This window comes from Odocoileus virginianus, chromosome 1 (genome assembly GCF_023699985.2).
Source record: "Odocoileus virginianus isolate 20LAN1187 ecotype Illinois chromosome 1, Ovbor_1.2, whole genome shotgun sequence".
In the NCBI taxonomy this organism is placed as follows: Eukaryota; Metazoa; Chordata; class Mammalia; order Artiodactyla; family Cervidae; genus Odocoileus; species Odocoileus virginianus.
Window position 1 is genome coordinate 48,070,082 of NC_069674.1, and position 576,716 is coordinate 48,646,797.

The following is a 576,716-nucleotide window of genomic DNA, read 5'->3' on the forward strand; positions in this document are numbered from 1 at the left end:
CCAGGTTCTCTCTTTCTCTTTCCCTCTCTCATTCCCTTTCATTTCCACAACAATAAATAAGCAGTCAAGAAAATGGTAAAATTTGGTTAAGAAATGACACCTAAAGGTACCTTCAAAAATTGTAACAGCATCAGGTTAGGTGAATGAAAAACAGAAAGGCCAAATGATAGCAGTCTGGTTTATCATCACATAAAAGAAGTCTAAACATAGACAAACCAGGATCATTATGGCAACTCTGAGTTATCAAAAACCCAGGCTCCTCTTTTGGTTTTACTGTCTGCCACTGGTTTCTGGCTTCATGCTTACTTCACCATCCAAGGTGGCTGCTGGTGGTCCCACATAAAAGAAAAAGAGGAGAAAAGGTAAAGGAAAGTTGTATGCTGGTGGATGGGCATTTTCGTAATTCTTCTTTATAAGCCCCACTCCACAATTTCCCTTCCCCACTGGTCACAACTTAGTCACTTAGCCATTCTTAGCTGCTTTTAAAAATTGGCATCAGAATGCCTTTTGAACAAGTCATGCATTCTCCAATATTCATGTCATATGCTTGTATAACCTATTGACCCTTTCATGACTGAAAATGCAGTGCATCACCTTAATTCTACATCCAATATATCAATTATAACAAAAATAACAGAGGTTTTTGGTTTTACTTTTGTTTATTTAGTTTTGCTTAAGGCTATAATTACCAGAGACCCATGACATAATTTTGGTAGCCTTCAGTCACTTTGATATTTCCTAGTCATATTATTTCTGTATGGTCCAACTCATCTATGAAGACCATAAAGCTGTGGTTTGGAGTCCCAAATGCATATTAGAACTTTTCCAAAATACTAAAGCCCAGGGCTCAACTAAAAGTAATTTCTGGGGTAAGTCACTGAGCATTTGCCTTTATTTTTTAATTTTCTCAAATAGTTCCACCACAGAATGAGCATTGATAGAGGCTGCCTTATAAGGTAGAACTATCTAAGACATGAGAGATTTTCAGGAACTAGTCATGCTGGCAATGACTATGGGCATTGGTAAAAAAGGACAAGTAGGAGAGATGTCTGGGAGGTGAAACTGATAGTTCCTGTTACTTCTGAAAACTGAAGGAGATTTGAAAGAAAGGGACTTCCCTGGCAGTGCAGTGGTTAAACTCCTTGCTTTCATTGCAGGGGGCACAGGTTCGATTCTTATTTGAGGAACTAAGATCCCACATGCTGCATGGTGCAGCCAAAAAAAGAGAGAGAGAGAGAGAGAGAAAGAGAGAGAAGTAATAATTCAGGTAGATTCCTAGGGTTTTGACTTGGGTGACTGGTTAGACAAAAGTGCCATTTCCCACAACAGGGAACTGGGTTATTTTGAGTTTGAAGTGGACGTGTCCAGGGGCAGTTGGCCAGATGGAGAGGTGAAGTTAGACATATGTATTTGGAAGTCATGGGCTAATAGATGATAATGAAAGTCATGAGTGTAGATGGGGTCCCTCTGAACATTTCTAGAGTGGATAAAAATCCTGAGAACACTCTAGGGAGTGGAAGAAGAATTAGAGCATATAAAGACCAAGAGGGAGAGTCCTGAGAAGACAGGAAATGAGGACAGAGAGATGTCAGAGAAGTTAAAATAGAACAGTTCAAAGAAAAAAATATTTCCAACGCCAGTGTTTATCGAGTGAGAGATATGAAAAGTCTTTGAAGGCTTTTGCAACTAAGACTTATTGTTGCCTTTAGTAAAGAAGAACATTTGCAATGAAATGGTAGGGCCAGCTCACAATACACTAAGGGACAATTACAGATGGCAAAATGGCCAGAGACAATGGATATTGTCTTTCTTTTCCCCCCAGGAAACTTGGCCTGTGAAGGAAAGGAGAAATTAGCAGGAAGTAAGTTCAGGAAATTTTTACTTCATTTGTTTTCATTTGTTTTCTTTTATTGAAGTATAGTTGGTGTATAACATTATATAAGTTTCAAGTATACAACATAGTGACTCACAATTTTTACAGGTTATGCTCCATTTATAGATATTTAAAATGTTGGCAGTATTCCCTGCTCTGAGCTTGTAGCTTGTGTATCCTTGTAGCTTGTTTTATGCCTAGTAGTTTGTATCACTTAATTCCCCACCCTTGTATTGCCCTTCCTCCCTTCCCTCACCCTCCTGTTAATCACTGATTTGCTCTCTGTATCTGTGAGTCCACTTCTTTTTTGTTATATTCATAAGTTTGCTGGGTTTTTTTTTTTACATTTCACATATAAGTGATATCATAAAGTATTTTTCCTTCTCTTTCTGACTTACTTCACTTAGGGTAATGCTCTCCAAATTCACCCGTGTTGCTGGATTCCAGTGAGTTGCCAGAAATGTTTAAAGTTTGTGGAGTTAAGAATTCCCTGGTTATCTAGTGGTTAGGACTCCACATTTTCACTGCCCAGGGCGCAGATTTGATCCCTGGTCAGTGAGCTAAGATCCCTCAAGCCACATGGCATGGCCAGAAAAAAAAAATAAAGTAAGGCTCATGGAGTCAACATATTCTCTCCCTATTGGCAGACCTACATGGAACTTAGGTTGCTCCATGAACATGAAATCAAACAAGGAGAAACCAATGAATCAACTGTCTAGTGAATGCCCCTTTGTGATTGTAGTGACAGGAAGTACTCAAAATCAGATGCCTAAATCTCCTATGTTTATCTTCACATTAGGAGTGGTATTGCAACTGGGACCAAGAAAAGGTCAAAGACTCATGTTAAAACTTCCTTTTCCCTAGAGAATGGGCAGTTCCAACATTTCCCTCTGTGATTCTTTGTTTCTTATCCCAAAGGCTAGTCCAAGAGAGTGTTGCTTGCCTTTAATGAGATTTTCACCTATTTTGAAAGAAAAGAAAATAATATCTCTCTGGATTAGTGGCCTTTATGGAAACAATTGTGTTTGTTCTGAGAATATGGTATTTATTATTTTTTATGGCAAAACATCTTTTCCTTTATGCCATGGTGGTGACAAGAGACTGGTGGATCTTTTTCACACTGTCTTTGGTAAATTGAAAAGTTAGCAGCACTTCATTGGGTCCTCTTTTTTTTTTTTTAAACTGAGTCATAAACCCTAAAGGCCTGGAACTACTGTTCTATCCACCCACGGAGGAACAAACATTTCGTTTTGATTGATACGTTCTTAAGATATGGCAATGATTTCAAACTGGTTAGACTGAGCCTTCAAGAAATCTTTCGGGTGATTCATTTTTTATTCATTTTATGGCTAAATTCTTAGAGGTTTTATTTTATCTCATTTACAAGTTAACAGGGCATATCTTTATAGTCCTCAAGAATTTAGAACATCCTATAACTCACTTTCTAAGAACACAAGGAGTGTATCTTATTACAATAATAACATCTACCATTTCTTGAGCATATACTATATGCCATGCACTGTGAATTCTTAATATAGATTAATCTAAGTGCCCTTTCATAACTCTATGAAGTAACTGTAATTATTATTTTCATTTTAAGATAAGATCATTAGGACATAAAGAGGTTATTAATCTGTCCAAGGTCACATAACTAGCAACCAGACCTAAAACTAAAAGCAGGCATCTGGTTCCAAAGTCCATTTTCATATTATGTCTCTTGAAAAATCAGAGGCTGCCTTCTCACTGGGAAATTAAACCTTGGTTTTTTATGAGATAGTAAAACTAATGAGGCCTAGTATATTTTTGAATATTTGACAATTTAAAAACATTCAATGCTAAACCTAATTCACCCTAAGCATAGAAACACAAAAGTAACTTGCATTTTCTAGGATAAAAAATGAAAATATTTTGATAATTCTGTTTATCCTTTTTTAATCTTCTATTTGTGAATGTTTTGTTCCTAAAATAACTTATGACTGCAACTTTATCAAGAATAGTATTTCTTAAGAAAGAAGTTTTTCCATGTGCTGATACTAGTTTTTTGTTCTGTTTTGTTTCAGCAGAATTCCTCATTTTAGCCTACTCTGTCATTGTGGCTGGGACAAGACCAGTCTTTATCTCTCTATTCCCTTTTCTGGGACATAGCCTTGGATTCTGTTCAAGGAGGGTCCTGCCTCTGATTTGTGTGTCTTTCTGCCATGCTGAATCCTCCAAAACTTCCTTGGCCTTCTTCCAATGACTTCTCTTAGGTGTACCTTTCCACGTGGGTGTCTTTTGAGAAGTCTGTATCATTTGCCAATTTTCCGTGTACCATGAGCCTCAGCTTCCGTGCTTTGGGTCTCCCAACCATATTTTGCAATATTAGGTGTAGCAGGAGATTCCACTTCTTACTCTTTAAGAGAGAAAATCAAACCAAAAATCATTTACATTCAAGTCTTCCTCTAGTGGGTTCTGTGTATTACATCATGTCTCATGGGGTCTCCAAGACCACCTCTCAGTCATATTCATGGCTATGATTGATTTCAGCAAAAAGATACAAAGCAAATTAGCAAAGATAAGGGGGACATGGGGCAAAGTTCACAGGAAACCAAGCACAAACTTCTAAGAATTTTCTGCTGGTGAAGAGACACAGGACATGCTTAATGCCTCAGCATTTTACACATGTATTAATAGAGTGTTATCTACCAGGGAAGCTCATTAGAGACCCTGTGCCCAGAGTTTTTATTAGGAGCTGGTCACAAAGGTATTCTCTGCCTAACACAAAATTCCAGACTCCAGAAGGTGTTCAGCATAAACAGCACTGTTGGTGTGAACAGTTTAGGTATAGTGAACCATTCTTGTTAGTTGTGTTTGTGTGCTCAGTCGTGTCTGACTCTTTGTGACCCATGGACTGGAGCCCACCAGGATCCTCTGTCCATGGGATTCTCCAGGCAAGAATACTGAAGTGGGTTGCCATTCCCTTTTCCAGGGGATCTTCCCAACCTGAGTATCAAACCCTGATCTCCTGCATTGCAGGTGGATTCTTTACCTGCTGGGCCATTGGGGAAGCCCATTCTTATTAGTTAGGGTGGAGGAAATCTTTCCCAAGTTCAAGTTCCCAGGCATCAGTCAAGGGCCAAGCTTGTAAGGAGGGCTTTGAAAGGCTAGCACTCAGTCTGCTATGTTAACTCTTTTTTTTTTTTTTTTTTTTAATAACTGGTGGCATATAAAGAAGACCTGGTAAAACAGGTCTAAGCCAAGAACGTGAGGCTGGAGCTTCCATACATAACTGTCAAGTCCAAAGGTCTGCACTGGACAGTGAATGAGGAAAAAAAAAAAATGGGAAACCAAGCAGGAACCTGATTGAAGTAAAACCCACTGAGGGTTTTGATCAGAGGTGATTGTTCCCAAATGCTACCCTCGGGATGCCCAAGGCTACTTCTCCTGGTCCGTAGCTGAGTTAAATGCTTGAAGGTGGAGAGCCAAGATGCAAATGCTCTCCAGATGCCCCCATGGCATGGCAAGGATATCTCGGGGACAAAAGACTGAGACTGGTCATTGAGGTGTCTGCTTGTCTTGGAAAGTCAGTGTCATGATATCACTTTGTTGCACACCTAAGAATAACACAACATTGTAAATCAACTGTATTTCAATGAAAAAAAAATGTTGAATAGACTTGTGTGCCCAGTGGCTACTGTATTGGACAGTGCAGCTCAAGAGAAGGCCCAGGAGGTCACTTGGAATCTGACTACGGCCAGACCAGTCAGGAAGCTAGACACGTGGTGATGTACTCTACCTTTTAGTAGGGGTAATAGAGATTGATGCCTCCAATGCCATTATCCCAAGAAAATATCTGGACAGGTGTCCTGATGTACGCTCAGTATTTTCATAAAGACTAATGCCACATGACGGTCTCCTAGGTGGTGCTAGTAGTAAAGAACCCCCCTGCCAATGCAGGAGACATAAGAGATGCGAGTTCGATCCTTGGGTCAGGAGGATCCTCTGGAGGAGGACATGGCAACCCACTCCAGTACTCTTGCCTGGAGAATCCCATGGACAGAAGAGCCTGGCGGGCTACAGTCCATGGGGTCTCAAAGAGTCGGACATGACTGAAGCACCTTTGCACCCACTCATGCAATGCCACATGACCTTAATTAGAATAGAAAAGTGACTCCTCATTTGAAGTTCATGTTTAACCCCTAAAGGCATACCTCAAAAAGACCAAGCACTCTTAGAAAGTTGAGAATGAAGTCTTGAACAGCTATTGCCCTTAGAAATTAAGGGCAAAGCTTAATTCTTCCAATGGTTAATTCTAAGTTTGAGTGTGTTTTGAGGCCAAGGAGTAGAAAGCTACCCTATCTTAGAACGTCCATTCAAAAACCTCTACAGTCCTGCAACCTCAAAAGGATTGGTAAACCTTATCCAGTGCCACCAGAAGGAAATTTCTGCCTCTGTCCATGCTCAGCAGAACTCTGGGAACACCCAGACAGTTAGCACTGTGAACTAGGGATAAGGAAGGCATCCTATGTGACTCTAGCCAGTTACATGTCCCAGTAGACCAACCTTGGATCCAGGCCTTTCTGCTGTGCCAGGATGCAAGCTGAGAGGGCCACTAGGGCCTTTTCAAGAGAACTAATTTGACTCATTAGGGACTCTAATAGTCCCATATGCAGCATAACTTCTTTCATTAATCAGACAAAGACAAAGAATACTGTCAGCCTAAAGATAAGTCAGTGATCCCCAAGGAGCTATTATTCCTTTTCCTGCCCCTAAGCCTGTTAGTCACACAATTTAATCATAAACCTTCCTTCTTCTCTGTGTCCACCTCAGAGTGAGGGGGCTATTGGTGAAAAGTTTATACATCACCTGTGCTTGCTCACACAGCACTGGCCACTCAACCATGCACCTGCAAGATGCCCCTGGATCACACACCTGCAAAATGCAGTGGAAGAGTACAAACCACTGAATATATTTCTTTCCCCTTGGTGGGGCACAGACTTGTAATCCTTCCATAGGCATTTCAAATCCAGGTCCAAGTCTACTTGTCATCACCTCTAAACTCATGGTCAAGAGACCATGAACCAAGTACTGGGCTATTTCAGTTTTAGGTCATCTTATTAATAGGGCCGTTAACCCTAATAAAGCAACCTTCACACTATGGAACTTTTCTGATCCTGTTCAACCAGTATTTCAATACCAATTGCAATTATGGGTTTCACTCCAAGTAATTCTCCATTACTCACTTTGATCACCACTCCAGCAACCTACCTAGAAGAATCTCATGAGCTCAGGAGAAGCTTCAGGCTATTTGAGACCTACGATTGGACTCTGAAGTCTGAAATATGGCTAAACAATATTGCTTTGTAGATGATTCCCATGAAATTTCAGCTTTGTTTGCACTCTGCAGTCCTTCAGAAATATCATCTTTTGCTAGGCATATTACAAAAACCAGATAACCCAGAATGTTCAGGATTGCTGTCCCTTCCCTTGAGAAACCAATATTTACTCTAAGTTGGTTAGGTTCTAGAGGAGACAGAATGTCCACAGTATTTAACTTGATCCTCTTTTTAGCAAGGAAATATCTGCTGCTTATTTAATCAGTTTAATCAGGCTTTTTGTGGGTTTTTTCCTGTAAACTTTACTTTGTTTCTTTGCAGCCAATCAGTAGTAAGGGGAAGTTAAGCCTAATGAATTCCACTTTGGAGTTCATAATCATTATACATACATTATGACAAGCTTATTCTATATTCTCTTAAAGCCTGATGTTCTTGAAGGATATAGTCCTATTTCCCCGAGGGTTGTATTCTAAAGCATGGAATAATCTAACAAGTGATCTATTCTATATCAAAGGGGAGAGTTTTCCATAAGTAATATCTTTTCAAAGGATATATCATGACCATTATGGGCAGGTTTCACTTTGTTGCTGCAAAAGATAAACTTTTCTTTGACAGTAATTTTATGAGTTAGGATAATTTTGTGAAGGCGTAGTAAAGAGGCTTTACTAATAGCATTGAGGAAGATTAGGGTGGGAGTAATGGTCATCAGTTTTCCTGTAAGACACCCATTTCCATTTTCCCCTCTCCCCTTCCTAACAGCATCCTAATTGGGGTACCGGTATGACTCTTTTCATGTACGTCAGGGGAAACCGGCACACCCAGCTCCAGAGAAAAACTGCTTTGAATTAAGGATAATGCCATGTCCCTTCCTATAGTTACTGGTGCTGGAACCCAGGCCTAGGCTGGCCTGTACACAGCACTCCTCTGGCCCCAGCACTGGTTCAGGAAGAACATAATAAACCTGTTTGTGCTGATAAGAAATGAGAAGAGACATGAAGGAACTTCTGAGAAAGAGTTTTCCTTGTTCTTGCAAGAGAATCACAGGAAGAAATGCTCTTTCTTTGGACATTGAGGAAAGCATATATGAAGGCAACATTTTGCCGTAAGAAAAGCCAGTGTGAAGATGGATCCAACAAACTGAGGAATAATAGTTCTGGCAGGCTGGGCTAGACTGGACCTGATACCCACCTTCTCTAGACTTTCATTATGTGAATCAATGAATTCTCAGTTACATGAGCCAATAAAACTAAGTGAAGTCTGATTTTCTGTTACTTTTGGGGGAAAATATCTTAACTAAAAAGATGAGGTAGTTTTATTTTGTTTCATTTTCAAAATACCAAAATATTTTAAGGCTTAAGAACAATTTTTATAAGTAAGCCTGTGGTAAAATTCAAGCAGCATAAAAAGACAAAGAAAATGTCCATCTCATTTCAGAGTCGACCACAGAATAAGTTTCACATGTATAAATGTGTGTGTTCTTGTTTCTATTCAGATAGAGGCACAATGTATACATTGTTCTAACATCTTGCTTTTTGTACTTTCTAGATCCTGAAGGTTATTTCAAATCATAAAAATAGATTTATTTCATTCTTTATAAAGACTGTATGGTATTCTATTATATAGATATACCACAACTCCTTTAACCAATTCTAATTTTTTGCCACTATAAATAATGATGAAATGAACATTCTTAAATATTTGAACAAAGATATGAATATAAATCTGAGGATAAACTCCTAGGGTGGAATATCTGGGTCAAAAAGTATATACATTTTACATTTTAATAATTATTTCCAAAATAGAATCTTTTTAGAAGGGATGTTTGGTAATTGCTATTAAAATACAAAATGTGTATGCTTTTTGATGTTCATATTCAAATACATTCTTTTTCCTTGTACTTTACCAATTGCCCAAAATTATAGTGCATTTTAGACTGATTACTATTTGGACCACAACTTTATTTCAGTTTTTTTGGAGTTTTTAATTTCTTTTTTTTTCTTTTGGGAAAAGGAATATACCTTCTTCACCATATCCAAATATCTTCCAACACCTTATTTATTCTATCTACAGTGTGGTATGTATTTTTTTCTTATTACAGATATTCTTTTTGGCCCTCACTGAATTCTTGTTCTAATTTGGAAAGACATTTCTAGACCTGCAGTGCTAGCAGTCCTTTGGGATTTCTGTTTGCTGAATCCTGGGTTAGGTCTGTGTTTTCTGAACTCCAGCTCATTTTCTCTCTTTTTTCCCTGCCTCTTGCTTTTTTCTCAAGTACATCAAGTAACTTCCTAAGAAAGGGAGTTTCTGAGTCCTAGAATATCCTTACCATGGGCCCTCCCTATCTGTGGTTTTGGCATCCACCATTATGGAGGGACAACTGTAAGGGACTTGAGCATCTGTGGATTTGGTGTCCCCAGGGGTCCTGGAATGAATTCCCTAAAAACCAACAGATGACCATATCTTGTTCTATTGCTTACTTGACAATTTGACTCCAAGCTTCCAACCTCAGAAAATCTCTGAGGTTTTACTGAACAGATTCATTCCTACAGCCATTGCAGCCCCTCCTGGTTGTATCTGGGTTGTGGCTTCTTTCTCTCTGTTTAATCCGTCACATGATTCCATCGCTTTTCTGACTTTCTTACAGTTTTAAAAATATTTCATCCATTGGTGATTCTCTTCTTATTGTCTTCATTCATGTAATTTTATTTCCCTTTTTGGTTTTTGCTCTTTTACTATTATTTTAATTGCATCCAGAGCAAACACATGTGTGCAGTTTGCCATTCAAGTGGGAAGCCTCTCCCTAGTCCTTTTTATTTTTCAGAGTCTCAAAGTAATTTTATTCATTGTCATCATACATAAGAATTCACTTGTCTACTTTTTTCTATGAAAAAGTAACTCATGATGACATCTAACCTCTTATTTAATTATATAAATTGAAACTATGTGGATGGAAATAAAATGTCACCTTCTAGAAATGTTAGTCACTTAGCACTTCAGGATGGTTTTAAAGTATTACCATAGATGTCATAGGAATCCACCTGTCTTTACCAACGAAGTACTCAGGGAAACAACTGAATGTGTATTCTATTAAGCATGGGTAACAAGTGAAGTTTTTGTGGCATTGATGGAGTATGACTCAGGATAGAGCTGAATTGCTCTGGAACTAAGTGGGTGTGAGTGGAATGAAACGATGTATTATTTATATTTTGTAATTATTAGCAATTCACTATAAACATATAACCTATAAGCAATAGTATGATTGTAAATAATAGTCAACTCTTATTGAGCAGGTCTTCCCTGGTGGCTCAGCTGATAAAGAATCTGCCTGCAATGCAGGAGACCTAAGTTCGATCTCTGGGTTGGGAAGATCCTCTGGAGAAGGGAAAGGCTACCCACTCCAGTATTCTAGGTTGGAGAATTGCATGGACTGTATTGTCCATGGGGTCGCGAAGAGTCAGACATGACTGAGCGACTTTTGCTTCACTTATTGAGAAGGAGAAAAAGAGTGTGCATATGTATATGTTTATGATAAATTTTTATAAAATAGAGATTGTTTAGCATAAGTTTACAAACAATAATAAAATTTATAATACTTTTATTGTAACTGTCATATACCCAATATATTCTTACACAACACGTTTGCCAAACTTTTCTATCTGTAGCCAACATATGGTTGCAACTGAACTATGATTTGACAAACGGATATTCATCCCTTTTGCTAACTCTTTTCCTGATAAATCTATCATCATTAAATCTGACATATGTAGTCACTTTTTTCATATTTTTGCTTAACAATGAGCTTGCAAAATTCTTAGAAATTTAACAACCAGCTCTGGCAAACTGGCACACAGAAACTCCAGGACACCTATAAGCTCCACTTAAGGGGGTCAAAATTGAGGACCTCTCTATTTTCATTATCCAAATTGTACTTCTCTGATATCATGAAAACATCATTTTTCTCTGTAATCCACACTCTAACCATTCCCCATCTCCCACCATACAAAATCTGTACACCTCAGTTACTGAGAAGTTTGACCTACTTAGATCACTTACAGAAGAAAAAAAACAGAAATTCACCTGGTCATCCAAGGTGGTGTATTCAGTTCAGTCGCTCAGTTGTGTCCGACTCTTCACAACCCCATGGACTGCAGCAGCCAGGCTTCACTGTCCATTACCAACTCTAGGAGCTTGCTCAAACTCATGTCCATCAAGTCATTGATGCCATTCAACCATCTCATCCTCTGTCGTCCCCGTCTCCTCCTGCCTTCAATCTTTTCAAGCATCAGGGTCTTTTCAAATGAGTCAGTTCTTTGTATCAGGTAGCCAAAGTAATGGAGTTTTAGCTTCAGCATCAGTCCTTCCAATGAATATTCTGGACTGATTTCCTTTAGGATGGACTGGTTGGATCTCCTTGCAGTCTGAGGGACTCTCGAGAGTCTTCTCCATCACCACAGTTCAAAAGCATCAATTCTTTGGCACTCAGCTTTCTTTATGGTCCAACTTTCACATCCATACATGACTACTGGAAAAACTATAGCTTTGACTAGACGAACCTTTGTGAGGTAATGTCTATGCTTTTTAATATGCTGTTTAGGTTGGTCATAGCTTTTCTTCCCAGGAGCAAGCGTCTTTTAATTTCATGACTGCAGTCACCATCTGCAGTGATTTTGGAGCCCCCCAAAATAAAGTCTGTCACTGTTTCCATTGTTTTCCTATTTATTTGCCATGAATTAATGGGACCGGATGCCATGATCTTAGTTTTCTGAATGTTGAGCTATAAGCCAGCTTTTTCCTCTCCTCTTTCACTTTCATCAAGAGACTCTTTAGTTCCTCTTTGCTTTCTGCCATTAGGGTGGTGTCATCTGAGTATCTGAGGTTATTGATATTTCTCCTGGCAATCTTGATTCCAGCTTGTGCTTCATCCAGCCCAGCATTTCATATGATGTACTCTGCATAGAAGTTAAACAAGCAGGGTGACAATATACAGCCTTGACGTACTCCTTTCCCGATTTGGAACTAGTTCATTGTTCCATGTCCAGATCTGACTATTGCTTCTTGACCTGCATACAGATTTCTCAGGAGGCAGGTCAGGTGGTCTGGTATACCCATATCTTTAAAAATTTTCCACAGTTTGTTGTGATCCACACAGTCAAAGGCTTTGGCATAGTCAGTAAAGCAGAAGTAGATATTTTTCTGGAACTCTCTTGCTTTCTCTAAGTGATCCAGCAGATGTTGGCAATTTGATCTCTGAAACCTAACAGGCCACATAGATACTGTGATCAGCAAAAGACAGAAAGAAAGACACAAATAAGTAAGGGCAGCTACATTATAAAGAGGACTTGGACTGGTATTCAAAGATTTACCTACATTGCAGGTAAATCTGGGACAAGGCCGCTCCCAGTCACATAACGCAGGAAATTCCACCACCCAGGAGGTGGCGTATTAGGCCGGGCCTAGGCTGTTGCTGACATCACAGCCACATGGTGGCACTATTGAAACATGGGTACTGCAACTGCCTCAGTACCCCCACACATACCACCCCCAACTCAGCTTGCTCCTAGGTATGCAAAGCTTTATAGAGAACCAGCCTATATCTCCTCTTCAAACCTAGCATCCCTCTCCCCTTTCACACACTGTTCCCTCCAACGCAGGAAATTCTATCAATGCAAACAAGCCAATGCACAGTCTGCTGGCTAAAAGTTATATAACAGACCCTTCCAGTGGCATCTGTCCCAGCAAGTTCTACTTGTTGGCCTCTGGTTTTTAAACCCTGTCATTCTTAAGTCACTGGGAGCCACCCTGTCTCAGATTTACCTGTGATGTAGGTAAATCTTTGAATGCCAGTCCAAGTACTTTCTATAATAAAGCTGTCCTTACTTATTTGTATCTTTCTGTCTTTTCCTTATCACTATATCTATGTGGCCTCTTAGGTTTCATTCCACATTAGACCGCAATGGAAAAACTCCATTCTTTATCATCTTCCATAAGAAATTTAACAAAAACTCAGCATTTTTGTGTTTGGGCAAGTTGTCCCCAGTTTCATATAAATATCCCAGGGAAGGATTCTAATTGGCCCAGCTTGGGTCATGTGCCTCCCACTGGGTCAGTGTGTGGTCAGGAGGCTGGGAGTATGACTGACCAGACCTGTATCACTTGCCAGCTTCTATGGTGGGGGCAGTATGGGTGGCAACCCAGAGCTGCATGGAATAAGAAAAGAAGAAAACTCCAAAGGAAATGGGGAAATCTTCCCTAAAGATGAAAGACAGAAATGCTCAAAAGACAAAAGCAACAAACATCACTTATGGTAAAGATTTGACCATTCCTCATGGCTAGTTTTTCCTTTTTTGAGTGTTTTAACAATTCCTAGGGAACAACAAGGAAAGGTATGCTTTACAGGAAAAAATTGTAAAATGGAAACATATTTAACACTGAGTAGTGCTGAAGGATTCACTTTGAAGCATTTCTGTGAAATATCATTTTATCTATTATGAAGTTTAGATTTTTGTACAATTGGTGTTCTCAAAGTGAGGCGCAAGTTTTGCAGGCTTTCAAACCCTATGACCTGTGGTATTAGTTTAAATTTTCACTTATTGTGACACAATACTTTAGAACCTTCAGTGGAAACATTAAATCAAAAGATACTTTATTCTACTTGCATGCATGTGTGTGTGTGCTCAGTCATGTCCAACTCCTTGTGATCCCATGAACTGTAGCCTGCCAGGTTCCTCTGTCCATAGAATTTTCCAGGCAACAATACTGGAGTGGGTTGCTATTTCCTATTCTAGGGATCTTTCTGACCCAGAGATCCAATCCACATCTCCTGCATTGGCAGGTGGATTTTTATTACTGCGCCACCTGGAATGCCCTTAAGCAGAGACAAAAAAGGCAAATGATCTCACTGCTAGTTACTCACCACTATTCTAGATTTATTATTTCATACTGTGTAGGATTTTTCATCTCTTAAATATTCTGTATCAAAATATGACCTAAAGGGTGGGTTGAGGGGGATGGAGGGAGGCTCAAGAGAGAAAGGATATAGGTATACTTAAAGCTGAGTCACGTTGTTGTATAGCAAAAACCAACACAACATTGTAAGGCAAGTATCCTCCAATTTTTAAAAATATGATTATATTCTGTATTAAAATATGATTAGAATGTGAGCTGTTCTGATAATATGAAGTATAGATAAAGTAGGTCCTTTTTCCTACTGAGCTTCTGAGTGTCTCACTATTGGCAGGCTGTCTTGTATCTTGAATCTTTGCACCACATGTACTTTTCCAAAAAGGGTTTAAAGCAGCCAACTTCAAACTGGGTATCCATGCTCCTAGGGTAAGAACACTTTTCCAAAACATAAAGTGATTGGATAGTTTTAACACAATTTCCAGTTCTCAACTTCCACAAGTCTGTTTCCTGAGAACCCCCTCCCAAGGCCTGCCAATGTCTCCCTTCACACATTCACCTCTCCCACCTCAGAGGAGACAGACACATCTCTCTCTCCACCTGAGTCTTACCTTGGTGCACTGCTCCAGCCTATAAAAATCTTGGAACCAACTCAAAAGGAGACAAACAGGCACTGCGTCTGAGGCGGCATCCTTCCATTCCCTAACCTCCTCCCCACAAAAAGCAAAGAAAGTCTCAGTAAAAAGTACTAAAGTTTGATTTTATCTAGGTAATATCCCTTACTAAGTCTCCATGCCCTCTCTGTCTTCTGTCTCTCTTACATGGAATTAGGCTTCAGAAAGATCATCTCAATCGTTTAAATTTCAAAATGATAGAGAGGTGCGTCTCTGGTGGCTCAGTGCTAAAGAATCTGCCTGCCAGTGCAGGAGACATAGGTTCAATCCCTGCTCCAGGAAGATCCCACATGTGGAGCACCTGAGCCTGTGCCCCACAACTATTGAGCGTGTGCTCTAGAGCCTGGGAGCTGCAACTACTGAAGCTCGAGTGCCCTAGAGCCTGTGCTCCCCGACAAGAGAAGACACTGCAATGAGAAGCCCACGTCCTGCAACCAGAGAGTAGCCCTGCTTACTGCAACTAGAGAAAAGCCCATGCAGAAAAGAGACTCAGCACAGCAGGGGAAAAGAAGATAGACAGTAGCTCTGATTTAGCTGATTGGGTTGACAGTGAAGACTGGCTTCAAAAGTCTTACATTCGGGGCTTCTGTGGGGGGCTCAGTGGTAAGGAATCTGCCTGCCTCCGCAGGAGACATGGATTCAATCCCTGGTCCTGGGAGATCCCACATGCTGAGAAACATCTAAGCCTGTGTACCACAACTATTGAGTCTGTGCTCTAGAGCCCGCAAACCCAAAACTACCGAGCCTGTGTGCTGCAGCTACTGAAGCCTACCCTAGAACCGTGCTCCGCAACAAGAGAAGCCTGCACACCACAGCTACAGAGTAGCCCTGGCCACAACTAGAGAAAGTCCACACTGCAGTGAAGACCCACTATAGCCAAGATTAAATAAATAGAATTCTTTTAAAAAAGTGTTGTATTCATACATTTGACTTATTCTATGAACTGAATGAGCTAAACCTATGGCCCCAAGAATTTGATAAAAACAAAATTAAAGTATATATTCAAATTACAGTACACCAGGAAGTACATTCTTTGCAATGTTTCAAGTTAAGATATTATAAAACACTTTTAGATATCAATGTAAAATGTTCAAGGGGCCATATGTTTTTCAGACTTCATGCAGGATTACATATGCAAAGAGTTTTGAAGATCTGCACTTTAACCAACAACTACCTCAAGCAATTTAAACTCTTCATTAAGAAACACTGCTGTACATTAACTACAGCTATAATTAACTATGAAAAACATCCCATTTAAAAGAAGGATGTAAAATAAGGTAACATCTTAGTAAAAATTCATACTTAACTAAGCTAACATTTTTCTTCTGTTGATTTAATTTTTTCACTCTTGAGTCTAATCAACTGTGGGTTTCTCCCAGTTATATATAGAATTTGGCCTGAGGGCATACTAAATCTTTTCCTCTCACCATCTTTCAGCCTTTTTGTTACGCTGTAGGTGGGAAGTGGGTTGGTGTTTAAACTCCATTTTCCCCATATTTAAGCCTATGAAGTCTATATCTGTGCCCCCACAAGACCAAAACTTTCTGATTACAGTTCTCCTGGTGGTGTTTTTCCCTCCTCCACTAAATATCAGTGAAGAAAAAGAGCCATTTTTCCAGACTCCAGTGAATCCCATGAATGTTTGGACCCCATGAAAAACAAAATTATAAAAGCACTACTAACTCTGACCTTCCCTCTTCCACCTCGTAGGAACTTTTACCGCAATATGATGCAGAATTCATTACTAAGGTTTGATTCTATTAAATTGCCAGACAGACTTACTGACCCAGAGCCAAAATGGTTTTTCTACTACCAAAATTTTCCTTCCTGTTTCTAATAATTGAAAAAGGTTGAAACATATAAAGAAGTTGTAAATCCTTAGCAGCACACTTTTCTCCACAAGTATACCCTCTTACCCATTAATTAGCAGCCAGCTGGGAGCAACATCTAGCCAGGACAGAGAGACCCCTGAGAGCAAGAGTGAAAGAGAAGAGGTGGCCACCAAGGGCAAAGGGAGCTGTTTGGAGAGTATGCCAGAGACAAACTTCCTGTTGTGCAAGCTTACCTGTGGCCAGCCTGGTCCCTGAGGACAAGGCCCTCTTTAAGCACCACATTTAGCCTGGCATAACCTTGGTTTGGGGAGAAATAGCAAATTCTTGATATGCATTTGGAGTAGAGGGTTAATTTTAATTTCATTTTTCTTTGTTTAATTTTTATTTTGGATCTGGATTGTGGGCACAGCCCTTAAAATAACAAAGTGGCCCAACTCTATCTTTGGGTAAAGAAGAAAAAAAAAAAGAAAGAAATCTAGCTTTCAAAAAAATACTATAGCTATAGATTTTGAAGGATTTCTCTTACTTTCTCTTATTTTCACAGTATTTTCAATGTTATGGTTGTTGCGTCTATATTTTGCGTTTATGTCCTGAAGAGATTTTTTCTATTCAATGTTTGGGGAGTAACAACTCCACCTTTTTTTTTTTTTTTAAAGAAAATAATCCCCAAAAGGTAACTACATGTTCCCTGTTGTGACAGTAACATTTTCTAGTTTCATCACTTGATACTGCAGAGCAAGACAATTGTTAATGATGAAAAGTGAAAGTGTTAGTTGCTCAGTTGTGTCTGACTGTTTACAATCCCATGGACTGTAGCCTGCCAGGCTCCTCTGTCTATGGGATTCTCCAGGCAAGAATACCGGAGTGGGTTGCCATTACCTTCTCCAGGGCATCTTCTCCACCCAGGGACTGAACCCAGGTCTCCTGCACTGCAAGCAGATTCTTGACCATCTAAACCACCAGGGAAGCTGTGTTAATAATGAGAAGGTAATAAATAACCAAAATCGAGAAGATGTAAATTCATTATCCATAGATAATTGCAATGGTAAGCTTGTTACTAAGAAGAAAAGACCTAATTATTTATGTGATATTTTTTTAAATGATAAACTAACCATTGATTTATAGAGTAACTCTTGGCCAGCTCAGATTAAATATAGATTTAACGGCGGGTAAGCACATGCACAGGCTTCCCAGGTGGCGCTAGTGGTAAAGAACCCGCTGGCCAATGCAGGAGACATAAGAGACGTGGGTTCCATCCCTGGGTCGGGAAGATCCCCTGGAGGAGGGCATGGCAACCCATTCCAGTATTCTTGCCTGGAGAATCTCATGGACAGAGGAGCCTGGCAGGTTAGGGTCCATAGAGTCGCAAAGAGTGGTACACGACTGAAGTGGCTCAGCATGTATGCAAGCAAGCACATGCACATCCACACGAGAGCAGAATCTTCTTTGAACCATCTCCTACTAATAACGACATTAAGATCACCGAGAATTCACCAAGACTGTCCACCCAAAGTCTCAAATTGGTCAGTTTTGAGACAATGCCTTGCAAGTCTCTTTGTAGGAATAACCTTACATTTCAGTATCAACATGGACTATTGATAATTCTTTTGCAGCCTCTCTCCCCACCTCGAATTCCCTCAATTCCTCACTGAGTACTGCTAGATTGAAAACTTCTGGTTTCCCTAATCTTCTAAAGTTAAACTAAAGAATATTAAACTATATATGGTCTTCTTCAAAGCACAAAATCTAGGTTCTCTCTAAAGAGTAAGAGGAGGATGCATCAGAAAGCAAACTGCAAACCAGGGGACTGACTGAACATTGTAGTAGGATTCAAGATAAATTACAGCCTGAGAAAGTAGAGGCAAGGAGATAACCCACGGATGGGGAAGGTATTTATTTTGTTTAGAAACACAAATTTATTTGATGAACTTCTGATCAAGATCAGTGGAGGGAGTTCACTCAAAGCAAAATCCTGCCCACCTAAACCACCTCCTGCCTCTGCAGCATAATAGAATGTTTAAGAAATTACATTTAGAAGACACCTCCATGCTCCAAAATGAAATGGGTAACATGGGAGATAAAATGATATATCTCTATGTGTGCATGGAGAAATAAGAAAAATTATAAAGTTAAATTTATATCTTTTGACTTGTAGAGAAGTTCATGTAAGTCATAATGTTTTATAATAGGAGTCAGTTTCACAGAAAACAAGCAAACTCAAAAATCACTCTCCCTCTCTTTTTCAGCCTATGTGTGTGTGTCTCTGTGTGTGTGTGTGTGTGATGAACAATTCACATAGGCTTGGTCCCACTACTGTATAATTTGTGAAAGATACATATCAATTTTATTTATTTAAAAATTTTTTTTCGCTGTGCCACTTGTGGGATCTTGGTTCCAAGACCAGGGGTTGAACCCCAGCCCTCAGCAGTGAGAACTCAGAGTCCTAACCACTGGACCTCCAGGGAATTCCCTATGTTAATCTTATAACATGTTTACTTAGACAGATGGCAAGGATAGAAAGGAGAGATGAAATTAGTTTTTCTTTATATAACTTTGTTTTGTTTCAGTTGTTAAACCAGCCTGGATAACTACTATAATTTGATAAGTCCCAAATTAAGGAAACTGTAAAAAACTACATGAGGCTGAGTTTCACATAGTTTCTAGATTTAATGGTAAATTTTATACTGGTTCAGGATTCATTTGTAAATTTTCTACATTTTATCTACTTATAAAAGTAATCAACATTTATTTTAGGAAGATTGAAAAATGCAGAAAAACCATGCACACAATAAGAGAATAAATATCATCAATAATCCCAATTCCTAAAGAGAAACACTATGAATATTTCAGTATAATTATTTTTGGTCTTTATTTCTATGTGTGTTTTATGTGTTTGTGCATTTTTTTAAGTTGCATATGTACATATTCTACTTTAAAAAACCTATCGAAAGGAAGGTTTCCCATTAATCAAATATTCTTCCCTAGCAGTGATTTAGTGGCTACCCCATATACTATAAGTGTCATTTAGGATTAGATTTGGCTATAAAAAACTAATAGTGACTTAAATACAAAAGTAGGCAGATAACAGATGGTGAACTGGCTCCAAGAAGTCAAGGCTGGCTACATAATTGTTGGGCCCAGTTCAAATTGAGAATGTGATCCTCCTGTTTAAAAAGTAGAGAATTCTGAAACCATGCCCCACAGGGTTAACAGAAACTGGTGACTAACAAATTCTTGAGCTTGTCTTATAGAACAGCAGGTAAGGGAGAAGCTTGTTAAAAATCCTTCTGCTTGTAACCTGCTTTACTGAACTGTTTTAATTATTTTTGACTCCTTAACCACTCTGTAGATAACTCCTTGCAATTCTAACAGGGGATCAAGAAACTTAAGTTTTTCAGAAACTCGGTATCAACTCTTGTCCCATTTAAGCCAATGAGACTGGTTAACACCATCAACCCTAAAAAACTGGGCCTGTGCAAGTATCTGATAAATGACCATTGGATATCAAAGGGCCCAAAACTTCATCCTCAAATCATGCTGAATATCCCATTTTCAAATGTGTATCTCATGAAGAAGCATATAAATTGGATATGGCTGCCCAAAATGCTGATTATCTCATCTTGTCCCTAAATCCAGTCACATTTCCCCACACATAAGACCACCCTGCTTCTTTACCCCTTAAATATCCCAAGCCCCTCGCTTTCAGGGAGGCAGATTTAAGATTCAGATTTGAGATTTGTTCTCTTGTCTCCTGACTTGGCTGTGTTATGAATAAGCCCTTTCTCTGCTACAAACCTCAAAGTCTCAGCATAAACTTGCTGCTCATTGGGCAAACATTAAAAGTACTAAAACACGGGAGGGACTTCCCTGGCGGTCCAGTGGTTAAGACTCCTCCTTCCTCCCCATGAGGTATGGGTCTGATCCCTGGTTGGGAAACTAAGATCCTGCAAGCTTGGGATAAAGCCTACCCCCCATCCCCCCACAAAAGATTGTTTCCTTATGGGATCTCTCTCTTGATTTCTTATGGAGTTTTTATTTTCTATTTAAAGTCATCCTAAGTAACAAGAAGATTAAAACAATTTAAGCTATTATTATGCATTTCACCCTTCATCTTTATATTGCATAATGCCAAGTTAAATGCAAATATAAAGGACTTCCCTGGTGGTCCACTGATTAGGGCCCAGGTCCTCTGCCCTAGACCCAGGTTCCATCCCTGGTCTGGGAACTAACACCCTGCAAGTTTCTTGCATGGCCAAAAGAAATGTAAATATAAGATCCTTTAAATTGTTGCTCAAAGTGAAATCAATTGTTTTCATTACATTTCTTTCTTTTTTATATAATTTATTTATTTATAGTTGGTAGTGCTGGGTCTTCTTTGCTGTGTGGGTTTTTCTCTAGTTGCAGAGAGTAGGGAGGGCCTACTCTCTAATTGTGGTTTGGGGGCTTCTCACTGTGGGAGCTTCTCTTGTTTTAGAGCACAGGCTCAATAGCTGTGGCGCCCAGGCTTAGTTTCTCCGCAGTATATGGGACCTTCCCAGATCAGGGATCAAATCATGTGCATTGGCAGGCAGATTCTTTACCACTGAGCCACCAGGGAAGTCCTTTATTACATTTCTTGATACACACACCTTCTACTAACACTCTACCTTCAGCTTACTGATGAGTACGAACTACTGAAAGGAAAAGGAACTTTGGGTTATCTTCCCTTTTTCTTCAATGTCATTTTCAGGATAAGTTCTTGACTATCCATGACTTCAACATAACATGAGTAAGGAATAATACAATAGGGATCCTTGGTGTTCATGTTTCTAGGAAGCCAATGCCTTCTTTTTAAGTAGCAAGTTCTGGTTCATACCAACAGTGTAACCTCTAAGGGCTGTCAGGGCCCTGGCTTTATCAGTTGTAGATGTAACACGCTTTCTTTGGACTCATTTTGAGTCTTGCTGAATTCTAGTGGGACCACAGGATTTCTGAGTTCATGGGGCTCATGCAAATGGGGCAACAAGGGCTAGCAACCAAGCATACTGCATGTAACCCTCTTCTCACACATACGCTCCGTCATTCTATCAGACCTCATCTACAAAGCACAAGTTCAAAGACACAATTATCAAGAACTTCAGGATAGCGACAATATGAAATTAGCCAACGCAGAGTCCTTATGAGCAAGGTCCTTTGTAACATCCCAGCTTCCATGCCCATGAAGCCAGCATGTGTGCATTCCAATTTGCTTCAGTTGTGTCTGACTCTGCAACGCTATGGACTGTAGCTCACCAGACTCCTCTGTCCACAGGATTCTCCAGGCAAGAATACTGGAGGGGGTTGCCATTTCCTTTTCCACATGAAGCTGGCATACTCTATCAAGTCTGCAAAATGTGGATTTCTTTTCTCTTTTTGCTCCTTCATCCTCTGTGTGGGGCTTCCATCCTCAATGTCACTTCATGATCCAAGTGAGCTGCTAGAGTCCAACACCAGAAGAAAGGAGAAAGGGAGAAGTGCAAAAGGATCAACTCTTCCTGAATCAGTGCTTTGAAGGAGTCTTTACAGAAGCCCAGCTCTGCTTCTACCTTGCTAATCAGGACTTAGTCACAAGGCTACATTTAACTCACAGGTCAGCTAGAAATGTAGATTTTTTTTTTCTGGGTGCATTACCACCCTGAATACCTGGAATGAAATCAGGTTGTTACTAAAAAAGTAAATAAATAAAGGTTAATGGACATGAGTGGACAACTAATTGTTCCTACCATGGCAATTTAAAGATAATTTATTTAATCTAACCTTAATTTTTATATATGTGGGTTGTTTCTGATTTTTCACTACTATCAACATCATTTTAGAACTTTTAAATTGCAAGTTAAGTTTAAATTTTAAACTTACTCTAATTTTTTAAAAATATATTACTCAACAACTAGCAGGGGGCCTTCCCTGATGGCTCAGTGGTGAAGAATCTGCCTGCCAATGCAGGAGATGTGGGTTCGATCCCTGGACTGGAAGATCCTGTGGAGGAGGGCATGGCAACCCACTCCAGTATTCTTGCCTGGAGAATCCCATGGACAGAGGAGCCTGGCCAGGTACAGTCCATAGGGTAGCAAAGAGTTGGGACACGACTGAAGCAATGCAGCGCACACTCATGCAGATGACAAAAAGCAAAAATGATATAAGCAACTTCTGAAGATTGCTGACTTTGTGAAGATCACTTCTACCTGAATCAATCTACTGTCAATATCTGGATACTTTGTATCATTTTGTTTTAATATTGTCTGTTTCTAATACTAACTATCAGGATGCCTTCTATAATCTTGTCTTAATGTTATTGAATTTCTGATATTGAGTATCTGGATGCATTGTGTCATCTTGAATTAATATAATCTATTTGAAGCTTGCCAGAATACAAAACCTAAGTGAGAACTAGCTCTTGTTCATTTTCCCATTAGCATGTGCATAGCATGTAATCAAGCTGTTCTTTAGTTGGTGAAAACTAGTTCTCTGTTCAGTGCTAGTAAGTCAAAACTAAAGTAACTTGAATGTTCTTAGCTCATTTGTTTGTTACATCCTTGCCAAGTTTATTAAATTATTTCCATATGAAATTTTAAAAAAAGAAAGGTTTTACTAGCCTCAAAAACACTTATTTGGAGTAAATAACTGTGAAAAAATTTATCAGCCAATTCTTAAATGACAACTTGTAATTTACTAAAAAGAACAATGTATGCATATCCAGACATGAAGTTTTGGATATGCATATCCAAATGTGAAGTTTTTCTGAATGAATTTGGGTATAATTAGAATTCAGAAATGGAACCATTAAAATCTGAGTAATATGAGCAAACCAATATTTATAGAGTATAGTTCTACACTCTAACATTTTGTCGTCCCCATATAAATATCTCGGTACATGCACCATCTGAGTGTATAAAATTAAACTACCTGAACACCTTTAAAAAATTAGAGTAAAATGTAAAAATGTCTATAAAAAGAAATTCATTAGAGATTTCAAAATATCCGTAAGTGCTAAATAAGGTTTCCAGAAATCAGTGATTATGCTGAAACGTGTCACAAGGGGAACTGTTAACAAGTGTTACTTTGCCAATGGTAGGAAGATTGCCAACCTTTAATTGGCTTTAAAGTTGGTGTTCTATCAATGGTGTATTGTAAAAAGCAATAATGCCCACATTTATGATTTAAGCTTGAAATGGGAACCCTAGATTTGACTAAATGTGGCAGTATGCACTAGTCCTTCTAATTAAATATATTCAAATGCTTGCCTTTTAAATTTGATTAGGATGTTTATTATCATGTTTCTATTAACAGCAACAACAAAAGATGTTTGTCTGCAATTTACAATGTACAATGACCAGTCAATCCCCTTCTTGCTGCGCTACGCATTAACTGTTCTGTTTTAATGGAAATACCAAGAATGGCTCCATTGAAGCTGCTGGGCAGATGGAATTCTACTGAGTTTTACAAAATTCTGGCATGGCATCATTCTTTGGATTCTATAAAGGAAGGTGTCCACACTAATAAATGCCAGTGAGATATCATATTATTATCTTTAATAACAGAGTATATTACGCTCTGTCCCTTGGCTTCTGGATTTCTAACTGAATTCCTAACTTACCTACTGAAACTGATCCTCCAGCAGGGCATGAGAACTTGTGAATAAAAATATGTGAACAAACAGATAGAGAGTAAACTTCCAGACCAACCATGAAGAGGGGAAAATTCCAATAGAAAAATCACTTTTGATATTCGTGATGCTTCAGAGAGAGGGGAAAAGATCCAGTAAAGATGTCCCAGGGAACACTCAGTATAGTATTTAGTATTCAGTTTTCAGCTGATTGTGTGTGTGTGTGCATGCACGTGTGTGCTCAGTCATGTCTGACTGTAATCCTATGGATTGTAGCCCCCCAGGCTCCTCTGTCCTTGGACTTTTCCAGGCAAGAATATTGAAGTGGGTTGCCATTTCATACTCCAGGAGATCTTCCTGACCCAGGGATCGAACACTCGTCTCTTGTATCTCCTGCATTGGCAGGTGGGCTCTTTACCACGGCCACCTGGGAAGCCCCTTCAGCTGATTACTCTGACTTGAGTGGTTTTGTGGATTAGGGTGAGTTTACCACTTTTCTGACTCTTGCAGGCTACCAATTCATCAGACTGCCTTTCCATACCAGTGAAGTATTTTCCACTCTCCTCTTCCTCCTACTCCCTGGGACATCGCACACTCTGTATTTTAGCTCATTGGCCATTAGAAACTAGCAAGATACATGCAGTGACCACAGCGATAAGCCCCCATAGCAGACACTGTTGGCTGCCTTCCCAAGGTCAACTTCCTTTCCCTTGTCTTCCTGGCTGGCAGAACTGTCTCCCACAGCAGAGCAGAAAATATCAAGTACTTGCATTCTTAGCCTCTCTTACAACCTCAGTTCTGGCTTGTGATAGAAGGGGAAGTCTCCTGGGAATTTCTGGGAAAGAAGAAAAGAAAGAAAAGTTTCTCCTTGCCTCTCATCCCCAGCTTTTTTGTTTTTTAATGTGATTGTGTGATGCTTGATGCCCAGGAGACCAACTTGTGACAAGGAGGATAAAGATCAAGAAACTGCAGGAAAGTCAGCTTAGAGCTTTCTAGACTTCTGTTGTGTGATAAAAATAAGTTATTTTTAAAGTCACTTTTAACTTTACTTCCACTTGGAAGCATCTTAACTAATATTTACTCAAAATCACATATAGTTTGCCAACACAAAGAGACTGGCTCTGAGATGATTCAAGTTGCCTTTCAGACAGTTTATAGTATCCACTTGGATATTTCTCAACCCAGTTTCTTTGCTGCAACAGAAAAGCAGTCTTCAACCAAAGTGTATATGTCGTTTGTTGAGATTCAAGTAAAATCTACGTAGAAAAATGCAAATTTTCTTCTTGATACCTTTACAAACATAAAGTAGAATGTCTGTGGACATAAAAATGTGTATCTCAGAAAGGATATGTATTTATTTTATCATTGTGGATAAAATAGCTTGTGGAATGCAAAATATGAAAAGATGAGATTCAAAACTATTAAGAACACCAAAAGTAATGAAAAGAAATTAAAAAGAAAACAGGATTGACTTCCACATTTTGTTCATACAATTCACTCTCATATAATCACAAAAAAACAAGAAATTAAATATAAATATTTAAACCTGCAGTTTTGAGTTGATCTCAGGAACATTAGCAAATGGAATCTCCTGCATCTATTCTCAGCTAGAAAAACTGGCAAAAAAACCCCTACTGTTTCTCACAAGCATCACAGTTATTTGTTGAGGCAGAAGAACAGAATGTAGAAAGGATGTTAAATGTTTTGGGGGGTTGACTTCAGAGACAGTTCCGTCTATTCTGAGGCTATTATTGAATTAATTTGGAGGGTAAATATAACACCTTGACTAAATCACCTTGTCTTATAGTGTCTCTCTTCATAGCCTGTTCTTTATTATGGAAAATATCATTGGGAGTATTGAATCCCCCTTGTGAGCTTGGAAAATCTGAGTTAACCCCAAGCAATCTATAATCTTATATCAGTTATGCTTAGGCTCAGCTGTGGTTAACAGCTTAATAGAGGCTTAAACATACTCACTGTTTATCATTTCTCATAAAATAAAATACAAAATACAGTATTAAGTGAACACACTTGCAACTAGAAGATGAGTAAAGAGTCCAACATGACTGGCTAACTGAACAGCAACAAGTTCTGGAGACTGAATGCATAGCATAGTGATTATAGTCAACAATACTATATTGCATACTTCAAAATTGCTAAGAGCCTACATCTTAAATGTTCTCACCACAAAAAAACAAATGATAATTATGTAACGGGATAGAGATGTTGGCTCAAGCTATGGTAGTAATCATATAGCAATATATAAATTATCAAATTAATGCCCTTGAACACATTAAACTTACACAATGCTATGTTTGTTGTTGTATGTTAATTATTTTTAAAAGTCTAGACATGTCAATTTAGGGCTGGTGTAATGACTTCACAAAGTCATCAGGGATTCAAGCACTGCCATCTGCTGAAAAGTCATTTTACAAGAGGAGATTGGGAGCTGGTATCTACTTAGAAGGACTTCTCAGAACCAGCAGGTTTCAAGTTGAAGGCACAAGTTAATTGGTTCTTATGGATGTCAGAATGATCTCCAGTGGCCTGCTCACTCACCAGAATGATTAAGTAGGGAAAGAATGAACTCTTAGCTGGATATAAATGTGCCTTGCCTATTCCGGCCATGTTTAGGGCAGATGATGCCTTCACATAAGGTAGGGTTACATAAATAAAGTGTTACATTGACTATATATTTTATTCTTACTATTTTTCAATGTTGTGCAGGTGAGTTCCTAGAATACTTATTCAGGTGCATATTAATTGCATTTCTAAAAACTTTGCAGACTTTAAAACACAGTTTGTTAGTAAATATAGTCTACAACAACAAGCAATATTTTCCAACTGTGAGCATATCAATTCATCATTCCTTGATGCTTTCTCATCATACATTTCAGAAGTGCATTCTCAGTGTTTGGCTGTAAAAGCTTAAAGATACTTCTAAAATAAAATTATTGAGCATGAATGTGATCTTCCTATTATAAAATATAAAATTCCACATGTAATGACAGCCCATTTACAGAGACAAACTAAAGTTTTATGTAGGTAACTGAGAAATAAGTGATATCTCCACATATTATTTCTCTAGTGTTGAATGAGTACTTTGTGATTGTATGCAGGCCTTCTGGTTATTAAGTAATATTCAATTTTCCACTAAAGACAATATATGGCTTTTATGCATCTAGGTGTTTTTTTGGTCATTTAAAGCTTACTGTTTTACTTTTAGCTTTTGCATTCTAAATCACTGAAATAGTTTTATGAATTATGTCATAAATCTTTACAACATCCCCTGGAGCTATATTGGAAATCAGTCATAGTCTTCGAGAAACATAAGGTTAATGTAATGTATTTATATTTATTAATGTAAATATTCATGTGTTATTGTAAAATATACACATACCCTGAGTATGCTAAATTCTTAACATTTTTACATAGATATAGAGTAGGTAAAAAGCCAAATGAGGATAATTTATGCAATTTTTGCCATTAGAGTCTCACATGTAAAAGTTCATGCTTATGAATGTCTAAAGATACTGATGACTAAATTTATACTGGACACACGCACAAAACACCAGTATATCTTTCCTATGCATATAAATGAATAGAAATAATCTTGAAGAATGCATGCTTAATTAATAACAATGAATACTTCTGGGGAAGTAGGACTGGGAGAGGGGATGGAGATGGTTTTCTGAGAGGACCTGAACTTTATCTACAGTATATACATCATTTATAATTTTAATAATTAAAAGTTTTTTACAATGAAAATGTTTAATGCAATTGATTTTCCTGTTTGCCAAAGAAAATTGTTAACAGTTATTTGCCAGGAGCATCACCTGAGTCCCTGTAATCTTACATCAGTGCTTGTGACCCTAGTCACCCAGTATATGATTTATGTAGACTTTTCCTACCACAAAGGAAAGGGTATTATAGAGATTTGTTCTACATTGGCTTGCCTACACATAGATAATGGCCAAGAAATAATAACTAACACATGCATCCCTTAAGGTTCTGTTTGCAGTTTTGTTATGAATAATAATCTGAGTTTAAGAGTTATGTATTTTATGACTGCTTCCTTTCCCTTACATTCATATTCTCTCCCTGCCCTTTTCTACCTTTATTCTTCTGGTACCTTAGGTTTCTGATTTGGAAAGGACTCCAGGGACCATCTATTTCTTATCTGGTGTGTGAATTTTCAACGAACTTCTCAGTCTCTGGTATTACATGCAAATGCATCGGAGACTCCCAATTGTTCTGCTTAAACTTTATTCTTTGTTCTTTCTTACCCTGCTTTCCAGCGTCACATAGAGCTAACTAAACCTCAAAACCAGGTGAGTCAGATTCAGAAGCTCAATGCACCGCATCTCACTGGTATATTTTAAAGAGACTCGGCCACACCTGCTATCCATGAACCATTCATTGTTCAGACAAGATGGCAACTTGAGGGGCATTTAGCTGTCCTCTGCCTGTGGATTCACTTATTTAACAAATATGTCAGTTCCTACTATGCAGCAGAAATGGCTTTATTTTGCAGAAGGGACTTCGGCTGGAAACAAACAGGGCTCCAGCTCTAATACATGAATGTAAAATGTAAATCTATTAATAGTTGTTCAAATTATTTGCCCTTAACCGACAGGTTTCCAAGAATAATAAACGCAGGGAAACTCTGCTTAGTCATGTGATTGGAAATGGCAATCAAAATGGACCATAATTAGGAAACCAGGTCCATAAATGTGTCATTTGGACTGCTATCTAAAGTGAGTAGGAGGTTTATCAGGGTTCAGAGTAAACAGGTGACTGATGAATTAAAAGTTTGAGAGCCACTGGTTTACAGAGTAGGTTCTATGTGGGTGAAACACTATGTAAAAGAAAGTCCCTTTTGATCTTTTGATATAAATTGTCCACTTAATTGATCATGTGAGGTAATTGTGATATTATAAACATGTAATGATGCTGTTGGCCAGTACTTATTTTGTCTGCGGTACTGTGGGTCAGTGTCCACCCTGAGTACTTAACCTTTATTTTCTTATTTAATCTTCAAAGACTGTTAGGGAGATATCCTAATTATAATTCCATAAAGAGTGAACCGAAGCTTGGAAAGATTAAGCACTTGCTGTTAGTCATTTAGTACTGAAGTTTGAGCGTGGATCTTTCTGACACCTGGCTGGAGATGAGAAGGGTGTGGTTTACCTGCTCAAACATGAGCCATATGATTTGGGGGAAAGTGTGATGAGTGGCTGACTCTGATCAAGTCCAGTATCTGGATTTTGGAAATGAAGATTTCCTTCAGAGAAGAGATGGATGGAAATAGTCAGCTAATCCTGGGATGTAATAATGTATCATCATACTAAGGTCTCACGGTCTAGATGCCAAGCTAGAACTTTAAGAAGCCAAGCTTCACCTGTGAGTGGGTTGATAAGTTTGACCTGGTTTGTTCAAATTAGTAAGGCAACTTGTTAAGTGCATTCAGGTATGAGGAAATAAACTTTGTCTCTCTGTGAGGGTAGAAGGTATGTGAGAAAGAATGGAGAGAGGAAACATAAATATAGGAGAAGGAAGACAGTGATGGTTGGTTTTGAAACTGCCCAGCATTGTTTTCCTACATTGAATAATGGTAAAAAGAGCAAATGCTTTCTGAGTACTTATCATATGCAAGCATTTATGTGAGCACATCACAACTATATCAAATATGCACAATATAGATGAAAAAAATAAGGCTCAGAGAGAAGGAATTCTCGTAAAGTCACTCAGGTCTGTCTGATTCAAAATCTAAGGAAGTGTACTATTTCTTAATCTATGTATGCATCACTCATTGTTCAACCAGGATGTATTTCAAACCCCTCTTTGACAAGGCATGCAGATAAAGATCTGCAGAGAAAGTCTGTGGATGATCTGAAGCAAATTTCTCTGGGCCGGACTCTGAGAGAGGGGGTAAGCACAGTGGTTGGAAGCCTGACACTGTCTAGCTGTTGTGGGTTTGGAAACCTGTACTTTGTTAGCCTGACTATCAGGCCTTGTGTTTTCTGGGCTTATGTCTCTTTGTCTTGGGTCAGGTTCCTTTGGAAAATTCCAACCTGTTTTGCTGAGCCGAGAGAAACAATGTTCTTTTGTTCAGTCCTGAATCACAGAGAGGGGAACAACACTCCTCTGTCAGGGCGGAGGAAAGGATGGAATGCAGTGGAGGCAGCATGGGGAGAGTGGTGAATGTCAAAGTGAGAGGAGCCCGAGAGGGAGTCCCACGTGCACACGTGCACTCCCGGGTCCTTTGCTCTTCTGTGTGTGGTGGCAAGAGGGAGAGAAGGGAAAGAAGGCAAATGGCCTTTTGCTTACTTAACCTATTGTCCTCCCTTGACTGTGGCTGTACTCTTTGGAACAGGCCTCCAATGGAGCACATACAGGGGTTCTTTGGGGGTCTCCATCATTGATCTCTCCACTGTTTACTCCTCTGACTTGGGATAAACTAGCCTGATGTATGTTGCAGTCCATCAATTCCTTCTTCTCTCCCATATGACCCTAAACTTGTTACTAGTTGTCCTCTTGCCCCACAAGGAGGCTTCTCGAGTAGGGTACTCACAAGATTGCTCCAGCCTGCCTATCTTTTTAAGAACTATTTATGTATTTGGTTCCACTGGGTCTTAGTTGCAGCATGCAAGATCTTCTGTCTTCATTGTGACATGAGGAAGTTTTAGTTGAAGCACGTGGGATCTAGTTCCCTGACCAGGGGTGGAGCCTGGGCCCCCTGCATTAGGAGCGTGGAGTCTTAGTCACCGAGCGTGGAGACTTCCTCACTTATTAGAAAAGTCCCAAGCCTGATAATCTTTTCCACTGTACACTTGGTCAAAGAAAAACCCTACATCCTTGCCACGCCTGTTGGGAATCTGACTAGTTTAAAAAAAAAAAACAAACAGAAAAAAACACTGTAGTTTAATTGATGCTAAGTCTCAAACAGTGCCATCTCCAAGTACATCGGCTGTACTACTTTAGCAAAGGAGCAGTTTACTCCTCGACTATCCATTCTGTCCTTGTCATCACACCCAATGTCTTTTCCTCCGGTCAAACAGATACAGAGGGCAGATTACCAATTCCAGGGCATAATCATAATTTCAGCTGGAAATCACCTCCCTTCTTTTTGGAGGCAATTCCCAAATGTGTGAGTCTCCCTGTGGTTTAAGTATCTGCCTCCCTTGGGCTGAGTGGTCTTCTCAGGTGACCCAATGGTAAAGAATCCACCTGCCAATGCAGAAGCCATAGGAGGTGCAGGTTCAATCCCTGGGTCGGGAAGATCCCCTGGAGAAGGAAATGGCAATCCACTCCAGTATTCTTACCAGAATAATCCCTAGGACAGGAATTTGCCTAGGGTTGCAAAGAGTCAGACACAACTGAGCACGCAGGCAGCACGCACCACTTGGGTTGGGTAGGGGATGGGCAGAGAGGAAGCAGAAAGAAAGCATGGTAGAGAAAAGGAACTCACAACCCTGATATTTCTCTTAGACTCTTTGGTGACAGGGTGATAGCTGGAGAAGCAATCTAACCCTTTTTTAAGCAATTCCATGGGCCTACATTTGAGTTTTTCAGAACTGAAGGTGGAAAGTACAAGCACTTATCTTCCTCACTTTTAACAGTTGTCAGCTTTAGGGTTTTCCCAGTGATCAGAGGCAGCAGGAAAAGTCTTAATAAAGATTCAATGTATTTTAATGCAACAACAAGGGTGCAGAACTACGCTTCTTGCAATCGTAGGTCAATGTGGAACTAAAATGAAATAGGGCTGACAGTCCAGCCCATAGTGGCTATTAAATCAGTGGCAGCCATTATAGCTCAGCAACCCCAAATTTTAAACCTGTAGGGCCAATTCCAGAATTCATAAGATTTGGGGTTTTTAAATGGTAATTCTATGTATTATATAGCACCCCCAGGGTCTCTGGAGCAAAACCCTCTAATCAAGTACATTAATACTTCTGCAGTAAAACATATAAATAGTCACAGTAACGGGTTTACATAAAGATTTTAAATAATTTAATGTCAGTGCGGGTGATGATTTGCCACTAAATGAGTTCAGATCACTATAAGGTTTTGGCATCAAATGTGCTGTGAACAAATTGTCAACTTTCAGAGTTCCTTAGATTTCAGTTTCTGATAAAAAGGTTGTGGACTTGAATTAATAATACAAGGTCTTTGTCCTGGGAACTGAAAACCAAGTCACTAGACTCACTGCCTACTCCCAACAATGCTTCATTGATCTGACCCTTTACAGAATAAACTGTGCTTCGTTTGACCCATTCGTGTTTTACCGAGCTAGCTGAAAACAATGCCCTTTCTAAGCGCGTCAGTTGTTCTACCTCTCTGGCAAAAGTACTTGGTGTGTAGCAGACAGGCCTCTTGGATGACTATAACAGTACAGAAATTTATTAAATGGTGCCCTGCTGCTTAACAAGCACTAATACAACTCTGAAACATGCCTAATTATAACCATGGAGTGTCAGGCACAAGGCTGAGTTCGCTGGAAATTCTATCCACTTTAAAGAGCATAGAGTACACTCTTAGTTATTAGCCCTTTTAAAGTATTACATTCTGGCTACTGTTGCTTGATTATACACACTGTGGACTTTGACCAAGCTCCTTCTATTATTGAATGGCTGATTTAAAAAAAAAAAGTTTAAATAAAGGTAGAATAAAAACTATAAATTTAATCCAGAGTCTTCAGATTTCTTACATTTATTGCTGAACTTGAGATATTTGCTATCAATTAATTGACTTATTTAAAATAATACGCTGTAGAAATCTTGATGTTAGGCTAAAAATATTTTTAGTATAACTTATTAGAGCAATAAGAGGTATTTTTAGCACAATGTCAAAAATGCCCTAGAGCTTTAGAATTGAAAGCATATGTTCATCACTTCCGCATGTTTGACATGAAATGTAATTTTTGAGAAATACATGGGATATGAAACACTTAATGCAGAATAGTATTTATTCCTGTAGGAAAGGGAATGCCATCTTCAAAAGTTACATAGGCGCTCTACACAGGTATTGATAAATAAAATTTTATTCTTTGAACTGGATTAAAGGTAAGTGGATATTTATTATTATTTATATCTTTGAGTGCCTAAAATATTTCATGATAGATATACATATACAGTTTGCATTAGTTTTTCTAAGCTAGGGCAAGATAAGCACAAAATATGCTTCTATGTCAAATATCTTGAGAATGACGAACTATTTACTATTTAGCCAAACTTTCATGGATTTGCTTTTTGATGTTTCTTCATGCTCAGCATTCTTTGTAGGAATTAGTTGGCAGATAAAAGGGAAGGCCTGCAAACAAAGTGTCTGTGGAAAATGATTCCATTTTGAATATGAAGTGTGACACTTACAGGGAGGTTGAAAGCCACTGTGATTACACTCGTGCCCCTTCGGTCCCCTCTGGCATTTCCCCTCTAGCCTTACCATTGTATGTTGCAGAAGTTGGTCACTTGTCTTGCTATCTGCATTTTTGGTCCTGTGCTTCCTTTCTCATGGAAGCTATTGAAAATAAGGCATCATTATTACACGAAAGAGGCCTTTCCCAGAATCCCAGTCTTTCTCCCACAAAAGTTTATATGCAAAAAAAGCCAGAGTCCACATTAGTCAGCCTTAACAAGATGTGGGAACCTAATCATGGTTCTGTTTGGTATGCAGAAAAATCTTCTTGGAAGCAAATGCTAAACAAACATATATGAAAGTGCTTATTTAGTACTATTTACACAAACTTTTTACATTTAACATTCTCATATTAAAATTTGGGGGGAGTGGGAAGGAAATTCAAGAGGGAGGGAATATGTATACTTAATGACTGATTCATATTGTTGTATGGCAGAAACCAGCACAACATTGTCAGGCAACTATCCTCCAATTAAAAATCAATTCAAAAAATTAAAATTTTGTTTTCCTTTTAGATACTGTCCCAATAGCTATATAACATTTTGTTATGAGTATAGTTCAGATAAGAAAAGTCATTAATATCATGTACGTATATGTTGGGCTTCCCTGGTAGCTCAGCAGTAAAGAATGTGCCTGCCAAGGCAGGAGACGTGGGTTTGATCCCTGGGTCGGGAAGATTCTCTAGAGAAGGAAATGACAACCTATTCCAGTATTCTTGCCTGGAAAACTCCATGGATAGAGCAGCCTGGCGGCCTACAGTCTATGGGGTCGCAAAGGGTCAGACACAGCTTAGTGACTTAACAAAACAACAGTTATGTTTGCAATGAGATTGTTCTTAGAATCTTGGGAAAGTATGTTTATTTTTCCAAAGAGAAATATGCTAAACTGGAAATCCTCAAACAAGCTCATGCTTTTCAAAATCTGTTGCTTTGTGAAAAGGACATCTAGATTCTGTTGCTGGCGTTTACCCTCTGCCTGTGGGCTGGTCTTTGTAGAATGAACAGCTTTAAGGCCTGGTGACTTAGTAGCTATTTCTCCTCTCAACTTTAAAAGAGATGTGGAGAATGCCAGCAGGGGAGCCAAGGAAGAACAAGAAGTCAAAGACTGCCAAGAGTCCCCGGAAGACACTGTTGTCACATTAAACAGGGCAAAGGGAACTAGGAGCATGGATCCTGCAAGTCCTCTGTGGTTTGGGGAATGAAGCCAGAACTCTGGTTTTCTCAGTTCTATGGACTATAGCTGGGTCAGCTTCATGTGAGTGTGCATGTCTAGTCCTGTAAAGCATGGGTCTACGGCTATCAGGAGCTGAGAGTAAATTCTGCTCTATATACGATTCTGCTCTAAACACTGCTACTATAAAAGCAATCCAAAATTATGCTCTTCAAAGCATGGGGTGGTTACATTATCTCCAGGATAAAGAGGCTCCATATTCCATGAGAGAAAGCCCTTCTGAGGAAATGACATTTGAGCAGAGACTGGCATAAATCAAGGAAGTTTGCTATGTGGCTATCTAGAAGAACAACATTCCTGGCAGAGGTAACAGCACATGCAAAGTATATTCTGAGACAGAAGTACTTTTACCTCGTTTGTTTACTTTTTATTATGGAAAAATTTAAGCATATACAAAAGTAAATAGAATAGCATAATGAACCGCATGTATCTATCACCCTGCTTCTATATTTCCAATCAATTTACTAGTCTCCCTCCACATATTGGATTATTTGAAAGCAAATCCAAGACATCAGATAAATATTCAGTATGGATTTATAAAGGTGCAAACACTTTACTTTGACTTGATGCTATATCATTACCACACAAAAATTATCAACAATTCCTTAATATCATCCAATATTCACTAGTGTTCAATTCCCCCATACTGGCTCATATATATTTTCACTAATTGGTTTGTTAAAGTTAATTTTTAAATGAGGTGATCTGGAATGTCTAAAGAATAGCAAGGAGGATAGTGTAGCTGGAAATAATAGAATAAATAAATAACAAGTCTCAGCCAGTTAAAGTAAGTGAAAGAAGATGAGCAGAGGTTAGTTACCAGGAGAAAATGAACAGGCTGATCCTGGCTGGCAAGGGTGCACAAGCTTCTCTTTGTATATGGGGAGTATTGCCCTGTTTGCCCAGTTCCAGAAGAAGCCAACTAGAAGATGAGATGCCCCACCCCTGAGGTCCTTGAATTCTTTGTTCTCAGACACTTGTCAAAGTGATCAGACTGGAGAGAACACCAATTTTTGTGATCAGCACTAAACTGGGAACCTTTCTACACCAGCTCTTAAATCTCACAATAACCCTGCAAGATACTAATCCTTACTTGTAAAACATGAAACTAAGGCTCAGAGAGATCAAGTGTCTGGTACGGTGTAGAGAATAGAATCAAGCACTGGCCCTGTGGCCCCAAAGCTGGTCTTTGCTTTCTGATATTATGTATTATATATGGATTTGTTTATTGTCTCTTTCCTCGCCAATCAGAATATAAGCTCCATAAGGGCAAGGATCTTGTCTGTTGCATTCACTGTGATCTTCCTGGGCCTGGAGAAAGTATCAAGTATAGGAAAAATACCTGGCATGTAGGAGAGATTGAAAATATTAATTCAATGAGTAAAGTACATGTTATATACCTTGAGTCTCACGGGAAATGCTCTTACAAGGATCAACTCTACAAATTTCAGGGTCTTCATGGTCCATTATGAGACTTTCCACTTTTTCTCTACTTCCTTCAGTTCTTGCTACATCCACAGCACTGGGATGGCTTGGAATGTCATCACGGGTGGGCAAGGTGAAGAAAGCTCTGAACTGATCCGAAATGCGATATTATTTTATACCTACTAGACTGGTAAACAAGAAGATCTGAAAATATCAAATGTTAGTGAGGATGTGGATTAACAGGAATTCTTATATGCCACTGGTGAGAATATGAATTGATACAATCACTTTGAAAAAGTTTAGTAATAGCCTCTAAAATTGAACTTGCTCATACTCTGAGACTCAACAGTTTACTCCCACCCCGGCACTCCCAGACCTTATTCCTAGAGAACCCATAACTATTACCAACTGACAAATTTACAGCAGCCTGGTTTATAATGGCAAAATAAATGAATAAAAAAAATTAACAACCCACTAAGGAACCTAAATGTCCAAGGACTTTAGAGTGAATTCATAAGCTTTGCTATCATCAAGTAACAATACAGATGGACCTTTGAAACACATTCTTGGGTTTAAAAAAAAAGAGTAAACAAATGAAGTTGTAGAAGACTAATTCAATATGATATTTTAATAAAACACAAAATGAGAAAAACAAAATTATACACAGTTTAAAGATACATGCATATGTCCCACGACTACTTTGTTGTTGTTGTTATGAGTTTTACTTTATTTACATTTTTTAAATTTTATATTGGCTGCTGCTGCTGCTGCTAAGTCACTTCAGTCGTGTCCGACTCTGTGCGACCCCATAGATGGCAGCCCACCAGGCTCCTCTGTCCATGGGATTCTCCAGGCAAGAATACTGGAGAGGGTTGTCATTTCATTCTCGAATGCATGCGTGCATGCTAAGTCACTTCAGTCGTGTCTGACTCTGTGCGATCCCTGTGGACGGCAGCCCACCAGGCTCCTCTGTCCATGGGATTCTCTTGGCAAGAATGCTGGAGCGGGTTGTCATTTCCTTCTCCAATTTTATATTGGAGTATAGCCAATTAACAATGTTGTAATAGTTTCAGGGGTACAGCAAAGCAACTCAGCCATACCACAACTACTTTTTAAGCGTAGGAAAAAATAAAACACAAAAATTGAAGACGGTGGCTATCTCTGAAGAGGAGACAGAGGAAAGAGGTTGGAGGGGAACATATGAGTAGATGCAAAAAAACCCACCCAGTAATGTTCTAGTTCTTAAGTTTGGGTGGTGTGTTCATCACTGCTTATGAAAATACTTCAAATTTAAAATCTTAGATATAAACTATATGACTTCTTTTATATGTATTGGCTATCAAATAAGTGCAAAACCAAGCCAGCCAGTCCAGGATGGAGCTGTCTGTGAAGGCACTATGTCTGTCATCCTCACAGCCATCTGCTGGCTGCTGTCAGGGGCGTATTTGGGGCATCTGGAAGCTGTTGTTTACTGCATCATGGGTGCCAAGAGGTGAGGTGAATCTCATAAGTGACAAAGAAAACATTCACTCAAACTTGGAACTCCCAAGTACACATCCAGTAATTGTGCACTGGAGAGAAGACTTCATTCAGAGAAAGCATAATTTATTTGTATTTAAACATTCCTTTACTGTTTGACAATGTGGTGATCCCACTGAGAGGTACCAGGAATTCAAATGTGTTCTTCTATAAACACTTTTCTTCATGCCCATCGTGTTGTATAAAGCTGCCAAAGATCACGCCTTTAGATTCACTTAGACTCTTCTCCACATACAAGGAGGTACACAAATGCTCAACTGCACATGTGGAATTAATGTGTCTGATAACACTTGGCCTCATATGAGAAAAGTCACTAATTTCATCACTCTTTCTAGGAGTTTTAGGAATCCTGGCAGCTCTTGCAATATATAAATGGGGTAACTTCATTTATTCTAATTAAGTGTCAGAAATGAAAATCAAAAACACACATTAAGACTTTTCCTTTAATAAGGAATGTTAACAACATGTGACCTTAGCTGTGTGACAAAGACAGTACTTGTACTGCAGTCTGCGGTGTCAGACTCATGCAGATAGTATTAAAAGTGTTCTGAAAAGGAAATTTCTTCATTATTTTTAATGATAAGTTTTAGACAAGAAAAATCTATAACTAAGCTTTCTTTCTTCCTAATGAAGATTTATAAATCACCCGGAAGATATAATCAATGTAAATAAGCTTGTCATTTAGACACTTTGGTTTTTTGGTTTATATTTATAATGAAAGTGTCTTTATCACATGAGCCAGCTAATTGCTAAATGTCTACCTTACTTTCATCAGATAAGACACAGTGTCAGTCATTGCTCTAGGCTACAAGGCAATTTTCTTACAAAATTAAAAATAGCTTTTGATAAACCAATTAAATAAGGCTGTGTGTGTTTATTAGTCGCTCAGTCATGTCCAACTCTTTGCCACCCCATGGACTGTAGCCCACCAGGCTCCTCTGTCCATGGAATTCTCCAGGCAAGAATACTGGAGCGGGTAGCCATTCCCTACTCCAGAAATAAGGCTGTGTGTATATGTAGATTATACACACCACTTGTATGGACTTCCCAGTTGGTGATAAATTGATGGACTTGTGCAACCAGCCCTGCTCAGCTCTCTAACTTTATAATGTAGCTCTGAGCCTAGGAAATGATAAACTCTGACATTCCCTGTCTCTATCTGCTCCTTAAGCTGCTTAAAACTGAGACCAACTACTTGTGTGCATTTGGAGAAACCCAAAGGGCCTGCATCTTTGAAGTCAGGGACATAGACCTCTTCATCCTGGTTATGTCTAGCACCTCAGAACTTGGCCTCAGAATAGTGCTTAATTGGCAATAGTTCCTATATTTATCACCTCAGTTATTAGAAACCAATAAAAGAAGGACCAAAGCCTGTGTATTCATGTGTATTTTTAAAGTTATATTTTAAAGAGCTGGACAGACATAATCAAATACAATATATTGTATTGGAACTTGGCTTGAAAAAAAGTAAAAAGAGGTAAAAAAGGCATTCTCGGGATGTTTGGGGAAATCTGAATGTGGCCAGATATATGAGGATACTGTGGAATTATTATTTTCCTAAGTGCTTAAAACTAACTTTCAAACATTCAGCAAAAAAATACAAACACACACACACACAAAGCAAACATAACAAAATATTACTAACTGGTGAATCTGGGTGAATGGTAAGCAAATATTCATTTTAGTATTCTTTTAACTTCACTATATGTCTGAAATTGTTCATAATAAACAGTTGGGAAGTTTTTTAAATTTCAGAAGAGTATTCCCTCAACACGTGAAATTAATGCTATATCAACTATATCTCAATTAAAAAAAATCACACATACACAAATACATCATCTGTCAGTGTTCTTGTTGTTCAGTTGCTAAGTTGTATCCTTGGCGACCCCAAGGACTGTAGCACAGCAGGCTTCTTTGTCCTTTACTATCTCCCTGAGTTTGCTCACACATGAGTCCATTGAGTTGGTGATGCCATCCAACCATCTCATCATTATCTGTCATCCCCTTCTCCTCATGCCCTTGATCTTTCCCAGCATCAGGGTCTTTTCCAATGAGTCAGCACCAAAGGTGGACAAAGTAGTGGCGTTTCAGCTTCAGCGCCAGTCCTCCCCATGAGTATTCAGGGTTGATTTCCTTTAGGATCAACTGATTTGACCTCTTGTATTCCAAGAGACTCTCAAGAATCTTCTCCGGCACCACAGTTCAAAAGCATCAATTCTTCAGAGTTCTGCCTTCTTTCTGGTTCAACTCTCGGATCCATACATGACTAATGGAAAAGCCATAGCTTTGACTGTACAGACCTTAGTTTCCAGTAAAGAAACCAACTCTGGCTAATTTAGGGAAAAGGTCTTTATGAAAAAGATAGTGGGTAGCTCACAGATTTGGGGATGGCTTGAAAATCATAGTGTCGCAGATGTCCTGTGAACTCCTCACTCAGTTTCCTTAGATCTCACAGCTGGTTCTGCCACTGATGCTGCAACGGCTGCCTTGTCTTCCTCTGGAGACGGAATGTAGCTGCCACTAAGCTGCTGCCTCTTCTGCGCCAGAATGGATTCTGTGAGTATCTGATTGGGGTAACCCATGCCCTGAGCACAAGGGAGTCTGAAAAAGCACAAATCTTCCATCTTAATGTCTATAATGGAGTGCTTGGACTGCTCCATTAGGTAAGGATTCTCCAGAAATAGTGAGTTGGTTCAGATATTGGTTGGTGAAGAACAATAACAAAAATCAATTGCTTCTGTAGCTGATATAGAAGTCTATGTTATTAAAGGTGAAAGCTACACTTCTTCCCAGTGTGTTAATCAGTCAGTTATGTCCAGCTTTTTGCAACCCCATGGACTGTAGCCCACCAGGCTTCTTTGTCCTGGGATTTCCCAGGCAAGTATACTTAAGTGGGTTGTCATTTCTTCCTCCTGGGAGTCTTCATGATTCAGGGATCGGACCTGGGTCTCCTGCATTGCAAGCAGATTCTTTACCATCTGAACCACCAGGGAAATTCACACTCCTTCCCAAAGGAAGTCACAATTTAATATGTTTGTAATAAGATACTGCATGCCCTGTGGAGCAGCCAAAATGATAATAATATCAACCTCTTGAGACATCCCTCATGCTCCAATGGTTAAGAATTCATCTGCCAATGCAGGGGACATGGGTTTGATCCCAGGTCCAGGAAGATCCCACATGCCATGGAGCAACTAAGCCCTCATGCCACAATGACTGAAGCCCACACACCTAGAGCTTGTGCTCCACAAAAGAAGTGACTGCAATGAGAAGCCTGAGCACAGCAACTAGAGAGTAGCTTGTGCTCTCTGCAACTAGAGAAAAAGATTGCACACAGCAACGAAGACCCAGCACAGACAAATAAATGTGTGTGCTCAGTCGCTCAGTTGTGTCCAAATCTATGTGATCCCTGTGGACCAGGCTGCCAGGCTCCTCTGTCCATGGAATTTTCCAGGCAAGAATACTGGAGTGGTTTGCCATTTCCTACTCCAGGGGATCTTCTCAACCCAGGGATCGAACCTGCATCTCTTACATATCCAGCATTGGCGGGTAGATTTTTTACCACTAGCTTCACCTTGGAAACCCTGCCAAATACATAAATACTAGAAAACCAGAAAACCTCTTAATTGAAAATATCTGAGAATTGAAGACTAAGCTGGAAAATCTTAGATTGTGGTGATCTTATCATGGGATCTTTCAGTGGACTGGTGGGGTTTAAGCGTACTCCATGCTGTGAGGAATGAATGGTCAGTGAAGAAGGGGAGATGCAAGGTTAATGAACACATATAGCTTGAATATTAGCTCAAAACTCAAGTCTGTAAAAAAAAGTGTTGATACATTCTACCAATTCAATTTCTATTTTGAACATATCAATGCCAGTTGTGTCAGGATTTTGGAAGATTAGTCAGTACTAAAACAGGGCAGGGGATATTTGGAGACTCAGGAAGGTTAGATGGACTGGTGGTTTCATCCACCTAGATATACCCTTCCACACTTTTCCAGCCCAGAGAAATCTATGTCTAGATTGGTGGAGGAAGATGCCACCTGATCTTCTGCCATTTTATTCCTCTGCTCCTTTTCAAGCCATTTTTCTCTGTGACTTAAATTGTCTTTCCAACTGGAGGCTTGACATTTTGAAAACAAATAGAGAAACCTTCTTTCTATATCCCTCCCCAAGGCAATAAAACTATAGATTTGATAGGAGGCAAGATTTGGGAAATTGGCAAGTTATAGAAGGAGAAAAATGGGTTTAAAAAATGGGTTAGCATCTCAAATATATTATCTTGTCACATAGATTGGCCTTTAAAGAAGTTAAATTGGGAAGGGAAAAGAGAAAATTGGGTGATGGCTGGGAGAAGATAGGGGTAAAATAAGATTCACCTGAAATGAGTGTAACTGTGATTTTAAAAGCACAGGAGGGTCCCTTATCTAAAGAATCTTCCCCATGGATGCATAAAAACCTACTATAACATGCTCATTTCTTCATGCTCGGAAGTTTTATTTTGAGAATCTCATACTTCGATTAGGAGAAGGCAATGGCAACCCACTCCAGTACTCTTGCCTAGAAAATCTCATGGACAGAGGAGCCTGGTAGGCTATAGTCCATGGGGTCGCGAAGAGTCGGACACGACTGAGCGACTGAGCGACTTCACTTTCACTTTTCACTTTCATGCATTGGAGAAGGAAATGGCAACCCACTCCAGTGTTCTTGCCTGGAGAATCCCAGGGACGGGGGAGCCTGGTGGGCTGCTACCTATGGGGTCGCACAGAGTTGGACACGACTGAAGCGACTTAGCAGCAGCAGCAGTAGCATACTTGGATTAAGTTTCTCATAGTCACAGAGATTAATTTATTGACAATCAGTTTCTTTTTTCCCCCTGATTAGACTGTTGCCTGAGGAGTGGGGGTTGTTGAGTCTAGGAAGGGTACATGAAAAGGTGGGGAAAGTATGGAAAAAGAAGGATTTAGGAAGGTGAATTTTGTTGACTATCAGTTTGTTAGAAGTTGCTACGTCACACAAACCAATCACAAAAATCAATTTTCACAATTTACTAATAAAATATAAATCACTTTCTAAAGATGCTCAGCCTAAATACTTAGCAATAATTTCTTTTTTTCGTTTTGTCCTCATGGCAGGATCAGCATGGCCATGGTCTCTTCTGGGAATAAAGTAATTTCTTTTGTCTAGGAAATTCAATGCTAAATAGCAATAAATCATCATTAATTGGATTCTACAATCTAAACTATATGTTACAGAAGAAATTCTAATGCTTATGCATAATTAACATCAAGTAGCAGTCCAAAATTGCAGTATAACAAAGAGATACATGGGGATAGCTGGTCAGAACTAAATTAACTCACTGAGGAAGTACTTACGGAGAAGGAAAAATGATGTAGGTCTATGAAACTAAAGGAAAGGTTATAATGGTTGCATCAACCTGTATCCAATCAGTAGAGAGAAACCAGAAAGTGATTTGAATAGAGAAAGTTTATTGTAAATAATTATTAACTATAATAGGGGATCATAGTAACTAAGCTAGTGAGGAGTAAGGAGAACTCTAACGATGCTAAGAATAGCAGATATAAGGAGCAGACACTATGCCCATGACTGAGATACATGTTCCAGCAGGAGGACTTTCAGGGCTGAAACCCAGACCTTGGAGAGGGCATGGCTATGTGTCGCTGAATGAAGAAGTCCCACAGAGAATCTCACAGAGAAGTTCCTGTGTTGCTGAGGAGGTAGAACTTGCTGGAAATTCACCCTCTGGAACTTGCCAGAGATTTACCTTCTGGACATCTATGTCAAACTTGCTGAAAACCTGCCCTCTTCTTCTTGCTGGAAATATGGCTTCTGGAACTTGCCAAAATCTGCATTCTAGGATCAGGGGAAAGTTATTCATGAAGAAGTATTTCACTGCAGGTACTCTACCTGCAAATTGCCCAGATAGGAACGCTGGGTGCTGCATGCTACCAGCTCCCATGCATTGCAGGAATCAACTGACAACACCCCCTGCACCACAGAAGCAGGACACTAAAGTCATATGATCTGAAAAAGCCTGCTGAGAGGGTATATGGGAACTAGGAAGCAGATTCCTTTCCTCCTATAATTCCCCTCTAGCACTTGTAGCTGACAAAGCTCAAATCATTCCAGCTGGCAATAGAAAAATATTGACAGGGCCTAATGAAACAGGCTGAGAAATAGCTGTGAAAAGAAGAGAAGTGAAAAGAAAAGGAGAAAAGGAAAGATATACCCATTTGAATGCAGAGTTCCAAAAAATAGCAAGGAGAGATAAGAAAGCCTTCCTCAGTGATCAATGCAAAGAAATAGAGGAAAACGATAGAATGGGAAAGATGAGAGATCTCTTCAAGAAAATTAGATATACCAAAGGAAAATTTCATGCAAGGATAGGCACAATAAAGGACAGAAATGGTATGGACCTAAGAGAAGCAGAAGATATTAAGAAGATGTGGCAAGAATACACAGAGGAACTATACAAAAAAGATCTTCACGACCCAGATAATCACGATAGTGTGATCACTCACCTAGAGCCAGACATCCTGCAATGTGAAGTCAAGTGGGCCTTAGGAAGCATCACTATGAAGAAAGCTAGTGGAGGTAATGGAATTCCAGTTGAGGTATTTCAAATCCTAAAAGATGATGCTGTGAAAGTGCTGAACTCAATATGCCAGCAAATTTGGAAAACTCATCAGTGGCCACAGGACTGAAAAAGGTCAGTTTTCACTCCAATCCCAAAGAAAGGCAATGCCAAGGAATGCTCAAACTACTGCACAATTGTACTCATCTCACACGCTAGTAACGTAATGTTCAAAATTCTCCAAGCCAGGCTTCAGCAATATGTGAACTGTGAACTTCCATATGTTCAAGCTGGATTTAGAAAAGGCAGAGGAACCAGAGATCCAATTGCCAACATCTGCAGGATAATCGAAAAAGCAGGAGAGCTCTAGAAACACATCTATTTCTGCTTTATTGACTATGCCAAAGCCTTTGACTGTGTGGATCACAATAAACTGTGGAAAATTCTGAAAGAGAAAGGAATACAGGACCACTTGACCTACCTCCTGAAAAATCTGTATACAGGTCAAGAAAAGACACTTAGAACTGGACATGGAACAACAGACTGGTGATCCAAATAGGGAAAGGTGTAAGTCAAGGCTGTATATTGTCATTCTGTCTATTTAACTTAATATGCAGAGTACATCGGAGAAGGCAATGGCACCCCACTCCATTACTCTTGCCTGGGAAATCCCATGGATGGAGGAGACTGGTAGGCTGTAGCCTATGGGGTTGCAAAGAATTGGTCATGACTGAACAACTTCACTTTCACTTTTCACTTTCATGCACTGGAGAAGGAAATGGCAACCCACTCCAGTGTTCTTGCCTGGAGAATCCCAGGGATGGGAGCCTGGTGGGCTGCCGTCTATGGGGTTGCACAGAGTCGGACATGACTGACGTGACTTAGCAGCAGGAGCAGCAGAGTACATAATGTGAAATGCCAGGCTGGATGAAGCAAAAGCTGGAATCAAGATTGCCTAGAGAAATATCAATAAACTCAGATAAACAGATGACACCACTCTTATGGCAGAAAGTGAAGAAGAACTAAAGAGCCTCGTGATGAAAGTGAAAGAGGAGAGTGAAAAACTGGCTTGTAGCTCAACATTCAGAAAACTAAGATCATGGCATCTGGTCGCATCACTTCATGGCAAATAGATGGGGAAACAATGGAAACACTGACAGACTATTTTTTTGGGCTCCAAAATCATTGCAGATGGTGACTACAGCCATGAAATTAAAAGACACTCCTTGGGAAAAAAGCTATGACAAACCTAGACAGCATATTAAAAAGCAGAGATATTAGTTTGCTAACAAAGGTCCGTATAGTCAAAGCTATGGTTTTTCCAGTAGTCATGTATGGGTATGAGAGTTGGAATATAAAGAAAGCTGAGCACCAAAGAATTGATGTTTTTGAACTGTGGTGTTGGAGAAGACTCTTAAGAGTTCCTTGGACTGCAAGGAGGTCAAACCAGTCAATCCTAAAGGAAATCAGTCTGAATATTCATTGGAAGGACTGATGTTGAAGCTGAAACTCCAATACTTTGGCCACCTGATGCAAAGACCTGACACACTGGAAAATGATCAACCCTGATGCTGGGATAGATTGAGGGCAGGAGGAGAGGGGACAACAGAGGATGAGCTGGTTGGATGGCATCACTGACTCAATAAACATGAGTTTGAGTAAGCTCTGGGAATTGGTGATGGACAGGGGAGCCTGGCATGCTGCAGTCCATGGCTTGGCAAAAAGTTGGACATAACTGAGCAATTAAACTGAACTGAACTGAGTGAAATAGTAGGGAAGGGGGAGGGACACAACCTAGAAAAGAATGACATACCCATAGGACATGATGAAAAGTGCTTAAAACCAAATAGGTCCAAGATGGAGCAAGATTTGACTTACATTAAGACCTTGAGCCTCATTATATGCTCAGTGTAACACATTCAGTCCAGTTCAGTTCAGTCACTCGGTCGTGTCCGACTCTTTGCAACCCCATGAACCACAGCATGCCAGGCCTCCCTGTCCATCACCAACTCTGGGAGTTTACTCAAACTATATCCATAGAGTTGGTGATGTCTCAAACTATATCCATAGAGTTGGTGATGTCATCCAACCATCTCACCCTCTGTCATCCCCTTCTCCTGCCTTCAATCTTTCCCAGCATCAGGGTCTTTTCCAATGAGTCAGCTCTTCGCATCAGGTGGCCAAAGTATTGGAGTTTCAGCTTCAACAATAGTCCTTCTAATGAACACCCAGGACTGATCTCCTTTAGGATGGACTGGTTGGATCTCCTTGCAGTCCAGGGGGCTCTCAAGAGTCTTCTCCAGCACCACAGTTCAAAAGCATCAATTCTTCGGTGCTCAACTTTCTTTGTACTCCAACTCTCATATCCATACATGACTACTGGAAACATACATACTGGAAACATACGTGACTATAGCCTTGACTAGATGGACCTTTGTTGGCAAATGTCTCTGCTTTTTAATATGATGCCTAGGTTTGTCATAACTTTCTTTCCAAGGGGTAAGCATCTTTTAATTTCATGGCTGCATTCACCATCTGCAGTGAATGCAGTGATTCACCATCACTAAACAAATAAAGTCTCTTACTGTTTCTACTGTTTCTCCATCTATGGGACCAGATGCCATGATCTTAGTTTTCTGAATGTTGAGCTACAAGCCAACTTTTTCACTCTCCTCTTTCACTTTCATCAAGAGGCTCTTTAGTTCTTCACTTTCTGCCATACGGGTGGTGTCATCTGCATATCTGAAGTTATTGATATTTCTCCTGTTAATCTTGATTCCAGTTTGTGCTTCTTTCAGCACAGCATTTGTCATGGTGTACATTGCATATAAGTTAAGTAAGCAGGGGGACAATATACAGCCTTGACATACTCCTTTCCCTATTTGGAACGTCTGTTGTTCCATGTCCAGTTCTAACTGTTGCCTCCTGACGTGCATACAGATTTCTCAAGAGGCAGGTCCGGTGGTCTGGTATTCCCATCTCTTTCAGAATTTTCCACAGTTTATTGTGATCCACACAGTCAAAGGCTTTGGCATAGTCAATAAAGCAGAAATAGATGTGTTTCTAGAGCTCTCCTGCTTTTTCGATTATCCAGTGTATGTTGGCAATTTGATCTCTGGTTCCTCTGACTTTTCTAAATCCAGCTTGAACATCTGGAAGTTCACGGTTCACATACTGTCGAAGCATGGCTTGGAGAATTTTGAGCATTACCTTACTAGCGTGTGAGAGGAGTGCAATCGTGCGGTAGTTTGAGCATTCTTTGGGATTGACTTTCTTTGGGATTGGAATGAAAACTGACCTTTTCCAGTCCTGTGGCCACTGCTGAGTTTTCCAAATTTGCTGGCATATTGAGTTCAGCACTTTCACAGCATCATCTTTTAGGATTTGAAATACCTCAACTGGAATTCCATTACCTCCACTAGCTTTCTTCATAGTGATGCTTCCTAAGGCCCACTTGACTTCACATTGCAGGATGTCTGGCTCTAGGTGAGTGATCACACTATCGTGATTATCTGGGTCGTGAAGATTGTTTTTGTACAGTTCTTCTGTATATTCTTGCCACATCTTTTTAATATCTTCTGCTTCTCTTAGGTCCATACCATTTCTGTCCTTCATTCCATTCCATCCTTGCATGAAATGTTCCCTTGGAATCTCTAATTTTCTTGAAGAGATCTCTCATCTTCCCATTCTATCATTTTCCTCTATTTCTTTGCATTGATCACTGAGGAAGGCTTTCTTATCTCTCCTTGCTTCTTTCGAACTCTGCATTCAAATGGGTATATCTTTCCTTTTCTCCTTTTCTTTTCACTTCTCTTCTTTTCACAGCTATTTGTAAGGCCTCCTCAGACAGTCATTTTGCTTTTTTTGCATTTCTTTTTCTTGGGGTTGGTGTTGATCCCTGTCTCCTGTACAATGTCACGAACCTCCGTCCATAGTTCATCAGGCACTCTATCTATCAGATCTAGTCCCTTAAATCTATTTCTCACTTCCACTGTATAATCATAAGGGATTTGATTTAGGTCATACCTGAATGGTCTAGTGGTTTTCCCCACTTTCTTCAACTTAAGTCTTAATTTGGCAATAAGGAGTTGATGATCTTAGCCACAGTCAGCTCCTGGTCTTGTTTTTGCTGACTGTATATAGCTTCTCCATCTTTGGCTGCAAAGAATATAACCAATCTTATTTCAGTGTTGACCATCTGGTGATGTCCATGTGTAGAGTCTTCTCTTGTGTTGTTGGAAGAGGGTGTTTGCTATGACTAGTGTGTTCTCTTGGCAAAACTCTGTTAACCTTTGCCGTGCTTCATTCCGTACTCCAAGGCCAAATTTGCCTGTTACTCTATGTGTTTCTTGACTTCCTACTTTTGCATTCCAGTCCCCTATAATGAAAAGGACATCTTTTTTTGGTGTTAGTTCTAAAAGGCCTTGTAGGTCTTCAGAGAACCATTCAACTTCAGCTTCTTCAGCGTTACTGGTTAGGGCATAGACTTGGATTACCGTGATATTGAATGGTTTGCCTTGGAAATGAACGGAGATCATTCAGTCGTTTTTGAGATTGCATCCAAGTACTGCATTTCAGACTCCTTTATTGAGTATTATGGCTACTCCATTTCTTCTAAGGGATTCCTGCCCACAGTAGTAGATATAATCGTCATCTGAGTTAAATTCACCCATTCTAGTCCATCTTAGTTCGCTGATTCTTAGAATGTTGACGTTCACTCTTGCCATTTCCTGTTTCATCACTTCCAATTTCCATGGACCTAACATTCCAGGTTCCTATGCAATATTGCTCTTTACAGCATCAAATATTGATTCTATCACCAGTCACATCCAAAACTGGGTGTTGTTTTTGCTTTGGCTCCATCCCTTCATTCTTTCTCAAGTTATTTTTCCACTGATCTCCAGTAGCATATTGGGCACCTACAGACCTGGGGAGTTCATCTTTCAGTGTCCTATCTTTTTGCCTTTTCATACTGTTCATGGGGTTCTCAAGGCAGGAATACTGAAGTGGTTTGCCATTCCCTTCTCCAGTGGAACACATTCTGTCAGACCTCTCCACCATGACCTGTCCATCTTGGGCGGCCCCACATGGCATGGCTGCGTGGTGCAGGAGCTAATGTAATACATTAGCATAAGCTAAATGACCTAATCAATAGCACCTTGACAGTTGGAGGACAACCATCAATAATCAAAAAGTGAGCCATGGCTCAATTCCTGGAAATCTCTGCCTCCTTCCCCAAAATAGTTGGAATAATCATCCCACTCAGTAGTCTACAAAATTATCCAGCCCCAAAAAACTAACTATCCCATATTTCAGGGTCTCTTGCCTTCTGAGATGGCCCACAGTCTGTCTGTGGAGTATGTTTCTTTCTAAATAAGTCTGCTTCTTATCTATCACTTTATCTCTCACCGATTTCTTTTTGTGATGAGACATAAAGAACTGGGGTTCATTAAGTCCTGAGACCAGTTGTGGAATCTCAATTAAAGGACCATGGGTTCAAGTCCCAGTTGGGATTTTGGCTGGGTTCAAGTCCCCAGCCACAGGTTCAAGTCCCATCTGAGGTGCATGGTTTCACAAGTGCATGTTCACAAAGCAGGTAAAAGGGCAAATTTAGAATCAAGAGGCAATGAATTGATAATTTACACAGTAACAATCTCCAAATTCCATCCTCTACCCCAATTTTTAGGCCTCTCAAACATGTTTTATGAAGCAGGCTAGGTATCAATCACGTAAATAGCCAAACTCTTCAATCGCAGGCAAAATTCAAATTCCTTTTCATGGATCTCTTGAGGTATAGCCAAATCACGGGATGTGAGCAGACACCAGGTTAGAATCCATGGAACATGCATAAATATTATGGTGGACTTGCCTGTCTGGAGCACATTATGCACACTATAATGTTAATGCAACTTTTTTGGTGTGATGAAGCAGCATTCAGAACAAGTGGCATATAGGATAGGTGGGAAATGATGGAGTCACATATAAACAATTCTTTTTAGTGAAATATTTGGCTGTGGAGGTGGACAAAAAGGCTATAGTTGGAGGGCAATGGGAAGCTGGGGAATTAAGAACAATTTTCCAGGTGGCACTAGTGGTAAAGAACCTGCTTGCCAATGCCGGAGAGGTAAGAAGTGCATGTTCAATCCCTGGGTCAGGAAGATCCCTTGGAGGAGGGCATGGCAACCCACTCCAGTATTCTTGCCTGGAGAATCCCATGGACAGAGGAGCCTGGTGGGCTACAGTCCATAGAGTTGCAAAGAGTCAGAAAGAACTGAAGCGACTTAGTATGCATACACACAGGTGCATTATAGAGCCTTCAGCAAATGGAAAAGACAAGGGAAAAGATCCAGTGGAGATAGAGAGCTAGGTTATAAGAGAGATAATATAGAGTTCCTGAGAAGGCAGGAGGGGACAGGATCTGTGGAACTGAAAACACATTTCAGCCTAAAACTTTGATTAAGACTTTGCTAAAATTAAAATTTTATAAGATGATCTTAGTAACATTTTATTAATGGGTAAATAACTAATACTTAATAAAATAACTTTATTGATTTTAATTATCATTGCTGTGTAAAGTGACTCAAAAAAATAAAAGTATGTGATGAAAAACACAGAGAAATGGGCCTTGTTGACATAAGCACCTTAAGAATTCAAAGTATTGTGCTGACAATTCCTTTTCTCAGTAAGATAAGGAAGAAGGGTTAGAGATTATTTACATACCAGTGACCTCTCTCTTGCACAAGGAACAAAGCTTACTGTTTGGAGCCAGATGGGGCAAAGGTCTTACTAAAGTATAAACCTCTGCAGGCTCTGTTCTTTAATATCATAAATTTTATAGTTTCTCAATATCATAAACTACATAGTTTCTCTTTTTGATAGTGCAAGAAACTTCTCAAAACACTCAATTTTAACTTCAAAGGGTTTGCTTAGTATTCCCAGACAAAACTTTTAGTGGTAAAGTAAATGATGACCACAGAGTCTATAAATGTGTTTGTTTGGGGAAATTGCTCTTAAATCTGCAAGATGAAAAATCAAGGGTGTTTAGAGTATTGGAAAAAAATGTTAATGAAATGATAGTCCACAGACTCTGAGTTGGATAATGAGGGAAGTATTAAAAGGAGAAAGCATAAAGAGATCCTGAAAAAGTGAAAGTGAAGTCACTCAGTCATGTCCAACTCTTTGCGACCCCATGCACTGTAGCCTACCAGGTTTCTCTGTCCATGGGATTTTCCAGGCAAGAGTGCTGGGGTGAGTTGCCATTTCCTTCTTCAGGAGATCTTCCCAACCCAGGGATCAAACCCAGGTCTCCCGCATTGTAGGCAGACACTTTACCATCTGAGCCACCAGGGAGATCTTGAAGTCTTTGAAAAATAGTTACAGTGGCTATATTTGTATAAGCGAGTTAGAGGAATAGGAAGTTGTCATCAGAGAGCAGGATGCTTGGTCATGAAGGTGAAAGAATGGGTGATGATAAGGCCCAAGGTCTGAGCACAGAAATAGGTATCTGGACTAGAGTGGAGGAGATTATTGGAGATGAGGGATTCAAGAAATTTTAAGGTCAAGATCTTACCCTTTTAATTTTAATCTCATCCAAATAAACAGATGAGCTTGGAATAGAAAGGGAGGCTGTGCTCTTGGTAGCAATCTTCAGTGAATGAGGTAGAGTGACTTGGAGATCAGCATGAAACTGTTTGCAACTCTGAAGTGGTTTGCCATTCTCTTCTCCAGTAGACCACATTTTGTCAGAACTCTCCACCATGATCCATCTGTCTTAGGTGGCCCTACATGGCATGGCTCATAGTTTCATTGAGTTAGATAAGGCTGTGGTCCATGTGATCAGATTGGTTAGTTTTCTGTGACTGTGGTTTTCAGTCTGCCCTCTGATGGAGAAGGATAAGAGGTTTATGGAAGCTTCCAGATGGGAGAGACTGACTGAGGGGCAAATTGGGTCTTGTTCTGATGGGCAGGGCCATGCTCAGTAAATCTTTAATCCAATTTTCTGTTGATGGGTGGAGCTATTTACTGGGGCCAAACTATGGTGGAGGTAATGAGGATAATGGCAACCTCTTTCAAAAGATCCCATGCATACACTGCTACACTCACTGCCCCCAACCCTGCAGCAGGCCATCACCGACCCACCCCTCCGCTGGAGACTCCCAGGCAAGTCTGGGTCAGTCTCTTGTGGGTCACTGCTCCTTTCTCCTGGGTCCCGGTGAACACAAGGTTCTGTTTGTGCCCTCCAAGAATCTATTTCCCAGTCCTGTGTAAGTTCTGGCAGCTCTATGGTGGGGCTAATGGTGATCTCCTCCAAGAGGGCTTATGCCATACCCAAGTCTGGTGCACCCAGAGCCCCTGTCCCTGTGGCAGCCCACTGCTGACCTGTACCTCACAGGAGATGCTCAGACACACTTCTGTCTCAGTCTCTGTGGGGTCCCTAGATCCTGGTGCGCACAAGGTTTGTTTGAGTCCTCTGAGCCTCTCTGGCGGGAACGGGGCTTAATTCTAAAGGAGAATTCGCCCCTCCTACCGTCTTGCTGGGGCTTCCCCTTTGCCCATGGGCATGGGGTATCTTCCCACAACCACTCCAGTGAAGTGCAGAGGCCGCTCTAGCGCCTACCATATTGCTGGTGTTTCTCTGACCTTGGACGTGGGGTATCTCCTCACGGCTGCTCCAGTGCTGCTCAGCTGCCACTCCAGCTGTGAAAAGAAGAGAAGCAAAGAGCAAAGGAGGAAAGGAAAGATATACCCCTTTGGATGCAGAGTTCCAAAGAATAGCAAGGAGAGATAAGAAAGCCTTCCTCAGTGATCAATGCAAAGAAATAGAGGAAAACAATAGAATGGGAAAGATGAGAGATCTCTTCAAGAAAATTAGAGATACCAAGGGAACATTTCATGCAAGGATGGGCACAATAAAGGACAGAAATGGCATGGACCTAACGGAAGCAGAAGATATTAAGAAGATGTGGCAAGAATACACAGAGGAACTATACAAAAAAGACCTTCATGACCCAGATAATCACGATAGTGTGATCACTCACCTAGAGCCAGACATCCTGCAATGTGAAGTCAAGTGGGCCTTAGGAAGCATCACTATGAAGAAAGCTAGTGGAGGTAATGGAATTCCAGTTGAGGTATTTCAAATCCTAAAAGACGATGCTGTGAAAGTGCTGAACTCAATATGCCAGCAAATTTGGAAAACTCAGCAGTGGCCCCAGGACTGGAAAAGGTCAGTTTTCATTCCAATACCTAAGAAAGGCAATGCCAAGGAATGTTCAAACTACCACACAGTTGCACTCCTCTCACACGCTAGTAAAGTAATGCTCAAAATTCTCCAAGCCAGGCTTCAGCAGTACGTGAACCATGGATTTCCAGATGTTCAAGCTGGATTTAGAAAAGGCAGAGGAACCAGAGATCAAATTTCCAACATCCGTTGGATCATTGAAAAAGCAAGAGAGTTCCAGAAAAACATCTACTTCTGCTTTATTGACTAGGCCTAAGCCTTTGTATGGATCACAATAAACTGTGGAAAATTCTGAAAGAGATGGGAATACCAGACCACCTGACCTGCCTCTTGAGAAATCTGTATGCAAGTCAGGAAGCAACCGTTAGCACTGGACATGAAACAAGAGACTGGTTCCAAATAGGGGAAGGAGTACATCAAGGCTGTATGTTGTCCCCCTGCTTATTTAACTTCTATGCAGAGTACATCATGACAAATTCTGGGCTGGATGAAGCACAGGCTGGAATCAAGGTTGCCAGGAGAAATATCAATAACCTCAGGTATGCAGATGATACCACCCTTATAGCAGAAAGTGAAGAAGAACTAAAGAGCCTCTTGATGAAAGTGAAAGAGGAGAGTGAAAAAGTTGGCTTGTAGCTCAACATTCAGAAGACTAAGATCAGGCATCTGGTCCCATCACTTCAAGGCAAATAGATAGGGAAACAGTGAGAGACTTTATTTTTGGGGGCTCCAAAATCACTGCAGATGGTGACTATAGTCATGAAATTAAAAGACACTTACTCTTTGGAAGAAAAGTTATGACTACCCTAGACAGCATATTAAAAAGCGGAGACATTACTTTGCCAACAAAGGTCTGTCTAGTCAAGGCTATGGTTTTTTCCAGTAGTCGTATATGGATATGAGTGTTGGAGTATAAAGAAAGCTGAGTGCTGATGAATTGATGCTTTTGAACTGTGGTGTTGGAGAAGACTTTTGAGAGTCCCTCAGACTGGAAGGAGATCCAATCAGTCCATCCTAAAGGAAATCAGCCCAGAATATTCATTGGAAGGACTGATGCTAAAGCTGAAACTCCAGTATTTTGGCCACCTGATGCAAAGAACTGACTCACTGGAAAAGACCCTGATGCTGGGCAAGATTGAGGGCAGGAGGAGAAGGGGACGACAGAGGATGAGTTGGTTGGATGGCATCACTGACCCAATGGACATGAGTTTGAGTAGGTTCTGGAAGTTGGTGATGGACAGGATGCTTGACGTGCTGCAGTCCATGGGGTCACAAAAAGTCAGACATGACTGAACAACTGAACTGAACTGAACTGAGCTGAAGAAACCATTTACCTTACATTGGGACTTAAACTAATGTGCTATGACTGTCTGTTAGTCACTCAGTCGTGTCCAACTCTACGTGACCCCATGGACTGTAGCCCGCCAGGCTCCTCTGTCTGTGGAATTCTCCAGGCAAGAATATTAGAATGGGTTGCTATTCTCTTCTCCAGGTATTTTCCCAACCCAGGGATTGAAGCTGGGTCTCCTGCATTGCAGGCATATTCTTTACCATCTGAACCACCAGGACTGGGGCCCAGCCAAAAACCCTGCTTGGGAGTTGAACTGATGTGGCTGGAACTTGAACCCAGTCAAAACTGAGTTCTTCCAACTCAGGTCTTCCAATTGAGATGACAGACCTTGTTTTAGGACCTAATGAATCTCATGTTCTTGATGTCTCATTGCAGAAAGAATTCAATGAGAGACAAAGTATTAGGTAAGAATGTGGGTTTACTCAGAGAGACATACTCTCCACAGACGAGTGTGGGGCATTGCAGAAGGCCAGCGCAGCCTCTACATGTCCTCGTGGAGTTAGCTTTTACAGGCTGGGTAATTTCATAGGCTAATGAGTAGGAGAATTTCTCCAAACATTTTCAGGAAGAGGGGGAGATTTCCAGGAATTGAGTCACAGCAGACTTTCTGATCTTTGATGGTCAGTCTTGGAAGTGTCATGGCACCTCTGGGTGTATCACTTCGCTTGCTCATCTGTTACAGTGAGCATATAGTGACAATCAAGGTCAGGTTGAAGTTGGCTTGTCTGTCATCTTGGACCCATTTGATTCTAATCAGTTTATGTTGTGTCCTTGGGCTATGTCATGCTTTCCAAGATTGTGCCTTGCCCCCTTCCCTCCTGTTTCAAGCAGACAACAGCAACAACAATGGGAGAGGGGTTTTAACTGGTTGGCATGCGACTCAAAGTTGGGAGAGTAATGATAGGTAAACTATAAGGAGTGAGAAAATATCAACTATCTCCTAGCATAGGGTAAGAGGAAGTACACCACTCTACTTTAGTGTTTGAATTTTCTGTTTATCCAAAATATACCATTGTCCAAATCTTGTCTTTAAAAGCACTTTTTTAAACAAAGGTTTACAGATCTATTAGTTTTTTAAGGAAAGGATAGTGTCTAGCAATGGGTACCTTTAATACCAACATAAGCCATTGTTTCAAAGATGAAGACAATTCATTTTACATGCTTTCAAAACCAATAATGACACTTCTATAACACACCTATGTGAATTTATTCATTTCTAATTTTCAATCCATGTTCAGTTCAGTTCAGTCCAGTCACTCAGTTGTGTCCGACTCTTTGCGACCCCATGAATCGCAGCACGCCATGCCTCCCTGTCCATCACCAACTCCCGGAGTTTACTCAAACTCATGTCCATCAAGTTGGTGATGCCATCCAGCCATCTCATCCTCTGTTGTCCCCTTCTCCTCCTGCCCACAATTCCTCCCAGCATCAGGGTCTTTTCCAATGAGTCAACTCTTCACATGAGGTGGCCAAAGCATTGGAGTTTCAGCTTCAGCATCAGTCCTTCCAATGAACACCCAGGACTGATCTCCTTTAGGAAGGACTGATTGGATCTCATTGCAGTCCAAGGGACTCTCAAGAGTCTTCTCCAACACCACAGTTCAAAAGCATCAATTCTTTGGTGCTCAGCTTTCTTCACAGTCCAACTCTCACATCCATACAAAAACCATAGCCTTGACTAGACGGACCTTTGTTGGCAAAGTAATGTCTCTGCTTTTTAATATGCTACCTAGGTTGGTCATAACTTTCCTTCCAAGGAGTAATTATCTTTTAATTTCATGGCTGCAATCACCATCTGCAGTGATTTTGGAGCCCCCAAAAATAAAGTCTGACACTGTTTCCACTGTTTTCCCATCTATTTCCCATGAAGTGATGGGAACAGATGCCATGATCTTAGTTTTCCTAATGTTGAGCTGTAAGCCAACTCTCCTCTTTCACTTCCATCAAGAGGCTTTTTAGTTCCTCTTCACTTTCTGCCATAAGGGTGGTGTTGTCTGCATACCTGAGGTTATTGATATTTCTCCCAGCAATCTTGCTTACAGGTTGTGCTTCTTCCAGCCCAGCATTTCTCATGATGTACTCTGCACATAAGTTAAATAAGCAGGGTGACAATATACAGCCTTGACGTACTCCTTTTCCTATTTGGAACCAGTCTGTTGTTCCATGTCCAGTTCTAACTGTTGCTTCCTGACTTGCATACAGATTTCTCAAGAGGCAGGTCAGGTAGTCTGGTATTCCCATCTCTTTCAGAATTTTCCACAGTTTATTGTGATCCACACAGTCAAAGGCTTTAGCATAGTCAGTTTTCTGAAGCCACATTCCCCTGCAAAATGAGGATAAAAATTTACAGGGTTGCTGTGAGGAATGGAGACAACCTAAGGACCTATGCAGTGACTAGAAAGCACTGTGTACCCCACAGACAGGAATTATTATAATTTGTGAACAACCCTTTCCTACCTGACCCCTCTGCCCAGGCCCTTATATCCTGACTTGAAGTTTTCTTCCATGTCTTCCACAAAACCGTACTTAATAGTCTAGACCTATCTCTACCAGAAGCAGCGTATTGTTTAACACAAGGCTCAAATGAGTTCTAACAACTCTGAATATCTTATTTTATACTTTTTTATACTATATTTTATACTTTTGTCATCTACATTTTCATGGATTTATTTTCTTCCCTTTGCTATCATAAGTTCTAATAGAGGAACAGTGTCTTTTAGATATTTCCCAGTCAAAACACAGGTTAGGTGGTTAGTGCTAGGTTAGCACAACTGCTTTAAAAGTGCTTGAAATTGTAATTGCTCCAGAAACATCACGGGGTGCTGAGGGAGTTTCTTTCCAATAGTTCTTTGAATAGGTTTACAATCCCGCATTCACTATTTTGTAATGCTTTTTGGAAAGCTCTTTGCTTTGAAAATCAAATGTTTTCTTAACATTTGGTGGCAAAACCTATCCTGACCTGAATTCATTTGTCAATAACACTTGACTTGAACTCATGATGGCAAAGTGGCAAAACCTGATCTGAAGACTATACATTCTATTTTCCTGCTTAGTGGTGTCGTATTCATAATTTGTTCTGAAAAAAAAAATTAACTTGATTATAGAGTGCTGCCCCACACCTTATGGGATATTATGTAACACAGGTACATTTCTCTAAGATCTGAAAAATTCTGAATTCTGAACTCTATCTGGCCCAAATCCTTTTATGAAGGGACTGTGGATCCATACATCCCTTTTATCCCTTGTACACTGTTATACATACAATAGGCTAATTTTTAAAAATTCGGTTAAATACTGAAGGGACATATATTTCTCCTGCTGGGAGAAACACTGTCTTAAAATTCTTGGGATCATTATTAATGGGATTAAAGCAAGTTAAAGTTGCTGAACTAATACCTTCAAGGGGAAAATAAGGTTTAAAAATTCAAGAAATTATGAAAAATAACAAATTAAAAATACACACACAAAAGTACTTTCCAATATGGCTTTTATTAAAGGTGGGAATACTGTTTTTCTGACTTCATTAACTTATAATTGGTGGTAATACATGCAAATAAGTCATGTGATTAAAAAATATGGAGTGATACTTCTGAAAAATTACATTAAGTTCACTGTATTTACATTTCTTTAAAATTATTTTTTACATTTCTTAAGAGACACAGACTACTACTTGAAGGTTGCTACCAGTAATGCCAGTGAATACTGAAATTATCACAACATTTTCATCTTCAAAAAGAGATTGGTACTTATCTGTAAAGATTCTTCTGAAATCTGTGATCAAGTGTGATATACAGAACCATACCAAGTTCAAAAATTTCAATATTTAGGAAACAAATCAGTCGGCAGATAATCAGACATTATCTGATTATTATGTGGAAGTAAAGGATACTGAAGATTTTGTATCTCGTGAATTTAGGAGATGCTTCAACATTTGACTTGATCTCATTTACTATCCCTTCTTCACTGGTGATGTTGCAAATTTTATCAAGAGCTTTACAGCAATGCAGGAATATAAGGAATTAGAACAGAATGCACTTGCTTCCGTGGAGTTAGGATTTAAACTGAATACTCTTAAGGCGGTAAACTACATAACAAAGTGACTTTAGAAATTACAACTGAACAGAGAATACAGGGCTACCTACATTCACGCACAGAGACTAACAGGTAACAAAAGCAGTTAACTCATAGAACTAGGTCACTGCTGGAACAAGAGGAAATAGAATCATAGAGAAGTAGAACTGAAAATCTCCTAGGAGAAACCGAAATTTCAGAGAACAAAATTCCTTAGTTAAGCAAGCACCGGACTGGTCTACCACCAGGAGTTGTGAAAACGCCCAGGAGTGAGGGGCTGCAGCAGCCCCAGGCGCGTGATCCTCCTTTGCTTCTACGACTGTCCACTTTCCGAGCCACAGAATAACTGGGTTCGCTTAGATTTATAAACATCCAGGGAATGACACGGCACCAGTCCCTATATCTTTGGACTAACCTTTCCACTTAACTGGTAAGTTACGTCAAAAATGCATTATCTAAACGGATCCTGTTTGGCTGCCACAGGTATCTGAGAGAAAGCGGCGAAGAGGAAGAAAGTGGAGGAATAGCCGAGACCAGGGAACAGGCCGTTTCGGGTTTATTAGGGTCGAGGAGTCCACCGTCCGCAGCTACGGTGGTTAACGGCCGGGCGCTACCAGATTGACACTTCAGCGGTTAGGCCCGACCGACTCCTCGCGACGTCGGCGGCGGAAGGGGCGGGTCCATGGGAGGAAGTGACGTGTCACCGGCTTTTGGCCGTGTGGGGAGGTGTAGCCGGTCGGTAGAGGGAGGCTGTGGTGGCGGAAGAGGTTCGGCGGCTGATGGCGACTGAAGCTCTGAAACCTCTTTAACACACCCCACTTCCCGGGAGTTCCTCACTCGGTAAGCGCCTTTCCCAGCCCGCCCTAGGGCCTTGCGTGGGGCGGACGTCCCCTGGAGCTCTGTCGGGGCTCGTGATACGCCCCTCAGTTCTGGAGTCTAGGGGCCTGACTAGTCTCGGGAATGGTCTCCGTGGTGACGATGCTGCCGAATGACGATGCTTTCCTTCTCGAGGACAAATCTTTCCTCCCGGACTGTGATTGTGACGGGAGTGTGGACAGCTTTGGTTATCAAAGGAGTTGGAAAAAGCGACGGGTGGCCGCCCCACAGGGCGGCGAGGCCCTGGGATAGGCCTTGGCGGTTTAGAGGAGCCGTGTGGGATGTGGGCCCTTTGGCTGGGGACGAGTAGTTAGAGACCCCCGGAAAAGAAAGTGCTTTGCCGGAGGCTCTACTCTTGGGTGAGTGCTTCGTTGGTAGCGTCTGGGCTGCTGGGGTAGGTAAGCTTAGGAAAACATCTAGGTCTTGTCGAAATGGGACACTCAGGTTCGCCCGTGCGGAGTGAAACCCAAGTGTTTTGGTTGAGTCGCCAGTAGATTAGGAGGCGGGGACTCCGTGCGCCGCGGGCCGTGGGCGGAGTTAGCTGTTTGTGCTAGATCTCCAACATCACCTGGGCTGTAGAGTTAGTGAACGCTTTTCTTGTCTGCTTATAAATAAATGACTGTCACGCCTTGTGCTCGAGGGGATCTTAAATTTTAGTAGAGGAGAGTCCTGTTTGTCTTTGCTTAGGCAACTTGTCCTGATTTCACAACACTCCCAACACCCCGGAGGTCCGCAGGTTGTGGACAAGTCCCGACAGGCGCTCGTCATTCTGGGGAATCTTTGCTAAGAGATTAGTATGCGTGTGTGTGTTAAACATATTACCTTATTGGTAATCATTTTGTTTGAGAACGCCGTGACATTTGATTTTCTACGTATATTTTAGGTTTTACAAAGTAATTATGAATCGCTTTTGTGTCAGGGGCAGGAAAACTTAGTTTTCAACTCTCGTTAGTTGTAGAATAGCTGCATGGCAGGAATTACTAATTGTAATTTTGGAGCCCAATTCCAAAAGCGTTTCAAGAGATTATTTGAGTAACATGTAATCTTAAAGTGGGCTATTCGGGTATGGAAAGGGGCCTTCGTTTTGTTCTTATCAAGGATAAAGTTGATTTCTTGAAAGAATGCTTGATTACGTTTTCTAGTCATTCCATTGTTAAATTGCACACCCCTGTTTATACAATTATGGCTGCAGCTATTTGCATAGAATTAACTGGTAAATATCCTTTACTTAACAAAATAACAGGTATTTTGGAATTCTTAAGTTTCGACCTTTTTTAATGATGTTAAATATTTTTGAAAGGTCTTAACCATGTTCCCTTTTTACTGCTTTGGGGGCATTGCCTCACATGTGAAGTTTATTGGATTGCATTCTTTTGGAATTTCTATATTACTAGGTAAAATTTTGGCTGTATCCACCTCTGGCCTTTTAAAGTTTAGTTTGTCTCAAACTCTTACAGGAAGGTAAAGATTCCCTCCCCTCTAATATAATAAAAAGTCAGTTTCACAGCTTTTTAGAAACCTTATTTAAAACAAAAGTAAGTGGTGTGCATGACACCTGGCAGAGTGTAATGAATAGTGGTACTCAGCTGTAAGAGTTCTGGAGATTGGGAGGACTGTTAAGTGTGTAAACTGACAAATTGGTGGATTTGCTTCTGCCTTCCAGAAGGATCGCTGATAATTCTTTTCTGGTCTGTAAGCCAGCTGATAGTCTTTGAGCAGAAATGTGAGTAATTGGAAGCAGTTAGAATATTAGCTGTAGTTTTTCCCTTCAGATACTCAGTTTCTTCCAGAACTGTTCGGAGATAAGTTTGAAAGTTCATATATAATTAACAGAAAATAAAAAAAAAATTTTTTTACTGAGTATTTCAACCACTGTGTGTAATGTGTTTTTATTGAAAAGGTCATATGTGAGTTTTTATTACTAGTCTTTGTCTACTTTGGTTTTACTAACTTTTATTATGGAAATTTTCAAAATACCCAAAAAGAGAAGAGTTTAAGGACTCACTATTTTGCTAATCTTGGTTTATCACCCCTGGAGTTTTTTAAGGCAAATCGTGGACATCAGGATATTTCACCTATAATTTATCATCTTTAACTGGTAAGGACTTTGAAAAAAATACAATCACCATAATAATAGTATCACCTAGAATAAAATTATCTTATCTCTTTTTGAATTCTAAGTGTTAGAATTAGCAAATTATATAAAATATCCAAATTAGAAAGTTTTAAGTTTCTGTACATTTAATGCACAGAAATTCTTGAATTAGCAAATTATATAAATATCCAAATTAGAAAGTTTTAAGTTTCTGTACATTTAATGCACAGAAATTCTTGAATTAGCAAATTATATAAAAGATCCAAATTAGAAAGTTTTAAGTTTCTGTTACATTTAATGCACAGAAATTCTTAGTATGGTCAACTTCCTACTTCATTTGATTAAGGTTTACACATTTTGGGCTAGTTAAGTAAAATGAGTATCAGAAGTCACTGGAAAAATGCTACCAGAAAAGCCATATCAGGCTTGACCTTGAAAAAGTTGCAAGAGGAAGAAATGAACAATGAAATTCCCCCGCCCTCAATTTATTTTAGCTTACCTGAAGGCCCACTGCATATTGTCTGTTATTCCTTAGATATTGATGAGTCCTCAAAAATAACAAAAATTGGATTTTAGACCAAAGACTTAACAGAGTAAAGTTTACAGCATAACATGTAAAAGGAACCCTAGAGATGTTAGTGAATAAAGTAGAAAACAGGGAAGAGGGCACTGCAGACAGCACGTAAAAGTATTTCAGACTTTGTTTCCCAGCCAGATATGTCTGTCTGCTTTTTTTTGTTGTTGTTGAACTGTTCTCATGTATTTTTTATTTTTTACTTATGTAACTTTGGTTTATTACATTAATTTCATGTGTATAACATATTTCTAACTCTGTATATACTACAACATGTTTACCACCAAAAATATAGTTTCCATCTGCCAGCATACAGTTGATCCCCTTTGCTCTTTCTGTCGCCCTTACTCTTGTTCTTGCTAAGTCCGGTTTGGTTTATTTATTTATTTTTTGTTTGCCATGTTTCTATAGGTGTACTTTATAGAGAATGGGAAACAAAATTTAATATGGTAGAGCTACTCCTACTTTTGTGGTAGGCATTGTATTTCCTCTCTCCAGCTGAGGCTGAGTTTGTTCTATTTCTCAAGATGTCAGTGAAGCTACACTTCCCAAACACTACCACAAGGTGATGCAGTGACTTTGCACATTACTTCCCCACTGGATGGTGTGTGGGTCTGTATATGTTGGTCTGTGTGTGTGTGCGCCTGTGACCTGGCAGAGTGTGTAAATTTCATGTGAATCATTGTGATACATTAACATTCTCAGTGAATTTTAAATGATTTTAAAAGATTTACCATCTTTTCACTCTTGTTTCTTATCTGTGTGAAGAATGAAACATAAACTGTATGGGAATTAGGTATTTTACTGTTTAAAATGGGTTGATTCATGTTGTAGTTACATTCAGATAACATTTATCCTTGTTAACTTTTTTATGAGTAGAAGTTACATTAGAATTAAATTAATTTAAGTAATGAGAATGGAATGACTTTTGTAAAAATATTTCTGTAGTTATAGTCAGAATGAAATGTTTAAAAAGGTTAGTGTTAGAGATTAATGAAGGTTTGTTATTAATGGGATAATTGCAAATTATCTTACTCTAAAGATTTATAAGCATCATAAATCTATTTAATATCTGATAGAGTTTTGTATTAAAAACTTGTAATTTTGGGGAGAGGGTTTAAAAATGAAATTTCTTGTTAATGTGTTTATTTAAAATAATGAAACTAGTACATTCAATATACTGGTAAAAATTCAGTAATTGAGTTAAAAGTTGAAGTTCTCTTAAGTCCTCTTTTCACACATAGCTCTCATGAATAAAGACTATAGTGTGTGCTTTTTAGTCCCTTTTGATACATTTATAAGCATATATACACATGTATATATATAAATACATGTGTATTGTTGTTTTAGTTGCAAAGTTGAGTCCGACTCTTCTGCAGTCCCATGGAATTTCATAAAAGACCAGGTTCCTTTGTCCATGGAATTTTCCAGGCAACAATACTGGAGTGGATTGCCATTTCCTTCTCCAGGGGATCTTCCTGATCCAAGGATCGAACCCATGTCTCCTGCTTTGGCAGACGGATTCTTTACCACTGAGCCACCTGGGACGCCCACATATGTGTATATACCTTTATGTTATTTTATATCTTAAAAACTTTTCAGTGAAGTAAAAGTCTAATTATTGATTTTTAAACGCTGTTGTAATTGAGGTTAAACAAAAGTTTAACCTCCACTACCTTGTTGTATAACATATACTGCTTTGTTGATTTAGTTTACTTTAGGAAAAAAGTTTCATTCTTAAATGCCTTTTAATGTACAACATGGGAAACTCATCCTAAGCTAACTTTGTTTTCTTCTTGCTGAGTATCTTCCTCAGAGAAACTTAAATACTCACTTTCTTCATAGAAGAACATTACTGATTTACTTGTCTCAGTTTTTTTTTTTTTTTTTCACTTGTCTCAGTTTTGGTAGTTGTATCTAAAAGAGTTTGGTTCAGTTAATTTAGCTATAGTCTTTCTCATGGGTTTTTTATAACAAGTAGTGAACATTTTTTCAAAACTGGAATCAAGAGCTTTTGGGTTTTTTTTCTTCTAGGAAGCCACTGAACTTGAATGGAGATAATCATTAGTGGTTTCACTAACATCATAACATCCCTTTGGGCCCAGATTTGCTCAAACTATTCAAAGAAACAAAGTAATGAACACTTACTTCAGGAAGTTCCTAGTGTTGTGCTACCTTTTCATTTTCCTGAAGACTTTAGGTTGCCAGCTGGAGACTACTGACTGTTAAGTCTTTCTGTGAAGTAGGGTTGTTGGTAATAAAGCCTTTTTGTTAGTGCCGAGATACAGGAAATTTACTACTGAATGAATTCTCTTTACCTTAGAATCCTGGCAAACCTCAGGTGGGAAGGGCCGATAGACATCCAGCCTGGTATTCTGTCACAGTGGCTTTCGGGTTCACAAATGACAGTCTCTTTGTGGGATGTCCAGTATATTGTATATCCTGTAAGTACAAAGCAGTATCTTGACCATAACAGAAGCAGAGAAGACACAAAATTGGACGTTTTCTGAAGTGTTATTTCAGAATTTTAAAGATCAGCTTTAGTATTTCAGATCAACAAAAGAAACATGGAAAAGCATATTTTCTTAGATCTTCCTAGAAATAAAGACTTCTTAGTAATTGTTAAAATGTGAGTAGTGTTGAGAATTTGCTGGTAGTCTACTGGTAAGGACTCTAATGTTTTCAGTGCCTTGGCCCAGGTTCAGTCCCTGGTCCGGAAACTAAGATCCTGCAAGCCTCACAGTGTGGCTGGAAAAAAAAAAATGTGATTAGTGTTACTTCCATAGAAACTTCATGGATTTGTAAAGTAAATTAGAATGATTTGGTTAGCAAATGTCTTAATCCGGTTTTTCCCATTATTAACAGAGATTCTTGTTTTGATGACTCAAGCAAGTGCCACAGTATCAGTGGCATTGTTTCATATGTGGTATGGTAGAAACAATGACTGAAGTGAGTCTGACACACTGCAGAGATAGATTTTTTGAGTAAATTGTATCATTTTTCTCACAAATAGAGCAAATAATATGGAAAACATTTAGGTTTTGAAGATTTTTATAGGCCACTTTCACCATTCATCTGCTAGCTAGTACTAAGTTAGTGAGCACTCACTGAATCTATAATAGATTCTCAATGGTATGTATTTCATTGACACTATATATTTAAAGATACATGTATTTGTAATCAGTAACTGTATGGAAAGGGTACAGTAATGCTGGAATCAAGATAGAATGAAAGGGTAGAATTGGTATAGGTAGAGATGAACAAATAGGCTGAACTATTTCAAGTAGACCAACTGAGATTTTACATCATTTGAGAGATTTGAACAAGTGTGTACCAGAAGCCCAAGAAGACAGCCCAGGTCTGGGAATCTGTGAGGGCTGCTAATGGAGACTTAAATTGATAGTTTGAGTCAGGGTCTAAATAGTATTTCTCTGTGCTGGCTGTATACAGGATTAAGATTACTTTGGGAGGCTTAAAAGAAATGCGTATACACACACTTGCATGCAGTGCCCAGGTCCCAAAAAGTCATTGTCTTTTTCTAAGACCCCCTAATGATTCTGATATGTAGCTGGGGTTCAGAAAAGCTGGGGATCATGAATGTGGGTCAGGAATGCATGACAGAGGTTGACTAGGCTTGAGGTTATAGGAGCCTAGAACCTAGTGTGGAGGGATGCAATAGGTTGGATTAGGGAGGAAAGTGATGCAAGTTCAGGGGTTCAACATAGAAACACTGCTTTTGGTTTGCAAGAGAAGCAGAGGGCTAGGCTTTGCAGGAGAGGTGAAAGTCTGGTTTGTAAGTTTTTTTAACTCGTGTAACTTTCTGAACCATTTTATAAATTAATTACTTCCCAGTTTGTGTTTTTATATTTAGTCATATCTAAAGGAGTTCCTGTATTTAAGAAGTATGTCTTTTCAATAATTCTCTGAGAATATCCATGAAATTTTCTTTTATGAGTTTTTTCTTAGTTGGTATCATTAAATATGTATAATTTACTTGTTTCAGATTCACAATGACATCCTTTCAAGAAGTTCCATTGCAGACTTCCAACTTTGCCCATGTCATCTTTCAAAATGTGGCCAAGAGTTATCTTCCTAATGCACACTTAGAATGTCATTATACTTTAACTCCATATATCCATCCACATCCAAAAGATTGGGTTGGTATATTCAAGGTAAGAGAACTTTCTGCATATTTCTTCCATGTAGGCACTCTTATTTTCTTCTTAAGAGGGTCACAATTAGTTTATACTTGTCTTAGCTCTATGTTAAGGATTATTTTTATAAATGTCAAATATAAAACATTATGTAAACTTGAAATATTTGAAGAGTGCCGGGTGGTGCACAACAAATGTTAGGAACTTCATTTCACCAGACTTTCCTCTCTGTGATCAAATGGTTTGACTTAAAATTCTTTTCAAATTTTTCTTCTCCCATTTTCTCCTTTCCTTGCCTTAAAAAAAGTGATCTTTTCCTTTGGTTTGCTATATCATTTACAGTCTTGTCATTTGTAATTAATTTTGTACAGTTCTACAGCTGTGTTATTATCTTTTCTGTTGTCCCACATTGTTAAAATATTCTTCATATTGTCCCGTGCTTTAATAAGAGTATTCTGTTTTACATGACTGGTAAATTCGTTGATGGCGAGAGTCCCAGTTCTAATATTTTGCCATTATGTGTTATATTTAGTTGAAAATTACACTGAGATGATCATTATAGTGGTGGAAGTTTTTTGGCAATTTCAAGTCTTCAGAATGTAATGGAGAACCAGAAAATAAGAATGTCCTTTGAGCAAAGTAATGCTGTAAATGTACAGGTAGTAAAACTTACTTTTCTCTTGGGTTATTCTAGATTCTCCCTCAGAAACAATTTTTATTTTAGATATGACTTGTTAAAACCAGGACCGTTAGGTATTGAAATTTTGATTGTGTGGTCTGTATAAGTTAAATAGTAAAGTAGAAAGAAATAAAAGTAGCTGCTAGAATTAGGTACATCGAGAGTATCAAGTAGTAAAAGTCTGGCCTAATAGAGTGAGGAGGGCAGAAAAACTGTATGGGATAAAACAAATTTCTGGCGTTTAATGATATTTCAGTACCTTTTTGAATCTCTCATCACTTGGCGTTGCTGGATTGGTGAGTTATTTACTCTCTTTTCTTTAGGCTTGTCAAAATCAAGTATGAAGATACATTAATTGTAAGCTTATTATGAAATCAGTATCATTTTTAATTTTACATAAGAGATAAATAAGTTAAAGACACTAAGAATTGGTATTTTCTTGAAGAGTGAGACAGAGAGGAAGAATAGAGCAGGGAAATGAGATGAGGGAAGAAAGGGCATTGCCGGCAGGAAAATGGCATAAGCAAAAGCACAGGGGTGAGAATGTTAATGAGAACGAGGTAGTGACGTAGAGGGAGATGAAGTGTCGGTCTTTCCCCGGAAGACCTTCAGTGTTAAGCTAAGTAGTTTGCAGACTTTTCATTATGTGCAGTGAGAAGTCCGCATATGTCGGCTGATGTGTGATAAATTGTATTTCAAGAAGATAAATCTTTACTTTTTCTTTTCAGACTACTTACTTTTGTCTTCTGGTCCCCCCTCCCATTTTTTAATAACCTATTGTTTATGCCAAAAGTTTATGACTGTCTCATCAGATCCAGCCAAACACAATTGTGTCAGTTTTACTGCCTATTTCCACATTTTTAATATCACTGCTGTAGTTCATGCCCTCCTTATCTCCTTCTAAGACGATTGCAATAGGTTTCCTGTTTTCCCTGCTTTCATTCTTAATGCTGCTCCTCCATTTTATCTGTTCTTCAAAATGCTGTATATGTAATAGAAAATGAAAATCTGAACATATCTTCCTCTTGTTTAAGTGGCTTTTCATGCTCTGTGGGATAATGCCAAGACCAAATAACTTAGGGTGCCAAATAGGGCTCCTTTATAAGACCTGATTTATAGCTTCCTTTTTTTACATTGCCTGCTTATTATTGGCTTTCATAATGCTAATGTATTGTCTCTCGTGCACTCCAAGGACTGTTAACTCTTCTTTAAGCAGTAGTACTTACATAAATAAATAAATAAATTTGAGTAGAGTACCCTTTCCATCTTTCTGCCTGGATGATACTTAAAACTCAGTGGGAACTTTAAGCGTGTAGTAAAAACTTCAAACTGCACAGGAAAACTCAGGGGAAAAAAAAAATCATGTTTTAATACCATTACCTAGCAATAAGCATTGTTAACATATTGGTATATATCTGTAAATAATAATTATACTTTGTCTATAAAAAGTATACACATATGCTGTTGATGCATTGTGAAATTAATGGAAATATTTATAAATATTTACCATTAAACAGTGCTTAATACAGACTGTATTTTTTTATTTTGTGTCCATTTATTTCATAGGATAAGTTCTTGGAAAAGGAATTACGATGTTTATGGCATTGAATGTTTTTAAGTACTTGATATGTACTGCCTGTTGCTGTCTAGAATGATTTTGATGGATATATTGACAAGGCAGGCAGGGAGAAAGTGCCTAGATAGTAACTCTAAGGGGAAGGAATGAAGGGAAAGTGTATTGTGTGCTTCAGAAAATGTTAAAGAATTTAATTTTCCTGGGACAGGTACCAGTTTTAGAAGATGAATGGGAAAAGTTTGTTTGGATCATGTTGTCGATTGTTTTAATATTTAGTTGAGGAATAGCTTTTAAGCAGAGAGTAATAGAGTTTAGAAGTGAACTTTAATCTTACAGTGCTGAATAAGATAAATTGGAATTAGAATGGAGGCACAGAGAATGTGTAGACCATCTTAATTTCTAGGTGAGATAATGCAGGCCTTTGAGAAGGGGATCAATTGTGGGTAATAATCCATAGGAAGCATCTATAAGGTTTGTCAGCAATTAACTGAATGCACTGGGACTGAAACTCATTCATTAAATGTACTCAGTGAGAAGGAGCAAGATCATGCACTGAGTTGGCATGAGGAGTGGGGCTGGGGGTGTGGGGATCTTGAGTATGGAGAAGATTTGGTCTTGCTACTGTGGAAGAATGGGGAATGGGAGTAGGTTAACCAGGAGATTGTTGAGCAGCTGTTTTGTTTGTCTAGAGATTGAGCACCTAGAATTGAGTGAATTCCTAAAGTGGGTATTATTCACACTGCGAGTTTGGAAAGAGAAGTCAAGAAGGCCAAGGATACTAGCATGGTTTTAGGTGCATTACTGAAATGGTTAACTGACCATGAAGTCCAGGTTGGGTAGGGGAATGAGTGAAGCCAGACTAGGGATGTAGACTGGGTTGGAGATTTTCATTTTTTCCCTTCAGTTTTTCTCCCTCTTCTCTGCTGCTGCGTCGCTTCAGTCGTATTCGACTGTGTGACCCCATAGACGGCAGCCCACCAGGCTCCTCTGTCCCTGGGATTCTCCAGGGAAGAATATTGGAGTGGGTTGCCATTTCCTTCTCCAATGCATGCATGCATGCTAAGTCGCTTCAGTTGTGTCTGACTCTGTGTGACCCTATGGACAAGCCCACCAGGCTCCTCTGTCCACAGAATTCTCTAGGCAAGATTACTGGAGTGGGTTGCCATTTCCTTGTCCACTCTCTTCTCTAGTTTTGGTTAAATTATAACTAAAACATGTAGCATGTTTGTTTATTCTTTATACTTTGCAAAGATCTTTCATGAGAGCATTATACTCACCATTTTGCAGATGAGGGAACTGAGGTCCAGAAAGAAGTGTCTTGGTCACTCCAAATTAAACTTTGGAGCTAATGTTTGAACCACATGTAAAACTTCAAGAATTGTTCTTGGCAGTTTGGTTAAGTGAGAGATCTAGTTTTTCAAAGTTAACAACAGAATTCCTAAAAAGTTCTGTGTGCATTTTATGAGTGATAGGATTGAAGTAAAAAAAAAAAAAAACAGGAAAAGATTGAGAACTGTACATGATGTCATATCTATTATCAAACCCAACATTAATTGAAATAAAATATTTAATATGTCCCATTGTATTTGTTTTATTACCATCAATTTGATTTGGTCTTGACCATAAATATTTTTAAGAATTTATTTATATTTAGGCTATGCTTGGTACAAATTAAATTAACTTATAATTAAAATAATTTAAACTAAAGGTCCTTGAGACTTTTTTTTAACTGTAAAGGAGTTATAACAATTCTCATGTTTCAGAGATTCTATTCTAGTTGTGGAAATTGGGAGTGCAAGAGTGATTATGTCATGTTGTCCAGAGTCACATAGGCAAAACCAGCCTTCCCAGTAAGGTACTATTCTCACTGAATCCTTACTGACAACCAGATTTAAAAAGTTTAATTTCCTGGTATGAAAAGTGAAACTGAGCAATGATTTTGTACTTGAATATCTTGTTTCAAGTTTTTTTTCCCTCTTCTTTGTTTCTCTTTTCCTTTTCATATTTGTCTTCATTCTGCTTCTGCTGTCTTCCTGCCCTGTCTCCATTCCAGTCCTTTCTTATTTTTTGTTTTTTAAAAAATATTCTGTTGTAAAAATTATCGTAATTTTAGAAAACTTGGAACAAAACAGGGGATGCAAATGCTAAAAATTTAAGATGACCAGCAGTCCCATCGCCCAGCTATGTGCCTGTGCGCTAAGTTGCTTTAGTCTATGTTTGACACTGTAGCCTGCCAGGCTTCTCTGTCCATGGGATTCTCCAGGCAAGAATACAGGAGTCTGCTGCTATGCCCTCCAGGGGGTCTTCCCAACCCAGGGATCAGACCCTAGTCTCCCTACCTATTAGGAGTGGTTACCATTATTAATGTTTTAAAAGTGTTTCCTTTCAGTCCTTTTTTTTCCTTTTAACTAAAGGGAGAATACTTTGTCTTTTTTGAATGCATATATTTTGAAAATAGTTGGAATAGTAGTATATGACGTTTTTATGTCCTGAATTTTTCACTTATGATTGTAGCCACTTAATAAGTAGCTCTGTAAAATTTTATCTCATGGAGGGACATTTATGTTGTTTATGATATGATATTTCTTAGAATCAGCATTGCATCTCCCTGTGTGTATCTAGGCATTTTTGCAGTTCTTTCCTTTTAAAAAAGAAGGACCTTTACTCTTGTAATGATTTTTGAAAATTACAGTATATACATAAGAAAGAAAATTAATACCCTTACAGAGTGTACCCTCACCTTCCCCAGAATTACCTGTTGCTAAGTTTGGTGTATGTTTTTCTAGAATTTAAAAATTCATAGGCTCATCTTTAAACTGTTTTTTAGGTTTTGTATTCATATGTACATAATCAGCAAACTTATTTCAGTGCCTTACTTCCTTCATGTCCTGTGTCTGTCTCCATTTACATCTCCCCCAAAACCAGACCAATTCTCTCCCTCCCTCCCTCCCTCTCCCCCTCTCTCCCTCTCCAAATGCTCTCTGTGTGCTCTCATTCCTAATGTTTCTTTCTCTTGTGGTTTCTATAGAATTTATCAGTACCTGTAGTTTTACCTCATAAACTTGTCCTTCTGATCTTCCTTACATTTCCTTTCAGAATTTACTAATGATTAATAGCAACATGTTTTTCTAGAATGTTAATCCTATTTAAAGGGAACACACTTACCATTTTTTTCTTTCGTGTTATTCTTGTTTAATTTTGCAAGTTGAACCAGGAAAACACCAGTTCTAGTATCAAGCACTGAAGCATCCAATGAAATCTTGTGTTTCTGCATCCACCTTATTAGTTGAGTCCTACTCTCTTCTCCAAACCAGATTTCTCCTGTATCTCCATATTCTTGGAAAGTTTGCAGTTCTCTCTTACAGACAGCATCCCAATGCTCTCGGATTCCCAGAGCAGATGGGACAAAGCCGTCCCCTCCAGGACTGCCCCCTAGGGACTCTACCACAGCTCCAGCACTGCCGTCCTCGTCCATGCCCTCTACTAGTTTCTTAATTTGTAAGATAAGGGTAGTATTTTTTCAAAAACAGTAAATGTATTTATTACTGCTGTTCCTTGTGCCTCTTGAATCAGATATATATAATTGTGATATTAGCAGTTCTGTGTGTCTGCCGTCAAAAATATATGGCTCACTAAGCATGTCTTCTAACCACCTGGTCCAGGTAGAGCCTCTTCAGTTAGGGAGATGTTTTTCAAAAAAGATGTAGCTCTAGAATAGTATTTCTTTCCAGACTAGCATATGGACCGGCATGGGGACAAAGAATGCAAGGTATAACTTGTACCAGGTTTATGTTTTGGGGACTACTTCAGATGTGTTCTTTTTCAGGAGATGTTAGAAGCATTGGGAGATAGGGAATGAGGGACAGAACATTTTAGTGTTAAGATCACTGTCCCTAATAGGTTATGTGTCCTTGGGTATTAATGGTAACATTTCATGGACACTCATGTGCCAGCATTGTGCCAAGTGTCTTTACAGGGCTTGCCTCATTTGATATACATACAAGCCTTTGAGAGTGTTAGTTATCTTCATTTTATGTGTGTATTTTATGGCTGAGCTGGGTCTTGGTTGCTGCACAGGATTTTTTCTAGTTGTGGAGAGCAGGAGCTGCTCTGTGGTTGCGGTGCATGGGCTTCTCATTGTTGTGACTTCTCTTGTGGAGCACATGCTTCAGGGTGTCTAGTCTTCAGTAGTTCTGACTCCTGGCTCTAGAGCACAGGCTCAATAGTTGTGGCCCATGGGCTTAGCTGCTCCAAGGCTTGTGGGATCTTCCCTGAACCTGTGTCTCATGCATTGGCAGGTGGATTCTTTACCATTGAGCCACCAGGGAAGCCCTATTATCTCCATTTTAAAGAGGAGGCAACAAAAATAACTTGTCTGAAATCTTATAACTAGTAAGTGATCTTTTTCAGCAGTCCGACCTTATTTTCTTTGCTCTTAATCAGTACAGCATACAGTGCTTGCAAAAACTACCTTTTATGGAGTGCCCATCATGGGTCAGGCACTCTGCCAAGTGCTGCTTTTATGTTTATTATCTAATTTAATCCTTCTAATAATTCTGAGAGAAAAAAAAACTGAGCCTTAGGTCAGGGAAATCACTTACATGATGGTTTCCTTAAACTTCTTTCAAATGTTTTTGACCATGACACACAGAAATAAATAAAAATTCTGTGATTTGACCCAGCAGAGTTGCATGTAAATACATACTGAAAGAACTTTTCATCAAGCAATACTTAGCCTTCATGCACTCTGATGCTAATTCTTTCTAATTAAAAAATAAATGTGGGTATGAATTACTAAATTGAATCACCACTTACTCTACTAGATTGTGACCTACAGTTTGAAAACACTCCTTTAGAGACTAAAGATAGTAATACAAGATACTTCCATCTTCAGTAGTCTGGAATATCTAATCCTAGGTCAATCAGAATTACAGAACATATGTATAATCAAACCCTGTGGATGGTGCATAATCTCTCGTGTGTGCACAGTCACATCGGACTCTTTGTGACCCTTTGGACTGTAACCCACCAGGCTCTGCTGTCCATGGGATTTTTCAGGCAATACTGGAGTTGGTTGCCATTTCCTCCTCCAAGGGCATCTTACTAACCCAGGGATTGAACCCCCGAGTCTCTTGTGTCTTCTGCATTGAAAGTGGATTCCTTACCCACTGAGCCATCATGGAAGCCATGATATACTGGCAAATGTATATTTAGTATCTGTTTAAAACACATCTAATATTACCATAGTACTGTTCATGTGGAAAATAACAGACTGAGATATGTAATGTATATGTTCATGTTGTTAAGTTGGAAATATTTTAGAGATTGATGGGATATAGGTGGTTATTTTGTATGTGTGAACACCTTAGGAATAAAAGTAAAAATAAATTTTTACAAAATTTACCATGCCTGTAGGCAAGACTTACTAAAGATGAGAGACTAGTGAAATTTAATTAGTGGATTTAGGAAGAAGGAGAAATCTAATTAAAAAAACACTTAAATTTGAGGCATAAAATAACTTTTAAAAACTTAACGTTTAGTGAAATCAAATTTTAAATGAAACATAAGTTTTTATATTTTATCATATGTGTACTAAGATTTTCCATGGGAAATTGGATATCAAATTGCATTTTAATACGTAGAAGTTCTATGGTTAAATAGATTTTTATAGCAGTAGGTTATAGCTTAATAAAGAATTATAATAAAAATTTGTAGTGCTTGTTAAAATGCTCATGATTTGTAAACATATTAATGCATGCTTTAACTTTAGGATGCAGTAAAAAACAATATGCTGTAAGATATCACTCATATTAAGCCACTTACTTTATAATATCTTCTTTTTTGTTGTTCTCCTTTAGGTTGGATGGAGTACTGCTCGTGATTATTACACGTTTTTATGGTCCCCTATGCCTGAACATTATGTAGAAGGATCAACAGTCAATTGTGTGTTAGCATTTCAAGGTAAGAACTGAAAACAGAACTCGATGAAATTAGATGTTTTATTGCCATTAAAAATGTTGTACCCTGTTGTGATTATCTGCTTAAGTGTGTCCAGTGACTAAAGTTGAATTAGTGTCTATCTTTATCAAAAGTCATAGAATGTAAATATCTAGTGATGGTCTCATGATACTTTATGTAGACAATTAAACATTGTTTTCCTTATTTCTTCATTGAAGTCTTTTGATCACTTTTTTCCAAATGAGAAAATAATGCTGTTACTGATACTAGATAGTAAGACAGATTAAAGGTGAGAAAAATATTCTGTATGAAAATCACAAAGATGATTAATGGGATTTATAGAGTAGAAATTCTATAGGGAAAGTTGCCTATAAAAATGGATGTGAATAATACAAAATTCATTTTTTCTTAGCTTTGCATTATATACAGAGTTTAAAAGTTACTTTTGAGGAAGATAGACCTAGTATTGTCCCTCCCCCCACATTCTACCTTCACAAAGGTGATGGCTAGAGCTCCAGCATCCCTCCTGTGGCCATGAGGTAGAAGGCCAAGACAAGCCCATATATGTTTGTCTTGACATGCCTGAGCTCCCAAATCAAGGTCAGCTGGCAACTGCCTTCAGATTTCTTATGTTAAAAAAAAAAAAAAAAATACACCCTGTTGCTTTATTTTTTAAAAACAAAACAATAATTTTCCTTAGAAATCTGTAACAATTTGCTGCAGAGTGATTTTTGCATTAAAATTGAACTGACTTCAGATTGTATTAAAGTTCTTTCTTAGTCTTATTTATATTGTGGACTGTTTTTGGCCTGGGGAAGCTAATGGACTGTGTCAGTATAATATTTTAATACACGTAAAGTCACCTATATGGATGTAATACCTTATTCATTCATTCGTCTATTAATATCTTGGTTGCTTCCAAGTTTTGGCAGTTGTGAATAAAGCTGGTATAAACATCCATGCACAGGTTTTTGTGTGGATGTGTAAGTTTTCAGCTTATTTGGATAAATATCAGAATATGATTGCTGGTATGGTAAGAATATATTTTGAAATATATTCTTTCCATGTAGCACTAGTGGTAAAGAACCCGCCTGCCAATGCAGGGGATGTAGAGATGTGTGTTAGATCCTGCATTGGCGGCAGGTTCTTTACCACTAGTGCTACATGGGAAGAGAAGCTTCTCTTTCTGAATTTCCCCTAGAGGAGGACATGGCAATCCACTCCAGTATTCTTGCCTGGAGAATCCCATGGGCAGAGGAACCTGGTTGGCTATAGTCCATAGGGTCGCAAAGAGTTGGACACATTTGAAGCGACTTAGCATGCATTGGTAAGAAACCATCAAACTTTTTCCAAAGTGGCAATATTTGCATTCCCACCAGCAAGGAGAGAGAGTTGTTGTGGATTACGTCTTTGCCAGCATTAGGTGGTGGTAGTGTTTTGGCTTTTGGTGGTTTATGTTTTTAAAAAAATCTAACAATGTTTATCAGTTGGCAATGTGATCACATATAGATTACATATATATTAATAGAAAAACTTTCCTTATGTATTGTGACAGGGAACACATATTCAGATGATAAAATTTGTACTTGTAATAAAGACAAAGATTTAGGTCCTCATAGATGTTTTCTAGATTAAGGAATTTATCTTTTTTTAGATGATCACATTCAAATGTGCATATTGGAACTAATTTTGTTATGAGATATTTGTAATGCAAAGTTTCAGCTTTATTTCCGGTAATTTTTCATGTGATTAGTTTTCTTAGAATAAGAAACTTAACAGAATTTGTTATAGTGACTAATGAATTTGCTTATTTATGACAGCAAAAAGTTTAAAAGCACTTTAAAAAAAAGAAATGGATCCAGTTTATTTTTACTTATACTGTAAAAGCATTTTCTTGGGAGCTAATTTACATGTTTTTGAAAATTCATCATAATTTTTACTTTGAAATTCAGAAAGAGAAGCTTCTGCTTGCCTAGGACTTGTTTGTTATATAGTGAACTTAAGATAAAATCATGAAAAACTTGGTTATATAATATTAGAGGTAGAAGGAATTTTAAACAAATCCAAATAATTTTGTTCATTTTGTGGAGTAGTGATGAGAATCCTGAAATGCAAAACTCAGAACAACTAATAAAATATGCATAGGTATAATTGTTTTTCTAAATGAACCCTTATTTATTTACTGTAATTTGATTGCTATAAAATTTTACTTGGAATTTGGTTTTTACTTTTTCCTGTTTTCAGTGTTATTGATCTGATGAGATCTGTTTCTTGGCAGCTTTGAATTTCAACTCTGAATAACTATTTTGTATCTTAAATGGTATTGAACCATTTAAAAATCTTTTCTGTAGCGGTCTTCATTGTTTTGCGTGGGCTCTCTCTAGTTAGGTGAGCAGGGAGGGGCTATTCTTCGTTGCAGTTTGCAGGCTTCCCATTGCGATGGCTTCCCTTGTTGTGGGAGCACTGAATTGGAGAGTGGGCTTCAGTAGTTGTAGCACGTAGTTCAGTAGTTGTGGCTTGAGGACTCTAGAGCACGGGTTCAGTAATTGTGGCACATGGGCTTAGTTGCTCTGTGGTATGTGGAATCTTCCCAGACTAGGGACTGAACCTATGTCCACTGCACCACCAGAGAAATCCTGAGCCATGTTTTCTAGTGAGTTATTTTTGTGATATTAAAAAAAGCAGACCTTGAATATCTAGTTTGTAGAATTTCTAATGCCATGATACCAGAACTTCTTGCTGCTGCTGCTGCTGCTGCTAAGTCGCTCCAGTCATGTCCAACTCTGTACAACCCCACAGATGGCAGCCCACCAGGCTCCTCTGTCCCTGGGATTCTCCAGGCAAGAATACTGGAGTGGGTTACCATTTCCTTCTCCAGTGCATGCATGCATGCTAAGTCGCTTCAGTCATGTCTGAACCAGAGCTCCTTAGTCAAACTGTATTTTTGTTTTCTGTTTAAACTTTTAAAGTAAACGTAGTGGCCATTTGCAAAGTTACTCAGCCACAGATTAATAAATTTAGTAGAAGGTATTAAAGAGGATGGAGTTTTTAAAAACTTTAAAAATTTATTGCTAGATAAATTTATTGTGGCTTGCAGGATGTTAGTTCACCAACCAGAGGTGGAACCTGTGCCCCCTACACTGGAAGTGCACAGTCCTAACCACTGGTTCCATAGGGAATTCTCTGTTATTTTTAAAAATAACTTTGTATTTTGAAATAAGTTTAGATGTGCAGTTGCAAAAATAGTATATAGAATTTTCATCTACCCTTCAGCCAGCTTCCCTTAGTATTGACACGTTGTATAACCGTTTATTTTGGAAAAAACATAAATTTAACATTGGTACAACACTATTGACTTCAGTAGGACAGACTTTATTCAGATTTCACTAGTGTTTCCAGTAGTTTTCCTTTTTTCTGTTCCTGGATCTAGTCCATAATCCCACATTGTATTTAGTTGTCATATCATCTTCCTCTTCTCTGGTTTGTGATAGTTCCTCATTCTGTCCTTGTTTTTAATGACCTTTCATTTTTGAAGAGTAATTTTCAGTTTTGTTTTGGTAGACTGTTCCTCATTTTGAGTTTTTCTGATCATTTCTCGTGATTAGATTGAGGCTATACATTTTCAGGAAGATTACCATGAAAGTGATGTATTCTTTTCAGTGCATTGTACTAGAGATTACTTGATGTCTGAATGTCTAATTTCTAGTAATGTTAGTTTTGATCAATTGATTAAGGTGATACCTGCTGGGTTTCTCTACGTTGAAGTTAGTATTTTTCTCTTTGTAATTTAATGAATATTACGGGGAGCAACTTTGAGTTAAGCAAATGTTTCACCTCAAACTTTGACCCATTAATTTTAGTATCCATCAGTGGATCTTACCTACAACAATTACTGTTGTGTTTGTCTGATGATGCATTTTTATTCTCATTTCTTCTATATTATTAGTTGGAATTGTTATGTTAGGAAGAGTTGTCCTCTGCTCCATGGATTCATGGAAGTTTATTTTCTTCTGTGGGATAAAGTCTAATGTAACCATTTTTTTGTTGCTCAAATTGTTTTAGCTTTCTTTGGCTATTGGAAGCTCTATCACATGGGCTCCCATGGTTTTTGACACTCTCTTCCCCGAGTTTTTTTGAGAACTTCTTTCTTATTTTCAAGAACCACCAGATATTTCAGACTAATACTATATTTTCTCTACCTCCATGCCCCCATGGACAAAGATCAGCTATTTTTTAAAGAAGGAAGTCAAGTGAAATCAATATCATGGTAATAAAGTCTAAAATTTTCAAGATATGAAGTAGTAATAGGCATAGTGAATACAGATTTCTGGGTTGAAATCAATATTAAAGATAAGGTGAATAGATTCATCAATGTATTTCATTTCACTATCATTGAATGCTTTCTTTTTTCAAGTCATTCTGGGAGTTTTCAGAATTTTGATATTTATTAATAATCTGCCCTCAACATTTCTGAGATTTATGTGTATGTGCTCAGTTGTGTCCCAACTCTTTGCAACCTCATGGATGGTAGCCCACCAGGCTCCTCTGTGGGTTGCCATTTCTTCCTCCAGGGATGGATGTTGTCTATAGAATAAAGCATATATGTAATTGTAATGCAAAGCATACTGTGGAGGATTTTTTTTTTTAATTTAATTCAATTTTTATTTATCTGGCTGCACCAGATCTTAGTTGCAAAATACTATATATTTAGTTGTGGCGTATGGGATCTAGTTCCCTGACCAGGGATCTAAGCCAGGTCCCCTACATTGAGAGCTCAGAGTTCTAGCCATTGGACCACTTGGGGAATCTTGATTTTTTTTTTTTTTTCCCCCTTTTTACATGTAAAAAATACCATGGGAGCTTTGGAGAGGAGGTAAAGATTAATTTTGAGCTGTAATCCAGCAAAATTTAAGAGGGTAGCAGTTGAGCTAAAGAAGAAAGGAACAAATATTGAAAACATTTGTCAGATAGTGGGCTAGATGGTATACATAATCCATGATACTTTGAAGCTTTGAGATAGCTGGCTTCAGATCTCTTTTACAGATAAGAAACAGGCTCAGGGTGGTTAAATATATAATAATTAGTGGTAGAGCTGGGATTCCAGAATAAATACTTGTGGTTCCAAAGCTTATTTTTGTTCTGCACAAGTAGACCGAATCCTCTTTTTTTGCTTACACAATTCACTTGTGTGGTATATTCCTTCTGTTAATATATCTCCTTTGCATTTAATTAATGTCATTTGAGGGAACATTTCTTTAATTGATAATATTCCTACCCCTAGTCCTCCTAGGTTTTTATGCTTACTCTTGCATTGCTCCTCCTCCAGCCTCTTTCTCATTGAAAACTACATACTTGACTCTCCCAGGTGAATTGGTTTTATCCGAGTGAAAATACAGGGAAAGAATATTCTGAAAGTATAATCTTAAACCTAAGATAAAAATATGGGCATATTTAGGGAAAAAACAAGAGTCTAATTTTGATAGACGATTTATGAAGGAGGAAAGAAAGACATCTTGAGTGTCTAGAAACAAGGTCAGGAATAAGAGGAGATGGCAAGATTTGTTAAATACAAATAATTTTATAACAATAAGAATTTTCTTGTTTATACTCCTTTTAGGATATTACCTTCCAAATGATGATGGGGAGTTTTATCAGTTCTGTTATGTTACCCATAAGGGCGAAATTCGTGGAGCAAGTACACCTTTTCAGTTTCGAGCTGCTTCTCCAGTTGAAGAGCTGCTCACTATGGAAGATGAAGGAAATTCTGATATGTTGGTGGTGACCACAAAAGCTGGCCTTCTTGAGGTAGGTACCAACAGTGACTGGGTGATTGATAAATTTACATTATGAACTTTATTTTTTGTTATGAACTGTGGCTTTAAAATAGTGAATGTTTTAAAGACAAATCAGTCATTGCTCAATTAGAAATAGAGTTCTTGTTGGTTGGCATTTTAAGAATTTTCAGGTTGTCCAAGAGTATAACCTGGGAATCAAATGCTTTTTAACTAATGAACTTAAAGTATTGTTTTTGAAATACTTAAATATTTGTCACAATTATGTTACTGATTTCACTGTGTCAGGGAATGTCCCTAGGCTTATTAATAGTTTGTGAATAGTGTATAGATTGGCAATAAGTAATTACTGAGAGAATTTAGACCTAAAACTCCTAATGTTCCCTTACCCTAACCTTTCTTCTTTAGGGATGACCTAATCTGTTGATTGTAGAATAGTACAGATGTGGGGGTAAGCTGATGGGAAAGCAGTATAAAGCAATACTGTGTGTGTGAGTCGCTTAGTCGTATTTGACTCTTTGTAATCCCATGGACTGTAGCCCACCAGGCTCCTCTCTCCATGGAATCCTCCTGGCGAGAATACTGGAGTGGGTAGCCATTCCCTTCTCCAGGGGATCTTCCTGACCAAGGGATCGAACCCAGGTCTTCTGTATTGCAGGCAGATTTTTTCCTGTCTGAACCACCAGGGGACCCCTCGTAAAGCAGTAAAGCAGTTAAGTCTACCTGTAATTGGATGTGAACCTTATTTCACTATACTCCAAGCATGCTCTATCCCAAGTGTGACAGTGAAGCGTCCCCGTCTCTTAATTTAGGTTGAGCACTTTTAGAATGATTTCTTTTCCTGATCAAATAAATAAGCTGGATTAAACATAATTTTTAAAAAAGTGAAAAATCTTCTTAACTGTTTTTTATTTAATATTTTGGAGTCATTGCACCAAAGGAAATTTACTGTGTAGAGATGTAAAAAATGCTATGTCTTAATTTTTAGTACTTATTGAAAAGGAAAAACTAGAACATCATTCATATTTCAAGATATTTCTCAATGTTTTTACCCTAAACCTAGCAAATTGGAATGTTACTCTTGAGTTTGTGTGAAAAAATACTTGGTTCAGTATACATTTTTGATTAATTTACATTCCTATTTAGTCTACAGCAAGTCATTACTTATTCTTTATACTCACATGGATTTTTATACGTAAATCTCTTTCATGTCTTTGATTTTATTTACCTTCAAAAACAAACTGCAGAAAAAAGACGAGATTATAGATACTATACAGTTGAGCTAAGAAAGTTAGAAGGAGCCTGTAACTTTTATTGTGAATTTTTTCATATATTCCCTTCCTCCTTCCAGAAATTCCTCTCTTATCTTAAATAAAGAAATGTAACTTTTATAGGGTGACTAAAACATTTTGTGGTGATGACTGCCTGATGATCAAGGTTTTTAGCCTGGTATTTGAATGCTAGTCAAAGATGCTGAAATAGGCCAAGCTCTTACAAAGAATGCAGTGTTTATATTGGAGTTTTTTGAATACTTGTTAGACCACCCTGATTTCAGAAGACCTCCAACAGAAAAGCAACAGGCATTTTGGTCTCTACCTGTCTTTTGTGCTCCCAAGTAAATTGGGACATTGCACAGTTTAGTTTTCTTTTTCCTACTCTTAAAATGTACTTTGTACTTTATACAGAAAATTTAAATTTCTGTCTCTTAGGTAAGTGTTTTTTGAGATAAAGTATTTATAGTCTGAACAATTTTTTGGCAAGTCTTTTAAATTTCCACATTCATGAAAATCTTTAATGAGTTTACTAAAAGTGCACCAAATTAATACAAGTGTGAGACATTATTTAGGGCACTGTTGGCATTACAAATGATTCAGTAACAGTTCTTCAGTTTGTGAACCTTGTTGGGATCTTAGGTATTTAAAAAATAGATATTTTGGGAGTAGTGTGGGTTATTTTAAGTATGGACTACCCATTGTGTGTGAGAAAATTATTGTTAAGTTTCTTAGCTATAATAATTGTAGTGGCTAAATACAAGACTGTACTAATTAGGTGATAGCTTGCCCTGTGCACTTAGGAGTGACTTGTCTGAATTTATGTTTCAAATGCTTTAGCAAAAAAAAAAATAAAAAATACATAAACTTACATATCTATGTATTTATAAAATAAACATGGTGAAATAATTATTATTGAATTTAGGCGATGGGTGAATGGAGGTTCATTGTAAAATATTAACCATTCTGTATGCTTGAAAGATACCAGAATACAAAGTTGGGGGCAGGAATTGGACTTCTATAAAATTTTATCTAATTTTATTTAAAAATTTCTGCTTTTTCTGCTTAAGTGAACTCTTTAGAAAGTATATGTCAATTAAGTGAATCACTGGAAAATAGTAGTTCTTTTATGATGTTTCTGTCATACTGGGTCAAGGTGAATCTTTAAGCTGCCAGAAAGTTTAGAGCCAAAAATAATTAAAAAAAAAAAATAGAGTAAAAAGACATTCAGTGAATACCTAAACTTTTCTCTTTTGAGGGCATTTACTCTAGTCATTTTTGTTTAGTTTGATGGAAGAGATAGATGGGGCATTTAAAAATTTTCCAGCTCTTTAACTTTCGTAAGAGCCATTTTAGTGTTTAAATAATTTTGTTACCATGACCCTGGAAAATTGACTTGGGGTGTACTGGGGGAAAACATTTTTATTTAGCTAAATGTATAATGCCTCTGTTGTGAGTCTCCATTCTTCTTCCCCTGTTAAGAATCAGACTACTTGCTGCAAGGGAAATATTGACCATATTGTTTATTTTCTATTTTAGGCCCCTTAATTTGGTAATTTTTAGAATACTGGAGTTCCTGAACTAAGTTAACTATTAGGGTTCATGTAAGAGTCAGTTATATTGTAAAAATCTGCATTTTTTTCCTAAAATTTGCATTTACTTATAAAATTTGTTTTAATTTACCTAAATAGAGGCTGTTTTGTACACACAGAAACTTATTTCTTAGTATCTTATTTAAATTTATTATTAATTGGAGGATTAACAACACAACAGTATTGTGTTGGCTTCTACATATATCAGCATGAATCAGTGATAGGTATACGTTTGTTCCCATCTCCCACCCATAAGACCTTAAAGAACCCAAACTTCATAGTCATCACATAGGTGAAGGCCTTATGTAACACACAAGGAAGTTCTTAATAAATTCAAGGATTTCCATTCAAGAAGAGGTATATATTTTTCTCATTGATTATTACCCAAGATAAGAAAAGCCCAGAATTGCCACTTTTCATAGATTTCCATTCAAGAAGAGGTACATATTTTTATCCCTGATTTTTAGCCAAAATAAGAAAAGCCCAGAATTGGCACTCATGAAACTAAATATGCCTTATTTTTATTTATTTATTTTATTTTTTCATTTATTTTTATTAGTTGGAGGCTAATTACTTTACAGTATTTTAGTGGTTTTTGTCATACATTGACATGAATTAGCCATGAATTTACATGTATTCCCCATCCCGATCCCCCCTCCCACCTCCATCTCTATCCGATCCCTCTGGGTCTTCCCAGTTGCACCAAGTCCGAGCACTTGTCTCATGCATCCAACCTGGGCTGGTGATGTTTCACCCCAGATAATATACATGTTTGGATGCTGTTCTCCCAAAACATCCCACCCTTGCCTTCTCCCACAGAGTCCAAAAGTCTGTTCTGTACATCTGTGTCTCTTTTTCTGTTTTGCATATAGGGTTATCCTTACCCTTAGTACTGATTTGAAAAGTGATTAGCAGGCAACTTCATAATAAAATTCATTACTTCTACACCTCCCTTCTTGTAATGTTTTCTTCTTTGCCCATTCAAAAATGGTTTACATTTATGATACATGAATTTTAAAAAAAATTTTAATTGGAGGCTAATTACAGTATTGTAGTGGTTTTTGCCATACATTGACAGATTCATGAATTTTTTTTACTGAAGACAGGAGTTTGATTCATATGAAGAAGATAGTATGTACAGTTCCTTCTACAAATTTTTTCACTATTTTTTTGAAATGGAAAACTGAATTTGTAATATAGGATTATAAACAATTTGAATTTTCTGTTTTATAGTTGAAAATTGAGAAAACCATGAAAGAAAAAGAAGAACTGTTAAAATTAATTGCTGTTCTGGAAAAGGAAACAACACAACTTCGAGAACAAGTTGGAAGAATGGAAAGAGAACTTAACCATGAGAAAGAAAGATGTGATCAGTTGCAAGCAGAGCAAAAGGTTAGTTGTGTCCTATGTGACTGATTGGAGTTACATTGTCTGAAATCCACTTTTTTCAGGAACTGACCTTTAAAATGAGTGAAGATCCCATGTCGAAAAATGTATTTGGATGGATATTTGTACAAGGATTGGTCACATCCTGTCAGCCTTCTGTCCCAGCCTCTTTTATGTTGTGAATGGGTAAAATACTTTTGAGACTTTTGGTATCAGGCTTATGACATAGTCCCTGACAGCTGTTACTAGATACTTTACATCTAATTGTAGATATGTGATTTATCTTGGGGAGATGGCTTAGAAAAACAATTAGGATAAACACTGAATAAAGGGAAGAGTAGAATAAAGTAGTTAAAATTACTTTTTAAAAATCAGAATTCAGTGAAATAAGATGTAATATTATAATTCTGAAATCATTGATGTGAGAAATGCAATAAATTATCCTAAAAGCTGCCTAATTAAAAAAAAATTGGCACAGTCTTAAGCTAAGAAAACAAGTATAAGTGTAGAACAGTGTAATTTAGAGATACAAATGGATTTAAGACAATAGTCAAAAACAATGGAAAAAGCAGTCACCTAGTAATTGACTTGTTTATTTAATATTTTCATAAGAAAATTTATTGACAGACTTGCACAGATTGTGGTTATATGTATATATATCACAATCTCACTTACATTGTTACTAGTTGGAAATGCTTATGCTCATTGACAGGATTGACCTGTTGTTCCCTAAGGATGGAGTCTGTTCCACTCTTTTTTTTTTTTTTTAACTGTTTAATGTTGTGTTAGTTTTAGGTGTACAGCAAAGTCAGTTGGGTACACATATATCAACTTTTTCTTTTTTAGATTGTTTTCCCGTGTAGGCCATTACATGGATGTAGTAATGTATATGTCAGTCTCAACCTCTCACTCTGTCCCCCTCCCCCAATTCTTTTGTGCAGCAGGACCTGGAACAGTTGCTTAATAATTGTTAATTGAGCCATTTTATACTCTAGTGGAGTGATTGTATATTGTACACTTGAGCAGAGGTGATATACAGATAGGGTTCAAACACAAAAGATGACTTTAATCTTATTCTCTTTGAGGATTGCTTGAGTTAGAGGGTAAACATAATATCACACAGTGTGTACAGTTGTTTATTTCCTTGTGGGTTAGTAGCTTAGTTGTGTCTGACTCTTTGTGACCCCCATGGACTGTAACTCACCAGGTTCCTCTGCCCATGGGATTCTCCAGGCAAGAATATTGGAGTGGGTTGCCATGTCCTTCTCCTTATAAACATCTGTAAAGTCTTTTGTCCTTACTACTATTAGCCTTTTTAGTTTAAAATACACAGTTAATTTTATTCCTGGGGAATACTTGCAGTCCTGCAGTAGGAGTATCCTACAGTAGGGGTAGATACTCTATTTGGTTAAAGAACCATTTTTTGGGGGATGGGGCGGAGGGTGGTGTAACATGTGGAATCTTAGTTCCCTGACCAGTGATTGAATCAGTACTTCTCTCAGTGGAAGCTTGGAGTCTTTTAACCACTGTACCTCCAGGGAATTCTAAGGAACCACTTTTTAAATTTGAACTTTTTAAGCAGGTATACCCAAGTATTATAAATGTTATAATAAAATCTCATTATATGTTCCTAGCTTGACTATTAGGACATCCAGGTAAATTTTTAATCCAATTGTTGTAACTCTCTTGCTGTCCTTTGTATAGTTCTAAACCTTTTTTATTCTGCACATGTTTCTCTTGCTGTTAGCTGAATTTGGCAGTTTTCCAAAATGGCCACTACAACCTGCACTTAGCCTATGAGATTAAGAATACCCTAAAGTATGGCCTTTGATGTTAGACTCTGTTCACCTTGAAATCCAAAGGGAAGAATGGATGATTCAGAGAGTAGAAATGGCAGAAAGAGAGGCCTTCAATTGTATGAAATTACTCATGTACATTGGACCATTTCTCTGGTTCAGTTGAGTATTACCTGAAATTTAAACAGTCTTAGGTTCTCTCTGCTGTCCAGTGACGGAGTTAAGCACTATAGATAAGACTAAAGAAAGATTATGCTGACAGACTTGGGTTGAGAAAGTGGTAGACTGAGGTCAGGGGATTAATGAAGCAACATTTGTAGGACATTGTGGCTAAGGTACCCAGAAGAAATCTTTGTAAGTTTATGGCAACTCATAAATCTTGATGACAGACACTAATCATGAAGGGGACTTCTTCCTTGCTGCTGTTCTTCCATTGGAATATACAATTTGGGAAGATAAGGTATGTGGAAGTGATTTTTTTTTTTTAATTTATTCTATAGAAAATGGTGACAAAAAGGCTTAGAATGATATTTGTTGCATAATAGATTCTCACTAACTTCAGCTAATATTGTATTAATTTTCATAAGGAAGAAATAAAATATGAATAATGTCATCCAAGAGGAGTAAGAATCAACAGCATTTTCCCCAGATTGTAAAAGCAATGTTTGTATAATGTTACATACAAACAATTCTGAGTTATATTTTGGCAGTTGCTTATTTCTGGGGATAAAGTAATATGCTTGCTAGGAGAGCTACTTCCTCTTTGCTGCTAGTCATGGGGCTTCTAGTTCTTTATGAATTTGCTTTTTACTTGCAAAATTAGAGTTTCCATCTTAATCAGGCAGGCCTGCTGGGCAGTTAGAATAGCTCAGAAACTTTTAAACCTGGGTTAGTTGAGTGACTTATAAAATCCGTAATGTTTCTTGGTACCTGTTTAAAATCTGGTGTGAAATATGGTTTAAAATCCGTGGTATGAATTCTAAAAACCAGTCTTTGTATAATAGTTTTAAAGAGCTTCTCTTTGAAGTATGAGTATATAAACTGCTGACTATCTGAAGGAATGTTAAGATAGATAATTTATGCAATATACAAAATATGCACATCCATAGATAGAAATTTAGATAAGTGGTTGCCTGGGACTGGTGGAAAACAGTGACCATAAATAGGTACAAGGTTTCTTTTGGGGCTGATGAATGTTCTAAAACTAGGTTATGGTAATGGTTGCACAAGTTTGTAAATATATTAAAAACCATTAACTTATATACTTTTGGAACTAGCTTCTTGTACATACACTGTTTTCAGAGTTCACCCATTTTATAGTAGGGATCAGTATTTCATTCGTTTTAATGTCAAATGATATCTCATTGGCTTCCCTGATAGCTCAGTTGGTAAAGAATCCGCCTGCAATGCAGGAGCCCCTGGTTCGATTCCTGGGTCTGGAAGATCTGCTGGCGAAGGGATAGGCTATCCACTCCAGTATTTTCGGGCTTCCCTGTGGCTCAGCTGGTAAAGAATCCGCCTGCAATGCGGGAGACCTGGGTTCGATTCCTGGGTTAGGAAGATCCCCTGAAGGGAAAGGCTACCCACTTCACTATTCTGACCTGGAAAATTCCATGGACTACAGTCCGTGGTTGCAGAGTGTTTGACATGACTGAGCGACTTTCACTTTACATTTATTAGACTTATGTAAAAATTAGCAGTTTGTATCTTTATTCATTGTGTTCTGGTTTTTGTTTTGAAGTGCTAGATACATATTTGAAATTAGAAGATTGAAAACTGAGGCTCAGAGAACCAATGCTCCTGAATCCTGTTTTTCAAATAGGACTAAAATGGGCTGTGACCCTGTTAAGTTTTCTAATTAGTTCATAATTTTTTGGTGCCCCTATGAATTGAGTGTTTTCATAAAATAAATTACATTCTTAACTTGAATATTGGTAATTTAAGACGTCCTTCAAGATATTTTAAAACCAAATTCTTCAGGGTGGTGCTTAAACAATATGAGGAGCTTGTTATGAACTCTTGTTTATATTCATACTGTTTTGATTCTTAAATTTCACAAATTAGGTAGGGTAAAGCATCTGCCTGAAATGCAGGAGATGTGGGTTTGATCCCTGGGTCAGGAAGATTCCCTGGAGAAGGAAATGGCAACCCACTTCAGCCTAGCAGGCTACAGTCTATGGAATCACAAAGAGTTAGGCATAACTTAGTAAACAACAAGGTGTAGGGCACCTTGAGACATTACCAGGAATTTGGGAGTTACCATAAATATAGAAGTGAGAGAACATGAAAGATCTCTCATATAATGGCTCTGTCTAGTGTGGACCTCTTCAACCATCTTTATATTTTTGGCTTTCTTTATCCTTGCATTAGATACCTGATTTTGGACAGAGGTAGTTAAAGCATTTAAACTGTTTATTTAATGTATAGATTGCCCAAGTGGCTTTTTTATATATATTGTCTCCTAATATGTAGAATTGCTCAAAACCAATTTTGAAGTTAGGATATCATTGAATTTCTGGTTCTCTTTTCCTGATATTTTATTGAGAAGAAAAGACACAAAGGCTTTTACTTTAAATGCATAATTTAAGCAATAATATATTTCTTTAAAGCCATTTACTTTCACTTTGTCCCTGATATGTTATGTAATAGTTTCAGAAATTCATAATGTTTTGTTTCTAACATAAATACTTTGAATTACCTCATATTCTTGTATAGATTAATACAGAGGTGTTACTTGGAGCATGTTTAATAGTTTGTTTCATAGGACTTGTGTTATTGAGTATTTTCATTTTCATGTATAGTTGACAAAATTGTAAGATATTTAAAGTATACATCATGATTTGAATATGTATACATTGTGAAAGAATTCCTCCCATCTAGTTAATTAACACATCCTTCAACTACATATTTATCCCTTTTTTTGTTTCCCTTTGACTGCACTGTGTGCCTTGTAGGATCTTAGTTCCCAGACCAGGGATCAAACCCCTGTGCACTCTGCAGTGGAAGCACAGCCCTAACCATTGGACCACTGGGGAATTCCCCTGTTTGTTGTTTCATGTGTGTGTGAGAACATTTAAATTTTGCTCTGTTAGCAACTTTCAATTATACAGTACAGTGTTGTTAACTTATAGTCACAATAATATACATAAGATCCTCAGATTTTATTTATCTTATAGCTAAAACTTTGTACTCTTTTATCAACCTCTCCCTCCTTGTCCCCCACCCCTCAGTCCCTGGTACCCACTTTTTCTATTCTTTTTCTATGAGTTTGACTTTTTTTTTTAGATTCTGCATGAAGTAGATTCCATGTAGTGTTTGTTTAGTGTATTTCACTTAGCATAATGCTCTTAGGGTCCATCCATGTTGTTGCAAGTGGCAGGATTTTCTTCTCTCTCATGACTAAATAGTATTCCATTGTATTTATGTACCATATTTTCTGTATCCATTCAACCCACTTGTTTCTTTATCTTGAATATGTAGCAGTGAACATGAGTGCCGATAAATTATCTTCCTTGTCCTGTTGTCATTTTCTCTGGGTACAGACCCAGAAGTGGGATTGCTGAACTGTATGATAATTTTAGTTCCATTTGGTTTTCTGTGGTGCCTGCTCCAGTTTACATTACAAAAGTACACAACAGTACCTTTTTCTCCACATCTTCACTGGTGTTTTGTTATCTCTGGTCTTTTTTATGACAGCCATTCTGATAGGTGTGAGCTGATACTCTTTGTAGTTTTGATTTGCATTTCCCCGACAGTGATTTTTGATCACCTTTTCATGTGCCTGTTGGCCATTCATATGCTTTCTTTGGAACAAAATGTCTTTTCAGTTCCTCCACCAATTTTTAAATTGTGTGGGTTTTTTAGGGGGTTGCTATTGAGTTGTGTAATTTCTTTATAATTTTGGATATAATTGAGTTGCAGATATTTTCCTCCAGTTTTGAAGGTTGCTTTTTCATTTTATTGGTAGTTTTCTTTGCTGTGCAACAGCTTTTAAGTTTGTAGTTCTGCTTGCTTATTTTTGCTTTTGGTATCAAATCGAAGAATTTGTTGCCAAGACCAGTGTCAAGGAGATTATGATGCTCTGACAGTTTCAAGTCTTAAATTTAAGTCTTTTTATTCATTTTGAGTTGATTTTTTTTGCGTGGATTAAGACAGTGGTATAGTTTCATTCTTTTGCATATGGCTGTCTAGTTTTCCCAGCACCATTTGAAGAGAGTACCCTCTTCCTGTTGCATATTCTTGGTTCCTTTGTTGTAAATTGATAGAACACATATGCACGGGTTTATTGTTGTGTTGTCTGTTCCGTTCCATTGATCCAATGTAACACATGTCGCATATACACATGTAATATAAATTGTTAGACTGTATATACATAAATCATTTGATTTTAATTTAAAAAGCAACTTAATATAAGTAAAATTATGCTATCCTAAATTTTTTCTTTTTATTCCATGTCTCTTTAAAAATGTATATGAAGCCCACTATTAAGATTTATTTGTGAAATGTATACATGTTCAGGAAATAATTTAGACATTTGTAGATATATTTGTAGCCTTTCTTCCCCATACTTTTTCTACTTCAAAAAAATTGAATCGTTTGGATTTCGTATTTTCTTGTAAAGGTTGTCATTGTTCAGTTGTGTCTGACTGTGACATCATGCACTGCAGCACGCTAGGCCTCCCTGTCCCTCACTGTCTCCCGGAGTTTGCTCAAACTCCTGTCCATTGATGCTATCCAGTCACCTCATCCTGTGTTGCCCTCTTCTCTTCCTGCCTTCAGTCTTTCCCAGCATCAGGGTTTTTTCTGATGAGTCAGCTCTTCACATCAGGTGGCCAAAGTATTGGAGCTACAGCATCAGTCCTTCCAATGAATATTAAGGGTTGTTTTCCTTTAGGAGGACTCACTGATTTGATCTTGCAGTCCAAGGGACTCTCAGGAGTCTTATTCAACACGACAGTTCGAAAGCATCAATTCTTTAGTGCTCAGCCTAAGGAACACTACATAAGGAATTGTGTATGGTCCAGCTCTCACATCCATACATGACTACTGGGAAGCATAGCTTTGACACTGCAGACCTTTGTTGGCAAAATGATGACTCTGCTTTTTAATACGCTGTCTAGATTTGTCATAGCTTTTCTTCCAAGGAGCAAGCATCTTTTAATTTCATGGCTGCAGTCATCATCTGCAGTGATTTTGGAGCCCATGAAAATAGTTACTGTTTCCTTTCTCCATCTGTTTGCTGTGAAATGATGGGACCAGAAGTGATGATCTTAGTTTGTTGAATGTAGAGTTTTAAGCCAGCTTTTTCATTCTCTTTCACCTTCATCAAGAGGCTCTTTAGTTCCTCTTCACTCTCTGCTATAAGGGTGGTGTCATCTGTTTTACTGAGGTTGTTGATACTTCTCCTGGCAGTCTTGATTCCAACTTGTGCTTCCTTGAGCCCAGCATTTCTCATGATGTACTCTGCATCTGAGTTAAATAAGCAGGGTGACAATATACAGCCTTGACGTACTCTTCCCAATTTTGAACGAGTCAGTTCTTCCATGTCCTGTTCTACTGTTGCTTCCTAACCTGCATATAGGTTTCTCAGTAGGCAGGTAAGGTGGTCTGGTATTCCCATCTCTTTAAGAATTTTCTATTGTTGTTGTGATCCACAGTCGAAGGCTTTAGTATAAATGAACTGGAAGTAGACATTTTTCTGGAATTCCCTTGCTTTTTCTGTAATCCAATGGATGTTGGCAATTTGATCTCTGATTCGTCTGCCTTTTCTGAAATCCAGCTTTGTACATTTTGTACAGGTGGAATTTTTAAACTTTTTATTCGTTTATATTTAGTCTTTATTTTTATATTGAAGTATAGTTGATTTTCAGTGCTGTGTTAACTTCAGGTGTATAGCAAAGTGATTCAGTTACACATACACATATATCCATTCTTTTCAGATTCTTTTCCCATTGGGGTTATAACAGAATGTTGAGTAGAGTTCCCTCTGCTATATAGTAGGTCCTTGTTAATTATCTGTTTTATAAATAGTAGTATGTATATGTCAATCCCAAATTCCTAATTTATCCCTCCTCCCACCATTTACCCTTTGGTAACCTTGAATTTGTTTTTGAAGTCTGAATCTGTTTCTGTTTTGTATGTTAATTTGTGTCATTTTTTTATTCCACATATAAATTTATTTCCTCTGTCTACTTAGTATGATAATCTCTAAGTCCATCTATGTTGCTGCAAATGGCATTCTTTCATTTTTTTTATGGCTACTGTTCCATTGTATGTATGTGTATGTATGCCACATCTTCCTTATCCATCCTCCGTTGATGGACATGGTTGCTTCCATGTTTTAACTGTTGTAAATAATGCTGCAGTGAACATTGGGGTGCAATGTATCTTTGATTTATAAATTTGTTTTCTCTGGATATATGCCCAGGAATGTGATTGGTGTATCATATGATAGTTCTATTTTTAGTTTTTTAAGGAACCCTCATAGTGTTTCTTCAGTCGAATTTGGTATTCTAGTTGATTTCAAAAAAGAGTGTTTGAGAAAAGCCAGATTATATCACATGAGTCAGATTTATTTTAAATTTCTTCTAGCAATTTCCATAAGTGACATGATCCTTTTGCCAGTGACTTGCCATTATTCAGGTACTAATTTACTAAAATTTACTGTTGTATATGTTTGAATCCAGAAAAATGATACTTTTTTCTAGATAATTGTCAGTGATACTGTGAAGACACAGTATCTTCACATGTATTTATTTGTAGTCAGAGTTAATTTTGTCCTTTTTTAACATGGGAATAAATGTGTTGTTACTAAAGATGTTTTTAGTGGATGTTTAGCCACAGAATCACATAAGTGATTACCAGACAAAAAGACCGTGAAACTGTTAATTAATTGAGAATTAATTGAGAATTGAGGGGAATTGGTAACAGTGGGTCATGGTGATGTGATCCTTCAATTTAGAAGAAGTCTGCTGCATAAATCTGATATGCTCAAATCAATCTCCTTTTGCCTCCTTTGTAGTTACTGTTTTTATCTTGGTGCACAGTGTAGCTGACTTACTCTTCTCTTTAAGTTTTCTCTGTTTAAATATTAGGTTTATTGTGCTCTTTTGACATAATTAGCAAATGCTGACCAAATGAATATTTATTTCAAATTTCAAGTGGTTTTTGAAGACTGTGTTGCAGATTTTACACTTTTAAAAATATTTTGTATATGCATTTCTATATAGTTTTTATAAAGAAAGCATGGTTCTTAGTTATTTGTATGTACACTAAGGGCTTTGATGTCATTTTCATGATAAGGAAGACTTAGACACATTGAAAATGCTTATCCTTCTTTCATATGTGAATGCTACGTGCCTGCAGAATAATCCCCACTTTGGTGTTTTATGCCTTTTATGGTGTGCTTGGAAGCTAAGAAACTCTTAAGTGTTTTTAAAGGTACCATGAAAATGTTCTGAGACTCTTAAATTACAATTAGAATTAATTTGTGGTTCACTATAGAGTTAACTAGGGCCTCCTTTGTGGCTCAGCTGGTAAATAATCCACCTGCAATGTGGGAGACCTGGGCTCAATCCCTGGGTTGGGAAGATCCCCTGGAGAAGGGAAAGGCTACCCACTCCAGTATTCTATTTCAGAGAATTCCTACAGACTGTATAGTCCATGGGGTTGCAAAGAGCGACTCACTTTCTGTAGAGTTAACTGACTCATAGATAAAGCACTTAGTTTGTGTTTTGCATTTAGTTGCTTTTGAATCTTTTCTAGTTATTCTCTTATACATTTTTTTAAAGAATGTTGTTTACCCACTACAGAACTTCATTAATTACAGAATCAGAAACTAGTTTTTGCCTCTGGACAACCTAATTTTCTTCCTAGGAAGAAATAACTTGGAGAAATTATGAAATCCTTAATCTGTAGCCTGTTCACAGAGAGCATTTGGTAAAAATAAAATGTAAAAAGCTGTTTAGAAACCTCTCCTTATAAATCAGCAAGACAAATACTGAAAATGTCAAATTTTAAAGAACCATTGGATAGTGATAACTGTTACAGGTGAGGGAGTAAATATTACCTGTTTTCTCTGGGACTACAGCATTGAAATCAGAATAGCATTTAGTTTTTCATAACAGTCTTTGGTATGTGTTGCAAATTCAGTAAGGCAAGCAGTTGTTTTGAGCAAAATTGAAACCAGTAGAATGTATTCTACTTGTAAGTAAAAAATTTTGCTGTTACTTGATGAAAATCAATTAATTTTCATTAGCATGTAGATACTACAGATGGCATATTTTCATTGGCATATAGATACTTCATAACATTTGATATATTTAAATTGGCAGAATGGTGATTTTCTTTAGTTTTTGTTGTTGGGTTGATGGGTAGTACTTTCATTAATAGGAAATTTTAAAATTAATTTTTAATAAGCACAATTTGTCTTAATTTATTAGTTCTTTCTCATAACTGTGTGGAAACCTCCAATGTACTGTATATTTGATTCTCATAATTTTATAAACTATGCAATAAAGGCCTTATTATCTCCTAAATTTTGTACATTAGAAAACAAGCCTAGGGAGAGGCTTGATCAAATTCTTGTAAGTTAGTTAATTGTCTTAATTGATGTGATAAAATTTTTTAGTTATCTGTTTGAGATGGTGAAGAATCTGCCTGCAAGGTGGGAGACCAGAGTTCAGTGCCTAGGTCAGGAAGATCCTCTGGAGAAGGGAGTGACTTCCCACTCCAGTATTCTTTGCTGGAGAATTCCATGAACAGAGGATCCTGGTGAGCTACAGTCGATGGGGTTGCAAAGATTCAGACATGATTAAGCAATTAACACTTTCACAGTACCCATTGTACTTTCATAATTAGCAGTGGTGCTTAGTGACTTACGCTAGAAGAAATGGGTGTTAACCTTGGTTAGTATCATGAAACCTGTTTTGTCATTGGAGTAACAGTGGAAAGCAAGATGTAAAAAAAAAAAAAAAAAAAACAAAAGTGACTAATTTTCAAGTTTTTTCCTCACTTTCGTTGCCTGCCCTCTGGTGGAGAAATTCCTGAAATCAGCTCACAGAGTGTGAAAAGTCCAGGAGAAAAGTTAGTAATTGTTCAGTATTTAAAAAGTTTATTCTATGTTGCCATTTCAGGTTTAGTTTTTATTCTTATAAAGTTTGGAGGGGACAAATGAGGGATTAAAATTTTAAGGCTAGATTTCTTAGAAATATACAAGTTTTATTTCTGATTATGTTTGTTTCTCAAAATATTTTATTGTTTCTAAGGCTCTTACTGAAGTCTCACAAAGTTTAAAAATGGAAAATGAAGAATTTAAAAAGAGATACAGTGATGCTACGTCCAAAGCTCTCCAGCTTGAGGAAGATATTGTGTCAGTGACTCATAAAGCAATTGAAAAAGAAACTGAATTAGACAGGTATTTCTAATATTTTAAAAACATCTTCATGTTTTAAAAATGTTTTAAGAAAGTTGTTTTTGTTTATGTTAATGTTATTTGACTTTCACTCAGTTTAAAGGACAGACTCAAAAAGGCACAGTGTGAAAGAGAACAACTTGAATGTCAGTTGAAGACAGAAAAGGATGAGAAGGAACTTTATAAGGTAATTTATTCCTCATATTTTTATTAGTTATCTTTTGCTGTGTAGCATATTGCCCCAAAACTTAGTGTTCAGGAATTTGGGAGGAATTTAGTTGAGTGGTTCTGGCTCAGAGTCTCTTGTGTAGTTGCAATCAAGATGTTGGCAAGGGCTGAAGTCAGCTAAAGGCTCAGTTAGAACTGGGGGATGTGCTGTTAGAGTGGCTCACTTAACATGACTTTTGGCAGGAGACTCTTCAGTTTCTTGGAATGTTGCCTCTTCAAGTGGCTGCTTGAATGTCCCCACAATATGGCAATCAACTTCCCTCAGAGTGAGCCATACAAGGGAGAGCAAGGAGGAAATCAATGCATTTTATGACCTGGTCTGAAGTTGTGCACTGATACTTCTTTTTTATCGTACTAATTAGAAACAAGTCACTCCAGCTGATACTGGAGAGGGGAATTAGGCTCCACTTCTTTAAGAGAGGAGAATCAGAGGATTTAGGGATATATTTTAAAACTACCTCATTGCATGTAGTCCCTAAAAGTTTTCAGGAAGTTTAAGTTACTGGTGTTTTAGATACTTAGCAGGTAATGTATAATAATCAGAGATTTTTAATGGTAATAAGATACCTGTTGATCAGGATTTGTGCAACTAATTTTCTCCTTTTTAGAATATATAAACGTTAGTGAGAGGATTAATTTATTTCAGTGATGATCATATTTTAGAATTTGTTTTTTGGAATTATCTGAGAGACTTTCATTTTAAAAAAGGATTCTGTAGACAAATCTTCACTGTTTAGAATTTTTTCTCCTTTTCTGTTTAAGCAACTCTAAAATAGGATAGTGAGTGTTAGTTGTCAATATTTCACTTAGATCCTTCCATGTTGTTGCAGATGGCAAAGTTTTTCTTTTTTTATGGCTGAGTAATATTCCTGTGTGTGTGTACACATACACACAGCATCTTCTTTATCCTTTCATCTATTGATGAGCACTTAGGTTGCTTTCATATGTTGGCTATTGCAGATAATACTGCAGTGAACATAGGGGTACTTACATCTTCTCAAATTAATGTTTTGTTTTCTTCAGATAAATATCCAGGAGTGGAATTGCCAGATCATATGGTTCTACTTTTTAACTTTTTGAGGAATCTTGCTACTGTTTCTCTGTAGTGACTACACCAATTTATATTCCCAGCAGCAGTGCAGAGAGGGGTCCCTTTTATCCACATTCATGCCAATACTTGTTATTTGTTGTCTTTTTGTTAGTAGCCATTCTCAAGCCTGAGGTGATGTATCACTGAGGTGGGGTGTTTGATTTGTATTTCCATGATGATTAGTGATCTTGAACATGTTTTCATTTGCCTGTTGATCTTCTGTATGTCTTCTTTGGAGAAATGCTTGTTCAGGTTCTCTGCCTGTTTTTTGATGAGGCTTGTTTTTTTGATATTGAATTGTATGGGCTCTTTGTATATTTTACATATTAACTCCATGTTGGTTGGATATATCACTTCAGATATCTTTTCCCATTCAGTAGGTGTCCTTTTCATTTTGTTGATAGTTTCCTTTGCTGGGGAAAGGCTTTTTAGTTTGATGTAGTACTATTTTTGCCTTTGATTCCCTTGCCTGAGGAGGCATATCCAAAAATTTTTGCTCAGACTGATATCAAACAATATACTGCCTTTGTTTTCTTCTAGAAGTTTTACAGTTTCAGGTTTTACATTTCAATCTTTAATCCATTTTGAGTTTATTTTTATATGTAAGGTGTGAGAAAGTAGTTCGGTTTGATTCTTCTGCATGTAGCTGTCTAGTTTCCCCAACACTACTTGTTGAAGAAATTTTCTTTTCCCTATTGTAATATTCTTGCCTCCTTTGTTATAGACTAACTGCTTATATAAGTGTGGGTTCATTTCTGGGCTCTGTTCTGTTTCACTGATCAGTGTGTCTGGTTTTGTCCACTACCATACTGTTTTGATTACTCTAGCTTTGTAGTATACAAAGTATAGTTAATGTGATATACTGCATTAAAAAAATAAAAAATAAGGATTATATGATCATCACAGTAGATGCAGGAAAAGCTATTATTAAAATTCAACATATGTTTGTGATAAAACCTCTCAACAAAGTGGTTAAGAAAGAACATACCTCAACATAATAAAAGTCATATACTTCAAGGCCACAGCTAACATCATAATGTACTCAGTGGCGAAAAGCTTGAAAAGGACTTTCTCCAAGATCAGGAACAAGACAAAAATACCCACTCTTATCACTTTTATTCAACATAGTATTGGAAGTCATAGCCATCGCAATCAGACAAAGAAAGGAATTCAAATTGCAAAGGAAGTAGTAAAACTGTCACTGTTTGCAGATGACATTATATAGAAAATCTACAGATCCAGTGCATTCCTGTCAAAATATCAATGATATTTTTCACAGAACTAGGACAAATAATTCTAAAATCTGTTTGGAAAAACAAAAGACCCTGAATAGTCAAAACGAGAAAAACAGCTGGAGGTATCATGCTCCCTTATTTCAAACAGTACCACAAAGCTACAGCTATTTCCCTCTTATTTTGGGGGGTGGTTAATTCTTTTTTAATCTTTAAAAATTTTTGCTTTGAAAATTAAAAAATCGAGTCCACTCTGCACCTCATTGCAGAACATGGAAACATTTTGTATGTTTATGGGTTATACCCATTCTATTTCTTGGAACAACCATCTTCAGAGCAAGAGAGAGAGAGAGTGTGTGTGTGAGAGAGAGAGGAGAGAGAACAGGAAATAGTAAAGACTCACTGGTGGATGATTTTATGGTTTGACTCTTTAAGGAGCAGTGCCCAAATACAGTATTTGGTTTTTGAACAGATTTTGTGGAAAAGGGAAATATTAATAATACTGATATCTAAGGAAAGTTGCAGTTGCATACTGCAGTTGAAAGTTGCAGCATGCAGTTGTGTACAGTATTTTTTAAAAATTACTTTCAAATGCAGTTTAAATTTTAAAGATACGTGTACTGTTTATAAAATCAGTTATAGAATTTGATTTGCATATGTACTGTGAATAGCAGCAGCCAGAGTTCTTGCAAAAGATCAATATAGTTGGGTTAATTAATCAATAAATGTATTTTTTAGGCACATAGGAAGTAAATGACATAGTACTTTTTCCATAAGCAAGAAATTTAATTGCTTAAGGTATCGTTCTTGAATACTTTGTTTTTCTTGAATCTGGTCATGCCTTTATATATGAATGTGCCTGTAACACGTTTCCCCAAAAGAAAAACCAAATTCATTTGTAATTTTAAAGAGAACTAATGTAAAATTAGTAAAAGGGAAGATTTTAAAGATCAGGTAATGTTAGACCTTAGAATTAATCTCTGTGGAAAACTAAAACAGCAATAGCAAAACTCGGAAAAGCTGTGTTCTGCTTCCATATACTTGGGTAATCATTTGGCACAATTTGCTTTCCTGACTCCTTGCTTAGTGAGTCTTTCCTTGATCATATTTGGGTTAGAGATAAATAGTGATACTTTAAATTATTGAGTAACTTAGGCTGTGGATGTGGAATATTTTTGACATTTTCCATCACTGTTTCAGGTACATTTGAAGAATACAGAAATAGAAAATACCAAGCTTGTGTCAGAGGTCCAGACTTTAAAGAATTTAGATGGGAACAAAGAAAACATGATTACTCATTTCAAAGAAGAGATTAGCAGACTACAGTTCTCTTTGGCTGAAAAGGAGAATCTGCAAAGGACCTTCTTGCTTACAACCTCAAGTAAGGTAAGTACTTTTGCAATATGCATTTGAAGATTATAAAGTATTATCTCTGTTAAATGTATACAGTGTGGTTTTTATTTTTACTCTTTACTCCCCTCAACTTCTCTTTTGGAAAAGTTCAGACTTATAGAAGAGTTGAAAGAACAGAAGAATGAATACATATTTCCTTCAGTATTTTGCCACCTTTATCTCCCCCATTTATATGCCTCCTACAGGCTATTTGAAAGTCAGTTGTAGGCATTGACATTTCATCCTAAATATTTTTGAGTCTCTCTTATCAACAGTTATATTCTTCTGTAGATCGATAATACCTAAGAAATGTCACCTAAGAAATTTTATATTGATATGATAATAGTCATACTTGTATATGGGGCTTCCCAGGTAGTGCTAGTGGTAAAGAATCCATCTGCCAGTGCAGGAGACATGAGATGTGGGTTTGATCCCTGGGTTGGGAAGATCCCCTAGAGTATAGGAAATGGCAACCCACTCCAGTATTCTTGCTGGAAAAATTCCAGGTCCAGAGGATTTTGGTGGTCCATGGGGTCACAAAACAATCCATGGGGTCACAAAAGAGTTGGACACTACTGAGCACACGTGCGCACACGCAGGCACACACACACATGTATGTAGTTTTAGTCCACACTGAAATTTGTCCACTTATATTTTTGTATAACCTTTACAATTTCTTGATCCTGGGTAGTCAGAAATCATAAATTAATGATTATTATTATGTTCTTTTCTGCTTTAATACAGAACAGTGTCCTTATACATTTTGTCTGTGATGACATTGATAGTTTTGAAGAATTCAGACTTGTCTGAGAGAGAGTCCTATATTCTAGTTTTGTCTATTGTTTCCTCATGACTAGATTCCAGTTAGATATTTTTGGCAAGAAAAAGATGTTTTGTACATTCTGTTGCAGTTACATCAGAAGTCATATAATACAAATTCCTTTCTTTCTGATGTTAGGTTTAATCTGTTGTTTAAAGTTACGTCTCCTTATCTCTCCGTTACGTTGGTGTCTTTCCTTCTTTGTGATTTATTGAATAATCTGTGGGATAATACTTCAAGATCATGTGACCATCCTACTCCGCAATACTCTATGACCAGTGTTTTTTTATACTTCAGTGATCCTTACCTGTATCAGTTATTGCATTAATGATTGCAAAGTGGTCATTTAAAAAATTGTCATTCCCTCTATGTTTATTAGTAGGTATTCTTTTATAATGTTGTGGTTCCCCTTTGTCCTATTCCTTTTTTTTTTTAAATCACTATAGACTCCTTGATTATTTTTTGTTCAGTATATTAATACATTATACATCATTATTCTTAATTGTACTCAAGTTGTCCTATAGCTATAGCTTAGCCTTTTCAGACCTACATTTGTATCTTTCTGATATATTCCCCCTAATGCTTTGTATACTTCCTTGTTTTGTGGTTAGAACTTTGTGTTAGGTTTTAGTTTTAGGTTCAGACCTAAATCTGGTATTACCAATTTCTCCAAAGAGCCTGATTTTTTTTTTTTACATTCGAGAAAGGTATTTTGAAACCAAGAACTGAATTCTTTTGCTACTTTGTATTTTAATTAGATATTTTAAGTCTTAAATTTATATTGATATCTCCAATTCAAATCCAGTACTTCCTAGGGGTCTTCTTTATCTTCCTCCTTTCCATACTTATGTATACCTTCTCCCAGCTTCCAAAAGTGAAAGTGACTCATCTATGTCCAACTCTTTGCGACCCCATGGACTATACAGTCCATGGAATTCTCCAGGCCAGAATACTAGAGTGGTTAGCCTTTCCCTTCTCGAGGGGATCTTCCCAACCCAGGGGTGGAACCCAGGTCTCTTGCTTTGCAGGCAGATTCTTTTCCAGCTGGGCACAAGGGAAGCCCAAGAATACTGGAGTGGGTAGCCTGTCCCTTCTCCAGTGGATCTTTCTGACCCAGGAATCGAACTATCTCCTATAATGCCATCTCCTGCATTACAGGCAGATTCTTTACCAACTAAGCTATCAGGGAAGCCCCTGCAGCTTTCAAATGTTACATTTATTCATGTTGTCTGAGCAGCCTCCCTGGTGACTTGGATGATAACTTCCTGAAATGCAGGAGACCCGGGTTTTGATCTCTGGGTTAGGAAAATCCCCTGAGGAAAGAAATGGCTACTCACTCCATTCTTGCCTGGAGGATCCCATGAACAGAGGATCCGAGGGCTATACAGTCCATGGACCTGCAAAGAGTCGGACACAATTGAGTGACTAACACTTTAACTTTTTCAACTAGCTGCACACACCATTAGTTTCAGAATTATTATCTCAACACCATTTCCATCAGTATCTCTGCTAAATAAAAACTTAAGATCTTTCCAGATTTTATCTTAAAATATATTTCACTAAGGCCGTAGAGAGTTCAGTTCATTCGCTCAGTCATGTCTGACTCTTTGTGACCCCATGAACAGCAGCATTGCCAGGCTTCCCTGTCCATCACCAACTTCCGGAGCTTGCTCAAACTCATGTCCGTCTAGCTGGTGATGCCATCCAACCATCTCATCTTCTGTTGTCACCTTCTCCTCCTGCCTTCAATCTTGCCCAGCGTCAGGGTCTCTTCCAGTGAGTCAGTTCTTCGTATCAGGTGGCTGAAGTATTGGAGTTTCAGCTTCAGCATTGGTCCTTAAAATGAATTCAGGACTGATTTCCTTTAGGATTGACTGGTTTGATCTTCCTTCAGTCCGAGGGACTCCCAAGAGTCTTCACCAACACCACAGTTCAAAAGCCTCAATTCTTTGGCACTCAGCTTTCTTTATTGTCCAGCTCTATATTGGCACGGGCTCTGGGTGCAGCAGACTTGAGTCACACAGCATGTGGCGTAAGGATGTATATACAGAGTACCAGGTTCAAAAGTTACTTGAATTAATTTTTTTAAACATTTATGTATGCATTTGTAGTACAGTTCAGTTTTTTGTTTTTATTCTCGTAATCTTTTGTTTATTTCTTGAATATATAAAATAATTGTATCATTCAGAAGTCAAAATGAAATTAAAAATTTACTTTTCCTTAAAAACCCTTTCTTGGGGTGGGAGGAAGGTTCAAGAGGGAGGGAACATATGTATACCTGTGACTTATTCATGTTGATGAATGGCAGAAACCAACACGATGTTGTAATTATCCTCCAATTAAAAATAAATTATAAAAACCCTTTCTTATCGGTTTCCATAGGTAAAACATTTTCATTAGTTTCCAGTATATTCTTTGTGTTTGTTTTTACAAAAATAAACTTGGTGCATGTGTGTGCATGCACATACCCTTCTCTGTCTCCTTTCTTTAAGTGAAAGTCTCTCAGTTGTGTCTGACTCTTTGCGACCCCGTGGACTATACAAGTCCATGGAATTCTGCAGGCCAGAATACTGGAGTGGGTAGCCTTTCCCTTCTCCAGGGCATCTTCCCAACCCAGGGATCAAACCCAGGTCTTGCACATTGCAGGTGGATTCTTTACCATCTGAGCGAAGCCCCCTTTCTTTAAAGGGGATCCTGTTTATGCTTTTTCACTTTGCTTTTCTTCAATGAACTATATATAGATGGGAAATCATTCCCTATCAGTTTAGAAATCTTCCCATTAAAAAAAAAATGGGTATATAATACTATGTTGTATAAATTTAATTTGATTTACTCATAATTGGAATAGTTTTATGGGGTTTTCAGTAGTTTGCTATTGAATACACTCAGATATAGTTAATGTGATACCTAAAACATCAGATAAGCGTGACATTTAGGATTAATGGTTAAGACCCTAGTTACTTTTCAGGGTATTGAATGTAGCAGATTGCAAATGGAAATGTGAGAAATATGTTTGCTTGTTAGTTTTTATTTAATATTTGCTAAGATTGCTGGGAGAAATATCAATAACCTCAGATATGCAGATGACACCACCCTTATGGCAGAAAGTGAAGAGGAACTAAAAAGCCTCTTGATGAAAGTGAAAGAGGAGAGTGAAAAAGTTGGCTTAAAGCTCAACATTCAGAAAACTAAGATCATGGCATCTGGTTCCATCACTTCATGGGAAATAGATGGGGAAACAATGGAAACAGTGTCAGACTTTATTTTTTTGGGCTCCACAATTACTGCAGATGGTAATTGCAGCCATGAAATTAAAAGACGCTTACTCCTTGGAATGAAAGTTATGACCAACCTAGATAGCATATTAAAAAGCAGAGGGAAAAAAAAAGCAAAGACGTTACTTTGCCAGTAAAGGTCCGTCTAGTCAAGGCTATGGTTTTTCCAGTGGTCATGTATGGATGTGAGAGTTGGACTGCAAAGAAAGTTAAGTGCCGAAGAATTGATGCTTTTGAATTGTGGTGTTGGAGAAGACTCTTAAGAGGCTCTTGGACTGCAAGGAGATCCAACCAGTCCATCCTAAAGGAGATCAGTCCTGGGTGTTCATTGGAAGAATTAATGTTGAAGCTGAAACTCCAATACTTTGGCCACCTCATGCGAAGAGTTGACTCATTGGAAAAGACCCTGATGCTGGGAGGGATTGGGGGGCAGGAGGAGAAGCGGATGACAGAGGATGAGATGGCTGGATGGCATTACCGACTTGATGGACATGAGTTTGAGTAAACTCCGGGAGTAGGTGATGGACAGGGAGGCCTGGCGTGCTGCAGTTCACGGGGTCGCAAAGAGTTGGAGACGACTGAGAGACTGAACTGAACTGAAGATGCCACTTAAGCAAGACTTCTGTGAGGAAAAACAAGAGTAAAAATATGTGGAGAAAGTGATTCCTAATTGTTAAACTTTTTTAAAAAGTATAAAAGCAATACAAGATCATGGTTATAAAAGAAATTCAAGTAGTATGTGAGAGTACAAGATAAAAGTAACTCTTATTTCCCAGATATATCATTATAGAATTTCTAATTTTCCTAGAAATCTGAATGTTTGTGTAATATTTATACTTTAACAAAAATGTGACTATATATAGTGTTACAAAAACTTTAAAAATTGATAGACTGTCTGGACATCTTGCAGTATGAGTACACATGCAGATTTTCCTCATTCATTAGAACAGCTTAGTGGGGAATTCCCTAGTGGTCCAGTGGTTAGGACTCCACGCTTCTCCACTGGCGGGAACCCAGGTTTAATCCCTGGAACTCAGATCCTACAAGCCACATGGACCAAAATAAAAAGTACAACAACAGCTTTGTAATTTCTCTCTTTATTTTAGCTATATAGTATGTAATGTTTTTTAGTTGTGTACAATTCTTAGGTATTATAAAAGCATGATGCAGTAAACATTCTTGTACAGGTATCTAGGCACATGAATAAATCTGTGGAATAAATTCCTCAAAGTACAGTTGCCAGTTTGAGTTTTTAAATTTTCGTAATTCAAATGCCTTTCCAAAAAATTAATATATCAGCTGTGTATGACATATACTACTGCTAGTAATGGCTGCATAGGTTTTCATTTTATGGAGGGTATATCATAGTTTATAACAGAATTCTCATATTGTTAGAGAAGAGATTTTTTATTTTTAATAATTTTTTGTAATCTTAATATTTTACTTGATCCCTGCAAAACTAACCCTGCCAAACTAAAGCTGTATTTAAGAACTCATGAAAATAAAATTGATCAAAAGCCATGTGTTTTTCAAAGGTGTTGGTGAATGTTTCAAAAATCTGATAAAGGCTATATCACTTGCAGATAATAATGAGCCCACATATTTGGAGATGTTACAGTTTTCCTAAACCATCCAAATATTACAGTATTAATTGGTTTTCAGTCTTAGTTTGAAAGAGGAGGTATGGTATTTGTTTTACCTTCTTGGACTGTTGATGAGTTGAACATTTTTTTTCTATGCATAATAGCTATTTAAAGAAATTCATACCTTTCTCCAGATTTCTTTTTTCTTTTGTTTAAAATATTTTCATTTCTTATTGATTATAAAATATTTTCAATGCTTTTTCCCCTTTTTGGCATATAGAAACTGATAACATATATTAGCTTTATTAATGTTATACTAGAAAGATTCTCTTCACCTAGCATTACATAAATAATCATACACATTTCCTTCTAAGGAGCTAACAATTTAAAAACAGAAAGGTTGCACTTTTTCTGAGTTTATTTCTAGAATAAAGAGGAATGTTGGAATAAGCTAGATTTATTGAGCTCGTATTGTCTTGTTTATATTACAGAAAGTGGCACTTTTAACTTTTCAAAGATACTTATAGGTTTGGTGAAAGGTGCTAAATATAGGTTAGATCATAGGAAACATTTTTTTAACCAAAATTTTTGGAGATACAATGAAGTTTTTATAATTACCGTTACTATGAAAAATGAGGGCTAGCAGTTCTTGCTGGAGAGATTCTGAGAGACAGAAGCCTCCATTTGAGTCTCTGTTTAGCCAAGAGTGTAAGCATTGGTTATGTTACTTGACTTCTGTACTTCAGTGTCCTGAATTACACATATAGTGATAGTACTGACACCCAGTGCATAGGGTTGCTATATGGGGATCTCTAAAACAAAGTCACATCTCAGATTTTTTATAGACATATATGAAGAAGAGGGAGGCAGAGGATAAGATGGTTAGATAGCATCACTGACTTAATGGACATGAATGTGAGCAAACTCTGGGAGATAGTGAATAACAGGGAAGTCTGGTGTGCTCCAGCCCATAGGCTGCAAAGAGTTGGATCCTACTTACAGCAACTGAACAAACAACAGCAATACTTCATCTTAGTCATGAATAGAAAAGCAGTATTTAATTTAAAATTTTAGATAGTTGAAATAAACATCATTTCTGCTTCTGTTATTTACTTAAATGGTTTAATTACAAATACATTTATCTGCCTTTCTTCAGGAAGATACATTTATTTTAAAGGAGCAACTTCGTAAAGCCGAAGAACAGATTCAGGCAACTCGGCAAGAAGTTGTCTTTCTGGCTAAAGAACTTAGTGATGCTGTAAATGTGCGGGATAAAACAATGGCAGATCTGCATACTGCACGCTTGGAAAATGAGAAAGTAAAAAAGCAGTTAACTGATGCACTGGCAGAGCTTAAACTAAGTGCTGTGAATAAAGATCAGGTAAAGCCAGTTAATTTTGAATTTCCATTTTGGTCCAAAACTCATTATAAGCTTATGAAAGAGGATGAGTTATGCTGAAGTAATTGAGGTCAGATTCCTGGTCACAGAATTTTAAATTTCCATTCATTTTGTTTAGTCATTGTAACTTCTTTGGTTGAAATTAATACAGGTTTTTAGAAAACTTTCTGTAAGCAAATTCCTAATGATTAGTAAAAACTGCTCTGATAACAGGTATATATTGCTTTGTTTAGAATTTCTTATTTACTTGCAGCATAAGATGGTACTATGGTTATTTAACAGAGTATTGCTTACTTCTCAGGAGGTAGATGATTCTTTTCTAGTGTTTTTCTTTAATGAACCTTAGTCCTTGGAATATAAAGCTGAAATTATTAGGAGAGCTAATGTGACTCTGTAGCCAAAACTCCAAAACAACATTAATTGTCAAGAGAGAAAAAATTGAAAATGAAGTTGGATTTACTACCACATTATGAAGTATAAGATTTTTATGTTTCTCTTAGAGAAAAAGTTTGTTTGTTTCTTAGGAAAAGACTGACACACTGGAACATGAGCTGAGAAGAGAAGTTGAGGATCTGAAACTTCGTCTTCAGATGGCAGCAGATCATTATAAAGAGAAATTCAAGGAATGCCAAAGGCTCCAAAAACAAATAAATAAACTTTCAGACCAATCGGTAAGTATAATTCATCATAGTAAAATAATTCCTTCCTCGGTGTTTTTGTTTGAAAATCAGACTTATAATATTATACCTTTTGAGTATAATTTCTCTCTGCTTGATGTCACATTATTGGTCCAATATTGTTGTGATACATTTTTTTTTAAATTTGTAATTTTTATTTGTTGGAGAAATAAAATGTTCTCTTGTAACATTTAGTCAGTAAAGGGATGTGTGTAACTTTTGATCTTTGACCTTTAAGACAGCAATAGCTTTGTGGACTTCAGGATTTATTTATAAGATACGTAGTTACTGAAGGAAGGATAGATATGCACCTCATTTAACAGTTGATTGTTAACAATTTTGAATAGGCTAATAGCAATAGTGTCTGCACAAAGAAAATTGGGAGTCAGCAGAAAGTGAATGATGCCTCAATAAACACAGACCCAGCTACGACTGCCTCTACTCTGGATGTAAAGTCACCTCCTTCTACAGGTAGAAATCTTTTAGACTTTTTGTATAAAGTGTTCTGCCTTGAAAAATGTTTATGCTTGTTTATACTGCCTGTTTCATGTGTAAGAATTTTAGGAAGCTTGTAAAAAATTCTTGTAAGTCAGGGATTGAGGCAAAGGGAAAGTAAAGGTCTAAAAGTCATCCATGTGGTTAATATACAAAATATGAGTGTGAACTCATGTTTTATCTTTGTGATCGTGTTCTCAAGTGTTAATTAAATGAGCTGGTGTTTTTAAGTGCAAATGCTTATGGTATTTGGTCTGTAGGAAAAGAGCTAAGAATTACAATTTTAATTTTAGCTAGCTAAAATAGCAAATTTAAAATATAATTTTTAATTAATATTTCCCTAAATCTGTGGCATTTTGAACCATTTATGACACTTTAATTGTACACTTCTGTGGGGGAAAACTTAAAAATCCCTTTAGTTCTAGTCACGTTTCTTTTTTGCTTTGTTTTGTTTTGGCTGCTTTGCGTCATTAGAGTACTTTCCTTGTTAGTACACCTGTTGGTGGATAAGTTAAAATTTTTATTAGCTTATTAACTTTTAGAATGGATTAGAGAGACATAGTGAGTACATGAACAACATGAAAATTTAGGTTTTCACTTATCCTAGTGTCTTTTTTTTCACCTTATGTTAAAGATGACACAATAACAAAAATAAATACTAGAGTATATAAAAGTATGTTTAATTTTGTAATGTTTGGGGCAGTTGATATTTTAGACTTAGTAAATGTATTGTAAGTTTTGTATACTGTTAAATGTTTGGATTCAACTGCTGTGGAAATAGGATCCTGCCTTTCATTTCTATATGGTATTAATAGAAGTACAGAGAAAGGTGTTAAGACTTACTGAATAGTATGAAGGATTAGAAAAATGGCTTAAAATCTTTTCTCAAAGAGTGTAGCTTTCCTGTATATCTTATGTAATAAATATATAAAGAACAATTTTGTGGCATTTTAGAACTATTTTTAGCTAGCTAAAAATCATTATTTTCTTTATTGAATGTGAACTTGGTTCTAGCCAAACTGCCGTGAAATTCTCATCTAATGTTTATATTGTTCCTTTGTTTACTTAGTGTATGAATAGATGTTTTGGAAGAAATGTTTTAAAATAGATGTTTCTCTCCTTTAGGATTCCATTTATTTCACAGTATATTGACCCTCAAGTCAGGAAGCTAATATACAGAGCAAAGTAATTTTTAGTAATTTTATTTTCTGCCTTGTTACAGCTGAGACAGATTTTGACACACTAACTAAGGGACAAGTCTCTGAAATGACCAAAGAAATTGCTGACAAAACAGAAAAATATAATAAATGTAAACAACTCTTGCAGGTAAGCTAATTCCCTTGTAAGGAAGAGATTTATCAAATGTAATGGTTTAGCTTATCTTTATCATTTTGATTGGGTATCCCAGAGTTGGTTTCTTTCTCTTGTTTTTTTTGGGGGGTTGCGGGGGGTGGCTCTAGGACACACGGGCTTCAGTAGTTGCAGTACATAAGCTCTGTAGCTACAGCGCATGGGCCTAGTTGCTCTGAGATCTTCCTGCACCAGGGATCAAACTGGTGTCCCCTGCATTTGCAGGTGGATTCTTTACCACTGAGCCACCAGGGAAGCTCCCAGAGTTTCTTTACACTTGTATCCTGATGTTTAGTTTCACTTTTGAAGTGGGGGATGTTCTGTGTACTTATTCATGTAGGCATGTGTGTAAAATCATAATCTAGGGAATTCCCTGGTGGTCCAGTGGGTTAGGTCTTGGTGCTTTCACTGCTATGGGCATGGGTTCGACCTGTGGTTGAGGAACCAAGATCCTGCAGATGTTACATTGGGTGGGGGGGGGGGGGGGAATATCGTGATTGTTTTCTGTTCCCCTAATGTCCTTCTCTTGATAATGGGCAAAGGATTAATTGCAGTTGGATGTTGTCTGTCTTCTAAGGATACATGAAAAATCTCTGAACTGCATAAAAGGAAAGTACTCTTTTTTCTACATATACTGTAATAATAGCAAAGACTTTCACCACATCCTAAAGTGAGAAGATTTGTAAAGTGGAAAAAGGGAATGTTGACCAAGTGAATGGTTGCCTTTACTATTATTTATTTTGATTCTATTAAACTGTAATAGTAAAACATTTAAACTTTGCAGTTGTCCTAGTAGCATTCACTCTGGAGTATTTAAAGGACAAAGGGAGAATGCTTTTCATTTGTATCTGATTTGGGGAAGGGAGGAAGAGGTGTTTTGTGTAGTATGTGTAGAGACGCAGTTCAGTCCATGGGTCAGGAAGATCTCCTGAAGGGGAGGACTTGGCCACCCACTCAAGTATTCTTGCCTGGAGAATCCCATGGACAGAGGGTGGGCTACAATCCGTAGGGTCACAAAGAGTCAGAGAGGACTGAAATGACTTAACACACTATAGTAATTAATGTAAAATATTTTATGTTTCAGTCTTAATAATAATTTAATGTAATCCTATAATAAGACTTTAAGCTGAGCATTTTTGTTGCTTCAGAAGATCCTTTTGTAGAGGATTGATTACCCTTGAGGTCAAAATAGTTGTTTATAAGGGACTAAACTATTTTTCAGTAAATGAGACAATTTTGGATGAATATTTTAAAAAACCTCATTGTATTATCAAAAGGAAGATAGAATGTTTTTATCCAGCTAAAAACTTCCTCAGGGTTTTGTTTTTTTTTTTTAAATTGTGTTGTAGTACAATTGAAATTCAGTAAACTGCACATATTTAAGGTCTGCAGTTTGTTTAGCTTTGCTGTATTTATAGTTGTGGAGCTATCACAATGTCATGCTAATGAACATTTCCACTACCTTCAGATCTTTTTTTGTACCCTTTTGCAACTCATCCCTCCCTCTCTCCCCTTTGCTGGAAAACCATTGGCTTGCTTTCTGCCACTGTAGATTAGCCTACCTTTTGTATAGTTTCTGTAAATAGAATAATATGTATGCTCTTCTTTTCCTGCCTCCTTTCAGCACAGTTATTTTGAGATTTACTTATGTATTTGCCTGTTATTCGTAATTCTTTCCTTTTTATTATGAGAGTTCATTTTTTTGCCATTTAAAAAATTGTTTTCATCTTATTACTGAGTTGTGTTCTTTATTCCAGATACAAATATTTTGTCTGATGTGTGTGATTTTATCCTAGTTCTGTGGCTTGCCTTTTTATTTCCTTAATGGTGTTTTTGGAGAAGGAATTGGCAACCCACTCCAGTACTCTTGCCTGGAAAATTCATGGATGGAGGAGCCTGGTAGGCTACAGTCCATGGTGTTGCAAAGAGTCGGACACGACTGAGTGACTTCACTTTCTTTCTGTAGTTCTTTTGGAGAAGGAAATGGCAGCCAACTCCAGTGTTCTTGCCTGGAGAGTCCCATGGACAGAGGGGCCTGGTGGGCTACAGACTATGGGGTTGTAAAGAGTCAGACACGACTAAACAACTAACACACACACACACAATGGTGTTTTTAGAAAAAGTTTTAGTTTTGCTGAAGTACAGATTCTTAATTTATTCTTTATGTTTTATTGTTTTAATTTTCTAAGAAAAAATTTACTAACTGAACTTGTAATGATTTTTTTCTTGTCTTCTGTTAAGTTTTGTAGTCTTAGAGTCTTTCAAGTCTGTTAACTATTTTATTTTTGTGAATGGTGAGTTGTGGTATATTTAGTAAGGATATTCAGTTGATCCAGCATTATTTGTTGAAAAGACTTTTTTTTCCTCTATTGAATTGCTCAAAGCATAAAGCATATTGCTTTCTTTATTTTTTAATTAAAATTTTTTTTTAATTGACTGTGCTGTGAGGCTTGTGGGATCTTGATTCCCTTACCCGGGATCGAACCATGCCCCTTGCAGTGGAAGCATGGAGCCCTAACCACTGGACCACTAGGGAATTTCTAGCATAAAGCATATTTAAACATTTTTTTCCTTACACAAAACACTCAAAATTAAATTGGCCAAGTTACCTTTTCATCATGTTTTAAAACTCCTTTCCTTTGACATTCTAAGTTGTAGGGAAGAGCAGTGTTTACGAAATCTACCTAGAGATTGTCTTGGTCAGGAAACCCCAATTAATATCTGGAAACAATGGCATTATAAATATGTGATTTTTATTACCTCCTGAGCTTCCCAGGTTGCACTAGTGGTAAAGAGCCCACCTACCAGTGCAGGAGACATAAGAAATGCATGTTCAGTCCCTGGGTTGGCAAGATCCCCTGGAGGAGGGCATGGTAACCCACTCCAATGTTCTTGCCTTGGGAATCCCATGGACAGAGGAGCCTGGCGGGTTACAGTCCAAAAGGTCACAAAGAGTTGGACACAACTGAAGCGACTTTGCATGCATGCTTGCTTGCTTTACCTCCTTTGCAAAAGTAATATATGTTTATTGTGACGTATTAGGCATTATGGAAATAAAGAATAACGATGGTGAAGAAATACCATTATGATCCTGATCCTCAGAAATAAGAGCTGTTAATAGTTTGGTATATTGAATTCCCTGGCAGTCCACAGGACTCTGACCTTTCACTGCTGAGGGGCCAGGTTTCAATCCCTGGTCGGGGAACTAAGATAGTCCCCACAAGCCTGCGCAGTGCAACCAAAAAAATTATTTTTTTTTGTTTATCTTTTTCTACATAGATATCGTATAAAACTGTGTTAAACAACTTTTGAAGCAAACATGGAATTATACTGTATATTCCGTTTTGGAACTTGATCTTTTCAATTAACATATCTTGACATTTTTCCTTGTTAATTTGTAGATCCGTTTTTTCTTTTTCGGTAAATACATTCTGTTCCATTGTATGAATATAAAATGATTTATCAAGTCTTCCAATGACGGACATTTTGGTTATTTCAGTTTTTATACCTTTACAATAGTGTTAGAGTAAACATTCAGCACAAGTATGTTTGTATAGATATTGGCTGTATATGGATTTAAAATCTTTTGGTAATTATACTAATTTCGTTTAGGATGAGAAAACAAAGTGCAATAAATATGCTGATGAACTTGCAAAAATGGAGCTGAAATGGAAAGAACAAGTGAAAATTGCTGAAAACATAAAACTAGAACTAGCTGAAGTAGTGGACAATTACAAAGTAAGTTTGGTATTTATATAACTTGAAGCATAATACCTGATACTTCTGAAAAGTGCTGTCTGTAATTTTGCCAGTCTAAAGTTTTAACATGGGTAATTGAGATAGCATTTTCATAATATAGATAAATACGTACTAGGTAGTTATGTTGAATATAATTCATTAACTGTGAACTGAGAAAGTGGTTACCCATATGCATTGCGCTTGTGGCTTTCATTTTGTGTATTCATATGGACAGGACTGAAGCAATTTAATTTAATACTAGCAACATGGCCATTATATCTCTAAATCATGCTTAGATTTTAAAATGAAAACTGATCATTTCATAATCCTTGTTCACTTAAAATGGTTTGTGAAATTATTCTAGAGCTTTGGTGTTTTTGTGGGAGTATAATAAGATTGATCAGTAATTTAAAAAATTTATGTAAAGGTTTGAGAATTTATAACCAAAATGTGTTACTTCTGATCATTAATGATTTTGCAGGCAGATTCTTTACTGTCTGAGCCATCAGGGAAGCCCAAGCAATACACTCTTAATTCAGTTCACTTGCTCAGTTGTGTCCGACTCTTTGCGACCCCATGAACCGCAGCACACCAGGTCTCCCTGTCCATCACCAACTCTCGGAGTCCACCCAAACCCATGTCTATCGAGTCAGTGATGCCATCCAACCATCTCATCCTCTGTCATCCCCTTCTCCTCCAGCCCTTAATCTTTCCCAGCATCAGGGTCTTTTCCAATGAGTCAGCTCTTGGCATGAGGTGGCCAAAGTATTGGAGTTTCAGCTTCAACATCAGTCCTTCCAGTGAACACCCAGGACTGATCTCCTTTAGGATGGACTGGTTGGATCTCCTTGCAGTCCAAGGGACTCTCAAGAGTCTTCTCCAACACCACAGTTCAAAAGCATTAATTCTTCATTGCTCAGCTTCGTTTATCATCCATACATGACTACTGGAAAAACGGTAGCTTTGACTATATGGACCTTTGTTGGCTAAGTAATATCTCTGCTTTTTCACATGCTGTTTAGGTTTGTCATAGCTTTTCTTCCAAAGAGCAAGCGTCTTTAATTTAATGGATGCAGTCACCATCTGCAGTGATTTTGGAGCCTAAGAAAATAGTCACTGTTGTCATTGTTTCCCCATCCATTTGCCATGAAGTAATGCAGCTGGATGCCATGGTATTAGTTTTCTGAATATTGAGTTTTAAGCCAGCTTTTTCACTCTTCTCTTTCACCTTCATCAAGAGGCTCTTTAGTTCCTACTTTGTGCCAATAGGGAGGTATCATCTGCCTATCTGAGGTTAGTGATATTTCTCCCGGCAATCTTGATTCCAGCTTGTGCTTCATCCAGCCTGGTATTTCACATGATGTACTCTGCATTATGTTGGTGATCATATAAATAAGACACAATGCTATGCTTACAGAGTTTATAATCTAGTAGGGAATGCTGGATGTGAAATGGTGATATGATTCTTTCACATTCATGACCTAGGTAATCATCTTTCAAACCCATGTGCAGCTAAATAATATTTTTATTTTATGAATAATATTTTATTATAAAAATCAGTGTTCAGATTAAACATCATATTTATGGCTGTACAACTGGTAAAGGTGCTTGATTTTTTTGTTTAGTGCCCTGCCTATTATTTTGTGCTGTTTAGACACAAACATCCATGAGACAGAGCAAAGTGTGATGAAGTTCTACATAAACTACAAGTCTTAAGTATTATAGGGCTGTTTCCAATGGAATATTTAGGAGTTAGACATTATGGAGAAACTAGACCTGTGAATACACAGATGAACTGTACAAAAAATGTTTTAATGGCCCAGGTAACCATGATGGTGTAATCTCACCTAGAGCCAGACATGCTGGAGTGTGAAGTCAAGTGGGCCTTAGGAAGCATTACCACGGACAGAGCTAGTGGAGATGATGGATTTCCAGCTGAGCTATTTCAAATTCTAAAAGATGATGCTGTTAAAGTGCACTCATTATGCCACCAAATTTGGAAAACTCAACAGTGGCTACAGGACTGGAAAAGGTCAGTTTTCATTCCAGTCCCAAAGAAGGGCAGTGCCAAAGAATGCTCAAACTACTGTGCAAATACACTCATTTCACATGCTATCAAGGTAATGCTCAAAAATCCTTCAAGCTAGGCTTCAACAGTACATGAACGGAGAACTTCCAGATGTGCAGACTGGATTTAGAAAAAACAGAAGAACCAGAGATCAAATTGCCAAAATTTGTTGAATCATGGAGAAAGCAAGGAAATTCCAGAAAAACATCTTCACTGACTATGTTAAGGCCTTTGACAGTGTGGATCACAGCAAACGGTGGGAAATTCTTTTTTTTTGGGGGGTGGGGGGTGAATTCTTAAAGAGATGGGAATACCATACCATCTTATCTGACTGCTGAGAAACCTGTATGCAGATCAAGAAGCAAGAGAACCAGACATGAAACAACAGATTGGTTCAAAATTGGGAAAGGAGTACTTCAAGGCTGTACATTGCCACCCTGCTTATTTAACTTCTGTGCAGAGTACATTATGGGAAATGCCAGGCTGGATGAAGCTCAAGCTGAAATCAAGATTCCCAGGAGAAATATCAGTAACCACAAATATGCAGATGACACCTCCCTATTGGCAGAAAGTGAAGAGGAACTAAAGGCCTCTTAATGAAGGTTAAAAAAAAGAGTGAAAGCTGGCTTAAAACCCAGCATTCAAAAAACTAGGATCATGGCATCCGGTCCAATCACTTCATGGCAAACAGATGGGGAGACAATGGAAACAGTGACAGATTATATTTTTTTGGGCTCCGAAATCACTGCAGACAGTGACTGAAGCTATGAAAATAAAAGATACTTGCTCCTTGGAAGAAAAGCTATGACAAACTTAGACTGTATTAAAAAGCGGAGACATCATTTTGCTGACTAAGGTCTATCTAGTCAAAGCTGTGGTTTTTCCAGTAGTCATGTAAGGATGTGAGAATTGAACCATAAAGAAAGCCGAGTGCTGAAGAATCTATGCTTTCAAACTGTGGTGCTGGAGAAGACTCTTGAGAGTCCTTTGGACATCAGATCAATCCTAAAGGAAATCAACCCTGAATATTCATTGGAAGGACTGATGCTGAAGCTCCAACACTTTGGTCACCTGATGCGATGAGCCAACTCATTTGAAAAGACCCTGATGCTGGGAAGGATTGAAGGCAGGAGGAGAAGAGGACAACAGAGGATGAGATGGTTGGATGGCATAACCAACTCAATGGACATGAGTTTGAGCAAACTCCAGGAGATGGTGATGGACAGGGAAGCCTGGTGTACTGCAGTCCACGGGGTTGCAAAGAGTTGGACGCAGCTGACTGAACAACAACAACAAAGACCTGTCAAAGACCATACAGGAAGGGAGGATATAACAGAGATGGCAAAGGAAAGAAGCGTCTTTCGAACGGATGGAAAAGAATTAATATCGGTTTGGAGGTCAGAAGTAGAGAGCATAATCTGGGAGCTGTAACAGTCTTGAGTAATAGGTCTTTAATAATTGTAATATCTGTGATGGAGTAGATCATTGTGAAAGATAGGTTGAATCCAGATTTTGGGGAACTGTTTGGAATGTGGGTGCTATTTGCTGTTAAATATTTTCTAGGAGAAAAAGAGACCCAACCAGAGTGGGTCTTAATGAAAATAATTTGGTAGCATGGAGAGGATTTCCAGGTGGGAAGGATTTTTGAAGGTAAGAAAATTAGGTACAGATATGCTTGGAATGAGTTGATAAAGGACTACCTCTTTTGGGTACCTTCCCCATTCATCATCCATTGAATTTATTAAGGGAAGCTTTAAATCTTGGGAAAGAATGCGTGTGGCGCATAAGTTAATATTTGTGACTTATTCATATGAGCATGATAGCTGAAGGCATAGAGGAAAGGGAGTTTTCCAAGAATGCAGAGAGAAGAAGCCAAAGAAGAAACTGGAGAATACTTATAATTGTGAATAAGTGTACTTTAAAAAAGAGGATTGAGGATGACAGTGTTGGCACCATTTCATAAAAGCCAGGAGAGAAGTTTTAAGAGTGAGGCACGTTCATAAAAAATGACAAGTAGCGGTCTCTTCGTTGGAGCCCCGAGAATTTTTAATGAAATTGATCCACGAAACTGTAACCATTGAATTAAAGAGTGGAACACAGGTCCATGGAACAATCACAGGTGTAGATGTCAGTATGAATACACATCTTAAAGCAGTGAAAATGACCCTGAAGAACAGAGAACCTGTACAGCTGGAAACACAGTATTCGAGGAAATAACATTCAGTATTTTATTCTGCCAGACAGCTTACCTCTGGATACACTACTCTTGGGTGTGGAACCAAAGGTGAAGTCTAAGAAAAGGGAAGCTGTTGCAGGAAGAGGCTGAGGAAGAGAGGGTCCTAGGCGATAATATCTCTCAAGAGTACTATTTCAAAGTAGTAGGGAAGGAAGACTAATCCATGACACAGGAAGACTGTGAGGCCAAGGCAGAGGAATGTGAAGTCCTAAGCGGTAATGTTCGTGGAGCTTACTGTTTCACAGGTGTGGATGTTCAAGTTTTTTTGTACAGGCTTTGTTTGTTTGTAGCAGTTTTTAATAAACATAAATGTAACACACACAGACACACACACACAAAATGACAAGTAATTCAGGGTCTTCCCTGACAGTGCAGTGGCTAGGTCTCTGCATTACCATTGCAGGGCATGCAGGTTCAGTCCCTGATCAAGGATCCAGGTTCCTCCATGCTGCAGAGTGGCAAAATAAAAATAATAAAATAATCTTGAAACACGTCAGAAACACAATAGTGATAAGTTCAGAGATACCAAAGAATAAGATCCAGAGGAAATACATGGATATGGTAATAGGGTTTATTTTAATAGAAGGGTATAAACTAGCTCTTGAAAGGTGAAAAGAGGGTAGATGATGAAAAATAATTAATGATCATTTCTTTCTCTCCTCAGCTTCAGTTGGCAGAGAAAGAAAAAGAGATAAGTGGCCTAACTTCATATTGGGAAAACCTCTCCAGGGAGAAGGTACTAAATAATGTCCTTGAAAAATTTCATATGACACCGAATGATAAAACAGCTTTTTGAAGGGACATACATTTTACAGTTATATGAGGGTAATTTTTTCTTTTTAATTTAAATGAAGAAAAGACAAACAGGTACAAAAAACGCTTTTTAGTTTTATAATATTTTAAAAATATTTTGATAGAAAAATGCTTAAGTGTCGAGACTTAGTTTGACTTTTGTTACATGGTTTGGATTTAAGAAATTTTAGTGTTCAAATTTATAAAAGTAAACAAATTTAAAATTATACTTAATGTATTTATTTGATTTTCTTTTGTAATAGGAAACATTTTAGGAGCTGTTTAATGATTTCTAGCATAACCTGACCTTCAGACAGAGCATATGTTTATAACATATAATGTACTGTAATGCAGCATTTCTCACAGTAGGGTCAAAAGGGTCTTGTTATGAATGATAAAAGACACTCCTATCACTGAGAAAATTCCAGAAGTTTTAGGAGGTCAGTGCCAGGAACTGGGGATAGGACCAAAAATATTTTTTATGTTACAGTATACATTTATGTATGTATGTATATAGGTATGTGTGTACAGTCTTCCCTCTGTGTCTTTGGGGTTGGTTTCTAGAGCCCCCTCTAAGGATGCCAGAATCCAAGGCTGCTGAAGTCCCTTTGTGAAATGGTGTAGTACCACTGGCCCTGAGTATCCATGCATTTTGCATTGGCCGATTCAGAGGGCCAACTGTATTTTAAATTTACATTTGGGTATCTCTGTTCATCTGTGTGTTTATCTAATCTGATATTAATAGATACCATCTTCCTACTTGGTACTCATCAGTATGAGCTCTTTTTAGTAGTGGGTTAAGAATTTTTTGCTTTTCACGTAGTCCCATATTTGGCTAGTGGGAACACCTTCGAACTGGTCCCTGGTGTGCCCCAGTATCAAAAGGATGGTGTTGGTTTTTTTGAGCACTTAATTTTTTTCTAGCATTGCAAGATAGTCTCAAATGTTTATTTCACCATTCATCTTTGGAGTTGGCCATTTTTTATAAGAAAGAATCTGACATTAACTTCTCCAAGGAGTTCTGGTTGCTTATTATTGGGAAATGCTGCTTAGAACCCAGAATTCAGGCTCTGTGTATATCTTCATTATTCCTGGTGCCCGTTGCTTCTGGATCCTTTCAGTGCCAGAGCTGGGAAAGGTTTGTATTTTAGATATTGTGAATTCTAGTCCAACTCAACTAGTTCTTCCTTGCCTTTTTTTTAAAAAAGGCATTTTTTAATAGAAGTTATTGCAGTAATTTCATCTAGCTACAGAGAGATGATCAGGATGAGGATGTTGGTTGTGTTGTTGTTCTTATTGTTTTGCCATGCCATCTGGCTTGCAGGATCTTAGTTTCACACAGGGATCAAACCCAGGCCCTGGCAGTGGACTGGTAGAATCCTAACCACTAGATTGCCAGGGAAATCCTCCCTGTTTTCCTTAATTCCTATTTGTACACTTTTTCCTCAGTGAGAATCCTGTGCTCAATGGTGTCAGCACATTTAATCTATTCAGTAATTCCAGTATCTCACATAAAACAAAGTTTCAGAACTGCTAGAGCTATGCCCACTAAGACAAGGAAACCTGTTATAAGAGTAGAATTCAATTCAAGATTGTTTGCAATTCTTCCCTCCCCAGCCCATCCCCGGGTTGTCAGTACATTGTGTTTGAATGTTACTTGCTAGTTCTCTCCCCCCTCACCCTCTCATCCTCCTCCCTGCCTTCAGTACTTGGGAACGTAAAATGACAGGTAGGTTAAAAAGATCTCTGGAAACAAACAGTGGGTTGTGCTGTGCGTGCTTAGTTGCTCAGTCATGTCCAGCTCTCTGCAGTCCCTGGAACCGTAGCCCGCCAGGCTCCTCTTGTCTGTTTTCCAGGCAAGAATATTGGAGTTGGGTTTCCTACTCCAGGGGATCTTCCCTACCCAGGGAGTGAGCCCATGTCTCTTGTGTGGATTCTTTACCACTAGTGCCACCTGGGAAGCCCTAAATGGTGGATTGAAGCTAATTAAAACAATAGGAGCACAAATGAAGAGTAAGAAAACAACTTTTTATTTCTGGTATGAGTTTTGGTCAAGTGTATTTCAAAGTTAAAGCAATGATGACCTAATTAGATTTGACAGAAAGTTGACAAAATATGTATTTCAAATGCTTAAGACCACTTTGCGAAATATGAATTAAGTAATTTTTGGTAAGAAACCCAACTCCTAAGTGTATTTTGTGCTTGGAGTTACTAGCTCATGTTGGAGAGAAGCAATTAAGATACTTAATTTTTATACATTTTACATATATAAAATATGTTTCATGTATAAAAATATAACATAAAATCATTATATATAGAATATATTTTATAGTTTTGTAGTTTCATATATGATAGTGAAAGTGCTGAATGGGTTATAACCATCTGTACATTTTGCTGAGTTACAGATGGCTCAAATCACAGAAAATAATATATAGTGACTTATTAATTATGCTGCAGTTTAGATAATCTCGCAAGACTCCAATCAGTCTGTTAGATGGGGCTCAGTCATCTTAATATAGACCTACTTATGAGCTCACTTGTTGCTGGGATTCAGTTCCTTGGGGGTTGTTCGATAAGTGCCATACTTCGTACTCTGCCATCTTCCAATCTTCCACGAGGTCACTCCTTTCCTCTCTCTCTCTCTTTTTAATTCCTCTTCCCTCTGCTCTGTGTTTGACAGAAGTAAAAGATTATTCAAACCACAGGCTGGTAACCTTTTAAAAATGTAAAGTTGATACTTTTCCTTGCTTGAAGCTCCTTATGGGCCTCCCATGTACTTGTGCATTTAAGGTAAATGACAACATTCTTTTTTGTTTGTGCTGTGTGGCCTGCAGGATCTTAGTTCCCTGAACAGGGGTTGAACCCATACCGTTGACAGTGAAACCATAGCGTCCTAACCACTGGACTACCAGGGAATCCCACCATAATTCTTAGCATAGATTATAATCTTTTATATGACTAACCTCTCTCTCTCTCAAGCCCTTTTAAGCCACAGTTTGTTTGATTCTCCTCTATTGTAGAATTCCTCTTAGTAGTAGTTCTGAGTCTTGAGCTTGCATCAGAATCATCTGTATGATTTGTTAAAGCACAGCTTTCTGGGTTCTATTCCCAGAGTTTCTGATTCGTAGGTCAGGGATGGGGCTTGAGATTTGCATTTCTGACAAGTTGCTGCTGATGGTGCTGCTCTGGGGATTGCATTTTGAGAACTGTTAACAGTTACTTGGGCCTTAAAACTCATGAATTGCTTTCTTGTTTCAGGGCCCTTGTTCATGGACTTTGCCAAGAATATTCTTGCCTACAGTTCTTTGGTAGTTAACTTTAAACTAGAGAAGTCTGGGAAGAATTTAAACATATATAAGAAGAGAATAATGTAATGAACTCTGTTGTATTGCTCACCCAGCAATCAACAGATGTTACTTTATGGCTATCTTATCAGTTCAACCGTTTTCCTTCTGTTTTAACCCAGTGGTATTTTTTTCAAGTATATCCCCAAATCTTTTAATATTTTCTTCTAAATATTTAAGTACTCCTACTACTCTTGACTTATGCTTTAAGTCTCAGGTTAAATGACTCTTCTTCAGAGAGGCCTTCTTTGACCTCTCGTTCTTTTAGGTATCTCTATTAAACTCACACCTTTGAATTGTACTTTTATTTTACAGCACTTACCATAATTTGTAACTAATACTTATTTCTGTACATATTTCTCTTAATTAAAACTCCCTTCACTTAATTATAAGGTCCATGAAGACAGGAATCATGTCTGTTTTATTCACCATTGTATTGTAGTCTCTACTCCAGTGTTCTGGCCTGGAGAATTCCATGGACTGTATAGTCCACGGGATTGCAAAGAGTTGGACATGGCTGAGTGACTGTCACTCATAGTGTTTGATATTTGAAGTTAAATATTTGTTGAATGACTAAACAAATTAATGTTAATGGGTCAAACATAATTTATAGCATTTGCTTATAAAAACATTTGGTAAAAGAAATGTACTGGCATCAGCAGTTTTATTATCAGTTAATGCCCTAACGTGTCAGGAATGCAATAGAAGTAGGCCAGTTTGCTTTCTACTTCCTTTCTTCTTGAGTTACTCTTAATTTTCCTGCTAGTGACACTATAGTTTTATATTACTTTTAAAGAGTGTATTTTTTAAGAATTTCTGTTTGCTATTTCAGCAACTTGCTTAATGTTTGTCTTTTCCCAGTGTTTTTTTTAGAACCCTTACTCCTCTTGAAGGTTAGGATTAAATCCTTTTCCTTCAGCACTGAAACCTAGATCCAAATAGTGCCTGGGATAAACCAAATGATCATTAAGCGTTAGTTAAGTGAGTAAATGAAAGAAAAAAAAAATCATCTAACAGAATGTGTATTTTACTTGTTTTGTTTCCTGTTCATCTTCCCTGCTCTAGATACAGACTTCACATGAGCAGGAATTTTTGTATGTTTTGGTTGTACCTGAATCTCTAGTGCCTAGAGAGCAGTGCCTGCCACATATTAGATACTCAATAAATATTTATTGAACATTGTTGTTGTTCAGTTGCCCAATTGTGTCAGACTTTGTGACCCCATGGACTGCAGCATGCCAGAACTCTCTTTTCCTCACCATCTCCCAAAGTTTGCCCAAGTTCATGTCCATTGCATTGGCAATGCTATCCAGCCATCTTATCCTCTGATGCCCTCCTCTTCTTCTGCCCTCAGTCTTTCCCAGCATCAGGGACTTTTCCCGTGAGTCAGCTCTTCATATCAGATGATCAAAATACTAGGGCTTCAACTTCAGCATCAGCCCTTCCAGTGAGTATTCAGGGTTGATTTCCCTTAAGATTGACTGGTTTTATCTCCTTGCCATTCAGGGGACTCTCCAGCACCATGGTTTGAAGGCATCAATTCTTTGGCACTTTGCCTTCTTTATGGTCCAGCTCTCCCAACCGAATGTTACCACTGGGAAGATCATAGCCTTGACTATGTGGACCGATGGCAGAGTATTGTCTCTGGTTTTCAGCACATTGTCTAGGTTTGTCATAGCTTTCCTTCCAAGAAGCAAATGGCTTCTGATTTCATGACTGCAGTCACCATCCACAGTGATTTGAAAGCACAAGAGGAAATCTGTCACTGCTTTCCCCTTTTCCTCATCTCTTTGCTGTGAAGTAATGGGGCCGGATGCCATGATCTTTGTTTTTTTAATATTTGGTTTTAAGCCGACTCTTTCACTCTCATCAAGAGGCTCTTCAGTTTCTCTTCACTTTCTGCCACTAGAGTGGTATCATACGCACATCTGAGGTTGTTGATGTTTCTCCTGCCTATCTTGATTCCAGCTTGTAACTCATCCGGCCTGTCATTTCTTATGATGTGTTCTCAGTGTATGGATTAAACAGACAGGGTAAGAGCAGACAGCCCTGTCGTACTCCTTTCTCAACCTTGAATGAATCAGTTGTTCCATACAGGGTTGTAACTGTTGCTTCTTGACCTGCATACAGGTTTCTCAGGAGACAGGTAAGATGTTCTGGTATTCCCATCTCTTTAAGAGCTTTCCATGGTTTATTATGATCTACACAGTCAAGGGCTTTGGTGTAGTTGATGAAACAGAGGTAGATGTCTTTTTTGAATTCCATGACTTTCTCTATGATCCAGAGAATGTTGGCAATTTGACGTCTGGTTCCTCTTTCTCAGTAACATAGTTATTGAACATATGTGTGAATAAAAATTCATTATTGTTTTTTAGAGTAACTTGCTCACTAGTATCATACAAATATATATTTTAAAAGTAACTTTTAATAGTATGAAGTAATTTAGTATGTCTTAGAAACTCTACCAATTTAAATTTATTTAGAAATTTAACATATCTTAAAATATCTTATGTCATTCCAAAAATCACTGCTTAGGATTATTTACCGTTTTTATACTATTTCAGATATTCTGTATAACCCCCTTACTAGAAATCTGAAAAGGAAAGAGAAAAGAAAATAATAAAGCAGAAAGCACAGTGGCAAAGAATGATAAAAATGATGGTGGGAAGTATTTTATTAACTATTACCAGAGAAAAAATAAAAAATATTTTTAAAGTAAAACTGTTTCTAAGTGTTCTTTAACATTGTGCCTGATTAGCATTTTTTTCTGAATTTCATATTTCCAGATGATCTGCTTCCTTTTTGAGAATAGAAGAGTAATATTTGTATGTAGCTATAAATGATTAATGGAAGTTGTCTTGAATATAATCTGTGATTTTTGTGGGTGACAAAGGCAGTGCAACTGCTCCTGTGTTTTTTGCCTGCATCCATAATTGAAGAAAATGATAAATTTAAGTTAGAAGTTAGTGAAAAGATGCAGTTTTTTTTCCATCTAAGTTCATGGATATCCTGAATTCTAAACATGGATCCTTTGGAGGAGGGTGGGTGCATTGTGAATATAAATTTAAGACTCTTTTCTAAGTTAACAGTTCAGTCTTCTGATTTACCAAACAACCCAATCAGAACAATTTTGTTCATGTTCCTGTATTTTGTTTAGCCTGCCTCCATTTTCCCCCATGAGGAATCAAAGCTGCTTATTACTCCTGTTCTTACCCTTATATTATTTGCAGAGGATTTGTTGTATCTTTGATCTTAAAGGAGTGGAGTATGAGCCTAGAGTAAACTCTTTATTAGGTTGAAATTCTCTGTGATGTTCCTTGACTATATTAGTGCATGTATAAATCTTTTGATGAAACCCTGACTTCATTTAAGTAGTTTATTCTTTGCTTATAGAAAAATACTCCTTTAAACTGATTTGTACTTCTATAGAAGTATTTTCTCATGTCTAACTCTTTTGCTGCTTCCATGCCTTCCCCCCCCCTTTTCTTGAATCATCTTTGAAGTATTTTTTATATTTACTCTCTCCCCTTCTTTGTTCATATTGTCACTTTCACATCCTGAATCACTACAGCAGTGTGAGTGGGGTTTTTGATTGGCAGATGAGGGAACATCCATTGAAGGCCTGCTGTGTTTTAAACAGTCCCCTCATTTCTCAGTAGTCCTCTGAGGGCTGCAGAAGGTAAGTTCCTCAGGGTTATTTGTGCTGGAGCTGACAAGCAAATTCTGGTCAGACTCCAGTCAACCATGTCATGCTGCCTCCCTAATTGTTTATACTTTCAGGTGTGCTCGCTATAGTTTGCTAAATTAACCTTGCTCAGAACTGTTTCATGGTGGTGGTGGTACTGTTCAGGATCTCTTAGGCCCACTGTAGTGAACTGATAGGTCTTAAACTGTATGACAGATCGGGCATATTGCCCTTGAGCTGTGTTTTTAGATGTATTTCTTCTACTCTTAAAATGAATCTTGTGTTCTAGGTAAGTCATTCACTGCATTATGTTGTATTTCTTATGCCTTCTCTACTCTTTTCATGTGCTTAGCAAGAACTTTTAATTCCCATTTCTCTTCTCAAGCCTAAATTGACTTGCATTTTTCAGTTTTGCTCTCGGCTTCCCTAGTAGCTCAGATGGTCAAGCATCTGCCTGCAATGCAGAAGACCTGGGTTCTATCCCTGTTCCAGGAAGATCCCCAGGAGAAGGAAATGGCAGTCCACTTTAGTCTTCTTGCCTGAAGAATTCGGAGGAACTTGGTGGGCTATGTATAGTCCATGGGGCTCACAAAGAGTCGAACACAACTGAGCAACTAACACACAAACTAGTTTTGCTCTCAATGATAATGATTTACTTCATTTTAAGGCTGCTTACCCTATTTTAAGGTCATTTTATAGGTAAAAATTTAACATAGAGTCTCATCTTGAGTATTCCCAAGGGATGACAGTCAGCAAAACCAGCTAAATTTTACTTTACAGGTGAAAATTTTTATCCTTACATCCTTTGTTAATATTTTTGGTTGATTTTAGTTTTTTAAACCTCTCTATTGAGGTGCAATTTACATATGATAAAATTCACCCATTTTAAGTGCAATGCAGTGAATTTTGGCAAATATATAGTACTGTAACTATCATTACATTCAAACTATAGAATGTTTTATTGCTGCACATGCTTGTGCTCATATGTACTCCATTCCTCCAACTACCCCCAGTCCCAGACAACCACTGATCCGCTTTCTTCTACTCTACAGTTTTACTTTTTCTAGCATTTCATAAAAATATGATCATACAGAATTTATTCATTCGTTGATTATGGACATTAATCCTTTTACTAGCTGATGGACGTTCAAATTATTTCTCATGTTTTGGTTATGATTAAGACTGCTATGAACATCCTCTTACAAGTTTTTCTGTGGATATGACTTTCTTTTTTCTTTTTTTGTGTAGATACTTAGGAAGGGAATTGCTGGCTTGTGTGGTATGTCTATGTTTTTAAGAAACAGCCAGATTGTTTTCCAAAGAGGATGTACCACTTTGCAATCCCACTGCAGTGTATGAGCATTCCAGTCACTAGCCCTTGGTATTATCAGTTTTTAATTATAGTCATTCTATTGGCTATGTAGGGTTGCCTTGTTAAAATTATAGTTTAATTTCTCTGAAGACTAGGGTTTTTTAAAATTATTATTGTTTCTTAATGTTAACCTTAAAATTTTTTTTAAAATTGAAGTATAGTTGATTTACATTATTGTGTTTTTGGTGTACAGCATAGTGATTCAGTATTTTTGCAGATTATATTCCATTATAGGTTATTACAAGATAATGGATGCCCCTGTGCCCCACAGTAAATCCATGTTGTTTATTTTATATGTAGTAACTTGCATCTGTAATCTCGTACCCCTAATTTGTCCTTTTCCTTTGGTAACCACAAGTTTTCTGTATCTGTGAGTTTGTTTCTTTTTTGTATGTACAGTTATGCATATTTTTTAGATTCCATGTGTGTATAAGTGATACCATATAGTCTTTATTTTTGACTTATTGCATCAAGTGCATGCATACACATAGCATCTTAATCCGGTCATCTGTTGATGAGCCTTAGGTTATTTTCATGCATATCTTGGCTATTTTAAATAGTGCTGTTATGAATATTGGGATGTATCTATCTTTTAAGATTAGTTTGTTTTTTTTTTTTCTTCTGGATAGTCCTTGATGACTAACTGGTGATGCTCAGTATCTTTTCTTGTGCCTGCAGGCCATTCATGTATAATCTTTTGTGAATGTCTGTTCATATCTTTTACTTAATTTTTTAAATTGGGTTATTTTGTTTGGTTTTTGGTTTGGAGTTTTAAAAAATATATTCCAAATCCAATTTCTTTTGTTAGATATTTTGGAAATACTTTATCCCAATTTGTGGCTCATCTTTTCATTTTTAAAAGAACTAGCTTTTGAAGAGCAGAAGCTGCTAATTCTGAAGTAGTACAATTCAGCAATATTTTTCTTAATGGTTCAGGCTATATTTGTCCTATATGGAATTTTTGCCTGACCCAGAGTAACAAAGATTTTTCTCCTACTTTTTCATCTAGTATATTTATATTTTCAGCTCTTTTATTTAGATTTATGATTTATTTAAAATTAAATTCTGTGTATGGAATGACAGTCAAAAAATTCTTTATATGCCGATAGCCAGGTTTTTGTTTTTTTAGCATCAGATGTCTAAAAGAATGTGTTTTCCTCCACTGAATTATATCTTCATCTTTGAACATTAATTGGCAATGAGTATGGATATATTTTTGGAATCTCTTTTCTGTTTTATTTATATTAGGGTCAACATACTAAAGTCTACATCTGAATTTGGCTTGTGGTCTGTTTTTGTAAATGAAGTTTTATTAAAGCACATTGCCATGTCCATTCATTTTTAGGTAATTGTCTGTGACAACAGCAGAGATAGATTTGTGTAGCTGTGACAGACTGTGTTCTACAAAGCTGAAAATATCTACCATTAGGCTCTTTATGGAAAAAGTTCGGCTATGCATGATCTATGTATTTATCCTTATGCCAGAACTGCTCAGTTGATTACTATAGCTTTTATAATAAGTTTTGAAATCAGATTGTGTAAGTCTTGAAGTTCTACTTTTTAAAAATGAGCTGGTCCAGGACTTTTGTGTTTCAGTGTACATTTTAGAATCAAGTTTGTCAATTTATACAATAACCTGCTGGAATTTTATCTGTGAATCAATTTGAGGGGAATTTAATAGTATAAAAAGAGGTTTTCCAGTCCATGAATGTGATATATTTCTCCATTTGTTGAGCCTTTCTTCTGTATCTCTCAGTGATGTTTATGGTCTTTAGTTTATAGACCGTGTACAACTTTTGCTAAATTTATTCCTAAGTATTTAATTTTTATCTATTAACGCTTTTTAAAATAAAAAGAATTTTTTAAATTTCATTTTTTAGTTGTGTGTTGCTGACAATACAGTTGGTTGGGTTTTTTTTATATTGACCTTATATACTGCAGCCTTGCTAAATTAACTCATTCTCCTAGTTCTAGTAGATTTCCTTAGGATTTTCCCACTACTATGATGATGTCATCTGTGAATAAAGATGGTTTTACTTCCTCCTTTCCAATCTGTCTGCGTTAATCTTGCCTTAACCTTAACACTGTTTAGTCCTCCAGTATAATGTTGCATAGAAGTGGTTAGCAGACTTTCTTGCCTTAATATTTGATCTTAGATAGAATCACTTAATTTTTTATCATTAAGATTCACTGTTGGTTTTTGTTAACATCACTTTATTTTTTTTAAACCATGAATGCATGTTGGATTTTGTAAAATGTTTTTTTGTGAATTTATTGAAATGATCATACAGTTTTTCCTTTAGTCTGTGAACATGGTGAATTGCATTCATTTTTGTATGTTAAACTAATTTTGCTTTCTTGTGATAAAATCCACTTGGTCATGATATATTACTTTTAATATTGAATTTGATTTCTTAAGGATTTTTACATTAGTATTCATGAGGGTCTGCAGTTGCAGTCTGCAGTTTTCCTATGATGTCAGTGGTTTGGGTATCAGGATAATACTGGCCTTATAAAGTAAGCTGAGAAAGTGTTTTGGTAAGAGTTTATACAGGATTAATATATTTTTTTAAATGTTTGATAGAATTTACTAGGGAAGTAGTCCGAGTTTTTTGCCTTAATGATTTTTACTAATAGCTAAATTATAAAAGATTCATAATTTCCCTCAGCTCAATGAAAAGGGTACTTTAATTGGCATAGTCTGAAAATATATATTGGGCTTTGTCTTGCTTTCTAGTTTTGTTAAGTGTGGGAGGGACATTTATGAGAAGCTGAGAACCAACATTTCCAACTGTATCCTTTAAATATAATAGGGAAATCATTGTAATATTTTGGCTAAATGTTTAAGCTTTTCTTGTTATAAAATACTCAAATGCTTTGCTTTTTCACCTTCTTTTTTGTTAATTTTAGGAACATAAAAGGAGTATAGAAAATCAAGCAGAAAGGAAATTGGAAGGTCAGAATTCCCAAAGTCCTCATCAGATCTCACAGTGTCTCAAAACAAGCTTAGAGAAAAGTGGTCATGTTCCTGCAGTGCCAAATACACAACCAGTTCTGCAGTATGGTAATCCTTATGCAACACCAGAAACAAGAGGTTATTAAAACTTTTTTTGTTGGGGTTAGCCAAATATGGAGGTTTTTTTTGTTTGTATCTTTGTGGGATTAGAGAACTGTTAAGTTGGTATAATCAACTCTAATAGAAATCCTGTTTTATAACAAAGAGTTTTAATGTTAACACTAACTGGCTTCATCTAGAAGCGATACACCATGAATGAGGAGTCTATTTGCTTATTACACATAGTTTAAAGGTCATTTGGGTTAAAAAGAAAAACATTTTTTTGGATACACTAAAATGGTTCTTTATATTCTATTCATCCTTGCTATAGATAGGGATTCTAATTCTAGGACCAGGTTTTACCCTACCCTTCCAAAATTTTTATTTCAGATGGAGCAGATGGTGCTTTTTACCCAGATGAAATCCAAAGGCCACCTGTGAGAGTACCCTCTTGGGGACTGGAGGATAATGTTGTTTGCAGCCAGCCTGCTCGAAACCTAAGCCGCCCTGATGGTTTAGAAGACCCTGAGGATAGTAAAGTAAATTGAATTTCCATTTTCTGAGCTTGTCTCTTATTTTTGTCCTGTGTAGAGAGTTACATGTGTGTGGGAAGAGAGAATATGTGCGCTTGTGTGTACACATGATTGTTGCTTCATCTTTTTGAATAAGTTTCAGAAGGATACTTTAGAATTTATTTGGAGAATGATCTTAGAATATTGTAGTTATAAGATAGTTTAATATTTTTCTAAAAATGATGCTAATTATAAATCTTCATTCTCCCAAGAATCATTTTTTATAATTTTATTTTTGGCTGTGCTGGGTCTTCCTTGATGTGAAGGCTTTTCTCAAGTTATGGCATGCGGGGGCTACTCTCTTGTTGTGGTGCCCAGGCTTCTTATTGTGGTGGCTTCTGTTGTTGTAGAGCACGGGCTTTAGGGTACTTGGGCTTCAGTAGTTGCAGCACTTGGGCTCAGTACTCATGCTTTCTGGGCTCTAGAGTACAGGCTCAGTAGTTGTGATGCATGGGCTTAGTTTGTTCTGTAGCATTGGGATCTTCCTGGATCAAGGATCGAACCTGTGTCTCTTTCATTGTCCGGTGGGTTCTATACCATTGAGTCACCAGGAAAGTCCCCAAGGTAATTTCATCTTAAAATTTTTAAAAAAGTTGAGCCGCAGTTGACCTGTAACATACTAGTTTAAGGTATGCAGCATAATGGTACTTGTGTGTACTACAGAATAACAAGTCTAGGTAACGTCCATCATCTATAGTTATAAATTGTTTCTTTGTGATGAGAAGATTTAAGGTCTGCTCTCTTCAGTTCAGTCGCCCAGTCATGTCCGACTCTTTGCGACCCCATGAATCGCAGCACGCCAGGCCTCCCTGTCCATCACCTACTCCCAGAGTTTACTCAAACTCATGTCCATCGAGCCGGTGATGCTATCCAGCCATCTCATCCTCTGTCGTCCCCTTCTCCTTCTGCCCCCAATCCCTCCCAGCATCAGAGTCTTTTCCAATGAGTCAGCTCTTCGCATGAGGTGGCCAAAGTATTGGAGTTTCAGCTTCAGCATCAGTCCTTCCAATGAATACCCAGGACTGATCTCCTTTAGGATGGACTGGTTGGATCTCCTTGCAGTCCAAGGGATTCTCAAGAGTCTTCTCCAACACCACAGTTCAAAAGCATCAATATTTCGGCGCTCAGCTTTCTTCACAGTCCAACTCTCACATCCATACATGACCACTGGAAAAACCATAGCCTTGACTAGCAACTTTCACATATATAATACAGTATTAACTGTAGTCACAGATGGTTTAATCTTAATTATCAGAGAGTAATTTACTATATTCTTTTGATTATGGATGTTCTAGATTGGGAGAAACAAAGTGTTAATGACAATATTATGCTCTGGTGTGCATCTTTTCAGTTTTGCACTTAATATATCCCATTTTAAATTATAAGCTGAACTCTGTTATCTTTAGCTTAGAAAGAGGAAGAAGTGTGTGTATCATAGTTTTTTGAGAAATACTCTTGTAGACATCATTTGTATTTAATCTCGGCAGCACAATACTGATGGTAATTGAATCAGTTTATGTTGCATGACATTCATTTTTTCATTTAGGAGATTTCTTTACCATTTAATAGATAGACCTTTTTCTTACAGCAGTTCTTGTTGGATTTTCTGTGCATTAAGAATTTAAAAGAAATGCTTTATTGTGCTCTTTGCAAGTACAGTGGTATCATGACCTGTTTCTCATTTAATCTAGTTTGCTGCATTTAATTGCTATTAACCTTTGCAGAAACTGATCAGTGTTCAGACAGGCATGGTTTTAGCCCTAGAGCTCAACACCCATAATGGAGAAAAATGTATTTCTCTCTCCTGCCTTTTGGCCTCCTGTGTCCATTACTGGGAATAATTAGGAAAACTGTCAGAACTTTTGTAGCCTATTTGAAGTCTAGAATATTATCTTACTGCTTTTTCACACCTTCACTTCACATTTTGCATATTTAATCTGATCATTCTTGGCGCAGATGTTACATGTGACAAGCCCTTCTCTACTGTAGTCATCTGCTTCAGTTTAATTAGCAGAATGTTCTTTTTGATCTGTGTGCTTTGCCCTCCTGCAAACCCATGAGAAACAGTGTTAGAATCTTGTGCTCGTTTGCTGACATGCTTAAATTTGATAATGAGATGGAAGGGCTCTTAATAGGCACATTTTGGTAATTGTATTTTGCTATCAGAAAATTTTTCACATTAGACAAACTAATTTTCATGTATATTCAGACGTATTTTTTTTTTTATTCTTGTCATTACAACAACAAAAATCACTTGCAAATGAAATATTTTAGTAGTTTTAGTTAGAATAAAGAAAGCAGATTTGAGTTGACCTGTTCCTTTTCTCTGGTTCTTTACCCTTGGAAGTATTTAACAGCCATGGGACACAGCACCTTTGAGTTGGGGCTGAAGCAGCTACACTGAACAGCCCCCTTTAGTCATATTGCACCATATTCCCCTTACTGCCATAATCCCCTCCCTTCTTCACCAAAAACTCTGTTTCTATCAGATTAAAAAAGCCTTTTATGACTCATTCCCCTTTACCTAATAGTTATAACAGCAGTAACTGTAACACTGTAATTATGATGATGGTGATAGCTACAGATGTTTCTGTAGTTTTGACAGCCAGTACTTTAATATATTAACTCTCTAAAGCTGTCCTGTGAGGTAGGAACTGTTACTATTTCTGTTTTAAAATGGAGCAAACAGAGACACTAACTGGCCTGCCTCAGCTCATACGACTGGTCAGTGTGCAGCCTCATCAGTTTGACTGTGGAAGCTGTGGTTTTACCACCTATCAGTCTATCTAAACCAGAGGTTCCCAGACTTTCTCAGTTCATGGCACCTTTAGTATCAGTAAATTTTTTTTTTCCATAGAATCTCATAGGCCAAAAGAACTACTAATGATTTCCTAACAAATGTGTAGTAGTTAACCATTTGAAAAAAAAAAATACACATGAAAGAAAGTTATATTTTTCTTAAATAACCTGTTCCAAATGGGATATATGTAGCTGTTGACCACCAGATAACTTCTCAAACTTTAAAATCAGATTGGACAAGTCATTTTCATTTCCTATTTCACATTGGTTTTCACCAGGCACTCGCTTTATATCTTAGCAACTGTTGAAACTGTGAGCTGTCTTGAAATAGTTGTTTACATGGTATCTGACAGTTAAAAAATTAAAAATAATTCATAGTACCTCTGTGAATTTGGTGTGGTGCCCTAGCCTTCTGCACACTTTTTGGAATCATGGTATAAACCCTTACTACCCAAAAATTTTATTGGATCAACACCATTGTCATCTCCTGGGAACTTGTTAGAAATGAGGAATCTTTGCCTCCACTCCAGATCTGCAGAGAATCAGACAAAATCTTTTAGTAATCATATGCTTAATAAAGTTTGAGTACACTAGGATGTTTAGACCAAAGTCCATCAGGCAAGGCTGAATTACTTTCTTTAACACACATCTCACTTTCCAGTTATTTTTATGTCTTTGTATAATGTGTTTCCCTTCCACCCGTACTAGCTTTACTTCCTTCTCCTCTATCTCTGAAAGACTCAACACATTCTATTTTTTTTATCTTTTTTTTTAAAATTAGTTGGAGGCTAATTACTTTACAATATTGTAGTGGTTTTTGCCATACATTGACATGAATCAGCCATGGATTTACATGTGTTGCCCCATCCTGAACCCCCCTCCCATCTCCCTCCCCATCCCATCCCTCTGGGTCATCCCAGTGCACCAGTCCTGAGCACTTGTCTCATGCATCCAACCTGGACTGGCGATCTGTTTCACACTTGATAATATACATGTTTCGATGCTGTTCTCTCAGATCATCCTACCCTCGCCTTCTCCCATAGAGTCCAAAAGTCTGTTCTATACATCTGTGTCTCTTTTTCTGTCTTGCATATAGAGTTATTGTTACCATCTTTCTAAATTCCATATATATGCATTAATATACTGTATTGGTGTTTATCTTTCTGGCTTACTTCACTCTGTATAATGGGCTCCAGTTTCATCCATCTCATTAGAATTGATTCAAATGTATTCTTTTTAATGGCGGAGTAATATTCCATTGTGTATAGGTACCACAGCTTCCTTATCCATTGATGGGCTGCTGATGGGCATCTAGGTTGCTTCCATGTCCTGGCTATTATAAACAGTGCTGCGATGAACATTGGGGTGCACGTGTCTCTTTCAGATCTGGTTTCCTTGGTGTGTATGCCCAGAAGTGGGATTGCTGGGTCATATGGCAGTTCTGTTTCCAGTTTTTTAAGGAATCTCCACACTGTTCTCCATAGTGGCTGTATTAGTTTGCATTCCCACCAACAGTGTAAGAGGGTTCCCTTTTCTCCACACCCTCTCCAGCATTTATTGCTTGTAGACTTTTGGATAGCAGCCATCCTGACTGGCGTGTAATGGTACCTCATTGTGGTTTTGATTTGCATTTCTCTGATAATGAGTGATGTTGAGCATCTTTCCATGTGTTTGTTAACCATCTGTATGTCTTCTCTGGAGAAATGTCTGTTTAGATCTTTGGCCCATTTTTTGATTGGGTCATTTATTTTTCTGGAGTTGAGCTGGAGGAGTTGCTTGTATATTTTTGAGATTAATCCTTTGTGTGTTTCTTCATTTGCTATTATTTTCTCCCATTCTGAAGGCTGTCTTTTCACCTTGCTTATAGTTTCCTTTGTTGTGCAAAAGCTTTTAAGTTTAATTAGGTCCCATTTGTTTATTTTTGGTTTTATTTCCTATATTCTGGGAGGTGGGTCATAGAGGATCTTGCTGTGATTTATGTTGGAGAGTAAACACTCTCCTATGTTCTCCTATGTTCTCTCTATGCCTATGTTCTCCTCTAAGAGTTTACATATAGTTTCTGGTCTTACATTTAGATCTTTACTCCATTTTGAGTTTATTTTTGTGTATGGTGTTAGAAAGTGTTCTAGTTTCATTCTTTTACAAGTGGTTGACCAGTTTTCCCAGCACCACTTGTTAAAGAGGTTGTCTTTTTTCCATTGTATATTCTCGCCTCCTTTGTCAAAGATAAGGTGTTCATAGGTACTTGGATTTATCTCTGGGCTTTCTATTTTGTTCCATTGATCTATATTTCTGTCTTTGTCAACACATTCTATTAATGTGTAGTTTGTTGGCAACTTTCTACATGAATCCTTCACTGTGAATCTAGTATGCAGTTTTGTTGGCAGCTGCCATGAATCCTTCACTATGAATCCCCCAACTGAAGAGAGATAATTTTGGTATATACATTTTTTTTTCTGATGAGCTTTTTAGTTTTTGTTCTCAGAAGGATCTGTGATTTTCAAAGGGGCTATGTGAAATGGTGTATCATCATCATTTTGATTTTCTTTTCCCTGATGACTGATAATGTTGAGCATCTTTAATATGCTCATTGGCTGTTTGTATATTTTCTTTGGGAAAATACGTATGTCTCTTGGCCATTTTAAAATAGAATTTAATTTAGGTGTTTGGTCCATTTTGAGTTAATTTTTGGATATGGAGAAAAGTAACATTTTTGTGGGGATTCTTTTCCATTATGGTTTATTACAGGATATTGAATATCCCTGTACTGTACAATAGCACTTTGTTGTTTATCCATTCTATATATAATAGTTTGCATCTGTTAGTCCCAAACTCCCAGTCCAGCTCCCCTCTCCCCGCTGTGGCGACAAGTTTGTTCTCTAAGTCTGTGAGTCTGTTTCTGTTTCATAGATGAGTTTTATTTGTGTCATATTTTAGTATTTGTCTCTTGCTGAGTTATTTCACTTAGTATGATAATATCTAGGTCCATCCGTGTAGCTGCAAATGGCCATTTTTTTTATGACTGGAAATTGCAACCCACTCCAGTATTCTTGTCTGGAAAATTCCATGGATAGAGGAACCTGTGGTTGCAAAGAGTCAGATTTGACTGAGCAACTGAGCACTACTACATATTCTGTTGTGTGTGTGTGTACACATATAGTGTGTATATATACAGTAGAATATGATATATATTTATAATATATTCTGTTGTGTGTGTGTGTATATATATATACACACACACATCACCATATCCATTTATCTGTCAATGGACATGTAGGTTGTTTCCATGTCTTGTCTATTGTAAATAGTGCTTCTATGACTATAGGGGTGAATATATCTGAGAAAAGTGACAATTGAAAAGTAACAGAGATCTTATAAAATTATTTTCATTTTTAAAAATATCTTTAAATTATAGTTATAAATTCAGTTGATATTCCTTCATTGACATATTACAGGAAATGGATGTTTGTTGTTGTTCAGTTGCTAAGTTGTGTTCAACTCTGTACTCCATGGACTGCAGCACACCAAGCTTCCCTGTCCTTCACTGTCTCCCAGAGTTTGCTCAAACTCATGGACGTTTGGAGGAGTTTGAATAACATCTCATGAAAAGAGGATGTTGACCAATATTAATAATACAGAGTTATGAAGGATAAAAATAAACATTTATTTAAAACTTTATGTAATAGTTACCCAGAGTTATTGGTATTCTGTTCTTCTATGTTGGTTTTGACCTTAGCAGATGTTTCTTAAAGGATGTTCTTGAGCTAAAGTAATAATTATCAACTTAGTAAAAGTTCTGTTAGGTGGTAGATCTTTCTTCATTGATATTTATTACTAGTTCCTTAATGGCTCAGTGGTAAGGAATCCGCCTGCCACTGTAGGAGATATGGGTTTGATCCCTGGGTCAGGAAGTTCCCCTGGAGAAGGAAATGGCAACCCATTCTAGTATTCTTGCCAGGGAAATTCCATGAACAGAGGAGCCTTGTGTGTTCTGGTCCATGGGGGGCAGGGTGGGGGTGGTTACAAAGAGCTGGACATGACTAAGCACCTAAACAACAAAAAATGATATCTAAATTATTTCAGTTAATAATTTCTGGCAAAGGTTGAGAAATGCTGATTATCTGAATCCTAATGATTCAAATGGTGTAACTGGGTGCATATTGATGGTTTGATCACGATTGCCTTTTTAATTGTGGTTGAATACATATAATGTAGAATTTGCCATCTTAACTATTTTTTAATACATGGTTCTATAGCAGTAAGTACAGATGACCCTTAAACAACATGAAGCTTAGGGGTGCCAACCCTCTATGCAGTTAAAAATCTGAGTATAACTTATCGGCCCCCTGTATCTGCACTTTCTCCTGTATCCATGGCTCCACATTTGAAGATCCAGCCAACTGCAGATCATGTAGTATTGCAGTATTTACTCCTGAAAAAGTCCCACATATAGGTGGATCTGCACAGTTCAAATCCTCATCGTTCGGTGGTCAACTGTATATTCATATTGTTGTACAACCAGTCTTGAGAACTCTTTTCATCTTGACAAAACAGAAACTCTCTACCTATTAAATGTCAATTCCATTTCCCGTCCCCCGCTTCAGCCTGTGTCATCTGTCAAATTTGAGTATTCTAATACCTAGGGCTTCCCTGGTAGCTCAGCTGGTAAAGAAATCACCTACAATGCAGGAGATCCAGGTTGGATTCCTGAGTCAGGAAGATCCCCTGGAGAAGGGATAGTTTACCCACTCCAGTATTCTTGGGCTTCCTGGGTTTCTCAGATGGTAAAGAATCTGGCTGCAATGTGGGAGACCTGTGTTTGATCCCTCTGTTGGGAAGATCCCCTGGAGGGCATGGCAACCACTCCAGTAGCCTGGACAGTCCCCATGGACAAAGGTGCCTGGTGGGCTACAGTCCATGGGGTCGCAAAGAGCCGGACATGACTGAGTGACTAAGCATAGCAGAAGAGCAGATACCTCATATAAGGAGAACCATATATAGTGTTTATCTTTTTGTGGTGGGATTATTTCACTTAACATATGTCTTCAAGATTCATTTATGTTGTATCAGAATTTCCTTCCTTTTTAAGTAATGTATGTGTATACCATACACTGCATGTGTATGCCACATTTTGTTAATCCACGCATCCATTGGTAGACATTTGAATTGTTTACACCTTTAGGCTGTTGTGAATAATGTGAATATGACCATAAGTGTACCAATATGTCTATTTTGAGTTCCTATTTTCAGTTCTTTTGGACATATACCCAGAAGTGGAATTGTTGTGTCATATGGTAATTATATTTTTATGATCATGATTGTGTTTTGAATTTAGTATGATTAAGTGTATCTTATCCTCTAAGAGATTGGTTAAATTCGTGATATGCTTTGATAAAAAGCAAGAATATTTTTGTAACACTAGATTTTGAATTGAGCATCCTGTGAGAAGTTTTGGGTTTCAAGTAGGGCTTCAGTTTACTGTAATATATTTCCTTTGCTAAAACCCAGTTTGCACTAGAAAGAGCATTATGCTGATGGGTCTAAAGGTATACGAACAAGTAGGTGGCTTAGGCCTTTGTAGATTAAAACTCTGTTGAAAATATTTTTTATTTATTTTTTTTTCCATTTATTTTTATTAGTTGGAGGCTAATTACTTTACATCTTTGCAGTGGTTTTTGTCATACATTGAAATGAATTAGCCATGGATTTACATGTATTCCCCCATCCCGGTCCCCCCTCCCACCTCCCTCTCCACCCGATCCCTCTGGGTCTTCCCAGTGCACCAGGCCCGAGCACTTGTCTCATGCATCCAACCTGGGCTGGTAATCTGTTTCACCCTAGATAATATACATGTTTCGATGCTGTTCTCTTGAAATATCCCACCCTCGCCTTCTCCCAGAGTCCACAAGTCCGTTCTATACATCTGAGTCTCTTTTTCTGTTTTGCATATAGGGTTATCGTTACCATCTTTCTAAATTCCATATATATGTGTTAGTATACTGTAATGGTCTTTATCTTTCTGGCTTACTTCGCTCTGTATTATGGGCTCCAGTTTCATCCATCTCATTAGAACTGATTCAAATGAATCCTTTTTAATGGCTGAGTAATATTCCATGGTGTATATGTATCACAGCTTCCTCATCCATTTGTCTGCTGATGGGCATCTAGGTTGCTTCCATGTCCTGGCTATTATAAACAGTGCTGCAATGAACATTGGGGTGCACGTGTCTCTTTCAGATCTGGTTTCCTCGGTGTGTATGCCCAGAAGTGGGATTGCTGGGTCATATGGCAGTTCTATTTCCAGCCTTTTTAAGAAATCTCCACACTGTTTTCCATAGCGGCTGTACTAATTTGCATTCCCACCAACAGTGTAAGAGGGTTCCCTTTTCTCCACACCCTCTCCAGCATTTATTGCTTGTAGACTTTTGGATAGCAGCCATCCTGACTGGCGTGTAATGGTACCTCATTGTGGTTTTGATTTGCATTTCTCTGATAATGAGTGATGTTGAGCATCTTTTCATGTGTTTTTTTGCCATCTGTATGTCTTCCTTACTATAAAACACTGATGAAAGAAATCAAAGAGGACACAAACAGATGGAGAAATATACCGTGTTCATGGATTGGAAGAATCAACATTGTCAAAATGGCTATACTACCCAAAGCAATCTATAGATTCAATGCAATCCCTATCAAACTACCAATGGTATTTTTCACAGAACTAGAACAAATAATTTCACAATTTGTATGGAAATACAAAAAACCTTGAATAGCCAAAGTAATCTTGAGAAAGAAGAATGGAACTGGAGGAATCAACCTGCCTGACTTCAGACTATACTACAAAGCCACAGTCATCAAGACAGTATGGTACTGGCACAAAGACAGAAATATAGATCAATGGAACAGAATAGAAAGCCCAGAGATAAATCCACGAACCTATGATCACCTTATCTTCGACAAAGGAGGCAAGGATATACAATGGAAAAAAGACAACCTCTTTAACAAGTGGTGCTGGGAAAACTGGTCAACCACTTGTAAAAGAATGAAACTAGAACACTTTCTAACACCATACACAAAAATAAACTCAAAATGGAGTAAAGATCTAAATGTAAGACCAGAAACTATATGTAAACTCCTAGAGGAGAACATAGGCAAAACACTCTCCAACATAAATCACAGCAAGATCCTCTATGACCCACCTCCCAGAATTTTAGAAACAAAAGAAAAAATAAACAAATGGGACCTAATGAAACTTAAAAGCTTTTGCACAACAAAGGAAACTATAAGCAAGGTGAAAAGACAGCCCTCAGATTGGGAGAAAATAATAGCCAAGGAAGCAACAGACAAAGGATTAATTTCAAAAATATACAAGCAACTCCTCCAGCTCAACTCCAGAAAAATAAATGACCCAATCAAAAAATGGGCCAAAGGTCTAAACAGACATTTCTCCATTGAAAATATTTTAAGAAAAATTCAATTTTCAATTGTTCATAAATACATTTCAGTGTGGTATTAAGCAGTTTTGCAAAAATACCTAGCTACTAATATTTTAAAACCTGATATTCAGAATCCTTTTGAGTTGACAGTTTTCAGTTCTAAAACTTAAGTGAAAGCTTTCTAAAATAGAATACTAATAAATTTGAAGTTTATTAATTAAAAAATCAGTATTGAATGATGTTCTCACATTTCTTTTAATGTATATAGTAAAGCTGTATGATGCAGTGTTGAAATCCTACTGGCTGTTTTTGGTTCTTGGCTACTGGTAAAAAAGAGAAAGGTAGACATTTTTTGTTGCTGGCAGTGAGCCTGCATTAATAGCTTCATTTCCCTGTCTGATTTGTTGTATGTAAGCTAGCATGGTTTGGAAATAGCCAAGCTCAATGAGTAAAATGGAGTAACTGTATTTGTGAGTGAAAACTTGGTCCTTTTGCATGACAAGACCACCAGGGACTATATTATATTAATTAACTCCTCAGATTTTATTACATACTTAACCTATTCTCTGAGTAGGTGGTTTCTTATTTCATGACCGTCTCATTATTCTATCTAGAATTCTACTTGAGTCTCCTTTTTATTCTGGTAGAAAATAGAGTAACAGAGTTATCCTTACCAAATTATATATGGCTTAGAAAATATAAATTGCTTTTTTAAAAAATCCCCTTGTCCACATTTTATCAGTTGGGTTAATAGGTCTGATAGGTTGGTCTGAATCTAGCACCTTTGCATCAGACTCTATTGTTAGCTGATTCATGGAGGCAATACATTGGTATAAGCTGTTAGCTGTTATTAAAAAAAAAAAACACAAAGGTAGTTACGAGGTTTTTGGCTCCATTATATATTTGGCACCAGAAGGTTGTATTGTATTATAAATATCTCTTTCAAGAATTTCTAAATGTAGAATATGAAGAGACCTTTCATTATGTTTTCATTTTCTTAAATAGCATGTATTTTACATACATGAGAAAATTCTGTTCACTATTTTATATGTAGTTGTTTAAGCCGATTCATGTTTCAGGTATTGTTACTAGAAGGCCTAAATCTGGCAGGCAGAGTAATGTGGCACAGAATCACAATTTACCTGTCATACATATTAAGCTTAGCAGATTCAACTATGTATCATCTTCCCTCTGTATGTTTAGATTTTAAAACTGGATTTTAGTTAAAGACTTTAATTTTCGAAGTATACGAAATACTTGTCCAATATTCCTCAGCTTCTCAATCTCTTATTAGATTACTGACCCTGTTTTTCTTTTGCTCAAGTATAGCCTAAGGGAATCATTTGCCAACAGAACTGTTTTCTCAGGTGATGCACATGGGCGAGGGAGAGTGGGGAGCCTTGTGTTACCCCACCCCCCCGACCCCTGTCTTTCAGGAGGGGATAATTGTCAGAGTAACAGCCATGTTGTGCCATCCTTCCCCTTGTTGATGTAGTAGCAGTGTGCAAGTCTGTAAAATGACCACTGGGATGCAGGCATGGAAATCCAGACCAGCATTTTGTTTTTGATCCCAACTCACATTTACAGGGTTTTCAGCAGGCTACCTTGATAATCTGTTCATCAGGTAGTTAAATATTTAAAAAAAAAAAATTAATCTGATTATTTTACAATAGGGTTTTTGAGACCTGTAGTTTGGTGCATTGCTTTGCTTTTAACACGGTTTTCCAGTTGAATTTTCTCATGTATTTGCCAACAAAACACACATGTAAACCTCACATATATTGCTAGTTTTCCTTTAATTTCTATGTATTGTGCAGTGGATGTATATTGTCAAAGAAGATCCTGCCTGTCTTCCACACTAGTAGGTATTTAATGAGAATAATAGAAAAAGTAATATAGTCTTAAGATTTTAATGAAAGTGGCCAGTGTATGGATGATAAAAATGCAGTTAAGTTACCTACATATAGTTCAGAAATATATTGATTTTCCTTCGCACACACCCTGGTGTAGTACACTCTCCATTCCACTGAATACTGCTTTTTATTTCAAGGTAAGACTTAGTCCACAGTGAAATACTCTGTAAAAACAAATTATTTTCAAACTTCTGTTTACAGGAAAATCTATTGAGAATAGAAGTAAAGTTTTTTAAAGTATAATCTTACTTTCTTTATACAGTGCTTGATTAAATTGAGGGACTTCTGTTTGGTTTCACTTTTCTCAAAAGTTGCAAAAATTGTTCTTTGCCTAGGAAGATGAGAAAGTGCCCAGTGCTCCTGATCCTCCAAGTCAGCATTTACGTGGGCATGGAACAGGCTTTTGCTTTGATCCCAGGTAACTTCTCTCTTTTCTGTGTATAATTGGGATTACCAGTGGTTCTCAGTGTATGGTACTTGAAAGTTTAGTAGAAGTGCGTATGATCCAGGGCTGTAACTCAGAACTCCTGAACCCAAAATTCTTGTCGTGGGGCCCAACAGTATGTATTTTAGTGTGCCCGTCTGGATGGTGCTGATACATGCAGTCCTTTGAGAAACAGTGCTGTAAACAACTTTAGTTGTTAAACTGAGTGAGCACTGTTGGGAAATTACAAGTTCAGTTAATCTTTATAGTTTTGCAAAAGGCATTCTGTTAGTTAACAGTTGAAGAATTCTTGTCACTGAGCCTCATTTCACATGTGATTTTATTTTTTCGATTCAATGAGAAAAAGTTTTTGTCAATCTAGTTGTAAAATAAATTTAGAGGCTTTATAAGTGGTTTATACAATTGTCAATAGCAAGCTTTTAGGACCAAGAAAAAGGTTCCTGGAGTAACTGAAGAGTTTCAAGGTAAGTTAAGCTGATACTGATATTAACTAGATAAATGCAGTCTTGCCATATCTGAAGATTACTGCTATTAGAAATCTTACCAGACATGTAATTCTTTCATTTTATTTCCTCAAGCTTTGATGTTCAGAAGAAATGTCCACTCTGTGAATTAATGTTCCCTCCTAACTATGATCAGAGCAAATTCGAAGAACATGTTGAAAGTCACTGGAAGGTGTGCCCAATGTGCAGCGAGCAGTTCCCTCCTGACTATGACCAGCAGGTGTTTGAAAGGCATGTACAGACCCATTTTGATCAGAATGTTTTAAATTTTGATTAGTTACTTTTTTATTAGGAGTTAATAATACAGTTTAACAGTTGAAAAAAAATCACCTCAAATAGAGCACTAAGGAGACCACAAGGTGTCACTTCCATGTACCCTCTAGTGCACTTTTCTGACCAAGAGCTACTTTTGAGTTTGGTGTTACTAGGATCAGGGTCAGTCTTTGGCTTACCACTATCAATAAATGTAATTTTAACCTCTGTTAATCTTACCTGCTTAGGAAATTCTTATGTGTTTGTATATTATTTTGCAAAATTATATGAACAAAGGAAATAGGGATTATTTTAGCATTACCACACTGAAAAAAAATGTATTATTTAGCAGAATAGTTACAACATTCTGTTGACCTTGTTGCTTAAGCATGACTATTAAAAATTATGTAGTAAAAAGAATTTATCATAAGTCTTGCAAGGTAATTCTTTGAATACAAAAACTTCATAATTTAGCCCATGAAAAAAAATTTTAACGCTCTTTAGAAAGGGAGCTGCATGTAGAATGAGATCACATGTTTGCAAGATAGCAATGATAGCAACTATCCTTTTATATTTGAGATGTTTGCTTTAGGAATTAATAGAAAGCATATTTTGCTAATTTTATGACTGAAGAAACTTTAGAATACCTGAATAATTATTTTAAAGCCATCCTAAAGTTGTATTTCTGTCTGATGGGGAAATGGAACAAGATATATTGGTGTAATTGTTTTATGTTAAATGATCTACTGAACAGTGGTGGTTGTGGCATAAAAATCACAGAAAATGTATTTTTTTTCTCATTTTCCTGATAAGAGTATAACTTTAAAAAAATGTTCTCAGTAAGTGATTAAACATGTAATGCATAAACCCAAATCAAACTAATGTATTTTTTATGTCTTTGATGTGTATAGTATTGACATTAAAGTGGACACAATTTTAGAGGTATGTAATTTCAGTAAAATAAATCTATTTGTGATCATCTTGAATGTCTTCTGGGTCTTGGGTCTTAAATTTTCTGAAATAATATAAATGTTAAGAATTTAAAATACAGACTTGTTGATTTTTCTTTTTGTAGTTATTAAAAATACTTAAGCATACTAGTTATCTAAGATATGAACCTAATACTTAGTATAGTTGCATTTTGAAGTGCTATATGTAAACTGCATATACACCATCTGACTTGTATCTGTTTCTAGGAGCAGAATTTGTATATCATTGAAGTCCTTTAAAAGGTTTGAGTCTAGGGCAAAACAGGTGCCAGATGCTGGCAGTCAGGTGCCAGATGTTGGGACATGGCAGATCTGGGATGCTGTTGTGAGGAATCCACGTTTTAAGCTTCAGGATAGGTTATAGGCTAAGCAGAATATATTCAGGTAAAATATGTTCAACAATAAGAATAGTTAATAACTGTGGACCATGCTAACCTAAAAGTATACTTTGAATAATATAGACTACTTACTATCAGTGAAATGAAATTGTTCATACTAACCTATTTTTAAGTAGTTTCTACCTCCAGGCTTACAAGTAGTTTATTACTGATAGAAAAAAGTGTGATCTATGCAAAACATCGATGACATCTACATGTGTCAGCTGAATACAAAAAAATGGGCAGCCTGAGAACAAGGTACTGAATGGATATTCGTTTCTGTGGCAAACTGGATACTGGCCTTGATAATGGATGCTAATGAAAATAAAGAGCCATGTTTATTTGGGTCAGAGGCAGTTTATTTTAAATGTGATTTCATTTACAAGCAGCTTTTCTTGACAGCAATTTTTATTTAGTTGCCTTCAGTTCTAAAACAAACCTGTTGCTTTCAAACTTAATGTGCTCTGTCCCGAACAAAACATATGAAAATATAATTTAAAGCACAGTTTTCACAGACACAGTACAATACATTCACTATACACGGTATAACAAAATATTCCCATCCTTACCTGTTTAGTAATACTGTCACAATGAATAAGTAAATAGAAATTGGAATTTGTTTTATAGTTGAAAGAAATCTAACATGCACAATGACTAATGACTGTTTAGCAGTTGAACTAGTGACCCAGCCTACAAGTTTCTTGCACTAGAAGGAGCAAAGCTAGATGATAATTGTTGGCCTAAAAAAAATTTGGTCAATTGTACGTAGGTATGAAATAGCCAAGTAGGGCCTTCTTATGCACCAACTAGTTGCTTCTCATGTCTGGATCACCCTTTAACACAAGGATAACACTGTACGTTCAGGACCAAGACTACTCTTAAGAGATCTGAGGAAATTTTTAGAGGGCAGTGTCTTTATAAATACTTTTAATTCCCTCATTATGAGGGACTCACAACTTAAGGATATAGAAGCTTACCCATCTGGCTAACAGAATTGTCTTCCTTTCAGAACATCTGAAAAATTGAGGAGGGACACCTGCTTCCTCCCATCTGTAAGACTTTCAACAAATGGAAACACGGGAAGAAAGTTACTTTACAAGCGTTTCGAGTTTGATTTTCACCAGTTTTGTGGGCAGTTAGCCATCTCAAAGCAATTTTTATTGCATAATTAGGCAATTGGTAAACTCATGTTTAAGGAATAGCACTTGGGAGAAATGAACACTCAAGGCATGGTGGTTTTGTTGGTAAGAAAAACTCCAGGAATGGTCCAGACATAGTTACACTCTTAACGGGTCATGTATTAGCCACTCTTTGACCACCTGCTGCAATAAGCACTTCATTGTCAATAAGGCTCAATTTCATATTTCAGCAAAATGTCTTATAAAGCTAAACAGACGTTTCCAATGAGAATACAGACATCTACAATGTGATGAAAAAAAGTGACTTTAAAAAAATTCTGCAAACACAATGAGCATGAGGAGGTGATAGGGGTCTTAATAAAATGTTCCTCTTTGAAACGTGCTTGGAATTTTCTTATTTGCAACCCACAGGTTGGTTGGGCAGTGGTTGCAAGAATTGGCAACACATAAAACATTAATCTGTTGGCAATAGAGAACTACAAAGTGCTTTAAAACTTCACCTAAAGATGAAGATAGAACTAAATTTTACACACAAAAGATTTGCACTTAAGTATTTCAAAGTGTTTCCTAACAGATTTCAGGGAAAGTATTTAAACTATTATCTTGGTCCACAGATATCAATAGGCATAAATTGAATCCCTTGCACCCAGCAGGCACTCAATGAATGTTAAACTAATGAGTGAACTGAATAGACTTTTGTACAAAAATGCTATTTATAACTCTAAAATGATAAGTCAGATGGCAAGATTTTCACTTTTAAAGGGCAAAAGGATTTGCACAATAATATAAAACACAGAAAGCACACCCTTTATGTATGTTATTTAAATATGAAAATATTTTTAGCATATTATGTTAAACATTCTTATTTATATTTCCGTTACCTAAAGTCTTTCTACTCACAAGTACTAACTCCATTATGTAAGGCATGGTAACCAGTTGGATAATGAAGGTATTATTTTGGTTTTGAACACAATGAGTTGATGTATTGAAAACTGCAATCACATTATAATCTTGGGGGACAAAAACCTCAGTGCTAGCCCCTCCTCCCCCCTCCCCAGTTGATATCACTGCAATACAACCAAACAATATGCAACATGCCCTCAATTTTAATCTTGTTTTGGGGAAAAATGTGCTGAAGAACCTAGAGCTTTTGTTTAGCACCTTATATCAAAGTAATGAAAATGGGTATGATGATTACATGTGCAAATGTACAAAATCATTAACTCTACAAAGATACATCATTCCAAAATTACAGAAAAAATTTAAAGCATGCATTTAATTCTTTAAAGGGCTGCTGAATGCTTCCCCTGAAAAAAGGTGGCTGTTTTCAAAATCAGCAACTGCTGGTGAGGATTTCTTGGCACAGTTACGACCAGCATGTTATTGCTGCATCTTCCTGATAATCTCAGCCGACACCGGGGGATGGAAATTGATTGTGTGATGCCGCAGGCCCTGAGCTGTCTTGTAACTCTTACCACAACGACATTTGAATGGTTTACGGACACGGATCTGTGTTCTGTGACCATTCTTAGCATGGTACTTTATGCCATTCACATTCTGTGGAGAAGACAAAAATATCATGTTAAATGGGGTCACCCAATTGTCTGATGGAGGAAAACCTTAGTGTGGGTCTGACTGCAACTGGACATCTCTCAGATGGCAACTGTATACAGAATAGGCTTTTGTGAACTCCAGTTGTGACCAGAGCAGTCCAGTGTGTTCACCGTGGGCTGTGCAGACAGGGTTATGCACACAGCTACCCCAAGGCCATTTCAGGTAGACCTCAAGTTACTCTGAAAGTACTAAGTTTGAGTTTTACATAAAATACATATTTAAGACTCACGGACTGTAGAGGCATAGTTCCCTCTGAAGAATGTTGCCAGTGAACAATTATATAAATATATCCAAGATAGCCAAAACAAAAAATCTAAAGAAATGAAACAAAGGTTAGGGTAATGAAAGTTCAAGACGTATAAATTCTTGACTGGAAACTCAGCATGTCTTGCTCCCAGCCAATCATGATAATTCTTACCTTACTTAGAGAATTTTTGTTCTTTTTCTACTCTGCATTAAGCCTGTATCTCTGCCCATTTAAATCCTGCCCCAGCACAGTTGTGTGTTATTAAGCACCTGTGGGCAGACAGGACACTGCTTTTATTTACATACTACATTCCAAACATACACTCAACTTTGAAAATGTCAGTTTATGAACTTCTTAGCAACAGAAGACTTTCAAACTTCAAATTGGCTTACAAATCCTAAATGATACATGAAGTAACTGCATGCTATCTGGATTTCTGTTCGTTGGTTTTGCTAGCTCACATGCACATTCTATTTAAGACTTCATGCCTAGAATCACTATAGATTTAACCAAGTTACTTTTCCTTTATCCCAGTTAAATGGCGAGTAAACAAACTCAGCATTTAGTAAACATGGAAGATTTATGGAAGAACAAATGGCAGAGGTGGCACTAGAACGTAGATCCTAACTTCCAGGTCAGCTACTGTCAGGTTGAGCAGTAGGGGGAAAGAAGAAAAGGCTTGAGAGAGGAAGTTGTTGAGCACAGATCACTGGAATAGTGGGCTATTTTTGAAAGTATTACCTGAGTGTAGGCCAGTTGAGCCCAGTCCTATGCCCAACTAAAGGATTCCAACATAACCATCTATTCTACTTCATAGGATGCCCTTGTCAAGCTCTCAAAGAATAGGAACAAACTGCTGCTGTTTAATGAGCATCAAGTACAGTGCCTGGTGCATAGTAGATGCTCCACAAGTATCTGAGTGAATTTGTTAGAACATGCTTCATTCTGGAAGAAATTGAGAAGTTTGCCATGAAACAAAATATGTTCAGTGGTTATCACTATATTTCCCTATTGGAGATGCACCATGCACATTAATTCTTTTTAAGTCCTATGGAAGAGAATCCTCTTGACACTGTGGAACCCAGGGGTGACAAATAACAACTGGTTGTCTACGCTTGAGAGTCACGTAGGCTGTCTGGTGAGTTGAAGTTCAAGGACAGATAAAACTTCTTCCCTGAAGGCCTAGCTGTTCAGCCTTCTGCCCCTTCAGCCCTCATGGTTCTTGTATTAATCCCTCCATGCAGTGTGAGGAAGCCCTTCACTGGTCTTCTAGAGGCATGCTAGCAACTAGGAGATTGCCGTGGTAGGGTGTGGAAAGAGCAGTCACTGTGCAGAATTCGACTCATTAAGAGACCAACCCCTTGCCGCTCCAGCCATCCCTCCAGGAGCCCAGACACGTGGGTAAAGAAGCCAACCTGTGTATCTAGCCCCCAGCTAGTACCCCACTGCAGTGGCATGAGACACCCAGGTGAGAGCTACCTAGCTAGGGCCAGCACACAAACATAAGCATTGTTTTTTATCAGCCCAATAGACAATGGAGTACCTCAGGGTTGTTGCTTCCTGTGGATGAGGAGTTACTAAAACATTTCACAGGGAACTTGAAGAAGGATCATTATAAATCCAGGTACCCCTGTGTGTTTAGCAACTCCAACAGGACCAGAACTTTAGATACTTCATTCACGGTGAGGTTTTTTGTTTTTTTAAATGAGGCAAGGTGTGAAACTAGAATTTGCTAAAGCCATGAGAAACCTGTTCAGTGTGAATCCAGATCTGGAGTTCAGCAGGAGAAGGTCATGTCCAGGGTTGAGGTGACTCCAACAGGGTCTGTGGTCTGTACCCAGCTTGAATGTAAATGCTGTGTTGTATGTGGCTGTGGGGCTGACACATATGTCAGCTTTATCACTGTAAAAATCAGGAAGCCAGCTACATATGTGGAAACATGGCCGCTCTGGGTTGACCAAAGAGCCTAAAATAAACTACCTTACCAACTATCTGTCTTTGTTGCTGTAACTTAAAATGTTCACAAGTGTCAAGGGACACCGTTATCACAAATGTTAGTTATATCTCTAATCATATGTAACATTTCCCTATCTGTTCATTCACAGATAACTATGGGAACTTCACTTTCCAAGACAAAAGCTTCGCTGAAGCTTCTAACTGCAGAGATACTGAAATGAGTTTGGTCTTTCAAAAATATTAACAATGACAAAAATAAATGTCAGGCAACTTGAAATGTTTATTAAATTCTCTGATCTCTGAAAGGGAGAAAGAGGATTAAGCTCCGACAGGGCAAGGAACATCACTAACAGAACTTTTCCTCATGCCAAGAACTTGATATCTACTGTCTTATTCAGCACTCAGGTTTTAACTAAAAACTGACACCCAGAGAAGCTGACTTGACCAGATCACAAAGCTGGTAAGTGATAGAACCGAAATGGGAACCTGGGGATGGTTGGCTCCAGAGCCCCTATCTCCCCCAGAGTCCATGCACCTAACGTGCTGTTAATTAGCACAGCCAGCTGGTAGTCCCTGAAAAATTCTTAAAAGTTGGGAAGGACTAGGGCACTTAGTCTGGAGAAACCTGTCTATGACTTAGTGATCTGACTCAGGAAGGGGCAGGGCGTAAGGTACAGGGAAGGACCTGAGGTGGCACTGGTTCTTTTCTATGCCAGGGATTCCCTGCCTGCTGAGGGAACTGAGCCAATCCGAACAACAAAATTCTCCTCCAAATCAAGTCATGAGAGCTAAAGTTAGGACACCACACGCTGGGCCACCATACCGTAACTATTTGATCTTCAGTATTCAGGCATGTGTAAGTACAACATGTAATGTGTACCCTTGATATAAAACCCTAACTTTCAGTTTCCCATGAACCTTGATGTCCTACACGAAGGAGAGGATGAAGTCATTTGGGGATCTGATGTGGAATAAAAATGGAAAAACCAAAGCTGGGCTTGGTGATGGTGAAAAGTGTTAGTCGATCTGTTGTGTCCAACCCTTTGCGACCCCATGGCCTGTAGCCTGCCAGACTCCACTGTCCGTTGGATTTTTCCAGGCAGGAACACTGGAGTGGGTTGCCATTTAAGTTAGAGTTAAAACAGTGAAGGCACGTGGAGCAGCATGGTGACACTCCACCTGCCCCAGAGACAGCACTGCAAATCCTTCCTCTGTCATACTTGACATAGCAGCACATGGGATGTCCAGGGCAAGTCAGGTGGGAACCAGGTCTTTTTCTCCCATGAGAAAAAGATTACGGTTATTACCGTAATCTGTGTTCAGTGTAGGTAATTGTAGACACTGAGAAAGTAGAGAGGAGCATAAGAATGTATAACAGAATCACAGTTTAACATCTGACTGAGGTGTTTCAATATTTTCTGCTGTGTATATATGTGTGTGTATGTATAAGATTAATTCCCTCATCAATATTTTTTGAAAATAGCATAAATTTCTAGGAAAATTACAGAACTGAAGAATTTGAACATTTTTAAAAGCTCTATTTTCTGCCAGGTTTTATCCAGAAAGGTCAGTTGTGCTCCCCCCCAGGGCTTCCGGGGGACTCTCAGGAGAGGCAAGGAGATTTAGATCCACTGACGGGGAGAAAGGCTGAAGTGTCCTTCTTGAGAAAATCTGGAGCTACATGTGTGCTTGACTGTGTATCTACATAGATGCCAGAGACCAAGCTTGCTTTATGCTGCTGAAATGCTGTATTCTCTGTGTAGCCGAGGACTCTCAGAGAAACTGTGCAGAACCAAGGTGGATGGAATCAGTTGTGCTCCTGGCCTGGAATGTCTGCGAGGAGCACAAAAGAATGAATCGTGTTGCGGCTCTGGGGTTCTGTTGGTCAGTGGGGAGCCCACATTGCCCCCCACCCTTCCCCATGCATTTTGTCTTTATCCCTTTAACCTTAGGGTGTTTACTATGTTTGGGACATGAACTGCATGCAGAGGAGTCTTTGAGCTGTAAGCACTTGGGCTAATAAGATCATAAGCGCTCTGCCAGTCGTGTGAACAGATTAGGTAGAAAGGTCAGATGACAGAACTTCAGGATGGGGGGAACTCCAGTCTGGGAAGCTGCTAAGGGCTCCCACAAACATTTGAGCTGTGCTTTGAGAAATGGGAATGAAATGAATGCTGACGAGGAGAGGAGGGAAAGGGAGCATTTAGAGGCAAAAGAATTAACATGGGAGACCACTGTACTGCTGCTCCTCTGCCCTACTCTATATGAAGTCTGGGGAGTTAGATGCTCATCTCCTCTCAGCTCTGCAAATGCCAATGAAATGGTGAGAAGACCTGACCCCTGAGTCAGTGCCCAAGAGCCTCGTGGATGAGAAACCCCCTGCCAATAGGCAGGGCAAGGAATGAGACATGTCTGAAGGTAGCCGTGGGGATGAACAAGATGGCAGCCCTTGTGGGTTCCGCCTGACACCACAGTGCGCCAGCTCGTTATGCCCTCCTCTCACCAAAACCCAACCCAACAACCATGCAGTAAATAAGGTGAAATAATTATACTGGAGAACACCACTGCCCTGCAGCCAGTAACTTCCCAGAGACTAGAGTTACCTCACGCACCTGGTTAGGAGAAGCAGTTATGCATTTGTTCCTGCCCCATGCACCATTACCTGGTATTCTGGCCCAGGAAAGGAAATTCACACTTCCCTCATGGAAATCACGACTACTAATTGCCACCCATGTCACTTGCCAGTCTGTGGTACTGAAAAGGCAGCCTTCATAGCCCAAGTTTCATGCAATTTTTTTTTATTTTTTTTATTTCTTCATGCAATTTTCTTTGGGCCTTAGATGGAGAAAGAACACTCCCCCAAAGCCCTCATCAACTTAGATGGAAACAAACTGCAGGAAGGCAGAAACTACTGGGAATTCAAGAAAAATAGAAACAAAAGAGTAATGACAAGAAAATAGAAATGACCAGGGGAAAGGGATGTAAAAAAGGAATGAAGCCAGAGGTGGAAAAGAGAGAAGGCTTCATCCTCTGGACAAAATAAAGGGTGTAGATTATATTCCCCTACCTCTTTTTTTCTTCAGTCAGTCGCAGTCTGGGTTATTACTTTGCTCCCTCTTTTAACTTGGCTGATGTGTAAGACACCCCTAAAACAGTGTTTGGACCCCTGAGAGAAGGCACTAAGACAACGGAGCATGGTGCACCAGCTCCCGAGAAGCACAGAGGGCAGGCGCACCAAGGGCAGGTGGGATACAAGAGCAGTGTCCTTGTCCAGCTTTCTCCATTTTCACATAGAGAAAGAAGAGGAAATCTCTTTCTGCAAGCAGAGCTGTCCTCTGGACAAACTAGCTTCTTGAACTATCCCTTGGGCTCCTGGCTTCCCGAGGTAACATTTTCATTCTTTCCCTATCCCCACCCCACTATCAGGATGCCTTCTGACCCACAGGAATGTACGTGTCCACTGGCGACATGGCACGCACTGCATCAGGACACAGTCGGGACCTCACATCCCCATCCTGGGCTTTCATCTGGACTTGCCATGATAAACACTTAACCGTGTTCAGAGCTTGTGAAACCCTGAGCCACTTACCTGTAATACATTTGTGTTTTATGCTTTAATATCAGGAGCAGGTATAAAAGTACTGAAATAATCGTGTGTGTGTGTGTTCAGAGACATATTGAAGAGGGAATAATACAGGAAGTGCTTATGCTATCATATTTTTCAAGGCTTTCTTTAGAAATAGTCAATCTGCTGAGCTTTGGGGAAATTAGCATCTCATCACAGGCACCAAATCTGTTTTTGATTTTTACTTTTTTCACAGTTGGATTTAAAGAGCTGCTAATGCTTCAAGGGAAAGTTTGCAGATTTGTTTTCTTGAAATGTCCTCTGGACACTTGAATGTGTGGTGTTTCTCAGTGTTTTGTCCCTTGGAGTTTTTCTCAATAGGGAATTTAGTGCCCCTGGCTCCCCTGACACCCAGAGTCAGGCCTGCAGACACACAGGTTTTGTGCTGTCTACAGAGACTTTGCTGAAGCTAGAGCAGGGTAAGGTGTGAAAAATACCAAAGGCCCCCTTTGTCCTCATCTCTTTTCATGTCACTGCGGGGAAGGGGGCAAGGGCTTCCTCAGCTGGAAGAAAATACCCTACAACATTTTCCGAAAGAGCTCTGTGAACTGTCTGTAGGCTTTTAAGACTTCAAAGTGGTCTTCTGTGAACCACCTGCAGAGCCAGCCACTGGGAAAGGTGTTTGGCAAACAAATAGGTGATACATTTGATATTCTGCCTGATTTGACACGAATTTGAAGAATACCAAAGACATGAGCCTCCTACAACAACAACAAAATCTGACCTATAGTTCCCACACAGATCAGCAGAGGGGAAGACCCACCCAGAGGCCAGAGCTGGCCCTGACCTGAGGGCGGCCACACACCCAATCGGCTCCACAGAGGGACGCACCTCTCCCCAGACGCGATTGACACAGGACTTGCCATTTTCCATCTGGTTATGCCAAGCAAGAGGGTATCTCTTTTACCTTGTATCTCTTTTTACATCCAGGAACCGGGCAGGCAAAAGGCTTCTCCTCCCCTCCGTTCATGCACATGGAGCTGAGGATGGCTTCAGAGCTGATGGCGCTCTCGGTGGTCCAGGACTCGTCACTGTCTGACTCCTCATAATCCACCTCCTCCTCGTCGTACTCGCTGCCTGTGGGGCCAGAGCAGAAGTGCAAGGAGCGTCAGAGCGTCCCCGCAGGACCAGAGCGTGGCTGTGAGGGCATAGGCAGCTCCGACTGTCCTGGAAGAGGACATCTAGGGCATCAAGGGACTGCAAGGGCATCTAGTCCCGAGGGTAGCCCTGAGGGAGAGGGTATCTGCTTTCCCATCAGAAAGACTAGGGTTCATGGTAAGGAGTTAACTGTGCAAGAACTTGAACGCAATTTTTCAGCAAAGGTGATTGCCAAGATGCTGAAACCAAATATAACTGACCATGACAGATAGACCCCTGCCCCAACACACACTCATGCGCACACACAGGATACACGTGACACTTCAATGAACAGAATTCTGTCCCCTTAGTTTCATGCTTTTATCACCATAGTAAATAGAAAAATCTGTGCGAGGGGGTAACATTTTACACTTAATAGGTATTTACACTTCAGTGGCAATTCATTTCAGATCTTTTTCTTTATAAGCTGAGCTGGGAAGACCACGAAGAAATGTGGCACTAAAGAGGGGTTACCCCAAGCTAGGGAGCAGGGGGCTGAAACACCCAGAGCTCTGAAGGCACAATGTCATGATCAGAATGCAGGTCCAGCTAGAGGAAGACCCAGCAATTCCCTACCACACCTGTCCCCAGCGAACAGCACCTGCCTTTCAGTACACACACCCCATTCCTGGGAGGGAGGGCTGGCTGAGCCACTGCAGCAGAGAGCTCAGATGCATGCGGGGATCCCCTTGTACTTTGAGGTTAAGAGCTCTGCTCAGAACTGAATTAAAAATCTGCCTCACCGACTTCTGCTCAGCATGGAGGGGATGGAGAACCACTTCAACAAGCAACCCCCCCACCTTTTTTTAACGAGGTCTACAGCCATTTATGTGGAGTTTTTGCACAATACAACCCTGAAGGACATAATTCTACAGATCATAAAGAGTGTAAAATAATATGTTGACAAGTTCTAATGCATTTACAAGCCTCGTGGAATAAATAGGAATTATGGCACAACATTAATAAGAATTATATGGCAGCAATTACAGTTGTGGAATTCATCCCCCAGGTGTGAAGCTAAACTGCAGCAGGGGCCTGCCTGGGTGCTCACCGTGGGCTCCCTCTGCTACATCAATTATTTCAACACCAAATATTGGCACTTTTATTGGGTTTCATTTTAATAGGCATTAATAAGATTGTTTGAAGAGCCAGTCAAGCCAGGAACAAGGACTCCAGCATGAGGCAAACACTTAAAAGGATCCAGGAAGGGAGGAAGGGACCTCAAGGTGAACGAGGGCCTCATATGTTTTAGGCATGTTAGATGCATCATCTCATTTAACCCTCCAGTGACCCTGTGAGGTGAGGATGACTGTCACTCTCATACACACAAAGAAAGTGAGCACCTTGTGGTTCAAGAGCTAACACATTCTCAAGTAGCGATTAAGGGAGTCAGTTTTCCCCAGGTGACATTTTCCTGGCCTCCAATGCCAGCAGTTCTCTGGGGGTGGGGGTGGGGGGATGGGGGGTGTTTCTCAACCTACATGTTTCTGGTCCTCCACTATCTACCACTCAGAATTCAAAGCAGCCTGTTTAGAAACTCGGGTGGTGCAGGAAAAACAACCAGCCAAAAATGAGGCGTTGGCATTCAATGTGGGTTTCAGTAAGCCCCGCTGTGTTTGGCTGGAGACCCCAGGGATCAGACAACACAGGGGTGCCACTCTGCCAAAGCCCTGAGTCAGTTTGTGGGCAAATCTCAAAATCTGTTTTTTAGTAGGGCACCGTTTAGGACATTTTACTCTTAAACAAATGCCACATGCCGGTATCCTTTAAATGGCTTGTTAGAAAACTATAAATGCTGTTTTGCAAAGCTCCTCCAGTAGGACTTGAGAAAGTGAGAATGACTAATTTACCCATCTAATTGGGCTAACTTGTTAACCTGAATACTGAAAATTGCACAACATTTACAACTGGGGGCGCAGGGGGTGGGAAAGAAAGCCTCAGACCAACTGAGGGCTTAATGAAGCCCAGCAGAAGATAAAACTTCAAAACTCCTTGGGATCAAAAGGGGCCAGGCCCGAGGGATTGATCCTGTGGACACAGCTGCCTGGAAACCACTCGGCATCGAGTCGTGTTGCAGGAAGGCGGAACACAGGAGTCACCATCCACATCAGGACGCCTTCGCGAGTACAGGCGTGCTCACACACCACAGGGTCCTCTGGGTGCTTTGTGAAAGTGCCTGCCTGGGATGGGGATCGAGAAGGATCTGTTTCTACCGAGTTCTGTCCTGTAACACAAGCTGAGCAGTGCACGGCCCTGGGTTCATGCCTTGGCTGGACAGTCAGCAGAGTGACTACCTGGCCTCTTCTTTCTCTTCTGTGAAATGGGGGAAAGACTCTTCCCTTCAGTTTAATTCAAGGGTTAGAATTAATGTTGATAAAGCACCTGGCACAGGAAGCCATAGTGAGTGCTCAAAAAACAAGACAGGACCTCCCTGGTGGCAGAGTGGATGGGAGTCTGCCTGCCAGTGCAGGGGACACGGGTTCCAGCCCTGGCCCGGGAGGGTTCCACGTGCCGCAGGGCACCTGAGCCGGTGTGCCACAACTGCTGAGCCAGCGAGCCTGTGCCCGCAGTGAGAGAAGCCACTGCAGCGAGACGCCCGTGCGCCGCAACAAAGAGAAGCCCCTGCTTAGTCACTGGAGGAAGCGCTCGTGCAGCTAAAAAGAAAAAAAACCGAGACAGTATAGCATCGCTTTTGTAATAATACTACCCTATGAGATTACATGTAAAATGATACTATTTTTTAGAAAAGCCTGTTGTGAAACCAAACAAAAAATAAGAAAATTCGGAGGTTTGGGAATCTCCAGTAGAAAAACCACAAGAAGGATTCCATGTCACAAAAGAGGCATGGTGCTCACTGAGGACTGTTCATGCACACACATCTACAGGGGCCAGGCTGGGAGCCCGTGTGATCCCTGGTGCTGTCACAGATGCGCTGTGTGACCCCAGGCAAGTGATGTAACCTCTCTGAGCTTTAGATTCCTCATCTGCAAAGTGGACTGATAATACTACTACCTCTTCAAGTTGTTGTGAGGGCCAACTGAGTTCCTGCTTTTAAAAGGATTTAGAACAATGGCATATCATAGGCATTAAAGAAGTATTTAGTAAATAAATAGGCAAAAGTTCACATGAAAAGTTTCACCCACTGTTCCCTCATGCCTTCTTGAGGGCACTCGCTTTTTTTTTAAACAGAGGAGGCAGGGGGTGGGGAATCTACTGTTCTTTGCATTCCTGTACTCCAAGTGCTACTGTTGTTGTTTAAGTCGCTCAGTTGTGTCCAACTCTTTGCAACCTCATGGACTGTAGCCCGCCAGGCTCCTCTGTCCATGGGCTGTTCAGGCAAGAATACTGGAATGGGTTGCCATTTCCTCCTCCAGGGGATCTTCCCAACCAAGGGATCAAACCCAAGCCTCCTGTGTTTCCTGCATCGGCAGACAGGTTCTTTACCACTGACCTGCCAGAAGCCCACTGAAAGTGCTACCCTGTCTTCAAACAAGAGGAATGTCCCCAGCATGAGACGAGAGCTGCAATGAGAGGGCCTCCTGCAGGTCGAGGAGCTGCTGTTCCAAAAAGCGGCTCATACTCAGATGCTGGCATCCGCTTGGTGGTCACATCTAGAAAACCTGCCAGTAGGGCCCACAGTGTCTGCAGAAAACATCTGAGGGCCCCAAAGCTACTGCTCTTAAGCTCTTTTCACACATCTTTGAGCCCTAGGAAACGCTAACCCTAAATGAAAATTACAGCTTTAGCTGAGAAGTATCTGGGTCAACCCTGCTTTACTTTACTCATGTGCTCATGTCTTTCCAAGGAGAAAAGCCCACTCCAACCTGGTTTGGTTTCAATCTTGGCTTCATCTGCCATCTCAAAACAAACATCTGAATGAAGGATTCCCAGCACTTGTCACCCTTTGCTAGAGAATCCTGCCACTCCCCACACCATCCCTCATTTCAGGAAAGCAGGATGGAGCAAGGCTGGCTCTTCTAGCAGTGGTCAAATAGCTCTTGGATCCTATATCCCAGCCAATAAAAAACTATGGTCACTGCCTCCTGAAGGGGAGTGTGAGTGAATATACTGATTATAAATTACATACAGACCCTGATGCTGGAAAGATTGAAGGCAAGAGGAGAAGGGGGCTGAGAGAGGATGAGATGGTTGGATGGCATCACCAACTTGATGGACATGAGTTTGAGCAAACTCCGGGAGATAGTGATGGACAGGGAAGCTGGTATGCTGCAGTCCATGGGGTCGCAAAGAGTCGGACATGACTGAGCAACTGAACAACAATGTTTACCAATATATTACTGTGTAAAACAGATAAGCAAATAAAAGGATGAAGATAAAACAGTTTAATCAGTTCAGTTTAGTCGCTCAGTCATGTCTGACTCTTTGTGACCCCATGGACTGCCACATGCCAGGCTTCCCTGTCTACCACCCAACTCCTGGAGCTCACTCAAACTCATGTCCATCCAGTCAGTGATGCCATCCAACCATCTCATCCTCTCTGGGCCCCCTTCTCCTTCTGTCTTCAATCTTTTCCAGCATTAGGGTCTTTTCCAGTGAGTCAATTCTTTGCATCAAGTGGCCAAAGTACTGGAGTTTCAGTTTCAGCATCAATCCTTCCAATGAATATTCAGAACTGATTTCCTTTAGGATTGACTGGTTGGATCTCCTTGCAGTCCAAGGGACTCTCAAGAGTCTTCTCCAACACCACAGTTCAAAAGCAGCAATTCTTCGGCGCTCAGCTTTCTTTATAGTCCTACTCTCACACCCATACATGACTACTGGAAAAACCATAGCTTTGACTAGATGGATCCTTCGCTGGCAAAGCAATGTCTCTGCTTTTTAATATGCTGTCTAGGTTGGTCATAACTTTCCTTCCAAGGAGCAAGTGTCCTTTAATTTCATGGCTGCGGTCACCATCTGCAGTGATTTGGAGCCCAAGAAAATAAAATCTGTCACTGTTTCCATTGTTTCCCCATCTATTTTCCATGGGGCTGGATGCCATGATCTTAGTTTTTTGAATGTTGTGTTTTAAGCCAGCTTTTTCACTCTCCTCTTCCACTTTCATCAAGAGACTCTTTAGTTCTTCGCTTTCTGCCACGAGGGTGGTGCCATCTGCGTATCTGAGGTTATTGATATTTCTCCTGGAAATCTTAATAGTTTAATAAATATACATAATAACATGATAAATATTTTACTTAGTAAGTGTAAAGATTCCATATCTCCTTCCTCCACCTTATAGACTGTCTTGTACACCCACTGCCCTTCAGGCCACCTGGAGGGGTCAAATAGGCCCATCACTGCCAGCTTTGAGGCCATCACATTGAAGTGAGCTTTTGGATTGTTCCAGGGAAGCAGGATGGGGTGTTAAGGAATGTATGCTAATTCTTGACTGAGTAGGTGATTCCGGAGGTACCTGTGAGCCCTGTCAGTCTAGCAGAGGGGGTGCTGGGCTCCAGCCAGCAGAGGGAGGACCCGGAATCAAGTCAGGCTCCTGGTTCTGAGACCTCATCACCCAGAATCCATAAAATGTTCATTTCTGCAGCATTTTCTAAATAAAAAAAAATTATAAAGCATTTCCTCTGTGTAAAAGAGGAAAAAGACCCCTAACACCCATTTTTGTAGCTGGGAGTAATTGGAGCAGGTAGGTGTAAGGAAAGCATGCAAGTCACAAGAAGAATTCACCCCCTGGGCCCAGAGCAGATGTCTGGGAACAGGCTGGTAGGTGTCTTCCCAGAAGCAGGGTTGGGGAACAGTGAGTTGGTGAGTCAGAATTTTGCAATGAGAAAGAACTTGACAAGCCTTTGACTCCACCCTCAAGTTAACATCACAGAAGTGAGAGGTGTTTAGTGCTTTATTTCACAGGTCTCTTTCTCCAGGGCTGCTGGCTGGGGACTCCAGCAGGGTACGTCTATGCTGTGGCGCAAGCACTGGTTCATCTTCATCTCTCCACCCCTGCCCTTTCCTTTTCACAAGTCAGCTCTAAGCCTTGGCAATGCCAAATGAAAAAGACAAGTGCTTAAGCACAAAGCAGAAAACCTGCCACAGGCCAGCAGCTCTCCCAATGCTGACTCTCTTGAAGGGTCCAGAAGACAGCATTCTCATGACTCAAGGGAAAGCCTGAAGGCCTTCAGTAAGAAAAGCAGATGAAAAGCCCACAGTCGTGGCTTCTTTAGAGTAACGGTGGCTGTTCTTCCAAGTGCCAACCTTTCCTCTGGGCTATTGCACCCAAGAAGGCTGACAGCACAGGGACAAGAACTGCAAAAACATTGCTCTTGTATTTTACAACAAAATTCGACTGGGTGAGATTTCTGATTTGGATGAACTTGCGGAGAAGGCAATGGCACCCCACTCCAGTACTCTTGCCTGGAAAATCCCATGGACGGAGGAGCATGGTAGGCTGTAGTCCACGGGGTTGCAAAGAGTCGGACATGACTGAGCGACTTCACTTTCACTTTTCACTTTCATGCATTGGAGAAAGAAATGGCAACCCACTCCAGTGTTCTTGCCTGGAGAATCCCAGGGACGGGGGAGCCTGGTGGGCTGCCATCTATGGGATCGCATAGAGTCCGACATGACTGAAGCGACTTGGCAGCGGCGGCTCTCTTAGAAGACTGAACACCCACAAAGATCTGCATCCTAAAGACACAAAGGTCAGAGGACTGGGATGCTGGGGGAACGTGCCAGGGGGGGATTTACAGTGGGGGTTCAGCCAAGCAATTATTCTGTTAGGACGATTACTGTTTTCACTGATGTTCTGGTTACAAAGTCTGGCTTTGAGGCTCTGCCCAACCCTAGTTCTCCCTTAAGCACTTTCATTTTTACTGCACTAATGGGCACAATATGAAGCTTTGAGGGATGCACAAAGGCATAATAGCCAAAATGCCTGCGCTTTTTCTTTTTTTTCTTGATTTGGCCTACTTTTGCTTTAAATCATTTGTTCCTTAACTTCTAGCATATACTTGCATACCTAAACTTACCTGTGCCTACTTGGATTTCTCTTAATAAAAATTGTAGCTACCTAAGAATGTACAAATTTTGCTTGAAGTCACTTGCATTCTGGAATTGGAGGGAGTTGGGAGATGCCTTTGTCATTTAGGTGGTGGTGGTGGTGGGGTGGCTCCTGTAAGCCTAGAGTGTGGAGACATATTTTTCATGGAACCAACCTTTGTTTCCCCTGTTTTGCAAAGGGTAGAGTTGGGGCTTCAGGAGGTGAGGGGACCTGTGTAAGGTCACCCAGTTAGAAACAGGCAGTTTGGACTGGTACTTGAGTCTTTGATTTCAAAGTCTGTGCTTTTCTGATTTAATTTTGAATGGAATATCCCTGACTGAGAGAAAGATGTCACACACAGAGCAAAGCCCTGGAGCACTGGAAAGGAGGGGGAGGGAGCCCAGCATGGGGTGTGGGAAGCACAGGGCTAGTCTCACACGCCCCAGGTGTATGAGAGGGTGGGGCCTGCCCCCCTGGGTGTTGGCAGTCCAGTGTTCCAAAGAAAAGCCCCATGAGTTGATTTTTTCAGGCTTTTCTTATTCTTAGGCATCATTCAACAATTCACAAATGACTTTCACCAACATGAGAGTTTCTACAAGAAAGTTAATTTCACCTTGCACGGTCACAGGTGGGAGTCGGCAGCCACTAATCTCTCAGGCTGAGTTTTCCATTGTTACCCTCCATGGCTGCACAGTCCCCACTGTGGGGGCCGGAGGTGGGCAGGACAGTGATTGACAGAGGTGCCTTTGAGGGGTGGCCCCAAGAGCTCATGCCAGCATTTCATTTGGGGAAATGAGCAAACCTAGCGGACAGGATTACAGAGGGCAACTATATCCTATAGGACTGCGGGAAGAGTCCGCCTGGGTGTTAGCCACGGAAGTAAAAAGCTGATTTCATGAGTTACATGAAAAGACAGGGGGGTCCAGAGTGCCTGTGTACACTTATATCCACATCCACCCACCTGGACGAGTCCCCTTCATTGCCCAGGAGCCTGCTGAATGCCTCATTTGCCACAAGGACCACGTTACATCTAGCCCACTTCCCTCCAGACTCTGCCCACCGCCTTTGTCCCCTGCTCACCTCTTTACTCTCCGATGATGGCCCCAAACCCATACTAGCACCTATAGTGTTCTCATTCTTTGTATTCATAAACAGAGTGACACACAGGTAAAAACAAGTCAACCTTTTCCAGAAATCCAATATGCCACAATTTTCTTTTAACTCAGATCATTAATATTCATGCACAAGTGATAACTGCAGTGACAGCAAACCAAAACTCTCCTGGGATGTCAAATTCTGGCAAATACATTAGCAAAGCATTGCCTTTCTGCCTTATAGAATTATAATTATAATTAGCTTTAATTGGTACCTACCCACTTTATATGAGCTGAAGCAACAACAGTCTAAGTGAACTGGCAACAAATAATTACAATGGAAGACAGACTTAGTGGCTCAAGGGACCATCGCCAAGTCTCAAAAATTCTTGATCTCCTTGGTCCACCACCATTGTCCTAAGGGCAGCTGACCCTTACTGGGGGCACACTCATTTAAACCTCACAACAGCCTTATGAGGCTGATGCCTACTACAATATCTTCATTTTATATACAACAAAGGCTCAGAGAGGCACAGTGCCTTGTCTGAGGTCATAAAGCTCTTCCATGGCAGAGCAAGGGTTCTGCTCTAGCCGTCTTAGCTCTATAGCTTGTCTTCCTAACCTGTCTATGGTCCCACTAATAACTTGAATTCACCCGAACGGAAGTGCACATCTCTCAGTATGGTCAAACCCACGTCACTGAACTCATGGTGGCCTTGAGAGTACCTGGTACACCCAAGTCGCTCAGTATGTATTTGTTAAACACACAAATGAAAGAGAAAGATGAAACAGGCCTCCTGACACCAGGCCACTGCTTTCTAACCACACAACAGTGTTACGTGTGGACACTGCAAGTGACGAAGGCATTGTGGAGACGCACACGTGGCTGTGTATCTGACATCCAGGGTCTGCCACTTCAAGACAGATGAGGTGGAGAAGTCCAATCCCCCGTCACCTTCCACTGTGTTGATTTTTGACAAAGTGAGAACCACGAGTTGACGATGTGGTCACAGGCAGCTGCACTCCTGCTGGTACACTCGTAACAAGGGGAATGCGGGAGGGACGCGGAGGCCGTCACCCCCAAACTGGCCAGGACCGTGCAGCCCTGACTGCCGCCCAGCCTATGACGCGACTGCCATCACTGAAGGGCTGAGCAGGGCTCGGAGGCTGCGGCCCTGCTCCTGGCTCCTTGTCACTCTCACTCCACAGCCCATGATTGAGTTAAGATCTATGGAATCTTAAGCTCTATGGAAGCCTTAAGGTTAAGGCTATGGAAATCAGCTGCTTCTAAAAACTGGGTGTTCAGATTTTAAAACAACTCCACCAAGCAAGGGTAAGAAATCCTCTATTTGAATAGGCACATTCCCAGAAAAAGATGTAAAGGGAAAACCAACCTTTTTCTCATCAGCGTTTTCTTATTTTGCCTCGGTCCTCTTCTTCTTTCTCCCTGAGACTTCAGAGAAGTCTCTGTTCTCTCACCCGCTCAGTTTGGAGTCAAGCCCCTGCAGTTTGTTCCTGACTGAGTTTTGGTACCTAATCCCCCAGCTCTCCATCTTGGTGAGAGGAGAAACAAACTGCCCCCAGAGCACAAGAAAACGTCTTGTCTCCTTTATTGTTCTCGTATTCTGGCTATTCTTCAGGAAAAACAAAACGAGCAATAAGAAGGACGGACGTCCCTTCGGCACTGCGAGGCTCGGTGACATCACCGCCCTCATCTCTCCTCCCGGATCAGCTCCCTATTTTACTTTTGGGGGAGATTAAAATGGCCCTTTCCCCTGAGCCTTCCAGTTGCTGCTTGAGATTCACTGAGATTTAACACAAAGATTTCCTGAGGCAACAGGCAACTCTCAAGACCTATTTCCGATGCAGAGTCCCAGTGTTTTCAAATTGCGACTAAGTGGGTCAGGAAGTCATTTTTGTGGGGCATAATTAGAATTTTTTTAAAAAAATGGACAGAATGGAATATAAAGTATCAGAGTAGAAGATGTGTTTGTAAAACTTGTTTGCGGTGTGTTTCTCAGTGTAAAGATTCTTCTGACTATGTCACAGTAAGAAAAGCATGAAGCCATTTTAACCACCAGTAACCACTAGTATAGAGCTTCTTTCTACAAGAACCAACATTCATTTCCAGGGGGAAAAAAATCAAACAATTTTAAACTGACATTTAAATAGGGTATAGAGAGGCTGAAATAGGAGAGAGAGGTCATTTTGGTGCCTGCCAATAAGGCACTGTGTCAGTTAGCAGGAACCTACAAACAAACAGGAGAGGGGGGCTGCTGGCAAGCCGACCTCAGGCCCACCAGGAGGACACAGACAAGGTCTTGCCGTGAAAGTGACAGAGGTGCATCATGGAGAGAAAGTATGAAGACAGCTCTTCACTGTCTCAGGTGTCCTTCTGGACCGTGCCACTTCTCATTCTTTTTGAATATTCTCTAGGGAAGCCAATCTGTGTTTGCAGGGTGGGTGAAATCTGGTTCTAAGATTTGGTTCTAAGATTGGTTCTGGTTCTAAGAAATGGTCCCGAGTCACCCACAGGGCTCTTTAAAAAGGATCCTACAGGGCACCCTGGACTCTCTTACCAGCTGTCATCAGGTTGCAAACAGAATAGGTTCTCTGAGTTTCGAACCTTGCAGCTGAGCTAAGAAAGGTTGGCCAGCAAGCAGGTGCCTATGAGGGGTGAGTGTCCAGACTCAGAGAATCAGGCCTGCTCAGCCTTGTGAAGGGGGTGCAGGGGAGCCTGGAAGGGGGGGTGTGGGTGTGTCCAAGGGTGACTGGCTTGTCCTGCCCGTCACCCTCTGTGTCTCCTGGGAGATTGCTGTCAGACTGTGGGCTCCTCAAGGCTGGGCTGCTCCAACTGTCCCCAGGCCCCAGTACCCAGCCTGGTGTGCTCCCCGAGCAGGGCTCTGCCAGTCCTTGTGGGAGGAAGGATCTACGGCAGAGGCCCTGAGCGCTGGAAGGACGGAACCACGAGACACAATGCACAGAGGGACCTGCATGTAACACACAGACTCTGTGCTTCGTAATTACGCTTACATAATACGCACCACAATTTGTATATGACAAAATAAGAGGAACAGTGACATTAGGGATCACAATCTGTATGATGCACACACACAACAGCTCTATCTCCCATTAAACCTGATGAATACAACTACGGAAACCAGCTGGATCCCAATCAGAGGCTGTGTTGGGGCAGGTAATTCAGGGACTTGGGAGCAGGCTGCCTGTATTAGGATCTGGCTCTGCTATTACCATCTGGTGCCTTCTACCAGACTCTGCTGTCCGTGATTTTCAAGGCAAGAATACTGGAACAGGTTGCCATTTCCTCCTCCTGGGATCTTCCCCACCCAGGGATCAAACCTGCATTTCTTGAGTCTCCTGCACTGGCAGGCAGATTCTTTACCACCGTGCCATCTGGGAAGCCACCCTCAGACCCAACATTCCACCTTCAACTCCTCATCTGTAAAATGGAAAAACAGGGGAACTAATTTCACAGGGCTGTGGTGAAGATGGAGAAGGAAATGATGGTCCACTCCAGTATTCTTGCCTAGGAAATCTCAGGGAGAGAGGAGTCTGGCCCGCTACAGTCTGTGGGCTCACAGAGTTAGATACGACTTAGCAACTACACCATCACCACCAACATATAAAGTGGTTACGTTAATTTGTGGCATACAGTTCTGTACTATAATAGCTCTGGATGGTATTATTGTTTTGATCAGTAATTTAAAACTGTCTAGACTTGGAAGAAATGACCAGGTATGGACAAAGCCTGCAAGAAGTCATCTGGTTAGAGTTATCTGTCTAAAATGCATGGACAAAAATGCCTAAGATGTAGTTTGCCTTTTTAATACAACGGATGAGAATACTGCTTTCTAATGCTGTCAGAAATAAACAAACAGCTGATTCAAGGTTATATGGCTGAACTTATTTTTCATTAATTCGCCCACAGTCCTGGAGACCTGGGGGTGAAAGAGACACGCAATCTCTCTGTACAGTGAGATGAGGACCCCCAGTGGCTCATTTCTACATTGTGGGTTCCTGTAGCGAGGGCGTGCCTGGCTCTCAATAATGTGAATTCTAGAAACAATGGGAGCGGAGCACTGTCTTTCTGAAACAAGTGCAGCCTTCTCTGTGGTACAGAGGCACTTGCCAGGGCTGGTTACAGGAATGGTGTTTTCCTTTCTAACTACAGATTTAATGTGTTATATGTGCAGGCAGGGTGGATATTTCTATGCCAAGAGAAAGCTCTGAGGGTAGGGTTGGGAAAAGGATGATGATGGACATCAAGAAGAACGATGCAATAATCAAAATAAGAAATAATTAGGGTCCACTGGCAAAAACCAGTTTCTGCTGCATCAGAGCAATCCTCTCTTTCAGATCTAGCCGAGGACGTGAAAACGCGCCACTGCAGAAAATATGTTGTGCTTCTCTGGGGAAGAATGTCATGAAGAGTCACTGAAAGTTCACAGGAATCTCGGAGATCTCCCATAAAAGCTTTGTTTCACACTCTGTCCCATGTGGAAACTACAGCCTGGGCCGCATGAAAAACGAGTTTTATGAGAGCACTTCTGATTTTTAAGAAGGCTATTTGGCTTCATAACGGGGCAGCTTCCTGAGAGCCCCGGGATGTCATTTTTACATATTGCACATCGTAGGCTGCTTCCATAATCGTCAGGGCCACACTTAAACCTGGTGAAACGTTACTTGAGTGACAAACCTCGACAAAAGCAATTGGGAGAAACTGCAGGGGCAAGAACTTCCCGGTCAAAGAGATTGTTTTAAGTGTGCTATAAAAAGGAGTCTGATTTTTTGCATGAGGGTAAGGGGTCGAGTAAGACGAGGACAACACGGCTTCTCCTGCTTCTGGCATTTTCCATTCCCTACACAATTATTACCCAGCTTCTCCTGGGCCCCAGTGTTGCAGCAGGCCTTGAAGTCCAAGGTCACAGAATGAACATCCAGTGACCTTGATGATGCTTTCTCCTCTATTTCTATTTTTCTGGCAATATCTCACATGACCATGAGCATATACTTTGGAGCCCAACAGCCTGGATCCCCATGCCCCCTCCCTTCACCGATTGTTCACTGACCTTGGGCTACTTGCTCAAGTTTTCTTTGCCTAAGAACCCACATCAGATAATTCAATGAATCAACATATATGTAAGTGCTTAAATCAGCACCTGCCTCTCAGCACGCTCTGTATTTTCAGAATCCCAGGAGTAGCAGGGGTCCATGAAGTTGCCTAGTTTCCCCTGCCCACTGTCGCTCCTGCGTCCACGACTGGCTCCTGCCCCGCGGGTTAGTGACCCTTAGGCCCAGCTCCCATGTTCCACACGGGGCTGGTTCCTGCCCTCCTGCCTCTCCTCCTGGCCTGCTCTGGGCTGTGTGTTGGCCACCTGGTCACTGTCCTCTAGATTCACCTTCCCCGTGTGTGGCTGTGGGTCAACCCCCTGTATTCTCTCACTCTGGACAAGAATGTGGCCTGCCATGGCCTGACAGCGGGCTCCCTGGGCTACTCCGTCCTAGTCCATCCTGGCAGATATTCCGTGACAAAGACAGGACGCCCATCCTCGGGAGGCTGGCTTCCTTCCAGCTGGTCAGAGTTGACTTCAGAAGTGGCTCCGCGTTCTCCCTGTTGCTGTGACGTCACAGGCATCAACTCTGGCCGCCAGGGGTTGCTTGGTGACAGGAACATGGTTCTTAGAGGCCAAAATTCAGATCCTCTTTGTGGGATCCTAGGGAACATACCGGTCCCCTTTAAGCCCCGTTACCCCGCTTGAACAATGAGGTCTGCAGCAGGATCGGCCTGACAGTTTGGTGAGGACTGAGCTGGAACACAGAAAAGGCTTCTCTCGGTGCCCAGCAGGGGACGAGCTCAGCACAGACCTGGTCACACGACCTTCCTCCTTGTCCAAAACAGAGGTGGCGGGCTCCTTCCTTTCCTCCATCCTTGCCCCTCCCTGGGTCACTTCAGGACTCCCTGGACACAGGCATTGTTGTATAGAAATCCTACACACGCAGAGTGCTTCCTCTCAATGTGTTTACAGTAAGTATGTCATGCTTAACCGAACGATGCCATATAAGTGCCACATGGTGATAAACAAGATGTTTTCCCATGGCTTAGTAATAAGACTAGGGGTTTATTATTAGACATCTATTGATAGTTGAAAACAGGAACAGTCCTGGCCTAATAAACCACACCTATTGGTCCCTGGACAGGCTGCAACAGAAGGATCTGTCTGCTTGGCCCAAACTCACATGGAAATGTGATGGATGATCTATTTACAGTTTGGATTCCAAAATCATCAGGCTTGAATTCTATTGTGCCTGTTACTGCCTGTGACTGGTCTGGATGGGAATTTTTAATATAATGGATGAGGATGGACCAGAGATTTCTGAGACCCTAGACAGCTATATCTTGAAGGCACCAAAGTGGACGCGCAGAACTGTGGCATAAACAGACTCCTCCCCTTCCCCTCTGGAGTCTCCATGACAGACTATCAAACTGCAGCAGAGGCTTCTGTTTGGGTGGCTTCCTTGTGTGCAAATCCCAAGGAGGGGGTGGGTGCTGAGGAACTGCTTCTGGCCCATTTTCCAAAATGATTCGGGACAGAGCAGGCCAGGAAGATGCCCCACCTGCCATTTTCATGTGAGAGGAAGAAGGCTTTGTCCATAAAAAACAAAAAATAGAAACCCAGTGACATAAGATACCATCTCACTGTCTTTTTGCCGTTTATTTCATGTTTATAGTTAGGAAATGGTATTTCTGTACCAGGATCTGATCCTCTATGCAAAATAAAGGAAGACTTATTTTGAATTTCTGTATCTTGTCTTCTAAGGCTCTCCACAAGCTGGCCCCAGCCCTCTAGCCCCATTAAAAGAGCCCCCCACGCCCACCCCCCGGCAGCTTCTCTCCTCGGGAATGGAACGAGGTGTTTTCATGGCCCTAACAGCATCTCCCTCAGCTCCTGCCCTATTCCCTTGGCTCTGGCCTCTGCCTGCCCCTTCCATGAATGTCTTCCAGCTCTGCTTTAAGTTCCCAAAGAGCATGGACTGTTTTGAGCTTCTCTCCTACACCTCTAAGTCCTGAGGGTACCGTCTGTACTTACTTTCTGACTGACTTTAAATAAAACACCCAAGCTTGACCTTTATAAGCTGTCAATGCTAGGTCATAAAAGGATACCATGCAAGGATGGAAAAGACCTCAGGTCTTTTGTGCCCATCTCCCCTGTTATGGGGACAGTGTTGAGGACAGACGCACTGAGGCTGGGGGAGGTGACCTGTCCTCGGTCACATACTTAGCAAAGGTCCAGGCAGGGAGGAAACTCCAACAGTCAGGTCCTGGACTCCTCCCCTAACCTCCCCAAGCTGATATCCTGTCAGTAGCTTGCCTGAGTTAAACATATGGAAAACCCAGCATTTGCAGGCCAGAGAACAGAAACTTCCCTCATTTCACAGGGACCATTCATGATACTGAAAGAGCAAGTTCTGGAAACTACAGGTTGTTATTGATGCTTCTGAGGTAGTTTTGACAAGTCCACATGACCCCCAGCCATACTCTGTATACACAGATGCAGAATCACAAATATTCAAGGAGTAGGAGGTTGACACACTTCTCTCCAAATGTCACTCTAATGTCAAGGCAAAAAGGAAGGTAAGACTGTTCAATTCTAAGTTCTCACGCCACCGAACAGCTTTACTGCCCCATCCTCCTCCTCCTCCGTTATGGAGTCTGATTTGTGGCCGGCACTAAATCCAGATGATCCATTTTTCAAATCCATCCTGGCCTAGAGGCATAAGGGTCGACCTCAGAGAGGCAGCCAGTACTGTGTGCCAAAAGAGGGTGATGTTTGTAGATGTGATTATTACAACCCTAGCTAACCTCCCATTTATCAACTCAGGTCTACTAACTACTTCTTCCCTTGAATTGGTTTTCCTCTATCAGGAGGACATTCCTTTTTATCCAAAGACAAACCAACGACCCTTTGCAAGTCCCATAAGCCATATGTCATCCACAGATTTCCTAATGGGATAATCCACTTGTCACAGACTATAAAGGAAGCATTTTCCAGTGGCCTAAATGAGGATTAATGAACTAATATTCAGCGGACCTTTGGGGAGACACAAGAAAACCTCTGGCGTGGGCAACGTCGTCAGAACCCAAACAACCTGCACACTCTGCATTTATGAGAGGCCCTTTCAGATGACTTCAGAAGCACAACTTTCAAGTTTTAGCATCCAGGAGAAACACATGGTTATTTTTTTTTCTAAAAGGTGTAAGTGGGGAATTCCTTGGTGGTTCAGTGATTATAACTCCATGCTTTCACTGCAGGGGGCCTGGGTTCGATCCCTGGTTGGGGAACTAAGATCCTGAAAGCTGTACGGTGCTCCCTACACCCACTGCCAGTAAATCAAATAAAATACTGGGTTGGCCAAAAAGTTTGTTTTCTATAACATCTCATGGAAAAACTCTAACAAACTTTTTGGCCAACCCAATACAAGGTGAAAGTTTAGAAAGCAAAACCACAAATGTCAATGATATGATGGTGCCAATCTTTGGGGGTGGGTTTCAGAATGAATGTATGAAGTTGTGGTTCTGCCTCAGATGATCAAACAGAAATTCATCAGACATGTGCTCTGTCAGCAGGCTGCACTTCAGAAAATGCAGCTGAAATCTGTACCTCTAGGGTCTAAAGCAAACTGCTGTCAGATCAGGGCACTGGGTGCTGCTGAGGCCTTCTAGTCAGAGTGCTGCAGACCCTGGAAGTCACTCTGCATTCTCATATAAATGTTCCCCCCACCAACCACTCTGTGAGTTGCAGAAAAAGGTCTTTCAATAATGAACAGCCGTCTGTTCCACAGAGCACAGGAAAAACATGATAAACCGAGTCACACAACCTTGGCTGTAAACATATTCTTACACGAGATTTCTACAACTCCATATAAAGAAAACACAGGCTCTTAACCACCCGCAGAACTACAACAGCAACAAGAAAATGCACAAGGTTTCCTGCAATTAAGCTGCAGTGTTTTACAGTGCAATTTTATTTATACCTGAAAGAGCAAATAAATAAATAAATAAAAGGTCACACAGACCCCTCCCGCCCAAGGCTTATTCTGCAAATTAACTTTGCAGTCATAAAACCTGTGCCAGCTGGACTCTTTCCCCTGGTCCTCTGTGGCACAGGCAGCCAAAGCAGGTATACAGCTGAGAAAAAAACAAAGTCGGGCATTTTCCACCCTCAGCCAGGGATGTTAATTGAACTTTGGCTCATGTTTAAAGATTTCTCTCTTCATGTTCGAGAAAGAATTAAAAACAGTTGAGCTGGGGGAAAATGAACATCTGTTACTGACTTACACTCACAACCACAATGAAAAACATTCATAATTAAAGCGATTTTGCATCCCTCCTAGTTAGAGTTGTAATGTTGGGTTAAAAATACAAACGTGGAGGCTCCTCATTGTCTTCGGGGCTTGCTTCTTACAGCTGCTTGTAAAAAAGGTAGTTTATGCTGGGTTGGATTTTTTTTCCGGTGGAATAACAATCTCAGGAAACAGATTTGCGTAGAAAGATAGGGGATGACAACAGAGAGCACCTACACAATTGAGCCCCACTTTATGAAGCTATGAAACAGTAGTCAAGGAGTGTTTTATATTTGGGAGTTAAATACACTTTACGGCTGTGTAAAAAACCAGAGCCATTTTGGGCCGAACATAAACATTCCAATGTCTGCGAGGTTTACTTCTGTTGAGCGAGTGGGCAGGTTTCTATCAACCGGGAGGGATTCGTGGGTGACGCAGAACAGTGCTGGAAAGTCTTCCACATCAAGTCATTTCCCGTCCAACATGCAGAAACTTCATCAAGAAAACCAAATCTACTTCTATATCCTCACCCTGGCTATTGAAAAAAACCTCCTCCCCGACAGATCAGCCCCCAGCCTCTTTGCCCTCCAAGTCATCTTCCTTCTGCTGCCTAGTTAACATTCCCCTAAAGAGCCTCATAATATCATTCTTGTTTGATAGCATGAGTTGCCTCTCCTATTAAAACTGTTTCCCCACTGCCAAGTCTATTAAACACAAATTCCTTAACCTAGCATTTAAGGTTCTTACACCCAGATGTATGCTCTGTGAGTCCAATACACCAATCCAATCAGCGTGTAATCCAGCACTGGTCCCCAAACCATCTCTGCGCTACCCAGCTAGGTCTGGGATCTTGGAATACACAACCCCCACCCTCTAACCCTTATCTGCACTCATCCTTAAATGCCCTGCTCCAAAGCGACTTTCCCCAGGTAATGAAATGCTAACTGAACTGTTGCCAAGTAAAAGTGACTTCTTTGACCACTATAAACGTAATTTAAGGCTCTCAGGTTCAGGCTCTGATAGGAAGTTTATTTGCACACTCATCTTCCTTTGCAACTAGATTTTTATCTCCCTGAAGGCACTGATTTTTTTCACTCATCTCTGCATCTCCTGCAGACCTCAGCACTGGATCTTCCAATCACAGTCGTTAGACCCAGCTCCCTGGTCATCTGCCTTCTAGAGAGTTGGGTATAACATTTTTAAATTCTTGTCTGATATACTGCTAAGGTATATGCAGATACTTTGGGTCAAGTATTATATGGACTAAAAATCGGTCATACTTGCCTTCCATCAACATAACATGTAATTTGGTCAAACAGATTTGCCAGGAGTGGGAATATAATTGGAATGGCCATCTTAATTTGTCCCTTTTCTTAGTCAGGGTGAGAGGAAAGGAAATGACATTATTTTGGAATAATCTTAAAACACAGTGTCAATGAGCTTATCTAAAAGTTCAGCATCACTTTGCCTGCTAAAGGTCAAAGGCCACTGCTCTAGGGGGCTGGCCCCATCTTGCAGTGTGTCTGTGGGTTCAAGGCAGCTCCCTCACCACAGAATCCAGCCCAGGAGAGGAGAGGAGGCCAGGGAAACCCCAGGGAGAGGGGTGGGGAGGGCAGAATGCCGTTATATACTTAACAGAACATGGAGCTTTTTCTGAGGTTTTGGAAAATAAGTCTGGACAGTCCTCTCTCAAAGTGGTATTGATTCAGCACACCTTTCCCTTCCCTTGCCACCCCCTCAGGGATGAAAACCAGAAGTGCTGAGGGAGCTGCGATGTTATTCCTGGCCCCGATGCGCGGGAAGGGCCATAAATCTCTCAAGAAAGCCCAGGCTTGTGGGATTTCCAGAACCAATCCACAGATTTATGAGGACCAGACCATTCAGACAGATATCAGAGTCTTGGGTTCTTAGGAAAAACATGAATATACAGGAACAGTCCCGTCATTTTGGGAAATACTATTCTTTCAAGGGTTCCCCACTTATTAGGATATGCCTGACGTTGTGGGAACATCATCAAACAGCACAGCCTGAATCAGGCTGGTCAGCAAACCTTTAGTTTGAGAATGACCTATCAGGGGAAGTGGCTTGTGATTCACTGGGGAAGGAAAGGTGGGGGAGATGGTGTGGACAACACAGGTTTTACATCTGGGCAGCAATATTGCTCAAATGGCCTTCATCACGACTGGCCCTGACAACTATGGAACAGAGAAGTGGTTCGCAAATGATGTCCCTGAACTAGTAGTGGGCTGGCAGTGCTAAAGTTACCTGGAAGCTGCTGAAAGATGCCAATTTCTGGCTCTATTTCTGGAATTTGGCTCAAGAAATCTAGGGCAGGTACCAGGAATCCATCTTTTTAAGATGCGCCAAGGTCATTGAGAAAGTCAAGGAACTCCTGAAATACAGTGTACCATGACAAAGGTGGTTGGTGGGTGATTTAAGGTCATGTTTTGATTCTAAGGGCTTCCCTGATAGCTCAGACAGTAAAGAATCTGCTGGGTCGGGAAGATCCCCTGGAGAAAGAAATGGCAACCCATTCTACTATTCTTGCCTGGAGAATTCCATGGACAGAGAAGCCTGGTAGGCTACAGTCCATGGGGACACAAAAAGTCACACACGACCGAGCCACTTCATTTTCTTTTTCTCTGATTCTAAAAGAGAATTCTTGCTTGTGAACCACCCTAGAAAACCTGCTCCTGTGCCCCAACCACTAACCCCCTATGCAGGAAACGGTTCCACCATCCCCTCAGCTGTTCCAGCAAAGAACCCAGGAGTCACACCTCTCTTTCCTCCTCCAGGCTCTATTCCAATGTATCCCGAGTCCATCCACGTCCCCTCATTATGCTGGTCCCATTATTGCCATCTCTCCTACTGCTTCTAGATATTCCCACCCAACATTCATTCATCTGTCAGAATAATCTTTTAAAAATATAAAGCCAACCATGACAATCTCCTGCTTAAAACCCCCCAACAGCTTCACATTATACAACTGGGCAAACTCTTGACTTCTGGGCATTTTTCTCCCTCCTCATCCATTTGAACCAGCCAGCTGAATACACTCTCTTCTTTTTCATCTGACTAGGAGGTACTCATTCTTAACACTCACATTGGCTATTATTCCCTCCAAAAAGCCTCTTGTGACTCCCCACCCCAAGGCTGTGTACACACCAAACTTGACTCTATCGGGCAACCTGGCATTCTGTGAGGATTTCATCATCTGTCTCCTGAAAAATAATATTCCAGAGCAGAGGAGGTCCTTAGCACTGCTGAAGGGCACACAAATGGATCACAGTCCTATATCACATTGTCAGGAGTCAGAGAGGACAGCCCACAGGAGTGGGCTTCGGAGAAAGGCAGATCTGGGTTAAAATCCATAGATCCAATCTTACTGTGTGCCCTTGGGTAAGTCAGTTTACATCTCTGAACTTCTGGTTTCCATTCATATATAAAATGGGAAAGTGAATAACATGCTCGGCAAAGCACCCAGGAGTCAGGAAGATCCCCTGGAGGAGGAAATGACAACCCACTCCAGTATTCTTGCCTGGATAATCCCATGGCCAGAGGAGCCTGGTGGGCTACAGTCCACTGGGTTGCAAAGAGCTGGACACGGCTGAGCAACTGAGCATGCTGAGCACAGAACACGAGTACATTCTAGACGTCCTGATGCAGCCACTAACACTGCGTTCTTATTCCTGCAGGCGGGCACGCCCAGCCAACTCTAATGCCCCTCACCAGGCGGGGCAGACACCGGAGGAGCTCTCTCCTATCTGCTTCTGTAACTGATTTTTCTTTCCAAAGATTGTATCTCTGGATTTGGTTTCCTCCTTAGGTAATCTGTTTTAACATTGTTTCTGAAAAACCAACTGCACAGGACTCTATAGAGTTCAGTTACGCCTAAGCTTAGGAGAGATCCGAGAGGGCTCAGGACACCCCCTGCCCGTCCTGCACCACCCCCTCCAAAGCGCCTGTTTCCATTTTCCAGTTTCATCAATGCTGTTGTCGTAAGAGCTATCAAAACTTTGCGACGTCCGGAAAATGGTAGAGCACTGGATTTGAAGTCTGATTTCTTTTCATTGCTCTCTGGGTGACTGACAGCAGCCTCATTTCTTCAAATGCCAAGTATTAAAGTGCTTTTATCTCACTAATTAATAATTAGCTTTGGCAAGCAAGAAACTAAAGGGCACAGTTGGACTGTTCTCAAAAACCAACTGTACAAATAAAAGCCAGGAGAGTGTCCTGGGTTTAAAACGCAAGGCAAGGTGAGGCTGTGTAGATTCCAACACAGCAGAGATGTGGAGCAGTGTCTTCCTGGGGATGACGGAGGCGGTGGGCGACCTTCCATCCGTCTTCTCAGATAGAGGTCTGTGCACTTGTGTGAAGGACAAGTTTCCACAATGAGCACTCTATACTGAAAAACCCTCCAAGGCTAGAGGCAGGCTTTTCTATTACTGCTCTGTAGCTTGGAAATCCCAGCTAGCTGATGACTTTATGGGTTTGTACGGTCTAGACAAGAGGGTTACTCTTTGGCAAAATTGCTCCGGGGGGAGGCCCCTGTGAAAATTCCCATCCAGCTAATTACCATTCTGAGGGCAGGCTACCGGGAGGGCGCCAGCCTCTGGCAGAGGCTGCGGTTGGAAAGCCACACTCCTGGCTTTATCACTGGCTACGTTTACTTTCCTCCCTGTCCAAACAAGGACAGGAAAGGGGAACAAGAGTGCTAGTGAGAGAGCGCCACTCGGGGTGCTGGGGGAGAACAAAGAATGAAGGCTGCCCGGAGCTATGACCGAGAGGGCCGTGCCTTCACTAAGGACAGGGAAGCACTGGCCATCTGTCTGCTTTTACAGCAATTATTTCAGCTTTCTCAGCAACTTTGAATCTCTGGAAGCGTGTAAGTAAAGACACAATGGCCTGAACTGGGTATGGGGTAAAATGCTTCCAAAAATATCAGAGATTCACAGCACTAAAACCCAGAGGAGTTCACAACTATTTTCACCTCAGCTTTTATGGGACCCAGAGAGGTAGGTGGTGGTACCTGTTCCTACGATACTTGGAAGACATCATTTTCACCTACTGCAGAATGGGGCTGAGGGAAAACACCTGTCTAGAAATCCCTGGGTCCTGATTTAGCTGACAAATAGGGAAAGGGGAAAGGGGGAGGGGAAGGGGAATGGCCTTGTGTGAATGGAGATCAAGCTTGCACTTGGCAAGGTTCTCATCCAAACGCAAAAGCATCTCTGCTGGGAGGTCACCTCCAGAAGCCCTTGCAGACCACACCCTCCCCACAAAAGAGCCTCCTTTCCTGTCCACATTCTTCCTCACTTGTATCTTCATTGTGACACAGTTTCTTCTCTTTTCCCCTCAAGCCCCTCAGGGTGTAGACTGTATCTCTTCCCACCGTTACTTCACTCGGAGGTATCTAGTGATGGTGTTGTAGGCTGGGTGCTCAGTTACTGCCTAAGTTGGGTAACTGGATAACTGATCAACGAGAAATCTCTACCCCCCAAAAAAGCACACAGCAACATGATTCCCCCCCCCCCCCCCCCCTTATGACTAAGCTCTAGTGAAGGACCTTGAGTTCTTTCTGAGGATGGCGAGTCTGGGAACATTCCAGGATCTGCAGGCCCAGAAGAACTGTATGGCTATGGTTTGATGAAGTCTCATGAACAAAGAACTATGATTACAACACAGCTGATGATCAGAACACACTCAATATTTTGCTGTGGCTGGAATGTGAGGAATATGCACTGGACTGGAAATCAGGCAGGTTGGGTCTTGGTACTTTTTTAATCCATTTGGTCACATGACCTTGGACTTTACACTACACTCATATGAATGAATGGTGAATCTGGATAACTGGATTTCAAATTTTCTGACCATGATTCACTTAAAAAAAAAAAAAATCACAACTCAGAAAATAACACACACACACACACACACACGAAACTAAAAGTTTCCTCAGACAGTATTTATCCTTACTAAGTGTACAGCATCCTATTTTCTATTTCTTTCTTTCCTTATATTAAAAAATGCTGATCCTAAGTTATAAATTACAATAGCCAAGAAGACCTTAACACATATTTCTGGTTCTAAAATTCCACAGTGTTAAGATCTCATGCTACTTTATGCCATGTTGTTTTTCTCCATTGCTTCCTTTCATCGGAAGGAGTTTGGGGCAGTAAGCATCTCCTAAATTCAGGGGTGTTAAGGAATGACAGCTGATGCAATGAGGTTGCCACATCACCCACTATTCTCCCAGGAATCCTCTGCCCTGAGATGGGGAGGGGGGGGGGGGTTGGGAGCTGCTCTCTGACCATCACTTTAAGGGGAGCAGGAAGTGAAAGAGATCCCCTTCCATCCAAGTCACAGAATCTCTGTCCTTTCTTGGCAACAAGTACTAGAGTGGTTTGAGGCTTCACCAGTCTTAACACATTTATTTTTACCAAATCCTTTGTCAGTCTTCTTTGGACTATTCTGAGGGCATTTGTACTGAACACAAAAGACTATGGAGATGAACATGTCAAAGCAATACTGTTGCTTTGTCACTGAATAAACTGAGGCCATTCAGAGTACTTCACAGGCATACACTGTGAGGTTTTATTTTTGATACTGAAGTATACTTGATTTACAGTGTTATGTTAATTTCTGCAGTATAGGAAAGTGACTCAGTTACATATACATTCTTTTTCATATTCTTTTCCATTATGTTTTATCACAGAATATTGAATATAGTTTCCTGCATTATACAGTAGGGCCTTGTTTATCTGAGTTGGTTTTTCTCATAATTATATTTTTACACTGACCTTGATACCCCTGGGCCAAGCCAGAGGGAAAAGCAAATCTCTGGGAACCTGATTTGTCCTACATGAGTTTACCAGATCTCCACCATCTCTTTCGTGAGTGATTCTAAGGGGCTATGTTCAACTAACCTCAAGGGCACAATTCAGGGCTCAAGGATGGAGACAAGTGAATTGGCTCACAGAGGAATCAAACCCAGGACCTCAGATTTAATCCCAGGCTCCGGTCCTCTGAGCCAACGCTAAGGCCTGGAGCTCCCATGGGTGACGGAAGATGACTTACTACCAGTCTGCCCAGAACAGGCATGCAGGACTTATTCTGTTCACTATCTTGGTCTGTCAATGAGAAGAATCAACAACAACTATTAACCAGGCACAGGCACCTAAGTAACAATATGGCTTATTAGGTTAATAAATTCAGGCCACTCAGAGCACTTTATAGACAAGAATCTGAAATATCACTCAGAAAGAGCCACAAACTGCCATCTTCCAGATGACGAAAGAGGCAGAATGTTTCGAAAAAATATCCATTCACTTTTCAGCCCTGTCATCTTTCCAAAATGTACTATTATATAATAGAAAATACAGACTAAGTGAACAGAAATTCTAGGAGGCTGTTAGATGCTATTTTTAAAGAGGCACAGCTACCATGAAAATGAAGCTACTTTCCAGTTTATAACATAATTCATTTTCCAGTTTGTCCTCCTTGCTTGACAGAAAATGACAAAGTCCATTACTATGCCACATTTATAGCTTTAGATAAAGGGCTTTTACATGGCAAAGGAGAAGCTTTCTAGTCTTGGTAAATCTTCCTTTTTTGATGATGCCAGGAAATAGGTCTTTATTGTGAGCCCTCTCCTCCAAAAAGAGAGAGAAAAAAAATCCTTTTTGGAATATTTACTATTCATTTTAGGAAACACAGCCCTATAGATTATTTACAAATGTGTTAACTGGATTCTACTAAACTTTTAATTTGCAATTTACTTGCCAAGTACTATGTATTAGTTACCAATGGTATATTTATGTTTCTGCAATGCATGCTTATTATATAGTTATTACAGAAACTCTGATTTATTAAAAATTTTTTTAAAATCCCAATTTTTATATTTGCAGTTACTTCATAATTTTAATTTTATGGTTTTAGTTTCCAAAAAGGGCTTATTCATCTCCTAGGGGAAAGAAAAAAACCTCCAGGCTGAGGTGTGTTGTCCACAGGTGGTGGTGGGAACCTACCTAGCCTGTCACAAACATCCCCAGGCAGGCGCCCTCCGGCAGTTCACTCACAACTGAGCTGTAACATTTTAATTATATGCTTTTAAAGTTAGTCATTTGTCAAGTTTTGTTAGTTTTACAAAAACAATTTAGGTATAACATAGCATATTCTAAATTATATGCATGTATATTACAGAAACCAAGTGGCTTTAATTAAACATTTTTCAAAGCCTGTTTTCCTTTTAATGGCAGTGAAATACTTTTGGTAGCAACGGCATGCTCTGCCAAAATGAACTTCATCAAGGTGAATTTTAGGGAGACTGTCAACACAATAATGGCCTAGAAGTTTATGCAAAGTTCTTAAGTTAGAAAGTGGCCATTTAAGGGTGTCATCTGGGGGGGCCTGTTCAAGATGTTGGATCATGACTGTGCTTCAAAAGCGTTATCCTAAACTGAATGCCTGGCGCTGGTCCTGGTAATTGTTACAAGTCTTGGAGTAACACAGTACACTTCTGCCTGGCAGGCAGAAACTGGAAAAGAATGGCCGAGAAAAGCATGTCGAGGTCCTTTCCACCCCTGAGTTTAAGATTCTAAGCAACTGTTTTCTTTCTCCTTTCCTTTTTAAAAAAGGATTCAGTTATTTTGGATTTTGGCTCTGGTGGGTCTCTGTTGCTGTGTGCGGGCTTTCTCTAGTTGCAGGGAGCGGAGGCTACCCCGAGCGGTGGTGCCCAGCCTTCTCACTGCGGTGGCTCACCCCGTTGCAGAGCACAGGCCCCAGGTGTGCACGAGCTGCAGCCCGTGGGCTCCAGAGCGCAGGCTCAGCAGTGGTGCCCGTGGGCTCAGTCATTCCACGGTGCAGGGGAGCTGCCGGGAACAGGGATCAAACCGGAGTCCTTGCACTGCGAGGGGGATTCTTAACCACCGGACCCCGGGGAAGCACGAGTCCATTTTTTTTTTTTTTTTTTTACATTTTTAAAATTTTATTTTAAAAAGTTTTTTTTTTGGCTGTGCCCTGCGGCTTGCAGGATCTTAGTTTCGTGACCAGGTATCAAACGTGGGCTCTCTTCTTTGGAAGTAAGGAGTTTAATCCTGGACTGCCAGGGTTAGAACTGCTCTCAAGTTAAACACTATGATGAGGATTTTCACTAGGATCCAGTTATACAGCATAGAAAAAGCTCGAAATATCTTACATGAAAAGTACCATTTCCACTATTTGCTATAAGAGAAACCTGCTTTACATTTATTTTATCCTGTTACTTGAAAATATTTTAATTTTGAAAAATACATCTGTTTGAAAACTAAAAGTTCTCCCAGACCCAGGCTTCAAAAAGATATATCTTAGTTGGTAGGCCACTGACAGATGCCCTGGAGCTATTTTACTCAAAACTATTTTGACAAGAGGAAAAACAATTTCCCTGAGAGTGACCTGTTTTGGGGTCTGTAAGCATCTGGAACACCTTGGCTACCTCTTTTATTTTTTTTTGCCTGTAGAAAATAATAATAATTGGGTATCTAGGTAGAAAACACAGGCAGCACATCATGATTAGATCTCAAATTCCTATAGAGTGGTCTCCCAACAAACTTTAGTTTCTTGGGGTGATTCGTTATGTTTTATTCTTCCATACCAAAGAGAGTCTGAGTTGGCTAGGTTAAAAAGAAAGTTCAGTCCAGTGGAGTATGAAACACATCTGTGATCTGATAAGATCAAGCCAACTTGGTGCTGCTTTGATGACTATAAATTAACACCAGCATCCCGTTTTCCAAGGAGTAACTCTCTGAGTTTGGTGGCAAGGGGCTCAAGGTGCACAGCCAGCATCCTTTCCTTGCCAGGTATCAGACAGGTCCCAGCAGCTTGTTTCTCCCTTCCTGTCAGATACCACTTTGCTTTTAGTGCATTTCCAAGGACTTTGAACAAAGCCCTGAGACAGATGCAGGGAGATTCTATACCTGGAGAGTCTTTTTAGCAAGAACAAATTAGCTTAAAGCATTCTCACTTTTTTTTTTTTTGCAGATTCTGTCTCTAACGCTGTGCAGCTGGGTGCGCCTGGGGATCCCTTTATTGTTAAAAGTAGACCCACATGGAAAAGACATTAAAACCGGTTTGCTGCTGTGATACCCACGAAGATGAAAGGGCTTCTCTGATTTTAATACGCTGTGTGTTAGATGGGAAGGAAAATGAAAAGGCTCCTTTGGAAACACACACATTTGGCTGGGCTACGAATTCATCAGGTGTTAAATCCCTGTCCGCTTCGCAGCAGAGGTGTGTGGCAGCACTGGGTGTCTGCTTGTTTTGTTTTCAGTGGAATCCGTGCCGTTTTCCATGCTTACAATATGTGGCTCTCTTTAGCACTCCTATTTCGGTTCTGGGACTTGCTTCCAGAGGAAAATTAGTCAAAGTGTGTACTGATGGGAGCTGGCATACGAATGAGCTCTGGACCCTCGCTTAAAGAGACTGCATTCTTTTGGGGGGTGGGGGTGTGCCCTTGAAAATAATTTTATCTTTTGATATTTCTTGACATTTTTAGGCCAGTGCAGAGACCCCTGCTGGGACATAGAAAGAGCAACAATGATTGAGGGCCAAAACCATGCCGCGAACTGCGTTTCTAGCACCAGGTGAAACATGCCTAAACATGACGTAAAGACTGTCAAGATTTCTTGTGGGAATTCATAACAGTGGACATATTATTTTTGTTGAATTTGATTAAACAATAACACAGTTACATTAGAGATGAAATTCAGGTTTATAATTAAACATGAATGGTTAAGCATGGTGTTGCTAAAATGGCAGGCCTCAAAAATACTGTCACTAGAAGACAAGTTATTGACGGCCGTTACTGCAAATTCCAAGTCTGAAGATAAGCTGTTATTAACTGGCTGCCCATTACAGAAATGGAGTTCATTTAGAGTTTCAGAGGACATCCAGGGGCTGAAACTGGGCAGTGTTAGTTTTTAATTTTTAAAGACTAAATTTAAATTAAAAATTTGATTTTTCTTTCATGTAAAATTCTGTCTCATGGAAAGCAAAGTATTCTGGATCTGGAAGATCCATATGCTATAATTTTCTATTAGAGACATTTTCAATCATCAACTAATTCTATCTGTGTCCCAGTGTCTGGCAACTAGTTTTTCTTCATTTAATAAGTGTAGCAATTGTTTTTACTTGACCACACTATTGTTTCTGTACAGTTTGAAAGCTGAGAATAAAGGATTTCACTGTCTTTCTTCAATGGAGAGGAAATTCCAGAGATTTTCTTCTTCAAACCACTGCATGTGTTTACTTCCCTTGCTCTTAAACGGCTTGTTTACAGCAGAGGAAACGCTCTCTGCTCTTTCAGGGAATGAGTGGAAGTTGTGGGCTCCTTTTCTTCGTTTCTGCCTCGTTTCTACCTCATTTTAAACTGAGGTAAATAGATTTTAAGTGCCTAACTCAATGAATTTGATAAATGTACACCTTTGTGTAACCAACATCTCAATCAAGATATGGACTATATCCATCAGTCCAGAAAGTTCTCTGGAAGGGAGAGAACTTTTTCTTCCTGTTCCCAGAGTCGACTGCTGTTCAGACTTCCATCATTACAGATCAGCTATCTCTACTTGAATTTCAAATGTACTCTTTTGGGTTTGGTTCCTTTCACTCAGTATAATTTTTTTTTAAAGTCACTAAATAGTGTTCTACTGTATAGATAGATCACAATTTGTTTATCCATGTACTTGGAGACAGACTATACTCAGGGCTACTGCAAATAATGCTGTCCTGTACATCCTTGCACCTGTCTTTTGTGGACATATACTTCCATTCCTCTTGGGTAACTACGCAGCGTGGAACTGCTCAGCCAACATCACTTGTTTCTGAAGCCCTGGAGAACCTTTCTGAACCACAGGTTTCCAGAGAGACAGTATTAACATAAGTAGCTGTTTCCATCGCTAACTTTACCTCATTAATCCTCATGGGAAGGTAGGCATTGTCTCCAATGCACACATGAGGAGACCAAGGCTCGTAAAGGTTTAAGATCATCTTCTCTCAAACTGAAGAATAAAATTTGAATCCAGATCCCTCTGATGCCAAAAGCTCTCATCACTTTACCTCTATGCTCCCAGAGTTTCAGAAGATACTCCAGAAAACTCCAGGTTTCCATTAACTAATCCCCCATCAACATACCTGGGTCTGCTTATGAATCCCCTGACAGTCCATAACGATCATGCTCTAAAATTGTTTGCTGCCAATCACTTCCCCCTGATCTCACCTGATTCCAACTCTTTAGAAATTGATATTGACTTACAATTTCTAAGACATTTTGTGTATGTGAATATATTGCTTATAACTGCCTTAAAACAGTATGGAAAGAACGGCTCCATGAGTACCTCTATCTTATCTAACCAATAATCCATGCTAGTAATTTAGTCCCTCTGCGTGTATGTCATGTTCAGTAAGTATTTGTTCCACATTGTGTATAACCTGCTTCTACTAAGAGACGTAAATTCTAATCCATAAGGGCTATACCTTCTGCCTTTTTGTACTCCCAGTACCTGGAACAGTGATTATAACAAAATAGATGCTCAGTAAATTATGTGAACTGAAAAGACGCCCAGCCTTGGTGCTGTGGAAAACAGTGGCCACTCAACCGGGGATGACTGAACTTGGGCAAGGTTTCATTTTAATGAGCCTCAATTTCTTTTGTCTTTAAAGTGGGGTAAACAAATGGTGATTAAGTTTCTGTGAATTCTAAAGATAAAATCTACTATTATAGATTGGCACTGATTTGATTTGCTTTCTTCAAGTCAAAAAAAATGTTTTGTTTGGGAAGGTCTCTTGCAGGTGGTGTAGTTGAGAAAAATACTTGAAATTACTATCTTGTTGCTGCTATCCTACAGTTTGAGTTGTAAGAGATTATAAATAAGTAGCTGCATGAGACAGTGGGGAAGGAAGCAAAATTAGTGACAAGACTGGACCATAACTCTCAGGAAGCAGGATGAAGGTTTTACAAGTCAATCAATAAAGAAGATGAAAGGACAATGATTGGAACAAAGCAGTATATAAACAAACAAGAAAACAAGTCATAGGCCAGGAAAGGGTGTGTTGGTGACCCTGAATATAATGTAAGCCAGATAGTAGAGCAACATGAAGTCATTCTCCAGCTTAAGTAAACACATTTATGTGAAAAGGGAAATATAAATCAAGGTACTTTCTCAATGGGAAGAGCTTAGGGAATGTTTTTTAGGCACTGTCCAGATATTCATCTCTTTAGGGCAGAATCCATTAGAAATACCAAATCCTGGCCTTAGGAATTTATTATAAGTAGGTCACAAAATTCAGTCAGGCTAAAATATTTAGCTTTTCTCCTTTTCCACTGTTAAATAGGACAGGATTTATCTGAGATTTTTCCTTCTGTTTCATTCTTTTCTTTGGGGTGGGGGAATTATGTGAGTTTAGACCTTACTTTAGTTATCTTTTATTCCTTGAGATTTTCTCCCTTTAGTAAGGTTGTTTAGGTTTATTTTCTAAAAATAAAGTGATTGGGGGGAAGTTCACCTCAGCTCCATTCAGACAGAGCTTCTAAATGTTGAGCTAAATTTTGTCAGTTCTATCAGTTGTATGACAGTAATTTCCATCTTGAGGGTAAAATTAATACTTTACTTTTTAAAATGATTTTGCTATTTATTAGCAACTCCTGAGAACTGCAAAGTTATAATGTGAGTAACCTATTGCCAAAGCCATAAAGGAATGTTAAAAGTCTACTATCACGCCAAATAGCAGGAGACATAGGAATATGAAATGAATATTGTACATTATGTACAGCAGGAACTTAAATTATGGATTAATAGATATAATTTGCTACTTCATGGTCATTATAGACTGCCAAAACAAGAAAACAAAAAAATTGGTTTAATTTCCTCAGGTACCTTTCTCTGGTTTAATACTTGAATTTTTCCCCCCAAGTGGGCCAAAATATATATGCAAATATTTTCCAGGAGAGACTATGCAGTGCTATTATAACCAGAAATCCAGCCAACTCTTTCCAGGGCTTCTCCATTAAGACAAAAGCAAGCATCTGTTCAGTCCCACTGGACTCACGTTTGGAGGCTAAGCAAGTAGATGACAGTAACCTTTCTCCAAGCAAACTGGAAATAGGTTAACCTAGGCAAGAAAACACACAGCTCTGACAAGATGGGACCCAGCATTTAAAATGTAATGATGTAATTAGCCTCCAACTAATAAAAATAAATGAAAAAAAAAAATAAAAAAAAAAAAAACAGTGGTTTCTCACCTCTGGCTATAGGCTAGAATTACCTATCAAGAGCTTTAAGAAAACTCTCAACGCCCAATCCATCAACTGGGTAAGAGTCTCGGAGTGGAGCCAAGGCAAAGGGCGGTTTAAGACTCCCACCATGGCCAATTTCAGGATGAGCTTTAACAACTGGTCTGCAAGCCTGAATAGTTAACAACTGATTGCCTGGAGTCAGCTCTAGCTCACCCTTGGAAAAAACCTTGAGTAAACTAAATTAAGTTCTTCAACTTCTGACCTGCTATCTGAATGGTGGAGTGGGTTAAAAGTGAGGGTTACTGTGAATAAAGGTAAATCACAGTTCCAATAACTTAATGACTTTTTGTGTTTTGGGTTTAGAAGTGTCAAGTTAGCAACTGAGGCAGCTAACTGGCTGAAGGTCTAAAGACTTTTAAAAAAGGTATTAACATATACATTACCATATGTAAATTAGATAGTCAGTGTGAGTTTGACATATGACACATGGCCCCCAAAGTAGGCACTCTGTGACAACCTGGAGGGATGGGGTGGGCAGAGAGGTGGGAGGGGGTTCAGTATAGAGGGGACCCAGGTATGCCTGTGGCCGACTTGTACTGATGTATGGCAAAAACCATTACAATGCTGTAAAGCAATTATCTACCAATTAAAATAAAATTTTAAAAGGTATTAATCTGTACTTGGGAATTAATAATGTTGTTTCAGTGGGGCTGGTGCTAGGATTAAGTAAGCATACATAAAACACACAGTAAGCATACACAGTAAAAAATCTAGGTTGCCTTTCCTCAGTAATTATTACTACTTTTAAAGGAGAATGGTATGAATTGTTTTAACACTTTATTTTCAGTGAATTCAATCATGCTTATCTTCACTTTTAATATATATGTTTTTAATTTAAGTAAAGCTGATTTACAATGTTGTGATACTTGAATTTTTCCCCTCAAATGGGCCAAAATATATATGCAAATATTTTCCAGGAGAGACCATGCAGTGCTATTATAACCAGAAATCCAGCCAACACTTTCCAGCAAAGTGATTCAGTGATATGTGTATGTGTATATATATATGTGTGTGTATATATATATATATATATATAGATCTTTTCTTATTTTCAGATTCTTTTTGGTATGGGCTATTACAAAACACTGAGTTTGCTTCCCTCTACACAGTAGATCCTTGTTGACTATATATTTTATACATAGTAATCACATATATCTTTTTTTATCTTTATAATTTAAATCAGGGGTTGGCAAACTACGGCGTATGGACCAAATCTGTAAATAAGGTTTCACAAAACCTCCCAGTTTTATAGAACACAGAATGTCCCCTCGGTGGTGTAGCTCTGTAGCTGCTTTCTCTGCTATGGTGGCAGAGCCGAGTAGCTGAAACAGAGGCCCGTGTGCCTTCATAAAAAACAATGCTGACCCATGATTTAAATCATTCAAAACCTTCCTTAAGTGAACACTAAAAAGTACATTAAAAAAGAATACAAAGCAAATAAAGACAGGAAATGAAAAAGTTAAGAAAATTTCTCTAGAGTTTTAGAAATCACAAAATAAATCTTAATTCTAAGCATTCCTAAGACATACTTGAAACTCTATGAAGAAACTGAGATCTGATTCTGTCTAGTCAAGATGGTATATTTTAAAGAATACTTTATAAATGAACTTTCCTGCAAGATGACTATTACTTCTGCACCAGGAATGCATCTTGAATATGAAACTTGGAAGAGTGAATTTAGGAGGTAGAAACATGGAAAATTATTTATAACCTGGCAATGAAAGTGACTGAAACCACATTAGTCAGGCAAAATAAGCTGATCTCTCTAACTACAGGTAAAATAACATTTCAAACATTGAAAAATGTACACAATCAAAACTGTACAGGGTAGGGGTTTAAGAAACCATTTCCCCTGCTAATTTTTGATGTTTACATGGAATGTTCTTCAAGCAGCAAATAACTTACCAATGATCTTGACAGATTGAAAATGATACATCTTTACCACAACATAAATTAATTCTCTCAGTGGGAAATTGCTAAAATAGACAAGGTGTCAGAAAGATTTCTTTATGTCTGAAGGAGAGGAAATGATTCCATTTCTTCCAAACATTCTTACATGAAAAATAATAAACTCTCACTTTTAAACTGTCTTTATTTTCATGGGGTTCTAAAACTCCCATTACTAATTGGGGTAGTCATAGTTATCTGGTACTGGCCATGAGTCAATCCATATAAAGTCAGGTATAAAACATACCCAGGTATAAAACTGTCCCCATAATTCACATGACATATGAATAAATATTCATAGAAATACTCAGAAAAGAGAATCGAAGACTCACACTACATTTTCATGGCATTCCTTAGATTTACCAGTAAATGTTAGCAGAAATCCTGGAAAGTAAATCTTCACAGAAAGAAATGTAAGAGAAACATGGTGGTCTATCTCAGGGAAGGGAAAAATGCCCACACAAATGAACCCAATTCATCCTGTATAGAATGACCCCCAATTTTATTCCTGAAACAGCTAGTTGAAAACTGGACCACAGGGATGAACATTTAGTGAATGTTTAATTCATGCATACACTATTATATTTAACTCTCACACAAAAACCTAAATAATGGGTATTACCAGTGATCTGTAAGGGGCAGAGTTCAGGCAGGAACTCTGTTTGCCTCCCACACTTATCCTGTGTTCAAAATGCCCAAGCCTGATGGAACACAGGGTACCCTCTCAACCATGAGCCCCCCGAGATGCCCCTAGAAAAAGAGCTCTTATAATCAGAGTGATGAGTTTGAAAATTTTCTAAATCCTCCTCTTGGAAAACAACAATGTATTATATTAAAGCCCTGTATTGAATAAGCCAGTTTACCTTCGTCTAACCCATCACACGTTCCCAAACTTATTAGGGAACCCTTTTCCTCAACTTCCATTTTGTGAAAGTCATATTCTGAAGCACACTTTGAGAAACAGGACTGCCGCCACCTCCCCTGATGGGAGCTGGATAAAAGAGAAATACATAAACTCTTAAGAGAAAATAAACATTTTCATCCACCATTAAGGGGTGATACTACTGAGGGGGTGATGGCATGATTCTGAATGGCTTCTTTCTGCTCTTAGCATGAACCAGAATCTTTACTAACACCCTCAGAGCCCTGGGCCCTGCAGACCTCCTTGGCCTCACCTAACAAACACCTCACCACCCCTGGTCGACCTTCAGTAACCTGGGACCTGCCAGGTTCCCCTTCATGGAGCCTCTGAAAAATGCTGTCCTCTTGGCTGGATGCTCCTTCTCTCCCTCTCGGGGAAGTCTTTCCTGATCCTGTCAAACCTCTCTCTTATCACTGAGTTACAATGTTATAGTTATTGGTGTATTTCTTTGATGAATGCCTGTCTATACCCCTATAGGAGTGAAGGGAAATATAATCTCTGTTCTCAGATGGGAAAAAGAAGAGGAGGGACTTTTCCAGCCTCTTTCTACCATCTTCTATCACTGACTAGTGGACCTCTGACTTGGGAGAAGGTTCTGTGCTGCTCAGCTCTGTGCCTGGGCACACACTGGTCTGCTACTACACAGGCAAGCTTAGGAGGAACGTTCGGGAATAAGTTCAACTCAGGCAAGACAACCTAAGAAGTCAGTTGTTACAGATCCTAGCTCTATTCTGCAGTTTAGCCTTATGCAGTAATAAAGCTGATTTTACTTTTTACCTCTGAGTCTTATTTTTCAAATCGCTTCCATTTGGGAGGTGAAGACAAGAAAGAGTGTTCTTGTTGGACCTCTAGAATGCCAACATCTTCCACTAGGCCTTAGCCCATCAGAAAGAACATGACCGGTCTCCTTCAGTTCACTACTACAGCTCAGGCCTGGCGCTAAGAGGGACTCTAAGTTTTAAAAATTGATCATTCTATCACAGAAAATCTTTTAAACAAGCAAAACTAGAGAGAATGGTATGATGATAACCCCCTATGTATACATCACCCAGCTTCAACAATAATCAACACATGGCAATAATCAAAACAATAGATCTTGTTTGATGTATTTCTCCACTTGACTGAAGCAAACCCAAGACACTGCATCACCTTATACATAACAAATGGTAAAGGCTTGAAAACATGTCTATAAAACCATTATCACATGCACATTATAAATGATAACTTATTAACTATATCTTTAATAATAAATAGATGAATGAATCAACAAAGGGTCAAAGAAGAGGTGGATCTCAAGCAAGATCTGTGCCCAGCCCCCAGCATAGCACGCATGCACGCGCACGCACACACAGCCCTTTAGGGCCAACCTACTCACCAGTCGGGGTGCTGCTGCGGAATGAAGAGGAGGGGGTGATGGGCGGGGTCACTGGGGGAGTAAGGCTTCCGCTGCTGTGGCGAGGTGGTGTGGACACATTCCCTCGAGACACTGAGCTGGACAAAGTGAGTGAGAGCTTTGGCTGGATCTTCTTCTTCAGAGACTCCTGCTCTCTGCGGGCAGCATCCGTCATGAATCTGCAAGTGGAAGAGACCATCTGTGAATAACCCATCTACAGAGCAGGAAGAATTATGATCGTTAACCTGAGTGTGACAGATGCTCCACCCTGGGGTATGGACTTGTTCACAGGTCAGTCCCAACTTCAAAAACTCAGAGCAGCTGCCCTGTTCTTACATGATAGAATTATCTTCTAGCTCCTGAAAGTTCCCTGGGCCAAGCCTCTGTCCTCACTACAGTGCCTTCAGCTACAGGACTGCCTGGAAGGTCCTCTCAGTCCTCAGAAAGTACACCCGCTCTCAAAGTTCCCCAACCACTGTCAACTAGAGAGGACTTCCCTCATCTGCAGGTTGGTGGTATTTACTGTTTGTGCCACTGAACACACATGGCTTTGTGAGGACTGATTCTTTCTTGTACTCTGTGTTCTCACACAGGTAACACTTTCTTGGCTGCCTAAAGGTCTCGTCTCCCCAGCTACTAGCTGAAAAGAAAGGACTTAAGTCCCTATTATCTTACTAGCTTGCTGCCAAGCACATGGTAGCAAACATTTATCAAATGACTGAACAATTCTGCCCAAGAAGATTCAGTAAGAGGGAACAAGCGCAGTACAAGGAAGAAGATCACTGAGAAAGATCTGTTTATGTCATGATTTTATTACTCATAAAAGGGAAAGGTGACTTTTTTCGATAGTTTCACTTTGGAAACTTCACAGTTCTATTCTTTCAACACTTTTCTTAAGTTAGTAATATTCAAGCTCTGTTCTTTTCTCCCTGTTTAATCTAGCATTTTATGAATTCATATAATAAGAGATTCAAAACCACTTATGAAATGGTATTTCCTCCCTAAACAGCAAATGTTGACTGCATTTTTTGAAAATTGGGATGGAAAGTCTAGCGAATAGAGTTTATGAAAATATTTAGGTAAATAAAGCATACACTCACACCCACCACCTATGCTAAAAACCAGACCACAGCCATACACCTCTCAAGTCCCCTCTGCACCCCACCCTCCCATCAACTGTGTTTTGACTTTTTTAATACAATTCATCATAAACTAATACCATTGTGCTTAGACTGGTATTTTACCCAACCCATTTCACATTCTGCTTACAGAATTCCTTTATATTTGTCTTCATTACGCTACAGCATTTTAGATGTCAACAGATAGTTCTCATGCCTGGTTAAAAGTTTCCAGTTGCTCAAACACCCAATGAAACAATATCACAATAGTGTTAGTGTCTTAAAATGTCTACTTTTACACTTGGAACATGGATGGCATATTTCTTGAAGGGCTTTTGCAATATAATCTATACATATAAACTGGGTTTTATATGTTGAACCAAACTGTAATAAAGCTATATGCTTTGTCTTGAGCTCTTATGTTTTTGTGCTACAAGATGGTGCTGACTGAAAAGGGAGAAAGGAATGACAATGCAAAACAGAATTGTTTGCACTCGGTAGCCAGGTACTCATTTATTTTCAGATATAAAGATGGTTCTACTGCTCTTAAGACTGCTTTTTCCTCTCCTCATAAACCTCTACACTTAAAATATGGACTGTAAAGTAAGGAACTAGTACTTTCTTTTATTATTTTATGTACAACTGCTAACTGCATAATGCTGAGCTTCTTCAGGTGGGCATGCAGTGTGCTGGGCAGTGGCCAAAATCACAGGCTAAACATGTTGCTTGTTCTAGGAAGGCCAAGTGTTCGTAGTGTGGGTAATTCAAGTTAGTTTTTAAATAGTAAAAAAAATACATATATATAGATATGCAATGGAGTAGAATGAAAAATAAACATCTTGCATCTTAGTTAAGAGCAAGCAAGCCAGTCTTCAAATCCTGGCTGTGCTCCTTACTAATGTGACTTAAGGCAAGTCGATGATCCTCTCTAAACCTCTGCTTTATTCTCTGTAAAATGGGACAAGAAATTGTGTAACAGCTAAAGGGCTAACATATCCCTTTTTCCTTTCTGCAAGAGGTTTTGATTAACTCTGGTAACCTGCCAAGATGGTAAATCAAACATGCTACTGGGCAGCACTGCTTATAAGACTAACCCCCTGACTGGTATGTGGCATCTGGCCTGGGAGGAGCTAGAAACCATCTATCCATAGCTGATAGGAAGCAGGAGCTTTGGGCTTCCAGAGCATGGTGACCCTGCACCTGAACATGGCCCCTGCAGGGAATGGGGAACGTGCCCAGGGAGTGTTATAAAAGCTTTGATTCCAGGGCAGCTCCCACCTCTGCCCAAGGGGCACCTTCAGTTTGCATTTGGACAGACTGCCATTGTGTACCAGTGAGAACTTCACAGAAGGCGTGACGTGGCCCTCCTGGTGGGCAGGCTTTACCTTCTATCTCTCTGAAAAGACCCAGAACTCATGACAGTCCTCGATCATCTTGAGAATCTGTTCATGGTCAAGGAAGGTCACTTGCTGGTGGACAGGCCAACAACAGTGCTGACTTCAGAGGATACTGTGAGGATTAAACAAGGTGGCAGTGCCTGTCATGTAGGAAGTGACTGTTTTTGTTGCAGAACGCTTCATAAATGTGGTTTTTCCTGTATATTCCGTCTATCTTACTCCAAGTTTCTTGACGATGCACTGCATATTTATGGCCCTGAAAGCACCAGGTTCGTGCCTCATGCATAGCTGACTGGGAATCAGATCAGAGAGTGCACAGAGAATGTGAGAAAGATCGTCTTGCCAGAGAGAGATGCAGAGAGACAGAGGCTTAGCAGTGTCTTCTCTTACTCAGGTTAAAAAGTAACAATAGCTCATGGTTTTTATGTAAAATAAATACTCTCCTACAGCTCAGATATAAAAACAGCTATAAACAAGCACAACAACGTGCACACACATATCCCTTGCCTTCACCCCCTCATGGGTTTGGTCAGCTACGGACAGCCATTTATTTTTGACTTGTATCTGCTAAGTGCTTTCTAGAAGCGAGAACGAGGCACCATGATAAAAGCATTAAACGTGAAACTCATAAAACATTTCTGCCAATCCTTCTCTCCCTCCACCTCCTTTGGATTGGTGGTTATGAACTTGCAGCTATACCCATAAATCAAGGCAACCTCACTATACCAAGATACACAGCTGCAGAATTTATTCCCGGTGACAACATACACACGCGGGGGCATAAAAATGCCTGTGGAACACTGGATAAAATTCACCAGTTTTTCCCTGGTGGTTTTGCACTGTTCCTCTTTCACTTATCACCCATGACTTTACCTATTTTTTGGAGGCTTATTTAAACCCTGAACTTTTCAAGCAGTGTTCTATCAATACAGCTGTTTGTCAAAAGATGGGTGAATTCGCAATGGCAAAAACCACTTGGAGAGACAAGTTAATAAAGGACCTGATGAGGCAGAATGAATAAAGGTTATCTGTGACTGTGGTCTAGACTGGACTCAAGTAAGTTGGCTCCAAGCATTTTCCACCTTCAGGGGCAGCTACACTGTGACATCTTTGAAGGACCACAGCCCAGACTGTTCCATCATCAGGGTTAGACACGTTCTGCTGTATTCCGAGAGGAGATGGAGTTCAGGCTTGGGAAGTCACACCACCCTGCAGACTGAAGAGTTTTTCCCAGTGGATTCTGACATGACTGGTGATCTTTCCCGAAGCCCTGAGTAATTGCAGCCAACATGGGGTTTAGAGCAGGAAAGAAGCTGGCTGAGACAGATCACCTTGTCTAGCCCCCTCATTTTTCCTAGTAACTGGGAAATGAGGTGAAGGGGCCTGTGCAAGGTCACTTTGCTGGCTGATGGCAAAGCTGGTATCTGAGAAGTCAAGCCTTAGGACTGAATCAAAAGCTCCTGCTCTGCCAGGCTGCCTCCTGCACATCTGAGCTTTCTTGTTTTTGCTGCAGGGTCATGGTTTTCAAAGCTGAAAGCGGTTAAAGAGCCGAAGCTTAGGGCCTGGGAAAATACAGGGGTTCACTTGTTGGAAGTGGGGCAACCATTAGAGTGGGGGTCTTTATTCTCTCAGCATCCAAGTTCTGCTGTGTTGCGCCCCTAGGTTCTTGGGGTCTTGGATTTGTAGCCTCACTGGGCTGTGATATGGGGAAGGCTGGCTGTGCTCACCTCCCTGAATTCTTTCTGCTTTGCAATGGGAGCTGCTCTGGTCTTGTAGCAGTAGTGTGCTGGTGTCGGCTCATGCTGGCTTGTGAGCTGGCTTGTGAGAGCTGATCATTAACTTTTTAGGGATTTAGGCCACTTGTTAAATATACCCATTATCAAAATTTAAATCATGTGAAGTTAAAATTAAAACAAGTATATTAAAAACAAAGATAATAATACTCAAGATTTATTAGTTCTATTATTTTCTTCCATTTTACTATTATCTGTGCTATCTGAGGTTATTTACATTAATAAAGTTGTATTTGAAAGAAAAAAAAAGTTGTATTTGTTTGGTAGAATTACTATATGATGCTATATAGCACGTTACTTCTCTACTCTGTGCAGCGATGTAATGTTGGTAGCCTGAAATTGGCCATGATGGAGTATTTACACCATGCACATTGGCAAATATTACAAATTGGGGTTTTTCCTCCCATCCCAACAGTCAACTGTTAAACATTTACCAATATACCTACAGCTATTATTATTATTTTAATGTGGGGAAAAAAACATTTGAACCAGGCTCCTTGCCTACCTACCAAAGGAGCTAATCAGGGAAGGGATGAAGGATGGATCAGGAAAGTTTCTTTTCCTTTTTAAAAATATAAAAATAAGACCTCTCATTAAAGAACACTTACATGGATTTTTCATGGATTTGTCACTTGTGCTTAAAAACATTTAAAAAATCTGGTAGTACACACACAAATCGACTGTACATATTTTTAAGCACAGTTTAAAGAAAAATAAAATGACAATCCATGTACTTAACTACTCACCCAGCTTACGAGAAAAATTTTATCAGAACATTGGAAATTTGCAGATACAACTACAGTAGATTTTTCAGGGTATTTTCTTTCTGGTATTACTTTTCTACACATAAAGAGAACTGGATATTTCTTAAAGGAAAAAAAGTCACTTGAGGGTTCATTCACTGTTGACTAACAGCCTGGAAATCTGTGGTCAGGCAAAGTCATGTTTTCATTTTGAAACTGAAACTGCCATAAGATTAATTTTAACTCTCCTACAAATCAGAAATGCCCAAGTTACTTTAATTTAATATGGTCATTTGTAGTAATATTTGTTATTGCTTGGGGAAGTACATATTCCTTAAGTAAATTTTCAAGACTCCATTATAAATCTTTTAAATCCTTAGACCACAATGTTCATTCAGTCTGACATGTTAAACGTGGAAACATGAATGTAACACCACAGGGGGAAAATGTCAAATTGCTGGTCCATGGAGACCAGTTTCAACCACAAACTCAGGAAATTTACAGAGTTGGCTGAAGCCTGGGCAGGTCCCCTGCTGCACCTCGTTCTCGGGCCAAACACCTGAGCCCAAGTGTCTTGTTGGTGCAAAACCACTCGGCTTCCACCGGCTCTGGAGAACCCGGCGATGGAAGTGTCCACTCGAAACTCGAGTCTCTCTCAGAAGAACTTGAAAAGGATCCAAGGTCTGAGGTGCATGGTGTGGTTTCATTGTTATTATAAGACGCCAGAGAGGGCGTGTGGTCCAGACGCCCCGAGCTGTGTCAGCGGGCTCGCTCTGGGGGTGAAGAAGCAGGTGAACTCTGGAAGCCCCAGCGCTCCCCTTGTTCTGGCCCTGATTTTTTTTCTTGTTAAAACTGGGGAGTTTCAGTTTTATGGGTAAAAGGAACATATCGCCTCTAGGTTCCTTCCTGGCTCCAACAGTCCATGATTCCAGCAGCAGCATCCGGCTGTTTCCCAAACTTTTCTTTGGCCTCAATCTGTTATAAGAAAGTCTCTACACACATATGTATAATTAGGTCCACAATCTGTAATTTTGAAATCTCCAGAGCTCTGAAAGTTGGGAAATTTCTAATGTTTGACAGCAAAATTCATGAGGAAACCAACCATGACGTGAACTACATAAAAGCTGTTCATATGTTTCATTTATTGTATTTAGTGTGAATATTCATATACTTCACTGCATAAACATAAATGTGTTTGATTACATGGGGCTGCCCTGGGCCCTGTAGGGAGAGTTATCTAATAGGCAGTATTTGCACTATATCGTCTTTCTGAAATTAGAACAATTGTGACTTGTGGAACATGTCTGGGTGAAAAGATATTTTACGGAAGCATCTGAAACAAAAATTTCATGAAATAATCCTTATGATACGTGATACACTCTGATATTTTTCTATTCTATTTCATTTTAACCAAATATCCTGGTCACAACCTCCACATTAATTTCTTGACCAACAGGTAATAACTTGTAGATTAACAGGAGACAGACTACAGTTTGAAAATATCTGTGCAGCAGAAAATATTAGTGCAGCAGTGGGCTTTGTAGGGAGACTGTTCAGATGCTAATTTCTCCTCTATGTTCTCCAGCTGTGTGACCTTGCGCATGTTACCTAATCTCTCTGTGCCTCAGTTTTCTTACCCATAAATGCTAAAAATAATAAGGACTGCTTTACAAAAGGCAAAGATGAAGTGAATTAATACATGTAAAACACTTGGAACAGAGCCTGGTACTTGGTGTTTGACAAACATCATGTGAATGACTCTTGGTCAGGAAATCCTAACTCACAAATCTTTCATCTCTCAATGTAACATCAGTGATTTACTGACATTTCATTTTTTTTATTTACTGACATTTTAATACTTACTTCTGAGCTAAACTACTGAGTATTATAGGATATGTACTGCCATCATGAGTTCTGCTGATTCTGAAAGCAATGAACCACCTTCACTGATTCTGCATGCACTGATTAAATGACTGCTTCCATCACAGGCAAATTTGAAAAAGGTAGTTACAGTACCCGGAATGCAAACAGAAGGGCACCATGCTGGAAGTGGGGGCATCTATAAAGCCACACGCCTCCTCTTCTTTACTTCTTTCCCTTAATTTCTTGAGAAGAATCCATTTTAGAAGGCCTTTCTATCAGGGCAGGCAACAGGAGACACTGCTACTTTATGCAAAGACTTCTTTCTATGCAATGAAAGGCTGCCCTTTACTTAGGAGATTCATACAGCTGCACCAGGCTCAGATGTGGTTCACAGCCAGACCTCTGTACAAAGCATAACATCCAACTACGTCATCTGAAGTTCCAAAGCTTTGTTTCACCTTTTCAGTGGCTCTTTGGGCATTAACATTTTTCAGTGAAAACAAGTCTGTGAAACCAAAAAGGCCTCTGAGGAGAGCCATGAGGAGCTGGCAGACAGACCATGATTCTAAGCGCTCTCCAATCTGCTGACTCATTGCTTCAGACAATGGGATCTCTGATCTGACAGGGACATCAATCTTTCCAGCGAAGAGAACTAAGAGATCTTCCTTTTCTCCAACAACTACGACGCAAAATTCAGGACAAGGATGGACAGAAAGCCGTCAGGAAGCAGAGTGGTCCATGCTCCTGCTTAGCTGCTCAGTCGTTGGCTGCCCCGTGGGCTGAACTCTGCCAGGCGCCTCTGTCCATGGAGTTCTCCAGGCAAGAATCCTGGAGTGGGTTGCCATTGCCTTCTCCAGGGGATCTTCCCAACCCAGTAACTGAACCCAGGTCTCCTGCACTGCAGGCAGATTCTTTACCATCTGAGCCACCAGGGAAGCCCTGAATGATCTGTAAGGCAATCAAATAGAGACTGTGGGAATGATGGGTACATTTCAGCATGTGATCATGTGTGGTCCACATGTCAGAGGATCTGGCTGTTCTAGGTCTCAACGTAACGATGGGTTTCCGAACACACATCTGCTAACAAATTCACGGGGCGGCTCCTCTCATTTTAGCAATTTCAAGCCTCTGTGAGGTTGCGGGGTGTTTCGTTAGAAGAGCTGGCAAGTGAAACATGACCTGCTGGCAGCAAGTGGAGTGACTGCTTGTCTGTGACCTTTGATTAAGAAAAGGACTTTTACTGGCGATTGGGGAAATTAATAAATGTTCTTCTTTTCTAAGACAAAAAACAACATGGACTCCCAAATAACACTAGTTTCAGAGAGTCCCTAGTAATGTTTCAAACAATCATATGTTTCATTTCTCATCTCAGAGCTATTTCTGCCTTCACAATCTGAGGTCTATGGGGTGGATTCTGAAGCTTCATAAAATATTTTGCAGTGTCTCCAAAACTCATAGCCTCTTTAAATATGTGGCTATTAAAAATTTAGTGCAAAATAATAAAAATAAAAGTAGCACCACAAAGGAGATCCAACCAGTCCATCCTAAAGGAGATCAGTCCCGGGTGCTCATTGGAAGGACTGATGTTGAAACTGAAACTCCAATACTTTGGCCACCTGATGCGAAGAACTGACTCATTTGAAAAGACCCTGATGCTGGGAGGGATTGGGGGCAGGAGGAGAAGGGGACGACAGAGGATGAGATGGTTAGGTGGCATCACTGACTCAGCGGACATGAGTTTGGGTAAACTCATGCAGAAGGATACAGTTCCTGGACTTGGAGGAGTAATTCCAGTCTAATTTGCACAAGATAAATTAACTGTAGGGAAAGTCCATTTTTTATCAGCTAATTTATAAGAATTCACTGTATTTGGGGGGACAGAGAGAGAAAAGAAGAGAAAAGAAAAAGACAAAAAGTGATATTACTCTCATCTACTCTCTTGACAACTATATTTTTTCTTTTTTTAAGGGCAGTTACAATATAGGCTGAATGTTCTAAAACTTTAAAAATAATTAATAAACTAACATTCAGTTGCCCATTTTCATTGCCAAGTGGCATTCCTTATCTAACTACCATCTACCTTCACTAGCTACTCATTAAAAAGAAAAGGCCATAGTAACATAAAATATAGAAAGGACATAACCCTGGAATACAATAATCCTTTCATGAGAAAGACTGTCCTTAATTCTGAGATTATGATAACATAGTATAGATAGGAATAAATTTACTTAAATTTTTTTGAGATGCAGAGAAGCTACAATATAAAATTTAATTTTATTATTTTATAATCACATATGTACACTGTAATACACTGTATAATATGTGGCTTATAATTATTCTCTAGATATAAGTTATTAAAAATATGCAACTTTATTTTTTATCATATCCTTTGCTAAAAATTCAGTTTCAAGGAATGCTGACGAAAATGGAACTATTAATATTAAATTTAGAAGGAACCAGTTGTAATACGCTGGCACATTGAAAGAAACCAAATACAAGAGCCTCCAAATCCAGGAGCTTCTCCTTCCCGAGAGCTGGGAGAACGGATGCACAGAGGCGCTGGGTGCCCCTGCTCCAGGGCCCCATATACCCTAGGCAACTTGGAAACTGCAGACCAACAGAAATACCCTTATGAACAGCGTCATTCAGAGACTAGTAAGCTGTCTCTGAATACTACTTAGGAATTATTATTTTAAACCAATAATCTCTTTCCCGGAATTTTAGCACTCAAATGAAATTCATGCACCAAGGCTAAATAACTGCAATGAACAAAATCTCATCCCTGAACACTACCACTTTTTATGTGCCCAATAAATACTGGGTATTTTCTCACAACTAAAGAATAATATAGTTAATCTATTATTCCTTAATGAAAGCTCTGGTTCAGGTTCCAGCAGTCATGACCTAAAGTCACAGGTCAGCATAAATTATCAGCAAAGCAATTAATTTTGATTTACTTTAGCCTGAATAGAGTAAACCATGGTCTCTTTCATCGGCAATGCCAAGAATAAAAACCACTTCTGAAAATGACGCCCACAAATCTTTGGTTCAATGGCCAACTGGAATATCCCTCTCTTGGCAACTCTCTACCATCCTTTCCATTCCTTTCTACTCCCATCGAATTGGAAATGACTATGGATATTTCTTGCACATGGTTTTCATTGCTAATTTGACATCCGTGTAAAAACCAATGAACAAAACAAAGAAGCTGCATTTTATGAGGTTTTGTGGTACGAAACTACAAATAGCGTTTGAGTTTCCTTGTTGTGCCTCCTCTGGAAGTAAATTAAATGAGTTATTGGAGGTTTCCATGTAAACTGCTAATGAGATGATGAATAACTCTCCCCCTAAACTGAGAGAGGTTTAAAAACTAAAGGAAAAAAAAATTGGATTTAGGGTCTCTGGAGTATTAGTTCCAGTATCATTAACAGCTGTGAACTCAGCCTGGTTGAAAGTCTTGCTTCTGGGGGCAAACTCTTAATCTGATTTAGTTACTCAAGGGCAAATTATTTACCCTTGTTTGTCTTGGGATCCTCATTTACAAAACAAAAGTAAGCCTAATGCCTGGTGCCTTCCCAATTTGCCCTTTCAGCAGGTAAAGAATCTGCATGCAACACAGGAGACAACAGGTTCGATCCCTGGGTTGGGAAGATTCTCTGAAGGACAAAAAGGGCAACCCACCCCAGTATTTTTACCTGGAAAATTCTATGGATAGAGGAGCCTGGAGGGCTACAGTTCATTGGGTTACAAAGAGTTGGAAACGACTGAGTGACTATGCACGCATGTAAACCCTAACATCTACCTCATGGGGTTTATTGTCAAGATCTTGTTGGATAAAAACATGAAAAGCACTTGGCTCAATATCTTGTTGCACATATGTCAGGAGGCTGCTCAGAGTCTTGGTATTTCCACGGGTGTTGGCCCTATGCCCCTGACTCTTACCCAGGAATTATGTTAAAAACAACCACCTAATTGGATAATTCCTATGTAAGAGGTCATTTGTGGGGGGAATCTATGCAGTCCAGTCTATCTAAGATGGACTGAGGCAGATATCTAAGTCTGGGGTGAAAAGTCTGTCTCTGAAGAAAAGCACTTCTCTGACCATCTACTTAGGTCACTTTTTCTGACCAGCTGGGCTGGGTGACAGTCAGCATTTGGTTAAGACAAGTGACTTGGAGTGAATCTAGCTCCAGGGGACGGGGTGAACTGGAGGGCTCTGGTTATGGAAACTTTGGGTTGAGAAAGAGGAGCACCTGAGATGAAGTGGACTCAATGTCAGAGGAGACCTCACACAGTGAAGGTTTGTTTATACCGAGGATGGCTTGTGCAGTGTCCCTGCTGCCATTCACAAGCCACGCAGCCCCCAAGAGCCGTTGCAACTCCATCCCAGTGCTTTCCCCTGCTGCTTACGAGTTCAGCCGCACCATCTTATCATCAGGTCCTCGTTGCCACTCTGCCCTGATTATGGTAACATGCAAGTTGAAAGCCTGTGCCATCTCTGACTTACACACTTCCCCCAATATCCACTGGTATTTCCGCTAAGATCCTAGCCGAGGCATATCCAAACTCATTTGGCACATACATTACCCATCCTCAGAGAATTAGGGAGCAATGAAGGCAGACAATAAACATAATAGCTGAGACAGAAAACTGACTTCATCCAAGACAAAAGATGTCCCTAAGTGAGGCAAGGATATTAACCACACATTCAGATGACTGCATGCATTCATGAATACAATTACAGGGCCAACAGCTCACTCAAATTTATTTTCGTGTATATGTGAGTGTCAGACTAACATTGTTCAGGAACAGGGTGGAGTCATCAGCGTTATCTTTAATGGATTAATCCACTTAGGCAATTAAACTATTTTGGAGGCAAATTCAGTTCTATACATGTGTTGTGCCTTTACAAGTATATGCCTGAGGACATCATAAGCTTATAAGACTTCAAGTTTCATGGGCTGTGGAAGGTGAATTTTTTTCCAAGTGATTTTTCTTTCCTTTTGCTGCAAGAGTTGAGTTAAGCTGCTTCCGGACTAAAGGGTTTGGTGTTCCTTGTTTTCTAGGAGATTTGTACCCAATAGATGTGTTTAGATATTTGGTTCTTCAGTAAGTACATACACATTTGAGGACTGAATAATCATTATAAAAACATCACAGGGATATGAACATTTGTGTCTCTTCTTTCTGCTTGACTTAACCCAAGGAGTTTGTGAATGCTAAATATACTTGGAAAACTGTCAGCTGTGAGTAAATGCTGGGGATGAAGAGGATGAGGGGGTTGAAGATGATGACAATTAAACATTTTTTTCATTAGAGATCATTTAAAAACACAGAAACACAGAGAGGTTGGTATGACAAACTGCCACGTTACAACATTTTGCCATCTTGTTAAACCTCCTCCTCTTTCTCCCTTTTTAGGCCACAATTATAATCCTTCACGTACTTCTTATCCATGTTCATGTGATCACTTGAAAAATATATACAGATAAAATAACTGGAAGAAGAATAAAGCAGAAGGGAAGAGAAAGAGAGGGAAAAAAATGTCAACATGGTCTCTGGGCAATAACTAATGAAGATTCAAAACGAGTAAGATGGTTGGTGACATAAGTCTCTCTCTGACACAGACACAGCTAAACTATAATGCTTGCAAAGTTTGAGTATTATTGTATGCAGTATATATAATACACACTATTTTACACACATATATACATATATATATGTTGAAGTACACACCAAAGCTTTATTAATATGCAAGGTCTGAGCCAATGGTTCCCAACTCTCGGCTATGGGGGACCTATTACAGTGTTGAATGGTGCGGTGCTTTGAATATCATAATGTACTATCATAATGAATATTATAATGTCCTTTAAATTTGGGAAGGAGGAAAGGGAATAATACAAAATTACTAGTCATCATTGTTTCAAAATTAATTTGTATTTTACAAATATACTTTTCTCTCACATGTTCCATCCCAAACATGGACTCTACAGATTATTTGGGTAAAAAAAATACAGGGTGGTGTGTGGGGGTGTGTGTTTAAAATTTTCAAGAATGTCACTGTATTTAACTGCTAATGAAGTGTTTCTTGGAGGGGCTTCCAGACCTTCTGTGGATTTACAATGAGCAGTCTTTATTTGCATGCCAAAAGCATGCACTAATCCATAGCATCAGCTGGTTCCCAGAAATACATGTGCCCCCACAATCCTGTTTATCCTGCTGGTTTATTTAGCAAAGCTTTTCTTCACAGAGGGCACAGGTCCTCATTTCAGGCTGGCCAACCTGATTATTCCAAATCCCTAATTAGTGTAATTAAAGCTTTAATGGATTGCAGCCAGGATATAAAGCATGCAGCCCCCCCTTTAAACTCCTTGCTTGATGAGTGTGCAGGACTGCTCCACGGCAGAGGGCTTCCTGTGGAGGCACAGGCCTTGCTCTCCGGAAGGCCCTGGACACCTCTGCTCCCAACGCCCCGGCCATTTCTGATGCCCAGGAAGTCTCTTTGTCAGGTTCACACTCACAAACAGAACTGCTCCCCACCCCTACCCCTCAAGGATTTACCAAAGTGAACCAGAATCTCTCTCAACATTTCTACAGATGCTAGCCATTAATGTAGGAGAACAAGTCTAATGTCTTAATTAAAATACTCCCCAGCGACCTAGGAGAATCTTGTTACTAACAGATCTTGCAGGGCACTCCTGTATTAACCTTTCAGAGTATTGCCCAGAACTTTCCCAATAACTGAACCCCAAAGGTCCACAGCTTAAACCCACAGCACTTTTAGGTGTTTCCTACAAACGTGTAAACTGAGCCATAATGGCTCTGGTGAGCTCACATCATCTCAGCTTCAGATGGATATTTGGACATTGATACTGGAGAAGAGAAAAGGATTTACAATAGGAAAAAAAAAAAAGCCTTTTTCAGTATAAACTATGCTAGGTGCCTTGTAACTATTGGGTTGGCAAAAAAATTCTTTTGAGTTTTTCTATAAGGTGTAATGGAAACCCGAATGAATGTTTTGTCCAACCCAATGATACTACTTACTGAATCCTCATGACCACCTTTTCAGGGATTATTATTAGTCCCATTTGAAGATGACAAAATTGAGCTCCAGAGACAAGAGAGCCAAATCACTGGGAAAGATGCTGATGCTGGGAAAAATTGAAGGCAGGAGGAGGGCTGATGGAGGATGAGATGGTTGGATGGCATCACTGACTCAATGGACACGAGTTTGAGCAAGCTCCAGGAGATGGTGAAGGACAGGGAAGTCTGGTGTGCTGCATGCAGTCCATGGAGTCGCAAACAGTCAGACACAACTTAGCGACTGGACAACAACGACATCAGGTAGCTTTCCCAAGGACCCACATCTAATAAAATGCTTAAGGGAAGATATAAATAAAAATGCTCAAGATCTGTGACGCCCAACCCAACAGCCATTAACCCTATGAGGCTGTTGCTCACTTTAAATCTGGTTTGTGTGACTCAGAAACTGAATTCCTGATTTGATTTTAATTAACTTCAATGTAAATAGCCATAGGTGGCTAGTGGCAACCATACTGAATTGCAAGGAAATATAATGTTTCCATCATCACAGAAATGTCTGTAGGACAGTGCTGAAGTAGCTGATAGAAGTTCAGTTCTGCATATGCTGGGTTTGAAACGGTGGTGGGGCATCCAAGGGGATAAACAAACAGGTAAGCAACCTAGACTTACGAGTCATCCACCCAGGAAAGCAGGAGAGCTTGCAGGGAGGCAGAGAAGGCACAAGGATTGAGAAGAGAAACTAGCGGTAGGGGATGCCTACCATTTAGATGGCAGGAGGAAGAGGAATCTCCAGTCACTGAGGAATGGAGTCCTCATACCCTTTTCAGGTTTAATAATTTATTTCTCCTCTTACACTTTTAGATAAGCATTTGGACAACAAATATTTTGCTTAATAATGAAGATATGCCTTTTGTAATAGAAAAGTACATTTCTTTATTCACATGATAGTTTGATGCAAAGACATCAGCCCCTTTGAAAAATGCCCTCTAGCTCAGAGCCAGGTACAAACTGTGCAGAAAAATGTGAGCCCAAGACACAGCACTCCACGGCTTTGATGCAATGGAAGAAGTGGCTCAAATTCAATTCTGAACTATACACAAACTTCCTGAACAATGAGATCCCAACAACTTGTTGAAATAAAAGCTCTGAAGTTCCTTGCTGTGAAGGGACCTTCACTATGATTTTTATTTAAACCTCCCTTTCAATTGCCTGGGGGAGTCTTCATGAAGTTATCTGATCCAGTAACTTTTCTTACTGTGTCATCAAATTTATCCACAGAATAAGTCTAAGTTTTTTCCTTGTTGGGAATGAAAAGTCCATTCACAATGCCTTTAGTAAGGAGTTTTACTTCAGTAAGATCTGAGACCAAACTTTCTTTTCCCTTGGAGAGAGGGTGAGACACACCTTGGGCCAGTCTATCCCATATTCTTCATCCTATGAAATGATAGCATTTGGAACCCCCACTGACTTCAAGAGGGAATTTCTCACCCACTCCTGTAGTCAGGTGGCTTCCCTGGTAGCTCAGCTGGTAAAGAATCTGTCTGCAATGAAGGAGACCCTGGCTCGATTCCTGGGTCGGGAAGATCTCCTGGAGAATGGACAGGCTACCCCTTCCAGTATTCTTGGGCTTCTCTGGTGGCTCAGCTGGTAAGGAATCCGCCTGCAGTGCGGGAGACCTGGGTTCAATCCCTGGGTTGGGACGATCCCCTGGAGGAGGGAAAGGCTACCCACTCCAGTATTCTGGCCTGGAGAATTCCATGGCCTGTATAGTGCCTGGGGTTGCAAAGAGTCATACACGACTAAGTGACTTTCAGTTTCACGTAGTTGGAGGTGGGTGATGCACAGAGGGTGGAAGGAGAGGAGGCAGTGAGAAAGGTATGAGCAAGGTGATAAAGGTGCCTGCTAACATTAAAGTTAAAATTAAAACAAAACCCTTGAAATTGAGAGTTCTGAAAAGCCCGCTAAAACATTTCAAACTTTCCCCCTGTATAATTTACAATGAGGCTTTGGTGACTCTTCACAGCGCCAAGTGACCCTAAAACGCACAGCACAGAATTAGAGAGGAGTTCTGGGGGCCGAAACGCAGGAAGCATACAAACAGAACGGCAGCGTGGCCTATGAAACGGGGGGAAAAACTGGAGGATGCCACAAGGAAGCTCCCATCCTCCCCACCCTCACTCCTGATTGTTGTAGCAGTGTCTGCAGTCACAGCACCGAATTCACATACAGCTGGCTTCTGCCTTGTGTATGCAATTAACCACGCTTTCTCTGTGTCTGCATCACTCCCTGGGAGAACATGAGGAGTGTGAGAGGAGATGGGCTCTCTTCCAGGATACCTGGGAGCCAGTAAGTGGGAAATTCACCTAACGGAACCCCAGTTTCACTTTGAAAGAGTTGATCCATCTTTTGAGGTGCCCCGAGAATGTGTTTCATCAAGCCTAATGGGAGGTCATTACAGAGGGACAGTATGTGATATTTTTTTTTGTAACCAAATTGATTTCTCTGATTCTTTTTAAACTTTCCACCACCACAATGTTGCATTATTGAGAAAAAACAAAAAACGGGATAAGGTCATGCCTTGTGGGCAGATGGCTGCTATCCAAAAGTCTACAAGCAATAAATGCTGGAGAGGGTGTGGAGAAAAGGGAACCCTCTTACACTGTTGGTGGGAATGCAAATTAGTACAGCCACTATGGAAAACAGTGTGGAGATTTCTTAAAAAGCTGGAAATAGAACTGCCATATGACCCAGCAATCCCACTTCTGGGCATACACACCAAGGAAACCAGATCTGAAAGAGACACGTGCACCCCAATGTTCATCGCAGCACTGTTTATAATAGCCAGGACATGGAAGCAACCCAGACGCCCATCAGCAGACGAATGGATGAGGAAGCTGTGGTACATATACTCAATGGAATATTACTCAGCCATTAAAAAGAATTCATTTGAATCAGTTCTAATGAGATGGATGAAACTGGAGCCCATTATACAGAGCAAAGTAAGCCAGAAAGATAAAGACCATTACAGTATACTAACACACATATATGGACTTTAGAGAGTGGTCATTTCTAAGGCTGGCTTCTCTCGCTCTCTGCCTGTAGGCGGAGGAGGGACATGAACAGGGAGACCTCCGAGGGGCACCGAGGGGGCTGGATGGTGGGTGCGCGTCCTGCACCAAAGATGGAAACCACTTGTTGTCCCCTCCAGACTGCATCAGGGTTCAGCTCAAACCCTTCCTTCCCCTCCATCTCCTGCCTGACTGAAAATTCCAGGTGCCCCACTGCTCTCACGTGCGAGCCAAGACGTACTTCAGCCACTTTAACTCTGACCTGCTCCCCTCTTACTCTAACTGAAGCCTGATTTCTCATTCGTTCTTGGTGAGGTTCTGACTCGGCAGGGGCTGTGCTGCAGAAAGACCAGAGAGGGAACTGCAGACAAGACCCACGTCCAGCTCTACCGCCTGCTAATCACATGCCCGTGATCAAATTCTTCATTTCTCGGGCTTCCAGTTCTCTTATCTGTGAACTGGCGGTATCACTCATTTATTTATCTCCGCCAGCTTTGGAAGAACAAAAGGTGGTTTCCTGGGATCCATAAAGAACAGTAAAACAGGATGATGGATAAGAAGGGCAGAAGAGCTAGGGCAAACACAAGGGATGTGGCATAGGGTCAGGGATGTAGCTGAAAGAAACGGGGTTGAGGACACCCTCTGACGTCGCCACCATGTGGGTTGACTGTTCCTTTGTAAGTTGGAAAATTGTGAACAAATGTAGGAATTACTCCCCACATTTTCAGCAGCTGCTAAGCTCTGGACTACGTGCTGTGATTCTATTTAGTAAGTGTGTATGGAGGTACAAGGACTGAGGGAGACATGGAGAGGAGGAAGCCGGGTCCTGGCTCTCCAAATCCTGCCAGCAGCCTGGTGGGGAGCATCTAGGGACAGCACAGGTGATGTTACAGCAGAACGTGGGCAGCACGTCAGAGCAGGAGGCGGCTTTAGGCAGAGGCCCTGTAAGGTGGGGTCAGGGTCTGGGGCACTGAGACTTGTGTGCAAGCCCCCTCAGTGTCTGCTTTCTAGATCTAAATCAGATTTAAATTTAGATTGCTGTGTATGTTCTGTTTTCAGTCTGCATCTCTGACTCTCACGTGTTAGTAAGTATGACTGCCAGGAAAGCAGACCTTCGCGTCTGTTACTAAAATGGAAAATCCTGCTCTCCAGCCAAGGATACGAGCAGCGTGGGGTCAACACCGACCTGGCCATTCTTACTCCATCTCCCATACAGATGTACCACTTCTCAAAAACAACCAGATGATACTTTCTTTTTCACACAGGGTTCTCTGAGCATCTTTAATATACCTGCTCAACCATGACCCCATCTCACGCTCAACAGCCTCACAAAAAGCCTCTGGACTTTCTAAGACATGCACAGTGCTTGTCTTCCTTTTAGAATCCCTCCTGCCCCCTAGGTTTTTTTTTAAATGGAACCTATTTTATTTGGGCAGTAACAGAGTGCCATTTACTTTAAGAATTTTAGCTGGTGAAGAAATGAGCCCTAGATCTCTAAAAGCAAGGATTAGACTAGCCTCAGTAACCAGTAAGATGGGCCACCACCAGTTATTTTACTTACAAACTGTTGTTAAGAGTTTACTATCAGGATGATCCCTTCAAGCAGGCCCTATTAAAAAAAATAATCACCATTCTGCTCAATTCCCTTTTTTATTAAACTGGTCATTAATTACTGGTTTAACAACTAATTTCATCTGGGTTTTATTGAGTAATTACAAAATAAACAGGGGAGGGTATCAAGCTTCCTGCATTGCTGAGGGCAGGAATTCTTCATAATGCTATGCTTCAAAGGGGGGCTGTAATAAACCACCAAATTCCATTTAATATGGTAATTATAATTCTCAAAATTCATCCTTCCTGTGGTTAATGAGTGCCTTCTTTCAGCTTAGCTCAGCCTGACTTCAGCTTGGGTCATTAAATAGCAAACTAGTTTTCGCCCACTGGTAACAATAGATCTTTCATGGGTTATTGCCTAATTAATTGAGGTGCATAATTTGATCGCTACAACTTTTTAAAAATTTCATATTCCAGGTATCATGTAACAATACTCTATTATTGTAGAGTAATTTAAAATGGCATGAATTTTAAGGTTTTGATTAGACCAGGTTTATGATCCTGGATAAGGTAAAGTGCAAAGTTTTACCAATGTTTTTTGACTAAAACATTTAGGTTAAAACATTTGCAACAAGTCATTAATTTAATAACGTGCTCATCCAAAACAAATCATAACTCATTTCTTTTTACTGCAAAAGTAATTGAGTAATGAATAATGAAAATCATCCCACTGAAAAGGGCAGTAAATATGTTGACTTTATTATTAATACTCAATTTTGGTTAATAAGGCAGCTATTAAATTTGAAACGTGATGGACTTGATATATTGACTTATTTAAGATAACAGTGAAATATTATCTAGTAAATACCAGGGTTCTTGCAAGAGAAGATCTGATCGTGAAACAAATGAATTCAACTGAATTTCAGCTCCTTTTAAAAACTGTGCTGTGCTTAGTTGCTCAGTCATGTCCAACCCTTTGCAACCCCACAGACTGTAGCCCACCAGGCTCCGCTGTCCATGGGGATTCTCCAGGCAAGAATACTAGAGTGGGTCGCCATGCCCTCCTCCAGAGGATCTTCCCAACCCAGGGACTGAACCCAGGTCTCCCGCATTGCAGGCAGATTCTTTACCATCTGAGCCACCAGAGAAACCCTTTTGAAAACTATTCAATCTCAAACCTCTTATCCCTGTATCTCATGTTCCTTAAGAGTTTTAATTGTGTATGTACATACATACATGTGCACAGGCATGAGCGAGGTGGGGAGGGGTCCTAAGAGAGCTTTCCACATCACTCAGCAGCCTGGTGAACTGGAATTCTCCGGTGAACCAGTATAGGTCAGGTCACTCTTAGACTCTACCCAAAAGGAGTTCATAATAAACTGCCAAGAAGATGTTAGTTACACCTAAAAGGTGGTCTGTAGCCTAATACTCAAACACAACACTTCAGTGATGGTTCAGGGGAAAGAGAGAAACACCCACTCATTAAACATAAAGGGCACTAGAGGAATGTGTTGTTGAAACTCTTGTTAACGATTATAGTTGATTCTTCAGTTATTCACAGCAGTTATGTTCTATAAAGTTCCTGTAAACACTGCATTAGTGAGTACAGAGCCACTGTGTTGCAAATACTAATTCTGAGTTACAAAGAAACTTTAGTGAGTAGAAAAATTCGCAAATATGGAATCGGCAAATGATGAGAACTGACTGGACCTTATACAACAAACCCATATTGTTCACTCACCCATGCATTATAGTTGCTTATCTACTCCCAATTCTTTACATTTACAGGACAATCTTAGCCCTGTTATAAGCCTTTTGTGCAATGATATGGCCCAGACCACACATACTTTATTTAGTAAACCCTGAAAAATTTCTGGGAATTATCAAGTTTTAGAAGAATTGGAAAAATATTTAAAGCTTCAAGTAATAAATGTTTTGAGAACATTTCAAGTTCTTGTCAAATATTTTCTTATTTCTCTGCATATTTCAGAGAGGGGCCTTCATTTCACACTAAGAGGTATTAAGTAACACCCTGAGTTTGTCCAGCTCTAAATCAACAATGATATTTTTGATATAAAAGACTTAACAAATGATTCTTGCCTGTTACCTTCACGGGAAGGATAATTACAATTTGATCTTATGGGTAATGTATAATAACTCGATCTAGCCTTGGAGTACAAAATGAAGCAGGGCAAAGGCTTTGCCAAGAAAACATACTGGTCATAGCAAACACCATCTTCCAACAACACAAGAGAGAACTCTACACACGAACATCACCAAATGGTCAACACTGAAATAAAACTGATCATGTTCTTTAAAACCGAAGATGGAGAAGCTCTATATAGTCAGCAAAAACAAGCCCTGGGACTGACTGTGGCTCAGATCATGAGCTCCTTATAGCAAAATTTAGGCGTAAATTGAAGAAAGTGGGAAAACCACTAGAACACTCAAGTATGACCTAAATCAAATCCCTTATGATTATACAGTGGAGGTGATGAATAGATTCAAGGGATTAGATCTGGTAGACAGAGAACTATGGATGGAGGTTTGTAACACTGTATAGGAGGTCGTGACCAAAATCATCCCAAAGAAAAAGAAATGCAAGAACGCAAAGTGGTTGTCTGAGGAGGCCTTACAAATAGCTGAGAAAAGAAGACAAGCAAAAGGCAAAGGAGAAAAGAAAGATATACCCAACTGAATGAAGAGCTCCAGAGAATAGCAAGGAGAGATAAGCAGCCCTTCTTATCTGAACAATGCAAAGAAACAGAGGAAAACAATAGAGTGGGAAAGACTAGAGATCTCTTCAAGAAAACTGGAGATACAAAGGGAATATTTCATACAAAGATGGGCACAATAAAGAACAAAAACGGAAAGGACCTAACAGAGGCAGGTGAGATTGAGAAGTGGCAAGAATACACAGAAGAACTGTACAAAAAAGGTATTAAAGATCCAGCTAACCATGACGGTGTGGTCACTCACCTAGAGCCAGGTATCCTGGAGTGGGCCTTAGGAAGCATTACTGCGAACAAAGCTAGTGGAAATGATGGAATTCCAGCTGAGCTCTTTCAAATCCTAAAAGATGATGCTGTGAAAGTGCTGTACTCAATACGTCAGCAAATTTGGAAAAATCAGCAGTGGCCACAGGACTGGAAAAGATCAGTTTTCACTTCAATCCCAAAGAAGGGCAATGCCAAGGAATTTTCAAACTACCATACAATTGTGCTCATCTCACATGCTAACAAGGTAATGCTCAAAATCCTTCAAGCAAGACTTCAGCAGCACATAAACAAAGAACTTCCAAATGTACAAGCTGGATTTAGAAAAGGCAGAGGAACCAGAGATCAAATTGCCAACATTTGCTGGATCACAGAGAAAGCAAGAAAAACATCTACTTCTGCTTCACTGACTATGCTAAAGCCTTTGACTGTGTGGATCACAACAAACTGTGGAGCATTCTTAAAGAGACAGGAATACCAACCATCTTACCTGCCTAAAAGAAACCTGTAAACATATCACAAAACAAGAGTTGAAACCGGACATGAACAATGGACTGGTTCAAAATTGGGGAAGGGGTATGCCAAGGCTGTATATTGTCGCCCTGCTTATTTAACTTCTATGCAGAGTACATCATGCAAAATGCGTGGCTGGATGAATCACAAGCTGGAATCAAATAGTTGGAACAACCTCAAATATACCAGATGGTATCACCCTAATGGCAGAAAATGAAGAGGAACTAAAGAGATTTTTGATGAGGGTGAAAGAGGACAGTGAAAAAGCTGGTTTAAAATTCAACATTCAAAAAACTAAGACAATGGCATATGATCCCATCACTTCATAGCAAATAGATGGGGAAAAAGTGCAGTGACAGATTTTATATTCTTGGGCTTCAAAATCACTGCGGAGCTCGGGCTTCAAAATACACTGATGACTGCAGCCATGAAAAAGATGCTTGCTCCTTGGAAGGAAAGTTATGACAAACCTAGACGGTGTATTAAAGGGCTAAGACATCACTTTGTCAACAAAGGTCCACAGAGTCAAAGCAATGGTCTTCCCAGTAGTCATGTACAGATGTGAGAGTTGGACCATAAAAAAGGCTGAGTGCTGAAGAACTGATTATTTCAAACTGTGGTGCTGGAGAAGTCTCCTGAGAGTCCCCTGGACAGGAAAGAGGTCAAATCAGTCATTCCTAAAGGAGACAGAAACTGAATCTTCATTGGAAGGACTGATCCTGAAGCTCCAATACTCTGGCACCCTGATGCAAACAGCCGACTCATTGGAAAAGACCCTGATTCTGGGAAAGATTGAAGGCAGGAGAAGAACGCGACAACAGAGGATGAGATGGTTGGATGGTATCACCAACTCAATGGATGTGAGTCTGAATAAACTCTACGAGATGGTGAAGGACAGGGAAGCCTGGTATGCTGCAGTCCACGGGGCTGCAGAGTCAGACATGACTTAGCAAATGAACAACAAGGTGAGTTGAAATTCAACCAATATTTTTTAGTTGTCATATGAGCACAGGGTCAGAGATCACAAATTGATGCTCTACAGGATGCTGACTCAAGATTTAAAAGGTGAGATTCAATGTGGCAATCCAGATTTCCAGATTCTCTTGGAAAATCAGCTGCTCTGGCATTACTGGGCCTGAATTCTTACACAGCAATGAGCTGAGGCAGAGAAGCAACCGGGCCCCGACATATAGAACATGGGCTCTCAAATTCACTCCCTGTTTTTCTAGTACCCAGCCGGCTCCACTCATTTATACACATCATCCATTTGGTATTCTTAAGTACCTCAACTTCCAACCCTTTGCCTACACAGGCAAAACTTCAACAACACTTATTTCACAACTACTTACTAAATGGTCTTACTTTCTTGGCTTCCCAGGTGGCTCAGTGGTAAAGAATCTGCCTGGGAATGCAGGAGATGCAGGAGATGTGGGCTCTATCCCTGGGTTGGGAAGACCCCCTGGAGAAGAGAATGGCAACCCACTCCAGTATTCTTGCCTGGAAGATACCATGGATGCAGGAGCCTGGGCGGCTAGTCCATGGGGTTGCAAAGAGTCGGACATGACTAAGCACACACAGCATGCTTGCTTTCTGAGGCTAACCGGCTAAGTTTCCTTCCAATTTGGAGAACTTGAACTGGTAGGAAAACTAAACAGACCAAAAAGTCACGTACATCCATGATTCTCAACAAGGGAAGGGAAGAGATGAAGCTTTAAAATGTGCCAAGAGGGGTTTGGTTGGCAAGGGCCAATACAAATGGGATTCCTCTTTGAGGGTGCTACACGTGTGTGGGGACAGACGGAAGGTGAAGAGCCACAATACAAGATGGTATCTGCGGGATGTGCTGTCTATGAGGATAGTGCTTTAATTATCTGGACACAAGGAAGTGGATTCACTTTGGAAAGAGTTTTTCTTGTACTGTTAAAACAGTTGGGCAGAGAGGGCCTCTTTGTTACGTGTCTTCTATGAAGATGTTAAGATCCTGTGATGGGTTCTGAATGGCATTAAACAGCTCTTCAGGGCTCATCTACCCCCTGAACATGTATAGGTCTACCTGCAAAGGGGCCAGTTGGCATCAATGTCCTAGGTTTCACGTTGGCTTGGTTGACACACCCTCGAGCCTGTTCTAAGGAGGGCCTGGCTATGCAGCAGGGGGAGCCGACTGACCGGCTGATGCTCCAGTGGACCTCGCATGTGAGCTTGTGGGCTCTCGTTTTTTGAATCTGGAGCTCTCCCTAACACTGACTTGGTTGTGTTGAATGAAAGAAGCAAATTTTGATATATGAATTGACATAGCTGGAGAATCAATGAGTCAACAGGACTGCCTGCAAAGCCAAAGGGGATCTTAGACTAGAACAAAGTAGTAGGGGGCAGTGATTCAGAGTTCCCTGATCCCCAAAGAAGTTGCCTCCTGAGAGCTCTGGCAAAGGAGGGAGGTCACTGCTGGGGAAACACAGTGGAACTTTTCTTCCATAGCTAGGATGCTGTTTGCTGCAAGTCACCTCACTAATACAGAATTTATTATCTACAAAAATGTTGGCTAAAGGGCAGTTCCAGGTTGTTAGTTAATTCAGTAGCACTGAGGACTCAGTTTCCTCTTCTCTTTTTGTTTGATCATCTCTGGCATGTTGGATGCTCACCTCATTGTTGGAAGAATGTTGCAGAATCTCCTGTTATCACATCTTTTCCTGCAGACAGTCTTTTTTTTTAAATTGAATTAAAGAACATTTAAATTCTATAGCACTTTACAACTTTCAAGTTTCACACACATGATTTCAGATAATCCCATAATAACTCCTTTTCCCCCTACCCCAAATTGCTCCTCTCCAATTCCTTCTCCTCACTGGTAACCTCTAGTTTGTTCTCTATACTCATGAGTCTGCTTCTTTTTCATTTCATTCACTAGTTCATTAGTTCACTAGTTCAAGAATTCACCTGCAATGTGGGAGACCTGGGTTTGATCCCTGGGTTGAGAAGATCCCCTTGAGAAGGGAAAGGCTACCCACTCCAGTATTCTGGCCTAGAGAATTCCATGGACTGTATAGTCCATGGGGTTACATAAAGTTGGACACAACTGAGTGACTTTCACTTTCATGGACTGTAGCCTACCAGGCTCCTCTGCCCATGGGATTTTCCAGCCAAGAATACTGGAGTGGTTTGCCATTTTCTTCTCCAGGGGATCTTTCCGACCCAGGGATCAGAAAGGAAACTTGAGTTTATCAAGCTATGATCGACTTGCATAAAAGAGGTTTATTTATTCTTTTTTAAGGCATGCTTGTGTGCTAAGTTGCTTCAGTAATGCCCGACTCTTTGCGATCCCATGGCCTGTAGCCCGCCAGACTCCTCTGCCCATGGGATTCTCTCCAGGCAAGAATACTGGAGTGGGTTGCCATGCCCTCCTTCAGGGGATCTTCCTGACCTAATGACCTAAGGATCGAACCTATGTCTCTTACTTCTCCTGCACTGGCAGGCAGGTTCTTTACCACTGGTGCCACCTGGGAAGTCCCCTTTTTTATGGGGTACCCCAAGTGTTGTATTTTTCTAATGACTATACAGAAAGATGTGGCAGTCACTGACGTTGTTCCCTAACTATCTCTGGCTCTCTCGTTTCTGGCACATGATAAGGCATGACCATATGACTTGATCTGGCCAGTGAAATATGCATGGTAATGACAGCTGACAGTGACACTTCCTCTTGCTGTAGTGATTACAGAATATGTGTCAAGATAAAGCTTTCCTAATGAGTCACAGTGGCTAAGTACACTGAACAAAAAATTAAACTTGTGTTAAGTCACTAATATTTGGAGATTATTTGTTAAAACAGTATAGTGAAGCCCATCTTGATAAATATGAAGTACATACAAACTTTATACTGCATTTAAATTACTACTATTATTTTTAGCTTAAACATCATTTCTTTAAATATCTTAACAGGGAATTCCCTGGTTTCCCAGTGGTTAGGACTTGGCACTTTCACTGTGGTGGCCTGCGTTCAATTCCTGGTTGGGGAGCTAGGACCCCAGAAAGCCATGGCATAGCAAACAGATCAACACCCTAACTATCCTTCAAGCTTTGGCTCAAGTTACATTTTCATTTTGACTCCAGCCAACATTTATCTCACATGGATGCCAGTTCCAACTATAAGAAAATCACCAAGTTAAGTACTTGGCTATTTTATAATTACTCATATACATTAATGTCACTTAACTGATTATAGAGTGGAGAGTTTTGAGAGCAGAGATCATATCACAGACATCTTTACATCCTCTTGACCAAAGGAGGGAATTAAGCAGCTACAGATAGAATCTAACTGAAGAATGGAGCTGTCACTAATTTACAGTATTTGAACTTTGCCATTATTCGCAAATGATCAGGCAGTTTTTGAGCATGCTTTGCCTATTCATGTTGGAGTCACATTGGAAATTCAACAGCAGAGTTGCAAACAACCACATGGTTGCTTTATTACATGGTTAGACTTCTTACCACCTATGGAAATTTCCATTTTCTCTGAACAATTTGATTATATATTGGCCTGTTCACAGTATCTTCCCAAAATGAGCAAGCAGAAGAGAAAATAGTGGTGATAGCCTAAGGGGAAAAACCAGCTAGTGAGATTTAAAATTCAGTGAGCTCCAGTGTGGGAGTGATACTGATCACTGAAAAGGAATGCTTGAGCAAGTTTTCAAGTTTCATTAATATTAATAATCTAAATTTGGGATTTTGCAAAATCACCTGGCTCAGCCCTCTATCTTCAGAGTTTTTTGCTTTCAGGAACACAAAGTATTAATAGTTCTTAAAAGCAGATGTTAAGAGGCTGACTGAAAGTTACCTGTTTAGTTAATGATGGAGGTAGTGAAATACAGATCCATTAAACAAAGGTGGAAAACTAGCTCGTCAGGATGGAACATAATACTACAGTCTGCAGAATTACAACTTCTGAGCTCTCAGGAGAAAGTATTTTGGACCTGGCCCCAAACTGTGAGTAGGAACTAAAATGGGGAAATCTGGGGGACTAAACCAATGAGGAATAGGGATCATAAGTCAATCATGCTCAAATCTTCAGTGAGAGTTTAAAAAATCTATCATTTAATTTTTCAAAGGTAAGTAGATTTAATAGGTTGGAGGTGCCACTTAAGAATCTGCATTTTAACAATTTCCCAGGCAATGCTGATGTTATTGGTTCAAGAATCACTGAGCTTAAGACTACTGAGATGCAAGCATGCCAACATTGCCTTACTGCTCTTGTAGTAGCCTATTTTGTGGTTAAAATATAGCTACTAGTGCTAGACTGAATAGAGCAAGCATGAAGATACATTTTGTAGTAATATGGCAACAATGCAAAATACAGCTTTGCAATAACACAAAATATAGTAATAGCTTTATAGTAACTAAAATAATACCAAGTTTGCTGGAAAACACAATAGGTTTGGGTGAAGTCTTAGAAAAGGAGGAGTAAGCTTATAAGAAGGAGTGAATTTGACCCAGCTGAACTGAGATGGAAGAACTTAGAGTCTGTTGTACAGAGCAAAGTGTTAAGTCATAAAAGAAAACATATGAAATATCATACATTAATGCATATATGGGATTCCCAGGTAGTACAGTGGTAAAGAATCCACCTGCCAGTGCTAGAGACACAAGAGACTTGGGTTCAATCCCTGAGTTGGAAGATCCCCTGGAGCAGGAAATGGCAACCCACTCCAGTACTGCTGCCTGGAGAACTCCGCGGACAGAGGAGCCTGGCGGGCTACAGGGTCACAGAGTTGGACACGGCTGAGCATGCACATGCCGAACCTAAACACACATATATAGAATCTAGGAAAGCAGTACTGATGAACCTACAGGGCAGAAATAGACACGCAGACACAGAGAACAGACTTGTAGACACAGTAGGGAAAGAAAAGGGTGGGATGAATTGACAAAGCAGCACTGAAACATATATATTACCATAGGTAAGACAGGTAACTAGTGGGAAGTTGCTATATAACACAGGGAACTCAACCTGGTACTATGTGACATCTTAGAGGGTTGGGAGGGAGATTCAAGAGGGAGGCGATACATGTATACTTATGGCTGATTCATACTGTTGCATGGCAGAAAACAACATTGTAAAGCAATTATCCTCCAATTTAAAATAGATAAAAAAAGAAGGAATGGGCTCAATTTGCTCCTGTTTGACTGTGGAGACTAAGACTCCAGAGAGTTTAAGAGGATTCAGGACTTCAGGAGTCAATTTTACTTGCGTTGTGTGTTTGCTCAGTCTCGTCCGATTCTTTGTGACACTACGGACTGTAATCCACCAGGCTCCTCTGTCCACGGAATTTTCTAGGCCAGAATACTGGAGGGGATTGCCATTTCCTTCTCCAGGGGATATTCCTGACTCAGGGTAGATTCTGACCTGCTTTGGTAGGTGGAGTCTTTACCACTGTGCCACCTGGGAAACCCTAATTTTACCTAAGACCCGTATTAAATAATTAAACACAGCTCATCCATTTAAGAAATACAAGTCAGAAACAGGCTTTAACTTTAAACATCACTAATGACAATGTATACACAGGAAAACTCACTCCCTATTTCCAATAGTTGAGTTTATTCCGAGTGGAAGTCATATAATTGCTGGCACCTTAGAATCCTCCTTGAATGCCACTCTTCAAGTCCAAGCCAACTCACGGGGTAAATGCCTTAAGGGAAGCACCTTTGGTGTCTGAGGAACTAAAAGACCTTGGCTCTGACCTAAAACTAGTCCACAGTATTGCAAATTATATCCAAGAGTGAAGACATTATGGTCATGTTTTCAGATACTTTCATACAGTGAGCTTTTTCAGAGCTTCAGCCTCATTTGGCAACTGATGCCTCTTGGGGAACAAAATTACTTCCATCATTAAAACTTCATCAAGTAATAATTTTATGACAGTTGTTAACAGAAATAATTGTAGTAAACAAGTACAGTGTGATCGATTTGTTCTTGCTATCTCAAGAGAGTCATTATTTAGCTCTGATAGACCAAGTCAGGATAGTATTTAATGAATTGCAAACTGCACATCAACTATCCAGGCGGGTGTGTTTTAATTTGCTTTAGGTTTAGCATGTTCTGTAACTGTACTATATACGCAAGTTCGCTTCAAAAATGAGTTCTCACAGAACAGCCAAGTCTAAATGATGATGTGTCATATGGCATGTCAAATATTTTTCTGCTCTCCTCTGCTTCCCTTCCTGACACCAAGGGTGGGCTTGGGGCTGTTCTAATGAAACATAAAATGAAATTCTCTTAAGATGGGAAAAAAGGAGTGGGCATGTGAATAAATATGAAGCTGCCCCCTCTTTCAAAGTCAGCAGGAAGTCCCTTCAGCCCTGTTCGACCTGCCTCAATAGCACAGGACAAACTTTCCATTAGATTAATACCGCCCCCTCCATTCTTCTACCAACAACAGAATAAGACAGCCTGCTAAGGCAGATTAATATAACGATTGAAGGGAGAATATATGGTGTAGTACAGAGAGGTCTAAATACCTGTAAGTGGAAAAAACCATAAATGACTATTTTAATTAATTTCCTAATGTAAAACACAGCTGCAGTAATGTTGGCAAGTCTCACCCGGCTGCTTTAAATTTGTGACATGAAATCATGCCACTTAATTAAGTCTTAATGCACAAAAATATTTTATTTACTTTTTATGGAATATCAGCATTTAAAGCTTTCTATTTATTTGTGTAAACGCTTTATAAATTACTTGAAATACTGAAAAAAATCAGACTATTAATAGGCAGTTACAATGTACCCAGTTTCGGTTTCAATAATGAAATGCCTTTTTGGTGGGCTCCTGCTGCTATGTGAACTAGCTCTAGGCTATTAAAGTAATGAGTCCGGACAGAGTCATCCGATCTCAGGCTTGGTACAAAACTCAAGGAAAAGGACTTTGCCCACAATTCCTAGTCTGTTTACCAGACTGACTGACTGTTGGAGCATTATAAAATCTCTAGGCTTCCCCTTCCCCCTTCTAGCAAGTTTTTTTTTTTTTTTTGCTTCCCCCCCGCCCCCCAAGCATGAGCTAGGAAAACATGGTATTATGGAGCCCTCTGCAGGTCGGAAGTTTTGTAGGCGCTTAACCACAAGATTTTTCTTAGACTGGCAGTGGAGGGGAAGCCGTCCAAACTATGCACATTGGAGCGCATTGAAAAGCTGTTCATCTCAAGGTCAGGCTGATGCTGACTCTTTCAAAAGGACACTTTAGTCAATTCATTTAAGGCATGGAGCCTTGACCGAAATATTTCTGCAGGCCCCTGAGAACATAATCACGTACTGCAGAGTATAGTATCATCCTCCTCATCGTCACAGTGCTTAACGATCAACCATGAAGAATACGGGGCTCTAAATAGTTCACTTGAAAGAGCGTAATTTCTAGCACACCTGGGTTTTTGAGGCCAGGGAGAAGAAACCAGGAGTTAGTTACACAGACAAACAGCATGATTGCTTCAGCCAGGTTTTTATTTTAATGAATGAAATATATGCCTAGCAAAACTCAGTAAATTTCTCAAGTGTTTTAGGAAACTTAGTATAATTTTTTACAGGGCATTTTATATTGTTTTAAACTTTTTGGATGGAGCAGATATAAATCACTTACTCAAAGAAATTCATATGTAAAGATAAAATAAGAGGAAGTACATTGAAGACAGAACAGAATAAAACAAGCTCTCGTTTTCATTGAGACAGTACTTCTCGAACCACATTTTATGTGGGTTATAAAATATTCTCCAAGTCAGCAAAATAAGCAACAACTTTTAATAGGAAATTTTTTCATAACATTTTCAAGTCAGCAAAAGTACAGACAACTTTTAATAGTGTTTTGTTTTTTTTTCCTCACAACAGTCAAGAGAGTATTAATTTAAATGAGGAAGCATTTAAACAAAACATTTCCTTCTACTGCATTTACTCTGTGCCAGGTAACTCATATACCTCCTGGAGAACCCAGAGATGCATGTTTCTAACAAGTTTCAAGGTGGGTGGGGCCGTCTCCTCACAGCTTCTCTCCCTGGCAGGAAAACTGTACAGTCTAAACTTGCCTGGGAGCTAGGATAAGAGGAAATGAGTGGGGAATGATATGATGATGAAAAGAACCTGATATTCCATAAGTTAAAATGTCCTTCCTCAGGACTTGTAATTGGGTTAACGGGATCTGTCTGAAAGACCTATAGTGAGTTAAGAGAAGGCAGGGGCAAGGACTAAGGACCAAGGTCACAGCTGCTTGCAGCAAACCTCTACATGAGTCTCAGAAGTTTCTGGGGGACTCTAAGGACAGTCTAACTAACTCACCATGCATTCTCTGGTCATCAGACTACCTGCGGCTATTCCCAAGGATACGCTCTCCTCATTGGAGTTCGTCTCATCTCCTCTGTTCAGTGGTGTAGACAAGCTCAGTGAAGGATAATGTCAGCAAAGGTTTTGGTTCCGTTACAACAATTCTTCCAAACACAGACCCAAAATGAAAACGTTGGAGTTTTGAGCTTTGTTGAGTTCCGAAACAAGTGCTCTCAGCATGAACTGTCAACAGCTTGAGTTAAAATAGGGCAGCTGCTGGCTCCTGTGGAACCATCCCCACACTCCCCAGCCCAACCTCATTGAGCTGAATGTCAGACATGACTTTACCAGGCCTGGAATCCGGCTGCCAGGCTCAGCCTCCTTCCCTGGGCTTATCTCTCACCAGGAGGCTGCGGCTGACTTGATGGAACTGCACGCTTCTCAGCAGATGCTGGTCTGCCAGCAACAGGAGCAAGACCTGGCCTGGCGCCGCCGACATTTACAGTCATGCCTCCTGCCCCTGCTCCCCAGCCCCGAGCCCCCAGCAACGGCCTGCATGCAGACTTGGCCCACTAGGAGAGGACAGGTGATGAGGATTAAGCCGAGCATATTTGCATATCCTCAGCGTGGGGAAGGAAATTAACACCACAGTGACATGATTTAGTGGGTGAACTTAAACCCGAGAAAGCCCGAGATCCCTTTTGGAACACCAGGAGGCTGAGTGAACGAGATGGAAAACGCAGCACATCTGGTGGGGATGGGCCAGCCCAGGGTTAATGGAAGAAACAGAACTGAACCAGCTTGTGTCCAAAGTGCTGCTTACAACTCACCCACAAATTATGAGTGGGCTTTATTCTCGGACACGAGAAACGACTCCTTCAACCTCCTGCTTGTTGGCTGGGCGGGTGGGGGGATCATTACTGATCATTATCACTATGTGTCCAGGTAGCTAGATATGTTACAGCCTTGAGAGACCCTCAATCACACAGCCCACTGTTTGCCTGCCGCCAAAGCCAGAAATGGTCTGACAACTGGGTACTTTAGAAACTGAACATTTCATGGAATTTTTTTTTCACTACATTGGGAGCATGGAGACATCTTATAAGTTTCTCATGAAAGTCAGGTTTTAAAAGAGAAAAAAATAAATTAGCACCTGCTAAGTGTATTTTCATTGTTCTAAGGCTTTTTCTTTTGGGAAGGCAAAAAAATGATTTTTTAAAATGATTACATAGACAACTGTGTCATCTGATAATGGAAGCAAGCAAGAAGGCAGCTAATGTTATTTTAATTTGCTGCCATATGAAGAAAAATGAATGCCACTAAAAGTTTCTCCTCATTTTCCTGAAGCCAATATGGTGCTAGGTGTATTCTCTGGGCAAATCAGCAAAAGCTGCTTTACCTTGTTCTTTTTCTTGCTAAGACAGCAGAGAGTTCAGCAAAAATCTAGAATCACTTAGGACACGAACACCACACCACCCACCGTGAACACAGAACTTGACCAACGTGGGACGTCTAACCATAAAGTAATCAGATTAAATTTAAGACAAATGCCAGAGCACATATAAAAAGATAAGGCTCTCATCTCTAAAGCCACTACCCAAGGTGGCCGTGTGTACGTTTACCACTGTGCTGTCACTTCGCTATGCAAAAGTACTTAAGACCTCCTCTTGAAGACAACCTTGGAAAATGCCTGGAATCCTGTGGAATGTTGCTGAGGGTGGGAACTCTGTACCAGAGGCCACCTGTAATCAAGTCTGGAGAATAAGGTGGCCCCTATGGCCTCAAGAGTAAAACATACAAGGCGGAACTCCCCCAGACTAGGTGTGGCTAAATACGCATCTAAACCTCATATGAGGATTGGAAATTGCCTTTGAAGGCCATTCTAAAAGGGCAGCTGCAAACATGTTTTGAGCCACAGGAGAACCATTGAAATACACCTGCCAACACCTCCTAGTATGATGCTTCTTAAGGATGACACCTGTTTGGATGTATACATTCTGGTGTGTGTGTGTCAGAGGGAAAGCTAAACAGTCATCAGAGGAGTCCTTAAAAACCACCATGGCCTCTCCTACATCTGTGAACCTCTACTGAGGTTCCGGAGAGGCAGATCACCTTTCTTCTGGCAGACACTCGAGTATCTTGATAACAGTGTATGTGTAAATACAACTTTAGCTACAAGGAGGGGTATACTAGAAACTTCAGAAACTGCAGCCTGCGGAGGATGTGAACTGCTGTGTGTGTGTCAGAAGACAGTCCCAAAGGGGAGTGATGTCACCACTAGGGCAGGAAGAGTGGACAGATGACCCAAGCTCCAGATGGAGAGGGGGCTGGTTTGAGTACAGCACGTGATGGGGAGCACCTCTGAACCCAGCTTTCTGAGGGGTGCTTGGTTCGGTGGGAACAATGGCTGAGTCTGGGGTGATGAGGCTGGGCCGCTGCTGGTGTCACATGGGGCTCTGCCCTGGCGTGGGCTGCACCTGGACCCGAGGGCTCACTAACCGCAGAAGACTCGTCCCCGGACAATCTGTGTGTGTTAAGAACAAACCTGACTTTCTGTGGGTGCTCTCCCAGCTCACTGGAAAAACTGAGAGACATCACCATTTCATGACTCCAGCCTCACTATTCTGTCATCTTCTGTCATTTATAACCTTGCACATATTAGGCATTCCACAAATGTTTGTCCCTACCGACCAAGATTTCATAATCCTCACAACGTCAGTGACATAACCAGGGAAAGTGTTGTTAAGATCCATTTTCTACAGACAAGGAAACCGAAACACAGAACGGCTAAGAGGGTAGTGCTTTTGGACAAGGAATTCAAGGATCCCTCTAGGCTGATGCTCTTCCCAGTCCACTCTGCACTGGGGACAGGAGGCAGAGTGGCAGGATGTAGGTTTTCCAGAAGAGGGGGGTCTTCGTTTTCTAGTGGACATACTTCTCCATGTAATCTTTATAGTGTGGCCAGGGTCAAAGAGTTGGGTGGATTTTCCTGTGAACTGCTTCAGCTGACCAAGGGTCAGCTAGAAGTTGAGGGAAGTGGGGGCCTAACTAGGAGTCTTACTCCCTCCTCACCCTCCAAATACTCAGAAGTGCAGGGGTCCATGCTGAGTAGCAGAGGCTGCTCCCTCCTCCTTCACAGTTTCCCCAGGTTCCCCAGCAGCAATAGCTGCATCCTTCTTCTGCTCAGTTGAGAATTCCTTGTGGAGTGCCCACTTCAGTGCTCGCCACTGAAATTCTACTTATAGCATTTAGCCTAGAAATGAATGCTGAAGTTCATACTATTAAGAAGGTCCTTAAGAGGCATGTTAAACGAAGCATGGGCTCCAGAACCATTCGGCTTTGTTTGAATCCCAGTTTGATCATCTCCTCTTTGTGTGATGATGGGCAAATTTCTTAACATCTCTATGCCATTTGTAAAACGGTGGGTTATTGTACCTTCCTTGTAGGACTGTTGCAAGCATGAAATGATTTAACAGATGTAAAGTGCTTAGAAAACAGTGGCATATGCATACACACACACAAGCATACATATATATAAGTGCTCAAATGTAATATACCATTTCTAAGATCACAGAACCACATACTGCCTTCTACAAGTGGTGGAATTTTAATGCCCTTTTTCTCTTTTTCCAACTAAACGTTTCCCTTCTATCTGAAAGTAGAGGTTCCTATGAACATAAGCAGACATAGCATAAATCAAAGAAGAATGAGCAAAGGGCACATCTTGCAAACGAATGCACAAGATAAACAGAGGAAGCACAGACATCGTGCAAGGATACTGAGGCTGAGAGGCGGAGTGCAGTTCCCAGCGAAGGAACTTGGGGGTAGTGCCCTACCCTGCCTCTGTTAACAGTTGGCTGTGAAGCACGTGTTGAACCCTATTTTTGCTTTCCTCTCTTTTTCGTAAAAGTGAAAATCCCTCTCAGATTTCTTTTGCTGAGTAAAAACAGGTACGAATCTAGATCTTTAATAAAAGTGAGGTGGTGCCAAGAAAACTCTCAGAAAGCGGGGGACACCTGCACATTATACGCTCACTGAGGGCAGGGACCGTGCAGTTCTGTGCTTAGTCGCTCAGCTGGGTCCAACTCTTTGCAATCCCATGATCTGTAGCCTGCCAGGCTCCCCTGTTCATGGGGATTTCCCAGGCAAGAATACTGGAGTGGGTTGCCATGCCCTCCTCCAGGGAATCTTCCCATCCCAGGTCTCCCTCATTGCAGGCAGATTCTTTACTGTCAGAGCAACCAGGGAAGCCCATGGTGTCTTACGCAGAGAGACAAGCTGTATTTCTGTCAGAATAACTCTCTCAGAAGAGTACCTGTATTTTTAAAAAGAACTACAGAGAAAGGTCACAAAAACAGCATAATTCTTAACAGGGGATTTGGAAATACTATCTGGGTAGGGGTCCTCGGCACCCTTTAAATCACTCCAATTGCTAATTAGTATTCTACAAGAAGGTCAGAACCAATTCTGAAAGTGAGAAGTTTCTTTCCCAGAATCAACTTTTAGGGACCCTACAATGAAAACGTCACATGTTACACGCTATAGATAAAATGAAATAATAATTGCATCTATGAGGCTCACATGCAACATGAAGTCATATAACTTCATGTCAACATTATCTGAATAGTTCATTTGTATTTATTTAACCATGTATTTACTGAAAAGCAACACAGACTTGTACCAAATTGTGTCAAATGGTATACGTGATTGCTATACTTAAAATGTTCAGATTATTTTGAACAGAGGGATTTATTTTCTTCTCATAGCTTTTGGAAGTCTGGACCTATCTGGTTTCAGTTAGGCAACAATCTTCAGCCAGCATTTTCTGGTACATTTGAAACTGTTGAACAATGAAAAGTAAAAACACGTAATTGCCAGCACAGCTTAAGCCTAATGCAGATATAAACACAGTTAAGAGCACTTTATTTAGGTTCTGCTTTATTATTCTTAACTTTCATAGTAATTTTGAATCACAATGCATTAACAAATTTTTATTAGGTTTCCCAATGGAAAGCCAGTTGCAGGCAGGGACTTTTATGACTCTCACTAAAGAACGTCGCAATTGATTTTCGATTTACCTTTTAACACAGAAGAAAACAGCGTTGGTAAAAGCTTGGTTTTGGACATTCTAATTTAGTGTGCTCTAAAGGACACTTAATTCCTTCCTGTGCTCTTTGCTAGCACCCTCCCTCATACAGCACGGTTACTTTCCTTAACTATCTTTGAGCTGCAGCCGTCAGAGCATGTGGCAGTTGGCAGCAGGAGGGCAGGGACGGGGCTGGTCTGAAGGGCCCCAAACCAAGCGTGGCTGGGGGGGTATATATGCAAGATTTGATTTAAACTGGCAGCCCAGTTTTCCTGCAACTGGAAAGTATTCTGAGTAACCTCTCCCTCTGGACTCTTCCTCAAAGCTCACAAACAAAGTGGTCTTCCAGAAGCTGACTCCTTTAGAGGAACTGCTACATTCTGTTTGATGATTTATTTAGTGCTTCGCATATTTCTCTGTGATTTAGGGTCGTGTGGCTCCAGCGGGCAGCCAGGCATTGCCTGGTGGCCTGTGGGATGACCAGCACATGGTGTGCTGTGGCCAGCGCAGGGAGGGAATGGAAGTAACAGCCACCCTGGAAACTGCAGTGGCCCGAGGGCCAGGGAATGTCTCTGCAGCCATGGGGTGAAGATCCAGGCTCGTGGCAGGAAGTGAGGGGCATTCTGGAATCTTCAATGAAAACACTCACTCCAGGGGGGCACTGCAGAAGAACCACTTTGACTAAATAGGACATTAACCACAAAGAAGTTCCTAAGCTTGCCACCTTCAAACACTGGCTCACTGACTATAAGAAGAAGTTTCGGGCAGGGGAATATAGTGTGGAAGAGTGAGTTTAGGCGTGGGCCGTGTAACCACGGGCAAATGGTTTAGCCTCTTGTGTCTTAGTCTCTCAAAGTGAGACTTATAACACTTGTACACCAGAGGGACGTGGTAAGGATTAAATGAGATTCCACGTATAAGGCTGTTAGCACAGTGCATCGTCAAACCAAACAGTCGATCAATTATTTTTATAGCCGTACCAAGCAGCTTATGGGATCTTAGTTCCCTGACCAGGGATCGAACCCAGGCCCTCGGCAGTGAAAGCACAGAATTCCAACTATGGGATCGCCAGGGAATTTCCTATAATAGTAATTTTAAAAAATTCACACAGTATATATGAAAGAAAGCCTGAAAAGATATAGGTCAAAATAGCAGCAGCAGTTATCTCAGGATGGTGAGATTATGGTAAAATTTCCTTGTATGTGCTTTTTCCTGTATTTTCTGCATTTTTCAATAATAAATATGTAATACTTTTTGATTGGTACAAAGTTAATACAATACTAAAGCATGTCTTATATAAAATAATAAAGAAATGATCACAAGAACAAAATGGGGAAATGTTATTGCAAGTCTGACATCTGTTCTCCTGGGCAGCCTCTGGAACACTGCAGTCTGGTCCTCTGTTTTCTCCCAAGAACTTATCTCAAGTGGTCACTCTGATGTTAACGGAACAGGGTGCCCTCGCAGTGATACCAAAATGTCAATACACCATATACATGTTCACTGTTTGATAATTCTATTGGGTTTGAAATATACTCGATAATATTCACTGATAACATGTTCACTATTTGATAATTCTATTGGGTTTCTTTAAAGAAAAAGAAAAGGTCAAGCTTTACTTCATGAAAAAGGGAATTATTATGTGGTTTTCTTCAGATGCTTTCATAAGAACTTGATACTGTAGATAGTTGCTCAAGCATCAAGAAAAGGTTCATAAATCTTTGTTCTGCATTTATTTTTTAAGAAAATGTTTATATCTTACCACTGAATACAAACAGTCCATCTGATTTTCTCCTATAAAATGAAAGACGACTTTTTGAAAAAACAAGGACATGTAAAGTGCTGAGAAGTATATGCTAACTATGAACACAGTCATAACCAGGGCAGGGGCCTGATATCCAACACCAGCATCTTGGATCCTCAAATACACGTGAAGAGAAATCTGAAGTCTATCACTTTGTTCTCAGAAAAACAAAGCAGGTGTTAACAATCACATCTGTAACAGAATGTGAAACCAGACCCAAGAAGATTAAATAACTTTGTCTACTGTTCCTTGGGTAAGTTGTGACAAAGCACAATTTCTCAGCGTAGCACAAAATCTCTGTTTTCTGGATGGCCATCTACAATGAGATTAGATGTGGGACATGGATCTGCAAACTTTCTCTATAAAGGGCCAGAGAGTAAATATTTTAAGCTTTGTGGGCCAAATGATCTCTTTCCTAAGTACTTAACTCTGCTATGATGGTGTGGGAGTGGCTGTAGCTGCATTTCAATAAAACTTGATTTACCAAAACAGGGGGTGAGCCAGATATGCTTTACAAGCTTTAAGTGTGCTGGTCCCTGGTACCCAAAGAGAAAAACTATTAAATTATAAAGTCATTATTTTAAATGATAGTCTAAAAGAAAAGCACACAAGACTATCATACTACAAGAGTAAACTCTGCTTGTGGGTCAAGACAGATTTGTACAACATATGTTGTTGTACAACATACGTGTGTTTGCACATGATGGTGAAAATCAGGTTTGGGTGATCTGCCCAAATTCTTGAGAAGAATTCTCCCTGACTCACCACAGGCTGAGTCCTGAGTAGAAACTCATCTGATACACAATAAGCATGGGCTCTGGTGAATTTTTTAGAAGCAGGTAAGGGAGCTTATGATAAGTCTAGGGAAAAGTGGGCAAGGAGAGAGAAGAGTTCCCTCGGTATGAAGATGAGGAAAGGAAGCAGAAGAGAAAAACAAGGTTTGGAAGAACATTTGGAGTTGGAAGGGACCACAAAGTGAGTTACCTGAGGCCTTTTCTCCAATCATTCTCAAGTCTCACCCTGGATAAAATGATGCATGGATCGTGTCAGTCCATGGATAATTAGCATGCCGCTTGTGGTAGCATAACCTTGGCTCTATGGCCAGTCACAGTTAAGAAAAGCACTGTTGTCTGACAGGTTGTATCATAATGTACTTTATGACGGTTACTGCTATGTAAGATCACAGATACCGTCATCTATAACACAGGTGCAGGTGGGGAGAGAGCATGTGTTATGTTCTTATTCATCTTTTAATATAGCCTGAAACACTAAATGAAACTCGTGATTTCCAACACGAAATGCAGACTTTTTTTTAAAAGAGAACTTTAAAAATGAAGGCTGTAGTCACACATGGTTTATTCAAAACCATTTTAATGTGTAGTGATTTACTGCAAACTCATCTTCTCTTTAAATAGCTACAGTGAGAGCTAAATCAAGACCAAAAATGAAAAATGAAGTCTTTCAAGATGTGAAAATGAAGATAGTAATGATACATTTAACAAGTCTCCTCATACAGTCTCTTGCAAGCCTAAAACTTGAATGATTTTATGACCATTTCACCGTGTGGCCTTCTGTTAGACTACTGAGAAACAAGTTTTTTTCCTCCTAGCTTTGAAGTTTACATATGAATCTACATTAAATATTTATTATTCTTGCTTATGGTGGTTTTGACATTCTGGGATAAAAATGAACAGGCTGAGCCAGAGATATGCAAATCTGAACTGTAAGACCTGGTAAAGATGGCTGATACTCATCGAGCATCTCACTAGGCAGGCCAGGTTATAAATGTTACCAAGAAAGACACTTCATAGCCCTGTGATAAGTATATTATTATTTCTATTTTCAAATAAAAGAAAGTGGGCTCAGAGATGTCAAGATGCCCAGGGTGATCCAGATCCTATGTAATGATGTGGGACTCAACCCTGGGCCTGTTTCTGCCTCCAAAATCTGTTAAGCTACACTTCCTCCTACTGCAAATGTGATAAATTCTAAAGTGGGCAAATACCAACCAAAGAAAAAGATAGGCCATATGTTTCAGTAGAATGATTTTTTTTCCTAAATTTATAATACTGTATTCTTCACAGATAGACTCCTTTAAAAAACATTCCCACACCCATTCTGGTATAAGAATAAACAAATACCATGAGGGCCTTTGAAATCTTAGGAAGAAATGTCTTTATCCACATATCACAAAGGGATGATTAAAATCTTCCCTGTATTGTCTCTTATTCTTCACAGCTCAAGATAACTTTTCTGGGGAGAGTCTTTTATTATTATTTTTTTAATGCTTAGATTTATATCCTTATTATCCCTTTTCTCTTTTTCCCTCTTGCTTCCTACTTTGGACTATTCAGAATTTCTCTTCTTGTTCTTTTCCTTAATATCCCTAGAGTTTACTTTAAAATTTCCCACAAACATTTTCATTGACTTCCCTCATTAAAACCTTTTCAGACCACCAATAATATTCAACATGAACTGCTTGTAGTCAAGTGCTCATTTTCTCATTAATCTGGTCTTCTTCATTGGTTTATCACACATGTCTAAATTTCTGGCTCCATTATGGTTAGATGAGCTTTTGTAGGCTAACCTGGGACCCTGGTCACTGTATTTAACACTTTCTATGGAAAGTGCATTATTTCCTAAGCAACTGATTTCTAAACAAACATTTGGGATCCAACCTATTTGTAAGTCAGGAGGTGCCAGTACACTGGAGGTACATAAATGGAAGGTGGCATTTTTTCCCTCCTGAGTTAGCCTTCTGCTGCTGCTGCTGCTAAGTCGCATCAGTTGTGTCCGACTCTGTGCAACCCTGGTAGACGGCAGCCTACCAGGCTCCTCTGTCCACGAAATTCTCCAGGCAAGAACACTGGAGTGGGTTGCCATTTCCTTCTCCAGGGTTAGCCTTCTATGGTTATGCTATTCAAAGCGTTCGCACGGCCACATCCCCATATGTTAATGGAGAGCTCCTCCCAGTTCCCCTGTGCTGACGAAGAGCTCCTCCCAGTCCTGACCATGGGGAATGGCCAGTAAGCGGATTCACAGGCAGAGGAAAAAGCCCAAGGCGTGGTATGGGCCAAGAGAAACCCACACTTTCATTTGAACTTGGTAAAATGCAGGAATACAAAAGCAGAGTCCAAATTATCACCTTTTAAAACAGACCATCTTTATCCCTCAACACCTGACCTTCTTTCCTTCACATCACACCTTAATTTCAACTAAGTGGTGGCAGCTGTCTGCTCTAATTCCCAAGAAGACCCTGAGTTTGCAAAAGCACATGCAACAAAAAATCCATCACATAAGTGCCTAAGTCGTATATTAAAAGGCATCATAATCTTACTGTGGTGCTTGTTTTTGGCTATTGCTTCTGCTCCAGGAGCTCTGAATGGAATTCAATTTCACAAACACTGACTTTGAGTCCTTATTTGGGGTGGCCTCGGGGCAGTCATAGGTTTGACAGTAAAACAAATTTCAGTCTCTCACCTCAAGGAGTATACAGTCCAATGGATGAGGAAAAATACAGAGAAAATATAATTTCAGGCATATATAAATTCAGCAAGGTTCTTAAATGCTCCTTTCAAACACTTTCATTTTTGAAATTTCACTGTTTGTTTTTAGTAAACATACTAAAATTCTCACTCAAATGATTTGTCTTTTACACATGGCTCAAAATGTTCTTGGTAAGAGTAGGCCAAAGAAGATCAAATACTTATTAAAATGCTCTGAAAGCAGTGGTTGAGGGTGTAAATTAAATGTAAAGATAACATCAAATCCATAGTCTAAGTAGACATGCGATGCAGCATAATAATTTTGAATTCAGACAGAGAAGGCAAAAATAAGAAATAAGAAAATAAGAAACAATAAAAATAACAATAAAAAAATAAGAAACAATCACGACCAATAACTACTAAACAGACGTTTCTCCAAAATAATTCTTCAAGCACTAAGAAGGTTAAGAACTGGATGAAATGCAAACTCCAGAAAACCAGCAGAGCGGCTTCTACAGTGGGAAATAAGTTACATTAAAATCTCTGCTGGACCCTCCATTGGGACTCTCCAGCTTATTAAAAAACACATGAATATTACAATGTTTTGTGTTTAAGAAAAGGTACCAAGGAAAACAAGTAGTCTGGCTATAGATACAGAAGAATCACATTTACAACATTAGAGTCATTCTAGCAAGCCATATTTAACTAAACATTCTTTATGACCTGGGTGCTTGCGGATAGACTGTATTTTTGCACACTTGTGGACAAGATGTTGGCTTCATTTTACAACCAACATCTTGTCCACATCAGGGGAGCTTTCTCACACAGACACGCATACCATGTGGGCTACCTGCTGAGTTCTGGCAAGCTTGGCAGACTGCAGAACATAATGGGAAGGCAGTTGAAGTGGAAAAAAAACCTTCCTGGGAATTTTTTTAAGTGGTTAAAAAAAAAAAAAGCATACCGTTTCCTAATGTCCCACACTGTGAGTTGGCACAGGGAAGATAATCCAGGAAATGAGATGTAAAAACTGTACACAGGTTCCTTAACACAAGAGGCATTTTGTCAACAGCCAATATGAAGAATGCATTTCTCTTTAGGAAGTCAACCACTTGAAAGTTTAACTTTTTAATTAGCCACATGGAAGTTGAAAGAGCTGGAAATCATCATTGATTCCACATGGAGATCTTAACAGTTGCGTTCCCCATTCTCAGAAGCCAGCATGCTCATTTGATGGGCCTTCATTCAAAGTAACCATGTTGGAGAAGTATATTCACTGGGCAACATTTAAGAATTTCAGTTAGATAAGGAATATAAGGTAAATGTCATCTAAGTGCAATATTTTAGTTTTCTATTGATACTTTGGTGTAATGCTTTCCTCCAGTTAATTATGTAGCAAACCAAAGCAGAAAGTAAATCCTCATAGCTCTACGCTCAAAGCCAAAAAGAAAGAAGAAATGCAATAGCACCACCTAAAGGGCATTTAACTCCAATGAAAACTAAACAGCTTAGAAAAGCTGTAAGGACTTGTTACTCTGCCTGAAGGTACAATGGATAAGACTGCTATGACAGATGCAGTTTGACAAGTATGTTGTGAAGTAGTCTCTGGAGAAGTTATATTCTGGTTCTACACCACATATGAAAACTGGACAAAAAAATCAGTGCAAGCCACAGAAAAGATCATTTTGTAAAATTTAAAACTTGGTTGAAATAACTCAAACGGATGACAGACCTAAATATAAGAACTAAAATTATAAAACCTTAGAAGAAAACACAGGAGGAAACCCTCCTGACTTTGGGCTAGGTAATGATTCCTTACATATGACACCTTACATATGACAAGGAAAAATTGATAATTTGACTTCATTAAAACTAAAAACTTTTGTGTTTAAAACAGCACCATCAAAAAAGTGAAAAGACAATGTCCAGAATGTGAGGAAATATTGGCAAATCATATCACTGATAAGGGACTAGTATTTAGACTATATGAAGAACTCTTACAGCTCAATGATAAAAAGACAAATAAACCAATTTTCAAAATGGGCAAAGGATGTGAACAGACATTTCTCCCAAGAAGGTATACACATGGCCAATAGGCATTTGAAAAAATGTCCAACATCATTTGTCATTAGGGAAATGTGAATCAAAACCAAAATGAGATTTCACTTCACATTTGCTAGGATGGCTATAATCAGGCAGACAATAACAAGTGTTGGCAAGGATGCAGAGAAATTGGAATCCTCATACGTTAGTGGTGGGAAAATGAAATGGTGGAGCTGCTTTGGAATATAGTTTGGAAGATCCTCAAAAATGGCACTGTACCACAACTGATGAATGGATAAACAAAATGTGCTGTGTCCGTATACCAGAACATTATTTGGCACTAAAAACAAAGTGCTGATACATGCTGTAATGTGGATAAACCTTGCAAACATTATGCTAAGTGAAAGCAGCCAGACACAAAAGGCTACATACTATGACTTCACTTGCATGCAATACTCAGAATATGTAAATCTAGAGACAAAATAGAGATTGCCTTAGGCTGGGAAATTGGGGGGAATGAAGTAAAAATGAATGTGTATGTGGTTTCTTTAAGGGTGGTGAAAATATTATAAAATTAGATTGTGGCAATGATCATACAATTCTGTGAATAAACTAAAACCACTTAATTGTATAAAGAGATGAACTATATGATATGTGAATTACACCTCAATGAAGTTGTTGAAAATATTCCGAGTTTTCAACTGCCACTCACCAGCAAAATGGAGGTATTATTTATACAAAAAGTAAAACTGTCATGATGGCATTTGTGATCGTGTAGTTTCGAAGTCCCTGTTACCACATTATAGGGGAAGACCCAGTTGCAGGTGGTGTGGTCCCCACTGCTGTCAGCAAAAATGGGGCTAGAACCTGGGCTCCCTTACTCCATTAGAACTGGGATGAGGGAGAGGTGGGGTGCCTGGGACACAACATTTAAGGGGGTGCCACCCTCTGAGCCTCGTCTGCCCAGCCTTGCCCTGGTTCTGGACATACTCCTTTCACATCACTTCCCTGGGAAATTCAAAATGAGAACATCTGTACATAAGAATACTATTGTTCAAGCTTCAACCCTCATTCCTCATTTGTTTTTCCTACAAAAGTCATTAAAGAAAAACACAAGTTTTTTCCTTCCTTTTACTTTAGGGAAAAGAGAGATGACCCAAAGAACGAGAGGTTAGGCAGAGCTTGGAAGGAAAACCAAGTGAGAAAAAACACAGGCTTGCCAAGAGGACATGTTTACTTGGATGACTTGAGCAAAGAATACAGCTCGTTTTAGCCATTTCCTTTAGCACGGTCTGTGCAACACGTCTCCCACAGCCACCAGCTCAACTATAATCTGCCAACCACTTACTCACATCTACACCAGCAAGCTTCGTTTTCATTGGTCGAGCTTCTCTGTGAGTGCAATGATAAAAGGTGTCCATTGTGAAGAGTATGGCTTATCAGTGCATGTGGTCTAATCGTTACAGTGAAAATGTGGAGTTACTGCGGCTCGACAATCCCTTGATTTTCATTTGCACATTCAGGTGTTCTCTCTAATGCCAGCTCAGGACACACACTTTGCTTTACGTCCACTGCACAATGTATCCCTGAAAGGGTGTGTTAGGTGTGCAGTTTTCTTTTGCCCAGAGCTCTATTTCTACCTTGATTCTGGTCACAGATGGTGGGAGGAAGGATGACAGTGCTCTCCACATCTATCCTGACTATCCTGCCTATCGATGGCACAAAATGGCTCGTAAGGCCGACCTTTCTATTTACATGTTCTTATTTATTGGCTGTTGCCTAAGATTCTCTGTTTATTATCCCCTCCAGAATGAACTGCAAGCTTCAGCTAAACATACTTTCACATCATTTCCCGCTTTAATCACAGCAAATATTTGAAATCACAGACAGGCTTGGTAACTCCAAGTATAAGGATCCCATTACACAGCAAGTTAAATAGATGCCCAGCTTTACTGTTCCAACGTTTAGTTTTGCTTCATCTGTTCTCCCAGATGAGCATTTCACTCATTCCTAAGTCTTCACATAAGGTTCTGCCAACACTGAGCTAGGGTGTCTTTGTGCACTTAAACTGCTTGGTAACGACCAGAGTTTGCTGAAGCCTTGCCAACTGGACTTTCTGGGTATACTTCTTAGAGAGCAAAGAGGTTTGGGCATTAGGAAGAAGGCTTGTGTACCCAAGCCATTTATTCCACAGAGAAGCTGTTAAGTTTAATGGTTAATAAGAACTACAGGGGACTTCCCTGGTGGTCCAGTGGTTAAGAAGCTGCCTGCAAATGCAAGAGACATGGGTTTGATCCCTGGTCTGGAAAGATCCCACATGCTGCAAATAAGCTCCTGCACCACAACTACTGACGCTCATGTGCCTAGAGCCCGTGCTCCACAATGAGAGAAATCACCACAGTGAGAAGCCCGTCCACCACAACTAGAGAGCAGCCTGCACACAGCAACAAAGACCCAATGCAGCCATAAATAAATACATATTTTCCAAAAAACCCAAAGAAGAAAATCTCACAGACAAGGTTTGAAACCCTACTTCACCACTTACTGGCTCTGTGCACACTTCTTATCATAAAGCTGCCTACTTTCCATAACTAAAAAACATATGCACCGATATAACACCCACTCTATTTGGCAAACATGAGGATTAAATAAGGTAAAGGCAGTGGCTATTTTTTGGTTGTTGAACTTTTGTCTTTAGGATGCTTCCATCACGTATTCTTACTTTGGTTTGCTCAGATGTAACCAAAATGGAATCCTCCTCTTTCAAGAGCATATAGACTAACTGGAAAATAAATTACTGACTTGAAAACACTCAAAAATCACTCGACTTACTGCTTACAAATTTAAAAAATTAAGAATTTAATTTCTTAAAAAATAAGAAAAAAATTAAGCAATAAGTGCTCTCTCTCTTGTTTTTATGGATATGTAACAATAGAATCAATATGCTATGAAAAAGGTTTATATCCCATTAGGAAATGCCATATACCTCACTGAATAGGACTGTACATTAAAACTTTTTTAAAAAAATCTCTTTATTTCTTTGGAATTCAAAGGCAACATGCTGCTGCTGCTGCTGCTGCTAAGTCGCTTCAGTCGTGTCCGACTCTGTGCGACCCCACAGACAGCAGCCCACCAGGCTCCTCTGTCCCTGGGATTCTCCAGGCAAGAACACTGGAGTGGGTTGCCATTTCCTTCTCCCAACGGCAACATATCTTGTCATAAACATCCAAACATCACAGAATTATCTATAATGTAAAGAGGAGAAGTTCCCATAGTCCTATCCCAACCACTATCAGTTGCTGGGAAACACTTCAGATTGCATTTACCTGTGCATTTTCTTTACCAACTTAAAAAATATATATAAAAAAGATTGTAACACTTTGTAAATTGTTTTTTTTTTTTTCTTCCTTCTAAATTCAGCATCCTGGACATCCTTTTAGGTCAGTACATGTGGATCTACCCAATGGCTTTAAATAGGATGAAAAGTGAAAGTCTAGTGAAAGTCGCTCAGTCGTGTCCGACTCTTTGCGACCCCAAGGACTACACAGTCCATGGAGTTCTCTAGGCCTGAATACTGGAGTGGGTTAGCCGTTCCCTTCTATAGGGGATCTTCCCAACCCAGGCACCGAACCCAGGTCTCCTGCATTGCAGGCGGATTCTCTACCAGCTGAGCCACCAGGGAAGCCCTTAAATAGGATGGACACACTCCACTGACTGAACCAATCTCAAACTGCAGAGCATTTTTAGTTATTTTCAGGTTTTTCCATCACAAACACTTTCACTGCCAAATTCTTAGCAGATTCACAGCCTAAACTATTCTCTGGACATTTAAGAAAATTTCTTCCAAGTTTCATCATTATCCTCTGGAAAGGCCACATGTATCCTCAAGTGAACTTTGCTATTTTATGTCTTTCTCTCTTCAGGACGTTTAGGTTACAGCATCCGCAGGAACATGGTTTGTTTTGTTCTAACTTTCCAACATTCACTCTCCTGTGAAATACAAAAACCAGGGCATCGGTATTTGTTACGACGCTCTGAAAACCCGTCTCTCGGTCCTGGCCCTTTCATCCATTCAGTAGTTCTGTGCTCTGCACCAGTCTGTGTGGAGGTTCAGCGCCTACTAAGCTCAGCTTCACCCCTCACTGGTGCTACGGTCTTGGGTAAGTTACCTTTCTCTGGGCCTCAGACACTTCATCTGAATGAAGGATTCAGAGATACTTCATCTCTGAAATGGGGATAATACAGAAGTGAGGATTACACGAATTAACACAATGCACAGTGCTCTGAACAGTGCCTGGCAATAAGCGTCCAATCAATAGTAGCCATTATTGTTAACAGTTGCCCGGTTGCTTTTAAAAGATTCTATTTTAAAGACCTGAAAATACCAATTTCTGCCCCTAAGTGGGGAGCATTTCTCACTGTTGTTTTTGTAACAGCATTATGCCCCTTTCATCTCTATGGTTGTTTAACTGGAACCCAGATGCTTGGGCTGTATCTCTCAAACATCCCTCGTGATGCAAAGCCAGGGAGCAGCTGGCCTTGCAATGCAACTGGAAGAGCACAGAGCAGACCTTTCCACTCCAGAATAACTAACGAAATGCGACAGTTCGAGATTCATTACTTAGGGGCCTTGGGAGCTACTTGGTTATCAGGAATTCACTGCTTAAAATACTAAGATTCCTGGGATGAAGAACATCCTTTAGTTATCAGCTCTCAGCTTAGCCAAGATGAGCTGACAGGGAGCTAAGCCAGAACAGGTGGAAGTAATGACCCCAGGGATGGGGAAAGACAGAACTGGCTGAGAAACAGCCTAGAAGCCCAGGACGGGGGCGCGGAGCAGGACAGGACAGAGAGCCCCAGTTACATTCCAGGGTGCAACTCCCAGGTTCTGCCTCAGCCTGCAACATGCTGACAGCACCAAGCCAGGCTTAGGGGCCCCTGGATCCAGAGAACAGGGGACAAACCTGGAGTAGATGGCCCTGTGCCCTGTCCTGCCAGCCAGGTAACCACAGCCTCAGGCCTATTTCCTTCTCCCTCGTAAGGCAATTTCAGTCCTGAGCAGCTTTAGACGACAAAAAGGTAGCCTTTTAAGGTGGGATGATCCTGCATGCAATGCCAAAGGTTAAATGCCACCTTGCCTTCAGCCACCCTGACACGTTTTCTTACATCTGGCCCTCACCAGAGCAGCCTGGGTTTACTCACTCATTGGCCTGGCTCCCAACTTCATGAGAAACTCAGTGAAGATTCAGATCTGTGTTCATCCCTGGATTCCCATCACATGTCTATACATCATGTTTATTAAGATGGATAGATTGGAACTGGGGGCTCTGTTATTCTATATGTCTCTAATTAATCCTGTCACTTTCTAGCTAAGGTTGAAGGCCTGATCTGTGGCCACCATGGACAATGAGGAGGGTTTAAGGATGAAGACTGATGGGAAGGTCTGAATGCAGGTGTGGTCGGGACCCCCAGTGTGACAGCGCCCAGCAGCTCTCCAGGGAAGAAGGAAGGCTGCCTTTGCCACTTTACCCTCCTGTCCATCGGTGCTCTCATCTGCTTGTGACACCAGGCCTGAGAGTGTTATGCCCTCTTTGTGTCATTCAAAATGAACTCTGAATACAAGGTCCTCTTGAAGGTTTGTACTTGCTAAATTCCTGAGGAAGGCTGGGAATAAGGCAACACCTCCTTGCCGTGGCTAACCAAACACCCTCACACCTTCCACAAGGCCCGCTCTTCTGCTTCCTTTTGTGGCCAGCCTCCCTCGCTGCTCCTGACGTCTGGATATTGAAAACACCCTCAGCCTGGTTCCCTCACTCTTTTATGTGCCTTTTCTGTGACCTGAGACCCACATCAGAGTCCCTGTCTCAGCCCAGTTCGCTGTATTTCTACAGCCTGTGTTTCTAATACACAGCAGAGCATTGCCAGTAGCCCTGTCCTAGGTGTCCACCTCCATCCTTCTGCAGAGAGTGACCGAAAGCACAACTGAGCTTAACCTAAGCTCTCTGATGGCGGCGGTGACTTGGCCAAAATCCCTCAAGTCTAACGGCAGCACGCAGATGCCAATGACGGTCCACGGCAGCCACCGGCTGCTGGTCCTCGGGTAGGGGCAGGCTCTCGCTGGGGTTGCCTCGGTCTAGACTTTTCCACCAATGCAGCAGCCCTTGAAATTAATTTTCTATTAAAATTTAAGCCTCTCAGTCTGATAAACAAACTGCACATTTGCTGTGGATTCTGTATCTGACCTTTTACACTGGTTTTGTCAACAAAATTTACTGTATTCATAAATACTAATGTTCTCATTTGGTTCCCTATCTTTAGTATACTGTAAATTATCAGCAAGTACATAAATGTCTTGGCCTGGTAATATAGTGGCCTGAAATGACTTCCTTTTTCCTTTAAAGATGTTGCATGTTTTAATGGTAGGTGTTTCTAATTAACTTGAAGTGCCATAAAATGCCCATGTATGAATCAAAGACAAGTGAGTTGCATTAAATTAAAAGGGCAGTATCTGACTAATGCTAACAAATTAGGCATGCCTTCAAGATGCACAATTTCTCTGTTTGGAGTTGTCACCTTATTAATGCCGGGATATCAAGGCTCCTAGAGCAGCCACGCCAAACGAGCCTTTCAAAATTAATATCTTTGGCAATCAATTAGGAATACGGTTTCAGGCTTTAAGAAGACTTCCACTCAGGCATCTTCACAGAGAACCCTCTTTCTGCTTCCTTCATAAATGAGCTCGATTTGGGGATCTGATCTTTTTGCCAATATAAGTCCAAATGAGCACTGTAAATATTGAAATCAAATGTTACTACTTGGCCTAATTTTCTTTCAGCCTGCAGTTAATCTTTATTCAGCCTTAATGAGTATTTATTGTGTGACCCTGACAGCTTGCTACTGCTGTGATAAATTATCTGACTCAAGTCCGATTAAAAATGCAACCCTGAGTGCTAATTATCTCAACAGACCTGCTTAATAATAGCATTTCTTGTCAATTATGGAATCTCAGCATGGGTGTCAATAGGAACAAATGCCCAAGCCTACCTTCGATGCTGACTTCCCATAATGCCCTTTTACTTGCCATATGTAAATCAGAGCGCTTTGTACCTGTGATGACCCTTTATTAGCAAACTGTCAAAATGATAAAACTAGCCACAGCAAAACTCCCACCACCATACAATTAGGGGCTACAGTTTAGGACAACAGGAGGTCAATCAGACAGAGCTAATTATGATGCATCTTACTCACAGCCTGTCCAGCAGGAAGAATTAGCTGTTTTTTTGAAATTTATGCGAGGTTAAGCATGGCCCACAGGAGGGAAACTACTGGAAAGTCGGGACTGGGGAAGTGGAGGCACAGAATTACACAATTTGTCTTCTACAGTTTTGCAGGGTGTCTGGAATTAGATCTGAGTTCAATTTCAGCTCCGTCACTTACCTGCTGTGACTTGGAAGAAATCACTTCGACTGACAAAACGGAGCCAACACCATCCACCTCATTGACTGGGGGCTGGGGTGAGGATTAAGAGGTAACAAGTACAGCGACACCAAGCACGGTCCTATCACATGTGGGTGATGAGCATCCATTTACTTTGTCCTGTTTGCTTTTCTTCCCATGACCAAGACAACAGATAGTAACAACAGCGACAAGTAACATTTACAATGACGCTCTCCCTAAACGCCCTGCACAACGTCTTACATGTACCTGTCATCCAATCTTCCTCCTTTACCGTAGTCAGAATTGAGTAGAATAATGGGGATACAACATACAGTGTGGGGCATACAGTCAAGAATATTGGGGTAACTTGGGCTGATGAGAGACTTGTGGGGTGATCATTTCACAGTGTGTACAATGTCACTTTCTTGTACACATGAAACTAATATAATATTGTAGGTCAAATTTATGTCAATTAAAAAAGAAGAGCTGTGGCTATCCCCATGGCTCATTTAGTACAGCCTCCTGTTTCTAGGGACAAATGCCTTGAACTATTCAAAACCAAAGATGAGAGGCTCCCAAAGATTATCTCAGACAAACACTTTCAACCTATCCTGGTTGAAAAGTCGGAGCAGCACTGACTGAACTGAGCATTTCCTCCAGGCCAGTCACTGTAGGGAGTGCTCCCCTTTGTTTAAATCACACACTGTCCCTCTCATCAGCTTCCCTTTGGGGACTGGGAAACAGGGTAAGAGAGGTGAGATGACTCACCCCACATCTCGTAACTGGCAGGTTTCAGAGCCCAGGCCTGAGCTGAGAGTCAAAGCCCCCACCTCCCCCAACAGGAGGAGCCCGGATGCAGTTTATGTTCCTCGACAAAGGCCTTCAGTAGAAAGGACGGGAGAGGCCGACACCAGCCCGAGCGCGTTACACTACACTGTTGTGTGGCAATTTAATTATAAGGAACAATAAATAATATGTGCCTTTTTGGTTCTCTGCAGTGACAAACCGCAGAGTCGCAGGGCAGGGATCCCGTCCGGAGACGCCAGCTCAGTCTCTTCAGGGGGGCAGGAGTGCTGGGGAGCAATGTGAGAGGAGTTACTGTTTCATCACATGACTTTGAGCATCTGCAGCCTCAGTCGGTAATTCTGGGGGGCACAAGCCTCCCCTCTCCTGGCTTTTATGACTCCAGGGAGGCTTGCTCTTTCGAGGAGAAAAGCCATCGCTGTTCAACTGGCCACGTCACCGCCTTCTTGCCTTACCTGCCTGCCCTTCCCAGGCTGACCTCCCAGGAGCCTGGAGCCGTGCAGGGGTTTCTGAGCACAACCCGAAACAACCTTCTTAAAATAGGCTCTGACATTCCCCAGATTAGAAGGCAGCATCAAGGCAAACCCCTACTGAAATACAGAAGCTCACGTTCCCTACATCTGGACGGTCTGGCCTGTGTGGAGGGGACAGAGAACCTGCCCTGTTGTTCCGTGAGGGGCCAAGTGATGTCTCCTTGCGGCCACACCCAGGGCTGGCCTGCTGGGAGCGTCCAGGGCTGTGGGAAACAGTGCTGAGAAAGGAAGGCAGTGTCAGGCCTCACTGCGCCAGAGGCTGTGCGGCTGGCCTGCTAATGAGGCCCAGATGAGGGTCTCAGGGCGACAGATCCGGGGAGATGCAAGAAAGGAATGTGATCATTTCCTTCTGAAACGTGTTCCTTCTTCCCCAACACCTCGGCCCTGCTTCATTACTTCCTTCACAGATGATCTCAAATTAGGAAGCCAATCTTTCCCCTCGATAGGATGCCAAGTTAGTGCCACGAGGGCGTAAATCAAGTGTTTCATCAATACTGTGTGGGCTAATTTTCTTTCCAGCTCTTGACACCAGCATTCACTGTTTCCCCATAAAGTAAGCACACCCACATTTTGTTTGATGAGTTGCAGCCAATTGTCATTTGGGGTGAGATGCTCTTCCTCTAGGGTGCTGGTTGAGGCTTAATACGTTTCACAGAGATACATGGTAGCCTCGTTTGCCACTTCCTAAAGCTTCTCATCATTCTTCTCTGTCCATGTAAACCCAATTTCAGTTGAGAATAAAACCTCCCCGGGCTTAAGTCTGTCTCCTGATCATTACATGTCCTATGATACCTATGACACCATGCATGTTGATGTGGAAACTGGAGAAGGAAATAGCAACCCACTCCAGCATTCTTGCTGGGAAATCCCATGGGCAGAGAAGCCTGGTGGGCTATAGTCCCTAGAGTCGCAAAGAGTCAGACACGACTTAGCGACTAAGCAACAGCTATGACGCCATGCGAGGTCGATGTGGAAATGACTGTGCACCTCTTCTCTCCTGGGTGTGTCCTTAACATCATTCAAATTTCACACAAGGCTTTGCAGGAACTCTGGAAACACATCCACTGCAGACAAGTTTAGCATGAAAGTTACTGCCCCTGTGGGCAGAGTCCTATGCTCTGGTACCATTTAACTCCCTCTGAACACTCCAAAGAGAAGTCAATCTTTTCAAACACATTAATAATAAGGAAAGCAAGATAGGCACCCAGTGTGCTCATGGCGTCCTGCTTGCATCCTCTGCATTCCAAGCTGTTCTATGCATGAGTCCAGTTCAATAGGAAGTATGGCCCGAAGGCCAAGTCCACAGTGCGTGAGGCTTAAACAGGCCTCTCCTTGCCTGCAGACCAATCCCTTAATCTTCTGGGTATCCGACCATTTGCCATTTGGGTTCTTATTTTGAAGGATATGCCTGTCGACACATTTCTACTGAAAAATCAAGTAATCTGACAAACAAACTGTGACTTACGCGGTGGACTCTAATTTGTTTGTATGTGGATGCCATATTTGAGCTGCTATTATCAATTTTTTCATTTTAAAATGATGACCACATCTTAAAAATTAATTACGCCTGCTATTTGTTTCAGTCCTGGTCTCAGGCCAACAATATATAGTTCCTTGAATTTGCCTGAAACATATGGACGCAGGATTTCATTTATGGGTTTTGGTAAAGTCACGTTCTTCCAAAAATCGTGCATGGGTCACATGAGAATCTTGGGTGCTGTCAGTTGCCCGAAGCTGTTTCCATTAGCAACGACATTCATAGCAACACATGTCAGCAGTTAGCGCCCCAGCAGAGTGAATACAGCCAGCCCCAGGGAGCTTCATTTCTATTTTGGGGCCTCACTGTCCTTCCAAGGGGCAGAAAAAGCTTTTGGAGAATTTGTATCCACAGGAAGAAACCCCTTGCCTAGTTTCTGTTTCTCCAAACCACACTTTTTTTGGGGGGGTGGGGAACCCTATCGATAATTAGCTATGAGGTTATTACATTTTGGATTTCAAGAAATAATCTATGACACCTCTCCTTTTTGCATTATCACCTTAAAACTATCACAAGACCTAAAAGAAAACAGTCCTTCCATCTCAGATTTTTGGGGAATGTGTTTGAGAATCTATTTTGGCACTTCTGGGGCACTGAGTTATTAAAAAAGCCTTTAAAAAATATTTGTGAATCAGAGCTTAAACACACAGCTGTTGGGCGCAGTGTTTAAAGACAAAGGAAAACAAGAAGATATTATTTCAAACAACTGAGTGTGTGGGCACTGGCTTTATACAAAATTATGATGGTACTTGTACATAAAACAGTGTTGAAACCTAGTGGCTTCTCCTGCCACTCATTTTCTGGACTGTGTAAGCGCTCTCCTGATCATCCCCACTGAGCTTCTATGCAGTGCCTCCTAACTTCTGGCTTTGAAGGAAACCAGCAGGGCCCGCTGCACCTCCTCTCCCAGCCTTAGGGCTTGTGGTCCCTGTAAGTCACACCTTTTCAGCAATTCTTCCTCCCCCTCTCAGAAATTACCATCATTTCCCCAATCAGGTCTGGTTACATCTGTTAGTTTTTTAATGGTTATTTTAGTCCCTGCAGACCAACACATCTCAGATGCCTGGGCCATCACAGAGCCCTGGCTAGGGGTCCTAATGATCAGCAGTGTCAGTATGGCCTGGACCCTGGTCGGAAATGGAGACTCTTGGACTCCAGTCCAGACCTATGTGGTACGTATGCAGTTTAGGTTTGAGAAGCACTGGTCTGGAACTGATAGACCTTTCTGGAAAGTGATCTCTCAGACTTCACTACTCATCAATGAATCTGGGGCAGTCCTCAGAATACCGGCAAATTCCACCTTTCAAAATCTCACAGGTGGTGTGTTCATTTTACTTGGTGAACAAGGAGCTATGTCTACATCTGAAGTAAAATTAGTCCTTCTGTCCAGAAGGGAAGTTAAGTTTTCTAGTTCCTACACACACCGAATAAGGATCAATATGCAACTACAAAGGCACTTTGGGATCCTGCAGCGACTTCTCTTCAGCATCAGCTGGAAGGGCCCAGGAGGCAGCTGCCTCTGTTTTACTTGAAGTAGTTCTATTGGAAAGAAGAGGTGAAGAGTCTCCAGGGGTCCCCAAACGACCAGCTAAGTCTCCTTGAGAAAGTAGAGTTCTCAACATTTACTAAAGCCAGCTAGGAAGACGAACACACATGCCTGGGCTGCATGTAATTCCTCTAGAACAAGGCCTCCTGAGGTCAGAGCTTTGGATGTGTGCTTTGAGATCTCCCTAGGTGACTCTGAGGGAGGGATGGGAGCCACTGTTCTAGGCCAGCGAGTGTCTCCAAAGGTGGCCTGAATGCTGTTGCTGTTTGGCCTCCATCACAAAGATTTAAGGGCTTTCCTGGTGGCTCAGATGGTAAAGAATTTACCTGCAACACAGGAGACCCGGGTTTGATCCCTGGGTCAGGAAGATCCCCTGGAGAAGTGAATGGCTATCCACTCCAGTATTTTTGCCTAGAGAATTCCATGGATAGAGAAGCCTCTGGAGGGCTATATATAGTCCATGGGATTGCAAAGAGTCAAACATGACTGAGCGACTAACAGTAATACACACACATACAGATTTATACACAGATTTAGGCGAGGTAGAATTGTGATTCCAAAGGCAAGAAGGATTTTGTTGACTAAGTGTCAGTCCTTGAGGTTGTACCATATGCTTAGTAAGCTATGTTGGTTTATTTACTAATGCCAGTGTGGACAGAATATCCCTTTAATTCATAAATATGTGCTACCAACAAGTGCCACTAACCTAAGAGGGGAAAAAAGAATTCAGAATATGCTGGGTAGCCATGCTATCTATGCTCACTGCATTTAATCAGAAATGGTTCTGCATCTTTTGCTTTCAGGAAAATTTGGTTAAACTCTAGATCATTTGAGAGTGGAATCCCCAAACTGTTTTCCCTCTCTGAGGTGAAAAGAAAAGCCTTATGTTGGTTGCTTGTGCTGTGTTACCTAATAAAGCAAGTGATACTTTGCATTTTGATTATCTTTAGAGAGTCTACATTTTTCTTGCTTTCTAGTAGGGTAGATTACTTCATCATTATGCCTAAGGATGCGCAAATGTCATACACTTGCAAAAATAGTTTTAAATGCTTTCAAATGCTTCCAAGATTAGAATAACTGTCTTGTGTTATTTTGCTCTCTGTTGACAGTTCAATTTCATTTCATCACAGGATGTACTCTTTCCATAATGAATTTACAACTACTACATCATAGTAATTGTCCATAAAGAACACCACAATAGGAACAATTAGTTTCCTAAAAATCTACCCCTTATGGTAACTGTTTTTTGTTTTTCATATTTGTGCCTCATAAGAGCTTCTGCTCCTTTCATATGAATCTGTTTTAATACAGCATTGATTTCTTGACATTTCATGTAACTTAGTCAAGTCCACACTTTGATCCTTTTGAGCTGTGATGATCTTCAAGGCAAGGAAACAAAAAACTATAAAAGTCTAAATGTAGCAAATTTACTCTCTTTTCTTCCAGCTCCTTCTATTTGGTTATTTACATCGCTGGTGACACATGGTAATAAATTGCCACTACCACCCACTCCTCACTGTGGATCAAAGCCTTGGAATGCTTGATGAAAATTTATTAGGCCTCTGCCCACTGATTCCCACCTGGCCACTCACAGTACCCATTGCCAGTGCTGCCTTGGGCTGGAGACGGAGGTTCTGATGGCTAACAGCTGGGCATCTCAGCTGGCCAACCCTGCTTCCACCCTCCAGGGCTGACCTCCACTTGCCTTCCTATTTCTTTTTCCTCATCTTGCCTAAGCCAACCTTCATCACAGGTTGCCAAGGATACCAGAATGCCTGGGAGAATGCGGGGGTGGGGTGGGCGCGGCTCACAGAGGCCTTCCTGCTGCTAACAGTGACTGGGGCTGCTCCGCTGGTGGGCAACAGGCAGCTCACTGATGTAGGACAGTGGGCAACTGAGGGGGCCTGGGGAGGCTGGGCAGAGAGAGGAACTCTAGGGGCTTTACAGGGAAATTTATAAGATGCAGGGTGCTAACGCCTGTGCTCTGTTTTGGGCATTTTACTTACAGCTTCTTGCCTTGATGCTTCAGCTTTTTACCACGAAGTGAAGCTGCTCAGCAGTGTCCGACTCTTTGTGACCCCATGGAGCCCACCAGGCTCCTCCATCCATGGAATTTTTTAGGCAAGAGTACTGGAGTGGGTTGCCATTCCTTTCTCCACGGGATCTTCCAGACCCAGGGATCGAACCCGGGTCTCCTGCATTGCGGGCAGACCCTTTTACTGTCTCAGCCACCAGGGAATCCCAACAAAGACATCTTTTACCACAAAGATGGTCAAATAAAAACTATATGCTGGTTATTTGGTAAAATTCATACAGAAGGCAGCTGTTTCATTTTTTCCCCTCAGAGAAGTCTCATCTAGTCAAACAAATTTGTTAATAAATATTACAATCTTCAAGGTGCAAATGAAACACTTTCTTCTACATTAACTTTTCCCATGACATCACAAGGCCTACAGAGAAAGAACCCAAGCAGAACCTTAGCGAGAGTCTATAATGACCTCCATAGTGATGGCTTAGCACCTGCATATGCTTGTATTGTCATATGCTTGTATTGTCAAGGGGCTGGAATGGGAAAATGTCCCATTTAAAAACTATTTATTTATTTGGCTTTGTGACACAGGATCTTTTGTTCGACACATGGACTCTCCTATTGTGGTGCATGGAGTTTTGGAGTGGGTGGTCTCAGTAGCTGGGACGCCTGGGCTTAGCTACCCCATGGCACGTTGGGAGTTTAGTTCCCAGATCAGGGATCTGAACCTGTGTCCCCCACATTGCATGGCCAACTCTTAACCACTGGACCAGCAGGCAAGTCCCCCAGATGTCCCATATTCTGAAGATAGGCTTCCGATAACGTCAGAGCATTTATGGCCAAGGAATACAGTGGTGGTCTATATACGCTGGTAATCTACAAGGGCTTGTAGATAGGTTCCTTTAACTTTCAAATTATGGAGGAATCTAGTTCTGTCTTATTTATCAGTATAAATAAGATTATATTGATATTATATTAACTAAGCTAGAGTTCTTCCTACAAGCTATATCCCATCTTCTTGGTGATTACAAACAGTAAAGAGATTCCAGGATTTAAAATACCATACTTGAAGGTAGTGGTTGACTTTGGGAGCTCTATTTTTGAAGATTTCTCGCCTAAACATACACCATAATTGTGTCAGTGTTCTACCCTAGGCCAGCAATGAGAAAATTTGGTGATTAACATCATTAACTACCTGCCCTTAGAAGACATCCATTTTCAGAATAACTTGGAGGCTATGACATATGTTAAAAAGTGCACCCACAGATTTACAAGGCTAGGTAAGAGGCTGTGTTCAATGGCCCTGTTGTCATTTGCAAAATATCTCTTGAAGGGTGCTCCCTCCATCAGTTACATCCTCTGATTCCTTATCTGGATTGTTACTCTTTGTTTCTCCCTCCCCCGCTGGAACTCTCCAACTCACAGTCAGAAAAATTCTTCAGAACATTATTCCATATCAGGATTGTGGGAGGCTAGGGAGAACTGGGAAGGAAGGGGTTTTTTATACAAGGCAATTCTCTACAGAAACATCCTGGCTGATCCTCAGCTGCCATGATGTTTTGGCTACTGCAGATTTTTTCCTCCTTTCCCCTCCTTGATAGCTGAGGTCCCCCCACTGCTGGCTTTCAGAATGCATGGTAAGTCTCAGGATCCGAATTACACAAGGGAAAATGCTACCGTGCTTTCAGTGGGAGGCCCACCTTTGCCACATGGGTCTCGACCTATAAAATGGCTCTTGTGGTCGTTTTAACACTCTGCCTGCTTGCCAATGCCAGTTTTAAAGAAGCTCCACCTCACAGCTCTGCCGGCTTCATAGAATGTCATGTCAGGAACCTCAAGCTTCCTCTTCAGAGTCAGGCAAAACTCTTTCCCTATTGCCTCCTCTACTCCAACTTAGAAACGTCCCAGGATTCTTGGTTGTAGGATCCCTTCCTGGGCATTCAGGGTCTGACGTGTGTTAGAGACACTTCCCTGCTCTCCGAGACACTTCTGACACAGCCTCACCCCTTAGTCCAACCCTCTTTGTTAGACACCAGAGTCCATTCGAGTTTCACAGACATCTGTTAACATTCTTAAGGCTTCAGCCTTCATGATACCATCATGAGCATAGCGAATGAGATTATGTATATCAAAACGCTTTATAATCTGTCAAGTACTACAGGAGTGGTTCCTTGGGTCAGCCAGATCTCAGAATGTAAGATTATTATTATTATTATTATTTTTGGCGAGTTGTTGAGCCTATCCAGTTTGAAGTCACAGTGGGACACCCAGATGCCACCTAAGACAAATGACAGTGAATCATCTGCAAAATCATATGCAAAGCTGCCTCATTTTCAAGGTGGTCTAGTGTCTTTAACTATGTTTGGAGCCATCTCCTTGGAACTCCATGCCTCCCAAGAGGTGCTGGGATTGTCCAGTAACCCCAACTAGTGTGGTGAAAAATACATCTATGAAAGACTATCCACGAATGGCCACTATAGTGCTCATCAGAGGTTTAAGTCTAGGTTGGCATACTTTTTTACTAACAAATGGGCTTTTTATAATAATAGCCTCAACAATCATCAATCTACAGGAATTGAAAACTACAGATCAAACACTGGGCTGGTGTTTATGAAGCCATTCTAACTTCGAACCAAACTTAGTTAACAAAACTTGAATTCTCTATTGTCCTACTGAGTACTCACTATGTGCTATGTGCTAAACGATACCTCATTTAATCTGATCGTTGGCCTGCAAGGCACTGCACAGAACTACACCCAGGAGTCATCACTATGGTGGTAGCAGTTTAGTCACTAAGTCATGTCCAATTCTTGCAACCCCATGGACTGGAGCCCGCCAGGATCCTCTGTTCATGGGATTCTCCAGGCAAGAATACTGGAGTGGGTTGCCATTTCCTTCTCCAAGGGATCTTCCTGACCCAGGGAGAGAACCCAGGTCTCCCAGACTGCAGGCAGATTCTTTACCAACTGAGCTACGAGGGAAGCCCATACATTAATTATCCCGAGGTCAATGATAGGATGAAAATAATTACAAAATCAGTGCAATAAGATTCTATTAAAAATGCACTGATGGCATAAACAGTCTGAACTTCAATCATAGAAAAGATATATCTCTTGCATTCAAAACAACTCATCCTTTCTCTTCTAATTTTCTGCAAATGTAAAATTAGGCTACTACATTTTCCTTTAAAAATGGTATTTAAAGTAATGTTTGTATGTGTTCTATAAACTTGCCCATTCTTTTATGATAGTAAGCTACCTAAAGCAGACTAACTGTTTACATTTATACATCTGACTCGGGAAGATTGGCTCAGCGCCTGGTACACTGTAAGGGCTCAATAAACAGTTGTTTTTCTTAAGCGTATCTTCTCTGTTTAAATATGCTCTTTCATTTTAATCTGGGTGTGATAACTTCTATGTAAGAATACTATTCTAGTTCATGATTTGATGTCTTATAAGGGTCTTTACTCTGTATTCCTGAGCTCTGCTAAGCCCTAAGAATACTATTACCCTAATAAAATATCAAAGTCTCTATTTAAAAGTGCAATTTTTCCCAGGTTCTAGAGCATTTGCTACCACAGTACATGAAAATAAAAACAAAAGCACAAATTCGAGATGCTAATGCATAAGCTGTATGCTTACTTTTCTGATTCTGGTCATCTTCCATGGTCATCCATGCTTGCTTTGTCTCTACAAAAATCTAAATGCACCCATTCCTGTATAATGAATTACTTCATTCTGCAAACATTCCAAATCCCAGTATTCAACGTTCTCAATAAATGCTCATAGAATGAAAAATGGGAATGATGGGGCAAGAGGGGTGGGCGTTCAAAGCAACTACATTGCCAGCAGTTCAACATAACAATGGGTTTGCAGCTCAGTTCTTGTGGTGTAACTGTGAGTAAGAAAAATAGCCTCTGCCTTCAAGGAGCCCCAAGTCTAGGGAGGAAGGCAGGTAAACATAATCACTGCGCTCAAGAGGGAAGCAGCCTTTAGCACAGAGGAGTTATAAACTGTAAGTGTGGGACGGTTCAGTGAAGTCTTTTGGGAGAAGGTGGGTTTTGAGGAATCAATCTGGAGTTTATCAGATAGAAAGGGGGAATCACGGCATTGATCTCGGCACCCAGTGAAATGGTTCCTAAGCTTTACCTGTGTCACCAATCCAGGGAGGGGCCCCTTCCCACTTTCCAGAAGATTAGGATTTGCCAACACAGACAGGACCATGAGCACAGAATTACACTCTAATCCACTGATTCTCTGTTACATTCTTCCGTGGGTTCAGTAAGTGAAACCAACAGCTGAAATACAGGGTGGCTAAAAGAAATCAAATCCCCTTAGGCCTTCCCAAAGTGGAAGAGCTTTAGCTGGGAGTGGAGCTGTCTCTCTGGACTGTGAATCACTGAGGAAAAGGAACTAGAGCGAACTGTAAGCAGCCATGGGGCTGGGAGAGCTACATGACAAGCATGTTCCCTTTTGATTAAAATCAGATGGTATCAACTTTAGTCTGTTTTCTTCTCTTTACAAGCACGGATGCAGAAGTGCATTTAAAGCATGTTTAAAACGTGTTCAGGAAAAAACACATTATGATATTCTTATTCTTATAAGAGTATAAGCATGGTAGGGATTTGAAGGCACCTGCTATTAATATTCAATATAAATCTTACCTATTTGATCCCTTAAATGTTACCAAATGGAACCACATCCTGATCAACAGAGAACTTCATAATATTAAACAAAATCATTTTTAGCACAGAGCAAAAAAAAAAAAAGCACAGCTTCTTTTTGTGGCTCCAAAGGCAGTAGCAGGGGATATTAGTTACAGTATTAGCACAATCCTGAGCTTACTTTATTTTAAAAGCATGGAACAAATATTTGATGATGCCTCAAGTTCTACTAAACTCAAGTTTTTCCAGCTGGCAAACCACAGTCTGCAAAGTTAAGTCATACAAAGCCATATAGCCCCATGTACTAAAATACTCCCTGCCAATGGGTCATTTTTCAAGCCCCTCTAATCCCACATGTAGGTGGATAAATTTTAAGCTTGAACAACATTTTCAGGTGTGGGCTTTGTGTTAACTTCAGCCAAGGGGTAAAAACTGTCCAAACCCAACTCTGGCATTCATTTGGAAGGTAACGTTTGAGATTAAAATTTATGTGTATAAAAAGGATTTACAAACCCAAAGGTGAACCTAAAACGTGCTGTTTTAGTCACCAAGGCAAATGACAAATCCAGCCCTTTGACACTGCACTCCGCTGAAGTGCCTGCAGTTTATTGCAAGCTCAGCTTTGAGGGTTGAGAGGGAAGGAGCAGGCTTCAAAACTTCTGTGGTTTGACTGGGGTGCCTGACCTCAGAACTGACCTAACCAGCAGAAGGGTCCAGATCCCAGGAATCTTTAAATAAGGCTCTAATTAGGTGACTTGTACATACACATCCATGTTGCTGCTGGCTAGAACGGGGAGGATTAAAAAAGATAAATCTGAACTTGAACAACCAGAAAACAAATAGACTGAAACTGATGTTTAAACCTCATTACAGATCAGACCAAAAATTTGTTAAAACGAAATCCCACAAAAACATCCATTTAAGTTATGGGCTGAATTTATGAGAGGGCTTCCCAGGTGGCGCTAGTGGTAAAGAACCTGCCAGCCAATGCAGGAGACAAAGGAGATGCGGGTTCAATCCCTGGATTGAGAGGATCCTCTGGAGGAGGGCATGGTAACCCACTCCAGTATTCTTGCCTGGAGAATCCCATGGACTCCCATGTAGCCTGGCAGGCTACAGTCCAAAGGGTCACAAAGAGTCGGACACAACTGAAGGAACTTAACATACACTCAGTGAAATGAATGCTGTTCCAATGACCTGGGGAGAAGATGGACTGTTTGTTCTGGATGATCATAACGCACTCAGCTTCTCACCAGAGATGTCATCAGTGAAGCTACAGTGACAGTATTCCTGCTGCCCCAGCGTGGCGAATAAGGCAGTAACCCCCTGATGCTAGCTGCTGCGGCTGGTGGCTCTCAGAACCTCTAAATTCTGCCCTGCCCTGGTATCCTGCCAGGCCCCTATGGTCAGTGTGTGTGCTCACCCTCAGTTGGTCCCTCTCAGGCAAAGATGAGGCTTTAAATTTCTAACTGCTGACATCCCAGAAGCTCCTGCCAGACATTCTTTGTCCCTCTCTGTTAGGAGTCCACCACAGGGGCCCACCCTTATAGCTCCTATTGGTAAACACATTGGTCTGCGGGTGCCATCGTGTCTTCCTTGCTTCCCATCACTGACTTTCGACCCCAGCTACTCTGCCCAGCCTGGCTGGGGGTGGGTGAGGTCCCAGTGATTAAAGGCAGTGTCGACAAAGATGTCCCTGGAGAAACTCAGTGCCCGCCGCCCTCTGTAAAGGGATGCTGGTCATGGGGTGGGGCATGGTGGGCAGTGAGCATGACCACTGAATCCAGGGAACGCTTCTTTAGGATGGTGGCATTTATGGGTTCTCCCTGTCTACCTACAGTACCAATCCTGTCCTCCACCCCCCCACCTCCTGCCCCAAGAAGTCCAGCTTAACGACTCCAGCAATCTTCACTGTTGTGACTGGTCAGCCCACACATAAGGGCCAACTCCACTCAAAGAAAGGTGGTTTGGGGTGCGGAGCTGCCACATATAAAAGTGACCACCATGTGGAAACCAAACGCATGAACTCGAGGCCCGAGGGTGGAGCACCAGACAGGCTCGGCTGCAATCTGCGAACAAGATCACTCTCTCAGCACCACTCTTGACTTTCTGGGCTCACACAAGACTCTCTTAACTGACTTCTTCTAAATCCATGACAATTAAGGGGCTTGGCCAATAAATTCTTGTGGTTTGGCCTCCATACACTTCTTAAAACACTTATTAGTCTTTTACATATTCAACGCCGGTCTCTGCCAGATTTGTGAAGTAATAGAAAAAAGCAGTAATAAGTGAAACACATCCTTTGTAGCTCATATGAAAAGGAAGCCAAATGCATTCCCTGAATTCAACTTTTTTTTTTTTTTTTAAGAAAAAGAGGTGTAATTTATATCATTTCATTTATAATGGTGCTAAGTTAATGCTCTTGGCTGCTTTTGACAGAGACCTTTCCAATGGGCCTGGGATGATTTGTTTCCCTGAAATGCTTTCAGTACTCAAGGACTCTTAATTAGCTTTCTAGAGAGTGTTTTCCTGACGGACATTGCCTCCCCAAAGCCCTGTAAGTTTCCTGGCTTCTAAAAAAGAACAAGAAGGTGACTCAGATTCTTTGAGTTACAGGCTCTCTGTGGGTCAGGAGCAAACTGTTGTTTTGTGAAACTGGGTGAGACTGCATTGGACAGGCTTCCTTTTCGACTCTCCGCCTCCTCCCCTCATTCCTGCTCAGTGACTTGACTGCATTTTTCATTTTACAAATGATTGTGAGGGTATCACTAAAAGACGTGATTTTACATGAAATGTCAGCTTGGAATGGTACTAACACTTGAAGCCACGACTAGGAATGATTTTGCCTTAATTTAGCACTCCCTGAAAGCATTCTATAGTCAAATATGTGGGAAGCCCCTAGGCTAACAAGGCTAATCAGGTATCTTCAATGAAAAAAAATTCTCAAGAGTTTTAAAATTTACATTGTGAACCTTTCAAACTTGCATTGTGAATAAGTAACTATGACATACACCATTTTCCAAACTTGCTTGACCATAAAATCTTTCTTCTGAAGAGTATCTCATAGGATGAGTGAAGACCTCATTTTGGGACATGCTCGCCTATTTGGGGAACTAATGGAGCACTGGAAGAATGAGCAGAAGAACTTGTGTTCTGACGGGGCAAGTGCATGTAGTGCGAATGGACCAAGAAAGGCCTTGAATCAGGTGCAGATCTTAAAAGCACTGAGCAAGGATTAGAACCTTTATCTGTCTCTGAGAGCTGCCATGAAATCCAGTGTAGAAGATGCTCCACTGGCTAACACGGTCCCCATCTGGATCTACTCACTACCCCTTGACATTCCCTTGAGAGCACACGACCAGTAAATCATGTAAAATGAGGTGTCTTCCGACTCAATCATTTCTCTCACTGAGTCTGTCATGTGTCCCAAGATCCCTACTGAGATCAAGATCTTTGGGGTTATGATTCAGGCATTCAAAAAGTAATTTAAAATGGGAATGCTATCAGGGTGGGTAACATATTAACGTGGCTGAGATTGTGCCCTTGTACCTTATGAGTTCAGTTCAGTCGCTCAGTCGTGTCCAACTCTTTGTGACCCCATGGACCACAGCATGCCAGGCCTCCCTGTCTATCACCCATTCCTGGAGTTTACTCAAACTCAAGTCCATTGGTTGGATATGCCATCCAATCATCTCATCCTCTGTCATCCCCTTCTCCTCCCACCCTCAATTTTTCCCAGCATCAGGATCTTTTCAAATGAGTCAGTTCTTCGCATCAGGTGGCCAAAGTATTGGAGTTTCAGCTTCAGCATCAGTCCTTCCAACGAATATTCAGGACTGATTTCCTTTAGGATGGACTGGTTAGATCTCACTGCAGTCCAAGGGACGCTCAAGAGCCTCTCCAACACCACAGTTCAAAAGCATCAATTCTTTGGGGCTGAACTTTCTTTCTAGTCCAACTCTCACATCCATACATGACTACTGGAAAAACCATAGCTTTGACTAGATGGAACTTCGTTGGCAAATGTCTCTGCTTTTTAACATGCTGTCTAGGTTGATCATAACTTTTCTTCCAAGGAGCAAGCATCTTTCAATTTCATGGCTGCAGTTACCATCTGCAGTGATTTTGGAGCCCCCCAAAATAAAGTCTCTCACTGTTTCCATTGTTTTCCCATCAATTTGCCATGAAGTGATGGGACCAGATGCCATGATCTTAGTTTCCTGAATGTTGAGTTTTAAGCCAGATTTATTTATCTGAGATCCCATAGAGTCAAGGCTGTACACGAACAATGGCAAATCTCGCTTTTGAGTTTTAACAGAAATTAAGCCATTTGTGGATGGGAAGTGTGTGCTGATGATTCAGTTCTGTTCTGTCCTGAGTTTGAATTTTCCGTCCCTGCCCATCTAGATGTAAAAGTCTGCCTGCATCTGACAGACAAATCTCTGAATCTCCTGGGTAAGTGAACTGTATTTAAATCCTCAAGGCACTCCTCCTGTGACCTTCAGAAACACTGGTTAGGACCTGAATCAGTTGGCCATATTTACTCTTAAAATTTCTAGCTTTTGTATCCTAAATATTAGGCTTCGCATGGCACTGTAGAAGTGGTGTTTAGTGCTTACTTGTTTTATGTAAAAAATAAACCCATTTTGTGTTTTTTGATTTTCTAAGAAATGGTGACACAAGGAATGATACTCAAGGTGGTCTTGGAAGAAGCGATATCTTAGGCTGGTTTACTTTATAGGGATGCTTCTGCAGGATTTCAAGTCACGATGCTGGTATAAAGTGTTGTAAATTTCCAGAACATTGGATATAGTTATATAAAAAATGGATGAATAAAAACTGACTCAAAAATAAATCCAAATGGGGTGCTTCAGGTTATGTGGAGTACTATATTTTCTTCCCTAGCCCAGCTCTATTGTTGTAATGCCCTACCATCTAGAAGAGCCTCATATTTTAAGACACTGCCTTAAAAATACTCATGCTCTATACCCAGACTATTGCAATTATGCAATAAGATTAATGAATTCACAGGCTGTTTCTAAGAATTTAATGGCTTCTTAATAGAATAGGGTGCACACACAGCTAGACTACTATGACAAATCATAAAAGCTTCTTAATAAGAAACCTCAATTAGTTAATTAAAATTTGCTAATTGAAAATTCTAAAAATAGCATGTAAAATATTCCAGACCTCCAGATACAGCAATAAAACACGTATCTAACATACCCGCCAGACAAGTCCTACGTATCTGTGCAGCAGGAGACCATGGTCAGTGAAATAAGGAATGAGAGAATAGGTCATCACACAGAAACCTTGAGAGTGGCCTAATATATCAGGAATGAGAATTGGAAATTATTATTATTTATCACACGGAACAGGTGCAAGGAATGGGGGTCACCTTTATTAATCTACTCATATGTATCTACTCCTCTTATTCTTTACAGATTCATTGCTCTGCAGCGGCATATAGGCATATTTAAGAAATAAAGCATGAGTTTTACCGGTTTGATATGCTTTCACACTTCTTGATGTTTTGAAAGGATGCATTTGATATTCAGGATAGTTCTATAAGAAAATGCTTAAAATACACATCAAGGTGGTTGATGCTAAGTTTCTGCTAAAAAGCAGTTCTAATGTTGTAAGGGAAGAAGTGCCTTCTAAAGCAAGTAGATAAAAAACATTTTTTGAAATGCCATACAACCAGCTCCCAATCAAGGAGAAAGACGGAAGAGCGACAACAGAGTTTTCAGATACAACCACCCTCAGCAGGTCAGCCCGGTGTGCACGCAGGGTGCTGTTCCACCACCTGGCAGGCTAGAGCATATAGCTCATCTGATGCCACCCTGCCAGCAGCTCCAGTGGAATCCACAGCCCAGCCTAGGTTCTCCAATACCCTCTTGTTGTGAACCTGAGGGTCCAGTTTCATGTGACCCATTATTCATCACAACGTGTGAATAATGTCAAATGTTTTCAATTTGCATCGAATCTTAGAATTTGATTTTTCAGTCCAGCCTGCATCAAACAGACCCACCCTGCTGTGTCTAAGTCAGGTCTCCTCACAAAGAATCTTGGGAGAGAAGGGGGAATGGACGATGATAAGGTGGGTTGGGGGAGAGAACTGGGCAAAGAACTGAGTTGCAATTTGCTACCAGAAATCAGTGTAGTGTTGACAGAAACAGGGATTGTAAAAGCAGTAACAGGAAAAGTGAAAGAGTGGTGGCAGAATAGTAATAATACAAATAACACCAGAAAACACTTGGGGAGATGGCTATTGAGTTTTCACAACTAGGGAGACTAGTTTTTATTTATTATCCTCGTGATACAGATGAGAAAATTGTGGCTCTGAGGTAATAATCTAACCTAACTGCCACAAACTAAACTGTAGAGTTAAGATTTTAACTAACATGATTCTGATACTTTTTAGTCACACTCAGGGTCTTCTGGACAAATCTCAGGAAATACCTCTGAGCCATTTATTCTTCCATTCCTTTTACATGGAATGTTACTCTCTTTCCTCGCTAGCTAGCCAACTCCTATGTATACTGCAAAGCCCAACTTACTTCTCCCTCTCCCATGAAGCTTCACTGATAACTTCAATTCCTTTGAAGTCATAACACTGACCATTTGAGCTACTAGGCACAATGCCCTACTTTGCATTTTATTTAAGTTTCTATGGATGTCATATTTCCTAAGCATATGGACCACATTTTCTGTTTTTTTTTTTGTCTCCCATAAAGTACTTAACATTTATAGGCATATATTATTTTTATTTTACAGATGATAAGGCCAGATGACTCCAATCAGTGCTGGAATGTAAGGAGGGTCCAAAGTGGGGTTGGAATGAAAATACTGTAACCTCATCATCTACTTTACTCAGCTAAAAATGCATTTGAATCCCTCAATTCTTCTCTTTGGAAAAGGCATACATCTGTGAGCAACTTTCTAACAGGAAAAACAAAACAAAACAACAAAAAAATTTCAGAACCTAAATAAGGTTCATTAGATTCATATTTATTTAACTCAACAGCCTCTTCATTGGAGATTTTTATATAGTTAACAATCCATGTACCTCTTTTAAACTACATGACTGAAAATACCCCAAAAGTCCAGCAGTGGCAATTTACTTCTCTGTGGAGAGAACCTCTGGTTTTACATGCTGATTTTTAACCTGCGTATTGCTCCTTTCTGGGCAGTGGTGGCGGGAGCGGGGGTGGGGGGGGGTTGCTGCACTTATCTTGCTTATGACATTTCTGTAGATTACAGTCATTTGGGGATAACCTACAATGAACAGCATGAAACTTGGAAGAGGCCTAGTATTAAACATGACAAGGACTTCAGGTGGGCCTTGCCGGTGCAGTCTGCAGCACACCAAGAAGTTACACTGTGGCCTGAGGTGCACGGCAGCCTTGCTGTGCGCACATCCTGGGCAGCAGAGAGCGCTGAGGCTGCTCTGGCTGTCCTAACAATCGTGGGTTGGCGTAGCGGCAGAATTAACCTCTGAGGAGCCTGGGGGAAAGTACAGCTGCATGACGGTAAACTCGGGGAGGAGAAAGCTGGGCTTCCAAAAGAGACCTGGGAGGCTGTCAGCACCTTTTCACCTCAAACTGTTCCCCCTGCTCATGACCTGGCAGGAAAGTCTGCTGAGAGGCGAGCACTGGCGGAAGGTATGCAGAAAAGGAAGACATCATAAGGGATGAGTCCCTGGGAGATCCTGAAGGCAGGAAGAACAGGTAACAGGCACAGCTGAGAACCAGAGGAGTCACAAAGAAGGATGACAGGCAAAAGACAGCTGGAGGAAAATGAGGGCATCACAAAGGGAGCATGAGAGAGCAGGCGATGGAGCCGTCGACTGTGTAGATAAAACCTCTTCATCAGAACAGAAACCTGGAATTGGAGGACTTCTGTGAGAAACTGAGAGGAAAAAATGCCAGCTACCAATTATATAGTGATTACTATTGATATATGCCGGGCACTGTTCTAGATGCTTCCATGCATTATCTATCAGTACTTACAACAGCCTACAGGATAGCATTATGACCCCCATTTTACAGACGAGGAAAGACACAGAGAGGTTAAGTAACTTGACCAAGGTTACACAGCATATTAGAGGGAGAGGTGAAATTTGAAACCAAGTCTGTCCCCAGAGGTGTTCTTAGTCATTCAGCTCTACTGTCTCCCACAGAGAAATGACATGTGATTATAAAACAGATGACTTGTATGTGTGATGTAACCAGCTGAGGCAGGACTCTCAGTTCTGACTGCTTTCCGAGGCCGGTATGTGACAGTGAGCACCACAGGAGTGCCTTGGCCCCAGTGACTGCCCTGGACCACCTCATAACTGAGAGAAACTGTTTTTAGTCTGTCACCAGACACATGCTCAGGAGTGCTGGTGATGACATTGAACAGTTTATTTTTCAGGAAAATATTCCCTACAAAGAAAGCTGACTGTGAGAGCTAATGATGGCAGGAAAGACGGGTTTTGCATGATTACAAAAGAATTCACTCTTGGATAAAAAGACTGGAATGCTGGCTTGGATCTTTGATATGGATGTGTCCATTAGACATTTTATATAAAACAAGGAAATGCTATTAAAATCCCAGTAGGAGCCTGAGCCGGGGGAATGCTGTACTTTAATCGTAAGCCTGGATGATGTGATTTAAGAATTTAGGGATTCAGGATGCTTGCAGGATCTTTCCATCATGGGTACCAAAGATTTACTGTAATCACCGGAAGCAGAATGCTGTGCTGGGTCGGTGTGAAAGAGCCAAGTTCACATCTCAGCTCACTACTGGTGAGTAATCTCTTTTCAGCTTCAGTTTCATTTATAAAATGAAGACAGAATCTCAGCCATAATGATAGAATATTTAAATAATAATTGTAAACCTTCCAGCTTTCCGCATATCTACTTCTGGTTGATATGAATTCCTGACAGTCTTCAGAAATTCAAGTCCCAAAACTTGATTTACCACAAAACGGACTGTCTCACTTATGGAGAATCTACCAGATACGAGACAAGTGGTATAGAAAAGGAAATATGTGGCAGTGTGTGTGTGCGTGCTAAGTCACTTCAGTCATGTCCAACTCTTGCGATCCCATAGACTGTAGCCTGCCAGGCTCCTCTGTCCATGGAATTTTCCAGGCAAGAATACTGGAGTGGGTTGCCATTCCCGTCTCCATACGTGGCAGTAAGAAGTATCAAATAATTTTTCTTGAACACTGTCTGATTGTGAATGTGCTTAGCTTTGCTGATCCTATGTTAGAAAAGGGTGAGAGTGTTCATGGAGGTATCTGGAGAATTACCATGAGGCCCAGAGCCTTCCATGTTAAGAATCCAACTGGCTCTGATGACTGGGTGGTTCAACACCTTCCCCAATGCATAGTCAAGACTTATTTTTCTAAAAACAGAAGGCTTTCATGCTAATCCTGAAATCTCCAAGGGACAAGGGAAATCACAGGGATCAGAACTGGTGGATACAAGTTATATTTGGAATCCCATCCTGTATGCATAACTAAGAAATCCACAGAAGAAGGCAGCAGGCTTTGCCAGGCCATAAATTAATTACCTTTAATGGCCAGGCTTAGGGTGAAAGCAAATAGACAAGCAAGCGCTTCCCTATCTGCTGTCTTCATTGTGGCATTTAGCACTAGAGTTAAAAATCACTTTTAATCAGCCAGAAAGGCAGTTGTTTTTTAAAACAGTAACATGCTGAAGAGAGAATTTCCCCTAATATTGTAGAGAATTTGAATTTTGGCCCTGGTTGTGGAATAATCCTACGTATGCCTGTCTGGAATAAACTGCAAATCTTTTCTGTCCCCTTTAAACCAATAGGCTAAAGTTCCTCAAAGGTGAACATAAATGATTCTCTCCACCATCTTCTTTAAAACATCACTGTACAGGGTTAATATTCACTTTTTAAATTTAATAAACCTAGCAAACTGAAGGACAGTGAAGTTTTCAGAACTGGGAATTCAAATTCCAAAGTACATCATGCTTTGAAGTGGGATTCTTTGGGGTTGAGTTTTTGTAAATCACGGTGAACACAGTAAAGACTGCAATTTTTCTGGGGAATATATTCTCATACAAGAAAGGTCTTAATGATCTGGATAACCACACTAGAGCCAGACATCCTGGAGTGTGAAGTCAAGTGGGCCTTAGGAAGCATTTCTATGAACAAAGCTAAGAGAAGTGATGGTATTCCTGCTGAGCTATGATGCTATTAAAGTGCTGCACTCTATACATCAGCAAATTTGGAAAACTCAGCAGTGGCTACAAACTGGAAAAGGTTAGTTTTCATTTCAATTCCAAAGAAGGGCAATGCCAAAGAATGCTCAAATGACCATACAACTGTGCTCATTTCACAGGCTAGTAAGGTTATGCTAAAAATCTTTCATGTTAGGCTTCAGCAGCATGTGAACTGAGAACTTCCAGATGTATAAGCTGGCTTTAAAAAAGGCAGAGGAACCAGAGGCTAAATTGCCAACATTCACTGGATCATAGAAAATGCAAGGGAGTTCCAGAAAAACATTTACTTCTACTTCACTGACTACGTTTTGACTCTGTGGATCACAACAAACTGTGGAGCTTTCCTAGAAATGGGAATACCAGACCATCTTACCTGTCTCCTGAGAAACTTGTATGTGGGTCAAGACGAATAAGTCAGAACCAGGCACGGAACAACAGACTGGTTCCAAATTGGGAAAGGTGTATGACAAGGCTGTATATTTGTCACTCTGTTTATTTAACTTATATTCAGAGTACATTATGTGAAATGCTGGGCTGGATAAAGCACAAGCTGGAATCAAGAATGTTGGGAGAAATCAACAACCTCAGATATGCAGATGATACCACTCTAATGGCAGAAAGTGAAGAGGAACTAAAGAGCTTGATGAGGGTGAAAGAGGAGAGTGAAAAAGTTGGCTTAAAACTCAATATAAAAAAAATCAAGAACATAGCATCCGGTCCCATCACTTTATGGCAAATAGAAGGGGGAAAAGTGGCAACAGTGACAGATTTTATTTTCTTGGGCTTCAAAATCACTGCAGATGGTGACAGCAGTCATGAAATTAAAAGACACCTGCTCCTTGGAAAGCTACGACAAACCTAGACACCATATTAAAAAGCAGAGACATCACTTAGTCAATCAAGGTAAGTATAGTCAAAGCTATGGTTTTTCCAGTAGTCATGTAAAGATGTGAGAGTTGGACCATAAAGAAGGCTGAGCACTGAAGAATTAATGCTTTCAAACTGTGGTGCTGGTCAAGACTTTTGAGAGTCCCTTGGACTGCAAGGAGATTAAACCAGTCCATTCTAATGGAAATCAATCTGAATATTCATTGGATGAACTGATGCTGACTGCCGAAGCTCCAATATTCTGACCACCTGAGTCAGAGCACCAACTCATTCAAAAAGATCCTGATGCTGGGAAAGATTGAAGGCAAAAGGAGGAGTGGGTAGCAGAGGATAACATGGTTGGATGGCATCACAGACATGAATTTGAGCAAATTCTGGAAAGTGGTGAAGGACAGAGGAGCCTGATGTGCTGCAGTCCATGTTGGACATGACTTAGCAACTGAACAACAATTAAATATTCTCAGATATTGCATTTTGCAAACTTAGTTTCTATTGGTTAAGTCAATGAGAATTTTAGGAGTATAAAAATAATCACCTTTCCCTAGGTCACAGTTAAATTTTAATTAATCACCAATTTGAAACACTACATCTTGGTGACTGTGTGTTTCTACCTATCAAGAGGATCAGAGCTCTTTTTGGAGGAGAAAACACTTGTTCTGTGTTTCATTTTAAATTCTGAATTGCCTGTCCCTGGTTCCCTCAGTTACTCCTATTAAGTGAAAAGGGTGGCGTGTCAGTGGCTGTCAGTCTTGGGATCTTGCACAGGCTTCAACTGTGTCATAAACAATCCTACAAGTGATAGCACATGGACTGGTGTTTGTAAATGACTCCATTTTTAACAAACTAAAGTAAGTTTAAGTTAGCCTCATGTGAATAGTACTTTCTTTTAAACATTGTTTAAGTGGAGAATAATGCCTACACATGAATACATTACTCACGGACACATAAAACAGTGATGGAAAGTGTGAGCTTCTGTAGGGCTTCAACCAGACCAGGGGTCCCCAACCTCCAGGATCTAATGCCTGAGGACCTGAGGTGGAGCTGATGTAATAATAATGCAAATAAAGTGCACAATAAATGTAACGTGCTTGAAGCATCCCGAAACCATCCCCCTCCCTGGTCTGTGGAAAAACCGTCTTCCACAAAATCAGCCCCTGGTGCCAAAACAGGTTGGGGACCGCTGACCTAGAGAAGCCTCCCTGAAATGTTTTGGGGTTTAGTATAAATCTAAGTTTTCCCTTGGGAATGTGTAATGAAGATAATCATGCAAATATGCACACTGGAATAGAAGAAGTTGGAGACTCACTGGCAAACAGCATCCCCTTCTGAGGAAAGGTCATATGAAAATAATCTAAAAGGGAATATTGGCACAATGAAAGTCTGCTTCAGCGTAATTTATAATAATGAGAGCTTGTAAGCAGTCCTCATGACAAAATGGATGGCATGTTTCTGTGAATTCTACCCTATGAAATATTACGTGATCATTAAAAAAATTAGTAATGTTGAAGATGAAGCAACATGGAAAAAATGCTCACAAAATAACACAGTTAAATGTGTGTCTTGATGAAAACCTTTCATAAATGCCTATAAAATTAGAATGGGACACAAAACATGGAAAGAAATACACACCAAGTATTGTGCTAGAAGGATAGAAAATAAATGATTCCACCCTCGTCCACCATTTTTAAAGCTTACTCTAGGATTTCCTTAATAACTGAGAAATCCAGGTTTTCTTTAACGGTCTACACAGCTTACCAAAAAAATTTTTTAAAGGAGCTAAGTAGGAGATGACTAAAGAAACCAAAGGAAAAAGGAACCAACCTCTTCTGGTGATCATGGATCCTACTTACATGGCTGGTTGGGTCACATTCAGATGCCAATGATGGTAACTCATAAGTCTGTTAGTCCTTAAAATATTGGCTAAAATGCTGAAGCTAATCTCAAGAAAATTCATTAAAAAAAAAAAAAAAAGGAGTGAGGGAGACTTTCCCAGTATATCTTGTGGTCTGGAATTTATCATGGTATCTGTGTCTGTGAGTGTGTGACTATGTTCGCATGTGTTTCTTTTTTCTAACACTATCAGCATGAGAACGACAAGAAAGGCACTGTAGATTTTTCAGAAGAAGCCAAGACAGCTGTGACAGCTACAGGGTTTCATTTACAGGCCACTGACACTGCACATTTCAGTACATATCAGACTCAAAGGTTAAAATATGTACATACTGCTCTTCAGCATGAAATCCAAGCAAAGATCAAAACTCTTGACAGTACCAAAATGTTGCATTTCTTATTTTTTCACATTACTGTACACCTAAGATAACTTGGCTCTATGATTTTTTTTATAACACAAATAAGTAAACAAAATGTCAGGCATCTAATAAAAATGCATCCGTTCTCTATGCAAAGTCTAAGATAAAGGAGAACTTGGTGACTGGCATTCAGGGAAGATCTGAACATGTTTATTCTTATTGCCAATTGCCCTGCACAGCATAGATACATATGTTTTCCTTATAGCTAATGTTAATACACATAAATGCCTATCATTCAAGTCTTCTGACATCTCAAAACTACTGCTTAAGATGAGTAAGGGCCATGAATCAAAACATCCTTAAATTTCCCCTAAATCTGACTACAGGAAGAAGAGGCAAGTATATCTCTGTTTAAAAAGTTATATTTCTACGTGACACATCTTTTTAGAGTACCTGTGAGTATATTTAGTATATGCAGGCTGATTAACCTTTCTTGATCTTTACTCCTGACAATAAAGCAAAGATCACTGTATTTTATAAATCTTGAGCACATTCGAATTTGGTAAGTCTAAAGACTAATGAAAAAAGAAAGAGGAAAACAAAGCCAAAAATCATAAATCCTTCCTGACTAGAAGGCATTCCTCTCTTATCCCTAAAAGAAATTCATTCCCTCACATCTTGTTTGAATTTAACTTCTGAAGTTCGTCTTGTTCCATCTCTAGAACAAGTCAGGCGGCAGGGTATAAAGATATGACTGCATGAATAAAAACACATGACCAGTGTGGCCACTGCACACACAAAAACAAGATGGGACAGAAAAATATGAACTGTCAAGTGACATGTCGCTTGGACACACATGTTTCTGCAGTTTGTCATGTATTTTCATTTGGAAAGCTACTGGATGGATCTAAATTCTGCTTCCCCTGCAACTGCAAAACATGGAAATGTAATCAGGAAAAGCTAATGCTTTATGAGCAGCATGCTGGCATCACTTTTCAGTTCTAGAAGATTGGCTAAAAGAAAAAGTATTCAACACATTAACACTATACAGTACACTCAGGAACTCTACATGGAAGGGTAAGACTCCTGCAAACACAATGCCAGGCTCTTCCGAAAAGGTACCTTGTACAGATGCTGGGTTTGAGTTTAACTTGGGAGGAGAGTGTAATTCCCACCCACTCTTTCTTACAGCAGCCTTACATGATTTGTAGTATTTTTATTGCAAATATAGTAATGAAACCTCACTTTGTGCAGATTGAAGTGGTGATGAGGGAATTGAGGTGGTTTGGCGATGGATGGAGGTGGAGAGTGAGATGCAAAATTCTATTCCTGTCACAAGTGAGAAAAACACAATTCAAGCTGACCTGGGACACAGTTATGTTCGTGGGCGGCAGGGGGGTGGGTGGGGTGGGGGAGGAGGGAGGAAAGACTCCTGGAAGGCAAGGGCACCAATGACATATGGAATGTGGCCAGGCCTGTAATGAGATGAAATCCATAAAATGCATTATCCCTTCTCTGAGCCTCTGTAAATACAGAGGAGAAGCAGGATAAGAGTCTGCCACGATCGTTACTGGTGGCCAAATCTCTCTGGTGGGAAAGGCAGGTTTATTTTCACGCTTTTATATGAGTCGAAGCTTTTGAATAAACAAAATTCTTTGGAAACTCTCAAGGGATGATCCTGACTGTCTGACCTTCCCGTGGTACCCTGCCTGGAAAGTCCTCTCTTAATTCCTTTCAGGGTCTGGGATTCTGATCGCGTATCTTATGGAGCAGTGCAAGCAGTGAAGATGAGGTAGCAACTTAAACTTCCAGCTGCTTAAGTTCAGAGGAGAGAAGAAAATGAGCCGGACACCCAGGTTAACTGCAAGATGGTATGGATTTCTCAGATCTAAGGAACTGTGCTAGTCAGGTTCTATATCAATCCCAAACAGAGATCTGAATAGGCCCAATTAATATTTCTTATTTAGCCTCTCACAGTAGACTTCTGCTCTTTTTGAGAGGATGTGAGGGAAGCGGGAAGCTGGTGGGAGAGAGAGGCTGTTGAAAAGACAGAGGGCCAGAAACCCAGCAGCATTCTTCTCTCCTTTCTACCCTCTGGTTCCCAATTCTTTTAGAACCTGTGGGATTTTCACAGACTGACCACAAACAGTGAGAAAGAAGGAACAAATCTAAACACTGGAGGATCTTTACCCCTCAGGAACCACACAAACATTTATCGAGTCATTCAGTTTCAAACAAGGGACTCTATAATGTATATGAATGATTTGATCATTGTTCAATGGGGTCTGGGGCTATAAATTTTGGCTTCCAAGCTGGATCTCATATTCAGTAGCCTTTAGGAAGGGATTCCAGAAGACAACTTGGAAATTTTATACTTCCTTCATGTGACCCATGTGGTACAGACCCACTGTACCACGGTCCTATTATGTGAAAAACAGGGGGCTATCACACTAGTCACTCATCAATACCATCTGCCATGTTTTCCTTAATATTAAATTGGCAGAAGTTGTTTTGTTTTTTAAAAATGATAATCCTTAATGCCAGCAAGAAAACAGTGAAACATTCTTGTTCACTACTGGTAAGGATCAAAATGACTATATCCTTTATGGAAATAATTTTACTGTAATTTACTGATAACTTACTGTATCAGTAAAGTGTTCAGTCTTGAATCCCATTCTAGAAACAAGTCAGATGTAATCATGGCATCATTCATAGCACTGAACAATATAAGACCATCCAATGGTCCAACACAGGAAATGGGTGAATAGATTCTAGGTAGTAGTGCTGCCAAATGATTTTTTAAAAAATATTTAGAGACAAAAAAATGCCCCAAAGAAAACTTAAGTGGGAAAAGTAGAGACATAATTGTATGTATGGTATGATTCTGGAAAAATACGCACAAGAAACAAAAACTGAAAGAAAATACCCAGAATACTAACTTTGGGTGAAGAAAGCCAAGGTTTATTATCTTGTTTATTTTACTAAGCTTCCACCAAGATGATAATTTGTTTTCTCTTTATAAAAGTATTATTTTAATAAGATACTGAATCAAACATGAAAAATTATAACAGAATATGCTTTTAGGTGGTTAAGATTTTTAAGCTGGCAAAGATTCATAAAAAATTCTAATTCTCAGTGAAGATAAGGAAGGATAGAACAGACTCTTAGCATCCTACGCTGGAACACAGTTCTAGAGAAGGTTTTGCTGAAATTTATCAAAATTTCAGTTGTATACATCTTCAGACTCAGCAGTTCTCCTGACGGACATTCATCGTAAGGGAATAACTACAGCAGTGTGCAAAAGATGTAAATTCTGGCTGTTTATTGCTATACTGTTTATGCATTAACAACAAAAGAAAGAAAGAAAACTAAGTGTTCATTAAGAAAGGCCTGGTTTACATAAATTTAGAGTAAACCTATATGTAGGCTAATACATACCCACTTTAATGATAATCTATAGCTACATTTATTAATATATAAATATTTCTACAATGAAATTTATTAAAAAGGGAAGAATATAAAAATGGAGTATAGAATATGGTCTGTTTATATACTACACTCTTTCTGTGTGTGTGTACATGTACACACAAATTTCATTGTGGAAATATTTATACATTAATAAGTAGAACATGCAAAATCCTGGAAGAACATGAGCCAAAATCCTTGAATGGTGTGGAATGCTGTGTATGGTGGTGGAAATGTAAATGGTGTTTCACTTCTCTTTTATACCATTCATTGATATGTAAATCATTAATAACAAGAATGTACTGTCGGCAACATTAAGATTTCAAAATGGTTTAAAGAACACTGCAACAAAAGCTGGTAAACACACCTCCAGTTTAAGAAATAAAATGCTACCAGTCCATTCTCTACTCCCTCCCATGGTACCCCTGCCTCCAGAGACAACTATGATCCTGGTTTTCACAGTTCCCTGAGCCATGCACTTCGTTACACTTTTATTACGTACCTCTGTACACCTAGGCACACTGTTTTTACTCTCAGGAATAAAAAGCTGTTCTCATGTTTTCAAAGAAAAACCTGACATAGATGAGCCCTCCTTTGGGCAGTGGGTCAAAACCACTAGCAGAAGAAGATGTACATGAGGCCCTGGAAGAACAGTGGCGGAGACACTACAGGTTCCCCCGCACTGTAAGATACGGGCGGGAAGAGCTCAGACACACCTAGAGGGTTCTCTGCGTGGGCCCAGGTGGAGAAGACAGAATACAGTGATCCCCCTCTCATCGTTTTCTGACTGCCTGCCCCTTCTTATAGTGGTAAAGGCAAGGATTCGACAGACTCTCACTTTTATTTGTAAAGAGATGGATTAATGTCTTCTTACCAGCCAGTTTTGTGGATGCAAATCAGTCAGAGTGTTTTTAAACTACCTATTATTGCATAGCAATCTGGAAAAACATAAGTAACAAAGCAAAATTTTAAAGAGTCTTATTTTTTGAACATATGGATAAATACTTGAAAAATAAAAGCAGTTTGTTGATGAAATCTAAGTGCTATTTCTATTTTTAATTCCTATTCTTATTTTAGCATTATACACCAAAAAAAAAGAGATATCATGGACCAAAGATAAGTTGTTCTCAATACCACCAGACAACCAGAAGAATAACTAAAACTGGTAACGGTTGACAGTACAGTGCTGATGAGAAAACGAAGCAGCTGAAGCCTCCTTCCTAGCCTGTAGGAGAGTGGTGTGGTTCAACCGCCAGTAAAAACTGTTTGGCTGTTTCTAACAGCTTAATCCTACATACTACACCATGTATCAAGAATTCCTCACTTCGAGAAGTACACCAAAGAGAAATGAATGCTGTAACCACAAAAAGACTGGTATGAGAATGCTGACGGACTCTCTACGTGTAACAGCCAAAGACCATCAACAAGAGAATGGATAAGTTTAGTAATCCATAAAATGGAAGACTATACAGCAAGCAAAAACAAAACACACACTAATTCATTCATTCATAGCAAGGATGAATCTCAAAAGTACAGGCTGAACAAAAGAAACTAGATATGATTAAATGGAAATTTAATGGAAGTCCACACGAAATTCCTGATTAATTTGCATTACCATAAACAGTATTATTCTTTACATAACAGAATGAGTCCATAACTCACAGTTCATGTAATAAGCTTATTAATGGATGGGAAGAGATGACAGACATGGGCAAAGCTCTTGTTATTTTGAAGGCATATCAGGTGGAATTCTAGAATGAGGACCTATCTTTTGTATTCAATATCTTTTAAGGGCTATAAGAATGTTGCGTGACCTACGGGGAGAAATTGAAGGGTTTACAATAGTTTTTCAAGTTAAAATTAAGGTTTGACTTTGATATTATACATAAGTATGTACATGCCCCTTTAAAACTCTAAAAATAAGACTTGATGCCTTAGTCCTAGAGAAATCTATGTCAAAGGTCATAAAAATTTTTAAAGGGTAAATGAGCTAAGAGCATAATGTGCCTTTATTAATTAAAAGCATCCCAGCTTTGAATTTTCAAAAATATGGCTGCCATCTAGCAAAGATGAATGCAATACAGAAACCAGCTTTCCATCATACTTGTTTGGCCCAAGAGAACTGTACATCACTGACTGTGGCTGGTGGGGAACACAATGATAAAATGGGCAATAAACAAAAGAGGCATGCTTGCATGGGCACAATGAAGAACAAGTCTAAGCAACTTGCCACCTTATTTGCCTCAGATGAATCTGCCCTAATAATGACAATGAAAAAAATAAATCAACTTTGCACCAACAATGGATTCTATTTTTCCTGGAAGACAAAAGCACAGAGACATGTGCAGTTGACACACAGTGTGTTCTTTCTCCGGTTGTAGGGACAATGACACCAATTATCCTTTCCAGCTAACCTGAGTTTGCGCAGAAGACAAACTCGGATAGTACCTGACACAAAGGGATGGTCATGCAATTTGTTCTGGTGACACTGTGCTTTTTCTAGAGGACTGAGTATTGACAGTTGCTAAGCTCTCAACCTGAAATAAAGAAATTCAGTTGGCTAAGCCAGGCACAGTCAAGACAACATGTACAAGACACTGCTGAGAAGGCAGGGACAACTCTAAAAGCCAGATCCAATTTGTGGTCTTGGCATGCTGAATCATATCTCATTAGAGGAGAGAAGGTTGGCAAGAACTGATTGTACACTGGCCCCATCATCTGTAAATTACATGGGCCCATGTTGTCACCTTAATGTGCAGGGAAATTTCGGTGATCATGGAAAGGTGGAAGCTCAGGGAAGGCTTCTCTGAAAATCATTCTTCTTGTCGGACATCACGTTTACAGCCTGAGCAATGGAATGGTGCAGAGTGAACTGACTGTTAAGATAAAGGTACTAACTGGCATCCAGCAAGGGAGAAGAGTCCCTGGGTCAGAACAAACAGGACTGCAATGACCAGAGATTAAATTACCACCTGCTTAGGGTAGAATGAAAAATCCTCCTTGCTAGTGGTCTGGGATTTTACCAGCAACTGGAGACAATGACATAAAATACAAGCTAGCGTTTCAATTATTCAAGTCTGATAACTGCACATGGTTTGCATGTCCAATTGAAGAACTCTATGTGAGTAAATTCTGAGCTGTAAGCTATTTTGTAGTTGTTGTTTGAGCATTAAGTTTTTAGATGCAATGTGTGTGAAGCAAGACAAAACAGTTGGAGATAAGGAGACATGGACCTTATCCTGGAACTGCCTGGATTCCATGTCAGACAGAGAAACTGTCTATCTTTTTATTATGGTATCCAGGTAATCATGAAGAATGATAAGACTACAGGACAAAAAGATCTGGGAGGTCAAACCCTGAGCCTGTCATGTACTAGCTGTGTGAATGTGGGCAAGTCCTTGAATTTCTCTGACCCTTTAAAAAAATGAGGTCAGAGCAATTTTTATAATAGAATCATGGCTCAATGGAGTAAATGTATGATTCCAGAAGAAATGAGACTACTTTGAATTACTTGTGAAAGTTTCTTGTAAAAAAAAGTTCTATTACATACATTTTAATTTTTATTGTTTGTGCCATGACTTACCCCACAGGGCAGTAAGATGAGTAAAATACATGAAATTCTTCAGAAAAGCAAGGTAATAGTATTGGGGTGGGCACCATGATGTACAAGAAAAAGCAGACTTTGGAAGTGCATCATTTTGGGTGTAAGCTTGCCTCTAAAAGCTACTTAGTAACAGTGACAACGACCTGAGATGTTCTTAACCTGGGGTTGGTGGACCTAAAGGAGCCATGGATAGACCTTAGGAGATCTTGGATAAAGAGAGTATGTTTTACTAACTTAACTGAAACACAGCATTTCTTTCCATTATGAACAGAAGTGACTAATCATAGTATCTCTGCAGAATCTATGATTTTATATCCAAAGAAGTCCAAGATATTTTTATATCACAGTATAATTGTAACACATCTCAAAATGCAGTTTATACTCATCACTAAGTTGAAATTATGTGAATTTGTCACCCAGTGCCTAAGCTCTCTTCAGTCAGTCAGTGAGTTCAGTCGCTCAGTTGGGTCCAACTCTTTGCGACCCCATGGACTGCAGCATACCAGGCCTCCCTGTCCATCACCAACTCCCGGAGTTTACTCAAACTCATGTCCATTGAGTCGGTGATGCGATCCAACCATCTCATCCTCTGTCGTCCCCTTCTCCTCCTGCCTTCAATCTTTCCCAGCATCAGGGTCTTTTCCAGTGAGTCAGTTTTTCACATCAGGTAGCCAAAGTATTGGAGTTTCAGCTTCAGCATCAGTTCTTCCAATGAATATTTAGGACTGATTTCCTTTAGGATGGCCTGGATGGATCTCCTTGCAGTCTAAGGGACTCTCAAGAGTCTTCTCCAATACCACAGTTCAAAAGCATCAATTCTTTGGTGCTCAGCTTTCTTTCTAGTCCAACTCTCACATCCATACATGACTAATGGAAAAACCATAGCCTTGACTAGACGGATCTTTGTTGGCAAAGTTATGTGTCTGTTTTTTAATATGCTGTCTAGGTTGGTCATAACTTTCCTTCCAAGGAGTAAGCGTCTTTTTATTTCATGGCTGCAGTCACCATCTGCAGTGATTTTGGAGCCCCCCAAAATAAAGTCTGCCCCTGTTTCTCCATATATTTGCCATGAATTGATGGGACCAAGTGCCATGATCTTTGTTTTCTGAATGTTGAGCTTTAAGCCAGCTTTTTCGCTGTCCTCTTTCACCTTCATCAACAGGTTCTTTAGTTCTTCTTCACTTTTTGCCATAAAGGTGGTGTCATCTGCATATCTGAGGTTATTGATATTTCTTATGGCAATCTTGATTTCAGCTTGTGCTTCATCCATCCCAGTGTTTCTTATGATGTACTCTGCATATAAGTTAAATAAGCAGGGTGACAATATACAGCCTTGACGTACTCCTTTTCCTATTTGGAACCAGTCTGTTGTTCCATGTCCAGTTCTAACTGTTGCTTCCTAACCTGCATACAGATTTCTCAAGAGGCAAGTTTTCTTATTTAAGGCCTTAAGATGCACATGTTACCATATCGCAAATTCATAATTTTAATATTTTGACAACTGCATTTGAACATAATTGGCTTTCTTTGCAATATTATGTATTTTAGCTTATGAACTTAAAAACACAACTTGGGAAATAGTCCATCAGCTTTGCCAGCTCACTAGAGGAGTCCAAGGCACTAAAAAGTCCCACAGCCTCCCTGGGAATTCATTTTCTTAGGGGTAAAAGGGAGAATAGAACTGTGAGGCAAGGTCACTGTGAGATTACAAACGTCAGAGGAAAGTGCACTGCTCTGTGCCCTGAACACAATAACAGTTGCCCAACTATGAGAAGCTAAAATACGCTGAAAATGATGAGCCAAGGGAAGTAATTTCCTGTGTTACACATTTCATTCTTCCTTAATGCAATAATTTCAATAAACTTACTTTGGTCTTTTAAGGACATAAGGCTGATGCTCTCTCATGATTTGTCTGTGTTCCCTTATTCAGGATGAATGGTCCTTGTTGGTGTTTAGGGGCCCGGCTGTATGGCTCTCGTCTCGAAGTCTGCATTGCTATTGCTGGAAACAACCTCTGCACGGACCAGAGCTGGGTGTCTACTCTGTGAGAACGGCGAGGTCTTTCTGGGGCCGTGGGGCTGACCCAGCTGCACTACAGTCAGCCAGCAGGCAAGGTCTTGGCCACGGTAGCGGAAATGAGAACAAGTTATTTAGAAACTGGGAACATGAAGCTATTTTAAAGCTTGCCAGTGAAGGGGCCTTCAAAGGCAAGACTAGTCTTTAGGCTCAGCATAATGAACCTCAATGTGAGAAAATTAAGTAATGTTTCAACTTGAGTCCCAAATCAACAGTCTCAGCAATATGAGAGCATTCAGCAAAGGGGAGTGCGCAAGAGCAACGGAGGGAAGATTCATGGCTTTCTTAATTAACTCCGAGGTGCTGCACATACGGGGAAAATGATAAATCAAGTAGATTACTGCCAGTGATCTGAATTTCCAAATGAAATAAGAGCGGTGTAGTGCCTTGAGTCATTTTGTAAATGTGTATGGCAGCGGGTGGAGGGGCGTCTCCAAGGTCATCCCTTATGTTAAAAATTCGCCGCCATGCACAACAGTCCCTTGATCTCATCTCATACCACAGGCAAAGTACATGCCATGCAGTCAGATGTGAAGAGGCAAGAAACAGATGAATAAAACACATACTGGGAGGACAATGTAAGATACACACATTAAAGCTATGACTGTTAGACACACATTTATTCAGGACACATTCACTGACCACCTGTGATGTAACAGGTCCTATTCCAGAAGCTGAGGACAAAGTGATGACCCAAGACAAAGTCCCTGGCTCCAGGGAGCTCCCATTCTCCAGGGGGAGGCAGGAACCAACCACAAAGCAATTCACTGAACTGTGATTTGAGGTGGTGGCAAGCGAAACGAAGAACAAGAGAGCAGAGTAAGGCACAGAGATGGACAAGGGGCTATTTCAGCGGGTGGTCAGCGAAGGCCTGCTGGGCAGGTGACATCTGACGGCCACCTGCAGGGCGGGGCCGGGTAAGGACTGTGTGAAGTTCTGAAGGGAGGAGTGTGTTCTAGCGGAGGGGTCAAGGGGACAAGAGCTGGGAGCAGGACGATCTCACGGAGCAGGAGCCGTGCTGGTAAGGGGCGAGGCTGAGGAGGGGAGTACTCCATCATAGAGGCCTTGGAGCCACAGTGAGGAGTTTCATTTTTACTCCATATGTGACAGGAAGCCACTGGCAGCAGAGAGAGACAATCCAACTTAGGTTCTACTGATGAAGAAATACAAGCAAAGAATTCTTGGCATGTAGAACAAACAGGGATCAATCCACATGGAAGCCCTGTTGTTAGTGGCAAAAACACAAACACATGCAAACAAATCTAGAAACTAGCTGAATGTCCACCAATCAGTAGTGGAAGAGTTGAACTGTTACATATCTCTATCTTAGAATTTTATGGAGGTATTAAAAGAATAAGTTGGAGCTATCTCTAACTTTGACCCAGATATACGTTAAATGGAAAATCAAAGAGAGACGGGGGAAACATATATAATTTATTTATTTCATGCTGTCACTTTAAAAAATATTTATTATTTTATTTGGCTGCACTGGGTCTTCGTTGCAGCATGTGGGATCTAGTTCCCTGACTAGGGATCAAACCTGGGGCCTCTGCATTGGGAGCATGGAGTCTCAGGACCACCAGGGAAGTCCCCGAGCTTCTGTGATTTATAAAAACAAATGTTACTGACAACCAAATCCCTGCATACATGTCTGCACCTCAGTACAAATGTGATGGATACCCTCTATGACATTAACATTAGTTACTTTGGAGTAGGAGGACTGGTGGGGAGTTGGGGAGAGAAAAGAGAAGCTATTGATCTTAAATACATTTGTACACAAATTTAAACATGAGTCAATGTTACGGCAAAGTATGTCGATGCTATGATTTTGGAAATGGACCTTAAAGATTTCAGCAATTCCTTCTGGAGTGTGGAGAACCTTCATAAAATAGGTATCATTAAAAGTCAACCTTGAAGAGGACAACTGTCACAGCCAGGAAATAGTGGAGAAAAGAGCAGAATGCAGCAAGCTGAGAACGAAGCATGGAGGGTTTCTGTACCTGATGCTGATGACTGATATTTCTGACCCATCTTCTGATGACCACTGGTTCTCAAGGCGGAGGCAGGGAGAATAGTGAGTTCTTAGGATAATCCAAAACAGGGAGTTAAAAGTTTCACATAAGGACAGTAACAGGGGAACTGTTCAAAAAGGTCATGAGGATGCAGATGGCACAGATCTGGTGCCTGGTTATTTGGAAATGGGAGTGAGGGAAACCGATGGGTGGAAAATAATGAACTCTAAGCTTCCTAGGGGTGTGTGTATGTGTGTGTTAGGTGCTCAGTCATGTCTGATTCTTTGCGACCCCATGGACTGTAGCTTGCCAGGCTCCCCTGTTCACAGAATACTCCAGCACTGGAGTGGGTTGCCATTCCCTTCTCCAGGGGATCAAACCCAGGTCTTGCGCATTGTGGGCAGATTCTTTACCATTTGAGCCACCAGTGAATGAACAGGTATCATGAAACACCACTACTAACCCCCAAGAGAGAAGCCGTTTAGGGAGGGAGCTGTGAAACGATACGTCCAGCACTAGATGAGTTGAACCTGCACTAAACACTCACGTACCAATGGGCAGGCAGAAATGAGAAGTGGAGGAGACCTAGGATTAGGGGGTCAGAAGTCCTTTCCACAGAGGTGAGCGCTAAACTGTAGGAATGGAGTGAATATCAATGGAAAAGCAAAGTACAAGGGTCGCAACTTAGGGAGAAATCTGTCTGTGTGGCAAAGAGGCAGGAGAAGAACCAGGACAGAACAAGTTAATGGGCACAAGGAGGAAAGGGTTTCAGAAACAGAAAGTGAACAAGGGCATCGAACTCGGTAGGCCAAACGGGAAAGTCTCAGGGAAGATGCCGTATTATCCATGAAAAGAAAACAGAAATGGACAGGGAACGCTTAGGATAGACCAGACCTTAGAATACATGAAGTGTGACTAAAGGAAGCCAGACATTAAGGGGTTTGAGGCCACAGAGATGAGAGACAGATGTGGAGTATAGGCTGCGGTGCCCGCTTTGCACAAGGGAGAGTAAGAATGAACAGAACATGGATGGAAAATCCAGATGAATGTGGAGATGAAAAAGAGAAGTTGAGACAGGACGCAGAAATGGTCTCCATCTTCTCAGCACAGGAACTTCGTCTGCTAGGGAGGGAACGGGGAATCCCTTTAGGAACGCTGGTACCATGGGAAACACTCGAAACTGACTGTAGTTAAGTTTAGTTGATCAGTCACTCCATCATCCGACTCTTTGCAACCCCACGTACTGCAGTATGCCAGGCTTCCCTGTCCTTCACTATCTCCCAAAATTTGCTCAAATTCATGTCCACTGGGATGATAATGCCACGTTTACCAAGATGATGGTAAGTTTAGCAAGGTTTTAACTTGGGCTGAAAGCATTACAGGACTGTCTTGAGGGTCCAGCTGAGGTTAGAAAGGTTGTGTCTGTGGTAGGACACATCGTGCTGCAAGGCACGTTAGTGATTCTCAGCAGCGAGCCTGGGTAGCAAGGCTGAGACTGGAGATAATGAGTGGGCAAGGTCCCTGGAAGGAGGGAATTCAACTAAACTGATAAATTCAAAGCTGATATCCAGCAACCAGCCCAAATATGAAGGTAAATAAGAAAGGAAGGGCTGAGATTCTAGAGGTCTCCAGGTAAACGTGGTACCAGGAAGAGGCCACAAAGAAGCAGGGGCACTAGAGACCCTGATCCCCAGGGAAATATCACAGTTGGAGATACTGAAAATATCTTGCTTAGGAAAAAGTCCAGGAAATGAACTTCTACAAACGGGGGAAAAAGAGGAAATCTAAGACTATTTCTAGATGGTTTCAATTATCATTCACTCTCTTTCAATCTGTAAGTCTGAAGATTTTGAAAAAAATGTAATGCTGCTTTGAAATGGACTTAAAAGATGCACAGAAAGAACAGTCGCGAATACTGACAGGTAGACGTAAGAAAGACTAAAAAATGCCCTGGTATGATTTGAGTTGTATAAGCAGTCTGTTTTAAAATACTGATTGCCTTAACTGCAGATGATAAGCAAGTTACACAGGAGGCCTGGTACCTAAGAAGACAATCATATCACCCAGTTCTGCCAAGACTCACTTCTCCTGCCATGTGTTTTATGCCAGTAGCACAAGCTAATTCTGTTGGAGCAAGCCAGAATGTCACATAAGGGCTCTTTCCAGCTTCCTAATGCCTCCTGAGAGTACACGCTTCTTGCAAAAACACAGTGAGCAAGGCATATCAGGTTAGAGATATTACAAGGGAAATTTGGCAGGCAGCCATCATGGCTTTGTTTCAGCTGATATTCATAAAAACCTAGGCTAAGAAAATGGTAGCACAGTGTCTGGTGTTTGCGATCTGACAGCATGCAACATGTTTACAGCATGCATTAGGCCACAAACTTCAGTCTGGTGCCGGGGCATGCAGCAGAACCTCAGATCTGGTGGACAAAGGAGGGAAATGGGAAAGCATGTCTTGTACTGTAATAAATATGATTGCTCTCAGAAGACCACAAACAGGTGGTTTCTCACACACACACACACACACACACACACACACACACACACAAAACCACTGCTTTCAGAAAGATTAAAAAAAGTCAAATGTTTCAGGCTTGTTTGTATAGAATAAATAGAAGGGCAGTACACACTTGGCCAATTACAACATTTTTTATGAGGTTATGACTGACTATAATCTGGCAGAAACGAGTCCAACTGCAACAGCAAGAGTGAGGGTTTGGGGGAATTAGGTGAGGTTTTGGAGTGGGAATGAAAGTGAGAAGAGGAAGAAAGCTTTCATTAAGCAGTTCAGAATCTGCTAGGAGAATTTCTTAAAAAAAAAAAAAAAAGCATCCAGACTAATTTTGTTTTCACTCAAAACAACCTCTTATTTAGTATATTTTTCCTTTACGTTCTTGAACACATTTATAATGACTGCTTTTATGCCTTTGTTTCCTAAATCCAACATCTGAGCCATCTCAGCGAGGGTGTCTCTTGACTGCTTTTTTGTTTTTTTTTTTTTTCCTTGTCTAAGGGTAAGATTTTCCTATGTTTTTCATGTCTAGTAATTTTTTATTGTGTATTAGACATTTTGTATCTGCTTAATTTCTATGATGACTATTGATTTTTATTCTAGCAGGTACCTCAGTTTCAGGCTGATCATGCTGAATTTGTACAGGCCTACATGTATGCTTTAACAGAGCCATGGAAAGCCCAAAGTGTTCTTTTAACTTTTCAGGACTTACCTCCAAACTGTCTCCTCTGAAGAGCTTATGAAGTCTTGATTTTAGGAGCAGTTAGGGTGTCTCCAGGGCTGGTCATACTCTAGGACAAAGTCCTTATTTCTAATGTGAGTCTTTCTGATGCCTCAGTTAAAAGACCAGGGGGTTAACAGGTTGCTGTTTCCATGCTGGCTGGGCTAGAATGCAATGTCCACAGGACTGCTTGACCTCTGGTGTGGATGTTCCATTCTCACTCCTGGAGCTGCTGTCCTTTGGTAAGACACAGTCTTACCCTGAACATATCCACCCTCGGCCGTGGACTCACGAAGGACCCTCATGCAGACTTTTGCGGCCCCTTTCTGCACTGATACCTCATCTCCAGGCCCCTGCGCTACAGGCTGCAGCCGCTCAAGTTGCCCCAACTCTGTTCTCACTCTTTGGGTTCTAGGTCACTCAACTGCAGTAAGGAAGCTGCCCTGCAGTGAGCCAGATGACCATGGGGATCACCTCTAAGTTTCTTTTCACTCAGCAATCAACTTTATACTGCCTATCGTCCTGCCTATTGTCCTCGATGTTGTCCTATTGAGTCTAAAAACCATCATCTCATCCATCAGTCCAGTTGTTCACGGTGGAAGAACTAGTGATGGCCAACGTTGAGCATACTTTACGCTGTACTCCATATGGATGCTGAGTAAAAGTCATCCTCCACTCCATTTTTATCACATAGCCTTCTCAATGCATATGGGAAGTAGAGCTTCCTGGTGTCTCATAGAAGTGTCCCTAGAATCAATGATTTATTCACTCTAATGTTCTTTATACAAATTCATACTCATTCATTTAATAAACGTTTACTGAGAGTCTACTATGCTCTGGGAGCTGGGGACACAGCTGCGGGAGACAGAGGCATCCCTGCCCTTGTGGAGCGTGTTTCCTGGTGGGGACTGTGCTGGCCCTGCTCCAAAACAACGCTTCCCCTGCAGTTGTTCCTCTAATTACTGATGGTAGGAAAAAGGGAGACTCAGCATGGGCAGAATATAAAGAATAATAAAAAGACCTATTACTTACACAACACTTCCTATGTCCCAGGCCCTGCTATATGTGCTTTGTCCATGCTGATTTCACACTCACAGTTAGGACAGTATTATTCGAGTTAAGGATGCAGAGGCTGAGACTTGCCAACCTGTTTACACAGCTCATGCAAGGCAGAGACAGCATTTAAACCTAATCTGTCTCATTCTTGCTCACACATTCTTCACCACTTCATTGCTCTATTTCTAAGACAGAGAGGAGAATGACATTGGAGATGGGGGTGGGGAGAAACAGGGATTGTTTTCAAACAAAAAAAATCTCCATTTTTAATAGAAGCCACCTAGATGTCTAGGAAGACTGAGAGAAGCAAATAGATCACTATTCAAATGGGCACAAACTAGAAGTTGATGGACCTGGCACAGAGGTGCAGGATTTTGTCCTCCTTTTCCCCAGTTGAACACAAGGGAAGTGGCAATGTCCTGCATTTTGAATCAGAAAAAGAACAGCAGGCTGTTCTGAACCAAAGGCTTCCCGATTCCTTGGGGAAGCTGCTGATGTAGGTGGAAGTGACTGAACTCTAGGAATCCCCACACAGCAGAACTAGTCCCATCAGATGCTTCAAGAAAAAGTGCTCTGGGATCAGGTACATATGAAAATTACACCATCCCTCCTGGAGACTTAAAATGAGGCTCAACGTAGAAAAGGATCTGATTAAAACCTGTGGTAAAGAAATCTATGTTGTTTAACTCAGGATTTCCCCAGGTGAATTGACAGAACCCTTTTGTGAATAAATGAGCCTTGTCTGTGAGGGAGGGGGGAGGAGGGGGGAGGGAGGAGCTGGCTAACACCCATTGGAATTACTGCTCTAGGAACCCTATTTTAGAATTTGCTGTTTAATAGCAAACACTAAGCTAAACAAAAATTAATTTTTAGAGGAGGTCAAACCTAACTACTACTGTGCTAAATGGCGCATGGAGTCTTAACAAAGAGAATTCAAGTAGAGCTGTAGTTTAGGAACGAGAGAATATTACGTTTCTATTAGGTAGTAAATGACAAGCATCAAGTGCAAGAAGGTACCCATTTGTGCCTAGGCATAGCATTCCTTTATAGTTTACACCAAAATGATACACACATTTTAACAATTAAGTTTATTTGGAGACTTCAATTATTTTAATAAAACTTTTTGGGGAGAAAATAGTGTAATTAGCAGCCATGGGCTTGTTTGTTATTATGTCTTTAAGTCATCCCAGTTACCCATTTCTGGGAAGTCACAAGTTGTTAATAAGCTATCTTGTCACCACAACCTGAAGGAAACACCCAGATGCAGCCCAGGGCTCCTCATCAACCTTTGGAAGGAGATACCTGACTTCACCCTGAGGCGCACATCACGTGCCTACTGGTGAGCAGGTAGGGGACAGTTTCCTGTGCCCTCACGGAGCTCTGCCCTTTCTGCTCTCCCAATCTAAGATGCGAAGGCATCCTTTCCCACTCCAGCTGCAGCCTGCTAGGGCAGCATGTGCCCGGCACACTCGAGCCAGTTTCTTGGTAACAACACATCCCTTAGGAGTCCCTAGTTAACTCTCACAGCATTTTTTTGGCTTCTTCTGTCTCCTACTGTTTTAATTTGATTAGGCTGCTACCCACCTATTGTCTATAGCACAGAATTACTCTTATCTTTATGTCTTGCTGCATTCCCTCTGCTCAGCTGTCCTACCTGATTTTTTTTTCATTGTCAGTGTTCCAAATTCTCCTCTTAGTTTTCTAAGCTAGTACCTTCCTCTCTGATATTTCAACATGGACGTTTGTAGAACCATTAGTAACACAGGTTCTGGAGCTTAACTGCAGGTCTGAACCCAATACTCCATTTCCTAGCACCTGGGGACCTACGACAAGTTACTTAACATCTGAGTCTCAACTGGTGAACCTGTAAAATGAAGATCATACAGTACCTTCATGTGGTCATTGTGAAGATTAAATGAAACAAGCAGTGTGAAAAACACTTAGCATAGAGCTCAAGGCAAAAAAGGCATGAAAAGTTATGTTTGCACTTTCTAGTATTATTTCTTCTATACTGTCTCACATCCAAAATCTAGCTTTTCTTCTTGCCCTTTTTTTCCCCAAGGGTATAAATCTTATACAGACTAAGCAATTAAGATTTCCTGTAACATGAACTTGTCATTGTTCCTCACGTCACAAAATTAATAAAACTTCCTGTCTTTAAAACTCATAACCATCTTCCCCCCACCCTCCGACAGCACTGCTCTTACAACCCTAATTCATGAGATTTTCCTCTCTCATTAAACTATTTTTATTTTAAAATATCCTCAGGTGTTATAACAGACCAGCTTTTAAAAGATTAAAGTTTTGTTCAACACATTATGTTCAAATGAGTAAAGCAATTTAAAATAGGTATAAACAAAGGCTCTCCAATTTTCTACTCAGTTCTTTTTAATCCAAAAAGCTAGCTCCATTTTAGGAACCCTAACTCTGCAATTTCAGTCAATGTTATTGCCAAAGAAAGTGTCAACTCAATTTTGATGTGCCCCAAAGAACATTAGAGTTGCATAAATAGATAAATGAGCAGAAAAACATTAATTCTTTTTCTGTCTTCACTGCATAGCAAAATTAAGATTTTACTTCCCCCTGAGGTAAAGCGGAAAAAACCTCATTTGTTCCATATTCTGCACTATTCAGTATATTGCCATTAAGCTGATGTGCTTTTATATTACCTAACCCTTATTATTGTCTTGAATCTCTCCTGACTTCATGTGAATTTCAGTATGTTTCCCTTTTGTATCGAAAGCCCTTAAGACTTCTCCCCAAGTTCAATATTTTAAAAATTGGAATATAGTTGATTTTTGACTTACAAAGTTGTGTTAGTTTCAATTGTATAGTGATTCAGTTATACATACATATGAGACATATATACACTTTTTTAGATTCTTTACCATTATAGGTTATTATAAGATATTAAATAGTTTCCTGTGCTATACAGTAGGTCCTTGTTTATTTTATATATAACATATATTATTATATATATAATACTGTTAATCTCAAACTCCTAATTTATCCCTGTCCCCCTTCCCTCAATTTTCCCTTTGGTAATCTTAAGTTTGTTTTCTATGTCTGTGGGCCTTTTTCATAAATAAGTTGATTTGCACCATTTAAAAAAATTTTAATTGGAGGATAATTGCTTTTCAATATTGTGTGAAGGTTCACTGTACAAAGATTTTCACATATAAGCAATATCATATGATATTTGTCCTTGTCTGACTTACTTCACTTCATATGATAATCTCTAGATTAATCTATATTGCTACAAAGCATTATTTTTTATGGCTAATATTATGAGTAACAATTGAGGAACATTTAGATAGCTTCCATGTCTTGGCTATTGTAAACAGTGGTGCTATGAACACTGGGGTTCATTTATCTTTTTAAATTAGTTTTCCCCAAATATATGTCCAGGAGTGGGACTGCTGGATCATGGGGCACCTCTATTTTTGGTTTTTAGGGAACCTCTATACAGTTCTCCACAGTGGGTACACCAATTTACATTACCACCAACAGTGTAGGAGGGTTCCCATTTCTCCACACCCTCTCCAACACTTACTATTTATAGACATTTTGATGATGGCCATTCTGACTGGTGTGGGGTGATACCTCACTGTAGTTTTGATTTGCATCTCTCTAATAATTAGCAATACTGAGCATCTTTTCATGTGCCTATAGACCATCTGTATGTCTTCTTTGGAGAGATGTTTATTCAGATCTTCTGCCCATTTTCTGATTGTGTTGTTTGGCTTTTTGATATTAAGCTGTATGAGCTGTTTGTATATTTTGGAAATTAATCCCTTGTCGGTCACATCATTGGCAAATATATTCTCCCATTCCATCCATTGTCTTTTCATTTTGTTTATGGTCTCCTTTGCTGTGCAAAAGCTTTTAAGTTTAATTAGGTCTCAGTCTTTATTTTTGTTTTTATTTCCATTACTCAAAGAGATGGATCTAAAAAAATATTCGTGCAATTCATGTCACGGAGTGTTCTGCCTATGTTCTCCTCTAGGAATTTTAGAGTATCCAGTCCCCTTAAGGGTGCTTTCAGCATATTTTTGCCCCAAGGTGAGGCTTGGTTTCCTTCTTGCAGCTGTCCTTTGCTCACCTACCAGGTTTTCATTTATCACCTAGAAACTAATATCTAGAGTGTCTACCATGTATTCAGTCCTATGTTATGTATGTGGCACTGTCCACAAAGGAATCCCCAGTGAGAAGGGTTGTTACTAACCTGGGCAACCTTCCAAACACAGTCTTCTCTTGACTTAAAGATCATGAGTAAATGTCTCAGTCCCTTACATAACGTCTGCTTCTCTGCCAGCAAGGACATGATATGGCGAATTCTCCATTGCATCACATTTCTAAATACAACGATATGTCCAGTTCAACAGATCCTCTCCAGATCTTTCAGCTTATAGCAAATAAAGGAGATAGAGGAACCTGCCAAATGGCCTCATGGAGACAATCTAAAGGAAACCCTGAAGGTGGCACATCTCTTCAAAAAGTCACTGTACCAGATTAAAAGAAACTTGTGGGGACAAAACATCCAAGTGCAATGTGATGTGCTGGATTGGACACTGGGTCAGATAAACTACAGTAATGGACTTGTTTAGATCATCTGGGGAAACCTGCATATGATCTGGCTATTAGACTAGATGCAAATGTACTGAAAAAGTAGAGATCAGTGACAAAACTGAGCAGACTGTAAAAGACTGAGTACAGCTTTTGGTTAAAAATTATATGTTTATTTATGCATTTATTTTTATTGAAGTATAGATGCTATTATGTAGTATTTTTAAAAAGCAAGCTGAAATAACATATTTGGCATGTGATGATATGATACTGTATTAAAATAATAACTGCAATGTTTCCTTTGAAAGCTAAGACAGTAAAGAGATAAATCCGTAAAAATAAAAAAATAAAAAAAAAGCAAGCTGATACATTGACCTGAATCAGCCATGGGTAAGAAAAAAAAATAAAAAAAATAAAAAGCTGAAAAATGTGTTCTAAGGTGTAACCACTAGTGATTAGTTGAGTGGTGGGAATGTGATATTTAAATAAATTTTTTTGTTTGCTTACATTTTCTAATTTTCTACAATGTCTCCATATGGCTATAATTACAAAAGGTTATTTAATGGTTGAGGTTTTTAAAAAACTTTATTTTGTATTGAGATACAGTGCTTTTGAACTGTGGTGTTGGGAAAGGTTCTTGAGAGTTCCTTGGACTGCAAGGAGATCCAACCAGTCAGTCCTAAAGCAAATCAACCCTGAATATTCATTGGAAGGACTAATGACGAAGCTGAAGAGCCAATACTTTGGCCACCTGATGCGAAGAGCCAACTCATTAGAAAAGACCCTGATGCTGGGAAAGATTGAAGGTGTGAGGAGAAGGAGACAACAGAGGATGAGATGGTTGGATGGCATCACAGACTCAATGGACATGAGTTTGAGCAAGCTCTGGGAGATGGCGAGGGACAGGGAAACCTGGGGTGCTGCAGTCCATGGGGTCACAAAGAGTCGGACATGACTGAGCAACTGAACAACAGCAAAACTGGGGTCCAGCTGATTAACAATACCATGACAGTTTCAGATGAACAGGGAAGTGACTCAGCCACACTCCCCCAAACTCCCCTCTCATCCAGGCTGCTACGTAACACTGAGCAGAGTTCCATGTGCTACACAGCAGGTACCTGCTGATTATGCATTTTAAACACAGCAGTGTGTATATGCCCAGCCCAAACCTATCATTCTCCATGCCCCCACCCCCAAAACTGCAAGTTCAATTTCTAAGTCTGTGAGTCTGTCTTATGAGTTCATTTGTATCATTTCTTTCTAGATTCCACATATAAGGGATCTCATACAGTATTTCTCCTCTGACTTACTTCACTCAGTATGACACTCTTTAGGTCCATCCATGTTGCTGCAAATGATATTATTTTATTCTACTTAATGGATGAGTAATATTACATTGCATGTATGTATAAAGGGTTTTTTTTTTAAAATGACTCATTTTCTCCCAGAAGACTCATCTCAGAAAGTTCACACCCACTGATTACATCGTGGCTCTCTCAGATTTAAGTACATTCTACTGTACAGTTAATGCTAAACTATCATACTCAATTCAAATTCTCTGGTGGATTTTTTGTCTGAGGCCCTTGTTCCTGTTCTTCACCTTCACTGAAATCACACCCAGCAGATTATTTATTCCTTTAGTGAGTATAACACCTGTGTGATCAGCAGATCCGTGCTGCCAACCTGGTCGATGATACAAACAGGAAGAATGAATGTGAAAATCTCATAGACTCTCATTAGAATAAGGCTTATAGCACACCCCTTTGTACATACATAAACATATTTTACCCAAAACACAATAGCCATGCTATTAAAAAAATGCTGTTCAATACCATAATTAACTTACTAACTTATAAGACTATTTATCCTGTTCCTCAATATTACTAGGCTATTTTACATACATTCCAGTCACATAATTCTAATGTACACTTTAGAATTTAGAAACTAAAGTCTTTTCAAAACACATGCTAACCTCAGGAAACACAGGTTTGTGAGAAAACCAGAAAAGCACATACATCTTTATATATTTGTATCTAATGTGACTTTGAAGGTGTTCCGCTTAAAACATCCCCAAAGTTATGGGTACTGAGAAACTGTAGCTATTTTATCTCAGTTTCAGAACAGACTGATAAGTAGGAAACCCCAAGAGGACATGCAAATAGATGTTTACATTAATGAATTCTTTAGAAAGCATGCTTCATCAGAGAACTTTAAAGTGAGCACAGCGACTCCAATTCAAAGCCCTCTCCAGACAATGGTTAAGTAATTAATTTACTAAAAAGGCATTAAAATGAAGCAGTACAGATAATTCATTCCCAGCTTTCTGCCTCAGATCCTGAACCAATGATTTGGCACCAAGAAACCAGAAACACTCTGCCTTATATAAAAACGGGACAGTCAATAGAGATTCAAGCACTGAATTATGGGCAGAGATTTTTTCATTCTCCTTAAAAATTCACTTCAATGCTTGGTTTACTTTGCCTTTTTCTCTTGGGAGGTTGGGCGGGGGGTGGGGGGTGGGTTGTTGTCTTAACATAAGTTGATTTCAGGTTCCCTTCAAAAATTCCCGTCTCCTTAATTATTTGAGTTGGCTGAAACACCAAGTCCTCTTTTAGACCCGATATATCAAGTTCTAATAGTTCTCCGAGGTCGTGCTCACATGTTCAGTTTCAGTAAAAACTCATGTGACTGGACACAGAGGAGTCAGTTGAAAATGTTTTTCCTAAAAGGAGTTGCTACTATGTAACTTTGATATTAAGCTATTTCAATTTGTTATATCCCAATATCTTCTGATATTCCAACAATGTTCTGAATTCATACAGCACCTCTTTACCCCAGGTTTTAAAGTTTCACTCACATAAATCCATTAATCTCCCAAACTGCCCTATGAAGTCAAAAGAGCATACTCTAACTCTGCATACAAAATACTTCCAGAATGAGCTTATAAATCACTCATGTTTTCCGCCACATGAACAGAGAACTACAACCTGCCTCTCCCCAACAGAGAAACAAGAAAATTCCATATAAAGGTTGATTTTAAATAATCTCCTGTAAATATTTGAAGACTGAAAACATTTTTCCTACCCTGTTAAAAAGATACCTTTGAAAAATAAACGTGGCAGATACGAGGTTGCTATAAATTCTGAAAATGGCTTACCTATTAATGTAACTGAGGGCAACATAGGTTGGCTGCTGTAATTCTTGTTTTTCTAAAACACGTGGATCTGTATCTGAAATAAAAACACAATTACGATTTTTCAGCTTTCGCATCAGAATATATGAGGCTACCTAACCTAACATAACAGAGGCTAAATGAAGAAAAAGATTAATTTAGTAGACTACTTTTTAAAGAAACCTCAGTCAGCAAAACATAATCATTTGTTCATTCATTCATAAATAACAAGATATTGCATTACTTTTCAAGAGAATTCCAAACATCAACAGTGATAAAATGTCCATCTGTCACACAAACTCCTGCACAATCCCCCTCATAAATATTGGTTTTCACTGCTTACAGTTACAATGTTGGCATGGTTTTTGGCGGTTAATCGGCCTAAGAAAGAAAGTCTCTGTTAATTATGCTCACTTCAATGCTGGAACAAATTAGTTGCCGTTGGAGAGCTCCATCAATTTGAAAATCTACTGAGTATTGTTCATATTCCCTGAACACTTTTCTAGGTTTGGGTTCACATTCTAGAGGACAACGCTTCTCCTTCTTAATTGTATAATGAGTTTATTATAACTTTTCTAGACTCTTGATCAGAAATTTTCATGCTGGTTCAGAATCCACAAACATCACATTCATCAGAGGGTTTTTTTCCTCCTTGAAGAGACAGAATTCAAAACCATAGCAACCTTCTCTAACGATGTTTCTCCAACACAACATAAAAATGCACTTTTACAACTATAAATATATTCTCAGGTTTCTCATGTAAAGAACTGATTGAGCTAAATATACACAAAAACAGTGTTTCTATAGTAAAACTATAAAGAAACTGAACACATTTTTGTTTTCTTAGAAAAACGTTCAGACATTTCACACAGATTTCTTTTCATTACAACCTCACTTAAAACCATCTCATTATTAGAACTCTTCCAGCTGCATTCAGCAATAACACCTTCTTTGATGTAATGACAGATGCCATTTCCAGCACCTTTGTACAGAAAGTGTTTACTGCACGTGGTGGCTGTAAGATACACATGCTAACTTCAAAGTGTGGTAACAGGTGATGGGGGTAGAGGATGCAGACACAGTGGCATAGAGCAAGGGTGGCAAAAATGACAGCATAAAAATCAATTTACAAATGCTTTCCACTCCCAGACTAAAACCAGACAGTAGTGGCAATTTTATTCTTGGTGTTAAAGTTAAGAATCTCATGTTCACTTTATTGTTTTTCCTATGCCAAGAAATTTCAGAGACACACTATTCAGAAATCCTGCTTCCTGGGTCTCTGCCACGGCAAGTCCATGAAAGCCAAATTCCGAAACAAGAGACAAAGGTTCTCTGAATGGCTCCATCAAGTCGGGTCTCGAGGTTTTTGGCAGTGCAAGTGAGAACAGATCAGTAATTCAGCATTTCCTCTGCCTCCTACAATGATGACATATGCAACTGAGGCTGTCCCCACATCACTGGGCCTACAGAAATACTGTCTTACGAGCTTATTCCACCATCTTCTAAAACCCTAGGCTAGATGTATGCTCACATAGCCTCAAATTATGAGTGGTGAAAAAAAAGGACATCCAGAAGCTTCCAAATACCTCTGCATAACAACAACAACAACAACACTATCTGCAAGCACCTCAGGCAGGATTCTCCTGTTTTCCTGGAATGCAGACTCCGTAACCAACAAGGAAGTAGAACCTCCGGACAGATGTCCACCAGGCCTGAGCCATCTTTCTCAGGTTAATGTCTCCCTAGGCAATCTGCAGGACATCCATGAAATCTTCACGTTCTTAAAACGAAATTAGGTACCTGGTACCCACAGTCAGTAGAAGTCTGCATGCATGCCACTGGAGGAAAAGCATCAGGGGCCAGTCAAGAATAAACATCAGCTCCTTCACCCGCTTCCTGGCTCACTGGTGCGTGGTGATCATGACTCACCATTTTATGGATTTAATTACACCAGGGAGCCTTCCACATTCAGTAAAAGTATAATAGCTGCCTTCATTATTTCTCCCTCCCTGACAGAAAAGGAACTGCCTAATGCTGAAAACTCTCCACAGGAGGGTTAGAGTGACAAGGATATAGGGTGTTCACAGCAGGCTGACGATGTCCTTCTCCCAAAGACAGGACGTCATTTAGCAGAATGACCTGGAGAAGAGTAACTCTAGCCACTGGAGATGATGACTGACTATACCAAGAACATCCTTTATGTGCCACACTGATAAGACTTTTTTTTTGCATAAGTTGCTACAACAAGAAATGTGACACAAACTGCAGTGGCTACAGTACCCAGTTCTCCCAGATATTTCTCTGGCTTATGGTACCAATGAAAATGGCAACCTTGAACACTGGCTGTCACTGCCCAGAGGTAAAGTCCACCTCAGTAAATGGCCTGTGGGCTAGGAATACTTGAGAATTTTTCATGGTACACAAGAAACCACTAAGAGATGACTTTTTTGTCTCACATCATCCCAGCACAGTCACAGATTTCAAGCAGACTGAAGACTAAGAGAATGCAAATATGAAAATGTATTTTAAAATACCCAAGTGATGAAAACCTAACGACTTACTTCAAAGTCTCTAAGACACAGTATCCTCTGAAGTGGATGGCAATGTGCCTCCTGTACCATTCCTCTGTCGGGGTAACAGCTTGAACACACTGCTCCACAAAGTGGAGCCTGCTGTAGCTCATGCGACCTACTGTCCTGTGGCTTTACAGATGCAATTAAATGCCAAAAGCCGGATGTCACAGCACCACCTCCCATGACTTCTCAAGCGGTGGAGAGAAAAACCAGGCAGACAGCTGGAATAAGGAAAGGACAACCTTCAGACCCTTCTGGATAAACCTAGAGTCCCACATGGTGGAAGAAGGGCCAAGAGCACACCCTGCTCAACGGTGGAGGCACATGTTCATCATGGCTGTCCCTGGTGTTGGGAACCATGGTGACCGACTGCCTGGATCTGGGGCCCCTGTTGAGTCTTTGGTAGCTTTACCTTCAAACTTCAGGAAAACTCAAAGTTGTTTCATGAGTTAGCAGAGGCTAACTGATGAGGTCAAGGGCTTTGGCTGTGCTTCAGCTAGTCTGCATTGTTGGGATTTTTATATGCCTCTGGAATTATTTCCAACATAAGAAAGTAAAAACCCAGCTATAATGTGTCTCAGCAAGACTAACGAAGCCTCTCTCAGCAATGAGCTACTTGTAGGCTGGGAGGCAGGAGTGAGGAGGAGACAGGACATCACACCCTCAAGAAGGCCTTCCTCAAATTCTATATCCTCGAAACACTGGGCTCTGTGCTCGGTGTGGAGGGCAACAGTGGGAGGCCTGAGACGATGTGGGTGGGAAGGAAGGCAACCCCTGAAGATAAGACCCTGGAGAGGCAAAGGCCCACCCAACCAGATGAGGGATACTGAAGGTCGGGAAGGAAACACCACTGTTCTGTGGACTCACTTGGTAACAGTTAATGGGCACGGTCTGTTCTCAGTCTCCCCCTAACAGCTGAACTCACAAAGCTGCAGAGCCTTCCGCAACATCCTGGCTGAACACCACATCCCTCTGCCTTTCTCTGCACCACCTCTTCCCCAGGACTGTCCTTGCCCTGGGGCAAGACCACAGACTCTGGGCCTATCCCTTCCGCTTCCCATGCTGCCCAGAGGAGAGCCACCTCAACTTCTTTGCTCTCTCCAGCACTCAGTTCAGGGCCAGGCATATAGGAGATGATGCATAATCATTAATAAATGGACATGCTAATTTTATGATGTGAAAAATTGAAGACTTTTGGTCAAACGTGACAAGTGGATCAAAGGCATCTATTTCCTTCACCATCCAAGGTCTCGTGCATGCATGTTCAGTCATGTTCAACTCTTTGTGACCCCATGAACTATAGCTCTCCAAGCTCCTCTGTCATTTTCCAGGAAAGAACACTGGAGTGGGTTACCATTTCCTACTCTAAGGGATCTTCCCGACCCAGGGATTGAACCTACATCTTCTGCATTGACAGGCGGACTCTTTACTACTGGCACCACCTGGGAAGCCCATATCCAAAGCTCCACTAAGGAAGAAATAAAGGAATTACAAATTCTCCAGGGATAGAAAAAAAAAAAATGAGGCAACGTCAGCAGACAAGTGATTTCAACCAGTGTTTTGAAAGATGGAAAGCTCATACAGGAGTACGAGTGACCTAGGGAGTACAGAGGAAGCCACAGTCTCAAGTGCCCACAGCAGGGGAGACACATGAGCCAGGAGGGGAGCCCCCTGTCGAAGCCTGAGAGGCCCTGGACTTGGAGGTGCCAGGTGCTGCCAAAGGCAAGGAAGGGGAAAACAGGAGAATTGCTTAAAAGGCTGATTATCCACAGACACTGAACCAGGAAACCAAGCACAGCGGAGACCAAGGAAGAGTGGGGAGAACACAGGGCTGAAAATAAGGAGATGAAAGTAGAAATACACCTACTTCACTGGTCTTCAGAATGCTGGCAGCCAGGCGGGAGGGTTCCTCTTGATTAAGCTAAGTGGGCGCAGAGATGAGATGGCCAGATGCTGACATCTGGCGATTCCCTGATTAAGTGATTTCCCTGCAGATAAGTCAACAAGCTTCATCCACGCCTCTATCCAGAGCCTCCCATCAGCTTTTTATTACCTTGGCGTCTTAAATAGGAGCCAAGAGCAGTCAAGGAAGGGTCATTAGACATCGGAGGCTAAGTCTTGAACATGAATGGGAGATACCAAAATAAATAAATGGTGGGAGATAGGAGCAAAGGAGCAGACAAATTGAGGCTTGGAAAGTTAAGTGACAAGCCTATTTACACAAACTCAGTTAACAGCACGGCTAGGACCAGAAGTCCTGCATCCTCAGAATCATTAGGCCATGTTCTGACCATTTAAAAGGCTGCTCATCCTCTGAAGTCAACTCGTTGCTACCATCCAGTTGTAACACTGGCCTCCACACAATCTTTATAGCTCTTAAAAGCTTGGCAAAGTTCTGTTACAACTTTTCAATCCACTTTTAGGACTGAATTTTGATGAACCAACAATTTACAAAGACCAATGTTTAATTCACAGCTAGTTTATTTCAGCTGCTGAAATAAATATTTCTTGCTGGCAATAGTCCTTCCAAAAATAAAAATAAAATAATCCTACAATTGCCCATAACCAGCCTTTGAATGGATCAACTTTTCTTTCGTTTATAGACACGTCATTTGAAACTTTTCCCAAGCCATAATTTCCATTACAGGGCAGTCAGTGCAAATTACAGTGAGATTCTTGCCTTTCCAAATTCAATGTGAAATCCAGATGCAGTTAAGTGTTGCTGTAAACTTTATGAGTTAAATATCTCAAAGTTGGGGACATTGTGCAGTATAGTAACACCATCTATTAAAAAAGCATCCATGTTCCCATTTGTAGCCTGAGTTTTCCTCCACAAGTGAATGAATAAACATTATTCAATCAAGAACCGTTTGGACAATGCTCCAGGAGCCTGATTTATAAACAAACACAGCAAACTGCAGACTTTAAAGTTTCCGACATGGCCAGGGGGCTAAAGTTATTAGAAATAGACTGTTTGGACCAGAGTGCTTTCTAACTCTTCACCAACCCATCAAACTCCTATTGATGACTGCTTGAGAGTGGTAGCTATTTTTCCCGAGTAAAAGATGTGGAACCTTATATGTATGACACTGTCAAGTCCACACTCTTCAACCAAATTCTCCACCTTGTTACCTGGGACAAAAGAGACTGCCAGAGCCCATCATGGCTGCCAGGAACGCTTATGCAGCCCACAACCCGTACATCTGTATACAGCAGCCCTGAAGACTGGGGTGCTGGAGTTACACGACAATAAAATTCTTCTATACAGGAGTAAGACCAAAACTTCGTCTCATTTGATCTTACACACTTGGATGCTTTTACACACAAATGGACGTGTTTGCTTTCCTCAGAAATGAACCTGATGATGGATCCAAGTAACATGTCATACAAAAGTCCATAAAGGAGCTTCTTTGTCGTTCGTGCCCATGGGAAGAGCCTATAAGCAGATATGTGGGTGAGAAGGGAGTTGCTGGTGGCTGAGGCTAAGTGACAAATGATAAGACAGGGAAAATGATGCTCTTGAAATCCTCGCTTGAAGGGTGGAAGGAAAATGGCTGTTCATAAAGAGACCTTCCACTCCTTCTGCCTAAAATTGTTTGCCCAAGAAAAGTCCTACTCATCCTCCAAGGTGCTGACCTATATACTACCTCTACCATGCACTGTGCTACAGACATCTGCAAATCTGTCTTAGCACCCCAGCAAAACAAAAGCTCCTTAAGGGACCAGATGTTACAGGTCACAAACCCTAAGTCCAGTGCTCTGTAAATAGTCAGTGAACATATGCTGAACAAACAAATGAACGCCCCATGCATGCGTAACACGAAAGACACAAACGGCAGCATCCGGCTCTGTCTGTTCCACTATGGAGTTCGATGGACAGGAAAGGAAAACAGACTCAGGCGTTTAAGTGACTGTCCAGTATAGAGAGATATCGACATGAAAAATACATGCCAGTAAACACAGATGGACAGAGGCAGAGAAAATAATGCCAAATTCAGAATAATGGAGGGCAGGTATAAAGGGCTAATTTGGGAAGGATTCACTGATGAATAGGAACTGAGGTGGGTTTTAAAGGAAAGGGAACTAGGCATAGGGAGTGGCTCATAGGTGAGGTTAGGGGATCCAAAAATGGCATTAAGATTGAAGCAGAAAGCACAGGTGAGAAGTCTGTGGGCACTATGGAAAGGCAATAGGGCTGAAGAGCCAATATTCATTAGTTATAAAATATTTATAGAGATAGTTTAAAACAGAGGTCCTGAACTGTGGGTAATTCCACCCCCCCACCTCACCCCCTATCGGGATGTCTGGCAAGGTCTAGAGACAACTGGGGGGAGGTCCCACTGGTATCTACTGGGCAGAGGCCAAGGACACTGCTAAACATCCCTACCATGCACACACAGGACAGCACTCCCCTCCCCCCAACAAAGAGTTACCCGGCCTAAAATGCCAACAGTACAGGTACTGAGAAACCCTGTTTAGAGCTCTAGGAATATGATGATGATGGAGCTCTTGCTTCCAGACTTTTTTCTCTTTTCTGTGGTCTAAATCAAAAGGCTGGTTAGGAGGCTACAAGAGATACAAGAGGTTGTTTGGACTGACAAGAGCTCGAACTTTCCTCACAGAGACAAAGAACCTGAATTCGTTTCAAGAAAGACATACTGACCTCTCGTTATGAACCAACTACATAAGGAAAATTCTAAGTCAGTCGATTCACAACTGAGCAGCAAAGACCACACAATTCACAGTCAACAATAATCCAAGACAGACTGAGATTCTGTGCCAACCTAGAGGACTATACTAACTGCTGGTGAGACAAGACAGGATTCCCAGGAAGCATCAGAGAAACTTCTTGCAAGGAAATTTTACACGAGCCTTGAACTAAATATACAGTCAGAAAAGGTGAGAAAACGGTAAATCAGAAAATGGCCTGAGCAGAAGCAGAAACCAGCAGCGATGGGGGCAAGAAGGTGTGGCTAGAACTCTGCATGAAGAGTCTTGCAATTCAGATCAGGCCCACGTCCTAGAAGGTCTAAAATGTTCTCCAAAAGTCTGCACTTAATCCTGTGAACAAAAGAGAGCCTTAGAAGGAGTAAACTGATACGTTCCATGTTTTAGAAAAATAACTGGGGGCTGGTGTGGAAGATGGGGAAAAAACTGGAAGAAAGAAGTATAAGATTTGGTGAAAGCAGAAATGGAAATACACAATTTTTTTTCTTGTGTACAGAGTTGATGGCCTCATTACCAAAAGGAAGTAACTAGAAAATGAAAAGGGTTTGACAGGCAAGAAAAGGAGGTCTGCTTCTGATGTGTGGGCAGACATTTTGCAGAAGCAAGACGACTCAAAGGAAGAAGAGATAAAGGGCTCAGGACACAGATAGGGACTGCAGCACTGGAGATTCCCACCAAAATGCCACATTCCAGCAGGCACTGGAAGCAGACCATTTACCACAAAACAAACGACGATATACAGCAAAAACCTGGCCATCCTGAGCCAAAACTTGGTTATCACATTAACTCAGCCAATTCATCAGACAGTACTGACTGAGGAAAAAGAGAGAGAGCGTACTGATTGAGGACCTAGTACACCTAGTAGAATTCCACCAGGGATAAAGAAAAGCCAGAGGCTGCACTGCATCTGAAACCAAGTAATTGGTAAACTTCACAAGGGAATGAATATGAAAGATTGGGACAAAAAGAGACCTGAATTGAAACAGACTCGGAGTTCAGTGTTTTAAATGATTTGGTGCCCAAGTCTCTAAGGCTCACTGTTGTAATTATCCTCCCACGGGAATCCCTACTCCCACTTCTTCATATTGCCAAGAATTATAATGCAACTTCCCCAAACAAGTCAAAATGCCGCCTTTCAATACTAGCTATATAACCTCTTCAAGTTTTAGTTTTTTTTCATCTACAATTTTGATAAGGATAGAACTTTTGCATGAGGGTTAAATAAACAATGTGTTAGGTGTAGCTACTAGCATGTGAGCAAATTTGGAAAACTCAGCACTGGCCACAGGACTGGAAAAGGTCAGTTTTCATTCCAATCCCTAAGAAAGGCAATCCCAAAGAATGCTCAAACTATCGCACAATTGCACTCATCTCACACGCTAGTAGAGTAATGCTCAAAATTCTCCAAGCCAGGCTTCAGCAATACGTGAACCGTGAACTCCCAGATGTTCAAGCTGGTTTTAGAAAAGGCAGAGAAACCAGAGATCAAATTGCCAATATCCACTGGATCATCAAAAAAGCAAGAGAGTTCCAGAAAAACATCTATTTCTGCCTTATTGACTAAGCCAAAGCCTTCGACTGTGTGGATCACAATAAACTGTGGAAAATTCTTCAAGAGATGGGAATACCAGACCACCTGACCTGCCTCTTGAGAAACTTGTATGCAGGTCAGGAAGCAACAGTTAGAACTGGACATGGAAGAACAGACTGGTTCCAAATAGGAAAAGGAGTACGTCAAGGCTGTATATTGTCATCCTGCTTATTTAACTTATATGCAGAGTACATCATAAGAAACGGTGGGCTGGATGAAGCACAAGCTGGAATCAAGATTGCCAGGAGAAATATCAATAACCTCAGAGAGGCAGATGACATCACCCTTATGGCAGCAAGTGAAGAACTAAAAAGCCTCTTGATGAAAGGGAAAGAGGAGAGTGAAAAAGTTGGCTTAAAGCTCAACATTCAGAAAACTAAGATCATGGCATCTGGTCCCATCACCTCATGGGAAATAGATGAGGAGACAGTGGAAACAGTGTCAGACTTTATTTTTTTGGGCTCCAAAATCACTCAGCCATGAAATTATAAGACACTTACTCCTTGGAAGGAAAGTTATGACCAACCTAGATAGCATATTAAAAAGCAGAGACATTACTTTGCCAACAAAGGTCCGTCTGGTCAAGGCTATGGTTTTTCCAGTGGTCACACATGGATGTGAGAGTTGGACTGTGAAGAAAGCTGAGCGTCGAAAAATTGATGCTTTTGAAGTATGGTGTTGGAGAAGACTCTTGCGAGTCCCTTGGACTGCAAGGAGATCCAACCAGTCCACCCTAAAGGAGATCAGTCCTGGGTGTTCATTGGAAAGACTGATGCTGAAGCTGAAACCCCAGTACTTTGGCCACCTCATGAGAAGAGTTGACTCATTGGAAAAGACCCTGATGCTGGGAGGGATTGGGATCAGGAGGAGAAGGGGATGACAGAGGATGAGATGGCTGGATGGCATCACTGACTCAATGGGCGTGGGCTTGGGTAGACTCCAGGAGTTGATAATGGACAGGGAGGCCTGGTGTGCTGCAATTCATGGGGTCGCAAAGAGTCGGACACAACTGAGTGACTGAACTGAACTGAACTAGTTGGTTCTTTAGCCCATAGAATATTTTGAAATCAAACTCTGCAGTGCTGTGGATTATCTTCATTTTATAGTCAGTGGTATTATGATACACAGAAAATCTGAGAATTCATCATTCATATAATGTAGTTGATATTGCTGGCTACCATCAAGTAGTTATTTTTCCCTTTTTCCTTCATGAAAAAAGTGAAAGTGTTAGTCACTCAGTCATGTCTGACTCTCTGTGACCCCATGGACTGTAGCCTACTAGGCTCCTCCGTCCATGAAATTCTTCAGGCAAGAATACTGGAGTGGGTAGCTATTCCCTTCTCCAGGGGATCTTCCCCATCCAGGGATCTTCCCCAGGTTTCCTGTATTGCAGGCAGATTCTTCACCATCTGAGCCCACCAGGGAAGCCCCTTTTTCCTTCGTAATGCTTAGGAATATGGCTGACTAGTATAAAGACTACATTTCCCAGCATCCCTTGAGCCAGGTGCAGCTCTATGACTAAGGCCTTGTTAATAAGATTTAAGACTTCTGGGAAGCCCCTTTAAAGTCAGGAGCCTTTCTTTGTGGTATTTCCCCTCCTGCATCTAATCTGGATATTAAATAATTTGGGGAATAGAAGTCATACGTGGCTAAGCAACATAATAGGAGCCTGGATCCCTAATCCCATGAGGCCCACCACCACTCTGACCCCCTCCAGACTTCCTGAAAGTGAAAGAAATAAACTCTTCCACTTAAGGCACTGCTGTGTAGGGTTTTCCAGTTACATGAAGCCAAACCAAATCTGAACAAAACAGTTGGAATGCTGGTTTATTTTGTTGGGACTTAAAGTTATAATCTGAACTATGTAATATTTTATGTCTTGCCTTTTTTTTTTAAGATTCTTAAAAAATTCTCTTTAAAAATTAACATACCAGCTGATGAAAACAAAATCAGAGTAAAATCACACTCACATCATAAAACCATCTGTGACTCACTCTTAACCTCGGATAATTAAAAGAATGGGAAAAAGAAGAAGGGAAAACCATCATGTCAAATTATGGCTCCTCTGGTAGCTTTAGGACTTTCTTTAGAATTGGTTATTAGTGGGCAATAATGAAGCAAATTGCACATGCATATTACTTCTGAGTTATGAACAATGCAACCAGCAATAACCTTTGAAGCTGTCAGGATCTTTTCAGGCAAGCAATTAAAGTGAAAAATGAGAGTGTGCACAATTTCCATCACCCAATACTACATGTAATAACATCACCTACAAACACTGACATAAGAGTGTGACTCGGTCTGAATATTTATTAATGCAGATCTGTTCCCATTTGTTCCTTTTTCCCCCTGTAACCCATTCCACCCCCACCTGCCAAAAATTTTTTTTTTCATTTCTTTAAAGGGCTGCTCTGACATCATGAATTACATTTACCTGAAACCTACATGCACTATGACATCCCTCTTATCTTCACCTCAGGAAAGTTCCTTCCTTATCCCCTGGCCAAAATACAAATTCAGGGCAAACTTGGATTCCAGAGAAGAAAAAGTACATAAGGACATAAGCTCTGATTAGGAAAACACAAAATCAAGATTATAATAATTAACATTAACAACTGATATTTATATGAGGCCAAATATCTGTCAAGCCTTGCATGCTAGGGACTGAAGGCCCTTCAGTCACCCATCAAGGTCCCATTTCTCATGTACATCAGACTCTGGAGGATGACTTACACTGATCTATAATAAAAATGGGCTGATGTAAAAAAACACACACACACACACAAAAACTGACTATCTGCTTAAGTGTAGAAATCACTCCTTGCTTACATATGTTTCATGATTTAAATACTTGGTAGGACTTCGAGAAAAGGCAGGAATAAAGAGAGGTTAGCCACTTGGATTAGGTTTTTCCAAGCAGAGAAGAAACCCTTGTGCTGAATCTGAAGATGTGAGGCTATGGGTCCTATAAGCAAATCTGTCTCATATGGTTTCAGTCATTTCTATGCCACTAAGTACCTAGAGACCAGTGATTCTTTCTCAACTAGAACTGCTCACTAGTATCACCTGGGCAGCTTTCAAAAATTCTGATGCCTAAAACCAATCTCCAAATATTCTAACATGCAATCAGAAAAGGGATGAAGATCTGGTTTAGAAAGTCATTAAATCAGTTTGCATTTTCCCCCCAAACTAAAAAGACAATTGTAAAACTGTAAATGATTTACTGAAAATAATTAAAAAGTTTTATAAATAAATCCAAGTCTGAATTCAGACTTGACTTAAGGCTCAGGTCTTCACCACTCCCACCTCAATCTTTATAGTTTTTATAAAGAAAGTGTTAAGCTTAATGATTATGTTGACTATTAGTACCATGTATCTTTAAAAGCAAATTACAACCAACCAAACACTAACAGTCCTGGAATTGTGAGCAATTTTTATCTACTCAATAAGAGTGTTCTGGCAAGCCCTCTTACTGGGAACTCCCGCATCCCCTCCTCCACAACCTTTTATTTTTGGTCACTGATTTTCTTCACAGTATATTCCTAAAATAGTAAGACTGCATTCCTTGAAGTATTCTATGGCTCAGAATTTTCTGTCATTCACATTGGCCCCAACCAGTGCCGTTTTTCTTGCTGTTATTATTCACCTCACTTAGAAATCAGGTCATAACCAGGCACAATCATTGTGCATTTTGGAAGCCAGTTAAGGGTTTGGCAAAAGGAATCACCCTTATTATTTCTCGTGTCCCAGGGAAGCAGAGGCAGAATCACTGCTTTCAAAAAAAAAAAAAAAAAAGGCACAGAGAGAAACAATTGAACATCTGGACCTGGAGTGACCTGGCTGTTCTACCTAAAAGCCATCAAACATGAGGGCCCACATCAGTTACAGTTCACTGGGGTGGATGGCTGATCTGCAAAGCTCTGCCTGGCAGGCTCCGGGATCCCTCACGGCGTCTCTGTGCCCAGATAGCAGCCAGAACACAGTGTGCAGGCTCTAGGGCCACAAAGTTTGTATAGATGTCGGGGATTCATTCCTCCCCGATCTGCGTGGGTTGTGTACTCCTACTTGCTAATGAGGAGGGGCACATGCTGGGCGTCCACAGATCAGTCTCACTGATGGTGTGAATTTGGGCCTAGAAGGCCCTGGCACATGGCAGATGGCCCCTGGAATTCTTGGCTTCTGTGGAAGACCGTCTGGGAAGCAACTCCAGACTTCCTGTTGCTCTTTTTTTTTTTTTCTCCAAGGCTTTCATTTCTGTAGCCAGGCAATATAATAATCATGGGCACAGTCGGCTACTTAACTCTGTGACCTGAGCAAGTTTCTCAGCCTAAGTCTCAGTTTTTTGACATGAAAAGCAGTGATTCATAGTTCCTACATGTTATGAGATTATTATGAGGATTAAGAGACAAGTGGCGCAGAGCTCGTAGTGGCTGCTACATGGTCAATACTTAATAAACTATACCTGTTATTATTGCAGGTAGTCAGGTCTGAAAGCATTTAGTGTTTACACCATTGGACTACATTTGTGAACGATCAATTGTTCTTAAGTAGCAGTGAGAACTTAGCTGGTGCTGCTAGTGGTAAAAGAGCCTGCCTACCAATGTAAGAGACATAAGAGGCGCGGGTTTGATCCCTGGATTGGAAAGATCCCCTGGAGGGGGGCAAGGCCGACCCACCCCAGTATTCTTGCCTGGAGAACTCCATGGACAGAGGAGCCTGGCAGGCTAGAGTTCATGGGGTCAAAAAGAGTCGGACACGACTGAAGCGACTTAGCAGCATGCACCACCTAGTTCTGTCACAGTATTCAATAGCAATGTTCTCAAATTGCCGACTGGGCTTTTCTTTTTTTTTTTCTCACTAAAATACTGGAATTCTTTGGAAGCACTGGAATGAAAAACACAGACAAACTGTGACAAAAGCCAGAATCTGCAACACAGGCTTAACAGTAACTCACCTTCACCTCCTACTCCGTCTCTCCTCTGATGACTGATCTTAAGGAACACAAGATCTGGATCCAGAAGACCTGGATCCAGTCTTCATTCTAACTAGTTCTTGTTTTCAGCTACTAAGTCCTGTTGATTCTTTTGCGACCACATGGACTGTAGTCCGCCAGGCTCCTCTGTCCATGGGGATTTCACAGGTAAGAATAATGTAGTGTTTTGAAAAGAAAAATTGAGAATAAGCCATTTCCTTCTCCAGGGGATCTTCCCTGACTCAGGGGTCAAACCTGCATCTTTTGTATTGGCAGGTGGATTCTTTACCATGGAGTCACCCGGGAAACCAGCTAGTTCTAACTTATGGCTTTAAGCAAATTAGTTTCCTTTCCTGTGAAATGATGGTGCACACCACCGTCATAAGCTTGAGATAAGAATCATCTGTGAATTGAGCGATTCCAGTATAAACGCTAAGGCCGCACGTCCGGCTGCCAACCTGAGGTGGCCTTGCACGTATTATCTCCCCAGTAAGAATAACCTGATGCAATATTATTTACTTGTTAGTATTTTAAACAAATACTACGTGGGGAGGAGAAGGCTTCAATTACACACTGAAATAGTGACCTGAGTTCTTTGTATAAAGGGCTTAGACTTCATCTGCCTTCATTCCTGAAGCTTAGCAAGCATGTGCTTATGCGCCCCCATCGCTTTTCTCCTGCAAGAGTAAGGACCTTCATCAGAAAGCCCTCCAACTGCGCTTCCAAAGAGTCACGTGTCTTGTCAGTGGAGACAGAAAACTTTCTGGCTAGTTTTCAACTGTGTTTATTAAACCACTCTAACTAGAAACAGTGTGATCTATTAACGTGCTTTAGAGATAAAAGGAAGGCCTTTCAATTTATAAACCAAAACACATTGAAATGATTTTATCACACTTTCGAACCAAATGCAAAACTCCCCATAATGCTTAAGTAAAACAAGCATTATCAAAGTAATCGCAAGACATCAGATTCCTCAGAGAGGTTCAGGAGACTTCAGGGATTTGGTAAACATTACTATCAGCTTAGTTCCAGAAAATGGAACACAGGGAGGCTGATGGATTTTCTCAGCTTACTGGAGATGAGGTTTAATACTCTAGACATGTATTCAATGTCATAAAGATATTAAAAAAGGAATGCACAGATAACATACACTTTTAAAATAGTATGTTCTTTGCTGACTGTCTACAGCCACGCTGCCTGTCATTCACTTCCTCCTTCAATTCACTCTAGCCAAGGATCTAGCTCAGGGTGTTCTCAACATTTCAACAGTGCTATACATATTTTAAATTGTAACTAGTACATCTCCCGCACAGAAATATACAGAAGGCTCACAAAACATTACTCAACTTCACTGTATGCAACCAAGATATTATTTCACTTTTTTCAAATGTTGGGACAACCCACTAAATTGATTTTATGAACCATTCATGAGTCCCAAATAGTGACATTTTAAAAAATGTAACTCTTGCTAAATTACAAGTCTATAATAGCATGCATTATGCCCACCCCACACACGACTATTGTTTATAAGACAAAAGACTTAGCTAACTATAGAAGATCCTTCCCAATTTGGCTCCAAACTCATCTTCCCAAGTTCTCACAGTATAGCTCCTAGCTTCATTTCATCCTCTCCACACACCTCGTTCACACTCCATACCTTCTGTTCTGATGATCCTGTTTGCCTCCCCAGGTTCACTGCCTGCCTTTCTCTGCCAGGCTCTCTGGCCAGGATTAGCCAATGAAAAGCACCAGCAGGAAATCAGAGGGTAAAGAGAGACGTATTCTGCTGATAATAAGCCTTTGTAACATAGGCTGCTTCCCCACTTCTCTGTAGCCACGCTCGGATTCATCCTCCCAAGTTCCACTACATGGGGTACCTCCCCTCCAAAGCGCTCCAGAACTTACTTAATAGAATTCACCTTAGTACACACCTCTGTTAGGAGGCTGAATTACACTTAAATTATCTACATCCCAACAGACTCAGCTTCTCCAGGGCCACCACCCATTTCCCTCTGTCCCCAGCCATTAGTACAGAGGTTGGCCTGTAACTGTGATCACTGAAAGGATCACTAAATGAGTGAAAGGTGAGAGAGCTGTTAATTATCAAATGACGTCACAATTATGTGCCAGGAAGTAGTGTTTTCTAACAATGGTGTCTGCAGAGCTACTTCATCGAAGCTCCTCCTCTGGGGTGACACAGTCTCACACTCGTGCTCGGCCGTGTCCGGCTCCTTGCGACCCCACGGACTGGAGCCTGCCAAGTTCCTCTGTCCATGGAGTTCTCCAGGTTAAGAATACTGGAGTGGGTGGCCATTTCCTCCTCCAGGGGGGTCTTCCCGACCCAGGGATCGAACTCACGTCTCTTACATTTCCTGCCTTGACAGGCGTATTCTTTATCACTGAGCCACCTAGGATGCCCGGGGCGACCTAGTCTGTATTTTCTAAATATAACTGCTGGAAGTCAGCTCCAGAAAACCGTTGCTTACCGTGTGGTACACTGACTATCTCTGGCGGTAACTAACTAGCTCCTTCACAATCCCACATTACCTAGCAGGGTGTTTTCTGCTTATTATGCTAATTACATTTTACTTGAAAGATGTAATTATTGCTGCAACCCGAAGAAGTAATTAATGGCCAATTTTAGTGGGCAAAATATTCATTAATCAAGTCAACAGACAACAGACCTACAGAGTTTAAGAAATGTCCTTAGAGAAGAGAAAAAAGAATCACCTAGAGATTCCTCCATTCCATAAATACAGGTTAAGTCCAGTCAATTACAGTCTCCTGAAAGTTTACCTTTCAGGTTTACTCCAATGACTCCTAGTGAAGTCTCAGTTTAAACTTTTGGCTTCTAAAATGTATTACCCAACAGAATTGTATTGCATGCAAAGGTGTGATACGGAGGAGAGATACATCTCATATCGGGTCTCTTGAAAATGCTGATTTGCTCAAGGGTTCCCCAACTCAAATACCAGCCTCTGTTTTCTTAAAAGAAAGGCAGGGAGAGAGGTGTCATAATGAGAACACTATTCTGTTTGCTGGATTTTTACACCATCTTTGTCCCTTATAAACACTCAGCCTTTTAAATGTGAGGGAGAGAGGATATTTAAAATTCTTCTAACATGTTAGTAATAAGAGCCCAGGGAAGTATTTCTCAATGGGAAACAACACAGTGACCAGGGATCAGATCAAACTCTACCTACTATTAAAAGATACTTCAATCCCCAAGACAACTGTCCCTCACACAAAATGATAAACCCATCGCCCTGTTTCCTACAGCTCTTCTCTTCAATGCCCTCTTATAATATTTATATGCTCAGATTTATGTCAACTGTATATTTACTAGACATGTTCCCCCATTACATTATAAGGGGCTTAAGGGACCAGGAGAGATGGGTCACAGAAAGCAGTATACAATAATTGACAGTCAAGTTTATTTTTTACACCAAAAAATATTTCCATGTTTTCATTTAATTTTAAATGCCAACAACCATATTCTAGCCTCCACATGCTCATAAAGCTGTTTAACAGTCCAGAAAGAAAATAATAATAATAATTTTGTTTTAAATAATGTTCACCATCCACATCTTAATAGTCTGGACACTGAAGCATTTTTCATTGAGAGTAATGATCTCCAGGAGTAAAAATAATATAATTATAACTGACCTACTTGGTCAGCTAAATCACAACCAGAAATGCACTGGTATGTATTTCATTCACTGTGTCAAAAAATCTTCATTCTGGACCATCAACATAGCACTAAATTTTGATCTGTCATTGAAAACAGGTCGCTTCTATTTCTGGCTTACAGCAAGGTAACAGGGTACAGCAATTGGCAAAGACAGCTAATATTTCATATTAAATCTCCCCACCTGACCTTCTGAATCTAAAGTAGAGAGACTCATGAATAAGGAATTATTTATTATATAAACATCTCCTTTACGTCTTAAAAATAAAAAACCTCTTAAAGCATGGAAAGAAAGATCAAAATCCTTGGGAAGAAAGCTGGTTGTTGATGGGATGGCCACTGAAGGCCCCTGAAGGCTGTGGGCTATACTCATCAGCTGCCTCCTCTTACAAACAGGAGCGCATGGGGAGCCCTCGCATTTGAGCAGACCATGAGATAAAGCCAGGACAAGCGTTTCCAAGGGAGGACGTCGATGGAAGGGCATGCTGGCCACTCTAGGCGTGGCCCTTTGCCGCTGCCACGCAAGGGGCATGAATTACACGCGCTGTAGGAGAGAGCAACTCTCCTCTACGACTCATTCTGAAATCACACGCGGATTCCCCTTTAAACCACATTTTTGCCTTTCTTTACACAAAAACTTTGAGAAAAACTTTGCAGCTATCTCCCCGCCTTTACTCCCCCACCCCAGCCTAGGTAAAGTGACCCTCCCGTCTGCTCCCGTGCACCCCGACTTCACACTCACCACAAGCTCTGCCGCCCAACTGGCGCTCCCTCCCGCAAGGCCAGAGTTTCTCAAGGTGCGGTGGGGGAGCTTTACAAACTAGTTTACACCTGGGTACTTCTCCCGCGATTCTGACTTAACTGATCTGAGACGGAAGAGCCACTAAATGAAGGCACTTGGAGTTTTAAAAGCTCCCCAGGTGACTCTGATGTGCAGTCATGACTGAGAACCACTGCCGACTTCAGCTCCCCGAGGACATGCCCCGTGGCTGGCTCACCCTAGACCCGCCCCCCCCCCCCCCCACCTAGCCCCACCCTGGCACCCAGCACAGTGCCTGCTCACTGAGTATTAACTGAATGAATATAAAATGCTGTCCAATGATTGCAGAGTGAGGGTAAGCCGGGAGGGGACCGGCTCGGGGTATACACTCACTGTGCTCTTCAAACTGGACGTGCACCAGAGCCAGGTGGACGGCTTGTTACAGCTCAGCCTGCCGGGCCCCACCTCTGAGAATATGCAATTGCACCAAGCTCCCGGGTGACACAAATACTTCCAGAACCATCGCCCTATAAAGGACCAAAGCTGCCTAATCATCTTAGATTCAGCTACATGTGGTAACACGTGACCGCTGGGGCCGTGTGGCGAAGGGAAGTAGTACTGTGGGGAACGTCACAGGGAGGGATTGCTGGCCAAAGACCAGGGCCAAGGACACCACACCTCTGGACTCCCAACTCCCCCAGGGAATCTTTCATTTTCATGGCTTAAGTATCTGAATCATCTGTCAGGTGCTCACGCCCACCAAGGATTAAGGTGTGGCCAGTAAGAACAATAGCATCAACATGTAAGTAAAAATTACAGAACACTTTCCTAGAAATATAGACCCAAGATCAAATTTTCCCAGAGCACCAGTGGCAGACTCCAGCCAGAAAACAAACCCACGGCTGCTTGTTAAATCAACTCAAGCACTAGATTCTACAGCTGTAAAAATACAGTGGTTTAAAACCCAAGCTTCTAATAGCCACCCAACTAGATGCTATATTAGAATTACTTAGGGATTAAAAAAAAAAAATGCAAGTTTTCTTCAACTCTCAGTTAAGAGATTTCTTTCTTGGGAGACAAAGGTAAGGACGAAGGAAAATGCCCAGTGCATCAGGTTTTCCCACGAGTGTACTGGTTACTGGTTCCCAGGAAAGGGAAGGAGGAATGCTCGCCGGCCCTTCCCACTGCCCTCCAATCACACAAGCCATGAACAGCGGCACAAATGGAATCGTGACAGTGACCTGGGCAGGGCTATTCTCTCCCATGGCTAGTTACTGGTCCTCTGGATTCTAGCCAGCAGTGATAAATCTGAATGTCTGAAAACTAAACACTCTTGGGTTGTGAAAAAGCTAAACTGCAAGGAGTTTCTGAAGCGGAAGTAAACAGGAAACTGTGGCTTCTGAAAAAGACCTCTGTTATTAGGACGAGAGGCGCAAGAAGGTGGACGATTCACCTCCACAACGATGGTAAAGCCTTACAGTTACATTCAGCCATAGTGACATCATGGCTCTAGAAAATGTCATATGGATAAATATTAATGTGGTGTCCTGGACGGGATTCCACAACAGAAAAAGGACAATAGGTTAAAAACTAAGGAAATCTGAATCAAGTCTTTACTTAGTTACCAGTTTGGTTCATAATTGTGACAAGTATACTATACTAAGGGCTTCCCTGGTGGTGCAGCGGTAAAGAATCCACCTGCAATGCAGGAGATGTAGGTTCAATCCCTGGGTCACGAAGATCCCCTGGAGGAGTCTATGGCAACTCACTCCAGCATTCTTGCCTGGAGAATCCCATGGACAGAGGAGCCAGGTGGGCTGAAGTCCGTAAGTTCGCAGAGTCGGAAATGACTGAGTATGCACGAATACTAAAGTAAGATGTTCACTAAGAGGGAAAACTGGGTATGAGAACACCTAACTCTCTACTGTCTGCAATTTTCCTGTCAAACTCAAATTATTCTACAATAAGAGGTTGTTTAGAAAAATTAGGACACTGATAGTCTGAGACATTTGTTAAAGCAAAGTGGTAGACACACAGGTAGGTATCTGTTGCATTATTTTCTGTATGCTTAAAATATTTCTGAAATATTTCCTAATTTAAAATGTAATTTGAAACTAAGAAAACTACACACATACACGCATCTCCAATCCCCATCCCACAAAAGGGCTGGTGTTTGATTCAATAAGGATGCTATGCTGAAAGCAGGCCTGAAACACAGCCTCAGCCACCAGCTCCCTCGGATCCCCTTTGGTCGGAGGCACCTTGGACTGTTGGTTCTGTACGGTGGAGGGGACACCCTCCCCCATCTCGGGAGTGCCCTTGGAGGAAAGCTGTGAAGGATGTAAACTTGGTCCCACCTGCTCCCCAGGCTCCCAGCCTCTGCCTCTCCCCTCACATCCTCCAGAGCCTTCCACGTTTGATCCCACATTCCCACGGAGCCTGAAACCCAGCTGGACCCCTTCATGTGTCACCTGCCAGCAGCCTTAGGATGTGGCTCTCCAAAGAGCAGAGGCTTGTTAACGATGACAGAAAAGAGTCTCTGAGCCCACAGGAGGGAACTGAAAGGTGGAATTTCAAGGCACTGGGACAGACATAGGGCCACCTGCGTCTTATAGGTCCTGCCCAGATTCCTTCTTGGCTTCAGAGTGGACCGCATCTGGGCAGAGCTAAAAGCCCATTCCCTGTGCTCCAATGGCCTAACTCAGCGATGATTCCTGAAGTTGTTAAAATCAACACATTGATTTCTTACATTGTTCAACCTCCAAATGAGTTAAAAACAGGTGGTGGACCTGCTAGAATGGGAGGGTAGGATAAGAGGAGCTAAGAGGCCAAGACCACTCATAAACTGGAATCTAATCCCTGCAATGGTGGGGCGTTCACGGCTGCCCACGCGTTCCTGAGGAGGGCTATTTTCGCTCAGCTGTTTGAACGCCAATACCAAGGAATGTGTGTGGCAGCCAGCCTTCTCCCGACACCTCTGCCTTGGGTCTCGCCCAGACCAAGTGAGTGAGGATGAGGGGAGGGAGGCCCAGGAGACATCACTTGGGGGTTGAAGAAGTGAAACTGAGAGCTCACTGGTTTGATTTCTAGACCAACAGCGTGTGCCTACTTGGTTCCTCCTTGTCCTTATCTGTGCAATTACCTTATTTCCTCCACCTCTCGGAGTCAAATCCAGGCCTCCCCAAAGGGCCCATGAAAGTCCTAAATGCAGCCAGGGGCTCTCTGCTTGCTTTTACCTCATTCATCCTTTCACTCCACAAATACCGACTCAACACTTTACTTTATGTGTGGGTACTTCTCTAGGCACTGGAAATACAGCAGTGAGTGAAACAGAGAAAACCCCTTCTGCTCTGGACTTTACAGTCTAGATAGGGAAAGGGTCAATAAGGAAATAAGTGAATATATACTAATCTGCCCACAGTATGGGAGACCTGGGTTCGATCCCTGGGTGGAGAAGATCCTCCGGAGGAGGACATGGCAACCCACTTCAGTATTCTGGCCTGGAAAATTCTCATGAAGAAAGTAGCCTGGCAGGCTACAGTCCATGGGGTTGCAAAGAGTCAGACATGCTTGAGTGACATGTAGACTGTGCATCTACATGTATATGACATCAGGAAGAACACGGGGAAGAACAGCTGGGGAAGGTTCTGGTCCCTTCACCGGCAAATGTAGCACTATTATTATTCAACCTGGTGAATGCTTCTGTGCCGTCTCTTCAGCCAGATACCCTACATCCAAGAAGGACAGGGGTTTCAGGCTTCTCTGAAGACAGCTTTGTACACCTAACAGGTAATCAATTCTGTTGAACAAAAGAATTTATGTGATGCAGCCAAGTCCTATTTTAGAACCTGAGACCTTCTGGGCATGGAGGAAAGTCAGGACAGTGATGAGTGGACGTGGAGCCACGTCCGTATCACATCCCTGTCTCCGGGGCAGCATCCATGATGAGACACAGTGAAGCAACCAGATGTGATTCCAGCATGGAGGATGTGTACATTTTAGTCGAAAAGACAGTCAACAGGCAATAATTTCAACCTGTGACCACTTCCTTGAAGGGAACAAGCCGGGAGGTAAAAAGGGAGACTCTCAGCAAGGAGGTTAGGGAAAGCCTTTCTGAAAAGGTGATGTTTCAGCTGAGATGTAAAGGATGAAAGAAGCCAGCTGGGTAAAGGGCAGGACAGGAGTGGAGGAGGAGGGGTTTAGGGATGCAGGGGAGGGGGTAAGGGTGCAGGGATGAGGCTGGGGGGGCAGGGATGAGGCTGGGAAAAGATTGGGTACAAGGGAAGAGGCAGGGGTGCAGGGATGAAGTTGGGGGGGCAGGGTGCAAGGATGAGGCTGGGAGAGGACAAGGTGCAGGGGAGGGCACAGTGGTGCAGGGATGAAGCTGGGAAGAAGGCAGAAGAGTCTAAGCAGGAGAGCACATGAAATTCATATTTGAAGGTTACTCTAACAAGATAATCCCAGGATCAGGGTAACCACATATCAGTTTGTTGGGACAATATCATTTGGTCCTAATGCCTCAGGATGCTATTAATAGCACCCTATTTCACTCTCCAAAGTGTTACAGATTCAAAGAAAAATGATATAGTCATCCTCTCCAGACCCATTATTATAACAAACATGATCCATTGTTATGTGAAACCGGATATTCTCCAGGTCGATCATGTCCCTCTCAAACCAAGAACAGAAGTCGATACAACAGATTCTATAATCAAGTCAAGCCTGCCTTCCAGCACCATAATTAATAAAAGGTTTTACTGTATCTTTTTTTTAACAGGGAAAAAATAAAATTCCATCAACTTCTTCCATGACACATTCCGTGTTCACAGCAGCCGCAGGGGGCATACTTTTTCACGGATCAAATCAACAATTTTCGTGGCTCAGCTGGAGCTGTTCTCACTCTATGGACAAACAGGGCCAGTCCCTGCTCTCTGGGCTGAGATACTGTGAGCCCTGTTCTCGAAGAAGTCTGCCAAAGTCACCACCAAGGAGCTCCAGGTTACATAACCTCTGTTTCTCTAACCTCTCCTCTCAGGTCTTATTTTTCAAATGTCCAGTCATCCTTGTGGCTCCTCTGTTCCTCCTTGCCAAGTTCTTCACACGGACACAGTACTTCTAAAGTTGTACGCCAGAAGCACTCTGCTATTTCCCCTACCAAATCTTTCCAGAAGCTTCAAGTCTGTTCTCCACATCTGAGCCGTGGGCTGGGAAGCTGGAAACAGCCCTACCACACCAAACCATGCCTCCTGTATTGCTTTCACCTGTCTTCCTTGGACCAGACCACCTAAAGAGAGGATTAAGTGTAATCTTACCACATCTAGGTTACAAAGGCATGCATGGGTGGCAACCCATAGCCGCTTGGATTAGCCCCCCTTCTCATATTCCATCTTCGAACCACAGTCAAGGTAGAGGCCACCTCAGTAATACTCTTTTCATTTAGCAGATTTATTTCAGGCTGATATAATAAAGAGCCCATAGAAGGGCTGGAACTAGTGCTGGACCATGGCACTGCCCTCTGCTTTGCCCTTCATCATTCCAAGGAAATGCCACTGCCCTCTGATGGTTTTCTACTGACCTACATGCCCATGTCTTTTCTCATCCCTCTCCTTAAGTCTGCTTTGCTTCTTGAGGGCAGAGAATGTATTTAATAGGTCTTGATATTATTCACAACATGGGACCTTCCATGTAGCCAGGATTCAACAGATATTTGCTGACCTATGTGGGCACAGGTTCTTCAGGCTCCTCCTCATTTTCTTATGATGCAGACAGTCAAACAAGAGTAATGTTACCAACCATAACTATGAATGGAGTATGCCTTTTAAAAATAATGAATCACTATGTTGTATAACTAAAACTTATGTAATATAGTAACAATAAAATGAAAATTTTTGTAATGTTACCAGGCTTTGGGAAGGCACAAGCCCATAGACCCAGGTTCAAATCCAGGCTCTGGCACTTGGTTACTAGTTAATTGACCCTGGGAAGGATATTTCATCTTCCTTCATCAGAAAAACGGTCATCACACACCTCCTTCTCTGCGAAGGCTGCAGGGGCACAGCAGGGCTCCCACGTGTCTGTGATCTTCCTGGAGCACTACTTTCCCTCTTTTGTATCCTTTGCACAGTTAACACAAGATCCTATTTTTTCTCTTGAGGTTAAGTTTTTCCCAAAAAATAAAGAGAGGCTGAGAAAGGGGGGAAAAAAAAAACTGTAACAGTACCATGACTAGAGATATTACTCCTCCCATCCTTAACTACTTTCAAAAACCACCCTAAGAAAGAGAGAGAACTGTGCTGTTACTTGTATCTTTAAGCAAATTTTTTAAAGTGCTGAGATGACACCAAAATGGGGGGAATTTCTGAGGTTATTTGTGCATAAGTAGGAGGTAGGAAAGTATTTACATTTAGAGAGAGAACTAAGAAAAGCCTCCTGATGAGGTGTGAACCAATGGAAAACTGCACAGGGAAAACTCATCGGAAAGGCAGTCTGTGGACCAACTACCGCAGCCCAAGGAACCGGGTTAGGCGAGCCAAGCTCCTGGACTGTGTCTTCCTCTTTGGACTTGAATGCTTAGGGAGGCAGTTTTCATGCTGACACCCAGGACTGATACCACACTGACATCTTGTGGCCACGAGCACCATGACACATACATGGCGCCAGAGCAAAACGGACCTGCTTATTGATACTGCCGCCATCTGTCATTCCGCAGCATTTAAAGAACTGCAATGTTTTCAAACCACAAACTCACTGTTTTCATACCACGGAAGCACAAGCGAGGAAAGGAAGCAGCTGCTGTATCAAGGAACATATATGCTGGCCGGCAGTTTAATTGTGATACTGGCATTTGTACTCCAATGTATCCGTTCTAATACCTCTGATGAATGTCACCGTTTTCAAGTACCTGCAACTCTTGAGTGAGCACTGCTTCTTATCTGGCACCTGAGACTCCAGGTAGCAGACTTACTGAAATACACTGATTACTTAAAAGTGAAATGGAACTGGCAATCAAATACCAACTACACCTCCCTCTCATGAAGTCTGAGAGGGAGGGGAAGAAGCAGAAAAAGAAGCCAGTTTTTGGAATTTCAATGTTATACTTCTCTTCCCAAGCATACCCAGGAGCTTTCTGGTGAAGGATGGAGGCCAGGCACCCTCATCTTGCAGAACCCCAGGCTGGATGGAGTGTCTATAGCATCCAAAGCACCTGGGGGCCCTGGTGCACCCCAGACAGTACTGGGGCCAAGAAGCAGTCATGGGTCCTGGTACCACAAACTTTCTGGCATAAAGCACAGGAGAAGTAGAGAAAGGACACCTGGGCCCTGGGAGTTCTGGTGCGGGAGATCCGAGAGAGGCTTCCATGGAGGCAGCATGTATCTGTTAGGACAGGCAGTGTGGGCCATGTAAAGGTGGGCATGGAGGCACTGACAGCGTGTGGTTAAGGCCGCGGGCCTGGCAGTCAGACAACACAGGACTGAATTCCTGGGCCTGTCACTTCCTAACTATACATTGGAGCATGTCACCTGAACTCTCGAACTCTTTTTTTCCTTCATCTTAAAAGCAGGAGTAATACTTCTCAGGTTGTTGTTGTGACGAATCAATGAAACCATGTGTAAAAGTGATGACAGCACACATTCAGTTCAGTTCAGTCACTCAGTCGTGTCCGACTCTTTGAGACCCCATGAATTGCAGCACACCAGGCCTCCCTGTCTATCACCAACTCCCGGAGTTTACTCAAACTCATGCCCATCGAGTCGGTGATGCCATCCAGCCATCCCATCCTCTGTCGTCCCCTTCTCCTCCTGCCCACAATCCCTCCCAGCATCAGGGTCTTTTCCAATGAGTCAGCTCTTCGCATGAGGTGGCCAAAGTATTGGAGTTTCAGCTTCAGCATCAGTCCTTCCAATGAACACCCAGGACTGATCTCCTTTAGGATGGACTGGTTGGATCTCCTTGCAGTTCAGAAAGGACACACAAATGCTAACGACTGCTGTTGACAGCTGGAGGATGAAGCAGGTGCAGAGATGGGCAGGAGCATGTGAGCATATGACGAACAAGGACATGAGTGGGGGGTGGGGGGTGTATGTGGTTGGGAGAGCAGAGGTCACTGGGCACCAGGCTGAGGCATCTTGACCACTTCTTGCTTCCTCTGCGTTCCCAAAGTGTCCCTGAATCTTCATCACTTTGTTTTTTAATCTCTTTATATCCCCTCTCTTGAAAGGTTTGTTCGGCTTCTTGGTGGCATGGGCCACACCACAGTACACGCAGCAGAGGGTGGCGTGCACAGCAGACACCCCATAAGCATTTGGTTTGGCTTCCCTGATAGCTCAGATGGCAAAGAATCCTCCTGCAATGCAGGGTCAGGAAGATCTGCTAGAGAAGGGATAGGCTACCCACTCCAGTATTCTTGGGCTTACCTTGTGGCTCAGCTGGTAAAGACTCCGTCTGCAATGCGGGAGACCCGGGTTCAATCCCGGGGTTGGAAAGGTCCCCCGGAGAAGGGAAAGGCTACCCACTCCAGTATCCTGGCCTGGAGAATGCAATGGACTGTATAGTCCATGGGGTCTTAAAGAGTCAGACACAACTGAGCAACTGCACTTTTACTTTCTTTGACTTGGCCCCTTACTGAGTTGGGCTGCTTTTGGCAAGTTGGTTCCTCACCAATAAAATATGAATAAACAATGATCTGTGCCTCCTTTGGTGGCAGTGAAGATGAAATGAGATAATGCAAGTGACATGTGACATGGGACAGACTGGGCTATCAGAACCACACTCGCTAGCCACTTATATTCTATGAAATCCAGTCTCAAAGACCTACGGATATGCTTTGGGTAAATCAGAGGGGACTGCGTGATAGCACCACAAAAATATTTCTGAGGAATTTTTTAAGACAACTGGGTTATCATCTTAATTTCTCAGCATTATGTAACTTCTCAGTTCTTAGGCATAGTTCCAAATACACACCATAGCAGCACTGTCCTTAACTGCTTTTCCAGACAAAATCTTTCCACATTTCCACCCCCAAAATTCAGTCGGCACCAGTTCATTCTGATTGTCCTAACAAATGGGTGAATTATGCTGCAGTAAGATGGTTTAATCCCATCATCTGCTCCTACCTGCCATAGGTTCTAACACTAAATAGAGCTGGAAAACCTTCTTTTAAGAAATAACATCTGTGGGGTTTTGTTCATAATAAAAAATGGTTATAGAAAAAGTGGAAAAATTAGAAAATTATGGAAGTTATCTACCATCAACTACTGAAATATAGTCCAACTCGTGCTGTTGCTGTTATTTCCTTTCAGTCTTCTTTGCATATATTTTTTAAATTTAAAAATCAGTCTTCATTTTTCACTAATTATAATTAAACATTTTAATATATTGCTTTTCATAAAAAAATAACTGAGTACGAATTTAGTACATAGAGCTGCCTGAGACACTAAGAGGTACTAAAAGATACCGAGGCACAAGAGAACATTAGCTGGTGATAAACAGTAAGTAGTTAATGGACACTGTACAGGGAGGGATAAGATGAATTCTGCATCACTGGAAAAGTACTGCTGATACAGTGGACAGAGTGCTCGGGGTGGGGAGGGGTCTAGAGTGGAGGTCAGAGAGGCCTGTTAGAAGTGGTGATGGAATCTTTACCCGGCTTCCAAGAGATATTTAAAGGGCTCACTTTCTTTCATCTGACATTCAAGGTCCTGAATCTGCAACTTGAGGGATTATATGGTAGATAAAACAGAATCTTTGTGCTTAAGGAATTTGTCATCTACAAGGCCAACACCGTATCAGGTCACCAGAAGCACTCTGCAGCCCTTGGCAGAGATTCCACAGCCCAACTACATTTCCTAAAGAACTGTGCCCAACTGAATCGTAACTTGGGTTTCCTCCTTATAAGACGGCCAAGCATCTGCAGGCAAAGAAAGCCTAGGCCACAGAGAAAGTGACTGCAGCTACAGCCTTGGACTTCGCTGGGTGTGACAATCTGGGGACGACAGGGTCAACCCCTCACATCCTCCCATAGCCCTGCGGTCCTGACATGGTCTCAGCTGCTAAGAGTGGCTACTCAGGACTGTGACTGTCCAGGGCTATTCTTTATCACCTCACTGCTGAAAAAAAAAACGCCACTCATGAGTGATAGTTTTCTCTAAGATATTCTGTTTCCATTCTTAACATTACTCCAGCCAACCCCTTATTCCCTTTCCTTGGAAGTTCTGAGTAAGGACAAGAAAGGAAGTTAAACTTTCAGTGTAGATACACAGGCTCCGTACAGCAACACCACATCTAAATCCTTACAACCACCAGCATGAGAAAAAGATAAGGCTGTCCTCACAAAGCAGATGACAAAACAGGGAAATGTAAACTGTCCTGCTTGAATTTACGCACATGGCTAATCAGAGTTCAAGCAGGCTTCAAACCCCATTGTGACACCAAGCCCAGCTTCATTCTACTATGTCATTTTAATTACACAGAAAGAAAAACAGGTCATTTGAAAATATACTGTCTTTCTTAAGTTGGAGGATATTGAGTGCATTACAGAAGTCTGGTCAAGGGCCTAATTTGGGGTTTAAGATTCTACTTTGATCTCATACCCTCAACTCCTAAACCTTCATTTCTGGTTTGGCACTGCATTTAGTCTTGTCAGCACAGCTCTCACAGTACCGGAAGCTGGACTGATGTGAAATGGATTGATTTCTGTCTAGGTTTGGGGAAACCTAAATTCTAGGCCAGCCTTCCATAGTGGCCGCGGCTTTGTGAGAGATGGTGTGGGGCTGGGATTACTCCGGCCACACACATGCTGCTATTATTTGGAGCTTTGGCACTGAACTTCACCGTGGTTCTGCTAAGACACAGTGGGTTATGTATGAGTGAGTGATTCACAAGTAGGGTGATCATATAACTTACTGTCCAAACTGTCATGACCCTTCTGAGAGTGGAAGAGGATGCAACACAGAATCCAGGTTGGGCCAGGGCCAAGTAGAACTTCTGTTCCCCCTGCTCAGAAGGAGCTCTCTTAGCCTCCAGCTTAAGGCCTAGATTAGAGCAAGTCTAGAGGTCTGGCTGGTCTGGTCTCCAGGCTTACAAACTCATCCTGTTGCCAACAGCAACAGTGGCTTCTGAAGAGGAAGCTTCAAGAGTGGAGGTGGGGGGACCAAAACGACAAAAAGCATTCTTCTCTAGAGCCCAGAGCTAGCTTAAACCACCTGCCCTAAGCCTTGAAGGCAGGCTGTTTTCTTACTGTATCTAGACCTCAGGCCAAGAGAATATCCTCCCCAGAGAGGGATATGAAAATAAGACAAAGGAAGTATAGCACAGACACAGAACTGTTAATATTTTGGGCACCAAAACTTTTAATGTTCCTGGGCACTTGTGGCCAACCCTGCTCTAGGACCCGTATCAGCTCCTTGTCCCCTCAAGTCCCAGACTGGAACACATCTAATGTACATACAAGATGTATACTGAGTAATGAACCCCCTAGAATGTACAGGTGACAAGACATCCTCGGTGTAGTGGAATCCTGTTGACAGCACTTATGTTGTTAATATAGCAATATAAAGTGCCAATGCAAATGCTATTTCTTTCAAGTCTATTGATGCAAACGTAAATGGATTTTATAACTAGTCTATTTATAAAAAGAATAATAACAATGGAGACCCAGTACCCTACCCCTAACACAGTTCTCTATACCTAGTAGTCACTTACTTAAATGTTCTCTTGACTGAACAGAAACAAAGTGGAGCAAAGGGCCTCTCAATGCTGAGTGACTGGGAAGAGCTGTCCATGGAGTGGCTGAAGTCTCAGAAGACACATATACCCCGTACCTTGGGTTTGCAATGCATCAGTCAGAACTGATTTGATTTACTGCCCCAAGTGGGCTTTACACCTTCCCCCCTATTCACCACTGTGTGTTTTTCCACTACCCACGTTTAAAAACAGACACTTTAACTTATGGGCATGTAGGGCTGGGGAAAGTCTCCGAGCCCGAGGCTCACCACAGTCGGTCCCCTAGATGGGAACAGCCGAGCAGGCGTGTCAGGGGTGGTGGTCTGTCTCCTGTCCTGGATGCACGGCCTGAATGGACAGGCCTCCTGACCCATCCCCATGCCAGTCTCAGGGGATGCTGCCACAGGGGCTCACTTGGCAGGTAGAGCTGCTCCCATAGTGAAGAAGGAAATAATTTTTCTTGTTGTCAGGCATTAGGAAAAAGTGCTTCCAAAATGCTGGGCCCTGGACTGTTTCTGATCTCTGATGAGAGATGAAGCAATGATGAGGACAGTCCTTACTTACAGTGTATACTCTCTCCGAGTTATAAAAACATCCCATCGTTTGTGAAAAGATGTTGACAGTAGATATTACTATTTTTTTGGTAAATTTTCAATTGGCAAAAAAAAAAAGCATCATTATTGATGAAGTCTTTGGTAAAGTTTTGCTTGCCCACGAAAGGCAGAAGTCTAGGAAACATGGCCCAGGACTCTACTCCATGCCTTTGAATAGCAGAGAAACAGCCATGGGGGTAGAGAGGCAGGGATAAGACCTGTTTCAGAACTTCAGTCTGTTCAGTGCAGGACAACATGGCCCTACGTTAATAAAAGAAGCAGAAGGCAGCACAGATGTCCTCAGACCTACTGCACAATAGGCTCCGTGCTGACTCCATCTCAGATCATCCTCGTAACTGCTCTGTCAAACAGATACGACATTTCCCATATTACAGCTAAGGACACAAAGGCAGTGGCACTGGTGCAAAGCACTCGTGGAGGTGACACCAAGGACTTGATGGAGGGCTGGGCTCCAGTGCCAAAGCCTGCTTTCTCTCATTGCAGTGTGGGGTGGGCAGCAGGGAGACTTCAGGCCTGGAATGAACAAGCACAACAAAGCTTCCAAGTTAACTGCTGAGTTGTGCAGGGGGCCTATTTCTATTGAAACTCATCGATCACAAGATCACAAGCAGGTTACAGTGGAATTTTGTTTACTCTCTGTATTTGCTATCAGTTTATTTGCATACTTTATCTCTGGAAATGACCTTTATCAAAATATGTTCAATATGACACACCCATCTAATCTCATGTTACTCTTCAAAGTAATATTATTCAGGCAAATCTAAATTACCCAAGTAACCACCTTCCTCATTTTCTTTGTGTTACTTGCTCAGTTGTGTCCGACTCTTTGCAACCCCATGCCCTGTAGCCTGCCTGGCTCCTCTGTCCATGGGATTCTCCAGGCAATAATACTGGAGTGGGTTGCCATTCCCTTCTTCAGGTGATCTTCCTGACCCAGGGGTCAAACCAGGGTCTCCTGCATTGCATGCAGATTCTTTAACCATCTGAACCCAAACTGCTTGTCACCATTTCTAAAAATGGTTATGATAGACTAAAATAATTGTTCCTTAGAACCATCAGAGTGGAAGTGAAAGATTTTTAAGAATATGAGGACCAAAGAGTTGATTTGAGTATTATCTGCAGATGTAACTGTTACTGCTACTTTCCAAAATGCCATATACCACAGTATGGCTGTATTCTTAAGGGAACACAGCATTTAGTATATTAATATTAGTGTATATAACTGTTGTGAATAATAGGATTGTGCACCTCACTTGAAATGTCTCCTTTGTCATAACAACTCTGTTAAGTGTTGGGAATAATATTAGGCAATCAATCATTCAACAAACATGCACTGGCTGTCTATTAAATGCCAGCCACCATTCAGGGTGACAGGGACACAGAAGTGAATTAAAAAATATAGACAAAAACCCCAGCCATTAGGGATTTTACATTCTGGTTGGGAGTAGACTGGTGATATATGGTAAAAAACTTTACTTCTTAAAATTAAAATGGAAAAAAGTTTTTTTATTGAAGGATAATTGCTTTATAGAATTTTGCTGTTTTCTGTCAAACTCAATGTGAATCAGCCACAGATATACATATATCCCTCCCTTTTGAATCTCCCTCCCATCTCCCTCCCCTTCCCACCCCTCTAGGTTGATACAGAGCCCCTGTTTGAGTTTCCTGAGCCATGCAGCAAATGCCCGTTGGCTCTCTATTTTACATGTGGTAATGTAAGTTTCCATGTTACTCTTTTCATACATCTCACCCACTCCTCCCCTCTTCCACATCCATAAGTATTCTCTATGTCTGTTTCTCCACTGTTGCCCTGTAAATTAATTCTTTAGTACCATTTTTCTACATTCTGTATATGTGCATTAGAATACGATATTTATCTTTCTCTTTCTGATTCACTTCACTCTGTATAATAGGTTTCTAGGTTCATCCACCTCATCAGAACTGACTCAAATGAGTTCCTTTTTATGGCTAAGTAATAAGATTGCCGGGAGAAATATCAATAACCTCAGATATGCAGATGACACCACCCTTATGGCAGAAAGTGAAGAGGAACTAAAAAGCCTCTTGATGAGAAAGTGAAAGAGGAGAGTGAAAAAGTTGGCTTAAAGCTCAACATTCAGAAAACTAAGATCATGGCATCTGGTCCCATCACCTCATGGGAAATAGATGGGGAGATAGTGGAAACAGTGTCAGACTTTATTTTTTGGGGCTCCAAAATCACTGCAGATGGTGACTGCAGCCATGAAATTAAAAGACGCTTACTCCTTGGAAGGAAAGTTATGACCAACCTAAATAGCCTATTAAAAAGCAGAGACATTACTTTGCCAACAAAGGTCCATCTGGTCAAGGCTATGGTTTTTCCAGTGGTCATGTATGGATGTGAGAGTTGGACTGTGAAGAAAGCTGAGTGCCGAAAAATTGATGTTTTTGAACTATGGTGTTGGAGAAGACTCTTGAGAGTCCCTTGGACTGCAAGGAGGTCCAACCAGTCCATCCTAAAGGGGATCAGTCCTGGGTGTTCATTGGAAGGACTGATGCTGAAGCTGAAACTCCAGTACTTTGGCCACCTCATGCGAAGAGTTGACTCACTGGAAAAGACCCTGATACTTGGAGGGATTGGGGTCAGGAGGAGAAGGGGACGGCAGAGGATGAGATGGCTGGATGGAATCACTAGCTTGATGGATATGAGCTTGAGTAAACTCCGGGAGTTGGTGATGGACAGGGAGGCCTGGTGTGCTGCGATTCATGGGGTCGCAAAGAGTCGGACACGACTGAACTGAACTGAATATTTCATTGTGTATATGTACCACAACTTCTTTATCCATTCATCTGTTGATGGACATCTAGGTTGATTCCATGTTCTAGCTGTTGTAAATAGTGCTTCAGTGAATAGTGGGATACATGTGTCTTTTTCAACCCTGGTTTCCTCAGGATATACGCCTAGGAGTGGTATTGCTGGGTCATATGGTGGTCTTATTCCTAGTTTTTAAAGGAATCTCCATACCATCTTCCACAGTGGCTGTATCAATTTACATTCCCAACAACAGTGCAAGAGCGTTCCCTTTTCTCCACACCCTCTCCAGCATTTACTGTTTGTAGACTTTTTGATGAGGGCGATTCTGACCGGTGTGAGGTGATATTTCATTATGGTTTTGATTTGCGTTTCTCTAATAATGAGCGATGGTGAGCAATTTTTCATGTGTTTGTTAGCCATCTGTATGTCTTCCTTGGAGATATGTCTGTTTAGGTCTTTTTCCCACTTTTTGATTGGGTTGTTTGTTTTTCTAGTATTGCATTGTATGAGCTGCTTGTATATTTTGGAAATTAATCCTTTGTCAGTTGTTTCATTTGCTATTATTTTCTCCCATTCTGAGGGTTGTCTTTTCAGCTTACTTATAGTTTCTTTTGCTGTGCAAATGCTTTTAAGCTTAATCAGGTCCCACTTGTTTACTTTTGTTTTTATTTCCTATAATGGAAAACTTTAATTAAAAATATTTTCACTTTTGGACAGTTTTCATAATACATAGAAACCCAAATGAATTGCTTACATTTATTTTAGTATTTATTTTATACTAAGAGAATTATTTTGCAAAAGATTTTAAACAATGTATATAACTTGAAGTAAAATCACACAGACATCTTTTGTTAATATCCATGTTCCTGAAATATCTTGGTTTTTTTTTTTCTTACTTCTGGGGATTGGGGTGATTCAAGAGACTGTGCTGAATTCTTTTTAGAGGATTTTCCCCTGGAGGAAAATGGTTCCCAACACAGGATTTATCCTAGCAATGTCCTGCCAAGTCAGAGTTACTTCCTATAAAACCAACAATTCATTTTTTGTGCCACACCATTAAATAATGAGGCAGTGTTTTATTCAGAAAACTTTGGCAGAAGCTTATAAAATATCTTAAGAATGAAGGCAAAAGAGTAAGGATGAGGCAATGCAATTAACAGTGAGGATCTTAGGTATCACACTTGTTTTTTGTAGAGGAATTGCTAACAGATGAAAAGCAAGTCCTTTAAACATCCCCCCTTGAATCATCAGCTATCAAATACTAACATACAACAGAACATACTGAAATCATGTGGGAAGTTACTACAACTGCTAACTTTGATTAGCTCAAATGGATGCACAGTAGATAAAAATGACTACAAAACAAGACCTAAGTAAAGCTCATCGCAGCACTGTTTATAATAGCCAGGACATGGAAGCAACCTAGATGCCCATCAGCAGACAAATGGATAAGGAAGCTATGGTACATATACACCATGGAATATTACTCAGCCATTAAAAAGAACTCATTTGAATCAGTTCTAATGAGATCGATGAAACTGGAGCCCATTATACAGAGTGAAGTAAGCCAGAAAGATAAAGACCAATACAGTATACCAACGCATATATATGGAATTTTAAAAGATGGTAACGATAACCATATATGCAAAACAAAAAAAGAGACACAGATGTACAGAACAGACTTTTGGGTTCTGGGAAAGGGTGAGGGTGGGATGTTCTGAGAGAATAGCACTGAAACAAGTATACTATCAAGGGTGAAACAGACCACCAGCCCAGGTTGGATGCATGAGACAAGTGCTCAGGGCTGGTGCACTGGGAAGACCCAGAGGGATGGGATGGGGAGGGAGGTGGGAGGGGGGATCGGGATGGGGAACACATGTAAATCCATGGCTGATTCATGTCAATGTATGGCAAAAACCACTACAATATTGTAAAGCAATTAGCCTCCAACTAATAAATATAAATGAAAAAAAAAAAAGAATGAAAGGCTATAGTGGAAAAACCTATGAAATTCCATGGAAATAATTTGCTATATAAAATGAGAACCAATTAAAAATTTTCAAACAACTGAGATATAAAATTTTTTTTTAACTTATGTTCAGATCTTTTCTTACATTTTACAAGCTAATTATTTGTCGGTGTTCAGTTGCTAAGTCATGTCTGACTCTTTGCGACCCCATGAACTGCAGCACTCCAGGCTTCGCTGTCCTTCATTATCTCCAAGAGTCTGCTCAAACTCATGTCCATTGAGTTGGTGATGCCATCCAACCATCTCATCCTCTGTCACCTCCTTTTCCTGCCCTCAATCTTACCCAGCATTAGGGTCTCTTTTCGTGAGTCAGCTCTTTGCATCAGGTGGCCAAAGTACTAGAGCTTCAGCTTCACCATCAGTCCTTCCAGTGAATAGTCAGGGTTGATTTCCTTCAGGATTGACTGGTTTGATGATCTTGCTATCCAAGAGACTCTAAAGAGTCTTCTTCAACACTACAATTCGAAACCATCAATTCTTCAGCACTTAGCCTTCTTTATGATCAACTCTCACATCCATACATAACTACTGGAAAAACCATTAACTTTGACTATACAGACCTTTGTTGGCAAAGTGATGTCTCTTTTTTTAAAATATGCTGTCTAGGTTGTCATAGCTTTTCTTCCATGGAGCAAGCGTATTTTAATTTCGTGGCTGTAGCCATCATTCGCAGTAATTTTGGAGTCGTAGAAGATAAAATCTGTCACTGTTTCCACTTTTTCCCCATTTATTTGTCTGAAGTGGGACTGGATGCCATGATCTTAGTTTTTTGAATGCTGAGTTTTAAGCCAGCTTTTTCACTCTCCTTTTTCACCCTCATCAAGAGACACCCTCTTTACTTTCTGTCATTAAAGGGGTATCATCTGCATATCTGAGGTTGTTCATATTTCTCTCGGCAATCTTGATTCCAACTTTTGAGTCATCTAGCCCAGCATTTCACAGATGTAATCTGCACAGAAGTTAAATAAGCAGGTTGACAATATACAGCCTTGTACTCCTTTCCCAATTTTGAACCAGTCTATTGTTCCACGTCCAATTCTAGCTATTGCTTCCTGTCCTGCATACAGGTTTCTCAGGAGACAAGTAAGGTGGTCTGGTATTCCCATCTTTTTAAGAATTTTTCAGAGCTTCTTGTGATCTACACAGTTAAAGCCTTGCAGGCAATTCAGCAGAAGTACAAAGCTTTTAAAGAAGAAATGAGTATAAACTTCTGTTATTTTCATTTAAAGTAATCAGAACCAAGCTTGCTAGCAAGGTAAAGATTATATATTCACTTCAGTAATGACTGCAGTTCATTTCTAAGTGAAAAGCAAATCACAGGAATGGTGGAAGGTTCAAACTAAGTAATACTCAGACATATTCCCTGAAACTTAGATGTCTGCAGTCAAACACAGCCTTCCTGGTCAAAGCACCAACCTCAGGTTCTACATAGTTTAGAACACTCTGACTTTTAAGACTTAAAAAATAGCAGAAATTAATAATACAGCTTGACCACGGAAGTATCAGGGTATAAAAGCATGCAAGCTGATAAATTCAGAGAACAGGAACAGGACTCTGGAGGTTTTGCGTCTCAGATTCAGATCTAAGCAAACCACAAGGAGTAAGATAGCCCTTTAAGCAGTTGGCACAGGGTGGATAAAGTTTTTAAAGAACTGAAAAGGAGTGTTCAGCTTAAATATACAGATACAGAATGCAGACTCAGCCCTGACTGTAGTGCAGTCGACATTTTATAGGCTTGTGGAAGGCAGGCATGGAATACAAACAAATCAGTGTGGACAGGAGTAAGAGATAAACAGTTTTAAATGTCTTGTACAACTAAGATGTTTCTCTAGCCAGATTCACTGCCAAAAGGGGAGACTTGGAAAATTTTAGCCTGGCTACTCCAATTATAGGGCTTTATGAAACCACAGAAGATATGGCAGTGCCCCTCTGAGAAAGGCAATGATACTTTTGTGCAGGTAAATCTCCAAAGTGAGTGTGGCTTCTTGTGGACAACATTGTATAAAAGCAAGGGCTGTTAATCCTTTCAAGTTTTAGCTTTCCTACTTTTTGGAAGGGAGAAGGGAAGATCTTGTCTATTTCACATTATCTGTCAGATTGAGACTTGAGTCATTTAAAAAAAAGTGCATGAGTTACTATGAACCTTTCTACTATTTATAATGTGAAGCACAGGTCATCAGTTACCATCTTGACTTTAAAATAGTTTTTATTTATCTTTGTGTTGGTTTAAAACTTTAAATAATGTCACTCTTTTGGTTTAGCGGGAAAGGATAATAAAAGTTTTGATTTCTATTTTGGTCTTGACCAAAAGGATTTCATAAACATTTACAAAGAAGGTTGCCAAGTTTGAACTAAACTGCTCCCATGATGAAGATACAAATTTTCTTATGATATATCCACATGAAGATTTCATTCTTGTGTTGTGATTCATGCCAAGAAGGGCACAGTTATCCTTAAAAGTAGTCAGAGTTCACAGAGGTACCCAAGGTACCTCTTCTTGGCAAAGTCTGGTTGTTCTCTATGAAATGTATTTACATCGAGTGAGTCCATAAACACTTCCTAGGATCCCTCCAATGGGTAAGGTGTGGAGCCTTCTAGAGCTATAAAGACATCCATCCCAGTTCTGCCTTCCCTTGGCAGCCTTTCTCTATGGATGGCATCTTCATTCATTAGATCCTGAAAAAGAGGCCACACTTTGTGAACAAGAGTCTTCAGAAGATAATGGGCAAGAGGGGTCCGGGGAGGACCTCTGTGATGGCCATTTCCGCTTGTGCATCCACACAGTCACTGTTCACCGAAAGTAAACACTGACATGTGGGGGAGGATGGATGTTGAGCAGCTGCTGGAGAGAAGACGAGGCATTTTGTGGGAAGACCCCCTACTCCCAATTCCCCACCTCTTAGCCAGCAGCAAGCAGGATGAATAGCTAATGACCTAGCAAGATCTTACACACGTTACAAACACCATTCTGTAGAGTCCACCATTTGTATGTTTATGTCTGTACGTATAATTTTTCACTTAGAAATTGGGCTTCTTCTCTTTGGTAAAGGTCCCCTGGGGAGAGGTAGTTGTGCGTAAGCTTTGCCATCAGAGGGACTTGCAATGACAAAGAATCAAGATTTCTCCCTCTGTGTGGGCGCTCTTCTCTTCCAACACTCTGGAGTGTCGCATGTTCAGAAATGCAGCCTGAGGGCTGGTTCTCTCATCTACAACAAATCTAAAGCAAGTTCTGGGTTTGGCCTCTGCAAGAGTCTACCTAGGTATGTAGAACCAAACTACACAAAACACATCATTCACAACATGATTTCTCTTTCTTTCACATTTACCTTCTCTTTTTCCCTCTTAACCTGCACATGGGCAATGTGAACTTTCTAAAGAAAATCAATAAACAGTCTCTACATTTGGGATAAAAGCCAAAGACAAGAAATATGTATTCTTTGAGAGAATGAGATAAGAATGAAACAAACAGGCCTGTAATTTGGAAATTAAAAATAACGTTATTGGGCAATCTTTGTAAAAGTCACAAAGAACACATGTTATCTTTTAAGTTTGGGAATTAAAGAGAAAGGAAATATGTAGTTCCACTGTGCCTTGCTGAAGGCCTTCTCTGAACTAGCATGTTTGTAAACAGTATATTTCATTTTGCTGGTGTGAATGACAGCTTGAGAGAATCAAACCCACTACCTCATTCACTGAATCCGGCTGTCTCTTCCATCTGTGATAAGTGAAACCTTATCTTCACATTAACGAGAATCTGTCCAATATGTTTAGAATATGAGTCAGGGCTTTCCCTGAAGCAACAGAACTGTCTCTGTGCTTCATGCATTTCAAGCTAGGTCTAAAAGTCAACACACAGAGATGGAATGTTTTAAATACTCAGGTTTGGACAACTGTGATCAAGGAGAGACCCCATGACCAGGTAAGGAGGGGACATCATCACTAAGGGCCTCTTCTTTGACTATCAGCACTCTAAACAGACGTTCTACTATCTCCTTTTGTGTCTCTGCCTTCCCACCCCACGCCCAGCTCTTCTCAGCTCCCCACATGATGCTGAACATCCTAAGACATTTCCTTTGGTTCCTGATTCCTCCCCTTCTCTATCTTCTAAAGCTGTGACTATGGCGTCTTACCAGCTGCATTTAGCCGAGGACATACCTAAGTTATATTGGATTAGACTAAAATCACTGAAGCACACTAAATAGCGAACTCCTAGCTCATCTTTTTCATTTTTATCCCTAGAGCAAAGGAAAGCTCTTGGTACTTAGCTGATAAAGCATGGACTGAAGAAAAAACAAGGAGACTGTTGGACATTGGCAATGAACTTCTACTTTGGGATCAAAAGTTCACAAAAGTGAAAACATTTCCAGAGAGCTGAAGAGGAAGACTGGGCATGTGGAATGTGGAGCCTAGTATGTGGTGTGGGGTAATGATGAGAGACTGCCAAGAGAGAGAGGATAGTGGGACAGGCTGGGGATGGCAGTGGACGCCAGGGCAGAGGAGGAACAGACAGTGGCTCTGATCCACGAGACAGCCCAGGACTCAGAACTGGCTGGGCCTTGGAGATGCTGAGGCTGCACATGTAAGCCCCTCCAGCAACTCACAAAGTTATTTAGGGACCAGAACTTCTGGAAAAGAGAGGATATCCTACAAGTGAGCATCAAGGGCCTGGCACATGGCTATCTGAGGGAATTACTGTAATGTGACCACAGGTACAACCCCCACAACCCTGCCCAAGCTGATGAAGTCAAGAATACATCAGACACAGGATTAATATTACCATAAGGGCTAGAATTCTTTCAAATGCCACACTGCAGTAATTTACCATTTCTACCACAACACTGTAATTCAGCTATACTTCAATGAAAAATAAATTTTTAAGAGTAATTTACCATTTCCTTTGTAACTTTGAAATAGCCCTGAACTTACAATTATGGTCCCTCTTCAAGGACTTTTAACTTTTTTTAAAATCAGATTCGTGTCAATGTATGACAAGAACCACTACAATATTGTGGGGTGGTTAGCCTCCAACTAATAAAAAAAAAAAAATCAGCTGGGGAGCTTATATCACAAAAGAATAAAGGTGAATAAATATGATAGGGTATAATTTAAAAAAATAAAAATAAAAAATAAAATCAGCTAGTCTTGATGCATAAAGAATACCAATCTCTCTCCACACAAAAGGACTCTCTTTCACTTGTCTTTCTGAAATCAAACATGACGATACATAATAATTCAAATTATTTTGTGCTCTATGCTTTAAGGCAAAACACACAAACCGTACAAAGTTTGTACAAATCTTTTAAAAATGATTGACTCAATGATTTTGAGAAAATGTAATTCTGTTCTTACCAAAAAAGTGTTTAAAGCCAAGCCCACCCTGGAGTCATACTGATGAGTTCTCACTGGGTTAAGGCAGGTTTTTGCTCCCTTCAGCCAAGACCTAGATGACTCTGCCCACCGGGGTCCCGCTGCCTTTAAAACAAACAGCAGAGGGGAAGAATATTTTTGAAACACATCCTTTCACTTTCTTTTGTGCCCAAATAAGTCTATCTCACCACTTGTTATTTTGAGAATTAGTAGCAGTCTCCGAGGGTGGTCAGTTACAACTGAAAATCGAATGTGAAAGAAGATAACTAACATATACACAGAGATTTACAGTTTATGTAACATTGCATTGAATATTCACAACATCCTTGTATGGAAGATAGTCTTATTATACTAAGGCTGTCTCATTCCAAAGAGGATTTACAAAAGAGACAGACTTCTTGTCTTTAATTCGCGGATGAAAAAAATCAAGGCTGAACTGCCAAAGTGACTGGCCTGGGCTCACAGACCCAGGTGTGTGGCCAAGCTGGGATCTGAACTCAGGTCTTCTGAATTCAAATGCCATGAACTTTTCTAGGATGACACGCAAATGACACCATCGTCCACTCCCCCACCCCCACCCCCTAACAGAAACACAAGGCTGGATGAAATATCAGAAGAGAAACCCTCCTTCCTTTATTCATTCAGAAAGGAATCTGTTACTGAGGAAAAGGTAAACATGCCATAGCCTCTGCAAACAAAGGGTGATTTTTTTACTAGCCTGTGTATGAATGAAATATCATCACAGCCAGTGAGACAGAGGAACTTGCAACAGGAAGAAGAGAACATAAAGCTTGAACAGTGACCATCTCAAATGCAATGTTATATTCATATATAAAAAAGAGACAGCCCCAATTTATCTGCTGAACAGTTGAAAAAGATCAGGATGGCATTAATCTCAAGCACAGTAAAAAAAAAAAAAAAAAAAAAGCAAGAAAAGAGAAACTTATGGGATTAAGAAGCACATCATTGAAAATAACTTTTTCAGAATATATTTTCTGAGAGAATAAACTCTAGAAAGTAAATGAGCTACCCTATTAAGGCAGAGAACTCTTCCTCCTCATTGCTGATTTTGTTTTTTGTTATATTTGGGGGATGAAGGGGCCAGGAAGAATAAACTAGAGGGTAAGGTTTAGAGAGAAAAGTTATGACATGCTTAGAGATTGTTAGCCTGTGCTCACGAGAGAGTACACAGAACGACAAAATGTAAACCAAAAAATATATAAACCAATACATTTTCCTTCTGGGGTTCCAAAACCCACCAAAGCTTCCAACTATTATCCTGGCCAATTCTCAGTTTCAACTCTAACGGCAACCGAAATTCTTAAGAACAGACCACAGGCATGTATGACAATAAACACATCCAAATAGAGAAAGAAGAAAAAAATTAAAAGTACCTGTCAAATGTAGTATCTTCAACTGAGTGAAGGTATACTGTATTTGTGACAATTCAGCAAGATAACCATCTTTTTTGAACTATGTAACATAAAAAGTCAAATCAAGTCCCTTTAGCCCCTTTATAAGTAAATGTATGAGAGATGATCATTTAAGGGTCTTTGCAATTTTTCTCAGTAAATTACAATCATGTCTTTGTCTTGATGCATTAGTGTGTAAAAGCTATGGAGGCGGGGGGAAGCAAATCAAATCTTCCCCAAGCCAGTCATTTTAACATGTCACTGTTTGTAATAACTATGATTCTATTATATACTAAAGTCTACTGGGAAAGCAGCCCAGCCTGGAATGAACTACAGGTTATAGCCTATTTGATAAATATTTATTAACAAACCAGACATAGTAACAAACTAAAATGTATCTAACCTTTTGCAGTTTAATACTGTTTTTAGGGATACCCATACTATTCAAGACTATTAGTAAAACCAAGTTCTCCTTGCTCCTTCTTGATCTGGTGTCATTGTCCTGGTTTATCTTTTGGGAACCATCAGGATACAAACCTAAATGCAATATCACTCTGCAGGCAGCTTTGGACTCAAGAGAACATCTTGACAAAAACTCCATAGCTTAGAGGAGGCAGGATCATCTCTGGAGGGCACTGGGGCTTCCTCCTAGTAAGTACATTATTTGGGGGTCTGCCCAGACAGGAGAAGGAAGGAAAACCACCTTCCTGACATAGGCTAGTGGCATTTATCTCCCTTTATTAGATGCCCAGAGATTCTAACTCTGCTTTGGTACTCTAGGGTGTGGACTGTCACGGGTAAGGCTATGCTCCTGGAGAGGATATGGCAGTATAGTCAGGGACCAAGTGAAGCATATATGGAAAGAATATACACAGTTACATAGGAGGTGAGAGTTGGACCATGAAGAAGGCTGAGTGCCGAAGAACTGGTGCTTTCGAATTGTGGTGCAGGAACTCTTGGACTGTAAGGAGATCAAACCAGTCAATCCTAAAAGAAATCAACCCTGAATATCCACTGGAAGGACTGATGCTGAAGTTGAGGTTCCAATACTTTGGCCACCTGATGCAAACAGCTGACTCACTGGAAAAGACCCTGATGTTGGGGAAGATTGAGGGTAAGAGGAGAAGGGGGCAACAGAGATGAGGTGGTTGGATGGCATCACTGATTCAATGGACATGAACTTGGGAAAACTCTGGGAGATGGTGAGGGACAGAGAAGCCTTGTGTGCTGCAGTCCATGGGGTCGCAAAGAGCTGGACATGACTTGGCGACTGAACAATAACAACAGGATTCTGTCTGTGGAATTCTCCAGGCCAGAATACTGGAGTGGGTAGCCATTCCCTTCTCCAGGGGATCTTCCCAGCTCAGTAACTGAACCAGGGTCTCCTGCATTGCAGCAGATTCTTTACCGTCTGAACCCCCAGGAAGCCCTGGGGCCAAGGTCAGTTTCATATTTTTACATCATTTTGTTAGGTTCATATTTTTATTTATTTACTTTTTGCAGTACTTGCAGACAAATGACCTATGTTCTTATGGTTTTCTATGGAAGGTGTCCCTGAGGCAGGGCTCTTTCTGGATGGCACCCCAGGAAGGGATGGGGGTCTTCAGGAGGCACTTCTTGCCAAATGCAGATCAGGGTGAGCCTGCTGACCAGTGTGGCATTCCTGTCACAACGGGCTCTGCTTTCTGCTCTTTGTGAACTTTCTAGGGACGTTCAAACCTTTGTATAAATGTGCAACATCTTGCTAGAGCTTTTATTTGGGAATAAAGAATACATTAATTGTTTAAAACTGCAACTTTTACTCAGCTTAATTCAACTCTTACAAGTCAACTCTAAACCATTTAGTACACCTCCAGCAACGTGGGATCTTCTGCTAGGTCACTCACTCCATTTTTGCACAGCACGAGTGATCACATCTGTCTCCTGACAATATGCCTCCAGGAACTTCTGCCCATCACTCATTCTTCTTTTAGGCACAGGCACATCTAAATTGCTTTGCTAGGAATGAACAGGGAGATTTTGGAATTTTCACTTGCAATGTCACAATGTCACCATTTTCATTTGGAAAGAGCTTGAAACTCACTTGATAATTCTTACAACTGGTACTAAACAAAGGAGGGGGGAAAAATCAGAACTGATACAGCAGGTCAACACCAGACAAAGAGCAGGCAGAAAGGGAATTTTCCACACAAAGAAGATTGTGCAGATAAATTATTTAAGGCCACAATCATTTTCTACCCCCTAGGTTACATGTTGTATGTTCTCTTTCAACTGAATTACTCTAATACTGTTTGTGCCCATGATTCATTTACCTAGCCAAAAACAGGCCACCAATGAGTGTTGCAGCTGTCCTTTTAAACACCAGATCAACAGGCTTAATTTAAATAAGAACACTGGCTACACAATGCCTAGCAAATAACCATGTGCTCCTATTAATTAATATAAGAGATATATGCTCATTTTCAGGGCTTTTATGGTTCTAATACTACAAATCTATGCAGATTTAAATCTGCTTTACAAATGATTCATATAATTTTGTTTGCATAAAAGGACTAGATAAAGGAAGGAAAAGAGGAAGAGATGAAAATGCTACTATTGTATTTGTTTTTTTTCAAACATTTATAAACAATGGAGAATATTTGCTAAAAACAAAAGAACTTAACATCTGTTTTTATAATATTGTTATTTCTTGTGAATAGTCTGTATTTGAAATGCTTGTTCCCCAGAATTACTTGCAAATATCAAATAACTATAATTTCAAAAAAAGCAACGTGTATACTTCCTAAGTCCAGTAAGTTCTTGATTAACTAAAAGCTGGAACCCAACCAAACAGAATTCAAATTACCTAGAACTTGTCCTTTCCACACGACTTTTATAAGAAAGTAGGAAACAACAAAAAAACCAGGTACCTATTTAAAGCAAAGGACTTGCCGACCACATTTAGAAGTCAGTACATATCTAGCTTGTCTGTATTTGGTACACAAAGTATTATACAAGAAAAACAAATGTTCACAATGAACATTTATCTCTACCTCAAACCCTTCTGTGGAACAAAGTAGAATGTAAATAGAGAGTATCTTTTATCTCTGAAACTCTACTGTTTGGCACCTTGATTATAATTTCACACTGAGATATTTGTGTTAACAAATTAATAAACAGTGGTAAGTTGGAGGCAAAAAGATTCCATTTTTACAGATTCATGACAGTGCAGTACATGGAATCACAGTACAGTAAGATCACAGAATCTTAAGGATTAAAGACTCTGGAGATCTGTCTAGCTCTCCTCAGTATAGGAATCCTCTAAAAACATTCTCATATTTAAAAACAAATAATTTAGTATCAAGTACTACACTGGACACACACAAACAATCATCTCATGACCTCATAATATTCTTGTGAGATAGACATATTAATCATTAATCCTGCAAACAAGGAAGGAAATAGGGGTTCAGAAAGTGAAGGAGGGACAATGAGGAAGAAGAAAAAGAAAGAAATGTCACAAGTTGTTGCCAGTTCTATTCTATGGACTGAGATCCAAGGATAAACAAGAAATAAATCAGAAAAGATGAAAATATGTCTCCCTTCCCCCGCGGCCAATGCACACTTCATTCCAAAATTAATTTACTGAGATATAGGTAATAAGCCAAGCCAGTCCCTGGAACACAACATACACAAAAATGTTAGTGTCCTCTCTTCTCTGTATGTTATAGCATTGCTGCAACAGACAAAGATATTTGGGATCTGTTCCCAGCTCTGAAAGTTCAGGAATTAGCACATAACTAGAGTTAGGAGGAATGCTAAAAGCCATTCCCCTAAGAATATCCAGTATAACTGTGTCTTTCATTTTAATTTAAAATTCAGTAAGTATGTTTCCTTTTCCCCCAAGGAGATAAATAACTGGAATGACTGAATATAGCACAAAACACAGACAAGGGAAAAGGATGGCAGTTTTAACTTTGAAATTCACCATTCTTGTCAGTTAAAGTCAGACCCAAAGCATTAATTTATTCTGAAACATTAATTAACTGGAGCTTTTTTGCATTTAATTTTCTCTGGCATTTTAGAATCTATTCTAAGCCCTGTGGAAATGGCAGGTCTGATGCTATTAAAGTTAGCCTTTCAGAAAGTCCTCGAACTGAAGACTCCAACATATTAAAAAATGCTGAGAGTTCAGATAATGCAAATCTAAGTTATTATTAAAGGGTATTCTTTACACATGAAAAAAAAATCCTTTATTTTATTAAAACTGAATTCAACTTTTAGAAAGGCTTCCATTTTATACACTAGTTGGGCTCTTCAGACTCCTTCTATGAAACATCTAAACATTTCACTCATTCCATTCATTCATTCAAATATCTATTGTGTGCCAATCACAAGACAGGCAGGTCCTGTTCTGAGCAGGGCAAGCAAAGTCCTGTTCTTGGGCAGCTTATAGCTTAGATTAGAAAATGACAAACAACAAACAGACAAGAAAATATCTATGAGTGATGAGAACAGTAAAGAAAACAAAAGGATAACATGAGCAAGAGCGATTGGGAAGAACTCTCTAAGGAGGAGCATTTATGTCAAACCTTAAAGGATGAGCAGCGAGGCACACAAAGATCTGGGGATAAATGCCTCAGAGGGAGTGGAAGGTGTCACTGGGAAAGGGTGAGGCTGAGCTCAGCAGGTTTGAAGGCAGGACGGTCACAGTGACTAGCCACAAGGCAGGAAATGGTGTCCCCTGGCCCGAGACAGAGACACCTGCCCAAGGAACCGGTGGAGGGTGTGTGTCTGGTGGGGGGTGGGGGGTGCGGGTCAAGAGCTCGATTTCAGACATGTGCAGACATGTGATGCCCACTTAGAAGAATGGTTCAAATAAGAAAAAACAAATTATAGCAATTATATGATCACCCAACATTAAGCGAGGAATTTGAAATGGATGGTGCTAGCCACATTGGGTAGAAAACCCTAGTTCTCTAGCTAGCTTTATTCCATCCCATGGGTCACTTCAGATACTCTATGTACTCAAGCAATATTTAGTGTCATATACCCCAATTCAATATAGTAAGCAAGTTATAAAACATCTATTAAGGAAAGAAAGTCCTTCTGGAAACCAAAACAGATGATTTTTGTTTCACAGCTATTGTGTGCTCTCAAACACACAAATTCTTTCACAGAATGCAAACCAACAGGTGCCCTAGACATATGTGGCACACTTTTTAAAAATTAAAATACATGGAATAGAAGTTGTGTAATAGAAATTTGGAGCAAAACACTTCATTGTGGCTCCCAACACAAAGAACTGTTGCTTGGTGGTGAACGTCTGCTTGCATGTATGTGTGCCTGGAGCAGAGGGGATGCTGGCTGGCAGGAGGGAAGGAGACCCCACCTCCTCTCCAAGTCACTGCCCTGAGTGATCGTACTTCCTTACTTGGGATTCTTTCAGCTCAAATTTAGAGGGATTCGGTATCCTTTTTTTTTTTTAAAGGTGACACAGACGTGGGAAAAATGAATCTAGACATCTTACTCAAGTGTAAAATTATGAGGCAGCACAAAATCCTATGACGGCATCTACTTCCCAAGCCTTGGTCTTTGAAGCCAAGAAAATATCATTGCATCTTGTGTTTCTTCACTTTCCAAGACATTTTTGTGTCTGACCTTCATCAGCCTGAGGGCAAGAGAGACCTACATACTTCAGATTATTTGAATTTATGGATTATGACTATAATACACACAAGGGCCAAGAGTTTTGAATCTTGAGTATCCTTGCCAACATTTAGGAAAGGGCCACTTTCCTCTTTATTAACATCTTGAGGGAAGAGAATTCCTCTGTAATTAGCTGTCTGGCAGTACACAGGACTTAAAAACATATCTTGAGAACCTCAGAAACTCTATTTCTCATACCTACAAATGCTAGTGAGGACCATGTTTTCTGAGAAACTGCCAAGGAATAATACTAACTGTTGGGAGTTTGAACGAATGGCTCCTCTCATCCTATAGGAGGAGAGGACGTCTCACTGACCGGGTGCCAGAATCTAGATCATCCCGTGAAGTACGGCCTTCAACCTTGTTCACTAGTCCAATCTAAGATGATGGGTCCCCACACGAAAGTAACGCCCTGGGTACCTGAAAGAGACAGTCCTCATGGAGGAGGGGAGAGGCAGACAATTATAACCATGAGGAAGAATGTGTTGAAGTCTCACAGGACGGGTTGTGAAGGATGAACAGGAGTTAGTCAGGTTAAGAGGGTTGGGAGACAAAGACGACACTTCAAAGGAGCAGTCAATGGTGTGAGGATAGAGAGGCAAGACAGCAGGGTGATGTCGGGGGAGAGGCAGACCCACTGGATTAGAGTACAGATCGGGGGAGGGCAGAGGTGGGAGGAGACTGTAGGAGAGGTGGGTGCCAGCACCACACAGAAGGGCCCTGGGGGCATGGTGACGACCCTGAAGGAAATAAAGATGCACTGAAGAATTCTGAGTTCGGGGTGTGTTGGGAGTGGGGCTCCTGACATGATTAACTCTGCATTTTAGAAACAGCACTGGCAGCAGCTGGAAGATGGGGTGGGGTCAGGCTGGGAGCTCAGAGGTGCACCAAGCCTGGTAAGATCAAGTAACAGAGATAATAAAACATCAAAGTAATAACCAGCCTTTCACCTACCAGGCTTCCCTGCTGGCCAGTGGTAAAGGATCTGTCTGCCAATACAGGAGAAGCAGGAGATGTTGGTTTGATCCCTGGGTTTAGAAAGATCTCCTGGAGGAGGAAACGGCAACCCACTCCAGTATTCTTGCCTGGAGAATCTAACGGACAGAGGAGCCTGGCAGGTTACACAGTCCATGGGGTTGCAAAGAGTCAGACACGACCGAGCAACTGAGGACAGTCACCTTTCACCTACCACATGGTAGGAAGGGAGCTTTATTAACACTGTTTCCTGATTGTTTCATGTGTATTACAGCATATTCTACAATTAAATGTGTGTGTTTTCTTTGTCCATCTAGCAGACAGAGGCCTCTGGGGTGCTATGATCCTGCAAAAATATAAGGAGGGTGGGAAAATGCTGTGGAAGATCTGCTTCACTAGAAGTATACTGGACTATTTAGAGTGAGTTCACATTAAGAAGCAGAGCTAAGTCAGTACTAGAGGCAATGAAAAGCTAGGAAATCAATGTTCTGGCTAGCAGGTAGCCTTCCGTAATGATGGCTACCCGTTAATAGCGGACCATTAGCTCTCTCCACCCAAAAGATGTGCTCTCTGCATGCAAGAACCCCAAGTATTTTAAGTCCATCTCTTCCTATGTGATTTCTAGCCTTGACACATGCCACAGCCAAGCCAGTTTGACCTGTTCTCCTTAAGCCTAGCACCTCCCACCCCCACCATGTCAACCCTAACTATTTCTTCTCCTTGAGAATCTTTGCCTACGAATGGGGGCTGCTTTACATTCATCTTGCTCCCAAGGCCTGGCACATAATTCAGTGTTTGTTTTAAGAAACATTGCCAGTTAAACACTGCTTTAAAAATATCACACAGCTACTGTGAAAAAGAGCCTGGTAGGTCCTCAAGAAGTTACCCATAGAACGATCATGTGACTGGCAATTCCATTACTAGGTATATATCCAAGAGAGTCGAAAACAGGTATTCAAAGACTTATACACAAATGTTCACAGCAGCATCATCCATAATGGCTAACAAGTAGAAACAAGCCAGATATCCACTGACGGATGAGTGAACAAAACGTGATTTACCTATACAATGGAGCTTTACTCTGCCATAAAAAGGAATGAAGTTCTGATACATTCTGCAACATGAATGAACCTTTGAAAACATTATGTTAAGTGAAAGGAGCCAGTCACAAAGACCAGATACAAGATTCAACTTACATGAAATATGCAGAAGAGGCAGACCCACAGAGGTGGGAAGCTGATTGGTGATTTCCAGGGGCCACAGGGAGGGAGGAAGAGTGAATGGCTTCTTAGTGGGTACAGAGGTCCTTTTTGGAGTGAAGAAAATGTTCTGGGGTTAGATAGTGCTGACAGGTATCCAACACTGTGAACACTAAAAGTCACTGAATTGTACGCTTTAGAGTCATTAAGATGGTGAATTTTATGTTACGTGATTTTATCTTAATTAAAAAAAAAACTTTGTGAATCTAATCTCACCAAAGATCCAAGTAAGCAAACCCTCTTAGTCTCTGTGTGTGCTCAGTCATGTCTGACTCTTTGCAGCCCCATGGACCCTCTGTCCATGGGATTCTTCAGGCAAGAATACTGAAGTGGGTTGCTATTTCCTCCTCCAGGGGATCTTCCCAACCCAGGGATCTAATCTGTGTCTCTTGGGTCTCCTGCATTGGCAGGAGGATTCTTTACCATGAGCGCCACCTGGGAAGCCCTCTTAGCCTATACAAGTGCCCATCTGCCCTTCCTTCCTCCCTCTTTTCTCCATTCCCAGCTTGCTAGCAACCTGGGACAAAGTCAAGCAAACCCATCAGTCCTCAATTTCAACTGCAAACTAGGAGCTGCACTAAGATGACCATCTTATAACTGTTTCTGCTCTAATATCTGACAGATGATTTACTGGGATGATGTCATCCCCTAGCAAAGAGCTGGGACACGGATGAGAGCTCCTCTTCTTCCAAAGTGCCTGCGGCGTGCCAGCTGATGAGGTGATCTGCCAAAGAATGTTAAGAGTCTGTCTACATTCTTGGAAAGTTCAGCAAGATAGCAAGAGTTACAAAGAAAGCTAATAACCTATTCTTCTAAGGGGAAAAAAACCCCACAAAATGTATTTTTCTTTGGTTTTTAATTAAAATTGACCTTTCTGAATCTATGGCTGAAGGCAGTTATAGTAATGAAAAACGATGTCATTTGCTGGTGATACTAAGAGTGCAGCAGTACGATGGAAAAGGTTAGAATCGTCATAGGATTCCTAGGTCTCTCCACAGCACCCAGTTGTCTGGGAGGGGAGTTAGGCGCGGAAGATACAGATTGAGAGACATTATTATCACACTTGAGCAAAAGACTGACCCAACCTTATTTGAAACTCATTTGGAGTACAGGGTATTCTTGGGAACTTAGTCTCAAGTTTTTGTTTAATGCTTCCAATAGCTAGAAAAACAAGTAACTTTCAAAAAAATGTCTAAAAGAGATGAAATTTTGACTGTAGGGCTCACCAGCCTCTTAAATTCTGAATGAGGTGAGAACAATCCCTAGTCTAAGGAATATGAAGGAAGGAAGGAGAAAGGCTAGGAAAAAGACGCCGAAGAAGAGAATTACAGAAACCTAGAAGAAAAGAATTTGCTTTGCTTCTTCAAAGAAGGTAGGGGCAGGATGTAGGGGTGGGGGTGGTGGAGGCAGAAGTGAGTCTATTGAAAAGCTGCTGAATGGCTAAGGGCCTCACTCAGAGCCCATTTCCCCCCAAATCCAAAATTTCTTCTCCTGACTCTATTTCAGCTACATCCTTTCTTCCTCAGGCAAGTCAACCCACACTGAAATAACAAAGGCTGCCAGGAAAGGAAAAACCTTCTAAGAGACACTTAAAGAAAAGCGCCACTGAACTGAGACTAAACAGTTTCTTTACTACTATTTCTGTGTTCCAGATTATTCAAAATTTAGGGGTGTGGGAATAAGAAAGACCTATTGGTTTACCCAATACACTAAACTGCTCAATCAGAATGAATGCAGGGAGATTGATGCTGGTAGAAATATCCCACAGCCGAGATGTTGGGATTTTTTTTAAACCATTTTATTAGCTTTCAAAATTACAACATAGCATTTTTAATATAAAATATTTTAATATATTTAATATTTTTAATGTAATATAAAAATAGCTGATTTTTTAAAAGTGGAAAAACCATTAAATAATTAAAAATCACACAGATGTGTGAAGTTAAGAAATGAATATCCCTAAACTCCCCTAGGTTAATTACTACAAGCACTGTGATAGGGACCTTCTTTGACTCTGTCAATACGCAGCCAACTATGTAGCTGCTGTCACATTTTACACCCACTTCTTACCACTGTCTCTAGCTCGATGCATGGAGATCCCATTTAATTTGCACAGACCTTTGGGGGCGAGCACTATAAACAGTCCCACTTTTCCAGGTGGGTAAAGTAACACCTGGAGAAATAACTTGCTCAAGGGCACCCAGCTTGCGGCTGACAACTCTGTTTCAGACCAGGGCTCTTAACTGACATCGAGCATCTATCCATGTCATATTCTACAAAATCAGCTTATTATTCTTTTCAATGGCTGCATGGTATAACAGATAAAGAATATTCCACATTTATTTAATTTGTTCCTTTCTAAGGGACATTTAGGGTGACCTCAAGTTTTGTTCTTTTTTTTTTTTTTTTAATATTGCTACGATGAATTTCTATGCTATGGTAATAGAACTGCTAGGTCAAAAGTATGTTTTTAAGTTTGGCTTAGATGCAATCCTGGTAAATAGGCTATGTAAATCCAAATTTCTAGTAAGGCTGTGTAAATGTGCCCTTCTCACCACACCTTCCCAAGTACCAGTCATTGTAATTTTGGAGCAATGTGATAGATGAAAACTGAATCCAATAGCCATTTTCCTTGATCATAAATGAAGTGACAGCATTTTGATATGTTTATTAGCCATTTGTATTTCTTAGGCAATTGTTCATATCATCCTCACACTTTTCTATTCCATTGTCTTTCCATACTGATTTGTGGGAGCTTTCGATAAATTCTGAATATTAACCTTTTATCTGTTACACAGTTTCATGTGTTTTCTCCTGGTTGTTTATTCACTTAATCTTGTTTATTACAATCTTTCACCATAATTTTAAAAAATTGAATGTTAGTTTTCTTTTTAAGACTTCAGAGGTATCTGTCATGCTTTTAAAGGCTTTCTCCACAACTATAAATATATATTGCTTTATTTTCTTCTAGGGTTTTATAGATTTGGAATGTAGTGTGTGGCATGAAATAGGTATCTAGATATGTATTTTCTCAAAGAAACTGCTAGTTGCCTTAATACTATGTATTAACTAGTCCATCCTTTCCTACTGATATGAAAATCTTATCTTTATCATGTATTAAATTCTAATGTACACATGGATCTATTTATAGATTTTCAATAGCATGTTTTAAAATCTAGGGGGGCAAACTCCCAACAATTTCTACTTTTAAAATACATTTGGGGGCCATTTTTCCTTATTTATTCTTTTGTATGAACTTGAGAAGCATTTTGTCAAGCTGAAAAAAAAATTCTATTAGGATTTTATTGGAACTGCATGTGTTAAATTAATCTGGAGAAAACATGCTTTGTAGCACTGAGGCCAGGAGTTGGATGCATCTCCACTTATCAACATCTCCTCATCGCTTCAGTAAAAGTTCTACTGTTTGTCTCATACACATTTTCTGATAAGTTTACAGTCATATTTCTATAGATTGGGATACAAATGTAAGAGGTATCTTCCCCCCACAATATTGTACATGTGGTTAATGCTATCATATGGGAAAAGACTCATTTTTGTTGATTAATAATCTAATGATGAATCAATCATATTGAAGCTTTCGTGCTTTTAACTGACTGCTTCTAATACTTATCATATATAGAGATGATCATATGAATGTTGAAAAGCTGGCTTAAAACTCAACATTCAGAAAACTAAGATCATGACATCTGGCCCCATCACTTCACCGCAAATAGATGGGAAAACAATGGAAACAGTGACAGACATTATTTTCTTGGGCTCCCAAATTACCACAGATGGTGACTGCAGCCATGAGATTAAAAGATGCTTGCTCCTTGGAAGAAAAGCTATGACCAACCTGAAAGTGAACGTGAAAGGGAAGTCGCTCAGTTGTATCCGACTCTTTGCGACCCCAACCTAGACAGCATATTAAAAAGCAAAGACATTCGTCTGCTGACAAAGGAATCAAAGTTTAGTTTAGTCAAAGCTATGGTTTTTCCAGTAGTATATATGGATTTGACAGTTGGAACACAAGGAAAGCTGAGTGCCTAAGAATTGATGCTCTTGAACTGTGGTGTTGGAGAAGACTCTTGAGAGTCCCTTGGACTGCAAGGAGATCCAAACAGTCTATCCTAAAGGAAATCAGTCTTGAATATTCATTGGAAAGACTGATGCTGAAGCTGAAGCTCCAGTACTTTGGCTACTTGATTCGAAGAACTGATTCACTGGAAAAGACCTTGATGCTGGGAAAGATTGAAGGCAGGAGGAGAAGGGGACAACAGAGGATGAGATGGTTGGATGGCATCAACAACTTGATGGACATGAGTTTGAGCAAGCTCTGGGAGTAAGCGATGGACAGGGAAGCCTGGCGTGCTGCAGTCCATGTGGTCACAAAGAGTCAGACATGACTGAACAACTGAACTGAACATATGAATGTTAGTATTTTATCCTATTAACTAGTGAATTAGATTGGTTTCCTAATATCATACTACCCTTATCCTCCTAGATTAGATTAAGCTTACAACACTGCTGTGTATTATTCTTTTGGTATTTCTCTGTACTTGGCTTGAATCTCTATCGATAAGTGAGATGGTTCCACATTTTCTTGGTCACATTCTTGTTTGGTTTGGGTAAAACAACTTAAGTAGGTTTGTAGTAAAAACTTTGTTTACTTCCTGTCTTTATCGATGCTTTAAAGGTATATAAATTGCCAGGACAAAAGTCTGTATGTGGTATTTAGGAGGAAGGAAACTGGCTACTTTTCAAAAAGAATTAGATGACTGGTTGGGATGGAAATGGAAGGATGAATGGTTGGATGGATGGATAATGGAAAAGTAATTTTCTTCTGTGGTTATTTTCTATTTTCTTGTAAACCTTTGGTTATAAAGGTTTACAAGAAAGGCTTGTAAACCCTTTCTTCTCCAATTAAGCTTCCTAGAGGTGTTCCTATTTTATCAATGTTTTCAAAGAAGTGTTTTTTTCAATTTTATTCATAAAGTCTGTAAGGGTTTTTCCTTTTATCTTATTTTATATAAATTATGGGAAAATAGTTATTACTCATGTTTTTTTACTTTGGGATAATTTTATTATTCTTTTCTCAAATATTGATTTGAATACTTAGTTTACTTATTTTCAGCAATTTTAAATTTTTTTAAAAATATCTTTTAAAACTGTAATTTGTACTTTGAGAACTGCTTTGGCCACAGCATGTGGATTTCTGCATGGGGCATTCGCATCTTCAGTAATTTCTAAATAGTCTGCCATTCTAATTACGATTTTCTTCTTTAACCCAAGAATTTAAAAAATGAACACACAAAAAACTGTACATGAATGTTCACAGAATCATTTTTCATAGTAGCCAAAAGGTGGAAATAACCCAAATGGCTACTGATAGTTGAATGGGGAAGGGAAATGGCATGATTAAACTATGGAACATTATCAAGCTATATAGAAAGAAATCATGTACTGATGCTTGTTACAACAGGTATGACCCCCGAAAACAAGCCAAGTATCAGAAGCCAGATAGAAAAGAATACATAGTTTATGCTTCTATATTCCATGTGTACGAAATCTTTGGAGTTGGCAGATAAAGAAAAGAAGTGGTTAGTGGCTGCCTACTAAGAGTTGAGGAGAGGCGACGGAGAAGTGATTAGTAACAGGAATGGGGGTTCTCCTGGAGGGGATAAAAATGTCCTGAAATTAAACCGTGTTTGTGGTGGCATAACTCTGTGAATATACTAAAGACCAACAAACTGAACACTTTCAAAGGGTATGTTTTATGGTATGTGAATTGTATCTCAAACAATAAATACAACAGTTATAAAGAATAATATTTTCAAATGTCCAAGTTGTTAGACTGAAGGAAGGCTGACATCTGACATCTAGTATTATCACAGCTTGTTTGAAGAATGGACACTGCATATGGGGACTTCCCTGGCTTAGCTGGTAAAGAATCCGCCTGCAATGCAGGAGACCCAGGTTCAATCCCTGGGTTGGGAAGATCCCCTGGAGAATGAAATGGCTACCCACTCCGGTACTGTTGCCTGGAGAATTCCATGGACAGATTATGCTTTTTTAAAAACTGTTAAATTTTAAACTTAACAGTAACTTATCTCTATTATAAAACTTACTATAATATCTCTAATCTAGTAAAATTCTGTATTTTCTCCTATGAATTGGCTTCTGAATATTAAGTTTTCTAGTTCCTTTTGGACACTCTTCATCTGTTTTATAACTAACAAATCTCCCTAACAAACCCCCTTCATCCTAAAGAGCTGAAAAAGTGTCCTGGGATTCATATGTATAAACACTCACAAAGGTCAGTGCCACAAAAGAGAGTTGTAAATGACACAGGTCATCAATATTTAAAGCCTGCAAATAAGAACAATTAAAATCAACTAGTAACTCAGCAAAACAATAATCATGAGGAAAGAAATCACACCTAAAATCGATCTATAAGGGTATTAGAGAACATACTATGTGATTTAGTGACAGAAACTAAACACTCTAGTGTGGCCCAGTGGAAAAGAAAAAACTACTGTCATTTTTTTTTTTCCTGTTTAGGAGCTAATGCACTGAATCTTTTAAATGGCAGGTTCAATCTGAGGGCAGGCCTCATGTGATGTTTAAAGGGGGAAAAAATTAACCTTGTGCACACCTCCTATATTCAAGATCATTAATGAAAAGCCAAAATGTTTAATTTGCTCTGATGTTTCTGCTTTCTGTCATTTTTGTATAGTTAACAGGATCATAATTTAAGTAAGTCACACATTGTAAATAACCTGACTACATTATTCTCTCCTCCTTGATAATTAGACCACCTTTTGTTGCAAAGAATCCTATAAACCATTTAACCATGAGTGGCTATAAACTGCTCGTATTAAAAATTGGGCGCTTCCCCTCCTAAGTTGAACTGCACCAAGGAAACTACGTACCTTTTCATCCCTACTTCATTTTCATTTTATTTGAGTCTGGAATCAATTTCATAATACCATAACTGAAATACAGGCATAAAATTCCACTCTAAAAACTTCTGGGAGAAAGCAATCCCAGTGGATATTGTCACTTATCATAAGTACATCAGGGAACATGAATGTTGCATCCAGATGTGTAATCTACACTCTAAGCCCTCACCTATAAATGGGTGAGGCTAAATAAATTTTTAGCATTGTCTGAAATTGATGAAGCTGTTTGGCACAGCATAAACTGTGAAAGTATTTTAAAAGTTATGAAACAACAAATCAGCATCTTTCCAGTTTCACAAGAAGAGCAAAGCAACATGCAAGCTATGTGTTTCTTGAGATCACATGAAACGCTAATCAGTTAGGATGTTAAAATCAAACCTGCAAAAATCACCCTGTCTTGTAGTTCTCAGAAACAGGAGAAATCATTTTGCTCAAAGAAACAGGGACAAGCATGAAGACTATTTTCTTTGTATTGTAGTAAAAAAAAAAACACATAACATTAAATTTATCATCTTAAGCATTTTTAAGTGTACAGTTCAGTGGGTTAGATACATTCACACTGTTGTGCAACAGGTTTTCATCTTGCAAAACTGAAACTCAGGATCCATGAAACTCTGTTCAGTCCTCTGCCCATTTTTAAATTGAGTTTGTTTTGTTGTTGTTGACTTGCAGAAGTTCCTTATACATTCTGGATATTAACTCTGTTATCGGACGTATAATTTGCACTTTCTTCCATTCCATAGCTTGCTTTTTCACTCTATGGATTGCTTCCTCTGACGTACAGAAGATTTTTTCAGTTAGATGTGTCAGGTAGGAAGTTAGGCATGAGCAAGGAGGGGTGGCCTCGCAGAGAAGGATGCGCAAGCTGATCTCTAAATACATCACAGACATGCTCAGAAGAGGTACAAGATATGCTACAAAAATAACCACAGAGACTTTTCCAACTCGCACACATGTACCCTAGGCACACAGTAGATACCAACTAACCACAGGGGCTTCCTCAAGAAACCTCAGGCAGCTAGGAGACCATGAAGGGTTCATAAATATTCTATACATACATACATCTGATTATAACAGACTGAATTATGGGAAGATATACACAAGAACTGGAGTGGGCTGAGAAGGCCTGGGCTGCATCCATTTAGACCTGGGAAGATTTTTCGGGACCCTTCCCCACTCACCTTTCCCACCCCAATCCTCATCCACAGCAGCTCAGAATTAATCTTTTTTATCTGATGACTACAGCAAAAATAAAGAGGAAAAAGGAAAACCACTAATCTTCAAGTTCCTCCCAGTGTTAAAATTCAGTTCAGTAGGAATCAATGCAATTCTTTGTCTGTTTCTTCTGAGTTTCCATTCATGCCTTCCCAAACATACATTTCCCAAGTCCATTTGGAAAAGTAAACTTTTATGACATGAACCAATTAGGGAAAACAAAAGCTTCAAATTCCATTTGCCACAGAGTATATATTCCTGCATACACTTAAACATACAAAACACTACTTCGATGCTCAATCAATACCTTTTATCTAGAAAGCACTGCCCATTTGCCTTGATATAAAACTGACCACACAATAGTTACACAAGTTGAATCAATACAACTTAGAGAATCTACCCTCTTATATTTGACCAATCCTAGTGGTCTTTGACGACAACCGACACACACATCCTTAACTACTGTATGGCAATGCAGTTCCCAGCACGGGAATAAAAACGGATCCCTGCTCATGCACTGTACAATTCCCTGGAGAAGGAGACAGCAAACTGCACTACCTGCAGCTCCCTAGTCACCCCCGAGACCCACGACCCCCTAGGCTGTGCGCTGGCTGACAGGGTCTCTATTTGTGGTTTGTTTAGGTAGGTCCTGGCCACACTAAAGCTACTTGTAAATATTTCTACTGTTTCCCTTTAGGAAACCCAGGACTTGGTATAAAATGTGATTCTCTCATGTTTGGGGCCATTAGGGTAAATGTGCTTTGTGTATCCCACTTAAAAAGTTAACTCAGGAAGAGGTGCAGACTCGGGACACAGTCTGCCTTTCTTCCTGCTGTCTGGTTAATGCAGCAGCTGGCTGCTCGGGAGGAAGGGGAGGGAGATGGACTGGAGAGCTGACAAGACGGCTGGCGAGGTGGGATTTACCCGTGGGCTTGCCCACCATCCTGAAATGGGCCGCCGCGAACAGTGCCCACCCTGCCCTCTGAGTTCAAAGTCTCCAATACAGGCGTCGGGAATGTTCTCTATCTCAATCCAGATGGTGTTCACATGAGGATGTATACAATATGTATTTATAAAAATAGGCTGGGTACACTTAGGATTTCAGTATTTTGTACCAAAAAGACTTTGAAACATTAAAAGTTCTTCATACAGACTTAATAAATAACAGGTGGTTAGTTCCAAATCATTCCTTTTTGGTTTTTTTCGTCACTAAACTTTTGCAACTGACCTGAGCTTTCCAACTTCCAGTCTCTCTCCCTTCCAATTTCCTTTATAAGTTACAAACATGAAAATTTCCTAAAATCCAGATCTGGCCAAGTCACACCCAAGGGTACATATTCCCAGGGGCTCACACGGCTTGTCACTGTCCAGAAGCCCCTGGTCTGGCCCTAACGGCCCTGGTGCCAGGTCAGCCACCCGCACCGGCCCGACACAGCCCTCCGCGGTTGTCCCTGAGCCCAGCCTGCGCAGACGTCCCCCTCCACACTTTGATTCATCTTGTTCCTTCTCCCCGACCTCCTCCCCCTCCCCATTTCCTTCTCAGACTGTCAAAACCCTACCATCTCTTTCCACACTCTTCTAGATGGATAATGCAATGGTAACAGGAGCAAATACTTGTTCATGATGAGTTTGTTAATAATGTTCTGATACAATTGTTCACATAAAATATAAGCTCCACAAAGGCAGGGCTCCTTATTTTAGTCACCGATGTACCCACAGGGTTAAAACAGTACCTGGCCCTCTGTAAGTGCACAATTATTTGCTAATTTGAGAATAACTTTCATGAATGAGAGCCTGTTTCCCACACACTGTGCTTCACACATATCATTTTTCAAAATATCATTTCTTCACGCATATCATAATCCTCAAAATATCCTTGCAGTATGTCTACCACAAGCCCCACAGTCTAGATGAGGAAATTAAAGCTCAGAGGTGTCATTAACGTGTCCAAGGCCTCCAGCTCAGGAGTCAGGACTCTGTCCTCTGCCTCTGAACTGTCAGAAAGCACGGCAGCACCACCGTGACTGGTCTTCAGACGCCGCAGTTACGGAATACACTGTCCTCTCTTTCTGGTTTCCATTCTTGTTTTCTTAGTACAGGGACGGGGAATGCTTTCTTTTTTAACTTTTTATTTTGTATTGGGGTACAGCCGATTATCAATGTTGTGATAGTTTCAGGTGGACAGCGAAGGGACTCAGTCATATATATACATGTATCCTTTCTCCCCCTAAACTCACCCTTGTTTGCATTCCTGATGAGCAGAGAGAGAGAAAAATATTCTATCTTCTCAAACACCCTGCTTAGAACTTCACAAAGTAGGGGCTCCATGAATATCCAGTGAGACACTGAAGGGTAGATGATACAGGGGCAGATGGAGTATGACTGAGAGCCTCTCTAAACAAAAACCAAACCTGAAGCGTGCCGTAACACCTCAGTGAGCGCTGGGAGGAAGAGAGGCAGTTCACAGCACGCACACACATGACAAGAGAACAGCTCCGTGTTAGACCGGGCTCCTGGGAGTGCAAGCCTTGAACACACAAAAATTAACTACAGGGCTCAAAGGGCAACAATACGTTGAAGGCAGCTTCATTTCTTGTACTATTTTGGAAAAAAATAAAAAGGATCTTTTTAGGCTGGACTGAATGTATAATGTGAATGTGAGCATGAAATTTCACAGAAGAAGAAATCATTCCAAGCATTTTACTCTATAAGAATCACAGCCACCATATCACAAGTGCTAAACTAGTGGCTTAAATTAAAAACAAGCACAGCTTATGAAATGAGAGAGATTTCTCCAGTTTATCCTCAGATGAGGCTCAAAATATTACATGGCACTGATAACCAGAGTGACTGAGCATTGCCCTTTTCTCTTTGTCTTTCTTATTCTAATAAATCCCAGTACACTTTCTTATCCCCCTACTCCTAATACCCTTCCCCAAGTCTGTAGTCGCTTTTCTCCGTGTCTCCATAAATAACTTATGATGACAATTCAGAACACGTGCGTCTCTAATCTGGAGACTACTATGCCATCCTTTATTAATAAATGCCTATGACAATTTTGGGGCCTTGAAGGAATACGAGTTTGAGCTCCTATTCTAGAATAGGTTAAAACGTTAAGTCACTAAATTTGTTCTTCAACACTTGGGAGAAAAAACAACACACTAACTTGGCCATTTTTCTCAATTTCTCAACAATACAAAGTTAAGATTAAAGTCAGTTTCTAGTCAATCATCATGCTGTGACCCTCATCATTGATGCACTCAAAGTCCAGTGGTTACTATACACACCAAAGATTGGAATAGATTGAATTTTACTGGTGACCCATGTCTTAGTTTAAAAAAAAAAAAAAGCTAAATAAATGAATGGTAATAATATAAGGAAGATTTCATCCTCATTATTATAAAAATACATAGAAAAAATGTCTTCATGATCTAATCTATGTGTCTGACTCCATTACTACCAAAAAGCTATTTTATGTTTTTTTTTTCTTTTTATTAGTTTGAGGCTAATTACTTTACAATATTGTAGTGGTTTTTGCCATACATTGACCCAACAAAGCTACTGGAGGTGACAGAATTACAGCTAAGCTATTTAAAATCCTAAAAGACGATGCTGTTGAAGTGCTACACTCAATATATCAGCAAATTTAGGAAACTCAGCAATGGCCACAGGGCTGGAAATGGTCAGTTTTCATTACAATCCCAAAGAAAGGCAATGCTAAAGAATGGTCAAACTACCATACAACTGCACTCATTTCACATGCTTAGTAAAGGTTATGTTCAAGATTCTTCAGCATTACATGAACTGAGAACTTATGGATGTACAAGCTGGGTTTAGAAAAGGCAGAGGAACCAGAGATCAAATTGTCAACACTCAATGGATCACAGAAAAAGCAGTGGAATCCCAGCAAAACATTTACCTCTGTTTCACTGACTACGCTAAAGCCTTTGACTGTGTGGATCACAACAAACCGTTGAAAACTCTTAAAGAGTTGGTAATAACAGACCACCTTACCTGCCTCCTGAGAAATCTGTATGTGGGTCAAGAAGCAACAGTTAGAACCTCACATGGAACAACGGACTGGTTCAAAATTGGGAAAGGAGGATGACAAGGCTGTACAGTCACCCTGTCTATTTAACTTCTATGCAGAGAACCATGTGATCACAAACTGGAATCACAATTGCAGGGAGAAATTTCAATAACCTCAGATATGCAGCTGATCCCACTCTAACTGCAGAAAGTGAAGAGGAACTAAAGAGCTTCTTGATGAGAGTGAAAAAGCAGAGTGAAAAGGCTGGCTTAAAATCCAACATTCAAAGAACTAAGATCACGGCATCTGGTCCTATCAGTTCATGGCAAATAGAAGGGGAAAAAGTGGAAGGTGTTGACGGGTTTTATTTTCTTGGGCTCCAAAATCACTGTGGAAGGTGACTGGAGCCACAAAATCAAAAGACACCTGCTCCTTGGAAGAGAAGGAGCAGTGTGTCTATGACAAACTTAGACAGCATATTAGAAAGCAGAGACATCATTTTGCTGACAAAGGTCCATATATTTTAAGCTATGGTTTTTCCAGTAGTCATGTATGGATGTGGAGTTGGACTATGAAGAAGGCTGAGCACTGAAGAATCGATGCTTCCAAATTCTGGTGCTAGAGAAGACTCTTGAGAGTCCCGTAGGGAGCAAGGAGATCAAACCAGTCAATCCTAATGGAAATCAACCCTAGATATTCACTGGAAGGACTGGTGCTGAAGACCCAATACTTTGGCTACCTAATGTGACGATCTGACTCACTGGCAAAGAGCCTGATGCTGGGAACGATTGAGGCAAAAGGAGAAGAGGGCAGCGGAGGATTGGATGGTTAGATAGCATCACTGACTCAATGGATATGAATTTGAGCAAACTCTGGAAGACAGTGAGGGTAAGGGGAGCCTGGCGTGCTGTAGTCTATGGGGTGGCAAAAAGTTGGACATGACTTAGGGACTGAACAAAAATACCTGGGTTTTCATGAGAATTAAATGTGAATTAATACATGTGAATCACTGAGAACATGTCTGGCTATAGGCCAGCACTCCAAAAAAAAAAAAGTTTTCATTATTACTCTTAAATGGTGATGCCACAATGAGACCTTACAATGCAGATGTTGACTTTCTGTTCCATAATATTGGTCCTTTGTATTACCATTGTGTAAATCAAACCCTACCAATTAACATTTCTGCCCATGTGTTTTTAGGAAGATTCTATTTAAGAAAGTACACAGTACACATAAAAATACACATAACAGTGAATGTTAGAAACATTTCACGTAACACTCCAATTTATCCACTTTTGCCATTTAGGATCAAAGAGGAACACAATTAAATTAGAAGACATAAGTTTTAAAAAGACCCCAAGAGTAATTTTGATGATGTCCAATAGAGGGAGCCAGCTGTTACCATCAAATGTAAAGATGAGCAATCACATGGCATGGTGACGGGAGACTGGGCTGGAGTTTGTTAAGTATGATTATCCCATGCTCTTACTAAGTCTTATGAGATAGAAATACACAAATAAGAGGCATAAGAGTTTTCAGGCCCAGTGTAGACATGTTTAGAAAGGCAAAAAGCCAATATATTACAAATAATGTAAAAAGGCTTATCCTATGTATGTCTTTAATCTTTTAATGATCAGAGACACGAGTTTTGTAAAACAAGCATTTCTTGATTTCTTGATGCATCCCCTTGAAAAATAAAGCGTCAAAATGAATCTATCATGAATTTAATTTTTACACTGTCAGTACTGACGGATTCTTCAAAGTAGAGAGTGAGGCTTCAAAGGGAAATCACTCCTTTGATTTGTTTATCACTTTTCTTAACAACAACAAAACAGAACACCTTTAGCTCAACTGGAATTTGGGAATATGATAGATAACTGTTTCTTGTGGCTCAACTCCCAATTCACTCTTTAACAGGCTCTCCGTGATCATGAACTTGACTCTAAGCACTCCTTACAGTGAGTACAGTGTTGAGCTTTGTCAGTAGAGGGCGCTGCAGGGACACTGCAGTGGTGCCAGCACACCGTTCTTGCATCAGTTTGGTCCCTCTGTTGCAAACACACCAGAACATCTGCTGTGCTCTCTCTGCTCCAGCCAGGAGAACAGAGCACACAGCCCTTCAGGGCCCACACAGCAGGGCCCTGGGCCTACTGACCACCTAACAAAGCCCTACTGAACAGACCCTGTGTGCTGCAGTTCTTACACCCATCAGCATCAGCTTGCCTGTGCCGACCGGTTTACTGCTAGTCCAGCAACTGTGGACTGTCTGGGCCAGTGGTAGCCCAGACAACCTGGCAAACTTCCTGCATCACAGTGGGCTGCATACACTCTGTCTAAGGAGATAGGAACCTCAGCCTGGTACAAATGCCCCCTTTCAAGTCTGTCCTTCTTTGGGTACCCTTCTTCAGCTCCAGAGGACCAGTAGAGTTTTCTTTATATCCTTATGGTTACTTTCCTTAGTTTAATCATTCTTTGTTTTAAACTCTCCCTATTAGAATGATTGTGGTTTACCATCACCTGGTTTGAGTGGTTGACTCTGCATTTCTGAATTCACATAGCCAGGCAGGTACTCTTTCCGAATCAGACCCCTCACCCTAGTGGTTAAAACAAAAATGGTCTTTTAATAATGTGCATTGCCACTGAAATGTTGGTCAACCATGCTTCTCACATGTTTTGAAAATCCTTGAAAGATGCCAGGGAATATCTTCCAAGTTTATTATTTTCTTGATTCATATAAAAGCATTCTAAGCTCAGCACCTCACCTCCACAAGGATTTCAAGTCAAATGAATTATTTCATCCTCTTTTCACACCTTCTTTGTTCTTTCTTTCACAACGAGGAGACAGTATTTTGTTCGTAGTATCAAAATAATGAGTAGAAGATTTCCTTATGCCTTATTCTGTGTGTGCTCAGTTGTGAAGTTGTATCCAACTCTTTGTGACCTTATGGACTGACTGCAGCCTGCCAGGCTCTTTTGTCCATGGAATGTTCCAGGCATGAATACTGAAGTGGGATGCCATTTCCTCCTCCAGGGGATCTTCCTGACCCAGGGATCAAACCCACGTTTCCTGTGTCTCCTGCATTGGCAGGCAGATTCTTTTCCACTGATCCACCTGGGAAGCCCAGGAATTTGAAGATTCTAATTACTTCCAGGGTAACAACTTGCATCTAAGATACTCAAAGTGCATTTGAAAATATAGACTGTTTGTTCACTTATTCAACCTTCTTTAAGAACCCAGTACTAGACCAATCCTAGCTAGTGGCTACGATCCTAGTAGATTAGCTACTCTGGCATAAAAAGATAAATGAAGCATCCTCCCTTTTCTTCACTGGGATAGGACCAGAAGCAGGTGCAAAAAAGGAAAAAGAAGGGACACTTAGCAGCAAAAGAGGAAAACTCCCCAGTCCCAAAATTACCCTTGGAGTCAGTAATAAACATTATTAAATACCTCTTAAGTATTACTAAACACCCTTATCCTCAGGGGAAAAAAGAATCAAATATCTTCAAGAATAAAAATGTAAACATTTCATACCACATCCATTTGGACTTCAGTTCTTTTTTTTTTTTTTGACTTCAGTTCTTAAATGAAGAAACTGAGTTAAATTTAAAAATAAAACTACCTACAACATAGCAGCACTTTCTATACACAAAGAGTTGGAGGGGGAGAATATAAAGTATGCTTCATTGCAATATTTCCTGCTACTCCTTGGTAATGGAAACAAGCAAATATCTTGGATTACAAAATTTTTTAGACATCCAACTCACCAAAATGCAAATAACTTGACATTTTACAACTGTATTTTCAGTAACATTTGAGATTTCCTGAGTAAATAGTTTCCAATCTATACGCGTCTCTCTGACATGTGAGGGAGGCCTCAAGAAATGTCACCATCTGAAAGTTATCACAATGGAATTTCAAATGTAATGAGCTGCATCTCATGTCTCCGTAGAGAGCTTCAACAAGACTGCAAGAAATGTTCTATTCTTTCTCCCCCCCAAATAATTCTAAAAGGTCACACCAGTCTAATAGTGATAGGAAACTGCCAAGAATTTTTTTTTAAATTAGGCAACTTATAAATTATAATTTTTTAAAAATAGAAATGACTGAGACAGGCAAAATTTAAATGCATCAAGCAAAAAAAAAAAAAAAAAAAAAAAACCCGAAGAGAATTTTCTAATATCCCCTCAATGACCAGAAAAATCTAGCCATATGTTCACTTATTTCCATTTTTTAATTTTAAGTAAGTTAATTTCCCACAAAAATATATTTCAACCCTCAGCATTTTCTACTTTAACCAGCTAGCAGGAAACGGACATAAAATTTAAAAAGCAAGAAACTATGTGAAAATATTATATTAAGCAAATGCTTTTCCTGCTCACCATGTGAGCAGGAAACAACATTTCTGGAAATGGATTATTAACTAGAAAAGAATGAAAAGAGACTGCCTGCTCATCACCACTCAGCAAAGAACTAGTTTTTAAAGTTAAAAAACTAAAGCAAAGTATTTCAAAAAGTGGTTGCAGAAGAAATTCTGTAAAGTTTCAAACTAACCCAGTGACAGTTGAGAAAACAAACTGTCACCAGTACTCAAGTCATCCAGCAGAGCTCCCCATATTTTGTTTGGCAAACAAAACATCGGACATGTGGGGAAACACAGGAAGAGATCTTATCACCTAACTCAGGCTCCTCTAACAGATTATGAAATCGAAGACCAGAGAAGTTTCTTTTTTTCTTTAAAAACTGGGGGGTCCTATGAACAGGTGGGACAAATAGGGTGCAATTTCTTGGGCAGCCTAAAGGCTATCCTGAATCGTGTCATTAGACTTATTCTACTGGACTGTGCATTATATCTAAGAATCTGAAGTTGGAAGGGCATTTATACATCATGAGCCCAGATACTCTTTCAAAGTGCATATCTGAATTACATGTAGGTTACGATCTTTTATAGAAACAACTGGGTGTCTATAACCCCAGAACCTGGCAGATGGTAATAATGCAAATTAATTGTAGTGCTGGTGAAAATGGCCAAAGAATCAGAGGACTCAGATAAGTGCTGATACAGAATCCTTTGGGAATAAGACTTAGAAGAAGTAAGTTTTGAATAAGAGGAGGGACCAGAAGGGAACCAGGTTTGGGTCAGAGACACTTGGCGTTTGGAATTCTTGACAAATGGAAGCAGAGTAAAAGCTCAGGGCAGGGGAGTGGGCTGAGGGAAGGGGGGAACAGCCTCAAGAGAGCTTTCTGGAGGTGAAGTGAGGGAATGGAAGAAACACGCTTTGTTTATTGCAGTTTCACAGACCCTCCCTGGCCAACTAGCAGACCGTAAATGTCACGATCCTATCTCAACATGTGTTAAAGTCAGTGCAAGATGACTTACAAATTTTGCAACTATTTTGAAAAATTACCAAAAATGTTTTAATTCTTAAAATCTTGTTAGCTAGGTTAGTAAAATCACAACAGTTAGATGTGTTATAGCTAGGGGGAAAAAAGTCACCAAGCCATATTATGACTTTTTCTCCCTCTCCCAGGAAATTGTAAGTTATGTAGGTCCTATATTTGTTCTTCTTTTAAATGGGAAAAAGCAGAGAAAATAAAACTGACATGTTTTATTTTTGTGTTAGCTATTCAGCCTGGGGCTATTTTTCTTTCCTCTCCTTTCCCAAACAACATACCTTTTAGATCTGACACAAAAGATGGAAGGACAAAAATAAAAAGGAAAGTTGAGCTCCATCAAGCAAATTTTTACTTGTGACAAAAAATACTGGACCAGATGGACTGCAGACTTGCCAAGAGCACACAGTTAAATGTTCGCAGGAGGACTGCTAACATAAGCACGGAACTTGCTAGTTCTTCTATCTCTGTTTTTGTTTTTATTCCAAGAACCAAGGGCTAAGAAATGCCGAGGAAATGACCCCAGGCAGATTCAGTCTTTTGCTTCGCACATTACCTAAGTGTTAACACCTTAGATGCACTGGATTCTAAGACAAACAACTACAGAACGAAATCTCCAAGGCTCCGGAGTTTCGCCAGAGGTATTTCAAAAATTACTGGATACTTAACACCGCAAAGGTTCTGACACAGTCTGGGTCAGGGGTGGGAGGAGAGCATCAACAGCGAATGATGGAAAACATCAGCCCTGCAATGATGCTGCGCTGAGGTACCACGAGATCTCCGTGCAGAACAGAGCTACCTGTGCCCTTCAGCCTTTACGACACGACAACACTCCCCAGAGGGCTGCTGCTCTTGCTGGTTTTGTTCTTGTTGTTTTAAGACTCTAATTGGGAGAACCCGTGTGTGATTCTGTTTTATGACCCAGAGATGAATGGCCTTTTTAAGAAAGGTTTTTACCAAAAAATAAACCTACAAAATCCATCCAAAGATGGCCCCCACTCCTTCAGAGCCAAGAGAAGCAGCGAGTACCTCCGGAATCTTGGCCCAGGGCCAGAGCCCATTCGGGATGGATGCGCCCGCCAGCCAGTTAACTCCTTTGCACCTGCCCTGCTCTTGAACACGAGGCTCTCTGCCATCCACCTCAGCTATGAAACCACCTGGATGACAACCAAAGAGGGCACTGCCGGAATCTGTGTCCACTTCAGCAAACCAAGTGGAGTTTTGTCATTTCCTAGGCCCACAGGAGACGGAGGTAGGAAGGGCCGGGTGCAGACAAAATTGAATTGGAAGACCCATACCCTCACTGAAAATGTTTCCCTGCCACTTCAGTGTTAAGGAGGGGAGGCTTCCAGGGAATGACAGCGTGGGCGCCGGCAGGGCTGATTTCTGTTGGTGCTAGCTGTTTAAGAAAGTGGAGTATTACTCTCTCGGCTGGCAAATGCCCCTATGCCTATATCCCCAAAAGAATCCTTTGCAGCTCTGCCCTCCTTCCCTGGGGCCACCTCAGGCCTCCCCACCATCCACCAACTAAAGGGGCATCAACATCGAGGCTCTGGTCGGCATCTCATGAGGGGCTGCCCCTTCCAGATCTGCTGTTAAGTAATCTGATGATTGCCCCTGGGACACTGTGGGGCACAGGTGATGGAGAATGGGTTGGGCAAATCTTTCTTGTTTTCTGCCCAGTCTAATAAAAACAAAATAAGGACGACGGGCTTTGGCCACTTCGAAAGACTTAACGATGTGGAACCAAGTTACGGGAATCAGTTTGAATTAGCAAGATTTCAGTGTGAGAAGAAGGGGGTCCTCAGCAGGTGCTCTCTCCAATCTCCAAGCTCAGCAGTCCCCAACCTTTTGGGCACCCGTTTCATGGAAGACAATTTTTCCAGGGACCAGAGTCAGTGGGTAGTGGTGGTGATTTCGGGGTGATTCAAGCGCATTACAATTATTGCACACTTTTTTCTATTATTATTCCATCAGCTCCACTTCAGATCATCAGGAATTAGATCCTGGAGGCTGGGGACCCCTCTCACAAGCTTTAAAGATTAAAAGACTTACAGTCACTTGCTGGTCAGTGCTTTGGCCCTAGTCTCTCCCCTGGCTCACTCTGCTTCTCTTGAAGTTTTCTTTTTTTTTTAAGGACAAACTATTTGTGTTACATTCAAGGGTTATCAGAAATTGGGCTAGGAGGTAAACAACATGAAATGTTTTTACCTTAAAATACAAGAAGATCTCTAATTGGCATGTAACTGATCAGTCAACACTTGGAATTTCCTGATATACACAAAATGAATTGGTTCCTTTAGGTTGAACATTCCCCTTGTCATATTAATTACACTACTCATCTAATTAATAAAATGGCTCCTAAACTGCATGAAGACAAACTTCCCTACAGACCTTGCCAACGACTGCTGTGCCCAACTGTTGCAATGCCATTAATTAATGAGATCTGACTACTGAAAAATTAAAATTTTAACTAAGGCCACAGGAAAATCTCATGAGCCAGGTAAGTACAGAAAATATAAGTTTCAGGTTTCAAGATTCATCTCCATATATACAACATAGAATGGGAAAATAACAGGTCAAGGAAATGTCATTTAAAAAAAAAAAAACAAGGAAGAGGAAAGAAAAAGAAAACATGAGTCACTGATAAACAATCTGTTGACAACTTTGTTTAAGACTATACTAAGTATTCGGGGGTATTAACAATTGCCTGTATTTCCCCTTGGAAGCACAGAAAAGCTGGCTCTGATAGCAAAGACAGATGGCCCCGGCCCTTAACTGAGTCATCCCTGGGTATGGTTTCAACACGCGGCCTGACATCATGGCAGCTGCACTGAATCAATGTCCTACAAAATGTGATCAAGGCCTCCACTGGGAAAGTCCCATGGGATTCATTCCACGTCTAAGATATTCCCAAGGGCTCTGGAAATCAGGTCCTCTGCTCTGTCCTCAGTTCAGATTCTCAGAGTGGTGGGGGGCAGGTGGGCAGAGTCTTCCACATCATCCACCTGCCTCATTTATCAAGACAGACGGAGGGGGTGGGGAGCAGAGCCCCAGTGTCTGAATCAGGGTAACAGTTCAAGGCAGAGCTGGCAACAGCACCTGGGTATTCACACTCCTGCCTCAGTGCCCCTTCCTCTTTATCTCACTGCCTAATCTTCCCGCTGTTAGTGCAAACTGCAATTTTGTCACCACCCAGTTGTTTTTACAAGGAGATTCATGCTTCATGACTGTTACTTCTTAACCCAGACATCTCAGTAGCAGACATAAATGTAATATTTGCTTCCCATGGATTTTTCCTTGCTTTAAGATGGACATGAAAAATGGCAGGGACTTCCCTGGTGGTTCAGTGGCTAAGACTCTGCATTCCCTATGCGGGGGCCCAGGTTTGATCCCTGGTCAGGAAACTAGATTTCACATGCCGCAACTAAGAGTCTGCGTGGTAGAACTAAGCATCCTGCACGCCACAACCAAGACCCGGCACAGCCAAATAAACAAATAAAATGAAACATTTTAAGAAATAGGAAAGAAAAAGGGCAGACCCTACACTTTCCACATCACTGAAGATGGCCTTAGAGACAAATGTCTCAGCCTCCCTAAGCATCTCCTTCTGGCCTGCTACCTAGCATGCAGACACAAAAGCAAGGTGAGCTGAGTCAGAGCAAACCTGAGTCATGCAGCTAAAGTGAGATACCCTACACTTTCCACATCACTGAAGATGGCCTTAGAGACAAATGTCTCAGCCTCCCTAAGCATCTCCTTCTGGCCTGCTACCTAGCATGCAGGCACAAAAGCAAGGTGAGCTGAGTCAGAGCAAACCTGAGTCATGCAGCTAAAGTGAGATGTACCAACGAGAGGCCCAGTTTCATGGTACTGTGTCACATTCAAAATATCCTCAAAGCTTCTCCCCATGCCCAAATTGGAGAGGAGTTTGCACCCGACCTCACACCCTACCAAGTTTTAAGGACCTCAGACCCAAAGCCCCGCCAGCTGAGCCTGTCCGCACACCTACCCTTGAGGCCTGCAGGCCTGGAATAAAGCCAGAACCCAGGCTCCTCAGCTCCGGGTGCCCCTGCACCCCCTCCCCAGATGTCTCGCCCTCCCTGGGCACCGGAAAGCACGCCTGGGGAAGAGGCAGAAAGCCGAGGTCTGGCAGCCGTCCTGGGAAAGGGGAGCTTTTCTGTTGCTCTGCCCTTGACTGTTCCTCACCCACCAACAGCTGTGAACCCTTCCCCTCATTTATTTTCAAGCAATTAAAACTCCAGCTTGATATCATTACTGTAATCTCTCCACACTGCATTTAGGGGTATTTTTCATCACTGAAGACTTCGTGTATCCATCCAAAAGAGAGAGAGCAATCTAGAGGCACCGCATACCCTCAGCAGAGTCGCTCAATTGCTTTTCATGCCTGAAAAAAGCCGAGCCGTTGGAAATTAGAAGTTGAAAACATACATGTGGCCACATTTTCCCCTCTCCTTTGCTTCCATGTCCACATGGAAAAGAAGAAAACCCGTAGATATTTGCAAAGGTTTTATGAAATATGAGCTTTGGCTAAGCAAATGTTTTTGAAAATATCTGGACCATCCAAATGGAGCAGATGTTTTTGCAAAATTTTCCACCGTCCGGTTGCTGCAGTGCTGTGTGATCCTGCCTGATGTCCAGCCCCCAGGCAGGCTGTCAGTGGTCAGCAGAGAGGGCCAAGTCATCCAGCCCCTCTGATCCTTTAGAGCAAGTTCTTTTTTTTCTCCCCTACTCCATTTTTTTTTTCTACCAGCTCAAAGCTGTCTCTGGCATTTGAACAGCATGGAGGGCCAGGAGCAGAGTGTGAAGGCAGCGGGAAGGTACCAAATTCCCTCCATAACATTCATTGACAAAGCCTAGATTTCACAAGTACAAGACTTATTTCTTACTATGTCCTGAAGCATGAAAGTCACCTAAAATCCCCCATTAAAATGTGAGCTCCTGGAGGGCACAGACGTGTGTTTATCATCTTTGTCTGCCCAGCATTCAGCATATTGCACACACAGAGCAGACACTCAATAAACTGACTAACTGGAATTAAAAGCTACAAATACCTTTGTGGGAATAGGGCCATGACCAGCAGGCATCTTAACTAGAGCTGGGTGCCAGGTAAAAGCAAGATAAACAGATTAAGCCTCCAGGGTGAAAGCGGCTGCCTTACAGGGCATGGGGTTGGTTTTCCCACCGAATGAAAAGCCAGTCTCCCATATGTAGAGAAGCATCTGAAATGTCAGTGGGTTATGCAATGTGGTACAAAAGGCTCCACGCTAGATGCAGCTCGGAGCTAGTGCACAGGGTTTTATATGGTGCAGGAAAGCCCCCCAAAATGTTCAGAGAAGAGTTTAGATCACAGCATCTTTCTCTGCAGCTTTTATCCACCTGCATGAAAATATAATACACCTTTAGCTGAGACACCTCCATCAATCACAACAGGAAGGTGTTATAATTTAATCGCTAAATTCAGATTGTTCTGAAAAATCCTGCCTCGACTGTCCTCTAAAACATCTTTAATCCTCTTCCCAAACAAATTTTTTCCATGAAACTTTCACTTCTTTTCTTTCTCATGGGACCATTTGGAAAGGTTTTGATTTCCCAATAAATATATTAATATACAAGTGTTACTGCTTTGCGTAAAAGTATTTTTAACCCAACTTCTAATCCGCCAATATTTCTGCTGAACCTTTCACTTACCGTTAGCCACCCACATACAGACCCACAGATGGACCTTTCATCCAGTGACAACACTTAGAGCCGATTAAAGGGTTCGGAGGTGACGACAAAAATATGCTTGGTTTACAAAAACGGGCAACATGGAAGGGCACATCTGTGACCAGAAAAGGCAGAAATTTGCAGAGGAAGCTGCTTTCGATTTGCAATCTGAGTGCCTGGGCTCACAAATAGAGGGTGGCCAGTCCAGTCCAGATGCTCACATGACACAGTGTCCTAAGGGATCCCATACTTAATATTTAAGTAGTCTTTCTAATTTCAAAAATACGGAAACAAAACTGCTACTAAAGGAAAGGAGCTGATTTTGACTTTCTTTTTAAATCAGAAGATGAAAAATGTTAAAGAAGAAACTAGTGATCCTGCAGGTTTAGCATGGCCATCTGTGACAGTTTTTGCATTAAACATGTCTTCCATTTCACTTTTCACTTCCATTCTATAATCCGCCAAAATGAAGAACTTCCAAGAAGATGCATGAAGCAAATACATGTTGCTTGTATAAACCAGATCCCACCACAAACAGGGTGGATATACTTCAAACACAGTTTGCACCTTCACCCTGCATCTGTTAGAACTGCCCTGGAGCACTAGCCCAGCTCTTTCATTTCAGTGAGAAAGTGTGATAATGTTGTCAGCCCAGGGTGTAAAACTGACTTGAAACAAACTGCTATAATCAACTTTTGCCAGACCAACTGAACTGTATGCATGGTAGCATGTAATAAATAATTAATGCAATTAAAGAAATGGCTTGAGTGTACTACAGAATTTAATCTGTTCAACCATTAAAATAATGGTTACCATATTCCCATACAGATATGACTATATGCAATTCCATCCCTAAATATCACAAAATAATTCCTCAAATTGGATCTCAATGTAAATTAGCAATGCTTCATCTTTGAAAATAAATATCCCAAGACATACAAATTCTTGTGTAAGAGTTTTAAAAAATAGCCTAGAAATAATTGTAGAAATTAGAAAATAAGAAGATAAAACCACCCACAATTCAGCTCCCTCCACCGCTCAAAAACCCTGTGTTTAACAATTTAGAAGTAAAAATATAAACAATAGGGGCTGTTTCAAAAGGTTGGGATGGGGTTAAGGGATCATGGGAGGATGAATTTATCATTTAAAAATTTTTATCATGGGCATGTATTATTATTTTAATTTTTAAAAACTAGCTTATACGCATGTACATACTTCAGATTTGTCTCTAGGTACGTAATTTTTTAAGCTAAAACTGAGATTATATTGTGTGAATCACAGAAAAACATAAATTTAGAAAAAACAGAAAGACAACTTTTCTCACCTTATTCTCCCTCCTTCCTAACCTGAGCTCTGTCCCAGTATAGAGATATGTGACTTTTATAATCAGGACTATTTTTGGTATGAGCAGGGGGCTAAAATGTGACCTGTAATCTTTCTTTCATATGAAATACAAGACTACTCTTTTCTAGATTTCATTCATTAGAGTGAGAGAAGATCTATGAAATCTGTTAAGTTCTGAAATGAGCAACCGACGCCTAGAACCGTTCCGTACGCAGAGCTCGCACGCCCAGACCCTGGCTGGAGAGCGGGTCTCCGACTTCCCACCGCCCCAGCCGAGGCTGCTCTCACAGGGCTGTCTCACGTCTGCAGCTGCACCGCCCTGTCCTAGGACCTGTCCCTCGGGGTGGTGGCTTCAGACTGCCCACAGCCCCTCCCAAACACAGGAACGCTCACAGTTGGCAAATTAAGTCAAGACCACATTCTCCCCACCTGACTTTTTGTATACTGCTGTATTTCCATTTTAAATCAAAGCGATTCTTCTCTTAATGGTTTGACCTAAAGCAGTTTCCCCTCCGTCACCACAATTCTGTCAGATGCATGTAAAACTACCAAGGTATCCTCCCTTTTGAAGAAAACTGAACCCTCACCCCCTTCACATAGAAGCTACCTGTTTAAGTCCCTGACTTCGTGTCTGCATCCTGCTCCCTGCCTGGGGGGAGGCTGGCTGTCACCTCCGGGGGTTCGGGGGGGGGGGGGGGCACCATATTGTGGCTGGTTTCAAAGTAACTAATCTTCCACTCACAGAAGGCCCTGGATTTGTGAATTCTTCTTTGCGGCAAAGTGAGAGCAGTTTCAAAGACAACCTCATGACTGCATGGCAAAATGGGCTGATAGGAAGCAAAATATAATAAAATAATCGTAATTGAAAAGAAATTGTATACGAAAAAGGAACCCAAAAGCCACATAAATACCACCATTTGTTGGAGTAGATGCTGAAATAGAATAGTTTTCTTCGGTTAAGATATCAGAAGTGATGCTTTCCCTATCTAATATATTCTATCCTTTGTTATGCTTTATAAAGACATATCTAACAGCATTATATAGGAGTTGCTCCAAAATTTCAAAATGCCTCACATTCACCCATGCAGTGCTGTTTTTCCCCCCCTCAGTCTTCTGGGGGATGATATTTAAACTATTTAGCCCAAATACACTACTTTGCCCCAAATAAGTTAACAAGTCAGTGTCACAATGTCAGAAGAAGGACCATTAAACGTTTGCTCAGGTCACTGAATGAGGCGTACTTGTGGCTAAATTTAGTAAATTTTTCTCTAATTTTTAAACTGTGGTAAACCACATATAACAGAATTTGCTATCTTAACCGTTTTTAAGTGTACAGTTCAGTGGTATTAATTACATTCATAATATTGTACATACATCACCACCATCTCCAGAACTCTTTTCATTTTGTAAACTGAAACTCTATAGCTATTAAATAATAACTACCCCCACCCACCGCAGCACCGGGCAGCTGCCGGTCTACTTTCTGTCTCTGAGTAATTATTTTTTTCATAGGAATAATTCTAAAGTTTGAGTCATGGAATAGAGCTGAAACTTGAAATGGGATTTAAATAGTATGCATAACACGCCAACAGGAAAGGAGTATTCCATATGAAGCAGAAATTTGAGCTAAAGAAGATCCAAAAAACAAAGAAATTTGTTGGGCTTAAAAGAACAGAAATACATAGATGAGTCTTTCTGTGTGTGTGTATACACAGTGAGAAAGATATTTCCAGTCTATAGAATAAGCTTCATATTTTTATGGGAAAAGATTCATGGCCTATCAAGTAATAAACATGGGAGAAGAAATGACTTGTATGAGTAAGCTACTGCTCAGCAATGAGGAGGCTGTAAGAGAATATTTTCATAATTACTGTGCACTTTAAATTTTGCATACTAGTTCTTATAATTGAGAGCAATCCTCACCTTCCCCACTGTGTGTGAAATTATTTTTCAACTGAAACTGAACTGACATTTTTATACACAGCCTCATTTGGGGACAAAGGCTGGTCCATTCACTGGAGGACCCACTGTGAATCCCATGGGCCTGGAATGAGACTTTTTAATGACTGGTAGAGTCGTTTATAAGAAATGTCATTAATAATAATAACAAATACTCCTGAATTAAATCCTCATTTTCTGGAAAGAAATCCAGGGTGAAAGGATAATGTGAGCCTGAAAGTAAAATGATTTTAAAAGAAATCTACTCAGACACCAAGCAGGGAGGAGAGGAAGGTTAAGGCCATAGTCTTTGGAGCTGATCTGGGTTCAAATCCTGATACCTCACTTCAAACTTGTGACCTGGTAAATCACTGAATCTCTTCGAACCTGTGTATCCTTGGGTGTTAGTATCTGTAGAGTGAGGCTTTTGGAAGGATTATCTGAAATGGCATATGGAAAGCTCTCCCTCGGTGGGAAACTTTTCTCATTACTATATCCCAGCATCTCTGGTAGTAACAGAATCAAAGCTTCCTCCCTACTCCTCCTGTTCCATAGAAGTCACTGATTTTCTTACAATAAGTCATTAGCTTAACAATGAGCCAATCTACCCAAAGAAATTAAAAAATTATTGGTTAAATGAGAGAATAATTTTAATACACATATACATTAAAAGTAAAAAGCCTACTCTCTCTACCCAAATTACCCTCACCTCTTTTTTTACCGTTAACCATTTGATGTGTGTTATTCCAAACCTCTTCTACACACTTAGAAGTATATATATTGTAGTTGGTTGGTCTTCCCCCTCAAAACAGGATCATTCTGTACATTGCTATTCTGCAAATGACTTGCTTTACTCAACAATATATAATAGAAAATATTACTTTTAGTCATTTCCTAAAGTAAATTCCCCATATTAAAGGATATTTAGATGAATCCTTTTTTTTTTTGCTAGAAAAAAAAAGTTGAGCTAAGTGGTCTTGATTGATTTGAAACTTAATTCGACACTAGCTATCTTGATCACAGTGACATCAGATCATAAATAAGATCACAATAACAAGACAAGAGAGATGGGAGGGAAAGAGAACTTTCATTGGCATTTGGAGTATTTTTTCTCTCTGACCCAAAAGGGATCTATCCTGGAGGCATGCCTTCTCCCATTCTCAGGGCAGAGACAAAGCTCACATGCTTAAAAGTAAGTGTTTAGGATTCTAGACTTAGTTTCACTCAAGTGGCCTTGATTGGATGGGGTCCCTCCACAGTATTAAAACTGCTCTAATTGCATTCTTCAAGCCAGCTGAAGGCTGACAGCTTCCGCTCCCCAGCTCATTATCAGGGCACTTCAAGGGGCTCCATTATGAGCAGAGCACCTGGTCCAAATTTATTTCAACGGCCCAGGGCAAAATGGGAAGGTGCTTAATGTTCAACCACAATGGTGACATTTTTACGAGATATCCAAGGTTCAGAAACAAATAAATGAAAGGTTTGAAAAGAGCACGAACAGAAACTGTGACAATAAAAATTCAACATTAATATATCAATTTTAAACCGTATACCACCCATACACTTGGGGTAAGGCCAAAGGTTCAATGCAGGCTAAACAGAAAGAAAAAAGAGGATAAAAAAAGCCAGTACCCAACTCCTCCCCTGACAGATCAAATGTTTTATTTCAGGATAAAAGAATGAGAGGTAGATACTGAATGCTGGTTAGAATAATAGAAAACTCAGCCAAAATTTGGAGTGTTAGTTTTAAATGCACTATGTCCACACGTTTTCTCTAGTTTGCTTGCACCATTGCTGTCTTTCTGCCTTTTAAAAATCCCCTTTTGGAAATAAGATGCCTTATACAGATGTTTCTATGAGGAAAGACTGGACAAATATATATACAGAATTTTTTAATAGATGTATAATAGGAAAAGTTTCCCAGGTAGATCAGAGCAGGTCCAAAGTAAACATTACAACCTATTGCATAAATCCATATCTAGAAACTTCTTGTCAAGTAGGATTTTGCTCTCTGTGGCTGAGTATTTGCAGAAGACTTAGTATGCAGATGACAACCAATTTTAAAACCCAAAACTCAGCTGCAGAGCATTAGTGAGGTCTACCCTCCACCAAGAATCTCTTTAAAGAAACGTTTAAAATAAATATTTGTATTCTTTTACTAAACACAACAATGACACTAATATTGGAATATAAGAAAAGGATGAATGAAAAATTATCACACAGGCATTTTACAATGGGAATGCTGACTAAACTGGAACTATACAGATTTACTAAATGTTTACTCTCTTAAGAAAAAGAGGAGGCTAATTAATCAATTGCACTTGGAAATTTTTTCAACTATTAGTTGCTTTTGGTATTGTAATTTTATCTTTCCCAAGCATTTTCCTTATTAAGCCAACCTTACAGATGTGCAAACATTAATTGGCCACACTATAAAGGCTTTAATTATTTTACTGATTTAAAAAGGCAATTAGGTAGCACCGATTTTTCACATATTGATTGTACCTACTCTGGTTTTCAATCTGAATTCATGAATCATCAGGCAACTGGTATAACCATAGGCTGCTACTCGAGCCTTTTATTCTGTTCTTTCCAAGAAACGAATAAAAGCACTTAAAATTAATTACCTGAAAGAATTGCCCTAACTACAAAGAAACAAACAAACAAACAAAAAAGGATGGGAAAAATCCCTTTAGAATAAATTCTGTATGTAAGTCATCTGGCAAAGAAATCACTTGTGTGACAGTCGGCAGGCCCTCCAGTGCTAGGACTTGACATTTGGGAATCTGACCTGGGTGTTCAGTAGTGGAATTTTTGGTTCAGTTCTGTGTCAGTCTTGCTCGTGCCATTACTATGCTCTGTAGTCTCCTTCAAAACTGCTTAAAGGAGTGGAGCTCTGGGAGTCCACAGGGAATTTCCAAGTTCCCCAAGGAAACTGAAGTAGACATTTGGATTCTGTACATCCAGGTCCAGTTTCTCCTTCACTTCTTCACTTTCTCTCATTATCCTCCCCTCTTCCTATCCATTTTAGGTCCACTACATAATAGTATATAATAAGTAAAATAAACAGATATCACAATGATGCTGCTCATCATTGAGCATTGATGCTGCTCAGCATTGATACTTACGAGGCAAAACATCCCCAACCTTTCCCATCCTTCTGCAACAGAAGGACATGGCAGGGTCTGGAAGGCTGTATCACATGAAAAAATTTCAGAACTGTTGCCACTGAACTGATGGTTTTGTAGCTTTTGTACACCCTCCTAACTCGACTTTAGGAACTCACTGGATTAATGATAATACACCACCATGAGCAGGGTGATGCGGTAGGAAGAGACCTAGATCCAGGTAAGAAGACATGACTGGATCCAACCAGAGACGGCAATATTAGCTGTGCAACACAAGTCATCTTTAAGAGCCGTTTTTAGCTTTAGTTTCTCCACCTAAAGTAAAAGTCACTCAGTCATGTCTGACTCTTTGTGACCCCATGGACAATATAGTCCATGGAATTCTCTAGGCCAGAATACTGGAATGGGCGGCCTTTCCCTTCTCCAGGGGATCTTCCCAGCCCAGGGATTGAACCCAGGTCTCTCTCGCTGCAGGCGGATTCTTTACCAGCTGAGCCACAGAGAAGTCCACCTAAAAGTGTGAATAATTATGCCTGTTTTACCTATAACAGAGAACCGCTGAAAACATCACATATGTATATGCAAACACTCTATAAACTGGAAACTAGTGTCACAAAGGACAAACTATTTCTGCAGAAGCCATTTCCTTCATTCAATCATCTGTGCTGCCCTCTTGTGGTGAGCAAGCTGCAATGCTACTCAAAAACCCAAGTTATTTTGTGAGCTGATGATTTCATTACTACCGGATTAATTTTATGTAACTAACACGATTGCTAGCCTAGTAGAGAAATGAACACCTGACATGGAATAAATAATGAAAAGGACCTAATTGGATTTATTTTACCTTGATAACACAGCAGAACCTGAATTTCAGTGACATAGAGCAGAAAGGAAGTATAAGGAAAGAATCCTAAATCTGAACAGTGACTCCAGACATATACTCCTGCACATTTTTCTGTACCACTGGACGATGATAGAAAACTTTCTGGGAAGTGCAAAGTACTAGATGAGAAGAGAACTTGTCTCTGGAGGTCAAAAGCCATCAACAGACTTGTCTCTAGAACTAGGACAACAGACCTTCAGAAGTGGCAGGGACCTGAGATACCATGTCGTTTCATTTCCTTTCTTTATAGTTAAGAAATCTAAGATGCAGATAATTGAAAAGACCGCTGAATTATCCAGGCCAGAAGACTGGAATGGTAGCCTTTCCCTTCTCGAAGGGATGTTCCCAACTCAGGTCTGCCTAAGACCAGGGATCGAACCCAGGTCTCCCGCATTACAGGCAGATTCTTTACCAGCTGAGCCACCAGGGAAGCCCAAGACACTGGAGTGGGTGGCCCATGCCTTCTCCAGCGGATCTTCCCCACCCAGGAATCGAACCGGGGTCTCCTACATTGCTGGTGGATTCTTTACCAGCTGAGCTACCAGGGAAGCCCAAGACACTGGAGTGGGTGGCCCGTCCCTTCTCCAGCAGATCTTCCCATTCCCAGGAATCGAACCGGGGTCTCCTGCATTGCAGGTGGGATTCTTTACCAGCTGAGCTACCAGGGAAGCCCGAATCTCATCATAGCACACACCATCACACCAGACAGCCTCCTGCTTCCGTTCTCATCACATCTGAACTCACAGCTCAAACTACATCTTCATCTCCATATCTTTGTGACACTTGTATAAAGCAATGAGAAATACTGAAAGCTACTGAAAAGCTAAAGGGAACAAAATAAAATACTGATATTATCATCAGGAGAAATCATGGAAGCAGCAAGTCTCCAAAAAATAACTTGAGAGTTTATCCCTGGGTTGGCAAACATTAAAATAACACCAACAACAGTCAGTTCACAAGCAAATCAATAAAGGCTTGTTGACGAACTGTATAAAGAAGCACTCAAGAACTTGGCTCCTTTCTAAAATGTTTAATTAAGAAATATTTAATTGTACTCACTATGCAGCCAGCTCTGTTTTAGATTCTTTATTTCTTATAACCTCATCATGACACCTAGAATGCTGCTAACCACCTTTATTAACTACATCAGTTTATAAACCACAGTGAGCAGCATGGGTCAGACAAGTGATCTATTAATGAGGGGAGCTTACCAAGGTTCCTTAGAAGGAACTGAGTAGGTTGGTAAATCTGGGGAAAGGGCAAGAAAACCTAGTGGAGAACAGCACAGGGAGAAGTCGCTGGCCGAGGGAGAGCATGCTTTGCATCCCTCTGCCCTCAAGGCAGCATGGATCACAGTTGGAACGTGACCAAGTAGGGGTAAGGTTTTTGGGACTTACTGTTCCCACTCCGTAGTAGGGCTAGAACAGAGTGCTCCCCTCTTATGATAATAACATTATGATTATACAAAACACATGTAGATAAATGGTACCTGGAAGACAGAGCAAGCCTATTCTGCTCCAATCTGCAGAAAAGTCTAAGGAAGAGCATGGAAGAAGTCTACATCCACAGAGCATGAGCATGAGGGGAGGAGTCAAGAGCGTCTGAGTACCTGTCTGCAAGGTTAGGTCATAACCAGTGCCAATAAAGCTGGCTTCAAAAAACTAAGATCATGGCATCCAGTCCCATCGCTTCATCGCAAACAGATGGGGAAACAGTGGAAACAGTGACAGACTTTATTTTCTTGGGCTTCAAAATCACTGTGGACAGAGATTGCACCCATGAAATTAAAGGACACTTGCTCCTTGGAAGAAAAGCAATGACAAACCTAGACAGCGTATTAAAAAGCAGAGACATCACTTTGCTGACAAAGGTCCATATAGTCAAAACTATGGTTTTTTCAGTAGTCATGTATAGATGTGAGAGTTGGACCATAAAGAAAGCTGAGCACCGAATAATTGATGCTTCCAAACTGTGGGCTGGAGAAGACTCTTGAGAGTTCCTTGGACGGCAGAGGCCAAACCAGTTAATCTTAAAGGAAATCAACCCTGGATATTCACTGGAAGAACTGATACTGAAGCTCCAAGACTTTGGCCACTTGATGCAAAGAGCAAACTCATTGGAAAAGATCCTGATGCTGGGAAAGACTGAAGGCAGGAAGAGAAGGAGACGACAGAGGATGAGATGGTTGAATGACATGAGACTCAATGAACATGAGTTTGAGCAAACTCCAGGAGATAGCGAAGGACAAGGAAGCTTGATGTGCTGCAGTCCACGGCATCACAAAGAGCTGGACACGACTGAGTGACTGAGCAAGTGCCAGTGAGGCAAGTAACTGCCACATCCACCAGCTTGTTCTACTCATTTACTCTGGCTTAGGGCAGTTGGTCTCAGAGACTTAAAAGTGACCAGAAGGCAGTGCCCAGGCTCCTGGGTGAGCTTGTGGGGCCTTGAACACTTGTAGTGGCCTATGCTTGGCCCCAGAGCCTTAGTTCCAAGCCTGACTCTGCCTAGAGAGGGATGTGGGACAAGAGATGAGGCAATGACGACAGCAGGAACTTAGTGAGACATAAAGGCAAACAAATGTAAAGTGCTCAAAATCCCATGAAGAATTACTCAATATGCCTGTAGTTTTTGTTTCCTTCTTCCCAAATAGGAAAAAAAAATTAACACACATTGAACTTCTATTTCTATATATTCATATAATATGACACTTTCTAAGAAAATTCTGCACTCTCACACTCTGTGGATAAGATCCATAAAGTAAAGGTCTATTAATCTACATACCTGACTGATGACAGGGTTGAATAAGTGTTTTCTGAAGAAGTTAATGACAATATTAAGGGGCTAGATAAGTTCCTCTCAAAAGTTACTTTCAACCTAAAAATGGTACATTTTGAAAAAGCAATTATGTTTATTATTGAAAAGTTCCTATGCTATTTTAGAATTATGTTTGATCATTATGAGAAAGTATGAAACTTTAAGGACGGCTGAAGAATTCCTTAGACAGGTGCCCTCTGACAAAAGGAAGTGAGATTTGATAGAATTTTTCAGAAAAAATCATGCCACAGGATACCTCCCAGTGTTGCCTGGAGGGGATATGGGAGGCAGATGTCCCTGCAAGCTTGGCTTCTTTGCAGCGCTCAACTGTCCTGGCCAGCCTACCTCATGGAAACCCCCTGTTCCTGGTTTCATTTGTCTTCAGCCCATTCAGGCTGCTCCAACAAAACACCATGAACTTGGTGACTTATGAACAATAGGAATTTGTTTCTCGTGGCTCTAAATGCTGGAAAGTCCAAGATGAAAATGTCAGCAGATCCAGTGTCTGATGAGAACCTGACTGCTGGTTCACAGACGGCCCTCTCTGTGGGGCTCCACCCTCATGACCTAATCCCCTCCTAAGTAATACCCTTCTCTTTGGGGCTGGGATTTCAACATATGAATTTGGGGCAAAATTAAGCATTCAGACTGTAGCATCATGGCTGCCCCAGCCTTGACTGTTCCCTCTGCTCTTACGCGGGCTCCCTTTCTAACTCTGCGGTGTCCTCGCACTCGAAGACCTTCCTGTGTGCTCTTCTCCCACCACAGTTCTGCCCTCCCTCGAGGTCTCCGTTAACATCTGCACAGTAATGGCCCTTGAATCTCCTTCTCTGGCTTCACCTGCCCATCAGACGTTTGCACTTGGTGACTCCCCAGGTTCCAGCGTGTTCAAGATCGGAAGCGTCACTCACTCCTTCCTCTGTACCTGGTCACCGTCCTCTGGTCCTCTCCTGGGTGAAAGGTACCTCTGCGGCTCCTCCCTACGCCTCACCCCTCACATCCCCAATCACGGAGGAGCCCCGGCATCCATTCTGGCTTCCAGGCACAGAATGGATGGAACAATGAACTATGCCTGAACTTTGGCTCCAGTCCCCTGGAATCTACTCTCTGCTCCACAAGGCAGCCATGGCCAGTTTCTCAAACGCTAACATGATCACCTCTTCACAGCTCAAAACCCTCTAATGCCTTCCATGGCCCTGAAGAAAATCAAAACTCCTTAGACTCAGTTCAAAGGCCCCCCAGTCCCGACCAGTGCCCAGGCCTCCAACCTCTCCCAATGTCAATACTCTTCTCCCCTACTTTCTATCTGTTGTACTCCCAGGTTAAACTGTGTTCCCTTATTCATCAGCATCACCCCACCCCAATAATCTCTTCCACCAAAGGCCATCCTGTCCTTCAGCTCTTCAGCTTCTGGGAAGTTTTGCCTGAACCCTTAAATCTAGATCAGGCAGCCTGTCCGGGTGCTCCCTTTGGGTCTCTTCATGTCCCTCAGGTCAACACTTATGTCTAGCCTGCAATTTCCTATTTACTCCCTGCTGCGGCTGCTAAGTCGCTTCAGTCGTGCCCGACTCTGTGCGACCCCACAGACAGCAGCCCACCAGGCTCCTCTGTCCCTGGGATTCTCCAGGCAAGAATACTGGAGTGGGTTGCCATTTCCTTCTCCAATGCATGCATGCTAAGTCACTTCAGCTGTGTCCGACTCTGTGCGACCCCATGGACAGCAGCCCACCAGGCTCCTCTGTCCACGGATTCTCTAGGCAAGAATACTGGAGTGGGTTGTCATTTCCTTTTCTAGCACTCCCATTTCATTTGTTTGTAAACTCTAGAAGGCTGTAAATTTTCAAAGGCTGTTTAGTTCATATTGTGCCCCTAGAACCTAACAAAGATGTATCACATAACAGGTGTTCAATAAATGTTACTAATGACATAATAATTATTACTATCTTACTCGTGAGCACTCAAGCTCTGAGTTGTTAATACAAAGTGGAAACACCATGGGTTTTAGAATAAGACAGGCCTGGGTTCCTATCCAGCCCCACAGCTCACAAGCTATTTAATCTGTAAGGAAGCCTTCTAAATAAAGCTTAGTATCTAAAGCTGTGAGGCCAAATAAACCATTTACTTCATAGGCTTATTGTGAGAATTTAAGTACATAGGACACAAAATACCAATGTACACTGTATTATTTTTCATTTTTCAAAATTCAGTGGTATGAACTTGTTTATTGCAGTGCCAATTAATGCTACTGCTGCCTTAATCTTGAGGCCATTTGGGAGGTTTCCGAAGTTATTTTATGTGAGCAGTTATTTCAAGAAAGAAGGCTTGACCACTGGCCCAATCCCTTCATTCAGGGTCCAGCATTATTACTCAAGCAAATTGGTCCGTCTAATGCCTGAGGACCCAAGAATTAAAGGTATTGCTTCTGCAATGTACATTTTATGGTAACAAATCTAACAATATAAAGAAAATAGTTTGTTCTTTCCCAGGATGATTGAAAGAGGGCAGAAAACAATTGAGAGTGTATTTTGATAAACATTTCAGTACAAAGAGTACTGAAATATATGCCAGTCTTGTAACTATCATACTGCAACCCTTCCTGCTGCCTGCAGAAGATTCTGGATGAGCTCTCCCACTTTTTTTTCCTTTTAAAGGTTTGTTACTGCCTTTAAGGGAATATTCTATTTTCCAATGGGATCAAAGTAGGGAGAGATGGCTAGAAAAATGGAGGGAGCAAAGAAAGATGAGGAGATGGGCGAAAAGAAGGAAGAAAACCTAAAATCTGCCCAGCATTATGGATTTAGCTTGCTTTACTGATTTTACAGCACAACCAAGCCTCCTCATCTTTTCAAATGACAAAAAAAAAACTGTAAAAACACACACACACATATACACACACATACTACAAAAAACACAAAACCCCTTTTGGTCAGGCTAACTAGTGGCTTTGGAACCAATTACAAAACATTGTGAGATGACTTTTTAATGAAAACTCTTAGGTTATCCAACAAGTCAAGTAAATTGTGGCAGCTTCAAAACCCACTTCAAAAGTCTGGGTTGTGACCACAGGCTCCCATCCAACCCCCTACAAATTCCAACAGAGTTAATCCTGGCTTCCTGGCCTTTGCGCTCACAAACTATAAGTACTGTACCCTAAAAACTGTCCTGTAGTCCTTCCCTGACATGACATAAGAAATCTCCAAACTGTAGGCTTACCTCATCTCCAGACCCTCACGATGTTGGGTGAGCATTATCTTATGAGACGCACGCCTCACAAAGTGTAAAAGGGCTGGCCTCTCTCTCACTTCAAAATGAGAAAAATCTATGTTCTAATTCAGAAAAGATGTCGGGCCTCTTACTTATGGTGGCCCACACATATTATACTTTTCAAGGCTTGAACATTTCAAGCTCTGTCCTAGAATTCTTATGGATTTTGACCTAAAACATGAATTGATAAGGCTAACTGGCATAAGATCCCAAATATATTAATACTGAGTCATTTTTTTAAAAAATGTCTTCTGATATGTACCACAGGCACAACCACATTTAAAATGTTGCCCTCTGGCTTAAAATAGACGATCCAACATCTAAGTACAGATTATTGCGTTAGGAAAAAACTGCACAAAATGAACGCTGAGAAACCCTCTGTATTATTTAAATATTTTATCTTTAAAGTAGATACAACTTGAATTTATTTGTAAGCAGTTTAGGTCTATCCAGAACTACAAACAGGTAAATGGAACACTTAAAATCTATTCTTTTAGATATCTTCATCCCCCAGGACTAAAACCTCATATTCAAAATGTCATCCTGAGTGACTTTTTATGACCAAGTTATAAACCCCTCCAAAAACAGAGTTTACAATGGAAGTGTTGACATCATGTTAAATATTGCTCTGCAAACAGGGCCCAGTAATCAAGGCACATTATATTTATGAGGCAGGTAAAAGTCTGCATCCATTCATCACAGAGTCACAGTGACAGATGCCAAGGTTTGAGGTCCAGCCAAATTAATGCACCCCATTTCTCCCATCACTGAGACCAAGAAGAAAATTTGCAGGCATTTGTATAATTGCAAGGCCTTGAGTGAATGAGACTTTTTTTTCCAGAAATCAAGGAAACAGCCTTGCTAAAACATTTCATTTACTTACACCTGCTAGGGTTTGCCGCTGCACATCTGCCAAGGTACTAGAGATTTTTCTTTCCCATAGATAATTCATGAGAATGACAGGGATTTGCACAAACACAGACTTTGGTGGAGGTCCATTACAATCATGAATTCCACGTAGCCACTCACCTAACCTACACTGAGACTGCACCAAATTGTGATTAATTACCAAAGGAATATTCCTCTCCTAAATTATAATTCAACATTCTTATATAAAACAATCTAAAATGTCAGCACTCTGGCTTTATGATATCATGCCATCCCAATAACACTGTTTTACAAGTAAATTCCTATTATATATTAATAAGGGCTGTTGGTGGCTAAACATCTTGCCTCCCTAGTAATGATTTGGTTGAAGGCAATTAGGGAAGCCAGGTGCAGCTGAGCTGGGTACTCATAAAAGTTTTTAAATTTTACTGTTTCCGTTTGATTTTAAGGGAGTGCATTCCACTCTGTCCAAATTAAAGAGGAAGCTATGTCCGTGTTTCAGCTGTTGTGTGTTCTGACCATTACCGATAACCCCCTTTAATATTTGTTTGCTCCTTAGAAGCCAATGATCTGAGGAGTTCAAGTTTCACCCTGAACATCAATATTTCACAGCCTGTCAGTGGTTACACACACACACCCACACCCCTCCCCACCCCCACACCCCCCCACAGTCCCAGGGTAACAGAGCAGCACCTTCATTTAAGACTTTCTGGGGCAGCCCTGAGCAGTAAAATTGATGCATGAAAGAAAGAACTTTACTCACTTTGTTAACATGTTTTTGTTGTAATTAGCTTGGGTCAGTGGAGGAGACATCAAATTAAAGTTTTATGTCATAATAGGAGCGATGATTTTCCCATTACAAGAAAATCAATTTCCTTCTACAAACTACAAACACTACATAAAAGAATTAATAAGTGTAAAGACTTAACACATCTGAAGCAAGAGAAAAGGTTACCTCTGATGATGACAAATATCCTTTAGAAGTAGAATTTTAAAAAGAGTTAACAACTTACCCACAGCAGTATTAGAAGGACGATATATTCTGGGAAATATTCCTACCAGAATGACGTGCAGAAAACATAGATTCCTTTATTTAACCTACTATGTTTTTCTTCTCTTTGCTCTGTAACTTACACTAGTTTAATTCCTTTTTTAAAAATAGATGCATGCTATAAACAGTCATATGATATCAAATGACTGATTTAAATAAAATTTTGTGTTCTTTTTTTTTAACAAGTTATATGGACATTCTTTATATCAGAGATCAGACAGACAAAAGTACGTGCCGACTGCTAATTCAAGGACCAACATTATTTCAAAAAGCTACATAAACGCTGTTATTGACAATAAGTCAGGATCTTACTTTGATTTTAAAAACACATGAGCTAGAACTATCCTAGGAAGTAAACCGGGAGAGGTGACTTGGTCCAAAGCACCTTTTCAAAGTGAAAAATCATATTCCATTTAATTTCAAAGGGTAAAATAAATATGATCACATCTGAATGAGAACAGTTTTCAAAGTGATTCCTGTTTTTTTCTTGGCTGTTTGGGGAGTTTTTATTTCTTTTTATTTTTTAAGAAAAACCTGTATCTACCAGAACAGGATATAAATAAGCAGTACTACAGAAAATAACATGGTTTGGAAATGCACCATTAGTTTGAATTAACAACTCATCTCCTCAGTTTCTGAGGAAAAAGTCACATAAAATGAAGTGCCTTTGCATACAGTTAACCATCGCTTGCTTCTTAAAGAAAATGTTCTTGAGGACTTGATTACTTAGAATATTAAGGTTCAGAACATAACCATTTTGCATGTGGTTTTTCAAATTTACCAAGAGAGAAGAGGTCATGTGTTTATACGAAACAAGGAATATGAAAATCTAATCTTGTCTTTGTCAAATTTCCTTTTCTTTTCCTTGATGAATGATTGGCCTCCTTTTGCTGCTGTTCGGTCGCTAGGTCATGCCTGACTCTTTGTGACCCCCAGGGGCTGTAGCACGCTAGGCTTCCCTGTCCTTCGCTACCTCCTGGAATTTGTTCAAACTCATGTTCATTGAGTTGATGATGCTATCCAACCGTCTCATTCTCTGTCACCCCCTTCTCCTCCTGCCCTCAATCTTTCCCAGCATCAGGGTCTTTTCCAATGAGTTGGCTTTCTGACTGCTCTCCTAAGGAAGCACTTTTAAAAGGGAAAAAAATGATCACCATTAGTATTCTCATATACTGTCTTTCTCCTCCCCAATTTGTTCCTAGTGGGAATGAAGGAGTGGGAAAGAAGAGAGGGGTTTGACAAAGGGTTTTTATTTCTTCCCAAGCAATGACCTGGACAAGCCTGTTTCCCAGCGGCTATCTCCCTGTCAATATCAGAACTACATCCAGAGCCTCATGTAGATTAGAAGCCCAACCGTGACAGACAGAGCCTTGAAACACAAGGTAGGGGGGTGGTCTGAAGACACACTCCTCCATAGAGCTTAAGGGCCATGCAGGGCTAACAGCCACTCGGCTACAAGCTGCTGGGAAAGGGGCAGTGATACAGGAGTGTGGCAGCCAAGAGCACCTCCAACTGAAATGGTGCTCCAGAAGCTTCACCAGTTCTTACGGTTCAGTTCTTCATTTTTCTACAAATTTCTTTCCCATAATACTAAATAGTTTTGTTGCTATTGTTGACTCAGAGATGTTTTCTTATCCGGAGCTAGCTTCCCAACAGGCTCCCAACAGTCTTATAAAGAAATTCAGCAATTCATTATAAATGTTCTTACCATCAGGGTACAACCAAGTTGCAGGAAATTAGACCTCGATGCTCCATGGGGGCACACATTTTCCTATTTCCTAATTATAGGAGAAAATCTCAGTTCGTTCCCATTTTAAGAGGGGTGCTTCCTGCCAGGGAGATCAAAGTCAGAGGTAAGTGTGATAAAGTCTGACCAGATTTAAGGAGCATCACCTCTTCCTTTCCTTCCAAACCCTGCCCTACCATTCCCCAAAGGAAGGGGGTCTGTCTCATTTCTGGGGAGCGGTCCTCTGATACTCCTCTGCTGGACTACTGTTATTCTCACCTGCCAAACCATCATTATTCCACTAACTCACTATCTACATTTTGTTGCCTCATGCATTTCATTTTTTTATTGGAGATGAGTACTTATGTGAGTTTATATAATCTCGCTAAGGATACATTCACTCTTAAACTACTAAAGGACTTGATTTCCATGTTAATTTCTTCTTCCTAGGTCATCTGACTTTATCATCTCTGAGGTAGGAAATTTGTCAAATTATCATCACTGCAGATACTCATCATATTGTCAACTACCATCAATTTTCAACAAGAAGGAAAATGCTATCTATGACATGGTCCCCATTTGGATACACCTCATCATCAGATTATATTCCAGTGAGCAAGAGAGACTAAAGCAAAAATAGCACTGGATATCTAAGGGAACAATAAATTTAGGCAGTTACAGCCTCTTCCTTACACACATACTACTAACACAATTTGTCAAAACTATGCTTTTGTAATAAGAAAAAAAGAAGAAGAGGTAAGAGAAACTAGAAATTCAATGGTGAAATTATACTATTCAGACTGAAAAAGTTGTGTTACATGTAGGTCCCCAAGAATATAACCCCAAGCAACCCTTTATCTATCATATGCCAATGCCCATCAAGAGAAGGGCTCCAGAGCCAACCTGCCGGGACTCTGACCCAACATCCTCTAACAATACTGGGCAACTACTTCGCCTCTCTAAAACGAAGTTTTCTCAGCTGTCAGTCAGTTTAATGACCCTTTCTCATGGGCACACAGTTAGATTATTTTAGGCTTACAATGCTTAAATGTTTTCTATTTTGTCTGAACAAAGAGTTAATAGCTAACTCATTATATATTTGAATCATCTCACTTGAGCATCACACATCACTCTCTGAAACAGGTATTACCAATTTTTGATATAGGAGAAAAATGAGGCTTAGCTTTTACAAGGCCACAAGACTAATTAATAACTGATGGAACCCAGATTGAAGTCAAGTTATATGACTTTTAACCAGGCCTATTCATCCTCTGTTTGTCTTCTTTTCCCATTCAAATCATTCTTTTTCCTATTCCATAATTTTTTTGTTTTATCAATAACTATTTTATTTAAAAATTAATTTATCATTTTTCTGATTCTATCAGATGAAATAACATTATTTTTATATAATTTTGAGTTGCACTTAGGTGATAGGGTTATCACCTTGAATTCAACTTTTCAATATGTCTCAAATAGAAGTCTATATTTTCTTGAATACTTTATGTTTTCCTCTAACGATCATAATATTTTTTGGTCATTTAAAACTGCAGATGTTAAATTAGGTATTTATGAGGCATTTTCTCTTGCTCTCAATGTGCTACCATAACAATTTTCACCACTAAGAACATTCTTAAAATAGTTTAGATTTTTTAACTTAGGTATTATACCTATTTAATCTACCTTTACAGAAAACAGAATAAGGTTTTAATTTCTTAAATGTTCTTAAAATCAACTTAATTTGAAAAAAAAAATGAATCCTGAATGAAGATCTCACTGTAAATTTACACATTTAAGATCAAAGGAAAATTCACTGAATATAAAATTCATTTTTGGTTTTAAAATTCAGAAATATACTTCACTGCTCATATTGCCATCAGAATAGTCAGTGTGTGGTCCAGTCAAGAAGATATTCTTTTACTTTAAATTACATATAAAGGTCCTTAAATCCCACTTGACGGAACTTAAAGGACTCAGCTTTTATCCTAGCATGCCCATAGGTCAAAACCTTGTAAAATCAATTTACAGCAACATTTCATGCAGTTCAAGTGTTGTTACTCCAAGAAAAAATTGTGTGCTGGAACAGCTTAATTACACAAATACATAGCAACATTCAACTTCCAGTTAAAAGAAGTTAAGATTTTGGAAACCTCTTCGATATTTTGTCCCCTCCTTCAGGGAGTATTTGGAGTATTATATATGACCTTATGTATGTAAGTAAACATTATGTTCACATATATTTAAAGGGTTCCCAATGGACAGGAGTTAATATTTAAACTATCAGCTTTAATTAGTTTCCAATTACTTTTGTTAATCTGGCAGTAATAATCTAACTTTTAACATCCCACTTTAGGAAAAAGAAACGGAGTCATACCAGCCACTGCCAAAGCAGAAAAGGAAGGAAATAAAAAGATCTCATTTCCAGAAATGACACCTCCTTCATTTTGGCTTTCACTCTTCTGTTGTGGCTCAGCTAGTGAAGAATCTGCCTGCAGTGTGGGAGACCCGGGTTTGATCCCTGGGTTGGGAAGATCCCCTGGAGAAGGGAAAGGCTACCCACTCCAGTATTCTGGCCTGGAGAATTCCATGAACTGTATAGTCCACGGGATCACAAAGAGTCGGACACAACTGAGCGACTTTCACTTCACTTCACTGCTGATTGTTCAGTTAATATACAGAGCGAGACTCATCCTTGCTTGTATACCATGTGTTCAGGAACTGCTGAAAAAAACTGTTAAGTGGGGACACTGTTTAAACTACTTCACAGATTTGCTTCTAGAAATTTTTACCTAGAAATTTCCATTCATAGGCAAATAATCAGTAAGTTCATATCATTTTAATCCCTTTATTAAAACATGTCCCTTGAACATTTTCTACATGGTTTTCTAGTTACCATGTATATCTGAAGTTCACCAAAGGCCACATGTTTTTAAGAACATTTTCAGTTGTGATGTTTCAATCTCTAATTTAATACCCCCATCACCCATCATTACTTGCAATAAATGAATTTGGTATGGCAAGCAAAAAAGTGCTGACTGAATAATTTCAAACTTACCTAAACTAGAGTCTTGATCTGTCACTGCTTAGATTTCTCCATTTCAATCTGCTGAAAATTTCTCCTGGTATGTATGATTATTTCATGGAGCTAAAATCACAGGCGTGGGCTCCCTGGGTCGTTTTGCTAAGCTGCTGAGTCAGGAGGACACAGTTCATCATAGAGCCCAGAGCACACGCCAGCTGATAGGCGCCGCTCCTTTCTTTTCAGGTGCTGTAGCGCCCCCCTGTGGCAATGCCTACAAACATGCAGATAACACAGATGCCTTTTAGACTGGCTCACTCACTGACAATCCAGCAAGAGGAGGGTTGACAGGAAAAGCAGAGCAGAGAATGCATTCGGGCTTCCCTGGTGGCTCAGATGATAATACAGGAGACCTGGGTTCGATCCCTGGGTTGGGAAGATCCCCTGGAGGAGGGCATGGCAACCCACTCCAGTATACTTGCCTGGAAAATCCCCATGGACAGAGGAGGCTGGCCAGCTACAGACCCAGGGGGACACAGAGTTGGACATGACTGGGCAGCTAAGGACAGCACAGAGAATGAATTCAGTGCTCAGTAAACCTGCAACGTTCCTTTCACTCTTCCATACCTCTACTCACAAATATTTACCAAGTGCCACAGGCACATCACCAGTGTAGAAACACCTGGCAGAGACCATGATGGTGCTCATGGAACTTCTATTCTTGTGCAGTGAGAACAAGAGACAGATAGGAACCATGTAAACACAGAGATAAGGTCATGTTAGGTAGGGATAAATGCCCCCATGTTTCCAAAATATGGTAAATAGGATAATATACAAAAATCAGCAATGTAACCTTTGAAACAGAAGTCAAACTTCTCTTTGTGGCAATAGACACATTTGTATTTTTTGTACTTTTTTTTTTTTTAATTAAGAAGGAAACTAAAAACAAAATATCTGCCAAACCAACACCCATCCCTCCCTATCTTCTGTTAACACACATCCCTAATGTTCACCCCAAATAAAGGCTGTGTATGTCAGCCTCCAGGGTCCACAGCTGGCAAATGGAAGGGCAGAAACTGAAGGACCAGCTTGCCTAACGTCAGAGGTCACGATCTTTCCAGGCCCCATCTCTCAGTGCTGCCCCCGCCTATCATCTAAAAGCCAGCAGGAAGCAGCCTGCAAGGCCTGGAGAGGCTCAGCCTGGCCTGGGCTTCTGTCTTAGAAACAGGGCTAACATGTTTGTGGCCCTACACACATCAGTAAGGTCTGTTTCTACATCGTGTGTCTGTGTGCTGTCTCTTGGTAGTCCGACGCTTTGCGACCCCACGGACTATAGCCCACTAAGCTCCTCTGTCCATGGGATTCTCCAGGCAAGAATACTAGAGTGGGTTGCCATTTCCTCCTCCAGGGGATCTTCCCAACCCAGGGATGGAAACTTTGTCTCCTGCATGTCCTGCACTGGCAGATAGATTCTTTACCATTGAGCCACCTGGGAAGCCGTTTCTTTTCACATGCTAAAAAGCAGCCACCTGTCTTATAGAAATGTCACCAGGGAAGAATAAAGCATTAGGCACAGAGTATTTGGAAATTTCAGGAAGAAGGAAATAGGGACAAACAGACCCAACGTCTGCTCCACCTCCACTTTCCTCACGTTTCTCCTCGTAGTCTTTAACAATGCCCTCTTTCCTCCAAGGCTCTGGGCTTTCCAATCAAAATACCTCAGTAAGGCAGAAGAGAACCAATACCAGGAAATGTATCTGAAGTCCCATCCGGAGAGAAGCCCTGCCCAGAAAAACCAGCACCCCACAGAGATGTACAGTCCTTATCCTGTGGTTTGGCTTACCCCCAACATCCTCGTGTTTCCAAGAGTCTGGCACTCCCCGCTTGGACAAGCTCCCCACTGCATAGAGGCCAAACTAATTACACTAATTTTCAAGGCTTCACCAAGTTTACCCCATCCTTCCCCATAACTCTTCATTTTTGTCCAAGTTCATCTCTTCATGTTCCGTCAAAAATACCAGTCACTCCGTGCACTCAGTCATTCCTCCAGACCTCCTAGGTCAGACTCCCCACTTCAAGCAGTACCCTGACTTTCTGCTAAGCCTCAACCTATCTGGCCTCCCACAGACTCTCTGCTGCCTTCGAGTATGCAATGATGGTCCCTTCTCTGAACCTTGGCTTTTCACTGATACTAAGAGGATGTCTTAGTTCCTGCTGCCATGACGAAATACCATAGCCTGGGTGCCCTGAGCATTAGACTGTATATTCTCACAGTTCTGGAGGCTGAAAGTCCCAGGTCAAGGTGCCGGCCAGTTCAGATCCTGGTGAGGGCCCTCTGCCTGGCCGGCAGACGGTCACCTTCTCCCGCGTCCTCACATGGCCGAAGAGAGCATCTCTCCCTTCTTTAAGGGCATCAGCCCTATTGGATTAGGTTCCCACCCTTACGGTCTCATTTAACCTTAACACCTCCTCACAAGTCCTATCTCCTGATGCCCTACAGTCGCGTTGGGCATTAGGCCTCCAACATGTGAACTGCTGGGGGTGGGGACACACAAATATTCAGTCCATCAGAGAGGGCGCGTGGAGTGAGGGACAAGACACAAAGAGGGAGAGGGGCAGAGAACTTGTAGAGAGGCTGCTTTAGAGAGAAGAAAGAAGGGAGGCACCAAGTCTGCTTCTGCTGGATAAAATACTAGCAAGGAGAACTGGGGTTGGGGTTGGGTTTGCTGAGAGCTTTTGCGATGAGGAAAAACTTACGTGTACAAACCAACCATGTTGTTTTATGAGCACAGCAGCATGTAACGAGAGGCAGTCCTTGGAAATCATCTTTACTCCCTTTTCAAAAAAACAACGGAAATCCCTCATAGACAAGCTATTGAAAACCATCAGTATCCACTAAATGAAGAAAAACATCTCTCATCAAATTAAATACTATGTCTTCTAAGGGCATTAATGAAAAAAATTTACAGGACTGTGTTTTTCACAGTCATGAATATTGGTTGAAAGAGAAATCAGGGGAAAAAAAAACCAATTCATAAAAGTGCAACTCCATAAAAGTTATGGAAATTTTATTTTCTTACTAGAGGACAGTCAACAAAAGATTTTCAAAACTTTCTTACTGTCATTTTTTTTCTTTTTTTTAATTCTCAGATCACATCTCTCAAACACACTTAGAACATTCTAGCTTTCCTCTGTGGAAATCCAGTGGTGAAAAGTCCACTACCAACAAAACCCTGACTTACACTGCCCTCTGCTGGTTCACTGGCCACATGTCAAGTTCCTTAGTTTACAAAGTTGCCAAAAGACAAGTCCAGTATTTTGAACCAGCAAATTCAAGCCTAATTACTAAAAGCAGGTTGTGGAAAATATTACTAAGTGGCTTAAATACCATCTGCACCACATCAGGCACACATTCCTAATGAAAGGGCACATGTGTGGGGAGAGGTGGTGCCAGCTCACATCTGTTCACCTCATAGAAAAGGGTTTTTAACTAACTTTAAAATATGCTTTAAGTTCACAATAACGCCTTTAAATTGCCCCCTTTCACACCTAACCCCTGCCATGCCAACCAGTTTTCAGAAAACAAACAAAAAAAGTCGAAAAAAATTAAATCTTGGTTTTACCACTGCATTTCAGCCTCTGCTTAAATCAGTTTGGCAATAAATAACTGCATATTACTGCAGTTTACAAAATTTATTTTTGAAGCATAGTCATTTTTTAAATTTAGAAGCTGCTAATTTGCCAGAATTTTAGTGGAAAATATGCCATTTGTTTCAACATACACCACATCAGCATCCATTAAAATGGTTATAGCGTCATTCAAAAGTCTAAAGCATTTATTACGTGCTCCATCCCGTTTGACTCATTTGCGACCCCATTGCAGCCCATCAGGCTCCTCTGTCCATGGGATTTTCCAGGCAAGAATACTGGAGTGGTTGTCATTTTCTACTCCAGGGGATCTTCCTGACCCAGCCTCTGTCTCCTGCATTGGCACTTCTTTACCACTTCTTCACCTGGGAAGCCCAAAACATTTACTGGGCATCTTCCATTCCAAAGAGCATTTTCCTAAGCCTGGCAAAAATGAGTTAAGCCAAATCCTCCCCTCCACGCTTGTTTCCTTCAACAGATGAAACAACACACAAACTATACAATGGAACAAACAGTATGAACTTACGTGAGCGTACCTGTAATTTGCTCTGGTAAACAAAGCCGAGCAAAAGGTGAGCAAAAAGCTCATTCTCTATGAGCTAGATGGTTATGAAGGGTGGGGTGGGAAGAAGTCAAGGTTGTCTAAAATTTGAATAGGGATGCCTCTGGAAGGAGATGGGTTTCCAGGTAGCTAAATGAAGGGGGGGAGGCTTGGCAAGCCCAGAACAAAGGGGCAACCACGGGCTGGAAGGTTTCCCTGCACAGAGGAATGGGACAACAGTGAGAAAAAAGTATCAGAAATTCCACGACTCCCGAAGGCCACAAAGGAACCTTCCCTACTGAAGTCCAGGGCACCATGTTCTTCCACACAAGCATGATGGGCTCAGACGCATTCAAGGGGCCCCACACACAGGTGCAAAGTCAGCTCCACGTCACTGACTGACCTGCTTTCCGGGTCATCTTTGAGGGCTTAAACCTTCCTTCATGCAGATGGGCGATACCTGAAGTTGTCCCACAGTTCTTCAGTATATTTATTCATTTTAATCAACAGACATCTAACCATAACCCAACCCTCTTTACAAATATTAACACATTAAATTCTCATAACCATTCCATGTTTAACACAGGTAGTATTATTATAGGCTCAATTTAACATATGAAGAAACTGAGGCACACAGAAATCAATACTTTACCCAAGTTCACACAAGTTGTATGTGACAGACATGGGAATCAAGCTGAAGCATTCAGAGTTTGTGCTCTTAACGGCTATGCTGTGTCCAAAAAAACCATAATGCATGTTATGATCTCCAAGCAGAAAAAAAGACCACTGTATAGTCAGGATAGGATAAGTTTTGCTGAGGAAACAAACAACCCCCAAATCCTCAAGATTTGTTTCTTGCTCACACTACTCGCCCATTGAGAGCTGTCAGTCACCATATAACAGGGACAAGCGGACTCCAGAGAATCTCATATCAGCAATTACAATGCTCTTGCCCCATGTGCCGCATCATTCATTTCCTATTTGGGATGCACTGGTTGGAACCAATCATAGGGACCAGCCACTTTGATCTACCAGTCATATAACTCAGCCCCAGCCAAGGGTCTGGGAAGTGTGCCCTTGCTCTGTGCCCAGAAGAAGGCAGAAGTGGAAATGTTGGGCAAACCACCATGAAAGACTACCAGGAAACAATACAGTGACAATTACAATAGTAATGTCACATTTTTGGTTAACAAAGATGACATCATTGACCCACTCACAGTAATGGATTTGCATGGAGTCAGGCACCCAACCCAGCAGCACCGGTTCATTTATGTATTCACTCACCCAAAGCACTTACTAAATAGCACCTTTCAAACTAGGTGGGGAAGCCCACACACCTGTATGTACAACAACAACAAAAAACCACAGTATGACATGATACCAGCTAAGGGGAGGGAATGGGAACCTGTGGAAACAAGAGGATCTCCTAAAGGGGCAAAATTCACAGGGGTCCAGCGGCAAACACGTGTACCCTCACACACACCTCTTCTCTAGGTGGGTACCAGGTCTGCTGCCTGAAGCGTTCCCTCTGTACTATATGGCATTCCACCCTTCACATTCTGAATAGGTGATGGCAGGCAAGGACTCTTCCAGGATCTCCAGTAGTTTTAAAAAGCATTTTCAATAAATCTGGATTTTTCTATTTGTTATGATTTGAATTATATAAATGAAAGAAAGTAAGGTTCAGCAATATCTTACTGACTGATGAGAACCTCAGTGTTTCAAAGGGCTGACACGTCAACCAACTCTACCTTAGTATAAATCCGTTCTGTCGGACTGCCTTCTTCCTAGTAACACTGCCCACGTCTCCCCTGCTGCCCGCTCCTTCCCATTTCCAGGCAGCAGGTGTTAGCAACCAATCCTTCTCTCAAACATCTGACTTCACCAACTCTCTCCTCATTTTCAGGAGATGACTAACCTTGCCTCCCACCACCGTAAAGAAAAAGCCACTAGATCACAATTCTTCGGCTCGCTGCCCCCTAACCCTCCATTTACAGCTGTGTGACTGGGCAAGTTTCTGGCCTTCAGGGTCCTCAGCTGTCCAGTGGAAATGTCAGCAGTCTATAGAAACCACCTTTGGAGGATTGAATGAATGAATACTAAGGAAGCACTGAGCAGTGGCTGGCACAGTCAGAGCCGTGTCGGGTAGACGATCCCTTTGTGGTTGTCATGCTCATCAATCATCACCATCTGGTCCAGGCCCTCATCACCTCTCACCTGGGCAATGCAATCCCTTTCTAACTGGCCTCCCTGCCTCCAGTTTGCCTCTCTCTAGACTCCACAGCATGGCCAAAGTGACCTTTCTGAATTGTAAACCTAAACATCTCTCTCCCCGGCTTCCGGCCGTGTCCTGTCCCTTCTCGTCTCCGAGGCTTGCATGCTCCTGCCCTCCCTCCCCTCCCACACCTGACCTTGCACTCCAGCCATAATGAGGTCCTTCAGGTTCCTCTAGCGCACCATGCTCTCTCCACTGCAGGCCAGTCCTCCTCCTGCCTGGCGGCTGGAATATTCCACTGGTACTCCTCCTCCCTCCTTCAGGGCCCAGCTGGAAAGTCCCTTTCCCCAGCAAACTGCCCCTGAGCCTCCAAGTCTGGGTTAGACGCCCGCAGTAGGCACCAAAGAGAACGCTGCACCCTGCAGTTATTCAGCCACTGCAACTGCCCCTCGACCCGCTCGAGTCCCAAGAAAACAGTCTCCAGGCACAGGGACCATTTTTATGTATTCAGAATCTAGTCGTGCCTGGCTCAGAAAAGATGCTCAGTAACTACCAAACACTAGTAAATAGCTCCTGCTCAACCACAGCCTCCCTAATAAGAATGTAAACCCTGGTTTCTTATGAAACAGGGTTCACTTTTCATTTCAGGGTCCCTCCCCTTTAACTAAAGCACACCTAGATTCTAGCTTTGTTGAACATGGGGATGCCTTGAAGTGTGTCCCACTGGGGATAAGAGGATATTAGGATTCTCCAATCGGCATTTGATGGCAGCAGGTGGTTAAAAATAATGGTGATAATGGGCAACAGCTAACACTTCCTGGACACTTGCAATGTGTCAGGCCCCACGCTGAGGATACCACACACCATAATCATCTCACCATCAGGGGACTCCAAGGACAGCAGGGATGCGGAAGATCCCGAAAGACAAGTCCAACAAGGCTAAATGTTCCTAGCTAAATGCCACCCCCACCCCCACCCCCCTTCTCTCTCTGCCATGGTACTCAGCCATGAGCCTCTCTAACTTCTCCTAATGAGCAAAAGAGCCAAGTTAGGATCATGACTGAGGGCTGCCAGCCCATTATTCCTGACTTTCCATTATTTCTGACAACTTGGCCAACGTGATCTAGAACAATGTGGCAAATATTCGCATTCATGGAACTGAAACTTGTCTTTAAAGAGTGCAGTATACTTTGTCCAAATGTCCAGTGTCTTTTCCCTTATCCTATATTCAGTCAACATAGTCCCATCTCCAAATTTTATTGCTAAAGGGACTGGGACTTTTTTAACTTGTATTCAGACTGACTAAAAAAAAAATTCTATGAAATTTTCACTGTCTATTCACAACTTCCAGTAAGGCTAAAAGGCATTTTTTACAGCTAATAAATTCCAGTTTAGAAAGGTTAAATCTTCCAGGCTTTGGAACCTCACCAAAATGGAGGGAGAGGGAGCGTATGTAATGTGGCTCAGTGTGTTAACATATTCTCAAAAGCTGCCCTGTGACAAAACCAGAACCACTGAACAAGCAGAGGGTCTTCATTTTCCTAGGAAGAGATGTGGCCTTTTTTGCCTCTAAGATTTCAGTGCTCAGAGCCACGCTTGGCCGGCCCCAGTTCCAGGAACAGCCAAGAGAAGTTTCTGTGCTCGCTGAGGAGGAGCAGCACGCTGACATCCTGTTCTTTTTAATAGTTCTGCTGATGTATATCCAAGCACTTAAAGTCAGAGTTCTGAAAGATGCTTGCTTTCTTCTGTTAATTAGTCTGAAGCCCAATGCTGGAAGGAAGAGAAATGAACAGTGTGTTCCACACTGCCAATTTATGAAAAGGGACAGACAATTTCTGAAGAGAGCATCGGCTTTAGCAAACGAGAGACAGACTTCGGTTCATAAATCATGTTCAGAACAAACTATAAACCGGGGTTTAGAAAACAACACAGAAGAGCATTTCTATAAACCACAATCATTATATGAACTCTGGGATTCAGATGAGCATCTCAGGGCTTGCTTAAGACTTCTGTAAAGTAAACCACCACCAAGCCACATGAACAAATGGCTTCTCTCTGAAACTACTCCCTGTTCGGGTAGAACTTATGTAGACATAACTAATGAGACAAAACTTTGTAAATGAGGAGGTTTCCAGCTTATGAACAGGAATGGATGCCTTCAGAGGCATGGATGTGGGGTCTCAGACAGCACCCAAATGCTAAGGATGACCCTGCAAGTTTAATTTACTGTCCTGTTTTTCAGAGACAGCAACATAGAGGCCCATAAGTAGCATGACCGGTTTCTCAGGAAAGAGTTCATCTGAACTTAACCCATCGCAGAAGTGCCTTTCTTTTCACTCTACATGCAACAGTAAAGGAAGATGAGGATGGTAAAGAAAGTAAGAGTCACACGATCTTCAGCAATATACACTCTTTTTAAAGCCTCCTGCCAGTATTCTGAACAGCACAAGTCTCCCTGGAAGAGCAGGTTCTGAGAACAGCTAGACCAAGGTGGTAGAAAGTGATCGCAGGACCACTGTAAAGCAGGTCTGAGCAGCTGTGTGGAAACACCGTGTTCTCTGTTGGGCTAAAAACCTTCAGCACCACTTATCTACTTACGGATGAAGATAAGACTTTTACTTAATCTCACACTGATCTGGTGGTAGGAGTTAGAGATTCTAGAATCTGAGCACCCAGAGCTTCCCTGGTGGCCCAGTGGTAAAGAAAACACCTGCCAAGCAGGAGATGTGGGTTTGATCCTTAGATCAGGAAGATCCCCTGGAGAAAGAAATGGCAACCCACTCCAGTATTCTTGCCTGGGAAATCCCACGGACAGCAGAGCTTGGCGGGATACAGTCCACGGGGTCACAAAGAGTTGGACACGACTTAGTGACTGAACAACAAATCTGAGCACCTAGAAGGAGAGCAATACTGAAGTGATCTGTATGAAGTGTGCATTTTCAGTACTGCTTTAAAGCATGAAGTTTATCACTTACTGAAGAAAGCAGTCAATTCCAACAGCTTTACAGGTAACAACAGGGGCATCCTAGCAATAATAATGAGTTCTCTTTTTATTCTCATTGTGCCACATTCATTTTGCAAATACCACCACTATGATTTCCAACATAACTCATCTGACACACCTACCACTCTAGCCTGTCAACATTTTAACAACTGCTATGTGCTACATAAAAGCACTTCTCTAGCACAGATACCCAGCTGGATGCTATGTACCATACATTATTTACAGTATGGTGGTTTAGTCACTCAGTCATGCCCGATTCTTTGCAACCCCATGGACTGCAGCCCGCCAGGTTCCTCTGTCCAAGGGATTCTCCAGGGAAGGATACTGGAGTGGGTTGCCATTTCCTCCTCCAGAAAGGATAATACAGAAAATAAACACATTATAAATGTGTTTATTCTGCCCTGAGAGTACCTAACAAAACTAAGATGCACAAGACAGTTTGAAAAAGGAACTGCAAAAGGAATCAACAGTTAAAAGTTTAAGCCCATTCAAGGTGTGTGTCAGGTGTACTTGAGAATCTGTTGGTTTTTTTTTTTTTAAAGCATATTTAACTAATGCGTTGAAATGTCACTTTTTTTAAGCCTGGAGGGATTAATATGACTAGGGATTCTTTTAGATGTAAAACTTTGTTTTCATGAGAGTAGACCTCAAGCAATAAAAGCCTAATTCATCTACATGAATCACAGATGGATAAACAGCACCTCATCAAACATGTCTCAGTGACTGGGGTGAGGAGGGACCCAGCATGAGCTCTCATCTACAGTCCCGCACACCCAGGGACCCCATGCAGGCAGGCAGCAGATGTGACAGTGTGGAGTCAAATACGAAAGCACAGCGGGAGACAGGAGCAGGACAGTGGGGAATGCTGTGGGCCTGGCTGGAGCCAGACTGGGTCTCAATCCACCCCACCTCCAGTCCTGGCTGCATTGTAACTATGAGCAGGTGTCCTTGTTTTTATCTCTTGGGGTCTCAACTGGGAACATGTACCTATCTCACAGGGCTGTTGGGAGAATTAAATGACATACTACAAATAAAATGCTTGGCAACAATGCCCAGCACATAGTAGGGCTGAGTGAACATAGTCTTTTCCCACTATTATCACTCCTATTTCTTGGTTAATCCCCAAAGGTGATCCCTAGATTCCTTCTTATCACCATGATCTTGGCAAACTATACTACAGGCAGTCATGCACTGTTTTCTTTTAAGACATAAAACAATATGTACACCGTGATGGACACTCATTGTTCTTGGTACAAAAGGTTATGAAAAGGCTATATTATACAACTATTATATTATATATTTAGTACAGAATCTTTTGCAAAGAATATGTATGTCCACATATATGGCTGGAAAAAAACTAGGACATATAACTACCAATTTGTGAGCATGGTCATCTCTGAGTAATGCAATTAATATTATTTTAACTTTTTTTCCTTTTGCTCCTCTGTTTTTCTAATATTTTACAAAGAACACACATTCCATATTTATACCAAAAAATGAGAGACCAAAATTCTCATACAAACTAAACAACAAAAGCATAGGACACTGCTGCCAAACCTGTGAGAGTGTGCAGACATGGGCCATACCACCTCTAATGCAAAAAGCATGTGATGACATAAAAGGGCACACAAAGGTCAGGTGCGGCCAGAGCATGCTCCTGGCAGAAAGAAAGTGAACTTGGCCTTGGGCCCTCATCCAGCTATTCCCCAGTCATGGAAGCCGGTGAGCCATTTATCATGGCCTCCATTTATGACCTATTGATAGACTCAGTTGTGACCAATCACAACGAGACAGGGAAGACCATTCCCTCCTACTGGAGAACGGAGACTTCGCTTGCAGCGCACGCCCATCCTAGCTCTCTTCCCAGCTCTGCCTCTGTCTCTTTGCTGGTTTCTCTCCATTCTTAGCTGCTCATCGTCCTCGGGCCCAGGGGTCCACCCTTAACCTGTGTTCCACTCTGTCCACTCTCATCCAGCCTATGCCTTCAATACCACTGATGACCTAATGATTCCTAAATGTCTGCTGTACTGACCTCTCCCCTGAATTCCAGGCCTGAATAACAAAAACTACCCACTGGAGATAATTATCTGGAGGTCTGGCAGGCATCTGAAACTCAACATGGCCCAAATTGAGAGTGTAACCTCCCTCCAGCCCTCAAAATATGCTCCACCCTCATTACAGCTGATGACAACACAATCCTTCTTGTTCCTCAGGCCAAGAGCTCTGGAATCATCCTGGGCTTCTTTCTCTCCCTCATGCCCTAAATGCAAACCTGTTAACCGTACCTCTAAAATACACCTACAACCCTACCACTTCACACTACCTTCAAAGCTACCACTCTGGTCCAGGACTGTCCTTTCAGTCCAGGATTATTGCAGGAGCCCCCTAACCAGTCTCTCTGCTCCCACCCACGCCCCTTGCAGTCTCTTCTGGGCACAGCAGCCAGACTGATACTATTAAAGTGTCAATCCATCATGTAGGATCTTCTGTACGACCTCTCAAACGTTCTCCATCTCCCAGAGACAAAATGTCGAACTCCTTGTGTTGGCCTGTGGGTGCACCATCACCCCATCTCCCACTACTCTCTTCTTCCCTCCCACCAGCCCCAACTGGCCTTCTGTTGAACTACTGAATAATTTGACTCTTAGATCAATATGTGGATGCTATTATTGTCATTACTGTTATATTGAAGATATGTCCCAAATCTTGCCAGATATGGCCTGAATTAGTCATGCTTGAAGTATGATTCCCTACCTACCTTGTAACTTAGCTGTTTTAGTACAAAAGTTGGTAATGGGAAATTCCCACAGCATTAGAATTCTGGAAAAGATGAGGTTCACAGATCCACTCAATGTCTAACCCTACAAATGATTATCTTAATCACATTTTGTCTTCCCTTGGAGAAGAACATGACAAGTGAGAAGGGGAGATTAAACAATTAAGTGTGACCACTTAAGAGTCCAGAGAGCACCTGATCTCCATTCATTGTGTGTAAGAACCCTAATGACACAACCATGTCTCACCCAGGGTGGACTTCTGTGCACACTCTTAGTGTACAGAAACTTGGGTTGTGTTCAGTGATTTCCATGTGGAAACCAAGAGCATACAGAATACTCCATTAACTCCAGGAGATACAGAAAACGGCATGCTTTATGATGATATATACCCCAACTTACTTTCAGAGGCACCAAACAGGAATGACAAAGAGAACCCTCTTTTCAACACAGATGCCTCACAGCCAGTAGAAAACTCAGTTGGAAGACAGATTTACTAACCTATATTCCATCTTGGCTAGCATGACTGTTCTTCTCTTTATGAGTTCCAAAGAAACCATAGCCCTTCAGAGACCAATAATAGTAGCTCCTACTTGCAAAAGTAACATTTACTTACTGCAGCTAAACTGCAGAGCATTGTGAATCCTGGAGAGCAAGGTAATTAATCTAATTGAGCTGAACAGATAAGCATTTTCAAGTGGATAAAACTGCATCCTGGGACACCTGAGCCCAGCAGCAGTGCCTGCTCCTGTCAGGGAACTGGCAGAGGTGAGAGTAAGCCAGTCTTACCAAGCTCAGCCTTGAGTTTTCCAAGAGGATTCCATCATCAGACCCTCTGGTGCCTTTGGCAAAAAAGCAACTTATAAAATGATATCCTATTAAAGACCCTAACATCAAAGTCAGAAAACTGACCGACTTAAGACTTAATCAGCTTAATTGTGAGGTTCTGCTTGTCAGCGACATACCAAGCCTGTCTTGTTCCTTTCACATCATGACATTGAGGCTTCATTACCCAATAAGTGGGAGGAAGGAGAGAATCAATCAGAAAGAACTACACAAGTTGCTACAGAGAAAAAGGTTTCACATTATTTGAGTGACTCACTCTTTGAGAATATTTCAATTCATCCTGGTCAAACTTGGCTTCTTGTTCCTTCATTAAAAATAAAGCAAACAACAACAGAATAATCCCAATTATTCTGCATCTGGACTCTCTTCCAGAAGTAACAACACAGTCCCAAGAAGGATCAGATGCGAGGGGAAACTGTTTTAAGGACGACACACAAGCATGTTCATGATTCATTCTGCCAAACCGAACACACGTGGAGGTTTTCGGCAGCTATCAAGAATAATCTTCCCTGTGAATGGGGTCTAACCTCTTACACTTCACTTCAGTGCATGACATCTTTATGTATTCTAGAGAAATGAGAGAAAAAGAAATGAAACCATGCTCAAGGATTACAAATACAGAAATTCCCTAGTATTGCTGACATGATGTTTCTTTCTTTTAAAGTGCTCTTTTTTCTTTTTCACTTGCTCTTAACTCCACACTGGATTTGATATTTTCAGCACACACAAGTTAGAAAATCTGGAGTTAATGTTCCAACAGGCACTCCTACCGTTAGCCTCTCACGGAGCCTTGCACCTGGCTTGGTGTGCATCAATGCCCCCATAATGGCATGTCATCATTTCAATAAATAGAACTCAAGTGTTACAAGATAACACCGGATTCTTGGGAGACAGAGTTCTAACACATGTGAATATCTCATTATACATCCAGGCCTTCTGCCAAGCAGAAGGAACAGAGGGATCACCTTCTAAACATAAATATTATAGGTCTCTCTTGCTCCAAGGAGCAAGTTCAGTATATTTGTTTCATTCACCACATGGGTGATTTTCCCTCCACTGTAAAGAAGATTCAGTGAATTAAAGCTATGTTAGTACAGCATGATACTTGAGAATTTTATATAAACCAGTGAGGCAAATCACTTATGGTTTTCATACCAAGCATACCTCCGACTGGCTCCATATAAATATCCCTTTCAGCTCAGAACTCCATACATACCACTATGAAATACTGTACTCCATATAAGCAGAGACAAAATCCCACTGACTCAGGAAATACAGGTTCACAGGCTCACAAGTTCATCTTCCACATGGGCCCCTTGGTTTTGGGGCTAGTACAGGCCTGGGACTGGAGAAATCTAAGGGTTTACAAAACTTTCTCAGCTGCTGACAGGTTTCCAGTTTGAGAAAGTTATTTAAATTATATCCCAGTTGCTTTATCTCAGAAAAGAGGGAACAGAGGTGACTACCATTTTAACTACAGTAGAAACAGCTAAACTTTAAGCAATTCCAAATGACTCAAACTACAAACATCAAATTAATCTGTCATCTAAATCTCCCAGTCCTACAGGTGTGTTTTATATTTGTCCCTAAAATATCAACCAACCCACATACCTCCCACAAGAGTAAGTTTCCAGTTCTTATTGAGTAAAGTGTCTTGAGGCATTTCTCATCCTGTGCAGAATTCTATAGCCAGTCTCTTAAAGCACTTCTGTATATTTAAAAACCAAACCCATAGCAGGCAAAGGGTAAGCCACAGAGCAACTCAGCCAAGTTGCCTGCAGAGAAGAGAAAGAGGAGTCATGCTCATCCTTGTACGCCAGGCGACCTACAAAAAGAAAAGCGCTCTGGAGGGCAAAGGATCTTCTTATACCTATGGTCACTGTGCTCTGCGCACCGCAGTGATGAAACCTCAGCTGGGGATGTGTTTCATGACATAAAGCATGAAACAGTCAGGGACACAGGCTCTAATGTTCCAACTGTCCTCTTAAACCAAAATTACACTGCAGCCATGAAAGTCAGCAACCACCACCACCCAGAGCAGACCAGCAGAGATAAGAAAAGGTACAAGATTAAGAAAAAATGTCATCAAGGTATAAACCAAGGAGGAATAAAGGACATAGTGACCCCCAGGTTACAGTATTATCAGAACAAAATGTCTTTCTAGAGTGGTTCAAAGGAAAGACTTACACAGTCACCATTACCACTATTGGACACACACATATAACTAGTTTACTGTCAAAGAATGCATACAAAGCTCCACTTCCCAGATCCTAAAACAGAACTAAAACAATTTCATAGGGATAATTTATTAAACTAGCAGTGATCTTCATATTAAAACACAGGAGGCATAAGACTAAAGGCTTTTCTACATGACATCTCACCAGGCTGATCTCACTTTTCTTCACTAGACAAACGTGTGTTCCCCGGGGGGAGGGGTTAAATCATGCCCTTCCCCCCAGGCTATCGGGGTTCACTTGGGTGGGATGAAGTGACTCTCTTCTTCAGAGAACAGGCTTTTTCAAGGTAGAGAGATAGTTAATTTGAGGATTCAGCTTACTTCTCTAACTAGTTCTTTACACCATCTCTACTGCATCCACTTATCCATTCAAAAAACATTCACCCAACACCTAGTCCGTACCAAGGTCCTGTGCTCTCAGCACTGCCTCTTCCTAGCAGACAGAGCTGTATCCAAGCCCAATTAATTTCTTGACTGGATTAACTTTCCAAACTCTATATTCATGTTTACCTTACCAGTGATGACAAATTCATTCAGTCCCCAACGGTGCCAGCATCCTAGTTTCAAACTAGGAGCCTCTTCATGATGATCCTATAATTATCTTGATGGCAAGAGGACCCCCACCCTTGGTTTCCGAGCTTCTCTCTCTAGAAAATCTAACCAGTTCCTGTTTCTTGTCTTCCCTCTTCCCTGCCAGTTCTTCCTCTCCCCAAACATTGACTTACTCAGTATCTCATCAATCTAATCATCCCATGATGAGGTGTCTTGATCTATAGGAGCTCATCTCTTCCCTTATTCAGGCAACTCCTACCTTTCCTACAGAATTCATGTGAAGGTAATCTAAGCACCTTCTCTATGTGTATCAATCACCTCTCCATGAAAAAGTGTCCATAGTGACAGCACTGACCACTTTGTAAAGCACTTCCAATTATGCCATCTCAATCAAGCCTCACCAACACTGTAAGGTAGTACTTAACTCATTTTACACATAAGGAAACCAAACAATGAAGAGAGAAGCAGTCAAGACCAAAGAGACAGGAATCTGAGGCCTGGAATCTTAAAGGCCTAAGTGAATTTAAGAGTATGTCTAGCAAGCAGTTGTCAGGAAACAGCCTGGAACACACGAAGCTGCAAAGGTTCAATGAGAGAGTGTGCGAGGGACACCTGCACACCTCCTATGTTCACCAGTCACAGGGGACATCCATCTGGTTCTTGAAGAGTTAGAATCTCAAAAGCAGCATGATCAAGAGGGGAGAAACTGACTACAAAGATTATAAAGTTAAAAAGAGAGAGAGCAAGGATTCCAGGATTCTCAGAAAGTGGGACTGTGTCCGCAAGATGAGAAAGGGCCTTGTTTTCTGCCCAGTGTCCCAAAAGGTTAAGATATGGTGACGTGCCCACATGCCAACCACACAGGTGTCCAACCTCTCAGCTATCTGGACTCACCCTCTCACCCACGAGCCTCGCCTGGCAGGACATTTCCATTCCACCCAAAAGGTTTCTCCTTGTTAGGAGAACAGAAGAAAACACAATCCATAGAAAAAAATTTTTTAAAGATGAGTGTGGGAAAATTATGATCTACTTGACAAGATGGACCAATGCTCTGATTCTCTTGTCTATAGCTTCCTGAAGGACCCTCTCCACCCAACCTTGCCCTCCCTGCAGTGGACAACTACATCTGATTAAAGAAAGGAGGGGACTGATGGTCAACCTCAGCCTAGTTTCTGTTAGATAACAATCTACATCAAAGTACTAATAGATAAAGGGATATTCTGCTATTTTTCTATTTAAATAAAAAATGCTATGTTTTTACTACCCGACTACTGGAGCTATTTCTCTTTAAGGTTTCACTGTGTCAGAATTTTACTTGTTTCTTCATTTGTCTGTTAATTAATTCATTAAGGTTTTCATTGAAGTAGAATGTGCCACACAGGATTATCTTACATGCAATACAGGTTTTGTGATACATCATCAAACTAAGCCTTTAGAAAACACCACTGCTTCCTAACATGTAACAGCTATACATCTTTGAGTCATGGTACTTCTTGGAGGAGGTCCCTCATTAGTAAATGAGGGATAATAGTTGAGTGGTTTTCTGAAAGCCAAAACAAATGATGAGCCTGAAAGTACGTTGTAAGTGTTCCAGTGTGGATCAAAAATGTATACCTATAACTGATTCATGCTGAGATTTAACAAAAAACAACAAAATTCTGTAAAGCAATTATCCTTCAGTTAAAAAAAATAAATTAAAAAGAAGAAAATAAGTGTATTTACCTTTAGGAAACTTCCCAGGAGCATGTGTGTGAATGCACATGTGTGTTATCAGCAGCTGTGGCAGGAATGGCTTTGTGTCCTCCAAGTAGTATCACCATTATCCAGGTACAATGCTCTCTCTGCAAGCATCCAAGTTCCAGGTAGAAACAAAATTTGGGGACAGCTGCCTAGACACCTGATCCCAAATAGTATGGATAGTATGTTGCTGCCATGCCAACATCTAATTTTCTATCACTCCAACTCTAGGCCTCTTTTTTCACTGTGCCCTTGCTCCAAGTGCTTCAATAGTAAAGATACCCGAAATATCCCAACCCCCATGATTTTGAGATCAGGGCAGGGGTATCATCAACTCTACCTTCCTGGTGACCAAAATGTAGCTGAGAGTCCCTTAAAACAAGGGAAGAACTTTCTGAAAGAAACCCTAGTGGTCTCCAATCTGGCAACTGAAAGGAGCCCAAAGTGAAGGAGAAGTCACATAACAACCAAAGGCAGTTTTATTAGCCTCATTCAATGGAGCAAAACGTGGACCAAAAAACTCATTATTCAAACCAGATGCTGATTTTGTAACATTCACTTCAATGATGAACTGTTTCAATTTTCTTTTATTTCAAATATGTAATATAAAGCAGGCAAATCACTACACTAATAAAGGCACACTGGAAATTTATAAAGTCAGTTGAAAAAGAACTGAATGTAGGAAACTTGCTTTCAAAAGTTCATTGCCAAGAGCATTTTCTTTTTTAGTCATGTGACAAAAGAACCGCAATAATGGGTCTAAGACAAGATCAATTATGGGCAGCAATGAAATTACCCTTTAATGATGATTAGCCCCAAATCTTGATTGCTGCCAGTTCAAATTCTTTGGTCACGAGGCATACAAAGTGCTGTGTTCCTCCATCTCAAACAAGAATGAAGAATGGGCCCTCAAGCTGGAGAGTCACATAAGACAAGGAGGCAGAGGAGGTCGACCACACAGACCCCAAGTGTCTAAGAGAAAGCAAAATGTTCATACATGTTTACTAAGCACGAAAGTTACTTTTAAAAAAGATCTGATGATGTCCCTTTTAAAAATGATGATCCTCTGTCTCTTGTCTGAAGAATAAAGAGGAAAACAGATTTTAACTCCAGAAAAACAGCGAGCAACTCTGGCAAGAGATGCAGCTGAGTGGGTCCTAGGAGAATGTGGGGGCAAACCATGGGGAGCCCAGAAAGGAGACTTTGGCCTCAGGATGTAACCCCAGAGGAAAAGGAGGACAATCCTCAGATTCAGGGCTATTCAGAGTTGATAGACCACAGCTGTGCAGTTTCCAGGTTCTCAAAGCCAGGCTCACTGAACTGCTACCCTACAAACAAGGCAGCCTAACCACCAGGGGCCACTTCCACTGCTTTCTGGAGATATAACTAGAGCATTTTAGAGATGGAAAAGATCAACACCTTCATTTTACAAATGAGGAGACTCAGGACCGAGGAGGCAGAATGAATTCTCATGAGACTAACTAATGGTAAAGCCAGTTCTCCAACCACGCGTCCTGACCCTTAGCCCCCTGCTCCCCTTCAGATGATGGCGAGGCTCTGGGGAGCAGTTTCTAAGGACTGCTATTGTCCAGCAATCATTGCACTCCATCGCAACTAGGATAGGACACACTACTCTTCTACCTTGGGTGTGCTCATTTGGTGATTCAACACCAGACAGCTGCAATGGAAAATCTACACACTCACTGGAGCCATAAATCCAATTTACTAAAACCTACCATGGGCCAGGTGCCATATTAGGATCAGTGTTCACTCTCTTTACAATACTCACAATCCAGGAGGTGTTTATAACCTCATTTTACTGAAAAATGAGGCTTAGAGAGGTGATGTAACTTGCTTATGCTCACAGTGCTAGGTAAGTGGCAATCCTGGCTTCAGACCAGTTTCTCTAGCCCCTTAAAAACAGTGCTTCCTACTACACCACCAGTCGCCCAAGTTTTGCAAAAGGAAGCAGTCCCATTCAACTGATTATGACAGCGACACAAGAAGCTCAGCCTAGTGAAAATGTCTGAATTTTTTTAATACAAGAAACAAATGGGTCCTGAACAAAGGTGAGAAAACTTCTAAAATGTGGGTGTAAGCATGGGCCTTTTGGTTACTCAGCTAAGGAGAGAAATTTCCTGCAAAATTCCAATTTGTTTTCATCCTAAAATCTTCATTCCACAGATCCTAGATATTCTGTTTATTCTTCTTATTTTCTCTTTCCAGCAGAAGCTTAAGATCCCACAGCAGAAGAGAAGGGACAACAGGAATCTTAAAAAGCAGCAAAGACAGTCACCAAAGAGCCAATCGACAAGACCACAGAATAAGAGAACTTCACTATTATTTCAGTTCCCAGCCTTCGTGTGGCCAGCCAGCCTCCACCCACGCTTCCACCTTCTGGCAACCACCTGCCACCTTCACCTTCTGGAAGCATGGGCACTCAGCCAGCCAAGAGATTTCTGCTCTCTGACTGAACAAACACCTCCTATCTTCCAGTCCGAACACAACCCTGAAACAAGGACTCATGGTGGGTGTGGTGCTACCGGAGTTTGCAGTCTTCTGCCTGTAGGGAGGCTGGCCTCTTTAAAGCGAGAACATTCCAAAGAGGGCTATTTGTTTTTTTAATTGAAGTATAGTTGATTTACAAAGTTGTGTTAGTTTCAGGTGTAGCGTAAAGTGACTCAGTTGCACATATGTGTAACTGAATAATCCCTGTTTCCCCTTTGGTAACTATAAGTTTGTCTTCTATGCAAAGAGGTCTATTTTCAAGCAAGGGAAGACCTGCAAGGTTTAAGTATGATTTCCTCAATACACAAACCAGACAAATAGGAGTGTCAGCCAGGTAAATGGGCAGGGTGTGCTCTCAACAAAACATAACCAAACTCATTTTCCTAGTGACATTTTGGAGTTTATTTACTGGCAGTTTCAGGTTCTGGAAATACAAAAAGGATGGGTTCTGCCTTCCAGGAGCTAATAGTGTGGTGAGGCTAACAATAGCTTTGAAAGGATGAATAGTGAAATCAGATGATGAGAGTGAGAACATGAAGGTATGCCAAATACTGTAAGGAAATTAAACAGAAGAACCAGGGAAGCATCATCAAAATGAAGCCACATGATTGGATTTATAAGATGAGTGAGTGAGTGCTCAGTCGTGTCCAACTTTTTGCAACCCCATAGACTGTAGTCTGCCAGGCTCCTCTGTCCATGGGATTCTCCAGGCAAGAATACTGGAGTGAGTTGCCTTTTTCTACTGCAGGGGATCTTCCAGACCCAGGGACTGAACCCACATCTCCTGCGGCCCCTGCACAGGCAAGTCGATTTAATATTATCTTGAAGAACTTTCCATATCACTGCATAAAAAGTTTCCATGTTCTCTTTAAATGCTACACAATATTCAATTGTATGGATGATTCAGTTTATTTCACCAGTCTCCTACTAATGGATATTTGAATTGTTTCCAATCTTTTCTATTACAAACAATGACCTAATGAAAAACCTGCCTTTATAAGCATTCAGAGGTACCTGCAGGGAAAAAGTCCCAGAGTCAGATCACTGGGTCAAAGGGTAACTGCATTTTAAATCTAGATACAGCCAAATTGGCCTTCATGAGGGTTGTGCAGCTGTTGTACTCTTTTGTACTCATGAGAAGCACGGTGACATTTTTTCCATATCTGATCAACAACGTATGTATGATTATCACACTTCAGAATTTTTGCCAATCCTATGAAGTAAAAAGTGCTACATAATTTCAATTTGCATTTCTCTTACTGAGTCTGAAGATCTTTTATTTGGTTTAGAGACAATCCGTATTTTTTGTTCTGTGAATAAAATGTTTGTGTTCTTTGCATATTTTTCTCTTGGTTTGCCAGTCATTTTCTTATTCATTTATAGAAGTTCTCTAGATAGAGATTAGCCCTTGACCACTGTAAACTTCTTCCCTCAACTGTTACTTGTCTTTTGAATTTGATTATTGGTTTTTTTTAGCCAGGTAAAATTTTTAAATCTGAATTTAGTCAAATTTATCAATCTTTCTCTTTTATGGTTTCTGAATTTTGAGTCATAGTTTATTTAAGAGGTTTAACTATTTACTTCAAAGTTAAGAGAAATTTACACATATTTCTTCTGTATATTCATTTTTTGAAATCCTAGTTAAAAATATCATTTCTCCATTTTTTCCAAATGAAGTAGACCATTTTAAGAATGCCCTCCTGATTTCTCCCTTCCTTCTTTTCACAATTCTTTTGAAAAATCACACTGATCATCATATAAATTGAACTGTTAAGATGGAATTTATTTGAATGGTATGAGATATAGAACCAAGTTCATCTTTCTCTGGATAGCTACTGAGAAACGAAATATTTTCTGCCATATCAACAAACAAGGATGTTACAGTCATCAGCGATTGCAGCCTTCCAATATGGGCTGGTGAGCCCTAAGAGCACTCAGCAAGGAGAAGAATACCAGTCATCAGACTGCAGCCATCCCCTATGGTGAGCCTCAAGGAAGTTCAGGATTTGAAAAACACAGGATGCTGGCCCAGGATAGCTGAGATGCCTATGAAAGGAATGATTTCAGTGAGCCCAGATGCTTGCATCTTCCCATACATAGAAAAGCGCTGAATTCCTTAACTTGGAATATCTGGTTTTCCTTAATTAACAACAATCTTTTGGCTTTCAGACTAACCTACCCTTTGTTGCAGAACTTCTGTATAACCTGGCCCCTCCTTGGAGCAGTTTACACAAGGTTACTTGACATGCTGTCTGCCAGGCTTGAAGTCCTAAAAATTCCCACTGAATAAAACATAACTCTCGAGAATCTGCCTGCAATGCAGGAGACCACTCAGGTTCGATTCCTGGGTCAGGAAGATCCCCTGGAGAAAGGTATGGCAACCCACTTCAGTATTCTTGCCTAAAGAATCCCATGGACAAAGGAGCCTGGTGGGCTACAGGCTATGGGGTTGCAAAGAGCTGGACACAACTGAGTGACTAACACTTGACTCAACTTTCAGGTTGTGAATATTTTTTAAAGTCAACACTACCCACTTGGTCCAAGACCATATACTAAAAATGTCACCATTACCCCCACTGGGAACATAATTTTAAAATACTTTTGTATTTGGATAGATAGCAATCTGGATTTTTATAAACTCATGTTTCTTATTCTCTAGACATAGAGAGGTAAATACAAGTTATGCTCTTCAATTATTTATGGGAACTGCCAAATTTTGTTAAACTGCATTCATACAGCAGGGTATTTCCTCCCACATCATCAATATCTTTTCAGTGGATTCTTGACTTGAAGAGAGAATTTTTCAGACTTCAAGCCCAGGAAACCAGTATCTCAAGTGACCCCAAGAGAACTGTTCTGAGGAGGTGAGGAGAGGAGCCAGGTTATACAGAAGTTTTGCAACAAAGAGCAGGTAGTCTGAACATCAGAAGATCATTGTTAATTAAGAAAGACCAGATATCCCAAGTTAAGGAAGTTAGCAGTTTTCTACGTATGGGAAGATGTAAGAGTCTGGGCTCACTGAAATCACTCTTTTTATATGCATCTCACCTATCCTGGGCCAGCATCCTGTATTTTCTTCACATCCTGAGCTCCCGTGGAGCTCACCACAGGGAGCGGCTGCAATGCTGGGAGCTGTTAGATCACAGGTATCCTTCTTCCTGAGTGCCTTAGGACTCAGGAACTCACATTAGAGGGCTGCAACCACAGAGGACTGTGACATCCTTGCTTACTGATATAGCAGGAAATACTCCATTTCTCAACAGTCTGAAATCATGTCACTGATCATTTCATTCATTTAATTAATATTTGCTGAGTACCCACAGGGTGCCAGGCACTATTCTAGGAATTTGGGACACATCAATAAACAAGATTTTTAAAAATCCCTGCTCAATTTTGTCCTAGCCTATCTTCTCCCTGCCCTTCACTGTACTTGTCCCCAGGACAGCTGTAAACATCACTTATAAATATTTATAGAAGTTATAAGCTGATATATCTATATATTCAATGAAACCTAACAAGTTAAGTCAGATCCAGGAGTGAACGAGACAGATGCTTTTCCACATGTCCCTCTCTGGCCTTCCCTTACCTTCCTGTTCCAAAGGCCTTCTCCTTTCCTCGCTCTCTCAACCCTACCCATCCTGAAAAACACAGTCTGTACCTTCAAACTCCATAAAGACTCCCCTGAGCACCCCAGCCAGTGGCAGGGGCTATCAGCTCCTTTCTGCCTTGCAACATCATTGACCATAAGTGTGAAAGTACTTATGATTTTTTATGCTGTTTTGTTTTACTTTTCATTAGTTTATGGAACTCCCAATTGGGGCAGAGGTCTCTGAGGACCACATGCATCTTTCCTAGCAGAATTCTGCAATCATACAACATGACAACGAAGGGAACACTCTGACTTCCAGCTCACCAACCCATCTTGCTGCTTGAGGAACCTGAGGCAGAGAGAGGTTAAGTCATAGTTTCAAGTGCTATTAAAAAAATGAATAAATATGAATGACAGACTGGCAGGCATCCTGCCCTTTGCTCCACAGGGAGAAGAAGATGTCTGAACTGATAGCTTCAAGCAGTTCTTTTCCCCTGGAATCCATGCATCTGTTTCCAACATGTCTGACAATTTGCTGAGAGCCACTGCTAACCCAGAAAAGCTACCCCAACTGATGGATTTGCCCCATTCTGCACTGTTGCCCTCTTTCCAATTCCTTGCTGCCTGAAGACTGCTGGAGACCTCAATGATGCTAAACAACTAAACTCGAAGGCATAGATTTTCCAAATGCCAGACTGCTCACCCATCACTGTGCCACCTCCCCAGTGAAATCCAGGGTTTCCCTATCTTGCCGTGTCAAGGCTATACTCTCTGCTCTGCCAGGGAGCTGCCCCTGCAGGAAACCCGACAGTGGTCTGAAGGAGGTGGCTGATTACCAGCAGGAGTACCCCTGCACAGGTAAAATGGAAACACAACTTAAAATATCTACAAGTTCAAAATAAGTATTATTTGGAACACACTGGTAGAGTCCAGACGTCATCTACAAACCCATGATGATGTAACATGATGTACAAATGCCAGGATCTTTATCATAAGTTCTATGTCTGTTTCCCCATTATTCATAATGAAACTCAAGAGGGGGGCGCAGAACGTGTGATGTTTTCATCACACTCCTTGTGCCTACTGAAATGGCAATGGGTGCTCAGTAATGTCTCCTGAATCTCCTCAAAGTAAAACATTGGTTAATTCATCGCTTGAGCTGAAAAAAGTCAAATTTAACAGAAGCACAGTCACGCACATGTGGCCAGTGTAGATAAGAACGTCTCCTGTTTGTACATTTCTCTGTGGTACCCTGAAGAACTGATAGTCTTAACTGGCCACAGATTATAAAGCACACATTCATCAAATTAGACTAGAGGTAATTGCCCTTCAGATGTTATTTTAGACAGCTGGTCCATTATTCACAAGTAAATCTGTGCCCTCAATTTATAATAATCCTTCGATGTCGTGGTCTTTTGGTATAACTAAATCCCATGACCTTGGAAGCCATCAATAGTTCTCTCTCAGGCCACTTCTGAGGACTGTGAGGTGGCAATAATCACATGGGAAGAAAAATTCTGGTTTTCAAAATCAAAGAATGCTCCTTACATTTATGAAAACCTTTGAAACAGATTTCCTACCTAACAGCAACTAGCAAGTGGCCTTGTTTATGTCTATTTAAGTAAATGAATTATTAAAAGCAGAAAAAAAAAACATTCTAAGTTCCAATTTTAAATCTTCTTTTACCTGACTTTAGTCTCTTTGGGGGAAGAAACAAAGATTCATGCCTGAGCCAAAACCAAATGACATATGAGTTCTCCTGTCAGTGGTACAGGTGTCAGTCTCCTCTGATGTGCTCCCAACATTCTGCTTCAGTCTTCTCTTCCCATCCCTCCCTGCAGGCAGGACCTCTTCCACCCGGTCTGGACTCTAGCCATGTCTGGAACATGCTCTCCAGCTCAGCTTCTGTGACTATCTGGACCTTACTCCCAAGAACTGGGCCACGATGACCTAGGTCAGCCTAACAGTAACTGCTGACCCAGACCATGGGTTCCAGTTCTGTCTAGTCTCTCCTTCCTGGAGCTGGGATTGGTTCAGGCAACTAGGGTAAGACCGGGCCAGCAAGCAGAATTTAAGGGGCCATTCCAGAACTGCAGAGCAGGAGGAAATAGGCTGGGGGACAGCTGGCCTGAGAAGTCAATGCAGCCTGCCTTCCGTTAGCCCACTGGACCTGAACAGATGGATTAGCAAACTATTACTGCTTCTAAGGTCAGGTCTATGCTGGAGCACCATCCACCAATGCCACCCATTCAGTAACTGCACACATTTGTTCATTAGTTTGTTCATTTGTTCATTCATTCATTCTCTATTTAAATGAGCCACTGCATAGTATGGTCAGGCATAAACATCTCAAAATGGCAAATCTACTACACTCCTACTTAGCTTGAACACACTCAAGTATGAACTTTCATTAACTGGAACAACAGGATTCTTTCATGAAAGGATACTTCAGCCACAAGTTATGATATTTTATCTAAAATTACTTCTCCCCTTTCTCTATTAGAAGAAATCAGGTATATTTATACTTTAAAAAGTCCAGTCAAGGCTATGTGTTTTCCAGTAGTCACGTATGGATGTGAGAGTTGGACTATAAAGAAAGTTGAGTGCTGAAGAATTGATGCTTTTGAACTGTGGTGTTGGAGAAGACTCTTGAGAGTCCCTTGGACTGCAAGGAGATCCAACCAGTCCATCCTAAAGGAAATCAGTCCTGGCGTTCATTGGGAGGACTGATGCTGAAGCTGAAATGCCAATACTTTGGCTACCTGATGCAAAGAGCTGACTCATTTGAAAAGACCCTGATGTTGGGAAAGATTGAAGGTGGGAGAAAAAGGGGACAACAGAGGATGAGATGGTTAGATGGCATCACCCCATCAATGGACATGAGTTTGAGTAAACTCTGGGAGTTTGTGATGGACAGGAAGGCCTGGTGTGCTGCAGTCCACAGGGTCGCAAAGAGTCGGGCACGACTGAGCGACTGAACGGAACTGAAAAATACAGATGTCACTTCTCTAGGAAGTCTTTTCCAACTTCCCCAGTTTTCCCAGAAGGCTTTCTAGCTGTAGCTCCCACTCTACCCTCCTTTAGTCTCTCCTTTAGTCACACTGGCCTTTACTCAGCCCCTGCCTTTCCTGTTCAGCTGCTTTCTGCCCCAGGCCCTTTGTACAGAGAGTCTGTGCTCCTGAAGTGTTCCTGCTCACATCCTAACTACGACCACCCCCGGCACCACAGTCCCTACTGCTCGCCCCTTCATCAAGAAGCCTCACCATCTGTCAGATCTTAGCTGAACTAAAAGGCCATCCCTGATCCTCACCATGTTTCACCCTCAGCGTCACCTGCCACTTCTCCCCTGTGCTTACCAGAGGTACTCTCTTAAGACTGTCATGCTATTTGATTAAAGCCCACTCCCCCACTAGACTGTCAGCTCTGTAAGAGCAGGGACCACGGCTATTTTTATTTATGATTGTAACCACAGGGATTAGCACAGCGCTCCACAGTAGGCACTCAGCAGCTGAACGAATGAATGACTTTCTCTAGTGTCTGTGTCACTAAATTCCAGTTGCCCAATAGTGTACTGGCCCCAAAGCCTGGCCTCTGCTCACCTCTCCAAAGCCAAACACTTTTCTACAATTCATTTAAAAAGGAAACGGACATTTATCCCTATTGCCTCATATATCCAAATAAAGTAACAATGATGGATAAATATAAGGATCTTATGAGCCTAGGGCTAATGATCCTCATGTATTACTAAGGTCAGGCAGAAGTAGCCTTAGAATATATCCCAAAAGATCAAAATAAGAAGTAAAAATAAAGGGGTAGTTAGTATCACTGTGTTTCTGATCAACCCTGACCTAAACAGGAAAGTCATAACCAAAGGACCCCACTTTCTGCCTCTGCAGTTCACCTTCAGTTATTCTGACCACTGGGGGGGACCCAAGCCAAGTGAAGACCGCCGTGCGCCAAGTGCAGTTCCTGTTAGTGTTCTTCAGCGGCTTAACTGTGCCCTCCTGAAACCCGTATGTTCAAGCCCTGGCCCCTAGGACCTCAGAACTTGACTGTATTTGGAGATGGGGCCTTTAAGATGTGACTCAATGAAAATGGGGTCTCAAGATGAGCTCTGAGCCAACGTGGCCAGTGTCCCCATCTCTTAGATGAGGATGCAGACACATGCAGGGAAGAGTGCGTGAAGGTCCTGGGACAAGATGGCCACCTGGAGCCCAGGAGAGAGACCTCAGAGGAAGCCAGCCCTGCTGCTGGCACCTTGAGCTGGGACTTCTGGCCTCCAGAGCCGTGGGAAAATAAGTGTCTGTTGTTTAAGCCTCTGGGTCTGGGGTGCTTTGTGATGGCAGCCCTAGCAAACTAATGCAGTGCCCAAGCAGCTCTTGCGGAAAAAGAAAGGGACATCTGCCAAGTACCCGTGGCCCGCCCTGCTCTCTACAGTCCTAGGTGTCATCTTTCCCCAGGGCTGTCCTCCCTTCTTTATTGACAAATGAGAACCCGGAGACACAGAGCCACAGACGGGCCTGAGCCAGAATCGCACCCCAGGGCTGCTTCCACACTCCTTGTCCTCTTTTGCACTAGACCTTCAGATCCTACAGACCCAAATCAAGTAGAAAATGTGAAAGCAGATTCTAATGTCCTTTATTTTGCTCTTAGAAAATGGGCAAGATCGCCATTTTATTTGAAGAACTAAATGCATTTATATGCGTCACCCAAATAAAGTGGCTGAAATCCTGTGAAACAGATGTGAATAGGAGTTAATTTTGCTTTTAATGAGCATTCTGACCAGATCAATACTACAAAATGCTAAACTGCAAAACGTCATTACAATTTCAATGCAACTGTCCAGGTGATTGGTTCAAAGAGGCACTTATGGTAGCTAAGACGGTATTTTCTCTTCATAAGAACAGGAGTCTATTATGTAAAATAAAGTCATGAAAATTTTAATTGCACCGCTAAAGGACAGAACCTGGCCTAGCCCACAAACCATGGCAAACATGAGAAACAAAACAGTTGAATGCTTAATCAGCTGTCTGTCACTTTCTGAATAGTGACTAATATTCTAATTATCAGTCACCACACTGAGAAGGTGCAATTATAGAACAGGGACGATGGCTTTTTTGTTGTTGTTGTTAACCTACAATTTGTGAGGCCTTTGTAAAAATATGATTTAAGTCCCCTCAAACCATAGAGGAGAAAAAATGATTAACAGTTAAAATTTGCACCCCCCTTCACCGAAGCATTGGGAAAAAAAAAAAAGCTTTGCAGTTGTATTGACAGATATGACTAATAACTGTAATCACAGAAATAAATTTAGTAAAACGATAATTTATCTGTCACAATTTACCAAGGGGAAAAAGTATGGTACAAGCAGCTGAATTGTGAAGTTAAATGAAAGCAAAGATAGAACCCAGTTTTTTAATGAAATGTAGAGCATTATTAATTGGTTTCCTAGCAACAGCCAGGCTAAAATTACTTAACATGTCTGCTCAATCATATGCAAATATGAGTGTTATCTCTTAAATGTTGATTTTAGTTGGTCTTTTCAGATGCAAATCCAATGTGTAAAATGAATGTAAATGTTGACAATGCTGATACAAACCCACCCCTCCACCCTGTCCCCATCACCGCCCCCCTCCACCCCATTAACAGCATTCTGGTGTTCAGAGCACCAGAGCTGAGGCTCTTCCCTTTGGAAGGACTGACTGCAAGCGGCCTGCCACCTTCCTTAGGGTGTCCTCCCTGTCTTCCCTCACCATTGCCCGCACCCCAGAGCGAGCATCAGAGATAAATAACAAAACGGTATTGCTGGGCCTCACTGAACTGCACTACAATTATTTCTCATTAAATGATGGATTTAGTTTTCAGCTTAAAGTTCAATCAGATGATGCAAGGGGCTTGCCAACCTAAGACCAAGGTTGGCCTCAAGTTTGATTTTGCATTTAAAACCAAGCCTTTAGATGACTCCATCAAAGCCCAAGTAGACAAATTCCCTTCAAAACTGTCAGATAACGCACTCTTCTTCAACTCTACCCAGTTTCATCCAGCAGCTTAAGAGCAGTCAGAGAACAACCATGTTCCACAGGCAACAGAGACACCAAGAAGGGGTAGAAAGCCCTTACAATCATCAATGGGCTCCAAAGCCATCCTAATAACACCCACTCCAAGGAAAAGCAACATGCTTGCTATGCTTTCACTTACTCATGCAACAAATACTTAATGCATATTTACAATCTGTTAGGCAATGATTTGGATGCTGGAGAGACAGTAGTGAATAAGAAAAAAAAAAATCCCTGTCTTCAACTGTCTCTGTGCAGAAGAGAAACAAATAAACCAAGAAACACATACACAATAAAATTTCAGGTAGTGACAAAAAATAGGAAGAGGAAAAGTAGCCTAAAGAGGAGAGGAAGATGGGCAGGGCTGGGTGGACCACAGTAGATGAGGTGACTCACAAGGGTGTCTTTTGAACAGATTAATAAGAAAGAAACAAGGAAGCCAAGCACAGGTGGGAGTGGAGCATTACGTATGATGAGGAACAGGATGCGGAGGTGATATGAGAAGTGCTGCTCTGAGCCAAGTTTCCAGACCACCTGCGAACAAAACTGCGCCCCTAAGCCCCTGCCTCACAGTATTTTAGGGACATTGCTGTGTCCAGCAGCACCTCAGAGTACACTTTAGGGCTAAAGATGGAGGATAAGTCTGACACATGTGGGAAAAAAAAGGGGAGAGCCAGTCTTACTAAACCCTAAAAGTTCTTTCCTTTCTAGGTCCAGGCTCAGTCCCCTAAGGCCCCTGGGAGTCTTCTGAGCCAACTGAAAAGGACATCCTTAGACCACCACCCCCCCAAACTCCCGGAGGAGGTGGAGTGAGCATTTCTGGCCAAAGTCTCTTGCCTAAAGCCTCCAATGGATGGAGATCAGACAAACAGTTTGTTCCAGACACCCCATCAAGGCTCCAGGATATTTCAGGCAATGATCATCAGCTCAGAACATATATTCCAAGAAGTTCTGATGCTTGTTTATGAAGAGAAGTGATAAAGATTCTGTGGACAGCTCCATACTAGGCCAAGGATCTCCAGACTAACCTTATTGAGTAATGGGCCAAGGGAAATTTGGATAGATTCTTCTTCTAAACATCACTCTCCAGCCTTGTAATTCATGCCTGCTCTCTGAAGGCTTCAGAAGTTACTATCAAACACAAATGCCCTTAAGAGAAACACATGAAACCTTTAAGTGTAGCCCATCTGGTGCTGGGGTAAGGCTGGGGGCTTAGCCTGGGCATATAAATCCAAGTGAGATGGGACCTAATCTAATTGGTTGGCCTGGAATGAACCTATTTCAGGAATGGCACAGTTTGCAGAGCAGTTGTCATACTTGTCTGGATGATACAAATATTTCGCCAGGCTTATTAATGCATGTTAACCTACTCAATTAAATAGAGGACAACCCTCTATTTGCAGCAGCTCATCACAGTTCAAGGAGACTATACTGGACTCTGACTTTAAAATCAAACAAGGTGTACATGTTACCCCAGTCCTGGTCATTGATATGTTTTGTTTAGGCCAGTGTTTCTCAAAGCAGCATCAGCAGTACCTGATGGGCTTATTAGAAACCCATCTTCAGAAGGCTGAGACCCACATTTATTGAATTAGAAATCTGGCAGTGGGCCCAGAAATCAGTTTAACAAGCCCTCCAGGTGATTCTGTGCACGCTAAATTTGAGGGCCTTCCGAGGCCAATTCAGCAAGATGGTGTATCTCCGAGTTTATACTTAACACTAACTTGCTGCAAATTATTTCAATCAACAGGAAACCAAGGATAGTTGCTCTGTACCTTCGGCACAATGGCACACATTCAAAATAAACACACTAATTGTGTGAATTCCTGACACAGTAACTTTTTCCAAAGAATGCACCACTCAGAACACAAGATGCTGATTTACTGATTTCTTAAGATAACCAATTGTTCTGACAAAGAGAGAAATGAAAAGAAGCAAAGTCAGTCATTCCTTAGGAAACTCGAGTTTAGTGTAGACTTCTGAGAGAACGTTGAGAACTAGTGAGTTCTCCAGGGCTATCCTCTCCTGCTGGACCCATGCCAGCACTGACAGGGCACCCTTCTGAGCAACAGGCATTCCTCAGGGTAGAGAGAGGTCCTAGGAGGACTCACTGTAAACAGCCCAAAACCCTTGGCAAATAAACCGACTCCCCCTAATTCTTACATTTTAGAGAGAACATTCAATCTTCAGTGTCCCCAACAATAAAATGGATGTTATGTGGGCAGGCATTCATTAAAAACTTTGACGATGAAAAAAGCAATCTAGAAGATGCTTTAATCACTGTAAGATAAATATACATGAGGAAACCTGCAATCAGAAGGGGGAATCTCAGACTGGATTGTGCATGAGAAACACCTGTGGTGTGTGATAAAAATGCATGCTTCTGGGCCCCATTACCAGACATTCTGATTCACATGACTTGGGGGCCAGCATTTCGCCTTTTATGTAAGCATGCCCAGGTGATTTTGATGCAGAGGTTTGTATTTAAACTACCAACATGGTCACTTCTCCAATTTTCAAGGGATATTACTAAGAGGTTTTTTACATAAGAAAATAAACAATCCTATAGCAAAAGAACAAGTTCCTTTTTCTCTACCTGTGTCCTCAAGCTGGAGTTGAGAGAAAGTTAAGGGAAAGTTTATACATATCTTAAACTTTTTAATAAGTAATTTTTTTCTGATTACCAAAGTTATACATTGTTCATTGCAGGAAAAAAAGAAAAACAGAAGGGATAAAGCAAAAACACCCATAATCTCACAACCTGAGTTAACTTGGTATGTTATATTCTTCAGATGACTTGCAGGGTCTTTACACACACATACACACACTTATTTTAAAAATAGTGGGATCCAAGTATATGTAGCTGATGTGATATGTGGTTTTTTTTTTTAACATCTAATAATATTGTCAACATCTTTTTACCAGTCCTTGATTCTTCTAGATATAAAAGACAGAATGTCTAAACATCAATTCTCTGTTGCTAAGAGTTTTTTTTTAATCAAGGAATTAAAATTCTATTTATGTGGCCAGCACATAAATACAAATATTTGTGTCATTTGTACAAGTATGCTAAAAATCTCATTATTGTTTTTATTAAGTGATTTAGCATTGATACAGAGTTTATTAGTAATCTTTATTAGTTCATTAGTTCATTTTAATGAATGTGTGCCCAGTACTTGAAGGCTTCTAGACATGTGTACAATATATAAATACTACAAGTATTCACTTTAATGAAACTTATTAGACCAAGGTTTTTCTCATTAATTCAAAAGGAGTCAAAAGGCTCTTTTGGAACAAAATTGAGACACACAAAAAATTTTTAACATGCCCCTAGAGTCTATAAACTTTAATTCTATTCAACCAGGAAGTGGTCAAAACATAAATGGATTTCACAGAACACATTCCTCATAACTTAAAGGGTAAATTCTTGCATGTTTTATAAACGGGACAGAAAGAATATGAGTTTCTGTGACTATGCCACATTCACACTGCCCTGTTCCCAGGTATCAGAGAGCTTGCAAGGGCTTCAACACTTAGCAGTCAAGTGAAATTAAGCAAGCCTTATGTCTTCTACGCTTCGGTTTTCCCACCTGGAAAACGAGGAGTGCTAATGAAGTATGTCTGTGTAACTGATTTCCCAAGAGTTTTCTGAGGGCCAAGTGGGATGATACACGTTAAGTTCTAAAGCACCGCTCCAGTGTTATCCAGAGCCTGTATCTGGATAGGCTCTCTGAAATGTGGCTGACTCACCATTTCTTAGTCTACACCCTCCCGCCATAACCACAATCTCTCAACACAACGACAGATTGGACAAAACTGTTAGACCAAAGAACAAGGAATAACTTAACCTTGCAATACTTGGTCTAAGAACTGCTTTACAACTTAATCAGACCCAAGGATCTCTGATTATGGTCATCAAAAGTCACAGTGATGTATTCTGGGCAGTTCTCTGGGAGTGACAGCCAGGGCCCCACAGCAGACTGATCAGCACACACCTGGGGAGCACGTACGAAACAAAGATTCCCAGACCCCACATCAGAGATTCTGGTAAGCTTCTAGTGTGACCACATAGGAAGTTTTCTGATGCCTGACCTGTCACAGTAATTTCTAAGCCAAATTATTCTTGACATTAAAAATTGTTCATTAGTTTCTGTAAGATTCAGAACCCTAAAAACAACATGATTGAAGAGCATGTCATGACTTATAAATATATTCACAAAACTGCTCTCTAGTCACTTCAACAAAAGCATCTATCTAAAGGACTACCTGCATATGCAGAATGAACTTTCCCCTTAGTACCAAGGTTGGGGAAATAACAAAGATTGCCACTTCCCTTCCAAAACATTTTTTTTATTTCACCACAGCCTTCTCTGCTTACATAAATAATACCACAGTGTGCACTAGATGATTATAAATGGTTTAAAATATCCTCAAAATCATAATTATCATCTATTTTTCCTTCTCTTTTTCCCATAAGCAACAAGCCAAAAGGATAGACATTTGGCCCCTACCACCTGCTCTCTGCACATGTTGACAAAGCTCTGGACACAACATTCTTTTATTCATTCAACAAATGACCAAAATAAGCATTTCTCAGCACCAACCACAAATCCACAGAGCATAGCCTACAATTTGCATAGGAGTTCTGTTACCACTCTTTTAGCGAGTCAAATATTGCCTGATTTTTCTAACCTCTGGGTTGGAAAACTGGGCTGTCCCTCTGCCACAGGCATTCTGTCTCAAAACTTCCCTCTACTGTGGGAAAAGAAAGAGCACAGTTTTCAAAATGAAATACTGTTAAGTACCATTCTTGAAATCGGATGAAATAAAAACATATCAACATATAAACTTCCAAATTTATTGTACCGAACAATTTCACCTGGAACATATAGGTCAGAGACTGACTACCTAAAACCTTGATTAAAAAAAAAACAACAAAAAAACCTCTTGGATCCTACTGCCCTCATGATCAGATATTGCTTGGCTAAAACATTCTTAGTTGGAATCCCAAGGAGAAGGTCATTATATATAATTTTCCTACAACTGATGAGCTGGAATGTAATAAGTGCTCACTTTGAAAAGATGTGAGTTACTGGTCACTTGGTTACCATTAGAGAATACTAACTAGGGTAAACAGTGTGTGGCAGCCTTGGCCTGAAAGACAGTGAGCAATGAATTCATTAGGAAGAAGAAGGATCAGCAAGGCTCGGCTAATTTATAATATTGACCACGACATGAAATCAAGTTGTATTCCAGAACCAGAACTCATTAGAAGTGTGTGGGAGGGTGGTTAAAGGGAGCAAAGACTGTTTTGCTTACAAGCTTGAAGACTTCTGGGAACAAAGGATCAGGATACTCATAGTTTAGGGGAAACCAGGGCTGCCCGTAAAGATTTCAAAAGAGTGAACTTCAAGGAAGAGGCAGGATTCTTAAGGGTGGTAAGAGAGGATTAAATAGAAGTTATAAAGTGAAGTTACTGTGAAGGGAATTTGAGCTACACATAAGGAAGCAATTTCCAGCCATAATTTTAATTAGAAGCCCAGAATGATCTTCTGCGTAATGATGGCCCTTCATCATTACCATTATTCAGAATTACCCTGCATCCACATGCATAAACATAGAGTGAAAATGAAACATAGATGTGGAAGAAAGGTCAACCATAATTAAATTTTTTTTTTATCCTCCAACTGCAGGTGAAAATTTCCAAATAAAACACCCGAATACAGTTAGCTCTCAATTTATAATCAATATACCATCAATCGGGGCTTCCCTGGTGGCTCATATGGTGAACAATCTGCCTGTAATGCAGAAGACCTGGGTTCAATCCCTGGTTAGGAAGTTTCCCTGGAGAAGGAATGGCTAGCCACTCCAGTAATCTTGCCTGGAGAATTCCACAGACAGGCTACAGTCCATGGGATCACAAAGAGTTGGATATGCCTGAGAGACAACATTACGAACTGACGAACTCAGAGAGCCACCACTTTCTCTCACCCTCACCCCCAACCCATCTCTAACCCTTTACATTACTCCCAAATCTGAAACTTCCTGCTACAAAAGAATCTTCATGGATAGGCATGGAAATCTTGAAGGACTCTCTGAGTGGAGGGAAGGAAGAAGCCACACAAAGCAGACACTTTTAACCACTGAGGCAAATTCCAAACAAGCAAGGCTGGGTCTCATCTGTTCAAAAAAGGTTATCCTTAAAGCCTCTCCAATAGTTTACTCCTCTTTATTTTACCATCTTATTCATTAAAACAGATGATTCATTTGGCTTAACCAACACTCTTTTAAACACGCAAATAATTTTCTAAGCAGATTAAACCCTATCAGTTATATACACCATGAACCACACTTGCTTTCTATCAGCTATAATTGGTTGCTGTGAAGAAATGAGTTCTGACTGAGGACCGTCAAAAGTGGAAGTAAGGCAAAGTTAAGTTTAGAAAATAAAGTGTTGCAGGGATAGAAGGAAAGGGGTATCACAATGGGGAAAATAAGTTAGAGTCATTAACACCTGTCGCCTAGATAAAGGGATACAGATAGAGGTGATGACACAGACAAAATGCAAATTGTGTTTACTTTTTAAAATTCTGCTGGGAGGACCCAGGAAAGGAAATAGAAAATTTTCTTTTTTTCCTCATTTTGTTACCTAGCAGCAACTTGCTCTTAAGACCCAGAATTCAACCTAGTATGAACAGCACTGGAGTTCGGCTTCAGCTTAAGATAAACGGAATTTTGTGCACTAGCCTTGAAAGCAACCTGCTAAAACATCTCCTTACTGTGACCTCCCAGGAGCTCACCTCCCCATCCAACCTCACTCACAATGCTCCAGCAGCACCGTACTTCCTCCTGCTCCTGAAGAGGCCAACTTGTTCCCCTCTCAGGCCGCGGCACTTGCTGCTCCCTCTATCTTCCCTCCGCTCCTTCTATCTCTATTATCTCCCTCTCCAGTCTTCCGGAGAGTCTTTCACATCAGTCTGGCCTCAGAATAAATTTCACCTCTTCAGATGGGCCTTCCCTGACCCTAGCCAATGCTGTCCCACCTGCCACCCACAAAACTCATATGTACTTGGTCCATTTTTATTGGCCCTATGGCCTATTTTATCTCGTTCCTAGCATATAGGCCTCAGAGAAGGCAATGGCACCCCACTCCAGTACTCTTGCCTGGAAAATCCCATGAACGGAGGAGCCTGGTAGACTGCAGTCCATGGGGTCGCGAAGAGTCGGACACAAGTGTGTGACTTCACTTTCATTTTTCACTTTCATGCATTGGAGAAGGAAATGGCAACCCACTCCAGTATTCTTGCCTGGAGAATCCCAGGGACGGGGGAGCCTGGTGGGCTGCCGTCTAAGGGGTCGCACAGAGTCAGACACGACTGAAACGACTTAGCAGCAGCAGCAGCAGACAGGCCTATCAGAAACGTTGTTAATTTGTTTAGTTTGTGGATCACCTGTCTTCCTCACTAAAAGCCAAATTTTCATCAAAGCAGGAGTGTAATTTCTTGCTCACTGTCCTCTAATCTGTGCAATGGCATGCAGTAAGCACTCCACGAATACTGGCTGTCTCAAAAAGAACTTTAACAGACATATGAGACATGACAATTTTTTTTACATTAGAGATTTCACCATTATATAAAGCATCAAAGGCATACACAATGACAATCTCTAACTAAATATTTACGATTTTAATATCCAGAGTTGGGCCTCTACAGTTGGTTTAAAATTTACCAGTTTTTGTCTTTTACTGAAGACGTAGAACATGACCTTGTTTTTGAGAAGCACCAATCAGGGTCCAATCCAGAAGTGATTTTTTAAAATACCCATATGAGGTCATTCTAGTTAGTTTCAAAACAGGATCCTATAGTGACAATACAAGTTTCAGGATAGGGGACTTCCCAGGGATATGAGAACAGAGGATAGAAGAGTGTGTGTGTGTGTGTGTGTGTGTGTGTGTGTGTGTGTAGGTTTATAACTCCTACAGTATATTGTCCAATCCTTTTTTATGCTATCATTTATCATCTTCTATTTTGTATTACAGTTATATATTTCTATTCTGTCTCCTGGATTGTAAGCCCATTAAGGGATGGGATTCATACCCGATTCCTTCTACTTCCCAAATGCCTAGCAATGTGCTTTGTATACTGTAGGCGCTCAATAAACACCAGATGTATGGATGATATTCCATTACTATTCAAAATGAAGCAAACCATGAGCTCTCTTGTCTGCAAAGTGGCTATTTTCCTAAGTGATCACTGAGTAAGTGGGGGAATTAGTATTTCCCTTCTACAATAACATCGTCAATTGCTACTGAGACACAGACTACTTGAAACACAAACCTGCACTACACTGCATACACACAGAAACGGGTGTGAGTGAACATTAAATGTGGAAAGTTCGAGCCTCAATGTTTCTACTCCCCTAAACGAAAAACCCCTTTCTCCTCAACAGGCTGTATGCCTAACAACAGAATTGTGTTGCTACTACAAACGTGAACCAAAAAGCAGACGTTAGACAGAGCTTTCACCACGTGGCACAAGACAAGAGTTTAAGACGTAGGGGTTGCTGCATGTTACAAGTTTTACAGCTGTCCTTATGTCAGCTAATTGCTTACGAGAGCAAACAGCACCCTGCCACGTGCTCATAACCACATGTTCTGTGGCTGCTTTAATAAGAACTGGCTTGGATTTACAGCAAAATAACTTTACTTGAAACTTTGAGCCAAAACCTTATCTGATAAACACCCCCACACATGGACATCTGGGGACGGTATTGTGAGGCACTGCTCTGAGAGAACACAGAGGAGATGTTTTCAAGGGCACAAGCAAGCTTCAAAAGAAGCAATTACTTTTCAAGTCCAATCAGCATGAACGGTAAAATGCCTCTTAAAAGACTCATTTCAGGCTGAGGTGAAGTGACATTTACAGCAACACCAAGAACAAAATACTTATAAACAAGCTGGTGGTATTCTGGCTAAGTAGGTGGTACCAACATAAAATTCTGTTTGTAGCTCCGTATCTAGGTAGAAGGAGGTTATCAGCAGAGTCATCTCTAGTCCTCTTCCTGTATTAACGTCTTGTGCTATTGTAGTGGGTCTCTTATGTTAAGCAACTCCATGTAATGAAGTTTCTGCAAGTGGCTGAGATTGGCAACGGGACAAATACCTTCTTCTATGCTCTGTTTTACCTCAGGCAAAAAAAAATCATTCTTCCAAAATGTATGGAGAGCATTATCAATCTACAATGCTGCTATGGAAGCTATAAACACAACAGTGATCATAATCAGAGCAGGTACCAATCATTAAAGTTCACTAGGTGTCAGGTCCTGTGTTGAATGGTTTGCATTTATCATCACATGTAACCCTCACAACACCATGAAGAAGTTATACTCTTCCTACTTACAGATGAAAAGCACTGAACTCGGAAAGTCGAAGGTACTTGTCTGAGGTCGTCCAGCTAAAAATAAACGGTACAACTGGGATTCAAACCCAGTCTTCCAAACTCTTAAATCCAAGCCCTTATCTACCACATTACACTTTTTCTTGCTCTTGTGACATCTTGAATAGGAAGTCAGTCCCTCTTGAGGAGGGGGAAGAAAAAGGAAATCACCTGGACACATACAAGAATATAACTTGTGCCCCTCTAGCAAGAATGAGCCTAGAAAAAGTTATGTGTTTACAATGGAGATAGAAACAACACTTGTGAGGTGGGTCTAAGTTGGGGAGCTTTAAGCATGGAGCTGAGTGTGTGGTGTGCTCTGACTGGGTGGTTCAAATCCACCAATGTTTAGAGAGCACCTGTCATACACTGGCCACTTCAATCTCAAGAATTTCAGTCCTTGCCTCCATGGATTTGCAGTTTAGTTGGCAGAGACAGACCCATAGGAGTAATAACTAAAAACTGCACAATGAGACCCAATACTGACATCAGTACCACTTGCTCGGGCACAGGGCTATGTTAGGTGAGGCAGACAGAGGGACTGCCAGGAGGGCTTCCCAGGGTTGCTGGATCATGAGATGAGCTATGAGGGAGCCAGCAGAGCAAGGGGGGCAGCCAAGCCAAGGGCAGGAGGGTGGGCTGGGCCGTCTGCACCACACATCTGCAGGAGATGAGGCTGGGGGCCAGAAAATAATGATTAGTGTTGCTTACTTACTCTGTGTCAGGCCCTGTGCAAAAGCACTCTGCCGCCTAACCCACTGCGCTAGGCACTCTGATGCCCTCTTAGGGGTGAGGCTGAGGCACAGAGGGGGACAGTGACTAGCATGAAGTTGCACAGCAAGGTGGTGAGGCTGGGGGCGCTAAGGCTCCAGTCATCCCATCCCAAAGCCCAAGGAAGCTCTGTGCCGTGTGGCCGCATGGGCTCAGCAAGCTCCCGAGGTCAAGAAGGGGTTTACAGGAGGAACTGGCAGGAGAGAAAACCACCTTCTGGCTATAGGAAAAGTAAGGGGGAAGGGGTGGGTTCAGGGCGTGAGACTCCTCAACTGCTAAGATGCAGCAGTTTCTCTGCAGCCAGACTTTCCCACCTCACTGGTGGCTCCTCTGTTTTGCTCCAAGTCACCCTTCGCGAGCTTGGGGCATTCCAAGACACGAGGGGGAAATCTGCTTGGGACAGGTGATCCACAGACAACCAGAAATACCTTTCCCCACCACTTCTCCAGGCTCCTCAACAGCATTTATCACCAGAATCAGAAGTACTTCCTTGGGAGCCCTTTTTGCCCGGCAAATGGTGAAATTTCAGACAAATTATGCGTAATTCATCTTTGCGAATCCCCAGAACATGGATGACAATGCTTTCTGAATGATGCCTCTGCTTCTTCACCAATGTGGTTTCTGAATGGTCATCACATGTGTGGTGTCTGGAATGGAGCCAGGGGCTCAGGTGGCCAGTTTGGCTCCTTTCAGACCATCTGGGTGATGGAGAGACTTGGTGACAAGCAAGAGAATATTACGTCACCACCTTGGGAATGAAGAGCAACAAAGGACCCACAGGGATACTCTTAGTCATGTTAACCAATATTTATTGGTTCTGAGAACACACTGGACATTCTTCTAAGAACTTTACAGGTAGGAATTCATTTAATTGTCATGACAATCCTATAGGGTAGATGTACTTAGTACCCATGTTCCTGATGGGGAGACTGAGGCACAGGCAGGTTTTACACCTTGCCCAAGGTCACAAAATCAGTAAGTGGTAGAGCCAGAATTCAACTCCAGGTTATCTCACTTAGAGCCCAGAGTCTTTATCACTTTCTACTAATTGCCTCCTGGGGGCTTCCCAGAGTGGCTCAGTGGTAAAGAACCCGCCTGCCAGTGCAGGAGATGCAGGTTTGATCCGTGTGACAGGAAGATCCTCAGAAGGAAATGGCAGCCCACTCCAGTATTCTTGCCTGGAGAATTCCATGGACAGAGGAGCCTGGCGGGCTACAGACTATGGGGTCACAAAAGATCAGACATGACTTAGTGACTAAGCAACAACAAATTTCCTCTCAGGAGAAAAACTAAAGAGGCAAGATCCATGCTGTGGAACAACAGCTAACATGTGCTACAAAGCAAGGTGATGCAACCTCTCTGTAGGACTTAGGCGTTCATTACAAGAAGGGAGCAAAAACTAGATAGAATAGCTTATGTTTTCAAAATCCTGATGCTGGTAGAAGTCACAACAGAAATCAGAACCAGAAGCTACTTTCATTTCTGAGAAACAAACCCATCCAAGAAAGAAAGGCATAGAGAACAAGTTAATAATGGCCTAAATATAAAGGCACAGCTTCAAATCCAACCTACTATTAATTAATTTATGTATTGCCACTAGGGAGGAGGCAGTTAGTATTAAGTTAGATTAAATTATGGAGAAGCTTCAGCATTGCTGTGACTATTTCAACAGTAATTATTAAGTTGCTACGCCTTCCCTCCCTAATAAAAACCCTTCATTCTCATTTTCCGAATGCTTTGCTATTCACCTGTCGTGAGCTTCTTTTGACAGGCATGACAAGCTTTTCATATTAAAGACACTTTTCAAAGACAGCAAGGAAATCTGATTTGTAAATCCTAGTAGGCTTTTGATCCAAACTGGTGCTCTAAAGAATATCTGTCTCCAGCTTTCTCTGAAGGGTTTCTGGGTCTCACTGCTGAGCTGAGAGAGCACCTGCCGAGACCAACAGGCCCTGAAGAAACTATGGACGCTGGAAACAGGGAAAGGGGCACTGAATGGGAAGTCCAGAGGCCTGGAGACACCACCACTTAGGAGATGTGTGGATCTGCCTTCAGCTTTCCTATCTATAAAATAGAGGCCCCCAGCTGACTACCCTCCTGGGGTTGGCAGGAGGCGCAAATATACACCGAAGCTGTCTGGAAACAGCAAACCACACAAATGTGAATTGATTAGATAACTAGTTAACTGATGAGTTAATTAACTAATTACTTGGCCAATTAATTAATTGATAGTCTATTCACTGGTTAGGTGATTCACCGGGTTACGGTAGACCTAAAATGGAAGGGCTGAGTTACTGCCCAGAGGCCCAGCTCTGATGACCTCTTGCCCCACTATTCCTGCTTCGGATTGGAAACAAACTTCCCCACTCCCTCTAATGAGCCATATCCTGGCTCAGATCCTGCCATAAAACACTGCTTTTGTGTGCTCCCATCAGCGCCTGAGGACCCGAAGGGCGTCCAAGCCTGAAATGGTCCAACCTTCCAAGGAAAAGACCAAAGGGAACTCTTAGCAAGGTCCACTCATTCCCTTGCCTCTGCACCAATCAGAGGACCAGGGAATACTTGGTACTTGCTTCCCCAGTTGCTCTGCCCTGAGTAATTCATTCATCCACTGTACTGTGTTTACTGAGGGTGCACTGTGTGACCAGGCTCGTGTGAGGAAGGACAAGGAAAACATCCTGCCCTCAAGGAGCTCAGAGCGGAGCAGGAGGCAGCGGCCCTGCGGACAAAGTGGTCAGGAAGGTCTGCCGAGAGCATGCTGTGGGTGGGCAGACAGAAGCCACACTCTTTCAGGAAAGAGAAGGAGGTGGGGAGGAGGAAAGGCAAGGCTAAAGAGCTCCTGCGGAGGTTGAATGAAGTCACTGCAACTCCCAGGTGCCAAGTTCCAGATTCACTTGCAGTGAAGCCACTGCAGGTCCCTGACAGACAGCAAAGTGACTAAGGTGTTAAAACTGTTATTGTTCAGTCGCCAAGTCAAAATAAAGGAGAACTGACAGAGACAGAAACACTCATGATGATGTATTTACTCCTCCCTCACCCTAAACCCCATGGAGATTCTGATTCAGTAGGTCTGGGGCAGGAGAGCACATGTATGTACTAAGAAAGTTCTACAGGATATAGTATCTGGCCTGCAATGTTTTCTGTTGGTGCCTCCAACATTTTTCACATCATGGGAGAACATAGTAAATGATAATATTTCAACATACTGAATTAACATAGAGATGATCTGGCAACACGTATCAACATACTGAATTAACACAGAAATGATCTGGCAACACGTATAGGGACTGGTGGGGGAAAAATCAATTTTCTTTCTTTGTATTACATTATTATGATAAGAAAAACAATGCTAGGAAAAACACTGAACAGTGGATTTTTATAAACATTCCAAATATAACCTTTTGATATCACTAAATTCAAGAAGTTTACAAGGGCAGCCCTACAAACAATGTTCAAATGTAATTTGAACGGTTATAACTTTTTGAATGTTTGTAGGAAATATTAAATTTTAACACAGTAAGAAATTTACAACCATGAATATGTGGTGACATGTGAAACCCATTCGTGGCTCGTAGTTTTAGGAAGCTCTCAGTTAGGTTGTATTATCCCAGCTTTCAATTCAGGACAGAACAAAAATTCATGGGCTCAAAAGATGCAGCCACAGCCTGTATCCGGTTCCAGTGAAATCTTAAGCCAAATGTTAAATAGAAAGTTGATCTAGACGCAACTCAGAGAGACATGTGACTTCTAGAAAGTTTAAGTTAACAAACAAACTGAACACAGCTCCTGTGTAGAAACCCTGAAAACCAGAAGAGACGGTTTAAGAAAACGATTTTTTTAAAAGGCTCAGTTTTCTGAGCTCCAGAAGTGAAGTCAAAGAACTTGCCCTATGTTCTTTAGGTACACAGTGATAGAATGCCAGAAAATTCCTGTAAGGTGTTGGTAAGGAGCCAGCAACTACTCAAACCAAGCCAGTTCCCTCTGTAAAAAAGGCTGTATTTAGAGTAACATCAAGTGAATGCCAACAAGACTCTCAATTCAACTTTTATGTTCTTATATTATCTACAGTTCCAAGATCAAACTAGACATTTTCAACAAAGCATGCCTTAAGAACTGGAAGGCTTCATTATTATCGGGCATAGACTAAACTAATAACAATTTTTTTAAAGTCCTGGTTTTGGTATAAATGTTCATATAAAGTAAGTTTAGCTGTTACTATGAACTTACCCCTCAGAAAGATAACAGCAAGTTTCTGATGTTGGGTGCTTGAGAGATAATTTAAATATTTATAGTTTTCTTAATCTATGGCTTTCAGACCTCTGACCATAGCCTACACTAAGAAATACCTTTTAATATGTCAACTACATGGAAAACTAAAAAAAAAAGTATCACGAATATTCTTTCCTAATTTTTTTCATTTTAAAAATAATACTTAAAAATTCATGCTGGTCAAGGAAAATTGATTTATAACCTATAACTGGATTACAGTTAAAAAACACTACAGTCAGAAAAATACTAGTTAGCTAAATTATAGTGTGTCTGCTGAGTGAAATACTACACAGCCATTTAGGTAATGAGGCAGTTCTACTACTGATATGGAATAATTTCCAAGACAGGTTATTAAATGATGGAAACTTAACTTTCAAATGTTAGGGCTAAATTCCTAATGATGCACAAACATTTTCCCCCTCTTCTTTGTCAGTAGGACAGTAAAAAAAAAAAAAACAAAAAACCACCAGAAAAAAGAATGTCTCAGATGTCACCGCCCATAAATATTATCTGGGGAGATAATATTTTTCTTAGTGAAATTCCTGGGCCTCATCTCCAGAGCTGCTGATGTAGTAAGTTTAGAGCATGGCTCAGAAACCTGAATTTCTCATGTGTGCCACCGCTCTCATGTACACACGTGCAACAATTCCGACATAGGGTCTCTGAGAACACACCTGGAGACCAGTTGTGACGTCTCCATGCAGGTGCCAGACCACAACCATAGATAGGCCAGGAGCTTTGCAGTCTCTGAGAGCCCGGAGAGCCTGCCACTCGGAGCACCCATCTCCCACCATCAGAAATCAGTTCTGGGCTTCCCTGGGGACTCTCTGGTAAAAAATTCGCCCACCAACACAGGAGATGCGGGTTGGATCCCTATTCTGGGAAGATCTCATGTCCCGAGGAGCAACTAAGCCTGTGAGCCACAACTCCCGAACCAGCGCTCCACAGTAAGAGAAGCCATCCCAGGGAGAAGCCCATGCACCACAAGCAGAGAGGAGCCCCTGCCTGCTGCAACTTAAGCGCCCACGCAGCAACGGAGACCCAGCACAGCCAAAAATAAATAAGTAAAATTATTTTTAAAAATTTAGAAAATACAGAAAACTGAGAGGGAGGGGGCATCTGTATACCCATGGCTAATTCACATTGATGTATGGCAAAAAGTAGCACAACATTGCAAAGCAATTATCCTCTAATTAAAAATAAATAAATGTTTTTAAAAAGAAAGCTGAATATGGCAGCTATGAATCAAAAAAGAAATGAAATCAGTTCTAAGGGCAGTGAAGGATGCCCTTAAGATTCCAGATGTCCTTGTCAAATACTCAAGGCCTATCTACTGTGGGCATCTTTTCTTTTGTCCCCTCCTCCCACCCCCATTTTTAGCTCCTAGCACAGACTAAGAGGCCAAGTAGAGAGGAAAGCCCTGGTGTTGGAATGACAACGTTTTTGTTTCTGAATTTGCCCCTTCAAGCCAGGGTAACCAAGGGCCCTGCTAGCTCATGTGGCCCTGTCTGGGACTTCAAAGAAGTGCCTCTTCCTCTTGCGGGGCGTGGGGAGTGGAGATAAGTCTGCACTGGATGCAGAGTATGGCCAGCAGAGACCACGCTGGGTTTCAGCACCCCCAATCCCTCCCAGGCAACCACATCCAACACAATTCACTGTAACTGGTCAACCCTGGCCTAGGACTTGTTCTGGGTTCCAGTGATAAAAGTCCCAGGTGCTGCACTGGGAGTCAGGAGAGCTTTCAGTGTCAGTTCTGCCTCCAAGCAGCTATGTGACTTGGACAGTCAGGGGCCACTCTGGTCTGCAGTCTCCTTAGAGACAGAGTGAAGAGTTTCACCTAACCCAAGGTCTAACACGCTGGGTACAGCCTCCTTTTGCAGAGCTCCACACTTTCTTTTCCAGACCCCAGCTCAACTGAGACCCTTCTGCCAGAATCTCCAGGCACTGATCTCTGGCGTGTCTGGCCTTTGTCGTGCTGTATAATTGTTTCCTGCTTGGAGAGTCCCTCCTGACAGGCGTACGCTGCCAACTAGTCCATGTCCTTCAAGTTCTAGTTTAAGGGTATCTGTGTCTCTGGTAAAGACTTCCCTGACTCCCTCAGGTTCCACTATGTCTTGAATGTACATCCCTTCCTTAAAGCAGTGTCTTACTTAGTTGTAATTCTTGGCCAATGTTTCTATCTCCCCATTACAGGTAGGAACCACATTCTTTGAAGAGGATGTTCCTCTGATCACCCAGTACAGGTGTATACCATGCTCAATATTTGCTGGAAGAATTAATGAATAGAAAGACTATCCCTACCCTCTAGCAATTACTGAAGTGTCCTCCTATATCGAGGAGAAGGGACATTAGCCATGCCCGGCCTTTAGAACTACAGATAGATGGATCTTTTAAATATAAGAGAAAATGATAACTATTCATTAAAGCAATGTATGATATATTCTCATCAATGTAGTCAACAGTAGTGCTTTAAAAACAAAAGCCATGTCTTATTTATTATCTGTCTTTCCTACTAAAATGTTACCTCTGGAAAGGAAGAGTCAGTTTCATTCAATGCTGAATTCCTAGGACCCAAAGCAGTGTGGGTGCAACCTAGCATGTACTCTTGTCAAAAAACAAAACAAAACAAGTGTTGAATGAAGAAATGAACGGGCTAACAAATGAACCTGTGCAGATTAAAGTTGTTAGGTGGGGGGATTAGGAAAAGAGAATGAACTTGGAAAGATTTTGCACTGCTAAGCATGTTTACAAATTGCTTTATAATCACTAATTAGCTTTAGTAAACCATAAACCACATCCCCTCAGACACAGGCAGTGCTATCCTCCCAATTATAAGATAAGGAAATTCAAACCCAAGGTCACACAGCAAATCAGCTCCAGTCCATGCTTAGCCCCTAGCTGGTAATGAGAATAAGATTAAAGATACTGCTGATTTGTAAGGGGTTGAAATATTAGAGAAAATAAAGAGTTGAAGGCATGGGGACCAGAAAAGCTTTGTACATACTCTTAGAACACTGCATTGAAAGAAAAACAGACTGTTCTGTCTGGAACGGTAAGTTCTCAGTGTGTGTACACTACATTATTCACTCATCAATTTCCAAAGCCCGGAGTGGCAGACATTTGCAGGGAACAATGGGAGCTGCAGTGCTGTTCCTGAGTCTCAGGCCCAGGCTGCCAATCAACAGTGACAGCACTCTGTCACCACCAGACAGAGGGGCTCACTCACCACGAGGCCCTACACAGGCTCTTTATAGAGAGGATGCAGCAGGTAGAAAGAAAAGAGAATAAAACAACAACTTAAAAAAAAGGAAAGCACTAAATCAAATAAACAATAGGCTGACATAATATATACATATATAATCACAGTTTAATCACAGTACAGTCATCGAGCAGCAAATATGCTCATTTATATTACAAATTACAACCCCCAATATGAAGGAAAATGGACAGATGGAAAGAGTCCTAATTTTTCGATTTCAGGTTTTTTTTTAATTAAAATTTAATTTGCTGAAAACCTGATCTTGGTTTCCTAGCATTATGACTCATACAGTCCAAGAAGAGAGAGCAAGATGTGAATTTCGATGAAACTTAGAAATTAACTTTGGTTGGTCTTTTTCAATTAACTTTTAATTCATTTAAAATGAAATCTGTCTTCTGTTTAAGAAATTATTTTCCACTAAAACATAAAAACATCCATTCAATGCTGTGGGAAGGAAAGAGGTCAGAATGAGTTTGCCCTGACGAGCGGTGACTGAAGCACCCAAGAGCACCAGGGAAAGAGAAAGCCCCCCCCACTTCACCCTCTGCAGCTGGGTCCATGTTTAAATCAGAGGAAAGTCCAAGGAAAAGCTCACTAAAATGTCCAGGGCTCTGAAAGGTCTCTGCGCCAAGGCTCAAGTGCACAATCTCTGCTTCTCCAGAGCCGGAGGGTATGACACCATGAGGTCACGTCTTCCAAAACGCCAGAAGCAAATATGAAAACACATCTGAGCACACTTTGAGATGGAGGCAAGGAAAATCCAAAGCTGGGAGTGAATTCTATCCTGACCCTGCAACTTAATCAATCACTTATCTAAACTCCACTCTGAATAAAGTCAGATGAGGCACTTTTAAACTTTTAGGATGGTAGTTTATTGTAGACATCCAACAAGCCATAACAATACTGAAAACAGTCTGGCACTAATTCATCCTCAAAGAAGCACGACAAGTGATTTAAAGTTTTCTCCACATCAACTTATTTTTAACAGCTTTACAAAGTTTGTATAAAATTCATCCATTTTAAGTGTACAATTTAATGAATTTTGGCAAATGTATACAGTTGTGTAAGCACCACCACAGTCCAAAAAAAAGAGTGTTTGCATCATCCCTCAAAAGTTCCCTGGTACCTCTTTGTAGGCAAGCACCTTCCTCCATCCCAGTCCTGGGCAACCTGATCTGGTTTCTGCCACTGTAGTTATGCCTCTTCTAGAATTTCATATGAATAGAATCATACAGTATGTAGCCTTCTGTGTCTGGGTACTTTTGCTTAGGATGGTAGTCTGGAGAGTTATGCATTTTGCTGTGCGGATTGAGAGCCTATTCCTTTTCACCGCTGTATAAGTACTCCGTGTTTTCCTACTATCTTTATATCCTTCCTAGAAGCCCTAAAAATAAGCCTGGTGCAAATAATCCCAAAGCTATTTCTTGATTTTCCTTGATTTAGTCCCTCAAAGAAATGTCCACATTACGTTGGTCACTTGGCCAGTTACAGAAACAACTGCCTAGATGACCATGTTATGCAAGCCAAGAAGAATTTAAGCCCAGAGGTGAAAATGACTAAACATGCTACAGTAAAGAAGAGAAGACGGGAAGCCAACACCCTAGTGAAGTCTCTTGACGATGAAAGAGGAGGCCAGCACCACACTAGGAAACACCATTTCCCCCACTGACTGTTCAGTATGCTGCGTTGAAAGACAGTGAAACGCCTGATAGCTGCCACCTGTCCACCATGAGGGGTGCACGGACTAACCCTCAGCGCTGCAGACTCATGAGCTTCAGGTGTTTCACATGAGTGAATTTTCAGATAAGAAAATTTTATTTAGTGCCTTTAAGTGCTAATCAAGTACTAAAAGTACTAATTCCACACCTTATTAAACAGAGTCTGCTGAACACAATTAAACATTTGATGACACACAATCATCACTATAAACAGTCTGACTGCTGTGTTAAGTTCCTGAACAGAGATGTTCTCAGGGGCTACCAAGTTTGTCAGACCTGGATCTCCCTATTCCAAAAATTCCAAGACTATCACCATGTTTAAACAGAAGTTTCCTTCTTCCTATATAACTTAGCGCTCTTGATGCTATTGCTGTGTCCTCCTGCTAACTACTATTTTCCCATTAAAAAATTAATCAAAATAGTTCTAGGATACAAAAAAAGTCTAGAAGATAAGTATTGGAGTACTTAACCTTCCAAGACTTAAAAACTGTTCACAATCGATATATTTGTTTTAGATCATTTTCCCCCTATTAGCAAAGAAAAGGAGGTTTTTGTCACATCATAAAAGTAGTTTAGACACTTTCCAAGGCATTTGGAAAACAGAAAAAAGAAATCACTCATAACCTCCTATTTGAACAACCAGTATTCACATTGTGGTGAACTTCCTTCTTTTTCCCAGTATATCTGGGTTTCCCAAATATTTGTGGCATTTGGAATGCCGCTTTCGTGACAACACTTTGTCAAGCACGTTTCTTTAGGTTGCTGCATAGCCATCATTTTTCTCGAGGCTGCACAGTAGAGCAAGTAAACATTCCAGTTATGGAACCAATCCCATGTCATCATTACTCATTCAGGATATTTCCAACTCTTTGCTCTTGTGCACAGACTTCGGCGAATCTCCTGACTTTTAGTCTACTCAGAAAGCATATCTGGGTATTATCTGGCTTGGGAGTGACTCCTTGGTATCATCAGTGAGGTCCAAGAAATGGTTTCATTCATTAATTCATCCATCCATCTAAGCATTCATTCAAGGAAAAAAAAAAAAAACTTGCCAAGTTCCGAGGTGACGTTAGAAGTCTTTAGTAAAATAAACTAAAAGGGGTAAAACATGGTCCCCACCCTCCAAAAGCTCACACACTAGCTTGCCACACTTGAAACAATCAGAGAGCAACGAAGAATTGACTGCTAAGTCACATTCACTGCCCTGACGACACGTGCAGCTCAGCATGTACGGGAGGAAAGTCCCCATGCCTGATGCAGATACAGATGGGTGGGGGATCTTAGGACACGTAAGGCTGGCCCATCCACTATTCTGCTCTGACACTCACAAAGAGGTGGGAGCCAAACCTTTCCCACTGATCCAAAATGAAACACAGAAACAGTATGTCTTTTTCTTTCCTGGGATGAAGCACTGTCACTGCCATTTCTGGTGAATCTAGACCTTTCTTGTGATACCAGGGAGTGTTTACACATGAGCAGGGCTGTGTGGTAATAAACAGCCTCCTATCCTCAGACAGCTCAAGCTCAGATTTTCACAGTCGGAACCAGACAATCTCCCTGTAAACATCAAATGTCTACACAGACACATGCATTTTAAACAAATACCAGGTTTAAAATCTGTTGCTTGTGCGGGAATGTATTTGAAGCCAGGGGTTTGGGTTAACATTGCTTCTTTATTTCCACGCTCTTACTAGCGGGATGCTTCCCCCAATTTCTGACACTGAGCAATTCACCAGTGAGGGAGGACCCGTGAGGCCCACAGAGCCAAGGCCCCATATGTCCAAGAGATGGAGGGAGAGGGCAACATACCTCTTTGGCACTATTTCCAGTATGATAGGCATTAACAAAATAGAAAAAAAAGGTTTTCATGCATTTGTTGACAGAACAAGAAAGGGGGTATGGTTGTCTGGTTCTGATTGTGAAAATCTGAGCTTGGACTGTCTGAGGAGAGGAGGCTATTTATTGCCCACCCATCTTGGGGGCTTCCCAGGTGGCACTAGTGGTAAAGAACCCACCTGCCAAAGCAGGAGACAAGTGAGACGCAGGTTAGATTCCTAGGTCGGGAAGATCCTCTGGAGGAGGGCACAGCAACCCACTCCAGTATTCTTGCCTGGAGAATCCCCACAGACATAGGAGCCTGCCGAGCTACAGTTCATAGGGAAGAAAAGAGTCGGACACAACTGAAGTGACTTAGCACACGCATACAGAAACATGTGATATGACAATGGGCTAAATAATTACTACTTAATTTGCCTGTCTTAACAGTCATATCATTTTCTTCACATTGTCTATTTTCTCATTCCACTCTCTTTCCCACATTTTCCTCCTCTGATGACATAAACACATGGTTTGTAAAAGTCTTAAAAGACTGACTGGAAAGGCACCTTCTGACAGCAACCTCAGCAGTAAAGTCAAAGAGTGCCCACGTGGCCATGAGAGGCCTGGAAGGTTGTGCCTTTCTCTGTGCCCAGAGCCTGTCCCCAGTTTCCTTTGGGTCCTCGGGACAGGACTCAGTTTCCTCAAGGAGCATCTAGACTCTTCAGGGAATTGAGGAAGCAGGATGAGTGTTACACAAGGGGGAGCTGCTCGTTCTACCTGGTGGAGAGGCAGGTCTGAGAAGCTCGGAGGCTCTGCTTGAGGGGTCCAGATAAACTTTCCATCCTGGCAAAGGGTAGAGACAGGTATCCCAGGAAGAGCAAGCAAGGTGAGCAAAGACATGCAAGGAACAGACAGGGAAATGCCAACAGGTGGCCTGTGACCGGGCTGCTCACAAATGGGGATTCCACAAAGCAGGGCTGTAAAGACAAGTGACAGGCCAAGGATGCCTACATACCACTACCATCTTCCTCTTGTAAAAGAAACAACAGCCCAGTGTACACTCACCCAAGGATCTCATCTCAGCATAAAGGACGCAAAGGATGCACTTAACCTGAAGATAGCTCACACCGTGGCTCTGTCATTTTTGCTCATTTTTGCTGCAGACCAGTGGACATGATGTCCTGAGCTGGTCCAGGTGTGCATCTTCGGGCAGGATTACTAGAGCTCAGATGGGGCTTTCCTCTTAAGAGGCAAAGCAGTTCGTCAACGTCCTCAGTGGCGAGGGGTTAGGAAGCACTCAGGCAGGACCTGAAGGCAGGCCCGGTGGCTGCCACAGGCTCGAGGCCACCAGGCCCCCTGCATGGGCCTGACAGCTACAAGAGCGGCCCCTGAGGTGTGAAATTCCACCAGGCGTATCGGGGCCTCTAGGCTGAATATGAAATATACTCAGAAACTATTTTAAACTACAGTGTGTGAAGCTGATCTAAGGAGCCATTAAAAGTTCCTGGACGAAGAATTTGTACTAGAAGGAAGAAATGACTAAGTTATAAGATTAACGGAAAAAGCATGATATAAATTATATATAATAATTAATGAATCACGTAAACACAAAGAGAGATTGAAATGCATCCAAATGTTAATAGCACTGGCCCTGGGAAGGGGGATTATCAATGTACTTGATGTTCTTAAATGTTTTCTAAATTTTCCCATTTTTCTGTATCTTCTTCATTTTCTACAATCCATTTAAAACCTGAGGATAAAATATTTTTATTTTCAGTCCTTTGAGGCTTGAAACTAAATTTTTTTTAATCCATATTTTTGAACTGTTACAAATGGCCACAATTTAGTAATGTTAGTTGCTCAGTCATGTTCAACTCTTTGTGACCCCATGGTCTGCAGCCCACCAGGCTCCTCTTCCATGGGATTCTCTAGGCAAGAATACTGGAGTGAATCACCATTCCCTTCTCCAGAGGATCATCCCAACCCACAGATGGAACTCGGGTCTCTTGCACTGCAGATTCTTTATCATCTGAGCCATCAGGGAAGCCCACAATTCAGTAAAAGTTTGCAAAAATACCCTTTACTAGTTTAAGAAAAAAACTCACTTGTGGCTTATATTGACATATACTTATTACGTTTCTTTCTGCTTCAGGACATCTACTACAGTATTATGTTACTTAAAGATTTTCCAAAACAAATCATCAGGCTCATGTCTTCATGTAGTTTCAGGCTGATGTGATGAAGTAGGAATTTCAATTTGACTTAATTATTTCATTACAAAGAGGTAAAATTCAGCCAGATCTATTGATTAATCAGATCATCTCTTATACTTTAAAAAAGGGCTACAGGTCAGCTAACGACAGATAGGTTTAAAAGGACATGAATTACGTTTGATGGATTCATGACAGGGTTGCCAAACCTCTGTACAGGATTTTCCCGTATTTGACCGTATCACTCCAACAATTTTACTAAGATTCATCTGAATACCTAAAAGTCTTACATTTAGTATAAAGTCCTAACAGTATGACCCCCCAAATGGCTTGCTTTATTACTCATGAAACCTTGAGTCTAGTTCCTGATATAAGTAAGCTGGTCCTCTGACCCTCAGTTACCTTATCCACCATTTACCCCACTATGGTAGCCACTTGTTAGCACATTATTTTCTCTCAAACTTTACCGAATTTCTTCTAATTTTACTTAAATGCTTAACTTCTGCAAGATACTTCATTATGACTTTATTTATAGTTTATTCTATTTCCCACTGACTCAAAGAGAGGGGGAAAATCAAAGGCCATAGACATAAAAAATATATCATGGTTTAGTCTTCCTTTGTAAAAGAGAAAGGCAAAAATATAAAATTCTACTCAACTTAAGAGTAAATGTCATGCTGATGTATGGTAGAAACTGACACACTACTGTAAAGCAATTATCCTTCAATTTAAAAAAGTAAACATGGCACATTAACAAAGAATAATGGATGGAAAAGCAGGGATGGGAGAGGGGGTCAGAAATAGAGGAAGAGGGCAGTAGTGTGAAAAGGGGGGAAAATGATAAAGAGTAAGAAAGCACAAAAAAGATGCACAGATAAACAAGTACTGGGATATAAAGATTATTGGAATAGAAAAGGTTTTAGAAGTATTATGACTACATGCTTTTAAAAAATCTGTGTAAATATGTGTTGCATTTTCACAAAGGACACAGCACTATTGTAGTTTCATAGTTTCTAGGAAGAATTTTTAAAATTATAAATCATATAAATGGTTTGTTGAGCTCTGTGGCTAAGTTCCAACTTCCAGAGGACAATTCCCCATTTATGACAATTTTTCTTTTGATCCAGAAGCAAAGGTGGAGAAAAAGGCCTGTGTACAGAACAGCTTGGGACTGTCTCCAACTAAACTATACAGCCGCCAGCCCAACAGAACAAAGAGAAGGAAGACCAACCTACCATGCCAGCCCTAGCACACTTCTGCTATCCCTTCCCTCTACCATGTCGGCTTGGTCTCACACAGTACCAGCCCCTGGGAGCTAAGAGCTGCTGTCTGCTCTTCCCACACCCCATGCCTCTGCACACAGAGTGAGCAGTGTGGGAACATCTGCCCTTCTCCACCATCTGACTCCTCCTCCTAGATCCTGCTCAAAGGTCACCCTTACATTTGCCTTTTTCCCACTGACTTCCCCTCACCCAGCCCCTCACTCATCTCCACTGCAGCCCTATAAGCTGTGTGGGGCCACCAGGAACCACCCCCCCACCCCCAGCCCCAGGAGGCCCAAGTATGTTCACCTATGAGCACGCAGTTCCAAGAGCAGTATCAGCAAGGGAGTAGGCTCCTAGAAAATGTTTCATTGAAATTGATTGCATAGCAGCATGCAGCTTTTTGCAAAAGTTGACCAAGAGCATCCATTTTACACTAAAAAAAATGGTAACAATGTTTTTTAAAAAAATCTTTTTTCCTAAAGTCTGCATTCAAATCAGGATTAAAAAAAAAAAGACTTTAACTTTTCTATTGGGGAAATTTTCATGATTAATATCCAGATTGCAGCTTTTTTCCCAAGGACAATAAAAAGGCAGGGATCAAAAAAAGAGGGTTTGGTCAGTTCTAGATGAAGATACCAGGAAACTCTGAGGCAAACCTGGCCCACCATAATCTCCATTTTTCCTCTCCCTGCCTTCAGTGGTCACCCCCTTCACAGCAGTCTCCCCAATTTCACTCTCTGCAGTCACACTGAGCACATCTGTTCCTCTTCTTGACAGACCTCCTCACATCTGGAACTATGTTCTCACCAGGCTCAGCACACCATCCTCCTCTCTTCCTCATTATAGGGTTCCAGAGCCTTCATTTCTTTTTGCTAATTGAACCTAAACCATAAATAACACTATAGTTCATTTATAATGTTGTGTCAGTTTCAGGTATACAGCAAGATGATTTATATATATGTGGATGATTTATTTATATATATGTGGATATATATATATAAAAGATATATATATTATATATATAAAGAATATATATATAATATATATATTCCTTTTCAGATTCTTTTCAATTATAGGTTATTACTAGATATTGAATGTAGTTCCTTGTGTTATACAGTAGGTCCTTATTGTTTATTTTATATATAGCAGTGTGTATATGTTAATACCAAACTCCTAATTTCTCTCTCTCCTGCCTCTTCATCCCACTGTCCCCTTTGCAAGCCCTAAGTTTGTTTTCTAAGTGTGTGAGTCTATTTCTGTTTTGTAAATAAGTTCACTTACACTATTTTTAGATTCCACATGTAAGTGGAATATGATACATATAATTATATAATTGTATTTTTCTGTGTTAGTATGATAATCTGTAGGTCCATCCGTGTTGCTGCAAATGGTATTATTTAATTCTTTTTATGACTGAGTAATATTCCATTGTGTGTATGTGTGTGTGTGTGTGTACACACACCACATTTTCTTTATTCATTCATTTGTCGAGAGCCTTCATTTCTTGACAGCCTTTCTTTGGAGACCTAGTTCATTCAATGTGACAAGCAGAATTGATGAGATCTAGGAATGACCAGTAGTCATGAACAGATGTGAGAGTTGGACCATAAAGAATGCTGAGCACTGGAGAATTGATGCTTTTGAACAGTGGTTCTGGAAAAGACTCTTGAGAGTCTCTTGACAGCAAGGAAGGAGATCAAACCAGTCAATTCTAAAGGAAGTCAACCCTGAATATTCATTGAAAGGACTGATGCTGAAGCTGAAGCTCCAATACTTTGGCCACCTGATGCGAAAAGCTGACTAACAGGAAAAGACCCTGATACTAGGAAAGACTGAGGGCAGGAGAAGAAGGGGGTGACAGAGGGTGCGATGGTTGGATGGCATCATCGATTCAATGGACAAACTCCATTTTTGAGCAAACTCCGGGAGATAATGAAGGTCAGGATACCCTGGCATGCTGCCGTCCGTGGGGTTGCAAAGAGTCAGGCATGACTGAGTGACTGAATGACAACAAGCAATGATGTTGGTGGGGCTACCACTCACCACAGGGGGAATGCAATACCTCTACTAAGGGCAGTTTAGGAGGCCTGCAACAATGTGGGCTTATACTGCGTTTGTGAGGAACCAAAAGCCCAGAATGTTTTTCCACACCACAGAACTTCTCCTGCCTCCCAAATACCCTCCCTTTGTCTCCTCCTAGAACAATCATTATGGGAATCTAAAAGAAGTCCCCATTAAAACTATGGAAAAATTTCACTATGGAAAATTCAGAGAGAATGCTGGGAAAAACTGAAAATTTTCAGTGCCAGGTCGTTTCAAAATGCAATGAAGGAAGTATATAAATGCAGCCCCTAATACAGGCTTCCCAAAATTTTTGGAAATACTGTCTTGCTTGACTTCCTTCTATCCATGAGGATATCTGGCCATATAAGGGAGAATCTGCAAAGCACAAATGAGCTTTTGCTACAGTCCCACAATCAGAGCTGTCCAACAACAGAATGGACCTGCAAAGGGTTGAAGTGCCCTTAATCATTACAATAGTTAAGTATGGCAGTGGGCCATTTGTTAGGATTCCTATAAAAGAAATCTTGTGTGGGGCTGCTGGTAAGTTTGAGACCTCTAATGACCCTTCTAGTGCTTAAGATTTGATAATTATACAACCCCTTCAAGATCCCTGGGCAAACTTAATCTTATTTTCAAAACTCCAGTGCCCTGGGGTGAGTGCAGGACTCAAACATTCACTCAGCAATCAACCAACTAACCAAATCACATTCACTAACTATCTCCCGGATGCCTGCTCTTGTGTGTATAGGTGAAAACTGAATCTCATTCACATTCCCTATCTAACTGCATCCTTTATTATTCCACTTGTACCTTATTAATCTGAGAAACTTTAGGATATTGATCACAATATTAGGTCATTATTTATGATGACCTATGCCTATCTATCATTTATTAATTATTGTTGTTGTTAGAGTTTAGTCACTAAAGCATATCCGACTCTTTTGCAATCCCATATACTGCAGCCTGCCAGATTCCTCTGTCCATGGAACTCTCCAGGCAAGAAGACTAGAGTGGGTTGCCATTTCCTTCTCCAGAGGATATTCCCAACCCAGGGATCAAAACCACATCTCCTGCATTGGTAGGCAGATTCTTCACCACTGAACCACCAGGGAAGCCCTTATTAATTATGGTACATAATAATTTCTCAGTTTCAACATTCTCATAGCATCAATGACTATAAACATATCCTTTTTTTTTAACTAAGGTGAAGTCTATATAGTGAAATAAAAAATGGGGTTTCTATGATAGAAAAAATTTCTTTCTCCTCAAAGAAAACAAATATTCAGAATAGACAAAACATACTAGGGAGAGCAAGGGCCAAAACATTTTTAAAAAGTGAATGTTTAGAAGCAGATACAGTAATCTATTTGCAACTACTATCTGCCCTTGTTCAGTAAAACTAAAAATAAAATTGGCCTGCGGTTTACTAAATTTGGTTGCAAGTGCTTTTCCCACCAAAGCACTCTACAATCACATCAATCACTAATAAAAATGATTGGAAGGGGGCTGGAAGAAAGGCTGTAGTAAAAATACACTGTATATTTTCTGGAATGAAGGATGAAACAGAAGGTTTCACTTCTTGTTTCAACTATTTTAGCACCTTCTCATCTTACTCAATTTCAGGTCCATTAAAGGGACTGGGCAGTTGGGCCAAATACAAGAACTCATTTTGAAAGAAGATTAAGACCCACTTCAGTAATAAACTGTCTTCAGTTACTGCACACATCAGTCAAAGTGAATCATTCACTCTGGGTTTAACTCAATCTGCAGGACTCTGGAATAAAGCACCCCTCATCTGATTGAGGCCCATGTCCATTTATTACCAAAACATGGTGCCACAGAGCCGTACGCCTATCATCCTTCCTCTATAAAGTGTGCTTTAGTTTTGAGGCAAGAAAAGAAATTCAGATGGGAAATGAGTAATCTGGGAACCTCTTACAGCTCTCTGACCCACAGTAAGTAATCCTTTCTTCCCCTTTCAATCAGCAAAGGGACTGAATGCCGAAAGCAGGGCCTGATTGCTCAGGGCCATTCGACACATAGAAACGCCACCCAAAGTTTGAATTCTCATGCTAAGAAATAATGAACACCAAGAAGGCCAGGAGAAACCACCACAGCCAGGCTGTGATGAGTCAGAATGTATGTGCATGTGTTTGTTTGTGTAACCAGAAAAGTACAAACACGAGCACCACTTTTAGAGGTTGGGCTACACGGCAGTCAAGAAGATGGTCTGTGAACCCGAATACCTGGGTTCAAATTCTCATCCTCCCTCTTACTGGGGTGGACGACCTTGTGCACATTGACCTTATAATGGCTCAGCTTTCTATCTGTAAGGTGATCATAAGGGTACCTAACTCGTAAAGTGACTGTGAAGGTTGTTCAGGCTAATACAGGTAATGTCCCAAGTACAGTACCGAGCATATACAGACGCACCCCTGACAGACACAGTATTCATTCAACCCAGATTGCTGCATGCTCCAGCAAACTGGTGCTGTGTGGCTGCCAAGAGCTATGCAACGATATACTTAAACACCAAATCACCTAAATCTTTCAGCTGGAGCCATGGCTCCTAACCCAGTCCTTACTTGTGAAAGGGTCTCTTGGCCCTGTTTACTTTGGATGGGCATCAAGCATCTATTTTCCTCAGAATCTGAAAGTCACTGGGTCAAGGCTGTCAAGGCCCCTTTTCACACAGAGAAGTGAGTCAGGAACTAAGAACGCTCTGTGCCGTGGTGGTGGTGGTGGTCGCCTGGCCAATTTCAAGGGGAGTCACTTTGTGGCTTTGGCAGAGTCTGCCACTGTCTGCTGGAATAAGCTCAGAGCCAAATTATGATTTGTCTACTTTGACTTGTGTACATTTTCCGAGTACAAGAGACTATTGATAAGGAAACTAGGTAAGAGGAGAAAATGTTTGTTGATTCCCTCTGAAAGCACAAAATGCTCATTCAGTGAAGGGAGTGGGCATTCACTCATTTTAATTATGGATTAAGGCTACATCTTCTATAGCAGTGATTCCCAACTACACATCAGAATTGCCTGGGAGCTTGTTAAAACATAAATTACTGGGTCCCACTCCCAAAGTTTCTGGTCTAGTCTGGGGCAAGAGAATTTGCATTTCTAATACAGTCCCTGTAGATTACTGCTGCTGCTGCTCTGGGAAGCACACTTTGAGAACTACTGTTCTATATAACAAGAATACCTCCCTAGCTGTAAGAAAGTCAAGTTCAGATCCTAGGACAGAGCACGCATGCATGCTAAGTCACTTCAGTCTTGTCAGACTCTACATGACCCTATGGACCGTAGCCAGCCAGGCTCCTCTGTCTATGGGGTTCTTCAGGCAAGAATACTGGAGTGGGTAACCATGCCCTCCTCCAGGGTATCTTCCTGACCCAGGGATTGAACCTGCATCTCCTGTGGCTCCTGCATTGCAAGTGGATTCTTTACCACTGAGCTATGGGGGAAGCCCAGGACACAGCATACTAGCAAGCAAAAAAGAGTGATCATTCTCATTAGATACTTGTTGAATGAACATACCAGTGAGCAAGTCTTCCTCCATCAGCACTACAGTTCCTATACTACCGAACACTGTATATGAATCAAGATGACCTTTAATATCCTTCAACCAACCACAATGGATTTTTAAAACAGAAAAAAAGACTGTAGCATAGACACACCCCTGTGATGGTCTGCTAAATGGACCCAACATCTAAACCCTCCTTTTTCTTTTAATAAGATAAGTTCCAGAGTTTTAGCTTGACAAAGGTTGGCCCAGTTGCAAACTTCATTTCTCTATCTCCCTGCAGATATGTGTGTCAAATAACAAGTTCCATTTCCCACAGATTGAAGAATAGATGAGGTGAGAAGGCGGCTTCAGCCATCAAGTCTAGGACCTCAGTTTGGATCAGACATTGGCAAACTTCTGTAGAGGGCCAGACAGTAATGTTCTGGCATTGTGGCTCAGATGTTCTCTGTTGCAACTATTCAACTCTGCCACTGTAGCACAAAATCAAGCACAAACAATATGAAAATAAGTGGGCATGGCTGTGTTCCAATAAAGCTTTATTTATGGGCATGAAATTTGAGTTGCATATAAATTTCCATCAGAAAACATTTTTCCAACCATTTAAAAATGTAAAAACCATTCTCAGTGTGTGGGCCATAGAGAAACAGGGAACAGGCCAAATTTGGCCCATGGGCCATAATTGGCCAACCATGCCCTAGAGGATGATGAAGCAACAAGAGAGAAGGGGGATGTCCTGAGAGAGCCCCGTGGAGCAGAGGTACCACCCATCCAAACAACAGTCTACTTCTGTAGACTGTAGTAGACTACTTCTGTAGTCTCTGGTAACAACAGAGAGGGAGGCTTCTAGCTTGTCCGAATAATTGCATCTCAGGGTCCTTGTTAAAAAAGTTTAGGGTGCACCAAGAGACCATGCATCTACATATATAAAATCACATTTTGGTATGACAGTCGAAAATATTAGGACTATTCAAAATGAACAAAAAATTAAAGGAATGGGAGAGTCTTTTTTTCAAAGCTCTGATGTAAGCTTAAATTCCATGTTTCCTTATAACCTTCCACAGTGGTGGAACTGACAGGCGTAAACATCTATCTTGGCGGCTGCAGCAGAGATTGCCCAATGTCTACTCTTCCCTTATTCCTTCATAACAGAACCCTGGATGATTTATTTTGCAGAATTACACTTCTCCGCCTTCCCAAGCTCAGCTTGTAACAGGGACTGTGGGCCTAAGGAGAAAGGATGCCACATTAAATGCACACACTCACACACACACACAATTTCCAGATGCTTTCCAGAACTCTCTCCAAACCATAGCTCACCAGGGACCAAGAGGAGGTAAATAGGCCCCTCCCTCCCATTAAGACAGTGGTGGTCAATGTAATATAAGCAGCAGCTGTTGGGTATGCTTCCCAGAAAGCCCTTTTGGCCATCCTGAAAGCCTGGATATCAGGAACATTAACTTGGGACCATGAGAAAAAGAAGAAGAAAATGACCAAGATCTCAGATGGCACAAACATCCTGGGCCACTGAAGAAGAACAACAAGCTAAATCTAGAATTCTTCAGTGCTCAGGTATCTGTTACCAGCAGCCAAGCAGGCAACAGAAGATGAGAGAGGATGAGATGGTTGGATGGCATCACCAACTCAATGGACATAAGTTTGAGCAAACTCAGGGAGATAGTGAAGGACAGGGAAGCCTGGCATGCTACAGTTCATGGGGTTGCAGTGTTGGACACGACTTAATGGCTGAACAACAACAAATGTGATTCTAACCCACATAGGCCTCAAATTAGGTCCTATTTGTACAAATGAGCAAAGACAATACCCACATCTGCAGAGTGCACAGCTCAGAGACAGAGAATTCTCAGATATATGACAGCAACAATACACAGGGTCGAGTGGATGTCTTCCAGGGTGATTCCAGGAAGGTCAACTTGCCTGAGGGTCCTGTCACCATCAGTTCACTCTGATCCTAAGTCACCTCCTGACTGGTCCCCTGCAGCTGAGAATTCAGTCTGATGTGGACATGGACTGGGCCCAGTGACATCCATCGTTTGAATGGGTGTCAAGGGACCTAGCTCCTCATTTTGGCTCTCAACTAATGGCCTTTGGTCCTGGACCAGCCTTCCCTGGCTGAGAGCCAGCCAGCTGGTCACACATCCCTAGGTACCAGCCACTGCTCTGGGCCCTGGGAAACAACAGTGCGCTTGACTGTGTGTCCCTACCCTCCATGAGCTTACACGCTGGTAAAGGGAGCCAGTGAATAAGCAAATACATAAATAATAATTCCAGTAGAGGTAAGTTCTACACAAAATTGAACTGGGTAATGTGACAGAATGAGGAGGACATGCAGGTTGCTGTACTATCTGAGATGGAGCGAGAAAGCCTCGGGACAGCTGTAACTTGAATGATAATGAGACAGGGATGGGACAATCTACAAAAGCAACTATGGGCAGGGTCGAGGGGAACTCTGTACTATCATCACACAATTTTTCTGTAAATCTAAAATGGCTGTAAAAATCATGATGCAATTTTTAAAAAAATCTAAAGAGAAACATAGGTGGAAGGAGCAAAAGCAAAGAACTTGAGGCACGAAGGACACTGGTGTGTTGAAAGGAGCGGACGTGAGCGTGGTTGCAGCGTGGTTAGCACACAGGAGGAAAGGACATGGGATCTGAGAAGCAGCAGGTGTAGGACGTGGTGAGACTTGTAAGCATCATAAGGCATTTGGACACTCTCTTGTTGGAAAGGGGATGCTGATAAGCAAGGGAGCTTGATATGTTGACACTTTTGAAAGATCACGCTTGCTGCTGCAGAGGACAAGCTTTAGGGGGCAGAAGAACTGACACGGAGGCAAGGAGACCACTTAGGAGTCTGCAGCATTGGGTGACCGTGGCCTGGAGTCTATGCTCTCAGGCTCCTCCCTGAATGCAGTAAAGAACCAGTTACACTTAATGAATCGCATCCTTCCTAGTGTACATGAAAGAAAAGTGAAAGTGTTAGTCGCTCGGTCACGTCCAACTCTCTGTGACCCCATGGACTGCAGCCTGCCAGGCCCCTCTGTCCATGGAATTCTACAGGCAAGAATAATAGAGTGAGTTGCCATCTCCTCCTCCATGGGAACTCCCAAACCCAGGTCTCTTGCATTGCAGGCAGATTCTTCACTGTCTGAGCCACCAGGGTCACTTAACGAACCGCATCCTTCACTGTGTGCATAGAGCCTACTATACTACGTATTACATAGAAACTGGGAGTCTTGAATCTTAGACTTCACTTCTAATGCCTAAATAAGTAAAAAAAAAATTTACCTACAGCCCTGATACTTCTTATATATAAAACATCATTAGGAAATAAAGTCCTTTGACTTTAGAAGCTCTTTTAGCTTAGATTGTGATCTTTTAAAAGCAGCTATTTGAGATTTGTTTACAACGGCAGAAAGCAGAATTTAACAGAACAATGGGGTGATACTGCCCCCAAGGTGGTGAAAATTGGATCTCCAGTAGGGTTGAGGAACCTCACTCTTTATATATAAAGCACACATAAGCATACAGTACAGAAACAAAGACACAGCATATTCATGGTATTAAAATTCACGGGTGAAAGGAATAGGAGACAACGTCAAAAATAGTTCTGAGAAGGGGCTTCATTGAAAAAGGGCTGAGAAACACCGATTCACATGAACACCTCATCCAAAACAAAATTCAGACCAAACCCCCATGGTCACTCTCTACCGCCGTACCCTGCTTTCCTTCCCAGCACTTACCCCTACCTAACATGACACACACCACACTATGGTGGTGGCTTATCTGGGTCTCCCAAATAGAATGTAGGGTCTAAGAGAGCACAGGCTCTGTTCACGGTTGTGTCCACAGCACTTAGAACAGGCACATGGGAGGTGAGGTTGAAAGCAGACTGTTGGATCAGATGTTCCCAAAGGTTCCCTCTCCTGTAAAGTTCTCTGATTCTAAGATGCCTTTAATAGCACTGTTAGCCACAAAGCATCATTTTTTGATCCACCCCAGGAGGCCATTCCATGCATAGCAAAATCATCTCATAAGAATGTGATCCCCTTTATGACCCCCTCTGCCCAGGACCAGCTGTGTTTTAGAAAGTCTTTGGTATATTTATCAAAGCAGCTCCTTGGTCAGAAACGTCAGTGTAACAGAATCTCCTGCTGCATCAGGTGATGATGAACTGATGACAGGATTTCTGAAATTATCAGCAAGATATGGACCTTTATGACTCACATTCAGCCTCTACTTGTCAAAAGAGAGATCTTGAATTGTCTAGGAGTCTTTCTTGGAGAAGGAAAAGTTCTTGAGCTATCTATATACCACAATAGGCACAGAACCAAAGCATTTTTTGAATTGGGAGAAACCTCAGAAATTATCCACTCCTGCAGCAGAGTACAGTTTCAGCTCTCAAAGTTCAAGTTGAAATTCTGGTTACTTTCTAGTGAGTGACAATGGGCAGGTTTTTAACCACTCTGAGGCTCAGCTTCTTCATCTATTTACTGGCACTAACAGGTGCATGCCACAGGTGAAGTAATTCATGAATGCACTCAGAACAGCAGCAATGCATAGGGCCCTAGAGCATTCAACAAATATTATCCATTCTCACTATAATCAACTTTGTGATTTTCACTTTTGTTAAAACTTAAAAAAAAAATCCTTTAAAGAAAGATTTACCCAAAAGTTCTACATGTAGGGGAGAAAAACCACTAGGGAGTTCTATAGAAATTTGAGAGCCCCGAATAGCACTCGGAGAAGGCCAGTGATTAAGCCTAATGCACTTATTTTACTCCCCAATAAATGGAGACTCAAACTTGAAGTGACTGGTCAAAGTCACACGAGGAACCCCATCTCAACTACTGACCCTCTTGCCGAATGTTATATGGGGCCTCCTCATTTTGCAGAAAGGCCAGAATGTGTGTGCCAATGGAACTACACTACCGTCACAGGAATGAGGGGTCACAGAGGACACGCAGAAACCAGAGTGCACAAGACAGAGCACTTGACCTTCACAGACAATCAAGGATGTTCACCAGGTCCTGCAGGGCAGAGCAGGAAGTCTCCCTGTGGAGTCCCTAATGGAGGGTTATACAGCCCGTGCTTGGCTATCTCCAGAGGATCCTTTGCTTTTCCTGGCAGCCTTTGCTACTGACTGCTCCAGAAGCCAGAATTAGAAGCAGTATGCAGCTATCTTTTATTCTTGAAGACTCTCACCATTCCTAGGACAGTCAGATGAAGATTTTGGAGTCAACTTGACAAGGTCAACCTTACTTAAGGTTCAGTAATAATAATAATAAAAATAAAATCTCCCTCACAGCCATTCTGAGAGGGTCAAAAGAGATAAAGCTTTCGATTGTGTTTAATAGTCCCCAGCACATCAATGGAGCTCAATAAATTGTAAATCCTATGAATAATTACTATAACTACCCACTCAGTAAACCACTGGACTATATGTCAGCTATTCAATGGAAAGGCTAAATTCTCAAAAGTGGATTTACTTGCTGATCTAGGGCAGGTACCAGAGAGTTGTCCACCCTAATTACGGGGGACATAGTAATAGAACTGTAATACTTAGGTCCTGCCGGGGGCTACAGGTGCCAGCATTTCTGCAGCGACATGGAGTCATGCAATCAAGTTCACACCAATGGAACAGAATGGAAGACAGGTTACCCTTGAAGCCTTGGGCCGTAACACACTGTATGTGTCCTGAACCATACTCTCCTTTCCTCCACCATGAACACAAAGGGTCATTCTCAGGGAAGGACCCCAGGGAACCCAACGTGTACCATAAGAAAGGGGAATAGATGTAGGAGAGCAGAGAAATAAGATGGAAGGAACACAATGCCCTGAATGACTATATGGAACGGAGCAGCCTGCAGGTCTACCCTTGAATCCTTACATGAAAAAGAAGCTTCTTGGACCCTAATCTATGTGATGTTGGGCCTGTTTGTTATAATGGCTGAGTGACCCCTCACTGGGAGTGATGACTCAGCTGAAAATTTACAATTACTTTTGATTAGGTTGAAGGGTTTCCCAGGTGGTCCAGCGGTTAAGCCTCTGAGCTCCCAATGTAGGGAGGATGGTTTCCATCCCCGGCCAGGGAACTAAGATCCTGCAATGACCCCACAAGCTGCACATTGTGGCCAAAATAAATAAAGTTTAAAAAAAAAAAAAAAGATCACAGCCACCATCTGAGAAGCAACTCAAAGGACAGGAGTTAGAAGAATATTAGAAAAAAATATTCTTTAAATGCCCTTTAAATCTTGCAGACACAACATGAAAATTAGCCTTTACCTTTTTTCAACTCTTCTGATGTAACATAAAGTAGCCAGGACTCCCTTGAGTTTGTAGAAAATGTCTGATTAAAGGCAAAACGTGGAACTAACTCAAAACCTTTAAATTTCTATGGCTTCAAAAGTCTTTATTTCAAGGCAAAATGTGAAAGGGAGAAAAGAATGACTGTTTTTAGTAACATTTAATCTAGTCCTTGGAGCTAAAGGCTTCATGGTAGAAGATACATGTCTGGATACAATTGAGTGGATATCGGTTTAAGTTCCTACATCATAAACTTAGTGATGTTGCAGAGAGGGGACCAGAGATGAAACCATGCCTTTTGGAGGCTGAGGATTTAGTGAAGAGAAACAGAAATACCAGAATAACAATAATGGAATGTTGTCTGTAGTACCTGTCATGGCAGATAATAATAAAAGCATTATCAGCTCATATTTATTAAATGTTTAACATGTTCCAGACCCTGTGCTAGGGCTTGCCACTTACTTAACCTTCGCAACAGCCCTACACGGTAGATATCGAATTTCCCACTTCGCAAATGAGAAACACACACGGAAGTAAGTTGCCCCAAATCGAAGAGCAGTCCAGTCAGAGCCCGAGGCGCCCAGTACCAAGGACCCTCCCTCAGCCACCAGAAGGTGTGATGCACATGGGGAAAGCAGGCTCCGGACTAGCAGGCCAGCCCTTCTCCATCCTCTGTGATGCTGACTCAGAACCAGCTCTGTGTGCTGGCAAAGGGCATCACAGGAAGTGTTCTTAGCCTTCAGACCCTTGCCAAACAGCTCAGGAACTCAAGATAAGCAGAGAACATTGGGCCACCCAAATTGAAGACTTTGGATTAAGTTAACTTCAGAATGGAAATGGGGTCATCCCTAATCAAGAAAGTAGATTCCCTGTTCTTTGTTAAAAATCATTTAACTGCATCTAAGTATTAATTTCTCCATGTGGAACGCTTATTCCTTCCTCACTGGGGAGTCCCAAGGTATGCCTCCCATGGCCTCCGGGAGCAACTGCCTATTTATACAGTATTACAATCATTGTGGGCTTCCCTGGTAGCTCAGATGGTAAACAATCTGTCTGCAATGCAGTAGACCGGGGTTCAATCCCTGGGTTGGGAAGATCCCCTGGAGAAGGGAATGGCAACCCACTCCAGTGCTCCTGCCTGGAGAATTCCATGGACAGAGAAGCCTGAAGAGTTACAGGCAAAGAGTTGGACATGACTAAGCGAATAACACTTTTCTTTCACATGATCATTTTAGGGAAAATCTATGTACCTCTCTATACTAAATGCCAAATGCTTTTGGATATTTTCTATTTCTGATAAAAGATATCTGCAATAATGGATCACTGTTCACTCACATCTACCCTCCTCCCCTTAGGGAGGAATAAATTTCCTTTCCTATCAGCTCTGTGCTTGGCCATGTGACTTGATTTGGCTAAAGAAACGTTACAGACATGACATGAATGTGAAGTAGTTGTTAGAAGAAGTAGAGTTAGTTGCTCAGTCGTATCTGAGACTCTGTGACCCCATAGTCTATAGCCCGCTAGGCTCCTCTGTCCACGGGATTTTCCAGGCAAGAATATTGGAGTGAGCAGCCATTCCCTTCTCCAAGGGATCTTCCCAACCCAGCGATTGTACCCACGTCTCCTGCATTGCAGGCAAATTCTTTACTATCTGAGCCATCAATAGAGGCCTTCAAACTGAGCTTCCTCAGTTTGGTGTGACACTTGCGATCCAGTGGCCACCGTGGGAAAAGCATGCCCCTCGTAGCTGCTGCCCCTTCAGCCTGGTCCCCAGAATGCACACATCAGCTGACTTGGGCCTGACCTGAGTAGCCTGAAGCTGAGCCACCCAGCTGAAGCCAGCTTCCACCAGTTAAATAGTAACAGCTACCCTGCAGACCAAAGAGTATGAGAATAAGTGTTGGGCAGCTTAGTGTTGGAAGCTATGAGTTTTAGGATAGTTTGTTACGCTGCATTTTTGTGGCAACAGCTGACTAATGCATCACCATTGGAAGGGCTCAATTATAGATACAAATACATGTATTTCTGAGCATCTCACACTCTTTATTCCCCTTGAATTCTATTAACTGCACAGGCAACTTGCCACCTGAAACACACCATTTTTCAATTACCTGAACAAGGATACTGGCACATTAGAATGTTCAGAACAGGTTCACATACTCTTAATAAAAACAAAGGCTCACTTTGACAGTGAAATGTTTACACTAGTATTTCCCCATAAAATGAAGAAGAAAAAAACAGTAAAAAAAAAAATCTATTTTTTCATGGTAGAGCTACATAAAATACTACCTTTCAGAATAAAAAAAAAAGGAACTGATGATGAAATAATATCTTCAGGCTCATGGTCTATATAATCTCCCTCAGTAATTTCTTGTCCTTCTGTCAATATGTTTTAAGTTACTGCTGTCAAGACCATTCCCTCCTCTCTTTACCCCACAACCCCTTTCTGCCGACATATCCACTAAAATCTATGCAAGATTTCACAAAGCTCCAGAAGAAAATTTTTTTTTAAATCCATAGGTCCCCAGAGTTTGAAAACTACACCAAAGATTATTTTTTTTTACTGCATCATGATTATTGATAATCCTTATGTTCACTTCCACTCCAAAATAAAATAGCAAACATTAAATGAATTCTACTAGTCAAAAGCTTTTATTTCAACACAGATTGCAAAATGTAAATAGAGCTTTTAAGTTTAAACAAAAAGCAAACTAGATCTGAAGCGATCTAGAAGTCAAATTAGGGTTTCCTAATCTCTACAGGGTTTTGTAAGTGGAAATGGGATCCTTGAGCTATCTGGATGTTACAAAAAGCACAGTGGAAACTATAATCATAATAAAGCTCCACAACATTCCACATCATCTTTGCGGGCTGGAATTATTTTAACTCCTTCAGGTGACACTGGTTGACATAAGTCAGCATGCTAAGTCCCCTGACAACCGCTCTTATCCCACCTTCACTCTCTCCCCCCAGCCACCATGGGGGGCTCGTTCACCCCCTACTCCCTTCAGGTCCCTTCCTACATGCCTCCCCCTGCCTTATCTCAAACAGGCCTCCCAGCCTCTCTCTCCAGACTCACTGTCTTTCTTCACAGCATTATGACTGTTTGAAATTATCTTATGTATGTATTTTGTCTGCTTCTCCCGTGAGCACGGACTTTAATTGTGTCATACCCATATAGCTGCTACTCATAAATATGTATCAAATATAAAAATTGAGAGTTTTAGCTGTTGCTGCATGAAAATGCAAAAAAAAAAAAAAAAAAGGCATTTAATTACTTACCAAGTCAAGTTGATTGTTGGACAAAAATCTTTCAAGATTTGGAATTCTCAGGGGAGGGAGAAGGAAAATAACTAAAGAGACCCTCAGTAATAAAAGAGTTGCAAACCACTTTTAAATTCATTCATTGATAAGTCTCACAAGCCTGAACCAGCTGCTTAACTGTATCAGATCCCAGTATATGCTTCAAAGGGGAAACCCAGTGGAAATATATGCTACAGGACTGAAAAAGATTTCAGTCATTGTCAGATACCATTTAGGAATCAAGTATTTTAAATGTCTTCTGCAATCAGTAAACAACTCAACTATTGCCACTCAAGCCTCTAAAACAAGGCCTATCCTGGGACTTTCCTGAGAAGCTTCCAGTATTTGCATATGTGAAATTTCAAGAACTATTATTAAAGAGACGCACACCACTTAACAAGAACATGGCATTTTGTCAGTCCTACAGTCATGTTCTTGGATTTCTTCATAAAAGCCCTACAAATCCCCTTGCAAATCATTCACAATAAACCATCACAAAAAAATACATACAAAGCCATCTCTTGTTTTTCTATTGCTTACTTAGTACAACATGAAAATATTATGTTTTCTGTTTACATACCTCAATAAATCTCTCTAGACTCCCAAATTGCCTTTTCTCCTAAACAGAAAATTGTATTTATCAAATATGGAAGTCATTTTTCTAATCACATGATCTAACATCTCAAAAACTTAGATCCAGACAAACAATACTAAATTAAGGCTGGTATATTTTGAAACAGCAAGAATTTGTGTGTGGAATGTTTTAACAGCTCATGGATTCTGATGACCATTCAGTATGACTTATTCAAACACAAACCAAAACTCTACCAGGGAAATTGAATCTCATCAAATATCTCAAAGTAAAAATGCTTAACAGAGAACAGAAATATATAAGGTTATTTGAATTCGTCTTCTTCCACTGTATTATGAAAACAAAGAGGACATTAGAATCTGAGGACTGTGGCATTGGGAACACCATCATGTATATAAGAAAATGGTACAATCCTATCAATATTAACATTTACAGAGGGCTTCCTGGTTGCCAGGCCCTTCGAATGCATGTTTTTATTTAATCCTCATAACAGCACTCTGAGATAAATACTAATTTTTCTGATCTCACAGAAGCTGAGGTCTAGAGAAACTGAATAATTTGGTTAAGGTCACAGAGGAAGTGGGACTGGAGGCAGCACCCTGACTACCCTCCACAGTAACGCCTCCACACAGCTCCCCCTAGAGACAGTGAAGGGAACTCACTGGAGAGCTTTCTTTTCAGAATTCTGCAGAGTTCCAACAGCTACCATATATGTGTGGTACCTCACTGGTTCTTGGCTGCTAAGTCGCTTCAGTCCTGTCCGATTCGTTGCGACTTCAGGGACTGCGGGCCGCCAGGCTCCTCTGTCCATGGGGATTCCCCAGGCAAGAAATACTGGAATGGGTTGCCATGTCCTCCTCGAAGGGATCTTCCTGACCCAGGAACCGAACACTTGTCTCTTATGCATTGGTAGGTGCATTCTACACCGCTAGTGCCACCTCATTACACTCTGAGATACATACTATTACTCCATTTTAGAGATAAAGAAAATAAGGTTCAGAGAGATTATATACCCTAATACACTTTCAGGACTAACACTCATTTTTTTAGAATTTGGTATAAAAGAAAAATTTTAAATCACATTAAAAAAAATAGTCAACCATTTCACACTTCCTTGCTGGAAAGAATGGTCTTTGAAGTTTACTCTGCATCACAGCATTCAAATGTACTCCATTACAAACACAGGGCCCATCATTACCATCTCTGTGCAATGCTGTAGCTTTCTTGCACAATGTTTTAAAACTCATCTATATTAGTTACAAACATTCAAAGGTAAATTTCACATAAAAATCTTAATTCCTAATTTCTAAAAGCAGCAGTAGTAATAATAACAGAACCTGTTGACAAAGGGCCTGCACTCCAATATGGTAGCACTTGGCTGCAGGTCAGTAGCAGCTGCCCTTTTAAGTGAAGCAAGATCACGGCATCCAGTCCCATCACTTCACGGCAAATAGATGGGGAAACAGTGGAAACAGTGGCTGACTATTTTTTGGGGCTCCAAAATCACTGCAGATGGTGATTGCACCCATGAAATTAAAAGACGCTTACTCCTTGAAAGGAAAGTTATGACCAACCTAGATAGCATATTAAAAAGCAGAAACGTTACTTTGCCAACAAAGGTCCATCTAATCAAGGCTATGGTTTTTCCAGTGGTCATGTATGGATCTGAGAGTTGGATTATAAAGAAAGCTGAGTGCCAAAGAATTGATGTTTTTGAACTATGGTGTTGGAGAAGACTCTTGAGAGTCCCTTGGACTGCAAGGAGATACAACCAGTCATCCTAAAGGAGATCAGTCCTGGGTGTTCATCGGAAGGACTGATGTTGAAGCTGAAACTCCAGTACTTTGGCTACCTGATGTGAAGAGCTGACTCACTGAAAAGACCCTGATGCTGGGAAAGATTGAGGGCGGGAGGAGAAGGGGACGACAGAGGATGAGATGGTTGGATGGCATCACCAACTCAATGGACATGGGTTTGGGTGGGCTCCGGGAGTTGGTGATGGACAGGGAGGCCTGGTGTGCCATGGTTCATGAGGTCGCAAAGAGTCGGACACGACTGAGCAACTGAAATGAACTGAACTGAAGGACTCTCCAGTCTGCCAGAGTTGCCCCTACTCCAAGTGACACTGAACTTGGTCAGTTCACTCATATGTATATTGAGTCCTGAGGGCATCTGAGTTTGAGACTCTTAGGCTCCCTAGTTTGAGCATGTCTGCTCTAACTACATACCTGAGTTGGTATCACATCTTCATATTGGCCTATATTAAATGCCTGCCTCCAGTAAAACTAAAAAGTACATCTATTAAAAAAATTACATCTATTTGAATGAAACCCCCCACCCCCAATTTTCAGTTCTTTAAAAGTCTGATTCCTTTCTCACACTCCCTAACCCTCACAATGTTCATTATTTCATTATTTAAAAAGCCAACAGGTTCCCAACCTTGGCAACATATGCAAATCAACTTTTTGAAGCTCAGACCCAGACCACCTCTGGTCAAGCGCACCAGAAGGTCTGGGGGTGGAGCCCAGGCATCCTTATTTTTTCCAGGTTCATGCAAGTGATTCTGCTCCTGTTGAGCACTACTTACTTAACTACTACTGCTATCCAGGCATGACTTATACATCAATAAGATGGATTTCCACAGGTAAGAATCACCCTCATCACTTTACATGACAACATGACATAAATATTTACAGTGCTATCATCTTGTCTGAAGCGCTGCAGTCCATGGGGTTGCAGAGAGTTGGACAAGACTGAGTGACTGAACTGAATAGTTTTTCCAGGTTTTGACAAAATATCATTTCTTTATTCTAACATCCAAAGTGAAAGGCACATATGACTTAACATCTCTTGACCAAAATTTTTGGTCTGATATTTGCATACTTTTCCAGCAGTCCTTTTGGTGTGGGTCCCTGAAAGTGCTAAAGTGAAGCCAACATATAAATGGGAGTTTCCAGCCCGAGCAGAACACTGAAACATATTAACGTAAATCACATACTGTCAACCACTGGGTTGAGTTGGTGCCAAACTCCAGACCTTTCGGGTCAAAAATATTCTATCAAAAGATCTATTTGATAAAGATCTAAAATATAAACTAGCCATAGATTACATGGGGCCGTGACACACCTGTGTGACACCTGCTGGGAGTCCTGAAGTCTCAGCCCATAGACACACCAGCCTGTCAGATACCCCAATAAAGAGATGAGCTCAACACAGACAGAGGCCCAGAAAGTTCATCTGCAACTTCAGAGGTGATGGTTTTCCATAATGTATATTTTTGTTTGATACCAGAGGGAACACGGGCATAACTTATGCTTATTATCATGATATTCAATTTACTTAACAATAGGCTGAACAAATATATCTCTACAGATTCCCCTGCTTTTGCCATTTCTTATGTAATTATGCCATGTATTGAGAATCAGGCAGTTAAATTAGCATTCGAGAAACTTTCACTGAATGAGTTAGGCAAGAAAAGAGGATCTTCCACTTTTAAGCTCAGATCTACTCCTGCACCAGCCATCAGAGGCTGGTGACACAGGGAGGTGACCGAGAGTGTGCCCTCTCTGTAATGCCACCAGTGAAATGGCCGGCAGGGAGGGCTGGAAACACGCGCCACGAGGCCAGGGCGCCAGCTCTTAATTCACAATGTTCATACGGCTAGGTCTGGTTAGCTGTCATTGATCTAAACAAACTTTTAAAATAATTCACATGAACATAATGACAGTGTTTTAATTTTGAAAATCTAAAGTAAAAGAGATGTTTATAAGTGTTAATAGTGTTAAATGGTGTTTGAAAAGAGCCCTCTACCCCCAGATAAAAAGTATCAGTAAAGGAGAGAAAACTGGTTAGCATCTTTAGACAATTCCGTAATTATAATCATTTTAGAATTGCAAAGTTACTGTATTCATTAGTGTTACTGGTATACTCATGGATCCTCCTAACATTTTCTTAGGAGCCTCAAAACATTTCTGTTTCTACCAAAAGTAGTATCTCCCCAGCCATCCGAACAATTCCCTTTGGAAATGCAGCCACTCTGAATGTTAAGACACTTAGGTATACAAAAGCCTTCTATTAAAATGCAAATATTTTACAAAAAGTCAGTTTATAAAGAGCAAGTACTAAGGGATATGCAGACACCAGAGAGCAAAGTTTGCCCCTCCCTCCCCTGAGCATTTTACTGGCTGTATATACTGCATGCTGGGTTATTTGGTTTCTGTCTTGGTCTGTGTCTAGCATCAAATGGGACTAATGTTTAACTTCTAGACAATGCACATAAAGCAGCTAACCAGCGCCTCACTCATGGGGCGCTTAATCCTAGTAAATATTGTTACTACTTTATGTAAATAAGATTGTCAGAACTGTCCAAGTGGAATCAGGATTCAAAATCCAGTTCTGGTCCAGCTTCACAGCCCCAGCTTTCCCCTCCAACCCCTCCAACCCAACCCCACCTCCTTTATACTAAACCTCTCAGGCAAAGACGTGGGAGGAATGCAAGATATACTTTTGTCCTAGCATTGTTTTAGCCCTAGAATATTCTAGGCAACCAAATACTGTACGTAAAGCAAACAATGATACAACTAAACTTCACAATATCCTGAACCTGGAAAAAGACTAACCAAGTTCAATTTCCAAGTATAAAAATAAAGAAATGGATTTTCTCTTCCAATTTCCTTAATATAAATTACCCTAGACTAATTGCACAACTGGTGTTTGTGTGTGTCATAATATAAACATAAACAAATAAATATATAAGTCCTCACAAATGCACCCCTCCAGAGATGACAAGTCTTAAAAAATGTTTTTTACCACCAAAGTTACCTTTGAAACTTATTATTTCTATAGCGCAAGACGTCTCCCGATCGTTGTTTTCTGAAAACACTTGTTGAAGAAGCTAGAATAGCAAAGCCCAGTCCTCCAGAAAAGGACGGAGTTTCTGGGGGAGGCAAAGGACACAGGTGGTTATCATCAAGTATGTTGAACATAATTCTACATGCTCACGGTAGCGACATGAGCCCGCACTACAGCACACAGAAGAAAGGACCAATTATAAAGATGCTGTTTGCTAAGGAAAATGTTTATTTCTTAATCTTATCAAAACAAACATTCTACTCATATTTCACCGTTAAGGTAACCAATATGGTAGCATATTTAATTCCCAATTAGAAGGCAGTACTTCTAGGAAGAAATGTCTAATTCATAGCTTGCTACAATGGTGAATTAGATATTCTATGAAAATTGTTTAGAACAGTAATGATTCTCTATCTGGTACCAAGAAACGGACCCAAGTTTTATGGGGCCTGCAGATTTAGACTTTGTTTAAGAAAAAAATGCAACATCACAAATACAAAATGCTTAGAAAAGTGATTATTTAGATTAAAAAGTTAAAACAAAACCAAAATTTTAAAGCTGACCTTACCAAAACATTATAAAACCAAGATCCAGAAAAAGAATCCAGTATGTGAATCTGAAACACTGCTGTAAATACTTCTTCTGGGCTGCACACTGATTACTTCTCATATGACAATGATTCATACTAATATCATTTCTATAAAGCACAAACCACAAACATTTTTAATTATTGATAATTCAGAAAAGTTACTTTCAGCCTCATAGGTCTGTTTTAACGCCATACAAATTTTTAGAATTGTTGTCAAATTTGTAAACAGCTATTTCTTTCACATATGAGCCTTAAGAATTCAGGGCATTCCACATTTTCTAGTGCATTGACTAAGTTTAAATATTTTTTGTTTTGTTAACACTCAAGTAATGTTTGTTGTCACTGTGTGTGTGTGTGTGTGTGTGTGTGTGTTCAATTGAATAAGAAACACAGAATTCTCATTAAAAAACATGGCGCATTTATGAATGTATATTTGCATTACTGGGTATATTCCTAACAGAAAGAACTTCCATATCAAATATACTTAAATAAGAACTGAATCTTTTACTTACAGTTTTATACATCTAATTAGTAGAAGAATTTTCCAGACTCGCTTCTGGCTCCATACCATATTCAAACCATGTTTCCACCAGCGTATGTCGTGGTGTACACTCATGCTGCAGTACTAACTCACCCCGAGCATGTGGACAGACCCCAGGTGACCTGGCACCCTGGATGGCATTCCTGGGTAGTGAGTCTTACCCTAGGATGGCTAGGAATAACTTAACTAGAGAAAACTGTGAGCTGAATAAATACATTCCACTCAACCCAAACTAAAAGTGTCTGCAATTCAAATCTTCCTTAGCTGCACCTCAGAAGCACTCTCAATTCCAATGTCACCAAAGCCAAGAAGAAATGTCACACAAGGGAAGTCAGACTGGAAAAGGGTAAGTTACCTGCAATTAAAATTCTATGCCTTACAAAATTTACAAGTTATGATGCTATCCATGAATGCATGTCTGTGTACACTGGGTATAGGGTCCCTCCAGGCCCTTGGAAAGGTCTAGGTGGGCAATGTATGTGCAAGCAATGTATGCAGAAATGGTGAAACATGTATTCTACAAGTGAGGGGTCCTGGTGCTTGCAATTCATGAGCTTCACAATGAATTAGTCTCTGTGGTCCCCATTATTGTTCATCATTTATCTCAGTCTGTACATGTCTGATCATTCCAAGTAAATTTCAATTCATTGGAAATAGGAAGTACAGTCTTAAGTACCAAAGACAGAAAATACTCAAAAATGTATGTGGTAAAAAAAAAAAAAAGTATGTGGTAATCCTCACTATCTACAGTGATCTAGAGAATGAATATATTATATACACACATATAAATACACATATGTATATATGTACACATATGTGTGGTGTATATACACATACATGTAAAACACATGTATCATTTATATATGCATTTGTATAATGTTATATACAGCATTTATCTATACATCATGTATATACATTAATTCTATATATGCATAATATCAAAGAAAGAGTTAGTCTTTTCAAGTTAACAACATGGTATCCAGATCTTGTCCCTGCAAGGAGGTTTAGCTCAGAAGAAAGTCACCATCAGAGCCTGTCAGACAAAGAACAGGGCTTCCTTGAGGAGGCCAATGGGTGAGCCAGGCCATCAGGAGACTTTCAATGCTCTCTGGTTCTGGACAGAGAGTCTGTAGTTACTGACCCAAAAGAGGCACTTTGACTCCTGCCAAAGTGGAAAGAAAGTTACTGGGGAGACTTCATTTTTAAAGAGAATATCCATTAATCTGTTCTGTGCTTGCAGCCAGACTTTAAAGAAAAAAAAAAGTAGGTGAAAACTACTGCAAGATTATAGTGCTTAGTGCGAGGGGAAAACATAATTTTCTTTCAACTGATTTAGCATATTAAAGGAAAGTCTTTTAAAAAACTTCTGACATTTGCAGTTTGATTTTCAAATTCTAAATAAAACAATGTTTGCTATTCCACATTTTAGCCAGATCAATATGGCTAACAGAACAAATCTATTACCCTGTCATGAAACAAAACGTATTATCTGCAATCCAGCAAGTATTTCTTCAGTAGTACCCAGGTCATTTCTGCACTGTTAAGATCAGAGGGCAAGGGTAAGGATGGGGTGGGAAAAGAAATTTAAGGACTTGTAGCCTGCCAGGCTCCTCTGTCCACGGAATTCTCCAGGCAAAAATACTGCAGTGGGTTGCCATTCCCTTTCCCAGGGGACTCTTTTCAACCCAGGGAAAGAACCCAGGTCTCCTGATTCTGAGCCACTAGAGAAGCCCAGGGTACAGTTCTTATCTTTAAAGCAAAAACTAGAAGAAAGGGAGGATTTTTAAGGGCTTCAACAGCATTGTGTCCTGTCTCTGGGACCTCAATCTAAATCTCAAGGCTTTTGGCTTCCAGACAGTCCTAGAAAAGCCCCTCTCAAATGTCACCAGCCTTCTCCAGTCTGGAGGCTTCTTCCCTGTCATCAATGAAAGAATCGGCTTTTCTGAAAACAGCTGTCAGTCTGCACTACTAGAATTGTCAAGGTGGCAGATGTCACCAAAATATATGCACTGTAAAGGAAACTAGTTTCCAAAGACTAGGGAGGCTTCTACAGTTAGTCGGTGGTATGTAGAGTTTTTTCTGTCTGTACATTTCAGTCACATATCAGAAAACAGACACTAAAAGTAACAATCAGAAGCTTGTGAAACTTATGAGACAGTAGGTTCCCTAGTAATGTTTTATAAAGGGTGATTTGACTGTTTTCAGGAGACAAGTGGGCAAATGGAAAAGCCACTGAAGACCATGCTTTGGAGAACGCCATGAAGCGTTATTTACAGTGAGGGGTCCCCACTGTGTGGTCTGTGCACATGGGTCTATGTGCCCACTTGTGCACACACACATACTTCAAACTTCCCCCAACTATCTACCGGGGAACTTCTGGTGAACCACAGGAGGGAATAACAGGGCATCTTGCCACCAAGCCACAGGGTGCAGGCAAAGAGCAGGGCAGGCAGTGACAAGTCTTTCATTCATTCATTTACTCATTCAGTCATTCCTTCTCCCCACAGGAAAGGCTCTCGTGGGAATGTGCCCACAGGCCCAGGCACAGTGCCTCTTTCTAGTCTTGCGTTTTTCAAAGCAGCGCAGGCCACAAGGAAAGGCCACGTTGAAGCCGCTGGCCTTGCCACCACTTTCCAGTCCACAGCGGCAACTTCTGCCGGCATCTAAAGTGCTTCTGGCCACACAGAAGCGAGAATGGCCAGAGGCCACAACCCCAATGCTGGACTGTGGAAGGATGTCCCACTTCCCATTCTCAATCTGTCCTAGGATGAGTCTAGTGATTTTACATAGCTGTAGGTAGACACAACCCACATCCTACTAAACTCTAATGCACACGTTCATAGGATTCCAACATACTTATTTGGCAAACACACAAAATGGCAAGAAACTGGATGACATATATAATTGAATACTACTTAAGAAAATGAGTACACAAATTAGCTCACATAATCCTCATCAGCTACTCCCTGGGGCAGATGCTGTTTCTATCTTCATTAGACAGCAGAGGAAACTGAAGCTCAGTGTGGTAAAGTCACTTGTTCACAGTCAAATGGCTAGTAAGTGGCAGAGGACCATATTCAAAACCAAGCAAGCTGGGCTCACTATGGAGCCCTCATATAATCTTCATCTCAAGGGTTCAGAGTTACTTTCTAAAGGAGGAAACAAGCCACTTTGGTCTGGAGGGGCAGCAGGGCCAGTAGAGTCTAGTTCTACACCTGTTTGGCAGTTTGGCACAAGGCCAGCTCTGCATACCTGTCTGAAATTCAAATTTCTGTTCATATTTACCAGTCATCGAAATTTGGGCAAATCAAGTAATTTTTCTATGCCTCAGTTTGCTCACCTATAAAATAGGGATAAGTGCTTGCTGCCTATCATATACTGATCTATTTAATATACAACAGTGCTGCTTTAAGAGAATGCAAATTTTTACCAAACTGTCCTAGGAGTCAAATTCTACATGGTTGATAATGACTACCTTATTTTCTTTCCAGAGATTTTGATATTTATTAATTAGATGGTCTACAGATCTATCCTATGAAATGAAGCAGCATGGATTTATTACCCAGGTTTTAGAGATGAGGAAACTAACAAATAGAAACTCACAACAAGAAACCTGTTGACATTCAGGGTCGAGATCCACCAAGTCATAGCTACGGCAAGCCACTATTAGTCAACGACACCCCATCTCCTTATGGAGCCCCAACAGGAAAATCCCAATCAACAATAGCAATGCTTAAGTCCCTAACATGTGGAGAAGGTTCTAAACAACCTGCTAGTTTAGTACTATCACAAGAGTAACTGAATCCAGTAAAATCTGTGTTTCAGTTTAAGATGTGCAGGCTACCTGGGGGCCTTTGCACTATCTGTTCCCTCTGCCTGGACATCAGTGTTCCTTGGTTGTCCTGATGGCTAACTCCTTCACTTCTGTGAAGATTCTGAATCACCTATTAGCTTTACAGGAAGGCCTATCCTGACCAACCAATTAAAAATTCCAACATTTCATCTCCCAATCCACTTTAGCCTGCTGTAACAGGACTCTTTCCATGCCACTAACCGGGATACTACATAATTTACATTTTATGCTGACTATTTATTGTCTATCTCCCACCATTAGGACACAAATTCCCCAAAGGTTGGGAAATTTGTTCACCAAAATATACCAAGTGCCTAGAACTATACCTATTACAAATTAAGTGCTTGATATATATTAATATATAAATTAAAAAATGCTAAGTACTTTTACAAATGTACCAAATAATCACATCTAGTAAAAATGATTTCTTTCTGAGACCAAAATCCAAAAGACTTCACAGCACTGGGGCACTGGGATCCACAGACCCAGAGAAGTCCCATGAGTCTGTGATATGGCCTTCAATGCTAAATTTAGTGCTCTCGGTGTTTCTATAATTTTTAGTTACCAACTCAACTTCACCTACCTAGGATGTGCATGTCAAGAGTGTTTCTACCAACTCAAGTATCTACTTACAGTAAGAAGCAAACAAACCCTGATCAGCCTTTTCCATCTCCAGGAAACAGAGCCAAGGTATGAATGAATTAATAGTGAAGCTGATGGAGAAACACTTCACAGTTGCAGGACTGTGAAATTTCTAGGAAATTTAAGTTGGGAGGAGGGTTTTAGTTGGGGTACCCAGCTTGTACATGGGGACAGGTGCTCCAGGACTAGACCAGCAATGAAACACAAGAAAGATAACAGGACCTCAGGTGAGGCATTCCTCCAGGAGAAAGGAGGAGTGCTAAAACAGAGGAAGGGGAAATCACACTTTCTTCAGCTCTGCAACCCCAAATCCTTGCTAATGGGTGTGTGCAACTGGTTAACAGCAAGAGTTGGGTGTTTTTATGTAACAGTTACTCTCACCTTAATTCACGTAATCTGAACTAAACAATACAGTTATTATGAAAACTATGGGCCTTGTACACTAAAGGCCTTGAAAAATCTCTCATGCAAGAAATATGCCATCTTCCCATCCATAAACCGTCACCTCATTACTGCTTGAGGATTCTGACTAGTGGTTAAATGGCAGTAACTCAGAAAGGTCCTCAAGATGGACCTACCATTAGGCACACCTCTACTGCTCCTGTGATTTCTAAATAACATGCTTCTTGAAAAAATTACAGGTAATATTATATTTTTTGATAATCTTTTCATGCATCTTTTTACTGTGGCCACTTGATGATAAGAATATAGAACTGGTAAATCAGTCATTAAAAATAACAATCTCTCCCCAAAAATATACAGACAACCACAAACAATAAATTCTACTTAACACCACCTATAGTATAGAACTTTCACCAAATGCTTTGTCTGATGTATTTTCACTTATGTCTCTTGACTGGAAGTGTATTTATATGATACTGCCTACTAAAACCAGATTGTTTTTATTCTTCTTGAAATCAGTTCTTCCTTCTTTTTGCATATGGGGCTGTCTTTCAAAGTGAAAGGCTTCTCCTCACTTTAAGGTACAGAATAGTTTCAGCTTGTCTCTTCACCCAGGGAATTTTAAGTGTTTGTTCATTTTAACATTTACTTTCCATAAAGTTTCCTGGTTTCAAACTAATTTCAAAGTATAGTAATTGTTAGCAGTGCCCCCAAATTCACTTAAGTCACAGCTATTGTTGTACCTTTAACTGTTTGATATTTTCACAAAAGAAAAACACTAGTCCTTTGGAAGTGACCATCCCTTAAAATTTAAATTTATAAAATTTACAGAATCTTAAAACCCTCTTAAAAATGTTTGCACATACTAAAGACAATCTCTGCAAACGTAACTGGTGATTCACCAAGAGTTAGCTTCAAAATTATCTGATTACAAACTTAAACCCTCAGATAACTGTCTTTAACACATTTTAATAGATATAATTTATATCTCCTTTTAACTAGCTAGTCCAAGCAGGCAGGCAATGTGGAGAAATTATTACTTACATTATAGTTTATTCTAAAATAAAACTGCTAGTGAGTGAATGGGATATGCAATGACATCCCTCCCTAGGTTAGGAAACGTTATATATTTACATTATATATATATATATATATATATTATTTTCTACTTATCACTGAAAGTAAGAGAAGCGACTTGAACTAACAAAATTTCCATTGTAACTTTGTATTACGGGACTTTTAGTATTACTTTAAATTGCTCATCATGAAAAATCTGATTTATTCTTTAAGCACCTTGAGTTATGCCTATTCAATCATGATGATGAATCAGCAAATATGCTCCTCCATTAAACTCCTGCTTTTAAGACCGAAGCTTGCCTAGCTTTTCTGTCACATCTTTACCAGAGGAGATGGCGAAAGCTATTACACGGGTGTTTTAAAACTTCGTAAGTTTCAAAACCTGGACAATTACTCATCCAGATTATCTTTTGAAAGACGTTCCGCAGACATTTTCAATGAGTATTTCCCATTCTGGACGTCCCATCATATACCCATTCTCAAGTAGCATTCAATGCTTATTAAGCACGCACTGTGTGCACAGAAAGCATTATACTCAGGGAAGGCGCATAAGGCTCGGCCTCATTTTATTCGTGCATAAATAGACAGCAGTAGTGATTTATTCTCTCAACTTTGTAGAAACGTGAGCAGCATCGACATGGGTGAATCCATAGCATTCACTGGGAAATGATTTTCTGGGGGCAATTCGCAGGTTCTCTGGTTTAGACAGCCCCATTAGGGCACCACGCGGTCCCTTCACCATCCAGCCCACATAGGACAACTCGTGGGCGCTGGCCACACCTTCCGCAGGTGGATGGATCGGCCGAGCCACACGAACCAGACTCATCTCTCCTCGGAGGGGCTCCGGATAGGAGCGTGTAAATATGTGCAAGCTCTTGTGCGAATTAAGGACTTGTTGAAAGGCCTCGGGGTCTTGGGAAGGAAGAGAAAGTCGCAGCCCCGCAGGGCGCCCCCTCCCCCGCGGCCACGGAGTCCCTCGCGCCCCGGGCGCTGCGCAGGCCGCCGCTGCGGATCCTCGGCGCAGCCGACGCACCTCGGGCCTAGCACCATTTGAAAGGCAAATCTCAGGGCCGGGGCGAATTTAAATGCCCGACCCCGGGTCCCCGGGGGATGGCTCTCCAGCAGACGCAGCCGCAGGGGCCTCCGGGGCGGCGCGGCCCTGGGCACTGGGCGCGGCCCGCGGGCGCACCCGGGACCTCTGCCCGCAGCGCCCGGGCATCCGCGCCAGGCCCGGGCAGAAGCGGGCGCCCCCAGGCCAGAGAGCTCTGCCGCCGCCGTGGAGAGGGAGAGCGCCGGTCCTCCGCCTGCGGCCTCGGCTCCGGGCCCCCTCCCGGCGCACCACACCTAGCAACCGGCGCTGACAGGACGCAGTGGCGGCGGCGGCGGGAGGAGGAAGCGGAATGGCTGCCGCGGTGGAGCCACCCCCGCCCCCCCGCTCCCACCTCCCAGCGGCTGCAGCCGCCGCCGAGCCCTGACAGCTCGAGCCCGGGCGGAAGCGGCGGGCGGCGTGCAGCGCCCGCCCCCCGCCGCCCCTGGCCGCTCCGACCACCGGGGCCAACTAACTCCGCGCCCCTGCCCAGCACCGGCCGCCCGGCCGGCCCCACCGCGTCCTCCGCCCGGCGCCCCCTCCCCCGGCGCCCGGCCCCGCCGCCGCATCTCCCCGCCGCCGAGTCCCTCCTCCCGCCGCCCCCGCCGCAGCGCAGCCCCACTCCCAAACACTTCGCCGCCGGCGCGCACGCCCCACGGAATCCCCCAGCCCGCCCGCCGCACCTCGGGGCGCCCGCCCCCTCCCCCACCCTGCTCCCTGCCCCCCCAGCCCCGGCACCTCGCGCCTCCGCATCCCGCCACCCCCAAGCCCTGGGCTCGAACACACCCTCCCCGCCCCGCCGCCGCCTTCCTCGCTCCTAACCAGCCCTGGCCATTCTGGGGTTCTCGCCCCGGCAAGAGTTTCCGCGCGCCGGGCACCCCCGCCCACCCCCGGGCCATTTACCGATGTGGTTGTCCTCGATGTGCTCGATGAGGTCGGCCAGGGTGGGGAAGTGGAGTCCGCAGCCCCCGAACCGGCAGGTATTGGAGAAGAAGGAGGCGGCGGCGATGCCTGTCATGGTGCTACATCGAGAGCCCCCCTGGTGTCGGCTCAGCGAGCGCCGGGCAGGCGGGCGGAGGGAGGGAGGGAGGCAGGGTGGGGTGAGGAGAGGAGGGGCTGGGGGAGGGGGAGAGAGGCGGGGTGAGGGGAGCGGAGAGGACGGGACAGAGGGAGAGGGGGCGAGAGCGATGGAAGGATTGCGAGGAGAGACCGGGAGGCAGAGGGGAGGCGGCGGCGGCGTTGGGAGCGGCGGGGGGAGGGTGGGGGTGGGGGTGAAGCCGCCGCAGCTGGGAGGAGGGACCAGGGCGCGCGGCAACAGCTGTGCGGCCCCAACCTCCGCCCCTGGACTGAGGCCTCACCTGGGAGCGCCTGCCACCAACTTTATCTCACTCGGCCTGCCCTTCACAGTTGGTAATACATGCAATCAGTTTGGAGCCTCCTTGGTTACGTACATTACATTCCTGGTATATATACATCCATTAATTACACTTACATCCCTTCAATGAGAACTTAGGGAGTTACCCAGGCCCCTGTCGGGGACATTTGTTTGCACCTGGCCACCTGCTAGGTTTGATACTGACATTCACAAAGGATCCAGGAAAGGTAAATGTGTGCACCTTACGCTTTAAACCTTTAAAAAAAAAAAAAAGCCCATTTTCTCTAGAGGATTGTACTAATTGATTTTAATGAAGTTTCCCTCTAGGCCAGAAGAAAATCTTAGCTTTATTTAAATTTCAAAATAGAGTGCTTGATTGTCAAGTGCATTTGCCTGTGTTTTACAAGTGTACCACGTTTGTAATATTCCTTGCTCCTTTTGGGAAAACAAAAACTAAAATAATTTCATTTCCCCAAATTCCAATACCCCACTGCCCCAACTCAGATCTGCAAATTAACCCAGGTGGCTTCCTGGGAGCAAAACTATAATAGCAGAAAGGATACCCAATTGGTTAAGGCTAAAAGGAGTAGAAAGAGAATCAAGGGGCAGATTTTCACCTAAAGAGAAGAGATTCTTCCAATCAGTCTAGATTACACCATTCTGTGAGTATTTAAACCATAATGTGGACCAGTTAAGCACTTAAAGTTGGATCAGGTAGATTCTCTGAAACCTCATTTTGCTAACAATCAATTACCTCCTTGTCCCCACAATTTTACTGATATTTTTACCTTTAAATCTTCTGTTTTCTGATAGCACTTTTACAGGTGCCTACATGTTATCAGCAGTTTATGATCTCACAGTACATTTTTTCATTATGGAAGTATACTGAATTTAACATTTTTCTTTAAGACAAATTTCACTTATCCTCTGGTGCAGATACACAGGAAAATAGTATTCCCCTCTCCATACACTATATTCATTTCTAGTATTTTTTCTAGTAGGATTCTTGATTCTTTCACTTGAGAATTTAGAGGAAAGGTGCCACAAAACATTTTACAATCTGAGAGTCACAGTGATTGAGGGTGATGAGTGCCCTCACCTGTGGCATTTCCTCTTTTCTGGTCCCTCTCTTCTTGTCTGCCAGCTCACAGGGTAACACACTTTTGTTGAGATGAGAGTTGGGTTGAATGAGGTTGGGGCAGTTATGTGGTTAAAGTTCAGTTTGGTGCCAAGAATGATTTCCTGGGCCCACTTGGGGGTGGAGACAGGGCCCGGGTGGGCCTGATAACGAGCCAGGGACCCAGTTGGCGGGAGACTGGAGCGAGGGCCAGACAAGGGTCTAAAGAGCAGCATTAGAATTTTGGCAGCTGTGCAGTGCATTCAGCTGCCCAATCTGGGAAGGCCTTTAGCTACAGCAGGCAGAATACACACCATACCAAGTACCACCAACAGGGCAATGCAATGCAAATCCTTCAGCCAAAGCGATGCCAAAACAGCTTCCCTCTAGAGATGAGTGTCTGGTACCCCCACATGAGGCAGCATTTAGGAAGTATGGAGAGCTTTGGAGAAGTAGCATCTCTGTCCTCTGGAGGAAAAACTGTCCATGTGGAATTATTAACTCTAGAGAGTGTGGAGAGACACAGAGGTAGTTCAGGCAAGAGACCTCAGAGATGGAAAGTGCCAGAAATGTGCAGGTAAAAAATGAAGTAAGGAGACTGGGTTTCATGAATGTTTAAGTCTCCACTGTTTCAGTGTTCCTAAAATAAAAACTTCATAGGCCAAATTTAATAAATAGAGTTTTTAAAATGGAACAAGCCAAAACAACCTATAAAATTAATCAAAATGTTGATTTTTAAGATTAAATTTTGTTCTTTATCTATGGCAATCAATATTTTGTAAGGACTCAGTTTATTTTGCATAAAATAACCTACCCTAATTCTTCATGTATGAACTGAAGCTCTGCTTATAAGACATACTGCCCATTCTATTTTTTTTTTTAATCTGCACACACTAGGCATTTCTGGCCTTCTTATTAGATACATAATCATGGTCTTTTAGATCTGGACGATGTTCTGGCCAGCAGACTCACTGATTTTGTAGATGTGGTAAACTGAGGTCAGAGGTATAGAGTGAATTCTTTCCAAGTACACACAGCCAACTTTCCTCTCTGTGTTCTTAATGCATTCAGTAAGGCATCAATAAATAATTGAAAGACAAAAATATGGTAATACAGACAAACTTTTTAAAAAATGCTTTAAAACAGCATACTCACCCTATGTATTAGTTTGGCCAAAAAGTTAATTCAGTTAGTGATTACATTAACTGAAATCATTAACTTGGTGAAAATGAAATTCTTGGTGAAAATGAAAACTGCACCTTTTATTTTTACTGAAAAAAAAAAACAGACTTTTTGGCCAATCCAGTATTAGGATTTATAAGAATGTTTGTTTCAAGGCTGTCCTTTCATATAAAGTCAGCCTAAAGGTATAAGAATATATAGAACAAACATTTCAACCTGTTGGTCCCAGAGAAGATGATGATACTTACAAAAAATATTTGTCTACCTGATTTGAGTAGTGAAGACAGTCAAATGAAAGGGACAATGAGAGAATTGAGGAGGCAAAAAGAGATGATGGTGATTGTAGACTAGAAGTGCTCTCTGGCTTAAGACCCCTTTCTTGGAAACCATTTGCCTCTTCCCAGATCTCTGTGTCTTCTGAAGTGAAGGCTTACACAAAATGCAGGCATACAGTGGCCCCATAGCTTGGTGCTTAGCATTACAAATGCTTTGGGATCCAGTAGCAATCTCCAAATCCAGCATGGCCATTGCCCACAGGATGGGGGCAGCTGCCAAGAAGGTGTGAATCCGTTGGTCTAACAGAGCCAGCCAAAGCCACCAAAGGATTAGGTTAATTTAGGGATACACTGATCATCAAAAGTGTGCACTTCCTGTGTCCTGCATGGACATCTGTTAGCACTACAAGAATATGTCTATGAGCATTAGATCCTATTAACTCTCCATACTGCCTTCAACTCTTAAGTTTTCTGGATCATTCTTCTAAGTTCCACTTAAGGATCTTTTCAGGTTTCCTGGACGTAAACTGGCCCTTAAGGCCTTGAGACACTCCCATTACTGCCAGCACTATGTAGATTGAGTAGATCATGAACCCAGTTAGGTCTTCTTCAGCTCATGCCAGTTTGACCACTTCTAAGAATGTATGATGCTCTTTGAAGACTCAGGCTTCCAATTCTGCCAACAACCACCTTTGCCTGAACAGCATGTTTTCTTGGGGTTCCCACCTTCTTCCAGGGAGGAAAATGTCTATTCCAGGTTTTCTTGTTTAATATGCATGCAACCAAGTTTTCAAGTTCTTTGTACTGCTTGTATTCCCGCTCAGAAATGAATCAGCTTTATCTGCCTTTTTGGTGATTAATTCTCGTTTTGGCCCCCGGTCTCATTCTGCCTAGAATTTAGCATTAGCCTTAGAGTGAGTAACAGGGGTTCTCTAGTTGGACAACACGAGTGACTAGTCCTCATGGATGTCACCCTGTATCTCTCTACCCTATGCTTCTGCCTTACTGACTGTATACATAGTTATAGCATGACATTTCTAGTTTTTTGTAAGATTTCTCCAGAATAATGTGATAAAATACCCAGCCATTGACTGTCATTCTAACTGAGCTCCTGGATTTATTCCCCTACTGCAGTCTGCCACATGCACCCAAATAATAGCTCCACACTCAACTCTTGGTGAGGTTTGGCCAGCCCAGTCTGAGGTTTAAATACGGTCATGAAAGCAGCCAGCCAATCACTATTTTATTCATTCCTGACATCTTGATCAAAAATCTATGCCAGGCTCCTGTTGTACAACTCCCAAAGGTATATTTATAGAAGAACTGCCTGGATGGTGACTTCAAGATTTGTAAACCCTGGAGCCTGACCTGCCGTGCAGCACATGGGGGACACAATTTGAATAAGTACAGCCTCTTCTCGTGAGGGAACGCCAAAGACTTTGCACATCCCCCTGAACTGATTCCTAAAGCCTGCCTAGGGCGGCTCAGTGGGCTCCACGTGTGTCCTCTTGGTTGCTCCGGTGTCTGCCATTTCCCTCCTTTCCAGCTCTGGCCACTCAGATGGTAACTCTTGTTGCTCTTGACTGTATTGGAGCCACTAAAGCACTAATGCTTGCATGAGACTGCACAGCCTTTTTGCCCAGAGATACATCTTTAGGCACCAGTGATGCTTATCCAGCAGTGCCCAGTATTGAAGATTTTCTATGCTTTCAAAGGCTTCTATCACCTTTTTTGTCCTAGCCTTTTGAGGTTTCATAGCTTCCATAAGTACAGTGTTCTTCCTTTAGGACTCGGACAAGTATTGATGGAGAATGGATGAGGGGATCAAGTTGGGAATACTGCTCCTTGATCTCCCCTCCCCTGCTGGAATCCTTCAGCACCAGCCTGGACCATGAGACTAAGGTTTCCATTCAATGACCTTCAATAACTGGATCTCTGCAGAAGTCTCCCGGCCTTACCTCCTGTAGTTCCCTCTTTACACCAACAGTTCAAGATGGATCAGATTATTTGTTTTCAAAATGCATTCACTATACACACACAAGCCGCCTTGCCTTTGCATGTGTTTTGTAGTCTGCCTGAAACAGCCTTCCCTCTTTCCCTCTCCCCTCACCAAACACATTGCAGCAGCTCATCCTGTCACCTCCTCCAGGAAGCCTTCCCTGCATCCTATCTCCTCTTTCTTCCCTGCTGAGCTACATGCTTATCATCTGTGCTCCACATATGCTCCCTCTGCATTAATGTTGACTGTTGGCTTACTGGTCTTCCTTCTCCTCTAGACCAGTCATTCCCCAAATTTTTAAACCAAGAACCCCACCAATAAAAAAAAAATGTTATCACATGACAATTCATGTCTTATTTATAAATTATATATAGATACTACTACTCAAATATAGTATGTATATTATAAAGTAAATCAGATGCTTTCTGAAGATCCTTTTAAAAAACAGAAATGGAAAGTCTAATATCTTCATCCCACACCCCAGAGTATTGTCTGGCCCACATCCTGGGTTGAATGCATTCCATCTTGGAGGTGACTGATCCTGGACTCTATGAAAAAGAAGGCTATCTCTCACTGTGCCTGTACATAGGGCTCAGTACAAGTTCTTTAGCATATAACTTAGCGCTGTGATAAAGCAGTGCACTAAGACTTCAGTTTTCAATGCTGAAGCAATTTCCAACCATCTGTTACTGTTCTCTTATGCAACATCAATGAAAGTATTCAGTCATCTCTCACCTTGGGTAGATTACAACAGTTATACCCCAAAAGTTATATCCCATGGTCATGGCCCAACCTTTAGTGAGACCTCTTTTCAGGTCTAGCACAGTGTCACTGCTCTGTGCCCCTAACAGGCACTTATAAAATGCTTGTCTCATTGGTTTTGATGGCACTCGTTTCCTAGGCTCTGCTAATGCAGACAAAGCTGCTCAGTTGGACAGAGATAAGCAGGGAAGCATTGAGCCATGACATGAGATCTGACACTAACTCTCCTTTTATTTCACTGACTAGGACCCCTTTCCCTTTCACAGATGTTCAGGTTTATGATGATGATTATTTTACATAACAATTACCACCATTCATCCAGTGCCTACTGTTGGGTCAGGAACTGTTGGACTAGATGTCTTAACACAGATCTGTTTTTAAACCCTATGAGATAGATAAATACATTATGCCAAGATTATGGATGAGAAAAAAAAGAAGACCCAGGGAAATGAGGTAACTTACTGAGGTCCATAAAGCTAATATGTGTTGGAACTAAGTTTTGAACTCCAGTCTATTAAGAGCCTTAACATGATGTTACGAGTTGGCTCTGACATGGCTCTTAACATGGTGTTCCTACTTGAATTTGGGTGTTCTTGAACATTTTCCTCCTCTCCCCTTAAATCTGGGGAGAAGTTGGGTTCTTGGCCACAGGAAGGATTAGGCTCATATACATCAAAGCACTAAGACTGAGGGGCAAAATTGTCATACTTTACTAACTGTACTTAGGATTGGGTCCTGGGTGTCAGGACCAGGGTACTGATGATGGAGGGGGCCTGGGACCTCCAACAGGTATTGAGAAACTTGGCTTGTCTTTTCCACTTCTGTCTCATTTGAAAGGTTCTTTCATTGCTGTTGCCAAGCTAATTTACTGGTCTTAAGTACCTGATTTTAAAATTGAACTTTATAGGGAAGTAAGACTTTGAAAAGATACCCTTGTTTTGTTCTTTAGCCAGTTCCTGACTTATGCACTCATTGTGTACCTTCCTACTGTTGATTTTGGGGCCGGGTAGGGGAACACAGGAGTCACCTATCATGTGGTAAGGGAACTCTTTTTGCGTTTGTCATGCTCTTTGCCTTTGTCTCCAGTCTGTAATAACTCTAATTAGGTTGCTTTTCATGCAATTGTTTGGCATAATTGTATTTTCTGTTGCAGTTTTAATTTCCCAAGTCATAGCACAGACTGCCTGCTGAACACCATCTCAAAGGGCTCTCTAGTGAATGGACTCAGTAGCAATGGTTCACAGCACCTGGGATCCCAGCTCCCCAGCCCCGGGTAACCAGCGTCCAGCACGGCAATGTGGATTCTTCACCACTGGCCCACCAGGGAAGTACCCTTCCCAATCTTTGAGTCTTCCCACACCTGGGTTCCCACTTCAGGGTCACATTGCCTTGAAGGCACTAGTTCTTTTAAAAAAATGTACTAAATAATCTAAACGTTTTAGATTACAGTTAATCTTTGTTGTCAGAGCCAACTCATGATTCCAGTTTCTTTCTCTTCTCCCTTCCTTACACCATCCCCCTTTCTCACACTGCTTCCCAGTTTTATAAACCTCCCACCATCCCCCACCTTGTCCCTTCACATCCACCCCGGGATTCCTTTTCAGGACTGATTCTTGAATAAGGTCTGTGCATGAAAAGTGTTTCGTACTGTATTTAAGAAAGTTGTACCAGAGAAGAGAATTTGAGAAAAAAACACAAAAAGGTAATTGGGAAAGAAAAACCAAAAAAGGGTAAAAGCAGAGGTTGAAAGATCTTTTCTGTCTTTTCTCTCATGTACACCAAAGTCCTGCAGCAGATGAATCCTCCGTTCAGACAACCCCTCCTCAGCCTCACACAATCAAATTTACATCTAGCTTATCTTTTTCACTCTGTACAAGACTAATCAGAGGAAAGGTCCCCACCGAAGTTTAATATCAAAAAGAAATGCCAGCTCTGTCACTTATACAGGCCATTGACCTTGGCTAAGTCAGTCATTCAATCTCTATGAGATTTCCTTATCTACAAGCTGGGTATAACAGCACAGAGCGTACCCAGCTCCCAGGAATAAAATGAGATACTGCATGGGAAAACACTAGAAACTGTAAAATATTAATCAAAGATGAAACCTTATTGTTACTATTATCTTGTGTCCAGTGCTGCAGATGCTGTGGCCTGAGGTCTTCTCTTCTCACCAAATGTCCTTGGAATTCTTAGAGAAGGGGGTGGTGCCATCTGGTACAGCAGAGAGGCAGAACTTTATGTTTTAGAAGGGACGTTGGTATTTTAAATTGTCAACTTTTTATCAATAGTTATGTAGGCATGTTAAGAGGAGGCACCCATTACTCTGGGAAAAGCTGCAATAGGAGTCATTTTTTGTTTGTTCTGTTTGCTTAACTAAGGCTTGGGGCTTCAACTCTGCAGGCAGATGGGGGTCTTGTTACCAAAATGACTGGTTCAGGAGGTAGACCCAGAAGATCTCAAGAGCTGTGCTTAGATCAGTGATTATCTGGATAAAGGCCTGCTCTTTCCTCATCTGAACAAGTATGTTACCCCGTTGATGCTAGCAGACCTTTACAACCATGAGGAACTTCTGCCCAAGGATAAAACCAACCTGACAGAACAGAGTTGAGAGATTTCCAAGAAACTGAACAGGAGCTCTGATATAACTGTGCCTGAAGCCCACATTGGTCTTTGCATTTATACAAGCCAGTGACTTAACTTTATTGTCTAAGCCAGTTTGTGTTGGGCTTTATAGATACCGATGGAGAAGTCATGCTAAATTGCACAAAGTTGGAAGGTTTCCAGAGAAGGGGTGGAAATGTCACATAGGGTTGAAGGATTTTACTGAGAGTAAAGCTACTCGAGTCTCCTAATCTTGCCTGCATAGGTTCACAGTTGTGAGCTTGCCTCTGATGGGCTGAGGCAGCCTGCCTAAGATTAAACTCATGGTTAGAACACCACTGGAGTGGGTGTCAACACCAAGGCCTGTGTTGTCATAGGAAAAGGAAGGCTGGAGTTATCTTAAAATGTGGGGATGGATAAAGCTGTGTCAGTAGGTTGGTGGTCAGGAGTATGGTCCATGAATATGCCTATGTTCAATTTTTGTTTTTTTTTTTAACTTTTGTCAACTTTAATGATACAAAAATTAAAATACAGATGATAGAGCATGGAGTTAGGAGAAAGTGAGTGAAAAGAAAGTGGGGTGGGGGGCCTCCCTTCACAAAGCAGGGTGTGGCTGGTGAAAATACTGTCTATGTTTGATTGAACAAGAAATGATAGAGGTACTCACTGGAGACACTTGAAATAGTGATACCTATTAGTATCACTAATAGGTATAGTGATATACCTATATCCCCTTGTTCAGTTTTAATAGATGCTGCCAAACCATTTTCCAAAGTGGATTTACCAATTTACATACTCACCATCAATGTTTGAGAGTTCCCAGAGCCTCTTACTTTGACTTTGCCCCCAAGCTAATAAATGAGATGTTCTGGCTTTACCAGAGCACACCCATTTACAAATAGCAAATTAAAAGGTTTCTGCTAGAATAAGACACACCAAAAAAAAAGTACACACACCCACACAATCACACAAAAGCATACAAATTCAAGTAGCATAGTAATTTGGAGTGGTGATTTAGAGGTAAATACATTTTAATTATCTTAATTAAGTTATTTTTAAAAATGCAAGTATAACCCAAGTGCCTGACTACCCACTGGATCAAAATTGTCCAGGGATAAATCAGCACTGTGTCAAAATTTCCCTTACTTATATTTAGTTGTGGTTGTGGTGTGTGTGTCTGTGTGTGGAGGTGAACAGGTGAAGAATGATAAGAAAAACCATTTTCTGTACAAGAGGCAGTCAGTAAAAAATGTTCCATTACATTAGGTTATTCAATATATGTTGATGAAACAGGCAGTAAGATATCATATGGTGTCTGCTAACACTTGGAATTTTTTGCTAATTGTTGCTTAAAATAGCATTTGAGTTATCTAAAAGATTCATCAACTTAGGCTTAGTTAACCAGTGGCCATAGCTTATTAAGCATGAAAGATTTACCTGAAAATGGTGAAGAGTTGACATAAATTTAACTGGCATATATTCTAATTTAAATATGTTTTTACTGAAAATAAGTAAACATGCAAACCAACAAAACTGTACAGATTCATTCAACTAGCACCTAATATATTCCTATGTTACCTTTCATCCTTGGAGTAAGGGGTGGTGACCCCATGAATTGATTTCTTTGTTCCCAAATGCAATGTCCTACCGTGTAGACTTGTCATATATGCTAGATTAGTGGCATGATTAGCAGTCAGTACTATCTTCTAGCCTTTGGGAGCTAATGAACAGACCTAACTATCTGCTAGCCTTTGGGAGCTAATGAACAGACCTCAGGAAATCCTGGCTTCTTCCATGGCCTCATTCTTACCACCTCATTTTTGGTCATTTTCAGCAACTCACATTTTCATTCACTAACAGTCATCTCACCATAGAGACTGCTAGTGCCTAGCCAATAGCCATCTTCTCCTTGCTCCTTAGTAACAGATTTTGTCAAGGGAAACAATGTGATCAAATTAAACCCAACATTCCCTAGCCTCCCTTGCAGTTAAGTGTAGCCATATGACTAAATTCTGGTCACTGAGATATAAGTGAATGTTGTTGGATGGGGATTCTGGGAAGGCTTTGATCCTGGACAGGGCCCTGGGGGGCTCCTGGGCACAAGATCTTTCTGTGTCCCCCATTTCTTTGATTATAGGAAACAGCATTCATTCAGCCTCCAGACCTTCCCTGAGTTCCAATGGGCAGATTCAAGCAGTTGTTAATAGGGAAGGGAGGGGATGCAAGGCCAGGGAAACAAACCCATCAAGAGCAGCCCTGGGGCAAGGTCCTGGTTCCCCATCAACAGATACACAACAATATCTTTGAGCTATTTTGAAGATATTGAAAACCCCTCTAGGTGGGAGAAGTTAATGATTAATGATGTACGCTGCCCACAAGCATATAGACCCCAGACCAGTTGGACCTGAAGGTTGATGATGTTGACTCCTACTTACCTCATCACCAACCCATCAAAATACTATCCATAAGCAGATCAATTACTCTTTGAACAATTACTATAAACCTTCTATCTTCCCCAAGTTGGGACACATGGTTTTGAGGGCATTAGCCTGCTTTTGCCTGGCAAAGCACTAAACTACTCTTCTACTTCACCGGGAATTCTGTCTCCAAGATTTGATTTGGCACTGGAGTACAGAGAAACTTAGCTTTCGGCATCAGCTTCTTAAAAATCATACAGAATCAACTGCTAGGCACCATTTTCACTTGGCCTTCTTCCTTTTCACTTCCAGGAAGAGCATGATGTGATAGCTGGAGTTCTAGCAGCTATCTCATGAATGTGAGGATAAGGGCATTCTAGGGGGATGATCTAGAACTACCACATTATCCATGGATGCCTACTTCTGGAATTCTCATTTTGTGAGAAAAATTAATTGTCTTATTTAAACCACTGCTTCTCTGATTTCTATTACTCATAGTCAAATGCAACTCTGGTATTCAAACTATTCATTTGGTGCAATCCTCCATTTGATTTGTTCAACATTTTATAACCATCTTTGAACAGAAGCCATACACAACAAAAAATGTGTACAGCTCAGTCAGGTTCCTGGCCTGGATCATGAAAAAGTTTAAAGGCCCCGCCATGCTGATTTATCCACTATGAAGCTGGGGACTAGGTGGCAGGACAAGTCCTTCTGCTCTGGGGCAGTACTGGGAAATCCACAAGGCAGAATCGAAAGCTGAGTTCTGAGAGTTATCATAGCAGACTCTCAGCCTATTGTCATGGCAGCAAAGATATATCCGTGGCAATATGTGAGAATAGAAATGAAACTTCCTCCTGTCTTTACACTGAGCCTTGTAGGCGTCCTTGTTTAATCAGGCCCCCTGAATCTAAATGTCAAGATCTTCTAGGAGGTATAAAATAATCCTATAATGAGCCCATGGACACCTCTCTGCATCTGCCTTCCTTCACCTGCCCTTGGACTAGAGGTGCTTCTCCAGCCCCCAGCCCTACCCCAATAACACCACTAGTGGAAATGTCCCTGCAGTCAGCAATGAACCTGACGACTGGGGCCAGAATTGTTTCTACTCAATCTCTTTTCCTCACTCCTTTTTCATTTCGTTTCCCTAAATCATCATTTGACTAAGAAAAAACAAAATGTTTGCTTATAGACAATGTTTACAGAAACCAACATAAACGGTCAATAGTATACTGAAATATTTCTGTAAAGTACAACTTCCAAAAAGCAACATATAGAAGCACAAAGCTAAAGCAAATTGAAGACTAAGGCAGGAAAAGAAGAAAGAGAAGAAGAAATGAGTTCAAATTTAAACCTATAGAAACAAAGATCATATTTGTGGTACCAGAGGTGGGGTGTGAGGGAGGGGGAACTGCAGAAGGGTCTTCAAAAGGTACAGATTTCCAGTTTTAAGATAAGTTCTGGGGATGCCTATAGTGAATAATACTGTTATTAAAAGTTTCTAAGGGAATAGATCTTAAAAGTTCTTATCATAAGGGAAAAAGAATCTTTGGAATTCTGTCAGGTGAGGGATATTAACTATACTTATTGTACTGGTCATTTCATGGTATTGAATCATTATATTGTACCCCCTAAATTTATACAACATATATATCAATTACTTCACAATAAAACTGGGAAAACAAATAAAAGCAAGCTTGACCTACCAGCCCGGCAAATAAATGAGCCCATTTCCAAAATAAAGACATTTCCGACATCCTGTCGGTTATGAAATTAATTACCTGAGCCATCTCCCTTAATACTACAGTTATTTTAGTAATAGTGTAGCTTTAAACTTTTCAGTCCCCTGTGGTTTCTGAAGCTGAGCCCGAGATAAGTTTTGCAAACCACATTTAACTCAAAGACCACCTTAGTGTGCATAAACTTTAAGGGGAGCTTTAGTATCCCAGACCGCCAAGGTAGGTGTAGAGGCAAAGTACTGATGAGGAACGGAGTTCGTGCTCTGAGTCTGCTCCCATATAGGTCTCCTCTTCCTGACCTGACTGAGACAGGGAATCACTGAGAGCCCTAGAACATCTTCCATTGCCGTCAGTGTCAATGTCTGCTCCTGGCAGCTTTCCCTGGAGAGTCCTGTGGCTTTTGTAGGGTCTCTGTGCTACCACAGTGCCACTCTGCTCTGGCCTCAGCCTGGAACCACATAAGGGCCCCTTCACCCTGGGAACACCAGCGAGGGTGGGGATGTGCTTAGGTGGTCCCTTTTCTCTGGCTCTCACCAGCCCTCACAGCCTCCCAGGAGCTGTCACTGGGGCAGGTGGCAGGCATCTGGATCCCCTTGGTGGGGGCAGCTGAGCCCCTGACTTAAGATCTCAAAAGCACAGCTACTTAACATTTGAGTCACCTGCTCCTCCTTAACTTCAGTTCAGCTACTAAGATGGGAATCATGGTGCCTCTGCTGATCACAGCCATTATATCACTACAACTCCGTTTTCCCCATTACCTACAAGAGGTGTGTGACCTGCAATGTCAGACTGGCTAGAGTTAAATCCTGCCTCTACTACTGAATTCCTGGGTAAATATGGCACTTGAGTGCTTTGCACCTCAGTTTCTCCATCTGTAAAATGGGGACAACAAGCCTGCCATACAGGACTGCTATGGAAACTAAGGGAGCTAACAATGCACTGTGTACATTAACATAGTGAGTGTAACTGAGTTTTCCCAATGTGGTGACAAGATTTGTTAACCCTCCCCAGGGAAGTAGTAGCGTTAGTCGCTCAGTCGTCTCCAACTCTTTGCGATCCCATGGACATTAGCCTGCCAGGATCCTCTGTCCATGGACTTCTCTAGGCAAGAATACTGGAGTGGGTAGTCATTCCCCTCTCCAGGAGGTCTTCCCGACCCAGGGATCAAACCTGGGTCTCCTGCACTGCGACAGATTCTTCACCATCTGAGCCACCAGGGAAGCCATAGAAGTACTATCTGACAGATAAATAAACTGTGGTTTAGAAGGATTAAATGATTCAAGTGTTAAGTAACTGTGCATTTGAGGACCTCAGAGGTTTCTCTCCTTTTCTCCCTTGCTCTGAGAAGCCTTAGATCCCACAGCCTGAAGAAAAGTTGATAACCTTTCTTCCCCAACTAATATCAGGGTTTTCAAGTCATTTCTCCACACTTCAAACCTAAACTGGGCAGATCCATTCGTTACCCTTTTCCTAACGCTAACTCCCTTCATCCTCTCCCAGTCAGGCTCCTTCTCTCTCCCAGGTGCCCCCAGCCTTCGCGGTGAAAACCTCCGGGGGATGGGACGTGCCTCCCCGCAGAGGGAGGAGCGAAGCGCCGGCTAAGAGCCGGCGGACCGTCTGAGCGCTTGTTCCTTTGTTCAGCTATGCGGGTGTTAGGTGATGACCGCACCTCTTTGCAGGAGTGGGTACGCGCGGTTTCTTCTCTTCTGCAGTTCACACTTAATAATGAGCTGTAGCCTCACTACCTTCTTGGGTTTCCTGTTCGGGTTTCCCGGCTCACAGAACTCAAATCCTACTGTGACTTAGCACACCTCTGGGAAAGTATCACAATCTCCTACTTCTGATGGTCTTATTCTGGACGTGGAAGTAGTGTCTATTTTTTCCACACTGACCTTGGAGCTTTTTCTCTTCCCTTCCGTTTGACCGTCAAGTTTGGCTGCTCAGGAGCACACATTAGCAGTTCTCACACCCAGCAGCTAATTGCTCATGTCAGAAAATATTATTTATCTACTCTTCCCTGAGGTTCAGAGCCACCCACCTGTAAAAGGCCCAGAGAGCTTCGTGTGGTTTCTTTATCTTGTCTGCCAAAGAATTTGGTGTGAAAATTTATTTTTTCACAATATATTATGGTTTTGATAAGCACAGTGTGAAAAGCAAGTCTCTCTTCTAACACTGACCACCCCTTCCCCAGCTTGTCCTTTCCCAGAGGAAGCTGCTATCACCAATTTTTTGTTTTGCGTTCCAGAATTACACAGGACTTGGCGTACCCTTTATAACTGAGGGGTACCATGATATACACAATGTTTTGGACCTTAATTTTTTTTTTCATTTAGTAAAAAATGTCTTGGCGATCTTTCCATATGAAAACATATAGGTGTTCTCCATTCTTTTTAAAAGGTTGCACAGTATCCCACTGTGTATGAAGATACCTGCCTTAGTTTCCTATTGCTGCTATAATAAATTATCAATTATCAACATTTAGTGGCTTCAGTTCAGTTCAGTTCAGTTGCTCAGTCATGTCCAACTGTTCACGACCCCGTGAACCGCAGCACACCAGGCCTCCCTGTCCATCACCAACTCGCAGAGTTCACCCAAACCCATGTCCATTGAGTTGGTGATGCCATCCAACCATCCCATCCTCTGTCGTCCCCTTAGCCTCCTGCCCTCAATCTTTCCCAGCATCAGGGTCTTTTCCAATGAGTCAGCTCTTCGCATCAGGTGGCCAAAAGAACTGGAGTTTCAGCTTCAACATCAGTCCTTCCAATCAACACCCAGGACTGATCTCCTTTAGGATGGACTGGTTGTATCTCCTTGCAGTCCAAGGGACTCTCAAGAGTCTTCTCCAACACCACAGTTCTTCAAAAAACACAAATTAATTTCTTTACAGTTTTGGAGGTCAGCAGTCCAAAACTGGCCTTACTGAGCTAAAGTCAAGGTGTTGTCAGGGCTGTGCTCCATTTGGAGGCTCCAGGCAGAATCTGTTTTGTGTCTTTTTCATCTTCTAGAGGCCACCCCATTCCTTGGCTTGTGGACCCAGTCAGCAGCTGTGTCACTCTGACTTCTGTGTCTGTCATCACATTTTGTTCTCTCTAACTCTGACTCTTCTGCCTCCCTGTATTAGGACTTGTGGTTACATTAGGCCCATCTGGGTAATCCAGGATACTCTCCTCATCTCAAGATGCTTAGCTAAATTACATCTGAAAAGTCCCTTTTGCTGCGTAAAGTAATATGTTCACAGATTCTAGGGATAAGGGTGAGGACATCTTTGGAGGGCCATTATTCTACTTGCATGTGTGCTAAGTTGCTTCAGTTGTGTCCAACTCTTTGCGTCCCCATGGACTGTAGCCTGCCAGGCTCCTTTGTCCATGGGCTTCTCCAGGCAAGAGTACTGGAGTGGGTTGCCATGCCCTCCTCCAGAGGATCTTCCCGATGCAGGGATCAAGCCCTCGTTTCTTTGTCTCCTGCCTTGGCAGGCAGGTTTCTTTACCACTAAAGCCACTTGCTTATCTCCATGTAATTTGCTTTCTACATATGGAATTTTAGATTGTCTTTTACTGTTACTACAAGCAGTAACTTAATGACTGTCCTTGTTCATATGCCTTACACTGTGTATAAAAATAGAAGCAACTTCTTGAAGATGAGTTACAATTTCAAAGGGGATGTGCATTTGAAATTTTGATATATCTTTGTCATTGTTGTTAAAAGAAACTTGATCTTACTTGCAATACTTCTGAAGGCACAATTGTCATAAAATCATTTAGAAGGTAATATAATTTCACTCTCTTTGGCTTCTTATCTATGATGGCTAGGACTGGGTTCTTGGCTTTAACAAAGGCTATGAATCTTGGGCAACAATTTCAGAAATAGGGACTCAAATTAATGTGTTTGGTTAAACACCTAATATATAAAGCTGTAGCTATTTAAATGTAAAGTTAATAAAAATTAAGTACAATTAAATATTTAGTTCCTCAGTCACATACTGGCCATATTTCAAGTGCCCAACAATCACACGTGGCCTGTGGCTAGCACATCAGACAGTGCAGATCTAGACCATTTCCTTCATTGCAGAAGGTTCCACTGGACAGTAGTAGTACAGAGTGATCCTTTGATTGTCTATCAAATTAGAACCAACCCACTGCCTAAACCGCATGTAACTCAATTCCATTAATTCAGTGAATATTAATTGAAGGTCTGCCTTCCGCAAAGCATAAGATGATGATTTTTTTGGGTAATATTTATTTTTACTTATTTATTTGGCTGCTGGATCTTAGTTGTGACACACAGGATCTTCAATCTTTGTTGCAGCACAAGGAATCTTTAGTTGCAGAGTGAAAACTCTTAGTTGCAGCATCTGGGATCTAGTTCCCTGACCAGGGATTGAACCCAGGTACCCTGCATTGGGAGCTCAGAGTCTTAGCTACTGGATAACCAAGGAAGTCCCAGATGATTTTTTTTTTTAAACGTCCCTGTCTCAGGTAGGTCAGAAATCAATGCAGGAAAACAAAAGTGTTTATTGGACTAGGCCCAGGAATACCAACTAACTATAACTGAGAAAATAACAATTACTACAACAAGTTCCAAAGCAATTTAGGGGCACAAAAGAAGAACATACAGTGTGTGAGTGATCCTGAAGACAATAATTTAAAAGCTATTCTAAAAATAGCTTGCTCATTGTCCATTTTTTCTAATGCTATTGACGTGTTGGACTGTTTTTTGATATTTTATTTGTAAATAACAAAATGAAACATTTTAAAACCTCTTAATAAGGCATTATGGAGGAAAGATGATAGCACAGGCTCTGCAGCCAGGCTGCATGGGGTTCAAATCCAGACTTCACTATTTACTAGCTATGTGACCTTGGACATATTACTTAACCCCTCTGGGCCTCAGTTTTCTCATCCCTTAAATTAGTAGATATGTCATAACATTATTGGGAGGATTACATGAGTTAATGTCTTTAAGTGTTTAGGACAGGATCTGGCACTTACTGAGTACTTAGTGCTGGTCATTATTATTATTATATAGACATGAATAACTGCAATGCTGGAATTTCAGATACCTGGAAAGAAATGTTTCAGTTGGTTCTGGACAGACCATGCAGGAGGTCAGTGGTTTGCAGGAATCTACCCAGGTCTGACCAGTCAGTGAGACAGATGTGACATGCACGTGGCTGTCCTGGTTCAGGGCCCCAGCCTGCCCTCCCTGGACCCTGGATGGGACAGTGGCGGTGAGGGAATGTGTAGTCAGATAGCCTGGATTTCCTCTGACATGTACAGAATTTTATACTCTGACGGTAGTTAGCCAAGAATGGTCATTCGTAAATTTGGCCAAATCCATTTCACATATTTGGCCAAGTACAACTTCTTCCTGCTCCGTGTGCTTACTTATAAGTGAGACAAGCAATATGTGCTTTTATTGATTCTGATGCTCTCCCTCTCAAATTCTGAAAGATTCTTCCTCCTCTTCACTGGCAAGAAATTCAGACTTTCATGATGGTCACAGCTGCAGCCATTTCAGTCATGCCTTCCTTTGGATTTCTCCCATTCTCCTGCTCCCGAGTCTATCCTATGACATTCCCCGCTTCCTACCTCTGCCTTATTTTTTGGTAACCTCTTCCTCTTCTCCCCATCTTTGAAATGATACTAATACTCACTAGGACTGGCCTCCCCAGATCATTAAAAGAAATAATTAAAGGAACATTCAGCAGATACAAAGTGCTATATAAATGTGAAATAATAATGCTTTGTTCTATAAAAATGTGCATTTGATTGCTTTTGTTGCAGTACGGGTTACCTGACTCATTTGTATCCGTGAAGTCTACTGCTTCAGTACTAAATGCATCATACAACATTTGGAAATACATTTTATCAAAGCCATTTGTTGTTCTAACTTAGCACCTGCTTTTCAGTGTCTAAGACTGTTGTTTATCTTTCTGCAACTGTCAACTTCGATCTTAAAGCCAAGCTGCAGGACTTTAGATTGTTTTCAGCAAATAAAACGTTAAAAAATATATATGAGTAAGGGAATAAAACACACCATACTGCTTATAGTTTCCTTAGTGCAAATTGACTACAGTGCCCTTCACAAAAGCAGGATGGGTGAAGCAATTTGTAGGTGGTCCTACCGCACTCAGTACCACCTCTACTCTGAGTCAGGTGCACCCTAAAGCTAAAGACGCTTCCGTTTCAGGGTCCTGGAACTTACATGGGTCTCTACCAAGTCCCTGTGTCTGACTACATGCAGTATTCTTAAAGTGCTCCCCCTCCCACCTGTATAAGCATCAAGCTCCACAAAACCTAATACGCCTTGCTGGTGTCATAGTAATTATCATACACAGTCATTGGCACCGGGCAGCTGCAATGTGTTCTGTGCTGAGTTGATGATCTCTGTCTTGCTGGGGATTGTGTATGATTTGGTCTAGTTGTTCATGGACTTGCTGACCCAGGGTGCAGGACACTGTCTCCACCTCTGTTGGGCAGGCTTGTGGGCTGAAAAATCATTCCCTTAACTCTACTCTAAACTTGTTCTTTAAAACCCTTCAGATCTGAGAAGAGTGGCTCAGGTACCAATGAGAAAAGAGATCATTTTTGGAAGCCATTCCTGTAATCCAAGGCACCTCAGTCTCAGCACTATTGACACTTTGTGCCAGGTAATTCTCTGATGGAGGGTGAGGTTGGAGGCTGTCCTGTTTATTATATGATGTTTACCAGCATCCCTGGTTTCTATGTATGATGCTAATGTCATCACCACACCCCTACCCCCAATCAAGTAAGACCGAAAATATATTTAGACACTGCCAAATGTCCCCTGGGGCAAAATCTCCTCTGTTCAAGAACAGCTGCTTAATCAAACATTCCAACAAAACCCTAAGATGAAAATTTCCCTTCTGTCTTGAATAACAAGATAGGCATTTTGCTGCTTACTGGCAAGACTTCCTGGACTCAAGTGCAGGCAGGACTTTTGACTGTCAAATTTAACATTCAAAAGTCAATTGTTTATTCACAGATAACATGATATCATACATAGAAAATCTTAAGGACACACACACATATCTATTAGTACTAATAAATGAGTTCAGCAAGGTTGCAGGACACAAGATCAATATACAAAAATCAATTGTATTTCTGTATACTAGCAATGAATAATTAAAACTGAAATTAAGAAAACAATTCCATTTACAATAGCATCAAGAAGCATGAAATACGTAGTAATAAATTTAACAAAAGAAGTACAAGGTGTGGACATGGGAAACTATGTTGAAAGAAATAAAATATTATTGGAAGAAGTTAAGACATAACTAAATGATTAAGACATCTCATTGGAAGACACAATATTGTTAAGATAACAATACTCCTCAAAATCATCTATAATAATACAACCCAAATTTATCAGCTTAATTCCTAATGAAATCCCAACTGCCAGGATTTTTTGTTTTTTTTTTTTTTTGGAATTTACAAGCTGATCCTAAAGATTATATGGAAATTCAAAAAATCTAGAGCAGTCAAAACAACCTTGAAAAAGAAGAAGAAACTTGGAGGACCAATGCTTCTTAATTCCACAACTTACTACAAATTTACACTAATAAACCCAGTGTGGTACTGGCTTAAGTATAGACACATAGATCAATGGAATACAACTGAGAGTGTAGAAATAAACTCCTACATTTATGGTCAAGTGATTTTCAACAATGGTGCCAAAAAACAATCCATTGAATGAGATAATAAATGTTTCAACAAATGGTATTGGAACAACTAAGAATACCACATGAAAAGAATGAAGTTAGACCTATCTCATACCATATACAAACATTAACTTGAAAATAATTAAAGACCTACATATAAGAAATAAAAATATAAAATTCATAGATGAAAACATGAAATTATATCTTAGTTTAGGTAAGAAACTAAGTAAATAAAAAGAAATGAAGTACTAATACATGCCACAACAGTAAACCTTGAAAACATTATGTAAAAGAAGTCAATTATAAATGACTACATATAGTATGATTCCATTATTATTAAATGTCCATAATAAGCAAATCTATAGAGACGAAAGTAGATTAAAGGTTGTCAGGGACTGACCCTGGGGAAGTGGGGAAGAAGGCAATGGGCTAGTGGTTAGGGGGTTTCTTTGGGGGATGATGTCCAATAGACAGTGGTGATGGTTGAATAACTTTGTCAATATACTAAAAACCACTGAATGGTACATTTTGACAAATAAACTAAACAAATGACACCAGTGATAAGAAAAAAAGCCTGTCATTCAGAGAGAAACAGGATTGCTCTAACTTCATCAGAGAGGGCCTTCTGGAGAACAAAAGGCTACAGAAGACAATAACCCAGCTCATTTTGATGAGTGTGAGAGAAATGCCTTACCGTGTTATGATATTAGCTGCCTTAAGTCTGCCACTGGGAATGGGGCTCCTAGAGGACTTGTCTCTTCCACCTCTCCCCACATTGTCTGGGCTATGAGTTAGTCTGATGAAACTTGAAGATAGCACAGGACGGACTCACTGATAAAACCCACAGAGAAAGACCCAGAAAAACACTAGCTTATATAGTATAATACACCACGAGTGAGGGGTCTACTGCAAAGAACCACATGCCTCCTTCACTCCCATAACTAAGATGATGTTTCTACTCAGGAATTGAATCCAGACTGTCTTAATCCATTTGGGCTGCTGTAGTAGAATACCATAGACTGGGTGGCTTATATTCCTCACAGTTCTGAAGGCTGGACCCATGACCTGAGATCATGGCTCTGACTGATTCAGTGTCTGGTGAGGGTTGTCTTCTTGCTGTGTGCTCACATGGCAGAAAGGATGAAAGAGCTCTCTGGTGTCTCTTTTATAAGGGCACTATTCCTGTGTTTGGGGTTCCACTCTCATGACCTAATCATCTCCCAAAGCCCACTTCCAGATACCATCACACTGGGGATTAGGTTTCAACACATGAATTTTGAGGGGCTTGGACATTTGGGCGTTTGGTCTCTAGCACAGAACTTGTTCTTGCTTTTTATGTGTTGTAGAAATCTAATTTCTTTGTGGTTTTCCCCCTGCTAATTACATTAAATTCAGGACAGCCCTTTGTGTGTGTGTGTGTGTGTGTGTGTGTGTGTGTGGCTTATTTAAAATACAGAAAGAAAAATGTAAAGAAAGAAAGGCACTGGAAATAACAGCAGTAGACAGAACAGACCCCAAATCCCACTCTCGCGCAACTTGTATTCTATTGACTAAATGCTAGGTGCTTGTCCAGAGGCTTTATATACACTCATTAAATTTTGGTCATGGACTTGTGAGATACCTATTGTTATAACCTCTGTTACCAGTGAGGAAAAGGAGAGCTCAGGGAAGCCTCATTCCATGTCTAAGCTCACACTGCAGGGGAAAGGCCACAGTTTGAATCCAACCAACTGACTCTAGAAACTGAGCCCTTAACCACTGTGTTCACTTTTCCCAAACTGTGTGCTGAGATGCTCCAGAAACCACAGGGAACTAAAGACCAGGGTAGGAGTGTTTAATTTTTAAGGGAAATACAAAGACATATATCAGACACCACTTAAACTCCTGCTCTTAAGTTAAGTTGTTTGGAACTAAACTAATAAATAAAAACATTAGATATTTCTTTTGATGTAGGGGCACTGTGAAATATTACTAATATTATTAGCATAATATTATGCTAAAGGCACTAAGAATTGAGAGAAAGTTTGGAAATTTCTGTTCTATTTTGTTGTCCACTTATATGTCTGGTTACCCCCTCTAGACCACAAGCTCTTGAAGGCAGCCTGGCACTCAATAGGTACATCAAAAATGTTTGTGGAATCAATGAATAGTCAGAATGGAAGTAAAGAGGAGATGTATACATGGCCCAAAGCCAAGATCTAAGTAGCAAGGACAACAGAGAGAAGTCATGGTAGAAGGGGGTACAACATTTGGGAAGCAGGAATTACGTGGGGGAACGTAACATCAACAAGGCACTATGTATAGTGAAGTAGTTAAGCATGTGTCCTGTTCTCTGAAGCCAGGCTACCTGGCTTTGAATCCTACCTTTGCCACATACTAGCTCTGGGATCCCAGGCAAATTCCTTAACTTATCCAGGCCTCAGTTTTCTCATCCCTGAAATGGAGTTGAAATTATTATGGCAGATTAAATGAGTCTGCATAAATGGATTGCCTAGAATAGTGTCTAGCATGTGGTGACTCTTACAGACATGCTATTTGGTATTATTACTATTTCAGTTCTGTTCAACCAGGTTTATGTTTTCATGAAGTTATCTGGGCTCCCAGAGGAAACAAGAGCCTAGCTGGTGGCAGCTAGTGTGACCAGTCGCTGCAGTTTGCCTGGGAACTAAGAGGTTTCCCTGGGGTGAGACTTGCAGTGCGAAATCTGGGAGAGTCCTGGGCAAACTGGGATGAGTCGGCCACTCCAGTGGCAGCTCATCTCTCCATCCCTGCCGGGAATCTGATTGCAGGCTTGTTCCTGGCTCAGGAGGGGTTGCTTCCCTGGCAGGTCCAGGGGAGGCAACAGTGAAGGATTCAGGTTGTTTTGTGGTTGAGTGGCAGGTGACAGGAAGTGTGCAATTTAAGGCAGAAAGGCAGATATGGTTGAGATTTATGTGACAGAATAAGAGCAGAGAGAATCCATTACCACCAACCTCTGCAAGGCACTGTGTTGCTCAGAATGTCTATGACTTTAAGAGTTTTCAGAGAAGGAGAATAAATAGCTTTAAAGGAATTTATAGGTAAGTCAGATGACTCAAACATTACTGAACCATGTAAATATATATGCCAGTAAGCCTTCATTCCTGTCCCCTAGCTAGTTAGCTTCCAACATACAGAGGCCATCCGCTCAGAGTTTCTTCAGCCACACACAAGAACATTTAAATATACATGCTTTTTTCACCTTCATTCAGGTAGTATCAGATGACTTTATGTATATTATCTAGGGTGAAACAGATCAGCAGCCCAGGCTGGATGCATGAGACAAGTGCTCGGGCCTGGTGCACTGGGAAGACCCAGGGGAATCAGGTGGAGAGGGAGGTGGGAGGGGGGATTGGGATGGGGAATACATGTAAATCCATGGCTGATTCATGTCAATGTATGACAAAAACCACTACAATATTGTAAAGTAATTAGCCTCCAACTAATAAAAATCAATTAAAAAAAAAAAAGAGTGGATGCAAGCATTCTGGTCACTGGAAAAGCTATACTTAAATAAATGGGCAACTGAGAGCCAAGGTCAAAAAGAACAGTTCGCTTTGGATCCACTGACAAATTGTGGTGTGGGACCTGCAGAATTGAGGTTAAGACCTGAGAGGTGGTGATAAGAGCATAGGCCAGCCACCTCTGAGGGTGCAGTGACATGCCAGCCAGCCTGCACAGATGACATCTTCATCTCTTTCCTCTCTCATTTCCAGATGAGGACAGCAACTTTTTACTTACTCTTTGGCAAAATTCACAACCTCTTTTACATAGATTAGTCCCACTATTTTCAGTGTTGTTGCTGGTGTTCATTTCATTTTTACTCCCTTTGTCCTTATCATCAGTTTAGGATGTTTGACAACCACCCCTTCCCTTGCCTACAAATTAACGTCACTGTCTCCTGTTACCTTAGTTTCTAACTGGCGGTTTTAGTTTTGTTATGACTAATTCTAAATTTAGGCACTTGTCAATTCCGCTCCAAAAGTTGTGAGGGACCAAGAAAGAAGATGCTGTAGATGTGGGCTGAATTTACCCAAAGGCTTTGTCCACCTCTTGTGTTTTATCTCCCTATGTTATCACCTCTCTCCCACCTTTCTGCTTGACTTTCTTACATCCTCTCTTTTTTTCTTATGGTTAACTCCTTCCTACATCTCAAACCTTCCATCTGAGTTCACTTACATTCTGACTCCAGTAAACTTTCAAATTTATTTGAATGAAGGTCAGCAGGTAATAAGTTATCTGCTTTTATTTCTTTACAAAGGTCTTTATCGCTCTTACTATTTAAAGTTATTTTCACTAGGAAATAAATAAAATTCTACATTGGTAGCTATATTCTTTCAGCACACAGAAAATATCATTTTTATTGAATGTCTATTAGATCTTATTGATACCCAGGTGAGGAAGATCCCCTGGAGGAGGGCTTGGCAACCCACTCCAGTATTCTCACCTGGAGAATTCCATGGACAGAGGAGCCTGGCAGGCTACAGTCCAGTTGAACGTAGCTACAGTTGAACATAGCTAAAGCGACTTGACACATACAGACATTATCAATCTGTGTTCTATGCCTTTTCGTCTCTTCCATTTTCCCCCTTTTGCTATGTTCCAGATACTTTCGTCTAATACAGCTGTTAACCCCATCTATAAAGTTTTCAATTTGAGTTACTAGTTTCAAGACATTCAATTTAGTTCTTTTTCAAATATGCTAGATCACTTTTTGTGGTTTTTTTTTTTTTTTTTAATATCTGTCACTTGTGCTTAATAATTCCATGACCTCAATTATTTGTGGGTCTGTTTCTACTTGATGTTGTTTCTGTTGTTCTCACATATGATGCCTAACTTCCTCGGGTGTTTGGTTATTTTGACTATGTGCTTCTCACTGCCTTTGAAAAGTTATATATGGGGGTTCTTTGAGGCCAAGAATAAAGATGCTGCTTCTAGAAAGAAGTTGCCTTTGTTGTTGCCACATGAATAACTATTGTCTGTCTGGAATTACTTTAAACCATCCTGTGAGGTTCTTTTGGACCACCCACAGGATGTAAATTTGAGGTAAAATTCTTTGTGAGGGCTATTTTGTGGTTAAAAAACAATCTCAGGATGGGTTTCCCCTCTGCTCAGCCCAGCTTGAAGGCAATTTCCTTGCCTCCCCTGGGGTTGGAATGTGTCGGTTTTACTTCCTGTTAGGTCTTACCTCCTTGTTCCTTCTTATTGTGGGGGTTTTCTTTTATATTCTCAATTTGAGGTGGGGTTGAGACTTAGCTTTCTCTCCTTTCTTTCATCACAACAAAGACAGTTTCAAAGTTGCTGTGACTGACGAACAATCTCAGGGTACAAGAAGCTGCTTCACTCACCTCTCTCTTGCTTTCTGGCTTTTGATTAGAGATATATATATTTGTTTGATAGATCTTCCTTGTCTTAAGGGATATGTTTTTAAAAATGTTTTCCCATTATTTTTAACTGCTTTCAGTGGCAGGGTTGTTGTGACTAACCTAGCTCGCTATTATCAAAAATAGCAGTATGATTACCTATTTTGTTTTAATAACTGCATACTTTCCTGATATACAAATACACCAAAGCAATTTAACCACTTTCTTATGAGGGACTTTTTTTTCTAATCTTTTGGTCTTATAAATCTGCAACAATCAAATTTCCACCTCTACCATTGATATATATATGTATAATGTATGTGTGTGTGTGTGTGTATATATATATATTTTTCTGTAGCATAAATGCTCAGAAATGGATACCAGGACCAGCATATATAAAAAAAAATTTTACTTTTGATAGTTATCACCCAGTTATAATACTTTTTGAACTTGGAGGAAGGCAGCTCTTAAAACCATGTTCTCAAATGCTGTCTTAGCTTGTCTAGAAGTTGTGGCCATGAGATTGTGATCAAGGTGGGACCTACTTAGGGTGGACCATGACTGCTCCTACAACCCACCTTAGAACAAATACTGAGTGTTTAATCATATCCTTCTGCACTGTAGTCTCTTGACTTAAACAAAAACTGTTAAGGCCATGAAGGACAGAGATGAAGTTGGAATTTAATGATACTGCTCATTTCCCAAAGGTCTAGTGCAGAGTGACCTGAGTCACCTCTGAATCAGGAGCTAGGAAATGTGACTTTTCCAACACTGAATTTGTCCAAATGGCTGTGAAAATTTTCTAGAAACTCATCATGGGATGAACTTTATCTCTTTTGAAAAGATATGCATATTGCTGATTAAAGTCTGAATTCAGGCAACAGGAACAATTTTTAAGCAACACTTGGTATCCTGGACTGAACTGTGTCCCACCCCCTACCCCTATTCCTTTGTTGAAGTCCTAATCCCCATTATCTCAGAGCTGTATTTAGACATATGCCTTTAAAGAGGTACTTAGAGTTAAATGAGGTCATTAGGATGAACCTTAAATCTTCTGGTGTACTTATAAGAAGAGATTAGACACCATGAACATACAGAGAGAGAACACCTTGTAAAGAAACAGGGAGGAGATGGCCACCTGCAAGCCACGGAGAGAGATCACAGAAGAAACCGACTCTGCTGACACCTTGGTCTTAGACTTCTAGCCTCCAGAATCATGAGAAAATAAATTTCTCTTGTTCACCCCACGCTGTCTGTGGTACTATGTTGTGGCCACCTTAGCACATAAACACAGCTAGAGATGGTCAAGGAATTGTGTATCATGCCTGATTTTTGAGACCAATAAAATATAATGAGTGGAAACTTATTTGATAACTTATCAATGCTTGCCTTGTCTCTGCTCTACTTAATATACTTCTTAAGGAGTCTACAAAATTATTAAAGTTTGAGATAAATCATAATTTTGGGGAAACTTTCAAAACTGCGATATTTTCTTATGTTTGTTTTTTATGAAAGCAACTTGATATGAAATGGCATAACATATACTGATAACTAGAACTTTTCAATATGGTTGCAAGTCAGACTTACAGTTCTCTTTGTACTGTTTTGGCCATAATGGAATGAGTCCAGGTTGGTCCTGGGTCCCTGGCACAGGTAGACATTCAATGCAGATGCCTTACTGGGTGATTGGGTGATAGAATGGATAGACTGCATGCACTTCTGTGGATGAACACAATCTGAGGCTCACTCAAAGACCAACCCCTAGATATTAGGTCAAGATTTTGAACCCCCTGTTGTGTCTGCTTCAGTAGCTGGGGGTAAAACTTGGCTCATCAGGTGTCAGGAGAGGCATGCTGGGTTTATCAACAGGATACCTGATTACTAGCAAGGTGAAGCACAGCCTTTGGGGGCACAATTTGTAAACTATTTAACATAGGTTTTTGAGATAGAAAAAATAACTTTTATTTGTTTAATAAATTTTCCTATTGTTTATTTTACAGAATGCTTATGATAAAAAATAATATTTTACATTTTTTGAGGAGGATTTTAAAAAATTCTTCATTTGATATTCTTCTGGCCAAAGAAATTTACTTATGTTAAGCACAGAGAAAAGGCTTAATGCTTATGGTCTGTTTTTCTTTTATATTTTGAATTTACATATAAACAATATTGTAAAATATAGGACCCTTCAGTCATATTCTGTTGACATATGCTCTGCTCTGGATATCCATTCGAATTGCTAAAGACCTAGTTGAAAATAGTTTCTTCATAAATCCTTTGTATTATACACATGCTTAACTGCCATACTTGCATTTCCCTAGAATCCATTATAATTCTGAAAGCATTAGAGATTTGAAAACTTAAATGTAGAAGACAAATTTACAAAAATTAAGACCCCTAACTTAAGATACTTTATTTAAAAACAAACAAACAAAAAAGGGAAAACACACTATAGCTGAACCAAACGATTTGAACTTTCTTTCAAACTTCCCACATATTTTCACTTTATAATGTAAACCTGAATAGGAAGTCTATGAAAGTATTTCACATTGCAATAATACTAATACCTTTAGTTTTGAAATAATTACAAAAGCACAGTAAAGGTATAGGAATTAAGACCTCCTATCTATCCATCAATCAGAGACCCAAGTCACGTTTCACAGTGTGTCCTGGGTAGTGTCCTTCATAGCAAAATGATCTAATACAGCATCATCTTTGTCTTAAGTTATCAACACGCTTCAGTCTCTTTCAATCCAGAACAATTCCACAAGTCCTTCCTTGGCTTTCAGAACTAAAACATTTTTACAGACAGTTCAGTTTAGTCGGTCAGTTGTGTCCAACTCTTTGTGACCCCATCAACTGCAGCACGCCAGGCCTCCCTGTCCATCACCAACTCCTGGAGTCCACCAAAACCCATGTCCATTGAGTTGGTGATGCCATCCAAACATCTCATCTTCTGTCGTCCCCTTCTCCTCCTGGCCTCAAACTTTCCCAGCATCAGGGTCTTTTCAAATGAGTCAGCTCTTTGCATCAGGTGGCCAAAATACTGGAGTTTCAGCTTCAACATCAGTCCTACCAATGAACACTCAGGACTGGTCTCCTTTAGGATGGATTAGTTGGATCTCCTTGCAGTCGAAGGGACTCTCAGGAGTCTTCTCCAATCAAGTTATTTTATAGAATACTCCTCGATTTAGGGTGATTTGATGTTTCCTTACAGTTAGATTCAGGTTATGTGTGCTTTCTGGCAGGAATATTACAAAAACAATGCTAAATTCTCCTTGCATCTTGTCAGGTGGCAGACGATTTCAATCTGGTGATATTACATTTAATGTTACACTTGAATGAGGTAGTGTCTGCTGATATTTTTACTTCAGTGGAAAGCTACTTATTCCACTTACTTATAAAGTCTTTTATGGGGAGATACTTTGAGGCTATATAAATATTCTGTTTGTCATCTTTTACCCACGAATTATAGCATCCATTGATACTTCTTGCCTGAATTGATTATTGCTAAGATTGTTGCATAACCATGATTTTTTTTTATTCCTCTTACATGTAATACTTCTCTGGTGGCTCAGTGGTAAAGAATCTGCTTGCCAAGGCAGGAGGCATGGGTTCAATCCCTGAGTCAAGAAAAGCTCCTGGAGAAGGAAATGGCAACCCACTCCAGTATTTTTGCCTGGGAAATCCCACAGAGAGAGAAGCCTGTCCAGGCTACAGTTCATGAGGTCGAAAAAAAAAAAAAATCAGACACAAGTTAACAACTAAAGAGTAATAATAATCTACTAAATAGAAGAGCTTTTTCTTCTCCCATCTATTCATTTGTTTGTTTAAAACTTCATGAGCTAAAAGGATAGTTTATTCAGTGGAGTATAATCCATTCCTATTGCTATTGATTTTGATCTCATATTGTCTCAAGTTTGCCCAGTGGTTGACTCTTCAAGGTGGCTCCTGTTTACTTTTGACATGCCCCTATCATTTTTGTGTACTTCATTACTTCAAGACATTAAATTAACTTTCATACTCATCTTGTGATTTTTCTGCTCTAGTTTTGAAATCAGTCATTTTCTCTAAGACCTCCTCCTCTAATTCCATTGTCAGTGGAAAATGGTTTCTAAAAATCAAGATTCTGCATGCTGAGTATACTTACTCCTATGGGCTATTGTAGCTTCCAGGAACTCTTGGTAGACAGAATTACAACAGAACAGAGATACCTCTGTATTTATATTTCTATCTGTCTATCTATCTAAAATGAATTCACAAGAGTATTTCTGTGTGTACGTCCATGCATTGTAATTTCAGTCATGTCCAACTCTTTGTGACCGTATGGATCATAGCATGCCAGGCTTCTTTGTCCATAGGATTCCCTAGGCAAGAATACTGGAGTAGATTACCAAGAGTATTTTCAGTTCAGTTCAAACACAATACTTCAGGGTTCATTATCCTTCTCCCTTTTTATACTTATAATTCCCTTTTCTGACAACAAGAAATCTGGCTCCATGATCCTCAATATATTTACTTATTTGCTCAATCCACCTGTATGCAACAAAGCCTCTAACCTGCTGGGCCGCCATTCATTCAACTGCTTTCTTGCTGTCCTTATTGCTTAGGCCTCCCTAATGAGTTTTTAAATTAACTACTAAGGAGGGAAAGAAGGAAGGGGGAAAGGATGGAAGAGAGGAAGGAGGGACGGATATTAATTATGATACTGATTATGCATAAGTATAATATATGAATAGAAAGTCTGTGAATCAGAGAAAGAAAATACAAAAATAGGGATCCACCTGATTGAGAAGGTAGTATAAGTCAGGTGAGGCTAGGTTATGCTGCAGTGATAAACAACCCTAACGTCTTAGCCCTTTATAACAAACATTTATTTCTTCAGCCCCTCTTGTGTGGCTCTGCAAGATGACTGCTCTTTTTTCAGTGACTCTGCTTTAACCTCATTGTCCCTCCATCTTCTGATGCTCCTATGTCAACACTAGCCTTCAGGGGCCTCCGAGGCAGGGAAAGACCAACTCTGAAGCACTTTGTTATAGAAGAGACACATGTCAATTCTTCTCACTATTTATTGATTAAAGAAAGTCACATGACCACTCATCATTTCAAGGGCAAATAATGACCCTCCACTTTGCCTCTGAGAGGAGAGTAGAAAATACTGGTAAACATGAGGGTAATTACCACAAAGCATTTTCTCCCCACTGTAAGGAAAAGCTCAGGATAGTCATACTATTTAGATTCACTATTTTGATAAAGAAATTTATTATCTCCTTGTAGCCACAAATAATTTTGAACTCCAAGATAATGAAGATAAAGGTCACATATAGCAACTAAGAAAATCATTTTAAAATGATTTTCTTCTGAATTTACATGGGACTTAAATCTGAATTTAGAGATGGGTCACATAGTTTTCACTTTGAAAACCTTTATAGTAACTGTGTAAGTCAGCCATTCTCAATCTTGCCCACACATTAGAATTCTCTGGGGAGGTTTATAAGGCTCATTGCCTGGTCCTCACTCACAGAGATTCAGGTTGAATTGGCATGGGTAAGGTCTGGATAGCAGTAGTTTAAAAAATTCCCTAAGTGAGTCTAATGCAAAGCCAGGATTGAAATCCCTGTATCCAGTCCTGACACCGTTGTAGTTCCTGGGCATTCAACCTTTACACCACTTCCTAGAGCACCTCCCCATCCTCTAGTTCTAGGTTATGTCCTCTTATGCCCTCTCTCTATTTTCCCTATGATATTCTTTATTACACAACACTGTATTTGCCTGTAATCTTTCCCATACATAGCTGACTGTAAGATCTATAAAGAAAGAGCCTGTCATCTTCATTTATTGGATGCCCTTTTCCTGACATGGGGCCTAAGACATAACAGGTACTCATTTAATGTATGTTGAATATATTAGTAAATTAAAACATAAAGCTGGACTTAAACCATCTGTCATACTGCTTTCTGTTCCAGTATAAAACTTAGAGAGGAGTAGACATACTAGGAAATAGTCTGTATCCTTTGTGAATGACTGATATCGACCACTTGCTAGCTGGTCCTAACTGTACAATGAATGTTTGTAAAACTGGCAAGTAAAATATTTGATGCTTATTGTGATTATCTGAACTTATCTGAAGGTTAGGCATGCTCAGGAACTTTTCGTGGGAGAATCAGAAATGGCTAATCCATTTGTCCAAGCATATATGTAAGCATTTGGATAAGATAACATAATTAATCATATTGCCTGTAGGATAAAATATAAACTTCTCTGCTGTTCAAAGACCTTCACAACCTCTCCCCAGCCTGGCTTTCTAACTTCTCCCAGTTGAGTATCAGTGGAAAGAGGGGTTGTGCATTTTGAATCCATAAATGTCAGAGTCAAATCGCTGTACCACGATATTCTTTCTATCTGAGAATCTTGGGTTGCTTTCTTAATTTTTCTGGGCCCCAGTGTCCCTGTATGTAAAATAGAGAGAGAAGGCTTACCTCTCATGGTTGATTTGAGGGGTAAGTAAGATATTGCACGTGACAGTGCTTCATACACTGGAAAATCCTAGGAATGCTACCTGTTTTTAGACACCCAAAAGAGCTACTGAGAAGAGTCACCCTCATTTAAAGTTTCTCAACTTGGTGGCTTCCTCAGCCTAGAGGGCTCTTTCTTCATACTTCTCTCTTTTGAGCTCTTATGCTCAGTAATCATTAGTCTCCTTCCCTTTCCTCTTAAATCGTTATTTCTAAATCAGTCTGGGCAATGGAACCAAACAGTGAAGAAGGAAAGATGTAACCTGGATGACTATTTTCTGTACTGTTGTCAGTAGAGAACAATAGGGTAGAAAGAGTAATGCTCTCACACATTTGCTCACTAATTTCAAATGTGCCAGTAAATTTTAATTATTATTTTAGTACTTCAAAGCATATTCTGTGAAATTACTAAAGCCTGAGTAACTTGAAACCTCTCCCATTTCACTTGCCAATACATCGTTGCTGAGAAATGCAGTCAGTGGAATTCTGAGAGAATGATTTGATCTTTGGGTCAGGGACAGAAGGATTACTGAGGATTTTTATATGTTCTTAGAATGCCTTTCTATTTCAGGAGGAAAATAATACAAATTCATTTCACAGAAGCAAGTGGAATTAGACCAGAGAATTACTGATTTAGTAAAGAAGTGAATTTTTACTCCAAACCACACTTATGATGTTTACAGATCTTAAATATAGAATGAAAAGAATTTGGAAAGCAAAACGTTTGTGACGGAAATTTTAAAAACGGATGCAGGCATGTAATTGGAAATATATTTCAACTGTGTGAAGGCCTGGATTAATTTTTATGTAATAACGTTTGTTTCCAGGGTTTCCTGTTGAGATTAGAGACTTATACCAGCATTTACCAGCATAATGTCATGGAAGACTGATTCGGCACGATGCTCGGTGATGAAATGTTTTAAGATTAAACCGGTTTGGTAAACCATGCGTGCTCTTATCCTGCTCTTGGAGAGTCACAATGCATGTCAGCCTACTAAAACTCTGAGCAACAGTAAAGATCCTGTTTAAGTTTATTTAACTCTGTCATTCCCAAATTGCTTTGACTATGGAACCTTTTAAAAATTAATTATTATTATACCTATTAGCAGGAGCTTCCTGACCCAGGGATTGAATCTGGATCTCCGGCATTGCAGGCAGATTCTTTTGCTTACTGAGCCGTGAGTGAAGCCTATATATATATATATATATATGTGTGTGTGTGTGTGTGTATGTGTGTGTGTACATTCATCTGTTGATAGATACTTAAGTTACTTCCTTGTCTTGGCTATTGTTCATAGAGCTGCTATGAATTAAGAGTTTTCTTTTGATATATACCAAGGAGTGGGACTGCTGAATCATGTTAGTTCTATTTTTAGATTTTTAAGGAATTTCCATACTATTCTTCATAGTCTCTGTACCAATTTACAATTCTACCATCAGTGTAGGAGGATTCCCTCTTCTCTACACCCTCTCCAGCATTTATAATTTATAGACTTTTTGATGATGGCAACTTGACCAGTGTGAGGTGACACCTCTTTGTAGTTTTGATTTGCATTTCTCTGATAATTAGTGACACTGAGCACCTTTTCATGTACCTGTTTGCTATTTGTATGTCTTCTCTGGAGAAATGTTTAGGTCTTCTGCCCATTTTTGATTGGTGGTTTGTTTTTTTGATATTAAGCTGTATGAACTGTTTACCTATTTTGGAAATTAATATCTGTTGGTCACATCATTTGCAGGTATTCTCTCCCATTCTGTAGGCTGTCTTTCATTTAGTATATGGTTTCCATGGCTGTGTAAAAGCTTCTAAGTTTAATTAGGTCCCATTTGTTTATTTTTGCTTTTGTTTCCCTTACTCTAGGAGACAGATCCAAAAAAATTGTTACTTTGAATATTCAGGATCTTTTATATTTCCATGAAAGTGAAAGTGAAGTCATGTCCGACTCTTTGCAAGAGTACTGGACATTTTCCAGGCAATAGTACTGGAGTGGGTTGCCATTTCCTTCTCCAGGGCATCTTCCTGACCCAGGGATTGAACCTGGGTCTCTGGCATTGCAAGCAGATGCTTTTACCATCTGAGCCATCAGGGACGCTCCCCCATATATTTCCATACAAATTTAAAAATTCTTTATTTTAATTCTGAGAAAAATGTCATTAATAATTTGATAGGAGTTGCATTGAATCTGTAGATTGCCTTGGATAGTATGGCCATTTTAGCAATATTGATACTTCTAATCCAAGAACATGGTGTGTTTTTCTCTCTGATTGTGTCATCTTCAATTTCTTTCATTAGCATTTTATAGTTTTTACAGTACAGGTCTTTTGCCTTAAGTAGGTTTATTCCAGATATTTTATTTTATTTTTGTTTCAATGGTAAATGGAATTGTTTGCTTAATTTCTCTTCCTGATATTTCATTGTTTTTACATAAAGAATAATATGATTTTAAAGTAGCCATAAGGGATTTTTTTGCTTTTTTTTTTTTTTTTTATAATAGCTTTCTTGAGATACAATGCACATACTATACAAATCACTCATCTAAAGTGTATAAGTCAATGGATTTTGGATATTCAGAGTTGTGCAAATATCACCATAGTCAATCTTAGAATACTTTCACCATCTCAAAAGAAATCTATTCCTTTAGCTAACTCTCCTCCTTCATTTCATTCCACCCCAACTCCAGTCCTAAGTAATCATGAATACACTTTCTATTTCTATAGATCGCCTATTCTAGATATTTCATAGAAAAGAAATCATATAACATATGACTTTTTAAAACCTGGTTTCTTTCACTCCACCTAATGTTTTCAAAGTTAATTCATGTTGTATTAACAGAATGTGTCAGCATTTCACTCCTTTAATAATAAAGTAATGAAGATGGACAGAAGACCAGCAAAGTAAGAAAGTAAGTGAAGGACAGGATTGGTGAACTGTCATGCCCAGAACTTTTTACTGGTGGGTGCCACAGTGAGAAAGTGCCCTGGTCCTCACTCTCAGAGTAGTGAGGGCCTGGCTAAGACAGTAAATGCACTGCCAGGGAGAGGAAGGCTATATTTTTTCATCTTTCCCTATTTCTCATGCTTTTGGCTCCAAAATTTCCCCACATAATGAATTTACCTCCTTTGTAAAATCTGCTTCCTTAAAATTTTGTGTGGATCAAAACTGACACTGTTCTTTAATATGCATCTTGCACCTGTGTTTCAGAATGAATATCTGAAGTCAGAGATGCTGGTAGCTGTTTCCAGTTAATTCACAGACTTTAGGAGGGAATTTCCAGGGGGACTGCAAGGAGCTTTAGTTAAACCTTTTAAAATGTAAAAATAGTCAAGAGAGAGATTGCTGCTTTACTCCTGAGGCATCTACTAGTATCTCTATAGCGATATTATATTTGCTAAAGGCTCTCACAGCAATTTTAAGTAATTAGCTCCTAAGAGCTCTGGAGGTGAGAAGAGGTTGTTTTATTTTTTATTTTTTTAACAGAGCAGGTAAAGCAGGACCTGGGTACAGAATTTACCCCCTCTGTCAGACTCTCCCTAAGAAGAGAAAGAAAACTGGCAAAAAAATAAAGAAAGGGAATTTTAACCCCTGGCATCTGGGATTTAAGTCGACTTTTACCAGGTTGGCTCTGTTTTGCCATGCTGTGACTTTCACTTGCATCCATTCCTTACTGTTTATTACTGATGTTTGAGCATCTTGGCCCTTCTTTTAGGTTGTAGCATTCAAGAACCCTGAAACAGCTATCGGGGATGTTTTGGAGGTTGTTCTGGCACAGGCCTGAGGAGATCCTAATATGGTCTGATTGGTCACTTTCACATAAAACAGTGGCCTGCATTTAGTCTGGGTTACATTCAGGGGCATATTGGTTCTGAAGCATTGGGGCCATGGAACTTACACACTCTTATTCATTCATTCAGCCAATATCCCTTGACAACAGGTATATAGCAATAAATAAGACAGTCCCTGTCCTCATGGAATTTAAAATCCTCTTCAAGTTCTTCTAAATCATAGTTGTCCCATGTCTTCTGTGGCCTCCATGAGATACCCATTGAAGTGAAGTGAAGTCGCTCAGACGTGTCCAACTCTTTGCAACCCCATGGACTGTAGCCTACCAGGATCCTCAGTCTATGGGATTTTCCAGGCAAGAATACTGGAGTGGGTTGCCATGAAATACCCAAGGATGTCTCAAATAAACTAATTTCTGAACTGAGCTCTTTAGAAAGACCCCAAATTCTATGTGTCAGCTACTCTGTCTGCTTAACATGTCTCAGCTCCTTTCATCTTCTTAGCTAGCCTGCAGGTAGGTCTTGTTATGACCCTTTGACTCAAGAAGCTGAGGCTTAGCAAGGTTTATTAAGAGACAGAGTAAGGACTGACTGTAAGATTGTCTGACTGCAGGTCCCATTCTCTCAATAAATCAGAGCTACTCCAAGAGACTGGGAAACTTTGGCATTGACCCCAAGTTCAAGGGATGCTTAAAGGAATACTAATAGATGATTACTAAGAGTATGCTAAATAATGACAGAGACATTTTTGAATCCTGTAATGTAGTGAAAAGAGTATGGGCTTTTATAAATCAGGGAGAATTAGATTAGTCTCAGAACAATTGAAATTCCAAGAACAGTGGCTTAAAAATTAGAAGTATATTTATTTTGCATGTAGAAAATGGTAGGAAATGCATTGATTTTCAGGGTCAGGGGGGTCTTTCCAGCTTTCTGTCTCTTTTTTCTCATTGTCCAAGGTGGTTGCTAGAGTTCCAGATATCACATCCTAATTCCAGGCATCAGGATTAAAGGAGGGCTAAAAAACTGTGTGGCCCCTTTCCGCTGGGAACACTTCAGCTATTTTATGTAGCATTTCTATTTCAGTTGAAGTCAGATCTTAGTTACATGGCCAGTTATTACAACGGAGAGTGGGAAGCGTGCTCATCTAGCTGGATGGCAGTGTGCCCAAATGTGAGTTAAGGTTCTGTTACTAAGAAGAGGAGTCTGGATATCAGGAGAGAACTAACACTATTTGCTGTAATATAGTCTATGCTTCTTTATTATATTGTAGAACCTTAGCCTATCAACTAAACTGATTGAATTTTTTCATTCATTTGACAAATACAGGTTTGATGCCTACTGTATGCCTGGCACTATGCTAAGTGCTTGGGATACAAAGACCAATAAGACACAATTTGAACTGAACTTCTTCAAAATTTTAAAAAATCATGCATCAAAGGACATCATTAAGAAAGTTACTCCCAGAGAATAGGAAAAAGTTTTTGCAAATGGCACACCTAATGAAGGAATAGTATCCAAAATATATAGAGAACTCTTATAACTCACTAATAATAAAAAGACAAATAACCAAATTAAAAGTCGGGTAAAGGGTCAGAATAGACATTTTCCCAGAGAAGTTATACAAATGACCAATAAGTAAAACTTAAATGCTCAACATTATTAATCACTCAGTTCAGTTCAGTTCAGTCACTCAGTCGTGTCCGACTCTTTGCGACCCCATGAATCGCAGCATGCCAGGCCTCTCTGTCCATCACCAACTCCTGGAATTTACTCACTGAGAAAATGTAAATCACTACTACAATAAGATACCACTTCACACCCATTAGCATTGCTCTACTCAAAAAGATAAGGGTTGGTGAGTATATGTAGAAAGACACTGCTGCTGGGAAGGTAACTCAATGTAACAGCTTTGGGAAACAGTCTGGCAGTTCCTCATAAAGTTAAATGAAGAATTACCATTTGACCCAGAAATTCCAATCCTAGGAATTGCCCAAGAGAAATGAAAACATAAGTCCACACAAACTTGTTTAAAAGTTGTACACAGATGTTCAAAGCAGCATTATTTGTAATAGCCCCAACATGAGAACAACCCAAACGTCCATCAGCTGACAAATGGAGAAACAGAATGGCTATCCACACAATAGAATATAGCTCAACAATGAAAAGGAATGAAGTACTGATGCATGCTTCAGTAGGATGAACCTTGACAACATTATGCTAAGTGAAAGAAGCTAATCTCAAAGGACCACATATTGTGTGATTCCAATTGTATGAAATGTCTAGGAAAGGTGAATCTAAAGAAACATAGACTCTTTTAAACAGAGACTAGTTTAATGTTGCTTAGGGCTGGGTAGGGGATAGGGGAAATTGGGGGTGATGGCTGAGAGATGTGGGGTTTCTTTTATAATTCTAAAATTGTGCTAATGGATGCACAATTCTGTGACTATACTAAAAGTTACTGAATTGTACACTTCAATGGGTGAATTGTATGGCATGTGTACTACGCCTCAATAAAGCTATTTTAAAAAGGAAACAATTTGTGTCCAGATTATGAAGGATATTTTATGCCGTTGCGTAGGTGTTTGGGGTCAGTGTGGAGAAGAAATAGAGCAGTGATTCTCAAAGTGTGACCTTGGACCAGCAGTATCAGCCTCATTCGAGAAGTTGTTACAAATGCACATTTTCAAGCTTTACTCTACATTTGCTGATCAGAAACACTGGGAGTGGGAGCCAGCAATCTGTGTTTGAACAAGCCTGCTAGGTAATTTTGATACACATTAGAATTTGAGGGCCAGTGGATTAGAAAATATGAAAGAACTGAGGGAAAGCATTTAGGACGCTATTTTAATAATCCAGGTGAGAAATGATAGTGGGGATTGGTGGTTTGAAGTAAGGTGATAGAAATGGGGATAAAGAGATAGATGGGGATTGAGTGGATTGAGGGAGGGGAGTAAAAGTAATTCCTTCCCTCATTTCAAATGAGATAGATGGGGATTGAGTGGATTGAGGGAGGGGAGTAAAAGTAATTCCTTCCCTCATTTCAAATGATCATGCTCTTAAAATTATTTTTATCAGGTGTATCTGGAAACACTTCTAAAACAGTCCTAATATACTTTTCTATCTTAGCTATCAAAGCAGTGAGTCAGGAGGTAATGGTTAAAGTTAATATGAAAACCTTGAAAGTTTATTTAAATAGATATCCAAGTACCTTATAGAAAGAATTAAAGAAGTAGTCATCAACATTTTTGAGGGGAGAAAAGAATAATGAAAATGAATTAAATCTCCATCCCTTTTTGGCAATCTCTTGAATGATTTTGAATCTTTTGAATGATAATCTCTTAAAATGACGAAGTTTTGGAAGGAAAGATAACCTTATTGTGTAAAAGTAACGAAACCCAGAAATAATTAGAAAAAATTTACTCTGACAAGATGGTCAGGGTGGAAATTTTAACTAAACACTTTTATGTACTTAAAAAAAAAATACTGGAAATTCCCTTGTGGTCCAGAGGTTAGTACTCCATGCTTTCACTGCCAAGGGTCTGGGTTTGATACCTGGTCAGAGAACTAAGATCCCACAGGTTTCACAGTGTGACCATAAACAAACAAAATAAAGTGTTTATTTTTTTTTTAAACCGACAGCCTTCTTATGAAGCAATTTATAGTCTCTATTAATCTTGCTTTTATAATCTCACTAATTTGATCCCTCTTAAAGTATCAGCTACAGTTTATGAATAAATCTGAAATACCAGGAGTTTTAAGAGGAAATACCAGGGAATTAAATATAAGGAATATTCATCTGGCAGTAACACAAATAATCTCGAGTGTTTTCAAAGCCTCAATAACTGATATATTCTCAGTATAAGTTAATATCACAACATCTTTGTCTCATTACTTTTCTTGTCTAATTTTGAGTCGCTTTTGCCTTTTCTCCCAGGTACGAAATGTATCTCTCTATAGATTTGTTTCACTTGGTCAACCTGAATCAGTAACACCTATGAGTTCCTTCAGTGTTCTAAATTCTGTGTTTTTACACTTCACAGTGATGACCAGGCATCCCAGGAAGCTTGAGTCATGCTCCAATCAGGCTGTCAGCCTCATCACCATCCAAAACCCACCTCTTCAAGGCCTAATGACCTTTGGGTTTCCAGCCTCAGTGGTCAATTCATGGTGCACATCTGTGCAACCTAGCAACCCCAGCTGACCATTTACTCATTCACCATCTCCCCTTGGCTCCCAGGACCCCACTGCCTTGATTTTCAGACTTTGTTGATTGTTTCTTTCCAGCTCTCTTTCAGGTTCCACCTCTAAACATCAGATGCCTCAGGGATCAGTTCTTCAACTTCCTCTCCTCTCTAGCTACACTCACCTACTCATTCTGGGAATGATCTGATCCAAAGCTCATGACTTCACATGGCTGATAACATTCAACTTTATCTGAACTGCTGACTTGTACTTTCAGCTGCCTACAAAGTTCTCTACTTGTGTGATGAATAAATAGTCATTTCAAATTTGACACATTCCAAAACACTTTCCCTGCCAACCCTTATTCTTTTGCAGGCTTTCCTAATTCAATAAATGGAAACACTCTTAGTTGCCTAGTCCAAAGCACATGAATTTACCCTGGTTCCTCTCCCACCCCCGCTGCAGTCCGTCAGCAACAGTGCAGCTCTCCCTTTGGGTATATTCAGAAGACCACTTTTCAATATCTCTATTGCCAAAACCCTGGACCAAGCAGCCAGCATTTTGGCCTGGATTATTTGCAATACATGGTCTCCCATCCCACCCAGAGAAAAAGGCAAAGTCTTTAGATTTTCTCCCAGGTATGACCTTATACAGCAAATGATACCATGATTCTCTTTCTTTTACCAGGGTTTGTTTCACTCTGTTCTGCATGAATTCTTTTCCTGCAGCTAGCTCTCTTGAAAATATTGGCCACTGAACACGGAAAGTATTAAGCAAGAGTAAGTGGCTGAATCAGAGTATTTCTATTTGCTAAAAACAAACAGAAAATAAAGCAGAATAAAGAATAGTGTGATGATGCTCCAGTAATGAATGTTTATAAGTAACAATGTGTCTATAAAACCAGGCGTTCCAGGGATGTACTCTATTTCCTATAACTTAATATGTATTTAGGGCAGTGCTGTCCCACAGAACTCTCTGAGATGATGGCAATGTGGTATATTGCCACTGTCAAGTATAGTGGTGGAGAAGGCAGTGACCCCCCACTCCAGTACTCTTGCCTGGAAAATCCCATGGACGGAAGAGCCTGGTGGGCTGCAGTCCATGGGGTTGCTAGGAGTCAGACATGACTGAGTGACTTCACTTTCACTTTTCACTTTCATGCATTGGAGAAGGAAATGGCAACCCACTCCAGTGTTCTTGCCTGGAGAATCCCAGGGATGGCAGAGCCTGGTGGGCTGCCGTCTCTGGGGTCACACAGAGTCGGACACGACTGGAGCAACTTAGCAGCAGCAGCAAGTATAGTAGCCATCTGCCATCTTAAACAGCACAGACCCAGAGCTCCTGTGCTTCCCAGACATTGAAAACATAATCAATGTTGGGCAAACTTAGTCAAAGTCAGGATTTCTCGGTGAGTTCAATGAAGCTCCAACCTCTATCCCATCAGTTGCATCTAAGCTTGACAAGACTCCGTGACAGTCTCTGGTTCTCAGTCTTCCAACTGTCATTTGCTGAGATGTCTGAGTTCTTTCTTGGTCTCTGGTCATTGGTCTCTCAGTTGACTGTAGCTTCTATTTTGCTGGGTGAACCCAGAAGTATTATTTGTGACCTTGTGGTGTGTGTGGGTGTGTGTGTAATGTGTGAATATGCATTTGCTCTAATATTTGAGAATATTTAATTCTGTTACAGAAAAAGAAATGGGATAACACTGTATTTAAATGTGCTAAATACAGATAACTATGTTAGTAGCTTGTGAGACATGTTAAACATAGATAAAGCGAGGTTTATGTGTACTGAAAACAGATGAGAAGAAAGGCAAGAACCAAGATATGCTTAATTGTCATGAAACAGTCAATATATGTGGGGCAGCAGTGTCACCTAATCTTCACAACATGCTACATACACAGGAGGTATGAAGCACTTGATATTCATGTAACACCCGTTCTGGCCCCAGATGTCCTCTGCCAGATAAAACCCACAGCTGCTCATCAGGCTAATGGGTGAGCCACAGCTTTGGCCAGGTCTACACACCTCTGTGTCTCTCTTATAAACTAGTGTCTGTGTGAGTCCCAGGCATCTTCTGTCTCTTGGATCTCTTTGCTCATACCTCATCTTTGATTCTTGCAGCCACACCATCAGCAGCAGCAAAGGTTGAAGGGACAGGGAAGGGGGTCCTAGGAGTATTGTATAATCCCGGTTTTAGGTAGGGTGGTCCTTCCATCTTGTTCACACTCTTTCCTAAGTATCCTACCTGATCCCATCTCTTTCTGTTTGTTTCTTATTGTATAGTTTAAATTGGTTTAATAAATTGTGTGATTTGCACATCTTAATGTGGTCTCTGAGCCTTTCTGATCCAGCACTGCTAGGGGAACTTTCTTGTTGGTATAGTTAGAGGCTGCCACGGCATCAAGGTAATTTCCCTCATGATTTTAGGGGTAAATCAGAGACTTTCAAATACTCTCCTGAATGACTTGGAGAGTGAGGGTGCCTAAGGCTCTCTCTGCCTAGACAGATTATACTTTGTCTACTGCTGCTGTCCTACTCTGCCAGTGTGGGAGGTCACAGCAGGATTTGCTGTTTCATTGCTGCCCAGCTAAGGAGTCAGACACAGCCACTGATTGCTCTCCAGTCCACACATTCATCAGTAGGCTCTCCCTCTTTGACTCCTTCTTTGTGATACCCATCAGTGTCTACATAGCTCTATTTTTCATCTTCTCTCAGCTGGAAAAGTCTGTATCTCCTATGGAAAAGGTTTTTTTTTCCCCCAGATTTGTGAATAATAGGACAAACTTTATGCCTCTAGTCCTTAAGGATCTTGGCCCTGATTCTGATAATCCAGGTTTTTGAAACGCAAAAATGCTTTATATCAAACTATTGTCTCTAGTTTCAAAAGTCCATTTTGAAAGCTAGCATCTCTTTTCTATCTCTTTGCATTTCTGTTAATGGCCACCCTACTCTGAGGGCATGAGTGTGCACACGCGCGCACACACACACACATGGGCAGGCACATATACATACCCTCTGCTGCCTGAATTGGGGGAAGGGTGGGGATAGCTTGGGATATCAGGAAAAGAAAGAGCATCAGTTAGTATTTCAAAGTTCCACTCATCCCTATTTGTGAAGATCACACATGGCCATAGCTGGAGCTTTAGTAAATGAAGTCCACCGGATGTCTGAACCCAGGGTGTGGATGACTTCTCAGGCTGCTTCTCTCTGTGCCACAGTCTACTCTTCTGCCTGTCTTTCTGCAACAGTAAGATGAGAGCTGGCAGTTCCACAACAGTGTTGTCAGTAGAATTCAGCAGAGTTCAAAGGATGCTCCTGGAGAAGGAAATGGCAACCCACTCCAGTATTTTTGCCTGAGAAATCCCATGGACAGAGGACTCTGGTGGGCTACTGTCCATGTGGTCACAAAGAGTTGGCACAACTTAGCAACTGAATAGAAAACATCTTTTTTTGCCCTCTAGTTTTACTTTTAAAGTCTCATAACTTTGGTTCTTCAAGGGAATGGAGATAATATTTATTGATTACCTTCCACACACTAGGCATTACTTTCCAAGAGTTCCCTTTTTAAAATGTAAATTCCCTTTGGCAAGGAAAACCCCTTAAGTCCTCATTATCTAACCCCGAGAATTAACTTATTAGAACCATTTCCATCTGTCACAGCCAGCTGTAGTCAAGGCCACGTGAGGCTGGAGTTGGGGTAACCTTGCTGGGGAGGACCCTGAGTAATGAGCCCTGAGAAGGAAGAGAGGGCAACGAAGTGGGTAACAGGGGTGGGTTTCCAAATCAAAGTTTGCCTGCTCCACAGAATTTGCCCCTTGGTAGCACTGAAGTAATTGATGTGCTAATTAAAATCCCTGCAGGTTCATTAAAGCAGTCCTGAGAAGAAATCTCCACTTTGCACTATGGGTAGTTAGTAGTTTAGGTATAAATATGAAAGTAATGAAACATTGTTAAAAACTTCTCTCCTTTTGACTTTTTCTATCAGTCCAAATTATAGAGTTTTATTGATCATCAGATGAGAGAAGAAATGTAGGTCATATAAGCTGGCTGGCTTGTGGTTTACAGTTTCTACGATACAGACAGATCACAAAGGATCAATCAGCATGCACAAATTAAAATGAGCTATTTATACAATGGGATACTACTCAGCAATAGAAAGGAAGGAGTTACTGATATATGCAGCCATGTGGATGAATCTTAAAAACTCTCAAAATCTACTGAGTAAGTAAGCTAGACACAGATTATATACTGTATGATTCCATTTATACAATGTTTCTGAACAGGTAAAACTCATCTAAGACGAAAGCAATCTGAATGCTGGTTCCCTTGGTAGAGGTAAGAGGCGAGGAAGGGCACATGAGGGAGCTTTCTGGGATGACAGAAATGTCTATCTTGATTTGGGTGTTATTCACCTGGACACACACATATTTGTCAACCTTCTAGAATTATTCAATTCATATATGTGCATTTTTACCATCTATAAAATATACCACAATGAAAACAAATTCAAAAAAACATTTCCTGGTGTCCTAATGGGCTATCTTTCCTCATTTAGCGGCATCGGCTGGCTGGCTGAGGTGACTGACAATGCTTAGTTGTAGTAAATTGCTATTTGTTGAAGTGCTATACATTTGGGGTTCCCTACATGCCATGTTATTAACCACTTTACTATGTGATACTTGCTCTAAAATACAGATGGCTCAAAAGTACATTCTATCAATAATTGTTTTGGATATTTTCTTCCTTCAGAACATTTTTTAACAGGAAAAGTGCAGACCAAATTAATCCCTGCTTCATTTAAACAGTCTTCAAATGGATTACTCTTCTTTGTCCTACTCCTCATGAATTCCTTTTGTTCTAGAAAAGAGTAAATTAAAAAATACAGTAGTTGAGCTCTGCGCCTGTAGTGTACTTACAAGTAGCTATGCATTTCTTTCAAATACATAATAGTAAATCAAACTGTTAAGGCGACTTTATTAGGCTTGCCTCCAACCCCCACCTCTTTTATGCATGCAGTGGTCTGTGGTATGGGAGGAGCCACCTCCTGGAACAACTGATGACTCTTGGAAAACTGTACTGAAGTAGTTTTGTTTTTTTTTTAATGCAGCAATAATTCTGAAAGACCTATAACACACTTTCTCATCCTAATGTTCTATTTTTATTGAGACTAGGAATTATGATTATTGTCATTATTCATTCTCTCCTGTTGTTTATTCCTTTCCTGAAGTCATAGTCTTCTCCTTGAGACAGCTCAGTTGGTTGCTATGGAAATGATTATTTTGCTACAAACAGAAAATTATGACACAGTAAAGAATAAGCAACAAAAGCAAAAGAACTCTTGGAAAAAAACTTAAGTCCTGTTAAAGCCAAAAATAGCTGAAAACTGTTAAAATTGTTAGTGAAGCTGTCCAAAGTTGTTCATGAGGCAATAATTTACCTTGACATTTTCTCAAATGATAATCAGATCCGTGGATGAAGAATTTATGGTTTGAACACACTCATGGGCACTAACACTTGCATAAATAAAAGTCTATCCAAAATCTTAAAGGTTTAAAGCAATCAATGACTTGATATTAGCAAGAATCATTTTTTCTACCTGTCATCCCCCCAATATATACCTATAACTCTACTTCAAACTCAGCCATTTAAATTCCCGTGCAGTCATACTGACTAAATAATATGTACATACATATATACTTACATACATATATAATTCATGGGCTTCCCAGGTGGCCCTAGTGGTAAAGAACCCACCTGCCAATACAGGTAGACAAAAGAGACGTGGGCTCTGATCCCTGGGTCGGGAAGATCCCTTGGAGGAGAGCACAGCAACCCACTCCAGTATTCTTGCCTGGAGAAACCCATGGACAGAGGAGCCTGGCAGACTGTAGTCCATAGGATTGCACAGAGTCAGACACAACTAAAGTGACTTAGCATGCATGCACACATATATAATATGTATATATGTATGTAAACAATATAGTTTTGCTTTTTGTTTTTACTATGGATGTTATTTTTGCCATTTCCATATCATCTTAATATTTATACTTTTAAAATTACATTTGGGAAACTACTTATCCTGGTTCCCTATAGTTAAATATTTATGCTGTATCAAAATTTTCTGCCATTATGAATGAAACTGTCATAAAGTTGTTCTTTCTTTCAAGCAGGTCTTGAAAGGAATTCTCAGAATTAACTCAGAGAAGTTGGGTTTTAGGGTAAAGCATATGAAGATTTTAATGTCCCACATGGCCCTACATACACATCCCCATAGAATGTTTGTTAAATGGTGACCCTCAGCATCCACACTTACTTCACTGCAGGTAATACATATGGCTTCTACAAGTCAGGGAAGACAGGACAAGAGAAAGTTCCAAAGAATTTGGGGGAAGAAAGCAAATCTCCCATACACTGTGGTCCAGGTAAGTTAAGCCACTTGACTGAGAGCTCGCTTGGGAGAAGGGCATGTTAAGAAACTGGTCTTCCTTTCCCCATTAAATTCTTTTTATTGCACTGAGCGGAGCATCTCAGGGAACTCCCCAAGTCTTAGAATTCAGTGTGTTCCTAACTCTGTTTAGTTTGTTGATTTTTGTGTCCTTTCTCTTCCAAAAGTGATTTCAGGCAGATTATATACATTGACATAAAATACAGTACAATAATGCCAAAATAAAAAGATAATCAGATCAAAGAGAAACTCTGAGCAAGCAAAATTTATACCTTCCAAAAACATATGCTTTAAGATCAGATGGAGTTGGGAAAGTTGTGCCCTGAATTACATTCTCTGGAAAGAGGGAACTATAAACCAGCACCAGATAAACCAGTTGCCCAGGAAAAGAGCAGCTCTCTGTAGCTGAATTCTCTCAGCATCTCTCAAATTCCAAGACATTGCTTAGCCACACTTTCATTTCAGCTATGAAGCTTCTAAACTTCTCCTTTGTGACCATTGCTGTTGCTGACATAGGCTAGATATATGAAGTCTAGACCCCTAGGTGCCTTGTACTTGATGACTAAATTTTGAAGACTGCCATCCGGTGGGAGTGATACAGGCTTGAGAGGAGAGAACTTAGGCATAAGTACCTGAGAGCCTAAAACTGTTTGTCCATTTGAATTTGATTTTAAATACTTCTTTTCTGATTATAGAAGTAATATAAAATGTAGCTTTATTTTAGAAAAGGGAAAAACTGCAAAGAAGAAAATAAATATCACTATAAATCTACTACACCTAGACTTTTTAAACCTTTAGATGTATTTCTTTTCATAGTTATGACTTTATGTGTATGTATACAAACATTTTTGTGTGTGCACACATATATGTGTGTACTATATACATATAGTACACACACACCCAGAAACTACAGACAAAGCAAATGGGAAAGAGGCAAACTGAAGATTGTCTGAAGCCCTACTCTGTAACTATTGGGGGTTTAACAGAATCCCTGACCCTATCATAGGTGGAAAGGGAATTAGGTTAAGGATTCCAAGTCCTTCATGTGGTAGTCCCTCTATTTTTCTAAAACTCATATCCCTCAGAAAATTTGGTCCCTCTTGATATATGGGTCCCATATATTTATTGTTGGGGTTAATACAATTATATGTCTGTGTTTACACTGTAGACAAAAATATTTGTCCTAATGTTATATATCCCCCTTACCATTTCTAACCTCTACAAGAATCATTGATAATTGCATATTAGAATGGGAGAATTATAGAATAAGAATGCTAGAAAAGACTTCAAAATCTGATAAGGCATGGGCCTTGTTGATACACATATTATGGGCTAAGCAATATGATAAAAAGTCCTAAAAACATGTATGCCTTCTGACCCAGTAAGTCTACTTCAAGAAATTTATCAGAATGTGTATAAGATAAATGTATAAGTAGGTACATCATATCTCTATTTATAATGACATGAAATTGGAAACACCCTATGCAACAGTGGGAGATTATGGAAGTCTCAATGATTCTTGTAGGATAAGCATAAACCATGATAGTTAAACAGATTGCTTATGACTTTACATCTGATAAAGAATCTGCCTGCAACGCAGAAGATCCGAGTTTGATCCCTGGGTCGGGAAGATTCCTTAGAGAAGGTAATGGCAACCCATTCCAGTATTTTTGCCTGGTGAATTCCACGGACAGATAATGGAGTCACAAAGAGTTGGACATGGCTGAGTGACTAACACACTTTGAAAACAAAACAAAGTCATTTTAAAAGTTATACCTATATAAAGAAGTAATATATTTTCCATGTTTATGATCCTTAGGAACAAACTTGGAGCAACCTAAAGATTTATTATTTTTAGATTTTAAAATTTAAGTAAGACATTCCTATAACTGCTATTAATCACCAGTTTTAAACATGCGATTCTAGCATGTCTTTAGACTTAAGAAGGCTTTGTCTGTAAATCTACCCTACGTAACTCTTTTATTTGGAAGAGAGCATAATGCAGATGACAAATGATTCATTGTTCCTAGAGCCAAGTAATATCATTCTGGAACAAAACGAAAGAGAAAAATAGTAAAAAAAAACATTGTTGTGATTTTAAAATTTGGATTGATTTGATTTTTCAACACTGTTCTAATCTATCATACTTTCTGTTTTATTCCATTTTTCTAGCTGGATCTTTAATAACAAAAAGGAATGTTTGAAATCTTACATATGGGCTCAGTTATTTAAACAACTCAAGACATTGTTACTGCATTCAATTCTATTGCTCTGTAAGAGATTAGAAAATACAAAAATCACTGTAACAAAGCCAACATAGGATTTTCTGAAAGGCTTCAAATATAACATTCATCACAAGTGTTTACTGAGCACCTTCTCTGGTCTAGTTGCAGGGCTAGGTGCCAGTGAGCCAGACAGAGTCTTTCCTGAACTCACAGAACTTGTAACCAAAAACCATACTCTAATGGAAAGATGAAATTAAGAAGCAAATGACCAGACTTCTACAGGATCTTTTCCCCTTTTCATTGTCTTCTCAGATGCTAAGCCACCTCTTTCAGCTCACTTCCTTTCTGGAAAATGGGGGTGGGGGTGGATGCTGGCCTAACTTTAAATCTCTTAAAAGTGATTTGGCAGGTTGAATCATACTCCCAATGCACCCTTTTAGTAACAGAGATCAACAGAGAAGGAGCTTGAATAACAAACATACCTATTTTAGTTGATATCAACTGTAATCTTAGTCTCTGGTTAGGTGGTTAACACCCCCCACCGCCCACCATCATACATATACAGAAATCCTTTGACAAGCTTCGTTATTGGCATAATAGGACTGTCCTCAGTGACCACGGACCTTAAGAGGTCAGGGTTTCAGGACAAGAAAGTCCTGGGTAAAACTGTGAGCATAATAGCCGCTGATCATTGGCGCCCTCTCCCAGGTGATGCCACAGATTTCCTTCCCACTCCCTGTCTCCAACCTCTTATACTTCTCCTACCCTTTGCTTTTCAATGGTTTTTCAATTACTAATCTGATATTAATGTCCAGAGAGTAATAAAATGCAAACTTCAGCAGAAAACAGAGCTTTAAGTTAAAGGGCTAACTCTAAATAAGCTATTGAAGGCACTGGTGAGCATATAGAATATATTTGGGCAAAACAAAAGAAGAGAAACCTTGAGGTGGGTGCAGGCATCAGACCACAGAAAGAAAACACCTGGGTTCAAATTCTTTCTGAGTGTCAGTTTCTTCAAGTACAAAATGGAAATAATGGCATCTATTTTGTAAGATTTTATATTTTTATAGTGTGCGTTACACATGATAATGTCTGTAAAGTACTCTGGATCCACTCACAGTGCTTGATAAATACTGGCTGTTGTCACTATGCCTCTGAAGTCAGATGCCTTTGAAGCTGTGATTTCTGTACAACAGCATTTCCTCAATCTCTTTTCCTATCTGTAAAGTGGAATACAAGAGGGTTCTTGAGCTGAGTCTGAACTCCAATAATTTGGAATTGATGGAAAAACATTGAAGGGAGGGTGTTTAGAACAGACCAAATTTTTTAAACTGCAGTTTATTTTTCTAGAGAAAGCAGAGGTTCTTATGCTTCAGTTTGCAATAGAAGCACTGAGGAAACTTTGCCACCTTTCTATGTTAATTTATTCAGCTCATGTTAACTACAAACATACTTGAGACACATATATTCTTTCCTCAGGAAATTTGTTTTTAAATGCAATGTCTGGGGCCCTTTCCTAAGAAATTTTGATGCAGAAGACCTTGGAATCCAGACCTAGGAATCTGTATTTTTAAAAAGCACCCTGGTCGTTTTGAGGCAAAACAGCCGTGGACAAACTGAGAAACATGGCTGGAGAAAGTGTGCCTTGATTTTCACTTTGAGAATACACTGTTTTGGGAAAGTCTCTTTAATGAGCCTTTTGGTAATTCTAAGGGAAAATGAAAAATTCAAAGGAAAAACTCAGAAGTGGAAAGATTTAAGACAATGAAACCTAAATAGATGAGCAAAGTAAAATAAAAGACTGTCTTCACTGTGAGTGAGATGCAGAATTTGGCAGATTGTTTTTTGTAGGAAGTGATTGTTTGTTCTTAATGCAGATTTAGACTGTTGTGAATCTGGACTACTTTACTTCCCAAAGAATTACCGAATAGTTTCACTAGGAAAACTGGAGCAGAGATGAACAGGATCAGGAGGAAAGAAAGTCTAGATTGTTTTTGTAGGTGTGAAGCCTGCAAAGAGTGGGAATAGGACTAAAAATGGCAAAGCCCAACACCTTTATTTCTGTGTGTGACTCCCTTTGGTGTTACTATAGCAAAATGTCCCAAACTTTGGAAAAGATACCCTGTCAGGTTGGATCCTGATTCATTGTCCTGTTGGTGATAAAAGCGAGGTCTTCCTGAAGGTCAGGGCTTCTTGGATAGTTAGCCATTCCAGTAGGTAGAAGATCTTCAACTGAAAGAGCTTCATTCAAGCACTGGTTGAGGCCTGGGCTCTGGCCAAAGAAAACTGGTCTAGGGTGTCCATTTAGGGAAAGGCACCAGCCGTTGCAAGATGGTGCTGCAGGCCAGGGATGAAAGAGATAGAGCTAGCAGGTGACTCCTATTTGGTGGGGCTCTTATTATGACTCAGGTTTTTTTGGTCGTTACTTCCAATCCTTCAGTAAAGGTGAGTACATTCGGCGGACTTTTCAACTCCTAAATGTTGAGTCATCACCATGTTCTAAGGTACAACAATGAATTTGGCATCCTACTTCTATGATTCTTTCTAATGTTAGCCTTGAGGTCTGAAGAGAATTAAGGAATAAGTTGGTGTCCAAACTGGACCAAGCTATCTGAAGGGGTTTATGTGAAAAACCAGCACTCTTTCTGAGCACCTGGTAGGATCTGCTTTGGGCCTAGAAAGATCTGAGTGTTTAATCCCTCTTAAGGCTACAACTGATGGTCTGTTCCCCTTCCCCCTACACAAAATCTTTTTTTAATGTGAACTTACTCAGTGCAGATTTTTCACTAATGCTCTTGAAGAGCTTATGTGAGCTGTTTGAACTTTAAAATATTATAAACAAAATTCCACTCTTTCCAGCTAAAAACATTGGCTTCTGCTAGAAGTATAAGTAGAAACTGACTGATTAGTTTGGATGAAAATGAGAATTGTGTATAATTAGCAGTTACTTTTTTGGCATCCACATAGCAATCTATTTGCTTTCTTTAAGCAAACTCACCATCTTTTTTTAATTTAAGAAAAAAATTTTCCATTACAGATGTAATACCTGATCTTATTGAAAATTTACAAATAAAATAGAAGGAAAAAGTATTGATAGTCTCACATACAAATACTTGGTGATGTATATTCCTTTCCATGTATATATCTTTACATAATTGCAATCACATGGTATATAAAAAATTACATATGCTAGTTTCTTAAAAATCTGTTTTAAAAATATCTGCTAACTACTTAAGTGTGCATCAACAGGTGAATGGATAAAGAAGTGTGATAAAATCCAGAATATTATTCAGCCATAAAAAAGAATGAAATATTGTCATTTGCAGCAATGTAGATGGACCTAAAGATTGTCATAGTAAGTCAGACAAAGGCAACTATTATACGATATCACTTATGTGTAGAATCTAAGAAAATAATACAAATGAATTTATAAAACAAACAGACTCATGGACATAGAAGACAAATTTACTTTGCAGGTGGCACTAGTGGTAAAGAACCCATCTGCCAAGGCAAGGGACGTAAGAGATGCAGGTGCGATCTATGGGTCAGGAAGATTCCCTGGAGGAGGAAATGGCAACCTACTTCAATGTTCTTGCCTAGCACGCGCAAAGGAGAAAGGAGAGGAGAGGGATAAATTAGGAGTTTGGGATTAACATAAACACACTACTATATATAAAATAGATAAACAGCAAGAACTTGCTGTATAGCACAGGAAACTATATTAAATGTCTTGTCATAACCTATAATAGAAAAAGAATCTGAAAAATAGTGTATATGTATAGATACACACACACACACACACACACACAAAACTTGGCAGTATGCCTGAAACTAACACACTATTGTAAATAAATTACAATTCAATTAAAAAAAAACCACCAGAAAGGTCAATTATGCAGAAAAAAATCTACTAACTATATGAAGCAGGAAAAAAAATCACTTCGAAGTTCATGGCCCAGACTTACTTTGGGTGCCTTTCCTTGCAATTCCTTTACCATACATTTCCCCCCCACATGATTGCAATTATGTTGGATTAAAGATCTGTTAATTCAGGAATATTTGCAGATCCTGTAGGAAAGGGTGTGAAAAGGTTCGGTGACATATCAGATCTGTTACTTAGTGGTTTGGTAGTCTTTCCCAATCAAACCTCAATGACTCAGGACTCTCAGTATGACTTTGAAAGGTACAGAAGTTCATCATTCATGTTCCATGGCAAAAAAAAAAAAAGTGGCCATTATGATACACTATGTCATTCTGCTTTTGTGCAGAGAAAGGACCTTTAAAACGTTAAGTCTTCCAGTTCAGTTTCTTAACAGTGACCAGTGTAGCCATGGTTAGCAAGTTCTGGGAGAGAACACGGTCCGCTATTGCTGTCAGTGACCACTAAGTATGTAGAAGATTTCCTCTGATCTGAAAGTTGGAGGATATGGCTCAATGAACCCGTTTCCTGGCGCTGGAAAGTGGAGAGTGATGTCACAGGAGAGGCCATGTTGAAGGAAGCACAGTTGGGCCAAGCCTTGCCTCTGCTCTCTCTGGAGCTCTCTGCACTCTCTGCCCTGCTGGGGCTCCTGATTTCAGGTCTGACCTGAGTTGATGAAGAACTTCTGAACTTTCAGTTATAACTTCCTCTTTTTGGAGTTCTTAATTTTTGTTGATACCTTGGTCATCTGAATACATCTTCTAGAAATTTCCTCAACTAAGATAGAGCAATGATTCATGTTGTGAGATATCATATACATATTACAATTGCATACAGATGTGAAATTCTGGTGTCACAATTATTTTCCTAAAGTCTGTAGACACATCTTTGTTGTCTTCTATAACTGGCTACTGCAGAGACCAAGTCTGCGGTGAGCTGATTTGTACGCGTCTGTAGGTAACCTTTCGTTCTCTCTGCTTGTTTGGATTGTTCTTTGTTTTTAACTTGATGATTTTTCTAGAATATGTATAATGGAAATACTATTTTTGTAAAGCTCCTGGATATATTTTCCCTCTGTGCCATCCGGTTTATTATTTTTTTCCTTTCTCCTGAAACTCTTCCACCAGGAAGGCTGGGCATGAAGCCTGATTCCCAGGATTCAGGGAGGCAGAAGAGCCCCGCAGGAGAAAGCCATGCTGTGGAGATGCTATTGACCGAAACAGCTGGGCCTTGACTAAACTGAAGAACACACCAGGAGTCACTCTGGGACCTGGAGGTGGAGGCTGATGCTCACACACCGGCTGGGACTGCTCTTTCTAACACCTGCACGGCTCACCTCCTCACTTCCTTCAGGGCTCTGCTCACATGTCACCTCCTCAGGGAGGCTTTCCCTGACCACCCTGTCCCCACTTCCACCCCTATCCTGTCCCTGCATTCCTGTCTCCTCACCCTGTTTATCTCCATAGCACATATCCCACCCAAGGGAGTACAGGTTCACCTCTAATGTTGTCTAGAAGGCTTCTTTCTGCTTTGCTGGACTTCATTGCATCCACTTTCCAAGTCTTCATCACTCTGAATGGATGGGACACAAGAAGAGCTTGAAATTTCTGTTTCCCCTGTAGCACTTCTTCATTGGGGCCACACCTCTCAGGGCTCACTGTCACTCCCTTCTCTCCCTCTCACATCCTGCTGAGTTGTTTTCTGAGTGTCAGTCTCTAAACAGACATAAAACTGACATGTGTGTTGCTCGATGGAAGCTTCAGAAGAGTGTACTTTTTTTTTTGTTCACTCCTCTATCCCTAGCTTCTAGAACAGTGCCTCCCATAGCACATCATAGGCTTGTAATGAACAACTGTTGAGCAAATTAAGGAATGTATCCAATGACAAGTTTGAAAGAGTTAGTTTGGAAGAAGGTCAGCGGGAGAGACAGGGCTCTGATTGCCTCAAAAAGCAGCAGTCCTAGAATAGGACAGAGCTCCTCCTTTTCTGCTTGAACTGACTTGCATTTGTAGGGCAAGATGGTGGTGAAAGGATAAATACATCTCTACCTAAATAGGCAATCTCATTTGCAAGGTAAGAACTGAGAAGACCTACAATATTCTGAAGGCAGTTGGTTGACTGTCCTTTTTTTCAGTATTGTAAATTTTTGTTTCCTGGGTCTTCATATGAATTTCAGTAGGAAGGTGGGCAATGCTGTTTCAGGATTTTTACCCAGACTTGCCATTTCAAACTGGACTCATACTTTTAATTGACTTAATGAACACCTCACAGAGAATGAAGAGGTAAGCTAGAGAGAGCTCCATTCATCTCACAAAGGGCAGGCAAGAGACTGCAGGTCTATGTTTTATCTGCACTACAGAAGATTTTACAAAAATGTTTTCTTATGGCTCCCGAGTACATACAAATACCTTTTATTTGGTGTACATTAGTGAGTTTGGAGCCTAAGAAGGAAGGTTGGTGCTTAGTCACATCTAACTCTTGGGATTCCTTGTACTATAGGCTGCCAGGCTCCTCAGCCCTGAAATTTTCCAGCAAGAATACTGGAGTGGGTCACCATTTTCTACTCCAGGGGATCTTCCCTACCCAGGGATTGAACCCAGGTCTCTTGTGTCTCCTGCACTGGCAGGTGGATTCTTTATCTACTGCCACCTGGGAAGCCCTTGGGGCCTAAAAGACTAACTAAATCATTTGGACCTAGATTTTATATTGGTTTTATCCAGTTATAAAATGCAAGAAGTGAAGATTAAAAGAAAAGTAGCATCCAAACTTATAAAAACAAATAAAATGTATCCCATTGATTCTTTGGTAGTTTATTGATGCTAAGACTCATTTTTCATTGAAAAACTACAAAATTTCCCTTTTATCTTTCCTGAAGCCTGTCAGAATAAACTAATGACAGGATGATTAACATCCAACTATTTTATGATAATTTGATACTGGGCTCCCTTTCTTCTAATCTTATTTTTTATTTCAGACCACACATTCTCAGTTTGTTGATAATGCATTTGGTTGCAGCCTGAGATATTTCCAGGTCTAAAGCCAGGTTCACATTTTTGCTTTGAAGAGGCAGAAATTCCAAACAAATACAGATGGTCAGACCATAAACTTAATTAAAATTTCGACTTTACTGGATGCTACATTAAATATGGCCATAATGCCAAGAGAAATACATGAAAAATCCATTTGTCTCCACATCCTGCTGCTCTACATAGTATAAAATAACAGAATGCTAAGTATGTGTTTGTGTATGTGTGTGTGAGCGTGTGTGCCTTAATCTAGCTCTTTCTTTTGGCTTGGCTGTCATACTAGTAATGTTTTGACCAATAAAAGATGGGTTTTAATTAAAATCTGGGATTGGCTAGCTGTACATCTGTTAACTTTTCCTATGTAATTCTCAAGCACTAATTTAGATACTTTCTGAAGAACTGTGATTTTCTCTCTCTTCTTTGTGCAAAAAAAAAAAAAGGAGAGCATTTTAATCTTCCTAATTAAGCCCAGAATATGTATTTATTTTAAAATTATATGGAGATAATAACTCATTTCAGGAGGGTAATAAAGGTCATTCACAGGAAGGTAAAACAGCTTTCTTATAGAACTCAAAAGGGAGTAAAAGGACCTAGCCCTGTCATTTGAAGATGAGGACTCATGTCTTGGAGAGGACAAGTGAGAATGAATAGTCCATGGTGGCTTGATCATACTGAGCCCTGGGCTGGCTGGACAGGGAGGCCTGAAAGGACTGCTGGGGCCACATGGGACCAGTTTGATTGGCCCTCTGATGGGACAACATCCACAGTTTCCACCAGATAACTTAAGTCAGCTTCCCCAGAGAGATGAGCCTGAGGCCAAGGCATATACATAAGGACTTCATTGATGGGTGTAATCCCAAAAAGGGTGGAGACACAAAGCAAGAAGAAGAGTATACTTCAAATTGGCCACCACTATGGTCAACTGGCTGCTTTATCTCATAGGATCTTCTGAAGAGCCTAATAAAATGCAGCTCAGGACCCTCTGTTTTGGGCTGAATTGTGTCCCCCCAGATTTATACACTGAAATCCTAACTACCAGTGTTTCAGATTGTGACTGTGTTTGGAGATAAGGTCTTTGAAGAAGTGATTTAATAACAAATTGTTTCTTTTTGACTGTGTTGGATCTTTTGTGCGGCATGTGGGCTTCTCTGCAGTTGTGGCATGTGGACTCAGCTGCCCTGCAGCATGTGGGATCCTAGGTCCCCAACCAGGGGTCGAATCCACGTGCCCCACAGGCTTGATGGAAGATGGATTTTTAACCAATGGACTAACAAGGAGTTCCCTATAGAAGTGATTAAGTTAAACTGAGACTGTTAGGGTGGGTCCTACTCCGATCTGACTCTTGTCCTTTTAAGATGAGGAAAATTTGGAAACATAGAGTCGCCAGGGACGGATGTGAACAGAGGAGAAAGAGCATGTGAGGACACAGGGAGAAGATGGCTCTCTACAAGCCAATGAGAGAGGTCCAGAAGAAACCAAACCTGCTGACACTTGGATCTTGAACTTCTGGCCTCCAGAACTTTGCAACAATAAATTTCTGCTCTTCAAGCCACTCAGTCTATGGTGCTTTGTTATGGTACCCCTAGCAAACAAATGCATCCTTGACAAGGGAGAAGAAAGGGTCAAAGTTTGCCTGGGAGGGCTCCCTGCTAGCACTTCTGGGCTGTATATGCTCCAGTGTCAAGCAGTTTCCTCAGGGTCTCATGCACTGTCAGCAGGGATGTCCTAGAGCAGAGGGTGACAGGGGCACAGCTGGGTTTAAGGTGAGGCCCTGGGAGGCAGCAGACAGGAGAAGCAGGTTGCAGCCTGTGCAGGACTGGGGTGCGGGGGGTCAAAGGTGAGTGTGCTAGAACAAGAAATAGGTTAGAGAAACTGAAGCAGAGCTAAAGTGGTATCTGATACCCAGGGTAATAATGATACTGATTTTAGTAATGATAATGAGTGATGATTCTCGAGGACATTCTACCTGCCAGATACTGGGATATGTACTTTACATAAACCATCTCATATTAACGCCAGCACCACTCCAAGATTTAAGTAATACTATCCCTACTTTCCAGATGAAGAAACTGAGGCACAGAGAGGTTCAGGAACTTACCCACAGTCATAACAAGTATGCCAGTCACTACCCTCGAGTTCAATTGAACCTGGCTCTAAAGCTTGCATCCTCACTCATGTCACTCTGCTTTCTCTTGATCATGTGATTGAAACAGTGCTTTAGAAAGATAAATTTGGGTAGATGTTTTAACTTATTCTAGGCAAGTTATTTAAAAACATATAAGGCATTCTATGCAAAAGGGTTACCATCAGGTTAGTCTAGCAGCGTGGTTAAGCAGTCAGCCTATACAGCCAAGATGCCAAGGTTCAAATGCCAGTTATTCTATTCACTGGCTAAGTGACTTTGCCAAAGTTATTCAACCTCTCTGTGACTCACTTCAAACCTCTAGATGATGAAAAGTGTAACTACCACTTGGAGTTACTCTTGGGATTATTTAGTTTACATAAAATACTAGGTGTTTTTATTATTATAATATTTAAAAATATTGACCAGATATGATTTCTTCCATAGCTTCTTATCCATACAAAATTACTGAACATTACACATGCACCTCTAAATTTTTATAACATTTCTGTTGCTATATAGGCTAACGGATGATTTTTTTTTAAAGTAGTCAAATGTCAGCTGTTAAACATCACATTGCCGGCATCATAAATGAAGTCAGCATTTGGCAAATAATTTCTTGGCAGGAGTGGTTCTCACCAACAGGGAAAATGAAAAAAAAAATTATTAAATAAAGTCCCCACTGTGATTAGTTAAGCATTTCAGACACATGGTTCAGCAATTTTTCCAACTGCAAAATTCTTTTCCTCCTATCTTAGAACTCAAAGGATTGAGCTGTGTGGAGGAGGTGAACTTTTTGGTAAATGCTTTTTTTTTTTCTTCTGTAGTTGTCATTTCCCTGGAGGTGAGGCTGTTTACAACGGGGAGAAGATAATCATATTATTCAAACACAGACTTGGTTCTGGCTTAGAGGCCACAGTTTATTATCTGATTGCTTTAATTTAATGTGGGGACCCTAGCTGAATGGTTGCAATAGTTAGTCTTATCTCATTTCCTCCCTTTCAAGGGGAGATAGAGCAAGTTTCCTCATCTGTGAAATGAAGGGGTTGGACCAGATATCCTCCGAGGTCTTTTTTTGGCTCTGATATTCTGAGGCTTCATATTTTCTTCTTCTTGGGTAATGTTCTTTGTTTTCCAGTGCATTGAACAGGCCCAAACATCTCTACCTGCTTACTCCAGTTTTGATTGCTAGGAAAGCAAAAGGCAAGGTCTTACATTTCTGTAAGACTTTACAATTTATAGCATGCCTTCACATATACATCCTTTATAAAATCTTCACAGAAACTCTCAAGGAATTTTTGATGAGTAGAATGAGACTGAAGAAAGTTTAGTGATTTGTCCAAGGTCACACAGGTTGTAGGAACCAGGGCCTTAAAACAAGGCTTTCAGTCAGGGGAGTGGTATTTGCAGTCAGCCACAGTGCCCTACAACCCAATGGGACTTGAAGATGTTATAAAGACTCTTTCAGTTCCTTCAGTGAATGGTCCAGAGTCAACTCTGTCAGTTCTGAGCAGGTCATGTGTGCAAACCTGAATCAATCATTATGGCCAGGAGAGGGTAAAGTTTCTGATTTGACCAACCCTACACACATCAGCTTCCAGAAACAGAATGGAATCAGTTCCCCTGAACCACACAACTGAAAATGGGAGATGAGAAATCAGAGGCAGTCGTCAGATGAGGAGAGAATAGATAGTGCACAGTAAAATAAGCAAATTCTCATTATACACAGAGAAAGCATTTCCCCTAAAACTATACTTATTTTTTAATATTTTCCTTTCCATTTTTCTTAATTGAATTTAATTTCTGCAAAAGCAGTTTTCCCTTGAACTGAGCTCAAATCAAATGCTATATCTAAGGTAGTTGAGGAAAGGTAGCAATAATAGCTTAATCATTTCAAGTTCTGGGATTTCTGGAAATCTGTGCTCTTTTGGTGTCTGGTTTTAGCTCAAATGAGACAAGTTCATTCTTCTTTGGGGTATGAAATAAGGATTTGGAGCCCAATCAGATCAAGCCAACAGACATGACTTGGACACCTTATGTTCAAGATGCCAGAGATAAGGAGGTGCTTGGGCAGCTGTATTTCCTGCTTTGTCCACTTACTCCACTATTTAGTTGTTTCTTGCCTCGTGACCCCCAGGTTTTATACCTGTGAAACTTTGTGCTTTTTGGGTGTGTATCATTTGAATCCTCATTTGCTTAGAGAAGCTGCTCAAAGGCTTGATTTTTTTAAAAAATGGTTTTGGATTATAATCTGTTGACCAAAACTTTCCCCTCAGTTGTCATGACAACTTTCATGTTGCAAGAGCTAGATGTTAGCCTAGAGGTTTGACAAGCAGATGACTTCCAGACAGAGAGGCTGATTTAGTACTTTTGGGCTGGGACACAGGGCTTTTACTGTATTTGAAACTAGTTTACATAATTTGTAAATCATTTCAATTCACAAAAGTTCCCCTCTGAAGTGAGCATGGAGTATTTGGTTATAGCCCAAGTTCCTACAAGGGACCCAATGTACACATTTATATTCTTTGAGTTTCAACTAGCAGCCGACAAGTTAGCCCATGGATATGGGGAAAGGGAAAGTTACTTGTCATATTGCAATTGTTGTTAATAAGTTAATAAATTGGGTGCTACTGAACTTTTGTCTCTTATCCTACCCTCCTATCCTCAAGTTTTGCTGGCTTCCAAGAACAGGAATTGATCCCATTGCTACCCCTCTGCCCCGAAGCCTGACCCTTGTATTTGATAAATTATAATTGGAAAATCACAATTTGCTCACTGAAAGTAAAATGCTCCTGTTAAATTTAGGAACATTTTTTTTTTTTTCAAAGACTCTTTGCTTCATATTCTCACTCAAATTTGCCTTTTTATCATTTTACTTCTTCAGTGAGAATTTGTATATTTATTCTTTAATGTTGTTATAGTTTGCATTGTTGTTGGGAGAGTTATCTGTGGTTCTAGTTCTTGATGCTAAAGATTATTGCTTTAAATTGTCATATAGGAAAGAATTTTTAACACATTCAGGTTATATATAATTATTTAAATTTCACTCTTTTAAAGTATATAATTCAGTGACTTTAGCACATTTACAGAGTTGTACAAGTGTAACTGCAATCCAATTTTAGAGCATTTCTAAAGTTCCCAAAACATCCCAGTGCCCATATGTAGTCATTCCCCCTCCCTACTCCCAGCCCAGATAACCAATAAGGAAGAATGTTTAATCCTTTCCTACTTGGCTTTACTACTAACTCCTGGAAGCTCCTTTTGGGATTTTTGAATGGCCATTGTTTTAGGGAAAAAAGATTTTTTTTTTTCCCCTAAAATGTTCATTGTAAAACAAACTCAGAATTCAAGTAAAACCATTTAAAACTGTGTGGTTAGTAACAATAATAACCACAGTTAATAATTTGGTATGGAATATTCCAGGTTATTTTTTTAGTCATTAATAAATAATTATATAAAATTTGGAAAATACTTAAAAAATACAAATAAAGGGAAAAAGTCACTCACTCTCACTATTCAGAGATGACCTCTGTGTACCAGTTAGCCTTTTCAGTGTAACAAATGGCCTCAAATATCTCACTGGCATACAACAACTAGCAATTACTTTTTGATCACAATTCCATGGGTCAGTTCCAGCAGCTGTTTCAGGCTATGGGACTTTACTCCACAGTTGTCATTTTGGCTCAGGCTCAGTGGTTACCTGGAGAATGTCTGTGCAGAGGATAAGCCAGATAATGTGATGTTTCTAAGACCTGAGTTCAGACCTGGTACACTGCTACTTCCATCCATGTTCCACTGGTGGCCAAAACAAGGTACAAGAAGTCCAACTCCAGGGTAGGGAAGTATATCCTCCCATGGTGATACTGGGGAAGGGAGTCAAGATTTGCTGGTTAGTATTTCAGCACACTGAAAATATTTTGATGTTTATATTTTCTTTTTTCCTCCCCTATGTAATAGACTTTTATATAGAAGTTTATTTCTTTTATAAAAATTGTTTCTTTCCAATCAGTGCATGAAAAGATGTTCAATATCATTTAATCATTAGGGAAAAGGAAATCAAAACCACAATGAAATAACATGTCACAACCATCAGAGTGACTATTATTAAAAAAATGGGAAATGACAAGTGTTACTGAGGATATAGAGAAATTGGAACCCTTCTGTACTGCCACTAGGAAAGAAAAATGGTACAGCAGCTGTGGAAAACACTATAGTGGTTCCTCAAAAAATTAAAAGTAGAGTTGCCATATGATCCAGCAAGTCCACTTCTGGGTGTATGTGTGTGTGCTAAGTCACTTCAGTTGTGTTTGACTCTTTGCAACCCCATGGACTATAGTCTACCAGGCTCCTCTGTCCATGGGATTCTCCAGGCAAGAATACTGGAGTGGGTTGCCATGCCCTCCTCCAGGGAATCTTCCTGACCCAGGGATGAAACTGGAGTCTCTATCTCTCCTGCACTGGCGGGCGGGCTCTTCACCACTAGCGCCCCCTGGGAAGCCCTTCTAGGTGTATACCCAAAAGAGTTGAAAGCAGGGATTGAAATAGTTATTTGTACACCCATGCTTACAGTAGCATAATTTACAATAGCCAAAAGGTGGAAGCAAACTGAATGTCTATAAATGGGTAAACAAAATGTGATACATGCATCCAATGGCATACTATTCAGCTATAAAAGGAAGGAAATTCAGACACACACTATGGTGTGGATGAACCTTGAAGACATTATCGTAAGTGAAATAAATTCATCACCAAAGAACGCTGTGTGATTCCACTTAAATAAGGTCCCTTGTTGTTGTTTAGTCGATAAGTTGTGTCCAATTATTTTTCAACTCCCTGGACTGTAGCCTGCCAGGCTCTTCTGTGCATAGGATTTCCCAAGAAAGAATACTGGAGTGGGTGGCCATTTCCTTCTCCAGGGGGTCTTTCTGACCCAGGGGTTGAACCCATGTATTCTGCATTGGCAGGCGAATTCTTCACCATTGAGCCATCTGGGAAGCTCATAAGGTACCTAGAATAGTAAAATTCATGGAGACAGAAAGTAATATAGTGATTTCCAGGGACTGGAGGGATGGGGGAATGAGAAGTTGCTTAAGGGTCGTTTGAGTTTGTTTTTCCAGATGAAGAAAGTTCTGGAGATAGATGATAGTGATGGTTGCAATAACACTGTGAATGTACCTAATGCCACAGCAATACTCACTTAAAATTATCAAAATGGTACGTTTTATGTTATGGAAAGTTTGCCACAAATGGTTTCTTTCTTTACATATGGTTTTAATTATCTTCTTAAGATTTCCAAGTCATTTAACATTATTTTATAGCATTATTTTTACTGAATATACCATTTTGCATATGTAGATATAAATATTTAATTTTATATTATGACCATTTTTTGCTACTGTAAATAATACTTCTGTTCCCATCTCTGATTCCTTTCTTTAGATACATTTCCAGAAATGGACACATCTTCGACAAAGGAGGCAAGAATATACAATGGAAAAAAGACAACCTCTTTAACAAGTGGTGCTGGGAAAACTGGTCAACCACTTGTTAAAGAATGAAACTAGAACACTTTCTAACACCATTCACAAAAATAAACTCAAAATGGATTAAAGATCTAAATGTAAGACCAGAAACTATAAAACTCCTAGAGGAGAACATAGGCAAGACACTCTCCAACATTAATCACAGCAGGATCCTCTGTTCTCCCCTCTGGAACCTCTTACACTGCTGGTGGGAATGCAAACTAGTACAGCCACTATGGAGAACAGTGTGGAGGTTTCTTAAAAAACTGGAATTAGAACTGCCATATGACCCAGCAATCCCACTCCTGGGCATACACACCGAGGAAACCAGATCTGAAAGAGACACGTGCACCCCATTGTTCATCACAGCACTGTTTAGAATAGCCAGGACATGGAAGCAACCTAGATGCCCATCAGCAGACGAATGGATAAGGAAGCTGTGGTACATATACACAATGGAATATTACTCATCCATTAAAAAGAATTCATTTGAATCAGTTCTAATGAGATGGATGAAACTGGAGCCCATTATACAGAATGAAATAAGCCAGAAAAATAAAGACCAATACAGTATACTAACACATATATATGGAATTTAAAAAGATAACTCTACATGCAAAACAGAAAAAGAGACACAGATGTATAGAACAGACTTTTGGACTCTGTGGGAGAAGGTGAGGGTGGGATGTTCAGAGAGAACAGCATTGAAACAAGTATACTATCAAGGGTGAAAGAGATCACCAGCCCAGGCTGGATGCATGAGACAGGTGCTCAGGGCTGGTGCACTGGGAAGACCCAGAGGGATGGGATGGGGAGGGAGGTGGGAGGGGGGATCGGGATGGGGAACACATGTAAATCCATGGCTGATTCATGTCAATGTATGGCAAAAACCACTACAATATTGTAAAGTAATTAGCCTCCAATGAATAAAAATAAATGAAAAAAAAAAAGTATTTTACTTCAATTTAATGTTTGTTGTTTTCTGGTTTATAGTTCTTTTTAGTTTATAGGAAAGATCAAGAAAGGTAGGATACTAGAGTGAAAATTAAGCCTAATAGTAATTGCTGAATTATTTTTTTCTCTCTTTTTTTGTATGATATGGGAACTTTCTGACAAACATGTAAAAATGAGTCTCAATTCTTCCAACTCTTCTGCAATCTGGATTTCTTAATTGCTTTTTTCCTTCTCTTTGAACAACAGTGGTGTTTTTTATTTATTTGTTTTAAAAAAGTATTTGTTTATTTATTTGGCTGTGCAAGGATCTTAGTTGCAGCACTAGGTATCTTTGATTTTCGCTGCGATATATTGGATCCAGCCCTCTGACCAGGGATCAGACTCCAGCCCCATGCACTGGGAGTGCAGAGTCTGAATTCCCTCAACAACATTTTAAAGTGAACATTTCATTTCAGAGCTCATTGTGGTGGAATCTTTTACTTTGACATTAGCTTTTTGAATATTACTTTGCATCTTGCTTTAACAATCTTACAATATTTTACTCTACGCACGTAAAATGAATCCAGCCTCTCACGCTGGGTTTTTCATATTTTCAGTGTAAGTAACTCATTATACAAAGTCAATTACTCTCATGTTTACCTGTACTTCCTTTGCTCTGTGCTTATTTCCAGTTCATCCCTAGCTGCTGCCTGGTTCAAATCCCAGCTCTGCTGCTTATTAATTCTAGGAGTTCAGGCAAATTGCTCATCAATCTTTATGTCAGTTTCCAGCCTGTAAAATGGGAACAATATTAAAATCTTCAGATTGTTGTTGTGAAGATGAAATTAGTTAACATATGTAAAGCACTTTGAACAGTGTCTGAGTCAGATTAAGACCTGATGCTGTTGCTACCGCTATTACTGTTATCATTATCATCATCATCAATTTTGAAGCTACTTCAAGTTTTGCATAAGTAATTTCATTTTATATTTCTAATTCTTCAGATTATTACTATCAATAGGATGAAATTTTTGTCAAATTATTGATTGTAACAAATTTGATTTTACCAAAACAAAGGCAATAAATGTTAATATATCAAAATAAATATAATAAAATTATGTATGTCTTCATTACAACATCACAGTGCATCAAATAAAACTCACATAGATACAATAATAATTAAATTCAATTGTATTTGATATTTTTCCAGGTTTCAGACATTTAAAAGTCCCTGTGTAAAAATCATAGCTTTTTACTTACGAACATTACAAAGTTGTATGCATCAAGGTCTGAGAATAAAATATACTTTATGAAAGCCAGTAACTTAATTCACAGCTTTAATGTTTAGAGAGTGGCATGTGGGCCTCTGTGTGTTTTTGGACTCCAGGCCAAATGTTCCTGGATACCAGGTCAATATGAGGTACATGCTCAAGTCTCTCCATGGGAACCAGCCCTCAGGTTTGACCACTTGGTTAAGGTGGTAACCACTGGATCTCTACATTGGGAACATAAATTTCCCACTTTCATTCAGTTAGTAATCTGTGGGGTGAATCTTTGTTTGCACTCTGTTTTAGCATCAATTGATAATCTTTGCAAAATCACTTATTACTTTAGAGATTAATAAAAGATGAGTTTTCTAATATCTTATTGCTTCTACATGTACTTGAAGGCATTCTTCTATAAAAAAAGGAGCTTTCCTTTCTTCCTTGATATCCTTTGTCAATTTTCACTTTCTTATAATTAAAAAAATATATTGAAATATATCATTGTGGTGACCACAAAAATGTACCTTTCAGATCTCTTGTTGTGAGGAATTGGAATTGACTGACAGTCCAGCTACTGCCTTTTGACAGCTCCTCCAAATTCATGCCAAGGTCACGCTTCCTGGGTTGATCCCAACCAGTGCCTGATGGCAAGAACAGTGCCCCAGCAAGATGGGGACTTCTTACTGGGTGGCCATGGCTCCTCACTGGCCTGGCTGAAACTTTCCTACAACTGTGCTGCTGTCCAAGGCTCTTTCGACCAACCCTGCTTCTTTCCCCCTCTCCTTTCCAAGTGTCAGATCTGCATCGTGGTCCTTTTAGGCATCTAGTTCATAGATCTCTGGCACTTTTAACATCATCTTGACTTCTTAGAAAGCTGAGCTAACACAATCATAAACCCAAGAATGTATAAAACACATACATAGTTTATATAATAATGAAGCTATGTGAACCTGTTACCCAGGCTAAGAAATAGAAAATTACTTATAATTCCCTCCTTCCTCTCCTTCACTTTAAAGTTAACCACATCTCTGAATTTTATGTTATCATTCCCTCTTTTTCCTTTATTGTTTAATTACTGGTATTTACATTGCCAAACAGATGATATGACTGATACGGGATTAATATCCAACATAGGTAAACAGCTCATACAACTCAACATCAAAAAAAAAACAAACAACCTGATGTAGAAACAGGCAGAAGAACTGAATAGACATTTTTCCAATGTCTATTGGTGGCCAGTAGGCACATGAAAATGCTCATGTCACTAATTATTAGGGAAATCAAATCAGACTCACAATGAAGTATCACCTCACTCATGTCAGAATAGTTTTCATCAAAAAGAACACAAATAACAAATGTTGGTGAGGATGTGGAGAAATGGGAACCCTACTACACTGTTAGTGGGAATGTAAATTGGTGCAGCCATTATGCAAAACAGCATGGAGGTTCCTTAAAGAACTAAAATATATCTACCATATGATCTAGTAATCCCTCTCCTGGGCATATATCCAGACAAAAGTATATTTCAAAAAGACACACATACCCCTATGTTCATAGCACCAATATTTACAATAGCCAAGACATGGAAACAATGTAAGTGTCCAGCAACACATAAATGGATGAAGAAGATGAGGTACACATAAACTATGGAACACTACTAAGCCGTAAAAAATGAAGTAATGCTATTTGCAGCAACATGGATGGACTGAGAGATTATCAAGCTAAGTGAAGTCAGTCAAAAAGAGAAAGACAAATACCATATGATATCACATATATGGAATCTAAAATATGACACAAAAGAACGTCTTTATGAAACAGAAACAGACATAGACAAAGAGAACAGATGTGGCTGCCAAGGGGGAGAAAGGGTAGGGGAAGATGGCTTGGGTTTTTGGGATTAGCAAATGCAAACTAGTATATATAGAATAGATAAATAACAAGGTCCTACTATATAGCACAGGGAACTATATTCAACTTCTTGTGATAAGCAATAATGGAAAAGAATATAAAAAGAGAATGTGTATATATGTGTATGAATTACTTTGCTATATAGCAGAAATTAACGTAACACTATAAATCAATTATACTTCAATTTTAAAAACTCAAAAAACAGATTCAGTTCAGTCCAGTCACTCAGTCATGTCTGACTCTTTGTGACAACATGGACTGCAGCATGCCAGGCTTCCCTGTCCGTCACAAACTCCCGGAGTTCACCCAAACTCATGTCCATTGAGTCAGTGATGCCATCCAACCATCTCATCTTCTATTGTCCCCTTCTCCTCCCGCCTTCAGTCTTTCCCAGCATCAGGGTCTTTTCAAATGAGTCAGCTCTTTGCCTCAGGTGGCCAAAGTATTGGAGTTTCAGCTTCAGCATCAGTCCTTCCAATGAACACCCAGGACTGATCTCCTTTAGGATGGACTGGTTGGATCTCCTTGCAATCCAAGGGACTCTCAAGAGTCTTCTCCAACACCACAGTTCAAAAGCATCAATTCTTCAGTGCTCAGCTTTCTTCACAGTCCAACTCTCACATCCATACATGACCACTGGAAAAACCATAGCCTTGACTAGACGGACCTTTGTTGGCAAAGTAATGTGTCTGTTTTTTTAATATGCTATCTAGGTTGGTCATAACTTTCCTTCCAAGGAGTAAGCGTCTTTTAATTTCATGGCTGCAGTCACCAACTGCAGTGATTTTGGAGCCCCCCAAAATAAAGTCTGACACTGTTTCCACTGTTTCCCCATCTATTTGGCATGAAGTAATGGGACCGGATGCCATGATCTTAGTTTTCTGAATGTTGAGCTTTAAGCCAACTTTTTCACTCTCCTCTTTCACTTTCATCAAGAGGCTTTTTAGTTCCTCTTCACTTTCTGCCATAAGGGTGGTATCATCTTCATATCTGAGGTTATTGATATTTCTCCTGGCAATCTTGATTCCAGCTTGTGCTTCTTTCAGCCCAGCGTTTCTCATGATGTACTCTGCATATAAGTTAAATAAGCAGGGTGATAATATACAGCCTTGACATATTCCTTTCCCAATTTTGAACCAGTCTGTTGTTTCATGACCAGTTCTAACTGTTGCTTCCTGACCTGCATACAGATTTCTCAAGAGGCAGGTCAAGTGGTCTGGTATTCCCATCTCTTTTAGAATTTTCCACAGTTTGTTGTGATCCACACAGTCAAAGGCTTTGGCATAGCTAGAAAAGCAGAAATAGATGTTTTTCTGGAACTCTTGCTTTTTCAATGATCCAGTGGTTGTTGGCAATTTGATCTCTGGTTCCTCTGGCTTTTCTAAAACCAGCTTGAACATCTGGAAGTTCATGGTTCACATATTGTTGAAGCCTGGCTTGGAGAATTTTGAGCGTTACTTTACTAGCATGTGAAATGACTGCAATTGTGCGGTAGTCTGAAGATTCTTTGGCATTGCCTTTCTTTGGGATTGGAATGAAAACTGACCTTTTCCAGTCCTGTGGCCACTGCTGAGTTTTCCAAATCTGCTGGCATATTGAGTGCAGCACTTTCACAGCATCATCTTTTAGGATTTGAAATAGCTCAGCAGGAATTACATCACCTCCACTAGTTCATAGTGATGCTTCCTAAGGCCCACTTGAATTCACATTCCAGGATGTCTGGCTCTAGGGGGAAAAATATATATGCATATACATATGATGGAATACTTTTCAGCCATAAAAAAAAAAGAATAAAATTTTTCCATTTGTGGCAACATGGATGGCTTTGGAGGGTAGTATGCTAAGTCAAATAAGAGAAAGACAAATAGTATAATGATATCATTTATATGGGCTTCCCTGTGTAGCTCAGCTGATAAAGAACCTGTCTGCAATGCGGGAGACCCGGGTTCGTTCCCTGAATTGAGAAGATCCCTTGGAGAGAGACATGGCAATGCTGTCTAGTATTCTTGACTGGAGAATCCCCATAGAGCCCATGGATAGAGGAGACTGGTGGGCTACAGTCTGTGGGGTCACAAAGAGTTGGACATGACTGAGAGACTAATCATAGCACACATCACTTTTATGTGGAAATTCAAAATTATAATAAACTATTGAATAAAACAAAAAGGAAGAAGACTCACAGATATAGAGAACAGTGGCAGGGGGTGGGGCAACATAGTGGTGGCTGAGTGGGAGGTAGAAACTATAAGGTGTAAGGTATGCTACAAGGATATATTGTCCAACACAGGGAATATAGTCAGTATTTGCAATAACTGTAAATGGAATGTATTTTTAAAAAGTCGTATTAAAATATGAATGAAACAAAACAATCTACCCTTTAGTCAATTTCTTTGCTAGCATGCAAACTATCAGAGTATTTCCAAGTGCAGAGAAAAATTTTGATTCTAAATATAGAAACACTTGATGTTACTGAATTAAACACATGAATCTCAAAAATATCTAAGACTTGTTTTACTTTTGAAATTTTAATAGAAATAACCTTCTATTTATTTCCTTTTCCTTAAAATTCCTGTTTTCTCAACAAATGGATTTAAAAAATAAATGCTCAAGAGAGATATTTTGTAATAAATTGCATTTTGATACAGATTCAGAAAGAAACCTCTCTTTAGCAAAGGCTGCCTGCTGTTTTGTTGATGGCAAGGCCAGATAGCAGTCGACTGTGCATGGGCCTTAATTTTTCCTATCAACCATTATCCTTTAGGACTTCTGGCTGTGTATGTGGGCATATGTGTGTGTTTGTGAGTGGATGTACTTGCTTGTGACTGCCTATATGTGCCTGAAGAGGCCTAATGGAAATGAGAAATTCGTCTACTTTAAGCACGTGAGGAGCCAGGCCTTTGATTATGACTATAGTTGAAGAGGCTGCTATCTAAAGGGCCTCTTGCTGTTTGATACTGCCTCTTGGTCTTGTCGTTGGCATGAAGTCCTTGTCTACAAATAGCAACTCCATTCAGCTCTGCTAAAGCTGTACCTCTGGACAGTCTTTCCTGGGAAGTTTCTTCAAAGTACAATGTGACTTACAGTTTGAGACGATAACTGTGGCAGGTGGTGAGCAACACTCAACATGTTCTTTGCAGAAGCCCACAAGTAAACATTCCCATGGAAAAGTGATATTTTCTACCCTTTACACATTGGATTTAATAAGGAGTTAGTGTCAAAGTCACACGCAGAACAGAGGGAAGGATGTTATTGAATCCTCAGCATGGTATCTACAAAAATTGTCTGCTGAATGCAGCAAATTCCTTTTCAGGGCTGATAAAAGCCAAAATGGGCCTGGAATGCTGATATGAAGGGGAAACCAATATAATCACATTTTGGCTTTGGGCCCGGGTCTCTTTAAACCATGTCTTCTTTTTAGAGTCATGGGGAACACGGATGAGACATGGGGCCATTGACATCTCTTGCTTCTACCTGTGTGGACCTGCCACAACTGTTGGTGACCAGGAAGTCATGGAAAGACTCCCTTTGATATTCCATGATACTGTTACTAATGAAAGAACGGTTAGGATCTTGATATCTTTAAAAGACTAAATAGAAGCTGAATCTTTGTGTTCAGCTCTGTAATTTAGTTAATACATCAAAACTAAATAGTTACTATTAAAAAAAAACTAGATGGGATTAAGTGAATTTTCGCCTTTTTAATTTGTTTGGTTGTCTTGTCCCTGGGTGCATCTAGGCGAATTCTTTAACGTCTCTGATTTCCTGATTTCCATGTGCCATAAATTAGACTCTTACCAGTTCTGCAGGTATAAGCCTGCCTCACTTGCAGTGGAATGAACTTGAGGTCACACCTGAGTTCATCCTGGTGACTGGTATATGTGACAGTGCCTTTAAAATATCAGGATTACAGAAAGGCTCCAGAAGGCCCAATAGCTATTAGGGAATTGTATCTGTTTTTTTGAGTACTTAAAACTTCTGATGTTAATGACTAGTTTCTCAGGAATTTTTGCAATAAGGAATTTAATTATTTTAACTGAATTATAGAAATACATGCATATATAAGGCTTTGCTGATGGCTCAGATGGTAAGAATCTGCCTGTAACGCAGGAGACCTGGGTTCAGTCCCTGGGTGCGGAAGATCCCCTGGAGAAGGGAATGGCTACCCACTCAAGTATTCTTGCCTAGAGAATTCCATGGACACAGGAGCCTGACGGGCTAAGGTCCATGAGGTTGCGAAGAGTTGGATGCAACTTAGTGACTAACATTAGCTTCGCTACTATGCATATATTTTCCCTGGAGAAAGAAATGGCAACCTACTCCAGTATTCTTGCCTGGGGAATCTCATGCATAGAGGAGCCTGGTGGGCTACAGTCTACAGGGTCGCAAAGAGTTGGACATGACTGAGCAACTAAACAACAGTGGTAATAAATCAGGATAATTTAGAATATTTTCCTATATTAAAGTCAGTTGGTTAACAACCTTAATTTTATTTACAACCTAAATTCTTCCTTGCCATGTAACATAACATATTCACAGGTTCCAGGAGTTAGTGTGTGGGCATTTTTTAAGGGCCATTTTTGTCTGCCTATCACAGTTATCCTCTACCAGGAATGCCTGGCAAGTATGCCCTATCCTAAAACCCAGATCCCTAAATCATAAAGCCATTAGAAACATGTCCCTAGATAATTGGAAATGTTGTGGTGATTGCTCCACATGTAACTTCCTCAACGTTCCCAGATCCAATAAACTTTATAGATTTTAGTTTACAAAAATAAAGTAAAATGAAATATTCAGCATTAATTCATTTTTGAATGTCAATTCTTTTAGAACTGAGGCGTTTAAGATCACCAGTCCAGGTTGGATGCATGAGACAAGTGCTGGGGGCTGGTGCACTGGGATGACCCAGAGGGATGGGATGGGGAGGGAGGTAGGAGGTGGGTTCAGGATGGGGAACACGTGTAAATCCATGGCTGATTCATGTCAATGTATGGCAAAAACCACTACAATATTGTAAAGTAATTAGCCTCCAACAAATAAAAATAAATGGAAAAAAAATGTATCTAAATATCAAATCACTATCATGCACACCTGAAAGTGATATTGCATGTCAATTATACTTCAATAAAAAATACTTGTATATTTAAAAAAATAGAATTGAGGAGTTTAAAGAAAAAAGTTTAATAGGTACCAATTGTCTTGCATGGCAAGTGAGTAATGAATTCGCCTGCAGCGCAGGAGATGCAGGAGACTTGGATTTGACCCCTGGGTCAGAAAGATCTCCTGGAGGCTCAGTGAGTAACGAGTTCACCTGCAACGCAGGAGATGCAGAAGACTTGGATTTGGCCCCTGGGTCGGAAAGATCTCCTGGAGGAGGGCATGGCAACCCACTGCAGTATTCTTCCTAAAGAATCCCATGGACAGAGGAGCCTTGTGGGCCGCAGTCCATAGAGTCACAAAGAGTTGGACACGACTGAAGCCACTGAGCACACAGGCAGCTGTCTTGCTTTGCACTAAAAGCCTTGCAGATGAAATGGCAAATTATTGATATTACTATTATATATATTGAGATAAGGCAGTACATAACAAGCAAATGCAGGTCCTTGAAACTCACATTTAAAGATATTTTTTCTCAGTTATTCATCTTCTGTGGATGTTTTAAGGATATAACCTAAAAGAAGGAAAAGCAGTGTGCACTTAGATTTGCATAGCCAGGTTATTTATAATAGAGGGGAGAAAAAAGGAAATAAATGTTTCATAAAGGTAGTAGATGCTTAAGTCAATTGTTAAAAACCCAAAAGGCTATTACATAGTTGTTAAAGTGACATTTATTATTTCTATTTATAGATTTATAAAGTGCATGTAGTTCAGTACTAACTGAAAAAACAGAAGCGTTTTTAAAAATGTATGACTGAAACTGTTTAAAGATATATTTGTATAGGAACAAAGAATGGAAAGCCATTAAAAATAAAAGTGTAGTAGTGATAATACATTTATAAAATAGTGAATTGTTTTTTAATCAATCTTTTTAGCAATAAAAGATATTAGAGTATCTTTAAATTACTAAACAACAATAATTATATCAAATTTGTATAATCTTCAATCTACTTCTTCAGTATTCTTTATACATTTCTGCAAAACCAAAACAAAAAGAATATGTGCCATAAGGGAAGCAATCACATCACAAAGTACACTGTGTAGTTCAGCTCGCTGCTTCTTTTTTTCTTTTTTTGGAGTAGCAAAGCTTCCTTGATGAAGGAGTAGTAAGCACTTTGATTTTCTGGCACAAATTCCTCACTTGGTTTCAGAAGACACTGACCAGTCCCGTTTCAGCCACACCCACCTTCCATTTCTCAAGAGTGCCAACCTCCTTTCTGTTTCAAACCTACTGTTTCTTCCTGGATGTTCTTTCCAGATTACTCCACTCCTGAGTCCTTCACTTAGGTCTCAGTACAAATGTTGCCATTTGAAAATGGTCTTCATTAGCTTACCCTACTAAAGTTGCGCCATGAAATCCCTTTTCCTGGAACTCTTCAGCAAGCTCCCCAGTTTGTGATTTTGGAGGTGGATTTGTGGGTAATATTTTGCATGTGACAATAATGTGTTTGGATTGTATTCCAGGTGAGACCAGGGCAAGAGCAGGAATGGCTTTGGAAAGTGAAGTCACTCGGCAGTTTCCAGTGTGTGGGAAGAAGCGCGTGTCTTTTGTTTGCAGTAGGGAGACTCCAAAGATCTCACTGTGGATCTGGGAAAGATCCACTTAAGTAGGACAGAAGACTGAGCATTGGCTAAAGGAAGCAGGATGAGACAAGTGACTCCAGAGGCTTCTTTACTTTCTAATCCCAGTGAATGACCTGCATTATCATCATTCTCTTTCCAAAGTGGCTAATCATTTTTGTTATATGTGTGTCAAGAAGTCCTAGATGCAGTGGTGGAGGTGTTGATTGTGCAGAGGAAACGCTCCTGTCACGTGACACATAATTTTAAGTAAGCATATTCTCAGTCCATCTTTTCACACAGAACAAAATCCTAACATGTTATCTTGAATGTGGAGAGACTTGCCTGGGGTTGCCTGGCCCCATCCTTCCTGGCACTCATGTGCTATCCCAGCTTTCTCTCTTCTCCCAGTTACTCAAGAATTGACCTATTTTACAAAGCAGCTGTAATGAAGATACTCAGCTTTTACGCTAGAATGAGTCAAAGCCTCTTCAGAAAGTCCACGGAATAGAGAAGGGCCAGTGCAAAGCTTCTCAAATGTTCTGAATTCACAACCCTCCTACTTATGTGCATAGTTAACTACATACATGCTAATAAGTCAGTAATTAAAAATCCCTATAGAGCCAGTAAGCCAGTTATCTAGAAGGGGACTGAAAAAAAAAAAACACACCATAATTAAATGTTGCAAATAGAAGTCATGGGACTTGCTGAACCTATCTACAAAACAGAAACCGACTAACAGACATAGCGAACAGACTTGTGGTTGCCAAGGAGTGGGGGAAGGAGAGGGATGAACGGAGGGTTTGGGATTAGTAGATGCAAACTATTACACATAGGATGGATAAACAGTAAAGTCCTACTGTATCACAGAGGGAACTTTATTCAGTCTCCTGGGATAAACTATAATGGAAAAGAATATGAAAAAGAATGTATATACGTGTATAACTGAGTCGCTTCACTGTACAGCAGAAATTAGCACAACATTGTAAATCAACTACATTTCAATTAAAAAAAGTAATTGGACTTTCAGTAAAATCTTTCTCTTTACTTACTATTAATATACTCTTTGTCTAGGCCAAAATATGACAAATGGAGTGGATGTTTGATCTATTGGTACAATATGTTTTCTGGTGTGGTTCTGTGTTATACTTGGTGATAAATGCATGGCTGCACGGTGAAGATTATAGTATCATGTGGAGATAGAAGAAAAGAAAAATTGCTTCAGAAATAGCCTTATTGAGTCTTAAAACAAGTAGATGCACAAAATCACCTAAGTGTAACATCTCTTCTAAATTTCCCAAGAAACTAATGAATGATTCTGAAGATTCTTTGAGCATCACCATAATATATTTAGAGGGACTCTGATATTTGCCTCTTATAGATTGACTGTTTTGACAAAGAGGATTACTATTGTTCAATATTCACATTCCTTAGGAGAATAAAAATTTTATTTTGCCTAAAACACTCCATTAAATAGATTTCTTTGAAAAAGGTTTTGTCTGCAAGATAGTCCAGTATTTAGAAACTGGGACTCTGGATTCAAGTAATCTGGGTTCAACTCTTACTCAGTGACCTGGGCAGGTTACTTAACCTCTGTTAGCTCAAGTGTCTTCATCAGTGGAAAGAGAGTAAAAATAGCACATACCTTACAGATTGTTATGAAGACTAAATGAGCTAATAAATTTAAGATACTTAGAACAGCACCTGAAACATAGTAAGTCCCTGAAAGCTCGCAACTGTTATTTTAAATCTAGGGGATCAAAGTGTTAGGTTAGGTATTGGTGGAAAAGCACTTGGTTGAATTGGATGAACATTCTTAAATTTGTTAAGATTAATGTGTCATGTGAAAGTGAAAGTCGCTCAGTCGTATCTGACTCTTTGCGACCCCATGGACTATACAGTCCCTGGAATTCTCCAGGCCAGAATACTGGAGTGGGTAACCTTTCCCTTCTCCAGGGGATCTTCCCAACCCAGGGATCGAACCCAGGTGTCCTGCATTGCAGGCAGATTCTTTACCAGCTAAGCCACAAGGGAAGCTCAAATGTGTCATGTAGACAGGTACAAAATTTAAACATGCTAATCAAGTTTGTAATAAGTTGTTGATCAGGGTTCCTAGTAGTTGACAAAATGAACACTAAAGCAGTGGCTCTCAAACTGGAACTTACGTCAGATCAGCTGGAGGGCTTGTTAAAATGCAGGTTGCTCGGCATCACTCCAGAATTTGTAATTCACTAGTTCTGGAGTAGAGCCTTAGAGTTTTCCTTCCTAACAGCTCTTTGAGGTTGCTGTTCCAGAGACTGCACTTTGAGAACCCCTGCTCTCAGGGCTTGTGCAGTTCATGGTGATTACATGGGGGAAAATTCCTCCCTCCTCCTCTCTTTCCCTGTGAGGAACCCAGCCTTCCTGTGCTTTCCTGGGAACTACAGTGCTCTTTGCAAACAACTTGATCCCTTTAATTGAATTAAAATCTCCTTTTATGACTTGACTTCATCTCTGTAAGCACTTCTCAGACAGTTCATCTCTAGTTTAGGGATCTGGCATTTTGTTTTTGTTTTTAAAAATTTGGTTAGGAACATTAACCACAATTAAGACATATCATTTTTGCTTCCTGGTAGTAGTTATACCAGTTACCGCAGTAAGACCTTGGGCAAGTTTCCTATTCTATCTTCCAGTCCCTCATCTGCCAGGAGGGCATCACCTCCCACTTCACAAGACCCACTTCACAAGAACATTGGGAGAACTGAATGAAATCATGAAAGCAATCCTCAGTGCAGTCTCTGGCCCAGAGCAAAGGCTTAGTAAATGCAGACTATTAGTACTCAACAAACAAAACAGGAAGCTGAAACCTCAAAGTAAAGAGCAAAGAGTAATTGAAAAATAATAGACAAGAAAACAATGGCATTTCTAAGAAAAAGGGATGGGAATGAGAAGGATGTTAATTTTTAACAGACTAAGGCAGCCACATCACCAGTTACTTCATTTCAGCACCTAATAATATCACGCATGAGTTAGGGCCAATTTACTGGAGTATTTTGACTTGTTTCAACTTGAGGGACTAGAAAAATTTTGCTGGGATTTAACATCATGTTGTTGGAGGAGTTTTACTGCCTCTCTCTTCTACCACTGACATTTACACATAATCTTTAGATATGGAAAACAGTCTCATTTGTCTTCTGTCTTTTCAAACTGTGATTACAATGCTTTCTCTTTCAATTATTTCCTTGAGCACACATTTTCCAAACAACTTTTCAGAAAATCACAACTTAACACAGTTTGGCAGGAGTTACCACAAAGGATAACTCACACTTTTGCAAATGTTTGGGATTCTTTGGAAGACATTTTAGTCTCATTTTTTCCTAATATTATTAAGTTTATTCTTTCCATACATGCACATTTATCTTTCTGGCAGCACCAGACATCATAAGTTTATGTCTTCAAAAGCGGATCTTTGCAGCAGATATGTTACAGTTCTAAATAAGTCTCCATACACTTCCTTTTAGTATAAAAGAGGCTATTATTGTTGACATCAGTATTGCTGCAAAACAATTTCTAAATTTATTTTGTGCAGGAGGCCCGTTAGAAAGAAGGGTACTTGGAGAAATACAATCTTCTGTGGAGAAAATTTTGTAAGAGTCTCTTTTACAGGGAGGCAGTCCAAAGCATTCAATAACATGAATAAAATGGTAACACTGACTTTGGAGTAAAATCTTAGCTCACGGTCTTTCTTCTTCCTTTGTAGCTTAATTATTCAAAATATGTGTATAGTTCCAAAATGCAAACACCTACAAATGATTCACCAAATAGATAACTTTGTTCTGGCTCCTCACACTTCCATTACCAGAGCCCTACTCAGATGAGTACTTCAGGGAAGAGTGTAAAGAAAAAAAAAAAAACAAGAAAAAAATCCAGTTGGAACATTTAGAGTAATGGTCCTTAAAATTTAACCTGCCTCAGAATCATCTACAAGACTTGTTAAAACCTAAGTGTCCGTTATGACTGAAGGGATAAACTCAAACACAGTGGAGTATCATTGAGCCTTAAAGAGAAAGGAAATTCTGTCCTATGCTACAACATGGATGAACCTTGCAGAAATGATAAGTTAAATAAGCCAATCACACAAGAAAAAAATAGATATTGCATGATTCCATGTGTATGAGGTATCAAGAATAGTTAGACTCAAAGAGATAGTAGAATGGTGGTTCGCTGTGGTCTGGGGGCAGGGAGAATGAGGAGCTGTTTCATGGGTATGGGTTTAAGTTTGGGAGGATGAAAAAGGTCTGGAGATTGGCATCACAATACTGTGAATTGTGAACTGTAACACTATTAGACTGTACACTTAAAGTGGCTAAGATGGTAATTTTTATCTTATGTGTACTTATCACAATTAAATCTTTTTTGGAATTAAAAGGAGATAGAGTGGGGAAGAGAAACTAGAGACAGCAAGTAGAGAAATTTTCAAGGAGATTTTCTGTGATGGTATGGCAAAAATGGGGCACGGCTGGAGGTGGAGGTGAGGTCAACTGTTCTGTTTTTGTATTGTGATCCAAGCTTGTTCATATTTATGAAGAATTATGTTTGTGAATATAAGAAATCTTACACAGTTTTCCTCTTTGAGTGGGTGAGACTTGAAGTTCCAACCCTCTAATCAATGGGTTTGATCCCTGGGTCGGGAAGATGCCCTGGAGGAGTACATGGCAACCCACTGCAGTATTCTTGCCTGGAGAATCCCATGAACAAAGGAGCCTGGCAGGCTACAGTCCATGTGGTAGCAAAGAGTTGGACACGACTGAAGCAACTTAGCTTGTGAGCACATGAGCGCGTGTGCGTGCGCGCACGCACACACACACACACACACACACACACACACACCCTTACACACACCCCACTGGGTTGGCTCTACTGGTAACCAGCCTCCATCCTCAGGCAGTTCTGAAAGTCACTCATTAACATAACAAAAACACCTTAACCACGCTCTTCAAGAAAATCTAAGCAGTTAGAACTCTTGTGCCCAAACCAGGAGACCAAGGCCAGATATATTTAATTCTTACTGTAAATCTCAATATCACACTTTGGAAACAATACTAGGATAATTTATTAGAGTAACTTATATGGTTAAACAGATTTCATTATGGTTCCTTTGTCTATATCTCTATTTCATTTGATTACTAGATTTTTTTTCTTATTGAGGAACTTGTAAAAATGGGACATCCCCCCTCCTCTAAATTTGACTTGGTTGATTTTTGTTGCATATGAAAAATGAAAAAGATTATCTTTGTAAAGTGATGGTTGCTTGTGAGCTGGGACAAATCTTGTTTGGGGAGGAAAGTGTGTAAATTTTTCAGAACCTTTACCTTGGATCATGAGGGAAAAAGAAACACAACAACTTGCCTTGGCCTTTTTGAAAGACCCTAGTTAAAGGCACACTCAGTTTTGTAAATTACCATTTCATGTGAACAAATCGAAGTCTTTATAGCATTCTTAATTTGGTTTCTGAAAGGGATTTAGATAATTGGGGCAATTTAGAAAAGAGTATGTTCCTTTTGGGGCCAAGCCTGCTTTTTCTTTGGGTTGCAGGTTCTCTGCCCCCTTGTGGCCTTTCGTGGAGTATTTTTTCTACTCTATTTCACATTTCCAGGCTGGTTTAGAGTAGCACGACTGCCTGGTTTCCTGAACACCAGATGCGATGGCTAATCACATTTGCCCAAATGCGGGGAGGAGGCCCCTTAGCCTACAAGACTTAATTTCCGAAATTTACTTTCATAGTGAAGCGAGAGAGGATTGCTTTCAAAATTGAAGGGAATTATGTTACAGGCATTTGATTGTGTGAGGCGGCCGAATCCCAGAACAGGAAGGAAATCTTCAGAAGTTTTTTTAATTCGATTTGGACTCCAGAAGACATTCAGGACAGATGGGCAGAGCCTAATCTCCGTGTTATATATTCCTGTCTCTCTTGTTGCAGTCAGTGAAATTACTATTTTTAAAACATTATTTGTCAGAAATATGAACTTAATGTAAAAATGTGGAAGATGCTGAAGAATAAAATAAAATAAAAATCACCTATAACCCTATCACCTAAGCATAGTCACTATTCATATTTTGGTTTAACCTCTCCTAGTATTTTTTGATGGAGAGAAGTTATGTATACACTTTTGCACTGTATATTTAATAAGGTAAGGATTTTCAGATAGTACAGAAGTAGGTTTGCAAAATATGGTCTGGGGGGCCAAATCTAGCTCGTAGCATGTTTTTGTTTGGCCTATAGGCTAAGAATCGTTTTACATTTTTAAATTGTTGAAAAAATCAAACACATTTTGTGACGTTTGAAAATTATATCAATTCAAATTCAGTGTCCATAATAAAGTTTGATTAAAACACAGCTGCATGTATTGTCTATGGCTGTTTTTCTAGCTCAATAGTAGAATTGAGTAGTTAAAGCAGAGACTATAATCCTGCAAAGTCTGAAATATTTACTATCAAGCCCTTTAGAGAAAGGATTTGCCAATCCCTGACATAGGATAAGCATTTTCCAATACCCTTGAATATTCTTCAAAAATAAGACAAAGTTAATTTTCATATAGTTTAGTGGGAGGGGAGGGGCTTTCTTCTCCTTCCTTATTCTCTGGCTCTTAAAAATATTATTTTTTTCAAAGTGGTATTTTTAAAAGTATTTATGATAAGAAATTTAAATATATACAAAAGTAGAGAGTACAATATGGCCATATGCCCACCCCATAGATTCAACAATTATCAAGATTTTGCCACATTTGTGTATCTTTCTCTGTTTATTCTTTGCTGAAATATTTTAAAGCAGATGATTAAAATCGTGTAATTTGATCCTTCTCCTCCCCCTTTGTGGATCATAGCCTTGTTGTGGCAAAGGGGCTTGTATAACTCAATAAAGCTATGACCAACTCAGATCAGGGCCACCCAAAATAGACAGGTCAAATTGAAGGGTTCTGACAAAACGTGGTCCACCGAAGGAAGAAATGACAACCCACTCCAGTATTTTTAGCTGAAGAACCCCATGGGCAATATGGAAAGGCAAAAAGATATGACAGCAGAAGATGAGCACCCCAGGCTGGAAGGTGTCCAATACACTACTGGGGAAAAGAGGAGGAAATTACTAATAGATCCAGAAAGAAAGAAGCAGCTGGGCGAAAGGGGAAACCACACTCAGTTGTAGATGTGTCTGGTGATGAAAGTAAAATTCAGTGCTGTAAAGAACAATATTGCCTAGGAACCTGGATTATTATGTCCATGAATAAAGGTAAATCGGACATGGTCAAACAGGAGATGGCAAGAATGAACATTGACATCTTAGGAATCAGTGAAATAAAATGTATGGGAATGGGCAAATTCAATCCAGATAACCATTATATCTACCATTGTCAGCAAGAATTCCTTAAAAGAAATGGAGCAGCCCTCATAGTCAACAAAAGAGTCTGAAATGCAGTACTTGAGTGCATCTCAAAAACAACAGAATGATCTTGGTTCATTTCCAAGGCAAGCCATTCAACACCAGAGTAATCCAAATCTATGCCCAACCACTAATGCCAAAGAAGCTGAAGTTAAATGGTTCTATGAAGACCTAGATGTCTTTTTCACCATGAGGGTTTGGAATGTAAAAGTAGAAAGTCAAGAGATACCTGGAATAACAGGCAAGTTTGGGCCTGGAGTACAAAATGAAGCAGTGCAAAGGCTGAGTTTTGTCAAAAGAACACACTGGTAACAGCAGACACCCTTTCTCAATAACACAAGAGACAATTCTACCATGGACATCACCAAAATCAGTCAATACCAATATCAGATTGATTATGTTTTTTGCAGCCAAAGATGGAGAAACTCTAGATAGTAAAAACAAGACCTGGAGCTGATTGTGGCTCAGATCATCCACTCCTTATGGCAAAATTCAGGCTTAAATTGAAAAAGGCAGGGAAATCCACTAGACCATTCAGATATGATCAAGTCAAATACCTTATGATTATACAGTGAAAGTGACAAATAGATTTAAGGGATTAGATCTGGTAGACAGAGTGCCTGAAGAATTAAGGATAGAGGTTCCTAACATTGTACAGAAGACAGTGACCAAACCCATACCAAAGAAAAAGAAATGCAAGAAGGCAAGGTTGTAGTCTGATAAGCTTTACAAATAGCTGAGGAAAGAAGAGAAGCAAAAGGCAAGGGAGAAAGGGAAAGATACACCTGAACTGAATGCAGAGTTCCAGAGAATAGCAAGGAGAGATAAGAAGGCCTTCTTAAATGAGCAAAGAAAGAGAGAAAATAATAGAACGGAAAGACTAGAGATCTTTACAAGAAAATTGGAGCACCAAAGGTACACTTCATGCAAAATGGGCATGATAAAAGACAGAAATGGTAAGGACCTATCAGAAAAAGAAGAGATTAAGAAGAGATGGCAAGAATATACAGAAGAACTGGAAAAAAAGATCTTAATGACCTGGATAACCATGATGGTATGATCACTTGTCTAGAGCCAGAAATCATGGAGTGTGAAGTCAAGTGGGCCTTAGGAAGCATTACTATAAACAAAGCTAGTGGAGGTGATGGAATTCCAGCTGAGATATTTCAAATCCTAAAAGATGTTGCTGTTAAAGTGCTGCACTGAATTTGCCAGCAAATTTGGAAAACTCAGCAGCGGCTACGGACTGAAAAAGATCAGTTTTCATTCCAATCCCAAAGATGACCAATGCCAAAGAATGTTCAAATGACTGTATAATTGTGCTTATTTCACATGCTAGCAAGGTTATGCTCCAAACCTTCAAGCTAGGCTTCCACAGTAAGTGAACCAAGGACTTCCAGATATAAAAGCTAGATTTAGAAAAGGTAGAGGAACCAGACAACAATGAATTTGAGAAAACTCCAGGAGATACTAGAGGACAGAGGAACTGAGTGTGCTGCAGTTCATGGAGTCTCAAAGAGCCAGACAGGACTTAGTGACTGAACAACAACAATTTCATCCCAGAAACCTGAGCAGTGCTTTTAAATTATAAAAGTAGTACCTGCTCATGATGAACATGGAACTTAACTAAAACAATGTAGATACACTTAAATATATGAAGTAAAAAGTAGAAATCCCTTTTTATCTCTCTCCATTCCCTCCCCTGCCAGTTTAGTGGGTATCCTTTTCTTAAGTGTCTAGAGATACATTTTTTATAACACAGATTTACCCCCTAAAGGTAATTTTGGAATAAAGGAGCAGCAGAAGAAACCCAGATGAAAGCACATATGACAGTACTTCAAAGTGGTACATCCCAAGACTGGGATGCCTTAAGTTACTGGTTGGGGCAGGATATGTTTTCCTCCTCAAATGCCACCCATAACCAAGAAGCCCACATCATTAACCAAGATTATGAAGGCGGGGCAGTGGCTGCCACTTCATCTAATTGTTCAAGTAACAGGTGAATTGCACATAGTAAATTTTAGGGACCTTGTGTTAGGCCTTCAAAATAAGAGTTGCCGTATTTAATCCATCTTATTTTTAAATATTTTATTTTGTAAACAAAACTCAAATTTAGAGGACAGTTGTATGAATTGAGTAATGAATTACTATATCCCTTCAACTTAGATTCATCACTGATTATTCCCATGCTTTCTTTATCTGTTTCTATATGTTTTTACTTATTCTTGTTGTTGTTATTGCTGAACAATTTTAAAGTAGGTTGTAGATATGATTCTGTATTTCTAAGTTTCTCAGTAGGTAAGCACAGCTTTTATAGAAGCCTCATTGTAGAAGGTGTATTTCTACAGCTTCAGGAAAGAGCTCTCAGGGGCTTTTCCACATAGAATTCACTTGAATGAGTTGTTTGTGGGATCATCTAGTCATTTTTGAACTATAAATTGACAAATTATGCATTCTTTTTAGTTTTTTCATTTTTCTGAAAGAAGAACAGGATAATTTTTGTATGTTAGGATTTGAGGTGAATTTTTTCCTTTTCTGAAATGGACATACATTTTTTTAAAATAATAGCTTTACTGAGCTATTATTCATGTAACATAAAATTCATCCCTTTAAAGTGTACAATTATAATATGATAAACATAAACAGCACTACTTTCTGTTATATATGAAACTTGTTGAGAGTGTTGATCCTGAAGTTTCTCCTCACAAAGGAAAATTTTTTTTCTTTTATTTTGTATCTATATATAGGTATATATAGAAGATGGTGAACGTTCACTAAACTTCTTGTGGTTGGTATTTCATGGTGCATGTAAGTCAAATCAGTATACTGTATAACTTAAACAGTGCTATCTGTCAACTATAGCTCAATAAAACTAGGAAAAAAATTAAAAAATAAAGTGTACAATTAAATGTTTTTCAGTCTATTCACATGGTTATTATCACCACTATCTGATTATAGAACATTTTCATCATCCCAAAACACTCAGTACCAACTAACCGTTTCCCATTCAGTTCTTACTCTAGTCTTTGGCAATCACTAAATTTATTTTCTGTCTTATAGATTTGCCAATTCTGGACATTTCATAGAAATGGAGTCATATAATATGTGACTTTTTATGTCTACCTTCTTGCACTGAACGTTATGTTTATAAGGTTTATCTATGTTGTTGTTGTTTGGTCGCCGTCATGCCTGACTCTTCACAATGCAATGAACTGCAGCACGTCAGGCTTCCCTGTCCTTCACTGTCTCCTGGAATTTGCTCAGACTCATGTCCATTGATTTGGTGATGCCATCCAACCATCTCACTCTGTAGCTCCCTTCTCCTTTTGCCCTTAATCTTTACCAACATCAGAGTCCCTTCCAATGAGTCAGCTCTTTCCATCAGGTGGCCAAAGTATTGGAGTTTCAGTTTCAGCATCAGTCCTTCCAATGAATATTCAGGGTTGATTTCCTTTAGGATTGACTGATTTGATCTTCTTGCAGTCCAAGGGACTCTGAAGAGTCTTCTCCAACACCACAGTTCAAAAGCATCAGTGCTTCGGTGCTCAGTCTTCTTTATAGTCCAACTTTCATATCCATTCATGACTACTGGAAAAACCATAGCTTTGATTATATGGGCCTTTGTGGGCAAAAGGATGTCTCCACTTTTTAATACACTGTCAACGTTTGTCAAGGCTTTTCTACCAAGGAGCAAGTGTTTTTTAATTTTGTGACTGCAGTCAGCATCCACAGTGATTTTGGAACCCAAGAAAATAAAATCTGTTACTATTTCCACATTTTCCCCATCTATACACCATGAAGTGATGGGACCAGATGCCGTGATCTTAGTTTTCTGAATGTTGAGTTTTAAGCCAGCTTTTTCATTCTTCTACCTTTATCAAGAGGCTCTTCAGTTCCTCTTTGCTTTTTGCCATTAGAGTGGTGTCATCTGCATAACTGAGGTTGTTTAGTTATGCTGTGCTGTGTGTGCTGAGTTGATTAGTCATGTCCGATTCTTTGAGACCCCACGGACTATAGCCCTCCAGGCTCCTCTGTCCATGGAAATTCTCCAGGCAAGAATACTGGAGTGCACTGCCATGCCCTCCCTCCAAGGGATCTTCCCAACCCAGGGATCGAACCCAGGTCTCCTGCATTCATTGCAGGTGGATTCTTCACAGTCTGAGCCACCAGGGAAGCCCTATCTATGCTGTAGTGTGTATCAGTTCTTCATTCATTTTTATGGCTCACTAGTATTTCACCATATGGATATTCACCATATAGATTCACTATACCCATATATCCAACTGATTCATCAGTTGGTGGATGTATAGGTTGTTTCCATTTCTTGGACATTATGAATAAACCTGCTGTGAACATTTGTGCACAAGTTTTTGTGTGAAAGTATGTTTTAGTTCTCTTGGGTATACACCTCAGAGTGGAATGGGTCATATGGTAACTCTATATTTAATCTTCTGTGGAACATTTCTGAGGAAATCCCACTAGCATCATATGAGGGTTCCAGTTTATTCACATATCAACAATACTTGTTATTATCCACCTTTTTAATTATAGCCATGCTAGTGCATGTGAAGTGGTATCTCACTGATATTTTACTTTCATTTCTCTAATAGCTAATGATATTGAACATATTTTCATACACTTAGTGACCACTTGTATATTTCTTTAGAGAAATGCCTATTCAAATCCTTTGCCCATTTTTAGTGGCTTATTTGTCTCTTCATTGTTGAGTTGTAAGAGTTCTTTATGTATTCTGAATACAAGTCCTTTATCAGATATATGACCTGAAATATTTTTCTCCCCTTCCGTATGTTGTCTTTTCACTTTCTTGATGGTGATGTCTTGTCCTTTGAAACATAAGACATTTTTAATTTTAATGAAGTCCAATTAATTTATTTTTCTTTTGTCACTTCTGCTTTGGGTATCATCTCTAAGAAGCCATGGCCCAATCTAAGGTCTTTTCCAGAAGAAAACATAAATATAAATTTTAGTGACCTTAGATTTGGGTCTATGATCCACATTGGGCTTCCCAGGTGGCGCTAGTGGTCAAGAACCCTCTGCCAGTGCTGGAGACATTCAAGACACAGGCTCAATCCCTGGGTCAGGAAGATCCTCTGGGGGAGGAAATGGCAAACCTCTTCCATATTCTTGCTTAGAGAATCCCACGGACAGAGGAGCCTGGTGGGCTACAGCCCATAGGGTCACAAAAGAGCCAGACACGATTGAAGCGATTTAGCACTCATGATCCACACTGAGTTAATTTTTGTACATGGTGTAAATAGGGGCACATGATATTTTTAAGATAAAATTTTTAAAATATATTAAAAATAAGTTTATATTCATAATGAACTAACAGCTTTCAAACTCCTAATATGTGTTGCTTCAAGGTTTATATACCCATAAACTAGATGTTTAAATTGATTGTATTTCATGTTTGTATTTCTTAGGCTGAATTAGAAAAAGAAATATGACAACAAAGTGAACTTTTCTCTTAATAAAATGATCTGATAATGGAGTCATCAGATGCCTGCTGCCTGTGATTTTCTGCATGGCAAAGCATTCCTTATCCCCATTGCCCTAGCAACAACAAAGCTAAAAACAGTCATAAAAGTGTAGATTATACATTTCAAACAAACAGATAATTCAAAAATAAAAGAATTTGAAATAAACAACTAAATGCATTCAATACATAGCCCATGAAACCCCAAATAAATTTTTATGCCCATTATATGGAGATGAATATTTTTTAAAGTTTCTAGTTCCCATTTTCATAAGTCATAAGAAATTTTTGTCTTTCTCTTTCTCTTAGATGTATTTTTCTGGATATTTATTTTTATATCAAATTGTAAGTCCTTTGCCTCAATCACCTTTTTTCTTCTCCAACTTCCAGTGGCGTGTGATGATCTGGATTGTGTACTGCACGACTCTAAATTCTAAGGGATTCTAAAGGAAATTCTAAAGGACATCAGTCCTGAATATTCATGGGAAAGACTGATGCTGAAGCTGAAGCTCCAATAATATGGCCACCTGATGCAAAGAGCCAACTCATTAGAAAAGACCTTGATGCTGGGAAAGATTGAAGGCAGTCGGAGAAAGGGACAACAGAGGGCGAGATGGTTGGATGGTATCACCAACCAATGGACATGAGTTTGAGCAAGCTCCGGGAGACGGTGAAGGACAGGGAAGCCTGGCATGCTGCAGTCCATGGGGTCACAAAGAGTCAGACGTGGCTGAGCAGCTGAACAACAACAACTCTAAAGGCACCTGCAGTGAAGCGGTGTCTATCTGTCCAGTTGGACATTGTGGTCCTCAGCTGCACAGTAAATTGCAGGCAGCAAGTCTTGATATTTATTTGTTGAGTTGAAATGAATTCCCATAGATTCCCTTGAGAATTAGTGGCAAATTCTTGACAGACAGAATGCATATGAGGAGGGCAGTTACAAGTGGACAGATGTCTGCTATATCTTTCAGCATATTTTAAGACAGATGCTAATCCTTGTTCTATTAAAAACCATAAATGAGTTAAGCAAGGAAGAGTTTGTATGGGGCAGGTCATGTGCACCCTGCAGAGTGCAGAAGGCTGGCTTCAGACATGTTGCATGTTTTCTGAGAAACATTTTCTATCTGCAGACTGAGGCATCTGACACCTACAACCTAGTCATCTACATTGTGTCTCTTCCTTTTCATCACAGAACTGAACTTGGATTTTGAGTGACCCAGCAGCTGTTATAGTTTGGTGAGAGGGTTCTCCTTTCCCCATCACTTGCTCTTCTACCCCCACCTCCTCTGGTTTACTCTACCCAATTACCACACCAGAAACCGCTCTGTCTCTCTCTTTTCCCAAAGAGACGCTTCCTTTATTCAACTGCTTAAACAAATAAAACAGAGTTTCCCTTTTCCCTGAGCCACCTGCTCAAAATACAAGCAGGAGACCAATTATAACCCGGGAGACAAATCCCCTTTGAACAGCTGATCTAGGGCATGGATTTGGAGGCTTATCGTCGGTCTGAATCACAGGGTCATGCCAGGGTCATCCCTAGAGCAAATCGTCCCTTGGCTTCCACTGAGCTTACCCTGAAATGTGCAAACTGGGTCTCTTTTCCCATGGATTATGAAGCTATTTGGTGAAGGCTGCTCATTTGATGTACTAATCAGCATCTTGACATAACACATGGGAAGAGTTTAAAAGTTTGCCTTTGTATTGCAAAGCTTCTAGGCTAGTTTCTAATTATGTCCTTACAATTGGAGACAGAGGTCTGCAACTGAACTTGAAAAAATAACTTCCAAAGAACAGGGCAGTGCTTCTCAAACTTTCATGTGTATACAAATCATGTGCGGATGTTGTTTAAATGCAAATTTTGATTCAGTAGGGCTGGGGTGGGGCCTGAGATTCTGCGTTTCTAACAGGCTCCCAGGTGACGCTGCTGCTGTGGTCCATGGGGCACATTGTGAGTAGACTGCTTTATGCAGGGCTGGCCAAGAACCTTGCTGCTTGAGGATAATTAGTGACTTAACCATTCCTCAGTTCAGCTTTCTCAGCTGCCCAGACTCAGCTGGATATTTCCTCATTTTTTGCCACTCTCTACTTAGTTCAAATCTCTATTATTTCAGTGGTCATACTGGATTATATTTGTGTGCATTTCTGCCTCCTAGATTGTGAGCACACAGGATAAGTGATCCACTCTCATTCGTCTTTGGATTGAGGGCATTTAGACTAGCAGCTAAACAGTAGGCATTCAACAGGTATTTACTGAATAAAACAAAAATTGACAAAGTAAATCAGAAAATAAAGTTTTAACCACCTGTATCCTAAATATCATAAAATAGACAAAAAAGCAATGGACATGCTGAGAAAAATATTTGCAGCATATAAAGACCTCTTATGGATTGTTGTGGGTTGAATGGTGTACCCCGAAAGATATATCGAAATCCTAACCTCCAGTACCTCAGAATGTAGCCCTATATGGACACAAGTTTACCTCTGATGTAATCAATTGAAATGAGGAACTATTCAGATAGGGTAGTCTGTAAATCCAATATGACTGGTGTCTTTATGAGCAAAGGGATATAGATAGACACATGGGGAGAAATTTCCCTGGAGATGGACGAAGAGATTGAAGTGATACATCTATAAGCCAACAAATGCTTGGGCTGCCAGAAGCCGGAAGAGGCGAGAGGGAAGGAGCACAGTTCTGTCACCACCTTGATCCTGGACTTCAGTCTCCAGGTTGTGAAAGAATAAATTCCTGTTGTTTAAGCCACCTAGTCTGTTGTGTTTTGTTATGGCAGCTCTAGGAAACAAATATATAAGCAACAAAGAAAAGAACAATTTAATAGCAAAGGGGGAAAAAACACCCTTTAGACAGTGCACAAAAGAATAAATGCAAATGGCCATAAATGTAAAAAATGTTCAGAGGTGAATAATCAACACAATATAAATGGAACCAACATAGAATTTCTTTTTAAATTATTTTATCACTATTATTGCATTTATTTTACTAATATAAATTAGTTTTTTATAAAAAAATAGAATAGTATTATGAGGGTTCAGGAAAACGGTCCCTCTTGTGCACTTGAGCCCCCATTGCCTATGGATTTGACCTCTAAATATATCTTAAGTCTTTATGTCTTCTGCCACTGCCTCTTTCTAAGATGCCATCACTGACCCGGGCAACTGAATTAACCTTCTAAGTGGTCTTGTGACTTACTTTGCTTAAAGCAGCCAAAAGGAATCTTTTAAAAAACATAAATCAGACCGTGGTAGTCTTTTGCTGAAAACCCTTGAATGATAGCAGTTAGGATCACCCCTGTCAAGGCTCGCTCCCTCCCAGTCACTGAGCTCAACAAGGGCTTCTTCCAGCTCCTCCATGGGGCTCTTCTCTCTAGGGTCTGACACTTGACTAGTCTCTCTCTCAGGATGCTTGTCCTTCCACTCCCCATAGTCAGGTCTCAGCAGCATAGTCAGTGTTACTCCTTGGCATGCCTCCTCTAGCCTTGCTTAGGGTAGATTTTCTCATGGTGCTCTCATTTTTCCCTTAAGATGTATTATATTTGAGTGCTTAATGCCTCACTTTGTCTAGACTAACTTCTGTAAACCAAATGTACATAATCGCTCAGTCATGTCCAACTCTTTGAGACCCCATGAACTGTAGCCCGCCAGGCTCCTTTGTCCATGGAATTTTCCAGACAAGAATACTGGAGTGGGCTGCCATTCATCCTCGAGGACATCTTCCCAACCCAGGGATCGAACCCATGTCTCTTGTGTCTCCTGCATTCGCAGATGGATTCTTTACCTCTGTGCCACCTGGGAAGCCAAAGGTGAGTACTATTCCTATTTCACTCACTGCTGTAACCCAGACTCCATTATGGAGCTGAACATATAGCAGGCTCTTAGTGTAAAGCTGCCGACTGAATAAATGGAGATGTGTTTGGCAAAATAGGCCAAACTGCTTAGAAATGAGTATAATCTTTTAATTAGCAATCCCAGGTATATATCGTAAGAAAATTATTAGGGATATGTGTTAAGACTAGTAACATTCAACTTAAATAATAGCCAAATAATAGCAATAAAGTGGGAAAAATGTCTAAACATGGTCAGTTTAACAAACTATGCTTTATACATTATAATAATTTTATGTGGGTACTCAAACTGATATACTAGTTAACAAAGATATGTTCGTTGACATAATTTCTGTGATCATATATTTTTATAAAAGTAAAATATGTCTAATATGTATTTTTATTTGTTCTCTAATGGGAGATCATTTGGAAAGATAAAATACCAAAATGTTAATTGTGTTTCCCTTTCCAATTTGCTTTGACTTATTCAAAAAAAACTATATGGATATTTAAAACATGGTTAAATAATCTTATTTCTTATACAATTAAAATAAAAGCAAATAAAAAATTCTTATTGAACGAGTGAGAATAACCTGGTTTGAATTTCAAACTTTTTGTTCTATTAAAAAATATAACTCATATAAACAGAAAGAGTTAGTATTCTAAGACACCATTTACATACCATCGGTCACTTCCACACAAGCTTGTGATATGAAGGGAAAAAGTCCCAGCTGTCGTTCAGTCCCAGACCATCCACCCTTTTTCATGGTTGAAAGGCTATTCTGTATATTTTGTTGGCTGAAGTCTTTTTTATACAAGGCTTTTTTTTACCCCTGTCTTTGATTTGGGTAAGAATTGAATGCAGAGATCTGCTATATCTCCCATCAAAGGAATTCTAATACTTTGGTAGGGATCCAATAACATATTCTACTCTGTAGACCAAATACCATGTAAAAAAAATGTACTCTGGATCAAATTTATGGAAACACATGAATGAGTTTTCATATAAAAAGTTGCAGAGAGAAAATTCCATGGAATCTTAGAACTTGATTTTTGAAACTATCTTTCCTTTAGGAAGTCAACAATCTCCTTAGCCTCTCTGGAGACTCTTGTTTTAATTTGGCAAAGGTGAGCTGTGTTATTTCTCTATCTTCTCCTTTGGAATGGTCCTAAGTTAGGTGGTTTCTTCTGACCTTTTTATTAAAATACTGGTCTCTGTTAGTCCACAATCACTTTCTTTGAGGTGGCTTTCAACATTTCACCAAATATATTACTTCTTCATGTCCATACACAATAGAGCACAACTTTATTCCTTACACAGAGAACATAGCCAGTGACTCTCGAAGGAAAACATTGCTTACAGCTTTGGCCTCCTAGGGAATGGCCAGTTTTTAAAAAACCCTTCCCACTGCCAACTTGTTCCTGCATTTTGTCCATCTGAATGAAATGTTCTTTGGAGGTCCCTTCCTCTTCAGGCCTTAACCAAGACTCTAATTGTAACCTGGAGAGACGGTCTGGTTCCTCTTTATTATGTGTCCCTGCCTATGGCCAAATAGAGACTCATGTCTATAGGGAGGAAGCCATTACAAAGCTAGTGAATTAGAATTCATATCTTTGGGGAAAGACAAATCTTTGTAAAATTAAATTTTTAAAAGACACGTCTACAAATTTAAGTACATCAATGGGTACTGATAACAGATACAAAGACATTCATTTTTTAAATCCCAAATAATTAAAGAAGATAATATAAAATTAAGTAATGCTCTTAAGGAATAATTTTGTTAATAAGTATTTCCTATGCAGAAACAACTGGGCTTCCCTGGTGACTCAGAGGTAAAGAATCCACCTGCAGTACAGGATACCTGAGTTTGATCCCTGGGTTGGGAAGATGCTTCAGTATGCTTGCCTGGGAAATCCCATGGACAGAAGAGCAGTCCACAGGGTCACAAAGAGTTGGACATGACTGAGTGACTAAGCACACACACACATCCAGAATCAACTACATAAATTCTGGGCCTAGTACAAAAATGGAATTGTAGGGTCCCTTGTTCAAAACTGTTCAGAATTTCAAGACAGTGAAAGCAGGGCACTAAACTAAATGTGGGTCCTTCTGAGCCCAGGGCCTTGCACAGATTGTATGCTCATGAGGCAGGTCTACAAAGCAAGTCCCATCCCTAGCAAAGAGATTATCTCTGTCTAGCATGGAGGTTAACAGTGTAGATTTTAGAGCCAGGAGAACTAGATTTAAATCCTTGCTTTGCCACTTACTAACTGAGAGATTGTGGGCAAGTTATTTATTTTCTCTGGGTTTTAATTTCCTCACCTGTATATGGGCAAAATAATATCACCATTCATAGGAAATTGTGAGCATGAAAAGATTTAAAGTGCTTTGACCAATGCCTAGTATACATTTGCTGCTGCTGCTGCTAAGTCGCTTCAGTCGTGTCCAACTCTGTGTGACCCCATAGACAGCAGCCCACCAGGCTCCCCCGTCCCTGGGATTCTCCAGGTAAGAATACTGGAGTGGGCTGCCATTTCCTTCTCCAATGCATGGAAGTGAAAAGTGAAAGTGAAGTCGCATAGTCGTGTCCGACTCATAGCGACCCAATGGACTGCAACCTACCAGGCTCCTCCATCCATGGGATTTTCCAGGCAAAAGTACTGGAGTGGGGTGCCATTGCCTTCTCCTGGTATACAGTATGTGCTCAATAAATGTTAGCTCTGAGCACACATATGTGCACACACACAATATGAGGTTAGAATTCACATCTTAGAATTTCAAAGCCACACCATTTTCCCTTTTCCCCTGTTTGCTTATGGAGACAATTTCTGTGTGTGATCACAGTTAAAGGTTTTCCTGCTCCTTTTCAATTCCAAGAATTTGAAAACAGGGCAAAATTCTCATCATTTTCAATCTCATGGAAAAGTCAAATGCATGACTTTGCCTGCATGTTGCAGCTAGAACACAGCATGTGGGGAAGGGCACAGAACTCACATTGGACTGTTTGCTTTTTCTCCCTCCATTACCTGGTCTGCATGGCCTCACATAAAACCCTTCTCTAGGTTTTCCTTCCACAGCACAATTTATGCTATTAGTGCTGAGTAAAGCTGAAAGTAAACATTTCTACACCCTGCTCTAGTTTGATAGGGTATTTATTTAGTTACAGGTGCCATAGAAACAACAGCCAGATCAAAGCAGTCACCACATCTCCAAACATGGAGACAGTGGTACAAGAGGAGATCTGGCCACCTTCCAAATGGCACTCATCTTGGGAAGGATTCTCCTGAAAGGACTGAACAGACACTACTGCCGCTGGTGCTGAGACACCAGACCTCGGAAACAAGCCTCAGCCCCACTTAGCAGCTGACTGACCAAGTCCCTTCTCTGGGCCTTTTCTCATCACCTAACATGTCAGGGGGTTCCCAGGGCCTGCTAGTGGTAAAGAACCTGCCTGCCAATGCAGGAGACATAAGAGATGTGGGTTCGATACCTGGATCAGGAAGATCCCCTGGAGGAGGGTACGGCAGCCCGCTCCAGTATTCTTGCCTGGAGAAGCCCATGGACAGGGGAGTCTGGCAGGCTACAGTTCATGGGGTCTCAAAGAGTCAGACATGACTGAAGCGACTTCACATGCAAGATGTCAGGACACTCTTTCCTACCTCAGAGAGTTGTTGTGAGGACTGAAAAAAAAAATGTGGGAAAAATTTTTGTGACCAAATTAATATCTCCTCTCTTGCAAAATTTCAAGAGAATGGCTGAAGAATATGCATCTGGCTGGTGAACAAAAGTCAGTGCTTGTTGTTGTGCTTCTTCTTTCAGTAGTTTCAGGGTCTACAGATTTGCATGCAAAGAAAACCAGCCATACCATGATGCAAGAGATTTACCCAAAGAAACTAAAAGCTGAAGCTTTGCAGTCAGGATTTGAATGCCAGCCTGGCCATTTACCAGGCTAACTGAGTGACTCAGTGCAAAGAAACCCTCTCAGTCTCAGCTTTCTCCCCCATAAAATGGGAGTAAGAACATTGCCTCAGATGATCCCAGAGTTGTTATTTTACAATTAAGGCAGAGCACTTGGTGCTGTGTTTTACTGTTTGAAGTGAACCAAAGTGTTAATCGCTCAGTCGTGTCTGACTCTGCAACCCCATGGACTGGGGCTGTGTAAGGATTATATTTTGAGTAGAAGAGACTAAATTATATTAACAGGCAAGTTCTAGCTTGTCACAACCAACACAGCAAGCATTTTGCCAGGAGTGATTTGGAAGACTTCTGTCATCTTGTGGAACACTCAGTTTGGCTCAGAAACTCGGAGGAAATTTCTAACTTTATCCCTTCACAAAACAAATCAAACTCAGTGCCCACCAATCATTTCCAAGTGGAACTTGAAACACTTCCTTGAAAAAGATCTCTAGTTGGCATGGTTTAGGGCAAGTTTATGTGAATGTTATCTATAACCTATAAAAACCAACTTATAAATCTGGGAAAACTGCACTCAATATATGTTTAAAAAATGACCGGGGTCTGACGTAGCTCTTTTAATTTTCTTGGACTGTTACAGCTCTGGATAATGAAAGAACATTGTGATTGTGAAACTGGGACCTTCTAGCAATTAATTCTCACGGTGGCCAAGCTCAGTCTTTAAGGTGTGGCTTTGAGATGTCTGAAGCTCTTCCCTTCTGTCTGTGGGCACTGTGGTGCTGAGCTCAGAGCTCCTGCAAGGACTGGAGCTCATTCTACCAGTGCCAGGAGTGCAGCTCACAGCTGAGCTCTCCTCGGGCACCACCTCTGTGGAAGGGAGGCTTGTCAAGGTTGTGCCATATGCAATGAGTAGGAGAAGGAGGACTCGGCATCTTGCCTGGATTTGAGGCAACTCCAAAGGGTCCCAGAGCTCCCCAAGGAATCCACAGACACCTTTACAGAAACCACATCTCTGTTCAACATTTCCCTCTGCCCAATCTTGCTTCTTTCATTCCCTTCAGGTGCTGTTTCCAGGAGTACTCCCAGTAAACTTTGATGTAGGAAATAAGACCCAAGATACTTCTCTAGGACTCTCTCTTGAGAGCTTCAATAAACTTACAGCAGTGGTCCTAGTTGGGGGTGATTTCACCCCCAGGGGAGATGTGACACGGTCTGCAGACATTTTTGGTTGTCTCTATAGAGCAGGGTTGCAGATGTCTAGGGGGATGAGGTTAGCTATGCTACTAAATATCCTACAGTGCACAAGACAGTCCTCCACAGCAAAGAATTATCTGACCCCACTGTCAATGGTGTCAAGGTTGAGAAACCCTAGGTGAGAGGTATTTGGGGTCTGGGACTTCTCTGGTGGCTCAGATGGTAAAGCGTCTACCTACAATGTGGGAGACCCGGGTTCAATCCCTGGGTCGGGAAGATCTCCTGGAGAAGGAAATGGTAATCCAGTCCAGTACTCTTGCCTGGAAAATCCCATGGATGAGAAGTCTGGTAGGCTACAGTCCATGGGGTCGCAAAGAGTCGGACACGACTGAGCGACTTCACTTCACTCACTTATTTCCAGGTATGTGAATGATGATGGAGAGTAAGTTTTGCAATTCAGACCATCAAACAGTGCTTCAGGTGAGAAGAGTATCTATTACCATGAGCCCCAACTTCCCTCCCCCAACCCCGCTTTTTCTTTCTAGGTGTCTACTGACTGTTGATAATGATTTGCTCTGAAAAACACCCCCTGTGGTAGAGCCTCAGCATTGCTCCTATTCTCAGTTACATGCAGCAGACGACAATGGAAAGCCTGAAGCAGCACTGCTCACTGATAATGTTCTTAAACGAAGCTTTTTCCTCTGATGGCTTACTTCCCCCTCCCTCTTTGGCCCAGCTGGTGAAGAATCCACCTGCAATGAGGGAGACCTGGGTTTCATCCCTGGGTTGGGAAAATACCCCGGAGAAGAGAAAGGCTACGCACTCCAGTATCCTGGCCTAGAGAATTCCATCAACTGTATAGACCATGGGATCGAAGAGTCGGACACAAATGAGAGACTTTCACTCCCACTTTTAACCTCAATAGTAAGCTTCCTGGCCTGTTCTTTTTCTGGAAAAACTCTTTCATTAACTAAGAAATAGCTTATTTGCTACATTACTTAGTGGTGGGAGGTCTCATGCTCTCATGTACTAGAGTTATTTCTTCACACACATCAAACCATGTTGAGTTCATGTTACAAATGTGCCACATTCTACAAATAGTTAACATTGTAGACTGTGCTTTTAAAAGCCAATTTGACTCCCAGAGGAATCAAAGCCTTCACCCCACTAGGGGTCAGGCAGCGAGTGATTTCTGAAAACTCCTCCTCTCTCTGGTAGGAATGAGGCACAGTTGAGGGTTTAGTACATGGTTCCCTGAGGTGTTCTCATTCCTAAATTTGTGCTCAATCTGAGGGCTTGCCCAAGTTAAAGATGTGAGCATGCCTTCACTTCCATGTATTATTATTGGAAAATAACTGGAATCCAAGCCAAATTCCAACAAACATCATCCATGGATATGTTGGAGAAAAACCCAAAGTAAGCCAAGTGTGTTTTTAGAAATCTGTTCTATAATCCTAATAGGAGACAGTTATTGTTAAATGGTGATATTGTCTACTACACCTATACCTGCTCTGGAAGAATCTTTGATGATAACCAGGAAACATCAAGTGAAAATAATCCTAATTTTTAATGAATTGATCACTAGCTGGGACTTTGCCTACTCTGGAATCTCTTTTAGGCTTTGGAGGGAATTAGTATTTATAACTGGAAAATAAGAAACAGATATTACCTCCTTTTTCTTGATAAAGAAATTGATATTCAAGAAAATAAGTGATGTCTTTACATTGCATAGCAACTTAGTGACAGATTCAGGACTCAAACCAGGGCTTCTGACACCAAATCCAGCGCTCTTCGCTCTACACCATAATTGATCATTCAGGAATTAATATTTCAGCTCTTATATTCCCTATCACTGTAAATTCTCAAATATTGCTTAACCATCCCTCTCTGACTATAAAGTCCCCAAATATAAGCTCTATTTCAAATGTGGGACCTTCTCTTCTTGGCCTTTATGCATACACTGTATAATCAGTGATAACTTACTCTTAGCCTCAATGAAAAGATTTAAAATATTGGGACTTCTCTGTGGGATAGTAGATAGGACTCCATCTGCCAGTGTAGGGGACATGGGTTTGATCCCTGGTCCAGGAAGATTCCACATGCACCTGAGCCCGGGTACCACAACTACTGAAGCCTGTGTACCTAGAGCCTGCGGTCCCCAGCAGCAGAAGCCACAGCAGTGAGAAACCCGAGCACTGCAACCAAGAGGAACCCCAGTCTGCTGCAACTGGAGAAAGCCCAGGTGCAGCAACGAAGACACAGCACAAGCAATAAATAAATGAATATTTTAAAAAAGATAAAAAGTATGTCTCATGACATGTTCCCCACTAGCTCCAGAGAGTGACTGGGGTTCCAGACCAACGGTAAAAGTAAGAAGCAGTGGCTAGTTTCACAGATCTCATACTCATATAGATATATATGATTAGATATCATTTTTGCATTCATTCACAGTTATTGCACCAAAACTACATTTTGGCCCTGGAGATACAGTGCTAAACAAGATGAAAAGTTTTCCTGCTTTTATGGAGCTTGCAGTCTAATGGAGAGAGGATGTACTTTTGTAAATTGAAGTATAATTAATCTAAAATGTTGTGCTGGTTTTAGGTGTACAACAAAGTGATTCAATTATTCATACATAAGTATCTATTATTTCAAATTCCTTTCCCTTATAGGTTATAACAAAATATTGAATATAGTTCCCCATGCTATACAGTAGGTCTTTGCTGATTATCTATTATATACATAATAGTTTATGTATTTAATCCCAATCTCCTAATTTATCTTTCCCTCCACTCTTTCCTCTTCGGTAACTGTAAGTTTATATTCTATGTCTATTGGTCTATTTCTGTTCTATGTAAGTTCATTGTATCATTTTTTAAAGATTCTACATATAAGAGATATATTTGTCTTTCTTTATCTGCCTTATTTCACTTAGTATGATAATCTCTAGGTCCATTCATGTTGCTGCAAATGGCATTTTCATTCTTTTTTATGAGAGAGGGTGTATTAAAAAGTAAATGGACAAGACAATTTCAGATTATGAAAATTGCTCTGAGGAAAATAATATATTGTATGTGATAGTGAGGGTCTTCCCTGGTGGATCAGATGGTAAAGAATCTGCCTGAAATGTGGGAGACCTAGGCTTGATCTCTGGGTCAGGAAGATCCTCTGTACAAGGGAATGGCTACCCACTCTAGTATTCTTGCCTAGGGAATTCCAAGGACGGAGGAGCCTGGTGGACTGCAATCCATAGGGTTGCAGAGTCTGAAGACTTCTCTCAAGAAGTAGATTTGGGCTATGACTTAAGTGACAAAGACATAACTGTGTGAAGGAGTGGAGGAAGTATTTTTCAGGTAGAGGGAACAGCACACAGAGGTCTTAGATGGGGATGGGTTGGTTTCTGGGTGCCTGTCGGAACAAACATAAAGGGGGTAGGTGTGACTGGAGGCCAGAAAATGAGCAGGAGAACTGAACCATGTGGGCCAAGATCTCACCAGGCTTTGTAGTCAACAGAAGGAGTTAATAGTAAAAGGAAACCACCGGTGTTCTAAACAGGGGAGTAACACGATCTGGTTTATATTCTACAGATTCCTCTACAGTTTTGTGAACAGAGGGTAGGCAAGAGTTAAAGCTCATAATCTAGTCTGAGAGAAGGCTGGATCAGACAAGGGCAGTAGCAAGGAGGTACAACAGCTTTGAGATGTACTTTGTTAGTTGCTCGGTCGTGTCCAACTCTTTGTAACCCCATGGACTGTAGCCTACTAGGCTTCTCTGTCCGTGGGATTTTCCAGGCAAGAATACTGGAGTGGGTTGCCATTCTCTTCTCCAGGGGAGATCTTCTCCAGGGGATCTTCCCAACCCAGGGACCAAACCCAGGTCTCCTGCATGGGGAGGCAGATTCTTTACCATCGAGATGTACTTTAAGTAAACGCAATAGAATTTACTGATGATTTGCATGTGGGGTAGGATGTGAGGGGAAGGGAAAAGCTGAGATCATTGCTAGGTTTCTGGTTTGAGGAGCTGAGTAGAAGATATTGATTTTACTAAGGTGGGGGAAAGAATGCAGTGTGAAATGGGGTAAGTTCTACAGTGGGAAAGGATATATAATGAGTTCTTTCATAGATATGTTAAGTATAAGATGCTAATCAATCATTTAGTGGAGAAAGCAGAAGATAGAAGAGATCAGCTGCTGCTGCTGCTGCTAAGTCGCTTCAGTCGTGTCTGACTCTGCGATCCCATAGACGGCAGCCCACCAGGCTCCTCCATCTCTGGGATTCTCCAGGCAAGAACACTGGAGTGGGTTGCCATTTGCTTCTCCAGTGCATGAAAGTGAAAAGTGAAAGTGAAGTTGCTCAGTCGTGTCCGACTCTTTGCGACCCCATGGACTGCGGCCTACCAGGCTCCTCCATTGATGTGATTCTCTGGGCAAGAGTACTGGAGTGGGGTGCCATTACCTTCTCCAAGAAAAAATCAGGGGGAGAGAGAAAATCTGATTGAGAAGGAATTGCCCCCTATATAGAGGGAAACAAATAGATTGTAGGGTCAAGAAAGCAAAGAGGGGAAAGTATTTTAAGCAGGAGAGACTGATCAGCTGTGCCTAAAGCTGAAGAGAGGTTAGTGAAGTGAAGATAGTGAAGAGAATGGAGAATAGATTCTGAAACTCATAAAATTTGACTGACAAAAGAATAGGAACCCAGGAGCCTTACTGTAGCAACACAAAGGGTTTGCACTTTGGTTGCAGTAACTGGATTAACTGCAAGTTGTTGAAAAGTGGAAGTGTTAGTTGCTCAGTCATATCTGACTCTGCTGCCCTATGTACCATAGACCACCAGGCTTCTCTGTCCATGGAATTCTCTAGGCAAGAATTCTGGAGTGTGTAGCCATTCTCTTCTCCAGGGGATCTTCCCAAACTGGGGATCAAACCCAGGTCTCCTTCAGTGCCACCTGGGAAGCTGTTGAAATGGCCCCTAAATGTGCCTTGGAATATCCTCTGCCACTGCCGTCTTTTTGCACTTCCCTCTCTATCTCACTGTGACTGCAAAACCCTGACTTTTCATCATTCAAAAGGTGTTAATTAACAGCCTCTCCCAATCAAGCAGATTTCCCCAGGTGAAAGGGCGACAAGACCATGGTCTTGCTGTATCTGTGTCCATGGTCCCTTGAGTCACGTCCTTTCTACATCATCCCCTCACCACAGTGCATATAAGCAGAGCTGCTGGACATGGCAAATGGATAGAGAGTTGGCATGGAGTCATTTCACTTCTTTGAGCCCCAGTTTATGTTAAGTGAGGGTTTTGAACTGAAGGATCTTCTAAGGTTTCTTCAGACTCCAATATTGTCTAGATGTCAGTGGTTCCATGTCATTTACCAGCAGTAAAACTCAGCATGCCAACCAGTTGTTTGGAAAATTTAGTCTGGGCAACATATTTCCCCTTCTTGAGTTTGCCTTAAACGGAGTGGGGAAACGTAGGCTGCATTATTCTCAGCATGTTGAGGCTCATTCTGGGAGTCTTCGTATTGCAGGGTGCATATATTTCTTGCTAATGATCCCTGAAGCTGATTTTGGTTTTAATTGTGTGAGCCTAGCAGAGCATGGACACTTGGGTCTCTAATAATGACTTTGGGAAATCAATACAGAGAAACCTTGGGTTATATGAGACTGCCACCACTCAGTGAATCATACTGTGTAGTATTTCCTAAAAGATAATGGGTTCCAAAACCAAACATAAATCTTCAGTGACATGTTGGCTATTTGTCATGTTTTCTGGCGGTGGAATTACAGCAGCTTCAATAAAATCCACTTGGTGGTTGAGTTGCAGATTAATATCTGATACAATCATGGTTTTAGGATCACAAGAAGTAACATACAAGGTGGGGAGAGCAAGTTTGCAATTATTCTAGGGTTTTGTAACCCTGATGCCAAACCTTGGCTCAGAAATTGCTCAAAAATTGCACAAAAGCAATAATAGTGTGGGACTTTGAATATTAAGCATTGTAAAGTGATACTATGTTCTTGAAATAGTAAGCATGACTTCCATATGTGGCCAAGTGTGCTCAAAACTGCCAACTGTAATGCAAAGCAAATTGATTTGCATCTGTTTTGTTCACACCATTTTAACTCCTGGTTTCCCATTTGAATCCTTGACACAATATAATCACCTCTGCATATTTCTTGGCTTAGTGGAAATATTTTCCCCATGACAAGAAAAGTGAAATTGATTTTCTGATTAAATGACTTCAGTTAGTCCTTTGGAGTTAATATTGCTTCTCTGTGACAGATGAGTCAGCAACATTTATTGAGCCCCCACTGGGCCAGAAGTATTTACAAGGTGTTACATGAATCTATAAGCACAGCAACTCTGCGGCCTTCTTGACCCATCTATGCTTGGAATTAAGCAGCTATTTCTGTCTAGATGCCAGGTTAACACCTAATTCTCTCAATGTTGTGGAGAAAGGAAAGGTTGTCTTGACAACAGTTTGGAAAAAGTCAACTAGAAGAATTTATTTAACCTAAAACTGCTGTTTTACCAATTGAATTTTTTTTTTTAAGAGTTGTACACAACTGAGTTGAACAGCAACAGTTATTGAATATGGATGAAAGTGCTTTTTATAATTTAGGTCAGTGTTTAGGTGCTTGTTGTTCAGTCACTATTGTGTCTGATTCTTTGTGACTCTATGGATTGCAGCATGCCAGGCCTCCCTGTCCCTCACTATCTCCCAGAGTTTGCCCAAGTTCATGTCCATTGAACTGATGATGCTATCCAACTATCTCATCCTCTGCCACCTTCTTCTCCTTCAATCTTTCCCAGCCTCAGGGTCTTTTTCAATGAGTTGGCTGTTCGCATCACGTAGCCAAATTATTGGAGCTTCAACTTCAGCATCAGTCCTTCCAGTAGGATTGACTGGCTTGATCTCCTTTTAGTCCAAGGAGATACCTAAGTATCTAGGTAAATACTTCTTTCAAAATTAATTTAAACATAGGTGATAAAGTCACATGTTGCAAAAGCCTGAAAGGTACAAAAGGTATAAAGTAAAATATCTCCCTTCCATCTCATTGTCAGGGATACTGTCTCGATCCCTAAAAGTCTCCAGTGTCTCTAGTTTCCTAATGTCCTTCCAGAGATATTAAATGCATTAAAACCAAAAACAATGTATTGTGTTTTCTCTTTTTTAAAAAATACAAATGTGGCACATTTATTGCTCTGATTGTGTTTTTCAAATGATAATGGTTCTTGGAGATTCTCCAAAGAATCTGCCTGCAAGGTGGGAGATACAAGAGACATAGGTTTGATCCCTGGGTTGGGATCCCCTGGAGAAGGAAATGGCAACCCACTCCAGTATTCTTGCCTGGAAAATTCCACTGACAGAGGAGCCTAGTGGGGTTACAAAGAGTTGGAAATGACTGAGCAACTAAAGGTTTAGCACGGAGATTCTTGCTTATCAGAACAAAGAAATATGCAACCCCATCCTGTTCTTTTCTTGTTTTGTTTAGCTGAGAGATAATTGACATACAACATTATACTAATTCAAAGTATACAACATGATGATTTGATATATTATAATGATCATCACAGTAAGTTTAACATCCATTACCAAACTTAGTTACCCCCATTTTTTTTCTTGTGAGGAGAATTTTCAAGATCTACTCTCTTAGCAAATTTCAAAGTAGCACAGTATTGCTATCTATAGTCAACATGCTGTACATTGCATCTCTAGAACTTATTTCTTATAACAGGCTGTGTGTATCTTTTAATTTCCTTCATCTGTTTGACCTCCAATTTCCTACCTTGTGCTCCCTCTCTCATCTCTGGCAATCTGTTTTCTGTATCTATGACTTTGGTCTTTTTTAGATTTCACATATTAAATGAGATTATTCCATTCTTTTAAATGATTCCCAAGTATTCCATTGTTGTGGATGTACTATGATTTAACCACTGCCCTATCAATGGATTTGTTTCCTGTCTTTATTAATATAAACAATGTGCAATGGGTTACTTTGCAAAAATGTCACCTTCCTTATATGCTAATATATTGAAACCAGTCCAAAAGTAAGGTAAATTTTTAATTTTGATCAACATTGTCAAGTTGCTAACAGGGGCTGTATTACTGTACTTCACCAATAATGTATATTTCTGTTTTTCCATATCCATATCCACTCCAACATAGTATGTTATTATATCAGCCTTTTTGCCAGTCTGAGAGGGGAAAGCTGCATCTCAGTGACCTGGGGGGTGGGTGGATAGGGGAGCTAAATCTAGATAGAATCCAGTCACCCTGTATTTCAGTGCAGAGCTCTTTGTTCCAGAGCTACACACAGGGTACACAAACAATGCATAGCAGGCATGTAGCATATGTCCACTGGATAAACAAAGATCAATGCATGGACAGAAGAGGGAAAATTGGACGGAGATGCAGCGGTTGGTCTTTTTTTAAATTTACATATCTCTTATATAATTGTGTTTGAACTTTGTCTTGTGTTTCATGTCATCATGGTTCTTCTTTTTCTTTCCTTTTACATCCTGTGCAATTACATTGATATTCTTACAAGTGGTGATTATTTGTATATAAGAGAATTACTAACAGTTGTACCTAGCTAACTTATTGCATTCTCTTACTATTTACTATAGTTCTTTAGCTGATTCTCTTGGGCTTTCCAGGCATACATCCTGTATCATCTGCAAATATGACAATCTGATCTTATTCTTACCATGATCATGTCTCTTATTCATTTATCTTATCAGATTGTGTTGCCTACTAGCTCCAAAGGAATATTACATGACAATAGTGATAGTGGATATCATCATCTTGGTCCTTGCATTGATGTAAATATTTTTACTTTTCCCATTAAGCATAATGCTGACTTCTGACTGACATGAAATACTTTGTCATATTATGGAAATATTCCTCTATTCTATTTCCTTTCAATTAAGAGGGTTTACATAATAAGATGAAGAATGGATATTGATTTTTTAAAATGAAATATATGATTACCATAATATCTAGCAATTTCTGGGTGTATACTCAAAAGAATTGAAAGCAAGAACTTGAACAGATATTTGTACACTCATGTTCAGAGCCAAAAGACAGAAGTAATTCAAACATCCATCGACAGATGAATGGAAAAGCAAAACATAGTATATAAATATGATGGAATATTACTCAGCTTTAAAGAGGAAGGAAATTGATACATATGCTTATAACAATAGGTACATCTTGAACACATTATATTAAGTCAAATTAGTCAGTCATTAAGGACAAATACTGTATGATTCCATTTTTTATAGGGTACCTAGAGTAGTCAGATTCACAGAGGCAGAAAGTAGAGTGGTGGTTGCCAGGGCTGGTGGAGAGGGAATGTGGAATTATTGTTTATTTGGTACAGTGTTTCATTTGGGGAAGATGAAAAAGTCCTGGAGACGGATAGTTGTGAGGGTTGTACAACTGTGTAAATGTACTTAATGCCACTGAACTGTACACTTAAAGATGGTTATGTCAAAGTGTGTTCTACCCATGTTCTCCTCTAATAGTTTTACAGTATCCAGCCTTACATTTAGATTGTTAATCCATTTTGAGTTTATTTTTGTGTATAGTGTTAGGGAGTATTCTAATTTCATTCATTTACATGTAGCTGCCTGCTGTTACCTGCACCACTTATTAAAGAAACTGCCTTTTTTCTATTGTATACTATTGCCTCCTTTGTCATAGATTAGGTGACCACAAGCATGTAGGTTTATCTTTGGACTTCCTATCCTGTTTCATTGATTCATATTTCTGTTTTTGTGCCAGTACCATACTGTTTTGAAAAAAATGGTTAAAATGGTAAATTTTTTGTTGTGCATATTTTACCACAATAAGAAAGAGTGGATATTGAGATTTATCAAACATATTTTCAGCATCTACAAAAATGATATGAATTTTCCCTTCTGAACTAAAAATTTGGTGAATTAAGTTAATAGATCACCTAACATTGAGTAATTCCTGCTTTTCTCAAATTAACTCCTCTTAGGTAATAATGGAATTCTTTCAAAGTGCTGCTGCTGCAGCTAAGTTGCTTCAGTTGTGTCTGACTCTGTGTGATCCCATAGACAGCAGCCCACCAGGCTCCCCCGTCCCTGGGATTCTCCAGGCAAGAACACTGGAGTGGGTTGCCATTTCCTTCTCCAATGCATGAAAGTGAAAAGTGAAAGTGAAGTCGCTCAGTCGTGTCCGACTCTTTGCGACCCCATGGAGTGCAGCCCACCAGGCTCCTCCGTCCATGGGATTTTCCAGACAAGAGTACTGGAGTGCAAAGTGCTTCTAGGTTCTTTTAAAATTCTTTTTTAACATAAAATTTACCATCTTAACCATTTTAAAATGTACAGTTCAGTGATATTAAACACGTCTGTAATGTTGTGTAAGCATCACCACTATCCATCTCCAGAACTCTTTTCATCCTGTAAAACTGATAACCCCCAACTCAGCACACTGCCCACCCCCCACCTTGGACCCTGAAAAACACATTCCACTTTTTGTCTTGATTTTGACTATTCTTAGTGTCACATATAAGTGGAATGATGTAGTATTTGTCTTTTTGTGACTGATTGACTTATTTCATTTAGCATAATATCTTCAAGATACAACCATGCTGTAGAATATGCCAGAATTTCCTTCCTTTTTCTTTCCATTTCCTTCCATTATCTTTCCTGGATAATGCTTCATTGTATGTGTGTGTGTGTGCTCAGTCATGCCTGACTCTTTGTGACCCCGTTGACTATAGCCCATCAGGCTCCTCTGTCCACGGGATTTTCCAGGCAAACATACTGGAGTGGATTGCCATTTCCTTATTATAATTACCACTTCTTGCATAATTATTCATCTGTCAATGGAAATTGGGTTGTATCCACCTTTTGGCTATTTTGAATAATGCTGCTATGAGCATGAGTGTTCAAATACCTTTTTGAGACCCTGATTTTATTTATTTATTTTTTTTATTAGTTGGAGGCTAATTACTTTACAATATTGTAGTGGTTTTTGTCATACATTGACATGAATCAGCCATGGATTTACATGTGTTCCCCATCCCGATCCCCCCTCCCACCTCCCTCTCTGCCCGATCCCTCTGGGTCTTCCCGGTGCACCAGGTCCGAGCACTTATCTCATGCATCCAACCTGGGCTGGTGATCTGTTTCACCCTAGATAATATACATGTTTCGATGCTGTTCTCTTGAAACATCCCACCCTCGCCTTCTCCCACAGAGTCCAAAAGTCTGTTCTATACATCTGTGTCCCTTTTTCTGTTTTGCATTTAGGGTTATCGTTACCATCTTTCTAAATTCCATATATATGTGTTAGTATACTGTAATGGTCTTTATCTTTCTGGCTTACTTCACTCTGTATAATGGGCTCCAGTTTCATCCATCTCATTAGAACTGATTCAAATGAATTCTTTTTAATGGCTGAGTAATATTCCATGGTGTATATGTACCACAGCTTCCTTATCCATTCGTCTGCTGATGGGCATCTAGGTTGCTTCCATGTCCTGGCTATTATAAACAGTGCTGCGATGAACATTGGGGTGCACGTGTCTCTTTCAGATCTGGTTTCCTCAGTGTGTATGCCGAGAAGTAGGATTGCTGGGTCATATGGCAGTTCTATTTCCAGTTTTTAAAGAAATCTCCACACTGTTCTCCATAGTGGCTGTACTAGTTTGCATTCCCACCAACAGTGTAAGAGGGTTCCCTTTTCTCCACACCCTCGCCAGCATTTATTGCTTGTAGACTTTTGGATAGCAGCCATCCTGACTGGCGTATAATGGTACCTCATTGTGGTTTTGCTTTGCATTTCTCTGATAATGAGTGATGTTGAGCATCTTTTCATGTGTTTGTTAGCCATCTGTATGTCTTCTTTGGAGAAATGTCTGTTTAGTTCTTTGGCCCATTTTTTGATTGGGCCATTTATTTTTCTGGAATTGAGCTGCAAGAGTTGCTTGTATATTTTTGAGATTAATACTTTGTCTGTTGCTTCATTTGCTATTATTTTCTCCCAATCTGAGGGCTGTCTTTTCACCTTGCTTATAGTTTCCTTTGTTGTGCAAAAGCTTTTAAGTTTCATTAGGCCCCATTTGTTTATTTTTGCTTTTATTTCCAATATTCTGGGAGGTGGGTCATAGAGGATCCTCAAGTGTTCTTTTCTAAGAATTTTACACTTTGAGTCTTGCATTTAGGTCTTTGATTCATCTTGAGTTAATTTTTGCATATGGTATTAGGTGAGTGTCCAACTTCATTCTCTTACATGTGAAAAGTCAGTTTTCCCAGCACTATTTGTTGAAAAAACTATAATTTCCCCATTGAATGGATTTGAAATTTTTATCAAAAATCATTTGACTTGATATTGGAAGGTTTATTTCTAAGCTCTCTATTCTATTCCACTGATCTGTATGTCTGTCTTTATACTAGTACCACAATGATGTGGTTATTGTGGCTTTGTAGTAAATTTTGAAGTCAGTAAGTGTGAGTCCTTCAGCTTTGCTCTTAAAAGTGCTGCTAGATTCTATTTGTTAATATTATATTCAGGATTAAAAAAAATTGAAGTCCAGGTATGAGATTGTTCAGATTTTCTCCCCTTCTTTCTTTCCTCCTTCTCCCTTTTCCTCCTTCATTTCCCCTTTCCTTCTTTACTTCCTTCCTTTCTTTTGTGCTAGGTCTTAAATGTTATTCTTATGAATTCTCCTGAATGGATGCATTGTTTTCCTCTAACTCAGCTACATCAATATCACTAGAATATTCCAACTACATTTCAACTCAGTCACAAAGTTCTGAATGTCTTATCCTGTTTTACAAATTACCTCTAATCTATTCTGAATAAAGAATATATCCTAAGGGAAGATAGTGAGTTTTTAAATGGTGCTGCTA

General features: G+C 40.5%; 2 protein-coding genes and 1 long non-coding RNA gene across 9 annotated transcripts; 1 reads left to right on the plus strand and 2 right to left on the minus strand.

Annotated features, from left to right (window-relative positions):
- Positions 1-55,988: 55,988 nt before the first annotated feature.
- Positions 55,989-59,756, minus strand: LOC139035206 (uncharacterized). Its single transcript, XR_011487814.1, has 2 exons — positions 59,501-59,756; positions 55,989-57,337 (listed from the first exon to the last, which is right to left on the minus strand). It is a non-coding gene; the product is annotated as an uncharacterized lncRNA (long non-coding RNA).
- A 58-nt stretch (positions 59,757-59,814) lies between these two features.
- TAX1BP1 (Tax1 binding protein 1) lies at positions 59,815-144,980 on the plus strand. 5 transcript variants are annotated; one of them, XM_020869761.2, is made up of 18 exons: positions 59,815-59,925; positions 66,634-66,802; positions 74,898-75,000; positions 80,615-80,802; positions 84,886-85,044; positions 96,101-96,249; positions 96,343-96,433; positions 99,997-100,182; positions 107,023-107,247; positions 107,790-107,936; positions 108,290-108,413; positions 109,660-109,763; positions 113,400-113,525; positions 118,494-118,565; positions 129,933-130,116; positions 130,468-130,616; positions 143,130-143,212; positions 143,818-144,980. In XM_020869761.2, exons 2-18 carry the CDS (start codon positions 66,641-66,643, stop codon positions 144,017-144,019), a joined length of 2,454 nt encoding a protein of 817 aa, XP_020725420.2. In that variant the 5' UTR covers positions 59,815-59,925; positions 66,634-66,640; the 3' UTR covers positions 144,020-144,980. The 5 variants fall into 5 exon arrangements, with proteins under 5 accessions (XP_020725420.2, XP_070323924.1, XP_070323926.1 ...); XM_020869762.2 differs by lacking the exon at positions 59,815-59,925 and adding an exon at positions 60,215-60,320; XM_070467823.1 differs by lacking the exon at positions 118,494-118,565.
- A 717-nt stretch (positions 144,981-145,697) lies between these two features.
- On the minus strand, positions 145,698-468,128 carry JAZF1 (JAZF zinc finger 1). 3 transcript variants are annotated; one of them, XM_070467832.1, is made up of 5 exons: positions 467,779-468,128; positions 290,009-290,081; positions 191,091-191,287; positions 154,849-155,018; positions 145,698-148,056 (listed from the first exon to the last, which is right to left on the minus strand). In XM_070467832.1, the coding sequence occupies exons 1-5, from the start codon at positions 467,891-467,893 to the stop codon at positions 147,880-147,882; spliced, it is 732 nt and encodes a 243-aa protein (XP_070323933.1). In that variant the 5' UTR covers positions 467,894-468,128; the 3' UTR covers positions 145,698-147,879. The 3 variants fall into 3 exon arrangements, with proteins under 3 accessions (XP_070323933.1, XP_070323939.1, XP_070323928.1); XM_070467838.1 differs by lacking the exon at positions 467,779-468,128 and adding an exon at positions 390,179-390,248; XM_070467827.1 differs by lacking the exon at positions 467,779-468,128 and adding an exon at positions 305,545-305,777.
- Between the last annotated feature and the right edge of the window lie 108,588 nt (positions 468,129-576,716).

What these genes read in the sequence shown, in the direction of transcription:
- TAX1BP1 (XM_020869761.2), top strand. Translation starts at nt 66,641, where the DNA reads ATGACATCCTTTCAAGAAGTTCCATTGCAGACTTCCAACTTTGCCCAT. An exon ending in ATGAGAAGGAACTTTATAAG is followed by an intron (nt 96,434 to 99,996) that starts GTAATTTATTCC and finishes TCACTGTTTCAG; the next exon opens with GTACATTTGAAGAATACAGA. An exon ending in GGCTTTTGCTTTGATCCCAG is followed by an intron (nt 143,213 to 143,817) that starts GTAACTTCTCTC and finishes TATTTCCTCAAG; the next exon opens with CTTTGATGTTCAGAAGAAAT.
- JAZF1 (XM_070467827.1), bottom strand. Translation starts at nt 305,737, where the DNA reads ATGAATCCGAGCGTGGCTACAGAGAAGTGGGGAAGCAGCCTATGTTAC. An exon ending in CAGGATCATCAGAACAGAAG is followed by an intron (nt 290,082 to 305,544) that starts GTATGGAGTGTG and finishes TTTTTATTTCAG; the next exon opens with ATACAGATCCACGTGTTTTA. An exon ending in GCCCTCAGTTACATTAATAG is followed by an intron (nt 191,288 to 290,008) that starts GTAAGCCATTTT and finishes TTCCACTTGCAG; the next exon opens with ATTCATGACGGATGCTGCCC.